This window comes from Zosterops lateralis (assembly GCF_965231275.1).
Source record: "Zosterops lateralis genome assembly, chromosome: 1".
NCBI classification, from domain to species: Eukaryota; Metazoa; Chordata; class Aves; order Passeriformes; family Zosteropidae; genus Zosterops; species Zosterops lateralis.
Genome location: NC_139762.1, coordinates 19775147 through 20272662, shown reverse-complemented (window position 1 = coordinate 20272662; position 497516 = coordinate 19775147). Strand labels below are relative to the sequence as shown.

At 38.5% G+C, this 497516-nt stretch overlaps 2 protein-coding genes across 10 annotated transcripts in view; both read right to left on the bottom strand.

Annotated features, from left to right (window-relative positions):
• Window positions 1-158075: 158075 nt before the first annotated feature.
• NEBL (nebulette) lies at window positions 158076-409805 on the bottom strand. 9 transcript variants are annotated; one of them, XM_083861077.1, is made up of 25 exons: window positions 298054-298161; window positions 297368-297436; window positions 295766-295859; window positions 295598-295680; window positions 292042-292151; window positions 286352-286434; window positions 252121-252164; window positions 251488-251573; window positions 250674-250718; window positions 250507-250578; window positions 243970-244074; window positions 241631-241741; window positions 235233-235343; window positions 227550-227651; window positions 225871-225972; window positions 219072-219179; window positions 217451-217555; window positions 212787-212894; window positions 211725-211835; window positions 208336-208446; window positions 206392-206502; window positions 205618-205728; window positions 204630-204734; window positions 193119-193189; window positions 191862-191965 (listed from the first exon to the last, which is right to left on the bottom strand). In XM_083861077.1, the coding sequence occupies exons 8-25, from the start codon at window positions 251548-251550 to the stop codon at window positions 191962-191964; spliced, it is 1656 nt and encodes a 551-aa protein (XP_083717203.1). In that variant the 5' UTR covers window positions 251551-251573; window positions 252121-252164; window positions 286352-286434; window positions 292042-292151; window positions 295598-295680; window positions 295766-295859; window positions 297368-297436; window positions 298054-298161; the 3' UTR covers window positions 191862-191961. The 9 variants fall into 9 exon arrangements, with proteins under 9 accessions (XP_083717204.1, XP_083717205.1, XP_083717203.1 ...); XM_083861071.1 differs by lacking the exons at window positions 191862-191965; window positions 193119-193189 and adding exons at window positions 197302-197903; window positions 201064-201156; XM_083861074.1 differs by lacking the exons at window positions 191862-191965; window positions 193119-193189; window positions 250674-250718 and adding exons at window positions 197302-197903; window positions 201064-201156.
• Window positions 409806-495063: 85258 nt separating this feature from the next.
• The window catches only part of SKIDA1 (SKI/DACH domain containing 1), an 8286-nt gene continuing 5833 nt past the window's right edge, over window positions 495064-497516 (bottom strand). Inside the window, exon 1 of the mRNA XM_083884774.1 lies at window positions 495064-497516. This exon is cut by the window's right edge and continues 5833 nt beyond it. Within this exon, the coding sequence (XP_083740900.1) occupies window positions 497011-497516 (506 nt within the window). The 3' untranslated portion in view covers window positions 495064-497010.

The window sequence follows — 497516 nt, the reverse complement described above, 5'->3', positions numbered from 1 at the left end:
TATGTGGGCATTTTCACAATTAACTGTTTCCAGAAGGAATCCCCTTCCTGGAGAGATGAGCCTGGCAGCCTGAGTTACAAACAGAGCATGGCTGAAAATAACTAACTCTGTAAAACAAACTATGTGTAGCTGTACCATCAGTGGATGAAATTACTTCCAGCTGGGGCCTGACCCCTCCACTGCCGCCCTCCGACATGGGCTGTGGGCAGGATGAGGCCAGGGCAGGGAAAGCTTGAAGGACTGCAGGTGCCATTCCTGCTTGGAAAGCAGAGGCAGTGGCACCTTGCTAAGACTTGCACTCTGCATAAAACAGCATGAACCTGTGCCAGCCTCTGCCTTGTCAGTGCTGATCATGAGCCAAGGATGTGCTCAGCAGCCCCACAAGGTCATCCCTGCAGAGTGAGCCCAGTCTTTGCCTCCTGCAGCCAGCACACAGCCTGCAAGCCCCCATGCTCACCGACTCCTTGCAGTTGCTGTCAGCCATGTATTTGGAGTTTCAGTTGCTTTCTCAGAGCCAGGGCACTCTGTGACCATAAAAGTTGTTTCACTCTGTATCTCTGCAGCACGCTTTGCATCCTGGGGTGAGGACCTGACAGATCTCCTCCCAGGACGCTGTCCTCCTCACCTGAAGTGCAGGTGAGCATGTCAGTGAAAGGTGACAAGTGCTCAGGGGTTATCTTGGTCTGCAGATTTCTGCCTAGAGGGAACCAGACATGACAAGAAACCTGGGGATTGCAATCTTTTAGATAATATTCAGATATCTAAAAATTTTCCTAAGGATGTAAATTTTCTGGTCTAGTGGTGTCATTGGAAATTGTAGAAGTAGCAAGCAGTTTCAGGTCATGTCTTTGTCTCAAATATACAATTAAATCAGGGATGCTATATTCCCACAACCAGTAAGATGTGGATTTTCAGACATATGCTGCTATTTTACTAGCAACAGACTAGGCATAAAACACCCTTGGCCCATTTATTTTATGTCATTTTTCATCAGCCTCATCCTCAGGAATCCACCAATATATAGATTTAGGTATACATTTCCCTGGAAACACTTCCTTGGGAATTTAGGTCCTGGAGCTGATGTGAAAAAGCTCTGCATCGCAGGATGCTGTTCCCTAACTTGATAAGTGCCTTAGGAGTGAGGAGAGGTAAAGCATTCCTGCAGGATGCTGAGGTATCTGTGATGGGCATCATGAGCAATAAAGAACATGCAGACACATATGCACAAAGGAAAGCCAAACTTTTCTCCCTGCTGCAGAACAGGAAATCATGAGAAAGACAGTAATGAAATCAGATGAACCCTTCAATGCAGAAGCAATGAAGTCCTGTGTAGAGGCTAGTCTAGCTGTCATCTATTCTAATGGTTTAGAACAGTCACCTTGTACTTTGGGAACTAAATGATGTATGGAGCTTTTATTTGCCTAGTCCATGTCTTCTCTCCAACCACTGCCTATTGCAGACTGGAAATCTGTCAGCTTTCCACTTCTACGATAATGTATAAACAACCCAAGGTTTATAGACACAGTTGTTTTAGTAAAAGTTCTGTCACCTCTCTCTACATTGAATAATGATCATTTGGCTTAGAGAAACTCTGAGCTCTGTGGTTTTGTTCCTTGATTCTCTCTGCAGTGGATATTAATAGTTGTACTGCGTGCAGAGAGCTCAGCTGAAGTATACTGCAAATGAATGTCAATTGTTACATGTGGTAATGGGGGAAAAGTGAGTAAAACCATGCTCAGAAAAGAAATACTCCTCATCTTATCTACTAATGCTCGAATATTTTCACAAAAATTGTTGTGGAATGATTCTGAGTGTTAAATAGAGGGCAGTACATTTCATCTGAATAAAGGAGAAATTGCCTTTCATTTTCCATGAACCTATAATCATAGTCAGAAGCCCAAAATATGAATAAAAGGCAAACCTTTTTCATTAGGTTTCAATATATGAATGCCTACCTCAGTTAGTGTTTCCCCTGTTGACTTCATGTAGCATGACACTCTGTTGTGCTTTATATTTTTAATATAATAATTTTAAATATTTTGAAATTTGTTTTCCATGTTTAATTAATTTAATCTTTGACATCAGCACAAAATCCACTGCTAAAGTTTCAAATATTTTAAGCATTTAGCAATGGCATGTAAATACTTAAAAAAACCTTATAGGTAAAATTCCCATATACAAGCATCTTTTTGCAGTTATTCCATAAAAAATTCAAAGGGAGGAGGGGAAAAAAAGTGAGTGATATTTAAATACACTACCAAGCACTTTTCTTCATTAATCATCCCACTGACCACAATGGCTGAATGAAGGCAAAGGTTTACTTCTCTTCTACTGATATTACATTGGGATATGCAAGCCATAAAGAGCCATCAATTACTGAAGTGCCCAAAACCAAGGTGATTCAGCTGAACAGCCCCTCCTAGGGAGGCAAAAGGATGCACACCTGGAGAGAAAGGGGAGAGATTAATGGTACACCCAGTCACCTTATTGAAACCTGTGCATACCCAGATCAGCTCAGACACTGTGTTGTTTGTTGCTTTCTTCCTTTAGAACAGAGACATCAGCTGTGGCAACCTGCAAGATGCCTTCCCTCTGCCTCTGCACAGCAGCCAGTCTTCTTGGAGTCCACCATTGCCAACAAAAACTCCAACCAAACAAAACAAAACAAAATAAAACAAAACAACAGGTCTCAGCTAATTCTGTGCAGCATCTGAAAGGAAAGAATTCTGAAAAAAAATATTTATCACAGTGGTTAGCCAAAGGGCTGGGCGAGTGTGCTGGTTTTGAAATTTGAATTGAGATTTGAAATGAGAATTATTGGATGACATTTGCATGGCTTTCTTGAAAATGAAGAGCAGATTAAGCATCTGTATCAGAGAAGCATTACAGCCTAAGTGGAGCTAATACCATGAAAAACTGCTCATAAACATAAGTGCTGCTCTAACTGTTGCTCTTTTCTTTTGAGGGGTTATGTAATGCACCACGAAACTTTATTCAGGACTGTCAGATTATACCCTTTTCTGATGCAGAGATGGGGCAACTAGAGGTGTTTTAAAAACTTTTATTCCATTTTCAGTCTCGTGAAGGGTAAGACAATACAGATGTTACAATTCACACCATCACAATCAGAAGCTGACTATTTCCTAATAACAATACATTATAAGTGTTTCTTGGCCTATCAGCTTTTGCCACACAATGCTGTTAATGCCTTAAAGCCAATCATCTAAAATCATCCCTTGTAAATCCTACTACAATGCACCTTTCATAGTTCTATTTCTCCAAAGTATCTAGTCTTATTTGCAAGACCATCCTTTGAAACTTGTTTCCTGTTCCATTTCTCTCTCAACAATGTCTGTCCAATTCCATGGCATTTCTAGGTCAGCATTTCTGATCTCAGGGTTTGCATACCTGCTCATATATGACTTAAACAGAGACACAATCCCTTTCAGGAAAACCTTGCCAGCAACCAGTGAAGTTCTCTGCACTGAAGCACTTGTTACTGCATTAAAAGGGAAAACAGAGATCCAGCATGCAAAAGGAGTTTTCTGATCTGATGACTGTCCAAGCAGAAAGAGATGAAGGAGCATGTTGCTCTGGAAATGAGCACATCCTCACAATGACTGCCAGTTGGTGAATTACTCACATGAAGCTTTAGCATGGGAGCAGCTGACAACTGGTCATCAGTGTGGGTGAAGCAAGAGGCTGGGCTTCAGAAGGAGAGGGCACATGCCACCAGGTCACCTCAAGGGTACAGCACACCCTGTGTGGGTGCCATTAGCCACCTCTGCTCTTGTCACAACAGAGAGAGAAACCCAGCAGGTATAAAATGCGCTTTTCTCACACACCACCATTTCTTGTGGTGGTGGTTTGACTGCTGGCAATGAGGCACTCCTCACTTCGTCATTGGCCTCAGAAACCCTGTGATAAATGGCTCTGCAAAATCCAGTTCCCATTCATATCAGTCAGGATTTACCTTGGCAAGATTTGGATCCCTGCTGCTTTTCAATATCAACTTTATTGGCATAGCAGTGGAAAAAGAGCACAGGAAGTAGAGCAACCATACATAAAGCAAGCTCAACAAAATGCGATAGAAAGAGGTTGAGGTGAATTTCCCACCTATTTGCAGTTTCTATTCTCTTTTTTATAGTGCTAACAAGCACAGGAATGTTCAGTTTGATAAAATTTCCAGCTGAAAGTGCTCACACCCTTAGGAGTCTTAATAGGGCTGAGTGGACAGTAACAAAAGTGAAGAAAAAATTGTAGGTTGTTCTTGTACATGAAGTATTTTAAAAGTCAGGAAAATAATTTAAAATGCACACATACAAGAAACCACAGTTTCTTGTGGTTAATTTTAATTTCTTTAAAATTAATTTTAAAATCCATATTCTCTAAGTGGGCTCCTAAAATCAAGTCAGCACAACCTCACCCTGGTAATGTCACAGATACCCTGCATCATGTACCCAGCTATATCACATCTATCTGATTTGAAGCATGGGCAAAGGAAGCTTCTATCTGCTCATGTGTTACCATGGAGCTGCTGTAACCAAGTCCTTTTTACAGCTCTAAGTTTTCTACTGCAAAGCCTGAGATTTCCAGTGCTCAAGTTTTCCTCTGTGCTTTTATGGGGACAATACTACAAACTGCAAAACACAGTCTTGTATCTGGAGTTCTAAGAAGAGCTCCCAGGATTTAGGAGAGTGACCAAGCTTAACTAAGTGAGCAAGTCAAAGTGGGAGTATGGGCAGGTAAATGAACACAAGAGAAATATGGGTGGAAACTCCAGGAAAGAGCAGTTTCTGATTCCCTAAGTTTCTGATTCAAAATCCAAGTGTAATTTGAGCAACAGCAAAACCAGGCATTCTTCGTATTCATCCTTGCAGAGGTGCGAGAAAGTAATGAGGTGTCTGTACAGGACAACCCTAAGAGGAATCCTGAAGTACTGGCTACAGACACAGCCAGACTTTCAAGACCCATGTATTCTATTGTTAGTAATTCAAGCAATGCTGTTTCCCAGCATTGTAATCAAAGGGCTAGTCTTTTATCTCAACATTAAAAAAAATTAAAAAGTGAGCTGGTCTTTCCTTAGAAGATTTCCCTAGTTTTGAGCAGCAAAAAGTTACTTATTTCTACTACGCTCAAATAAAACTTAAACTCAACATTGCCAATTTAATTTTGTCAAAATGGTAAATGAGCCCAAGATAGGCTAGTTAATACTTGAATGAAGATCCATGTTGCAGCACTGGGTATTGCAGAAGTTGTTTCCAAAGTGTGGGCAATAATCAGAGCACTAAAAATAAGTGGAAAGATGGACTTCTAATGCTCCAGGACTGCTGCACTGATGACAAATGGGAATTAAAAAAAGTAATCCTCTTTCTCATTTCAATGGAACTAGAAGTGAGATAATGCATCTGGCCTGTAGATTAATAAGAAATAGGGCAAAGAAAATGCTGGATTCATTTTGGGACTTACAGATAGCTAAATAAATTTCTAAATTAGTTAGTTTAGCATAAAATGGAGTCTCTCACTTTAGTGAAATGGAACACAGGGGAAGAAATTTATCTGTAAGGAATTCAGTGCAAGTTCTTGAACTCAGTTTCAACTGTTTTTTTTCCAGAAGCTTTTATTAACTTCTAAATCGACTAATTTAAAATATATTTTATATTTATATATATATATATCTACTTTGTTTCCCAAAAAGTGCAGAGTGTACCAGGCTAAATTCATATTGGTAACTGGCTCACACCATGGATTAATATGGTTGTGTTAAATTAGTTATGTTGCCAACTTAAACGAGATAATCCACACAGCCAAGGCTCTGAAGCAGTAGCTTGACAAATAAAAAAAAATAAATAAAAAAAGGAAAGTCTCTTAAAAATTATAACCCTGAACTAACATCGAGTCATAATACAAAATTTTTGGTAAGAGTGTTAGTACCATATATTTTGTATGGTAATTAAAAAAAAAAAATCATTTTGTTTATAGGATATCAACCTAATTGTATTTTTGATTAAGTATTACCCCAGAAAAATCATTGCTGGACCTTGAAGGTCTATGTGGTAATTTTGTTCTTAATACATCAGCTCCAGTAATGCAGGTCACACAAGGCTGAATGCTGATGTCAGAGGTCTGGGCAGGAGTGTTGTTTTCCTTTTCAGTCTTGAGTAATACCTGTGTATTCTGATTGCCCTCGATGGATTTGCTCAAATCTAGCACTCCTCCAGGAGCTGGGCTGCAGGAAACAATCTCCTGATGAGGTGTGAGCAGGGCTACATTCCAGCTTCTCACTTTTATTGCCTTGACAAATTGTGCTGCCTGGAGCAAAGCGATAATTACAAACCCATCCCACTTAACCATATATATTATTACATAGATGAGCTAAACATGGGACCAAACCCACTGAATAAGAAGGCGACTCCACACTGTTAACAAGATTTCCAGACAAGCAGAAGTAACTGGTATATCCTGAAGATCTGATTCATGAGATGGACCACTTGAGTCTATAAAGTTTAATAAATGTGTGGAACTATAAGTTCTCCTTTTTTATCTGTTCACTTTTATTATAAGTGAACATTTCAGGCTGAGCATTTCATGGTGATTCTGTATTGCAATTCTCAGGTGGCAAAAGTCTAAAAGTCTTTGGACATATTGTACGTTGTATATAAAGCTACAGCATCCAAAAAGGGCCAGTCTTGATTGTTACAGAAAGGAAATGCAGGCAAGCACTAATTTAGGATGGAGATTTTTTCCAGTTCACTAAATATCAATAATGAAACAATGTTCTGTATAACAGAGCAGTGGTTTCCCTGCTATCTTACAAGGTTTTTAATATGTCTGCTTTATTTTTCTGCTTTCCTTCATGCTTTTTTTGGAATTCTATATAAACATCAGGGAAATGTTAAACATTGTATCATTCTTAACCTTCAATTTCAGAGGAAGATGGAGATTTCATGTCATGGCCACTATAAAATGATGATTCATTGAAATTCAATCATATGTATGTTGTAATACTGATTTCTTTTATAGCTTTCTTCAGGCATCTGCTAGAAGATTTATAGCATGTGCTATACTATTTTCCAGTCCTTCAATGTTCTAATGTTAAAAACTTTCTGACCTTTAAAAAGCCAAATTTGAGGGGCTTATCGACACTTTGTCATTTCAGCTCATCATTGTTCCCATTCTCATCACTATTCTTCTTCTGGAAATACCTACATGAGTGTGAAAATGGTAGCCAAGGTTATTTTACTTCTGAGTGTCCTTCACACACATATTTATAACTCTTCCAGAACATCAGGGAATTTTCTCCTCACTTTGGTGTTGTTCCTTTCTTCTCCCTCAGGTGTTTCACACATTCATATATCTTGATGTAACCTGAGAAGTCTGGAGGTGCAGTCAGTCCCTTATTGTACAGAAAGCAAAACCAGAATGTGCAGATAACGATCTGAAATGTGCACACACTTCTCTCACGAAGCCTTGCTTACGACCTGCCCAGATTCTACACTGCTATGGCACTCCAATTAATGTGATTTCAGATAGCACAGGTACAGCTTGGAAAAAATGTCTGTTGCAGCCAAATGCTTGATGATTTAACATGAAGTTAAGAAGTGTGCGCATCTCGGAAGAAGAAAACAGCACAAATCAAATCAATGTGTGATGTTCAAGCTAGCCATTCCTCATCTTTAGTATCCCCTGAGCAACAATCTAAAGTAGACAGACAGATGTAGGCAACATCATATCATATTCTCCCCAACAAAATGTTCCATAACAAGGGCAACTCTTTACAGCTGAATCACAGGGGCAAATCTTATTGAGTTATAGATTACATATTACCTGAGATGTCTGATTAAGGTCAGCGATTTAGACATAAATAAACCACATCTTTTCAGTTTTAATTACACTTAAGGGCAGCTGCTTTCCTCCAGCTATTTCACTTGATAAGTAGAACTATCAAAATCAAACATATATATGCATGCAAATGCATGTTATTAGTTGAGTTTTGTGCTTACTTACAATCTTTGCACAGGAGATAGGCTTGCTGGGTGAGGTATTCTTGAGCCGTTTTATGATGCTTTTTACAATATGCCATTTCTGCTGCTATAATGATTTAGACATATGACCCAAGAACTCTTTTCTAGTTATTCTCTGATCTGCCTTATTATGGTTTCTTCTGAGCTGGTTTCCCAGCTAGCTTGCTCTTCAGATACCATATAAACAAATTATCCCTTTGGGTCCAGATTTCAGACCTGAAACATGATCTTGGCTGGAAGAAGGAGCAGCTCACACTTGGTGGTAATTTGGAAGGTTTATTCAGGCCAATGTCCCCGGTGTCCAAGAGCATGAGTGAGGATTTGGGCTCTTACCTGCCCCTAAGTACAGAGGCATTGCCTTTGGAAATGAGGGGGAGTGACTTAGGTACAGGGGGCATTGACACGGCCATTTTGGGGCAAAAGGGGTGTGGGGAACTTGAAATCTTGGCTGAGCCACCTGGCTTTGCCAGAGCCATCAAGTACTGGAGTGTGTCAATAGATAAGATACAATGGAAGGTACAATGGGCTGGGAGAGGGCTATTAAGGGTAAATGACAGGTATTTGGGAAAGGGGGGTGGGGGTAGGAATGAACTATTACAGAAACTCAAAACCAAAAACCATACAGAACTTTAGAAAACTCAAAATGCACCACAACACCTGATGATATATGTTTTAGTCAAGTGATTTCTTTAAAATTGCTATTCCGTAACATCACTCATGTTAACTTACACAACTCCTTAAACTTTCAGTTATAACAATTTCTTATTTACTCACTAAGATATAACAAAGCTGGCATCTTTAGTGAGGCTGCATAGTGTTTAAGCAGCTGTACTGCAGTCACTTGAAACTTGATAAACATAAGGAAATTTTGGCTTTTGTAGCTTTGAAGGTATGTTTTGGGGGCAACAGGGAAGCTCCCATACCTCCTGACAGGATAGACCTAACTCCATAAGCTGCTGTGTGAGTGATTTTGCAGCAGCCTTATGGGCACTTTATTACCACAGCAATTTTTTCACTTCACTCAACCTGCTATATGTGCTGACTGCAGCATCCTGGCAGGAACAGAGCCAGGTAGCTTAAGGCATCTAAGTCATTCAACAGTAGTAACACTTCTGTGTGTTATGGAGCAGAACAGCTCTTGTCCTCATCCTCTGAGACAGAACAAAGCTACAGTCAATTACAAAGGCCCCTCTGCTTTTGTCCACTTGTCTGTAGCATCTCCAATGGCCAGAGAGGGGATGAGGAAGAACTGCAGGTCACACATGGTGGGAAAAGCCCAGCACTGCACTGCAGCTGAAGCCCTCTATCACCTAGGAATCCTTGGACTGCAGAGTCACACAGGATATATCACAGTCTAGTACAGCCTCAGAGGCCCAGAGTTGGGGGCTCAGTGCCTTCTGCTTAAAAGGTTGTGGCAAAAGAAGCATAACGCTCACTACAGTGCACAAGATGATGATTTCTCGCTTGCTGTTCTTTTCCTTCTAATTCATTACTTCACATCACCTTACTGCATTAGTACCCAACTACCTCTCTTTATGTTATATAAGCTTGTAAGGCAAATTCTCAGATCATAAGTCATCTGCAACTGTGTTGAATTGTTTCTGTCATCCATTAGCTTTTAAATAATTCATGCTTTCTCTATTTAGCTACATCCTTTCTCCACCTCATACAGCATCATTTTCACTCTTTTTGTCTGACTTAGAGTAAAAAAATGCAGGACATTTAAAATAATTTACATTGATTTATTTTCTTCAGCAATATATTCTTTCTGCTTCAACAGGCAGCAGAAGTGTTCCTTTTGTTATTAAAGCAGAACTTGCCATTGGCACTGTTATGAGTGACTGAAGTAAAAGCGTTTTTTGTTCTTGTTCTTTTTTACTCCTTGCCCTCAACAGTTATATTAAAATACTGCAGATAGATATCAGTTGAGTCCCTACATGTTTCTGAATAAGCAGAGTGAAAGAGGACAAAAAGACATATTTATCAGCTTCTTTTTACAGAAGGCAAAGAGGGAATTGTCTTTGTTTTAAGAAGAATAAGGATTGTCTCAAAGGTTATCTTTTCCTTTTGTCACTGTTGATAGCATGATGAACATGGTGGTTTCCACCCTGGAGAGTCACATATAGCTGATAAATACAGCCAGATGACATGAAAAAGTACATTTACTGGCCATTACAGATCTGGGAATTTTCCATGCAGTTCCCTGATTACCCACCTGTTTCCTTGTCTGTCATCCTGGGAAAATCACCATGCCCTGACCGTCAGGGGAGTTCTAGGACAAAGAAATGCTGCGAATGTGGCAGCATCTTAATTCTAGGTGCTTGCTTTAGGGAAGGGGGTTAAACAGCCCCTGAGAAACATCCCAACTTGTCCCTAGCACATTCCTGCATATATGGGGGATTAAGCCTTACTCTCACGAGAATCATAATTCATGATTCTTGTGGAAGCAGGGCATAAACCTCCCACTCAGGAAGCTGAGAAGAGAAGCCTGCCTGAAAGACTCCATTTTGGCAGTACTCCTAATACTCCTAGTACTCCCAGCACATACCTTTGCTAAATACTGTTTCTTCTTGCTGGCTTTGTCCAGCAACAAATTTCCCAATGCATTCCAACTGATATCAAAGTAAAAAATTCTTTTGTCTGAAAACAAGCCATTAAAATGCAGTAATTTCTTAAGGCAAAATTCTCTTTAATGTCTGGAAGTCTTAAAGGTGACCTACAAAGCAAAAGATCCATTTTCCATTCTTTAATGCTTGTGTATAAAGACCATTCAAGATTTTACTTTTCAAAGTAATAGGACTATTTCTTTATGTGTTGTCTCCCTTTTGGATTAGAAAGACCTTTACTTTGTTCTCTGGGCTGCAGTAAACCTTGGCACCTTTGAAGTCTGAATAAAGGCTTCCAGCTCCACTGTTTACTTGCTGGCTGGCTCACCTAGGATCATGCCTGTATATCAGTGCATCAGTTCCTTAGTGATATGAGTTATGGTTCCTTTCAGGCAGAATTTGGATAAGAACCCACACCTACAACATGGGTTAAAGAGACTCAATTTGTTAAAGTTGCATAGAAAGTGTTGGACCCCCATTTAAGTCAAGTTGGTGAAAGCTTCAGCTGACTGAATGAAGCTTTATTGAAATGAGCCCAGGAGTTGCTTTGAAGAGTCACTGTCATCAACTCTGTCCAAACTCTTCAATGTTCAAAAAGATGTTATTTTTTTGGTTGTGCCTTAGGTACAGTAATCAAACCTAAATAACGATTAGATATTATTTGCTGTTAGTGGGATTCAGACACTCTGTCTTCTGCTGATTTCAAAACATGTACCTCTGGTAAATACATTCAATAATATATTAAAATAAATACTCATAAAGAGATTGAAAAATTATGAACATGTTTATGATCTCAGTGTCTTCTCAGTTAAATAAGAATATTCAAATATGAGATTTAGCATCAAATAATTCCAGCCATCCTAATCAGCAAGGGGTTTTTTTTAATCTCAGTGATTTGTCTTCTATTGGCAATGCAGAAATCACAACCATATAGATAAAGAGGGAGCACTTATGAAGATAAATCTCTCTAAATTGGGTGCTTCATAATAGCACTAAACACAACTGAAATGGTGGGCTGCAGGTTTTCTCCAACACATTTGAAATCTCTGTGTACATGACAAATTTGAAGTAGACTATTAGATAACTTAAAGGTTTGACAGCAAGGAAAATGAAATGTTCCTCCCAAGATTTTTACAGACAGTATAAAACACAGGTCTCAGCAGCAAGCTCACAAGTGAAAGAGGTCCTCAAGGTCATAGGCTTCAGTGAGATAAAGTACTGTTCCTTCTGATGCTGCAAATGTAATCACATAAAAGGTCATACTAAAAGTTTATTCCTTTTGCTTGATTTTTCAAATTACTAAAGACTGAACGTTATTATTTTACAATATTGCAAAAAACATGAAGGTGCCTTAAATTAATTTATTTTTGCTGTTAGTGAAGAAAGGTTGGGACTTGTGCACCCTAAAGTACTACATCAGATTATTTTAAAACAGAAGAAAAAGCTCATTTGTGAATGAATACCCAGCTGCCTGCTCAGGAATTAGAAGATTCCATTATCTTAAGCTAGTATTTAATGCTGGAGCTGTCAAAAATTCATCATCTCCTTTGAAGCCAGTTTCAGTGTCCACATCAATCCCACCACTCAAACTACAAACTCCTGTGCCCTCTTGAGACATAGAAATCAGAGAAGTGCCTATGTTACTTAAGAGATAGAAGACACCCTTTGGAGAGGTGCTAACACTAATCCAAGGCCCTCCTAGGAGGACTGTATTTTTATATTTCTTAATCTCAACCTGTAAATTTCCCAAGCCTTGTACCAAGTTGCAATTTGAAGGCTGAGCTGCAAAAATGATAAGATTTTCACCATAATATTTATGGAGCATGGAGAGTTTTATTGTTCTTAGGAGGGCTACTTTTCTTAACAAGAAATGATGTATTTCATGGAGAGAGAAAATTGACAAACACTGCCAGCAATATACAGATATATTATATCCTTTGGTGGATTTCCTTCAGGAACACATATGCCCAAATTAACGCCGTATTGAGAAACAATTCACCAAGGAAATGGAAACACATCTGCTCCTTTGGATGGAATAACAGTGACCTTTCTGTCTTGACTGTGTAGCATAAGAATTATGTTAATTGCAAAAACTGCCTAGTTTCATATATATTCCTAATAATTTAAGAATTTATTCCTATAGATTTTCAAAATCTTTCACATAAAATAAATCCTTAAGCTCAATGAGCATGTATTTTTCTTTCCTTCATTGTGCTTATATGACGAGTATTTTACTAACCTTAATGTATTTTTTATTCTAAGAAGAAAAACATCCGTTTAGAAAATCAACTGTCAATACAAGATTTAAACACTTTCCTCTAAATAAAATTCTTCAGGATTTCAGCTCTGTTATGGTCCTTTCTTATCAGGATATTTATACAGCTGATAATTTTTGTACTCTCAAATAAAACCAGTGATAGCAGGAAGGTCAACACTAGCAGTTTACTGGAAGTACACCTTTTTTTTATTATTTAACAATACATTAAAGCAGTGGATCTGAAAACCTACTAATCCTACATTAATCAAATAATGTAATTCCAAACATTTTTTAATTCTTTTCATTTTTAGAAAAACAAGCTCAAAGAGAGAGCAAACTACATTGCCTGTATCAGTATCTGTACATATCATCTAAAGAATATTGGTAAATATTGCAGAGTTTAAAAAAATATTTGTAATAATTTAGCAAACAGATTTAATAAATTGATATCCTACTTGTCATTATCCATCTATTCCAAATACAGAAATTGCTAAATAAAATTTTGGGGAGGAAAAAAAAAGTAGCTATCAAACCCAAGCTATAATGAAACCATAAGACTGGCAGTGTGTTTTTAGGTTTTAGGCAATTACAGCTCCCTGGATTGTATAAGGCATAAGGGCTGCAAGCCAAGCAGCTTCAACCACCTGTGAAAAGCAGTAATCTCTCTGGAAACTCAGCCTTGAACTTCTTGCTATTACAATAGAAATTATTCCTCTGTTTTCTGTTTCTCTCACCTGAGGTGCTGTCTATTGCTTGTAGAACAGAATTAGCTGAGAATCCAAGGCAAGGGTGGAGGAATGGGAGTCTCCCTCTCTCAGTACACTTACCCCACTTTATAAAGCGGGGGGAAAAATGTATCTTTCTCAGCATTTATCAACACTAAGGTTTGTTTATTTGGCTGTCATTTGGATCAGTTCAAACTATTTAGAAAGCACTTGTTGTCAGTTGGTATATTTACTTTGCCTTCAAGTAGGTGAATTGATTCTTCTCTGTTTTGTCAGCTCCATGTTTTCTTCCTGTCCTTCTCCTGTCCCTGAGCATTTCACACAAGTGTGGTGTGCCAAATTTCTACGTTCTGATTGAGCTCATAGGCTGCCCAAGAAAGTCAGTGGGATCCAAGAAAGCATCAACACTGCAATTAAGTTGTTGTTTTATGGTCTTCAGCACAGGCTGTGTTTCAGTAAAAAGAAAAAAAAATGTGCCACACAGAAGGGAACATATAAAGAACAAGAACAGTAGCAGCAGATGTTTTTGTTTTAGATCACTGTAAATAAAAGAAACCTTTTACTGACTTGCCAGATTAGTAATTTCAGTATTCACGAAATTTAATGCTGTAAAAATAACTTAAACCATTAATTCAATCAAACAATTTGTTTACAGACAACTACATTTATCATTGCTACACTGTATTTCTCAAATAAAATTATTAATACCTACTGCAAAATCCTTTTTCCCCATAACTGTTTCTCAAGAAGATGTGGTTGTTCCCAGTTTATATGGTCTGTTTAGAAGAACAGGTGAGGAGGGTGTTGTAACTGAGGATGAGAGCAATTGAGTGGTGCTTGCTGGCTTCTGTCAATGCACAGGTGTCAGGCAAAGGCACCACAACAGGCATGAGCTGACACTGGCTGTCAGCCTGGGCAGAGGCTGTGCTCTGGCAACTTGGGTTACAGCCTCTCCCTGATGAAGCAGGACAGAATTGCTCATGACCGGGTGGATGGCAGCTGATGCACTATGAGGATACACTAAAAGCAGATCTGTAGCTTTGTTGGACAAATAAACTACACAGACACTCCTGGAGAGCAGCAGTGATTGTCCAGTCCTAGCCACACCCTGGAGAGGTCAGCTTTCCAGGAACACGGGGGTGCATGAGACAGCAACCCCATGTCAGCAGAGGGTACACCCCACCAAGGTAAGCTATAAACTGCTGCTTTCCACCAGCAAAGCAGTGTTTTCTTCAAGAGAGAGAGAGTCCAGAAAGATGCCAGTCAAGGCTGCATAACCAAAGTCCTTAGTACATCCACAGTCCATGAGGCACTTCTGACTCTAATCATTCATTTGACCACATTGCTGGAGAGATGCACAAGAAAATTTTGCATCTTTTGTCCATTGCACTGTTACTATTTCCTGGTCCAGTGTTAGGGCCCATTACACTTAAGGCTGTCATCAACTTTATGGATGATAATAATTCATGAACATAAGAATCACTTAAAATTATATTATATAATATAAACCAATGTCACAAACCAATTTTTTTTAATAAAATCTGTTATAAATATAAATAAGATGCAATCAAGCTCATAGATCTGTAAAAGATCCTATCAAAAAAAAATTAATTTTGTAAGAATACCAATATGAAATATGACAGCAATAAGCTGAAAGACAAATATTAGCTTTCTGATAAAGGTAGCTTTCCCACCAGTATGCTGTCCTGGGTCAGTAAGACAGTATGAGATTTCTCTCTGAGCTGTGTTAATTCACTGTGAACAAAAGTTTAGCCTCAACTAATATGCACACTCTTCAAACAGATTGGTCAGTAGCAAGGCCAGATACTCCAGCTGGTTTTAAAAATCCAAAGTTTGTACTCTCAAGCTGCAGGGCAGATTCCCAGCAGGACACTTCTCAGACCATAACATCATAAAAAAGATAACTTCTAGCTTTTTTCTGTTAAATTAAAGGTGAAGGCAGAAAAGATTTCTAGTCATTTTTCTCTAGTTCTCTGAATGTTGATGAGTTCAATAAACTTCGAGAAAGACAAGACAGGAAATACATTACAGATCAGATTATTATTTGGAGAAGTCAGTATTACCCTTTTCAACTAAGCGATTTTGCTGGTTTATACCAGGATCATATCTGAGTGTGAGCAAAGGTAAAAACTCTTGAGATTCTCAATTAGAACAACCTGTGGGGCTCTTTCCTCACCACCTACTCCCATCTGGTTTTCTTTATTTCACTTCAAAGCTATATTTTAGATTTGAAGTCAACCATGGCTTAAAATCAGTCACTGAGGCAATGCTCTGGCCTAAGGCATTACTCTGCTCTCTCCTGGCAGACTGAGCTCTCTGCACAGTGGAAGAGGAAGGGTTTTTCAAACTTTGTCACCTTTGTTTGCCGAGAAGAGATGTGACATGTTCTTCAACCAAGGCAATAGAGGATATTAGGAGGAACATGGTTATTTGTTCAAAATAAATGGGTTTAATCCAGCCTGAAGCCCTAGGGACAGTCCTGAATCAACTGAGCACATAGTTACATGCCCAATTTGAAGATTATTTCTATCATCAAGGACAAATATATAATTCCATTATATAGCTTAACATTTGAGAAAATGATGCAAACATGTTGGAGCTTTAATTTAGACACAGAGTTTTGTGTACAAATAATTTGAAAATTATGAATTGAACAGAAAACTTGCATCCTTTTAAATTCTAAAAAACTGTGTTCTTTCAGCTTCATTGTTCTGTGTTTTGAAATAACATAAAAGCGACTACAAAATATTCTAATTTTGAGATCATATTTCAGATTCTCAATTTCTCTTATTCATGTTCAGCTAGACACTGATGTACAAGATTTCAGTTTCAGAGAAAAAAAAATTAAACAGCAATTTCATTAAACATTAAATTAAGAATTCATTAAACAGCAAGCAAAGATTTTCACTGTCCCTCTTGTGATTTGTGATAATCACAAGTTAAATATCAAAGTAACTTCTGATAACCATATTTTTTCTCATAATGAATGAGCTTCTAGTTTTTTTAAATTCCTATATGTTTCAGTTCAGATATCATCTTTATCAGAATATGAGATATAGATATAGATATAGATACACTTTGATAATAAAAAGGATTGAGTAAATACACTCTCTACAGCAGTCCAGATGCCATTTTAGGATGAAAAAGTTGTCCAGTCTGCTTGAAGGAGTTGTGGTTTTACATGGGAAATAAGCATAAATGACCATTTCCTTGAGAAAAGAAGGATATTTTCAAAAGATTTGTACAGTTACAAATAAATTATTAACTTTGGCATGGCACATATTTAGATGGCTATGACATACACGTGGATTCCTTCAGTCTGCATATCGTTTATCAGGGATATGCTGCTGAGTTTGGATCTGAGATCTTAGCAACTACTGAACAACAGATACGAACTAAAATTCATCTTCACATGTGCAGCTCTCTGGGAAATGCAATCAGGCATTGTGTAGCCAACATGTGACTTCTTAAATAATTTAGTTTTATCTGCATTACATCCTATTTATTATTCCTGTTGTGTTTCTGTTGACATAAAAGACACAACTAGCTATTTTGCATGAACGTTACACATAATTCTGTCGCTTAGACTGAGTTGTGGTATTATGAATGAGCACGTAGAAACTGCCACACTGCTTTTAAAGTTTGCTAAAGATGTGCTTCTGAGACAGTGCTGGATTTGGCGAAGAAGAAAATAACATTAAAGTGAAGGAATGGGAATGATTTGCTTTTTTGCTTCATGACCAAAGTTTTTCAAAGCATTTCTTACTTTTTTAGTGAAAACCAAATGTCAGCATAAAATAACATGTATCTTCTTCTGAAGTCATTAAGTACTGAGGGTTTCTTGAAAATATTGACAGAGGTTATATTATTTTGTCTGTTCTGTGGGCCAGAAAATAGCATTACTTGGAAGACATAAAACACTCTCTAAAACCCATGAAAGTAAATGATGATAAACTCATTGCTTCAAAATTGACCCTTACTTCATAAGCAGCCTCACTCTTTCAAATGCTTGTTTGCTAAGTGAGGTACAACTGAGCAAGAGTGATGATTTTAGAGCCCACGCTGTTCAGATTGTTCATCAGCACCAATTTGGAGAGTCACTCTCAATTTGAAAATTTAAGTGATTCATTGCCTGTCTATGAAGTGTTTGTTTTCATGGTGGTAACAGCTGAAACTTCTGAACCAAAAGAATTTATGTGAGTAGATTTTTGGAATGATTAAAACAAAACCAAAAACAAACATAGAGGGGAAGGTCTGTGTCACTTACGGACATTTCTTTCATTCTTTTTTTTTTTTTTTCTCAATTATCTTGAAAGAAATATAAGATGCTTAGAATTTCTCTCCAACTTACCGAATAAAGGAAAGGTAAGGAAAAAAATATACAAACACACATGCACTGGAAATCTTTCATTTTAATCTCTAATTTGTCAGATCTCTTCCTATATCATGATTAGATGACACTAATAAAATTTAATGTGTCTTGTGTACTTAAACTCTAAAACACTGTAAAAGCAACATACACTTTATTATCAGAGACATGTTCTTCACCATAAGAAAGGCTTGGGCAAAGGAGAGAGAAAGTGACATACCGTGAAGATATTGTCCAAGAAAAAATGGCAACTGTAAATTATATATATATGTGAACTGAATGGAATACATTCCAATCTACAATCTCGTGAGCACAGCAATACAGCAGTCTTCTGCTTTGGGAAGCAGGCAAATGGATACTTAGCACAAAACACAGCCTCTAATCAATAAACTAGTATTAATAGAGTTATATTCAGAAAATTTCAGGTTCATTTTGCAGATTCAATTTGCATGATACCTACATAGATTTTACTCACATTATTGGCCTTTCAACCACTAGTTAGCACATGGCAACATAACAAGAAACTATTGAGATGAGAGATTGGATGCCCATAAAAAGAAAAGGCAGGATAGATGTCTGGGTTATTTTTTTAAAAAATTTAAACTTCTTTTTATTATTTTAAATTAAGGTCTAACTTCAACTATCTATCATTTTGATAAACAATAATGCAAATCTTAGAGCTTAAATGTCTAAAATCAGTTCAGCTGGTCTTCCTAGACCAAACTACACTGAAAACCTAAAGAACTCCTAAACTAGTTCTCTAACTAATATTCTTAATTATAAATGTTGTCAGAGAGCCTAAGTACAGTGATCTGTTCCTGGATCTGAGGTCTGACAGCCACTGGCAGCCAGCACTGAATTCACATCTCTTTTAGAGTAGACACAATTATGGACCTGTTCTAAGCTCAAATAGCAAATCCTGGGGAAGGAGACAAGATACAGACAAAACACTAGAAAAGCAGCCACACAGTGTATTTCCTAGTTTGTGTGTTCCTGGAGTGTGTTTTGGAGGCATTATTGTGAGGAATATTATTTCAGTAGCATAGTCAGAAAGTCTGCATGGAAAACGTGTAGGGGAGGACAACAAAGTAGGAGGTTAACCCTGAAGATTACAGCTGGAAGGGAATTTGAGGCCACAGATGGAATGCTTGTACTGAAAAGAGACAAGAGATGAAGAGAGATATTGAAGCAGCTGTTTATCTAAAGTTCTGGTAGTTCAATTTTGTTCAAACTTACCTTACTGGAGTTAACTGTGTCAAGATAAATTAATTAGATTTTATTTATTGTCTTTCCTAACATCATCATCTTATGGTTTGTACTTGCTTCTCCCTTCATCCTGCTACAAGAGATGAAAACTTATCCCGGTGTTAGTTCTTGTCTGTTTTGTTGTTATTCAAAGAGACCAATTGGCAGTTTTCAATGATTCTGAAAAATGCCTGTTGCAAAAAACACATTCTTCCTTCCAGGTTACATTTTACTTTATGTGCCAGAAACTGAATGGAAGAGGGCACACATAGATCAGGGAAAAGTGTTTAGCTCACTGTTGATATTTTTAGGGCTCACATTATGTGTACCTCTTAACACCTGCCTAATGGTTGCATAACATGCTGTCAATGAAAATTCAAGCTTTGAAACAAGAACATTAATAAAAATGCAGCACAATTCTAAGACCCCAGATATATTGTCTGAATACTTGCACGAGAATAATATCTTGCTCTTTGAACTCTAATATACAAACTTCAGTATAGCTGTTTGACCTTTCCTCTCTTTCTCCTCACAGCTTTTCTGATGCAGGCTACAGTTCACATATTGCAGAAATATATTGCTTATTAATGCTAAACATAGCTTATTTAACAAATAAATACAGATTACGTTTTCCAGCTCAAATAGGCAAGAAAAATCTAGCCAAAATTGTAGATACCTGGTTTAATTCCAACCTTCTCACCTATACAATGACAATTTAAGCACATTTAGGGTCATAATAGTGACCTGTCTTAAGGATAGATCCAGACCGAGGATTACGAAAACTATTCAAAATGCAATAGAAAGAACTTGCAGCAGCCTGACTACACTGAGTTTTATTCTGTTTTTCAGAATGTCTATAGTAACTGTACTACAGAAATACATGATGCATCATCCTCTTCCTGTAAAAAAAATAAGAAACACTGCTGAGTTCATGGGAAGAACCATTATTTGGTGTGTTACCAGAAGGCATTACAAGGTTATGCTGCTAAGTCTCTATCTGAAATCACAGACCTGAAAATAATTAGGAAGAAATCAGAAAACTCACCATTCTCAGTATTCTCATTACTTGCACAGGATGCACCCCTCACTTGGTCATTTTTAGTCCCATCCTGGTATCTTTACCTTTTCTCCTAAACTTTAGGAGACATCTTCCCATCTAACTCACAGTTCTGGATTCTTCAGGAACTGAGTTGAAGAAATGCTCTCTGATGCAGCCAGGTAGAAGATTTAAGAGAAGATATAGGACTAAGGCATGGAGAGGAGCATAACTGTTTGGTTGCTGCTGACCCTTGTTATTTGTTTTAGTACAAAAAATGAAGCCTGAGGAGAAGAAGATTAATGTTCATATTTTAGCAAATAGAACAGTAATACATGTTTAAATGGCAGGTAACCAAACCAAAGAGAGAAATTATGAGAAAGGCATACCACTAACTATAAAATAGGAGAAAATTGCTTTTTTTCCACTTATTCCAATGTCCCACCTGAAATGGCCAAGATTTTATCTTGTCATCTGGAGAGAGAAAGAACATATAGTGGCATAAAAGTGCTTGTTGAAAGTTAAAATTATACTTAGAGGTCAAATTCTCAAGCAAAGAGTAAATCAACAAATAGGAAGTGGCAATGTTTCCATAGAGAGATAAAAAAGCCAATGAGATGGTTTTACCACCTTGATAGACACATTAAGTGATTAGGAAATAGCAAGAAGGTCTATTGCAGGGCTTTTTAGTTTCTTCTACAGACACCTTCTGGGGGCTTCAGGGACAGAATAGGGTCAAGATATATTGATTTCTGTTTTGCTGAAGTAGGGATTTTAAGTATTACTTTTTCCTTTGTAGTAGATGTGACCATATCACAGAAGGAAGGAAGGAAACTTTTTCTTAAAGTGAAGTCTCTGAATTGTGCTGCAATGATTATCGTTAATATCCAGAATATGAATAAAGCCTGTGCTCAAAAAATATTTGAGGACTAAAATTCTGATTAGATTAGTCAAGGATCTTATTTGACATGTTCTTCAGACAGTAGTGGTTCAGGGCATTGTTGACCAAAGAATAATATTGCTCTCCTGTTATAAACCTGCCAATATTAACATTCATAATGTGCAACAACAATAAGACAGATATCTGTTGAGATGAACCTTTGTTGTGGCTTCCCTTTCACTAGTAGATAATTTTGTAAAATTACTGACCTTTTTCTTATTTGTCAAGATTAAGTACAAGTTTCCAAAGAAAAACATTTGAAAAATAAATTTCTAGAGACGCCACCTATAAAAATTCTTGTCAGGATATAATGCCTATCTGTTCCTCAAATTCTTCTAGAAACTTTGAGAGATACAAGAATAGACACCACAAATGCTTTATTTGTTTTATTATTTTTTTATTCATAGCTGACTGTAGAGACTATTGTTTAGAGACCTCTTGTTTGTGTAAGGAGTTCACATTTTCCCCTTCCTCCCTACGTTACTTGTATTAGTGGTAACAATGAAGAAGCTGTATGTTTTTAAGATGTTAAGAGGATTTCTAATCAACGAATCCTTCTGTTCAAGGTTCTTTTTCTGGCATATTTCAGTGTCAGCTGTATTTGAAATCCAACAGAGGGCATGTTTATGGAAGATGTACCAGGAGGGTGAGGTTTTGGCTCGGAGTTTCAGGGTTCTTGCTACACAGTCACTTAGCTAGAACTGTGGAAATGTAAAGACATTCCTGGACCCCTTTCAAAAACAGTTGCCATTAGTCATCTGGGACAAGCAGCTAAGGACACATAGGGTAGGGTTTTGGTCAGCCAGTTTGAGATTGTTCAATAACTAACAAGCTCTCAGCAAATTCTAGGCCAGTTGCTACATTACTAAGAGGTTTTATGTTGTATTATGTGACCCTCATCACATGCTTTGGTGCCAAGCATCATGAACTCTCACTCATTTGCCAAAATCCCAGTTTCTTTCTGTGCCATCAGTGGCCTTGTTTTGTGACCTGACATGGAAAGGCAAAGCTCGGTGCTGTCCAAAGCTGATTTCTCCACAGAGCCTTGGCTGTGGGGGGTGGGAGCCCCATGGGGATAATGCAAAGGCCCAGCAGATGGGAAACTTTATCTTGGGCTCCTTGCCAGACTTTCTGCAGCAGGCAAAGGCAGTCAGGCGTGTGAGCAGGTCATGTAGGCTTTTTGTGTGCTAACACGGTAGGATGCCAACCAGCCCTTTTCTTTGGCAGTTGTGAGACCAGCAGAGAAACAAATTTTTTCGACACCCAGAGCCTGCAAAATTCTCAAATACCTTTACTTAGGAGAAAGAAATCCTTGAATTTTAAGCAGCACCAGTAGAAAAGGTCACCTTTGATGTGGATTTGCTGTATTCACAAAAAACATGACATAAGATATGTTCCATATAAATCTGAACATTTTAATCAATTTGAAGAGTCGGTATTATCCCAATTAAAAATCAAGATATGGTTTTCTTGACACAGAATTTCCATGTCAAAATTAAATTTAAAGCATGGAATTTATATTGGACTTTACACATGTAAAGTCAGTAATATTACTTTTATTGCTGCCAAATGTGGGACATATTGCAACTTTCCATATTGCTATTTTCTTTGTCTATAATGATGATGTTCCACTTAAATAAAATTGTTTGCAAATGAAAAGGGGAAATTGGACAGTGACTGAAACAAAGGTAAGAAGAATGCAATTACTGAAGAAACAGAATTCTTGGTTTCTTAATTGGAGGGCAACAAAGACTTCTTTGAAAAGTGGATATTAAAAACAAAGTATGAATAACATGGTGTGGCTAATCAAAATAAAGTGCAAACCACAGACAAAGATGAAGAGAAAATTACCTAACTGGAAAATAAATAAGAATGAAGATTATCTGGAATCATCTGTTAAGAGTTTTGAAAACACAAATGTGCTTAGAAAATGTATGCAAAAATAGGCAAAAAATATTCACTCATCTGAATGGCATCAAGAAAGATATGTTTAGTGAAAAATACTGTTACAAAGTAAAATGCTCTAGCTAAAATTGCAAGCGTATATTCTCTTTTCCCATGATTTGGGTATAGCTAAACTACATTAATAGCAAAAAAAAAAAAAAAAAAAAAAAAAGAATAAATTTCAAGCATGTTTAAAGTATTGGTAGGATTCCTCAAGAACAAGAAGGATGCCAAAATTTCAGGTTGTAAAGAGCCATCAGAAAGAAGACAATGAGAACATGGAGAAGAAAGCTTTGCCAAACAGCCTGAAGTTTAGTCAAGTAAGTTAAACTGCAGGACACAACTGACAGAAATCGGCAATATGTTTGAGTATTTTAAGGGATCAGTTATTAGAAATTGAAATAGGCTGCATGGAGAGAAGAATGGATTGATACAATGGAAAGGCAAGAGTTTAGGAAAGGCTTATTTTGCTCTTACTTTTCTCATTTGTTTGTTTTTTTTTTTTTTAAGCTGCAAATACTGGAATATTTTGGAAGTTATTGGAAAATTAAAAGAAAAAATTCCCATTTTATAGGGGTTGAACATATGCAGTTCTGCCTTGATATTAATTACTCACTTCATGTTTTCTGAGATTTGAGTTAGTATTTAGATTTAACAGTGCCTTGTGATACTGAAAGGAATTGCACAAATGCCACAGGAAATGGCATGGGCTGTACAAGAGTGCAGATGTAGGCGGCTTTATATAGGAGCTTAAGAGAGGAGAATTATGACAAGCAAACAAAGAAAACAAAGAATATTTTCAAGCAAAATTCAGTAATACTTAGGGATATTTAAGGCTCTGTAACATACCACCCAATTAGATCACACGCCTGGGATTTGTGTCTTGATGAAAAGTAGATTTAAGGGAATCTGACAGGAGCAGCAGGAGGAAGTTAGCACTGTATGAACTCTGACCTGAAGTGACTTTGTGTTGGCATGAAATGTACAGAAGAAAAGATGAGATCAGTGAAGGATGTCAGTGAATACAATGAGTAATGACAGGAAACTATGAGAGAAGGACTTACTGGACCAAAACCAAAACTATCTGAAGAATATACTACGTCTGTCAATAGGTCATTAGACAACAGGAAGAGATACACAAGTAGAAAGGGATTAAAAAATTCCACATGCAGTGTCTTCTATAAAATCTCATTGAATACATTGGAATACAAGTGACCTGACAAAGGAGGAAGGACAGAACAGCCTGAAGTTTTAACTATGACTGCTCTAAGTAGGTGATTTGCATAAGATATGCCAATGCAAAGAGAGAAGACAGATGACAAGGAAAATGTGAATTTAGACAATAAAATGTGTGGCCTGGCCTCATTAACTGTAAATCACATTCCAGTTGATGCATCTAACTGTCTGGCGAGAACCATAAATTACTACATTAGGAAGTTGGCAGTAATGTGCAGCAAGTAAGAGAGGAGTGTTATCTTCACAAGACACAAAAATAGAGAAAATGAAAAATTAAAAAGCATTACCGAATTTTTCAAATGTTATTATTAATGGAATTGGAATATATGTGAGAAGACCAGATGTGGTAATAGGAAAGAAAGGCAGAGATCCTTATCACATTGAAAATACAAAAAATATTGAATAGTGTCAATCAGCACTGATAAGAATTGGAGAAAACATGGGGAATGGAAAGCAGAAATGAAACACCAGTCCTTTCTAGTGCTCTGGGATGTTATCATAAGGAAAACACATCAGTGCTGTGTAAATTGGAAGTCAGCTATACTGTAGAAACACTTTTCACTGCTGAGGCCAAAAAAAGTGCCAAGGTTGTCTCCAAGTCACAGTGTGTGTTAAAGCTCACCCAACTAGCAAATGATATCTAGTATTAAAGGCAAAATCCATGTATTGTCTGCTTCATAAATGCCTATGTTGCCCTAAAGAGAGGTTTTTGTTGTTGATTAAAAGAGGTCATGTACATATAAACACACACATGCCCTATTAGGTTTTGGGTTTTAATAGAAGAAAGCAAAGGGTCTGTGTTTTTTTACAAAAGAAACCATTAAAATTTTAAAAACATTTGAAAAAACTAATAGAAATAATACGAAATAATGCAATTTTGCAGACATTAACACTCACCAACAGTGACATTCCTTCTCTCTAGGGGAGGGAAAAGGAATGGTATGCGTAAGCACTTAAATCTCTGTCTATTATTTTCTTATGAGCATAAAAAAGCTTGGAGATTCTTTTGACAAAAGCTGAGCTACTTTTCATGTATCTGATGCTCTGTGAAACAGGAGCTTATGACTGAAGGCAGACCCAATTTTTCAGAGGCACTAAGCTCAGGTAAGAGTACTGGAAATTTTGATTTAGGGAGACCTAAGGAGTTACAGGCCTTTGGGGGAATCCGGGACTAGACTATCTGGGACTGATCTATAATGAGTCTCACAGAAGTCAGCTCTGGTAAAGACACTAGTAACATACTAAAAATGTTGATCTAAGGTATATTCACACTACCAATTTTATTCATTCAAATATATCAAAATCTCAGTCTCTCTGTCCTTCCATACATCAGGGATCTGGTTCTGTGTTCTGTCTTTTAAGACTGGAACTGTTCTACTGGATGAGTCAGAATAACAGTGCATTATTGCAGGAGGTCATTGATTTCTTCACTAAGCCAAGGAAATTCAGCCTGTTACACATTTTTCTTTATCATACTGTTATACGAAATCACACATGACATCAGAGCTCATGCAGGGCACTCCAGACTCTGACTCATTATTTCTTTCAGCAATTACAGCCAGATGTAGATTAATAACCAGATCTTTCAAAGTTTTGTTTATGGTTATTTATAGACTTTTTCTAAAGTGGAAGAAAGCTGAAAAGTGGGAAAAGAAACAAAACTGAGGAAGAGTAAAGTATGCCAAGTGAAGTAAAACAAGAGAAAGAGAGAAAAAGCAGAGACTGAGTGGGCTGTGAATGGGTGCCCACAGTGAGGCTAAGTGGAACAGGGCATGAAAACCCACTGTATGAACCCAAGCTGAGAAGTTCTTGGCTGTGACAGATAACAGTGTGAAATGCTATCAAAAGCTACAGAGAGCACTGTAGAACAGGTCTGAATATCACAGGTGGTTAAGGAGCAGGCATATGTCAAACTTCACAGATAACTACAGAGGAGCACTGGGGACTTCTGGGGGTAGTCAAGTCTTGCAAGTTCAACAGTATCTGCGTAACCAGAGCAGTAAGAACACATAAGATTAAGATTACCCAAGGAATGGTAATAGAAATAACAATTACGGGTATCAGTATCCCAAAACTGGCACAAAGTAGTTAGGGATTGATTGTTTATCAAGGAAAAGATTTGGGCAGAGAAATGTAGGAGCAGGAGTGGAAAAAGGAAGGAAGGAACAAAAAATGTGGCAATAATGTCCACAAATTATACAGCCAGTGCTGTCCAAGAGTATCTGTCAAGCAGTCCTGTACTTCATCACTACAGACAGAGCAGAAAGATAATTCAAACCCACTATTTCAAACTGGCAGGATTCAAACAGGTCTCTACATTCAGGAGGACAGGCTGGGAGGGAAAATTTGTTCCCTGGGTAAAAAGGAGAGTACCAGTGTGCATGGTCCAAGCACCCTGGCATCACCCTGTGGGTGCCCATCCCAAGCCTGGCAGCATCAGCCACTGCTCCACACCAGGAAGCTCTATGAATGAGCTTCTGAGAGGCTGTATCTTATGCCTGGCTGTTTGCAGTTATGCTGCAAATGTTTAAGTGGATGATAAAAGTTTGTCATCCTGAATTGGTAGGAAAAGCAAGCCAAGTGCATGCCAGTCCTGGTGAAGGTGCTTATATTCCAGAATGAACTTGAATGATATTTGCTCCATTGCTTCCTCTGGGGCACAATTCTCGAACAAAGAGAAGAAGGGGTGCCTCAACACAGTAGAACATTTTGATTATTTCTTTTGCTTGACTCTTCTAGTGTCTTTTGTATTATACATGCATCAAAGGATAATGTGCTTTTTAGAAGTTAAGGGTTTTGATTGTTGTTGCAATTTAAAATAAAGCTGATCAAATTTAGGTCTGTTCTTTGTCAGTCTAAAAGTGCTATTGTGCATTTGCTTACATCTTTCCATTTTCCTACTATAGTCCCAAGAGATATGGATTTACTACTTTTCAGAGAGTTCATCAAAATTGCCAGTCAAGATTTTTCTCTCAAAATTGAGAATTTTTTTCTTGTTACTTTGACTGCATTTCTTCTTATTGTTATTAAAGCAAATTTCTAGCAGCCAGGTAAAAAAATACAAATAAACCTAGGAAAATAGTACGCTGACAGTGATTACTCCAACAGACCTAATATACCATCTTTTACGCAGCATTTTCCCATTCCAAAAGATTTACAATTTACTTTCGTTATCCTGAAATGTTCTGTCACTTCTGTGTTAAATCTATTAAATATCCTCAGACCTCTGTCAGTCCCAGTAGCCATTAATCACTGTCCAAGCTATTGTATGTACATGTGGCTCTTCAGCTTCTCTAGGAAGCCAGTTCCTTTGGCTCTCGTCGTGGTAATTGCTTTTCTCAGATCTCCCACCCAATAACATGTATAGAGGCATGGTGATCAGAAGTGTATGTAGTGTGGCAGAACATGGAATGTTACCATCCTGTTCTCTCATACAAAGCCTTTTCTTATGATAAATAGATCCTGAAATCCTACTATTTATCCAGTGCAGGCAGCAGTGAATGACCTTTAAGTGAGCAAACATCCAAAGAGAATACGTTTCATCACATGTGGGCAGAATATTTTTCAACTATTTCATTGCAAAGATTTTAAAATATTAAGGACTGAACCAAGTAGTTATAAATTCATTTTTAAGTGAAGTGACAAAACCATCATTATTTAAACTGGCAAATAGTGCCACAAAAGCAGACATAGCCTGGAATCATTTCAGTTAGTCACAGCCTTTTTTCTTTCTCATTATTTATTGTTTATTCAAATGTCCAAGTATGTTTAGAGCCTGTGCTGAGCACCAATGCAAGATTTTGGAAACAAAAGGACTTTTTTTTCTTGCACAGCTTGGTCAAAATATGCTAATCATTAGTCTAACAGCTCTTTGTTGTCCGGAGTGACATATAAAGAAGTCGAAATTTGGCACTTGCTTAGAAATGCAGAGGGTCTGTTCTAATCTCTGTGGAAGGCAGTGCCTATATGCCACACTTGGTTTGCAAAATTTTAACCATGCTTTTGTTGAATAAAAGAAGACTTGAAGATTCAAGTGGTGATCCAAAGGGGAGCCACAGCTCCTCCATATTCTCTGTGGCATAGAGGTGGTGGTATAAGGTGACAGACTCATTTTACACCCACAGCTGGTCACTAATGGCTACCTCAGTCTCAGAGTGCCCCAGTCAGGAATTCCTACTGATTCTGTGAAAGATGGAAATTAAGCACAATGCAGAGAAAAGCTAAGAGTCTCAAGTAGTAAAGAGAAGGCAACACCCAATCAGGGCAGGAGTTTCTTTTATGCTTTGAGCCCCTCTATGTGAGCATTTTTCACCACCCAAATATGACCAGCAGTTGCTGAACACAGCTGCTACGGACCTCTTGTGAATTTTTGAGACTGGAAATCCTGTAAGAGCTTCAGATTTTATTGGGGAAAGATAGTAAAATGGTGTGGAGAACAGACTTACCTCCTCTTCTAGATTTTGCAGGATACTTAGGGATTTCATCAGCACAAGTTTAAGTGTTATTAAAAATAAAATATTTAGCAAGATTTTTCTGGTATGCTAGTACACCCCAGAAAGTATCAAACCAGAAAGACCAAGAACAGAAGAATGAACATCACTGGGTGCATTTCTTTCCTTTAAATTCAGTGTGTAAGGTTTTTTCCTGTCCATGTTTATAAAATCTATGCATTTAGAAATTACTTATAGGGCTGTATCCTGCTATATCATCATCTCTGCTGATGCCAGGTCCATGCAAAAGTGAAAATCAGCACTTTCTGGTTAGAGCCATGATAGAGATTTCCATTTAAAATGTGAACATGAGTCAAGTATAGCTTCAAGAAGTAGGAATTATAGTTTAATCTGGTAACCCCTGCCATCCCTGAGGAGACATGTGCATCTTGGAGAAGTTCATTTCATCTGCTGACAGGTGTCCAGGGCAGGCAAGACTTAGGCTTTCACTCTCTCTTAATTCTTGGGAGATCCTAGATGCTTACAGTTTTGGAAGACAATCACTGAGTGAGATGAATTCCATGTTTATTCATGAGTGTTAATTATTTAAGAGTTTTACTGTCCTCTTTACAACATATGGGATGGTGATTAACCTTGTGTATATAAGTGTGCATGCATATATATATATGTGTATATATATATATGTGATCAGAAAGCACTAGACATTTTATTTTACACAGGAAGAACTGAGACAGAAAGAGTTTATGGCACTTCATAGAGGATTTAACAACTGATTTCATAGCCAGGACTAGTTCTAATAATTCAGCTTGATATTTTAGGTGTGGAACTATTCATGCCAGCGCTTTGAAACCAGTGGGTACATACAGGGACTATAACAGATTTAGCTAATTTCTATTACTCTATCTACACAGAAATCAGCAGTATGGTGATTAAAAATTCTGAGAACTTATTAAGGAGAATAACAAGGATACTGCCAAAGTTTTCTTCATTGCTAGCAGCTGTTTAGTATTAAATCTAGTCTAGATATCACTATTGAAACTACATTTATGCACCAAAGATCCCTAGCAAGGGATTTTAGAGCGCACACAAGAAATAAACATTTAGGCATTCCATAGTTATAATGGACAAGAATTCATAGGAGAGGCTTGTACTGACCCAACAAGATAAAAAATTACTCTGTTGGGGATGTGCTTCTTTCTTGTGCTCTGCTTCTGGGGTTGCATAAAGCAGAAGCTTTTAAACACACTACTTGCTATGGCTTTTGTATACCTCCATTTACAGAGTTAATGCAGAGAGGAAGGAAGCAGTGCAGAAGAATGGAAAATAAATGCATTAACAGGGCTTTCTTCCCATGTATTCCACTTTGTAGAAGTACCACTTTGTACTATGACTTCTAACTAATTATGTGTTTCACCCTATGCATTTTCAAAAGAGCTGGCTAAGGTCAGCAGGAAGAAGAAGGAAAGCAAAACAAATGGAAAGCAAAAAATTAAATCCTAAACCAAGAATAAAATATTTCCCACCAAGTCAGCTTCAATTTTCAAAAGTTTAGACAAAAGTGATGAGGATACATGCAAGTATACCAACAATACAGAGATAAAATAATGGTTGATGTAGTTTTGATTCAGGCTGCACTTGCCCTTTATCTGCAAAAGAACAGATGCTCTAGCTAGTTCCAAATTATGAAATGTAGCTTCAAAACACATTCTTCTCTCCACTAAGCAGATTTAAAATTTAAATTAGTATCCCTACATTGTGTGCAAGTCAGCTACTTTATTTTTACATAAATAACTAGTCTTTTATCAAGACAGGTCTCAGAAAATATATTTCACTTGCAATTAGTTGTTAGTTACCACCTTAAAGTAAAATAGGTCCTTTACCATCATGTAAATAGGGGTAATAATCAAAAAGCATAGAAACTCACAGTGTTAAAAGAACACATACAGATTTCTCTCTGGCTAATTTACCAGAATTTAATACATTTAGTAACTGGTTCCCTGACATGTGTTTACAATCCTCACCTAAGTCACATAATCAGTCACTTACTCTAACAGGTTCTAAGTGTAATGAAAATATTGATTTTTTTTTTTTCAAATAAAAAAAGAATCTGTTTTCCAGAAGAGGAGAAACCCAAGAACTACATCTTTTATTCTTCAAAATTGAAAGCTTTCTTCAGAAAGGATGATAATGTTCACTCTGAAAAACCTCAGCTTCCAGACACCAAAGCTGTGAACAGAAAGCCACAAGAATTTTTGCTCTGTTTCTTTCCTGTGTCATCCATTTGAACAGCTGGAGAGAGAAAAACAGAACCTACTGTAGAATTTTGTCTTTTAATTGCTCACTTTAGTGTGAGATATAGCATTCTATATGCATTTATGCAATAAGCATTTCACCTGATTGAGGGGGCGACAATTCCTGAGGGAAGTGCTAAAGAATGATGAAGAAATCCTATAGTACAGCATTACTTGAAAGGACGTAACCATAAGAGGAAGCAGATCTAAAAAGGCATGATACTGCACAGGTAACATATGCATATCTTCTCAGTCTATGAAGTTACATGTCTTAGGTCTGGCTCCGTTTCATATCCTCCTTGCACTTGTCCCACAATGTCCACAGGAACATTGTAATGACAGCAGCTTTACTTGGAGTGACATGAAAAAGGGGAAGTTGAGAAGTAGACCAATACTTATACAATCACAGAAAAAAATAAAAATAAAAAGAAAACCTTAATCCCATTGCAGGAGTTGAAGGAGAACTTATTAATACAGACAAGAGAACTGAAGGAATACACATACAAATTACACCATTACCTGTGAAGTGGAGATGACCAGAAGAAATCTTTCAAGCTGTCAGGCAGAATGATGAGAAGAATATGGTGACAAATGAACTAAGCATGATGACTTCTGGAAAGAAAAATGGGAATGGAGGGCATGATGTAACCCTCTGGCAAAGGAGATTTAAAAAAATTATGTGAGTGGAATGATGTCCTTAATCAAAGTGAAGTGCAGATCATGGAAGAGGAAATACAAAGACTGAGAAAATTACTTAATTGGAAAGCATCAGGAAAAGAACAGAACAACCAAGCATCAGCCAATAGCTTAACAAAATAGTACCCTCAATTCAAAATACATATATGAGAAGCTAAGATAATTATTACACAATGGCAGAAGTTCAATTAATTACAAAGATGGAAAATTTGTTACCGTAGAACAGACTCCCATGGGAGTTTGAAGTTCTTAGACAGCATACAAAATACAGGGATGTCATAACATATTGCCTATCTCATGGGAATGGACTCACATTAGCTCATGCAGAAAAAGGCTTTCTTGGCAGTTAAAAGCAGGTCAGACTATCCTAGTCATTGCAGAAACCAGATAATTTCCAACAAACAAGTTCTTGTATCAGAGAAATAAAGCCCAAGGAAAGAAGGCAGGCCTGCCTGCAGGGCAGAATAGCCTTTTCCAGAAAAAAAAAAGAAGACACACATGATTCAAGACCTCACCAGAGGTGATTTCTTCACATATTTTGAAGGAGTCTTTAGATGAAATTTATCTGAGGCCAGAAAAATAGAAATAGAGTGATGAATCAATTTGAACAGGAGAAAGTTGGGGGAAAGAACCTTTTTTTTAAAAAAAAACTTATAAGATCAGTCAAAGTTGAGCTCTTAACCCATCTATGTCACAGTCAATTGTTATTTTATTATTTCATTCCTCCTTTCCCCTTTGTGGCTCAGATTTTCCTTTTTCTGTGTATTTCAGTTCATTTCCCTTTTCTGCTACAAATGACTGTCACCATGTGATTCAGAAAGAAAGTTTTACTGGCACTGATTCAATAAACACCTATAAATTTGGATATTTGTGTCAGCTATTTTATTGATACGACAATACGGGGATTTTTTATGAAGCTCTGAAAGTACTGCCAGCAGAATTCAAATTCTGCAGGATCAAAACATTTTGATGAAATGTAGAGATACAGGTGTTTTAAATCTCATGTACTCTTTTAGCTTTGTAAAGTCTTCCAGTTTATCTTTTGGATGTGCCTGCTTGGTTTGTTCCTCATACATTATCAAAAACACCTGGGATGTTCTAGTTATTTACAGCCAGGATACAAAGTGTAGGTATGTCTGAAATGCAGATATGTCTGAAAGTTTGTGGATTTTGTTTTGAACTTGAAAATTTTGACAAAGTAATACTTTGTATCACTACACTACACTAGAATCAAGTTGAATAGACTTCTGAAACCTTCTACAAAAAGAATTATGTTAGTTGATTAATGGTAATGCTGAAAATGCAGGGGGAAAATGATATGATTGTTCATGTTGTTTTAAACAGATCATTTATCTTGTATTTGCAGCTGAACAAACTGGGCCTGCTTGGTGATTCGGGCTCTGTAGAAGACCAGTGCCAGGAGGACGTAAGTGTTAAGTATCTCTTTTTATTATTGCTACCAGTTTACATACAGAATTTGGCAACAAGTGAGAGTCTGCATTGTTGTTCAATTCCAACATAGAAAGTTCTGACTGATTGACTGTCTGAGAAATTGTTCTCTTTACATATAATCTAGTGGCAGAGGAGGAAAAAGAGGTAACAGTTCAATCAACTCTAGTAAATAGGAATCCATTCAGTCAATAAGGTGTTCTGTAGATGAATCTGTGCAATGCCTGGACAGAGAATATTCTAAGCACATGCTGCTCACTACTTGCAAATCTGCAGAACAGATGCAAATAAATTTAAGCCCTCAAAATAGTTCTTCTTTTTTCCAGCTAGTGAAGGATTAGCAAAAACAAAGCAAAGGATAATGAAAATAGCTTCCAGTGCTTTTTTGTTAATACAGATTAGCAGTAGGCATAACTCAAATGCCTCTCCACTTCTCCTCTGCTCTGGAGCCAAGTATCACTGAAGTGAAGCAGCTTTGCTCTTACACATTCATTTTGACAGCTTCATCCCTGGGCAGCAATGTGGAGGCATTGCCTCTCATATTCACACACCACAGGAAGGATGTGCATTAGCTTAGAAGATGTATTGAATCAGAATAGCTCAGTGTCCCTTCTTAACTCAGAACTGCTTAGTACTAGAGCAAACCTTGCAGATCTCTTAGTAACAAGCTAGCTCTAGGCACCTGCAGCTTTGCACTGCCAGTCCTTATGAATTAGGCAGCAGGAACACTAATCCACGTTTGAAAGGTGTTTAAGTGTCCATGTTCCACTTTCGTCCCCAAAACTCTACAAATCCTTGATACATATCTCTGCACAGACTTATTTTACATCAAGGTAACATCTGCTCAGTAGCAAACTGATTTGGCACCGAGCTACTGTTCCTTCTCTGAGCCAGTGGTGTTTCGCTCTTGCAGTTCTGTGTCTGGTGCATTCAAATGAGGGGAGACACTACAGACTGCTCCTCTGAGCTGGTGTGTTTGCATCCTTCAAGACACACATGTACACATGCTCATGAGGAAATTTCTGTCAAGCCTAAAACATAATTCTTAAAATGCCAGATTCTGTCAGCTCTACATCTGTGCCTGGAGAAAGACCAGATGTAGTACAGTACTTGTGCCCTGCTCACAGGGAAAAAAAAACTGCCATGATTCTGGCACTTTGGGACCAAAGGTTGAGGGAGGTCTTTCTTCTCTTTCCTGTTTACATAGAACAATACACCTTCTTGCCCATCTCATTTTAGTTATCCTTAGTCTCCCCTTCTCCAGCTGACAACTATCAATATTATAATCAGGTGCCTATTAAAGAGCAGCAACCAGATATTGCTATAGTAAAACAAGAAAAAAGGCTCACCTAGGACTGGATCTTCAAATAGATTCTGGAGCATCTCCTACAGCATCCTTTCAGATGAGGTCAGGATATTTTTCTTCTAAAAGGATTCAACACAGCTGGAAAATGGACTAAAGCCTTTCAGCCAGCTTAGGTCTCCAAGCAGGGACCTAGGAGATATTGGCACAATCTGATTTTAGAACATGTCCAAAACAATGCTTATTCCCTTTTCTGGCCCCTTCAGGTTTAAGATTTTCTAATCAAAACATTTGACATCATTTATTTGAACTCACAAACTTAGAAAACACGTTTCTTTTCCACAAAATCTCTGATCTCTCAAGCTTCTATCTGAAATGATATGCTGGTTTTAGTTATCTAAAAGTAGTCCTTTGATTTTCCTGTCTTCTGAGAATATGGAAAATAAAGTTTATTTTCATAATGAATATTCTGTAGATTTCAAAGCTATAATAGATTTACATCTGTGCAACTGAAAGCCAAATTTAGCTTTACATTTGTCATTACTTACTGAGTTCATTAATGGCCCAGCAAACATGATCCATGATTTATGACACAAAATACTGTTGTACCTAGCCAAATATTCAGCATGCTTTGAAGTTATTGCTGGGCTGAACAAAGGGCAGGAATATTTCATCCAAACCTAGATACAGAAATTATACTGACTCTCTGCCAAAGGGAAGAAAATTAATGCATTATTTTCATCTTTCCTAATAATGGGTGTTTTTCTATCACCTTCAAGCCTGCAAGTTAGCTGTGCCTGTGAATGAGTTCCTTTATGAAATACACTTATGCATTATTTACCACCCTCCACAATTCCCCTCCTGAAAGAGCAGTGTTTGTGGATCAAATCAAAGATTGTTCTCTCAATCTGCTCTGTTCAGCTACGTTCCTACATGGCAAGGGTAAGTCTTCAGCAAGCTTCTCCTTGCACCAGATGCCCTGGCAGTTTGTAGCAGTGGGAAGTCATAGAACAAAACACAAATGATCCCAGCAACTTTTGGTGTAACACTGTCATCCCTCTAGGTACAGCACCCTGGAGCAGACTCCATCATCTGAAGGCATGGAAATGGTCCTCTGAGAAATGCTTTTAAAAAATGTCTGTGGTCTCTCATTCTACACTTTTGATTCTCTGGAGGGGCAAATAAATTATTAATTATGAGAAAAATACATTATTATTTAGGTTCTCTACCTTAATTTGATGTTTTCATTCTGGTGTGAGTTTATCCATATTTGTTTTACTCCAGTAGGAGAAATTTAAGAAGAATACAAAAGAGGTCAACAATTCTTTCTTCTGTATTCAGTTCTGTGTTGCACCTCTCTCTTGAAAAACAAGGAAGTGTCAATACCAAGTCTTCACAAACTTGATTCCATTCTCTCTTGCCAGTTTGTGCTTTTAGGTGTCAGTGATACAATTAGGAACAAATTGATACAGATGTCTCAGCAGAAATGTATGAAAATCCCTTCATTCCCATTCTACTGGACCCTTCTCTGTGCTCTTTTGTATTAGGTAGTGGTTTTTCCTGCCAGTCTGACTGTTTGCTATGCAGAGCAGGGCTACATCTGCAGATTTGGCTTTGTAGTTGTTGCTCTGGGCAGCTAGAAACAGCAAGGTTTTCTCGAGGTCCTGATGGCTTATGTGTTATTTCAAGAAGTTTTGTGTCATCTTTGCTCCTAAAAAGGATTAGGTTTAAAAAAATGTGATTGTAGGATGAAGTCACTATTCTTTTTATTATTATTATTATTACAAAGCAGAAAACAAGCCAAGCACCATTTTAAATAAAAAAAACACTTTTTCATTCTCATAACTTTTTTTTTTTCATTTGTAAGACATAAATTCTGTCAGTTTTCAAATCTCAAGAAATAATCTTTCAAATAATCATATCATCTCTCTAGTGGCTATATTAGCTGTCAGTTTTCATACGTAGTCACTGATTGGTTCTTGAACTTCCCAAACTACCATAATATTATAAAGGAGCATAAATTAAATTTTCTTTTGCCTTAGTACTAGGTGCAAAGGTTGTAAAACAATTTATCAGAGTGAACTAAACATAGCTAATCATAAACTGAAAGATTGGATTCATATTATTAAAATCTAATAAACAAGAATTCTTTCCTACCCTCGTTCATGCTATTTTCTGGGAAGCAGAAAGAAAATCCATTTTCATACATTTTTCATTCTTCACTCTCCCAATTTCTTCTTGAAAAGCTTATCAGTGTTTCAGAGAAATTGTTGAAAAAATGAGTCCTTGGAAATCTAAGAGGAGATTTATTCCAGGAAAAGATAAGTTGCCCCCAGGTCTATGCACCTCATTTCCACAGCTTTTTAGAAAACCCACAGGTAGTCTGACCATATCAGTAAACTACCACATCCCTTAGACAGAACCATCCTTTTAAAGAAGTTTACAATGTTGTTAACATCTCAAAAGTGGGGAGGTTTTAATGTTTTGATCTAGCATGGTCTTTTTTAAATCCTCTTCCATTCCTCTGCCCTATGAACAAACTCAAGAGGGATGTCTGGTGTGAAGCTGAGGATCTACATGCAGAAGACTTGCATAGTTTTCACATATGACCTTTCATGTGCTTGTCAGTCTGGATGACTGTAGGTGCATTTTGTTCTGTGCATCTGTAGCTGACACCACCTCTCCATGTAGAATTCAAGTGAATAAACAAGAAATAGACCAAATTTTTTCAGAGACACTGTGGTCTCAAACTCTCGGGAGTCTCGAACCTCCCTTGGGGTGGAGAAGCAGGTGAACTCAGAACGCTGCAGGGTAATAATACAAACAACTGTGAGTCAAGGGTGTTTTAAAGGTGAAGGCTGGAAGCAGGCCTGAAAAGTTCCTCCTCTTTCTCAAATTTGACAAGTAGGACTGGAACTTTCTAGAAGAGGTATGAGGTTCTGGAACTAGACAGTCAGACAACAGATGGGGTGGGCAAAGGTCCTTCTGGAATAGTGGAACAGCACTAAAACAGCACCACCTGTTCTGTGCACTACAACCTCCTCTGTTAAGAGGAAAAGAAGGGTAGTTGTAAAAGCAGACTCACTTCCAAGGGGAATGTAGGGCCTGATATGCACACCAGACCCTACTCACAGGTCTGCTGTCTCTAGGGGCTTGGATAAGGGGCATTAATGGAAAACTCTCCAGTTTAATAAGGCCCTAAACTGTCCATTGTTGTTTATAACATAAACATATTATATGTTTATAACAGGTATATTTATAACATAATTGTCCTCAATTGATTGTTTAAACGGGCAGTGATTAAACTAAAAAGAAACATCAGAGATCAGTCAAAAGAGAATTCAGGGTCCTGGGACAATTGGGAGAGGGTCCAGAGAAAAGATAGTGACTTCTTCACTTCTTCTGATAAGAAGGAATAATATTGATAGAAATAGCCAGATCCATCAGGTCAGTGCATGACTCCAAGGGTGGCGTTGGCAGAAAAATTTTGCATTTTTGGCCATGGCATGATCTACTCCATACTTGGTCTACTGACACCTGATGGGATGCACCAATATCAGAGGGGAAAATGAGCTCTAGCAGAGGAGCTGGTGGGGCTCATTGGCAGAGCTTCAAACCAGCCTGGAATGGGGAAAGGGACAAAGTCAGCCAGTGATGAGTGATGGATGGTGTGTCAGAACTTGAGGAAAGGAGCACTAATGGGATCCCTCAGTCTGCCTCAGGAGGTGTTGGCTACAACGTACCACACCTGAAATGTCTCTTCATTAATGCACCCAGCACGAGGGACAAACAAGGGGAATCCAGGCTTTGGCCCAGTCCCAGAGATTTGACATCTCTGGCATAAGTGAAACCTGGTGGAATGGATCCTGTGCCAGGAGTGCCCTGTTGGATGGGTACAGGCTCTTCAGGAGAGACAGGCAGGGGGGAGAGGTGGAGGGGTAGCACTGTAGAAGGTGTAGAATGCATGGAGTTCACAGCTGGCAATGGCACAGTTGAGAGCCTCTGGACAAGAATCAAGGGACAAATAAATAATGCAGATGCCATCGTGGGAGTCCACTATAGCCTCCTGGCCAGGACAGTGACAAATTATTCTTTGAGGAACTGAGGGACTCTTCCGAGTCAACTGCCCTTGTCCTTACAGGAGACTTCAACTTGCCAGAAATTAACTGGGAACATCACACACACCCGATACAACCCAGGCCAGGAGATTCTTAAAAACCTGGATGACAACTTTATGGAACAGGTCCTAAGGGAGCCAGCTTGGAAAGATGCCCTCCTTGATCTCCTGCTTGTCAAAAGTTTGGATCTCATGAGTGGAGATTGGCAGCCATTTTGGCCATGGTGACCACAAAGAAATTGAGTTTAAAATCTTGCTAAGAGGAGGAAAAGTGCCAAAATCTGAACTCTGGATATGAGGAAAGCAGACTTCAGGCTGCTTAGGGAACTAGTTAGCAAGGTCTCCTGGAAAAAATTTTTGCAGGTGCTGTGGTCCATCAGTGCTGATAGCTTTTTAAACATCACCTCCTAAGGGCACAGAAGCAGGCAATTACTAAATGTTAGAAGTCAGGAAGAGAAGAGGACAGGGGACTCTCATTTTTGTGGTGACAAGTGACAGAATCCAAAGGAATGGTCTGAAGCTGAGTCTGGGGAGATTAAGGTTGGATATTAGGAAAAGGTTCTTCACCCAGAGGGTGGTTGGGCACTGGGACAGCTCCCCTGGGCAGTGGGGAAGCCTGACAGAATTCAAGAAGTTTTTGGACTATGTATTTGCTCTCATGGTGAGACTCCTGGGCCTGGCCCTGAGCAGGGTCAGGATTTGGACTCAGTGATCCTTGTGGATCCCTTCCAACCCAGCATATTCTGTGTGATTCTGTGTGTGAAGGTTTCTGAAGGATTCACTGTAGCTTCTCCATGGAAATCAGCACAGATTAGCTATTGGAACCACTCACTTTAACAAACGATTCATTGCCTGAGAAAATTCTCTTGCCTCCCACCAAAGTGGTTCAGAAGTGTACTTTTCACATATTTGCAATCTGTCAAACACACTTTTCAGAGCTTTAAGATGTGAAACACCCACTCCTATCCTACCCCACGTTCTCTAACAAGTAAAAGTCCTTGAAAACAATTCAAGGATCTAGCGGACCAACTTCCTTCTCATGCTGAGCTGAAATAACTTCTCCTTATCCTCTGGAGAAAGAGGAAATACACACCTCTTCAGAGGACTTCACTTTCTATTTTCACTTGCTATAGCTTTTAAAATAATTTTCTATATGGACCTGCAACAGCCACCTGGTCTTCTAGAGAGAGAAGTTTTAGACACTTTTTTGTTGAATTCATGTACCTTGAGATTTTTTTTCCCCTTCCCTGGTCCAAAAGAAGTAATTTTTCAGAGACCTCACCATTCCAGCTCTACTTAAAACCAAGCCAGAATTCAGAGAAGCCTTTAGGCCTAGTCCAATCTGGAAATAAAAAAAATATTTCACTGTGATGCAGCAGCAAGGACGTCTGACATTCCAACCTAAGTATATATTCTGCTTTCTTTTTCAAGGAATAAAGTCTTTGGTACAAAAGTTCATGAGGCCAAAAGATTTCAGAGGGAGGGGAAGGCTATATCCTATTATATATTCTATGTTATACCTATTATGTGTTACTGCTTGGCACAGTCCTGACAAAATAAATTCCACTGAAAGATTACTGCACCTAGAAGACTTTACCTAGGATTGGAACCACAACAACTGCACCAGGAATGCACTTTATATGTATTAGAATTCTCTTTGCAAAAAGATTATTTTCTTCTTTTATTATTAATTGCAGCTTCATGTCCTTTCCCAAAGTGATATTTTTGCCATATGCTGTCCCTCTTTTATATCAATTTTGCTACCTCCTGTGACAGCAGCCAATGTGTCTTGCAGCAAATGCTAAATTTGTTATGCCAGAAGGCATGACAAATATGACACAATGAGGACTTACATGCTACTGGATAACAGAATTATTTTATTTAAAACATCATTTTACACTGTAACACTTCTTTGCAAAATGAATTTTTCTCAAAATTTGCCTACCACAAGGAACTTTCCTAAATTTTAACCACTCTGTCTTCAAATTAAGCAAGAATAATCATTGGAGCAGACCATGAGTTAACCTTTCCTTTTCCTGCACACCTCTAGAACAGCACAAGCTCACTCCTTCTTGTCCTGGCCATTCCTTTCTGCCTCCCTCCTGTTCACTCCCTGAGTGTCCCTGGCATGTCCCTGGCCCTCATAAAGAAATGACAGGGGCTGCAGAGCTGTGGAGAGCATGGGCTCTGGCACTTCTCCTCTGGGTCCCAGCTCAGCTATTGCATTATTTTGCTTTAAAGGAAAATCAAAGCCTCCATCACTCTTCTAAGAGGTAAGACATATTAGATTTGAAGGAGGTATTGTGCTGAGCCCAATGCTCCTGAAACCTCAGATACCTGTGGATGTCAGAGAGGAGCTTGGCACTTCTCCTCCCAGGACAGCAAAAGAGAGTAGGACTTGAATCTAACCTAAACCTTCCAGTCATTGACATAGATATGGAATTCTGGTGAACACTTGGGCTTTGGTGGGAGTCACACAGAGAACTGCAGCTGTTTCAAACCAAAGTACCTATGGGTGCAAACACTCAGTAAAGCATACCAAGATTGTTGTGCAATCAGTAACAAGGAGAAAGGAGATAAATTAGAAGAATGGAAGACGATTTAAGTGTTAGAGACATTGAACCCAGCAGGGCCTGACAAAATGCCCCCCTGTGAGTACTCACAGCAGTAGCCAAGGTAGTCCCAGAAGTATTAGCACTGATTTCTGAATGTGTTTAGAAGACAATGAGATTCCAAAGGACTGTGAGAGGATGAAGAGAAAATCCTTCTCGAAGAGGAAAAAGTCTATCTAAGAAATTAGATACTATTCAACCTAACTTCAGTACCCCAAAGAATAGTGGAATAAATTATGAAGTAATCTGTCAGTTTGTTAACACAAGAGGGTAATGAGAATCATTTATTTTCAAAAAAAAATGTGCTCAACACAATTTTCATCTTTGATAAAATTATTGTCGAATTGGATGAGTGGGAAGCATGAAAATATCTTGTCTTTATTACGGTTTTTGACAGTGACCAACAAGACACCCCCATAATCAAATAAAGAAATATATTCTAGATAAAATTTCTGTACAGGAGGTTGAATAAAGAATAGTTCAAAGTCTGTTTTCTATCAAAAGGTGATTAACAGATTCTAATAGAGATATATCCCACGTCTTAAAGTCTTCAATATTTCCATTAAGGTGAAATATTATAAGAGAATATATAGGGGGAAAAAACCAGATAACACTAAATAGAAAGCTCTCTGGATAAGAGGCATAAAATAAAAATTATTTTAACAGCTTCAATAAATCATCTGAGAGAAAGAAGCAAATATCGGCTATGTTACTTATGATGTAAATCACATGAGAAGGGAAAACACTAAATGCATAAACACAAAATATGGAGTAAAAGTTAAAAAATACATCCAGAAAGGATTAGAAATATACTGCAAATCACACTGCAACTTCAGAAAAAAAATCTTTCTAGTCTATACAAAAGGTGTTTATAGCTTAATCATTTTAATATGTCTGGAGCTATATATCTATTACATATATTGAGCAATGCCTATCTCATTAAACACTGCACAGGAACACAGAAAATTCATAGGAAATTTAAAAATGTAAAATATTTTACACATTCTGGAAAAACTGAAGTAGTGGAAGTGATTCATCAACAATCAAAGAAATTTGCTGTGGATTCCATTTTCACATTACAAAAAAGTTGATATGAAACCCACAGGGATACATTATTTGCTATGGCACTGGAAAAGAAGAAATTACTATAGATTGAAAAACCTTAGTATTTGGGTATATTTGGAGGATTTTATAGAATCTTTGAAATTATTTTGATCCGAGATTTTGGATCAAGGAATATGGCTAGCCTCATATCAGGGATGATTTTGTAATCTAACCTCACTAAAAATTCATGTATGGTGAATTGAAAAGGTGACATTGGCTGCCACTGCGTTGTCTGGAGATCACACCACCATTGAAACTGCTCCACAAACTGATCTTCTCTACCTCTGTTGGTCCCCCACCCTTCAATTCCTGACACCCAGGTCTTTTTACTAAAATTCAGAATAATCCAATTGTAAAATATTTCCTTACCTTCCTTCTAAAGATCAAGTGGCATGCAGGTTAACACTATTATTCCCAACAGTTCATCTAGTGGAAAGCACAAGCGTTTGTTCTATGTCACTCAAAGAGAGAGAAGTTCAATTTTTCTCACTTAATTTTAAAGTAATAAGTGTATTAAAAAGAAATAATTGGAAAACACTAAAAATGTCTTTTTTAAATTTGGAAAACCGGGGACAGTAGTTAAAAAGCAGCAAAATTAAAGATATCTCTTCACAGGCACGTTGCTGCAGTTAAATAGTTTGAACAATTCTTCGGGATAATCTCCTGAGAGGGTACATATGTCAAGACAATTTAACAGCTCTCCTCTGTAATTTGAAGTATTCCTTATTTTAAAAACTAGAGTAGATTTAAGGATATGTTTCAGCTTCCCTAGCTCCAGTGGAACCAGAAGTCTTCCTCTGCTGACTTCCTAAATACATTAAATTCTCTTCTAAATTGGAGCCTCTGTACATTTCTGTAGCCCTCTATAACCCAAAGGTTTACATCAGATACACATGCCAAAATTGAAACAGCTGGAACATTTCAGTGTGTTATAAGAAACTTAATTTTAAAAAGATATTCAGGTACAATTAAATGTATAGTCCTTTAGGACTAGCACCACCAACACAGAACTCCAAGAAGACCATTCAGCTTTACACCCCTTCTTGTCATAAATAATGTTGAAAAACAAGGTGGGAGGGGAGGTAGAGGAGGGGGAGAGAAAGAAAAAATAATTAGCTTTCATTTTCTTTTTTCTGTCCCATAGAGGGAGACCCAGACTCTGTAAAGACTGTGGGACATATGTGCAGCATTCACAGTCAGCTTTCTATCAGCTCAGAAGATCTGAATGGAATCTGGTCCAGACAGAGGCAAAGTATTCCTGTCTTTGGGACATTTCTGTGTATATGGAGACCAGCGTTCTGGTTTCCTCAAACCAGCAGGAAGATCTCCTGATGAGGGAGACCCTGATGAGATGGAGCCACTGGCATTTATGGGCTAATGTTGCCAGGGAGAAATGATTCTATAGTAAAATGGTTCTATAGTAAAATATAAAAGACCTGTTTGGGTCCTGACACATGAAGACACATTGGCAAAGGTGGAACGTTACCTGTTGTAGCACTGGGCAGCTGCCCAGGGTGCCTGTGAGCCCAGCTTTGTGCTGTGTCACTCATCTTGCACAGGGGAAGGGGTCCCTGCAGCCATCCTGGGCTTCACTGGGGAAGAAGCTGGCTAGTCAACTCCAGATTAGGCCCCAGGGGTGACATGTTCGTACAGATGATCAAGAAATTGGCTTCTAGGTTCACTAACCTATCTTTCAATGTTTCATGTCATGCCAAGATCAATTAGTGATTTCTGAACAATTCTAAGTAAAAGAAAATTGGGTTATATACAAAGCAAATTGGAGCAAAACTCAAAACTCAGGACTTACCTGCAACATTTAATACACTGCTTCAATACTCATTTAAATAAATATCAATGCCAAAGGCCTTCTTCACATAAAGGTTCAATGAAAATAGTATTTGAAGGAAATGCTGATGCACTGTTTTGTTTTTCAAGTGGAATCTAGATGTGCCCAATATACAGAATTCTGGGATATCATAGTATTTCTTAAGGGCTGAATGATACTGCTCCTATGAGTCAAGACTATTTAAAAGTATTTCAATTAAATCCATTCGCAAATATTTTCTGACAATAAATAGTTTAATATATGTGTCTATATTATTCAAACTGCCAGGAAACAAAACAGGAAAAGTAATTATCAAGGAGAAATTTTGACTGTATTTTTAAGGGAAAGGTGCTAATGTACCAAGGTGTGTTACACACCAGGGTGTCTGTTCTTATTCGCTCATACCAGGCCACCTCCTGCCAAGTGGCAATGGGCTGGCTTCTCATGAAAGAAAGGGAATAGTACTGACACTGATTTTCAAAACAATTCTATTATGTCAGCATTATATACACATGGGAATTATGAACTTAGCCTATGGATGAATTCATGGTCCCAGGAAGATTAGCTCAGGAGGAGCTTCCAGTTCCCAGACACTAATGCTCCCTTAAAAAACAACACAGTGGGAATTTTGCAAATACCACTGTGCTAAAAACAGAACAAACTTCAGCTATAACCATGTTAGCTGGGTGTGTTGGTCACAGCAATATCTGTAAATGGAGACATTTCCCAAAGCTTTACTAAATTTTGTATTAGATTATTAAAACAAAACCCTTGTCCATTTAGGAAACAAGTCACTTTGAATTTTTTTTTTCAGTGCACTTCTACGAATAATACTGTCCAGTTCCCTCTTATAGACTTAGTCCTGCTCCTTGACAGCCCCTGGGGAAGGAAGTTTGCATTTATTTAAAGGATCTTCACTAGCCTTCTTTTTAAAAGGCATCTTTGATCAGAAGTCACCCTCGGGTATATATAGAAATTAAGTCCCTGGAGAGCTACAAGGTATCCTTTCTTGCAGGAAATTGAAAGAAAGAATTCAAAGATCTCTTTGTAGACATTCATCTTTATGCTGTGCATTAAAGATATGAGTGAGCAATGAAATAAATCTCTCATAGGTTTCCTGTGCTTAAGCTTGTACAGCAAGTATAAAATCAAATGACGAACACTATCTATCTGATTAGTTCCTTTCCTTGCATAACAATTACAGGTGACAGCTTTGAAACTATATCCTTGGGAAAGGACACAACTTTGACTTTCAGATGGTTGTTATGTAAGGCTGAAAAAGTTATTCAGTAGAAAGTGTCATTCCCTTGGAACTTTGCAGCAATTTAAATGCATTTTAGTTCCAGTAAGCTTACATTTACCAAGTGAAATATCTCACATAGAAAAGGAAGAGATTTGGGCCCAAATAAAGAATAATGTACAACACAAACTTTATGGTGCAAAAAAATGTACTGAGTCATGAGTTGAAGGACATATAAAAATGACACCTGCTTCACTTTTTTCCATATCCTGATGTCTTCCTCTTTGAACTTGGGACCCAGAGGCATTGAAAGAAAGCATGCTTTTAGAGAGCCAAGATCTGTGATGCAACCCAACTCCACACAGTTTGTTGACATCCTGCAATTTCACTAATACTTTAAGAAGTTTGTTCCCTCATAAGGTAAAAAGTACTTGCTTTCTCTGGTATTCAAGTTTTAGACACTCAACTAGATCTTGCCAAATCAGAGTTCCCAGAATGAAATATTAAAGGTAATTTCAAACTTTTCTTTGAAAATAGAAAGGCTCATTGTACTCTCATTTCTCTCTGTGAAGACAAAAACTATGTATCCTATTGCAATTACTAAAAAAACCCTTGCAGAATCAGGAAACAGGCTTTTCAGGTAAGTCTTATTTGGTGTCTGTAGAAATGGAAATCCCATTTCTATCACACCATAATCTATAGTCATCCCACATTTATGTTTAGAGCAATGCAGTGTACTGGAAGTGACAACACACACTTTAGGAATAGCTCTCTAAGGATGGCTAGCTGCAACAGAATCAAATGTGGCACATCACATGTTGTATCATCAGAAGGTCTGCATAGAATACTTCTGACCTCTAAGTTTCAGGTGATCTGAGAAAAAATGCAAGTTACTTGTTAAAGCAGCTTTTTTTTTTTTCCTAAATAGTTTTATCAGACAATAATAATTACTTGGTTTTAGATAATATCCATTACATAACAGATTCCCAGTGCTAGATAGATTTTAGGTCCTTTTAAAGACCTGTCCTATTACTTTTTTTTATGTATTCTTTGTCAATCCCACATTTTCCTGGTTTACTTAAATTCTAAGCCCATTGCTGCAATACTCAAGAGATGGCTCCTTTCCAGCAGCTTGCTAGGTAAATTTTGCATATGTAATTTTATCTGTGGCTTTGACACAGCAATATTTCCCTGCTTCATTTGAGTATATTTTTGTGCTCAGTTCAGCTTGCAGACTTAACGCATCATCATCTGGCATCCATATGCAAATACAGATCAGAAACACTTTAAAAAACATTAATATGAAAAAGGAAAAGCTTATTATGCAGATGTATTAAGAGGCCTACAGAGAGCCACTGACCCTGTAAGCGTCAGGATACAACCCTGTGATTTCTTCCCATCTGTGAAGCATTCCCTTGCTACCAACAAGTTTCTAGGCAGCCTGAAAACTCACAGACCTACTTATTTCCACCCTTCCTTTTCTTCAAGTGTCAAACTCCCTGACAAGATGTTCCCACAAGATGTTATTGACTGCAAAAAGACTTCTTAGTAGAAATAAGCGATTTGCAACACTTGGCTGAGAAAAGAAAAAAAATAATTTGAAAATTTGAGTGAAATAGATGTGCCTGATCAAACAAATTTGCATTAGTCTTATTCTTTCAAGTTTCACCCTACCTCATCATGACTGTTGTCACCATTATCTCTTCTTGCACTTCATATAAATCAGGCAAAGGCATTTTTTTTTTTTTAGTATTGTTATATTTTATGATAATGCCACTGCCACAATCCACAGTAGTACATGCAACTGCAAGTTCTTTTTATAGAAATCAGAGGATTTTTTGACCAACTGTAAGGAATTACTTTAATGTATGTAAGCATACAGATTTGCATGTACTCACTTGTGACTTATCCCACCTTGAGCTCCACAAATCAGACACAATGTAACAGACAACAAAATTTAGATATACAGAAATGGTCCCTCTTGGCATCACTGTGACTTTCTTGTTTGTGATTTATCAGAAATCTGAGAACAGTAACGAGTTTATCACTATGGCAACTATAAGGGTACAATGTACGTGTTTATTAGCCCTGTGCTCAGTCACTCAAATCTCACCTGCCACGGGTTTTAGAAGATTGTTCCTTCATGGGTTCATGGGTGCCTCCAAGCACGGTCAAGACTCCTTGAGCAGTCCACAGTCAATGCCTGAATGAGCACAGTGTGCCTGTAACCCCAAGACTGGATATTCTCTGTCCTAATACTATCATGAAAAAAAGTGTTTGCAGTATTTCAAAGTTCTCCCTGCCTCTCTACTGTTCATTGTCAGCATTCTCCTTCCAGTGTTGTTCAGTTAGACCATGCCTCAATATTCATTTTATATGATCATCTGAACAAAAAAATGAGGATTTTTTTTCTTTTGGATTTGTAGTCCTTAAGAAGCAATATAAAATTTTAATTGTAATTTTGAACATGGCATGCTCACTTTCAGCCCATCTGTTCTTTCCCCTCCCAGACACAGCTGTGACTCTAGAGCCACATGTTGCCTGAGCACAGAAAAACCAATGAGCTTCACTGCTTGCAGATGAAGGGCAAGTCTAAGCAGCATAAAGCTATGTCAGGGAGAGATACCAAGGCAAACTTGTAATGGATTAAAATGAGTATTGAAAACAACATTGCCTGCATATCCCCTGCTGTATTATTTATAGCCAACACTGTTGTACTGCTTTCAAGACTCAAGCCAGCATCTGAGAGCTACTATCTGCACATGCAACTGTGCTGAATTACCATGCACAGCTCAGCTGCCTCAGTGGAGTTAAAACTAATCCCACAGAGACAGCAACTTGAATGCCAGCTAATTATATGCAAAGATGAAGTTTCTCTGCATCACCCATTTTCACTGATTAATACTCTGGTCACGAAGCCCTGAGCACTTTCAACTCTCTTTACTTCCACAGTAGCTGCAGACTAGGCAGGCTGCCCAGCATCCTGGTGAGTGGCTCAGCAGATCCCAGGTCTCTGCAGAGACAGTTTGTATGAACTGTGGTTTTCCAGATTTCATCAGCACAGCCACAATTTTCTCCATTTTATCCCAATATCAGCATTATCTCATCCTTCAAGAAATTACTGTCCACCCTGTGTGCAGTGGTTTTCAGGCTGCAGTATTAAATACCAGGGGTTTTGAGGTCAGATGTAAGAACTTCAAAGGCTTTCTACATCGAAGCACTCTGAATTTTTTTCCAAAATAGAGACAGTTTTCTCTTGTAGTATTTTTCCTATAATAGTGTTTGCAACAGGAAAAGGCACTGTGCATAATGGTAGTAAACTGCTTTATTGTCATAAACACCCTACAAAATTAATTCTTTGTAAATTTACTTCCAGAGACCCCAAAACTAGATCATCAGTAATCAAATGAGATTTTTCCCTGAATCACAGAAAATATGCTAAGTTCCTTGGTAGATCTAGTCACATACTAAAAGCGACTCAGGATGTGGAATCATTCCAATCTGCTGTTGTCAATATTCTCTGTAGATATAATATCTGTAGAGTATAGTGCTGTGTGTTCACCCAGAAAACAGCACCCACTCTGCCTTTCTGCTTCATGGCATATTATAAACACAAACTTGCTTATCATCCTCTTTGCTCTGGTGTCTTCTGGGGCATTTTTTTACTAAGTAATGACTGATTTCATAAGTGCAGTACATGCTGGGAAAACCCAGTAAATCAGATGCAAACTTACCAGAACTGAGTTAGGCAATGTTTTTGACAATCTTAAGATTATTTTCTCAGTTCACAATCTTGTTTTGATTAGCAAGTTTTCATTGTGCCTGTGGAATTCTCTTTCTGAAAGAGCAAGAACAAAAGGTGAATGTGGCTTATTTCAAATGCATTAGTCAAAGCTTATAACAAGCTTTTAAGGAGAAAAAGCAAAATAAAAAGGGGAAATAGAATCTTTCTATTACAACAAAATTGGTCACAGCATTACATTTCCTGCTGTATCAACATCTTTACTGTAGATGACTAAAGGTTTATAATTCAGTTGCCACATTTCTTCCTGCCCTGAGACAGCATCGTAGGAAAATGGTTTTTTGATTTATCTGATTATTTAAACACAGACACACATTTCATACGTTTGTCACTCAGTGATGGTGAAAGCCATCGTGAAATAAAAACAATATTAAAAATGGATGTACTTAAAATCTATTCAACAGTTTGATGACACGTGCTTTAGTCATTTGTACAAAAATAGAGGAAGACCATTATTTTATGTCACTTTGAAAAGTAATGTTTGCAGAAAAATAGAATTGGTCAGAGACTTTGGTCTGGCATTGTCACTGCAATATAAGAAAGACATTAAGCTGTTAGAGAGTGTCCAAAGAAGGGCCATGAGGATGGTGAAGGGCCTTGAGGGGAAGTGGGTGACTGAGGTTACTTGGTCTGCTCAGCCTGGAGAAGAGGAAACTGAGAGACCTCATGGCAATCTACAACTTCCTCATGAGGGGAATAAGAGAGTCAGGCACTGATCTCTTCTCTCTGGTGACCAGCGATAGGACCTGAGAGAATGACTTGAAGGTGTGCCAGGGGAGGTTTAGGTTGGATATTAGGAAAAGGTTCTTCACCCAGAGCATTGGGTGAAGCATTGGAACAGCTCCCCAGGGAAGTGGTCACAGCACCAATCCTGATGAAGTCCCTAGAGTTCAGGGACATGGTGTGATTCTTGGGCTGTCCTGTGTAGGGCCAAGCTAGACTCAGTGATCCTTGTGGGTCCCTTCCAACTCAGCATATTCTGTGCTTCTCTAATTCATCAGAACCATTTTACCATAGCTGGGAAAATTATTATTTACTATGAAAGTTAACAGCCAGGTTAGCTATGGGTTAGCAATCAGCACATGGCAGCTGTGCCAGCAGGTGCTTCACCTGAGCCAGGAGTGGTGTCTCTTGCAGCAGAGCCCATCACTGCCAGGCTGTGTCACTGGTGGCTGCATTACACCCACGTGTAACATGGGTGTAATGTCTGTAATTTTCATTATAATCAACAACAAATTGTTGGTAAGTTAATGTAATACATTTCTGGCACAGTGACTTCCTCCTGAGGCAATTTCACATTTTCTGGATTGTGGTGTTCTGAAATTCATTTTTTTCATAGTTGCGCTGGTTTCCAAAAACAAGAAAATTCCAATTGTTGAATTCAAAAACTACATTTACACTCATTACCCTTTGCTATTTCAGTTAGGGAGTAAAATAGAACTAAGATTTGCACTTTGGTTCAGAGAACAGCTGATTTTTTTCACCTTTAAAAGCCAATCACTTTCAGACTGGTTGTTTCAAGACACATATCCACCACCACTGTGCTGGACAGTATTAAGCAGTCCTTCTAAGGTTATTTTGAACCTTTTCATCTTGTCATAATGTATCCAATAAATATAAAAAATAAATATTTTTAAAGTATTACGCTAAAGAGAGAAAATACTTTTAGAAGGACCTAAAAGAGTTTTTTATATATATATAAAATATTTGTATATTTTAAATCTTTCTTTCACTGTCCCTAAGACCTTCCCTATTCACAGTCTTCATTTGGATACTAAGACCCAAGGCTAGAGTCAAAACTCTTCATAAAAGTTTGATGTGGCTTTTGCACATATTGATATGCACTCCAGGCAAATATCCCTCTCGATAGCCAGCCAAACACAAAGCCAACACTCTCTGGTGAAGGAGCTGAGCAGGGTGTCACGGCAGCAGTGCTCCTCAGCTCAGTGCCAAAGCTTCACCCCAGCAGCACCCATGGCTCTGGCCTTTCCCCCAGCAGCTTTCCCTGGGGTCAGGCCCCATGGAGCTGTGCCGTGGAATGGCAGCTGTTTTTCCACCACTGACCATGTCTGGGCAAATATTCCATCTGCTACATACATGGCAAATTCAGGGTGGCAGGGAAATGCATGTATGGAAGGTATTTTTGCTGTGCTTTTAAGTTATTGTGCTTTGAATCCTGATTGAATCTGGCCGACTTCTCAGAGAAGCTCACCAGGAGAATTTGCTCAGTTCCCTCTGCCTGCCCTGCTGCAGGGACAATAGCTTCCAGGCAGCCACACAAAGCTTTCAAAATAACACAACAATTTTTGCTTTGGCCATCTGTCCATGGAATCAGATTAAAGTGCTTTTAGAGAAAATAATTCTCTGCCTTTTTTTATTATTATTCATTCCACATTGCCTCTCCTGAGCCAGAGACAACATGATAGGTCAGATTTCTCGTACATCTCATACAGTTTCAAAACCAAAAACACACTCTCTGTAAGCCATCAAAAAAAAAAAAAAAAAAAAAAAAAGCTGCTTTAATCCTTAAACTAACAGTGTAATTATAAATCCATATCCCACAAAAATGTTCCCTACTAGCTACCACTGTCAATAGTAAATAATTTACATGAAGAGGCTCTAATGGTAAACACTCCACTTAAAAACCCTTCACAGCAAACAGCAGGATAACAGTGTAATTCAAACCAAGAAGTGAGAAATGTTTGACTCTCATGTGATTTCCCCACCAACAAACTGCAAACAAAATTCCACAGGTCTTCCTGCAGACAGAAATGTGCTCAGTGGAATAGAGGTGTAAGGTTGCAGGCAAGATGTTTGAGTTCGAATATATTACAGGCTGCTAAAATGAGCTCTGTCTAGTGCTGTACTAAATGCTTCCCGGAAGAAAGCTGGGAAAGGTTTCATGAATAAGACCCCTTCTTTCACATCGGGGATTACATATAAGTTTCTGGCATGGTTTTGCTGGGGAAAAGTGCTGCAAGGAATTCATCCCCATTTTGTCACCCTCCAACTCCCCACAGAGCCAAGAGGGAGCCCTGTGTTGAGCCTGATGAGGACTCGGTAGGCACCAGCCCTGCCTGTCTGACTGAACTTTGATTCATTCTGCAGGGTACACAAGGAGCAGGAGGACTGAAAAGCAATGGAAATTGTCTGGAAAGGCCTGGTTTTAAGGGGTAACAGAATAAATAAATAATTTCAAAAGTAAAGCTGCTTCAAATGTCTTAAATGTAGTGATGGCCAGTTGTCCAGTCCTGTCACAGTGATGCCACCCTCAAGTTAAGTGGTTTCCAGTGCTTGCAATCAAGCTTTCCTCCAGGTGCACCAGGTCAGGACACACACAGCACAAATTTGTAATTACCCTGTGGCAGAGGAAAAATTACCTGTAATTCCTACACCCTGAAATAAGCAGGAACAATTTGGTATTCAGTGCTGGAAAAAGTAAGGGCCTGTCTGGCATGGATTAAAACTTTGTTTCTAAACCCTCTTTTATTGTAAGCTTTGGCATTTTCACTGCTTTCTATTTGAATGAACCTCTATTATCAGAGACACATGAGAATAAAATCAAATATAAATAGAGCATATTGAACATGCTTAAGGCAATAACAAATAAAAAATATTCTTTAAAAGGAACAAAATGTCACCTATGAAGTAATTTGTTACATTGCCTGAGTCTCACCAGGCATATGTATCACATTGTTCCTTCATTAATGTTTTTCAGATGAAGCTGTACGATCAGCAGAAATCCATTAAAGAGACAAAGTAGTCCTGTGCTGAATAGCTTGCTTGCTTTTCTTGCTTATCTGTAAACTGCAGCTTTTTACTCTTCTTTTCTCCATTCTAAACGCTGATTCAACATGATCAAATTTCATATCAGTAAAACATATCAACATCAGAAAATAAGACATTTTTAATTTTCTAATTTCTTATTCCTACGAAAAATGTCATATTTGCAATAGGGAAATTGAGCAGTATATATTATTTGCTTGATACTTGGAGTCATGGAATATAGATTATTTCCTGTTACTTAGTTCTTCCTGCCCAATCCTAATGTTATTAAATTCACTGTTATGCTGAGATGCGTGTAAGGAACAATAAAAGAAAGCTTAACTCTATTAATGTGTCTTATAAGTATATAATAAACGTAATCTGACAAGTAGAATATTTTAAATTTTACTGATTTCAAGCTGATAAAAAAAAATAAAAGAGAAGGATGAGTGGAGCAGAGTTATCTGTGTGTGTGCATTATTAATGCACTAATGGAAAATTATATATGTAAAATGAGGTGGGGAAATGGCACTGTGACTTACTCTGTGTTTTCCAGAGGAATTTAACATACACCCCAAAAATGGAGATCAAGTAGAGTGACAGACAATATGTAAAAGCATGCTTGTTTTTACTAACTCTTCAAGTTGCTTGTAATGAAGAAATCAAGAATTGAAACATATGGCTTTTCATGGAACATTTGTGTTTGCATGCTGTGATTCAGTCCTCAGATGCAGTCTTGTATTTAAAATCAAGCTTCCACCCTCTTCCTCTGAGGGAAGTCTGTCTTGTTCTGTGCACAGCATGAGGAGCACCCTAAGAATAAATGCTGTGAATATTACTATTATCCAGACATTTTCAAGCTTGTATGCTTGCTTGTTTACTTTTTTTTTCTCAGAAGCAGAACGACACAACCATTCTGAAACAAAACCAAGTCTAACCCACTGGGGGTTTTTTGGGAGGGTGGACGACAACAAAACAACAAAAAGGCACCTTCCTAACACTGGACTTTTGTTTCATTGTTGTTTTTTAATTATTATTTTCTGGCCTTTGTGGGTGGATGGATCCATATTGTAAAAGAAGACTTGCAGTAAGTTAATGACTAGCTTTCTGGCTGGTAGACCTTGATCTTTTCTCACATGTGGCCAATATTTCTACTGAAGCTTTTAAATTAAAATACTCAGATTTTGCCCATTTAAGCAGTTTCACCTGGCAACAAAAGAAAGTCATGAACAATTCCTCCAGTTTCTACCTTGAAGGACACAAATAAATGCCTCTCATTTAAACACCTTTACTATAAACAAACAGTATTTTCTGCCCATCTATGTTTGTTTGTTTTCTAAAATGATTGGGTTAGTTTTGATTGATTTTTCAACCTATAATGCAATCCTGACTCTGCAATATATGTAGACTTACAGAAGCATAACTGAAAGTGAAAACAAAATCTTGCAATGGGAAGTGACTGTGAATTTAAACTACAGGCAGAATACGTATTATAGAATTATAGAATGGGGTGAATTGGAAGGGGACCTTGAAGATCAACTAGTTCCAGCCTCCTCTGCCCAGTAACTCTGGAGCCACACAGCCTGTAGCAGGCACAATGACTAGAGCTGAGAACCAGGAATAAGAAAAAAATATATCATTTTAAAGCTATGAGTGGTTGTGACACCTTATAAACAGCACAGAGGCCAATTCTCTTACCCCATATCTTTAAGCCTTAGTTATCTCTGGTTTAAATTACTAAGCAGATAGCTCTGCCAGCCGATTACATGTAGTAAAAATCAAAGTCTCAGCTCAATTAAAGCAAGTGGCTGGAAGTCACAGCCAGCTGATTCTGTGAGCGTGGGGCAGCACAGCCTGTCCAATGGCTTGGGCTCTTCTTCCCTTTCTACATGTTCCATCTTGTCAGTCCCTGTTCTGTGGGCAGACATTCAAGTCCTGAACATGAGCAGTTAAGCTTGTAGCTGATCTGCATCAGCCTGAGTACCTGTTTCCCCAGTACCAGGAAAAATCCCCTCTTTAAGGGTACATAACAACTTTCATGAGAAAATACAAGTATTGCAAGAAAAAAATCAGCTTTGATTTGCAACTGCTGAGATGTTTCAAGTATGTTTCTAAAGCTGGTAACATAGAAGGAAAAGAGATATAGTAGCTGAATACAATCATCATGAGCAACATACTCAAATGAGCTGAGATTAAAAACTTCACTTTTCCTTCCTTTTTCCTAATGACCATTTTCAGGTGGAGAGAACTCCCATGTAGTTTTCCTCAGCTGCAGAGCAGTAGTGCCTACTTGGGCAAAGCAGAAGACAGCACTGAACCACAGTTTTTTGATCCATAACTTTGAAGTACCTTAATACTTTTCACACTATCATTCATTTCCGTGCTAGCATTCAGCTCATGCTCATGCAGAGCAATTTTGAAGCAGAACTCATACGATCCAAATAATCGTTAGACAAACATCACCCACAGGCAGAGGTGGTGAGTGATGCTGTGGTGGAAGGGAGACCATCCTGGATTTTGAACTTCATTTGTTTTTTCCTCACATTGCTTCTATGTGGAATAAAACTTCTAGTGAAATTCCACTAATGGTTCTTTCCATTGGTCTCCCTTAAATAGTATGAATTATTTCTTTAAGAAGCATGAAAGATAAAATTTATTACAGCATATATTTTCATTACATTCTTGGAAGTAAACCTATAGTTTTATATTCAGTTGTGATGCTTGTGAATGGTGAACTAAAAATATTTCCTTAAAATGAAAAATACACACTCACAAGGGAAAAAATGAAGGATGATGTTTAGGCAAACAAGTTGTTGGCAGTACAGCTGTTTCACTTTCGCCCATCTTTAGTCAGTATAAGAATGCACTGAGCATGTTGAGTAAAGTGCTCTGAGATGGAAAGAAATTGGTTCCTTCTTTTTTTTTTTGCAGGCTGAAAGGCACTGCATTTGGAAACATGCCAATGTGGAGATGGGTATTTTTCTGCTTGAGAAAGAACTTAATCAAGAAGACTCGTGATTTGGAGATGAAATAAAAAGATATGTGCTGGTTTACCAAACTAAAATGAGATAGGAAAAGGACTACTACCTACCTAGAAATGCTATCAATTCAACATTTAAGATGAACTCCATGCTAAGATATAGCAAATGATTTCAAGAAATAGGAACCTTAAAAAAACATTTACAAATATAAAAGTCCATTATCTTAATCTCTTTTGCTCATGCCTTTTCCACACCTGAAATCTCCACAATCTGAAGATATTAGAGATTTGTTTAAAACTGTAGTTCAAATATCTCCATTGTTCTTGTGCAGGCTTGAAGCCAACCTGAGCTTCATCAGCCCTAGGATTCAATGAGAAAATGGTGATTTACATCCCTGGGGGCTGATGTTTCTGTCTGGGATTTCTGAGACTGAAATAAATGCATAAGAGCTGTACAGTGGCTAGACAGTGAGTTCATCATTGTGCAATGTCTCAGACTTACCATGCACATGTGAAGCGAAGGTCATCATCACCCTCTGCAGAGTGTATGAAACAGGGCTGATGGGAGCCAGGCCCCTAAACCCATTGTCCACCCACAAAAAGGTGGATGGCTATGGGTTTGTTTCACACCTTCCTACCTTAATCCTCAAGGCAGATGAGGTTGAGTTCAGCATCACAAATTACCTGGCCTATTCCAACAGATGGGTTTTGAAAAGGGTAATCATCAGCATATGTAGTGTCAGTTCATTTTCTTGATCTGCCACAATTATTGGCCTTTCAAAATTAAATCTGGATATATTTTCCCTTGTGAAAATGTCTTTGTTACCATTTGAACTTCCGACAGACAACTATCAGCCTTAGGTATTGCCTAAACCAGGTGAAAAGGATGTTAACTGAGTTGAGACACTCCAATCCTGTACCCTCCATCACCTGCTTGAAACTGGAACAGGTCCCTTTTGCTGGATGAAAGACAATGTGGGAATACGAACAAGAAAATTCATTAAAACAGCTTCCAATACCAGTCTCTCAGCACCTCTACACCAGGATGATGTTATGCATCTCTGTGTTTAACAAAATTTCATGCCCATATTTGACTTATTTCAGTGAGGAGCACTCCATTCTGGACCCATTGACAATAGAAGAAAATAATATTATTTATTGATCAAATCTAGTTTATAAAAAGAATTTATATATCCTCAGAACTTTCTTCGTTTTTAACTTACAGAAATTCACCCAAATATAAGATTATTTTCATAACATATTTCCTTTTGTAGGAAAACTGGCTTAAAGAACTTCTAAGGGATTTTTGCTTTCCCACTTTTCTTCACTTACTTTGCTTCTCTGTTGACATTTATCACACCCTCACAGATGGACAAACAGAACAGTTTGCAGAGGGCACACAGTAAAGCTCTCTAAATGATCTTACTTAAAAATAATCCACAGGAAAAAAGTCATCTCTTTAAAGTTCTTATTTCCACTTTTCCAGACTTGAAAAGGCACATAAAAACACAACCCTTGGCAAAAGAACACTTTTCTCACCAGATACATCTTCAATATATACAATGTGATTTCTCCCATCTCCAGGCTGTGTCCCAATCCTTTTATTTTCATCTAGGGCATTTACTCAAAAAGTTGCACACAGATGCATTGCTTTCTTAGGTGCCAGTGTGGACACCCCAGTCTGGAGCACCATCTCTATCCATACTTTCCATGCTTAGGATGCTGCACAGGCAGCTGTGGGCATGTATTAATCACATGAACAGAATACCCACAGGCATGACAGGCCCTGACCTTCTCATAATTGGTATTCCTGTAATTTACACCACTCCTTATCTGCACCAAACTCAACCCATAATATCACAGAATGGGCGAGAACAGTATTCCTGTCCCCTCGTGGTAAATGCAGGCTTATACTAACAGCACCAGCTGGAATGACCACCACAATTCCTGATCCATGAGAAGATAAAAAGTGAGGAAAAATACATAAATAAATAAACAAATATTTAATATATATTTAATATATATATTTACATAAAAGCTTTTCTTAATGGGTCTAGCAGTTACTGCAGGATTATTATAACACATAAAGGGCAATCATTCTTACAGCCTTAAAGATATAATGACAATGATCTTCCACAAAGGTTTTTTAAATCCACAAAATCGACGCACCCTTTGTAATATATTTGACAGGCTGTTCTGTTACACACAGGCTCACTGAAGATATCTCTTTCCCTCACTGCAAACTCATAACTAACCATGATATGAAATATAGGGTTATTATAGCCATCATTTTTACCCTTTCACTTCTAAAACTATCATTGCCAAATGCAGCAGACTTTTATATATAGCAGGGAAGATTATGGCAGGGAAGGTTAAAGAATTTACTTTCAACCACAACGTGTTCTTGTTAACCTTTTTCTACAGATGAAGTGGCAGCTTTTTGTGAACAAGTAGATTCAGCAGTGCTGTAACTCATATGAGCCATTGGGGCCAATTAGCATTATTGAAGCTTCATCAGACTCTGATAGATTTATTTATGGACTCTAGACAGTTAGGACTTGATTTGGATCTCTGGATAGACATTCACAAATCAACATAAGCTGTCAAGAAATTCTTTTTCTTTTCCCAGAGGAGTTTTTAGTTGAGAGTCATTGCAAGTTAACATAAATGTTTTTTTTCAATTCTTCAGAAGAGAAGATGAAGGAAATGCTCAGGCTTATTTATTTTAGCTAAACAACAGTTTAGTACAGAAAATAAAAACTTACTATTAGAGGCACACCAAGACTAAGTACATCAGATTAGATCTCAAATTGTCAAAAAAGTGCATTTCTAAAAAATATTTGATTTTGAGTTGTCCCTTCTCAAGCTGATTGTATGGTGTTTCTGTGAGTTTCCATACGAGTGCAGAATAAAATCACAGCAATCTTCTTTTTGGGGCAAGTACATAGACATTTTTGCAGCATTGAGAGTTGGAAATTCTCACACTTATCATGTAAAAAAGTGCAAAAAGTAAATAAGAAAATTAAAATAGAATTACTTTCTTCTTCTTTCATATCATATTTACATACTATCTTTACCTATAAATATAGTAAATAAACATGTCAGGCAATGTAAACTGAGCTGCAACAACATAGCTCTTCCCAGGTCTGAGAAGAAAGAACCACTTTTCCAAGTAGATCAGTTGGAATCAATTTACCCATTAATTGCTTCATTTTCTCTTCCCAATCCTCAGATTGATTTTCCATTCCAGACACTAGAAGTTGGCTAAGTCTGCTCGTAGCAAATGCTGTCAATCTCGATTTCCTTATTTATCTCAGTCAGTGAGTCTCGGTAAAAGATAGCATGGCACATAATGAAGAGCTTTTTCTGCAAGAGTTTTGTCCAAATAGATCTCAAGACATGGAAAAACTCAGTACCTCAAACTCCCATCATTGCCAGTGTATTGGCAGTAGACATCTCTGTAGCCATCTCAGTAGCCATCATACATTTCCAAAATGAAAAAATCCCCACTTGAAGAGAACTGCACCTCACTGGACAGAAACCTGTTTGTTCAGGGAACTAAGTGCAACAGTCACGTTGTTTCTTAATTTCTTTGTGCTTCAGGGCTTTTTTCTGCCTACTCTTTACATACTGGAGAACTTCTTTTTCAATAAGTTAACAAATGAAGAGGTTGTTGTTCTACTGTACATAGCTCAACAGGAGACTGGCAGGTCTCTAATTGGTTCTCCAGCAAAGAACAAATATGCACAAATGTGCAGAAGATCTTAAATCCATTAAACAAGAAGTAAAAATCTAATTTCCCATCCACCAACCGCTCCACCCCATCCCCCAAGGAGAAGACACATAAAAAATTGCATATTTCCCATGGCTTGCAGTATATTGTAATTTTCTGCCCAATCATATTGAACTTTTAAGTGACTTTGTCCTTCGTTCTCCTGGAGACACAACAACTTCACACTCTTTGTTTTTTACTAAAATTCCCACTCTTCATACATATTTGCCAGTGATGCTTATGAAGAAAATTTGACTTATTAATTAAACTTTGTTAAAATACAGGCCACTTGACAGCCAGTAGAAGCTTTGCCATCGATTTTCAGAAAACTAGCACTTTATCCTGAGTATTTCTAGACTAAGGTACAGCTTTTACCATATGAGACTGCAGGGAAATTTCCTACAGTACAAACCTGTTTGAAGAACTGAGATCCAGGGAATATCAGGAAAGCTCATGGGCTTAAGGCTGCATGTCTCAATCTACCCAACAAATGCAAAGTTTTCCCATAAAATGTCTTTTTTTTTTTATTATTATTATTTTTTTTATTATTATTTTTTTTTTGGATTATTATAGGCCTGCTATTTACCAAGTGTATATTTAATCTTTAGTTTGTAAAGGAACTTTTATATCTAGCTGCTTTGAGACTCATAATTAACAACATAATCCACAGAGGAAACTTATTTTGTACAAATGTATATTCAGTTTCTTTTAAAAGTTCATTTCCATAAAACTATATTTCTTCATTTAGATGATGAAAAAATACATCTAGGTTTGGTTAAGAATTAGTTTGTAAGGAATCTGGACAACTTTTTTTTTTTTTTTTTTTAGATGTAAAAAACATTTTCTTTTCCACTAGGACTAATGCTTTGCAAGTCTTTTTTCTAACAGATTCCATGCTTTCATTTGAACATTGACAGCATTTTATTTCATCTTCGAAAATGCATTTAACAGCCTTGAAAACTAATAAAACTAATTAAAAGTTTTTCTTAATTTCTCCTCAGTTAAAGCATTTCTTCCTCCAGTGCTATTCTTAGCTAAGTTTCTTATTCAGCCATAAGTGGAGGTTTGAAACCCACCTACTCTATCTCCAGGTATACCTCTTAAGAGAGATGGAAAGTCAGAATAAAATCCAACTCAACATATCTCAGTCTAAGCCTAGGATCTTCTATTGAGTGGCAAAGAAAATTCAACACCCACAGGGGGAAATTTTCATCAGAGACATAATTATTTCTTGTAATTATCTATAGCAAGATTTTAAAATGGCTGTACCCAATGTCAAAAATATGCTAAACTTAACCAGGATGCAATTCACCCAGTCCTGGAAGAAATCCTGCCATGTTTAAAAGGTGTATTTTTCTCAGGTGCTGGGGGAATGGAGACAGAAGAGCAGGGAGGAAATCACATCCTCATCCAAGAAACACGGGGCAATGTTCAGCCTCCAGTAACATGGGTTGGGGCAGCAGTGGTGCCATTTCACACCTGTTATCTCCCACCTATGAGAGCATCAGTCCCGGCACCGTGTGGGATGTCTGGGCTGCACAGCAAGAAGGGTCCTGCCAAAGGCTCTGCAGCTGATGGGGAACATGGAATATTTCAGCTGGCTGAGAGAGAGTGTGGTGTCACTGGGCTGGCTAAACTGCAAGGTGGTTTAGAAGCATTTAACTATTGACTTATCATAATCCGTATCAATTTATCTTCTGCTTTTGATTGGAAGTTCTGTGGTATGTGAGTGGTTCCATGATTTATTTTTTTTTTCAATTTGATTTCAATTATCAAAATTGCTAAAACTTAATAATACTTTGTCCTGTAGTTTTTAAAATTGAAATTTGAAAAACATTAATTTCTTATATTTAATAATGGCTAATTTCCATAAAGTAAGGAAATATTCATCATTCTACTTATTTTAAAATGGCACAGAAGCTCACAACTAATAAGTACATCTATTTCAAGAAAATGTTATGATTTGATGACTAGAAAGTATCTGTAAATGACACTTTTCCTAAATGACACTTTTCCACTATGTTTTCTATGTAGCATTAATTCTGGCTAATTTTAAGGCTCCAGAGTTTTTTCAGACTAGGGCTAAAATTATTATCAGCTTAGGAAGTATTCCCAGGCCGAGCAGCTGCAGAAATAGGCTGTTTTTCAGAAGGCTATGAAAATTACTTTCCCCATCTCCAGCTCCTGAAGAAATCAAATGAATTCTAAAATGTCCTTCAGATATAATATGCACATAAATGCCAGAAAAGAGGTTATTGCAGTCACTCACAGGAAGAACAGGCTGGTAGCAAATGCATGAATGTTGATATTGATGATTTGATTCACACTACATTATTATGTTCAGAGACAAAAAGTTCTTTCCTTACACTAAATGGGGTCATCTGTCTTTACTTTAGAAAATTATTATCAAAGTGCTCCAAGAAGAAGGCTTTTTAATTGCCACAACAACAACAACAACAACAAAAAAAAAAAAAAAAAAAAAAAAAAAAAAAAAAAAAAAAAAAAACAAAACCAAGCATCTGTTGAAGTGTTCACTAAACACTTTACAATGGTCTTTAACCATTAGCCTCTGTTAATGAAAATATTTTGTTCATATGAACATTCTTTCACCACTATAAACAAATTATCCCAATGTTGCATTAACTATGGAAGAAAAATCAAATCACTTTCTTGAGAACTAACCCCAGAAAAATTTTGTAACATTTATGCATATATGCATAACATATATGCACTAAGAAAACATCCTTGGAAGTAAGTATCTCATTTCACTGCTTATAACAGCTTAAAAATATGCCACTAAATTGCTTAAGAATATTATCATTAAGAGAACAAAAGTAGGCACTCTAGCTTATTACCATTTGGCTAATTTGCGTATATACCTTGAACTCTGAGCTGTTTAAAATAGAAATTTCCTCAAGTAGTGCATCTTCAATGCTACCAAGGGAAAGTATCAGCAGTACTAAAAATGTATCATTTGTTGTTGAAGTTTGGTATCTTACATCGTTTTGGTCAGAAGGGAAAAGCTGGATTTCAGGACCTCCAATGTTGCTGTTAGATATATAACGTAGTTTTCCCCATTTATTTCTTCATGTGCCAGATAGTGATAAAGGGCAAGCTAGGGGTGGTTTAAAAATCATCTCTTCTCTTAGTAGGTTTGTCTAGAGCAAAAACAATTCCTAGCTTCAGCAAGGTCATATTCAGGATTGAAAAAAAATCCTGCCTAAGGGAGTTGCAGATCTATTAGAGGAGGGTCATGTGTTGCAGTCCTGCTCCTCATACACTCTAATGCCACAGAGCAGCATTCCGGGGCCTGGAAGCATCAGGTGTCCGAAGGACAAAGGCAGATTGGCTGAATCACATCACCAGAAGGGCTTTTAGTTTCACATGAGAGAATTAGGTATTCTCTTTGACTGCCCCACCATATGCAAATCCAGGCAGTTGTGTGGTCTTAACTCCTATCTGGTTTTAACTGCCTTGGCTGTTTTAGTCTCTCTAAAAAAGCAGGTCTGGAATTATCCTATTACACAGTCTATATGTCACATTAAACTCATGTCACTGTTGTATTTCTGTACTGATTCCATTGTAATAGGGAAGAACTTACTCCTTGAAAAGCACTTTCAGGTAATCATCTGTATTCCTTTATATTTGTTTCTCATTTTACATTCTTTAATTATAGGACAATGTGACTCAGATAATTATCTTTGTAGCTTAATCCATCCCACAGAGAGAATGAGAAAAAAACAATTTATAAAATAAATGAATGCAACACTTTTAAGAAATATGAAGCCATTTGTATCCGACCACTGATAAATAAGTCAAGCACAAAAATAATTTTTTTAACAAGTCTAAAATTTCAGTGAAGTAGAATTTTTGCTCACTTTCTACCTTCCTTTGTCAGTATAATTTAACAACCCCCTGCATTTCTGCTTTGAAAAGCAGCCACCTTAAATCAAATATAAGTCTCATTAAATTTTCCACACTCTCCTTTAGGAAAATGCAGTTTGGTACTTCCCATTGTCCATCTTTAGTGTTGTTTAGCAGAGCCATTGAAGTGATCCTAAAACAGCAGCACTGGGTGGCTGCAGATGTATTAATAACAAAATAATTGGAATGTCAAAGCTCATGAATTAGCCCTTCTCAAATTCAACAGCAATCAGCAGATTATGGGGTTTGTGCCTTGTACAAACTATAAACACTGCAATTCATTATATGCATATCCAATACTTTTTTCTCTAGACTTCTTTGCCTCTGAGTGCTAAATTAAGAAATTAATTCTTCAGAGGTCAATGAAAAAGGCTTTATTGCTATTCACAAAATCAAATACTTGGAACAACAAACAGTCTGGGCAGCTCCCTCAGCCCAGTATATCACCATTCCATCTGTGCTTAGCATTCCATTGCTAGAGAGTTAGAGGCAATAATTCAGCTGAGCTTAAAATTCAGACAGGTTTCAGCTATTTCTCCATTCTCCTGAAAATGTAAACTTCAATGCATCAGAAAAAAATGTTAGTTCTGTAGGAGGAGAATGGGGACATGATTAAGGCTTAAATCCTTTCTTCCTGACCCGGTCCCTCAGGACTGATCCTTTCTTCCTTTAAACACACAGCTTTCTGCTGAGCCCTCTTCATGCCCACATGAAATAACATCTTCACCCTCTTCTTGCATACACATAAAAATACCAAACAGTGTTGTGGTAGTACAATAGACAATGACAGATACACACAAGCCAATATTTCTTTAATTTGTAGATGTGAAAAAATAAACTGAGGAGGGGATGGGCAACAAAACTCTCTTTTACTGTCTCTACAAATGCCAATACACAAAATAAAAACTCATGTCCATCTAGTCATTGTACCTTTTTGACCTACCGTTCTGAGCTAGGTTTCTTTACCTCCTATCACAAAGAACAGTTCAAGAGTTCAGTTCAAGTGAAAATTCTTCTGGGTGGAAACAGAGACCACTTTTAGATTTAATACTTATAGGACTATTATTTTTCTCACATATAAAATCATTGGTCATTGATGAGCTGCCCAGATGGAAAAAAATCTTTTCAAGTGTCCCTAACTCCTTTAGACATTATCCACACTTTGCAAAACTTTTCTTCAGTGACTCTAGGGAAAGCTGAATTCTATCTGGCATGCATCCCATGCACAGCTTTTTAATAAAATTGATGGACAAATATTTTTTTAACCTGGTGATCCTCTGTGTCATCGATTCCCCTAGGCTGTAGAAATGCCTATGCCAAAAGGCCATAGCCTCTGGGAGTACATAATATGACATGCGCTTAGCTTGTTTCCTTAACTATATCAAAGATGACAGCTTTTTCTGATTTTTAAAAATGCCTCTTTTGCTACATACACATTGCATATATTTTTGCATTGGAAAAGAGTAACTGTATTACAGAGCAATTGTGCCTTACAGAAACTCAAATTTGTAGCTGCCCTCAACACTAAAAATCAAAACCTCAAAAAATATTCTGCTTTTCTGTCAGTCTGTGATTTACCTTCCCCCTTCCACCTTTAAACTTCTAACTAATCAAATTTATCATCAAAAATGATTTCTTTCTCCTCCTCATCTCCACCTGGGCTCTTCTCTTGCTTGGAGCATCTTACTCTATTGATACTAATTAGCTTTTGTCTCAGTCTCTAGTTGAGTTCTGAGCAATTATTCTTCACTAGTGCAGAGTTTTGAAGGTTGATGCCTCATATTTCAAAGGCCGAAAGGTTTTCATGCATTTAAAGTTGTCTGTTTATTCTGATTATATCAGCAGGTCTAGTAAAAGGTTTTACATCTCCCCCATGAACCTTGTTTAACCCAGATTGCAAAGAACCACATTCATCTTTTTCAGGTTTCTAATGGATATTTTACTAAGACCTTTATGTTTGCAAATATCAAATACCTTGCTGAATGTTACAAAACTGATCTCCTACAGCTGTCAGTTAATTTATTTAAATACCAAATGTAATGCATTTTATATTAAACAACTACTGAGGGAACAAAAGAGAAAGCTTTTTTTTCTCTATTTCCCTAGCAGCATCCAAGCCTTGCCTGTGGTCCTCTAAATTTAGGGACTACATAATCTCTCTGTAAATTCCATGAGTGCTGCCTGGTTATTGTCATCACATAATGTCCAGTAAGAGGAAGCAAAGCTTGGAGGGGGACAACAGAGTATTCACATTGCTTTGCATAAATATTGTATAATGGCTTCCCTCTGAGAGATTTGTAATGCTGGCATTAAAAATAACTGGAGTGCATATCAGATTAGCCTTTTCACACTTCACAATTATGCAACATGGAGGAGTGAGTGTAATTCCGATTTTATACATTCATTGCCTCATGCGAAACAGTTTCTTTCAACAAAAACATACCAAACCACGTATTAACAATTAAATTATTAATCTCTTTATGGATGCATTATCAACTATTTGCTTATAAATAAAACCATATAAATAAGCAGTTTAATTGTAAATTTGTATGAGCAATTTGTGGATCTGTGGAGCTTCCAGTCAAAAGACACGAGCTCATACTACTCTGGGAATCTTTCTTTTACGCAAACAGCTGGATCACGCCAAAGAACTTTGCCAAGTTTCATTTCTGTACTTTCCTTCTTATACAGTTTTCATACACCAATGTCTCTGACATATCACTTACCAGCAAACAATGTTTCATTCCTCAGGAGGCAGGAAAAAGGTAAGAAACATTTTCCATTTGCTTTGTTTCAGGATTCTTGCTCTCAGGAAGGTCTTGCCCAGGAAGGCCTTGTGCAAAATGGTTCAGCAATGGGACTGACCTCCTTCTGTAAAAACACAGTTCTTATCCTAGAAGTGCTCAGTGTTGCTGAAATTCCCCTGACAAACAGGATACACTTTACCTGGCTCACTTCTAACCCATTTACAGATATTAAACTACTGATCCTGCAAGACATTCAGTGCCTCCATTTCCCACTGAAATGGAATACAGTCTTACAGCAGAACCACTTACAATGCCATGATTTGCCTTTCACCTTAGGAGTAAATTCTGTGACAAATTAATGCATGTTAAGGTACAGCTGACTTGGAAAGAGCCAATATTTGTGTGGAAGTATTCCCTCTTGGAGTGACAGAACTCTTCTGCTAGAATGCAATCAGGACAAAGCCAGACAACTTCAGAAAGGGGGGAAGTTCTTGAACTGGAAATAAAAGATTGTCTGTTCTTATGTTCTCATGATCAACCTTCAGTTTTCTGGACAACACTGGCCTCTGTCTCTACCACACTTGCCTCAGCTTGGTGACCTCTGCAGAAAAAAGTTCCTCAGATGCTGTTTTTCTGAATCTTGACCCTCTAGCCAATGCTGAAGCTGGTCTTAATCATTACAAAAATATCATTATCTGAAGTTAAACAGAATATTTCTACTCACATATTTCTGTAAGCATTGCATTTTAGTTACGTAGGATTTTCTGATCTCATCAGTACAATGAGATCTTAAGCTTCTGGCAGCAACATCCCTTTTCCTGATGTCATCATAGTTGAAGAATTTAGGCATTAATAAAGTTCTACACTCCTTCTCATCCAAACCCCACCTCTACCTCTCTTTTACACAGCTGTCCTAACTGATCATTAACCTTCCTAGATTAAACAATAAATGTGGGGGTGCTGGAATGGTATCATAAGTTTCTTAGTCGTAGGTTTGATGTGATTTGGACTTTAACCCTAGCCTGGTAAAGTTCCTGTCTTGGATTGTGCTTATCAGAGGTTGATAAGAGTTGCCAAGACAACTCTAATCCTCTGCCCTGGGTTTCGATCATCCTATTGTATTTTCCCCCATCCCATTGTATTTCTCCCCCACATGTCCACCATCCCCCAGACCCCAAAACCTTCAGGAGAGGTGTCTGACAGGGATTGGTGGGTCTCACAGGACCACATCCCAAATTCACCTGATTTGTTAATGTTGTGTATTGCATTTTGACCTTACCCACCTGGCTTTGTGTGATTGGTCTTGTAACTTGTATCCACCCCTGAGATTTTGGGGGAACAAAAACCCCCTGTAACCGAGGCTGGGGGTCACTCCCCAGAGGCACAGGCCTGGAACCAGGGACTGCCCCTGAGTTACCCGAATAAAACCTTTTCTCCCTGAGCCTCCGGAGTGTCCCCTCTTTCAAACCACAGCCGAGACAGCTAAGGCAAAGGTGATGCAGAGCCAAAGACCCACGCAAAGGTACTGTTGAATGTATCAGAGCTAGCAGGGTGGCCCAGCTGACGCTGAGCTGACCTGAGAGACAGATACGCGAAGCAACAAATAAAATTTGGTTTATTGATAAAATTGCTTTTATCCTTTATTGATTAAAATTGCTATACTGTTATCTAGAATTTGTATCAGAATCACCATGATCCAATCCCAAAACTTACCAGCCTTTCTGTAATTTAAAAAAGTGTGAAAAATAGGAACTTTTAGGCTCAAAATGTTATTTTCTGAACTCAAACCAGCCATGTCTGCTATTCCATTAGAGGTGGTTCCCTACAGCTTGTAACTTGTTGTTCTGTGCAGCTAATTAGTCATTATGGCACTCGCAGAGGAACTGAATGGTCCCTTGGTTTGCCTGTAAAGATTCTCTCCTGCAAATATCCTCCCACTTGACAGCATTCATGCCCAGAAGTTTACAATGAGGGATTCATGTCAGAAAACAGCCTAAAAACCTCTACATTATTGTCTGAGAGTGGCATGCATTAGTCAACAGGTCTATAGTTATTTTCTCCTGCTGTCTTTCCCTCTCCTAAGGAATGTTGAAGTGACCTCATCTGCCAAAGGAGACTAGGAGAGATGTGAATTTGAATTTCCATGGACTGTAGCACTGATGGAGCAACTGCTCTAAGATGCACAGCCAGAAGAAATATGCAGCTATAGAAATAACTAATTTTCCCTCCTGTAAGGAGAACTTACTCCCTTGTTAGAAAGATTATAGATACCTGTCTTCAAGTGGGCATCAGGCTTTTGGATTTGAAGGGGCCAGAGGCATCCACACTGAGGAAGAAGAAGGCATTGCAGAAACGTGCCTGAGAGCAGTTGTTTCCATTTCAAATGGCTTGAAACATTTCTGAACAGATTTCAGCAGCTTCCCATCCTAACAATATGAGTTTGCATCTTCTTCTGAGGTACATGTGCTCTCTCCTAAGTCTTGTAACAGAGAGCCTTGGAACAGCATGCAGTTTTCATTTACAGAGTTGTTGCCTAAAGAGTGGATTAAGCAGCCTCAGTCTCCTCACACCCCAGTCTCTGCAGATCCAATTCATCAGGTTTACTGGCTCTGGTCCCTGTTTCTTTCAGAAATTCAGCATGGTGCTCTCATATTTAAATATCCATTTTCTTTAGCATGGAAACAGGCTGACTGCCATGTGCTTGATGAAGCCTAGTTAATTTATATAATTTTAAATAAAAATAATTAAACTCACAGAACAATTTGCTATTCATTTTCATACTGAAAACAGCCATCACTGCCTTTTCATGAGAAATGAAAGCCTCTAATTTTTTAATATTAGTCTACAAATACTTAAAAATCATTTTCACACTTAGTTTTCATCTTTGCTTCATGGTAAAACAAAAATGCAATGCATTTAGACCTTCCATGGTAGCAGATTTATGCAGTAGAATTATTGAGGCAGTGTACTCAGATTTCCTCCCTTCTTGTATGCAGAATATTCTATATGAAAGTAATTAAGACCTGAATGTAAAACCTATGAAATTCATTAAAATATACATGAAACAGGCTAGAGATCAATGTTTGCATCTCAGTGAAGATGGTTACTAAGGAGTAACAAAACAGCACTCTTCTGTAAAGTGAAAAGAAGCAATCTTGTGATACAAATAGAAAGAGAAATTTTGTCACATGGTCTATTCTACTAAGATAGAACATCATTTTGTATACAGTATCAAAATTAAATTAAACTGGCTATTCTTTTCTATTGCTTATTAGCATTTCAAATTTTCAAAGCCTTCACTTTTTCAGTTTCAGCATTGCTGCTGAAGACTAACGTGGCTGCTTATTTCAACCTTACTTTAATTTTCTCCGGATAGATTTTCAATGCAGCTGTTTTTTCTGCAAGTGAAAGCAAATTACTCCATACATTTCTCATCCTTTCTTCGTGCCACAACATCGATCATACTGAAGGCAATACATTTTTTTTAATATTAATTTTGTGAAACCATTCAGCAAAAATGGCACCAATTCATTCATTTTTGTGCATCTAAAGGGTCTAAACCAGTAGATAGCTTCCTGATCAGTGCTGTGTTTTGCATACCAGAAGAGTATCTTAAGTAATTTTCAATATTTAAGGTTAATTCTATCCCCTAAAAAATAAATTGATACTCCTCATGGTTGCATCATCTTGAATCCAGCCTTGGATTGTAATTTCATATTGTAATTTCATATTCTAGAATTCATATTCACATTCTATTTATATTTATCCAAAAAGTATTTTCCTTTAAAAATTGCTTTTTTGCTGTAAACAGAGCACCTTTTAGAGAAAAAAAGAATTGTTTGGACAGATTTTTTATAAGGTTTTTGTAAACATGTCTAACTTCCTTCAAGCTCACAAACTTAGCTCACTAAAAACCTGCTGAGCCAGAGTCCCTGAGCTGTGGAAATGGTGCTACTGACATCCTGCCCCTTCTTTCTGTTGTCATCCCCAGAGACAAAACCTCACTGCACAGCCAGCCTCACCAAGATAACTTGGTGACAAGATCAGTTACAATCACTGGACAAAAAAGTATCCACCTTTTCAATGCAGGATCCCTTCAATAACTGGTCCATTTATTATTTCCTTAAAGCTACTGCAGTAATTTTTATAGGCTCAGAATGGCTCTTCATTATTGTGGTATAATTTCCTTACATTTAAGACATTATAGATTATTGATGTGAAAAAAAGTGTTTGGGCAAGAAAAATCTTTTTCCTGTTCTAAAGAAATTCATATTTCTGCAAAGTGCAGGACCATATTAGCACATTACTGGCTGAAGTACAAAAATATAGTATTTATATTAATAAAATCAAAATCAACATACTCTGCATTAAATTGGGGCTGTGGGGGGAAAGTGGACAATCTGTAGCAGAAATTTAGTCCTCTTCTTACTTCCCTTATGAAGGTATGGAAGCAATAACAAAGAATATATTTAAATTCCGGTTCATTTTTGAATATCCAGCTAGAGCCCTTCACAGGCAATGTGGCAAAACAATGTACTTTCTGAGCCCTGCTGCTTGACACAGAGGTGTTTTGGCTCATGCAGACATCTGACATGAATATATCAACCTAATTGAGCAAGGTTTTGGCAAAATGTCTAACCACGTGTTAACTGTCTCATAAAAGGGAATTGGACAATGTTAGTTGAAGCAGAACTCCCATCTCTGCAATAAACACGGCAGAGTGCAAGCGAACTTTCATCCCCATGACCAAATCCAAGGGAGGAACATGAAAGGAATTTCTATAAATAGTAAAATTTTTTGTTCTTTATTGGCGCTTTTGATTCTAAAAATTTCCTGTCCTCAACTTTTTTCAAAAAGATTCAGGCAATTTGTACAACCTTGCTGCTGCTCCCATTTCTGTTCATGAAAAAGTTCCCATTAAATGTGCTGGGATGAAACTCTTGCAAGAGACTGAATCCTTTGTTATTCAAATCAACAAATAGATGCTAAGACTGAAGAAATAGTGATCAGAAAAATCTGATGTTTTACTTTCTGAGTCTCTTAATTGAATTATTTCACTTTCTAACTGCAATTTTAATTGCATACTCTAATTGCAATTTCTAGTTGTAGAATCATGGTGAGGAAGTGTGAAAAAAACCACTGTGTCAAGAAACCGAGTTGATTGCATTGCACTGTCACCTAAAAATAATTTTATTTGCATTTATGAATGGTAGCAGTTTGCTACAGACATCACAATACTGCCAGAGAGTCTTGTGAATGGTCAGACTGGAAGGTTTCCTTAATATATGGCTTTCAAATAAAAGCTTTCAAGTTGTATCACTCAAAATACATGGTGGAGATGAATCAGTGGGGGAAAAATCACAGAAAGATGTCAGACTACGTATTTGAACAATAAATGTCTTTTAATTCAAAAAATTTTAAAAGGTAGAAACATATGTATTATTTGTTTGAACTATATATTAATTAGGGGTAGGAAATTGCATTATTCTATGCAGAGATAACTATTATCAGTGTTAATAAAACAAGAAAAATTGCAAGCATAAAAAGGAAATTATATTTCCATGCTGTCAGATGAAGTTATAAACAAAACTTTAAAGCACTAAAATATACACTTGCTCTTGTGGCAATGCTGGAAATGAGTTTACAGAAAAAAGAAGGTCATTAGGATATTTTGTTGGGGTTTTTTTAGGTAATCAGGGCAAAGGAACCAGATATAGATGTTCAAAAACCTAATTCAAAAAATTACCTGGTGAAAGCACATAACAGATCATCTGTGTTCATCAGTCACCCGGAAGACCCCAGACATATAGGAAGAAGAAATGACCAATCACCACATTTGGATATGCTGAAACCAAGGATGCTTTTGAAGTATTACCCTCAAATGCATTTCTCTGTACCAAGGAGACATGCTATATTTTTCCACTCTCTCCTAGAAGTCCTGTAGGCCTGAACTGAAAGCTCATCAAAATCACTGATCAACAATTACAGTTATGCAGAGAAAAGCAGATGGAGGGGTTTTACTAGACTAGAGATTCACTAGACCATGTACTCAGCTTAATAAAAATTCACTAAACGTGTGTTTATTCTCTTGTTCCATTATTTAATCAGGTTTTTGTCAAAACAGATTAAACAGTTAACATAACCTTCAGACACCACAATCTCCAAAGAAAAGAAGTCTCTCTTTCTCCAAGCAATGATTAACCAAGCAAAGGCTGTCTCGTTCTCTTGTACCTAGTCCTCCATGAAATGTTCCCAACAGCTGTTGGGATATGAGCCATTTTGACTGACATCTGTTTGTCAGAATACAGCATTTGATGGTTCCTTCGTGCCTTGCCTAAAGACATAGCTTTTATCGGTAATATTATGTTATACACAACTTAACACTGCCAGTGAGTTTTATAATTGAGCCCATCACAAAACCGCTAAGCGGTGATAATTTTTTCAAAGGTGATTGCAAGGAAAACACATTTTGCATGGCCAGTTTCATAAAAAAATGCACAATCCTGCATAAACATTCAGAAAACTGATTACAGAAACATACCAGAAATGTGAACCCAAAAAGGCAAAGGTCAAGTATTCTCAGATGACATAATACTCTCAATGTTATTGATAATGAAACTTCTTTTCAGCCAACTGTTTTCATATTCTTTTGGGATAATATATATTTTGGTGATACATTTCTCTAAACAAAATGTCAGAAACAACAGACAATTTTTTTTAGTATGAAGCAAAACCAGGGAAATCCGTTTAAATGTATAGACAGAAAGAAACAAAAAACCACAACAGTTTATAAAGAGAACTTAGTAACAAATGCGTATTACATCCCCCATGAGACAATAAATTGCTAGTATAAGTGTCAAGAACTTCTTTTTACCTATCTCATGGGCAATTTTTTCATTGAAAAATGTATGCCGAGAAAATAAACTTGAAGATTAAAAGGTGAGGTGATACTTCTTTAAGTTCTTTATAGTTTTATGTTTTGGTTCTTGTGTTTGGGAAACTGGGAGTAAATCATTTTGTCTTTCTCTCTCTCTTACTAATACATGGAGCAGATATATCCTGTATACCTATTTTGAACTCTCAAAATTCCTTCAGCAGTATTTTTTCATCTCTTTTATTTCTTCCAGAGTCATTACTCTTATAGTAAGATATATGAGGACATTTTTTAAAGTTTCAGAAGAATCTTCATTAAAAATTCCTAGGACACTAAAACATTTTATTTGAATTATTGCTCAGCTCAGGGATATCTGCATAAACAAACACTGCAACTGAAATATTTGCATTTCCCTCAAAGAAAAATAAGTCTTCATAAGTCTTCTGCTATATTCATCAAGGGTCTAGAAACTGTTTTCAAGTGTTCCTACGGCTGAAAATTAATTTAAAAAAAAAATGAAAAGTCAAAACCTCCAATTTGCAGAATGGGCTCTATAGGAAAAATCTGTATTTACATTTATTTAGTGCTTTGTTTCTTTTCCTTAGACTAGGATCTATCAAAACAACTTGATATTTTTACTTAAAATCAATGTTACATTCAAGTCATCAGCTACTGGGGAATTCTAAGCAAAGAAAAAACTCACAAGGACCACGTAATTTTTTGAACCAAAGTCTGATTCATGTTGCATGTGCATTGGGGACCCAACAAATAGAAAGTGCCATCAACATCATCTAGAATCTGAGCATCGTGTCCTGAGAGGCAAGTTTCATTTAAAATATTACTAGGGAAGTTTTCTACTGGGACGGTTTCCTTCTTTCACTTGCACTGGGGGGAAAAAATAAACAAGGCCAACATAAAGTGGCGCTAGATAATGAGAAAACTCCCAAATTCCTTTCATGTTCTTGATATGAATTTTCTATCTCTCAGACTTGAACATTTTCAAGGAGACAAAGAAAATAGAACACAATTCTGTTTGGTAGTGGGATATAGATAATAATAAAATGCAGTAACATAAAAGCTCACTTTAAAGGTGGAATCTTGATTCTAATTAATAAAATTTTAACCAAATAAAATCTTTCAATTATATGATAGTTTATGCTCTCAAAATAAAAAATGTGTCTTAACAGTCACATGATGACTTGTCCTGAATCTGCCTGAAAGCTCAGTTACATGAAAAGGTACTTGGAATCCTATTCTCATAAGATCATCAGATAGTTCAAGCTGGAAGTGACTTCTGAAGGTCTCAAATCCAACCTCCTCTTCAGAACAGGATCAGCTACAAGGTCAGATCAGGATGTTCAGCAGTTCCCTGCACAAACTGTGACTTCCTCCTGTGTCTCTGTCCAGCAGATCATTGAAGTGTTAGGGTATCTTCATTTCAAGTATTTTCCAAATGTAAAGGAAAAAGGACAAGAAACTCCTGTGGCACTCCAGCTATGGGGAAATCACAGGATTTGAGCACAGCAAAATTCCTGATTCCCTGGAATTCAGGGATCCAGTAAAACAAGATTAAGGAAGAGTACAAAGTTCTCATTTGCCTATGAGGCAGCAGAGAATCTTGAATAAAGAAAGCCTTTTTCCATTCAAGGGACCTCATTCTTTCTCTCTGTCCTCTTTCATGGAGCTCCTTCCCATGCATTTTTCATGCACACTCCAATGATAGGGGTGAACAGATACTCCTTTTCTGTTTGTCATTCTCTGTAGGCCACCTGCAGGTGAAAACATGCTTCCTGTAGAGAACTTTTCCAAGGTGTCTAATTCTTCCTCTATTGTACAACAAATTCTGGTGTCTCACTTCAGTTTCTATCATGGTAATCAAAACATTACCATCAGTCTCAAGCCTTCTGGAGCTTTGCAGTCAGAATACCAAGTTAGGACACCGATCCTGACGAAAAAATTTCAGTGTCTGGTATATCCATGAAATGCGCCTTATCATCATTTGGCCCATTAAATCAGTTTATTATTTTACAGGAGTCATTTACTCCTAATAGTAATACCTCATCACTGATACTATTATCTGCTTCAGGAGCACAGTATGGCTTGTTTTTTAGACTTGATTGCTCAATGTGGCTTGAAGGAAAATCTCTCCACATTTTTAATTTGATTGAACTGCTCTTCATCTTTCAGAAGATGTCTGAAAATGAAATACGTTATGTCTGCTCACAGCTGCTTCTACTATTATCTTGTACTTACATTATCTACTTGGGTTTTTTTTTCTTTCAGATTGAAGTTTTAATTTTTATAGACTGGGATCTGAACATTAGTAGCTTAATAAATCAACAAGAAAGGAAGTCATGAAAGAATGCTAAGGACTGCTCAGAGAATGAAAGGAAACACAAGAATAACTTTCCTTACAGATGGCCTTTGAAGTGAATAAGCAATTGAGATTGCCCCTGCCCAGAAGTGCCATAACACAAAAATACACTGAGTGAAAACAAGCAGGAAGGGTCATACTGTGCCTTCAGATGCATACAGAGGACTCCCATTGACTCCAATCATAGCCAGATGCCAAAATCATGTGGCAGAACTTAACCCCAAGCAACCTTTTCAAACAGCAGACCGAGCTGTGGCTTCAGATACACACATACTATTCTCAAGAGTGAGAGGTTGCCAATGCTTTGTGTTTTTCACTTGCTTTCCAGCCATGCTTTTCTTCATCAGGGAGCTCTTGATGGCTCCCTTAAAGGCTGCATTCAGACACTGTTTATCATTGCTCAGCCCAGCATCATACACAACACCACCCCCACCGAAATAACTTTAAAATATTTTTTAATATAAAAACCAAAATACTCCCATACTTCTGAAATACCTGTCATGCCTTTCATAGCTGTGTCAAAAGAAAGCAGAGCCAACATAAAAAAACCCCATCTACCCAGGTGTTGCACAGCACATGGAAGTGATTGAAGGTAGTGAAATTCTTGCAATTAATTGTGCAAGTTTGTACTGTGAGATTTGGACTTGAACAGAGATTTCTACAAATACAGACACTCAATTTTTCTACACAGAGCTCAGATTCTTCTTCTGAAAAGTGAAAAAAGTTAAAGCATTTTCTGGTAAAAATGTTTCCCATTTTTAGCCATAGTATACAAGCCTAAAAACCAAGAATCTTTCCACTCAGGAAACTTATTTTGCAAACACATTACTCTAAAATGCTTGAACATCCTCCCTGAAACTTTCAAGGTGATTAAACCTGACAGTCTGTCCTGCGCCAAAACAACACAGAAAAAAGGTACAGATTGCTAAGTAAATAAAAGTGTTGGCTATGCAGGGTGCATCTTAAAGTATCCAGCCAGTTCATCTTGGTACATACAACTTACATTTCTAAAACCAATTTTATGTAGTTATGGATATTCCTTAAGAATACTGTGTACCATCATATCAATATGGCTGCAATATGGATGAAATTTTTAAGATCAGACCATGTGCATTTGGCAGGGAGTTGTGGATGGGCTCTTGCTGCTACATGCCAAGGCACAGTGGGATTGCAGGTGTCCCATGAAAGACAAGGAAAGGCAACCTCTGATCACACCAGGCATATGCCTGGGATAGTCTCAGTGGCTGTGGGACAGTTAAGCAAGATCTGCAGTGACAGCTGTAAGAGTCAAGCCAGACTCATGACAGGTATAGTTTTAATAGGTTTTGGATTCCTATAAGCAGAATAATTTTAAGATAACCAGAAGCAGGTGCAGGTGCAAGCCTATTAGTCTTCTCCAGGTGCATTGACCACCTTACTGATGAGTTTCTCAAAAGAGTTAATAAATGTATTCATTTTCCCCTAAATTGTTGCACTCACACCTAATTATGCATTTTTTTACAGCATTTGATGTGCAGCTTTCCCATCTGTCTCAGTTGCTACTGACAGTGCACATGTTTCTATTTGTGCCTCATCTCATACCGAAACTAAGTTTAAGAGCTGGAAATCACTAAGTATGCAGATGGTGTGCAATCCATTGCACCAGCTAACAGATGTGAGAGCTAAGAACTCAGGATCATGTCATAATTCATTTTCTGCAGATAGACTGATATTGCACAGCCTTATTGCTTATATGGCAATATTTAAAGTAGTTAATACCTCCCAATATTTTCTTTATTTAATAGCAAGCAAAAATAATTGTATTGTAAAACTTTTTATGTCCAGAATAGAAATTATCCACTTCAAAGTATCATGAAATATTTAACTTCCAAATTCACCATTTGTTCACAGCGATAAATTCTGATAAGCCCCATAATCTTGTAAGTTTAGCTAATGAATTTTTATTTTGTATTTTTTAACATAGAACAAATCTGCAATAAACCAAGAAATCCAGTAGAAAGGTTTTGCCCTGTAAAGGTATAAAAAAGCTTCCTGCTCTATCATGCTTTCTGTATTTTTTGCTGTTTAATGAGGTCTTTTAGGCAGGAAGTAACAAGTAAAAAATGAGAATTCACCTTAGTCACAGAGGATAAATTTGATCAGACAAGGAAATTTATCAGTAATTCCTGTTGAGTCGTGTACAGACTTACACACTGTTTAAGATGTTGTATCCATGGTAAAAAAAAAAAAAAAAAAAAGTTATCTTTCCCAAATCTCATAATACATGACTGTATCGTAATTTTACTCTCATCTTGCTCAGAACTGAAATGACTTACTGCGAATCTTACTTCTAGGGAGTTTCTTGAAAGAAACTAATACCATGTATTTTTTAATCGTCCAGCTGGCATTTCATAAAACTAGAACTATAAAAATTCATGTTATTTCTACAATTGTACATTCAAGTAATATTTGTTTCTTTTAATCAAGCTGTCTTCAAAGTCTTCTCTAGTGCTGATATAGCAGGGATTCTCCTCCCTCTCCACAAAAATATAATCAAATCAGCAGCTCTTTGCAAAATTTTCTTTTATCCCTTTCATCAATTCTTCTTTTAAACAAATGGATTCTGTCATTGTGATTTACACACATGGTAGCTCACAGCAATATTATATTTTCTGTGTAACCACCTAACAGTTTTGTTATGCCATGCCAATGGTATGGGCAGTTTGAGTCAAGATATCCTGCATTCCTGAATTCAAAGCCCAGGAGTTTGTAGAGCCCACTGTATGGCCTCCTTACAGTGTATTTTTTTTTTTTTTTTTTTTTACTGAAAGTCAGGAACTGATGTTTCTACAGATTACCAGAAAAAAAACTGGAACTATACAAGGGATGTTCCAAACCCTGCTCTATCCAGCAGGACATGGCTGATCTCTGACTCCTCTTGGGAGCTCAGAAACCCAACCCAGGGCTGGCTCAGGAGTCACCATTACTTCTATGAGAGCAGCACTCACACATTTCACTTCACCAAAGCAGTGAGATGACGCAGTTGTGGGACAAGCAAATGGTAAGAGTGATAAAAAGCTTTGACACAAGGGCCATGGCCCAGGCTGCAGAACAGATCTCCTGCCCTTGCCTCCTGGCATGGTGTCTGCCTTGCCAGGTCCCCGTCTCCACCCCAGCTGCCACCTCAGTGTCTAGGCAGTTCCCACAGAGGCCTAGTTGCAGTTATTATACAAAAGATTAAGGAGCTAATAATGCCAGCTGCAACATGATCAGAGCTATTTTTTGCAGAGTTTGGTAGACAGAGGATTACCTAAACAATGAAGACAACTTTTTGGTCATTCCACCTTGAGCCAAGCACTGATTTTGGCATGTGCTTTCACCCAACAGAGCACAAGGCAAACAGAAGGAAAGTCCAAAAGGCAGATTGGGAATTCCCAGCGGTAGCCCTTACATAAACACCTGTAAGGCCCCAGCACCCCGCAGCTTGCACTCCAGCACCTTAGGTGCATTTTTTCTGACTATAGGAGCCTATGAAACAGAGAGTTATTTTCAGGTATAAAGAAACAAGGCATGCAAAGAAATATCTTTTTAAATTTATTCCTGCTCCTATCTCTTCTCTCCTGATCTGTTTTTTACTTCCTTGTGGAACAACAGAGGTTTACTTATGCTGAGCACTTCTGCAATTCTAATTCTTTGAAATCAGCTTAATTCCTTCCGTTTAAATTACAGACTTAAAATTTCACTACAAAGAGCATGGGAAGGTTTTTAACTCGTACAGTTTTTTAGCACATATAATTCAAAGGAGCATTAGATGCTCTTTCAACTCTAGTTTTAAAAATAATCACATAATTAGGTGGTTTATCTTTTTGGAGGCTTTCAAACTAACACATTTTAATAAATCAATATCCACAACAGGAAGCAAGGTTTTAATGTAGCTTACAATACAAATAAAAAAGAACATCTCAATAGATCTGGAATACAAAATATATTAGACAAAATGGACTAACTGGCATGAAGTCAAGAGATACTTATTGCACTTTATTTTTAGGGATAATGATAAAAGAAAACCACTGGCATTCAAGATTGTTGTTTAATTGAAATACAATTTTTAACACTGGAATTCACAATCCATAGAAAGATTTAATACTTTTGCAGCATCAAAATATTTTGAAAATATTCTGCAAAACTATAGCTGTAGAAAACAAAAAAGTTTTCAATTTATAAAAATAATTTCTAAAGTTTCAAATGTAATTTTAATGTAAATATTTTTCTTATTTTTAGAACAACAAATAACTTTTGTTTACCTAGTGACGTAAAAGTTGTATATCCTGTCTTCCTCAATTTTAGGCTCTCACTCAGATCCAGAAGTGACTTTGTCCAGACCATTTCCAGATTCTCTCCTTTTCTAAGACTTTTCAATCCATGTCACCAAATTGATATGAATACAGGTGCTTTAATCCTGGTGCTTACTGCTGGCTGACACCAAATTTTAGCTGTTTTTCAAAAGAGGAGAGATACTTGGAGCAGGAACTAAGGCTGAATTTACACTTTGAATGTAGTAATTTTGAAAGAATGTGGTTTTTTCAGTGTTCAGTGACTTCTAAAATAGGTCTAAAGTAATAATGTAATGCATTTAGAATCTGAATGGAAAATGGCAATTTTCCCCACAGAAATATGCACCAATTTTTTTTAGTCTAAATAAATTATACTGTAATTGAAAAAAAATCCAGCATTTTTACTTTTTTGGAGTGTATTCTCACTTAATTTTCTGTCAAAATCTGACTGCCAGTAGTAAGGAGAAAGAATCCAGATTAAATTCCATATATTTATTTTTCATTTTTCAGATAGGAAAAATATCTGTAGCTTTCTCCAACTAAAGAGAAAGTTATTTTGTGAAATGTATAATTTAAAGAAAGGGAAGTTACTTTCTCCTTTCCATATTTTCTCAGGATATGAGAAGCTGAAAACAGACAATGCTTTCCCACTCTCACAAGTATTTGCATAAATACAAGAATGTATCCAGATTCTTCTGAAGTTGCTGACTTCTAAAATATTTAGAAGAGGTGAATTTTTAAAGAATGCAGGATCATTCTTTCTTCCAATGAAAGAAATTTATTAAAAACTTCTCATCAAAACAGAGATTTCTAACAAGAATGTTAAAGAGCTCTTACCCAGTTTTTATTCATAGAATGGAGTCTGAAGGGGACAATATTTTTCTGTTATACACCATATATTCTGCAATTACAGATCTGTATTACATCTACATATATTTTTAGACTCTGGAGTCATATAGGCCTTATGAGTAACTCATTCCTGTTGAAAGGTCAGGGAGAACAGACTTTAAATTTAAAAAGCACATTAATCTCTAGTCACACCTTACATATGCACAGAGCCTATTTAATTTTACATATTATCCAGGATAGATTCAATCTCTTCATAAAGAGGTTATACACAAAACAGAAAAAAAAAAAAAAAAAAAAAAAAAAAAGCCTAGAAAATATTTTTATTGTCAGTGCACATAAAATTTCTTATAAATATATTTGTATAAAACTTTTTTAATAACTATGCAAGTAGAGGTAATTTCAATCCTTAACTCTTTTAGATACAACACACAGTCTGGGCAGTCTGAGTAATTTGTCACTATGTACTGCTAACAACATCTCCAGCTGAGAAATTGTTTGGAAATGGGGCTGCATTCAACCATTTCTCAGTCCCTATGGTTTAGTGAGAGTGAAGGTATAATGAGTTTAATAAGAGACTGTGCATTGGAAAATCAATAATTCCATGGCAATCTAAAATAAAAGGCACTGATTACTTTGGAGATGCAAAAGAAAGAGAGAGTTTTCTGTGAAAGCTGGAAAAAATTGTCTCAAAAGCCCATCGACCTATGTGACTAAATATTCATTTTGACTGAGAAACTCTATTGTAGGGTTAGAAAAAGTACAGTTAAATTCATGTTTGCAGATTGTGCAATTGTATTTTCTGGCATTAACTGGAATAAGAAGCAAAATTACTGGAATACAGGAAATTAGTTGAAGTGAAAAAAAGCACTGCTACTCTTTAGAATCAGATGTTATGATCTTAGAAGTGTCTGGAAAGAAAGCAACACTGGTTTTAAAATTCTTGAGGGTTTCTTTTTTTTGTCTCCTGCATAATCCTGAGCACTCTATAGAAGTTAAGCAAGGCAACATTTCAGCCTCATTTCTTTTCTTTTCTGTTCTGTCACTTTTTGCAGTGTTGGTAAAAATCAGAAGCATTGGTGTGCAGAGAATGAAAAGAAAAAAGGAGTTTTGTTCAGATATGGTCCCAGGAGAAATCACAATACCAGAATCGGTGGGGATTTGCAGGGGGATTTGCTATGCTCTTGTAATCTGTACTTATTTAATTATGGCAAAGAATAACCCACATTTATGCCCTGTGCCTTGAGAGATTGGAGTTACCCCGGCCTGAAAAGGCAAGATTCAATTTTCTGTGTCTATGTTTCTCCACCTGCTAAATTGGCCAGTTTGCTCCAGATATTAGTTGGAGTATAAATCAATGAGCAAGCAGGGTAGACAATCAGACATGGATGAAAGTGCAAACTGGAACCCTAATTTAACATGACAGTACAGACCGAAATATAATCTCTTCTGGAGTGGAGTTTCTTAATACCAAGCTTGTCCCATGACTAACCCAGTGGATTCCTATAATGAATCCATCCATAAAGTGGCACTATGAATTGTTTTTATCAGTGAAGCTTTAAACCTGCTGACACAGTTTGTTAATCTAGAATTTCTCTACTATCCTATTAAATTTTCTGGTTTTGTTGCAAATAAAGTGCTGTCACCCTTTGCTCATATTACCTATGGAAATACCCAGATGAAACAATGTCCAGCTTCAGTTTTTTTACTTTATGGCATTGACTTGAACTCCCAGCTATAAAAAAATGGAACATAAAATAGTGTGATAAGCAAAAAATTTTAGGGAAGAAATTTTCCTATCCCAGACAGCAAGGATCAGATTAACCTTTATAAAGCCATGAAATGTAGAAATATACAGAAATTTTTTGAGTTAGTTATGTTTCTCGGGTGAGACGATATCTGGTATTGACAGTAAATTATCACTTCCATGGGAAAGATGAGTCATCACTGTGGGGCAGTAGCTGGTGAGGAAGGCCTGAGGTGAGGCTGTGAGAAGATTTTAAGCAAATTCGGGCTGTGGATCTCTTCACTTGGCTGCTATAAAATATCAGCTTCAGCCTACTGTCAGTATCCAATATCCCACAGCAGATTTCCAGACAACCTTACATACAACTCTAACAAGAACTTGCAAACTCTGAGGAGAAATCTCAGGTCATGGACTTCAGTGGAAAAATTATTTTTTGGACTACCTCACTGCTCAATATTTGTTTCCCTAATTTGCAGTGGTTCGGCTTTTTCCAATGGGTGCAGCTCCGGCCAGCCCTGCCGCCACTACATCCAGGGGCCACTTTGCCAGAGGCGTGGGCAAACTCGACAACGGTGCGGATAGTGCGCAGAATAGAAAGGCGGGACTCTCAAGGTGTGCAACCAAGGGATGCGTGGTCCCAAGGCAGCGTTCCGGAGAGAGACGCTGGCCTCAAGATGGCACGGCTTTTTATTAGGTGGGTTCAGGGGTGGGATTGCGTGGGACCAATCACAACCTTTTGCCAACGTATAATGAGGGATGCAGAACTTTTGAACCAATAACAAGTAACTTGGGGAGGAGGAATACATGATGAGGGGGTGGGGAAGTTATATAACTTAAAGATTGACACTTAACCGAAAGGTGGTAAATAACTATTATGGGATGGGGTTACCAGGACAACCAGGATTTTGGCGGGAAGGTTTGGGGGAAGGGGAGAAAGAGAGAAGGGGAGAAGGAGAGGGAAGGAGAGGCCATCTTAAACAATAGTAATAAATACAAAATTATAAAACACAAATTATAAAACCAAACTGGAGTGAAAACCCAACTGGAATTGAATTTAAGCACCACCACATCTCCCCCTTTTTTATTTTTTTGTGATGGCTTTTGGTAGTGTCTGCTTGGGGGATAGATGTTCTGTTCCGTGAGCCACCTCTCGTCATCAGTCTCCGGTGAAGAAGTCCTCTGGGTCAGGGTATTCCTCGTCTTCCCATGACGGGAGCTGCTGCATCTCGATCTTCTCGACGGGAGGAACACTGGCCCAGACGTTGTTCACGCTGAGTGACTCGTCGGATGATGCCAAATGCAATTCCAATTATAAGTAACAAAAACAAAACTAGAAGTCCAGTTTTTACAGCAGAATTCACCCAGCCTGAGAGTCCCCAGTTTCCAAACAATTGGTCAAACCAGTCCTTCTGGGGCTCTCAGTTGGTATCTGACTGGTCTCTCCTGTAACTTAAAATATAACAAAATAAATTAATTAACAAAAAGCCAGTGAGGAATGGGGAAGGAAGGAGTGGACCTCTCTTCCTCCGGACCAACGGGCTTCCTTTTTCTTCGCCAAGTGACATTTTTCACTTGATGATCTGATCCTTTGGAGGCCCTGGGAATGTAAGGTTTCACCCACTTGGCCGGCACCCATTTAAGTCCGGTGGGTGTCGATACGCAGGCGTACCCGCGACCCCAAGTGATTAAATCATGTGGACCTTCCATTCTCATGGTCTCCGGGTCCTTGACGAGAACTGGCGGTTTAGACTCTAATTTCAAATTTGGGTTCCCTCCAAAGTGCCTAATTATTGGGGGATTCATCAATTCAAATGAACAATTTAGGAAATTAATTGTGTGCAAGGCCCTGGCTAATCGAATTTGGGGTGACTCCAACTTCAGAATTTGTCCCTGTTGATTGAGGACTCTTTTGATGTTTTGGTGTGTCCTCTCCACCATTGCTTGGCCTGTCGGGGAATAGGGGATGCCAGTCTTGTGTTCTACTCCCCATTGCTGGAGGAAGTTGCGGAACTCCTTGGAAATATAGCTTGGCCCGTTATCCGATTTGATGACCTTAGGGATGCCTAGGAAAGAGAAGGCTTGGAGGAGATGTTTAATGACATCCCCTGCTTTCTCCCCTGTGTGGGCGGAGGCATAAACTGCTCCAGAAAAAGTGTCCACAGACACATGGATGTACTTCAGCCTCCCAAACTGAGGGACATGAGTAACGTCCATCTGCCATACCTCGTTGCTGCTCAGCCCTCGGGGGTTCACCCCGGCATGCAGGGTTGGGACTGCATGTCGCTGGCAGCTGGGACACGTCGCCACAATGGCCTTGGCCTGATCTCGGGTTAGTTTGAACCCTCGGACCAAACCTGGCACATTCTGATGGAACAGTTGGTGGCTGAGCTTTGCCTGCTGGAAAACGTCAGGCAGCAGGGCCTTCGCGACAGGGGCAGCAAGAGCATCAGCCCTCCTGTTTCCCTCCGCTATGAACCCCGGCAAATCCGTGTGCGACCTGGTGTGCATCACGTAAAACGGTTGCTCTCGGTGGGAGATTAGCCTTATCAGCTTCGAGAGCAACTTAAACAGAGCAATGTTAGTCACTTCTTGGAGAACTGAGTTCTCCGCTCTGGACACTACACCTGCAACGTAACTCGAATCGGTTACCAAATTAAATGGTTCAGAGAACCTTTCGAAGGCCCTGACGACTGCGGCCAACTCAGCAATCTGAGGGGATCCTTCCACCACAGCAACGTCAGACTCCCACTGCTGAGTCTGAGGATCTTTCCAAGTCACCACTGACTTGTGGGACCCTCCGGACGCGTCTGTGAAAACTGTCAAGGCATCGAGCGGTCTTTTGCTCTGAACACTCCTTAAATTTAATTTAAATTGAGCATCCGAATTAAAAATTTTGTGGGCAGGCCGATGGATTGAAATTTGACCAGTGTAACTGTCCAGGGTAAACTGAAGTGCTTCGTTCTCTTGAAGCAAGTGCTCTAACATTGCCTTTGAAATTTGGCCCGAATTCAACCGAATTGGTACGTGGATCACCTCAAAGTCGCAACCAGCCAGTTCTCTAATTCGGACTCTGGCTTTCCGAATCAATTCAGCCATCAACTCCTGTGGGCGTGTCATCCTCTTGGACCTGTGATGGCTGAGAAAGACCCATTCTATAATAAGAAGAGGATCTCTCCCGCCTCGGTCCTTCCGGGGTATGCTGGTCACCCCGTTGTCCCATTGGAATATCATTCCATGGAGGTGCGGCAGATTCCCTAGAATGACAAATCGGAAAGGCAAATCAGCATGGCATCGATTTGCCTGTCTGGTGGACATCAACTCTTGAACCTTTTCCAGTGCTTTCTGTGCCTCCGGGGTGAGTGACCTAGGGGAACTCAGCCCCTCTCCCCCTTTCAATAAACTGAAAAGAGGTGCTAGGTCCTCGGTAGTGAGACCCAGCCAAGGCCTCACCCAGTTCAAAGCCCCACACAGCTGGTGCACATCCGCTAAGGTCTCAATTTTGGTTCTGATTGCCAATTTTTGCGGAACAACGGTCCGCTTATTAATTTCGAGGCCAAGATATTTCCAAGGTGGCATCTTTTGAATTTTCGCTTCCTGCAACTCAAACCCTGCAGCAACCAGTGCAGCCACTGTCAGGTCAAGCGCATGCGTCAACAGGTCGTCGTTGGGGGCGCACACGAGCACATCATCCTTATAAGGAAAGATGATGGCCTGGTGTGCAGCTGCACGCACGGGGGTCAGCAAGGAAGACACGTACCACTGGCAAATGGCAGGAGAATTTTTGACTCCTTGGGGAAGAACCCTCCAGTGATACCTCTTCCTCGGGGCCTCTCGGTTGATGTTAGGAACTGAGAACGCAAACCGCGGAGCATCGTCGGGGTGAAGAGGAATTTGGAAGAAACAATCTTTGATGTCAATCACGGCCAAATTGTAATTTTGGGGCAACATGGCTGGGGAAGGCATCCCTGGTTGGAGAGAGCCCATGTCCTCGATGACCTCGTTAATTTGTCTGAGGTCTTGGAGAAGCCTCCATCGGGTCTTGTCCGATTTCCGTATTACAAACACCGGGGTGTTCCAAGGAGAGGTAGTCTCCTCTATGTGACCCTTCCGGAGTTGCTCTTCCACGAGCTCATTCAGCGCCTTTAACTTTTCCTTAGAAAGCGGCCACTGCTCCACCCAAACTGGAGAATCCGTTTTCCAATTCAGTTTTTGGGTGGGGCGCAGTTCAGTGACCGCAGCCTGAAAATTTTGTGGAGGGTCAGGGAATTCAATCGTTGCCCCCCACTGGGCCAGGACATCTCTCCCCCACAGGGGTGCTTTGTAATTCAAAACAAAGGGCTGTATGTTCGCCAATTGCCCATTGGACCCCTTAATTTGCACCATGTGCTTTGATTTCTTTGCCAATTGAAGGCCTCCAACACCCTCAACTTGCTCCACCACTGTCTGCAACGGCCAACGTGACGGCCATAGGTGTTCCGGGATCACCGTTACGTCCGCCCCCGAGTCAAGGAGACCTTTAATGATGGTGGTCTCCCCGCCCACCCTTAATTTGCACACCTCCTCAGGTCTGTCATGTGTAATGTACACGACCGTGCTTATCTGGGGGTGGCAGGTCTTGCAGTCGCCCTCGGGACACACCCTCTCAGGGAGTGATGGTATTGCCTGGGCGACTATCTGTCCCTTTGACAGATAAATGGGTGGAGTCGTGCAGCGAAGCCAGAGTTCAAACCACTCGGGATCCGCAGGAGTGGTTTGGGGAACAATCTCGATCTCCGGCGGGGTATGTTTACAATCCCCCACGACTACATATGTTGTGCCAATTTTGTGCCAGGTACCTCTATTTCTAGATACCGCCACGCGGTGCCATTCATCATCACGGATCCACAGGGCATCAGACAACTGAAGATGAAAGGGCACTCCTTCGCTTGTGGTCGTCAAGGACTTTCCTGTGAAAGGAACAGGCACATTTGGGTCAGAATCGTCAGGTGAAAGACTCCTCAAAGGGGAGCCTCTTGTCTCGTCCAGTAAATTCCCTCTCAGAGGGCTCCTCTGCTGCCTCTGGGAAGAAAAAGTCAAGTCCGTTAAAATGTCATGTCCGGTACAACTCAAATCATCATTCCCCATTCCTCCTCCCCCGGCTTGGGCCACCCGATTGGGGTCATCGCACTGGGTGGCTCCGCGCTCCCTTATTCGTTTTTTTGTTGGGAGCGTCCTCCCCTCCCATTTCCTCCTCCTCCCTCTTTCCGTTGTTTAAATTCCTGAAACTCCCGTCTCAGGGGACAAGCCTGCCACCAGTGTCCTTGCTTGCCACATAAGGCGCAAGCCTTGTCAGCTGAATTTCCAGATGGACGCCTCCCTTTTGGTACCACGGCCGCGTTGTCCTGATGGCAGGTTGGGGTCTCTGTGGTTGCTGCATTCACGGTTTTCCGTCGCTGTTCCGGCCTTTCAGGTTTTGCTGATGTCATCAGGGGGACTACCTCAGTTACCACCTCGACATAGTCCTGTAATGTCGGCTTGGGAATCCGTGGAAGGGTCAGCATGGCCTGTTTGCAGACTTCGTTGGCGTGCCTGAACGCCAGCAACGTGACCAGCCTCTCCCTTGCCACTTCGTCCTCTTCCTGCTGCTCTATGGCTACCGTTAGCCTTTCCACAAACAGCAGGAAGTTTTCCTGAGGTCCCTGAAAAACATCTGAATAGGATTCCATGGGGCCGGAAGGCCGCATGGTGGAAAACACTTTCACAGCAACACGAGCAATTTGCTTTAACAACGGCTTTGGGAGGCTTTCAGCTTGCTTCTGGGGCATCTCCCATTCACCCTCACCCATCACATGCGACAGCGTGATCATGTTCCCTTCATTGTCCACAGCTGTGTCAGGGTCATTTGACCATCCTGGGAGAGCGTCCTGCAAGTGCCTTTTCCAGGTTGCAAACCAGAGCTGATACTCAGTTCTGGAATGCAAGCACCTGAAAAGGTACTTGATGTCATGTGGGACAACCTCACTCCCGGTAACTTGGCCATCTAACAAACCAAGGAAGTACGGACTCATGCGGCCGTACTCCTTGAGGGCCTTCATGAGTTCCCTGACAACATTCTGGGACAACTGCTGCCACTTTGCCTCCTCATGCCCTCCCCTACCCCTCCTGTAGGTAACTGGAGCGATAGAAGGGACATGGGGACCATCACTTCCTGGATCCCACCCCTCCCCCTCCTTGCCCCAAGCGTGGGAACCGAAAGAAGGGGCGTGGGAACCGGGAGGCAGTGGGCGGGACTTGGGCGTCACCAAGGGGAGTGGCTTGCGACGGGAGGGGGGCGTGCCAGGGTCTGGGAAAGACACGCCTTCGGAGGAGTGGTTTTGGGAGGAGACTTGGGAGGAGCGGCAGGTGGGGGGGTCATAGGAAGGGGTTTCAGAACAGTGACAGCCTCGGGGAAGGGTGGAAGGGGACGGAAAAGGGTCGGTGGGAGAAAACTTGGGGGACGGGGAAGGGGAAGGGAACGGGAGCGGGGCCATGGCGGCGGCGGCGAGCGGCGCCTCCGGCAGCGGGCTAGCGGGCAGGGCGGACAAAGAGAACGACCGCGCCATGCGGCCGCCGCCATTCCGAGCCTCTGCCGCGCGAGCGCTGCGTGCCAGCGCCTCTGCCGCATGGCTGCCACGCGGTTCTCCCGCGTGGGCACCGCGTGCGCATTCCACGCGCGCGCCGCGCGCGCCTTCCGCGTGGACGCCGCATGCGTTTGTCGCATGGGCGGCGCATGCGTATTCCGCATCGGCGCCGGGGTCTCCTTCCGCATGGAAGCCGCATGCGCCTGTCGCATGGGCGGCACGTGCCCCTGCCTCATGGACACCGCGTGCGTTTGCCGCATGGACGCCGCATGCCCGTGCCACGCGGTCGCCATGCGGTTCTTCCGCATGGACGCCTGCCACGCGGTCGCCGCGCGGCTCCGCGCCTGCCGCGCGGGCGCCGAGCGGCTTTTCCCCCGCGCCCCCTGCGCGGGCGCCGAGCGGCTCCGCGCCGGCGCCTCCCGCGCCCCCCGCGCGGGCGCCGAGCGGCTCCGCGCGGGCATTCTGTGTGCATTCTTCTACATTAACACTGAACCGAACTCGGGGTTTGTTTAGGGAGGTTTGGGGAAGGGAAAATTCCTCGAGAGCGTGGCCAGTGCTCTGTCGGAGGTCCCGGGCAGACTGCCCTGTCTGTCCCGGGCGGGGGGAGGGCGTCCTGAGAGCGCCAGGGCTGGCGGGCTGGGTTATGCCCGCTGCGCCTCTGAGGATGCCACAGCGGGGAGAAGGGGAGGGGGACACAGAGCGGGAAGAACAGGGGGAAACAGAGCTTTCTCCGGGAGACTGCTCTTTCTGCACTCCTTTCATGTTTATCACGGCAGTTTGAATTTGCCGCGACCAGAACAGGTATTTCGCCGCATTTTTGTCTCCAGCGGCAGCTAATTTGGTAAGTTTTAAGATGACAGGGCTCCAATATCGGAGGTCCGTCACAACTTCCGGGTTCGTTCCGGGGAAATGCAAATAGAGCGTGCGCACAAACTGCTTCAGTTCTCCTTTAGAAAACTTAAGATTATTAAAACTCAGAACTCCAACAAAACAACGAAAAACGCCTTTCTGTTCTGCCGAGAGCCTGGCACCCATTCTCCACTTCCAAACCGTTCCGCAACACAAAATAAACTAAAAACCGAATTCCAGCACAAAAAACTCCGGTCGGCAACTCCCCGCCGCTGCCTCCCCCCCCGGAGGTGCCGCGTAAAACAAAAAACCCGCTTTAAACCCCGTCTGTGCCCGTGCGCAGACAAAAAGCGGGGGTTCCGCGCCTCCCGCGGTCCCGGTCCCGACCGGGATTCGAACCTACGTCTCCCGCGCCCGGGCCGGCAAAAAAACGAGCACGGCGCCGCTCCCGCGATCCCGCGAACCCGGTCCCCCGACCGGGATTCGAACTCGGGTCGCCGCGGCGAAAGCGCAGAGCTCTAACCACTACACCACGGGCTCAGCCGTGTCGCTCCTGCCTCGCGGCTTCCCGATACCTGCCGCGGCGCGCCCGTGTCGCTCCCCCCGATCCCGAGCGAGCTGCTTCCCGCTCAGAGCCGCGAAAACTTAAAACATAAAACAACAAAACGAAATAAAAACAGGTACCGAAAGTAAAACCCGAGAGAGGAAAACACCCCCCCCCCGGGCGCCGCGCGGCTGGTCCCCCCAGGACAGTCTCTCCTGGGCTGGACCCCCTTTTTGGGTAGGGTGAGGGCAAGGGGCTCACACGCTTACCCGTCCCTGGTTCCTGCGTGGGTACAGCGGTTTGGTCTGGGATCCGATCCGCACTGAAAAGGACTTTGCTGGGTGCTGCAAAGCTATCCTTTTCTTCCTCCCGGGAGCGCAACTGACCACCAGGAGGCGTGACGACAATGAAAAATCCTTAAAAGGTCCCGATGGACCGGATTCGATCGCGACGCCCTCAAACCGCGTGCGCCGCGTCAGTGCCGCCGCCGTCGAGTTGCCAGATGTTCGCCCACACGTGACAGCCCCACGTTGGGCGCCAGCTTGCAGTGGTTCGGCTTTTTCCAATGGGTGCAGCTCCGGCCAGCCCTGCCACCACTACATCCAGGGGCCACTTTGCCAGAGGCGTGGGCAAACTCGACAACGGTGCGGATAGTGCGCAGAATAGAAAGGCGGGACTCTCAAGGTGTGCAACCAAGGGATGCGTGGTCCCAAGGCAGCGTTCCGGAGAGAGACGCTGGCCTCAAGATGGCACGGCTTTTTATTAGGTGGGTTCAGGGGTGGGATTGCGTGGGACCAATCACAACCTTTTGCCAACGTATAATGAGGGATGCAGAACTTTTGAACCAATAACAAGTAACTTGGGGAGGAGGAATACATGATGAGGGGGTGGGGAAGTTATATAACTTAAAGATTGACACTTAACCGAAAGGTGGTAAATAACTATTATGGGATGGGGTTACCAGGACAACCAGGATTTTGGCGGGAAGGTTTGGGGGAAGGGGAGAAAGAGAGAAGGGGAGAAGGAGAGGGAAGGAGAGGCCATCTTAAACAATAGTAATAAATACAAAATTATAAAACACAAATTATAAAACCAAACTGGAGTGAAAACCCAACTGGAATTGAATTTAAGCACCACCACACTAATTCAAGGTAATATTACAAGATTTCCTTTTCAGTACTAGCTATCAGCAATTTCAATAAGTCAAACCTGATTTAATACCCTGATGGACTCAAATGGAAACATTTATCATGTCTGTTACTATGACAGTAATATGCCTATATATAGGAAAAAACCTGACTGTTTGCTTACCTTCAGTTTTATCACCACCACAGGAGATCTCTCCTGTCCCAGGTTGTGCCTCTTGTGTGAAAGGCCAAACAAGAGATTGGATACATGAAAATTTTAAAATGCTAAAACACGCTCCTCCAAGAGCTTTCAAGACACAGTGTTCTCCATTGTAATGGTTAGTGAAGTGCAGTCTTGAAAATACCAGATCTGGCATCTGTCATGAAGAAGAACGTTGCAGGCAGGAATCCAGTTCCACACCACTGATTTTTATGATACTACAAAGACAAAAGTCTTCTCAGGTTATACTTACTCTTGTTAAGAATGAGGTATTAATAGAAATAAGTCTTTATCTATGATATTTTTAACTTATTTTCTGATCCAATTTTGATGTTGTCATATAAGAGATAAAGCATTTCTTTCTACTCCCAAGTTGCAGTGGTCAGTCTGAATATTTTCTCTGCTTCTGAGACTTGTGGCCATTAAAGCCTGCCAGTAGGTATCACAGAGCTCATCTGTTAGAAAGCCCTTTCAAAGGCATCAGATCCTCCTGTTCTTGTGCTAAGGAGGATCAGTCCTATGCACTCAGAAGGCAAGTAGATACCCACAAAAGTGACAACCACCTACAAAACCTACTCCACTGAAGTAGCAAGTTAAAAATTTTTCATCACAAGGCTATTTCTTAGTTCCAGATATCTCATAAATATTCATATTTACTTCTTCAAATTTTAATTTGATCACAGTGCTCATTTCCTTCAGCTAGGTGCATCAAATGATTTAGTGCTCATATCTCTGCTACAAAGGGTCTCATACACAGCAGTCTGGAGTACAAAGCTATAGTTTTCTTTATTCCTAACTCTCATAATTTTAAAACTCTTTTCCCTTGGTTTAGCAAATCTTGCAGGTCACTCAATGCAATATATTTAACCTAATGTAAGACATGACCTTGTTTTAGAAAAAATTAATATAGAGCTTTAAAATGCTTCTTAGATTCTTGTGCTTGTTGTGTGACAGATTTCAATGCTTGCTTAGCAAAATTATTAAATGCAATTTATGTTTGTCATAGCTTAATATTCAAGCAAGCTTCACAAACAATATTTAAAAAAAAAATGTTCAGTAGTACACAGATCAATCTTGGAGATGGATAAAAGATGTTACAGAAAGTGAAAGGTGCCCCTAAAACCAATAACACTCTAGCACTCTACCTCGCTCATTGGCCTTCTGCAAGTTTGAGTTAGTCTTTAGAAGATATGACCCCTACCACTTTAAGGTAAAAAAAAAAAAAAGGGATGATATTTAACTCTTCCAGTTTAAGATATGTCTTTTTTTTTTCTTTTTTATGTCAAATATTGTATGCTCAACACTTTTTAAAATTGGAGGTGGCATACTGATGTCTCTGGTATGTGACTGGTCCTGAACAAAAAATGAAAACTCAGCTATTTCCCAAAGCAAAGTAATTTTATAGGTTCTGAAAGTTCCCACAAGTGATGACTGGTTCACTTATAAGATTGCCAATGGGATGGGCTACAGTTCATCTACAGAGGGAATGTCATATGCCATAATTCATTATAATATTCATTCTAGGTGAAGCGAAGCAGCCAGGTAAGGAAGAACAATGTCAAGTCCTTGGAGGCAGCAGGCAGTTTCTCCTCTGGTGTTCATTGTAACAGGGTTTCCTCACAGAATGGCTCCTTCTGCAACAGTGACAAAATCCGTGAAAATTAAAACCACTGAGGCTGTACATTTCATGTCTACTGCATTTACCCTTTATGTAGCTATGACCTGGGCGCATTTTGTATCATTACACTAGAAAGCATTGAAGTAGCTATGTGCAACTAAATTTTCCAAGTATTTGTATAATGGGACTTGTAAAACACTATATGGCAAAATGACCATCAGTCCAGAAGCATCTTTACTGTCCTCCCAACCAAAATGTGAATATTTGCCCTGTGGCAAATATATGTACCTCATTTTTCCCTTTCTAAAAGCCTCCTCAGTACTTGCAAATCTGTTCCCTTTCTGGAAGTTTCTTTGTTGAAGTACACAGTCTTCCCATGTCTTCGCTATCTGTCGTTGCAATCCTGCTAGAGAAAATACAGACTGCAACATCATCCCACAAAATATCCTTCCCTGAGCTGACTCTTAGTCCAGGCATGTGTACTCAGGCTTTGAAAATGCATCTACTCTACTTTTTTCTTAGATGTTTTGCTAAAACACAATCCAATAAATCAAACCTAATTCATATCTGACATTAGAGAAATAACTTTAATGAAATTTTCTGTACGGCAGATTATTGACTTTTTTTTTCCCTAGAGCCCTTTGAAAGTGTCTGCAAAAGCATTCTGATAACCTGTCTTATACTGTTAGCTCATAAGCAATAGGTGGAGTGTGCTTTACCTAATTTCTCCTTAGCAGTATTTGAAACTCTTCAGGAACAGAATGCGGACCTTTATCTGAAATAATCTGATCAGATAACTCATAAGCAGCAAAAGGCTATGTCTCAGCTCACCTCAGCAGCTGAAGTACTTAACAAGTGGATTGTGCTTGGCCACTCCAAACTCAGTTAGGCAATCTCAGGTGAGAAGAAGCAGGTTCTAATCTATTTGGTAATTCCTAAATAATACATTCAAGTATGGTGCTCAAGTATGGTCAAGATATCTCTGTAAATACAAGCAATTCACCATGGTCAATATACTGCTAAAAAATTAAAACAATATGATTGTTTGTTTTCAAAGTACAAAATATTCTAACTCAACCAGCATCTTAACATATTAAAATTCGTATAACTACAGTGAAGAATCTCTTTTGCCACTTAATATGATGGTGAGAACAAAGTATGTGTGTTTAAATCTAAGGCACAAACAATCTGTACACCTGTCATATCTGCTTCAGATGGAGAAAGGATCCCTTAAAGTGCAGTAAATAGTCTAATCTCCATGTCTGAGGTAGCGGTTTTACCTCAGCATTACTGTATTCAACAGACCATTTTGTTATCATATTCAGACTGACACTTCTTAAGGATCATAAAAACACAAAGTCCTTAAATAAACATTTAACTTTGACAATTTGTAAATTATCTCTACTATACTGACAGATAGTCTTTCTTCCCATATAATGAATGGTAAAGAAAACTTTTCAAAATGTGAAAAGTGAGCTTTAATTTCAAATCAAATAGTGCAGCTTGTTCCCTGGTTGACCAGCTGTCTGCTCTCAGGCTCTCACAATGACTAAGAAAAATATTTTCTCACTTTTTCCACAGAAATCAACTCCAGAGGGAAAGGAGCTCTTGGGATTTGTAAAAGATTGGTAGTCTGTGCCACTTTCCTCTCAGTTATCTTATTAAATAAAATCAACCTTAAATACGACTACTAAGATTTGCTGGAAGCAATTATCCTTGAATTTTAAAAGCAGATATTTCTATATTTTCACCTTAGACCACTAGTAAGATGCAAAGATTTTGTGTAATAGAAATTAACCAGGTAATGACTATTCATAATTATACTGATGATTTCAAAGGGGAGAGCTGTGGCACTTATATAAAGATGAATTTTAGTGGTTTTGTTGAAAATGATAAAGGAAAGACTGGAGTTTAAAAATGTAATGGCCTAATGAACCATAAGCTGATAATGAATAGAGAGAAATATAATTTATAACTCATATGAATTGTTTCTCTTTATTAATTAATTTTCATATATATATATATGAGACACAATTTGATAAAATCAGAGTATCTTTTTATTAACTAGAAAAACTATTTTTCTAATTATAAATCATATTTCATGAGAAAAACTATTTTAACTAAGTAAAATATGTGAGAACATGTGTACTCAAGGTTAAGTATAGATTATGTTGTAATTTAATGTATAATGTAATATTTTGCAAATGGAAGAAAGCCAATGAAATATTACATCCCAAATTTATTGTTGGGTCAGCAGTATTATAGGTATTTGGTGAAACATATTGATTACTCTATAATTAAGCTGATTTGAAATGAAAATTATTTTAAAAACAACATTTAGAACTTTTCTATGGGATGATACCACATCACCTGTCATTCATTTCATTTCCCACTCATCTCCAGCAGTGCTGAAAAAGTTGACCTTTTTTTTGCAACTGAGATATATATTAAAAACAAATATGATCTCTGTACTTGTTGTACTCCATACTGAAAATGCAACTACAAAACCAGCCATGGTTAAAAAGTTGGGGATTTAACAAAGCTTCAGAGTTAAATCTATGTAGTTAGCAAAATCGCACGGAAGATCACGCGATGTACGAGGAGAATAGGATCCTCCTCCTTTCCATGCTGCTGCCCCGTAACCTTGCTGTCTATCTCCTTCCGAGAGTCACGTGGGGGCACCGAGGTCACTTAAGCAGGTGCCCGTGGGAAATAAATCGCATTCCACCGTTCATCATATTGGTGTCACACGTGGTTTGTCCGGCCAGTTTGTACGTTTGCCATGGCCCCCGATTTACCAGGTCGCCAGCCTCACACCAGAGGCAACAAATCTACTAGATTATCTTCCTGGAGGGAGGGGAGGTAGTTGCTGATGTTTCTAAGACTTCAGGCTTTATAAAGTTCTGTAAAGAATTTTGCCACTTAAATGGGATCACCTTTTTTTTCAAATAGATATTATCAAGAAAATGGGCTGGAACAGGGTAGTTACGACATCTCTTAGGCTATACCTATGTCAGGAAATTACACACAGCCAGAATTTTATCTCTGGCACTAAGACCAGGCAAAGCAGAATTATCTTTGGAGATCTGGGACAAGTTTTCATTCTACAGATGATTGTCTTTGTCCAAACCACCTTTCAGAACCACGACACCCACACATGAGACCACACTAACAGCTTATTAGTATAGACAACAGAATCCTGGTATCCTGGTATTCAGAATACTCTGGCCCCAGAGCATTGCCTGCTGCTGTTTAATTTATCAATACATAGCATTACATCCTGGAATCAAATCTGTGAAGTTTCTTGTTATATGTCATTTTATGTGCTTTTTTTCTGTCTTCTTTTTGATATTAATAGAGCCAAACTATTCTAGACAAGCTGCTGAGCTATACCTCCTCAAATGAAAGAAAAAGTTAGAAAGCATAATGCTGATCCAAGAGTTTAAATGGGCATTAGATATCCATTATCCTTGTGCCATTGATGGTACCTCTGACCACTTTCTGTTCTAAGGATAAGAATCTGAGGAGAAGTTGTTTGGAAGAAATTAATTATTCCTTTATTCTTATTTTGCTTATATTGTCATGCCCTGGCAGACCAACAGGCAAACCTCATCCTAGAGAGCATCAAAGATAACCAGATAATCAAAGTGAGTGGTTATCCAGTGATGGTGTGGCTTCAACTTGAGCCGTGTCTGGTTCTGGGCCTCACAATACAAGAAGAATGTGAAAGTCCTTCAACATGTCCAGAGGAGGGCAACAAAGGGGAAAGGACTGGGAGGAACGTCCTGAGGAGCAGTGGGGACTTTGGGCTCGTCTAGTTTGGAGAAAAGGAGTATGAGGGGTTGCTCATATGGCCATGCTCTTTTTGTTCTCTAGAGCTTCTTGAGGAGGGAAAGTGGAGAGGCAGGTGCTCATCTCTTCTCCCTGGTGTCCAGAGATGGGACACATGGGTATGGTTTCAAAGGTGCACCAGTGAATGTTTCTACTAGACATCAGGAGGCATTTCTTTACTGGAAGGGTGATCAAACAGTGGAACAGGCTTCCTAGAGATCTGGTTGATACCTCCAGTCTGTCAGTGTTTAAGAAGAATTTGGAGAATACAGTTAACAGGGTGCTTTAACTTTCGGTCAGCCCTGAATTGCTCAGGCAGTCGGACAAAATGGTCTTTATAGGTCCCTTCCAACTGAAATAGTCTGTTCTATTCTATTCAGTTCAGATTTCTTATGCCATTCCATCTCCTTTTTACTGCTGTTTGGAGAACACTCTGCTGGTGCTATGCTTTGAGACCAGGCAGCTTAGCAGGAGTCACCCCAAACTCAATCCTGTTGTCCAAATATAGGCACTGAAGGTCATCCAAGGGCATGATAGCCCCTCACAAAAAAAAGATTTCAGATCTTTGAGGCACCTCAAGGACACACTAGAGACCACTGTGTTTATGGAGTAGAACTGAGACCTTCAGATATTCAGATAACAGCAAAACATCAGGGCTTTTCATACAGTCTGAAGTGTTAAAACATGCTGCACAGAAAATTTCACGATTTTCACTGACTCATTAAATACAGCTCTACAGGTTTAGGTTCCAGAAAGTGGGATTAGGGTGAATAAAGTCTGGATATTCTGGGACTACTTAAAAATTTTTCTCAGTCATCTCAGTGATAGAATGTAATTTCACAGGGTTTTTTCCTTATGGCATTGTTTTCATTTTCCTAAATGTGGTCTTAATAAAACTGTAGAGAAGAGGAAGTCTCATGCTGGCATGTACCTGCTACATGCCTGCTTCATCGTCCCAGGAATTACTCAAGTCTGTCTATTCACCATGTGACACCTGAGGTGAAATGCACCCATTCTTGGAACATAACTGAGGAAACAGGTGCCTTGCCTCCAGCCCTGGCCTCAAAGTGTGTCTAAAAATAAAACTTTTCAATTAAATAAAATGAATAAATAAAAATAAATAAATAAAAAATAATGCTTCTCATTAAAAAAAAAGAGCAGGTCGAAGAATGCTATATGCTACAGAGATTACATACAGTCAACTCAGGAAATACAGGAAATAATGAACAACAGATCCTAATAACAGAATACTGAACATCCTGTTTTCTATACAGTGCTCAGCTGTCATTGCTTTATGCTGTACCATATTCAACAAAAATTCTATTACTACCAGGCTACAATTACTATAAACTAAATAATTAAATTCACATTCCAAATTGTCTGTGGAATGATAATCCAACATCTTAAATAAAGATGCTAAAATGGAATAGCATAGATAAACATTATACATCTGTTCTTTTTCCTTTTTCAAGCGTTTAATTCATATTTCATAGGATAATGCTGTAGCAGATAGGACTACTTCCTATTCAATAAATTGAGAAATCTGCTTAGCTATTATTTACACTGCAATATTTCCTATATGCCTTAGCATTGCTTATTTGTGACAGATTAAGGAAGTGCAAAAAAGAAGATAATGCAACATTTTCTCACATATAAATAATCAGCATACAACCTGAATGATGATAGCTAGAACTCATCTATAAGCATCCTATCCCATTCCAAATTTCTAGAGACAATCTTACAAAGAGAGAGACATTAAAACCACTCAAAATAGTGTTCAAAAGAGATGGATGGTGAAATAAAACAGATCAAAAGCCACCAAGAGTGAAGAATGGGAAGAAGCAGAGGCTTTCTCTGAACTAAAAGAAAGTGAGACTTGGAAGGAGACAGAAATCATGTAGATGGATTAGTAGCTTATCACATGATTTCTCAGTCAGTCTTTGCTTCTAACCAAGCAATACTTTGCTTTTAAGAGGCTGTGTGTCACTGGCAGCATTTGAAGAGCAAAAGCAGAAAGAAGGATATTTACCTTTTCATCTTGTTGGTCTGTTTGCTCACTGGTTTGTCTTAAGACAGACACATACCAGCTTTCAAGGGATAAGTACTCCCTTGTTTGCTGGAACCCAGTGTGAATCCTTCTGTGACAATTCTGAGTTTACAAATGACACAATGTCCAGAGGGGGACAAAATCTCATCTTCATGCATCAAATCAGCATCCAGTGTTCATCCACCTCAGAACAAATTGAGCCAACGTGCTCCCAGCTGCACCATCTCATACACTCAGGAAGCTGAGTTTCAGAGGGACCCATAGAGGGCTCAGTGGGAGACAAATTACAGAAGTTATTATATGCTTTATCAAAACTGGGACACTGATATAGACTCACTCCCTGATTCTGGGCATTGGCATAAAGCTGAAATGATTGCCAAAGACTGCTGAGTTCAGGTATAGGACAGCTTCAGAGTCCAGATCCTGCTGGGCTGGAATATTTTCTTTTTGTTTTGCCTTATGTGGTAGGGCTTGGTAGCTGCTGTGCCTGCTGCAAAGGTCAAAAGCACACAAGGACCTAAGGCTTGCTGAGGCAAACAAAGGGGAGAGGAAATGCATCTTGGACAGCTCTGTGAGAGGAAGACGTGTACATAACAAAAATAACAAAGTGTAATGATTTTTTTTCCAATTAAAAACACAAAATATATGGACTGTGATACATTGGAAATATTAGTAGAAAATGAGCACTAATGTGCCAGTAGTTCATAATATTCACAGAATCAGATAATAAGCAGAGTTGGAAGAGAACCACAAGTACCAACAAGTCCAACTCTCAGCCCTGCACAGCACCATCCCCAAAAGTCACACCATGCTGAGAGCATTGTCAGGCTTGGTGCTGTCACCACTTCCCTGGGGAGCTGTTCCAGTGCCCAATCACCCTCTGGGTGAAGAACATTTTCCAGATATCCAACATAAACCTCCCCTGACAGAACTTCCTGCTCTCTAAAAGTTCCCTCCTGTAGAGGAAATATTTTGTATTTAGTCCACGGAAACATCTGTCTCTGGACTACTAATCTTGAAACTGAAATTTTAATGGAAAATTTTGATTAGTTACCTACAGCTCGTGAAGCACCATTAGAGGCTGCATTCTGCATTACATCAGACAATCTTTCTCCCAAGAGTCATTTTTTTTTTTTTTTTTTTTTTTTTTGCCAGCCCTTCTAAAGTCAGTTTAAAGATATGGAACTTTATGTGCCAGTGGATTAATTTTCCAGAAAAAAACAGTGCTGGAAACTACTTGCAGTCATGCAGTAATTGTACTGCACACTATGTCTTCTAGTATTTTCTGGTCGTGTACAGTATTTTGTAGAATATTATAATACATCCTCTGATGAAAATTAGTCAATTGGTTTAGTCTGCATGTCCTTAAACACAGATAAAATGGTCATCACTGGCTCTCTTAACACACAATAAAATTAACAAAGCAGCTACACTGAGGCAAATAGTGTACACACATTTCTCAAAAGTTTGCAAGAAAGCCATAGAAGTTAAGCATCATTTAAGGAGAACAGTTTTAATGAGGAAAGCATTTCACTTTGGTAAAATGTATTTTACATAAATTGTGTAGTAATGGATGTTTGATAATTTCAATGTGTTATCATTCCCCATCAGTATTATTTTTTGTTCTTTCTGTAAGCCAGAACCCCAAGTTTGAGGCTTGGAGAACGCAATACCAATGCAAGAGGGGTGCAAAATGTTGAAGCTTATTTTCTAGGTGAACCTAAATATAAGGATTCAATCATCCTTACACTATTTTGAAATATCACAGGGGACCCTAATCCAAAATAAAATATTCCTTGCTGAGGAATAAAATGAGGCTGTGAGTGTGCAAAAAGAAACGTACAATAAAGTCTCTGTGATTATCTGAACCCCGCCTCTGGGCCCTGTGAAAACAATGATTGGCAGAAAGTACCTATCTGGGTCCAGCTGTTAAATGAAACATAAATTGCAGTAATCTTGTAACCATACACTCAGCATATATCTCAGAAATCAAAAGAAAGATCCTTCCCTTCTTTGGCCAAAACAATTTTCAATTGTCATTCTAACTGTAGCTTAGAAGTACTGTAGCAAACACTTTGAGAGGCCATTAACACTTCCTAGTAACATTTAAAACCAAAATAAACATCAGTAACACTTTTCTTGAAGGGCAAAAATGAACTAGCAAGGGTAAGAATAATTAGTTGAAAGATGTTCCACTGACGTTCTTTTCTATCCCACTGCAGTAAAACATTCTCCGCTCTCCTCTATTTCTACACTATAGCAACGTTTGCCACAACTTTACAGCTAGTCAAATGTATTCAGTGCTAGAAATTACATTACATTAAGCATGCAGTAGAGCAGCTATTGCAGTCACTATTGCTACAGCCCACAGAGTCAGGCATTCTAGTTGTCTTACTCTGGCAGAGTTGCTAATAGATTATGACTTTTTTTGATGGCAACCACTGTAGGAAGGACCCATTACCCCTGTATATTTTCCAGATCTCATGCAGACTAATTGTGCTTCTGCAGTGGAAACCAGCTGCCATTGAGAATACCATGTCTGTTTGAAAATGTTGCCGTAGCAGTGCTCTTTCATAAGGATGAGTAAACTCCTCTCACTAACTTGAGCTGTGCAGGAATAGAGGGATACTTATCCACCCAGGTCACACAGAGTTACTGTGCTGTAAGAAACACCATAGTGTGAGCACACCTTGCAGGGTGCTGGGTTTGCTGGGAAACCCACATAAAGCTAAGTTTTAAAGTACCTACACAGCATATAGTGCCCCAAATAACAAATTTGGAGTTAACTCAACTCGGCACTGTGCACTGATATACTTTTTAAATCCGGTTTCACAAAACATCCATTAATGTATCAGTGGTGACACAAGAATAATTATTTCACAAGTAGTGAAAAAGCTTGCAAATCTTGTGGTTGAGCTAAATATAGATAAATATGCTCAGTCCCTTCTTTTTCTGAAAATAATTGCTTTTGTTGTTAGGCTGGCAGACACACAAGTCAGAAACCATTACCCCAGGGATTCAGATGCACACTTGAAAACAAAACAGCACTGCTCAGACAGATTCATAACTTCAGAAGTATGCAAAGAAGGTCTCATCTTCATTCTGGACTAACTAAACAGAAATAGAAATAATGATTTAAATTGGTCAGTGTTTGTGAAGCTGTTTCTTTTTGTATGGCATCTAGAAGAATAAAGTTAAGGAATCTTCCTAAATCTTTATGCAAATTTGTGCAAAGTCAGTTTAGTCCAGATTTCCATGGAAATTCAAGCAAGTTACAAATGTAAATTTGGCTTCCTCTGAACCACTTATTTCTCAGGTTCCAATTTCAGGCTACGAGAGGCTGACAGTTCTGATCTACCAGCAAGAGGACTGTCTCTCAAATTACCTTCTCATAGAAGTCCACTGAAAAAAGATAAACGTAAATGTTTAATTTTAAATAAAATATTGTTGGAACCCTGGAGGCCAAAAATTTCAGGCTTTCTGATCTGAGAGGTGCTGACCCTCAGGCAAGCACCACATTTGACTTGAGGCCTTGGAACAGGCTTCTAAGATAAAATGATAGCATGGGGGTTCTGGGTGTATAGTTTGAGTGGTGTGTCATCTCACCAGGTGAAAAACTTAGATTTAAGATTTTAGTATATAGTAATGTGTGTGGGTCAAGATACAGGATTTTGGGCATTGACTAAGTCCTTCTTCTTCACCTTCTTCCTTCTTCTTCATAGGTTTAAGTGGTTTTCTGCAATTAGGTGAAAAAAGTCCACATTGCAGGCCTTAGGTAGTCATTATTGAGTGAAAAGTATAGATAATATAGATGTCATCTCATTGTTGAAGGATTATCACTTAAATGACCTAAGAAAGAGTTAGAAGCACTCCATTTTACCTCATTTTTCTAGCTTACTAAATTAAGCTCATGGCTCATGAGTCTGTAAATAGACAAGATATGATAAACAACCAAGTCCAAACTCAAAATCTACATTTCCCGTGTTATTCATCCTGACCTTAGCAAAAAAAAAAAAAATAAAATAAAATAAAAAAATAAAAAAACACACCATCAAACTGTAACAAAATATGAGGACTTGAATCCATTTCTTGCTGAGAATCTCAGTAAGTGTCTACTGTCTTTGGGAAAAGACATTGCTCTTTTCCTCCAAGGGGCACTCGCTCTTTCTGTTTAGTTATCAGTTTCATGCTTTATAAAAAAGCATCTAAGGATGCTTTTATCTCAGGGTTGATCTGTCTGAGTTAAGGTTGGCCAGACCTGAGGACAATCACAGTGAATCTCTTTGACTGAATCTGAAATGTTTGTGACTTCACTGCTTTTTGTTATCATTCAGCCTTCGTAGATAATTCTAAGACACCCTTAGGTAGATAATTCTGAGCTTGCTTCACTGGCATCAGAGATTGTTAGGTGTAGAAGTTCAGATTACCTTTGGTTCAGCTGGTATTTGATTGACACAGGAAATACACATTTAATTTTCCAGGTCTTTTCCTCATTGGTGCTTCCATGTTCTTTGTTCTGCTTCCATATACTGTCTCTATCTTGCACTTGCTCTTTTTAGGAATGTCAACAGAGTGACAAGAGGAATGTCAATATCTACCAGGTGTGGAGCATTCACATCTGTTTACAGTTTAGTGAAGGATGCTGCTAGTTCAGGATGTGATATGGCCACTAATTAAGTCATGAGTAATAAACGTTGGAGAACATAAAACCCCATAAATTATTAAAGCAGCAAAGATGTCTGCAGAAGATGTTTTCAGAGCATTAGCTCAAGTAGTGCAGCTTATTTCAAAACTGTAGAAACCCTTCTGGCTTTCTAAGTCTAGAAAGTGGCAATGGAAGTGTTTCTTTATAATATGTGATGTTTGGGCAATGGCATTTCTCTGCCTACTTTCTCCTTAAACAGAAGTCAAGCAGGTTCAGGTGCTGCATGTGGTGCAGGTTTCCTATCTAGGTAGTACCATTAAATAACATCAGACTTTAGTAACCATGCATCATATACTGCCACAGTGATTTAGCTTTGCTCTTCCAACACTGCACTACAAGACTGAAGTACTTTGCTCTGCACCTTTACTTTCATTTATTAGTTGAAGTGGTGAATGTTTAGGCTCTCTTATTTATGCATGAAACTGCATAAGTGATCCTGGGCAAAATAATGAACAAGACCTCTCCCTCACCACAGATGCTGCATTCCTGGGAGAATTTTTCAATATTTAGAACCCTTCAAACTCTCAGGAGGATCAGAGTCTATTTATTTTAAGAGAGAGCAGTCTCAGAGGGCAAATTGTAAACTGTGAAGATTAACAAGGAGTTTTTCAAAGGCATAAAGGGAAGTCAGATGCCTAACTTGCATTAAGAGTCAATAGGAGTTGAGCATTTAATCCCATTAGTGTCTTGGAAAAGCTGCTTCTGAAAAGAAACTTTTATGGTCTCATTGAATTTTCAAGGAGTAGTCTGAAAATTAGGGAGCAGACTTGAGTTTCAAGTTCCCTATATAACTAAACAACAGTCAAAGGACGGGGGGGTTTCAAGCTTTACAGCAGCTCAGAAAAATGTTGGCTATCTATGAGGTACTTTCACTCACCAGCTATCCTTCCCTAACCTACTAAACACCCCAGTACGTGATGGTTAACCTCCCTTTCATACAGCCATTGGTCACCAGTGATATTTCCCTCCCACTTACCAGCTGTTTCCCTTCTTTGATCATTGCCTTTTAATGAGAAAAAGGGCTTTTTCAGCTTTCTGGTCTTCTTTCACGAGTTTACCTTCAGCAGAATTCCTGCAAATGACCTTTCCTTATCACTTAGGTGCACTCTTTATTATTTTTACCTGTGTTCCCCCACAGCCCTCCATAACAAGGCTATCATACACAACACAAAGAGCCATCCATTTTGTACACACACCCAGACAAGCTCTTCCCATTATTCACAAAGCTTTCACAGCATTTCTTCATATTTACTTACTAAAGTTTAATCCACATGAGCTCATAGACCTCTCGTTTTTTATATAGTTATTGTTATTTAGAGTTCTGAACATAGAAGATACTTTTTTTCTGCCTTCTGCCTCACATCCCTTAGTGTACTAAGAATATAAGTACCACTTTCTCTGACAGTCTCTGCTTGGGAGCGAAAGCTGGAAACAGATTGCATAGAGATTAATCATCTAAATTTTTCATTTCAAGGAGAGGGAAAGAGGACATACCTTCATGACCTACTTTTTTTCCTGCAACTACCATCGATTTTCTCTAGTGTAATAAAGAAAAAGGCTTAGGGATTCTGAGATATGAGCTTTGGTTGAATCCTGCACTTTGGTGGAGTGAGACACACAGCACCAAGCATAGTGCCCAGCTGAAGCGTGGTGCTGCAGTTGCTGGAAAGCCCAGGAGCAGTCTCTAGGCAGCAGAGCATGCCCTTTAAGGCCAATCACTCTATCAGGTTTCATATACTCAGCACCAGAGACATTTGTCAACAAAAAGCAGCAGGGAGAAAATTATATATCTCGGAGCTGGAAACCTCCCCATACACTCAGCGAATGGAACAGTTCAAGACTAAGGTGTGTGGCTGCAAAAGCAATGTCCCAGAACTTATCACCATATTTTCCACTCCACTTCCTGTCTGCTGCGTATTCCATTGATGGAACATCCATGGTTGTTGCACGGTTTGCAGGCTGACACATGGTGCTTGGCCAGCCCTCCCTGTGCAGGAACATTTCCTTTTGTTGGTAACTATGTCAGTGAAGGATTACAGGCATCAACAGTCACAATGACATTTCAGGGAAAGAGCCTGAGAAAGGGCCAACCCAGACACACAGATACACTTTACATAGACCTTTAAGTAGTGTTTGACACATGGTTTCAGTAGGAGCTACTGAAAATTCATCAGTGTTTTCCATACTGTCCTCAAAATATCGTCAGTAAGAACAAACATTTTAAGTCTCTGTATTTTAATATAAAAAATTGGAAACATATTTTTTAAAAAGTAGAATAAAATTACTGTTCTTATTTTCTCCTCCTTATTTTCCTCACTTCTTTGGGACAAAAAGAAGAAAGAATGGGTATGTTTTCCAAATACTCTGCCTTTGTCCCATTTTTCAATCTGTGGTGAATAAGAAAACTGATATAAACTGATGGGAGACTGTTTCCTCCACCACTCACATTTAATGCTTTTCCCTTCTATTACTTCTTCTTCTGTTAAAAAAAATAGAATATAGGGATTTTTATATTTTTTCATTTTAGAAAAACTCTTGATTACATTTTAAAGTAAGCATTCTATATTTTGCCACATTAATACTGTGTCTGACTAAGGTTTGTCTAGATGAAAATCAGCCACTTGAATACAAAAACCTATTGTAATTTAAAATTTCTGCACCAAAAAATGCAAATCAGTGATAAAAACAATAATTCACAACCAGGTAAAGTTTTTTACAGATCATGTAGAATAGTAAAGAAATTTAAGTAAAGGAAATGTAAAGGTTAAGACATAGTATTATACAGAAACATAAAGCATAAATATGATATATATTTCAAATATGTAGAAAAACATAGCATTGTATGATATAAAATCTGCATTTAGTAACTTGGAAAGTACATCAGAAAGTGGTTGCAGTAAGGAAATAACACAGATCTAGAAATCACAGAAATAAATTTTAAAACTCCCACGTGTTGCTTCGCGTATCTGTCTCTCAGGTCAGCTCAGCGTCAGCTGAGCCACCCTGCTAGCTGTGATACGCCCAACAGTACTTTTGCGTGGGTTTTTGGCTCCGCAGCCCCTTTGCCTTAGCTGTCTCGGCCGTGGTTTGAAAGAGGGGACACTCCGGAGGCTCAGGGAGAAAAGGTTTTATTCGGGTAACTCAGGGGGCAGCCCCTGGTTCCAGGCCTGTGCCTCTGGGGAGTGACCTCGGGCCTCGGTTACAGGGGGTTTTTGTTCCCCCAAAATCTCAGGGGTGGACACAAGTTACAGAGACCAATCACACAAAGCCAGGTGGGTAAGGTCAAAATGCAATACACAACATTAACAAATCAGGTGGATTTGGGATGTGGCCCTGGGAGACTCACCAATCCCTGTCAGACACCTCTCCTGAAGGTCTGGGGTCTGGGGGATGGTGGACATGTGGGGGAGAAGTACAATGGGATGGGGGAAAACACAATAGGACGATCGAAACCCAGGGCAGAGGATTAGAGTTGTCTTGGCAACTCTTATCAACCTCTGATAAGCACATTCCAAGACAGTAACTTTACCTGGCTAGGGTTAAAGTCCAATTCACATCAAACCTACAACTAAGAAACTTATGATACCATTCCAGCACCCCCACACCCACGAGTAGATTACATTAAAATAAATACATGTATGGCTGTTAAGAAGACCTTAATCTAATATATGAAATAATGTCAGTGAGAAATATGGGAAGAGTCAATGCTATATCAGAAATGTCAGTGACAGTGTCGTTTGTAAGACCTCTTTGCAAGAAAGATGTAACTACAGAAAATACTTCAGCAGTTTTAGAGTGCCTAAGTGAAGGCACTACATTGCAATACAATACCAGGAATGCACAAGATGAGACATGGGAGCAAATCTATAGCCAATGTAAATTGTGATGGCTCCATTGCCTTTTTCACTGGCAGCTGGCATGGCTGCAGGACAAGCTCAGTTGGGAGTGTTCAGACCCCCAGGTGCACTTGCGGGAAGCTCAGAAAGCAGGAACAGGAATGAATGCTCCAGGCACAGTGGGGCAGAATTAAAAGGAAATTAAAAGAACTGAGAATGTGTAGCTTGGCTAAGCATAGGATTAAAGGACAAGGGAAAGGGCTCTTGCTATGGGTTGTGAGTCATCCTTTAGTACAATACATGAAAACACACATATCAGCAACGACATGAATGTAAGAACAGGAAATTCAGACTGAATGCCAGACAAATATCCTTCCCGAAATTATGTTCCATAAGACCAAAATAGTTTCCAAGCAAAATCACAGAACTTGGTGACTCTTCAGACCAGGCTGGACAAATCACTTAGAAAATGAAGATAAATAAGCTGCTTTACCAGGACCATAGACTGGACTTTTTTAAAAGGTCTTTTGTCATTTTCTAGCACAACTTCTATAGAAATAAAATCATAATGTTGAGAATAATAAGTATTGGTCTAAAAGCATTGAAGTTAAAAATATTCCTTGTGGATGAGGTTTATCCAAATAATGTAAAAGAATTGTAAAATATTAAAAAAAAAAAAAAAGTGAAAATATACATGGAATTTAAGTCTCAAGTCAAAACCAGTTGTGAGTGCAGTCTGGCTGCACTCTCCCTTTAATGCCACCTATGCTTCTGGCGCACACAGCTTCCACACTGCCTAATGTTTGTAATGTTTATAAAGTTCAGAAGAAGAGCAGCCTTATTAATATGAGGACAAAAAGGTATGAGAGGAGACCATAAAATCTGAATTTAAAGGCTATAAAAAAGCAGTCTGAGGAGATTTAATTTTGGTATATAAAATCATAGACCATATTGTTAATGTCAAATGCACTTACCCCTTTTTTTTTTCTGGGAGACAGATAAGAGGACAAGGGGCATAATTGTAAAGTAAAGAAAAACAAATTTGAAACTGATGTCGTGTGTCCCATTTTCCTTTACACAGAGACGCAAGTGTATGCAGAACAGCTTATGAGTCAGAGGCTGAAGCTTAAACACTGGAGGATCATTCAAGAAACAATTAGGGCAAAAAGTATCCTGAGGGGATTAGAGTATTAAATGAAAATGAGCCTTAATAGACTGAATAGACTCCACTTAGTCCCTGAAATTTATTATGTTCATAAACCCCAAAACAACTGGAGTAGCAGAAAGATAAAAGCTAAAAGTAGTCTACTCACTTAATAATATATTCTACTTTCTCTGTATTAGGGTATGATTCTGGTCTTTGCATTTGCTGTTGAATATTAAACGCACAATTAGATTAGGGGTATTTCAAGACATTCAGAATCTGCTTCAGGCAAAATTAACAAGAGCATTGCCTCTGAAATTTGGTACAGCTGTTACTAATAAAAGAACTAGTACTGCAGGCTGAAACAGCTGGAGATGATAAGTGAAAATAGAATTAACGCTCGGTAATGCAGTTTTGTACTCTGGAGGGAATTCTGGACAAAATCTGCGTGTGGCCTCAGATCTGATGGCCTTGTTCTGTCCAGGACCCCGGTGACATGGCATCAGCACTCTAGCACTGGCCTCTCTGCAGATGGCCACACAAGTTCTGACAGCTGGGAAGTTCATGTGCTTGGCTGGAAGGCCATACACATGTTGAGACAGAGGTGAAGATAAAAGCCTGAATGTTAAACTTTTTGCAGAAGCCCAGTCCTCTCTTGCTGCCCACCCTTCCCCTTTCCACCCAGGAGACCATGATGTCTGTCTTCTTCCTATTAAAACAGTATCCCCCCTTCATGACATGTTCTGTCTGAACTGTTTTTGTGTGTGTGTTCACTCTTTCCTGCCCACTGCAATGCACAAGCATTGAAAAGCATAATGTCACACAGCTTTAAAGTCTCTGTTTAGGTGGCAACTTTATACTACAAACTCTTATAGCACTTCTCACTAAAGAATTCAAGACTGGTGTGCAACAGAAATAAGGAACCTCACAGTGAAAAGCAATTTTCTACATGGTACAGACATTTCCTGCATTCTCAGAGAGATTGGAAAACAGGTACTCCACCTCCAGCTGCCTCAGAGGCAGAAAGAAGGTGAACAAAGGAGCACACATTGCCCTGGGCTGTCTAATCTGATATCCTGCTCTAACAGTGCTTCACCACCTGCTTTGGAGGAAGATACAAGACAAACATAGAATGATATACCCTTGAGAGGAAATTTCTCTCTGACTCCAGGCTAGTAGCGGTTGCCTGTTTCTTCCTATTCCAAGAGAATTTGAGGATCCTCTGCTATGCAAATGTAGCTCGTGGCTAATGAATGGCGTATGCCTTGTCCCCAAGCTCAGCTTAGAGTTTTGCTCAGGAGCAAGGTACCAGGGAGCTTCCATAGAGACTTCAAAATCTGCATGAATAAAAAGGTTTGGGGAAGTGTGTGTAACAGAGCACCAGGCTGCTCTTGAACTTGAGAAAAATATAGTTGTTGTCTCTGGACCCTGTTAGTGATGGGACGTTAAGCTGAGGTGCCTGAGACAATATCAAGGACTGAAGACCTAATCCACTGGAAATAAAACCTAAACCTAAATACTGATCTCTTTTTTTTAGGTCTACAAGAGCTGGACTTCTATCTACTTTGGGCAGCTGAGGTAAATAGGGTCATTTAATAGACGGACTGCATTGTATATGCTCCCAGGCCTGGCCCTGTCACAGAGGAAAAGACAAGAAGAAATTTTAGAAAAAGGCTTTTTTGAATTTGAACGAACATTGTCAGACTGTAACAGCAAACCAACTGAACTCTTATGAGCTGTTCCTTTGAATGGGTGCTGCACCAATCTTTGAGATTTTTCTTTCCTGACAAAATAAAAATAAGAAAGCCTAAGATTCTAGCATTTTTAACAGGACTATGATTTACTCTAGCAAGCTTACCTGCTAAGAGTGAGAGAAGTAGGTAAGAAGGTGCCTCACATCAGTTACTTTCCTGTTATCATCCTCCTCTCTCCAAGAACTGTTCTGCTATCAGGCTCCAGTGTATTCTGGCAAGATCTGGGCACTTCACAGCTGCATCTGAAATTACAGTATGTCTACTCTTCCCTAGAAGTATCCTTGAGGTCTCTACTGTAGGATACCTCTTGTTTTCATAACTGCTGTCTGCCTCTGGGTTGGAAGAAGAAGGGGATTTTTGAGTACTTTCCCCAAAAAAACCCACCATACCAGGTATAGGTGTGGCAGCAGGAGATGCCAGGCACCACAGTAGCAGTGGTAGAGTGCCTGAAGTGAGAAGTCTGTTAAAAAAAATGGGAAAAAAGGCTTCAGTAGGAGGATGTTCAAGGGCAATAGGAGCACCTTGAAGAACCAGGAAGGATGAGGAAGAGATAAGGAGCTCTGAAGTAGATTAATGAGGAAAAGTCCACAGTTCTGGAGAGAAAAGAGTAGGGAAAGTTTGAGAGCAACTTATAGAAGAATTGTGGTGGTGAAACTGTAGTGGAAATTAGACTTAATTTTTGAGACAGAAATTATGACATCTTGGGGCTGTCTGCTCTAGGAAGTGCTGAAGGTTTTATAATCTAAAGGGTCGGACATAACATAGAACATCCTCCTCAGGTGCTTTTTCCCAGAAACCCGTTCAATAGTAGGGCAATAGCCCCCCTAGGAACCTTCAGTAGCCTATCTGGTTCTTCTATAGGGCTTTTTCTCCTTAGGACCCCTGCCCAGTTCTCCCTTGGCCTCCATCTGTCTCTTCCTTCTTTTGCTACTTTATATATATATATATATATATATATATTAAAAAAAAAACTTCTCAGAGCAAGTGCAGGTGTTAATAATGCCGTGGAATGTGCTATTCTCTTCATTCCATGAATATGTGTCATGTCTTTGCACAGAGAATGCCAGTTGTTGGACAAGGATTGCATATTTATTGTGAGTGGGAGACTTATTGAAAGCGCATTCAAATCATAAAGAAGTCAATTGACAAGGGGTACTTGAGCTAAAAAAACAAAGCTTCCTTCTAAATCAATCATGGAGGGTGGCAAGAATGAAGCATCTAAAAATTACCTATTCAATACCAGATTTCCACTGAGCAGTACCTGACTCTGTGCAGTCAAAAGGCTGGACTCCAGCCCACAGCTCTACAGCCAGGTCTGCTCCTAAGATCTAGCAGCAAGTGTCTTGTCCACACAGGGCAGGGGAAAGAAGGGATTTCATTATGATAACTGCTTTTTTTTTGGTTCTGTCTCTTCTTTCCACATCCTCAGTGCATGCAGCATACTCCCTGCCCCACAATTCTGAGTGTATGCTGCTTGACCAGGCACCTTCCTCTTTCAATTTGTTCCTTCAGAATTTATTCACTGATTCACACAGGACTGTGTAGACTTGCACCATTATGGATCTGGTTTCTCCTCCTTATACACATAGCAATTAATTTGCAGCATTTCTCCTTGTGTATAACAGAGTCCTGATATTTTTAGTTTTTCTACTTAACTAGTTTCTTTCTTGGGACACTACTCCTTTTCCATAGCAGCACAAAGGTTCTGAAGGAAAAAGAGTGTCTGCCTTTCTTACCCCTTTGTTTTATCCTCAGCCATGCACTCTGTTTCCAGTGCCCTAGACCCAGGTTTGACAAAAAGCATCTCTCTTTCAACTTGCATTTTGTACATTACAACCAACACCTTAAAATGATGGAACAGAGCCCAAGAGTTAGTGTTAGCCGAATCACAGCAATTCCACATTTCCAGACTGACAGGACTGTTTCTGCTTAGAGGAAAGCATTTGTCAACACTTCATTTCATAACCACACACAGGTCACATAGCTTATAATAAACTAAAGATATTGCATAGCTTTTCTACATGCAACAGAATTCTTTTGAGAATCGAGATGTCAAGAATAATTTATACTCTTCTCTTTTTGTACCCCTGACTGGACATGAATAAATATCAGACATCCTGTACAGCCTTCTTCCTATTAAATACTCTTTATTAACATCTGTTAAAATTAATAGGTTTTTTATCCTCTCACCATTAATCATTTTAAAATGTGCTGTGTTTGTTGTTAGTGCAGTATGGCAGGCAGTAGAGACCCTTCCCCTCTTCCTTTAATCTCTAGCAAATTACATTATAGTGGCATCCTTTGGGGCTGCAGAGTTTTGGATACATCAGCATTTCCTTTTACTAATATCCATTTTCATCCTTAAAATTACACTCTGCAGTGTCTTGACACTCTGCATGAAATGTTAGGTCATGCATTTGATTCTGAAAAATTTAAATGTGTCCATTCTTGACTCACAGAACAGGCATTAAAAAAGAAAAAAAAATAGAGAAAAAAAGGAAAGATAAAAAACAGCCTGTTGCAGTGTAAGATTTAAGCCCTGCAGAATTCTACATAAGTACATCTGCGCAAGCATTTCTAGGTGGAGGAATTAAGGCCAGTGTTTCAAACAATATCACTGAAATCAACAGACTATTAGAAACTTCAATCTTTAGGAATTCCAAAAGAAGCCAAGTGAACATTTGCAGTTTTTCAGAATAAACCCAGAATGATGTGTATATTCATCACAATTGAAAATCATATTCGTATTCATGACTTCTCCCCAGAACCTTTCTCAGGTCACACAACACCTGCTGTAGCTTGAAAGGTCGGTGAGGGTCTGTCCTCCAAGGCCAACACACCAAAGCTGTGCTGAGTGTGTGGGTACACTGCAAACAGCAGCCTAACAAGAGGGAGCTTTTCTTAAACTAAAAATTAATGCTGTCTACAGACAGCATTAAGACATGTAAATATTTTATAACATATTACTGTGCAATTCCACGTACTTCTCACACAAGTGGCCCATGCAGAGCAGAAGTGATCTGAGGTTACAGAGCAATATGGATACAATTCCATTTTATTTGAGGAATAGTTTACAACTGAGTAATTAAAGGCCATATTGCGATGCATATGCTCCCCTGAGTGAAGCAAATGCTGTTGACAGTGTTCATGTCTACAAACAGAAGGAGATTGAGGAGATGCAGAAGGGGGTTTTTTTCAGTCTTGGAACATGCCCAGAAGATATCATGTTTACTCTTGTGCTTGCAGAATCTTTTAGAGACATGCTATTGCCTGCAGCACAAAACATGCATCCACATTGGATGATTTCTTCCCTGCTCTTGGATGAGGGAAAAACAGGATATAAACACATGGCGTAGCTGCTGGCCTGGAGAGCCCTTCAGTTCCCTTCAGATTCTACAGAAACTGAGGATAATCTATACATGAGACTCAGGAGCTCAGGAAAAAAATTTAGATTCTTGGGCATAGAATAGGGACAAATAAAGTTCACTAATACAAAAGGAGAAAGAACACCAAAAACCCCTGAACATTCTCAGAAACACATTCTCATTACAATCCCAAACAGCTTCTTTCTACAAGCTATCCAACTACCATGAGTAAGGGGATCACAGCCACTTACAGAGGTGCCTTGGCAAGCACAGTAACAAACAAAGCTTTTACTAGTGACTTCGGTGCCACTTAAAGTTTTTTTACTGATTCTGACTTTTTTCACATTTTGTTCCCACTTTTCACTGACTTGAGTCTGTTTTGACAGCAAACTAATATTTCTTTTAAGAAAAACTATCTAACACAAGCAAGGCCAGAGACAGAATGAATATGCTCTGGATCAGTGCCTGAGGTTCATCATTCCCCACCAGATTATATAAAAGTGAAACCTGGAAAATGAAAGGTGACTATATTTTCTACATCATATAAATCTATAGTAACCCAATTTACTTTACTATAATTATTTTTTCATGGACGCTGAGCAGATGCTCCAGAGACAAGAAACAGTGTGAAAACCCATCTCTGAGAGGTTTGAGGAGACTTTTGCTGAGAAGCCAAGGGTTTGTAAGTCAAGGTCTGGAGAAAAGCAGAAGAAAAAGATTAATAAAAAGGGCACTTACAGTGCCAGTAAATAATTTTATGGACAAACACAAGGGGGGAAAAATTGTGTCAGATCTTGCTATGTCCTTGTAAAGTTTAACATTTGATACTCATCTTCCCTCAGGGCTAAAAGCACTTTGTATCACCTGCTGGAGGAGGCAGGAGGTACCATAGGGTCACTCTAATCCTTCCAGACACCTCTTCCTTCATCCCCAACTGGTGAGGGAAGAGACTCAAACTGCTTTCAGGTGAAAAAGGGAGCACAGAGTCTGTGTGTGATCACTGGTCAGTCACTCTGTTCGTCTGTCAGACCCCACCCGTTTCATCTTCCACACACAGGTTTGGAAACGTTGGGCAGTTCCAGCTGCATTTGACAGAAGGTTTTAAGTCCTAGCCTTTTGGAAAGGAGAATTACATCTCCCAAGTGATGTGACATCAGCTTTCCAAGTCAGAAAAAGGGTGGCTTCAAACACCATCTGGGTGCCTCTGGTCTCCTCCATCTGACACAAGAGCCACCAAGCGAGAACTGGCAGGTCCACTAAATCTGAGGACACGCCACCTTCCCACCAACATGTCATCTGGGATTGTGGTTAATAAGGCCCTACAGGGCAGATGCTTGTTTTCATTCTTAATGGAAAAATCCCATCAGCAATCAAAAAAAATGGGACACGCAGTCATCTAATTATAACAGGAAAATAAAGACTTTTTATGCCATTCTAAAAGAATCCGTGAATCACTGTCAACACACCTGTCACCAAAGTTCACTCTACTTCAAGAGTATGATTTCTATTCCATTAGTATGGCACATCTAGAAAGGTTCATAATTTCACTAAGTTGAATTCAGCTTAAAAAATTTAGGTCTGGATAGAGTCATTTTGCTGCAGATTTTATTATGTCACAAATTTGCCTTTGAGAGCAGACTACGTAAATTAGAGGCGCAAGCACAGAGTATCACTGCCCATGTCCAGAAATCTCTATCATCTGGCAAGCAATGATGTAAATAAATATAAAATCAAATTCAAAAAATAAATTCATATGAACTGCTAAAAATAAGATTTGAAGGATAGATTTCCAGTCTCATAGAATCAGGTCATTAGAACATAGCAACTTAGGGAAATTAATTGACATAATGACAACATATTTTAGCAGAATAATGTATTCTCCTTCTTTGCCTTTGTAGTTTACCTGCTTCGTGTGGATATGATTCCAGATTAAACTGACTTTATTAAACAATAGCTTTGTTAAAAATAAAATACTATTAATCTATCAGTCATCTCATCAAGTGGAAAGGCTTTATGAGATCACTAGCTTAAATAAAATGAAACAAACTGCTTCCTCAGCTCAAAGCACAGAGGAATTGTCCCACATAATGCCACATCTACAACTGCTGCTTGTGCAACATGCTGAGACAGGCAGAGATGGGCTTTGAGTTCCACAGTGCATAACCACTGACAACACAGAAAATGTCTAGCCAAGATTTCCTTTTAATACAAGTCAGTTTCTAAAAAATTCAGCTTTTGTAGCAGTCCTTGGAAGTCTAACATGAAAGAAAAGAATCACTGGGGATTCAAGGAACAGATAGCTGGTGTCAGTGTAGCAAGATAAGTGTAACTGAAGTCAAATTTTTGCATAGTCTAAGGGGACTCTGTGTCATTTACCTTCTGTGTCAAATATTTATCCAATATCTGTGTCTTTCAGTATTCTGGGAAGGTGGTCCATAATAAGCAGGAACTAGTTACAGAGCAATATTAGCCAAACTGTTAGCAAACCTAACAGAAATACTAGGGCTGGACCTTACTGTGAAGAGGGCCTGGACATAATCCATGTTGGTTTAGGCATTTACCTGTAGTAGTTCTGTTAGAGATCTAGCACATCTGGACCTCATGAGAACATGGAGATGATTCAGCCCATATAGGAGTTAAATTACTTTTCCAAAATAAGTTGTCACAGTTCATCTTTTTGACCATGTTTCAATTCATTCATTGAAAATAGGGTGAAAGGAGGTTCTCATGCCTACATTAAAACTTTGTCCTCCTTTATATCACCAAACTTACATGAGCAGCCCCTACACCTCTCACCCAGAAATGCAACTATGCTCATATGACAGTGGCTACACTCCTACCTCCCTAAGGAGGAAAGTGTCTCCCTAATAAATTTTACACACTTAAGGATGCAAATCAAAAATCCTACAATTCTGCATGTAACTTGCATTTCCTAAGTGTAAATTGCATCTAAGATACTTCAGGAAGTAGGTCACAGACTTCCATCTTATTTCATGCATTAAAAATGTTTATGACATAACTTTAAAAGTAATTTTTCAAAAGTCACTTCTTCCGAACATTTTTATAAGATTGCTCCCTAAAGCATTCTGAAAAATGAAGGCTGGCTGCTGCTCTATTGCAGTTCTCCCCTCCCAAGAGCAGCAGTTTCCTGCCATGTATTTTTCTGTTCCAAAGCTTACCATTAGACTGGACAGGAGTTTAATAATAACTAATTACTCATGTTATGCTTGATATATCCCTGCAGCAGAGCCCAAATATTGTATGCAGTACATCCTCCATTGGTTTTGCTGACTGCTGAAATCCCACCATGAACACAAATTTGAAATACCTATCCTTTTACAGAGACATTCTCTAGAATTTCGGAGGGAAGGATATATATGTATACTGCATGTTATAACCACATGTGCATACATACATGCATCTTTGTAGTCCATACATTTCTACATAATTTTATTATAATTTATATGTTCAAAACTCAGGTAACTGGTAGAGTAAAATGGTCAAAAAGTCTCACTAAGAAACTGCAGCACAGGTTTAAGACCTGCTCTGAATTCCTGCTAAGAGCTGTCTTCAAGGAAGCAACTGTGTGCTGGCTTGCTGAGCTAAGGAATTGAAGTGGCCAGACATGCCAGCAATTTCTTTACACGGGATGAGAAATAAGCGCACCTTAACCCCATTAACTTGATGGGTCTTGGTCTGATGTTGTCACTAAGGAATTCTCTGAAAGGCTTGAAAGATGGTAGAAGAGAGAAATATTCAGTGAATATTTTGTGTAACTCCTGAAGGTCTCTATTACTTTTCTGGAAAGTACTGTTGGCTCATTCATATTCAATGCCATACAAATTTGCCAAAGGACATATCTCCAGAGAATTATTTTCTTCACTTTTAATACGGAGGCTCACCCAGCTATTCTAGGTTTGCACTTCCCTCTTTCCCCAGTATCATTTCCTACGCTCTTAGAAACCTCAGATGCTCCAATTCCTTCCTTGAAGCAAGGCATGATTCAAAGTTAGGAAGAGGAATTTGGCTTTTGATGCCAGGCATCTTCCTTCTGCATTCAGCTGGAATTCATTACCTCTTCATCCAGTGACCGGATCTAAAATTAACTCCACTGGGGAAATCAACAGACATGTATGATAGCCTTACAGTAATTTTATTTGCTTACATGTATTTTATGAGAGGCAACCTCAAATTTTATAGAACCATTCAATTCATGTCTTTCTCATGGCAGATACAGGGAATTCGCCACTGCTGAATTCTTCACTCCAGTGTTTCCTGTTTAGTAAGTCTCTACTCATTTCCTAATACTTTTCCAGACATCAGATGGTCTGAAGTAGCTAGTGAGGTAGAAAACATAATGGGTTTCTGCATGGAGGATATCCTGCCTGCTCACTAACTCTACAGAAGAGTGACTCAAAAAATTGCTCCACTGCAGCTGCACTGCAGCTTGAGTTATATTGGATATTAGGAAAAATTTCCTCATGGAAAGGGCTGTCAAGCATTGAAACAGACTACCAGGGAAGTGAGTCATGACCCTTGAACTTGGCAGTGATGGACTTGGCAGTCCTAGTTTATCAGGTGGACTATATGTTCTAAGAGGCCTTTTCTAATTTAAACTCTATGATTCTAAGTACACCTTATTATGCAGTCTTGAGCTTTGTATTAAAAGCAAAGGACTTAATCTGAGTCATTACACAATCACTTTCCTGCCCAAGAGACAAATTGTTCTTGGTTTCTGTTTGTTTGTAAAGCAATACAGTGATAGCTGCCAAGTCATTAAAATGCTACAGGCTTCAATCATAATTTTTAAGATCATTTCTTTATTTACATTTTAATGTCCCAAAGGTGATTAGCAATTTTACTAGAAGGTTACTTTGTTATTCTACTGCAAGGTCCTGGATGAATTTCAGGTGGGATTAGAAATTCCTTTGTACCCAGAAGCAGCACCTGGAAGTGTTGCTTTTATGGAAGCGTATGGCAGCATCCAAGCTTTGGCACTAATCCTGACTGTCTCTCTGCACTCTCTTGCCATGTACCTCTATTTGCAAAGTTTCATCAGGCTTCATTCACTGACCATAAAAAAACAAAATACTGAACCATTCACTGCCGCTACTCAATAACTGATTTCTGGGGAGTAAATCCAAAAGATCTGCAGCTTTGCATAGTGCTCTGAAACCACCATTAACATATAAAATGTAACTAAATAGCATACAGAAAATTAAAAATTAATATATAATTGTTTCTTTGTGCTTTGTTGTTAAATCAGAGCTGAGAGATTAAAAACCTAGTCTAAATCCACTGGTGTGCCTAGAATCACTGATTCCTGAAGCTTTTGTACAATCACCACTTTATATTCTGTCCATACTCTGGATGAATAAACCTGTTTAGTGTCCTAAACTAAGCTAAAATTTGATTTCTATAGGCACACAAGAACATATTTTCTCATCTAAACTATTATTCATCTTAAAAATCAAGTAAGAGCCCTGTTATACTTTGAAGTGAGAAAACTTGGACTGAAAATCTCAGGAGGGAAGGTATTGTATTTTATACTTCTAGTTGTTTGGAAAAAGTCCAAAAGCAGATATATAGAAAGGCAAATATAATGAGGAGAAGTCATCCAAGTTCTTGCAAAAGTTCAAAAAGGATTGAATTTACTTTTGAGATGAAAACTTTTATTTCATGTTCAGTACTGGTATGTTTTGAGAGATTTTGACCTGAAATTCAGTATGCAAAGGTGCTTCATCAACATACACTTAAAGAACTATCACATGGACATATCTGTGATCCTCTGAACTAATACTTGTGGGTTTTTTTAAATCTGTACAAGATGAAAAAATCTGAATGTATCTCAGATGCAATGTCAGGCATAAAAGTGTGCTGACTTTTGTACTGAAAGTTACTTCTTTAATAATCCTAAAATGTTAATTAGAAATTGAGCAAGCAAGAATAAAAAATAATTCATGGGTTATAAAGTTCTAAATATCTTTAGTATCCTTTCATCTCACCATGGGTACATAAATTCTTAATACATACACACCCTTAATTTCTCCTACAAATAGCAGATACTTAGCCTGACCCATATTTTCACAGACAAATTCATGACAAACTGTCAATTCAACTTAAAAAAGCAAATTTTTTTTAAAAAGTGTTTAAATAGAAGCAAACCAATAAGGACAATATTTACTTGAGATAAAATTTTGTGATCAACATTGCACCAAGGCACATTACAATATTATTGTAAAAATAAACATTAAATCTTCTATTTTCTAATTTAACAAGACCACTTATGATCTTCAGCCTTTCATGCTCAACAGAACCTAGATTTTATTATTCTGCAGCAAAACATTTCACCTAAAGTGCCCCCCTCTATCTTTTACTTCTTTTGTAACCAACAAATCCAGGTTCAGATTTTCTCTAATGTGTATTCCCCTGGTTCCTGATGAACTAGGTTAGACTGGGGAGGGTTTCTGTTACAGGAATGACAATGTATTTACATGAAACCTTCCAGGCAGAAAAATGCCATTCCTGACAAAGAATCTAGGAGTCACCTCAATTATTATTGCACTGTAGTCATATCAGCAGAAAGCAATCTTTCCATCTTTTTCTGAGAGAAGTTTTATTTTGAAGGGGATAATAAAAACATTTACTCTGAGATAAATCCATCCAATATTTTAGATTGAGCCACTTAATGAAATTTTACTGAAGAGCAGAAAGGAACCATATCTTGAAGCAATTTCATCTAAAAAGACTTATATTAAATAAAAAAAAGCCCAGATCTAGAGATCCTCCTGTAGTTCTCAACACAAAAAATGTTTAAAATTGCAGTGGAGATAAGCCTGTTTAAACAGAGGTAAATAAAAATCCCAATCAGAATGGTTTCAGCCAAAAATGAAATAAAACAGACATGATCATCAGCTGGTGGATAACTTCATTACTTTTAGCTAATTTTTTAATTTATTTATACCAAACAACCTCCTCTCTGTTTTGTCTGTCCTTTTTCTACAGGAAAAGCATGAATAGAATTTTAATCTACGTGAATTTTGCCTCAGAAAAGACCAAAGATAATTTCAATGTCAACTCGCACAGAAAAGGTAGATGTAGATCTGGCACAGAGCTGAGAACTGCAAAGTTGAGCAACATATTGCCTAGCAGTAACTCAAATTCTAAAATTCACAATCCTATATACAATCGATGAGCAGAGGAAGAAAAACACCTCAATTAAATCTTTAAAAACAAAGTGTGAAGTAATCCAAGTTAGCTAACCTAAAACATTGGGGAAACACTTTACTAAGGCACAGGTCCTCATTCCATCCATCTATGAGGCATCAGCTCTGTAAAATGAGCTTTAGTGAGGCCACTGAACCAACTTCAGATTTACTCGGCAACTGCTCCTGTGAATGATGGTCCTAACCCTCCTCCAGTTCCTCTTCTCCTCTCCTTTCTGCCAATTCTGACAATTATATGGTTCCCCAGTGATCAGCTGAAATCAGGAAAATATTCATTTTATTGCTAGAGTTATCTGCCACATTCTGGTAAATGAATCAATACTTTGACAAACTCCAGTGCAAGGTACAGTTTGCAGGGTGCACACAGAGCAGGTGAAGGAAGGAGAAGCAGAACAATCCCTTTTATTCCACCAAGTTATTAGATCAACTCTGCTTGACTAGTCATTTTTTTGAAGTAAAATCTTCCTTTGATCAAGATCGTCAAGTCCAGAGAGCAGGGTAAAAATGGTTATTTAACTAGTTGTATTACAGATTTTTACTAGTGACTTTATGTATGTTATTCAGATAGCTCTAGAATGAGGCAGCTGATTGGTCCTGAGATCCTGAGGATTGCAGTTTTTGGACTTCAATTCTTTAATCTTAAGAACAAAACATGATCTTGTACTCTGTAAAACCTGCAACTTTATTTCAATAATGTAAATATCAGAAATTATATTTAATCTAATTGTGTTTCTGAAGCCTTTAGCCAGCCACCTCTCTAAACTATGGTGCCTCAGTGACCTGGGATGCTCAATCCCTCCAGAAAGCTCTGCTGAAATCCACTGGAAGCAGAGGACCTTGGTTCCAGCTCTGTGGGACTCATCCTTCAGACAGCACAGCACTAGTAAATCTTTCACATAACACAAGGAAGGGTAATAAAATAAACAATACCAGTGTAATGAGAAAGAGACAAGGATCTAGAGAGAGAATAATTGCAGATCTCCTGATAGATTTCTAAATGTGAAAGAGAGTCCTGAAGAGAAGACAAGATGATGCTGGAAGTATCAGTACTAAATTCTCCTAACATCAACAATTTCTATTGAGTAATTTACTGGCTGAGAATAGAGGAGAATTGACAACAACACAATCCAGGGTGATCCTGTGTTTCTTAGGGCATATTTGATTCAGTCTGTTGCTCTACAAAGAGAAAAAACACTACTCCAAAGCATCACATAGTCTGGGTATGAACACTGAGCATTTATAAACTCTCTAAATAGCTTTTATCTGATTCCAATTTCTGATTCCACTGGCCACCTGCTATATCAAGAGTCTTTCTTCACTTCTATCTTCTCTGGGAAATAAATCTAGTGCTGTTTTTTGTGTGATGGTGAGCTGGTACAGGAATCTCAGCACCCATGTACAGGATATATATTAAGCAAATGCTGCAATAACCATTGACAAAAGTGCCCTGAGGGTCCCCATTTCAGGTCCAGGGCCTGACACCAGGGCATAATGCAAGTTAGTACAAATGAGGATACTGTCTATTCCCAACATTCTTAACCTGAGACATTTTTTATTGCTGCATTCTCATAAACCTCCTCATTAAAAACTGGAACACAATTTTGAAATAAAATATGATAAAACTGCAGAGAAACACCCACCTGGATTCCAGGCCTGAGCAGCTGCATGAACCATCTGTGCATACCATATGTTTAGTGCTTGATTTAGGGTGAATTAACAGGGCTTGGAGGTAGACTGAATAGTTACAGTACAGTTACAAAACTGCTTTCCTTCACATTTTCTTTAAATCTCCTTTATATTTTTCTGTGATGTAATTTTTGATTGTCTACAGGTAGCAATCAGTGCATATGAACAAAAGATTTATCTAGTCCCAAAGAGGAGTAGATCAAATACCAGCTCTTCATCTCCTGTTTCAGATCATTGATGTTTGTTTATTTTTTAGAAAACCTGTTTAGTCCAACGTTTTAGTGCTCTCCCCTAAAGAGTAAAATTTTTTTAAAAATTAATCTCAGAAGAATTTGTTGATGAAATTAATTGCAGAACACCTTGGCCTCAAGCCATGCTTAACTTTACCTGTAGTGAAAGAGTCCCAAGCAAGTGTTCACAGTGCTGCAGCTCGGCTATCAGGCTCCAGAATGTAAGCTCATGTTCACCCAAGGATTTGGAAGCCACATGTCAAAGTTGGCTCAAATTTCACATGAATGCAGATCAAAAGCTTCAAGGACTTGAAAACATACTTTAAAAACAACTTCATCGATCTAACGGAATTTTAGTTTGCATGTGAAGATTTGTTTAAATCTCAAGTGATTCAGAAATGCCAGAGTATGAACCTATGTGGATAGAAGCCAAAGTTAGCTTTTGGATTCTCTTTCATACCAAATATCAAACCTGCTTTTTTATTTCCACCAGATAGAATTGCAGCTTGTTAGCAACATCCTAAGACCAAGAGATTTTAAAGGGCTGCAGCTGAAACTGCTGCATTTTTTATTCTGCTTGCAAAAATAACAGTATATTATGAACACCTCCAGAAAATACATAGTAAAAATTATGTTATTAGTACTAATAATCCAGCTACACAACATCTAAAATCTAGCATCTACAGTAAATGCACTATCTGTAATAGTTTTTTGAATCCATAGAACATCCATAAAATGCACAAAAATTTAAATCATTTGAATTCCTGCCTAATTACTTAATATAAACCCAAAGCAATTAGATTCAATACTATGAAGATAGACTAGACAGACTAAGCAGTGTTTAGAAGCCATGTCTTTCCAAGATGCTGTTAACAAGCTACAGTTGTGGCTTTTGGACAAAGTAATAGAAGACCTGAAAAATAAAGCTATTAGGTGCACAATAAAGAGACTAAAAGGAGGTGTATATGGGCATCTAGTGAGAAATTATTATGAAAACTTTTAGAATGTCAATGCCAAAAATCCTCCTGTTAGAAATTTTATCAGAAGTAGGTTTCAGCCACATCGGAGTGTGTTCAGAGATAAGTGTGTGTTAATTCTACTTCTGTATGCAATTTTCTGTGGATGTGAGTGAATCCAGTCTATAACATCTATGTTCAAAATTTCTTTACTAAATCTTATTAGATTTCTTGCTCTTCGTGGTATGATTTGGAAATCTCACAACAAACATTTTCAAAGATTTTCACCATCCTGAAAAGCAGAAATTGTGCAGTACCAGCTGGTTTTGCTTGACTCTAATGACATTAAAAATGAAACTTGGAAAATTACTATTGTTTCCAGTTCCTTTTTAAGGAGGCAGAAAATGTTAATATATGTTTTTATATACGAAGATTTGATGCTACACTTTAATTATTCTATAATAGATGAGAGATTTCTGCCCAAAAGTATCATTTTTGTTATCATCACCCATTACTGACAGAACTTACTTTAATTATTTTATTAGTTCAAAAAGAAAATTTAATTTCACAATAGTGTGACTTCAAAAAATTCAAAATTCAGGAAAAAAATGTTCTGTTGGTAAAAAAAAAAAAAAAAAAAAAAAAAAAAAACAACAAACCTAATTTGCATCAATTTATTTTATCATTTCATCTTAGTTGATTGGATGGTAGTTTAAATCAAAAGGTCTTAAACAGATACCATCACAGTTCACATATTCCTAAGGGGAGAGTGCTAGATCTGGATTACAAAAACTTCTCTTTCAACAGTACAACCTGGCCTTCATGCCAAAGAATGATACTTTTCAGCATTCTTTTGAAGCCACATCTCTCTTTCAAATGAAAATATTAATTTTCTTAGCCTGTTTAGCTCAGTAATACCAAATAGACTCATTAACATGTGATAATGAGTCAGATGATAATGATAACCTTTACCTTTTCCTTTCCTTACATTTCACTAAAGTTTGCCATGAGGACAAAGAACAGAATCTTCCATCCCTCACCTCTGTTTTCTGATACCTAAACTTCTTAAACATCCTCTCTCTGGATGTTGCACAAGTATTAAATGTCAAGACCAATGCATTTCTCATTATCACGTTAGATTCCACAAGTCAACAAGCAGCTGCAGGTGATGGCTGCTACTGAGCTGACCTGTTTCACAACTCAGGACTTGGCACTGCTCTTGCTACATGGGCTCTCAGCAAATGGTAATGGCTGAGTGCCATGTTTAGAAGGCTCAGTTTGCTCTTTCACATGTATTTGGGACTCCAGCCAAGACTTTGAAAGGTAAAATCCTATAAAGTTAGGCAACCATTTCCATTTGCAAGGGCCTTAAACAAATGCTTTAAAATCAAATCTATTTTGTTGGTTATTAGATACAGATGTAGATACAGCCACTTTGCCTTCTAAGAACCTAAAGTTCCAAATCCTGGCTAGCTTCACAGCTTACAGAATTGCCATACAGTCTTCCAGCCACAAGATTAGACACTGCAGGCTGTGCCATGCACAAGCCAGACTCCATGCCAGACACACATACCATCCTGAACACAGAAGGTACACATGCACCCTTTCTTTGGCAGGAGTGGGTTGGGGAAATCCTTAAGAGCAGAGAATCTGAGAGATATGGCTGCATAAGTGTCTGTGCCCAAACAGAAACTCCACATTCAACTGACAGACACCTAGCCATTCCCCTGAACTTACAACCTTCTGCAGGCCAGCAAGCCTGTAGAGCTGAGTAGCAGATAACTTCATTATATATACCTGGTTTGGTTCAGATGTTCTCCCTATTTAAGTCCATTTGATAAGTGACCTAGCTGGTATTTTGAGCATACCTCCTCCACCAAGTGGAGTATCTTCTGCTTTCCTTCAAAATGCCAGAGAAGGATCTGCCATTTGTTGCTTTCATATAAACTCCTACTTGCTCCTGTGCTCATCTTGACATTGGGGAAGCAAGGGTTCAATAAGCTTCTCTGCCTAGAGATAAGGCAATTACTAGTTACCAGGAAAACACTCAATCTGTCAATTCTAAGCATTATGAATGGGAACACAGACCCAGAACTTTACAGAATTGGAGACAGAAGCAATGGCAATGGCAAATATTTGACTTTGTAACACAGAGTTTATGGCATTTAACCTGGACCAGCACACATGTGACAGTGGTCATAGCTGCTACTGCTACAGTTTAACGGCCAACCATTTAATGAAAAATGTAGGAACCACTCAGAGAGAGAGAGTGACAATCCTAACAGTGAGGCCCACAAGTGAATCATGCTTCTACTCATGCACTCCATCTTTCTCTAAGACAGTATGTAAGCAAACTAGATGTGTTCATGGCCACTGCCCAGCCCTGAGGTCATGTGGCATAGAGCAACAGATCTACTCCATTAAACTTTTCTAACTTCCAAAATGAGATGGCCACATGCAAAGTGACAGCCAGAAAAGGTTCCTGGTATGCACTTGCTCCCAAATTAAGTAGGAGAACTGTTCGGGAAAACGGGAGGTAAAAGACACATAGTTGCCCATTTAGGGCATTTAGGAGTAAACACTGAGTTTCCAACACCTGGCAGCATTTCCTGGAGCTGTTTAATCCACTTGTAGAAAATATTTAGCTTGATTCCTTTTGCCAACAACAGTTTCCACACAAGGAGGTGACCCTATGTCTCTGTTGTCCATAGCCTGGTCAGTGTAGACCTGTCTGCAGGGAGATTTGTGGGTCAAAGCCACCCTGGATGCAAGAGGGGACAGGCCTGGGCTCTCCTGAGAGCTCTTGTCCCAAAGCTCTTGGGCAAAGCCAGCCTGCCTTCATCAAGCCTAGCTCTAACAGGATGTTGTGGCCTGTGTTATGCCAGGCACAGAACCAGATAGCTCCAAAGGTTCTTTCCAACCTTGACTACTAATCAGTGATGCAATGATACAACTGCATTTTCTCACAGTTAATAACCTGTAAGTGAATATTATGTGTGCTTAAACAGGAGTCTTTTAGCAGCTTCTTCAATTAAAGATATTGCATCTCTCTCACATACACAGCAAAAAACTTTCTTCACAGGAGCATTTGGAGAATGACCTAGAATGAATTCCTGGAATGAGGTAACCAGGCACAACCTGTTTCATGGGGCAAATGCAGATGCACAGGGATGGGATCAAAAGAGGATGTCTACTGCATGTCAACACTCCCATGAACTCAGATGATCACTGCAGAGATTTTTCAAACAAAACTGAATTCCATATAATTTCCTGTAGATCAAAATTTCTGGAACACTTTATAAGATCAGATTTGTTAAGCCTGGAGAAGAGAAGGGTGAAAGAGAAATCTAGTTGCAGTCATTTACAACACAAAAGAGTGTTACAGAGAAGCCACATAGAATTACACTGTGGTGCACAGCTAAAGGACAAGAGGCAGTGGTTAGAATTTGAAACAAGGGAAATTCTGATTACACATTGGAAAATATTCATTTACACGGGAATGGCTAAGCCTCTGGAAAAGGATGATCAGACAGGCCATGGAATTGCCATCCCTGGAGATTTTCAAACCACCACTGGATTGGCCCTGAGCATCCTGATCTGAATTTCAAGTTAGGCCTACTTTGAGACATGATTGAACTTCAAGCCCATGAGGATCCATAGATTCCTACCAAAAAAAATCATACTGTTATTCTATGGTATTTTCTATACAGCACTGAAAAAAAAGGTCAGTGAGACTTGGCTACATTTGGACAACATAATTGTATTGCAATAAACCCATTTCTTTATCATCCATATGTTGCTTTTTCTGAACTTTTTTACATTAATCCAAACTCTTTTAACAATTAAATCTTACCATTGAATTAAAATTAAAAGGCAACTTGGCTTCTCATTCAAGAACATTCATTATTTATTCCCCAATAAAAAAGTAGTATTTCTATTTCAAAACCAGAATTCATTAGTGACAGAAAGTACAGACACTTAGGTTTAAGAAAAACATATACAATCAAATTTATTCTTGTCAGTTCATTTTATAAATTGTTACCATTTTATAAATTGTTATTTAATAGCCTTCTTTTTCTGGTATTATCTGCAATATAATCAAGTCAATTACAATTCTGGGGAAATTTTTATATTCAAGTTTAATGATGGAAGCATTATCAGAGCAACATCTCAATTAATGGAAAAACTTGGGATAATTTAAGATGAAATTGGACATAAGTTTTACATTCAAGAATATGAACAAGAAATCTGTTGATTGGTTAGTATTGTAAACCTGTGGCTCAGCTACTTATGAATGTGTTTCTCATGTAATCTCAGACTTTTTTATCTTGGTCAATAAATTTTTATGTCATGTAATTTTTCACTTAATATTTTTTCCAGTTTGCTCACATTTGTTATTTGTTTTCTCATATTGATGAAATTTTTTTTCTCTCTTCATTTTCTAGATTGATTGTTTAACATTTTGATTTTTGCCTTTCTGCTTTTTATTCCATATGGACTTCATTTCTCACACTTGCCTAGCACATCTCTCTTTTTTTATGCTGAGAAAACTCTATCTACTAAAAGTAGGAAAGTATAAAAAATGAAACAGCTCTTCTAATTAGTTGGATAGAAATTTTCTCATTTTCCTGAGAAAGCAAAACTTAGAGGATTATTTCTCCAAGAATAATATATTTCTTCTTGACAAGAGACAGCTCAATTCTTTTACATACCAGACAAGTTACAACAATGTAAGAATAGTTTCCATAGGATTCAGTATTATCAAAATCTGATAACATTCAGTGAGGCATCTACATAACTTTTTTCCTGAACATTTCATTTTCAAATGTGTCAGAGAAATTAAAAGAATGTGTTGTTTCTGAGAGATGGAATGCATAAAAAATTTAACTTTCAGACCCATCTAAAATGTAGTCAGGTTTTGCCATATTTTCCCTTACCAAAGCTTTGACATGAGTCTTTAATATTCTGCTTATCACAGATATTCTCTATTGCACTGATTCAGAGATTGTATATGGTCATTAATTTTTGTGGACTTCATCACACATGCTTTGACAGTAGACCACAATTAAATACTCATTGTCTCATTAAATTGTTGCAGTCAGCAGTGTCTGCCAAGCTTAATGAAGCTAATATGAATATCTCAAATGATGCCACAGTTAAGGGAATGTTCTACATAAAAATGCTCACATCTACCACTCTTCAGAAGTCAGTCATGGTGTTCTAGTCTGCAGGCTGAGTTTGTTTTGCAGACCCTGTGAGAAATCAGTGTTATTGATTCTAAGGTTAACGGCCCATGGGTATAAACAACCAAAGCCTTACTTTTTTGCTTCCCAGATGTTTAAATGCCAATTTTACAAACATAGCTATATTTCTGAAAAAAAATCTTTGAGAAAATATCTTTTCAGTGACAGTATTAGCTCCCTGTTCAGCCTCAGGGATGAATTCTATATAGACATCAACACTTAGGCAAGAGTGATACCACTTGGAATATTGAAACATTTACTGTAATTCAGGTGTTACACATTTTTTCCCCAATGTTGCTTTAAACACTCTTCTTTCATTGGCAGAATTTTGGCTGAAAGTGACTAAATTAGTCAGTGAGAGGAATATTTCTGATACTTCTTATCCATAGATGAATTTATAGTTTTAGAAACAATGAACAAAAGTAAGAGAAAGGCTTCTGTCTTCAGTAAGGGAAGGTGAACTATAAATTAAAATCTGAAGATCCTTTTAAAATTCTAGGGGCAAAAAATGAAGATAAAGCTACCTCATTTAAAAATGTATTCCAGGAAGCAGGGAAAAAAAAAAAAACTTGCTGTGATTGTGGTAATATGTAGCCACATCTTCTCAATCTGCAATCTGACAGATGATTTTCCTTTTGGTTAAATTTTTTACAAGGTAAGACAAAGAGTCACTCCATTTTCACCTTTATGTTTCAATCACCATACCTACTCTAATCAGCTAAGAGACTCCTGTTGTACTATAAACTGTAAAAACTATATATATGCTAGAGATACATTATTCAAAATACAAAAGTGCATTACTTTAGGTATGACTAGGGCTCTGTTTGTATGAAATATTACTTCTCTCTACACTGGAAAATATATTTACCATAATTTCAGACAGAATTGTCATAAAAATACGTGCAAATATATCCATAGCTTTTTAAATATCAAGTGGCTTATGACCTTAGAGGTACCTTACAAAGAACGTACCAAAAATGCTGATTAAAGAACAAAACTTGATGCGAATCACTTCAAAGACTGCTCCAGTTCATTCACTTAGTGACACTTGTAAAGCAAATTGTGACTCTAGTATGATTTGGGTGCTAAGAATAATAGGGAAAAAAATCTTGAATGCTTTAAAAAGAAAGACAGGAACATAATTATAAGATCAGTAATATTTTAATTAATTGGGAGAGATGCACTGAATTGATTATACAAATGATGTGCATTCTACACAAATTTGTCATCTAAACAATTGTGACTCTCCACAGTGGTTCCTGACTCAATATAAAAAAGAATTAAGATCAGAGAGACTCTTTTCTGCTCTTTTGATTGCACAAATCACAAATATTTGGAAAAAAATAAACAGGTAAACAAAATGCAAAAAAAAATTTCTTTTGTGGCTTGGATAATAAATCTGTGAGACATATCCCAGATAATCTGTTTTCAACAGAAGCATTTTGCAAAAAAATGTGAATTTCAGAGGAAGGTTGCAATCTTTCTAGGGTTCCTTTTATATGTCAGCAACATGCTGTTCAATAATACAGGGTTATTTGATAAAAGTCAGATGTTACCCGCAGAAAATGCCATTGTATTCTGTTGGTTTTTTTGAGTACACAGAAAATGACACTTCAGGTATTTTAAACTTAGAGTCAGGATTGTCTGTGCATATTTATTGGAATACAGAGTACAGTAGAAAGCAGCATATGAAACAAAACTAGAGACACAGAGCATGGCGTTTTATCCTGAAAATCTGGGTGGCATCACTGGCCATCACTATCCCCTGTGAAACTCACAAGCTTTTCAACTCAAGGATGCGAAAGCCTGTTACCACACTGAGTTAATGATCCCTGCCCAGAGCTATTTACCATCCATTCTTCCTCTCTCCATTGCATCTAATCATTAAAAAAATATAAATTCCCCAAATATGCAAGGAAAATAACAAGAAAGCACAAAGAACCAGGCAGGTCATTCATTTTCAGGTAAAGTTAGAACTGAACAGGACACTCTGCCCTACTAATTTTACTATATGTCAGGTAATTGTGTCCCTACAAGAAAACCCCAGACAGAGAAAACTGTTGTGCTTTATCCATCTTCTGCACATAAATAGGACGTGGAAATCTGTTCCCTCTCATTACAATCTCTCAGGATTAGTGGTCTCTACAGAGAATCTCAACAAATAAAGTCTATGCAACATTCATGGACAAGGAAAATAAACAGAATCCTCTTCTTTTGGAAGACTGTTTGAAGAATCAGACTGGTGCCAGCTTTATTCAGCTAGGATCCTTCATCTGATTTTGCATTTTGGATTTTTAGAAAAAATAAATAGTAAGCAAAATAATTTGCATTCCAACCTGTCCCAGAAAGCACTGCAGAAGACAAAACTCTTCTGAAATGCTGATAGCCCAGACCAACTTTTCAAGATTAAACTGTATTCCAAAACCTGATATAATTAACCAAGAAGGTCAAAAATCCTGTTAGGCAGCAATCCAATCCTTTCTTCATAATCTGCCTTGTCCCACCGTTTGGGCTGGGATGGCAGGAGAAAACTTTGTTTACAGGTACAATGTGTACAGTCCGACTCACAGGGGAAACATGCATGGCTTAAATGAGCTTTGTACTCCTCTGATAACAGGCCATCTGTGTGCCAGCTGTCCTCTGGTGAAAAACGGAGCACACAGAATGTTTGCTGCGGGGCTTTTCACACATTTCTGGGCCTTGTCAGCAAACTTGTTCTAACGTGAGAGATTTGGCCACTCACTTTACTCTGTTCTCTTTCTTCCTTGCCCATGTATATACCCACACAAAGATCCTAACAGTCAGGAGAGACCATTGCAGGAAAGCTACAAAAGAGATACCAGAATTTTTCACCAATGGCACTGTGTGCTACCCATCATCACTGTGTGTAATTATCTTGCTCTCTGTATTTATGTTTAAGTTATCCAGGTGACTTTGTCTGCTATTCAACATTTTTTTCTGTTTCTGTTGTCAAAAATGCTGTTAAGGGTATCCTTGTATGTGGTTTCTTATGCTGGCTTTTTTTTATTATTATTCTTGCCATATTTTCTTTTCTCTTGTTTGAGTGGATTTGAGTGGATTTGCAATAAAAAGAACTGCCAGTGCTTAGAGGTTGAGAGCATAATTCTCATGTTATAGAGAAGACCATTACATGGCCACATAATGGGAACAGTAGGATGCTTAATTCACCTATTCTGTTCTAAAATTTGTTTAAATAGCTTTTGTTGGTGGTGTTTTTTTCAGCAGAAAAGATTTTAATTAAGGTGCTTGTAGACCTTATCCTTATTTCTTAGTCATGACAGTTAGGACAGTTAAAAAATCATACTGGTAAAGACCCTTTAAAATAACCAAGGTTTGTTGCACTGATCGCTCTGAAGAGTGAACCAGGAGCCCAGCAATCACTATGGGAACTGGAGTATGGGGTAGCCTAAACCATATTGTGTAGCAGCAGGAAGAGCATTATACAGTAATCCCAACTGGAGCTGACAAATGGCTCCCTGTGACGAATGTGCTCATTCAGTATTTGCTGTGGATAGCTCTTTGCTTGAAAAGAAGGGTTGTTCCTTGAGAAGCTGGAGGTGAGAAAAGGCAATTTTAAATACTGTCATTTCCTGGTTGTCCCAGCTTAGCAAGGAGGCCAGCAAGATGCTATGCACTTTGATGAATGGGAGCTTCAAAGGACAAGAAACAAGGTCACAGGTAGATTTCCAGTGCCTTCTCTCTCCTTTTTAGTTCAGTTTAGTTGAAGCAGTCACTGCTCTGCCGAAAGATGATTCCTTAGAGCTTAGACACTTACTTTCTTTTCAAAGTAACTTTTTGGCTGCCTCACTACTGAGCATGCAAATAGCTGAAGGTTGACAGTATTTGTGGATGTTAAATTCATTGTAATTCATCCATGTGTAAACAAACCAATGCACTTTCTGGGAGAGGACATACCTGCAAAAGATTTTCCAAGGTGACACCAGCCTCCAGCCTGGGGCACAACCTCCAACTGCCAGCACCATCCACCCAAGGGAAGCCCATTGAAGCCAATACTTAACATTTAACAGTGTTAAATTTAACAAAACAGTTTTTAAAATGCATGAGAGAGGTTCAGCTTAATGAACTTAAAGTTTTTGTCTCCAGACCTGCCTGTAAGGAGGACACACGCACTGCAAAAATTTTCAAAAACACAGACCCCATAGGTTTATATTATGAAGCAAATATTTTCAGAAAAAAAAAAATTCCATTGAAGGTATACGAGGTGACCTGTCCTTGTCACAAGTCAAATCCACGGGTTTGCCCACAAGCCACACACAGCTTTGGCATGCCTATGAGTTCAGGTCAGGAAAATGCCACAGAAGAACAAAACAGCACTTTGATAAGGACCAATGCCCACAGTGATGCTGTGTCAGCCACTTCAAACCAGTGAAGCCATGAAAAGAAGGCAGAGGCACTAGAGATGGAGGCTTTCTCCTTTTACTGAAAAACTCTCCATCTCAAAAGAATGTTGTTCCAAAGGGATTCCTAGAAAAGGGCTCTGTGAAGCAGAGAAACATTAGGAGAAAAAATTACTTGACGCTTCACTGTAAGTCGATTTAGCTCTAGCACCAGAAAAGGTTTTCTCTGTCTTTTGATACTTTTCTGGCTTTCATGCCAGCAGTTCAACTCTACCATTACCAAACATCACTCACGCAGTTCATGCTGGGGTCATTCACAAGCCTCTTGCTGCTACCAGCACAAGCAGCAGACTGCTAAGCATGTAGAGCCAGATCCAGTGGCTCTGTACCACTCCAGTGATGCAAAGCAGCTGTAGAGCAGGTTTAACAGGGCTGTTAAAAAAGCTTTGTTATTGCTTTGTGTTGCTGTTACAGTGCAAAGCTGTCAGAGCAGCCCAAGGAATCTGATTCTCTGCTTTCATTTTGCAAAAAAGCGGGTGTTAATCCTGACTTCAAATCCTGTGAAAATATTTAATAAAGTCCACTGGGAAGATCTTATGCATTGACAGCTTTAAACTGAGTTTACTAGCTCTTCTCTAGATACATCATTCCTGTCAGTCTTCCTCAAAAGACTGGACTGTTCCTTTTTAGTGGCCATTGAACTTTTTGCCATAATATATATTTATATACATCAACAACTTAAAAATTAAAATACATCCTCATTGATCATAATAATTTTTAATTTTATGACATAGAAAACACAAACCTTCTAGGCTTGTGTTTCATCATGATACATGGTCTTTTCAAGCAACACCATGGAACATAAAATTACCAATGCGTAGATCAATAATATTGCATACAAAGAATGCACATATAGTTACACACTAACCCCAAAGCAAGAAGATATTGTGACAAAGAAATTTAACTGTTTTTATTACATACCAAGAAGCAAGAGTTCAGACCTCTTATTAGACCCATAATGAAGTAAACTCCTTCTCTATGAATGTACAAATAGCACAAAGATAATAGACCTGAGACATCACAGGTAGCCAGATGTGGAAATAGCCATATGGGTTTTGTTTTGCAGTCAGAAAACTGGCCCATCTGTAGCTCAGTGGGACACCTTGGCTCAGTCAGTTGTTCCACCCTCTGAACTCTAAACAAAGGTCTGGAGAGAGTCCTCTATCCAAAGAGTCCTGTTAAGATGGATGAGGTGCAGATTTAAATATCAAAGTCTCTATATCATCATCATTTATCTACACAGTCTTACAAACCTCTGCTACATAAACTCCTGTCAGATCCCACTAGAGAGCAAAATCCCCTTTCATTGCAAAGTTGTATTTGCATAATTAAGAACATTGTCCTTCACCCTTTTCAAGTTTTAGCCATTCATTTTCGGCTTGACAGAAAAAAAACTAGATAAAGCTATAAGGCATATTTTGTGGAGGAATTAATAATTTACAATATACCTGTTTAATATGCTGTTATCAAAAAAAAAAATACTTTGTCTTTCTGAAATCAGAATTACATAATTATTCAATGTCACTCTGAACAATAATGGCAAAACTGTTCTATAAAGCCCCAATCTGGCAATCAATTAAGAATATATATCTTTATTAATTACCTATTACATCTACATACAGAACATTATATACTCCCATTTCAAGATTAAACCCAGCCACTCCTAAACCCCTAGGAACCTGACACTAAGATTTAAATTATGAGAGGCACAGCTTTTCCTATACTGCCTCTCCCATCTATGACCAGAATGACAGAATTTGCACTAGCCTCCTAAAATTCCATTTTCTTATGGAGAGACTAAAATGCCTCAAAGTACATTTCCAAATAACCCGGAAAACATCTAAGAAAACAGGTTCACGTTGCAAAAAAACACCCTTATTATTCATTTCAATTTTCTGTTCTCCTCAACTTGGTCTTTTAAGAATAGGATGATCCACATACATAAAAAGTACTTGAGAATCTAATTTCTGTCTGTGTGTCCAACTTGCACTGAAACCAATTGGAAATCGATGGGAATTAGCTAACTTATCTCATTTCTGACCATGGTCTCATGTTTGAGAAAGAATAGAACATTCAGGCACAGAACATTGAGAAAGAACAGAACAGTGAACAAGGATGGAGAAGCTGGTGAGGAACGACATTAGGTGGCACAACTAAGAGTGAATGTGGTTGATGCTGAGCACATCAAACAGCACAGCTCTCCAGTACAGTGAGGAAAAAGAACAAAGGTTTTTGCCATCTTATCTGTCATCAGCCATTCAGATTCCCATAATTATAGTTGGGGGGGGGTTTTCTTCCTTCTCCAATAAAGTTCTGTCATTTAGAGATAGTTATTCAATATCTCACTCATTGTGCTTCAAAAGGCTTCTGAATAGAACTTGAGTTAGTATGTTTTAAAAGTTTTATATAACTGAGTTTGGCCTTTGCTGTTGCCAAAAGAAGGGCTGCACTGGACATAAAAGGGAGGGGAAATACTGAAAGGAGCTATACAAAGAATTTTGTAGTTTTGCTTTATTTTGCAGTTCTGTTTAAACCCTGCAACTTTGTAAATATAAGTTTAACATTTTTTGCTTAGCTGTTTAAGTGCTACTTTGCAACTGGAAATCACTTGAGGACAAAGCCAACATGGGGCTGTGACGATAGGGGAAAACTACATAACCAGGATCCAATTACAAAACCCCATACCCCTCCAGAACACTAAATCAAGGAAGAACAGGAGGAACTGTTAGATAAGAGGGAGATCAGACTACCTAAAGAGGAATGCCAGAGCCTCACAACAATAAAAGACCCCTAAGTCAGCACAGGTGAACTCCACACACTTTAAGAGCCACAACACAGAAACAGCCCTTAAAAAAAGCTGTGGTTGCAGACAATGGACAGTACTGAGTGGGCAGAACTTGGAGGGGGAATTCACAGAGTCTCATAATGTAAAGGATATATAAACTCATGAGAAAACTGTTGAGGTGGACACACCATGGAGGCACACTCCTCTGCAGCCCCAGCACTGAAATAAAGGAATGCTTCCTTAAGAGTGTCACGCTGTCAAGTCGATTTCTTTGACCCAATACTCAGGCAAGATACTTTGGGTAGCCCCCAGAAGGACATGAAGCAAAGTAATTTAGGGGAAGCATTTTGTACTCAATCTTAGCATTGGAAAAATAGCATAAAAGAATGCATATGATCCCAGGAGGCACTGACCAAGTTTAGGTCTAATAGGGTTCAACTTAGACACTCAAGTAAAGGCATTTAGTGCCAAGTGGTACACTCTAGAATATCTGAGATACCCCTGGCAGATATGACAATGCCTGTGCTAGACCTGTGTCCTTGCAATTTGCCTGTTGACGGCATCAGTTTCCTAGAAACTCTCCCTTAATAAGGGACCCTTACTAAAAATCCTTCTTCTTATCCTAATAATAATAATAATAATAATAATAATAATAATAAAAACTATTCATTATTTATATATTTACTGATTGTAAAAGAACTCCAGGGGGAATGTTTCTGGTGTAGCTGTCCATCTTGTAGATATTTAGCATTATCCTGTATGAATTCCATCTCTGATATCTAACAAAGTGTGAGCAACAAATTATGTGTTTTAAAAAAAAAGGATAGCCACTACTTTTTCTGTTGCATATGGATTACCTGGTGTCTGAATTCTCTCTGCAGTTTTCTTTCCTTTAGAATATCACAAGGCCTTTCTTTTCAGCTTGTCTGAGTTTACTTTCTTAAAATTATTGTTTCCTTAGAGCACTTCCCCTTTCGTTTCATTGGATGGATATATGTCAACAAACTCACCCAGAAGATTTGGAAAGCTATGCAAACACATGCAGTATGTTATTACAACTTCTCCTTCTTCCCCTAGAAAGCCACACTAAAGGTATTTTAATTTAAATGTCTGAAAAAATAACAAATATTAGAAAGCCAGTAAAATAGAAGTCACCATTTTATGGCAGCCTCCAAACATACAAACAATGCCTCCTCTTTAATAAGCTTTTATTTCATTTATTTTAAAGGAAATGAAGAATTAAGCAGCGAACTGAAGCAGAGCCCATTCTTCTCTACACTCCAGAAGAGCCGACAATACCAATAATTCATGTAAAGTGTGCCCTACTACACTGACATCTGAAAGAAGTTCATCATTCTTTGATGTTGTTTTCTTTTATGAAGGATCTTTCTTTTCCTTAGACTATCTACCCCCCCCTCCCCCATTGTTAAAATAAAATCTGGCAACACAGAGTACCCTGAAGCATTCTACCCTGAAACTGAAGACAAGCTGGAAGATGCAAAGACTAGAGAACCTGAATATTTCTCCTCAGCTGGCATCTGCTTTTTGTTACTTTAGGCTCATCTTTGTGAAACATTACCAAGACAAAAGCACTAATGTCAATCTTTCACTGACCAGTACATTAATATAATTCTCTTCAGTAACTCAGAAGTAATATCTGGATCCCAGAGAGCAGGCACAGAGGAAATCTGTGCTGGGCAGAAGTTTAATTATCAAGCAGGATATTAAAATCCTGATATCAATGTTGTCAACATTTCAATAACAAGTATGGTTCCAAGAATCATTGCTGCTTGGAATGTATTTTTAATCAATTCTAATGTAATAATATCTCTTCAGCAAGTCCTGTTAATATTGGTTAAGTCAGCAGCCATATTAATCAGCAGTACAGATGGATAATTTCTGCCTGAAAACAGCAGCTGAACTGATTATAAATTTTGGCCAAGTTTATGCAGGACAACTATCTGCATTCTGAATTCTATGCTTAAGTTGCCTCTGATTCTACAACTGAAAAAGGAATTAAAATTTCTTGCTGAACTGCTGAATATGCTGCACCAGGGGAATCTTGTGGCAAGACTCCACCTTGCACACTGGCTTGCACACTGAAGGGCTTCTGCAGTCTAATTTAACTTAAGGCAGAGTAGCATCCCAAGAAACCAAAAACAAAGTGATGGATCAGCTGCCTCAAATTGCCCCAGGATGCTCTGTGCTCAGTCACACTCAGTGAGATTCTTATGATGAAGATCACAGGTCTCTAGTGCAAACACACGAAAGCCAGCCCTCCCAGCCCAGTTCAGCCAATGGAGAGCAAGTTAATGTTCATTAAACTCCAGGGTGCCATTTTTTCTCATCCTAAGGAAGACTTTCGAAATAGGTCTTAAAAACCTCATCCCACAACTCTGCTCTTTGCATTGACTATAAATAGACTCTTCTATTGTTCAACTCAGCTGAACCTGACACTTGCATGGCCAATTCTGGGGACAGAGTTTATTTATTTACAGCTACAGATAAGACAGAGGATTTAAGAGAGACTTGTGCCCCACTGCACTGGCAGCTGGAAGTAAGGTGAGAAACCCCAGTGTATGTGGGCTATGTATAAGCACCTGAATCAAGTACTAAACTGAAGTAGAATGAATCTTATTTCTTTTTTCTTTCTGTGAAAGGACCGAGACCAAAGTCTCAATGTCCAACTTACCACACAGTTTTGTAGCAATCCATGGAATGGAATCATAGAATCATAAAATCACTTATGTTGGAAAAGACCTTTAAGATCTTCAAGTACAACCATTAACCTAGTGCTGCCAAGCTCACTGCTAAACCGTGTCACATCTTAGCTCACTGCTAAGTGTCACATCTACATAGCTTTTAAATAGCTCCAGGGATGGTGATTCAACCACTTCCCTGGGCAGCCTGTTCCAATGCTGAATAACGCTTTTGGTGAATAAACTTTTACTAATATCCAATCTGCCATGAGCAGCCATTTTCTCCAGGAGATGCTGTGGGAAACAGTATCAAAGGCTCTACTAAAGTCTAGGTAGGCACAACCACAGCATTTCCCTCATCCACCAAGCAGGTCATCTTGTCAGAGGAGACCTTGTCAGGTCAGTGAAGTAGGACCTGCCTTTCACAAACCCGTGCTGTCTGGGCCTGATCCCCCAGTTGTCCTACCATGTGACAGCACTTAAGATTATTTACTCCATGAACTTCCCTAGCACCAAGACCAGACTGACAAGCCTGTAGTTCCCTAAAATATCCTTCCAGCCCTTGTAGATGGGCATCACATTTTTTTGCCTCCTGTCAACTGGAACCTTCCTGGTTAGTCAGGGCTGCTGGTAGAAAGGAGCTCAGTGAGCACTTCCATCAGCTCCCTTAGAACCCTTGGGTGGATCCCATCCAGCCCCATGGAGTTACATATGTAACAGTAACAAGAGTGTACTCACAACACCCCTAAATCTCAGGGGATGCCCCATACAAATTGTGCATGCAGGACCTAGATGTTTATCTCCCCCGTCCCTGCTCCCACAAGGAGAGATGGGATGATGGTGCAAGATGCCCTAATGACTGCTCCCAACAGTTTTATAACTGCTGCTGTTTGTATTTTTTGTAAAGTACAGGTGCCATGCCATGTGCATGCACACTGCAGTAAAGCAGTTTAACAGAGATTTTCAAAGTCATCTAACTGAAATATTTTCAGTGAGGGAAGAAAATAAGAGCAAATTTTCACTACAGATCATAACAATTTACAGCAAGACAAAGCAGGAGAACCAGCACAGTTAGTAGAGGCATCTATATCTACTAGATTAGTAAAGTGCTTTGAATTCAACAAATGCTTGAAGCCATTGTCTGGGACACAGACAAGTTGCTTTTCTACCAGGAGCCCCTTTTGCCTTCCAGATGGCATATTTAATTTTCAGTTGAAAAATCTGACCCAAAAGGTCAAGGTGACTCATGTCCAAGGGAGATTCCAGAAATAGCTGGTAATGAATTAATTCAGATCATTGAAACATTCTAGATACAACACATAAGTATGAGGGGGTAATCTGAAAAAATTATTCATTTAATAAAATTCTTAAAATACTTTATAACAAATGGATACCTTTACTCACATCACTTTTGTCTTTCCATTAATTTATAGAATGCTCACATATCTTTATTCCAGCAAGATAAGAATGTAGAGATGCACAGCACCTTACAAGTGAAGATTAGCTTGTTAATCAAAAGTTACTACCTGTGTCACTGATTGTTCATCAAGTACTCCACTTTGTTATCAGCTCCATCTCCTTTTCACTAAAAGGCAGAGGATTAACAAGTCACAATGCCTATCGATGATTTCAGAATTATGCTTTGATCTTGTTAATAAAAATACATATTAAACATCATCTCAACAATACATCATATAAGGCAGCAAACAAAAATTTGCTATATAGATTCAGCTAATTAAAGATCCTGGATGAATTTTTTACTAACAGCCTTGCTTTGGTTCATGATCTAAATAAAATTCATTATATGTCTGTTTTAATTTACAGTTATTTTACATTGAGGCAAAGTTAACAGTTTAGAGAGCAGCTTTTAAAAAGAAGTTTTTAAAAAATGTTTACAGTTCCACTGAAGATAGTCTGTTATTAAAAAAAAGTCTACATCTCTCCATCTCTCTATTAACAAGGAACTTTGCATCCCTCCTGGCTTATTTGCCATATATATGCAAAAAATATATCATCAATGAAGTAAATGTTTGTCTATTTCCCCTACCTTTAATCCCAATTCTGCAACTTTCTCATTGCATGGCCTTGGCCAGTCATTTGCCTTTAGTCTTATTTTGCCCATTGTAAAAGAAAACATTGCCATCAACCTCAGAAGAGCATGCCCATCTACCTCATAAAGATGTTGTGTTGACTGACTGATAGCTACAAAGCACAAAGAACATATTAAAATGCTAAGTGTTATTATTATACCTGACCATCACACAGTAGTCCATAAATTATCCAATTGCCTGAAAATAAATCCATGATTATTATTATTTTATCATGTTTAAGCTAGTGTGGCAGTTACAACACTTTCAAAAGCCATCTTCATTTACTATCAAACAAGGACACAATGAGGCAGGAGCTATGGAAACAGCTGACAAGAAAAGGTCTCTTCTTCTGTTCTCAGAATATTAATAGTTCAGCTATAAGCTGAAAGTGCTGGCTAGCAGAATAAATAAATCAACACAGAATTTGGAGTTTATCCTTTCTTAATTCTCTCTACATTACGTCTATTTCTGAAGTTCATGGAACTTAGGTAAATTCTGTTTCCCCAGAGTGAGTGGCAGCATGAAATCTCAAAATGTGCTATTGCTTATCCTTGTTTACCCTGCAGACTCTGTTACTTACTGCTGTCTCTAAAAATGCATTCCTATTATAATAGTTCCAAGATCTTACCAAAGCATGCTGCCCTTCTAGAGCTACTGGAAATGACTTTGACAACACAAAATTTATATTCAGGATAGTATTCCCCCCCTGCTTCCCAGAACACTTCCCAAAAGCCACATTCTGCTGCAGAAGGATTCAGAGGTTTTTGTGATTCATATGCTCTGCCTCATGTCAGCCTTCCACACTGCACACTGTTAGAGCAGTCTGTAAACTTTCTGCTGCCCCTTATAATTGTTCAAATATCCAGCTGCTGCCTGAGCTCCAAAGCTAGCAAAACATTATGTTGTATGAACTTCATTTGATATGACACAACTGCTTCCACTAATAGTGGAACAAGGAGCACTCACTTTGGCCAAATTCCCCTTCTTTACATAAAGTGAATATCAAAGTGATGAATTGAAGGAAAACTACATGTTTTGAGTTTGCAAAGGCTGCTCATTCTTTTTTCCCCATTTGAAAAATCCTGGCTGACAGAATTAAGTCTTCAAAGCTCAATCCATTTCTATTTTTTTGTTTGTTTGTTTTTATTGCCTGCTTCTCACCAAAGCTGTAAAATAAAAGAATGAATCAGCAGTGTGTGTCCAATTACATCATGTTTACAAATAATTTCTCATTATCTGCTAGAAATAATGATGATTTATGGTCATTCTGGGATGTACTGTAAGTTTGGAACTTTATATTTCAGATATAAAATCTATTATGGAATCCTGGTGCTTTTATTAAATTGTAGTCTCTCTCAGAGAGAGAACCTCACTCAGACCTCTCAAGGGACTTTGTATATGTGAATTTAATTTCAAAATCCTTTAAATATATTTAAATTTATGCATTTCCAAGCTCTTGTGGCCATAGTATATCTTAACTGGGGAAAAAAATCATACATAAATGATTCATGAGGCACTTACTTCCTGGGATGACAGAGAGGAGACAGAGAACCACCCAAAGCTTTAAAAAGTCTTACCCTCCTGCATCTAAGGACACAAGATAGACAAAGCCTGAATTACACCCTACACTGGATATGTCAGGTTTAAAATTAAGTCAGCGAGCCTTCATGGTCACCAAAGACATTTTAGGTATGTGTCCATTTGCTGAGCAGACGGGGGAGGGAAGCACCTCCCGCACTGCTGTGATGGGAAAGTTGGGACTTCTCCCACAGAGTGCCCAAGCACATACAATGGGCAAAGGACCAAGGAATTCATACAGCTAATTCACAGCTGAACAACTGCTCAGTGGGTTGCTCTGACAAACTAGGACTGTATGAAATTAGGAAATGTTGTTACTTCATGCAGTCTTGAATAGAAAGAAGCTTCCTGACATAGAACAGACATAAGCAAACATTGTAATAGGACTAATAGTGGATTTACAGGAGTGAAAAGACCAATTGAACATACATACACAAAAGCATAATTTAATGTGTAAAGTATCTTTCTCTTGATGAATAGGTTGGAAATTCAATAGTAAAAAACATGCAAATGGCCATAAGATTTTTAAAGGGATAAAGACTGAAAGCAGTCTGGTTTCCATTCTAATAGAGTTACCATGATAGTTTTCCCATAAAGTCAAAGCTCCTTTATTGTTAATTGGGTTTGCCTGCAGAAAGCTTAGGCATTCAAACACTGTTTCCTTTCCTTTTATAATGTCTTGTTTTATAAAGTAGTCATTCTCATTCATGATCTCTTCTGAAGAAAATATATTTAGATTCCTGGGGGGGGAGGGGGGGGGAGGGAAATAAAATACTGAAGGTAACAACTCTATTATTGTAATCAGTTTATGCCCACAGGTTAGGAACAAGGAAGGGAGAGAATTGTCATCAGAGAAAGAAGAAATTCCCTACATGTTTTTCAATGCCTATAGCCAGAGCTGGCTCTATAATTTGCATTATCATATCTGCATGGGAAATCACAACACATGTAACCCAAAATCTATAATTTTCTTGTGTTCTCATGGGTGCAAGAAAAAGAGGTGCAAGTGCTTTCTTCTAAATATAGACATTGACAGCAATGAACACTAACAAGAAATGATAATTAATTATTTTTAAACATATGTATCTAATGTTGCCCCATTAATAATGTAAGATTACATAAAACAAGATGCAAATACTTACTAATAGTACAGAATGCTTTTCTGCTGCAAGGCTAGTTAGCTTAAAATACCTTATGTACATTTACCCAGCAAAGCATCCCTTTTTTATCTTAAGAATCTTAGGAAACGTCCTTCAAACAGCAGGATGCTTGGCTTATAGAGTAGGAACAAGTTCAAAACATTGCCAGAAGAATTTAAATTCTAATGATTATGTTTCTACTTTTACACAAAATTTGACTTTAAAATTCTTAATGATATCATAGCATGTGAATCAGTGGCTATGCTTTGTCTCAAACCTCATCTACAGATGTAACATGACAACATGACTGCAGTGAAACACCACACCAGAGCCTCTTGTATGCCTATATTTGATGAAATTAAACTGTTGTCAGTAAGGTATGATGTTTAGCTTCTGCTACTGTTTCTATTACAGTTCTTTACCAAGACTGAAACTTCATTGCTCTTAATCATAAATACCCTTAGAGATAAGGAAAAACCCTTGACCAAATAAATAAATAAATAAAACACCACTTTTTTTTTTTTTAAGTGTGCTACATTCTGAGAGACAGCTGTGAAAACAATGCTATAGTCTCAGTGAAGAAAGATCCCCTACCCAGAAATTTGTCTTCTACTAGTAAGTTCTGAAAGGGCTTTTTCTCTTTGCTGACTAACCTCTACTACTGAGTATCAGCTTGGAGAATTGGAGGATTCAGATGGAGAATTAATGAAGGTTAAAATTAACTTATTTTGGGGGGGGGTTACCTGTGGTCATGCTGTGAATTTACTGGATTTGGTTCACTGCAGAGCTGTACAGATACTTCTGCCAGCATAAGGATGGAAATGAGCTGATTCGTTTTCAGGTAAAATAGTGGTTCCATTTCAGGTAAACAACCGACACCACTGCAGTTATCTCTGCTTTCCACTTTGTCCTACAAATCCAGAATTAAATTCTAAACAACAAAGTGCCAGTTAGCTTTTAATTTATCTATAATGATGAGTGATAGATGTACATACACACACACACGCACGCATATATTGGAATACATAAGCGGAGAGCTTCTATATAGGAACTGAGGCAGCATCTTTACCTTAAGACTTATTTAAAAGTGAAAATGTCAAGTGCCAATTTCTACTAGTTTATACAAAAATAAGCAGCTTCTCTGACTTGTATACAAATTCTCAGCAGGAGCAAGAAACTAAGGGAAGTAAAATGGTGAAAACTTCACGCCATAATGTTCCTCCAGGAGACAATCATGTAATAACCACTTGATAGTTTTAAAAGGGAGCTAGAAGGCATTAGTCACTGAGTAATTTGTTTTGCATCCATGACATGTACTGCCAAGAAAAACTACTCAGTCAACAGTAAACTATTAATAAATAATGAATTTTCTTCCCATTGTCAGTATTTGTTCAAGGAGGGACTTGACATCAATCACTTCTAAGACATATTAAGACACTCCTGATTCCAGGTAACCAAGCATATTCTGGCATTGCCTTTTACTTTTTGGCATTACTGTAGGTTTCATTTTGGGCAGCTTCTTTGTTAGATAGGACAGAAATTATGGATTCATGAACCTCAATATATAAAACAGGGTGTTTTTTAATGCCAACTGGAGACGCTGTATTTGGCACCTGATGCACAGTGCTACTGGTAAGGTCTTGGTCAGGAGGTAGAGATGTAAATGTATCGTTCATTTCAGCAAAATGAAGCACAGAATATTTGGAACCAATAACTGGAACACCTACAGGCTAGAATATGCTTTTTAGTTCTGGGCCTGAAAATTAGTCACCACCTCTGACGCCTGTTTGGCAGTGTTCTGGTTTTTGGCCAGGACAGAGTGAATTTTTTGGCAGTAGCTGTGGGGGTGAGCCGGAAGCCTTTGGGGCATGTCTGGGCTGTTTGTCCATACCACCAGGGGCAGGACAGCTTGGCGGTTTGCAGTCAGGAAAAAGCAGTTGGCATGGGGGTCCATTCACCACTGCTCAATGTGTCAGGGTCACACCTGGTCAGGTCAGTCAGTGAGCATTTTTTGCACGTAAATCACCCTCATTTTGAATACTTCTGTTATTGTCACTGTTACTGTCTGGGTTTGTATCTCATTGCTGTTTCCAGTAAATAGTTTTTATCTCAATCCATCTTTTTAAACTTTTTTTGTGCCCTCAATTCTCAACCCCATCTTGAGGCGGGAGAGGGGAAGGGGCAAGGGGCATCTGGTTTGGGAGAGTCTTAGGAAAAGGGGGTGGGGATGGGAGGAACTAAATTGCACATTGCTGTTCCTAAACCATGACAGGCAGCAATATTTTCAGTCAGGAAAGCAAGAGGTGAACTACGAGCTTTGTGGTTAAACTTCAAAACACCTGTCACATCCTCACCGGATTCTGCCACACAGAGTTACAGAATGAATTCCTTTAAATTATTTGACAGGCAATGTTTGAAGATCTGGCAAAAAAAGGAAAAAACATCACAAGCACTTCTCATCTGTGCAAGACAGATACATGTTCTGTTGTCCTGTTTTTCTCCTTCTGCTGCCTGTCACTTCTCTCAGCACTTTAAGCTGGGGCTAGCTGAGCAGACCTCTTGTTTACTCAGGAAGAGCTTTCCAAACTACAGATTAAAAAAAAATAAAATTAACCAACAACAACAACAAGACCAAAAACCACCACACCACCACCCCAGGAGAAATAGTCACTAAAATCTTCAGGAAATAAACATCCAGGTTTTCACTGGAAAATCCAATACTGTTTCACCCAGAATTATTTCTTAGTGAGTGCATATACAAACTTCTCATAGAATACCTTGTAATACCATTAGATAACTATTCAAGCAAAAGTGAGAAAATTCTCAATTAATTACTTGTAGCTTAAGAAAATATACCAACAAGCCTTCTTGAGAAGCAGCAGCAATTCCAGTGTAATAAGGACCTCAATAGCCCAACTCTGTACCAGAAAGAGGCAGTCTGTGCCACAGCCTGGACCGTACCTAGCATTTCATAATTGTACACTAACAAAATCAGTGTCCTCTACACTGAAAGTAATAAACTAATAGAAAATAGAAAATAATTTGAATTCTGAAAAAGAAAATAATGACACCAACACAAAGTCGGTCAGGACACAAGGAACAATACTCCTCCTGTTCTAAAATGTACTTAAGGAGCATGTGCAAAGTTTCAGTGACCTGGTTTTATGCATGGCAGAGTATTGCTCTGTGTAAGGGCCTTTGAACAAACCAGCCACAGAAGGTGGTCCTTTACTGAGTCACCATTTATAGTCCCTAGAGCATGGACAGGCAGTGGAGAAATATTCTTAGTTTGAGGAATGACAACATGTCTGTAAAACTGTCTGGTTTAAAAGCTTCACCCAGGCTTTCTGGGATAAAACTTGGGATTTTTTTCTTGAGAGGATAAACAGCTATTATATATAGACCATCTTGTGTTCATTAGCTAATGCCCAGCTGTGAGATGTGCTGAACTCCAGTATTAAACAGTCATTAGTGGAACATAATTTGGTGCTTTACAAACATTCAGTAAATACAGTAATGTTTATCAGAAATCTGCCACTAAAACTTGGGAAATAACATTTTTCCATGTATTCTAAGCACTGAGGTCAGAAATAACTTGTACAATATGCCAAGACAACGATGATCAATCTGGCTGAAACTAGCTGTCTTGTCAAATGTAGGTTAATAAACACCAACAACAAAAATTTGAGAAAGAAAACCAACTAGGGTTGAAAGATGAAGCAGGGAAATTGGCTCAATGACAGACATTTCCTCTTCACAGACCATAAATCAAGTCTTCATCAAAGTACTTGGCTGTGGTCTTGATCATAATGTGTAAATATGGTACAAAGTTTAAAATTATTTTTGTAATGTTAACACATTTCCTGTGGGATTGGATCCTGCAGCAATGAAAACACTTTTATTCCGGGTTTACACAGCAGGTAACTGGCACTTAAAAGATTATGACGTGCTAAATAGCTTTATTTAAGTGCCCAGTATGCTTGTTTTCAGTAATACATTTTTTAATTTTAATCAAAATGTCTCTATAACATCTTGGCAGTGACCTAGCTATAAACAAAATTAAAAATCTGGAATTAAACTTAAACTCTCATACCTTCTCCTCCATTCCTTATTATATTCACAAAACACAATAGAAGAATCCAGCAGTTCTATAGTCAGAATTCATTAGGTACCTGTTGTCTGTGGAGGGAAACAAGTATACAAGCAGCTTTGGAACATTTACTAGTAAAAGTATTCAATAATAAATAGTTATTATGGCTGGAAAAAAGAATGCAGAGAAAAAATGTTTAAAAGTTCATTCCAGCAATATTCAAGTTAAGAAGCTAGAAACTTAACTAAGGCAATTATCTTTGAAAATTCAAGGCTGTGACAATTCCTTCTAAATAACTGTAGTACCTCTATTCAAAGCTTGGAAAAGGGCATTCACACCCACTAACCACCTAGTGACCACTCTAAAATAAAGGAGAGGAGCCTGCATGATGCTACACAGCAAGTGGGGAGAAGGAGGCCTATTCCTGGGGTATGGAGCCAGTCTTTGGTTCTACTGAGAGAGGTGACACCACATGGCCACATCTAAACTTCCACATTGACCTGGGTATGAATAGACCCAAATCCTCCACATCCCAAATGCTCTGATCATCATCATGGAGCTATGAGTAGTAGGTTTCCTACAGAGGCCCAAGAGGAGCAAAAGTCAAGTCTTGGTAGTGCCTGATGGAGGAGATGCTGCCCAGGCTCTTCTCTCCATGGCAGTCATGGACCTCAGCCAGCCCTGCATAACTCGATTGTCCTTCTTTCACTGCTTCTGCTGAAGCTTTCCTAATCCTTGCACACAATTTAGATGAGAGAAACAAAGAGAAAATGGAGTAAATGCAAAGAACTAAAATAATTTGCAACTGGAATATGAAGAATTTTTTAAGAAAATAATGCATTTGGCAACTGTGGAAGAGGGATTCAAGCTATGCTCATGCAGAAAGCATCTATATAAAGGCAAAGGAACTGCTTAACCATGTCCATAATACAGGTCAGTAGGTAAAATGAAGAAATCAAATATTTAGGGAACATCAGTCAGTGATGACTCTGACAGTCAGATGTCAACTGTTTGGAAAGAAACATCCTCATTTTTGACCTGGAGCAATCCAACTGAGGCAAGAAATGTGCCTGGAAATATGAAAGGCAGCAGGGAAGCATCAGCTACTCACCCTTGCATTGTCTGCAGCTGAACTGAACCCCCACTGCTTTGAGGCAAGTATTAATCATATGCTGTCACAATGGTATTACAACAATAAAACATTCAGATTTTAAACAGTCTTGAGTTTCTTTTTCTTCCACAGAAAAATAAAGTCTCACAGATTAACACAGAATTGCAAACTCCTACTCTATACATGTATATGTGTAAATAGCTTATTTTCTTGTATTAGTTCCATTCATTTCAGCTGAGCCACAGTGAAGGTCTCCTGAAACATCTATTCTTGCAAAACTTCACCTCCATGTCTTGTGTATCGAAAAATTTTGGATGTCTCCAAGTAGAAGACAGTTATGAAACTATCGCTGCTTGAGCAACAAAGCCTATGTTATTTTAATGGAATCACATTAAATAAATTTACTGCTTTTATCTCTAGCACTTGAAGTTTTTTAATATAAAAGAAGTATAAAAACTTCACTGTGGATGAAATGTGGAACAGATCAGATTCTGAAGATGTAGAATATGTCACTGCAAGGAGAGGTTTGGGGAGGAAAATGCTGTCACTGCATGAGTAGTTGTCTCTACAGCAAATTAATTTGTCTTAAGAGCATAATGAAACTTCCACTGCTACAGCATCTCTTACTGCAGCTCTTCTTTAACTGTGCCTCCTGCACTGGCTGTCTATGTGCAGTCGTATATAGCATTTTGTACACACATTTAACTCTATGAACTTCTAAGACTTCACCATATGCACCACCACTGTAATTATTACTATCTGGGGAGCACATCCAAAATTTTGAGTATTAGAATACCTTTAAGTCCCAATATGTGTTAATTTCAAGTGTTGAATTATGATAATTGAACGGCTCATCTCATTTGATGCAGTAAAAAGTATTAGTGAAATAACATCTTTATTCCCTAGTTGTCTCTGCTATTGATCCATACTGGAAATCAAATTGTGTAAACCATTTATTTTGTTAAACCCTTTTGATTGTATGTAGAAATGTGAGGCTTCATTCTAATTAAATATACAGCACTTTTTTTTCTTACAACACAATTAAAATAGCCATTTATGCCCATAACAAGACAGTTACCATTCTGTGTCCTGCAGCTAATTGTGAGTATTCATAAACACAAACTATGAAGAATTTTCAGCGGTGCACACCTGCCCCCTTGTGCCAGTTTTTCATGACTGCCTTTTCCCTTGCTAATCAACTACAGCTCACCCAGCCCTGAAGGGCTGTATTAAAACCTCACATGGAGGTATTTTGCTCCTCATCTTCTTTTTCAGTGTAAGATAGAATAAGAAAAGAGATATTGCTGTATATCTCCATCTCAGCTACTGGACTTTTTTTTTTTTTTTTAATTGCAGAGAGATTTAGAAAAATGGCAATAGGTTCTTAGATATCAATCATACGTCTATCAGGAGGAGTCCAGCAAATTACTGTGGCCAGTGGCAGTTTCTGAATGTCTTCACTGCATCACACAAAGAGACTTTTGCTCTCACCACAGCAGAAAACTCCCCAAACAAAAAAGAAACAAGAGAAGCTTGTTCTGCCCTGCAACAAGAAAGTAAGTAAACTATGCAGGCTGGTTTTCATGATAAAAAAACTACCACACTTGGAAAATGGTTGGCCAAGGGAGGCATTGAATGCTTTTGTGCATAATTTGATTTGAAGAAAAAAACCTAAGTTCAAGAAAGTTTCTTCTGTCCCTCCAGGCTTTGCAGTTGGACTGGAGAGTGTGAAAAATATGCATCACAAGTGCTCATATGTCCACCTAGGAGAAACAGTACTTGAACATCAGCTACCCCTTCCTATGGGACATGTGCAGCAGTAAGCGGCAGGGCTCAGCTCCCAGGTAATGTAATCCATCACAGCCCTGGTACCTCTGGGGTACCTCTGGCTCAGCAGCTCCTCCTGCCTCCCCTGGGTCTGTATTCCCTCCTGGGACACCGGCTACACCACCTCCTGCACTCCCACCTCCAAGGTAACATGTCCCTGTATCCCTCCTGCCACAGCTGCTGTTCTGATGGTTGAGATAAAAATATGCATTAAAATAGAAAGAACAACTTTTAAAAACTTTAAAAAGGAGGGGTCAGAAATCTGTGGATATTAAGCCCATGCTGAATGGCAGGGCTGAGCTGCACATTCTGCAGAAAGTCTCCTCAAAGCCACCCAACCAGAGTGATTTCCCCTGAAAAGATTTGCACTCAAGACCTGCTGACAAAGTAGAGGTGAGGTGGCAAAAGGTCGTCAGCTCGCCAGTGGCAAAAGGTCAAAACAAAGCTGTGTCGAAATTAGGATTTGGCCCTCACCTTTTCCAGGTGTCCCACTTCTGCTTAAGGATTTCCTCTCTGTTCAAGGCCAACATGAGCATTCTCTTACCCATTCCACACAACATGATTTAAATATGACCCATTATGGTTTTAGCCACACAGGATGTACTGAGACAAACCTATGCACTATATATCACCCCTTCAAATTTTCTTGACAGCAGGTAGGAAATGTTGAAGCCAAAACAAGGTCTTAAACATCTCCAAGCTGAAGCCCCTCACCGAGGATGGCACAGGTACTCATCAAGCCCCACTCATGTTTAACAGCCCTGAACTCTGCTGAGAGGGTTTATCTCAGATACTACTATGAAAAATCAAGAAGAGATGGTCTTTCAGAGCATGACTGATTTAGCCATCCAGTAACTCAAATCCCCATCCAGAATTTGTTTGTTCTTCTCACCATCAAAGCAATTTTGACTAAGTATCTTGCCCAAGAATTCAGAAGTGATATCCATTTCACTGATGATGTCCCATTTCACATAGCTCAATTAAATATTCCCTAGTTGTTTGATACTTGGTTTAAGTGCAAACAAAATTTTATGATCCCTAATTCAGTAAGCATTTCACTATTTATATTCAATTCATTAAAGAATGATGACTGGTTTCATAAAGCACACTGGAGTGTTAAAATGTTCAGTGAAATTTCCAACATCACTCTGTAATCAGATTCAGATTTCAGCTGTAATTTGAAAAACCCACTTGTCTCTCATCTTCCTGGTTCTGAATCTAAATATATTATAAAATCTGCCTCTTCAACCTTGTTTTTGCCTCAGCTGAACACACAGCATGATACAGGCAAGAAATAGAGCAGATTAAGATACCTTAGTCTGGACTAAGAAACAAGGTCCCTTTATTCTGATATGATCTACGGTTTCACACCATTGCTTTCTGAAGCTATATAAAGCTGTTTCATCCTGTACAGAAACCTTAACTGCATACTTGTACAGATTTTAAAATTTAAAAAGCCTTTTAAATACACTAAAGCACAGACTAAGTAATCTTGATACACCTACTTTATTCATCTGTGAAGTTCTGATCCAGTTGTAGATTCCCTGTGATGGTGATCAGGGTTAAATCATGTTGCACTGGTATGTGCAAAATCTCCCATTATTTAACACCCCCAAAAAGTGATTCAATTAACTTTAAAATATATGGTCACTAGACCAGGAGTATTTAGAGAAGGAAAAACTTGGGGGGGGGGGGGGGGGGGGGGAACACAAGAGTGTTTATGCTTCATGGATCAACTTGTAGGAGAAACTAATTTGATTGTGACCAGTGCCCATGCCCTTGTTTTGAATAATTTCATACTAGTTCAGATTACAGTTCTGGTCTTCTTGTAAGAGGCTGAGTAAATCCTATTCACATTCTTGATCTCTGAGAAAGTGCTGGGAAAAAGAAGGCTTAAAATAAGAAAACATACATCTGTATAAAGGCAGAAAGCCCTCAAATTAGAGGACCTGATATGTCCTTCTGACTTAGCCATCATACCATAATCTGAAATAGAAAGAAAATCAACAAAAACATAAGCAACAACAAGTCAAATCAGCATTTAAAATCTACCTGTCCAAAACCAGCTGCAGCTGTGTTGACTTTACAGCATCTGGAAAATAAACCAAGTTGCAAAGTTATAATTTTAACAATCTCACAAAGCACTAGTCCTGCAGTGATGGCTACTATTTTCAAAGGAGTGGCAAGCTGAGAAAGATCTCACAGGAGTCTTTGCTAGGTACTTGCTCCAACATCAAGATTTCTGCTGTTGCCATTGTAGCACATGTCCTCCCTCTCAACATAATCACAGCTGTGCAACAAAGCATCATGGCCAGTGGCATTTGAACAGGGAGTGTGTTATTTGTGCAATGTCTCTTGAGGGTGGAATAAAGAGCCTTGGAACAAAGGATATTTTGCAGGTGTTACTTAGCATAGCAATGAAAAAAATTGTAAAAAAAAAAATAGTTACTTAAAGTACTCCAATATTGTGGTCTTTTTCCCATCTCACAAAGGTAACTGCTACAGGGAATACAACGCTGAACATGGAGCAGAGCAAAACCATTTTAGTGGGATTTAGGGGCTGAAAGAAAATGCAAGGGAGTAAAGTTATTATTTTGGTAACTTTGAGGCTTGAAAGCACAACTGCAAAATGTTGTCTTCCAGGGCCTTACAACACCCTTGAATCTATTCATCCATTGAAGATTAATTTCTCTAACAGCATGTTAGTCATGCTGTGAGGGGCAGAGCTTTCCCACTATTTTAAATAAATTTAGAAAAAGGGAAAATTGTGACTATATATGCAAGGATGCTGAACATCAGTTCAAATGCCTAGCTCCACCTTACACATGGTTTGTCAGAACTTTGATTAATTTTATTTATTTACATATTGATTTAATTGTCTAAGCTGCACAGCTAACTAGTTAATGATGAGTAATTGCCATCTAATTCTTGTATTTGTTTTGAACTGCTGGAGTAGAAAAGAAAATTACAGTCTCTTGAATAGTTGGGTCATTCATATAAACACATAAACTCATTTCTCAGTTGAACCACTTGCCAGCAAGACCTGATCTGCCACTTATCCCATTTAACTTGAGATATCCACACTGTATAATAGCTGCAGTCGTCAAGGGCTGCCTAAACAGTCCCTTAGAGCATAATTCATCTAACACATTTTAGATGCACGCTTCCTAATGTCAGTACAAGCTACAAAATTGGAGGATGTCAATGTCATCTTGAGTCAGAAGAGCTATAAGTCAGAAAAAGTGTTTATTTTATAATGACATATTTATTTATAGAAAGGCTAGGGTTTGGTTCAAATAGTCATGTCTCAAAGAGATCCCATCTGATGAATACAGAACAGGCAGTGCTAGGAACTGAAAGGTTCTGGTGTGCATGATAGTGCCTATCCAACACAGCTTCCACAGAGAGCAACAGACTGCCTTGACATGGTATAAACCCTTCACTTTAACACTGATAGAGAGAGAATGACTTCTGAGTCAAGAGTTTAACCCAAAATGAGGGATAACATAATAAGGATGCTAATCCTGTGAAGAAGAGAATGAAGAACTAATTCAGATATTGATGAGACAACAAAAATGTAATCTCCCACTTTTCTGAAATCAGCAACTTATTTCAGAAGCAGCCACAGGTACCCACAGGCAAGGAAAGCCAGGGGAAACACAGTCAAGAGGATTTCAGAGAGAATTGCTCATCGCTGAGCCAACAGCACTGTAACACGACTTGGGGTAAATGGACACATGCTAATATTCTTTGAGTTCTGCTCAAAGGTGTTGGCAGGAGAACAGGTAGGTGAGCCACACCAAAGTTCCAAATCTGAACCCATATACTATGAAGGCCAGAGAGTGGTCTGAAGGCCTGCCTGGTGGGGCCCCAAGCCCATCAGGTTCAATGACAGAGATGTCAGAGCTTGACTGAAGGGGAGGTAAAAAGCAAAGAAGGACAGTGAAGCCAGTGTACAACTGCTGGGGGAGGAAGAATTTAATAGGGAGATAACACTAGCCTTTTTCAAGCAATTTAAAGTCTTCTCAGTGCCTTGAGAAATCTTAAAAATATCTCCTTTGGGTCCTGGAAAAGCTGCTGTATAAGCAACACAGGCTGTAAGCATGTTAAGAGAAAAAAGATGGAGGAGGATGAAAAAACACAGAAAAATTATGGCTTGAATCAAAGAAAAATTACAAAAGCTGGCAGTTTTTTATGAAAACATTGAAAACGGATGTTTATGCATCAAGTAATATATTAAGATACAGATGTTAATACCTGCAGATCTCTCTTTGTAGACACAAGTGGCCAAAGCCACAAGCCAATAGTCTTCTGCATGAGAACAGGCCTCTCTATATGTAGATTTCATCAACAGCAGGCAAATGAGAAAGCAATCAAAGCTAAAACATACAAAATCAAGGACTTCTTAGGATCTTTTTATGATACAGTGCATAAAGATGAATCCCTTGTTTCTGCTGTCATTGCACAGCACAATGCCCAGCAAGTAGCACACCATGCAGTATCAAATTTGTGGAGCAGGTGAGTTCTGTGGCACATCACCTCATTCTGGCACTAAACACAGTTCAGAGTTAGGAGTTTGCTGCAGTGCCATGTTCTTTAGTCTTCTGACTGCACACAAGGGATTTCCTTACTGCTGGACACAAAAATATATAATTTAAACCTACTGACATTTTGTTCCCTCTGTACTGAGGTCTCATTTTCTTAAAGGATAAATTTTTCTTCATGAATGCCATATGCCATTGAGTGGCCTGCTCTTGGGATTCCGACTAATTGCTCAAAATCTGGAGAAGGTATCTGCACACTACCCCAAAGTACTTCTGACACTACAGCACAGACACACACACAGACAGGCCAAGCATATCCACACAGCAATGCTCAGCTTGCAGGTCAGTTGTTCAGATGATGCCCTCAGCCAGATGGTTGACTTGTATTAACCTCTGCAGCAAAATCTGAGTAAGAAATCTGTGACTTCACTTCAGCCATGCCTTCCATCCATTTCATGATACTTCTTTCCTTATGCCAATATAACTGTTTTTAAGGCGGTGCAATAAACAGAATCGTTGAAAGAATGATGATAAAAGATAAAATCATTTGGAAGAAAAATAAATTTGGCTCATTTGGTGATATCACTTTAATGTGTCCCACAGGTAGTTTCATGGCAAGATGAGAGAGGTAATCACAGCAAAAGAGTATGGGAAACATGGTTGGGCTTGGTGGTGTGAGTGGAGGAAGGGAGAGAAGGGAGAGAAGGTAGTGCTCATGCACTGGGCAGCTATTCCCCCAGCATCGAGAGCTCTGTGGTACACTAGCTTATTCTTGCTAATTAACACATCTGAGAAAATCAAGAGCCCAGTTCTGAGACAGAGCAGAAATAAGGGCATCCTAAAAGCATTGATAGCTAGAAACTCTTGAGTTGTCCAGTGCACAGCATGGAGGGTTTCCACAAGAATTTCATGTGCCAGTACATAGATACATTTGATAATTATATTCTGTGGGGCCACTAACACAAGAAAGTATTTCAGTACCTCTAGCAAATTATGGAGGGATTTTCAAATAAAACACATTCCAAGTGCTTAAGGTCCATTTTGGCAGCTCTTAAATCTTTCTCTTATGGAAAACTGCTGTTCACTACGGTATATATCAAGATTGGATATTCCTATACTGGCAGCATTTCAACATATAAAAGCACTACAGAACATGAAATCACAACTCTGTAACCAATTAAACTTCATATGAAATGCTAACACATTTCTTAAGTAGAAATTAGTGTGGTAGCAACCGCACATCACTTACCTAGGAGGAACTAATCAGCTCCATTTGTGGCTGCCATTTGTCCTCATACATTGTTAACAGCCTTCTTCAAACCAATACTTGAGAAGAATATAAAAATTCTAATGCAGTCCACTGTACTAGACACTTAACACTCAAATAAATAAAACATGTCCCTAAGCATAATAATTTTCTTCAACTACAGGCAGAGCAGTTCCAAAATACTTCTGGATTTTATTTTAACTTAAACTTTGTTACAATGTTTTAAAAATAATTTACTTGTGTAAATGAATAAAGATGACATTTGTACATAAAATTGTCTTAAAGAAGCCAGCAATGCAATCTTTTTTATTAGTGCTGCACTGAGAGCACACCTAACCAAATTCCCATTCAAAGACAAGCAAACCAGAATCAATTAAAACAGTGAACCTCCTTCACTTACTGTATTTGCTTATTTAAACAAACCAAGGGTCATGGAATGTAATTTGATGTTCTGTTGAAGGGTTACAAATGCAGACTGAAAAAGGCAAATTAACCTTTTAAGGAGAGGGCATGTATGAAATAAAACAGTGTTTTAGGAAACTAATTTCTGAGATCAAGCTTGACGAATAGTGCGAAATATTCTATTTAAGTTTGAAAACTCAAAGCTTCCATAGTTAAAGCAAGATCCATCTTTGAGAGCCTATACTAATGGGTATGGTAGCTTTACAGAGTGTTGTTTATGAATATAATACATACATAGTGCTGGGTTTAATATTTTATTTGAATGAAGTTTAATGTTATGCAAAATAAATTGTTATGTTACATCCACTGTGACATCAACTAAAATGTGAACTAGTTTGCATAGGTTAGTACTTTGGGCAGCATGATGTTGCTCTAGTCCACCAAAGCTTAAATATTCACAGTGTAGAGGAAGAAACAGGAATTAAAGCATTTCTACTAAAATATATTTTAATAGCTGGTGTTAACTTTCTGCATAACAAAAGCCAAATTAAGATGATACATCATATGATCCAAGAGTAAGTTTATCTGTCCTTTGAAAAACAATTGTTACCTTCATAACTGTATACCTCCAAATACAGTACAGTTTTGCAAAATAACTAAAACTTTACACACTTTAAAGCAAACATAAGCCAAACTGCACAGCGGTTCATTTTTGCTTTTTATATCACACTGCAAAAACCAACAGCTGAGAGATTTTCCACATCATGCTAATCAATGTCAATACAGTCATTGCTGTCTTCCAATGGTCTAGCAATTTCTAATATTAATATTCAATACACAATTGAAATGCTACAGTATAGCTTATTTTCCCCCCTAAAATAATAATAATTAAACAAATGTCAACAACAACTGGATTACAACTTAAGTACAATATGCAAATTCTATTTATCAGACACAAGAAGCATATGAAATTCCTTTGAATATACTGTTGTAGTGCAGGCAGTTTAGGAAATAGAGCTTTCAGGATTTCTTTCCAAAGGAGAGATGGGGTTCCTATGGCATAAAGCTGGAGAAAATCACTAAAGCATTGCAAAATGGTTTAATCTTCTACAGCTCACTGTACTTTGCATTTGCCAGCACATAAGTTTGGAGGACTTCTTTCAACAGCATCTTCTGTCTGTTTCAGTATATTTTTTAAACATTTACTAACTAAAGTGTATTCTATATTTTAAATGGAGTATTAATCAATTTAATAAAAATCTGATTTTATACCCTGTACCACCTTCTGCCAAAGACCTCTGTATTTGTCATTTCTTTTTCATCATACAAGATGACATGCAGTCATCATACAATAAAAAATAGAATTATTACCTTTCCCAAGTATGGGAGACCTTCCACATCCCCAAGAAACACTTGGCAGGGACACATTTGTCAAAAACATAATCCATGGGAGGTGATTCTCCATCAAATCCCAATCTGTTGAAGTAGTTTATTGTATGTCAAATGTAATCAAGAAAACCCTGTTTCATCAAGACTAAATGCTAATGTTCCATAATGAAAAATTACAACTGCAGTACCTGTACGTAGCTTTGTTTAAAAAATGAAGATTAGCCAGGCAAGAAAGAGTAATGAAAAGCAAGGCACCCATTTTTTCTTGTATGTATGCATGAATATGCTTTATGTTGTTTTCTACATTTATACTCATGTTAGCAAGAATTACAGCATTCTTTACAGAATTCTTTATTTCTAAAATGGGAACATGTGGACTTCCAACCTGAACTTTGGAACAGCTTGAGTAATTCAAGTCCTTAAAAGCCCTTTCCTTTCCCCAGAAAAATGTTGGCTACAGGAAGAAAGAACAGTGAGGGGAACATGCTGTGCTAAAAATGTATATAAACTTTAAAGGTGATAAGACAGCATGTAGCATCTTTTCACCCCTATATCACACTACATGTAACAGTCTCCAACATATGTTTTGAAAAACGTGTGCTGGCACAATTTAGTTGATGACTTACTCTCCCTGCCTATCAAATTTTAGTTCTTATTTTAAAAAACTTTATAATTGCATTCTGATAATTTTGGGCCTTCAATTGCATTGCTTAGAACAAAGCTGCAAAATTACACTCAGGTTTGTTTTATATCAAAAAGCAGTAATCATTCCATATAAACATGAATTTCCAAGCATATATGACGAAAAAAGTTGACTACAAGAATAAGTAACTTAAATCCCATCTTAATAATTCTGCTGACATACCATTCTCAAGAGAAATACAATTCACATACTGATTTGTTTTCTTGACATTTTAGTTTTACAAATTGCTTTAGCTGCTCTGCCAGGCTAATGAATATTCAAAATTCATAAAGAAAATTTTATTTCTGTTGTTCAGCATAACATAGTTCTCTAATGTCACCAAACGCTCATTTTCTGATTTACTTCAATACGTAAAGTATTCAATACTGCAAGTTGTCTCCTCATTTAGGAAGAATGATTGTGTATTTATAGGTGGAGACTCTGTTTTTTAAGTCAGTAAAAATTGCAACTTGATGCCATATAGATATTCTCTATATTTCTTTTTTATTTCTATTTGGTTAGCAAACTGACACCTTGTTTTTATTGTTGTCAGCATTATACAGCTAACAGAGCAGCACAGCAGCAAGCGACAGCCAATTGTGCCTCGGGCATCATCTGAAATATTTGCCAGCCAGCAGAAGATGGAATTCCTCTCCTCGCTGTTGATGGCCAGTGATGAAAACCAACACGGAAACAAACTGCTTGTTTCAGAGCTTCTAGCTCAGCATACCACATCAGCCTTTAGAAAACCCATTTGACTTGCTGATTTCATGTGGGTGTCACCAGCAATGCACAAGGGTCTGCTGCAAGAGCAGCTCCGTATGCAAAAATCGCAAGAATTTTAAATCCCAGCAGTCAACTATACAAACAGCATATTTACAGTCACAGAATTCTGCTTTTAAAACATATTTTCTGAAGATAGATACTCCTGGGCAGCTTTAGCCTTGAAATTAGGCTGCTGACAAGAAAGCACAGGTAATTCCACAGTCACGGACATTTTTAATTTTTTTTTTTTAATGCAGTCATTCCATTCTGCTTGGCAGCTGGTATCATCCCTGTGTTAGCAAGACCCAAAATAAAATTGCATAAGCTTTTCAATTCTTTGGAAATTGCAAAGACTATGCAAAAATAGAACTTGCCAATAATTGCACTGACAAATTTTCGTTGACATAACAAATCCACACTGCCTTCCTTATTTATTTTTAAATAGTTCTTGCAGTTTGCCTACTATGTGAGATGAGAAATACAAAATTGTCTAAAAGCTCTATATATAATTCTACCTTAAAAATTTTAGAAATTAAATAAAGCCAGTGGAGGCTCAGTATTCTGAGGGCTACTCCAAAGTTAACTTCCTCAACACATGGCTGAACTCCACAAATAATTTTATCGGAGAAACATTTTATTCTTTACACATCTCTGCATCCACATGAATAATTTCTCACATGAATCTTTAACTCTTTTGTCCTTTCTTCCCTAATTTCTCCTGTGACGAAATGCAGCACCCAGTCAAAGCAAAAATAAGTTGCCTGTGACCCAAGGCTGTTAACAAAATCCCTCTTAGAGATCCACTGTGTCACCAGCTGCTAGGTGCTCTCCCAGCCTCACCGACTGAGACCTGGATCTGTCAGTTCTGGCCGTAAGTTAAAAGACACCAAATTAGCACATGTGAAGGTTTGTCAGCAGAATATTTTTACTGGTTTTGACAGATGGCTAACTGAAACATAATGGCATAGAGTATGTTGAATTTTGCTTAGTTAGCTTTCCCTTCGACGTCAATTATGAGAAAGATTAAGTCACTAAAAGATAACATGATTCTTCTCCATCATTAATCATTTGGCAACCGTACAACCCACTGTTGGATCACCAAGAGTTTGGAAGCAAACTGAAGCAATAGGCCACTGATCTGAAATGCACTACAAGAACCAGAGCTCTCCTCCACTGCTCGATGGAGGCACAAGTGTTTGGCAGCAGGGGGAGGGACATCAGCTCATCAGCAAAGCAGCCATTCAGCGAGTGAGTTACCTGTGTGAGGAGGGGATGTGACTGCAGGCTCTGTGTGACTGCACAGCACCAGGGCCGCACCGGGGAGATTTATTTACAGCACTACAGGTGAAGGTAGAGGTGCTAACATGAAGTATTGGTTGTACGTTGCCCTAATGAAAGTTTCTATTTAAATGCTAAGTACTATTACAAGGAAACAGAAGAGTTGATAGGTTTTATATTTCAGATAGTCTTTGCAAGGAATTTTCTGCGGAAAACATACTGAAGAGCCATGAATCCAGACCTGGATCTAATTTATGGATTAGGATGGAAGCGAAGCTAATAGATCACTTGGAAATAAGAAAAAAATGGGTAATCCAAGAATAAATGTGGATATATGCAAGAGTCAGGAAATTTTTGCTGTCAAAATAGATATATTTACTGTAAGGCTGCTGGGCAGTAGGGGATTTTATTGTGGGGGTTTTTTTTACCGGTGTGTTACTTGTCTTTATTTTAAATGACTGAATTATCGACTCAACATATTAATTTTTATTAGGGAGCTAACTGCTTAAACAAACGTTTCCCTAATAATTTGAAGATGTGTTCAAACTCAGTGTGTTAACCTCCTGTGACTTCAGAGTGCCATAAGAAGTGAATCAATTTTATGGCTATAACATCTTTGAGGTATAAGGAAAAGGCATTACCCCTTTACAGTTAATTGACCAAAGTCTTTATAGGACTGGCAGCATCAGGCTTCCATATATGTTTTTCATTTTGAGAGAGCATTATTATAAGCAATGCTGTTTTCAAAGCTCTGAGCTTCTTGTGGATTATTCATTTTTTATTTAAAGGACTCTAAAATGGATTCTGAGTGAGAAAGCAAACTGTTAGAGCAGTGATAAAGTAATGATCATGAACACTTAAAAGATTCTTCTGATTTTTTTCTAAAAGGTTAGATTTTAAGTAAATCATAATAAAGCTCAAAGGACTAGAGACAAAAATTAGTTAACAAACTCAATATAATTTGCTGGAAGCATTCCTGTTTTCCCAGTTCTCTGAACAGTACCATACATCCAGCCATCATCAATTGGTTGCACATTGATGATATAATCACCATCCCTGAAGGAAACTTCATCTTCATCTTGAGCGCTGTAGTCATACATAGCTCTGTATGTTCTCTGTTGAAGGAAAGAAAACAAGACTGTAAAGCCTCAAGTCTAAACCTGACATTCCTTGATTCCTTCTCTTCGCACAAAGAAGAAAAAAAGAGAAGGAAAAAAAGAATAGAGGGAGCAAAGTAGAGAGAGAAATCACAAGTTACCTGTTGAAAAGGAACAGTATCCCCTCTACACCCTGTCAAATATACAGGAAATACAGGCCCTTGTTCTGAGTAGCAAAATTGTTATTTTGTTAACTCATATTGTCTTATGGTTTCAAGCTATTCACTGCATACTGACATATTCTAACTGTTGTTTCATTAATTCACTAGTAACAGTCCATTACATCCAGCCAGGCTAGCTCTGCTTCTGCTCCCTATTTGCATGATTCACAAATAGCTTCTCCTGTGCCTTCACTGCAAAAAGAAACATAGTCTTCATCCAGGTCATTAGCTTTTTCCATCCCACTGAATGTCCTTCCCTTCATTAGGATTTTACCCAAATTAAGAATTATGAATGCATAATTATCTAAAGGAAAAACAAGATTTTAAAAAGTCTATTAAAATTTTTTTATGAATACTTACATTTTCATATTCAGACAAGATTTAGCACATAAAGTCCCATCATTAGCTAAGACAAATTCCTCCACAACGCTGCCCACTATAAGACAAGCTTTCAGCTTTTTCCTCTATTTTTCTAAATAGAGAATTTATTTTCACTCATAACCAGTAAAATGCCATCATTTACTGGAATTTAAAGTGGATTTTCAAACTCAGGAAGAATGGTCTCCCCTTGTACCTTAAGAGTAGAATAAAACTAGCTCTTTTAAAATTCCCAGGAGTCCTTTCTTTTCCTTACCACAGCTCTTGACAGAAGTCAAAAGCAATTCAAGCATCACTGATGATATCCAGTTTCCCTTCCAGTAATTTTTGCTATGTTACCATATGCAGCTGAATTTTTCCGGTACAATAATTTAAAGAGGAAAAAAGGTAAAAACAGTCAATGTGTAAGTTCATGCCTAGTACTATTGTCTGAGCCTTTTAAAAGACAGCAAACTTCTCTGCTCAAGAAAACTGCTCTGGATTAGTTTTAGTTCATATACATAGGGGCTTGAGTGTTGTTAATGAAACTATTTTTTAAAAAGGCAGAGGTTGCTCCACATGAAGTGAGCAGGCCACTTGTCACATGTTGGAAATGTGGAATTATTCAATCCAAACTCTATAGGGCAACTCATCATTACTGTTTCCATGCTAGAAATATACTTTTGGTTCTACCTTTATAATTGGTAGTGCAAATTAAAAGGGATAGAGAAATCAGCTCCTGTTTAAACACTGGAGACCTTTCCTGACAAGACAACCCTGAACTTCATTTCAGTCTTGCCCTATATTATTGTTCTGTGCCATGCCTTATAGTTTTGCTGACCTACAGGCTGTGACCAAGAGCAGTTTTCAACCAGGAGTATGTGCTTTCCTAGCAGTTCCTTAATGTCTTCCAAGTGTGCATGGAAATCAATGAAAAAAAGGATCATTTTTTTAATGCACTACATGACAGTAAATAATTGCTTGAGTTCCATTCTCACCAAAAATTTCTTAAACATTCATAAAGTAGACAACTAATAGTCAAAATGCTCTCTGCCTTTCAGAATCTTCTTTTTTCCACCAATTTCAACTGATCTTACTGCTGAGCCTTGAAACTAACTCCAAAAAAAGCAGTGAAAAATACGCTATTACAACAAACTCAGCAGCAGTTAGACCTTAAAACAATTTATTTCAAAAGAGAGTCCATTTTTAAAAAATGGTAGCAAATTGCTTTTGCCTAGAGCCATGCTTATAGGTACCCCTTAAATGGGAAAAGACTCGTGAAGAGATTAAATGGTTTACTAAACTAATATAAAACTGGAAAAATAGAGAGGTATTGCCATTCATATGCTCACTCTTCCTTAGAGCACCCTGGCAAAGGACATACCACTGCTTTCTCCTAAAAACAGCTTGACTACATCACTGTGGTGCACAGTTGTGAAGACAAGCCCACAATTTCGAACTTTAAAAAAATTATTAGGGCCCTAAATGCTGCTGAGAAACCTAAATTTATGGCCTTAACACCTAATTAGGTGCTAAATGGCTGTCAGGAGAAATCTCCATAATAATCCTGTTAGCATTTAATGCCTAATTATCACTGCAGAGAGTAGTCTGGGCTATATAATCGAGAATTACAATGCCTAAAGGATTCAAAGCAGGGATTTTTAAAATGCATTTCAGTGAATTATTCCTCTGTCAGTAGTGATTTTAGTGAGTATTAAGTTACAAGAGGGTGTAAGTTTGGAGTTCTGTAAAAGAGTCAAAACTCACTTAGCTCCCATCTCCTCAAAGGTCTGTGTCACACCCACTGCTAAGACAGAACAGTAAGTCTTGTCCATATGAAGAACCGAAATCCAGCTTTTATATTCTCAGCTCCCCCGCCAGTTCTGGACAGGCAGGTGTGTTTTTCCACTTCACCCCCTATTCATATCTGTTCTATGGATGGCTCCTTGCAAAGAGCAGTAACTGCTGCAGCATCTTTCACATTACAGCAGCTATCAAGGAAAGGCAACTTGCAGCAGAGGTTTTGTTTTCCTACCACTCTTGGATATCAAACGGTGTGTGAACACCCCATTATTCTCCACAGTGGAAAATAGCCTTCAGGGCTTTCTGCTATAAAAACACTTTGTACCCTGAGCAACAATTTAATTTATCCCGTTATGCAGAACTGCTCACAGAAAGCGAGGAAAAGTTAAGAATCAGAAAATAATGCAATTTATCTGGGAAAAAAAAAAAAAAAAAAAAAAACCAAAACAACTATCCAAAGATTTTGTTAGGATGATGTCTAATACAAAACAGAGTTCAAAATTAGATAAACCAGATTTTGAAAATTTAGAAATTATAAAAATTCTGTATCTCAATATAGGAGACTAGTGAACATAACTATAAAAGGAACCTATGCCTTTTGGAGACAGATTTGATAACAGCACAACTCAGTTGAAAAGAGTAAATGTACTACAGCAACTAACTCTGCAATCCTCTCCACCCTGATATAAACCATGGGATCTTGATCACTTTTGCCCTAGAGATATCCTGGGCAAAACTCAGCCACTGATGCATGACTTTATCACCTTGATTGCTTTTAGTTAAGCCTCAAAAACTGTTCAGGCTTTGAGATCACTATTCTAGGATTCCTTTCCTCCGGACTCCTTCCCCTGGAACTTTCTTCTCATCTTTCCTCCCTGTGTTATTAGCCAGACAACACAGCATCTCTGGCAGTACTGCTCCAAGCCCAGAACTGAACAGGCAGCTGAAAGCAACGAACCTAAACATTCTGTTTGTCAGATCTCCCACAGTATGTCCACACCTCATTTGAAAAGCCCTCCAAGATTATCATCAACCTTCAGTCTGTGCAAACTGCTACAATTAAACACATCCCCAGCCCAGGATGTCCCCCAAGCACACTCTGAGACCACTCTGTGTTGTCCCAATAGCTGGGTGTAACATGTCCAATGCACCTGGATAAGCTGCATAGGATAGCGAAAATATTCTGGTCTTAAGATGGGAAGACAAGGAAACCTGGCAGGTTTCTAACTGCATCTGAGATGCCTCTTTTAGAGCAGAATCATCACCTCGAGGCGGTAAGATCATACTCTGTCTTCCTCATCAGACTGGCAAGTTAGCAGTCAGTATCAGGCCAGCAGTCCTTGATTTCCTCTCTCTGGAAATGGTTGGGGTTTATTTTCTAACCCCTCATCCAGTTTTTAACAACAGCAAAATCAGTTTAAATCATGATGTTTGCTGTTTTCAGTTTTTTTCTCATGACAAAATTATATCACTTATAAGGATGTCAAGTGAAAGCAGTCTCACAACAGGGAAAATGGATCTGTTTAAATACGTCAATCTTACTTTTAAAATCCTTTAACATCATTCCACTCCTTTTCCTATTACCTTCATTCTGGAAGAAGAGGCAAATGATGATTCTCAAGATGACTAAAATGCCACTGTTTCAACAGCCTGTCAGGTAAGTCACTGGGACACAGAGATATCAGGAGATAGTAGTCATCTCTCTGCCCACAAAGCTGCAAAGGCTGGTAAGAGCATTTTGAGGTTTGCAGGCATCTCCATTTTCTGTCTGATGGATTTGAGGGCTGTTTGCTTTGCTCCTCAATGACTAGCAAATCTGCTGGCAAAGCCCAGGCTTCCAGGTCTCCTACTTTTTGGATTTTGTCTCTTTTGGAAAGCAGCCAGCTCCCAAAGTGCCTTGGAATATCCTTGGAAATTAATGGTTGATTCTACTATCAGCTGCCTCACAGATGTCATGCAGGTGTCCAAAGAGTTTCTCAGGTTATTGACTCACTCAATGATGCAGGTATCTGGGACCTCAGACTTTCCAGCAAGTTAGCCCCCTCAGCCCCAGACAGCTGAGAATCTGGAAAGCCTGAAAGTACTCACACCACACAGAAAATCATGACCTTTGCAATATGAAATGACATGGAGTTTCAGTTTGACCAAAAAAAGACAAGTTTCATCTAATCTCGAAAACAGTTCAGCAAGCTCTAAGTTTGGTTCCTAATTAAATATTTATTCATCTCTAAAAAAGGTGACGGAAGTAATAAATATACATCTATTCAAAATAGTTTAAAATTTAAAATTACAATATTTTTAAGGTAAAAAGGTGCGTATCTAAACTAGGAAATCTCTAGGCAGCAATATGATTTAAAAAAATATGATAACCATTAAAACTGAAATTTTTATATAGAGAGTTAAAAAAAAGGAAGGTTAATTTCCTACCAGCTGAATACCATTCAGCTCTCCTTCCATGATCAGTTACTTTGAAAACGAAATATTCACTCCAGCTTTACATTCCCATCCACCACAGTTAAGAACTTCATGAGGTGGCCACAGTTTCATGACAAAGTTTCTTCTCAGTTGCCCACCACTGTAACTCAGTTTGGATCATACACGAGTCAGCACACAACTGTTGTGTGGAATTAGAAAGGGCACAGCAATCCAGAGTCTGAACTAGCTCTGTACAAGCAGAAGTAATATAGGTAGGCACAAAGCCTGCTAGCACAAAATCAGCAAGACAAAAAAATTTAATCTAATTTAAACTAACAAGGTGATCTTAAGAGATCACTGCTTTTCATCCAGTGCTAGGAGCACAAATTCATCACAAAGTATAACATCAAAATTCAGCCTGTGAAACACTGTCCAACCATATACTATTTGTTTTAAGTAGGTAAAGAATTCAGGTATTTCTCTGCTCTCTGAATAGCATACTTTTTTTTAATGTATTCTGATGTAAAAGTTCTTACCACTGCCCATAGTCACTTAAATCTTTTTTATACATGAGGATTACCAGTTACACTTATAATAAAGACAGTCAAATAGGTCAACCGTAGAACTCTAGGGGTTCAATTTAGTCATATTTAAGAGATTTCGTAATAGCTGATGATGGTGCTTACCAAGTAAAATTCTCCTTTAAATTCAATACTCACCAGACTTGCTGAATGAGGCTGTGAATGCATGGACCTCATGGATGACATACTGGTCTGGTGCATGTATCCATATCCTTGAGTCTGGCTTTGTTGATATGCCCCAGGAAGAACAGGGGCTGCATTAAAAAAACCCACACACATTAATTAATATTTAAAAACAGCCTTTATCTGACATTTTGTATAAACTGTAGACTATTTGCACTGTTAACAATTCCTTCACACAAAACAGTTCAGAATTATTTCTATAAAGAACATAAGGCTTTTTAAAAGTTGATTTACACATAAAATAGCCAAAGCTATAGCAATATATCCACAAACACTATAATGGTTAGTTGGAAGGAAAAGTTTAACATACCATTAGAAGTTTAATCATTAAAAGGTTTATGAAAACTTAAGACATCACTAACTCAATTTTGGTACTGACATAGATGCAGCACCAAATATATGTCCCATAAGCTGCTCTCTTTAAGGAACGAATGATGAAAAAAAGCTAATACAGTTTTGAAATTATTCACTAGAAATTCACTATAATTAATTCTTAACTCATTGCAAACTAACTCTTATTTATTGGGCTAGGAACAAAGAAAGACTGTGATTCACAGGAAGAGGCAGAAATTCTAAAAAGTGAGCCCACAGTCAAGCTTCGCCGTTTATTCTGATTCCATTAACATTCTTAGTACAACACAGAGAGATCGATGCTACTTACATATTTCTAAAAAACATATCTTATTCACATTTTAACAATTCTGTATGCTAATCAATAATATATTAACTTCTATTTTACCAAGAGCTACTGAAAACATGAATACAACCAACGGACATCACTAATTCTATTGCTTACTAGAAAAGCATTCATAAACTTCCCACATCTAACTTTGGCAACAGGCTGAAATAGAATGTGTTAAAAACATGGTTGATGAAAAAACTGTGAGAAATAAGCCCAGCATAAGGGACTATTTTCCTAGCATGGCCAAAAAGTATTTTTATTTTTTTAAAAGCAGAATTAAAAATACTGAAGTGGTTTTCAAAATAAAAAGATTAAAGTTTAGTCACCACGTATTTGTGCAACAAGACTCAGGCTCTCTGAGAATAAAGATTTCTGGCTTGTATGGAGGTTGTCCCATGGTTAGCCCATCTCCACTGTTATTTGCCAGAATTTTACTAGTTCAATGAGGAATTCATTTAGCTGCACTGAAAAACAAATGCATTTCTGCTGATACTTTTCAAGTGGTCTACTTAGCTGATAGTCTATTTATCTCCTCTTCCAAAAGCTGTCTTTTGGTTAAAGGAGTTGATGCAGCACATGATCAAAAAATCTTCAAACATGGAAAAAATATCTTCAGAAAAAATTCTCCATAAAAATCTTCATTCAGCAGTCCAGCACTTCCTGGGATTGATCTCTTGAGCTGCTTGGGAAGCAAGAACCATTTCTGCAGCAGCCAAAGCACATAGATTCAAAAAGGAGCAAATCTAATGGAAGATTTAATGGGGTTCACAATGTGTGAAAGGATCCAAGATTTGTAAAATGAAAAGATATATGGGAAAAGCAGGAAAATTATATCTTTTTAAAAATAGCATTAAAAATATATATTTATGATAAGTGTTCATATTTGCACTAGTATTACTCCACAATTCTCTGCTTCTTGAGCTGTCAGGACAAGAAATGCATGAGAAAAAAGGGATTACTAAGAAAATTTTTGCTCAACTATTTCAGAAAGAAAAGTCAACCTTGTGCTTTCAATCCTGCTTCTCCAGCTAACAAAATCATTGATTTGAACAAAGGTTCTTCTTAAAACTTCCATTTCATTTTAGTTAGCATATACAAATGTACTAAGTATGTAACTAAAATTTGGGATGCCACACTTTGCTCTACTATACTTATAAAGATATCTAACACTATATATTAACTAGGGTTTTTCTGATTTAGAAAACATGCTTCAAACTATTGTAATGAATAGATTGTTTTGTTAAATGAGGGAAATTAAAGTGATATGCAGTCAGATGCAACATTGGAACATGATGAATAATGGATGTTTTAGAAGGGCCAAGTTCATTCTAATGACATATAAGTAGGAAGATATTTTAAAGCAGTTCAATCATCAGAGAATTGCCTCTCATTAACATGCTCACAGGATTATCATGCATTAAGTGAATAGTCCTAAGTAGTTCATCAAATAATTTATGTTTCAATGTTGTAACAAGCTATTTCCACATGAGCAGATGTGGCCCTTCATGAGAAAATAGAGAAAAACATAATTTAATCAAAGGTTCTGCGATCAAGCTGGAATGAATACATTTTGTCTAATTCACCACCAGCATGAATGCAGGCCAGTTTGTCATAGCCAATGGAGTCTCATCTCCTCACACCAGCAGAAAATTACTTCTATGGGTTTAAAACTAAGCACAGGTTGAACTTTTTAATTCAGCAGGAGGAGTTCCTTCAGCCAACACTGGCCACTGCTCAGCCAGCAGCCAGCCAGCCTGCAGCAATGAAGGGCTGGCAGCCTTTCCCTCATCTCTGCCAGGGTCAGACACCCTGAGAGACCCTTTCTTCTTCCCAAGAGAAGCAGAGGCTGCTAGGAACCTTTTGTTCTTGATTCCTTCTCCCCAAAAGAGATTGTTCTCATTTCCTATCAATCATCCCTTGCCAGCATAAGGCAGCAAGCCAACTGATGGTCAGCTTCATTGTAACCTTCAAGTCAACTGCCTCATTTTGGGGAGGATAACCCACAGCTCCTGCCTCTGGGACAAGTGACAGCTGCAGGTCTGAAATGTGCTTTCCTCTTTAGCAATCTGTCTCTCACAAGCTGAGAGAATTCTGTCAAGTTGTCTCAACAAAGCTGTTTGCCACTTTACCTGCAATGATGGAAAACATAAATCCACAAAAATAAAGCATGTCTTTTAAAGCATGAGAAATTTTGGGAAGTGATAGAAATTTTAGTATTAGAAAAAGATTTTATACAAGCAAAAGGAAGGATTAGCTTTGCTAATTATCTTCTAGTCATTTATTTAGGTATCATATATGTGAGCATAAATATCAGCACATACGAGTGTTGAAGACCCTTGATTGAATAATTCCATGTAGGCTGGATTTCTTTTCCATTAAAAGAATACTGTAGTATTCTGCAAAATCTTCAAAAACTATCATTATTTTCTAACAACTTTTAACAAAAAATATTGAAGAAACTTCCAGATGATTGTCTATTTGGAAGACTATTTGGGAATCATATAAATAAGCAGAATAGTGAACAGACAATGTTCGAGCTGTGTTTCTAGTGACATACAGATAATTCGAGATGAGATTAAATGATGCAGAGAAAGAGTTTGACTTTTTTCATCATCATCACACATAGTTAACTGCAATCTTTTTGCTCAGTCTGAAGTATAAAGTTCTATAACATCATTGATTGCAGCAGCAGCAAAAGCAATGGTTTTAGCTAACCTAAGGGAACAATAAAATACAGTGGTGGAACATGAAATTCATTTAACTGAAGCCAGATTTATTGGTGATGGAGCTGAGGGCTCGCCATTGTTCCCAGAAGTACAGGTGGATGCTTTTTTCTTGCATTAAGACTTTACCAGATGCATTCTGATTTATCAAAACTAACTTTTTTTTTTCTTGTCCCACTTAGCAAGCAAGCCAGATATTCATTTTAAATTATCTACTTGAAGAAATTTATCATATATCTCTTACTATATCTTTACAGGCTTCCCCAGAGAAAAGAGCAAGACAAATGAATGAACATTATATAAGACAGAGAGGAAGCCTCCAAGAAAAAGAAGCAGTTGAAAGAATGATAGTGAGTATCAAATCACTGCCACAGACAATGGGGTCTGAAGAGTGTGAACTGATCAGGATATGCTTTGAGATGAACTGAGAAAGAAAAAGTTCAAATTGTGGAAACAGGAAAGAAATCCTTAAGAGATCATTTTATAACTATGAGCTTAAAAAGAAATACTATGCTAAAAAGAAAAATCAGTTAAAAGTTAGGTTCCAAGATACATTTTATCAATACCATACTTATAGTCTCTTCCATTCTTTTGTGCAGCTGAATCTTGATAATCCACGGTAAAACAATATATCCTCAGTGGTAACTACTGCACTTTTTGCCATTTAATGCAACACATGCCAATTACTGAACCACATGTACAATAACCACTCCATTTACTCTCACAAACATCATACACTTCTAAGGATTTAATAGGATCCTTCCTATTCTGATAATACCTCAATTCACAGTTTCACTCCTAAGACTTCAGACAACTCACAAAGAATATTGCAACATTCTGTAACCACAAACTGAGAGAACATAAAGTAAAAATAAAAAATTCATTACTATCTGCTTAATTCTAATGCCTTCAATACATTAGGTAAAAAGCTGTAGGCTTTCTGAGCAGCACACAAGAGAAGAACCAGAATACAGCATCACCATACATCTCTGTGGTATTGCTGTTACAATGAGCTCACCCAAAATAGATCAAGATGCTTATGGGAATCATGCTATCCACATATATGAAAGTCCTTCCCCTTTTTTTGCCTTGCTACTGCTGTATCTTCCAGAGGTTGCTGCATTTGGCACAGGCTTAATAGAAAGCCTTTCCCATAGTTTTCAGTTCTTTCTTTTGCTCTTCCCTTAGAAAGCCTCAGCTACATCCCAGGCAACAGAAGGCACAGTCAGAGTGATGCAATCCCACGTGGAGAGATGTAGGTCTACAGGACATTTCTGGGGACTCAGGTCACCCTGTGTGCTGTCCATGTGGACACGTCACTGTGCCTGAACTGCACAATCCCTCTGACACTTCCCAGTGCAATACCTGGCTAAGGAAATACAACCTTAGGAAATACAGCAAACAGAACTGTGACTGCTGTGTTAAAGCTGGTGGATAATCACAACTGATACCCTTTAAAGCCTTCTCAAGAAAGTGTTAAAGAGGTTACTTTGATTACAAACTCTGGCTAGGTAATTTGGTTTTTTGTTTTGTATCAATTTCCCCAGATGTTAGCTGCTGCACACCATCACTGAAACATTTAAAGTGAATGTTTTTCTCCAAGAAGCCTCTAGAAGTAATATAGTCTGTTTCCATTTAAAATCAGGGCCAAATTTTCAGTTAGGTTAGGTTTCTTCAGGCCTGGTCCTGTCAATTTTTATTCTGGGATTCAGATTTTAATATACCTCTTTGAGCAACCACAAACCCTCTAATCTCTCCTCTTTATTGCCCATGCTCTTGAGATGAGCTCAGCCCAGCACTACATTAATCATATAAGCAACTTGAGAAACAGTTTTAAGGAGAGATTTGGAGGAGGTTAACACATTCATTCTGCAGAAGTTCATATCCTGCCTAAGCATAAACAACAGCAAAAATGGAACAAAATTGTTGTTAACCAAGAATTCACTAAGATTTAAAGAAGGCCCATACCACAGGCTAATCAGAAACAAGAATCTTGACACTTTGGCAAGAAGTAAGGCAGATTAGATGTGATGAGGGCATAATGTTAAAGAGGCATGAAGAGCAGAAAAGTAACTTGACTGTTATGACAAATAAGCTTTTGGCAGACTTAAAGATGATGTGTTCAACATCATTCTCTGCTGAAATTAAGACTGTTGGAAGAATTTAGCAGGAGTCATAAGGGGATATGTCTAAAGAAGGTTATAGGCAGTCCACCCCTGGTGCTCACTGCATATCTGAGCTTTATTCTCCAAGGCTGTCTGAGACAGCCTAACACTTCTAGTACCCCTTCCTTCCTCTCAGCTAGGTTGTTCTTCTGCTGGCATGGTGAGCTCAGCCAGGGATCAGACCAAATACAGTGCAGGCTGGAGGCAGGACCAAGCACCCAAGGCCACGGACAGCAGAAAGCAACAAACAGCTACATCAGCTCAGTTGGGGTAAGGTATGTCCCCATAAGCACCTCTATTTTGTGCCTCTGAATTCAAACCACAAAAAAGTTGGGCTTCTCACAGATGCTTCCCTCCAGATGTCCCAGCACTCAGCTCCAAACAGAGCACCCAATGTAACACAGGTTCTCCTGTGTGCTCGCAGATAGCAGACACTGCTCAGCTACCTGCAAACTGCTTCCATTCTAGGTCTCCACAATACTTATAAAAAGTCATAGAGGAAGTTTAGAGAATATTAAGCCTACTGCAGCCAGCAAGAGCTGTTTACTTGACAGTAAAAACAGATATCAGAGAATTTAAAAGACTTCAATGAGTGTGCAAGGATTGCCCAGAGAGGTTGATATGAGGTGCAGAACTCTGCAGCAGCCCCATGGTACTGAGCAAGGAGATGATCTCTAAAGAATACAGTCCAAAAGCAGTGACAGAAACAGAGAAAACAAACAGGAGAGTAGAGCAATGTTAGACAGATTCAACATTAGGAAAACCTCAGTAATGATTTTACAGTGCAGAACTGATTGCCAAGAATGCTTCTGTCCCCAAATGGGAGGAAAATTTTTTAAAAATCCCAAAGGTTCACCCAAAAAGAAATGTCAAAAAATTGGGTAAAGAAACACTTTTTTTTGCCAATCCCATCAAAATATCTATAATTTTCAATCATTATTACAGTTTATTTGGCTCTTCAAAATTAAATATACTTCAACACAAAGCTGGATTCTTTGTTTTAAAAATGTCAAGCTTTAACCTTAAAAATCTCAAACTGAAAATGCGGTTCTTTTGGCATTGAGACATTAATCACACGTTACCCATTCCTCTACAAAAGTTTGCCTTTTAAACTACTATCTTCTAATGAACATGGAAAATCCCCAGCCATTTGAAAAGGTGAATTTCTCCACAATAACATTTCAAATAAGCTAGAAAATTAAAAAACACACTCTAAAGTGGTTATCACTCTTATCTATTACAGAGGTTTTTTTCTAATCAGAAAGAATAGCACAGCACAGTCAAATTTACTGGGAACAGTTCAGACTGTGTAAGCAATATAAAAAGCACTAACCTGAAGACTGAAGATGGTGAGACCTGATACAAAAGAATGCTGGTTTTAGAACAGTAGAAAACACCCTGGTAAGGCATCTTGGCATTTTTTCTTGTAAAAGCAACTTTCTCTTCATTTCTTTTATTTTTTCTGCTCTTTTCCTTGCCCTTTACTGGTTAGTTAGCCTGCTTTCATGGATGTCTGAGCTACCAGGCTGGTTGCTCTCAGTGGTTGTCAGAAGCAGCAGTTTGTTCTATTACAGGAGTCAGTAACAGTTAGTAAATTGGAATATCAAACCCAGATATAATTAGGTTGTTGAAATAACAACCTGAAAGTATGGCCTAATTCACAGAGGGTGTTAATAAATATCTGCCATGCTCACTGACCTCATTAGAATTGAAGCTCTGAACTACTTGTCTTCAGTGACAAATTCAGAATGTTACAGCTTAGGAAGTTTCCATAACCTAAATTCTAAAGATACAAGAAATAAACTGTGCAATCTTCAAATACTTAAAAAATTATGGAGAGGATGTGAACAAAATTACTGATTTTATGTTTGAAATACCATTAATTATTCATGGTGCAAAAAATCAAAATGTCTCTACTCTCATGACTACTTACTAATATACTACAATTTATAAAATAATGTATTTTAGACTAAACTTCATTAGTGTCATGATTAGACAAAGATTGTTTAAAGAATCATTATTTTAGAGCACCATTTTATCAGCTAGCAATAATTAAGACTAGCTGTATTGTACACCTTGTAAACTGAAGTAGATTATTACGGGAAATGCAGAATCATGCAATTATAACCCTTGAAAAGAATTTCAACATGAGAAATTAAAATTTTATTTATAATGAAATTGCAACAGAAGATCTCACATAGTTGTTGAGCATATGTCAGAGAAAACTAAGATATTTTGAAAGGAACAACAAAAAGAATGTCTAATGTGCTCATGTGACACTGGAATCCTGTATTTTATATGAGGTTTCCTTTTAGGCAGGGACTATCTCCTATTTCAGCCCAAAGTTCCTGATTTGTACGAACTAGCAATATCACTAATAATAGTTATGTTGGTCTTTGTTTTATAAGCCCATCATAAATCCAATAGCAGATGGAGTAGGAATTTGAGAAATACTAGCTAGGACAGTGGAAGAATAGTTGGCAAACTGTCTCTCTAGTACATCACAGTCTATGTGCCTGGTGATTCAGACCTTCTTAATTCTTCACATTTTGAGGAATGGTGGATCCATCAATTCCATTATATACTTTTTCATGGCAAGTTATTTTCCAAGGTCCATTCTGGCTTCTCTGAGCGTTCTAAATCTCTGCATTTCAAAAGTCAGTCTCTCATGGACAATTTTTTCCTCAAAAAAAAAGAGGAATATGGCTTTCATTTCTCTTCACAGTAACTGCAAAATAGTAATATATTTTTAAAAGCCCAGGCTAGCACAGTCTCCAGAAGCCTTGCCTGCAAGCAGTTATCAAATATCACAGTCTAGAGAAAAATGAAAGGAGCCTAGGATGTCTTATTTTCTACAGTCAACGTTACAAGAAAGAGGACAGTCAACAGAAAACCCATCCTGATCATTAAAAGACAATAACACAGAGAATATTTTTGCCAGAAAGTGATTGTGGATACTGCTTAGAGCATCATTTTTATTGAGGTACAGGGATTGGAGGATGCTGGGCAATAGCTCAAAAGCTTTTGTGATCATTAACACATTACTGTCAGAGTAAAGCATCACAGAGTTGTAAAGTATCAACTACACATAATTTAGTGTTTTGGCAACAGGAAAGGAGAAGAAGCCAAATCTCAAACAACCCATAGAGTCCCTGCCTGTGTCTGACTCTGAAATAGTGAGGTGGTAAGTGGCAGCCTCATAGCTTGCAGAAAGCAAAAGTCATTCCTGTTCTGGAAGAGCAGATAATTTTGATGTTCTGAAAATGACATCAGCTTCCCCAGACTGCTTTTAGAATGGCCATTTAGGACTGCAAGACCAGTAACACTCAAAAGAATTGATTTGATAAATGTAATTCCACAGTAGCTCCTTCAGACAAAAACTTTTTCTAACAAAAGTAAAGGTGTCTATTATAAAATACAGTGTTAAATGATCTCCCCGGAGATTCAGTAAAATATTTCAAAGCATTCATTAAAATATGTCAAAGCATTATCAGCCTTTAAAAATATAGGAAAAGGCTGCAGTGTTTATTCATATCTATGTTTGTGTTGGTTTTGCTAAAAAACCCTGCATAAAATGAAAGTAAGCACAATACAAAATTACCATTTAGAATTAATTATATTAATTATTATCTTCATCCAACTTCTTTGAACAGTTGTTTTGGGGATTTTAAAAATTTTATGAATTCTATATTTAGGACTTTATGGCCAGCTCCAACCATCTACTTCACTTAAAATTTATTTCACATAAAATACAAACCATTTATCCCCCTTCCAGATTTCACTGAAAAAATTTTACTGCAGCATCATAAAAGACAAAATTACTTAAACTACTTGGCTTCTAACCCTACAACCATACTCCTATTTGTTCCCAGTTTTGAATCCAAAAAATGTAATTTTAGGGTTATTATGATGAACACAGAATATTCTAAACCAGTTAAACGTACTGACAAAAAATTCTGGCTTGATATTCAACTGCAAAATATTTTCTAGATGTTTAATTCACTCATTTTCCTCACAAAAGTAAATTAAATATATTAAATATATTATATACTCTACTGCAACCTGAGGAAAAAGGATTACTAACAGGAACTATATAGATTATGTTGTCATAGAATTGTTCTAGCAGTTCAAATATAAAAGATCATTTTATTGAGACACCACTACAAATATTAGTTTGGATTTTCTTCAGTGGTTCCTGTATAGTGCAAAGAGTTCAGCCTGTGTGTCTATCAACAGCTGCTATGCTACAATACTCATACACACCCCCTACCTCCCCCACTGGTTCTGTGCCTGGAACACAACCAGATCACAGAGCATCCTGCTCAGAACATGAATTGCAGCCAGGATTTGGTGTTACAAACAAACCTTACTGCCACCTGACTTTTTTGCCCAACATTCAACCTAAGTTGAAGCAGGTCTCAGCTGAGACAACAGTTCAATCTGCCTTTCCTCTCCTCACACACCAAACCACATCATTTTATTTATGAAAGCACAAAATGTCTTCAAGCCAGCCCAAGATATCCTCAGTCCTAGTGGGGCCATGGTGTTCCACAGGAAGCTGCAACTCCCGCTTAAATTGTGAACAGCCACAGCTTTGCTCTAGGCTTCCTCACAAAAGGAAAGATTTAGTAAAATGAAGGTAAACGTGTTACATTACCCACATGCCTTCAATAATAATTCAAATTCTCTTACATTTACTGAACATCAACTGTTGCCCTTGTGCATTAGAAGAGAAGTCTGCACGTTCTTCTCACAGAAACTGTGCTTTGATTTCTGTGCATCAATTTATTTGCATAGTGGGTATTACCAATCTGAACAATGACAGAATGCTAGAAATAACCAGGATCATGTGTGTCACTGCACACAATTTTACTAATTATATTTATTGTCTACTGGACATAAAATTCTCTGAAGTGTATCAAAAGCTGTTTTAGGGGACCACACCGAACAACTAAAATGATTCCTTGCCAAGGGAGCCATTAACACTTCCAACTGCTGAGTCACTTGGAAACTTCCTTTTCACTTTCTGCTCACCAACTATTTAACAGAAAAGGGAACATCAAACTCATCTGGCAGAACAGAAGGATCCCCTGAACTGCTGCTACACTACAGAAATTAAAAATGGGATCTCTTCTGGATTCTCCTCCACTTAGATGTCTGGGGATTGTCTTTTGATGCTGCCAGATGCCAAGAGTGTGGGAGAGAAGCATGTGAATCAAAGACAGGCATAAGGAATCTAAGTAAAAATATTTTGGAAGTACAAAATGTCAAGCTCTCCCTGGAACATTAACTCATCCTGAGCGAACACACACTGAATGAAATATGTTTTCAGACAACAATCAACGATTTATATCTTAATGTATTACAACCAGCACAGAATATTTAGTTTTATTCCCAGCACCCTGAACCAGACCTTAATCAAAATTTATCTAAGAAATCACTTGAAGTACTATATGAATTTTCAAATTTTATGTTAAAAAAATCAGGTTTTACAAATAGTTAATACCTCTGTGGTGAAAAAACAAAATATAATTTTCTGCACTTATTTCTCTCATGTTCTCCATTAACAAAGCCCTCAGCAGAGGACACTAAAATTCCAATAGTCCAGACTAGGACAGAAAACTGATAATGCCCAAGATAGTGCATAAATGTAGTCCCACGTCTTCCTGGACTCCTATACTTACTTGGCTTAATAGGCTGAAATGGATTGTTCAGAGACAAAATTATCTATTAAGCAGCCAGAAATCCTCTTATCATGTAAACACAGAAATTAGCACATGTATGGAACATACTCAACCTATTTATCACTGAAGTCTAAACTCTCACAACTAACTTTGTCCTTACTTTTCTTTCTTACCTAAAATTTAGAGCTGAGAAGGTTTTCAACACCAGAAAACCTCACACTGTTTTCAAGAACTCCTCTAACTGTAATGACGTTGTTTAAAATCAGGAAAAAATGCCATTTGAATATTAGGAGTCATTGCAAAACAGGAGGCAGAAGCTGAAACAGCAAAACACACCTCCTTCAAATGAGGGATGGAATTTTCAGAAGAGATAGAGCTCTTTCTGCCTGAAAAAACATGTCCTTTTGGGGTACAATGTGGTTACAATAAACCCTTACAAAGGAAACTATATAATTTCTTTTAAAATATATTTGAGAATATATTGAAGACCTAGGTTCTGGAATGCAAGCTCTCTAACAAAGAGAACTCTTCATGCTAAATAATTTGTGGCATCAGAGAGATTACAAACATATACATCCACTTGTGTCTGTAAAACATATAAGAAAAGTATTTAGTTAAGTTTGAAAATATCACAGAAGTTTGCAAGCAAGTTATTATTAGACTCCAAGCATTTGTAGTACATTACACACTTAAGAACAGAAAACCACCTGTTGTGGTGTGCATTTTGGGTTTTCTAAATTTTTTGTAATTTTTGTTAATAAGTTTTTGTAAGGTTTCATTCCTACACCCCCTCGCCATCGCTTCCCTTGATCACTGTCATTAACTCACATAATAGGCCTGGCTTTCCCCATTGTATCTTCTTAATAGTCCAGGCCTAGGCCATTGTGAACCTATTGTATCTTATCTTGGACACTCCCGCGTTTTTGATGGCGCTGGCTAAGCCAGGTGGCTCTGCCGAGGCCCCAGGTATCATCCACACCCCTTTTACCCCTAAATGTCAATGTCAATGCCCCCCTGTACCTAAACCACTCCCCCCTCATTTCAATCTGTAACACCCATGTTGATAAGGGCAAGCAAGAACTCTCACAGGCACTCACGCTTTGACCACCTGGGCTTTCGCCCTAAATAAACACCTTCCTAAGCAACACCAAGTGTGAGCCGCTCCTTCTTCCAAGCAAGGTCATGTCCCTGTCTGAAATCTGGACCCAAAGGATTAACTCGTTTGTATGGTATCTGAAGAGCAGAGCTAGCGAGGAGACAAGCTCGGAAGGACCATAACCACCTGTTTATCAAGATAGAAAAACAGTTTTACCAAAATGCTGTTGAAAGGAAGAAGACTGGTTTTTTCCCCACATGTTAGCATTCAGGTTGGCAAACCTGCTGGGGACTGGCATGTTACAGGAGGAAAACCAAAGTACAATCTAGTCTGAAATACAAAAAAGTCAGAAACAGATGTAAGAGTCTGGTGGCTAAGAGAAGTGTCAATGTGACCCTCACCAAGAGGTTCCAAGAGTAGACAGAGGGCATCATTTTGATGTGTTCAGCTTTCTGTGGCAGGGCAGCCTGCTGACACACTTGAAAGGGGACAAGAAACCCACAAATGCCGATACTTCTTCCCATGAACTGTACAATTCCTCTCCCTCTGAATGCCATGTTTGATTACTGGACTCCAGGGAACAGTATGGAAACAGAGTTCAGCTACCTGGCAAAAAAGAACAATTCTCCCCAATGACAAAGAAGAAAACATAACTGCTGTGTCATCCTGCTTGACCTCTTCAGAATGGCAGAGCTTAGGAACTGAATGTGAATACACGGAGGAGTGAAGGATTCCTGCCTTGCATTCCTGACAGCTCACCTGGACGTGGAAGACAGATCTCTCTATTACAATATAAAGAGCAGTCAGATATTATTCCCTCTTTTTTCATTGACTTATCTTTTACTAATGGTGATTTTTCTCAATCTCAAAACCAGAGGGTTTTTTAATAAAAATTCATGGGAAAGACAGAGCAAGGAAGGGAAAAAAATCTGGTTTTCCTTCCTCTTCTTTCAGCTGTTGGCACAGGAGAAGAGTTATGACCACTATCCAAATGCAAGGAGACTCCTAAGCCTACATACCAGGAAACATCTGCAATTCCAGTGTGTGAAATAAAAAGGTATTTTCTCCATTTTATCTGACTAGTTTGTAGTCTTCTGACCAGACTAACCAGGAGCAGAAGCACCACCGAAGTTCCTTGTACTAAGATTTTCTGTGGTATATATGTGTGGGTGTCAAAGCCTCCAGTGAATCCTACAATCATTTTACATACAGAGTTACAGATACTGGTGTGTGCTAGGGGCAGAGGAGGAGACATCCTTGAGATTAATGTTTAAAATGTCAGTGTTGGGCTGAGGAACAAAAGGCCTCTCCTTGAGCTGGTACACAGAGCAAGGCTGCTGTCAGTGACACACAGCAATACATAAGGTCTGTGTCTGCTCCTTGCAGGGCTGTGCTCACACTGCAGTTCAAACAGCAGTTCTTCTAGTGCTCTGCAATGAGCTCCTGCCTCAGTGAGGAATGGAGGAACATAACCCCTGGAGTCTGAAGGACAGGAGGGGAGCAAGGTCAGCTGTTCTGTAGCCTTTCTTTTTCAGAAGGTTGGTATCACACAATGAGGACAAGCCACTGGGGAGAGAGAGATGAAAGGAGCTACTGTTTCTCATGGATTAAACTTCCACTCCAAGCTAGATAAAGACTACAAAACTTCAAGAAAGAGACTGCAGCATTGTGTTTTCTTCAGTCTTCATAGACTTTGGGGTCAAATTGACAGCAATGTCCATTTGCTGTATTTATTCCTCAGAGTTTTTTTGCACCAATTGTTTCTGGATTGCTTTTTTTGAAGTATCTAAGAAAAATAATTCAGTTTTCTCATAGCAATCTACAGGTTACTTTTAAGGCTGATAACAAAATAAGTGGAATTTCATGGCTTCTTGAAATCTGTGTATTTGGATTGCCAGTGTGAGTAAAAGAAGGTAACTAATCAGGCAAAAATAGACTTGAGTGTTGCTGGCAGACTGTTCTCATTAAAATAAAGAAAGGAAGACCTTAAAACTCATATCAAGTCTCCTTTATGCTAATTTTCACTACTTGTCTGGTGGCAGCAGGTGAACTGAGTCTGAAGGACTTGGGCTGAAGGAGACAAGTGAAAATAGCACATATGCAGCCAACCAGTAACATGCTGGCTCCAGCCAAAGATATGAAATTTCAGCACTCATGTTTAAAACACAAGGGCCCTTGAAAATTCTGTAAGGTTTCCTGCATAACGTGTGTTTTTGGGAGTAAAACAAAACTGATTTCCATCTCCTACAGACTTATTTCTATGTACCTTTTAAGATAATACAATGATGCTGAAGAAAATAACCAAGAAACCATGTTTTTTCCCCACCAGAGTAACAATATATCCATAACTGAAAATTCACTGATACTCATCTCTTATTTTTCTCCATCTACAGACTACACATGATTTAAAATAAAAAAATAAATGGTCACTTTCTTACACTGAAAATGTCTGAACCTATGGTAAGGAAAAAAATTATGCATCATGTCTATATGCTGAGACATACCTAGACAAAGATGTGCACACAAACTAGACATTAAGAGGAAATCAAAGAAAAAAGAAAAGTGAAAGGTCAAATGCAAAGTAGAAGAAAACCAGCCCTGAGAGTTTCAACCAGAAACTGTCCAAAACAGTGCCAGATTGGCAGAGCTGCTGAGCCATATGAACCAAATCATTTTCTCTGCGAGCCTGAATGCAAACTAACAGGGAAGAACTTTACCTGAAGGGAAGGAAGGGGAGCAAGAGAGTGAGTGTGGAAAGAACTGGGAGAAAATCACTTTACAAAGCTGCATGGAAAATCAGGACAGACAGAAAAAGAACCTAAATAAAGAACCTTATAAAGAATCTAAATAAAACCCAAAACACAACAGTTGAAATATTTTTCAGACAGAATCCTGTGAAGAGAGACCTGAACTTCAGAACTTTGCTTTTTCCTCATGTTCTGTGGAGAAAAAACTGCCTGGTCTGTCTCTATAAACAGAAATAAATCTGACATCCATATATCTCAACCTCTCTTTTTGAGGAAAATAATCTGAAAAACCTTCTCAAAAGTAAAGGGCTCCATGCCTGAGAAGTTGCAACATCACTGTTTAAAGCAGGACTAAAAGAGAGAAATCATTAGCTTCTGTTCTTTTTTAGCCAATTTGAAAATAATTACCCCCTTTGGGTGAGAATTTTGCAAAAATGTGGCACCCAGGCTTCAGTGAAGTCCTACAGAATGGTTTGCAGGTACAAAGATCATCTTTGTTAGGCAATAACTAATTGCAAAGTATTTAGGCAGACTGAGAAGTTCTAGTGCAATACCTTCTGTTCAGTGTGGCAAAAATCCTCAAAGATATTGTGAAGTAATAAAGTCAGCCCTGAAAAACAATCACCAAAAGAAGCTGCTAAAAAAGACACATAAAGTTGAAAAGTAATTTCAAAAAGATTATTAAAATGAAAGCCCATGACCTGCACCAGCTTTCTGGAAAGTGTAAACAATTGTTTCCTATTCAATTCTACCTGCAATTCTCTAAAAGGGAGAACAGGGAATTTTCTGGACTTACATCATGCAAAAATCTACTGATTTTGAAGAGAAAGCTCCCTGAGAAGGACACATAACTCAACATCATGATCTAAAATAACAGTAAGGGAACAAAATAGGAAAAAGTAATTCTAATGAACAATATTAGTAGCTTCCCTGTGATGTTATTACTGAAATTCCCCAAGAGAAGACAATTATTTAGATCTGAATAAACCTTTAACATCCGGTACTAAGTCAGGGACCCAGTTAAGATCTGGGAAGAGGTAGTTAAGGAACACTTCCTTCAGCTGTGGCAGGCCAAGATTTGAATTGTGTGTCAAATATCAGTAAAGGTATCTAAAATAAAGTAGCAACTGAACAATGTAGAAATATGTGAAAGATGAAGAGACAAGGCCAAAAACACTCTGAGATTGTAAATTTGGTTACAGGTTTCCAACTGACTTTCATGTTGGCACACCATCAGATAGAACAATGAGAAACCGTGCTGATCTAGAAGTACGAACTCCATGAGAAACAGCCATGGAATTTCACCAAAACAGATTTAGTTCTCATTTATGGTATAAAAGACAATTGTATAAAGGTCATGGGCAAACTCATCTTGTGGCTATGCGCAAAATGACCTTTTGGATGGGATGAAAAAGACTGGTATTTTTGGCCAAAGATGTTATCTTCTGCTGGCTTTTTCTAAGTGTGTTCACAGAAATGGCATTTTCTTGTAAAGCATTAGTTCAGTTACTTAGCTCTGGCACTTATCTCTTCCCTGGAATGGGAACTGTCTACAGGTGCTCAGATCCTGGCTAGCCAGCTGGGTTAAAACAGAAACAACCTCTTGCTAAAATATGTTGATCTTGGGAAGGATCTGTTCAAGACATCACCACAGCAATAGATTCAAATAGAGCCACGAAAAGCAAGCTTACTAGTGCCAGAACAACCAGGAAAATAAAGCAAATTTCCCATTCTCAATAAGGCAAGTAGTAAAAAATGTCTCTTAAAAATCAAATCAAGCTGACAAAGCAATGTTGAAATGCCCTGGAATACTGCCAAGGAAAATATCAGAACAGCTGTAGACAAACAATGTGCACTAGAGTGTGAAGCTCACTTAGCATTATCACAGGAAGAGAAAAAATAACATAAAGTGCATTATTGCTATCATCTATTAAAAGAGTTGGGAATATAGTTAAAATACCAAATAAAGATAATCAGACATGATAAAAAGCAGCACATTTCTGTCAAAGATACATTTCTTTCTTCGTTCAGAGTTAGCACTTCAGTCTGAATATCTTCTTCTCCCTCACCCATTCTTAATCAGAACTGCTTGTATGTATTTACACAACACCCAAGAAATGTAGACTCCATAAGCACCAACTATCACAGTAACATATTACTCCAGTGAATGGGAGAACATAAACAAGTGCAGTCTACAGTGCAGATGAATTAAAATCTTCTAAAAGCATGGGTAATTAATTGTTGTATAGGCAACTAAATGGTTTCTTACAAGAAAAAAAAAAAAGTAACCCTTTGTATAACCCTTACAATGCACCATTTTTTCACAACTGAGAAACAGAAATGACTATTAGACTATATGACTATTTAGAATGCAATGATTCAGAATGTTGTCTAGTTCATACTGTAATGCCAGTAGAATAACTAGATCCTTATTCATTATTTTCCTAAATTTTCTTCTAATCAACAGCATCAAACATGTACACAATGTGGGTTTGTACCTAAGAATGCAGGTTTGTCAAAGTGTTCTAATATTAATCCATGTTAAACCACAACAGACTATATAAACTTCCCAGCTGAATGTTAACCTTGGTTCTCGAACCACTGAAAGGATGAGAAAATTTAGTTATGTGAGAAAGAAAGAACAAAATAAAATTCCTTGGATTTTTTTTTTAAGATAAGAACAGAGAGCCACAAAACCCTGTGCAGTTGAAGATGGGGAAAAGTACTTCAATCACTAAAATATTATTATATCCTTGATTTACGCACTGAAAAGCCCAAGGCAAATATGTTTTTTTCAGGTTAAAGGTGTATGTCATTCAGTTACATTGTGTTATTCAAGAGAAAAAAATAAAACCAGATTCACATACATTTTTTAAAAACACAACACACCTTTAAAGCACTGTAAATAGGAGACAACAGGGCTTTGGAGCCAACAGCATTACCAAAATTGTGAAAGATAATTCATAATGATACAGCACACAGAAACTGTGCAGTCTTGCTTTGCTTTCCTAATCAATCAGGCAATAGCTTACAACATTTCTGCTTGTGACTACACAAGGATATGAAGTTAATACAGGCCTGTGAAGTCTCAACACACTGCAACAGTGTTGTTAGTGAAAAAGGTGGGAATAAAGGGTACCTCCTTCATCAGATGGCCTTGTTATCTCACTGCAGTAAGAAAAGGTAGGGTTCGTGTCAGAGCCATCTGATTTATAATCTCCCAGACTGGTAGAATGTAAATACTGCTTACTGTAACGGCTTGCTCTTTCTACAAAGGTAGAAAGAAATAAAAAATATCACAGTAAATAGAAGGCAGAAGTTCAAAGACAAGCAACAACATACACCCCATCACTGCTAACATTGCTATTCATATGCAGATGGCATTAAAATTAGAGAAAAGCAAATTCTTTGCAATTTTGTATAGATTTTGAGCACCATTAGTTCCAAAGCTTGCTTCAAAATCTAATACAGTTAAGTTTGTTCTTTACTTTAAAAGAATAGCAGAAATGGAAGGTAGTATTGAGATACCAGAAAGAGAATGCATGAAGATGAAGAATATAAAATTTGCCAGTGGAAAATAAAATTATTCTTTTATCCCAGCATGCATATAAGTCCATGTGGAAATACAGCTGTATGTTGCTCAAAAGAATATTTAAAGTTACAAAGTAGCAAAGGAAATATATGTGAAAAGTTAAACATTCAAAATAAACATCCCTAGGCAGGAAAAGAATCAATAAATTTGTAAAGCCAAAACCCGGCTCCCTGTTATTACATTACTTTCTCTCCTTTTCCATCTATCCGAAAATTATCAACACTTTGGAGTTGCAAATAATAGAACAAAGCATAATGTCATGTGCCATATAGGCAAAATGTGCATGGAAAAGAAATCAATTTCATAAATAGGTCACTTTCTATAACTCTGAAATTTTATAAGGTCTAACTACTTGAAGATCCTACATATAGCAAGGACAAAGTAGGTCAATGCTTTTTAAATGGCTACTTGTAAGTGGCATAAATAAGTTGTTTAAGATAAGATTTATTTCACTATTTCTTGTCTCCACATGTGATTACAGCTGAAGTTCCTATAAAACATTGCTTTTAAACTACAGCAGTTACAAATATATATGAAAGTATGCTTATAAAACATATGGCTGGCATATTGACCTGAAAATTTACAGTATCAACTTAGTTTCACAAACATGAAAAGCTGAATGGGCGAAAAGTCAGGATATAAGCAATACCAGAAAGCATATGCAGACTCCTAGACTGAATATTGTCCTCCAGAGGATCAATGTCGAAGATGGAGCCAGGATCTGTGCGCCAAACTTTAAGATCTTTTTCCAAAGCACAGAAATTATAAGACAGACAAACGACAAAGGAAGTAAAAGCATGAAAGGAATGAGTTTTAACAATCTGCAATCAATCTCCTTCATCTAGAAATTAACCAAAATATCTAGATATTCACCTGAAGAGATCAGAAAGATTGGTTTCCTGCTCAAAAGAACTTAGTGTATTCATTTTAAGCACTGATATTATTTTAAGGAGATTTTCGCTCCCAATTTTTTTTGCACTTTCTAAAGAAGACTATAATATGTTCTTAAGTCATAATAGATGGACACCAGTTAAGCATCACATATTAGAGCTCTCTTCCAGTAGCAGAACCAAAATCATCAGAGCTACAAGATTATTTCCCCCAGTTCACCAGCAGGATCCTTATGTGTGGAGATGCTGCAGTGCATATCCCTACAGCTGCCAAGTTGGTAGCATACAGCTCCACAGCTGACAGAGAAACTACACACTCTCCTCTGCATACAGCAGAGATCATGTCAGCATAAGAAGAATCAAGGCCATAGCTCATCCAAAATAAATTTCTACTAATTGCTTAGTTCATGTAAACTCAAAAGTATCCATCTTTCTTAATTAATATCAAAAAATTAACTAAGGCAACAAATTTAGCTGTAGAAATCTGCATCATACACATCTACCATAGGAAAAAATGATGCCCACTCCTGAACTTAAGTAATTCCCTGTGCCAGTATGTGCCCAGGTGCCCAAGGAGGCATCCTGGCCTGGATCAGCAACAGTGTGGCCAGCAGGACCAGGGCAGCAACCATCCCCCTTTGCTTGGCACTGCTGAGGCCACACCTCAAACCCTGTGTTCAGTTTTGGGTTCCTCAGTTCCAAAAGGACTGATTGAGAGATTGAGAAATTGAGGTGCTGGAGAGAGTCCAGATAAGGGCAATGGAGCTGGGGAAGGGTCCGAAGCACAAGCCTGATGAGGAGCAGTTGAGGCGGCTAGGGATGTTTAGCCTGGAAAAAAGGAGGCTCAGGGGACCTTACCACTCTCTACAAATACCTGAAAGGAGGTGGTTGTGATGTGAGAATAGGTCTCTTCTCCCAGGTAACAAGTGACAGGATGTGAGAAAATGGCCCCAAGTGTGCCAGGGATGTTTATATATTGGATATTAGGGGAAAGATTCTTCACTGAAAGGTTGTCAAGCACTGGAACAGGCTGCCCAGGGAAGTGGATGAGTTGCCATCCCCCTGGAGATATTTAAAAGATGTGTTGACATGATGTTTGAGGACATGGTTTTGTTGTGGGCTTGACAGTCCTGGGTTAACGGTTGCATTTGATGGTCGAAATGTTCTTTTCCAATCTAAATGATTCTATAGTATCTGATATGTCTAAAATTAATAAAACTTTTTAATCTCTTCAAACCAGTTTCAAATAAAACCTTGATGTAAAGTATAATCAGTCAAAGCATAAATCTACCAGATCACACACTTTTACTAGTGAGTTTCTTTTTGGGCAGACCTGGCCACAAGATTTACTCCATATACTGGAAGTAGGGAAAAAAACTGTCTTCCCAACTTTTTTATTCTTTTGCTAGTTTGAGAGGTACCAAGCTAAAGAATGGGTTGGTAGGTAAAGAACTGTGAGGACCCCAAATATGTCATGTTTCAAATTATTAATAGCCTATATGCAATGGAAAGAACAGGCAGAGTTAACAAAAAATAAATCTCATGGCTTTAGAATACATTCAATGTATGTACCTTACACATTATCTACCACAACTCCCCTAAGGTAAGGCATAGTGCTAACTCCTTCCTACCAACATAAATTAAAGGCAACACAAAATATTTTTATAAACTATGTGCTAGTCCTAATGGAGATAAATTGTGCACCTACATAAAGTACTGACAGGCATGAGAAGGGGTAGGGGAATTGGTGAATGCCCAACTTGTCCTGTTTGATCGTGCCTTAGTAAGTGAAAATATAAGTATGCCTTCATAGAAGCACCAGTGCAAGAGTCATTGATTTGTATTGCTTTTGTCCATCTCTGTAATCTGAAATAACCTACATAGAATCAGAATCTTGGCAATATATAATACAAATCAGTTTTAATTCCCAGGTAACTATTGCAAAGGTAAAATAACCTTATATTCATGTGAGAATTGTGGTTTCTCCAAAGCTCAATTTATCTTGATGAGTTTGGAATGGCTTAGTAGGATTAAAACTAGTGCCTATTTGCCAGAGCAGTGTCATTAATTCTAGTAACCAGACATTTGAAAGAGTAGTTCTAACTTCACCAATAATACATTAAAAATCAACCAGAGGTATTCTGACACACTTTTCCTAACTAGCTGAACAATTTTCAGCTACGAAAAATACTCACGAGAGTAATAAGTAGGTTTTTCAGTTTGCAAATTTTTTTTTGAGCTGCCAAGGACATTTCATGGGCAGGGAGCTCACTGCCTCTTTTTAAACAAGTAGCTATTAATTCCAAAAAAGCATTAGCTGAAATCCTTCAGGTTTGTCATGGCCTTTTTCCTATAAATAGTGGTACAATTCTTGCTCTTTGGCAGGCATGGGAAATTAAGAATTGCTGTGTGTTTTCATACTGGAATATTTTTAGGTGATAAATAGTACTAATATCTCAGTTCTTACAAGAATCTATCTCAGGGATGTCCTTCATTCCAATCTGCTTGTGCTAGCAAGGTTTCAGCTGCTGAACATGAGGTTGCACACATGGTTCTTACACAGGGCTACAGCACCCATGCAATGCAGCAGAGAGGAGGAGGTTGGTAGCATAAAGAGCAAATTGCAAATGAAATGTCTCACTGAAATTTTACAGGAGCCTTTCTCTTTTTCTTAGGCTGTACCACGGCTATGAAAGTGAGTAGTGATGGAAGATCATCAGCACCTGCCCCAGGCAGAGCTCTAACACACACTTTTGGGAAATCCCTTCTCATATAAGGCTACTGTATCTACAGACACATAAAGGATGGCAACAAAAAAGGAAAGAAATACACTTCCTTATGTGGGGGAGACTTATTTGGAGACTTTAAGGAATAGACTGAAAAAGAATCTGCCAGGAACAACATAGTTCACCTTACTCTGGGCAGGAGGATGGCCTACATGAGACACAAGTTAGTCCATTTCTCCTGCAATTTCTTTGGGTTTTGAGAGGCAAACAAAGTCAGCCTCATTGTATCACTACATATGAAGAATTTTAATGTGCTATCTCAGTATGAGTTTTTGCACACAGATCCTCTGGGGTCTACATGGCTGCAAAGCACAGAAAAACAGAAATGGGACATACAAAAACAAAAGGAAATGAGAAGAAAATCAAAAATATGACAGCTTCCTTTGCCATAGCACACTTGCTGACTTTTAAGCAATTTCAAATATCCACTTGGAATTTTAAATAGAGTTCATTATGATTATGTCAAATAATACCTTTATGCAATATCTTGTCTTTACATATAACCCCTTTAACACCCATTTTTATCTTGGACCATCCTTCAGAACATCAATTTTCAACACTGGTACTTGGCTTACCAGAGATCTAATGAGGTAGTGATGAACTATCGCTTGAGATATTTTTAAAGCTGTGTGAAATTGTGCAAACAAAGTAAATAGATATGTGCCATTCTGGAGAAATTACTGACTGACAGAAGGGGAAATTTCAAACTGGCCTGCAATATTTAAACATTGAAATCTTGCAGAATCAGTTTTAATCGTCTTTTTTCTGTGTAAAATTGAGATTGTCGTTATTTTGACCTTCCTTATAGAGTCAAAATTCAAATTTAAAGTAATAGTAAAAACTATCCATATATATATATATATATTTTTTTTTTTTTTTTTTAATTACAGAGCAAATACTGTATCTCCCATTCATTTCCATTATGACTCCTCTAGAAGCTGACATGGAACCTGTAGTTCAATCATAAGTTTCATGGTGAGAAAAGAGGAAAAAATGAAATCTGGAGAGCACAAATAGGGGCTTTTATCTTCCCCACCATGCTTTCAATAACAACAGTATTTAACAGCTTACCAACAATTATTCCAGGTCTTCTATCCATTTCAACAATATGTGGATGCACACCTTTATATGCAGCATCACTCACAATTTGGGTGTTTTTCCGTACACGCTCTGTTATAGGATCATCTACCACTGGGGTGAAGCCTCTGCCCTTTGTCTTCTCAAAATCTTCATGATATTTTACCTAGGAAAACAAGGAGAATTACAATTTTTCCCCCAGGTTGCAATTGGTAGCAAATGGTTATTCTGTGCAGGAATAAATATATGTTTGGTTTATGAAGGACTCATAGTCTTTGACTTTGCACCATAACAGAATTGTTATACACACGAGATAGATCGGATGGCCAACCAGGTTATTTTCTATTACCTTAACTAGTTTTTCTGATATTTTATTATCAATTTTGAATTTCTTTTCCATGACACTGAATTGGGCACTAGCCTAAGCAGCAGAGCATCATCTTACTGTCACACAGGACACAAAACAGCCCTGCCCTCAGGAGGTCATCTGGTCCATTCCCTTCTTCTCTAAGATAGGCTAGCTGTCTACTGATGCAGACAAATACATCTGTCAGTAAAAATTTCACAGCAGTAGTAGTTCTAAAGAACTAAAGCATTTTCATTCACTGATAATTCTGATTACTTGCACAGTACCATACAAAATGTATATTCTGCTCTCTTGTTTTATCATATGTCAGCTGGCTTTAAAAATAGATTTTTAGAAAGAACAACAGTTATTCTAAACTGCCTGCTTAAGAAAAATTTAGAAAAAGGGACATTAGAGTAGAAAGTGTTACAGCACCAAGTGTTGGAACAAAACCGCAGTATTAGTAAGAGTTATAAAGGTAGTACTGCTGATTATTCATATTTACATTATAAATAACTTAATCATCAATTAATTAAATTGACAAACATTCTCACACAAGCTGATGCACACAAAATAACTCATTCCAAGAATCAAAGTCACGCAGAAACCAGGAACATGCACAGGCACAAGGTGAAGTGTGTCACCTAATCCAGTGAAATTGTGACGCTCAAATGATGTGTGTATATTTTTAAAGAAAAAAAAAACAAACCAAAGAACAGACATTTAACTGTTAGAAAACTGTTTATTAGTATTTTGAAAATGTTCATTACACTCCTATGCAGTTAGCAAACACTCCCTCTACAGGTGAAAAAAGAAAATATTCCTTCCATACCTGAGGAGAGAGTTTCATTAGTTACCTATATTAATGGAAGGCAAAATCCAGTGGAAGTCAAGTGCCATTCCTTAGAACGTTCTAGTCATAGGAAGAAAGTACCCTACCATTGAGATGTTGTTTTGTGTTTCTTTGACATGCCTTAGCTCAGGTGTGTCTAGAAGCACACTACGTCTACCTTTCATCTGCCTCTGATCACTGCTGTACTTGACCTGCAAAACAGCAACAACAACACAGGTGAATTTTTTGTTTGCAGTAGGAAGGCTGGTGAGAATCACACCATGCAACAGTACCTTTCCAAACCACAATGCCCAGCAGTTGTCTTCTTTCTTTACAATCATGTAAAGAAAGGTAAATTATTTCACAGTGAGGATACAGATGAGATATTGGTAAGGCCAAAAGGCACATTTATTCCATCAATCATTTACTCAAAAAATAGTATTTATGTAAAAGCTGAGATTTGTGACCATTTGAATCACATAAATGAAATCATTCATTTATCAATGGAAAAATAAGATAAATACTAAGAAATATATGACTTAGAACACCCTTAAAACATATTTGTATGGCTGATGGTTGGGATTTCAGGTTGGGATTACCTGAGAAGCCCAGAGAATTCAATTCTTACAAAAGGCTTAATCCTTTGGAAGGCTTCTTACTCCCATTCAATAGTTTGTCTTTTCTAGCAGCACAAAGCAACATGTTTGAGAAGAATCTGAATATTTTGTTTCCTATATGAAGGTTTGGGCTCTGGGTTCTGTGCCTCAGTAAGCACTGAATCTCTTGCATCACATTTCTCCTGATCAGCTTATTTTGTGGCATGTTACAGACTAGTAAAGATGTATAGTTAATTATCTGTTAAAAATAATAAGGAAAAAAAACACTCAAAATTTTAAAATAGTGAAAGTAGCTGATCCTACTTATTGGTTTGGGAGGGAGTACTCTCACAGTTTCTTCTGTCTTGTTGAATTCTTCTACCAATGGCCTCTCTTAGCTCCTACATCATGCTGTAACCTGTGCACTGTTAATATTTTAGATTTACCTATCCTTGGAGTATTGCTTCTCAAATGAGTTGTGCAAATCTATTTCAACTTGGTTTTGTGATGAGAAAAAACATGTGTTGAAACTGTCTAAGCCTCCTTAAGATTATGTATTGGCTAAGAAAGCACACCCACGAAAATACATGTCTTGGTGTCTGTGTTTCATAGGTAAGTTTCAAGTAATGTATGAGAAAAAAAATATGGTATTGCATATTTTTCAAACCCTTCTTAATTAAATAGTAAATTCTCTTAGAAAATATATTCAGCTACATATGCTTTTCAATATAAGGCACTTTCTGGACAGAATAATTACAGCCAGCATAGATTGTTTTTTATCTTTCTCCTTAACATAGAGGAGTATTTATCCCTGTAAATCTTGAGAAACAAAGTCAATGAGTCACTTGGTGAAACGTATTTCATTTTCACAAATCAAAAAATTATTTAAAGTCTAGAATTGTTGTGAAGTTTTCCTCTTATTTTCAACTACACACCTCAAAAATAATTGACTTTGGTAAATATTCATGAGTATTTTAAGAACATGATTAAGATATAAGCAGTTACAATGTCAGGTTCTGTTCTTTGTCCTTAGCTACCTACTTTTCACTCCTACACTCAGTTCTAAAGTGCTCATTACTTGTAATTCTCTTCTGCCACAGCAATTCTGCATGAAACCTCTTCTATTTACCATCTGCAGTGACTTTGCCACTGATGTTGTTTCAGTGTTGAGGACAGACTGCAGCATAATTGGTCTTATCCTTTACTTCACCAGGCTTTTCGCACTTCGTCCTTGCTCCCTAACAGAATGTCTCCTGCTTCTTACACTACTTAGTAGCAATTTTATTTTATTACCATAAAAGCCAAGAAATATATATTATCTTACTCTTTAGTATTTAGCAATGGGTCTATGAAGAACTACTCAGCTCTAACACAGGTGGCATGTCACAGAATGGAATGAACACTTTCATGCTTTGAATTGCAAAGAAAAAAAGACATTTGCACTGAGGTTAAATTCTCATTTCCTTTTTTTTTAAAGCAATTCGCTCCGGCAATCTAGGAACTCAAATTTGGTAACAAGAGACAAAAATTCTTGAAAGGATGACTGACCACTACTGACTCTCTCCTTGAAAAATATTGACACCAACACAACCACTTACTTTTTTTGCAAGAATAATGAGACAACCCTGAATATGTTTGCTGCACATATATGCAGTCCATGTCCTCAAAGAATAAAACCAATTATCTCTTCAGTGAAGGATGCAGTTGGATTTCTTTGATACAGCAAATGTAAAGGGAAAAGCATATCCATATTTGTATTTCTACAGTGACTAAAAAATCTGAATGACAAAAGATTCAAACAACTTGCCGAGCTGATATTATCTTGATTCTTCCTGACTCTTTCTATCTCAGGAGTGACACTCACAGCAGTAGCTTTGCCAGGCTGTTCTCTGTAGTGAACCTATTATTTAACAGAATAAAATATATATTCACACTATTTCAGGTATAGCAATATCACCTTGTTTTATATAAAAATGCATTACTTCAAAGGTCATCCAGGTAACAACTGAAAAGCTAAAATACATCTGAAGCTTATTAAAGTTTATAAAACTTGATTTTTGAAAGATAACCTTGAATTTTTTTTTTTTGTACAGGCTGTATATTAATGTATTTCTGTGAATATATACCCATATATGCACACAATATCTTAGCATTTACCAGATTGGCTCTACAGAGAAATAACTTGTATTTGGAATGAGGTTAAGCCACATATAATGCAGTAAAGGCAAGCAGAGCACATAAAAAACTGAATTTCAGGAAGGTCCAGTGTAAATATATATTTGTCAAGACACAGAAACACCATAAGGTCTCCATCTATTTTCTAAATTTTATATACTACATATTTGAAGGTGATTAAACACCAAGGGTGCAGTACGTCAGACAACTGCCAATTGAATCCAGCCTAATTTCACCATGCATTTATTTACATGTACTGCAGGAATATCCCTGTTATCACTTTGTAACCAAACACAAAGCATTATACCTAATGCACACTCAAGGCTGGATCAGGATCTAGGGGACAGGATGTGACATTGACAGACCAAGAAATCTAATGTTAACTCTGGCCCCACATGTTGGGAAGTCAGATATGGTAAATACTTAGTAACAGATTCTGGCAACAAATTCATACCAATTAATATATATTTTTATGCAAAATAAATGCTTCCATACAAAAGCAAGCTCTTGGTGAACTGTGCAGATACATTATGCTCACAATTCTGCAGTGTACTGTGGCAGTAAGGCATCTATTGCTTAAGCAACCGTCTTCCAGCACAACACAATTTTGGTCTGTCCACATCAATGTATTCCAATTGAAAAATTAATGTCTTACAAAAACTATGGTAAGCTTTCAAATGGATCAAATTTGCAAATTAACTTTCATAAAGGTAAAATCACTATTCAAAAATTAATGTTTCTAGAGATGGCTGAAGTTAAAGAATCTTCACTCAAAACTATTCCAGTGACTTGAAAAGAATTTAAACTTCCCAGTGAAATTTGCACAACACAAAAACTGGTGAAAAGTAAACAACAGTGTGAGCAGAAAAACTATACAGACTGGTTTGAATCACTTGGGAAAACAGTTTTTGAACAGAATACATTTTAGGAAAACTAGATGTATCAACAATAATCCAGAAGCTGAGTTAGAGGGACAGAATTCTTGAAAATTGTGGCTCAAAATTATTTTGGTGAATGCAGCAGAAGGCACCCTAGGGAAATATTGTAGCTCTTTGTGGACCCATGAACCATGGCGGCTGCTGCTGGCAGCTCTCAGTGAGGAGAGTGCCTGGTCTCTCATGGACTCATTAACAGGGTACAACTTCTTCAGTGCAGGAAGGCAGTGGCATGCTCCAGTCTAATGGGAAGGTTACTGACGAACCAGAAGGAGGAAGGCAAGAGAGCAGAAGTTTGAGCACAACTGTAGCTAATTTTTACAAAGCAAAGAAAAATAAAACTGGAAACAAATATTCTGTTAAAAAAAAAAAATGGTCAAGATTTTCTGCAAATATCCAAGGAAGAGAATAACATCTCAAAGCATTGCAGCCATTTCTTTAATAGAATATGTGACACTTCACCTGCCATTTCTCAAACCAAGCAAAGCCTTTTCACAATTGCTTCCATTACTCAAATTCCAACACATAACAATCCATTCATTTCCCCCTGGCTAAAGGAAAGGCACACTTTCAGAAAGCAGAACTTTGTATTCATTTTCTGCACCCAAAAACTATACAAAGTATTAAAGGATAGCAACTTCCCATGCTGACATTCTCTTGATTCCTCTTGACTCTTTCCATCTCAGGGGTGACACTCACAGGTGTAGCTTTGCAGAGCTGTTCTTTGTACTGAACCTAGCAAACATGTCAGAAGATGTTATAACAGAGGTTTCTAAGTAATAGAAATACATAAGTGTGCTAGACATCATTAAAGAGCACATTGCATTTGGATGGAAAGTACCACTCCTTAATAATCAGTCCTATCTTTCCACACAATACTTAGTACTCACCCTCTGGCAGTTCTTCTATTTCAAACACAGTCAATTGTTATTTCAACAGGAATACTTCACTCTTATTGCTATGAATCAGAGTGCAAGACTAAGGAGTTTTCATTTTACCATTAATTGATTAAAATAGTCTTTGAGGACAAACAAAAAGTAGCACAAACACCACAGACATATTCACCAAGACACAAACACATTTGATACGGTAGAGAGAACTGTGCAAGAAATGAAAATGGGGCACACATTGCTAATAGTCTTCTGGTTTTCCTTAACTCTCCTTAGTTCAGGTGGATCAGAAATAGTTGTTGCACGCCGAATTTCTTCCTTGTATTTAATCTGCACAACAGATATTACAAAAATATTATCAATTTAAAGAAGAGAGAGACAGGCACTAAAATACAACTATCACTTTATACTCTCTCCCTTACACATACTGCACTACTAGACCACATTTACAAACACCATTGGCCTGAAAAGCAACAGTTATGTTTAATTTCTAACACAGTCTGCTAGGGTCTCTATGTATCTTGTTTGATGCAATGCAGCAGAGAGTGCTTATAACAATTTTAGTGTACTAAAACTCTTACACTGGGAATATACATCAAATGGGATTGTGACTATTTTCACATTAATTGGGATGCTCATATACTACTTGAAGATCCACACCACTGACAATAACTTTGTCTTACTGTTAACTGGCTATGGAGTCTACCAGTGCATTTCAGAAACTAAGACTTTAGTTCCTAAAAGGGTGGATGGCTTTAAAGTCTCACTGAAGTTCTCTAAATATGCATGCAGACACACAGGTGAGGATGTAGTTGTCTGGATTGTTAATGCCTTTACAGGTGCTGTCAGATATTTACTGGTTTTTTCCTAACATTCAATTTTCAACTCTCTCTTCAAGACATGGTACTTCTGGAGAATGCCCAGTTTCACAGCACAGACAAAACAACTTGTTTTTCTCTAAGCTCATATTTGGAAGCTGCTTTGACTGAAATTTATAAATAAATAAACCCAAACCAGCCCAAAGTACAGACCAAGAATGGAAAATTTCAGTCCAGTCAGTTTAAGACTGGCAAAAATACTAAAGCACTAGAAAAAAGGGTCTTTTAATAGAGACTATTAGGTAAGTTTAAGAATTGGCAGTGCTGCTTGTCCTTAAAATGCTTCAAAATGTCTGTTATTTGAATTTTAATAAGACCCCAGCTTTGTGGTATTGACTGGCATACCACAGTGCTTTCTTCATAGATTACACACTAACAAAAACACAAAGAGAATCTTCTCCCAAAGTGCTGCTTCTTCCCAGTGCTGTGTTCAACCCGCCCTTCAATATAAACAAGTTTTTTTAAAGTTCTTAGTTATTTGTAGCTTTTCAGTTCAGATTCAGCTACAGTCCATGGCTCTGTGGCTTGCTTTGAAAGTTCTGTGAGATCTTGGCTTTTTCCAAACCAATCATCACAACAGGTGAGATGAGCTCAACCTCCTTGGCTGTCGCCACCTTGTATTTTAGGCTTTGAAAACACCATTCTGATGTTTTTCTCCTACATATGTAATCTGGAAGAATCTGATCACTTCCAGAACATGATTCAATGGACTTTTTTGTGTGGTTGGTTGTACTGTAAGTGTTATTTTGGTGCCCTGGTGTTTCTCTCACTGCAAATTTGCTTCACATTCCAGATGCTAGTTTTTTTAGCCCAGAAAATAGTTTTAAGGTTGTCCCAAGTTCTTCTGGCTAATTCAAAAATACGTGTAAAATATTTAAATCTAATGGATTCAAAATTGGTGTAATTTACCCTTCCTTTGGGACTCCTGTAAATTACACAATACGATTTCCCTCTTACTGCACAATATAATTTCCCTCTCACTGACATGTAATTTGAAACATTCTTGTACATTGCCTTTAAATTGGGCATGCTACACCTCTAATAAATATTATACAAGACTAAAGTAATTTCAAGTACACTACATGTAATGAAATACCTTTTATAAAATATTGACTCTACACAAAGACTAGTAAGGTAAAGGCCATGCTACCTACATCATACCACTACACCACTAATGCATTCTGTACTTCTCTTGGTACATTTTGTTCAAATGTGTTTACTAGCATACTGATCAACCTTTCATTTTTACCTCTTCACCACTATTTAGGATTTCTAAAACAGTAAGAACAGTATACGCTGTTTTTCCACTTCACTTTGAAGTAAAAAACATTAGAGTAAGACTTCTCCTATCTGTGTGACTTCTCTTGAAATAAAAGTCTGTGGTAAATGGAAATTTAAAAGCAAAATAACAACAAAAAAAAACCACAAACAAACAAACAAACAAAGCCCTTCACCTTTGAGTGAAAATCAAGAAAATCAACAGCTTCCCAAACAGCAGGTTTCAACTATTCACTATCCAACTATTTCGGGATTTAGGACACATGATAGCTTGCACAGTGACTCAAAATGGCAAGATGAAAAGCAATGGATAGAGCAGAAAAACTTCCCAAGGAAAATATGAGCTTTTCAAAATTTTTTGGAAATTCTCTGCTGACCTTACTTTGGTGGGATGTAAGGTGTTCCACACCATTCGCTAGACAAGGAAATTCCATGAGAATAGGTGTCCAGAGGCCCTAATTCATGTTTTAACTAATATTTAAGTGCAACATAGTATCATGTCTATACATTATTTTCAAAATTTACTATTAAAAAAAAATCTAATAATCAGAAAAGTCATGTCACAAACATAAATACTGCTCCAGAGGATTCCTCACTAAATATAAGAGAACAATGCAGTCACAAGGGTTTTGATGCTTGGCAGTCACTTTTCAGGTTTTTTCCATGTTTTGCCTCATATTTATAAGAAGATAATGTTCTATTCAAAACAAACAGTCATTTTAATATTTTATTTTTATTTGCCTAATAAAGTGCCAGAGACATTGAATATCCTTAGATAAACAACATTGATTCAGAACTAATCTCATCAGATCCACAGATCGACTTGTCATCAGCGTGTAAAGAGGCAGCAACTTCCCACCTTTCCACACAGGTGAAGTCTGGACATGTTTTTTCTCATCTTGAAGTGCAAACTGTAGCAGGTCCTATGCAATACATACAGTCTCTAACAGAATATTACAGATTTTCTTTTTTGTAACTTTTTGTTCTAACCTGCAAATACAACTGTTGTTCAGTCTGTCATATGGGGAAATGAATCTCATATTTCTCACTCCTGAGAGGTAAACACTTCCCTCAAATATTTAGTTAAAATATTTTCTTATTGTTCTTAATGCTTCAGTTAGAATCTCTACCTTTGGACACAGAAGTACTACAGTAGAGGGGAGTTGTAGCTGTGCTAAAATAGAGCTCTATATCAAAAATCCAGCGGCCAACTATTTGAATGAGAGGTGGGTGTAATACGAAAATGAAGAATTTCTTAGTAAACAAGATTAAATAAAAAAATAATTGGTCCATCTTTTACTCACATAAGAATAATTTATGTTAATAGCACTTACCGAACTAATATTCTGTTGATTTTTCTTTACTCTTTCAATCTCTGGAGTATCTTTTACAGCTGTGCCAGCTCCTACTTCCTTCTTATAAAACACCTTCATTTCCCCAAAAGAAAAGATAATTATGAAACTGTTAGCAATGCAAATACTAGTTCTCATAAAAGGGCTAGGCAATTTTCCAAGTTCCAAATTGGTCTGACTATAAATCTTCCTAAGAAATCAAATACTTTAATTTTTCATAAATAAGATTAATTATCAATAACTACAATAACATTGTTTGTTTTCAGCTGTAACCCAGATAATATATTCTCATCCTTTAAACTGACCTCAGTATTTTTAAGTATTTGCAATGACATATTTAAATTTGGAAAAAATATTAACATTTATATAATAATCTATAAAGTTTTACAAATGTAACTTCATGCTTGAGTAATTTCATTAATTCAGTGTAATGGAAGCTGCACGTACAGGCAGGATTTGATTTGTTTTCTGTAGTCTTCAGATCTTAAAATACTGTGAGAAGTGAACAGACATTACTATTATTTCTAAGTTAACAAACTAGAAAATTGAAATATTCATGGAAAAATAACCATAACAACCAGAGCTACAATCCAAGTCATGCAATTTTTGACTCCTAGGTTCAAGCCAGAAAGCTGAGGACTGTTTCTAAAAACAAAGACGCACATGCTGTTTATACAATTCTCTCTATTTCAATTGTTTCAGTAAAGGATAAACACAAAGCACATCAGTAGAATTAATCATTTGAAGTTACTGAATGAGACAGAAAATAACTGTTCCACAAATTCCAAGCATGGTTCCAATTTAAATAACCATGGAGCACCAGTTCATGCTGCAAAACTCCTAAAGAAGTTTTACTTGATTTTCAGTATTTTGTGACACAGCTGTTGCCACCCTAGTAAGTATTTCCAGTCAGTTAGTGTAAAAAAACAAGTCTGATCCTGGAGTTAATAAAATTAATCTTTACCATTTAGTATTTCTGCCTTTCTTAAAATTTATTTAAGTTTTCCTATCAATAAACCTTGAACAATAAAAACATAATTCTTGATTAATTCCTCCTACTTCCTAAAGTCTTCCATAGCCTAGGGTGAATACTACTGCCAAATATTCTAGAGAAGAGTGAAAGTCTGCAACTAATTTTTTTAATATTCAGAAAATCTTTAGCAATCTAGAATTTTGTTTACCATGTGATAACAGAGACGGTTTATGAGTAAGAACTTAAAAATTCTTCTGCACCATGTCAGTTAGAAAGATTTATATTGTGGACTGGAGTACAATATACTTTTCTCCTCTACCAAGGAAGGATTAGTAAAATATGTTGGAGACAGGAATTTTTCTAGGAAAGAGATGACTGTGAAGTGAATATCCTTTTATAAATCATCTGCCAAATGAGCTAGTGAGCTAAAAGCATAACGATCTTATCTGCAGAGCTAGTCGGGTTTTTTTGTCCCTTAAGGGAGGAAAATACTTGAGACAAAATCCAAAAATCAGAAGACTATTAGGAGTCATTGGTTTTTTTATTCTATTTGGGCTGCTTCCAGCTGTATCTTCACTCAGTAATAACTTACCTTTATAATCTATACTGCACAGAAGGATGAAAGATTAAAATGTAGAGAAAGAAGAAAAAAGGTAGTTCTATCACTATTGTAAACTACTTTCCTACATTTGGAGGACCCAGTTCACAAACAGAAACAGGACAATCACAGAAGAAAGAAAATACAAATCACCTCAAAGATAAAATATTTTATTTCTTATTATCTAGAACACTAACAAAGAGGATAATTTTCAGCCTTGGCACTGAAAGCTCAGGCTGGCCTGCAGGGCTGCAAGGGGTTCAGATGCATCAAAGTCTTATCGAGGCTGGACTAAGTGGTTATACATATCTTAATTAAGCCTGGTACCCAACTGCTAGTGAGTCACACTGCCAGAGTCACTGACCTACTTGAGGACTTCATCAGAAGCTATCAAAGGCTGAAAGAGGGGCTAGCTTGGATCTCTTAGTTCCAGAGAGTTTCAGTCTAGCCTGATAGGACACCAGTGATGTTACCCCAGCCTTTAGAAGGGCAACACGTTGTGACGTGGGAGTGGAGCCTCATAGAGGATAGCAGGCAGCAGCTTGGTGAATCATGGAAAGCTCTTTATTATCTGACTCCAATAGGCTTATATACATTTTGTACAGAGGGCCAAGATTGGCCCAAAGAGGTTACAACCTCCTGACTCCATTGGTCAATATGACCATCAGTCAAGTTCTCTCTCAAGAGAACAAGAATGCAAAACATAGACATAAATTCTAAGAATACAATATTGTTTACATGAAGCAGCATGAGAAGGTGCTGCAAAGACTCAAACACTTGAAAGCAAGAAATTCAGGGACGACACAGTGACACGAGAAATGGTGATAACCACATCAGACCCTGCTGCAGAGCACCACTCTGAACCAGGAACCAACAGATGACAGGAATCAAAATTGGGCCAGTGGGCCTGTCAAGAGCTTCTTCTCGAAAGATGCAGCTTTCAGCAGTCCTCATTCAAAAGAAGAAAAAGGGCAGGTGATAGCTGGAGATGTTGCAGGAGTGACCACAGCCTGGAGCAGGCTCAGAGAGGTGTCTCCTCTGCTCTCGCCACAGGTTCTTATGCCCCTGCAGAAGCCTCAGCTGTACAGGGGAGCTGCAGGCCAGCACACCTCTGGGAGAAACCAACTGAGTTTACTCAGTTACTTCTGAGAGCTGGAGAAGCTGAGGATATCTCTAAGTTAAAGAACTTGTCTGTCAGATAATATTAAAAATATTTAAGTATCTTATATTCCTTTCTCTCAAATAACTTGGTTTTACTTTGGTATTACTTAGTCTGCCATAAAAACCAGCCACTGACTGGCCTTTTGTTCTGGAGGCTAGATTTACTCCTCTTCTCTGTCATATTACAAGCAAAGGCAGAATTTCAAACAGTAGTATTAATGGGCTCAAAAAGGAAGTGAAACTTAATACTTCCCAAACTGGGCAATTTTAGAAATTTAAGCTCATAATTTATATTTAGGGATAAACTGAAACTTAAATCTAGCATAAAATTTAAAAATATACCCAGTGTAATATAAAATCACTATATATCTATATGTATTTATGAAATCTGATCTGTTCTATTATACCCAGTCTTGATGCTCAGTACATATGATAGGAAACAGATGAAAAATCTTATATGTATAATAAGAAGCCTTAGATTTTTTTTTCTTTCCTTTTAAATGAAGTACTTCCTGGGGCTTGATGGAAAAAGAAAAAAAACTCCTCATTTAAAAATAACTGTGGCTTGGCAAGGTGGTATAAGTGGTTTAGAAATTCAAAATAACAGTGTCGCACCTAGAAAAGCTGGGTATTATTCTTACTGAAAGAAATTAGTGATACAGTTTTTTGCCAGGAAAATTATGGAAATGGTTCAAAGGACTTCTACTCATAAGTTCCCTATTTTTATGCTGAGGCACAAGTGAGCCTATTTAAAATTAAAAAAAAAAAAAAAAACCACCAGAAGTTACAAGCAAAGAGAAAAGCACTATTACTCACCGAACTGATGTTTTTCTGGGTACTTCTTATCCTCTCCATCTCAGGAGTGTCTGGGACAGCAGAATAGTTACAGAGCATCTTCTCTGCTTCATCTTTGTACATTTTCTGAAAAAATAATTTTAACATGTCTGTGCTTTTTGGGCTAAGGATATCCAAACTGCATAAAAGATGCTTATTGCTGATGAGCCTCCTGATCCCTCTGTAGTATTTACTTAAACCTCTCTTCTCCACTGTACAGTTACCATTGTCTGCCCTCACACTAAAATCTATATAATATACATATATATAATATATCCTCGCATGTAACATACCTTCATACCTAATATATCCTCATATATATTTCCCCCCCACAGTCAGGATGTATATAACATAACACTAGGTAATTAGGTAATGTGAAAAGAACTACAGGTAGATATAAATAATTCAATTCAATTTACATGGTGTAACAGGCCTAAATACAAATATGATTCAGGCAGTTAAGACATTTTACTACATGTAAATTAATTTAGTATGGCTCTGAAAGTCTCTACAGAGCTAGAGAAGAAGTATTTTGAGCAGGGTATGTCAAGTAGTTATTGTTAAACAGAATTAAAATATTCAGCTTTTGACTATGTCTACCTGGCTTGCTATTTCTGAAGCCCTTTTGATCCACTGTATTTCTGGAATATATGGACCAACTTGCATCTCTTTTCCTATAATTTCAGTCCCCAGATCTTTTTTATATTCTTTCTGAAGAAAAAATAAAGGATTAAAAGGAAAAAACCACCATAACTAATACTACAACTCTCTGTGCATGCTATCTTCAAAGTTATTCTCATAGTACTGGTCACACTATAAAAATAAATTCTTCAATTTCTCCAATTTAATATTTTTATTGTGCACTGCTTGCTTTTTTTAGCTTAAGAATGTTCAAGAGGATTTTATGTTTTTAACATCTCATTGTGTTTTACTTTCCAAGTAATCTTAAAGCAATTAATTCTGTACTCACCTGGCTGACCATTTCAGAAGCTTTTTTGGCTCGTTGTATATCAAGGGTATCCGAACTCACTTCCATTCCCTTTCCTTTTATTTCATTCTCCAAGTCTTTCTTGTATTCTTTCTGAAAAGAATAGCATTGGAAATACTCACATCTGACAGCCAAATTCTTAAATTTTTCCCAATTTAATCTGTGCAATTTCATTGACCAGCATTCATAAACCACCAAATAACTAATGATTCCACAGCACTAGTTTTGTAGAACCTGTCCATGCAATGCCTGTAATTGCTGGTGGGTTAAAAAATTCTTTTAACAGACTGCTCACTTCAAATCTGATGTAGCCTTTCACATCTACCTGTCTTTGCATTTTTGGAAGCCATAGTCGGACACATGAGAATTTCTGCCTCTGCTTTGCAAGACTGAGGTCACAATGCTTTAGCATCTCTCTAACTCTGTTTATCCTTTGGCCCTACCTAAATAAGTAGCTATTTAGGCCTAAAAGCAGCAGAGCCCACAGTGACCAAACACATCCCAGGCCCAGCATGGCTCATGAAGAACAAGCACAACCTGTAAAAAGAGATAGGAAGCTCTAAGTTCTGGGAAGTGTTAACTTTGCCCCCTTATACTGACTATACAACTGTCAAGTCTTTGCAGCTAAATGGATCAGCTATTTAGAGAAATCTGTGTTTTCAGTACTGCCTAGATTGGTCACCACTTGGAATTCTCAATCACAATAATTTGTTGCATTCTGTCAGATGGAAAGCATGCCCCAGGAGCAGTACTGACCATGCTTGCAATTTCAGAAGCTTTCTTGGCTCGTCTTATCTCAGGTGTATCTGGACCAACTTCCATGCCTTTTCCTTTAATTTCAGTTTCCAAGTCTTTCTTATATTGCTTCTGTGAAGATAGAATTTTTACATGATATTCACAAAATCCAGAGAGTTACAAGTAGATTTTTTTCCACAAGACACTCAAATTTAGGATCTAGAGTCAGTCAAAACTTTCAAGAGCCACAGTTCTCAAGACTCTTGGTAAGCTGCTGTCAGAAAAAAACACATAACAAACTACAGGAGGAAAACTTTTAGAAGACATTCAACAAATGTACAAACCTCCATCAATGAATTTTTAATGTGGCAGAGGGTGGGAGGCAATCAGCCCATGCAGCTTGCTACAGTTATCCTCTAAAGTAAAGGGGAAGTTTAGTTCTGCAGAACATGTTGTAATAAGTTGGACCTTGGTGCCAGTCTAATTGAAACACATTTTACTTTTAAGAATATATTTTATTTATGACAAGACTACATGTTAGAAATTTAATACCATACAGAATTGCTTCCAGGGAACTTCCAGATCAGGAAGTTGTAATTTATTCATTTAATAGGTCCTTCCTGAGCCATAGCCATTAGGCAAGTGGCAGTCCTCATCCGTGATTGCTGCTTTTTGCCCACAACATAAATTATAAATAACCAATAACCTGAAAACAAAATTAATATTTCATCTTCAGCTTATCCAAGCAACGATATGTTCCTTGTTCATCAGCAAAGTATATTCAAAAGTAATATGGAAATATTATATACAATAGTTGTAGGATCTTTTATTAAAAAAAATATTCTCAGCCAGTGCTATTTCTACTACTATAGTAATAATCATCCAGTTTTCTATTCTAGTTCGTTTCTGACTGTGGAAAACTCTTATTTTTCAAAGCAAATACTTACAATACAAATAATTTTAAAATGCCCCTTACTTTTCTTGTTTGTTAATTATTTTTAGGTTGCACATTAGTAAGAAAAAGAAGGAATATATGTTTGTACTCAATACAATGGTTTGACCACTTACAAGACCATGAGCAAAAAGATTTTCAGTCTTCGATCTCTGTCTCACTCTGATGTGGAAATAAATGTTATAAAACAACTCTCTACTTCACAAACCACTTATTTTTACAGGAATTGTAAATTAACCTGTAGGAATACATCATCCCTCAATTCCTCTCTGCTAAAGGTGGGATGGCAGATGTTTCCTCTAAGCTTCGTATGGCATAAACACCAAGGAAAAGATAATCCCAGGATTTACAGCTATGTATTCCTGCACTTCTTCACAGTGGTCAAATTGGCCGTATCCATGGCATTCCCTCTGTTTTTTATGTATATGTGTATATATAGATACAGATATATGTGTTTGTGTGTACATGTGTGAATTAACATATATATAATATATCATAAATAAATAGAAACATAATATCAAATAGATTATATATATATATACACATAAATATATATATATACATACATATATATAAATAAAATTCTGAAATTATTCTCCAAAGGCATAACATGCAGCATGAGCTTCACCTTCCCTCCTCCCTCTCTACACCCTCCAGCCCTGCTGTTTCTTCCCAGAGACGGCCTTGGAAGTCTGGCAGACCACCTGAACCCATGTGCTGGGAAAGCCTCAGCAGAGCACAGCTCTAAATGCTGGATCTACTCACCCCACTAACAATCACCAATGACCTTTTACTTGCCTGAAAATCTGAATTATTTTTCCTGCATTGTTTTCTTACCCAGAGCTTTACTATATTTTTCAAGGAAAACAGAAATAGCCTTAGTTTCAATACTTACATATTTTATTGTAGATTATGTGAAAAAAAAAAAAAAGAAAAAAAAAAAAAAGAATCTTTTGAGTTTAACATAAAATGAACCTTCTGTGATATTAATAACCTTGAGTAGGATAACATACCTCATTTAGTATCTGAGCTGCATTTTTCACTCTAATCAAATCTGGTGTATCTTCAAACACTGTCATTCCTTTTCCTTTCATCCCTTCTTCCAAATCTTTTCGATACTCTTTCTAAGGATTAAAAAAAAAGAGAGAGAGATTTCACCACTTCTTATTTTGTGCAAGATCTTGAAAAGAAATGCCACTTATTAAACATCTGAAGAGTCTCTTTGAAATTTCTATGAAATATGAATTAGCTGAAGTACAGATTTCAGACTTAAAATAGAATTGGAAATCGAGAAATCAAAAGGAACAATGCTGAAAAAGTAAAAATATTTTAATGTCATCATCAATTTTTTTTGTGCTCTTGAAAACCAGCTGTGTCCTATACAGCACTAGCACACTGTTTAGGGGCCTTGTCTGTCTCTGGACAGATATTTTAACTGCAGGAGCATTTTCTTTCTGCAGACCAGTATGTGCCGAGCTGCAGATTTTACCTCAATTCCATTAACGGCATCCCAATCAGGATGGATTCCCTAAACACCATACTAGGACCTGTTAAAACAACCTCTTGATAAATTAAAATGTAGAAGCAATATTCCTACCATATCACTCCTGTGCCTCTTAGACACTGCAGTGGTATGACCTATCAACATTCAGCAAGTGCAGCCTCCAGAGTACCCAAATGTTCTGTATAAAATTCAAAGCACACTAGAACCTGCCCACAGACATTTCGTTCTTTTTGCTCTTCCCAGCTACTAGAGTGTTGATGTAAGCCTATTGAAGTTCAAGATCTTTAAGTTTTGTAAGGATTTTTAATTACTCTTTGCATCTCCATATGAGGGTTAGGCTTTTTTAAGCAAAAAAAATTAGAACATTGCACAAAATACTTATCAGAAGGATTTCCATAGACATTAATTAATTCTTCTTATTACATATTAAATTGCATAAGCAGCAGTGAGCACCTTTATCTCCCTATAAGCTCTTTATTTAAATAAAAGGAAACCAGATATTATTAAAGATGCTTCTCTTGATCATTAGAAGCATGTTCTACAACAAACAGGAAACAATTTCCTCTAATTTAGAACTATTTAACTCAGCTATCTCTTCTGAAGGAGTTCTAAATGTGGTCCCAGAGAAGAAAGTTTGTATTGTTACAAAATGTGAAATATTTGCAGAATTCTCTAAAGTGGGAAGTCAATAGAATGAACTGGAACACAGCTGACAACTGAGTAAAAAAAAAAAGTCATTGAACAATTAATTCATTTTTTACTCCAGGTTTTTCTTCTTGTTTCATGCAGTATCTATTCAAAGTTTATTACGAACCTTTATGGAAAAACACTGAGCTGCATCCTTGACTATAAAGAAATACATAATTTTTCTAATCATGAAAGATAATAATTAACTTTACCTAAGTAATCTTTGGGTTTCGAATATGTTCCTTGAATGTGGATATAAAATCATTAGAAATTCATATAATTATGCATTAATACCATTTTCATTTTCTCATTTTCTTCTCCTTTGACTTACAGACACGGTTCACTCCTTAAATAAGAAGGTATAAAACTTGAGGAGGTCATAATTAGAGAACATCTTAATGCATATAGCACTAAGGAGGGGAGCTGCATCAAAATTTCAGAGATGAACGTGTAGAGCTGCAGTGGTTCGGCTTTCCAATGGGTGCAGCTCGGCCAGCCCTGCCGCCACTACATCCAGGGGCTCCCTTTGCCAGAGGCGTGGGCAAACTCGACAACGGTGCGGATAGTGCGCAGAATAGAAAGGCGGGACTCTCAGGAGGTGCAACAAGGGGATGCGTGTCCCCAAGGCAGCGCTCCGAGGAGAGACGCTGGCCTCGAAATGGCACGGCTTTTTATTGAGTGGGTTCAGGGGTGGGATTGCGTGGGACCAATTACAACCTTTTGCCATCGTATAATGAGGCGATGCAGAACTTTTGAACTAATAAGAAGTAACTTGGGGAGGAGGAATACATGATGAGGGGGTGGGGAAGTTATATAACTTAAAGATTGACAGTTAACAGAAAAGTGGTAAACAACTATTATGGGATAGGGTTACCAGGACAACCAAGGTTTTGGCGGGAAGGTTTGGGGGGGAAGGAGAGTCTGAGGGAAGGAGAGAAGGAGAGGGAAGGAGAGGCCATCTTAAACAATAGTAATAAATACAAAATTATAAAACACAAATTATAAAACCAAACCGGAGCAGTGAAAACCCAATTGGAATTGAATTTAAGCACCACCACATAGAGCACACAATATAACTGTGTATACAGTACCCACTTCTTTGGGCATTTGGTGAGCAGCAAGACTAACTGAGTGAAATGACAGCATGATTTGCATTTTTCCCTAGTGAGAAGGCATATATGAGATGCACCACAGAATGCCACTGTACAAAACAGACCTAGCTTGAGACTTGCCTACCTGACAGTCAGGCTTATCAGAATAAATTATTTATTAGAGGATGAATAATAAAAAAATACCTTAAAAGATTTTTTTTTCTTTAACTATATGAAATCTAGCATAGACTGGAATAAGTTGTATAAAGAACAAGGAAAGTAAAAAAGTTCAAGAGTTTTAAATTCTAATGTGCTTTATTTGTTTTGTCAAAAAAAAAATCTATTCTTAATACCATAAATACAAGCAAGGTATTATTGGCTCCCAGACTCAAAGGCACAATATCTAGCAGCTGTACCCTTCTCTTCTAGCAGTTCTAGCTCTTTTAAATTCGGTCAAATAGTAACTATCATCCACAGAGCCAAAGGATACTCAAAACCTAACATGAAACCAATTATAAATAATAATATAAAGATATTAAGGGTAGAAGGATTCTCAGTTATGGAAAAAACAATTAATTTTTAGTGACACATACAACTGAAGAACATTTCACAAATCTTAAGGAAACAGTAGGCATACAGAAAACCTGTACCTTTTAATAAAATGGACTTAAAGCACTTATGTAATATCACAGTTCTATTATGGAATTTTGGTGTTCTCTATTTTTTATCTATAACATGTATGAGAGATAATTATTTCAATTAAGCTATTTATAAGTGACTCTATGACTTCAAGGCATCTATATAACCACAACAGGCTACCATAAATGTGAAATAATTATTCAAAGGGAAAAACTACCATCTAGACACCAGTGGAAATCCTTCCTTCCACCCCTTTATCTATCTGAAAAGAGAAGTGATAGTCTGAATCAAGTGTGCTGATCTTTATAATTTCCTTACTACAGGACTATTCAGAATACAAAATGATGTGAAGCAATTTTTACTTGTGAAGTGATTTGTATGTAGCTGCCAAGAAAATTATAAGTTACTCAGCAGCTTGTAGTGATGCTGCTTATTGCTCATTTACAACTTAACAATGGAAAAATAAATAAAAATCCTTTACCTCTTTCAGAAGATTAGTGACTTGTTTTATATGCAAGAACTCTGGGGTCTTGTCTAAATCCAGTGAAGGTCTTCCCTTGATCCCTTCTTCAAAATCTCTGCGGTACATTTTCTATTGTAGCAAAACCAACAATCAGTGGTACATACATATGCAATTCCAAGCATATTTCAGAAGAGAGATTGTAAATAGACCCAGAAATGAGCCCTACCATAAATTAGATTTCACACTAATAAGCAACTTCATTATGCATTTCATTACCTAGTTTATTTGTACAAACAGATACATTCTAGACAAAAATATGTGTACAGTATGTCCAAAGAGAATGTTGAACCTGATCTATGAAAGAAACGGTTTGCTTGGTAGAGAAAGAAGACAAATGGCACACAAGGTAATGGTTTAAAACTCATTAAAGTTTCTACCAAGAGGCTGAGATCATCTGTTTTCCATGACATAGCAAAACTAATGGAATCGAATTGCAGCATGGGGACACAGGTGTATCCATCTAACTCAGGATGGATGGTAATGCACTGGACTAGATTGTCCGGGAAGTCACAAAATCTCCATCATTTGAAGGGTTTTTTTAAAAAAATTAGAAAAACATGGTCTGATATAGGACAGCCAGTGCTGTTGTGGAGCCTGGGAACAGTCTTTCCTCCTTGATGAGTTTCCCAGGCTGGAAAGGCAGGAGGACGTTCAAGTTAAATCACGGGGTTGGACTGGGTTTTGCGGCTTCACTTGCTCCCACATAAGAACCATCCCTCCCCTAAAGATGGAAGTCAAGTGAAAATTTAAGAAGTTATTAATCTCTGATCTAGATGACCTCTTGAGCTTCTTCTCAACTAAATGATGTGTGTGTACTGTTAGTACCAATGGCCTTTTGAAAAAAAAAAAAACAAATTCACAAGAACTGAGCTACAGAATAGCAGAGATTACTCAGCAAAATTCTACCATATCCACAATTTACTCTCTGCTTTGTACATTTTCTTGACCAGAGTACAAGATGTCTGTTAACCTCTCTGTTGATCTAAATTTTACTTGTTCAAAAAGTACACTTTTACTTACCTCACTTTGCATCTTTTGAGCCTCCTTTGAAACTTGATACGTAGGTGTATCCACAAACTCCAGCATTGATCTGCCTTTAGATTTTTCATAATTTTCTTTGTACTTGACCTAGGAAAATTAAAATAAAGTCTGTTAACAGCTGAGAGGATATGAGACCTGATTGCTTGCCTTGGGAAGAAACAAATCCTGTCTTAGCCATACTCCTTCAATGTTTTGACTTGGAAGACTTCTCCCAAACTTAACCTGTTGGCGATATAGGGCAGTTAAATAAGGTAATTTTTTTGGAGTCATTTATTCCTTTTCTACACAATTCAGACCTAGAAATTGTGAACTTTGAAGATAACAGAAATAAGGAGCATCAATCACAAACCTTAAACTAATTGCATGGGTTTGGCCAAATGACCTGTCTAAACAGTTGACAGCTTTTTAATAGGATCCCCTGCTATGTTTCCATAAAACAACGTATTTTCTGTAACAGCAACAGAATCTGTTTCACAGCCAGGCCCCACAGGTCTTTCTTTCAGGCTCAGAAGCACCACTCTCAAATGCATTTTTTTTTTTTTTTTTTGTACCTGTGGAAGGAAGAAGGGAAGGAAAACTACTGCTTCAGTAGGGTCCCATCCTGCACCAACATACCAGGGACCACGACCTTAGAGCTGGCAGCAAAATCACAGTGAGAGTCACAGGGTTAAGATACCAAATTATTCCTTTATGCTAACTCACAAAGAGAATACGCTTTGTTTGGAAACCTGGAGAAGCCTTCTGAACTCATTCATTCACACTCTTTTGATTAAGCCTGGCAAACACATTACTTATCTCCATCCGTCAGTGTGGGGCATGATGGAATAGTCTGCACAAGCCTTAAAGGAAAGCAAATAGCTACAAATCAAAATATTACATTTATAGTGAGTAATGTAATTTAATTTCTATTTCTCTTCAAAAATAGTGATGTCTGAATTTCTCTTTCCCTGTCAGGCTTCTGCATTAGGCCTTGGGTCCTGCAAAAACATTCTCCTCTCCTCTCCTCTCCTCTCCTCATGGGGTGCTTCTGATTGAATTTGCACTGTACACCACTGAAACCTATCATGTGGTTTTGTGCATCATTTAATCACTGTTAAAATGCTGCACTTTTTTCTTTGCAAGATGTGTTTGTTTGTGGTTGTGTATACCTAACTTTGAAGCACTGCATTTTCTTTGAGATGGATTTGTTCTGCAGTGTGCAGGCTGAAATGGTAGAAACACTTGCTTTGCTTGAATGATTTCTTATGTTCATACTTAAACAAAGAAATTCCAATAATGTTTTTACAGAAAAAATACAGAATTTTTTTGAATTTAAATGCTATTTAAAATAAATATGAAAGAAAAAGCATAGAAGAAACTATATTTTAGTCCTACGAACTGGGGAGTTCTGTCAAATATAAATTTAAAATGTTGTGATGAAATTTTAAAAAAAAGGATATGATAAAAATAGTTTTGTACATTCCTAGAGAAAATGGTTGTCCTGCTAATCTAAAAGCCAGATGTTTCTACGTTCCATAGAAAACAAACATTATTTACAATTGAAGTGCAAAGAAACGCACACGATGGTCTGGGTTTGCCTCCTAGTGGAAAGAACTGTAAATGTCACACAACAAAATCACTTCAGTAGTGGAGACACATGAAAATTATCTCCATCTACAGATACTCATACTTTTACTCTATTCCTCAACTAATGGAATATTTTTTTTAAAAACTTCTATTAAATCAAATTAGCTAAACTTGTAACTTTTTGTACATTACCCTAAACTACAAACACCAGATTCAGTCACCTAAGTTCTATTTATTCACCCTGTTCATTGAAATGAAATATATCTAAGTTCCCCCTTTTTGCCTGTATTTCATTAGTATCTCAAAGTCTCCACAATAGGAACAGATTTAAAATGTGAAAAACACTAAACTAGCTGTCCTACATATATCAAAGTGTCAAACTTTGTGTCTCCATAGTTCATACCGGAATTACATATATATGTCATGGTTTAACCACAGCCAGCAACTAAGCCCCACACAACTCTTACATGCTTTACAACAGGGGGATGGGGTAGAGAATCAGAAGGGTAAAAGTGAGAAAATCTGTGGTTTGAGATAAGTTAAATAATTTAAATAAAATAATCTATAATAATAATAATCATAATCATCATCAGTAATAACAGGAAAATAACAAAAAGAGAGAGAAAGAAAGCTCAAGAAAAAAAAAAAAAAAGAAAACACAAGAGATGCAAATGAAAAAAAGTCACTTGCCACCAATCTATCAATGCTCAGCCTGTCCCTGAGAAGAAACCCCTGGCCAACTTTCCCCTAGTTTATACAATGAGAATGACACTACATGGTGTGGAATATCCCCTTGGCCAGTTTGGGTCAGCTGTTCTGGCTGTGTCCTCTCCCAGCCACGTCAATTGCAGGGGGCTGCATGAGAAGCTGAAAAGTTCCCGACTTAGTGTAAGCACTGCTCCGCAACAACTAAACCATCAGTGTGTTATCAACTCTGTTTCCATCCTAAATCCAAAACACGGCACTGTACCAGCTACTAGGAAGAAAATTACCTCCATCCCAAGTGAAACCAGGAAATACTGTATGAAGGGAAAATTCCACCTTGTCATTTTCTTCCTCATCAAAATAAGAAAACCAGGATGAGTTTGACCTGTCAAAATCAGTTTATTTATGTCCAAATATGCCTATCAAGCTTTCCTCTTAACTGATGGAATCTATTCCCATGGAAGTCGACTTGTATAACAGCCCTTGCATTGATATTACAGTATAAGTGCTTCATAAAGCTGCACACACTTCTACACTCTAGGTCAATAAGCAAACCCATTCATTCAATCAACAATATTAGTTTATGAATTTAATTAACCATAGAGGTTTCAATCTGTCACACTGGTGCAGGTGTAGCTATGTTATGTAGAAGATAATGAGAAACATAAAGTTCAATGGAGAAAGGTATACTGCAGGGAAACAACAAAACCTGGCAATTAGCAAGCAGCTTTGTGTTTCAGAAGGAGAAAATAAAAAAACCAGACCATACGACCAGTCTTTGGAAATCAGTTAACACAGGGAAGTCAGGAAGACTGTTTCTGACAATGGTGGCAGATTACAAAACAGATTTGGTGTAAGCTGTGGAGAGACAAGGAGAACACAAGGAATGTACTGGAAAAGGAGGGAGAAAGGCAGAAGAGTAAACCATGTTTAAATAAAAGCGATGGCATAGGGAGGTCAAATCTGAGAAGTACTGTGAAAATGGGATTTCTTTAAAAGACAAATATTTGGTGGAGAGTTTAGGGATTGGCGAAGCATTTCTCTTCTTGTACCAAATAAAAATACCCACCAGGATCCGGACAATGCAAAAATTATAGGCTTAGTGTTTACAGAGTGCTCAGATGAGCACATGGACATTATGAATCAACCCCTCCAGGACAAAAGAAAGAAATATAGTTTGCAAGATATGATCTGCCTTAAGGAAAAATCCAGGTTTCTCTATCCTTAGAGCTAAGATGATAAACTGATGAAGTCCATTCTGAGGGTGTTCATTTAACCAGCAAATAGACTGCCAATCTTACCATACTCTAGAAGGAAACTAGATTTGGGCCAAAACGTGCATGAAGAATGGAGGAAGAAAAAAGACTCCGACTCATTTATTATTCATACAAAAGGGATAGTCAGTGTTAGCTTCACAGAGGGAGTGAGAGAGAAAAAAAACAAGCTTCAGTTCTCAAAAAGTATAGCTGGATTATTTTATTTTAAACATAAGCTCTTAGGTCATTGTCCCTGGTATGTGTGAGGCACTGATTCAAAAGCTGACCCAGTATACTCCTACTCATTAGAGTTCATTATCTATGAAACACCCAACTCCTGCCAGCTGCAGAGCAACCTTCCTTCCCAACACCACTCACTCGTGCCTCCCCCCAGCAGTTCTGCAGGCCTGTTGAGTTTTCTGGAGTAAAGATGACAAATGCAGCTAACCAACCTACAGACATGCAGCACAGATGCTCTGGGGGTGGGAAAGGACCTTCAACATAGCACAGGAGCCAGGGGGTTCCTAGCTCTTCCTTCCTATTTCAAACCCCACCATGATCGTCTCTCACACCACCAGCCCCATCAAGGGGCATGTCTTGCTACATGGCAAAATGGAGCATATGCCTGTTATCTGATCCCGTGTAGGAAGACTCAGACAGTTAGGAGGGCATAAAAGTTTGGCCAGAGAAGCCCAAAAGTCAGCTAACACTCCAAAGGCTGTTCATTAAAAAAGCCCAAATATTAAACTAGCATAATGGTAATTTCTGTACAGAGACTTGCAGATGAAAGCAATATCTTAGACAAAATGAGATTTGCATAGAAAAAAAAGTATTTTAGGTCTTAGAACAAAGAAAAAAATAGACAATTTTTCAGATACATGAGAAGAAACACTCAAAATCAGAAGTCTGTGTGATTCTTCCACAGTATATATTATCTGTTGTAATAAATGCAATGTCTTCATAAAAAACTGTTTTTCTTCACTACACCCCTCATCTACAGCTACAACACTACTGCCCACTACATATGAGAGCAAAAATGGGTTTCCTACCGTGACTATACATAGTACATTCCTTACTAGCTATATTTTTCAGGTCGTTCTTACAAAGGCAACTTACATCACTCTGTGTTTTGCTGATATTTAAAGCATGGTTTAAATGCAGCAGGTTTGGTAGATCAGATGCTGGATCATGTAGGCTTTCCAAATCTTTCTTGTAGTTCACCTGGAAAAAGAATTCAGTTATGCAAACTAAAAATTAATAAAATAATTCACAGTTGTGTATTACAGTGTGACCATTCAGAAAGCGAAAACATAAAGTGCTTGCCTGAACAATCTCTCCCAGCCACTAGATGGTGGTCATCTACTATTATTTCAAAGAAAAGGAAAGAACAATATAGGACTCATTCTGCTGAGTAAGTACTTAGGAACTACTCAAACTTTTCCTCCAAAAAAAGGACACTTACAACAAAATCACACTTTGTATGACTTTTCAGGGTAGAATCAATTTTCTTCTTTTTTCCTCTTCCCTCCCTTCCCACCTCCCACTTAAATCAAGAGTATCTTCCTCAATACTTTGGGTCTATACATTTTAAACACTTTTAATTCTTATTCTTTTTTCCGTGCTTGAGGAATTACACTGTCCAATTTAAAATTTTGATATATAGCAGTTAAAGGGATGGGCTCCTGGATATTTTATCCAATATAGATTGCTTACAGCAAATATAAGCAATATGGTGACCCAAGGTGAAAGACAATCACTTAATGAAGCAGCAGAAAGAAACTTCCCATCAGCCAACAGTAGGATTTTCCATTCTTCTGAGACCTGTATGCCCAGCTTTGCAGGAAGAAAACTAACTGCCTTACCTATCTTGGATAAGAGATCTTTTAAACTAATACCTTTAGTCCTCTCCACATATGTATCATGTTTTTCACTTCAATTTGCCTATTCCTTTTAACTGCTACAACTGATTTTATTACAACACATTTAGATTTTGGAAATAATTACATAATCCTTTGTACCCTTTCCAGAGCCAGTCTTTCCTATTCCCATTGCATTGCCATTCCCCTCACACTTCAGAAATGCTGGAAAAAGAATGGAGTCTTGTCTTTTGGCTATCTGGAATCACAGCCTCAAAGAAGAGACCACATTTTTAGCATTAGACACACTTTTAAATATTCCATCCCAAGAGTGTTATCACTTGACATAGATGTTTCTGCAGGCTGGCTCCAGCAGCAGACACCCATTGCTGAACCTAGTGATCGCTGTATTTTAAAATACCATTGAGAACATCAATCAGAAGAATAAAGTATAAAAGACAGACATCCAAATCTGAACTGTTCATGTAACCTCTTTCTACAACCATTGGAGAGATGACAGCACTTTGCTCCTCTAAAGACAGACACCTCTAACAGGTGAGAAGAATTGACATCTATATCTGTTTATTTCTTTACTGAATAAAAAGGGACCAAGTGCGAGGCAAATAGTCAGAGTAAGAGGTCATACCTTTTGACACACAAAACTGAGATGAATCTCATCTAAAATGGCTATGAAAAGCTCTTCAGGCCCTCTGTCAGAAGCAGAGGAAGAAATGGATAATATGCTGTACCTGCTACACCCTGTATAGCAAAGACTGTAGCTCAGAGGAATTTGTAAGATGAAAAAAGAAATTCTATTTGAGAACAAATGTTAGGTTATTCAGGTTGTAAATACATGTAAAATACAAAGCCAATTAACTTACATCACTTGCCAAGGTGGATGCAATCTGTGCTTGCTTGAAGGAAGCACTGTCAAGAGGATTGTACTGGTGAGTCTTCATTTCCTTACTGAACTTCTCTTTGTATTTCACCTTTCACCAGAACAAACATGTCTAATATTAACATGCTGCACTTTAAAAAGGCAGAGAATTCAGACTACAAAGAAGCTTATTAAATGCAATTTCTTTATTCATAAATCTTTAAGCAAAGTTAAAAGAAGTTCAGTTTACCCACACCTAGTGACAGTCTTGTGTTGCTTTCGAATTAAGTTTTATGTATCTGAATTTTATTAAAATTTTAAGATTGTCATATGTGATTCCTGCTGCTGAAGGATTTATAAAAAGAAAACAGAAACAAAAGCATATGATTCACATGAGTAATCAAATAAAATAGAACTGTTTGACTAGCAATAATAATCTATTCACTGAGAATCATTCAATTCATAATTAACATCAAAATTGTGGTTTTAATGAAAAAAATTCTAAGGTGTATAAATTGTAACATTTGTAAAACAAATCACTTGTAAATTTTTCAACCACTTGAAAGTGGGAATTCAGAATCAAACTTCCCACCACCAGGTCCATGTGTCACTCCCACTATGCTGGATTGCCACCAGAATTGCCAGGTCTATTTTTAATTCTGCCAGAAACTTCCCATGAGACATTCAGGAATCCCTCTGTAGTATAGTCCTTTCTTGGGGATAAGCACCTCATTACAGTGCTAGAAGGCATAATTAAATGACTGCCTGCCATCACTTTCACCATCTTTTCTTCTCATTCAAAAGAAAAAGGGGTAATGACAACGCATTTAAGAGGAAATAAGCAATACATAAATATGGAGACAATAGCACTAAAATTAAATAAATCACAAAAATTCTGGAAAACATGCTTAAAAACTGAATTCAGAATCTGAAAATATGAAATTGAACAAACAGTATATCTCCCTCCTTTGCTCCCTTTGTGAGTAATCATCAAACATCTGGAGACTCTGCACAAATGTCTGCTTCTTTCCAACAGCTGGGCATAATGGAGGAGAATAAAGTTCAGTCTGAATTATTCTGCTTTCATGAATGTTAGGCAGACACCTGATATCTGAGCTTATGCAACATCCATTATAATTTACCATGCTCTGCACTAAATAAATACATGGATTTTCCCCTACTCCTTTTTTCTCTATTCCCACATGAATTTCTGATAAAGTGGTTAAGCCACCTCGAAAAATCCTCAAATTTTTTTTTCTCAGCCTTAGTGGGAAGAGGATTTTTTTCCTTTAAGGTTCTTCCTTGCCTCAAAAGACCCTCAACATCATTTAGCTCATGAAACCTCATTATCTTTGGCCAAAATGCCCACTATTTCATTAATCAGGATAACAAGAAACCAAAACTAAGCCACACAAACAGGAATTAGCCATATATGTTCAAGCACTACATTATTATTCCAGCCCTTAGGTTAATTTTTATAAGTAAGGAAATTATAAAATATTGTTACTTTTAAAGAAAAACTTTATCTGAACACACATTATGAACTTAATAATATTTCACACTAACAGTAGAAGAGAGTGTCTATTGCCTTCTGGTAGATTCATCTGGTTTATACTGTTTGATATTTGCCTTAGCATTGGATCAACTGCAAAAGCATATATCTGAATACAAAGACAAGGGCAAATCCATGCTCTGTATGAGCAGTGAAGGAATAAATCAGAGGGCATTTCTCTCTTAAAAGGTGTATCCAAAACTTGCCTTCTAATGAAAATCAGGCAGTGCTGTAATGTCATTCAAAAAGCCAGAGATCAAGTCAGGAGGGTGAGCAAAACTGTCTTTTACTCCTTTACTCACATCACAACACCAAGCATAAGACTTTAAATATCCAACTACTGCAGGCTGCCTTCTCCTGGCCAACAAATGGCCACAAACAGCACACACAGAGTGAATGCACAACACAGCAGTTGAAATTCTTGTTAAGTGGGAAAGCACTGGTGCCAAAAGGACCTCTCCTCACAACTGGCTTGCCATCTTCCAGCTGTAGCCATTTGATGCCACCATTTAAAAAAAAATTAGCAAGACATTTCAATCTAGAGGTTCCAGTGATGCATCCTCTTTAGTGTCACTTCAGATCATATTGCTGCCACTCAAGGACAGCAGAGGGACCAGTGAAACCAGTCCTCACAGGGCCCCGTGTCCTGATGCCAGTGTCAGGAGGGTCCCAAAATTAAAGGAGCCCCCCAGCCACCATGACTGTAAATGTTCTGGTGCAGTAGGGCTGTCTCACAGCTCCAGACCCTGCTGCCTCCCCTGGCTGCTCAGCTCATTGCCTTTGCTCCCCTCCCCATCGGACGGGTTGCTCTGGGGCAAAGTAGAGCCCACACAGTAATATCAGACAACCCTGGCAGTGTCCCCAGAGCACTTCCAGCAGTCATTTAGCTGACCTGTCATAGGGAATTTGTTGCTTTGAAAGCTACATAGATGTACACTTTCTCTTGTATCAACATTTTTCTGGTTCTTTCTCCCTTTTGAAAGGAAGCTGGGAGTGGGAGAGCATGAAGGAAGAAGAGCGAGCCCATGGATGAGTCATGGTGAAGGAAAGCACACAGTATTTATCATCCTTTTGAACAGGGTGAATACAGTTTAAAGAGAGGAAATATGCCTGAGAGAAAGAGTTCTGAATAAAAACAAGGAAGAAAAATACCACATACAATTTCTAAACCATCAGAACGGGGGAGGTCTTAGCAAGGCTAAAATATGGTGGAAGAGCAAACAAGTGGGAGTAGAATTGACAGTTGTTAGTGGACACTTATCTACAAATTTCATCATTAACCAAGAGCTTTACTTTAATAAGGGCTTAAAAGGATGGTTACTTATTTACCATCTTCATTAAAGTCTTAAGTTTGTTTGGTTTTTTTGAGATTATATAGTGGGGGTTAATTTAAAAGAAATGCATGGAGGTTGCTCTCTAAAGACTGCTTAAGAAAGAGCAGACTCTGCAGGCTTTTAACACAACAACATCCCTGAAAAACCAAACTGGAATTAAATAAGGCCTGGATAAACAAACTTCTCATTGGCCTTGCACAAAACCTATAAAAGTCAGAATTGCAGCTGGACAGAGCAGTGTCTTTTGAAGCTTAGCAGCAACATTCCTAAATCAAATCTGTAGTTCAAAGCTGTTCACACAGGGAGTGTTCAGTTTCAGAAGTGGATGACATCACCCACTGTTCAGATTTACAAAGAAACTACAAAAAATTGAATCATTCAATCACTGGGAACCCATGATGAAGGAGACACTTGCAGCTAAAGCATTTCCTTGTGACCATATGAAAACATCTTAAAAAAAGGAAAAAACCTGTCAGAGCACATATATATTGAAGGAAATGTAGCATAAACAAAGAGCAAAATTGAAATAGTCATTGCTAAAAGCAGAAGCAGAATTTAAAGCAAAGAAAGAAGGAGAAAATCCTAGGCTCTTTGGGTTGTTACTGAAAATCTGAGAGAAGGTGCATTTTGAAAAACATTCTACCACTAACAGTTTTATCCCTAAAACAATAAGCACCAGATTCAGCAACAAATATGAATATCCAAAATTATTCATCTTAAAACCAATTACTGAACACCATAAGAGGAATACTTCATATCAGTAGCTCTTTGAAAAACCTAACAAAACACATTAAAAAACAAAAAGAGGATATGACCAAGAGCTTGTTTTAATAAAAAAAAAAAAAAATAGAAAAAAATAGCCCAAATTATACAATGCACAGTCGGCAAATTGACAAGCTTCACGTTTTCACAAGGGCTAACACAGTTTCTGTTTTAAATTTCATTTAAAATCAACAGAAAAGGGTTACCACATGCTGTGGGTAAATATACTAGTTCTGGGAGCTATTATTTTTGCTGCTGTTGTTGTCAAAAGCTTTGTTAAATAAAAAATAAAAAAGGAAAGAAAGGAGAAAGAGAGAAAACAGTGATTTCTGTAAAGCCTTGAGTGCCAGTCAAACATTAACACTATTTTCTTCGCTTTGTTTGCTTTCCTGCTTGCCTTGATTGCTTTCTCCTTCGTTACACCCACACTGCCTGACCTCTTCTTGCTCCTGTTCTCTATACTCCCTAAATTACCTACCCATATGCACCACATTAAAACATGTTATCATCTTCTCTTCCCATTACATCCATCAGAATTGTCAACTTTGCAAATTTACTGTGAGGGTCAAATAACTAATATTTCTCTGGATGTCGCAGCTTATAGATTCATGCAATTAAGGGAGATCATCAACTTTCAACACAAAAAGTTTATGATCTTCCCATTTTCTGAGAAACAAATGGAAACTCTAAAAGCCAGAAAGTCTGGAGACAATAAAGAGATCATTAACTTTACTCTTTTTTAAATCTTGTAAGTGTTACAAGCCTGTTTCACGAACCTTGCATGAAGAGGACTGACATGACTGACCCATATTTAGATCTCTCTCTCTCCTCTAGCACAGGTGCATTCCTCATCCTGCCCCACACACCCTGCTCTTTGGACACAGGGGTCATCTTCATTTTTCTGTGCTCTTGATTTATGATTAGTGTGTCTAAGTGTTATAATGATTCAAATAATATATAAGAACATTAGACAACTCATGGCCACTGCCATCCCTCCAGAGGACTTGGGGGAATTGCTGAGTGCACCTCCCTGCTGCTGAGAGCTGCCCAGTATTTGCACCCTCTGTGCTGCTGCAGGCAGAATGTCAGGCTGAGGAGCTGCCTCCTGTTCTGAAAGCACAGTCACCCTCACACACACTGCAGAATAGACTGAGAAAAGAACAATACAAGAAAGGATCCCAAAACTTGGATCCAGGGCCAGAGAATGCAGAGTTTGGACCACCAAGGTTTAGTCTATCTTTATCTTCTTTACAAATAAACCAAACACAAGATACACTTTGTCAATTTCTCCTCCCTTCCTATCACACCTTCTGCACTATTTGGACTCTCTAAAGAAGTTAAAATTGCACAATAAATGCTGCCTTCCACAGAAGAATCTCAACTAGAACTGCTGCCATCCCAGTTCCTGGCAGTGAAGAGGCCCTATTATAAAGCATTTGCAGATGCAGCTTGCATTGTCCAAGACAAAAAGCACAACTAATAAAAATGAGATTAAAAGTGCATTGATGAAGCCTTCCATGGAGCTGGCTCATCAGCCTGCAGGACCCCATCATCCAGCTGATATTTTTCACTTGTGATTGTTGGCCACAGTCTCATGGGTACCAGGCTTGGGAAGACCGAGAGGGCTATTGGAAAGGGTTATGGTTTGGTTTCATTGGCAAAAACAGGCAGCTGCAAGCTCACTAGATTCTGAAATAGGCTGCAAGGACAGGAGTGTGTAGGCAGCCATTGAGTAGATATAAAGGACATTACACACTAAATTTAGATATGAACCCTTTTAAAACCATTGAACGTGTGGCTAAATGACAGTCCCACTTCCTGTAAATGACACTCAGGTCTGAGCAGCATCACCCTGGTTCTTTCTAGAAAGTACAGGCTGACTTCCAAGCCTGTACAATGCTGAACACAAAATAGTCTTAGCAGACTTGCCCATCAGCAGAGAAATGAGAACATGGTCTATTATAAAATAGAAGACAGAAATCTATTTGAAAAACACAAACTCATTTCAATTCTGAGCACATCACCAAGAAAGCAATAAAAAACATTTATTTCCTTCTTTTCCTCTTTGCATAATGCTTCAAAGTTTACAATGGTGTGAAACAGGAAATCATGCAGCAGGTATCTAAGGATAACAGCAAAGAAACTCTACCTCCTGCAGATACTACACTGTTTTCCAGCCTGTTCTCTATGACACATTATTCTCATTTTGTGCTAGTTCTAGGGAAGACATTTAGTATCTGATCAAATCACACGTATTTTTTACATATCACTGATGTTGAGTCTGTCCTAATATATACACTATTTATATTTGAGATGTTTTTTGGCTCTGAGAAGGCTGAAACAACCTCCTCCAATCAAAGGGCACTACCCTCCTCTTACTGGAGGGCAGTTCCTGGGTTTTCAAAAGCCCCAAGTGTAGCTGAACAGGGTTACTAGCAATGATTATGCAAGGCACTTTTAAAGAACTATTTCAGACAAAGAAAGCGGGGGGGGGGAAGAAAAAAAACCAGATCAGTAGTGAAAAATCTGTTCTTACAATGTCAGGATGATCTGTAGTAGAGTCTTATGTGTACAGCTTATGAGTAGAAAATTACTAAGAGGGAGAGGGAATATTTCCATTTCAGATTTCTTTTTAGTTAACTAAAATAATTCTTTTTTTTCTTTTTTTTTTCTTTTTTTTTTTTTTTTTTTGAGGTTAATATGTAACAGTAGTAAATAAAAGGTTCAATTTCAGGGGGAAGGAAGGTGGGTGGTTTACATGTCAGGCCAAATTCAGATCCCATTACTCACATTAGCAAGCAGTTACACAAAAGACCTCAGTTACTTCAGTGGGATTAATCACAGGGTAAGGCTCCACCCAAACTGAATGAGGAGCAAAACTTCTCCATAAATTACATACAGTTAATATTTTAGAAATCCTAGAAAATCTGTATAAATATACACCATCTCCACGAGACACAAGCTGTAGTCAAAATTTTTCCTATTTTTGCTTCAAGAATCCAACATTTACCAGTCATTGTGATGCTCTATGGAAAGTTTGAGAACATATCCTTCAAGGGATTTAGAGATAATCATCTAAAAATCTAAGTATTTCTTTGCATTACTAGGAATGAGATATTTGGATTAAAGCATTGCAAAATAATGGAGAATCTTACTTGGCTTAAAAGTTTTGAAACTCCTTTAGCATGTTCAAAATCGGGTCTTCCAAGTACAGCAGACTCCTTATTCAGCTCTTCCCTTCCTTTCTTGTACTTAGCCTTAAAAAAAAAAAAAAATAAGGGGGGGGGGGGGTGGGGGGTGGGGATATGAATCACTAATAAATTGCTTGGGTTTGTTTTATCAAGAGAAATGTAAGCATTAAAGCTAGTAGAAAAAGTCATGTAATGGTCTGCGTTGACACTACTGTTCTAATCAGCTCTAAGTAAAGCCCCTCTCAGGGTTCAGCTCCTTAACAATATAACATTTATTAATTGTAAAACACAACGTGCAGCATTCAATTTTAACCAAATGCACAGCTTATGCCAGAGAAAAACTGTCCTCCCGATCAAGGCAGAATGAGTTACAGTGGCTCAGCATTTCTTATGACAGGGCCTACAGTTAACACAAGATTATTTGCAGCAGCTGAAAGTAGTCTTGAAATAAAACTAGTCTGAGGGGCAACTTTTTTGAACCGTAAGGTCAAATTCCACTCTCGGTTTTACCGCTGCGGTCTCCCTGGATGTCAGTGAGACTGCACTGGTGTCACAGAGCTGAATTAGTCCCGCAAGGTTAATGTTACGTGATCTCTCCAGCTGAACTGCCTCCCATGCAAATTGCTGCAATTTTTCCCCACAATGCATTAGGGGAAAACCACAGATAAATCAACAATAGGTGCTTTGCAATACCACAAACTAAATTACCCATTGCCTAAAATAGGCTTCTTGCATTACTCAAGCACTGTGAATCAGCAAGGACACATCATAAGAACAGACTGGGAGAAATAAAAGTCCCAAAGACACTCTAATTCTGAGAGCACTTGAACAGCAATTAGTAAATTTGCATGTTGAGCATAACACTTAGTAGAAGTTCTTGGTTTTCAAAAAATCTCGAATATTGTAAGGTGAATTTCAATCTTGTAAATCTGTCTCTCTGAATGTGTCTAGTCTCACATTTAATTAATTACTTAAAAACTTGACTCGGGGCTTTTAGTATATGTATTGCTTGACTTGTTTGACTAAACTGCATCACACACTGCTGCTTCTCAAACTGCTCCTTCACCTGTCTGTTAGCCAAGGTCGCAGTGGAAGGGCAAAGAATCTGAGAGGGTAGTTCAGGGAGGAGAATCCCCATGAAAGAAGCAACATTTGCACAGCTCTTGGAAGGACAGCAGGGAATCACATTTTCCTGTCACTGCTGGCTGAGATGGGAAAAGGAAGGCATATCCTGGCATGCCGGCTTCTCTCCTACCAAGGTAAAAAGTTTGGGATGTTTTCTGAAGTGCAGTACAGCATACGAGCATATGACTTATCTTGAGAATGGTTATTATGAATAAAGCTGAAACAAAACTAACTTAAGAAATTTTCATGTGGTCTTTACATCAATTACCAATAATTGCCAAGATCATACTGTTAACATCTAAAAACGAGAAACCCATAGCTTTCTAGCCTGCCAGGCAAGAATGGTTTGTTTCGGTCATGTTCGGATTTATTTTAATCAAATCTCCCTAGCAGATTTGGGGGTGCAGGTTTTCTGTTCAAGACATTTGAGAATTCCAGCAGCATTCTAAAAAAATCTGATCAAAATTGGAATAAAAAAATTACATGTCTAAAAAATAGAGAATAAAAGGAGAACATACATCACTTATTATCTTTGTTATCTCAGTCGCCTTCTTTATGTCTGGTCTGTTCAGCACTTCAGTGTACCTATGAGTGTCTTGCACATCCTTCTTATAGGATACCTGTCAAAGAAAGCACAGTTTTGTTTAAAATAAACAATAAACTTTGAAGTTCATAAATAAGCTTTGAATGATCTATCAAATAAGATTTCAAACTAAATAGAACTCCACCTACTTTATTCCAACAGAGTTTATTCTGCTTGACAGGGATTGTAGGGAAAGACCCACACACAAGGTAACATGATAAGGAAGAAATTGAGAAGCATAAAATACAATTGGAAAAAGAAAAATTGTTTAGCTTAGAAGCATAGTGGAAAATTAAAGCATTGCAAAGACACAAATATTAGGTTTTATCATAAAATTTCAGAGGCCTTTTAAGAGTATAGCTTTTTTTTCCTATGTTGTACTCATTTTTAATATAAACCAACTCCTGCTCTTATACTGAGTACTGCAGCCTAGCAGATTGCAGCTACACTGAAGAGAAACTATAATTCTATCATAGTGAGTTTCTCTCTCAGTACTAGACAGACATGTGGCTTGTATGTAATTCAATGATACAACTCCACCTCAGCATCCCCACAATGCCACTGATTTGCTCCTCCACACAATCATGGGAACAAGAAGGCTGAATGTTCCAGCATGTTGAGTACACGACTGACCTTTTGTTTTCATGCAAAAGCCACTACCATAATGAATGGGCTCAGAAAACTTTGGCCAGAAGGCTCAACCACAGACAGGAGAGTCCAAACATCCTTCATTTAGCAAAGCAATCATGGAAGCAGCACAGACCTCAGGGACATTATAGAGGTCCACAAATTATCATTCTTTTCCCTCTTCTAGGTTTGTGGACTTTTTCCTGCTCTAGCACATGTGCCAATCTAAGCTAATTTCCAAGGGTTTTATTACTGAATTATTCTTTATGACATTCTGTCTCTAGTATTCAAAAGTGTCTGACAAATTGAAGTTTCAGGCAAAAGTTGGAGAACACAAAATTTAGAGGAAATGGAAAGCAAAAGAATAATTCCTCCTTTACTGGGAAACTTTTTGATTTTCTTTAGTTGCTTCACAAAGTTAATCAACCTCTCAAGATAGTATTTCACCAGCAAGAAAGTTCTCAGCTTGAAGCTTCTCATTATAACCTCTGCTTCTATTTCTAGTGTAGAGTTTCACTCTGGGTACAATGCAACAAACTCATAAACTGCAGCAGTCAGTGACAAATATGCTTCATAGAAATGGTATTGCAGGAAGAAAAGGAAAAAAATTACTTTTTGGCAAATATTTTACATGCAACAGGAAAGTAATTTTGTGTCCATATGGCTTCAGCTAAGCAAACAAGCTAAACAGGCTTCACTGTTGGCTGCCTGCCCACAAATAGATCCTATAATTTTTAATCTGCCATGACACACTAGTGTAATCACTGATAAAAGAAACAAATAAATAGGTCTGATGGATTCAGCCCAAATTATCACATACGTACAAAAGTTGATTCTTACAGCTGGTGTAAACCACAGTAACTTTTGTTTTCGTTATATTTAAATTTTCTCTAATTTTTAAGAAACTAGAGGTAGAGAGGATCATTTGCAATTCAGGACTTTACATGAATTTAGTTAATTATATGCTGTTCATCCTAATGACCACATGAGGTGAGGTGAAAACCACAAAGGCGGCAGAAACAGGTTTCTGAATAGCGCCCTATGATCCATGTAAATTGCAAATTAAAGGCCAGCATATGTGCTTAAAATAGAAATTAGGAATGTAGTGAATTTAACATCAGAGAATCAAGAACAGTGGTGATAAAGTTGAGGAAATGTGGTCACTTATGGCTCCCAAATGACATGATCATATAGTACATGAAATAATGGATTGTGGTTAATTTCGGGGAAAGGAAGAGGGGGAGAAATAAGACAGTGACAGTCCTTTATATTTCACTATTTCCAATTATATTAGATGCAAGGCCAATTGCTATATCTTTCCCTGAGTGAATTATTATTCTTCCTGCACCTAAACCAGTATACCTATTACTTATGTCTGAGGCAAAGTCATCTAGCATTTTACAAATGTCTGCAATATATATTTGCTCCATTCTGCAGCTTGTCATACTCCAGTGAGAATAAAAATGTTATGCAGCAGAACAGTAGTTTGTCAGAGGTAGGCCAAAGAAAGAAAAAATATGTTTCCCATTTCCTGAATAACCTCAATCCCTGGATGCTGACCCTCTCCCATTGGGACACTGTGCTGGCCTCTATTACACAGCTGCTATTCTGTTCCATCTAGCGATTTATTTTTTTTTTTAATAGTGCTATGTTAGAACAGTAAAACCAGAGCTATTCTGAGAGAGCAGGGGAACAGACACAGACAGGGCAAAGTAACCAGCTTGGTGTGTGCACCCATGGGCATCAGAAGATGGAAAGTGAAGAAGCCCATGAGAGGGAGAAGCAACAAAAGAAAGGAAACAGCAGAAGCACCCCAGAAGAGGAGCCATCTTTTGTCCTGAGCTGGCTCATACCCTGACTGGAATTTCCAGGCATTACACAACGCCCTTACTCAATCTTCATTTCAAAGGGTTGCTCAGGCTCTACCAAAAAAGAAATCAGCAAAGGCTCAAGAATTTCCACTTCATGAGGACCACAGGTCTACAAAAATTTTTTCCAGCTGGCTTTTGTATAGGAAAAGTAATCAAGATAACAATTTTAGAGCAGCAGTGAAAGACCTAGGTGGAGAGTTACAGCAGACCAGTGGGAAATGCAAGCAAGAAGGAGCAACTAAAAGGGAAAAAAAAAAGTATCGTCTTGAGTTCTGAAGCTGAAAACAGTAAATTACAGATACCAACTAAATTTAAAGAGGGCTTCTACCCAATTTGAAATTACAATAAAAAGTGGTTACATTGTTGAATATTTTTATGAAGCAATAATTGGAACAAAACCATTTCTCATCTTTAATCCCAAATGTGATTATATACTCTGAATTGCAATTGGTTTTTGCAAAGCATGGAGAATATTCAGGGCCTGCTCATAATTAGTAGATTGATTTTAATAGGGCCAAACCTCGAGCTCTTATAAAGTGCATAAGGTCCACTGAGGATAAACATGCTGATCCAGTTACTCCAGCAGGGTCGGGAAGATGCTTCATCTTACATGAATACCAGTGGAATGCACTTCAGTGCCATAAAGTAAACAGATTTCTAACAATGCTGCAAAACATCTCAGACTGTCAATCAACAAACAGAAACTTCTACATGGTGAGCCAAGCAAACCTAGGTTTAAGAGATTCCGACCTTTCCTGAAATCTTTTCTCTTCTCATTTATTCCAATACCAAAACTATTTTAACAATACATAATAAATTACTAAAATATGCACAACCAGCTATGAAGACATTTTGCCCTCTTAATGATTCAGTAAGAAGTTGGGCACACCTGTCTACAAAAGAATTTGTCTCTTACTGCTTGTCCCTGATTAGCATTTTCTAAGAGCTGTTAAGTCCACTAAGTAATGGCCTGTCAGCTGTGTCTCTGCCCTCTTTCCTCTCTTCTACACTTCAGGTTCCATCAACACTAAGAAAATGACTAACTGGTGACAATCATCATTAGTAACAGCTTTTCTAATTCCTTCTCAAATGATGTTGAAAACTGTTTTCCGGCTTGTGTAAAAGAGACAAACACATTTCTGGCCCATTACAGATTGATGCAGTCATCCTTTCCAGTAATGGGCCTTAAAATTGATAGGTCCCAATTACATCAGGAGTAAACATCATTTTCAGCACCAGTTGGAAGTGATCCAGGGGGACCACTGTTGACAACCACTGTCAGCAGAAAGTTAGTCAGTGAAAGGTGATTTTTCTAACACAAATACTGAACAGAGAGCCAGGAGAAGCTTGACTTTACCATGATCTTCATCAAAACAAACATAACATTTGGGTATGTTACTGATGGTGTTTAAGCACATCCAGTTTAAGATCTGCTGATATGGTCTCATCAGAAAGAATATACTTTTTTTGTGTGTGTGGACTGTGACTGCAGAATATCCTGAACATGAAAAACAACTTACTCCTAAGACAATATAGACATCTTAAATATTCAAATTTAGATGGTGAGTGAAACATAAATTACCACTACTCATGTGAAGTGGAAAGTGTATACCTATACATCAGAAGTTGGCCCAATTGTCAACTAACATTTCTAAAAAAGCATGATTTTGTAGATAAGGATAAGAGAAAAGATACCAGTTCTTTAAAATCAGATGTGCAAACTGCATTTTAAATGGCCATAGATGAGTGTACCATAGATTTCTTATTTGTAAAATCAGAACACCATATCCTTATTTCATACTATGTAATGTTGTGAGGAGACTCAGTCATTTTAACAAAGCAGAACATCTAAACTGCTGTACATATATTTAAAATTGTTTTCCTATTCAAAATGCCCAGTGATGGACCAGGTCACGGAACAGACAAAATTACGATGCACAGCTATGAGTACCTTCATCAAATGCTATGTACAGCTTCCACATAGACACAATATAGCAAGTGGATTCTTTGCTTTAGAAATTTAGTTGTCATATCATTTCATTGTTCAACCACATCCTTCCATTCACATGATACTGAGATACACATGAAGCAAAATGCTGTTTTGTGACATAACACTGTTTTAAGACCACCACTTAGTTTTGATCCCAAATTTGGAAACTTCCAGATGAGTTAACTGATCAGCTAAGCACCAACAAAGAGGCTGATGGTCCCTACTTCGCTCTTCTGAAAATGACTGTGTGCCAAAGTCACATCATGAACATTCACTTCACAAAACACTAATACAATTTATAAAGAAAAGTACTCTGGTTTGGATAGATGCACTTCCCTTCAAGCATTATGTAGTATTTAAATTCTTTTTAAATATTCTTTTTTCCTGTCATTAGAAAAGTCACTTGTGTTCATTTGAGAGCAATTTTCTTCAGTCTAAGAGAAAAATTGTTTTCTTATACATGATCACATTGTTCAGGAGATTTTACAGTATTTCCCTGTGACACAGTTTCTGCCCAAACATACAGAGGACATTAATGATATTCAAAGTGGTGTGAAGGCCTACAACACATGATAACTTCAAAATGTCAGCACAAATGTATGTTAAGTTGAATACAGTTTTAATTTTTTAAGGAAATTGCAGATTTCACAGAGTTGAGTATAAATGTCAGCCTTATTTTAACGCTGAGTAAATAGTCTTAAACACATCCTAATCCTATTAGATGCAAACCCTCCATGTAAAGGTTGAACTTAAGTTGGCAGAGCATTGTAGGTAAACATGCATTCTGCTCCCACAGGTAAACTGTACTAAATGGTGGATAAAAGAGCTTTGTCCCTCTAGCTTCCCAGTAGTTTCCCTTCTTTTACTCTGCACTTTCAAATCTGTGATTACACAGATAGCCTGACAAAGTTTGGAAAGACAAACGCTCTACATTTGGGATGCTCGCTATTCCATGTTCTGACTCCAAGATGAAAACAGTTCTTAATTAAGCCTGTACTTACAAAAGAAGAAATCCACAGCTATTCACTGTGATGCCCAAATATTACCTACAAGAGCTGTATGATTCTGCTGAGCAATAAAGACTTGCTCCTTTATGTGCAATAGGTATTTACCCATTGCGCTGCAGCTATTCATGAGCAACCAGAAAGAATCTGTTCTTAAACACATTAAACTAACTGGTTAGAGTTTTGTGTCAGATTTGGACAACTTATTTGATTTTTTGAAGTTTGCTCGAGCCAAAAATAATTTCCCTAATATTTTTTCATTGTTTCTAACATGCTGTTAAAAGTTCTCATTTATCAAAACATCCTTTCCCTCCCATGTTTTCCTTTGCTTTTTTTTTTTTATTTGTTTGTTTTTTAAGGGTGAAAGATGAAACAACTGAATTTAATTTATCCTCACATCTGCTCCCCTTAATTCTATTAGCAGATGATACATATCTGTAGAAGGGGAATAGGTTTTGCCCTAGCATACTGATCCTCAAACTATGATGAATTTGCTACAGGAACTTGCCTCATATTCCACCTAGTCCCACCACCTTCTCTGAGAGGGATTCACATCTCTCTTTCCAGCATTATTTCCTTTCCTAGCAGTCCACCATCATTTCTACTGGTAGGTAAATAAAGACCTCTTCTGGGGAGAGACATTCCCTGCTTCTAGGCTCTGTCAGTGTGACACCCTGATGCTTCCAACAGTGGAAATGGACAGTGTTTGACAGGAAGAAGGAATTCTGTAATCAAGGCAGGTTGCAAATTACTGCTGGGAATTCCATTGCAGGTAATTCCCAGCAGAAGAAAAAGTTATTCTTCAAACATAATGCTTCCCTGAAGTTTTCCAGCAGCCTTTTAATCAGCAGCCAGCTGTCAAGATTCTGCACACAGACATACATCTAGCACTGACATTTAGTTTTCAGCCTATATAAGCTAAGAGTGTTTGTTGCACTGTTAGGAGAGGAAGATAGGGTAAATTTAGGATAATTTAAAATGAACACCCAAGCTACATTTTCTACATTGTTAGCGGCAAAAAAATCCCATTTATCTAAGAAAAAAGCATTGTAAAATTACATGATGACCTCAATTGATTTGATTACCTAAACAAGAATGGAACTGGATCATAACTTTAGGGCTGCACATTAGCTGTTCTTAAAAGCTTTGTGTACCCCTTAAAATGACATCACTATTTTAACCAATCTTCTCCTAAAATTTTTCTCACATGTAAGCTTTTACAATACCTAAAATTAATATACGTTTTTCTTCAAAATGCTGTATGTATCATTCAAGACTCTAATCTGGGCAGCATTTCTGCCCATAGCAACAATGCATTGAGCTAGTATATGCTAGCTTGACCATGAAATCAAATCTGACTTGATTCTAATAAAAAATGTAAATACCATTATTAGGCTTTTATATTGTGAAAATCTCCAGAACTTCAAGAAGATAACAAGCAGCTGGGAAAAAAAAAGCAATCAACTTTCAAAATATTGCTACATACTTCTAATTACTTGTAAGTTATTTAAATAAAACTACAAGAACAAATACTTCAGTCAAATGCTATAAACTAGCACAGACATCAAACTGAACACTACAATTCAAATTCTGTGAAATAAATCATATATTAGTCTTTATTTCTTTGGAAAATTCACTTGATATGTATTCATGAGATAGGAACAAACTTATTCATATGCATAAAAGTGTGCAAGAGCAGGGCAGAAATGACTCACTTGTCTCTTCTGCACAGCACCCCTGAAGAACTATCCAAGTATTGGCAGATTAAGACACTGAAACAACACTGGTATTCATTTAAGTAGAGAATTTTATACACTTTAAAAGTAAAAGAAGCTACAAGTGAATTCAGAAAACCTGTGCCTGCAATTTTATTTCAAAATGATAGCACTTAGTTACTATTGATAAACAATAACTACCACTTTCCACTGCAGCTCGGAATAAAATTCACATACTCACAGCACATTTTATACACACACCGTGTCCTAAATTACTTCAGAGCAAACAATTTATAAGAAATACCAGCCAAGGAAATATGGAAATTTTCCATGCCCAATTCATTTCAGTAAGTTGTAACAGACATATCTACCCAAAACAAGCACACTCATTTCAGATGGGGGAGTACTTACATCACTCTGGTGTTTACTGACTTCCATGGCATGTTTAACATCTGGAGGTTCCCTCATACGTGCGTAGTCTGAAAATCCTTTCTCAGCATCATGTTTTTGTTTATAGAGAACCTGAAAAGAGCAACATTACACTTTTGTGACCCAAGAAGAGCAGGTATAATAACATAAGCTAGGTTAAACCTAGTGGTGTAGTGTACCTGTATTCAGGAAGAAACTTAATAAATAATTAAGCTCCTTAATAGAGCAGCTTCCACCCAAAACAGAGACATATGAGGCATAGTCAGCAGAGAGATTTCTCTGCATCTGTTATCACAAAAGATGCATGAGTAAACAGGAGAAAGAAAAAGTAATATACAAAAACAGAAAATTAAGCTTAACGAGGTGAGACGACAACCCAGGGAAAAGCATAAGCAAAAGCCACTGGTGTTTTTTTTAACACACTTAAAGCTATCAACTATATAATTATTCTCCATTTTCAGAAACAAAACAAATATTTTATGCATTTGTCATAAACAGTTCTACATTATATACCCATTGCCCAAAGTTCTATTTCTTCCACTGTTGGGAAACTAGCAGCACAATATGCATTTTGACTTAGCCCCAGGTTCACAAAGAAAAATAATATTTACATTCAATTGTCATCATGGTAAATGAAAATGGAATTGAATTGTGAATTTATAAACACCTTTACTTTTATAATAGAAACGGAACTCAATGCTGGGCATTCATCCATCTTTCACTGTACTGTATTATTCTTACATATTACACATTCACATCCTACAACTGCCTGAAAAGCTGATCTTACACTTATCCTTGTCAGAAGCTTTTAGGCTTATATTAAGGAAAATTCACCAGGTTTTGATGGCCAAAAAGTAGCAAGCATCAAGAAAATTCGTTTTATTCGCTCATGAACAAGCATTAAAATAATCCATAAGAAAACAGCAAGTATTAAATAAGATAGAAAACTGATTAGGAGGAGGAGGATCGACACAAAAACCCAGGATAGCAATAAAAGAATACTGTGAAAGTTTTAAGACAGAAACTCTCAACTACAGAGATTCAGACTCTTTTAGGACAGGATACTAGAACTGTGAGAAAATGCTGTATCTGTTTTTGTTTAAAGTAAGATTTCATCTGAGTTAAAAAGCAGTATGCCCAAAGCAATATGTTAGTATCTGCCCTGACTATCTCAGATTACAAAATGATATAAAGGCTGAAAGATTAAGACAAGAAGGGGGGAAGGGTATTTTTCCATTGCTACTAAGTGAACAAAAGTATCAAATCAGGAACCTTAAAATGTGTCACCTCCTTATCCAGTGTAACACAATCAGCCCTCTGCAGGAACAAACACAACTGACAGTGAAACAAAGAGTCCATAACTTGCCTAAACTGGTTACATCTTGCAAATGGAAAAGCACATAATCTTTAACACGACTAAAGCACCACTAATAAATGATTCCCCACAAGAGTGTAATTACTATACAAACATATGCCACAAAAACCCTTTTGCTAATTCTCCGTGCTTACAGTCACTTTTAAGATGTTCCTCACTTACTGCCATTATGAAGAGAAGACCCATACAGTTACTTCCAAAATCTACTGATTTACAGATATTTTATTACATTGCCATTTTGCTGGTTCAACAGCTCTATTTTTCCCTGAGTGAATGGGCTATGTAACCAAGAATGAAAACACAGTAACATCAACTCCCAGCATGAGAAATTTATCAGAAATTACAAGTATCTGCTGTCTGGGGAAAAAAAATGACCATTGCTTTAGCTTAATGTAGCAATATTTCACTTGCTTTGGCATCTGTTCTTCCTATCTCTTCCCATTATTTTCATTAACTCACTGAAGTAGTCTTGATGCAATCCTAGGCTAGGAGTGGTTCAATGGCTATCTAGTTTAGTTTGGGAGAGTTTAGTACCGAACTATTCCCACATTTGTAAATCACTTCCAAGTAAGCATGAAAATATATTTTTTTATTATTTTATCAATATTCTTAGAACAATTACAGGTTGGTCAGCACACACTGATTTCTCAGCTCATGTTGATTTTCAAGTTTTAGCTAAACTAAATTTCCCTTATCAAATCTACATACGAAACTACTCTACACAGAGATCAAGCATTATAGGTCACTGACATAACCTTTACCCTGTAGTGGGGCCATTTATTACCTTGAGAAATACAAGGCAATTATTTAAGTAGGTATGACTTCAGATTGAACCAATTTGTAAGTACTCATTTTTTATTTTTCTTCTCTCTTTTACACCAGTGTGTCAATAGCAAGCTGCATTAAGGAAGCTTTTGTGCTCTTTTAACCTAACTCGGACTGACCCCCCTGTTTTGGCACACATTAAACCCTATTACATTTTTATTTTTATATTTCCCTTTATAGTCAGTAAGATGTACTCTGAACTTAAAATCCACAAAGTAGGATTTTGTAGGAGGAAATGTTCAAGAACACCAAAAACATCACTTAAATCTCCATGTAGAGAATTAGATTATCCAATGTATTTGTGTAAAACAAAATTATAGAAGTCCAGAAGACTAATACCTGCCACCATAAAACAGAGGAAATCTTGAATATGACATTTCCTACCATTTAAAAAAAAACCTGAAAATTTGCATAAAACAATTCAATAATGTGTAATATGACTGGAAACAATGCAATAAACAACAAAATTTGTATTGTAGTAAAAAAAAAAAACCTTTGAAACTTCCTCTGAAAGTCGAAAACATTATTATGATACTCTTGGCTCATTGTCTTTATAAAGAATCAGGAAATACTGTTCTACATTGACTCTTTGAGATACTGCCCTGTGCAAAATAGAAAATTAAACTGCCTTCAGTTTGCTTTAGATTATCCCTCTTAGATATGAAGAAAAACAGTGCAATCACTTCTTATGGCAGAAATAAAGTGATGAAAAAAGTGATGAATTGTTTACTTTTTTCAACATTGTTTCACCCCAAGAAATTTTAAGTACCTTTATCATTGTTTGTGACATCTTATTAAAAAAAATACTGTTTTACATAATGAAGCATTCAGCATACTGATCTTCAAACAAGAAAAGACTTGCCAAAGGGCTGGCAATAATCAGAAATTTTCCTTCAGCAACATTTTCCACAGGAATATTGCAATTTCTCCAAAAGTTTTCATTTCCTTTCAGAAAAATCAAAACTAAGGTTTCCTACCTAGACTGCTCTCATCAAATTTATTTTCTCACTGCAGAAAACAGAGAAATTGGTTAGAGCTTTGTAGGCTGGTAAGGAGACTAAAGTTATTCAGAGATAAGAGGGGCTTCTCCTTTTTCTAGCTTAGCCTGGGGACAACTGTGACAAAAGTGAGAGAGGAAGGAAAATCTGGTCGCTCACTATCAAGAAAGGCATTTAGAAGGTCACAGTTAAATCTTCTGTGAAAAGGAAAAAAATTAAATTGATAAAAGCCACCCAAGTATGTGGGGCTGTGAAACTTCTTTTTATTTTCCTGAAACATTGTTTCCCATAAACAGCATTGGGATATTTTTTTCAGTTTTAGATAAATACATATGGAGAATGATATCTCTTTCCTTCTTCATTCCAGTTCTACATAAAGCACAAAAGAGCAAACATGGGTTTCATGCAAAAGCCAGCAGGCAATCTTGTTTCAGGCTTTCCTAAGTATCTTGAAGAGAGAATTGAGTATGATTCAATACAGCCAATATGGGGAAGAGGTTCCACAGGAGGAGAACCACATGTGTCAGGGTGCTGTACTCTCCATCACAGCAAGATCTTGGTGTCAGTACTGACACTGCATGGCAGGACCCCTGAAGAAGGAGATCCTGGCTCTGCTGAAATCACTGACAATTGCCACGAGTTAAAGAACGCAAACATGGTCAAATGGGGCTGTTGGTTCTGGAGGGGACACTGCAGGGCAGCTGTAGGTGGGGTATAACTCCTTGAGACAAATAGGAAATTTCCCCTAGTTTTCTCCAAGTTCCTAAGTCATGTGTGTGATTTGAAATGGTGTATCACATTACTGAACTGGGCTAGATATAGATAGGGTGAAGACAGAGCTGCTGGGCAGCAGCAGCACAGCAGCACCATTTCAGGAGCAAACTTTGCATCACAGGAGAGCCCATTTACAGAGGGCACACCTGTGCAAGGAGATCCTCTGGCAGAGACACCCCAGTCTGTGCCAGCAGGCAGCACTGGGGCAAGTCAGGGGCTCTCTTTCTTTCACACCATGATCCTCTGTTCCCAATGCACCTGCTTGGCAGATGAGGCTGCAAATCCTGCCAAGAACATGGCACCTCAGAGCAAGAGTCCTGCTTGATCTGCCCACAGAAGCATTCCAGCCCAGCATCGCATCCAAGAAGCATGAAAAGGGAGTCAAAGGTGTAAATTTGTTCTAATGCGGGTAGGGAGGACACATATTTTCACCCTCTTAGGAAATCAGCACCTATTTTAAAATCAGGTTACTATAACTCAGAAACAGACTGCAATTCTGTGTTTGCAGCAGCCTTTTTGGAGCAGAGCTGGTGCAATGGCCATCTGGTGCTGTTCTCTCTCCTTCCTATGGCATGCCTGTAGTCTCCTCCTGAAGTGATGACCTGTAAATTCACAATCCCAGCTAGATGGATGCAGCAGAAACCCCCTCTGCCATATCCTGACCCAGGTGAAATCTGAAATCCTTGTATTAGCTACTTAGGTACTGAAGTGATAGGCACAATATGGATTAGATTTGAATACTGCAGAGAAGATTTTTCACTAGAAAATCCCCTGAGATCTCTCTCAAAGTAGCATTAAATTCAGGTCCATTGCAGCAGTAACCACAAGTTGGAAAAATGTGTCAGCGTATCTTTAAGTTTTATGGTATATTATGATTTATAATACATCTATTCCTAAGGGGATAGTATGAATTTTATGGGGAAAATTTCTGCTTAAATATAACTCACTCTATATGCACATTTGTTTTCTCTAGAACTGTTGGATGATTGAAGAAAACCTTCAAAAATTACCAAATAAAAATGTCAGTCTTTTTCTTAAAAGGGTTTTCTTTTTTGATGAACCAATGGCTTCATTTTTAATTTCAGTTATTTATCTTTTTTGCCACATCATCAATGTTAATTAATCTCATTTGTGTAAACTAATGTAATATGTAATGTATTGATTTGGAATTAATAACGTAATAATGGAATGTAATAAATTGGAATTAATTTGAGAGTAAATCTGTGGCAAAATAGTTAACTAATGTTTTATAAATCAAGCTAATGGCTTAAAAATGTTATACAAGTTTAATTCCCAATTTATTTTTACTGTAATTCCTCTAATCACTCATTTTACAATGAAATGTCACATTAATGTCATTTCAGCTACTGCAGTGCTTTAACTTGGGTATATATGTTCCTTTTCAAACTCTGAAAACTAAAATATGTGTTATTATATTTGCTTAATATAGCCTTTATTAACATAATGTTTTATATCAAAACATTTCTTCACAAGTTGTCCTGAGATTTTAGTCTTTTCTTTAATGAATATTTTCCTTTGCCTGAAAAAGTATCACTACATTACAAGAATGCATATTGAGATACAACCAATATTATGGATTTAGAAGCATGTGCCCTTCACACACTGGCTGTATTAAACTATATGTAGTTGATATCTTTAAGAGAGGAGAAAGCAAAAACAAGAAAACCATGGAAATGCTTGGTGGACAAAAAGCCATGAGCATCTATCCAATGTAATTCTCATGAGTTACAATGAAAACCTGTAACCTCATTTACATTACACATACTTAACATTTGCAATTCTACTGAGGTCAGTGGAGGTGAAGGGTCACCTGCCTACTCTTAGGGTATTATATTTTTGAGTCCTTGAAGGCAACTGAACAAGAATTTAGTATTTTACTGGTTGTTTACAAGCTTTACACTATGTTCTATATAGTTGATTTCATCTTTTAATTCTGTAAAATGTTGTAAGTAGTAATATACAGACTATCAGAAATACTTTTACTGCTACCACCAAGTGCCTTTACAAGTCATTAAAGCAGGTGTTTTGTTTTTTTTTTTCTTTCGCCTTCAGTATCAAACACTTTATACAGCTAATACAACATTCAACTGGAAAAACTGACCATGCAATATCACTGAATTCAATAATTCCTTATTGCATTCATGCATTTAATTGGATTGATGAATGCACTATCAGCTTCTAAATGTGTATTTAATAAACATACATAAAATCGTCAACATTTTAAAAATTAGTAGTTTTTGAACTTAAGTTAAGGTGATAAACTCTGGATAATAAATTCATCCAAATAAATCAAGCAATCAAGTGTCCACTCAAATATTTTGTTCAAAGTGTACTTATTCAAACACACAATTAATCTAAAAATCATTTTTGCAATTCTGAATTTGTACCTTGCTCTGAAGGTGCATTAATTCTTTCGCAAATACACTGTCAATTGTAGCTGGCATCTGCTGATAAAGAGAGTTGGAAAGGTCTTTCTTAGCAGCTCCTTTATATTTCACCTAGAGGGCAGAAAAAGGTGACACATATTGCAAAAATGAAGATACAGTAAACACAGAACTTATTTTTTCTAGTAAGTAAAATGGCATAGACCAGAACTGGAAAATTTTAATGCTGTCATTTCAAGCCAAAACATCTTTAAATAACACTTTGTGGGAATGTATCTGATTCACAAAGCAATGCAAAATATCTCCTAATTAAATTCAATAATTTTGGTGGAAATAGAAAATAAAATAAGTAAGGCAGTTTTTTCTATCCTTTTTCAGATCATTTTCAAATCCAAAAAATACTTTTCTTCTTTCTCTTTTCCAGAGTCCTGCACAATGGAAGCAAATGAGAGGACAACCATAAATATTTTACCAACTAATAAGTAGCAGCAGTTAAATGTAGCTAGAAAGGAGAGGAACGCTGAAGTTAGAATGTCTGATGTTAGCATGTCTGCCATCATTTCTGTTTCATTTTTTCATATTACAGTCTCGTTTCTAAATTACATTTTATTTATCCTGTGTTTCCTCCATTATTCAGTATTGACAGTTCCTCACAAAGGGGTTTTACAAGAGATCAGAATAATAGCTCAAAATGTGTGAGGCATTTTCTTCAGATTTAAGTTTTCCAAATTCATGAAACAATAATGGCAACACTGCTGTGAAAGTAAACATAAACACCAAAAATATTTTCAATGGTACTGTCTAATGTCACTTATTTACTGTGAAATATACAGTTCTTCATTAGAGGCTGGTTCCCCAAATGCATTATATGGATATATATCAATAATTTGCTGTAACATTTCTTGCTGTTCCCCAAAACAGAGGGCTCTTTTTCAATGCAATGGCCATGCTGTTAAGAATGTCAGTGTCCAAGATTTGCAAATACAGGTTATGAGACACTAGAGGTCAGTAATTTACTAGATAAACCATCCATCACAACATTGGCTTCAGGTAACGCTGCAATAAAGAAGTAGACTGCTCAAAAGTATGGTGATATCAAACCTACAGGGTTTAAAATTTTAGAATATTTTTATATTTCTACATCCTTGATTAATAATTAGCAGCAGATTCTCTGGAATCAGACAGATGGATTAGATAAATACTCTCTATATACTTATTGTGGTAGACTACAATAGTCTGTCTCTTATGAAGTGCAATTACATCAGATTTGCCTCCCTTGGGACATGCCAGTCCTTCTCAGAAAACAGGAAGATAAATACAAGAAAAGTATTCATTAAATGCATTTATACTGAAAGCCCCACAGCAAATTGTTGTATATCAGAAAGAGAATTTAGAATGTTTATGAGTTATGTAACCTCAGACAGCAATATCGGGACTTTTTTATTATAATCATAAAGGTGGCACAAAAGATGAGGCATCGAAATTTTAATTTTTTGAAGGGCCATGGTGGCAGAAAAATCATTCAGAACCAGCAATTCCTAAACAAAGCCACTCACTCTCAGGTGAAACTTCTGCTGCTGTTCTTATCTGTGGAAAATAATCAATCAGAGATTCAATCCTACAACACCTTCTACCTGGGAAATGAAGAGCTGGCAGTAAATGCTGCTCTGGCACTTTGGAAGTTGTTGATCTTTCTTTGCCACCACAGTTGTGTGTGTGTGCATGCACATGTCACAGGTATGCAGAGACAGATGGATAGATAGATAGACAGACAGACAGACAGATAGATAGACAGACAGACAGACAGACAGACTGATAGACACACAGATAGATAGATATGCATACAAATGCTCAGGCAACCCACAGATGGCACTGACCTGATGGCTGACCCAGGCCTCTTGCTGAAGTAAGACAGGGATGATAACATGGAAACATTTTCCTTGTCTCCTTTTTGTTTGATATCAGCCTGTGAAATCTCCACAGGGGGGAAATTTTGCACAGGTGTAATTTGCAAACCTCATCAGTGCAGAAAAACTAACATTCCTTTCCTATTCCTCAGTTTATCCACAAATAAAATGGGACAGCTAGGACTGGCTCAGAACCATTAATAAAGTATCTTCAAATCCCAAAATAAAAATGTCACGTAATTCCAAATTATTATTATTACTATTATTCACATTACAGTATATACTAATTACAGTGTTTTAAGTCGCTTCAGCTTTAAACAGAATTATTATCTGAAATAAGCCATCCTTCCCCTGCTAAAAATCACAGTATTCAACTGAAAGAGTTTTTAGGAAGGATAAGAAGCCAAGAAAATTCTTCAGTCTTTTAGATCTTACCTCAGAAATAAAAGCACCAAGGCTTTTCACATGTTTTAGCTGCGGGGTGTCAGGTACAAATATGCACTTGCCTTTAGATTTCTTAAACTCTTCTTTATAGTGTATCTACAAAGAGGAGAAAAGGAAGTTTAATTGTTCTTTAAAAAACACACAGAGAAAAGTAAATATTGGCTATTTTTATTTATATTTTTTAAATTATTTCTATTTTATGTCATTCATTGATACTGTGCTGGGCAGCTTGCAAATACCTCTGGCTGGATCAAATTAAACCATAAAGGGAAGCTACCAGTTCTCACACACATTACCAGGGCTATGTAAAAGTCACAGAACTCTTTAATAATATAGATGAAAAAGACAGGATTTTTCTCTACATCTAGAGCACATTTTCACTACTGTTGTAGATGTTTTAGTATCTCTAAAGAAAGAAGAATCGAATAATTGATCTCCTTGATCCTTGATCTCAAAGATAAAAATTGTTTAACTTCTAAAAGAGACCTAGCAAGCACAGAATCTGTATAACATCATCAAATGCCCCTTTATGAATCCAAGACCTACATGAATATATTCAGGAGGCCATGGCCAAACCACTGCCTACAAAGCACCCAACAGTCATGACATTCAAGTAATAACAGAATTTCTTTTAAGACCAAACAAATTTTAAATTGAGGCATTTTTGTTAAATGTGTATGCATAGGAAACCATGGGAAAAAACACCAGAACACTACGACAAATTTAGAAAAAAAGAAAAGTAAAAATAAATAAACGATTTTTTAAAAAAACAACCTGCCTTTTTCTTACAATGGGGCAAAAAGTATTGGGCAGGTATAATAATTACATGAGTGTTGCTGAAGTCAGAGTTTTTGTTTGTATTAGTGAGACTGCAAGAAGTATAAAATCTATAAACATGGTTAACATGTAGGAATGTTCATTATATACCAAGTGCATGAAGAAAGAAAGATGGTGAATTATGATGAGATGGACTAAATAACTTTTAAAGGAAGACACTTTACATGGATAGCCTTAGATATTTTCAGTGACAGTTCTTTCTTTGTACAGAGAATTGTTTAGATCAATGCAAATTGAATTATTTAGTACTAAGCTTTCATGGTTATTATCTGCTACCATTTCTCTAACCTCATTTTCACATTCTGCATAACAGCAGCTTGAATTTATGCACTCTAGACTTGCTGACAAGCACTGACAGAAGCAATATGATCTGCATCTGAGCATTACAGAAATATGCAGCCTTAATATCCTCTTTCTCTGAATCCTTAATGGATATCACAAGTTCTAGTCTACACTCCTCTACAGGGACTTGGAAAGCTTATGAGAAGGATGGCAGCTTACACAGAATCAGCTCCTGTGCTTTCTAAGGCAAAGTTTGTGTCTACTGAAAAACAGATTAGATAATGCCAAATTCATTGTGAACTCATGACTACTTAATCCTCACACAGGAAACAATTTTGGTTGATATTCAGCTTGTTCAGATTTGGACTACTGAAAGAATCTACACATCACTTCCCAATCACATAAACTGCCTTTGTGGGTTACAGTCAATTCTTCCAAAAACCCTTTTGGTGAACAATGGGTGTGACATTACTGCGTCATGACTTTACTCAGGGAGTCAGAACGCCAATGGTTCATGTAACCTGTGTGTGACATCATTATCCCAGGTAATCACAGAGCAACACACAAAAAAGGCATTTTTGTGATAAACATGAGCAGACACTTACTGTTCAACCTGCACACATGCATGGGAAGTTTACGGAGCTGACTGTTTACTGAGTGAGTTTGATGGCATTACCAGTAGAAACTCCTGTAAAGCTGTGAATCTGGCAGAGGAGACAGAGAGTCTTGCTCTTGCTGCTCGCAACTTAGATAAATCACCCATAGACATCTGAAAGCTGACTGTAATTATATCCATTTTAATTGCAGAGCAATAATTACATTCAAGAATCAAACACGAAAGCTTCCTAAGGTATCTCTTAACTGTGGGGATTGACAGAACATGACTGGAAGAAACAAAGCTGTTCTGCTGTAGAAGTCATGCTTTCAAAAGAATTGAAAGCAGTAAACGACTAATGCCATCTCCTTAATCCTTTATTATTCACATTTGTTATAGTAACCCATAGAAGCCACAAAATGCACGCAGGCTCAAATAGGCAATTTAGAGAGAACATATAACAAAATGTTTGGTCAAATTCTGATCTGACGAACTCTGTTCTGCTACAGTATTTTCCACATTGCTTGGAATCAGAAAGATGGAAGATTAAATGGGACAAGTATGATGAAGTCATGACATCTGCAGTTATAAAACATATTTAGTGTAAATGATGCAAGGAAGATATTAAAGAGGTTGACTATGATCGAACGTGACCAATGGCTGGAGTGAATAGGCAGAGAAGCTAATATTCCTCTTCAAAGTCTGTAATTAAAAATTTAGATATCTGAAATATTGAATAGGAAATTTTGCCTGCAAGGGGCTTACCCCTCATCACAAAATACAATGTTTAGGTTGAGCAGATCTAGTAAGCCTTGTGAAAAAAAAAAAAAAAAAAAAAAACACAAATACGAAAAACTTGCAAATGATGGCCTAGAGCCACTGCTCTTTCAATATACTTCTGAAGTTCAATAACTCACTAAAGGCCCAATTTTTCATAGTTCTCTCCAGATCTTTTTCTTCTCTCTGACTCATCATAAAACTAACTCTGACCACAGCACAAATATCCAGTAAAGTGGATTAAAATTCCTAGACAACCACCAAAACAGTAGCCTCCAAGATGCATTTTTTTCTTAATGGATATTATATGGGAAGATCAACTTTATAAAACAAGGGCATCCAACCTTTAAGGTGAAGCTTCCTGGTTCACCAAGAAAATTCATCTTGCCCATGGCCTGTTCCATCAGTCTTTTTCAGGGGGTTACATAGAAGGGAGACTGGGGCTAAAGGCAAGACTCCAATGGTAACAGCATAATCCAAGCAGCCACCATTCCTTTTATTCAGAGACACGTGTTCTTCTAACTTTAATATTAATATACTCAAAAAACTATTCTTAAAAATCTTAATATCAATGGTGTAACCATGTCAACAGTCATCATGCCAAGATTCATTGTAGAATTAAAATACTCATTTATGTTTAGAAAAACAACAAAAAAGTCTGAACCTTCTTATCTAGCTTTTATGCTAGAACAAAAGGGAACCTCCTTCCACAAAGGATTCACTTTCCAAACCCACATTTCTGAACTTATAATCTCTTATAAGACTAAGGATTGTTTCAGACCACAGATCCATCTAATACAGAATCCTTTCTCTGTGACTATAAGAACCTAGAGAAAAGCAAGAGAAAATGGCAGGCATACACTATTATCCAGCAATTTCAATCTCAAGGTCCTTTTGAGTTAGAGATTGTGACTAACAATGATGAGTCCAGGGGAACAGCTGCACCCAGAATTAGGTTGTCAAAACCCTGTTAGTTTGGCACTATTGGCTCTAGGTCTTTTCGGACTTTGCTTTATAACAGAGACGTCCTAAAGCAAAGTTGGACTCTGTGCAAGGACAGATAAATGGCAATCAGTTCTATTTTTTCTTTAGAGGAAAAGAAATGCTGGTAGCACTCATTACCAAAATTCATCAGAATCTTCAGAAGGCTGTGTCTGCCATTCTACCACAAAGGATTATGATAGTTTGGTCAATCACCTTCTATAATTGTTCCCATCTCTGCTTATAACAGTACTGACAACATCACACCGTATAATCAAAACAAAGAAGAGATGAAAATACACTACATGCAAATGGACAAGCTCAATTTCAATGTGGAAGAGAAAAGGCCTGGAGAGGAAGGCAATCCATATAAATCAAACACACATGACAGTTTTGGAAACATCTGTGGAATGAAATTTCATAATAGAGGGAGATTAAATGGAATGACTGTTGAGAGAAACAATCCAGGGGGTATCACAGCCACAGAACAAACATCTGCCAGCCTCAAATGAAATTGGGGATTTTCTCACATAAACACTTCACAACTTCCCCTATGTACAGCTCAAGGCTGGCAATTACAGATTCACCAAGGGCTGCCAGTGTAACACTTTTTCAAAACCATACTGCCAAATTAAAGTCAGCCAGCAAGGAACGCAGAGCAAGTATAATACAACTCCAGTATCTCAGGCATGTGCACTCCTGGCTCTGCATTCTGATGGAAGAGTTGTGCTGACAGCTCCACCATCAGAAAAGGACAATCACCCAGTCTCATGGTAAGCAAGGACACAGGCTGCTCCCCCAAGGTCATAAGAGGGGCCAACTGCAAGTGCCATAAAACCACTGCACAAAAAAAAGTACAAATGTACACCAATTATAAATCCACACAAATGTGCAAAGGCTCATGCAAACAAGAATAAGGAATATACTAAAAGTTATGAATGTCAGCAACTCAAAAATTGAAGGTAAGAATGCAAACTCCTTGCAATTTATTGGTCTCTACAATGACATGTTCAGAGTGAGGAATTTATACCCAGGCACAAAGGACTTCACCAGTCATAAGAAATTCCATTGTGGCAAAAAAATTCTGGGAAACAAAATTCATATTCTATGCATATTCCATTCAAGCCAATGAAGAAAAACCTACTGATTTCATCAGAGGCTGAATAAAGCCCCAAAGATGGATATTTTTAAACACAGAGCCTCTTTCTTGAAATTAGATTGGTCTGGACTATTATATATTGTTCTTGCTTTGAAAGCATTAATAACACTTTGCCATTATGGCTGACATATCTGAAGGAAAATCTAACACACTTGCAGGCTAAATGCATCACAAGTTTTCAGCAAAAGCCCACATTCCTGAACCATTATAAGCTGTAGAAGCCTGGCCTAACTTAGCTATTCACCTTAGCTCTCAAGTCCCTGCAGAAAAGCCAAGAAAATACAGCCAATCCATTTATCCATTAATTAAGAGCTACAGCCAGCATTACTCCTAATGGGTACACAGCAGAATAATAATTCCTTTTCAGTTAAATAAAGGCATCCTTCAGCATTTTTCAAGTTTTTGCCTTTAAGAACAGTGACCATGTGTACAAAGAAGCTGCATGGATGTAATAAATGTATATTGGGTCATATAAGTGCTTCAGGTCCATTTTGATTATTGCCTTTACATGAGTTGACAGGCACTTAATGCTCCATATGCCTTTTTTCCCCAAAAAAAAGCATATATATATATATATATATATATATGTATATATATATATGCCTTTTTTCCCAAAAAAAAAGCATATATATATATATATATATATATATATATATATATATCAGGAAAAACATTAATTATTAATCTCTACTACTTCCTAAAGCAGGTTGAGTTTACAAAGGAGCCATCTTGGTAGCTTCTCTTAAGGATCTATCCAATTTTCAGCACTCTTTCTGTGAAAATTGAAGTAGGCAGTGTATGGAGAAGAGGAAAGAGGAAACTTCGACCTTGTCAAGTCACACTTTCAAGACAGCACTGTAAAATTTTACACATACCAGATACTTCTGAGTTAACTATTCTTTTCTGATACACAACCGTTAAAAATTTATACCTAAAATGTAGATTCTCTATGTTCTATTCCCATTAAATCAACAACCTGCACCTAAATATCAGCTTACATGACATGAGCCAGACACCATTTTTTGGTTTCTTTAGAACATTTGTTCTCTCCTCAGAAAGGTCTCCTCTCCTGCCAGCCAGCTTTCTCACAGGAGAAATATCACTCTTTACACCCATGCACCCATGAGGGGACTAAGTTACTTTTCAGACACACTGTCCCAGAGAGAAACGAAAATAAATTTCCATCAAGGTTAATGTGATCCTGTTACATTGAAGCAATCAGATCTGTTCCAGTTTAAAATGTCTTGGACCTGATCTATGAGGTTTATATAACATTTATATAACTGATCCACAGTTTTAAAAATCTATAGCAACTAAATCAAGAATTAGCTAGCTGAATATTTCTAAAAGATATTCTAGCATTTCAATGGATTTGTCCTGTAAGCATGGTCAATAACAATATGCTGAGCAGTTTTGGACATCTATCATGTCAAAACAAACAGAAAATATGTCAGAACAAAAGATAACATTTACAATTTATCTTTTATTTTTAAATTCCCTCCTTACAGCTATGTCTACTGGAACCCAGTTTTGTTCAAACCAATTAAACTGTATAGTATTAGGCTACAACCAGACGTAATACCACATTTTCCTGATGGAAGCAGACGAGGTCTTGCCGTGGCAGACATTCTGCCTGAGATCCACATTTTGTAACACTCGTTTTAGGGCCTATGCTTTGTACCATCCAAGTGCTCTGAAAAGCTCATTTTTCTGTGGTAAATAATTTACAATACCAGAATAATCTGTGCTTTTCTACTATTTTGTGTGCTTTTATTATTTGTGCCTTGGATGGACACATGCTACATTGTACATATTTGAGAAAATAAGCATCATAAATATAAATGCATTTGAAAAAAGAAATGCAAGTATGAGGATGCAAATATTCACCATAACTTACATCACTTATTAATTCACTGCATTTTCGGGCCAGTTCCATATTTCTGTCCTCAATAACAGGCTTGAGGAAGGTCTGAAAGATAAAGGTAATCATTACAGGTTTATTGTCCTAAAGAGTAAAAATAGAAGAAAATAACTACTTTCGTAAACTATTGGGGTTTGACTCACCTTTTCCTCTTCTTCCCAATCCTCATTTTCATCTTCCCTGAGATCCTGAGTGGCAGACACTCGCATTTTACTACTTTGTGGGAAACAATGAAAACTCTAAAAAGGTTCAGAGCTGCAGGAAACAGCTCAGACCCTCCAGCACGCCTGGAATCAATGCTCCATTTGTGTCCTCCACTGCACTTAACCCTATCACAGCTCCTTCCTTATTTAGGCAGCACTTGACAGTCTTTATCTGAACAATTCAGAGTGAGTGAACTGAAAGGCATTGCAGATGGCCTTGCTGGCTATCACTCACAGCAGAGCTAATGCTTTCTTACTGATAAAATATAATTAAATGACCTATCCCAGCAACTGTTTTTAAAATTACTATGAACACAATTAAAATACTGTGATGCAGTTAATTTGTGACATAAGTAATTTATTAAAATTAGCAGGATTAAAAGGGGAATATTGACTCGAACTTTACTGGAAAACTGCCCAATTGTAAGATTCAAGGCACCAGTGACTCTAAAATCAGCTATCACAAAACTTTATTTTATTGTCCCAATAATAATTCCTCTTGTTTAAAAAAGCACACTATTCTCATTTTCCAGTAGATGTAATTGCTAGTATATTTTTACAGAATTACTTCTTTTCCACAAAGCTTACAGAATTCCTTAAATGCTTTCCATAACCATGTCAGCTGCCGGCTAAACCTGTGCATACATAGATAGAGACAAATCTGTATTACAAGTATACATGGCTATGTATTCACACAAACATGTATGTTCCTTCACTGTTACAAACTGGCAGTGTCTGTAGTCTAAAAACCAACCTTTTTCAGTACGAAGTCACTGACTCCAGTTGCAATGAAACTGAAAGATATCCTTGTGTTCATGAGTGCAGTGTCAATGTTTACTTCTGTAAAAGAAACAAGAAGGTATTACAAGAAGGTATTACAATTGGAGAAATCAGCATTTTAATATCATTTTTCTTTCTAAACTGTAGCTTGTATATTTCTCATTTTGTAGAGGTCATGATTTTGAACTTCATCTAGCAAAGCCAGTCGCCACTACACAGCTTTGCAATCAGGCAAAGATACAAGGAATGCGTGCCCTTAAAAACAGCTCCTTAAAGAATTTTAAGTACGTGTGCCCAAACACAATGTCCTTAGAGTTTATTTAAAAACACAGATTTCCTTAGAAAAAGAAATGTTTCAAAGATGAGAAAAAATGCAGCATTTGATTTAGTTAAGGTCCAAAAATTTGAAAAATTAAGTATTGAGAAGAAAGGCAGGAACTGCTTTCAGCCTAAACCAAGAGAGAGAACCCTTTATACATTAATAGTCCAGAAAGCTTCAAGACTTCCCATTCTACTCTCAAATATAAGCTGCATAAGTTCAGGTTTGAACCTTCAGCATTGCTGAAGTTCCAAACTTGGAAGTCTAGTTTGCATAGGTGAGAATTACCTGTGATCTATGCTGACTGCTTCTGGAGTTCGGGATGCTTCATCCTGGTGGAAACAAATTGTTTAGTCTTGTAACAGGTCTTTTTTGAAGATTATAGCTACAGCAAATAAATTCCTAAACAACAGACTCATGCATGATCTTAAGGACCACACAGTAAGGAGACAGACCATCTACAAAAGTATCAGACAGAAATACAGCACTAAGGCTTCACTTTGGGATTTTTGTGATTATATTGCAAATACTACATTCTTTCATTGCAGTTAATTTCCTTTTCCTTCCTACAATTTTTTTTTGAGTGGAGACTCAAAAAAGACTGAAAAATATTTAAGAGCATATAGAAAAGTTATTAGAATACGCAAAGCTTGCTGAACATACGGAAATCTTTTCCGATGTTTTGCACTGGTGAGCAAATATGGTCAAAATTACAACACCAAAGCTGTTCACGTTTTGGGGCAAAAGGGAGGTGTTTGAGTTTTTAACATTACATCTGGTGGGTTTTCAGCAGCTGGACAGACCAAAACATATATTAATTCTGGTTTTCCTGCAGTGGCTTCGGCATAATCAAAATCTGCAAGATGATTTTTGGTCAGTCATAAAGTGATCAGGCAGTTGGACTACACAATCACTGTAAGTCCCTTCCAACTGAACTATTCTACTCCATTCCATTCTATTTCATTCTACTATCTGTAACAGTTTTGATAAAATTCCTTTTTTCTCATTATTCCATGATCTGGGTCAGGCATAACTAAGCATTCAAATACCCTGTGCCTCATGTAACTTCCATAATTCAAGGATTTCAAGACAGCTGCTATAACTAATCATATTAAAGAAAAATATAATGCTATGCAGAAAGGGAGTAAGAGAAAAATCACATAATCAACTAACTATATACAAGTATTCAAAATTCCACTTTTCACATAACAGATGCAGCAAGATACTATATGACACAGAAACCTGTCTCACTTTTTTTCAATTCTTCAAAACACTGAATACCATCAGAACACATTCACTGTGCAATAAAGCTAGCCTGAAAATTTAATATATCCAGATAGAACTCAGGAAAGAATTTTTGAGGACCATGTTAAAGTTGCATGGTTTAGAAGGGCACTATAATTCTATTAGCAGCCTACAAGTCAAGAAGAATCACAGAGAGGCTTGGGTGGGAAGGGACTTTAAAGATAATCCAGCTTCAATCCCCCTGCCATGGGCAAAGGGGCCACCCACTAGATCAGACTGTCCAGGGCCCATCCAACCTGGCCTTGTTCAAGGGCCTTGAGCACTTGCAGGCAAGGGAGAGAAGTTTTAGCTGCTTCTGTAGGAGACAGTAAATAAACTAGAGTCAGCAGAAATGTTTGGCATTGCAAATGTATATGTGCAATTCCAATACTTTTAAAATTACTATTAAAATCCCAAATCTAATCTGAATAAAGACCTAGTTAAAATGATGAGCTTTTGCATCCCCAAAAACAATCATGAACTATGTTGTACTAAACTTACTTTTCACCTACAAAATCTGCAATTTTACCAAAACCTTCAAACTGACGCTTCTGAATCATTTTCCACTATATATAATGGAATAATCCATAATCTTTTGTTCTGACATGAAACACTACAGATTAAGCAAATCCAATTTTACAGAATTTTCTGAAAACGTACTGGAGTACTAAGCTGTGTATCCATAATATTTATGTGTACACAGGGCATGGAAAAATTAGAATTTCTTACTGCTTTATAGATATCTTAAAATGTCTACAAATGGGCTCTTCAGGGAAGCTCCCAACACAATATTGAAATATTGTAAGAAAATGCTGAATAGGTTTATATTTTTACTTCCACACACCTGCAAGGACATTTCACATCTTAGGTCAGGCACAAATTTAGCCTATACTGTTTACAGAAGCACTGCACCTGCAATACACAACTTTTGCTCATGCTATGAAAGGAGACATTTCGGTCTCCCAACACTAAGAAACATCATTCTGGGTGCCAGTGTACTATTTTTTGTCACAGAACATTACTCAAGTACTTGACACAAACGTATCTGCTGAGGAGGCAGAAGAGGAAGAAACATGGGGCGTAAATAAGCCCAAATCGCTCTGAGTGTGAGTTGGCCCAGAGTGTGAATAGTTCAGGTGCACAGCTGGGCAGATTTCCCACTTTGATCACACACAGCTGAGTCCACATGTGGCCAGAGCCCCATCTCCTCGTCCCTTTATTAGTCTTTCAAGGAATACATTTGGAAATTTTTAGCCCAGAAAGTTAAAAGGCTTCATCTCCTTTTGGCCCTGATACACACAACAACTCAGCAGTGATTCTCAGTTTCGTCCCTGAAGAAACAATACCTCTGGCATAATCCCTAAAAGCTTTCTGATATACGCAATATCTATATGTACTGCTGGGCTGAAAGAACTAGCCTACCTCTTCACAGAACAGCAGAACCCGTGTTTGTCCTGGTGAAGATACCAGAAACCTCACAATTTCAAACTAATTTAATGCAGAGTTCCTCATGGAGTACTTGAACATAAATTAAGGACCAAAGTATTTCAGCTGGAAATCTGCACAGCACTATAATGAGATGTATATACATTATGAACATACTCCTTTCAATTCTGGACTGAAAACAAAAACAGAGGTAAAGGTAGTGCTTTAGCCATCCCGTTTCTAATTAGTTAAAAATCAACCCACAGACATCCCTGAAATTAAAATGTTATTTTCTGTTCTTACTGAACACACAGAGACATCACTGAAATAACTACAATTAATTCAACACAACACAGATGGTGGTGTCTTTTCAAAAAGCACACAAGGCATTTTTAAGTGCTGAGACTCAATCACTTCTCATTTCTAGAAATACTCAGACTGGCAGTCCCTAGCAGCCCTGCATAAAGAAGTTCATAGTTAGGCTATCAGCACCACAATCACAAACAGAAAAATGCAAGGAATGCCAGTCTGCCTGTTTTAACCTCCTTGAACATGAAATACCAATTCACATTAACTAGAGAAATTCAAGAGATGACTCTATTTGCAGAAAAAATTTACCCATGAGTTTGTATTTGTCAGATCATTAACACTGGACTCATCGTCAGCACTTCAAAACCTGCAAATACCACATGGCTCTAAGCTAAGATTTTCATTCAACAAAAGTTCTTTTATTTAATGTTTTGGTAAAGCAGAGAGTGGCAATGATATTTTTAAGGACAAATACAAATGAGATCCTAGAATTCTGACTTCTGAATCCCAGAAAAGCTAATGAATTTTCAATGCCTAATAGATACAGAAACATAGACATTTTTTGTAAATTCACATTCTCAGACTCTGCCTAGCCTAACTGGATTTTGATGTCAGAGCATGTCAGATGTCTGCATGGTACACAACTAGTTTCACATAATAGTACCCAATCTAATCTAGATACCAGAAGCCTTGTAACCCGAGTTAATAAACTCTTTCCCACACAACTCATTATCCTGAGAAATGAACTCATCTGGAAGGGAGAATATTTGTCAGGGCACAAGATTGTGCCACAGAGGTGTAGCCTAACCTGTGATGAGGAACAATACATCTAAATAAACTAAAACAAGCCATTAAAATAACCCCAAAACCTCCACTTCATTTTTCTACTAATATTTGTAATTACCTACTATGTTTACACAATACTTTTTAAGTCTCGAAGCAGCATTTTCGGGGTGGGATACACAGTTCTATATATTTTTTTCTAGTTTTAATTTGTCAAGAAATTAAATCCTCAACAATGAAGAAATCTGATATTTCTACCCTACCAATATTTTCAGTTTAAGATTTTCAGAAGCTTGAAAATCTATCCCTCCTACAGCTCCTTTTGCAAGCTGATGGATCAGAAGCTGAGATGCCACATTTGACTGCACTGCAACTGTTTAACCCACTCCACCTCACTGCTGTGGCATTTCCCTTTCTTGTCACAAAGCCCATGTCCCCTGACTCAAGTGTTCACTAGGTGCAGCAGTCCCCCGGGGCATATGTGGGGCATAGCAGATGAGCTCTTCAGCACTCCCAACTCTTACTAGTACATTACAACAATGATTAGTCAGGATATCTTTTCCTACAAAATATGGAGCCCCAATGCTCCCATGTGCTGAATGGCCAAGCCCCACAGCTGGTGCCCCGTAGCCAGTGGGATGCAATACCCATCCAAGCTTTCCCTCTGCTCTGCAATTTGTGGCTCAGATTTCCTGAGGCTGTTCTACAGAAGATGGCTAGAAAACAAAAATTATCATCTGACTGGGTTACTGTGTGAGGTATCCATAGAAGCAAAATCACATTCAGCAGAAGAGGGAGTTACAGCTTTTCTCTTAATGTAGGAAAGTCTGGATAAAAAATCAAATTCTCTGTTCACAAAATTTTCATTTTATTCAAAACTAAATCCTTTGAAAGAAAGAGACAGGAATACATAAAGTTTGGAAATTTTATTTTTCTATACATCCCAGCTAAAATCATTGATGATTGTAGGTGAAAGGTATGAAGACAGTAATAAACAAGTTCCATTTTGCATTAATAAATCCTAAAAAGGTAAGTATATCTCCTCCTATGACTACACATTCATCTACATCTTACTGTAAACTGAAATAATAGAAAATATTCATTTATCTTAAATACAGATTCTTAGTTCTTAGCCACATAGATTGGGGATGTTTTCTTGCCAGGAATTTTTCTTGTGGCATTACATTGAATTCAACTGCCTGAACTGACAGAATCTCCTGGAGCAGGAAGAGAAAATTGCACATTTCCTATAAATTTAATTTTCAACTTACAACCCTCATTTAATGAATGCATTTTTCTAGAAACTAAAGTGATCATGGTTATTTTACTTGTATTTGAGGTTTTTTTCTTCTTCATATTTCTGTATTTGTATTTTAGTAGTTCTGATACTGTAACTCTCTGAGTAGAACAATGCCCAACATCCTAAGTAACATACATATTAAAAAAAACCTTTAAAACTTTACTATTCTAGAATACTTCATATTACTGTGATTCTCAGATAAGTTAAATTTGCATTAAATTGCTACAGATAGCTAACTCTAGCACAAAAGCTACGTTCTTCATTGACAGTTATTTAAAATAATAGCCGTAAAATTTCAGAAGAGTCTTCAGAAAACTCCCCAAAAGATGAAACCAAACAGTCCAGGATGAGAAAAGAAATGCAATGAATACTTTGAGGCAATGTAAGTCACTTGTTCAATGATGAAAAATGCATTTAAGAAACTTTAGGTTTTCAGAAAGAAAATTTCAAGTCATCAATAACTGATGCAAAAGCTGTATTTTGAACTAGCTCCAGACACTAAAAGACAAAAATAAACCTTTACTTATGCAAAACATACAACACTTTCATTGTGCTTAAAATTACTGATTCCTAAATCTCATTTGGAGGAAAAAAACTTATTTACCTTTTTTTTCTACTTTGTGAATTATGCCAATCATAAGATTTTACAAGAAAACAATTACACATACTTTGTGTCCAGGAGCACTTAAATCTGGATTGTCACAGTCAAGCTTCTCTTTCAGCCTACTGTTGTATGTATGATAGGTTAAGACAATGATACAGAAGAGCTGTACTATGAATTTAGCACTGTATTCAAAACCAAAGCACATAATATATAAAATCCACATTCAGAAAATATCCATAGTTTTCAAGATAGAGAGTTTATAAAGACTGATGGATAGCTCATTCTTCCCAAAGAAGCTGCTGTCAAAATAGTCTACTTGAATAGAATAAATACTAATTTTAAGTGCTTATAATAGGTTCAATGGATTAGGAAACAAAACTGATAATAGCCCTGTATTGAAAAGAACCTTTTAACAGAGAACGGTGTACTATGGGGTCTCTGGATAGCCTAATCCTGTGATTATGTTCATGGCTGTAATTGAGGAGAGCAACTTAAAGTTCCTAAGCATTGACTGCAATGTTGAAGAAAATACACTAAAAATACAATAGCTGGCACTAGTAAGTCTCAGGACTGTTAGATCCTTATGTACAGTCTGTTTAACAATGATATACACAAGTTTCCATGACAACAGTGACAAGTTGATAAAAACATCTTCCATCATTCCCTGAAAAATACTTTTCTGCTCATATCACTGATGAAGTGGCAAGTACCTAATTTAGAAATGTCAACTTGCATTTAGTAACATATTTTTATATTCAAATAAATGCAGATCATCATTTTAAAGAATTTAATTAAATATCTGAACCAGATTAAAATTATTCATTATCTCCTTTTTTAGTATTTTAAAAAAAGTTACATCAAACTTACGTTTTATTTCAGTCATGGTACATAGTTTAGCTGCAAAATTTCAGGTTAAAATTTTTTCACCCCCAGGGAAATCTCTTTTGCATTAATCAAATAAAAGCTGATCTAGCACTTTCCAAATAAACAGTGAAGATTTTAGCAGAAGAATGTCTTATTTTTAAATTGGCTTAATTTTGCTCCATCATTCACAAACAAAAAGAAAAATTACATAAAGCAATTATGTTTTATCAGTTACCTAATTACATTAGAGCATTATCTTACTTCTAGTCTGAATTGTTTTCTTCAAACTAGTAGTGGACATAAAATGAGAATTTCTTTCTTCACTTCAGCTACTTTTTAGTCACTATTGTGACCTGGTTACTCTTGAACCAAGCAATTCCAATGACAATCGTGGAATTTAAACTTGGGAGTTACCTTCACACAGGTACTTCTGTGTGAATGTAGTTCTCAATCTATTAAGAACATTCATAATACTTATTAATATGTCAGTTCTCATATTTTACTGTAGGAAAAATAGTTCCTATAAATAAATAATGAAAATATAACCCCAAGATGCTCTTCATATAACGCAGTATGTCTAAGTTACCATTTAAAAACACATGCTGATGTGTTTTTGCTGATGAAACACAATTCTTCAAATCAAGGAAGGCTAATACTTGCACTATGTGAAACCCCACAGTAAGCACCTCCTGAGAGGAGAAAGGAAAAGAAATTATATAGCAATGTTTTGTACACTACAAATTATCCAGAAATACCATCTTTGGATTTGATCGCTTGTTGCTGTTTACAACATTAAAGAGCAATAAATACTTTTAACTCATACAGCTTCCTGTGGATAAGATTTAAAGAATTTTATAAATAGAGGGATAAAGCTTTTGATTGAATATACAGACACAAAGTAAGCCAAGTTCTCTCCCTATCCTCAGGCATTTGAGGACTAGGCTGGAGTCAGGCTTAAGTAAGAACAGCCATGGATAAGTAAGCCTGACCAAAAAACCTGCTCCTGATCATGCTGCTGATTCTTGGCCAATTGACAATCATGGTAAGAACAGAGATTTGAGAGGGGCAGCAGATTTGATTTGGGGAACAAACTGTCTTAAGTCTCCTTTGAACATCTGGAATTTTGTGAAGAGGATAAATAGCTACTGGAGTGGGCTGCTCCTTGTTATATACCTGAAGATATATGATGATTCCATCATTCTGTTTTACAAGCTGGGGAACAGGGAGCCATGAAGCAAAGCAGCATCTCCACAGTAAGAAAGGAAGCCTGCAATCAATCAAGGTTTCTTGACTCCCAGCCCTATAATTTTAATGCTGATACCATAGAGCTTCTCAACAGGATTTTTCCTGGCTCTTTTTCAGTGGTATTTCTCTTAAGTCATTTCCAGCATAAATTAACTCTTAACTTATAATACTCTGCTCACAGTGTTGAAGACTGGGGGATACTTCTAGAACATCTTGCTATCTGTTAAATAATTTTTAGTGTTAATATAGCCTAAAAAATAAGAAAGGAAAAAGTGGGAGGAGATCAGAACATAGAGCAGTTCTTTAATTCAGGACCTTAAACTAAATTACAACTAGTAAGCAGTTGGGTTAATGTGCAGAATAGAGTTAGAATAACAGTGTAGTTACTTGTTATGCAAATTAATTTAAATGTCTGTTCAGTTTTCAGCAGTAACTAGTCAGCATGAAAAAAGCAAGATTACCTTGCTGAAATTTTGCATATAGAAAGAGAGAGAAAATACCATGTCCTTTCCTGGTCATCTGATGTCTAAATTAAAGTTATACAAAGATGGTTTTATGTTGAATTCAAAAGAATAGGTGATATTAAAAAGATATTTTCAAGTCTAGTTGGGTACGTTTCTCTTTAAATTGCATTTTTGTAAATATTTATTCTTTTTTTACATACAAAAACCATCACCAGAGAATTAAATTATGTCAGGGCCTAAGGCCTAGCTTTGAAGAGCTTTTAGTCTTTTTATCTCTTTGAGGATCTCATGGGAAGTCTAAGCCTGCTTTCAGCACAAAAACCTCCAAAGCCTGAGGCTGCCTCTGGAAGAATTATATTTGCCTTAAGGTGCATGGTAAATGTATTTTGGCAGCTTTACACTACAGCTGAAGAAATTTCTCAATCTCATCAGAAAAGTGTATGCAATAATGATAATCTGTAATACAAAACTGCAAACCCCGGGGGCGGGAAGTGCCTAATCTTACATACATGGACGCTATTCTACATCCCTAGAAGTAACTACACATTTCACTCACTTTCAGACATTTTAAACCATCTCTTCGCAAGATGAAGATGCAGCTATAATATGGTCTATGTAGACATTCAAAATATGTCAGACTCAGCTTCTGCAAGCTTATATTTAAATCCTAGGATATTAACATCCAGCAGTGCACAGTACTTGACTAATGCTACCCACAGGGATTTTTTAAGATGTCAGAAATTTCTACAGCTAAAAATCAAGCTGAGGTAAAAAAAAAAGCGTATCTGGGCACAAACCATGCCAATCTCACGTTGGTTATAAGCTAATAATGAGTTTAATCTCACTGTTTCACCATCATTAAACATACAAACAGCTTCTGGAGCAGCAGACAGAACAGAAACAGCCAGCCCACAGTGTGTAATAACCACAGGAGATCCTTCTCTGGCCTATAAATACTCAGATCTTGTCTATACCAGGGTACAACTTCCGCAAAATAGCCATCAGTCCAATATGAGAACTTTTACAATGATGGACTGGTGGGCCAGACAGAGCAGATTTTCTCAACATTATTTGGTAATATCATCATGACATCGAGGCAGAGGGAGATATGATATATCCAACTAGCAGCATTTAAAGTCTACTGATGAGATTAAAACATGAAAAGTGTATGCTAAATGTTCATGAACTCTGATAAATTTTTTTCAAAATACACGTTTTTATTTTTGAAAATAAATTTTTCTATTGTTGTTAGTCACTTTCAAAAAGGACAATAAATTGCCAGACATGAAACTGTTAAAGATCTTAAAACAGAGAATAAATAATTACCATTTTGTTCAGACCAAGTCTAGAGAAGTGACACTCCAACTTCTGGGAATCAACTTTTAAGAAGCTTAGAGTCACTTCAAGGATGGAACTCCTTAATCTTAGAAAGTTTTTAAAACTCCTTAAACATGAAAACATATATACATAAACCAGAGAAAACACCTAAGATTTTAGGTCTGTACTCATGCATAATGACCCTGAATGATACATTCTCTGTCTCATCTTGAGACAAACAAAATATAAACTTCATCAACTTCAACTGGAGTTTTCTTCCTGCTTCTATCTGCATTTTAACTGCAAAATTGTTATCTTTATTCCAGCTTAACTTAATAGACGTACAGATAGAAGTTAGGCAGGCAGATAGATTTTGTTCATATGTAGAAATCTAGGTAAACTCGCTTATTGTCCAACTTAATCACTTCTGTTACATAAAAATCTGTCAGTCTTTGCTACTTTGCTTTCATTTGAAAAGTGGTGAACTTCCATTGTTACATCTGGTGTAAAATGATTTTCAAACAATGTAGGAGTATGGACATTCCTCATGGATTTTCTGTCCATTAAATTACAATTTATTTTTCTGGAGAGTCAGAATAATGATATACTTTTATTCACTAGTCATTCCTTGTATTCTAGACACAAAATAAAAGAGTGTTTACAAACAAACATGCTCTATGCCCTATAAAAAAACAACAACAACAATTTTCTTCCAGTGTAGATGTCATTATCTTTCTATCAATAAGGACAACACAACTAATCCCTAAGGGTCTAGTTCTACCAAATCTGAATTGCCTTTAACAGCAAATACATGAGAAATTCTCTGCCATACACAATTCTCATGTACGAAAATGGCAGAATCCATAAATAGTAGAAAATATTACAGGGTCTTGGCATTCACTAAATAACTATTCCCAAACAATGTAAAACAGCATAATTGGCATCTGCATTATTATTATGTTTGAAGAAACAATAGCCTAGTTGCTTTCTCTTTTTCAAGATCTGTATTTTAGTTGAAAGCATGAATATTTACTCGTACAATGCAAAGATATTGCTAAAATTACAGTTTAGCACATATTTTTAACTCAGTTTAACATTACCTGACTTCTTACAGATTATGCTGAATTGAAGTTACTGCTTTCATTTTTAATTCATTACAAAATAATCTCATTTATGAAAAATAAAAATCTCTTCATTCTTTCATGCAAGCCCTGACACAACTCACTCAGATATATAATGGCTTGTATGTATTGATCATCAATGCAATCATAATAGGTATTCCAGAGTTAAAAATGGGTTTGTTCGGAGCTGGGAAGAGCTTGGGAAACAGGCTAAAGTCAGCAGAACTTTAAAATCAATTTGGTATAAATAGAATATCAGATCATTAAGCAAGTTTTGGTCTAGTACTGAAATCCATGTTTCCTTCTTTTACAAGATGTGCTATCCACAGTACAGTTTAGTTAATTGCACTCTGAATTGCAGATTGTACTCTGCCAAAAAAACTAATTTACTCATGGGCATGGAAAAGATCTATTCATATATTCTCCATCAGTGGGAACAAATAATTTGGAATGAAACATTTTTTTCTCTATAACCTAGTATATACTGAAATATGCATTATTTGTCTTGACTCAAATCTAAACAGAAGGTGACAAAAGGTTTTCACACCTTTGCTCATTATGAAAGAAAAAACATTGTTTGAGTCAAATTATGCCAAATATTGTCTGTCAGTATTTAAGATTCAAAAAGATGTAGAAATCTCTTCTATGACACTCATTAGAAAAATCAAAGACAATGTACGTCCTGGTTTTAATCAGACATTCCTGTGTTTTTCCACATGGTTTCTTAGTTTCCCATCACCTGGTTTCTAGACACCTAGATGTCCTGGTCTTTCATTTAATAAATAGAAAACAAAATATTTTGTATTTTTATAAAAAATAAGATTTTGTTCAAAACATATCAGCCACAGCGAATTTGATCTGCATTTTGCTGGGCAGTCCAGTGCAATATGTGTTCAGAATTATGGACTGTGTTTGGAATCAAGAAAAAAATTGAGTGAGAATTGAATTAGTAAAGTTCTTTTGTTCTGAGTGTATATTAATGACTTCTGCTTAGTCTTTCATTTAAAATTCATTCAGAATGCTATGCTATTGGAAAAAATGCTCCCCTTGGAGAGACAAATTCTTGTTATTGTTGAATCTGAAACTGGCAACAGCTACAACTACGCACATTTTTAAAGCAGAGCTTTATCTTCTGGATAAGTCTTTCATATGGTAAGCTTAAATCTCATGCCTTCCATGCCTCAGCTTGTGATTTTGAAAAAGTTTCTTTGCATCTCTACTCCTAAACTCAATTGGAAAAATACAAACTAAATATATTTTAAGATAATAATGATTGTGAATGGCAAACAAAATAATGCATTAAAAGAAAGAATGAGCAGATACAAAACCTAGAAAACAAAATATTTCATAACCAGGGGCAGTCCTCAGCTCAGCCATAAATATTTTTGTCGATAATTTCAGATACATTATTACAAGAAATTTAACTTATTTTTTGACCATATTTTTATATTCCCTTCCACTGATTTTTTTTAATTCCCAAATTCAACTATCATGACAGACTTTTCCTCTCAGGTGAAATAACTTGTTAAATGATGTGTTCACATAAGGCAATGTATTTTGTGTATAGACATTAACTCCTTTCAGTACTTTATCTGCCTTAGCTCCATATTTTTTCCAGATACAAAAACATTTCTGTGGGGAAGTGGGAAAAAGGATGTTTATTTTTCCTACAGATAGCTGTAGCCACATGATTTCTTCCATACCACTGTGGCTTCTCATTCTTTTTTCCAACATCTATTCACCAGTGGTGTTTGGCTGCACAAAGTCCCCACTATCATTTCAAATTTATGGAAGAAACAAATAGAAGAAAAAGCTGGCAGCCCAGAACATTCATTCTTCTTCCAAAATCTAAAGCTGAACACATTTGTGAAAATAAGACACTGTTGGATACTTTCAATAACATGCTCTTGTATTTGTATGGTGCAGTTAAAAATGTTTTTTATTTAAATTCTACAGCCAGATTTCATTTACTGAGGACTGCTGCCACAGTGTCTTTGTACAGGACGTGGTATGACAGCAGTTCAAGATGTCAGACTGTAATGTCTGCTCTGCCTCTGCCCTCCCATCCTGCCTCAAATCTCCGGATACACTAAACTATGCTAAGTTCCTCCCGGTCAGAACAAACGAACCCAAGGTTCACACTTCCTCTTCCCTACTTAGTCTGTCCATAGCTGATGGCTATGCTGTACCAGCCCATTCTCAGACATTACCACAGCTCCACACAACCTTCAGAGATAGTTTTGATAAGACCACCTGCACAGAAAACACAGTGTATCTATCCCACGACACCATGCAAAGCAGAGCTGGTCTGACACATCACAACAGGGACACCAGCAGCACGCTGCCTGCACCAGTGTGGGGCTTCTGTGGCAAGGAGATGAAGAGGGTGAAGGGGAAGAATGGTCAGCATTCACAAAACTACCAAGATGATGACAACCACGGTGAAAACTGCAAAATGCTGTTCCAGTGCTCCCACAGTCTATCCTTGTGGTGGCTCCCACATCATCCTCATTCCTCTCCTGCTGCTATCCTCCTTCCATAGGTGCCACATGTGCAAGTCTCCTTAAATCTGTGCTGCAGTACACTCCCTCTGGGCATGTAAGAGTTTAGACTTCAAGCTTTACAAATTCTTTATATACCAAACATTCTCCAGTGCAAAGCCAACCAGGGCAGTTTAATTCTACTGTTTTCTGGTCAATGGCCTCTGTCAGATTGACCCTACCAAACGGATGCTGGCATACAGTAAGACAACTACTCCTACAATGAATGAATAGGGCCATGACCAGAGCAGGCTATTTCACAAAAAACATATTCTGTGAAGCTCAACTACTTTTCTACATCATAACAGAGCCAACACTACTAAGAAAGATATGAAGCAGTGAATAATCATTTTCAAATTAAATCTACAAATGATTGTAAGTACATAAAAAGCAGGTGCATTTGATCTGGAAACCACAGCTTGTCACTGCTCAGGTAAGAGCTCTACTTTTAGAAGCAAAAAACCCTGCATGAAAGCAGTATAAAAAGAAAACACATTTCTCCAGAAAATTTACACACTGTGTAGAAATTGAAAAGGTCTAGGTCAAATCTTTCAAATTAGTTCATATAAAATGACACAAAATCAATAATAAGAATTAAGAAAAAGTAGTCTTCTGGTAAGGAGTCAGAGGAACAATTATGGGCCTAAGCAGGATGTTTATGGAAGACATTTTTGATGTGCCAAGATGAGCCAGGATCTGTTGGAAGCTTGAATGAACATCATGTTTCAGATTTACAGCTGAAGGTCAGTCCTGGATACACAATCACGGGATGAAAAAACAAGAGCTGGACATTGACAATACAGTAAATACAGTAGGTAGATTATTAAAAATATTAAAATATTATACGTTAAAACATCTGATTGTGATTTAGAACTGTATCACCACACATATGGTCTTAACTGAGGATGCCAAGACAAACTAAAATTTGGCATTTCCTACCTAAGCTTACAAATTTATGTCAGTGTATTCACAGTAACATTTTCTCTATTTTGTATGTGATTTTCTAGTTTATTTCCCCAAAAGCTAAGAAAGTAGGAACTCCTGTACTGATACTCACATGGCCTGCACCCAGGTTGCACCATTTAAACCCATCACAGAGATTTCTGCCACCTGAGCTGACTAAGAACAGACTTTCATGTCCTTTGCCACACATCTCAGTCTGCCAGTCTTACCAGGCTCAAAATAGCCCCATCAAAGTTAACATTTACGTCTTTCTCCAAACACTAACACTTTCCAAACTGATAGTCCCAATATCCTTGTCCAGGTTGTCCTTTCCTCCATTTTCACTGAAAAATAGCTAGTCCTAATTTCAATGCTCTTCTTTTTCAGCTTTCTTCAATCCTCTAGTTTCCCACAGTTTGTTTTCTGTCTCCTTTGCACAGGAATCACCTGCAGGCAGTAGACTGTTGAGGCATTGATGGTACAGAAGGGAGAAATTCTCTATTTCTGTCTCAGATATTTCATATTGGTCCAATATGCAGAAGTCTAACATCCAGCAGAAAATGCAGAGGAAATCCTGAGTATTTCTGAGAATTCATGTTAGGTAGCAAATTATAGTCATGCTACATTCCTAAAGCAAATTAGACACAGATCAATAGACAAATGCTCATTCATCATAAAAATCCTCCTCCTCCTCTATTTCGTTTCTTTTCTTTTTCAACAACAATAGCAAATGCAGCTGAAAAAAAATTTAAGTTATTAAAAAAAAAAAAAAGGTAATATATTAGAACATAAGCAAAGTAAGTTCCACATAGCAGTCTGACAAAAGTAAACATTTAGAATAGAAAGTATTTGGTAAACAATGCAAGAACATTTCATTGGGTCTAAAAGCAAAACCTGTGCCTCTATGTTAATCTGTGAACTCCCCAGAAAGTATTACTGAAAAGTTACTGTACTTGGTGGAGAAACTATCTATACAGAGAAAGAAGGGAGAGCTAACAGCAATGGAATCAGGTTAGTAGCAAAACTAGACTGAAGATGAGAAACTACAATCTACTAATTACTTTTGACATGGAAATGGTACACAGACACCACTGAAGAGATATACTGCTTTCATCTGTACTCACAGACTCACACAATATTCTGAGTTGGAAGGGACCCAAAAGGATCACCAAAATGCAACTCCTGGCCCTGCACAGGACCAGCCCCAAGGGTCACATCCTGTGCCTGAGAGCATTGTCCAAACACTTCTTGAATTCTCTCGGGCTTGGTGCTGTGACCACTTCCCGGGAGAGGCTGTTCCAGTGCCCAACCACTCTCTGGGGAAAGAACATTTTTCTAACATCCAACCTAAATCTCCCCTGACAAAACCTCAGACCATTCCCTCAGGTCCTGTCACTGGTCACCACAGATGAGGAAGCTGTAGATTGCCACAAGGTCTCCTCTCAGTTTTCTCTTCTCCAGGCTGAACAGACCAAGTGACCTCAGTCACTCCTCACACGACTTCCCCTCAAGGCCCTTCACCATCTTCATGGCCCCGCATTGAACACTCTCTAACAGCCTGATGTCTTTCTCATATTGTGGTGCCCAAAATTCCACACACTATTCAAGGTGTGGAATTGTTGATTTTAGAAGTGAACTTGTCCTTCATTGTTCTGAACAAACACACTAAACAAATTTTATTACTTTCCATTAATTCAAACAAAGAAATAAAGTATTTGTCTTCAGTTCTCACTGAGTTACAGACATGATGAATTGAGTCCATCAGTATCCAAACCATATATCCAACAGTAATATCCAACATGTTACTTAGGATGACTGTTGTTTCCAATGGAAATGAAATCTTGGCAAGTACTGTGACTTCAGTCAAGATCTTTCAGTAAATCTCATGAAATCTTGGAGAGGGTAAAAGTAAAATAAGCATAATAAAGAAAATAAGTATAATAAAATAAGTACTAAATTTAAAAAGTAAAATAAGTATAATAAAAATAAAAGAGAAAACTCTAATCACTGGATATATTGAAATAAATTAAGAAAGATTAACACTGAAATTTAGGGGCATTTCATTTATCACACTGTACTTATAAACAGAAAGAATCCCCAAAGTTACCTTCTCTCATTAACAACATGCTTGTTCTCAATTTAAACCAAGAAAATAATAATGTATTTCTGGATACATTTGGTGCTTCCAATGCAGAAATGCAGCATTAGGATAGAAATAGACATGGGTAAGATTAATTTAATTCTAACTCATGAGCTCTTTTATTTCTTCCCCCAGCTCTCTTTCTCCAGTTCCTCTCTGAATCTTTCATTAATTACTCTCTTTTTTCTTTCTGTCCATTAAAAAAAAAAACAACTAAATGAATCAAGAATGTCACCAGACCATCACAGTATCTGTGAATATGGTTAATCTTCCTACTTTGGCACTCCTGTTTCTCTAATTTTGTTTATATTCCTAATTTATATAATATATCTGGTTGAATTGTAAACTGTGCTTCCATATTTTACTGGAGCACTGATGAGTGGTCCTGATCCGCAATTATGTCTCCACTGTCCTGGGTTCCAAGAGCTGCCAAAACTCCCTTCCCCTAAACAGCTTATATTCTAAATACAAGCTGATGTCAATGTTTATCAAATCCTGAACTCCACCACTTTTTTATTCTCAGCTCTGTAATTGTTTTTCACAATTTGGATTCTGCTAAGAATAAACATAAAAGTGTAATAATTCACTTACATTTTTATAGTTTTCCTTGTCATAGGATGCCAACTTCCCTTAGATATGAACAGCAGCTTCTCTTTCATACAGGTTTTTTCCCTTATCTAGGAAGATTATCAGTTGTCCAAGACCACAGAAAAGTCCACGGGACAAGCAAAAGTGTCTGAGTCTTTGAACATGGAACTGCACATTCTCTTCCCCAGTTGCATCTTTTCTGACCAACACTATATTAAATTCAGTTACAGCTGTATTCAGAATATCCCAGAGCACAAAGTCCACCTGTATGTCTTCCATTACCTACCATTTTGAGATCCCTTTTTCGTCCTTACTCTGCTATGAATTGGAAAATAATTTTTCCCCACTTAGTCTCCTTTTATATTTCTAAATTTTTATGAAGTCTATGAAAAAAAAATTAAAATTTAAAAAAACCCCAATGGAGCAAACCTGACTGTGTGCTGACTGCCTTTTCAGTATGTCAGTGTTGTCCTTGAAAGAGAACACAAAGCAAAAAAAATATACTCTTGACATACTAACATCAGAATGAATCTCATGTCTCCACTGACATTTTTTTAAACATTTTTCCATACAAGCAGGGGCATATGAAACCAATTCAAATTCCTTCCTTCATAATTTTATACTACACTTTTCCCCCCATGAAGTATATATAAAAATCATTCTCCCAACTCAAACAGAGAAATGCCACAAAAGTTAAAATTTAAAATTAAGATCTGTAAGCTGCAGGTATCAAAAGTACTGCTTAATTTCAGAAACAATCATACCAGCAGTTCTGGAACACCCACAAGCAGGAGGTGTAGTTTATTAATATTCCACAGAACTTGCTGTACAGAAGTAGCACACATTGCCCAAAAAGCAGTCGAGTCCTTCCCCTTCATAATGGAACCTGCTTTAAGCTTTCTCTGAGAAAAACAATTCTGGGCCATATACGATATTCACTACTGCACACTGATATCAGAACTCTGTATTGATCACTGTAATTTCTTTAAGTTATAATGCAAGCTTAAATTCCCCTCTAGGCATGTCTCTAAAGGAACAGAGTACCATTGGTAATGACATTTTCCATAGAAATGCCAACTGATGCCAAAATGACGAGTAAGTGACTTAAGGCTGCCAAACTCAACTGAAAGGTCAATACTGCAAAAGATGATCCATTTCCTTCACAGTTCAAAGGATGAGAAAAACATAGTCAACAAAAACACTATTGAAAAGGCAAAAAAATTTGTATTTTGGGGCCCTTATGTTTGAATTGGCATAGATGCACCTCAAAATAATTGCTTTTCCTTCACTGAGCTGTTTAAGTTTTGAAAAACTCTATTGCTCTACAAGAGCATTGTAAACATGCACTAATAAAACTTATTTTATTTTTTATAAGAATATTTTAAGAAAAGTTTTTATAAGAAAACTTTATAAAAAATACTTAAGTGAGGGCTGTTCTACTAAGTACTGAATCTTCACCTGGAAATGTAAATTAAATTACTGCATTTTCTCAGTGTTCTGTCAATGTACCTAACTGGAGAGGAAAATATTATGTGTCCTTAAAACTGAAGCAACATAACGCCAGAAGCTTCAGGACCCCAGATGAAGCTGTGTGAAACAGGAGTTATGACTGAAAGTTTGTATCAGTAACTTAGGAGGTAACCGATTTTTTTCACCACTCCCAGAAAAGATAAGGTTTGGTTTCCCACTCTCTTTTGTTGTTCAGACATACAATCCCTGCCAGCTGTGACATTGATTCTCCAAAGGTCTCTACACCATCCCTACACCTCTGGATCTACCCCAGCATTTCCTATATCCCATACACAACACAAGCAATTACAGCCAGGGTGGTGCCAGATCCACAATTCTCAGGCTGATTAGGAAAGAAAAAAAAAAAAAAAAAAAAAAACCACCAAATTATCCTGAAATAAATAATGAACACAGAATATTCAGACATGCAGTTAAAATTAAAAAGAAAGTAGTCCAATAATCATGAATTTTCAGCCAAGAGATCACCGTGATATTTACTTTTGGCCTATGAAAACTCATTAATTTTATTAATTTTATATAGTAATTCCTACATCACAGTACATAGCACAAATACATAAATACATATTTCTGTAATCACATCTGAAATTAAAAAGCCTTAATCTATCTTTATTTTGTTATCATTTAATAAATTTTGACCTGGCAGTGACACAGACCACAGCATTTCTAGACAGAATACTAGGGCTAAGGAATTTATATTCCTCCTGTCTATTTCAATTACTACAGAGTTTTTCCTTGGGGGAAGAACAAGAGGAATTTACTTCTTGTGGCATGGTCCTCATATTTTCCAGCAATCTCAATCTATTTCCATTCATTTTCAAGTATTTACTTTGCAAAAAAAAAATTTCATAAAGAGGAAACTGAACTTATGGCTCTAATTCTGCCTGGAATTCTGTGTAACAAGTTTTCACATCCCTAGGGATTTCCATCACTGTCAGTAGAGCACAGTCTACATATATATTTTTATATAGAAGTGTTTGCATCAGCAGAGATCAAATTACCTTTAATTACCATTTAACTGCAATCATATCAACACATATGGAGCAAGACTACAGCCCAAGCATCTTTAGAGTAACTTAATACATAACTAATTAGCTCTGTCTTTAGAAAGTGACAAAATATAATTTTCTCATAGGAATCATAAGACTTTTGTTTTCATACTTTCCAGGGTATTTTTAATGCAGCATCTACAGCTATAGTCCTGCAATGAGCTCAACACAGGTCAAAATCTGTCTTTATTCAAAGTACTAAAAACTTCATAGCACAGGCAAAACCACACACCCTTATGAATTTCCTCACAAGAGCAACACTTAATACTGTGATCAAAATTGTACACATTAAGAGATGATAAAACAAATTACCTATCTAATTTGAATGAAAAAAATACATGTCTCTAAGTGGTATTCACTAGAAATTGTCTTTATAATTTTGAACAACCCAGAGATTGCCCCATGCATAGAAACAGGCATGATTTAAACCTCACATGAGACTTATATTCTACTTATTTAAATAACTAACAGGTTATATATGATTCACAAAATAATGACTTGCATTTTGCAACAGCTATGCACAAAACAGTCTGAGTGCCAACCACCAGGGACTTTAGAGTCATCCTCTGACTGTGCAGAAAATAAAAGCCCAGGCCTATTTCTGATCCCAGCTCGGAAGAAACAAATTACCCCAGTCACTACCATGTGAAATTTAACCAATTTTTAATTATCTTTATGAGAGAATGTTTTACATTATGGACAAAATGCAATGGATGTCTCAATGTTCACCACTGATTCTATAAAAACATTGTCTTTATTGCTTTCAAAGGGAAAATTTATATCCCTATGAGCAATTAAATTAGTAACAGAGGGTCAACACTGGCATCTATTGTCATTGCAACAGTCATAAGCACAATAAGCATCTCAGCAGACTCTTAAACCACTTCCTCTCTCTTCCTGGAGCACATTTTAATTGCACAAATTCAATACTTATGCATCAATTTATTTTGAATGTTAATCTTATGAAAATCAGAGCTAGTACTACAAAAACTGCATTTGATGAAAAAGCAATTTGCATGAAAAATGCCAAGAGGCATGTATGAAATGGTATTTCATATACCAAAACAAAATTGCAAAGCCTCTTCAAATGAATTGCATCCATTATCTATATAAAACCAGACTATAATAGGACAATTTTCCTCTGTAGCAAAAGGCACTTAAATTGCAGCATAACTTTCATTTAAGAAGTTTAATACAGTTTCAGTATTATCTCATATATTGGCTATGAACTGACCAATTAGGCACTAAAATTCTTCTTTTTTTATTACAACTGGCACCAAAACCAAGTGCCAAATGGGACTATGTTAATGGAATTTTTGGCAAAATACTTTTTTTTGTTACATTTTCACTTTTGTCAATTAAAATATGGAAAAATATTTGACCTCTATGTCTGTTGTCTTATATGTCCTTTATTTTCACCATTCTTGACTGGAGGAAAAAAAGAGGGATAGTTCTGCCTAAATTTTACCTTTTCCTTATAACTCCAGTTTTAAAAACTGAGGGAGAAAAATGGAAGTGGTTTCTGCAAGCAGAATGGAGACTTCATGTCACTTCACAGAAGTGAATAAAGGCATGTGACTGATGTGACACAAAGTAACATTTTAACATCATTCAAAACATTTCTAGCAACTTGGAGTCATTAAGCAATTCATGAATATTTTCTTCTTTTTTTCTGAACATACCAAACTTGGAATTGTTTTGAAAATGCACTTACACCTTTAAAGCCCTTTGGAATCTTTAATGACTTTGCTATAGAGGAGAATTTCTTCCTGAGTGCTCTACCTCTGGTCTCCCATATCCCAGTCTCCACTGTCCAAATATTTCCATCCTCAGAGACCTGTACAGCTCTATATGACCCGTCCTGTGAGAAGCAGTTTCACTGATATGCTGATCAACTCCCCTACAAAGCAGGGAGATCCTTTATGGCATCCAAGCCATAAAGCCTTTTGACATTGCAGAAATGTCCAAAACTGACAGTCTGTTACTTCAAAGTGCTCTTGGTGTACTGGAAAACCCCAGTTTCATGCTGGGGGCAGATTTTTACCCACATGAAAAGACAGAAGACAGGCCACTAGGAAATTCTTATGGGTTCACAGCCCTTACAAGCAGGATCCACTTTTAGTCTATATATAGACCAATGAGAAAAGGACCAGACCGTATTTCAAGAGAACTTGATTAATACCCTATGTGAGGAGGCACATTTCTTTCTTTCAGCATTAATTCTGTACACAGTCATGCATCAAACTTTTGGCACACTTTGAACCAAAATTATCAAGGCACTATCTTAAAACAATTTCTTATGACAGGGAAATAAAGGATGAACATTAAGGGTGGAGGAGCACTAAACTCTGATATGCCTCTTGGGCAGCATCTTACAGAAAGCGACTAGATCATCTTAAACCTCACCTTTCATGAAATTGTCTCCAGATATACAGAAACTGTATTAGTTTAAACTGAAGTAAAAGCCAATTTAATTAGATCAGCTAACCATTTTGCAGTGGGGTTTTAAATAACTAAAGTATTTTTGCTAGCAATCTCCATTAACTTCCTACCTCGTCATAGACATTAAACCTATGAGTTAAGATTCACTATTCTCTTAAATCAGTTCAGAACTTCACTGTCACTTAAAAGAGAATCCTGTCCTCTCCCAATCTTCCCAAACAACTCCCAAGTGTTAACTTTCTGCACAGAGGAGTAGGAACATCCCTGTCACTGTCACAGCAAAGAGCAGTAGCCTCTTCTGAAACAGCAACATAATGTTAGATCAGCCCAAGACAGATGTCACACCACAGTCTGAAATGCATCCTTATGGTCAGCCATCAATCTTGTATACATAATCAACCCTGAAGAACAGCAAGTCTTCCACTTCTATGAATTTGGTTTTTTGCCACACCTAATGCCTGGAAAGTATAGGTAAGTCTGTCTTGAATCTACCAGCTCTGTAACATATTGACCAGTTTTCTTATCATGAATCCACAAACTGCTGTAAAATATGAACTTTTGCCCAGAGAAATACAACTAGTACTTAGCTCAGTACTTAGCTCATAAGTTCATACAAATATGTTCATTTTCTGACAATCCCCATGGTTAATGATCCATGGTTAATCATGGTTAATTATCTTTGCCCTTGAAAACGTTCCCTTTAATTCAAACTTAAGTTCATCTTCCATACAATAGATCTTAGTTTTGCTTTCTTCAACATACACAATTTCTTTCTCCAAACAAACTTCCTCTCTCTTTACAAGATCTTTCAAAACCATGAAATCCTTTGAATATTTTGTTCAACAACAAAAAAGGATTAGCCTAAAGACTAAAATCTTGCCTTAGATCAACCCTTGAGCATTTCTCCAAACCTTCTCTACTTTGCTGAGCTTTTCAAATGTATCCATCAGAACTGAAACTGCTGTTTCTACAGAAGAATACTAACAGTCAAACAATGACATCTATACGTTCATACCTGTAAGGACTGTGGAACTCTTCTGGTCCCTGCATAACCTATGTATCATTTTACTATTTTCTCTACCAAAGTAGTTACATCCAAACTCCCATTCAAGCATCTTATTGTTAGGTTTCCTATTTGTTTGTTAAGGGAAATTGATAGCTCTTCTGATTTAAAGGCTGAAATACTAAAAAGTGTATTAAGAAGTAGAGCTAACAGTGAATGGGAAAAGAAAATCTTATTTCACAGTAATCTGCCTTCTTTTCTTATGTAAGAATGATAAAATAATAAAACAACTATATAAGAATATATCATAGAAATATCAAGATGATTTAAACCTATTTATTTACAATTTCTTTGCTTTGTTTATTATTTTTCTTAGAGAAGATGATCAGGAAGGGAATATTCATTTATCTATGGAGTCATGCCAGTAATAAGGGAACAATCTCAGGTAAAAAAAGATTACCCAGGACCTAAAGAAACAATAATGAATTTCAAGTATTTATATATTCTCAAAGTAGTTCTGCAATGTTTACCACTCCTTACAGCAGAATATAAATTATGAGCAGCATATTATAATCAAATGCATTCATATCATGAATGCTGCTTAATAAAAAATAAGAATTTTCTAATTTGTAATACAAAACAATCAAATTCCAGCTCAGTGGTCAGAACACTTAAAATGTCTGTGAACATGTTACAAGTCAATCACAAAGTCAAAAAGGAAACTGATCTAAGGGCAAAAATATAGATTTACTGATGACAGTAAGGCTGGACACAGTGATTATTCTGAACGGTAGTTTAACTTTTTTATCAGATTCTGCAGTTGCCCCATCTTTACTGGTTTATTTGAAAATGCCCAAAGTACATCACAGGCACTGTTCTCCTGTGCAAGCCCTCCATATGCCACTTAACTTCTACACTGACAATTGTTTATGTGGGGAAAGACCCAACAGCAATGGATGTAGGAAGACCTTATAAATAGCATATATCTCCAGTTCTCTGTGGTCTTGCAGTCAGTAGAGATTACAAACCAATGAAGCAAAGCATAGGCAAAGGCAAGAATAAGTTGGACAGTTTAAAAACAAGATGCCCTAGGGATGTTGGATGCTCTAAGAAAATAATTACAATCCTCCCTATTTACATAAAGATCATGTCCTGGTTTCAGCTGAGATAAAGTTAGTTTTCTTCTTAGTAGCTGGTACAGTGCTGTGTTTTGGATTCAGTGTGAGAATAATGTTGCTAACACACTAATGTTTTGTTTCTTGCTAAGTAGTGCCACCCTAAGTCAAGGATTTTTCAGTGCATCATACCCTGGCAGCAAGAAGGAGCACAAAAATATGGGAGGGAGTGCACTTTGGACAGCTGAATTAAATTGGCCAAAGGGGTATTCTGCACCACAGAACATCGTGTTCAGTGTATAAACTGAGTGAAATTGACTGGGAGGGAGTGATTGCTAGTCAGCTGGGTATCAGGTAGCAGGTGGTAAGCAATTATATTGGGCATTTTTCTTAGGGTTTATTTCTCTCTTTTTGTTAATTTCTTTTTTATTATTCTTGCTGATGTTGTTTTGTTGTTGTTATTGTTGCTGCTACCATTATTATTATCTTTGTTATGTTTATCGTTATTATTTACTCTGTTTTAAATACTAAACTGTTGTTATCTGAATCCATTAGTTTTACTTTTTTCCTGATTCTGATTTTCCCTCCTATCCAACTGGTGAGGGCTGCAGGGAGTGAATGGCTATCTACATGGTAGTGAGTCACCAGCTGGAGTTAAAAAGAGTGATAATAAGGAGAGAGGAGTAAGTTTGACTTTTTATATGCAAGCCACCATAAGCACACACACAAAAGACATACATAAAAGCTTTGAAAGGTGTCAAGAAAACCCAACGAAATCGCCGCAGAAATAAGACTGAATACCATGATGATGCAATTCTAGTCTTCAGCAGTTGTAAGCCTCTCTTTCTCGTACAGATGTTCACTTTGTTTGGAGCTTCCTTGCATCTCTCTGCATAGCACAAGATTTTTTTTTTTTTACTCCAAAGCCATTTATTGAATTCAACTACATAAAAAAAATTCAGTCTCAGGATGGTTAGAAGTTTGGCACAGAATAAAATACAGCCATGCTGCAAAAAAGCTAAAAAGGTATCAAGTCCTTTCAAAACCTGTGGGAGAGAACATCTCTAGGTTCCACACCCAATTAGCCTGATGCTGAAAGGAGCAGGACACAACAGGATTACATTTTAAAAGTGTTCTCTATAGCAGCTAACAGCATTGATCCAGGCCATGTCTCCTCTAAATAAAAATATTAACTGCATTCAACTACCTTTAGGAAGATACAGTTAATTTAAATCCACAGCCAGGAGACCTTGTCACATCTCTGTCAGGACTGCTGTCAAGTCCCAGCTTTATTGATGTCTTTTCCTTGTGCAAATATCTCTATGCAATACTAAAACCATTTCTTTCTCGCAGATGAATGAATAGCTGTCTCTCCAACAGCTTAACATTATTTTACAATCCCCAGGATCATTTCTGTTGTCCTCCCTTGAACTCTACTCAGCTGTTTCAATCCACCTTGCCATGGGGACACCATACTCTGGTATCAGCCCTAATTCTGTACAGCCTCTGCTGAGAGTATTGTGCTCCTTCTACTCAGTGGTGTCCTCACTGAACCTCCAAGGATATCACCTTATCTGCCCCAGTGCTACAGTGGCAAAAACAACTAGAATGACTCCTACACTTTTCTGGCTTTCAAATCTAGCTCTCATCCTGTGATAAGCATCATTTGACTTTCAGGTTCACAGACTGAACATTTTACATCTGACTGTTAAAAGTAAGTATTTTTGGACTTTGACCATTTACCCAGAATCTGAAATCACTCCATAATGGTATTTGTTGAAAGATCACCAAGTTTCCTTTTACCACTGGGATCATTTAACTTTGTATCTACAATTAATTTGGCAGCAAACATCTTGTCCACTAGAGCACCTAAAAAATTAGTTCAAGTCTTTAACCAAGGACTAGCCACTGGGAAAACTACCAAAAGTATCCCCATTTGAGACTCCCCTTTGATAACAGCTACACCTAGAAATCTACCAGTTAGCCATCTGCCATATGCCTCACTGACCACAAACCCTCTTTAAACAGAATCATGATCCAGCTTCAGATATCTTGAGGAAGTGGGATGGACACATCTTTCTGCTTCATTCCAAAAATACTGTAACGTTTTATATGTTGTAGTAACTTTAGAAAGCCCAAATCCCAAATGTGAAATAAAAGCTTACTTATTTCAAATACAATTTCAACATGTAAAAACACTTGGAAAAATTGGAAAGGAATGGATTAGAAACCACATTCCATTGACTTGAATTAAGAAGGCAAGGTAACTTGGCAGAAGTTACCTTGGTTATAGCTAAAAACTACCTTTTAAAATGATCCTTTATTTTAAAGGCTTTATTATTTTTAACTCTGTTAGCCACTTAAAATATACTCTTTCACCTTTCTGTATCCTTTGTACTTAACTAGTTACTGACATTCAGCATCAATTTCTTTCCATCTATTTTATAAATGTTCTAAATTTTATATTTTTATAAAAATATTTTATATAAATGTTTTATCACTGCTTCTATATAAAGACAGAATTTAAGAGTCTCTAGTACTGGCTTAGACCAAAGGTCCATCTGGCCTAGTGTTCTTTATCCAAGAATGGCCACAAGCACTAGCTGGAAGCAGTATGGACAGGGCAAACATATATGATATTTCCCCTAATACACATTCCTTGACTTCTACTGCTCTCAGTCTGGTGTATTTCCTGAACCTGATATGGGTTTTTTCTCATTCTCCAGCAGAATTTTTTTTTCTCAGCACTTCCTTTATCCTTGAACTAATCTAGATTTTTTTGCACTCATGTAAGACTTCTAGTACAAAAATATGTCATTTACTATTTTCCACAAGGAAACACCTCTTTCTGTTTGGTTTGTTTGCCTTCTGATGAGCTGCATTTGTTACTTCCTAGTTCTTGCACAAGAAGACAGATAGCAGTCACTTCCTGACTACGCTCCCTGTGATAATTATGTAGAGCTTTCTACAACACCTTTCTGAATTCTTAAACCCCTTTTGTCTAGGCTGAAGACTTCTATGCTAGAACTCATTTATTCCTCCAGTAGGATTTAATCCTCCTTGGTGATTTCCAGAACTTTTTTTTTTAACATATCAGAACCAAAAACATTACTCAAAGTCCACATGAAAAAGGGACTGCCACAGATGCATAATCAAGGTTTCTTCTTTTTCATTTTCCATTGTTTTCCTATTTATTCCTAACGTTCAAATTGTGGTTTTTTGACTGTTACAAAGCACTGAGATTTTTTTTAAGCACAGAGAAATAGCTTATGTAAGGTAATGGTCAGTGCAGAGGCCATTATTTTATAAATATAAGCTATACGTACACATTTATCTGAGCTTACAATCACATTTTCTATCTCATTTTTCACTTATATTTTGTTGTTGTTGTTACATTCTATTCTTACCCTACCTTGAAAAACTTACCACAAAATTGTGTCATTCTTTGTTTATCCCCTTTTTCAGGTCCTTCATGACTATCATTTCTTAACCAAGACCGATTCTGTTTAGTGTCATGTTGCATTTCATTGCAATTTGGTTACAGTTGTGCTATATTTAAGTAAATTGCTTTAAGGTTTGCAAATAGGGTCTTTTAAAAGTCCAAATAAACACAGTAGTGCCTGGACTCATGGTCTGCTCACACATACGTACTTCAATCAGATCATAGCCATAACTGCCAATTTTTAAATTGCCAGTTAACTCTTCTCCTCTAACAGAGTAAAAAATTGATATCAAGTCTCCTATATTGACTAAGAGACTGGTTTAATAAGTTGTCATCCATTAAATTTATAAATTGTCCTAAGAGAGGTTGAAGTTGGCAGCTAAAATCTGTTTCCAAACAGTTATACAGTTTTCAATGACCCAAAAAGTTTCTTAATAAATATTTATTTAATTCTTTTAATTCGACTTTTTAGTATTGGCCATTAAAAAAATAGCAGCAGAAAGCTATTCTGGCAAGCTCTTAAACAATAATGCTTTTGAAAAATATAAGATGCTTTAGACCTCTTTCATCAAGGACAAGCCTACCTTGAATGATCTCATTTCTTTTCAGAAGGAAACAGAGTGAAAGTGCCAGAAGGAAGCTGGCAGATACTTACTGTAGAATAGTGATGAAGAATACTCTGTCCATGCATTCTTTCTGTACAGCCTTACATCCAGTTTAACGACCTGAACAACTTAATAACGGTTATTTCTGTGTGCAGATGTTGATGTGAGGGTCTAAAATAGACAAAGATAGACAACAGCACTGCTTTTTCAAAACATATTACAGATTTGTTTCTCTGCTCAGAGAGACATCACGCTATCAACATTTCTATTCTTAAAACACATTTTCAAAGTAGTTTACTAGCAGAAATCTCCTCTCAGTTCTGAAAAGCGAAATTTTTCCATGCTCTTTTGTTCTTCATATACATAACCCCTGTTTGTAGACTTCAGCATTAAAAAGGCTTGAGAAATTTATATTAGGATTTAAGGGTTTTGTTTTTTTCAAGACAGCACAGCTTATCACCACATTGACTTTTAGCACTTTTATCAACAGAATTAATTTCTTTTTATTAAGGCTACTTTTTAACGCTCTATCAAGCAGATTCCCACAAAGCAGTGGAGTTTGGAATATTCATCATTATTATCACAATTTCCATAACAGAATTACAGCAAAATATACTGAATTAAGATATGCTGGATTGAGCCAGAAAGTCCAGGAAAGGATTAAAAACTAAATAGTAATGAAAAATAATAATAAAAACTTTAAAATATTTTTTTTAAAAGTGCTAAAAATGCCTTGATTTCCTTTGTGCTAATTTAGCAGTATTTCTAACCAACCTGCCAAAGTTAAAGATGTATGAGAGGAAAGTGTGGAAAGTATTTGTGTAGGAAAGCCCAAACAAAGCAAAGATGTTAGCAAAACCCTGTACATGACTCAGGATAGCAAAAAGAAATTTAGTTTGAAAGACAAAGAAGCCTTTACAGACCACCATTTCAACAACAATGACTCTTTCCAGTTCTAAATATAAAATCAAATGTAACCAAGCAAACGCAAGACAAAAAAGGAAGAGGAAATAAGTCAAAAGTATAGATTATTGCTAGTCGTGTGGCAGCAGGTTTCTTTTAAAAGAATTATCATTAAACAAAAGGGAAAAGGACACAATTTTTTTAAGCTAGCTACTCACTTAAGAAAGGAGCACACTGAACAAATTAGAATTAAAAAAATGCTGAGTGTCTATGGGGACAAGGTTTATCAAAGATAACTGTTGATAAGAAAGATCAAATAGCTTCTAGCACTTCAGTATTTTAGTAAACTGCATTGTTACTAAACAATACAAAAAGTATACTTGAAAATTCCTCTTAATACACAGCAAAGCATTACTTTATTCACCTTCAGAGTTCAGGGTCCACTGCTTGCATTCAGAAAGCAATTAGCTACAGGGGACTGCAAATTGCCAAGGTCATTTGGAGCAGTAATTCTAATATAAACGAACTTTGTTTAGCAATTAAAAATATGTCTGCTTCTAGAAAAGTGAGAGTTGTGCGACTGCATTTGAATAAGCCATGCTTTCTCTTGTCTGGTTTGATACTGCTGTAATGGCATATAAATACAACAGTCCTTATGTATCAGTGCAAAAACGCCCCTGAAAAATCCAAAAACATTAAAAATATTCTATAGTTTTTAAGGGAAAATTTCACAGTTCATACCTAGAGCATGAAACAGATGCACACAGGCTTAGACTGCTACTAGTCTGCTGAAGCAGAATCCTAACATGGCCCTAAAAAATGGTTTGTAAAATGAACACAGAAAAGGAAGCAATGTGAATCCAATGTAGCATTGAGGAAAACAAGACAAAACCAAAAAGAGTAGCAGAACATCCCCTCACTTTCAGGCTTACACACAAGTTAAAGGATTTCCCTATATTTAATAATCCACTGGCAAGGCATTTGGAGCTGGCCACACAGATCTACCAAGGGGTTTGGCCTCCTGTACCCTGATAACTAAATGTCTTTGGAACAAGTACACAGATTCATTGTTCCAGTACACCAATATGAGAGTGCACTTGTGCCTCTACATTTCCTGGCACTTTTGTAATCAAGATAACAAGTTAACATGAGATTAATCCCATCCCAAGAAACATATTCTACCCCCATGAGATGTTACCAGAGAGTCTCAGGAGAATGCCACCAACCACTCTGCTGGCAGAGGACAGTCCCAGATTAAAAAGGAAGGCAGGACAGTAAGAGGCACACCAGAACATCTCACTGCAAAATTGGCCAAAGATGACTAACTCAGATCTCTCCTGGAAGTTATACCTTTTGCCCCCAGAGAAGAAATACCTCTACAACCCATTAATGAGCTGGATAGAGTTGTGTTGGCAAAAAAGAACTTTGCTGTGAGGTCAAACTAGTTGTGACTGTCTAGATTTCTTTTCTCATGCTGGGCATCAGCAGAATGAAAGCTTCAGTTTTCTTGGTGGAGTTGGAGACGGACAAAGGGAAGGAAGGAGCAGACTTCAGTCTGTGAAATAGCCAAATACCTGATCTCAGCAGCAAAAGATATATGAGACCTTGAGCTATGGTCCTTCACACATTAAACCTGGATCCTCTTTGGTTTTCATGTACAAATGCAGCATTTAAAGTTATAGTTGATATTTCAAATCCAAGTGTCTGCCACCTATCCATTCTCTTTCTGAATGCAAACCAATTTAACTGTGTATCCAGTAGGACTGAAGGTGATCAGCACATGACTTTCCTCTAAAATTCTGAACTTTGATGCATTTTTCAAAATTCTGTATAAAATTGACATAACACATCATATGCACAGATGCATGGCCCATGTTCAAGTTTTTCAATTCAAATCTGAATTCTGTTTTGGCTCTACAAAACTTTGTATTAATTATTCTGATTTCTCTCTTTCCCTCTCTCTTCTTTCTACTTCTTTCAACTTATGAAAAAAGAGGTATGCATAGAGAGACTTTTCCAATGGCAGATGCATAGGCAGCACAGAGAGACAGCAACCTACATGTGAAACAAGTGCCCCACACAATAGTCTATCACACTCTGAGCACAGAAACAGGTTTGTCCTCACTTCTGTTATGAATAACTTTGAAGCTAATAACTTTGAAGTAACTCCACACTGCAACAAAAGCATTTGCAAAATTTAAGCATATTTCAAATAAAAAGTATCCTGGAACCTGTTATTGCAGCAGGTCAAACTCAAGAACTACGTCACATCTACAATGAATAATACAAAGACTTTTAAAGAGGTCTTTAAATGTTGCACTGTTTCACATATTCACATCAAGGAAGTAAATACAATTACCTGTACTTTAAAAAAAGCTGAATGAAATCAGCAGGCAAGGACTATCTCAAGCCTATCACTATATATACTATGTCACCATATGATCCTTTTTTCTCAAAAACATTTTTAATAACCTTTTATTAAGCAGCATACTGCAAATCCTTGTGATATAAATTTTCCATTGGTGTTTTCTATATTCACCAAAATTTCCAACATGCCTGTTATTGTGCAGATTTCTATGTGCACAAAAGTGAAAGAACCTGAGAACAAATAAGCACTCTGAAATCCCAAATATCATTATATGGACTATTATTAATCTACCAAATTGGGCATGGCAGCCACAGAGTAGTAGTACAAAAAGTAAGGTTTATGTATCAAGTCAGAAAATATGTTGACTGATCCAAAAATTGCAAATTCAGACAGGTAGATCAGCTCATTGCATAAATAATTTAACAAGTTGTGCTAACAGCAGAATGATGCTGAAAGATACAAGAGGAAATACCTTAAGGGTCTGACCATGATTCATATTATTAAGTAATTTTATTAATGAGTTATGGCTGTAAAAAAAGATTCTCTATGTAAAACTAATCAGATTTGAGGTCTGGAGCAATAAGAGGGAAATGAATATTATTTAATGAAAAATATGCTCTTCAGAGAATTTCTGCTGCAAGTTATAGGTTTGATAGTTGGAGGGAGATGTACTTACATATCCAAATTAATCACAAAGTAATTGCAGGCCACCAAAACAGCCATGAAGAAAATCAAATATAATAATGAAATTAATCAGGAAAGGTATTTTTTTAATCTCACAATAGTGTGAAAAACATTCCCAGCCTCTGTACTTAAAAAAAAGTGAGTTCCCATCAGAACAGGCAGACTCAAGACTTTATGGAATAGTGAGACTTTCGCAAAGGCATATGAAAACTACTTACTTCAGCTTCACATAACAGAAGTCTGAGAATGACACCTCTCTCAACACATAACAGAGTCAGAAGTGCCATGCAAACAAAAAGCCAATGGTCGCCTTGCCATAAAGAACCATTTTGTGAAAATTGGATGAGGCTTTTTACCTGCAGCATGTGAAATTAAGGAACTGTCTTCAAAAAGAGTAGGCTAAAGCTGTAATTAGATTGATACAGAGTTTGACATGGGTTTTGAGAATTTTGTATGATATGCCTTTCCCAAAGAGAAGACTGGAGCTGATGACTCAAGATACTCCCTCTTTAACTGTTTCCTGTGTTCCCAAGTTACCACTTACAAAACTTACACACACAAGTAACAACAACCAGCAGCCATGCCTTTCAGCTGTTCTACCATTTTCTTTATAACTTCAAAGAGTTTTCCAAAGGCCTTCAGCACAATTATTCCCATTTTATAGGAAAGGAAACAGAACTGAAGCAGCTTGACATAGGCAACAAAGAATGCCATCAGAAAGATCAGGAATAAAGAGCAGACCTCCCAAATCCAGTTGTAATAAGAAGAATTGCCCTATCTTCATACAAATCATACAAATACAGTGATGGTTGATCCATACATTCAATCACATCTAAGAGAACTTGTCTGACAAACAAGAAACATCTCAGCTAACACCTGGATAGACACTTAGGGCAAAAAATCTGAAGGCTTTCAAGATCAGGCTCAAAACACATGGCAAGATTTCTGCGAGCAAGTGCTGACAACTAAGGACCTGCCTCAATGGCCCTGACAATGCAATGTTTTTAAGTGCAGTGAGTCAAAGTGCTCATTCAATAGGAAATACTTCCTGAAACTCCTCTCCTCTGTGCAGTCAGTTCTTGAAAACCAGTAAGAAACAGCCTGAGAAAATGGGTCAGTTTCTATGCAGTATATATCTGAGAAGAGAAACCAAAGACTGAGCAGGATACACAGGCGAACGAAACCCAGATCCACAGGATACATTCTACCAGTCAGCTTTATTAGTTTAACAGAGAAGGACTGTGTGCCTCAACTCTCACATTTTATTTAGAGTTATGTTAGAAAAGGTCATGTTGCAAAATATAAACAGATTGCTCACATGGAGCAGATTTCCTAGGATTCCCCAAGTTCCTCATGCTGTTCTGAACCATAGGAATATCTTTTCCTACAGACACAAGCCCACCAGATAACTCCTAAGTCTCATTTATACTTGTGGGATATGCTCAATTCCCAGGTCTCATTTATACATCTGGCACATATTTATACACTGCCCCAAAAGCAACAGAAACCAGCTAAATTTCTGGCTACACCCCCCTCCCTCCTGTATCTCACATACACACACACCAGACTGTGTGTTTATCTTCTGCAGATTCAGACACAAAAAATCATGGCAAAATTCATTTCCAACATCAGACAGATGCATTATGGCATCCCCAAAACTTCAGAGCCCCCATACCAGATGTGATAGCTCTCACAATTTTCTACCGCCAACATTTTGAGGCTTTGTCAATTGCAGCCTGACTCACTGGTTATGCACCAAGCTTCCCTGTCAGAGGTCTCTGACCAGGCTAATTTTGCAGATGGCAATAACCACCTAATCAATCCATGTCTTTCTAAGTCCTAATGGAGCACCTGCACATCCAGGCATGAATCTTCCTCCTGACATCCTCTACAAACATAAATTACAAGTTCAGTGCATGCACCAGACAAGCCTCAGTGACCCCTTGACAGGGCAAACAGAGGTCATGCAACAATCTGATTTTCAGCACCCACTATTTCCAGCCTTCCTCTTTCTGAATTTTAAAGCTTGGAATTGCAGTTAGCATCACACTCAGGTCTCAAGGGAACACAACTTCGAAGTGATGTCTCATTTCTAAGCCTGATAACATAAACAATGTTTCTATTAGAAAGAACTGCTGTGTAACAGCAGCAGATCTCTAGGATTAAATTATTCTAAAGACATAAAATCCATATTTTACAAGAGGGAGAGGCAGCTATGGCCTCTACTGTGGTCCAGTGGACTGAATATACTTTGGTGGTTGGAGAACATCATTCAGTTTATGAATTCACTCTGTATGCTTAAGAAGGTCGTGCACTGCCAAGGCAAGTGTGTTAACATGATAAGTAGACTCACTTGAAAACCAGTAACTTGCTAGTGGGTCACACTAATACCTTGTCTGTCTACTGCTGTGCAATGCAAAAACACTTGCATGTATGTAAGGAATGCCCATCATACCTTAGATACCTTTGAATCTCAGCCATCTCTTCAAAATTCACCACTCAAGGCTCAGAAATGTTTTCTGGTTTGTAACAGAAAGCCTGTGAAGAAAATCAGATGTCAGGAATTAAGGCCACCAGTATCAGAGGGGTCTGGGGTCAAGTGCATAATTATTAATCCTTTTTAACTCTGTACATTCAAGCCAGATGTGGTTAACCAAGGACACAATGGCTTGGCCACAACTTGGTAGGACAGAGCCACAGCTGTGACTAGTAGTAGCACAAGATACTAAGTTCATTGATGGACTCATTGGTTTCACTGATGACACCATCAGGGTTCTGCCACTGCTCAGTAATGCATGCCAAGGCGAGTACCTGTGGAACGGCCTCCCCTTACTAAGATAATTTCAGTTTCCTGCTATCAGCATACCAGAGCCTTAACGACCCTGTTATTGGATTCAGATAACAACAGTTAATATTTCCTGATTAATTTTAATTTTACTTTCACAAGCTTGTCTAATCTTTCTTTTAATATATTTTAAAATTCTAGTCTTCCCTGGCTCCTATATTAAAGAGTTTCACATTTTTATTATATGCCGCATATTTTCTTTTCTTTTAAGCATAATGCCTGACTGCTGCATTTCCTGCATCTAGTTCTTGCCTTGTAAGAAACTGAACATAATCAAATTCACTTCTGCAGTTGTATCCTACCTAACTTTATAGACTTATTCCACTTAATGGGGTTTTTTTCATAACAAAAGCTCAACCCTCATTTGTGTCTTTTGAGTATTTTTTCCACTAATTTTCAGTATAGACTGATCATCTAATCTCCAATCCCACAATAGTCAGCTTTTTATAAATTTTGCCATCACCTTCATTGATAATTCTGCTTAATTTTCCATCACCACCAAGCTTTTTTGAGCCTTTCGTCCACTTCATTTCTGTTGAAAAGGACCCTGACTGCTAACTCAATTCAAGACAGCATGTCAGCTATTATCTGAGCCAGAAACACGCACTGTGCAGAAAGGAATGCTAAACAAAAGGCAACACCAAACAAGTGACCTCATTCCACGCCTGCTACCCTTGCCCTGGTCATGTCTACAGCTTGCTGGCACAGGCAAATAAAACCTTTGGCCCTTCCTCTTGTCCTCACAACACTGCAGCCAAGGGCAGCCCAGCCCATACCAGTATTTCTGCAAGTATTTCTGCTGAGCAGGCAAGAAACCATGAGATGAGATTGAGGCACCTCCACAGATCCTTTGAATCCTTCATTTCCCATCAGTGGTACCTGAAGGAACAGCACTACTGAGTGGCTCCAGATCTGTAACAAAATGGTTACTAATCTCACTTAAGACCAAAGGTGACAAAGTACCTTTGTCCCAGTTCATTATAAGAGGAGGGAGGTAGGACCCCTGCTCAGTATTGGCAAGCTGAGGCACAGCCTGGAGACACCCAGACCTTGCCTCAGTACAGACTCTGGGTCTTGCCACAGGTTCCTCATAAGACAATCCTCCAGTCTTCCCTCAAAGACCACCTCTGCTGTGCCAAAACCCACACCAGCCACACTATCCTCCTCAGCTACTTACCCACTCACTGTTGTGGAAACTGGAAACAGCTCTCCTGTTATGCCAAACCCTATAAAAATGAGTTAACCTTGGCAACAGAAGTAAAACCCTCTGGAGTATATTTCTCCTCTTAAGGCTAGAAAAGAGCTAGACTGGCCAAACTGGGTATGGGTTCACTTTAAACCACTGTTCCCCAGTAGAGAAAGAAGAAGCCAAGACAAAACAGGGGCATAAGAGAAATTAGGTTCAGAAAATGCTTGAAGTTCAAAAAACACACCTGTGAAATTATATTTTCCTCAGACTACATCATCCCGAAGTCCACTAGGGACTGACACTCAGACTCCCTCTATTTTCTGCTTGTGGCTGGCTTACTTAGTGACATATTCAGCATCTCCTCCTTTATACTCTGTCCTTTGTAGGGACTAAACCAGGTCACTATCTACCAACTAAGAAAGGAGAGAAAGAAACTCAGGAAAGATCTGGGAGTAGAGGGGAAAGAAACATCCTTCAATTTTCCATTAAAATTATGTGGTTTCTAACAGCAAGACTGTGTTGACGTGAGACAAAGAGCATTCCAAAAAAAGTACAGAAATATTTCTGTAACTAAATCATTATTTGAATAATTACAAGAGCAGAAAGAGTTTAAAAGCACTCTTGTGTCACTCTAATTTACTGCTTCACACAAATTTATTTCTTATCCTCTCAGATCTCTCTAGAGAAGCAGAAATGGCACATGTAAACTTCTTTTCTCGTGTTAGGATGGCAAAAAAGTTCAATCATTAATTATACTCATTACAGTTCTGGCTTTGTCACAACTGATATATCTACTGACAGCCTAAGGAAATCACAAAATCACAGACATATGTGTTAACAAGCCAAAACAAAACCAAAACCAAAACAAAAAACAAACAAAACAAAACAAAACAAACAAACAAACAAACAAACAAACCAAAAAAAAAAAAAAAAAAAAAAAAAAACAAAAAAAAAAACAAAAAAAAAAACACTGAGTGTCACAGAGGACGAGATACTCCTGTTGTCAAGGAAGCCTGTGAGCATTACAGGGGTGAGACATTCAAACCTCCAGGGATCAAGATTAAAGATGGTATTAGAAGAAGCAGAGTATCTTGTTCTTCAGCAGGAGGTTTAATGCCTAAGATGGTGCCCTAGCAACAGATACACAGCACAAAAGCATCAGGTAAGATGGAACTAAAGGGTAAAATGAAAAGCAGGTAATGGACAATGAAGTAAAACAAGAAATTAGAAATCGTATTTTCCTTGCAAGCATTTAACTACCCAAAGATCTCTGGAGGTGCTAACTCCTACTTCTCAACTTTTTGGCTAATTAATTTTTTCCCGTTTTAAAAGCCTCATTTTAATTAGCTCCCAAGTTGACCTGCCATGAAGAGGTTTTATTTTATTTTCATTCTCTTTTTTCTATATGTAAAAAAGACTGACTTCAAAAGTACATACTCATTAAAAATAATTAGTGATTTAGATACCACTAAAATATATTCAAGGATACCGGAAAAATAAGTTGGGGTTTTGTCATAATTTAGTTGCTTAGTATCACAACATAAAAAAAAAGAGCCATATATTTAAATATAAGAAACCTTCCAAATAGATTAAGTTTTGAAGTCACTAGTGTTTAAAGAGACACTCACATCTTTTAGTCAGACAATGGACCGGTGCTTACAACAGTTACCACAAAACACTTCATAGCTGTCTTCATTACAGCTTGGAATTTTTCATTCTGTAGAATACAGCCCAAAGAAGCATATACAATACAGTGAATACCACAGCAAAATGTGGAAATGCATACCTGTAAGTTTATTCCTTACATTTACATAGCTGTTTTAGCCTTCAATCGGGATTTTCAGAGTTATAAAAAGGTACAGATGTAAGACTTTAGGTCAATATGTATCTGTAACACATTCATCTGGCACCAAGCTGGAAATTAGTGTAGATTAAAAATTAAGTCCATGAAATGTTATGTTACATATTTTAAGATTATGTAGGAGTTTCTTAAACTACTGATGCCTTTCATATAAGCCTTGCCTTGTAACATGAATGTTATCACAAATAGAAAATTAAACCAGCAAGACACAAGTTTTTATTTTTTTTCTTTTGTATCCCCAAACTAGATGATTCTATTTTATTATTATTTTACTCAAGAAAAGCCCAAGAAGTATTTTTCTAGGCTGGATTGAACATTTTGCTCATCAAGGAATAGAGCAGTCTTACAGAACTGAAGTGTATATCACATAAAGCAACCCATCAACATAAACAGATGTTTAACCAAATACAGGTTTAACTTAAAATTTACCAATTCCAGCAACATAAATGAATGCAATGCCTTTGATTCTGGAGGGCAATGACACTGTTCTAGTTTGCACAGATACATGATTTAATTATTTCTCTATAACTGAGCTTTCTTGCTGTTTTCAAAAGAGAAGCATGATAGGACATCCCTATCAAAATATTTAGGTTATCAGTTGATTCTATTCTACTTAAAGTCTACAGTTTTGCAACCAATTTACATTTAGCATTCATTTCTCATGCATGAGTTGACCCACTTACATATGCAGTAAATCCATGCCTTTGGGGATTTTTCTGGACGGCTTGCTTTATTTCCACCACACAATTCATTTTATTTTGTCAATACAGTGAGCAAGGTTACAGTCATCCTGTCAAATTTATTTATTTAAATTAGAATCAGAAAGACTGTACTACTCCCTGTGGAACTTCATGAAAAACTTCTTGAAACTTCGAAGCTACATACTTCTGTAGTCAGCTGATTTCACATAAAAGCACTAATTTAAAAAAAGGCAATAAGGCAATAGTTACAATAATTTCTTCTGTAAACTTATAAAATAGACTTCTGAAACCCTAGAAAAATATAATAAACCACCATAAATAATAATAGGCATCATATTATACTCCTTTTAAAAAAAGAGAGAAAAAATATTTTTTCTAAGCAACCCTATAGAATAAAGCCAGATGGAATAAGATCATTTAAGAAGCAGATATGTAGGCGTCACATCTGCTTGCTTTGACTATCAGAGATCCACTTAACCTAAAATATTTCCCCTTGCATCTCTGAGGATTCACATTTGAGAAGCTTCATTTGAGGTTGCTTACCATCCTCACAGTAGGACTGCTGAAAGGGAGCTTTCCCCAGGCAGAAATTGTCCCAAGGTCACAGGCCATTCAAGTCCAAATAAACTTGTGTGCAACAGAAAGGAACTTCCATTTTACACAATTTGCTAATATGATTCTTTCACACATTAGTAGTTTACCAGAACCTCAGTACAGATTTGCAGATAGTGTTTCAGTGGACTTACCCAAAGGCCTATCTGAATCTACACATCTAATGCTATTGGGGGCAGTATGACAGATAATAAACAGCCCACTAACAGAATTATAAATCCTTATTTCTAATGCTAACAATTTTTCCAAATTCAGTTATGCTTCAGGCAGGGAATTTTTTTTTTCAGCTTCTCAAAGACATAATGCTTCTGCTGTTTCTAGAGAAGAGTTACGCACTTTTCCACCTGTGTTACAAAAGAAGCAGCTTCATAACAACATCACTGATAGACCCTAATGCTTCTCCTGCTCTGGACCAGGAAGTTGACCTTTAGAAGGTGAGGAATGTCACCTCATTAGGGATATCTTTTCTACTACCTCCACGGAATATGGTCTATAACTGAGTTCTACATTGCTGAAAACTGAACATCCACCTGCTCAGCAGAAATTTAGCCATAGTTTACGTCACCTAATTATTCAGTTCCCCCTGTACTGACAGTTTCACATAGAATTACTGTAATGACTATCTGACATTCCAAAAAGTATCCTTCAAGTTGGCATTCTGGGGTCTAAAAATACTGTTTCCTCCCACATGTTGGGAGCTATTGTTATGTAAATCACAAGTATTAAGAAAGAGACCAGAAAAGAGAATCTGAAAAAGTTATGGGAACAGAAAGAGAAGTCAATGCCACCCCAGATGAATCATGAACACACTGCTCTGGATCCTCAGAAATCTCTTCCTCCTCAACAACTGTAAAATTCCCTAGCAAAGGCTGTACCTCCCTCTACTTCTAATAGGAGGCTACAAAGAAGATAATGGTTTGCTCTAGGTGCTACTTACTGTATTAGTATGAATAATGTTTTTGCTTTAGTTCTTCATTTAAATAAGGGTCACATATCCACACCCTTCATACTGGAGGACTCCAACACCTCCTTATTTCTTGGACAACTCTGAAAACAATGTAAATGAATACAGTTAAAGAAGTGAGAAAGAAGCTTTGATGAAAACTCCACAAAGAAGTTACAGCTTGTTTTTATAACATTTTATGGTGTGTGGAATATCAAAACATACAGTGAATAAACAGTAAATTAAAGAAAATATCAGAAAGCTGAATACTTGGTGACTATTGTCCTACACAGGGATCACAGCAAAAAGAAGTGGTGAAGCAGCATGCCACTAAATGTCTTCAGAATTTTTCCTGAAACTGTAGGTAAAGAATTCATATACATAGGAATTAATTTAACACTGTCTCCAATTTTGCATTTTTTAATAGTGATCAGTAAAGAAAGATTGCTCATTTTCAGGTAGAATACACCTTGAGGTTTCAAATGAATTCTCAAAGCTTTCTGTTTTCTCATTTAGCATGACTTCTGTCTAAAATATTACTTACATTTCCTCAGATTCATCGTTTCTTAAGAATGTGTTCAGTCATTTTAAAAAATTCTGATAGCTTACAAAATATAAAACCTATGTAAAAATCTGCAAAAAATACTCATGGTCATTGAAAATTAATGCAATTCTTTTGGTAAGTAATTTCTAAGGCATTTATTAGGACTTCACATTTAAAGACAGAATGATTTCTGAAAATCTGAAGTCAAATTTCAACACAGAACTATTAGAAAGTCAAAGACCTGAAGCTTCTCAGAATTTCCATTTCTATGTATCTACACAAAACAAGCTTAGAAGATCACTCCACAGAAAGAACAAGGTTGGATGTGACTCTCTGTATGTTCACTGCACAGGAGCACAGCGGGAGCTCCACCTTCTTGCAGAGATAAACTCATGTTAGCAATAGGAATGACACATTCAACCTTCCTGTTTCCAGACAGAAAAAATGCTGTTGAACTCAACTGATAGATGCTTAACCACATGAGTTATATGCAAATATTTGAAGTGCAGCTGTGTGGAATTAAGCATACAGCATATCAAATAATGAATACCTCTTGGAGTTGGTCAGAGGTACCAAGTGCAGCAGAAGGCAGTGAGCAGCACCAGGGTGCATCTGGCTGACCACACCTGCCATGGACATGCAGCACTAGGACACTGCTCAACAAGTGCTAACATCTATGTTAGTCAACACAAGTGTCACACATAAATAAACACTTATTTTCCCAATGAAACTACAGCAAGACAAAAATCATGCTTAGGAATATAAGGGCTTAGGAATAAAGTATTAATTACTTCAGAAGCAGTAAAATCCCAGTGTTGCCTAGAACAGTATAAGTTCTTTTAGAATGTGATTTAAAACGCTTTTACCCATCTTCACTGATGTACCAGGGTTGCTTTTTGTGAAATCCAGACATTGATGCTGCTGTCAATTTTTCTTGTTCCCTATTCTTCTTCTTCACTTGGATTCAACGGAAGGCAAAAAGCCCTTAGAGACAAGTATCTGCAGGCTTTGTGCTGTGAATCATACAAGTGGAGTTCTGGGCCATGCTGTTAACATCTTCTCCTGCCAATTTTCTCTACAATCTGTTTTGGCAATTTAAGAGATCATTTTATGTTTGAGCAAGTAAACAGACTGAACAACTCTGCCAATAGCTTCCAAATAGGGAGCCATGGCTCAGTGTCTGTTAGGGACAGTTTCTAATTTCAGATGTGCAGATGTGCACAACTACAGTAGCAATGTGGTTTGTGTTCTCCTTTAGTTGATACTAAATCAAATCTGAAGTAGTGCCCAATTCCTTATCATTTGTGTCTTTGTCCAGATAGCGTGTGTTCAGTTGATTCAAGTTACAGGGGAATTCCTGTCCTCCTCTGCACCCCCTGAAGCTGTGTAAATTTAACTAGAGATAGAATGCGACCCTTGATAATTAAAAACCCCATACCATGCACCATATCTCATTAAAGACATTTAAAGAAATTAATACACAGCTTTTCCCATTAGAACCCACATATAACACTTTCAAGAATGCTACAAGATCTTCATGCACTCTCTGCATCCAAGAAAGGCCTCACTAACTCCAGTGAGGAGTTCAACTCCTGATACTTTGGAAGCCACTGCCTTACTCCATAGAGTGAATCACTGTCCTTCTCTTCATTAACTCTACTGTCCATCCTAAGTTCTTCACCAAAATAGGATACCTTGTAAATGTGTTTTTTAAAGCAGATTTAATCTATTTTCTTATTTTCCTTCTTTGCATTTTCACTTCAGATACAACCCAAACCTACTGGAAAATGAGTTACATGCAAATAAATGAACTTCATGACTTCATTTTGTTGTCTCTCCAAGAGAAGAAGGGCACAAATCTGTGGTGTTTCTTGCTCTTATGTGATTCAAGTTCATAACAGCATTAATGCAGAAGCGAGGAATGCTTTTACATGGGTTCTTAATGCAATGAGCAGAAGCACTGTGAAAGCTTCCATGCATCCTTCCAGCCATACAACCAAGCCAGCAACCTCTACTATCCAAGCACTGGCCTTTATCTTAATGAAAGCTTCTCACTCCATCAATTCGTATGGACACCTGTTTTCTTTTATACTTTGCAGACATTTACCAGAAACATATTTAAGAAAGAGCAACTAATTTCACATAGGATAAAACACGCCTCAAGTCATATATCTAGACATAAAAGTGCAGTGGCAGTAAGCTGCAGCTCATTGCTGCAGACTGCTGAAAGTGTTCCATTTCCCCAAAGAAAATATTACTAAATTGAGTTTCTACTCCCTCATTTAGCCTTGTGTCATGATAGACCAATAGTTTTTGCCATCATCTTTATTTATTCTGTTTGCTTTGCCACCTTAACCTTTTCCTTGCAAAACCAGTTTGCAGCTAGCTTAACTGAAAAATCACCTATAAAAATACATGGGGTTGGGTTTTTTTTCATTTTGAGAATATTTGCATTCATTCTGAAAAGCTTCTCAAAGCTCAAAATGGACAAAAAACACTACAAGGTCCTTTGACAAAATGTACACATTTCTCTGTGTGAACAACATTTTTGTGAGTGTGTGTTGACTACATATTCAATGCCAAAATACATTGTATATCTGCTAAAAAATTGTGACATTAAATTTCATTCTTGTCTAAGAAGCTGCATTCTGGTCCTGATACCTCCACTAGAGCCATAAAATAAAGTCCACAAGTTCGGTCTAAATTTTCAGAGGAAGCATTGCTGGTGGCAAAATAACAACCAAAATTCCACCCCCTTTATCTACCCACTCTCCTTCCACTCCTCCCCATGACTTTTCTTCCTCACAAGGTTTGTATTCACAGCACATGAAATTCTTTAAAAAGTCAGAGTATTGTGCTAATATCCATATGCTGTCAAATTCCTTATCAGGACAAAAAAGACGATCCTTTAAAAATATTCATGCTAATTAACATTTATTATTATAAAATTTATTTTGTTATTTATTTTTATCAAGGATATCTACACAATTAACTGTTCTCACTTACCCCTTCAATGAAGTAGTTACAATTTTGGTTCAATTAGGCTCTTTGAGAAGTTTCTGGTACTTCAAGGTGAAATCAAAACTAAACTGAAAATTAAATAGATATATTAGTATTCTTCCATTTTTCTGTATATGGTAATTAAAATTATTTTAGAATTATTAAAGTGCTTACCTTTCAGTGTCTTGAAACCTTAATTAGATCCTTAGTCCGTGATGTATACTGCTTATCTGACAAATACAGAAACTACTCTGTGTGGAAGGCATTTCTGTAATACAGGAACTTTCTAATTAAATTGAAGTTATGCCCTATGTAGAATTATCTTTCTAGGATATAATGCTATAAATTAATTATTTCAGTGTAAACAGAAGTGAAATGCAACTTCTTTTATCAAGCACATTTTAAAATTCCATTTTACCCTTCAAGACTAATTATTTCTAATAGGGTCCCTGACCTGGAATCTCTGTCAGCAACATACATGCAGAAAACAACTCACTATTGTCAAGACTGGAAAGATCAAATCTATATTGTTAAGAATTGGGTGGTTAGAAATGAAGAGAAAGTAGTCATGCATGCAATGACCAAGGGGAAAAAATTGGAAAAAAAACCCACTTTTCCCATTTTAAAAAGTTATTTCTGGATCTGAAAAGGCAGGTTAAGTATCTTTGGTTCAGGAATCAGATAGTATCATAAATCATGGAACAAGATCTTCCACTAGGACAGAAACTCCCTTGATCCACTCAAAAGCAGAGATGGGAAGGAAACTCTTTCCCATGTCACAAAACTACTTGTTTGTTTTTATTATCTCTTTTTCCCACAACAGAAAACCCGATGTACTTTGGACAAGAGAGAGAGAGATAAGAGCATGCAAGTGAGCAGTGTCATACTATTCTGTAGTCTGATGTCTGGGAGGCCTGAATAAATTTCTTGGCAGGCCAATATCCCAAACTGAGCACCACAGGGCTGCTCCAGGGCACTCTTCACAAACTCTCCTTAGAGAGCAGACCCGTGCAAGGAATTAAGTATTCACCAGAGCATTGCTCGTTTCATCCCCTTGATGCGTTCCAGAGCTACCCCACACAAAGGAATCACTCTTGCTTGAGGAAGCTATGTAGGTCGTGAGAGGACCTAATTTAAGTCCCTGGTCTGAATAAAAAATGCAGCTGATTAAAGCCAGGGAGTCATTGAGGTTTCCCAGATCCCAAATGGAAGTCTTAATGGCCGTGCTTTTCGCCACTCTGAAGAATACATTTTTCTCTCTTACAAGTCAGTAATTTCAGTTAGCCCCAGTATGAACATAAGAGATGAGCTTTTGTTCTCATCTTGTCTACATACAAGAGCAGTTGCACTGCTCTTAAATCAACTGTTGTCTCCATTGGCCAAGGCTCCAGGAAATGAGGCCAAATTTTTCATCTCAAAGACCAGGTCTGGACACCAAAATCTTAACTAGTGAATGGTTTGGCAAGAACAGTAAACCTTCACTGCTGTGAAAAACTAGAATTTTTCAGTGACTTTTTTCTTCAATAATATCTCAACCCAAAAAAAAAGTGATTTTCTTTCAAGTAAATAAATCCCATTATTTTCTTATGATCATACTTACACTGGGTGTCTTTGATGCCTTGCTGTTATTTTATCACTACACAGAATGATTCAAAAACATTTTCACAAAATAATCCATAGGGACAAGTTCTTGCAGCAGAAGAATGATCAGAAGGGAAGCCAAGACAAGTGAATAGTATTGATTCTGCATCTTTTCTAGTTCTCACTAGTTCTTACCTATTTTATACATATCAGAACTTGCACGACGTATCACTCAATATTCCATCATGCAGTGAGTTAAACATGCTGCAGGAGAACGCAGTATGAATAAATAAATTTCTTAGCAAAAATATAAGTCAGGAAAAGTCCCATTTTTAAAAATCCCATTCCTGTAAGCTAATGAAATATGTTAGGTTTTGCTATTTGCCATTTCTTTGTCATCTTGCAGAGCATTGTCTTGCATGTCTTTTCTTTTAAAACTCAGCATCAAAATTTTATCTGCTTCTAGAAAATTCCATCTTGCTTGTTAGGCTAATTTTGACAGCCCTGCTAAAAAAGAGACAAAACTTTTTAACTTACATAATGTATATAATTTATATAAATAAAAAAGTAAACAAAAAGTTCCAAAAGTATTCTTATTTGATGATAAATCTATTAAAAGAGCAAAAAGTGTCAAATCATTTTAATTAAGAAAATACTTTGAGCATACTAGCTGAAGGTTGGAGAGGTGAACACACATTGCCAATGTGCTGTACAGGTTCGTGGTATACAGTTACACACATTTCAAAATCTGACATACACAAATCAATCACCAAAACCAGATTGTTCATTCGCACAGACTTCATCGAAAACACCAACAAACACACCTTTTCTTAGACACACTATTTCTCCATCTACAATTACTTTAGGTTGCAGTCACATACATTACTGATTTGTTCCTGAGTCCTTTTCAGTCTTTGTAACTCGGGCGTATCGGTCACAATACTGAACCCTCTTCCTTTGCTTTCTTCAAAGTCTCTTTTGTATTTTACCTACAGAATAGAAAATACAGAAGAACAGGGTTGTTTTCATTTTCCACAATGTGCCTCTAGCAATTTAGCTTTTTTTTCTAGTGTAAATAAAGCACTTGTGAAAGGCTTTCAGCCTTTAAAGGAGAAGCCTGCTTTTACCCACTAACAGAGATAGGCAGCAACTGGGCAAAATTTCCCAGTGCCCAAGCAACTGCCTCCTCCAGGGGTGCTGTGAGCTCACCTCTATGAATGCTGCAACTGTGGAAATATCATTCTCTGTGGCCATTTAATTCTCAAACCAGTTACCACAGAACTATAGCACTTATTCTTACACAAAGAAAAATACCTATAACAAAATCTGGAGGTCTTCTAATACACAGCTTCCCATTTCATCCTCTATTCATTATTATTCTACCAGTCTCTTTCCCAGTTGAAACATAAATTACACATTAAAAAAATACTGCATGAAAAACGTATTTAAAATATGATGAAGTCAAAGCTTTGTAAGTTAGGGAATGGCTGCCTATACAAGCCTAATTTGTCCCTCTTGCACATATGCATTTGGATATTGTCTTTAATCAGGTATTCATATATTATCCTTTGACAAGGCCCCCTGCTTTACTGTGTACCCAGCAGAGATGGTTCCATATGTGGTCATGTCCTTTTTTTGGACTAGACACTCAAATCCTACCATCAAGGTAGGAATATTAGTTTTCTCAGATGCTTTTATATAGCTGTCATCACAGCCATTAATCAATCTTCATAATGCACCCTAGAGAATGAGAATGGCAATATCCACACTACTAGAACAACCTGCAAACTGACGTAAAATAAGCTTAGTTTCCAAAAACATACAGGGGTCTCAGGATGTTCACTCTCCGATTCCTAACAGTTGAATATGTTCAAACTATAGCCTTGGGTTACCTCTACAAATATCCAGTACTTCTGCTAATCAGTCTTGGGGTACTCAATTTCAACATAAAGAAATAAGATGAAATCTTCAAAATCTTAAGTCACTGTTGAGCAACAGACAAAACACTGCATCAATGACAGAGTCAGGACCCATGTCTCCATGGATGGATTCAGCTACCTTACCCATAACAACTTCCTTTTATTTCCTATACCCCCTGCTTTACTCACTACACACATCCAGATTCTGCAACACCTGGGAAAGCAGTAGCACAGAGAAAGCAGGATTCTCCTTCACACAGCTGAAGTGCATGCACCAAATTCGAGGCTGGCTTAGGCTTATTTCACAAACAAGCACTTAATGCTACAATGGTGATGCACAGGAAGAAATACCTCTATATCACAAAAGTTAAGTTTGACAAGGCTATAAAATATAGTTTGTCCTCCCCATCCTACACCTCAATCAGTATGCTAGTAATTTTTGTGTTTTCTTTAATACAGCTCACATATAAGGCCATCAAACAAATCCTTGAGACACGGCAGCAAATGACCACATCAACAAACTACCATTTTTCCTGTGTTCCAGATTTAGAGCTGGCTGTAGATTTCACACAAGTATAATATTTTCATGACCCCAGAGAAAGGAAACAGTCAGGCTTTTGAGCAAACCATGGGCTGATTGGTCCATGCCTTTCTGTTCCTTTTGCCCAGGTTCAACCCCTCTGCAACTTTTCTTCTATTTGACCACCATGTTTCAGGTATCACTTTGTCTCATTTTGAGTTTCTAAAGTAGTCTAGTCCATCTCTTCAGGGCTTCTTCTCAAGTCCCTTTACCCAAGGCACTCCAGTATTCATTGTCTATTATCTCCTTTCTACCAAATGGCTCTCCATCTTCACATTGACTCTCAGGCTTCCTTAAACATGGGTGGACATACTATTCCAGGACTGTCTGGTGCCAGGAGACATGTCTTGGGAGTATCTCTGAACTTCCTATATTTGAAGTCACACAAAACTTTATCCACATTGGATAGACTTCCATGGTCAAGGACACATGAATAGCATAAAAGACTCTTTCATCTCAGCAAGCTTCAACTCCTTAGCTAAGTGCTAAGATAACTGAGCTGTTCAACAACTCAGGTGAACTCAACTGCTCAAAACAAACAACCAACCTGTCAATGATTCCAAGTAAGGGAATAGTCTCAGCCTTGGAAACTGCTGAGTATTTTGAACAAAAATTTCAAATTTGGCCTGAAGCAGGCAGTGGACATAGAAACGTTCAGTCTTACTGCTTGAAGTTTACCAGAATTACAAGCAAGTGAACACATCTTAGAAATGGGTTCATCCCTGCCTAAAAGAGAGATTACCTATTGTTAGAGCATTTCCTGTTATTACTTCCAAATGTAATAGTCATTAACTTCAAATGACCTTTACTCATCTTACAAAGGAACAGAAGAAGAGAGGGAGGGAACTAGATAGTTTTAACCTAATATTATTTTAATCCCTCAGTCAGATAAAAAGGGCTCCTACTGTCTATTAATAAATCACTTCACAGGAATAAGGTTAACTACAGTTCCCAGAGCAGCTACTTTGAAACCATTAAAAAAGTAAATTATTTAAAATATTAGCAGAGTTAATATATGCATTATTGGATTTTGCTACCTAACTTCAAAATGTAAATTTGAGTTATAAAAATCACAAAGTAATGTAATGTTTCAGAAGAACAAAGCTCTGTGAAATCTGGCCCAGTAAAACTCCAAGTTAGTAAAAGTTCAAAAGAAAAAAAGACCTCAGTTTCCAGAAAATGTTAAATAATAAAGATGCCATCAGTCATTTAGAATGGAATATATTGTACAGAAGCTGTAAACATTACTACAACAAATTATCTATCTGTACACTAGGGCTGTCTAGGATGGAGCTAACTTTCTTCATAATAACCATTGTAGTGCTGTGCTTTGTATTTGTACCCAGAACAGGGCTGATAACACACGTGTTTTAACTATTTCTGAGCAGTGCTTGCACAGCGTCATCTCCAACATCACCTCTATAGGTTGGAGGTGTATGAGAGGTTGGGAGGTGACACAGTTGATCCAAATTGACCAAAGAGATACTTCGTATCTTAAAACATCATGCCCAACAAATGGAAAAGGGGAGAGGGGACACGAGTGATTAAGGCAGTCTTCTGACGTGTACTTCTGGTACACTGTGTGTACCAAAGCCCTACTTCCAGGAAGCGGCTGGACATTGCCTGCTGATGGCAAGTAGAGAATAAATCTTTATTTTGCTTTGTTTCTGAGTGCAGTCCTTACATTTTCCCCGAAAACCTTGACATATAAAGGGTTTAGGGTTTTTTTCTCCCGCTGTCCCCCACTGAGGAGAGGGAGTGAGAGCAGCTTGGTGGGCACCTTGGCGGCCAGCCAAGGTCAACCTATCACAAACTGAAATCCTCAAAATTTAGTTTTGAAATGGAAATGTGTAATCCCTAATGACTGAATCGTAAATGCAGTAATTTCCAACAAAGATGGTTTTTAGTAACTCTTCAGCAAAGTCCCAGCCAGTGGTTCATAGTGCTTCTCACTGGCTCCAAAATGCAGTCTCACAGATGCAGAGAACCCTCAGTGGTGTCTGCCCTGAAAAATTGATCTTCTGAGAGACAATGTGTGGCATAAACATTAGAAATTAAACTGTAATAAATCACCATAAATGAAGAGGTTTTAAGTGAAAATACTTCATGAGAAGTATTTCTGCACAGACCCACAGTGAAAGGACTAAGTGATCCAACAGATCTTTCACAAATCAAACTTCTCAGATTTGTGACATTAGCAAGAGATCTTTGAGAGACCCAGAGACAGGAATGTGCAAATCCACTCATGAGGTCAGCATGAAGTGGGACATGAAGCATGACCAGAGGGTCCATCTTACTCTGAAGGACAGAGGGTCCATTTCACTCTCTACATAAAATATTATGCTGGAGAAAATGCTGCTCATATTTTTTTGCAGCTACACTTGGCACTTGGCAGCAAAGCCACCCATTAGAATAACAAGATGAATTTTTTCCTGGGAAAAATACTCTGAAAATATAAATGGAGCATAAAAGATTGATTGTACACTTGGGGGTTTTGGCACCTACTCGTAATCCAGCCTCAGTTACAATACCAAAAGCACATATCAGTTGAACAAACACCATAGGAGTCCAAAAACATCAAAGAAAAGATATCAGAGAAAGAATTCAACATGTGGTATTATCACGCTCTTCTCATCACTGGAGAGCTGTGAATAATGCTGACCTCAGAAACACTATTAATTCCATCTGCACCTCAAAAAGATACTCAGTCACTACAGAGCAAATATTAATTCCCCAAAAGATATGGCAATATTAAAGCTAGTTTCCTGTCCAGTCCCTTCTTCACTTTCCCATTCAAACCAGGTAGTTGTGAAATTCAGTTTCCTTCCTTATCTGATACACAGCATAGCCCCACAGATTGTGGCATCATCATGTTTCATGTCCAGCAAGGAAGGAATAAGCAGGTAAAATGAGAGGATGGGACCCCTCACATCCACATTTGCCCTGAGATGAACGTTCATAGACCTACAGTCTTTACCACACCCTGAATATTTATGAATTTGTTTCGGTATGCTGTGTTTGAGGCTTGCTCAGAGCCATCTGCTCCTTTTGTGCCCAGCACACACAACTACTTCCCAAAGGTCACCATCTGCTAATACACTGGTTTTTACAGTCTGGCAAGAAATCCTCTCCCACAGTACAGGTCCTAGAGGCACATCTTGGCAAAGATGCCTTTATTTAGCTTTTCCTCTTCCTTAGACCACATAGACTGTTGATTTTGCCTCAGTTTATCTTACTTCTTACAAAATTAGTGGCAAGACAGAGACAAAATTTACTCTATAAATTATATTTTTATGAATATGACTAAAACAAATGTTTACAGGTAAATAAAATGTAAAGAACAATTCTAGAATAAATAAAGACTTAAGACTTCTTTTTAGTTGACTAATCCTTCTTAGGGAAGATCACAGACACTGTCCTATCTGACAAAGCCAGGTTTCAGTCTTCATGGTGTCCTTTGTCTTCTGACACTGCCCACAGCTCTACATCTCTTTAACCTTCTGCTCAAATTAGAGGTATGTTTTAGGCCCATCTAATACCCAAAAATGGTACCTGATGAGCTGAAGCATTGCTTTGCCTAATGGCAGTAAAACATGGTCTTCCCACTGTCACACAGTTAGGACTATTATCCACAGTAAACCTAAACAGGAATACAGGAATTGAGAATGCCATATAGGGAAGACCAAACCATCTCGAAAATTTTTAAATGAACTGGAAGCTCTAGGTTGGGCATTCTTTAGGGAAGTCAAGGAGCCATGACTCCTAAAAGGCCACTGATGAACGAGCTTTGCTTTAACAGGGGACTGCAGGATTACAGATTTCATCACTTTTCTCAGATAAAGCAAAATAAAAACTCCACAAGACTGAAGTCTGCAAATTTTTCAAATGGTCTTTAGAATGCATAAAGTCATATTTTAGATTTTTTCCCTTTTATTATAGAGAAAAAACCCATCTCACAATTCACAGCTGAAGCTATGATATCATAAAAATAGTTGAAACTTTCATCATAATAGTTGAAACCTTCTGAGAAAGGAAGTTTCTCATTCAAAGATAAAGTAAAACTGAAAGCATCAATACTCCAACACAACAAAAAGCCTTTGCAGTTATATGGAGTAAAAATTTCAAGTGTCACAGCTATCATTAAATATTCTGTCTTTCTACATACCTCATTCAAACATTGGGCAAATCTGTCTGTGCTACCCTGTGAAGCAGAGCTTCAGCAAGTCTTCGACCATCTGCAAATCTCTGCACTGTAATTTCCTAAAGATCTCAGCATTTTTAGCAGGGAACTACTGCTAAATAACAAAAATCTTGGAATCCACGTCAGAAGAGTTAAAATGTTGGATGGGGGCAAATCAAAATATATAAATGGTAGCTCTGGAGAGAATGTCTTTACAATGTGGTCTCTTTATACTGAGGATGATGCAAGTAGCTCAGAGAAAACCCATGGGCGAAAGAGTTCCATATTCCAGGATGTGCAGGGACAGGAAATTGGACACAGCAAGAGATCAAAAATTTCAGAATGAGAAAAAGATCGGAGTCCTCCATTTGGATGTATGACATCAGCATGTGAACAGTAGCTGGGATCCAAGTAAAATTATGGCAGAAAGAGTGCAATCTGATACTGTTTCAATAGGCTTACATCCAAACAAGTCGACTAGGCTCCACTCCATCAAAAATCACTCCCACTGAAACTACATAGGTGTTTCTGCCCAAGAAATAATTTTATGCTACTGAGTATGCTCTAAAGTGCTTTGCACTTTGTTTTGCTATTGAGCAAAGTGGAAGTCAGTGAGACTCTTTTCTATTAAAATGTAACACTAATGTTTTCCAAAGGCTGTACACACAGAGAAGATGACACAAAGAACGGGCCAGTCTCAAAACAAGCTGATTTCCTCCCATGTCCACCAGTGATTATCATCCATTTAACTTGTGCAACAAACTTTACATCCACATTTTAGAAGTAGTAAACAAATTCTGTGCAGAGCTGCAGCTGAGGGGATATGAGGTTGCAACCTTCATGACAGAGACATAGCGTCAGATCTTCTGTCTACTCCCTATCACTTGATATATGCTGTGTTTGAACTACTTTATCTCCAAGGAACAGAAGTCTGGGGAGGTGAAGGATTTCTTACTCTACCACAACAGAAAGAGATCTGACTTTACTATATCTCATCTCCAGGCAGAAAATGAAAGATTGATATATAAAATCCAAATGTAGTCTGATAAATTACCACAAATTTTAATAATACCCTCAGAAGTGAAACCACTGACAGTAAACTCCTCCAAACAGAATAATTACCCAACATAGCAGGGGGGTGGGAAGGAAACACTTTTAAATGTCTCATGTACAGATTTGTTAAATTCTGGAATATTGCTTTTATCTCCAGGGTCTGAACTAAACATATAGCCCCTGTCTTGTTGTTTTCATCATTGGGAAAGAGAATGGCCAGGCAACCACCAGGACGACTATAAATTCATGAGCTGTGTACTCTAAAGGAAGTATGCAGTAAATCACAATCATGTGAGCTGCTGTATGCCTCCATGCCACAGAGGACAGAAGATACATAGCTGCTGGTTGGCTGAAGCACCAAGACTGAGCTAGCAAGCCCTGCTGAGAGGCAGGATGTCTTAGCTCGGGCTCAGAGCCATGCAAACCACGGTCCTGCAGCCTATAGTTGGCTCACAGTACTAGCAGAGCTCAGAGGCATCTGGCCACCGGGTATCAGAAAGATATTAGCACACAAATGCACATCGACACAAAAGACAGGCAGCTACAGCTATTCTGGGGGGATTGAAAAAAAGAAGCAGCAAACATTCCCTTCCCTGAAAAGCCCTGCCAGATAAAATCTCACAAAACCTACCTAATAAATATTCCAAACAACATGATGGTCATATCCATCCAAGGAGTATAAAATATTCACACAAAGAATCAAGAAAAAATTGAACTAAAAAATACAGCAAGGCATGTAAAGAATATTAACCACAGAAGGGGTATAAAGAAGACTGATCTCAGAAAATTGCAATACGGACCAAGGGCACAAGTTGTAGTCATATGCTACAAAAGGTAACCAAAGCAAACACTAATGGGCAACAGAAGCTAGCACATGACACATGAAGAAAAAGAACCCGTAAAACTTTAACAAACAACTGCCGGAATAATCAGGGAACATTCACTGCTGTAGCAGAAGAAAGAAGCTGAAATGAGTCCAACTGAGAGCCATCAGAATGGAGCCCAGAATAAAGTGCAGAGGAAAAGGAACTGAAAAATCTAGATTTGAGAAATGCAGATGTGCAGGCACACAGGAGTCACAGGAAATAATGGGACATGGTGCAGCTATACCCTCTGGCAACAGCTTAGCCAGCTTGGGGTCTCTCTGTCACTCAAACACCATATAGCTGGCAGCTTACATACCACTCACATTAGTAAATATCCTCTTGTCTCATTCAGCTAGAGCTCCTCTTGGTTATTTCCCATGGTAAAGACCCACCATCTCTTATTCCACAGAGTTAACAGACCATAATAGATCATTTGACTTCAGGTGTTCCTATGGAACCTTCTTATGACTGTTTGTTGTGCCACTTACAGTTCATTTTTGAAAACTGATTTATCAACTGGAAGCCTGCAATTCAACCCTGTTGCAAAATTGCACATTGCACACAACTTGTACCCCCTTGCCATATTAGTTATGGGTGTCTCATGCAGTCAGTTCCTCCATCTCTGTACAACCAAGGCCAGGGGAGAGGGATTACCTATCACTTCCTCTGAACTGTAAGCAAGTTTTGAAGTCCTTAAAATTTTGTCTAACTTCCAAGTTATCTTTCTTCCACTCACTAATGAAGATAAAGCCAAAGCTATTGAAAGCACCATGAAGGTGGCATAGGATTTTAGAAGAAGCTTTCTTTTCAGAAGCTGGAGGGGAAAAGGAAAAAAAATATGAAAGTCCGTAAAATCCGTTTCCAATTAATACATACTGCTTGGCACCCAGAGATAAGTCTTAGTTAAACTCTAGGAAGAACTTGCCTGTAAATCCCATTTTTTTCAAGACTAAATTCTCCATTTTGTTCTTCATTTTAAAGCAAGAAGAAAAGCAAGGTGAGTGCAAAATGATACATGTAAGAAAGGTAATTTCACACCAGCAAATACAAAGTGGGCAGTTCAACCTTCCATGTTTAGATTTTCATTCATTTTCAACACTGAGTGTCACATATGTCTGAATGGCTTAATAAATTTCAGCTGCAGAAGGAACAGACGCAGAAAATACTTTGTCCCAACTAAAATTCCAAAAACTATCATAAGACAGTTTGTAAAGAGGATTGAGTCCTTGCAAATGTTAATCTCTGAAGAAGTCCATTAGCTGAATTTCTTAGAGGGAATAATTTCTTATACAATTCAGTATGTGCATAACCACCTATAAATGCAAAACTAATATTTACATCAGCAGCCTCTCAAATAACACGGTAATAACAAGTAGAGTCAAACTGTTAGACCTACAGGAAACTCATACAATTTCACAATTACAGCCACATGTACTGAGATCAGAAGATGCCAAAGGTCACCAGTAAAATCAGAGTTGCAACCTGGTTCTTTTTTTAACAAGTGCTGATGCTAAAATCACTTGAATACATGATTTCCAATACCTCCAAATCATTTGCCTCTACTCCTAGAAAATGCTTGCATTGGTAAATCTGCCTCATTTGCAAAAATGATACTGGCACATGACTCCAGAGTCCCTGGGTCGGGTTCGTTCTTCCCCATGCTCATCAGGAATTAGATCCCAGTCCTGCCACAACACACTGGAAAAGAGACACTGGTTACCCCCAGCTCCTAACACTAAAGGGCCAAAAGGATACATATGAAAAAATCTTAGCCACATACTCAAGGAGAAAGTCCTCTAGAGAGAACATGGTAATTTGGGGCTAGTTTTGAGGTGTTGATGATAACACAGAAATTAGGCCACTCTATTTGTCAGTTACCTAAGTAAAATGGGCAATAAAAATACATACAGTTCCCTCATCCTGCCCCCATCAAAAACGTTTGCTGCTCAGATTCTCACTTTAACATCTTTCAACTGAAATCAAACAATCAAATCATCCTCCAAGCCTGGCCTTCAATTTTAGGATCTTTGGGTGTCTCAACTAAAGCTTTTTACAGTTAGTAGGAAAATTCTAACTACATTCAGCTTATCCTTTAATACCATTATCCCAGGGAATTCTTCAGATGGTGATATCTGGCCAGAAACAGTGGATTTATTGGACAAAAGGAAGACATCACTACACACAATCTCATCAACCAACTCGCTTTTACAGTGAGAGGAGAAAAGTATCTTTGGCTCATCCTGAAGATACTTAAAACATTTTTTAAAACTCTGTATTTAAAATATCTTAAAAATACCTGAAGTGTAAAAATATGAATTAAAACTACCTAGAAATACCTTTATATCTTGAGTCGATATTTAAAGATATCTTTAAAAAGATACATAAAGCCAGCTGAAACGAACTCTATCCAGCACTCCAACACTCCCCATTATGTTGTCCATACATCTCCTGTGATGCTGTATTCTCATGAGTTACTTCAAAATAAACTCATGACCAGTTTCCTAAATGTTCAGAATTCTAGAACTGCACACAGATGCCAGCACTGAGTTTGGTGTGGAATCAGTTTACAGACACGGAAACTATCAGCTGCACACAGCAGTGTTTTTTAAACTTAGAGCTGAATCACCAGATTTTTTCAAACTGTGCCTGTAGAGCAATATGTAAAACCTAACTAAAAGAATGATTATTTATGATGTGCAAAGGAAAGAGAAGGGCAAGTTACCCTTTAAATACATCCATTATTCATTCCTACTGAATACACATGACTTCTGCTTCAAACAGCGAGGGATATGTTGTGAGAGATGCCCTTCTAATAAAAACAAGGCAGGAATGTTAGTACCAGAAGGTTCCCTGCAGGCTAAAAAGTGACAGTTGGCTCGGATAGGATCAGAGCAAAAAGTGGGGTGTAGCAGCAGGGCTTGCTTATATAGAAAAAAAGTGTAAAGAAAAGAAAGGATCCATAAATTCAAGGAATTACTCCAGAAATTAACTGAAAAGTGTTGGGGGGAGAGGGAAAAAAAAAAAAAAACCAACACAACTGCTTCAGAAAAGGAAGACTAGGCATCCCAAAGGAGCAGATAGGGGCTGTACTTTCCATTTCCTAGCAGAGATGTTAGCTAGTAATAATGAGCAAGCAGTAGGGGAGGGAGGAAAGAGAAAGAGAAGAACAGTTGCAAATCATCCCAGCTGTAAAAACTGCTCCCTTTGTTAAATGGCCCTTAGTGAGTGGAGAGAAGGTGAGAATTTAAAGAAGGGTCTTTGTTATTTAAATGCTATCCCGTGCTGCTTTTTCAAAACTTCCTTAGAAATGTGTAATGAAAGCAACTATTTTTCAGTTCCAAGCCACAGACTTGGGGTTGGAGTTTTTTTATTTACTGATCAGGAAAGACTAGGAAAGAGGTCATTCCCTTTCATAAAAGAGACAAATGACATTCCTATATCTGATACATCCTACCTTCTGATTGCTTTTATAGCTTTGAAAACATTACACGGATGAGCTCTATCACTACTGTAAAATCCTCTACTTGTGAAACAGAGACTGATTCTGTAAACTTTTTCATAACTTTCAATGCTGTTTATTTTTCTTTCTCACCTCTAATAAGAAGAAACTTGTCCCTCCCAGTAGAACCTAATCTTTTTATTTTAGGGAGAGGGAGAGTAGTGACAGAGACTGTTTGACAATAGTGATACAAACTATGTGACATTTGTATGCAAGGAAATAGACCAGCACATTACATCCAAAAAAAACTCCAAAAGATGCTAATTTTCTTGGATATGACATGGTTTCTATATTTTTTAGAGATTTCTTTATCTAGAAGGAAAGCATGTCAGCCTACATTCAGCCAGCATGCTATATCTGCTTTTTAATATCTCTGGAAACATCCTGTCCTATGGGTAAGATGCAACAGGAATTTCGTTCTGCCCTGTCCAACTCACCTGTGCAGAGAGGCATATTCTAGAGAAAGCAAATACAGCTTCTGAGAGTAGTAATACAGCCAGCCTGCACACATCAAACAAGCTGAATAAAAGATGCATTTAAATTTAATGTTCATTAATTGCAGAGAATTTGATCCAATGCCTACAGTACCCTGATGTGCTGGCATAGTAAGAAAGGAACACAACTTGCGGCAATTGCACAATGTGCTTTCCAACACACTTATTTGAATTACAGAGAACAGAAACACGCTTCCTAGATTTCAAACAGGATTGTCTTTTTCCTTGAAAATGTTTAGTATTTTCTGCTGTGGGGAAAGGTAGTGGTAAGTTTGATCTTTAGGCTTCCTGTCAATTACAATTCACAGACTTTGAGAAATGGTAAATATTGCAAAATTAGTTCTAGTATAATACCAAAAAGAAGCTCAAAGAAAAACACTGCCTGTTCACAACAGAAAAACCATGAGAAGCTACACCCTCATCACTCCATACAGCTACCTGTGTAAAGCACATTGAATCATTATGTCTTGTTGCTTAAACAGACCATATAGGAGTAACTCTGGGTAGGCACTTCAAGGGCATTATTTCCACCACAATATTAGTTTTACATTATTTTCCTGTCACAAAGCTTAAATGCACATTATAATTCCTGCCTGATGGAAAGATATAAAGGAGTATTTTCCATTCTCTAGTGCATAGGAAATTTTGAAGGGAGGCCACTCTGATGTATTTTCCCGAAAGGACTACTGCTGGTGTGCATGTGTTGTAACGGGACTGCGTCCAACCTACTGGAACCAGCAGGAACATGGACTTTTCAAAACCCAGTTTCAGCTGCAGTCATTGTTTGGAGCGGTGTGCTCTGCATGATGGCTTGCAGATATCCAGGGACACCAGCCACCGGTAGAGCAACAGAGAAGATCAAAACCTGCCAAAGGAAGGGTGTCTGTCTTTTCTGACACCTGTAGAACATCCTGGAAACAGGCATATAATACAAAAGGAAAGTGAGCAAAGAAATAGACACCATATAGTCAGCACAAGACAGAGGGTGCTGAAAAGAAAGTTCAGTGGCCACGACCACTGTCATAACAGCAAGAGGAATTATAAGAAATTAGGAGATGTAGGTACATTGTACAAAAAGAATTAGACAGCTTTTAATTACACTACTGAATACCAAACCTATTATTGCTTTAATTTCCTCATCTGTTTACAGCCTTCTCCTGATTCTTACAGATGGAGTATAACTTCTTTTCAGGCAGATACAGCTTTTTCTGATGAATTTGTACAGCTCCTAGCAAAGCACTCCAGGAGTATAGCCATTAAATACTGCAGTAATATGGGTATTTGCTGAGAGCAGAGCTGACATAGTGGCAGCTGTTCTCTCTGCCAGAATTTAACCAGGGTGTTTAGATGGACACACCTATACTCACTGAGCCCCAGCACCCAGGGGTTTATGTCAGTGTTATTCAAGGTGCTTGCAGTCTACAAACCAGCAGGGTCCAGAAAATCAGCTACAAAGGCAGAGGAAGGAAGAACATGCACAGAATAGGCAGCAGTTAAGTGGGGAGTTACATTCCATTCCCTGACCCAGACCTGTGTCAATATGGTGCGTTAAATGCTTGTCTCAGAGCTGTATCAATACTGACACAGGCACTGCCTATACCAGACTTTTGACAAGTGTGAGAAGCACACAGTCAAGCAGCTCGTCTGTCACCACACACGTGGTGTGGCTCACATTGGCATACGGCTCTGGCATGGGGAGCACAGTATGGATGAGATTTCGTACCAGAGCAATAATATTTCTGGTTAGCTTATTCTAACTTACTCTGAGCAAACTGTGCACTGTGTGTGTACTATTGTATCCTCAGTCAATGGTCATGTCAGTCCCAGGTCACACTGTCATGCCTCTGATAGCAGCATCAGTTCAGATTTGGTGCCCAGATCAATAAGGTATCAGATGGCTGTGCATCCAAAATGCCCTGCTCTTCAGGGTGGCTCTTCATTTGTTTGCTACACAGTAATAATAACAACCCAAGAGGTGGGGAGAAGCTCCTTTTGCACTCCTGGCAGATTCACCCTGTTGGATGCTGCTTGCAATGGGAGCTCCTTGTGCCATCCTGGCAGGGCTGGTAGCTACAGAGGTGATGGAGCAAGCAGTGTTCAAGGGCAGCCTCCACCTTCAGCCTCAGAGGCTTCTCAGTGAGCAAGGTCTGCAAACTACATGTGTGAGTGTCAGCAGTGTGGAGCTCCAGTGGGAGACCCAAGTGGTACCATGGAAAGAGAGCGTGAGATGGAATCGCCAGTGAAAGAGAAGAACAGAAGGGAAGAGAATTTTAAGGATAAATTTAAGAGGATTTGGGATATTTTTCTGGCTGCATGAAAGAATTCTTGGGACCCTGAAAAAATCCTGGATCTGTCTCAGTAATTTTTGAAAGAAAAATGGAAGAGAAAATATATTTGGCATTGCAAGAATACCAGGTGGCTTCACTGTTTGGCAACCATCTGGTCTCAGTTTTCTCTTTGTTAGTAGCACCAGCATCAAATGAGATAGAAATAGAAAATGTTAACTTTTAAAATATACACAATTAGACAAATAAAAGCTACCATCAAGCAAAGGGAATCCAGCAAATGGATAGCAGTGTGAAACACATGGCAAACCATTTAAGAGAAAAATTAAGGCACAGCCACCCTGAATTAGAACTAAATTGCAGTTAATTTAATGCTTGTAATATTGCACAAGAATTATGATATTTTTGCTAATAGTTTCTCATCATCCTCCCCTCCAGTTCCTCCACACATCTTACAGTAGAAGAGCTACAGAAGCAGCCAGAAATGTTCAGATTACAAAGAAGGCAACTCAGCATAGAATAAAAAAATATAGGAAGGAGGGAAACACCAGCAGTCCCAGAGCTGTAGGTGACTACAAAGGAGCAATCTAAATGCCCACATTTCTTGATCTGTCAATTAAAATTAAATTTAAAAGAAACCATAGTTGAATTTTACATGGAACTCTTTTGTCAAAGATAGAAGTGCATAAAGAATTTAAGATTTCTCTGAAGTGCCATTTCTTCAAGATGGTGGTTATTGACTCAAATGAAGATCAGTTATTTAAGAAATGAAGCATATGTAAGGCTAATTTTTCAGATGAAGAAAGAGGAAAAAATATCTGCAGGTTGATTTGCCTCCATATAAAACCTCTTCTTTGCACACATGCAATAGGTAATTACATGACACTGCTTTTGCACAATACTAATATACTACATTCGCAGGAAGAGTTTTGGCACAAAGTTTTTGCTTTGTTATTTTAGAACTGAAAAAAACCACCAAGTAGAAACAGAAAAATAACAACTTTAGCAAACAAATCTAATTTGAAAATTAAAGAAGAAAGGCAGTTCAGCAACCAAAGACCTCCTGGCCTCTGCCACTTGACTTCATGGTCTTATTCCAGCTGTCAGAGAAAACAATAGATGAAAACACAGTGAGAAGATTGAATATTCTAAAAAATGCAACAAGGTCCCATAAATGCCAACACGCACAATGTAATCATTTCCATCAAAGAACAGCATCTATTTATCATGGTATATGTGCAAAAACTTGTTATCACAATCATACTGTGCACTAAAACATGACTCTGCCACAAGAAAACTCTTGGCAAATATCTTGATTTTTTTAATGATTTCTTTTTATGAACTTCTCCTAATTTTTAACAGCACTGTATTAGGAAACTTGCTTTGCCCATTTCCACCTGCCAGCTAAATTTCTGAGAAATACTGTATCCTCTGAAATTATTAATTATGGGTAGATACCAACTGAAGCTTTTATCGGCTCAACCTAATAAGGGGAATCCTGCTGAACACACATTGAAGGACACACCAGACACAGAATGAGCAAGAATCCCCAATAAACACCAGGAACCCTAGAAATACAGAGATGTGGCCACTGGGCTGAATCTCCACAGCATCCATGGGGATTCCAGTTCAAACCTGGTACTGAGGACTCTGACTGGCATCTTTTACCAAAAGCACTAAAGTGCTAATTAGAGCACCACAGCCTCAATACCCTATATTCTCTATTCAAATCATGACAAAAATTACTACACTGTGGAAACATGGCTAACAAAAGATCAATGACCCTGCGTCTTCTCAGCTGCCCATCACTTCACAAAGTGAGTAAAAATTTCAAAATTACACCACAGAAAATATGTGACTAAGTGATGACACAGCACAGAAAAAGAACTGAGAATTTCCTGAGAAAACATAATCTCCTTTTTTATTACTCTCTAACAATCAATATAAAAGGTATTCCAGTTTTAAGGGAAAAAATAGATGCAGATCTGTATTACCATAGCTGCTACTAAATACTTCAGGACTTAAAATAAAAGGCCCTATCTAAATTGTATTTTGGCAAGGATTTATAGAGTGTCATTTTGTAACATGGAAATAATTGATAAAAATCAAAGGTGGATTATTTTTTTAAAACTCTCTATTATGCACACTTAATATTTCAGAATTTCTTGCTTCTATTCTCTTTGATATGATAACTATTAAAAGAATATATGTAAAACAATTCTTTACAAACCATTCTCAAACCAGGGGCATTCTCTCAAAACTGTTCAAGCTTGGCATTATTTTAAGTGCTGAGAGTAGTATGTAAAGAAATTAGGCTGAATATTTGTTATCAAGAAGCAGAGTGTTACTACTGTGTTTTGGCTTAGGAAAGCCATTCTCAACTAGCTGAGTATTGCATTTTTTAAAATGTTAATGAGTATTTATATCACAGTTCATCATACCCATCTACAACAGTCTCTGTCTCTTTAAGACTAAAATGTATGAATTTAATTTTTTTAGATTTATCTATAAACCAACATAAAGCTGGCAATTTTGACTAGGAAGTCAGGAAATCAGCTCTGCAAATATGGTAAACTGTTCATAATTTCTGTCATTAAGTGTAATATATAGTAGTGACTGTCCACATAAACCATTGCAGATGTCATAAACCAGGCTGAACAACCAGCCTGGCAGTACAACAATTTTCTGTAACATTTCCCACATTTAAACCTTACATTTAGAAACAAATAGATTCAAGAAACTGTACCAGCTGGTGGAAGGAAAACACAAACAGATCATGTTCTGTTTTTATTTGAAAAAGGAAGGTGGTGATCAAGCATTTTGTACTTTAGAGTTCTCCAAGTCCTTGCCTACTAATTAAATTCAGACACTGACCAGTGACACATTTCAGTTTGACCTCAGCCACCTAACGCTCTGAAAAGAATGTACAGGGAAAAAGGTCAAACAAATTCCAAACTTACTTTTAACTACAGCCTCAAATCCTCTGTGAGCTCCACACCACATCTTGCTTCTTTATATGTCATAAAAAGCTTCAGCGGAGCCCAGAGAAACACCATCTTTCCCATGAATCTTTTTATGATTTCTTCAGCTCACACCAAAGCAATTCCGTGACTCCAGTAATTACATACACATCTTATAACCAAGAAAGACTCAGTAAGCAAAACAGGACACTATTCTTTCCACTCAAAAAAAAGGCAAAAATTACCCAAGCACTGTATATATTATCAACTCCAAAGTGATATACAGCCCTTAAAGCTAGCACTGATTTTATTGAGAGTTCCATAACTAAATACACATAAATCTGGTTTTAGGTCAACCCGTTTCTTTTACCCCAGCACGATGGAAGTGCCAGGTGCAATTCTAGCTGAATCAGCTGGAATTTTTGCCAGGAATTCAAGGGAGTATACATGGCTACAGATGCTCAACCACATTTTGAATGGATGCAGTGTATGCTTTTCACATGCTTAAGCTGCTCTGCCAGCCAGTGCAATGGAGACGGTGCCACAATCCCAAACCCACACTTCCTGCTTCAAAGCAAATACTGCCAGATGTGCTACCTCCATCCATACTGGGAAGCACAGGAACTCTAGAGGAGGTTGAGAGAGGCTTCTCAGACCCCTGCTGAGCCATCAGTCACATTATTAGCTGACCCTCAATGTGGAGAAAGCAGAAGGCAAGAGCAGAGTTTGTTCCTGGATACCTTTTAGCAACACAGAGAGAAATGTGTCTATTTATTATTTTTAATTTGCTGAAAACAATATAGACACACAGTAAAAGCCATGCTTAAGAATGATAATAATTCATGTAATTCGCTTATCCAGTTCTATGTCTTAAATGTACAGGTTAGAAATGCACATGCAATGCTTGATCTTCCTTTATCAAGTGGCAGAAAGCACTTCTCACAGCATTAACTAATTACAACTATAAATTATATTCACCACCCAAAACCTAACACTGAAAAGAGTTCAAAACCTCCATAATAAGCCAGAAACACTATGACTATTTTTAATACACATTAAGCCACAAACCCTTGAGGAAAACTGAATGAATAACACAAAGTGGATTTAGCTCCACTGCAGCTATTTCTCCACCCCCTATCACATTAGCATACAATTATCGCACATTAATTAGCAATAATACCAAATATCTTCTAAAAAAGTTTGTTTGCCACAATCTTTCAAGGCCCGTTTTCATGGTGTCTAGAAGCTTAAAGTTTTTTCTTCTTAACCTCTTCTTTCTCTTGTGCTCTCCTGCTTTTTCTTCTTTTCATCTCCCTTCCCCCCCTAACCCATCACCAGAGATGGAGCCTTTTTCTTTACGCTCATAATCAATCCTCCCAAGCTGGATTCCACTGCATCTTGACATAACAATCAATTACTTTCCACAACCGAGGGTTTCCAGAGAAAAAAGAGGCCAACATAAAGCTTTCCTTATTTGTTTTACAAAAGCAAACATGAACCTTTGAACAAAATTTTAGGGATGAAATGGCTATGAGTTTGATAGATAACTATGTCATTTGAGTACATGCAAAATTCTTTTTAGAAGAGATCAGAGAAAAAGTTAAAAGACTGAAAAGCGTGATAAGGGGAAAACATAAAATGAAGGGCAGATCATTACTAGAAGACTGTAGAAATAAAAGGAAACTAACTGAAAGAAAAATGAACAAAGGGCAAGACAAAACAATTTAATATAAATTAAACAACAGATACACTATGTTTAGAACCTTCTCAGTGTCATTCTCGTTTATGAGTACATTTTCCCTTGTCTAATTCACAACTCGGGCTTTTATTCAGTGAGTCAAGACTGTAGAATAAAGAAAATGGGATAATAATACAGGTAATATTGTGATAGTAAATGTTTAAAAAGGAGAAAGGAAGATCCAAAACCCATGGATTCACCCATTCTTAGGAATATTCAAGCACTAATATGAAGTTTCCTGGCAAAATTACTATCCATATACAGCCTGATGCCAGCAAGCTAAATCTGAAATTCCAAATGAGAGTATTTATAAGGCTGAACAAGAAGACAGTGTTCTCTTTTCTTCCTACATGTCAGCAAAAAGCCATCAATATGTTACTTCATAACTGCAAAACATTTTCTCACACACTCATTTTGTTATATCGTGAAACACAGGAGGTCAGTACTGCACTATCGTAAGAGTTTTCTGACATCAGCTGCCATGGAATTGAAGAAAAAGTTTTCTTATTTTCAAACATATGGTCTGATATATTTCCCAGGAGGCAAGAAGGCAACAGTTTACCCTCTTCCTTGCTCTTTAATTCTATTTTGTGACTAAAACATTTTTTTTAAAAAACAGTTGCTTTATTCTGGGGGATTTTTTTTCTTTCTTTCTTTCTTTCTTTCTTTCTGAAAGACTTCATCTTCACCCTCACAATTTTTAAGTGTCCCTGTACAATTATTGTCCTGCATCTGCATAATTCAGATGTTTTAATCCACTATTCTTTTGATGAAGGACAGAACCTGATCTATTTCCCTGCTTCAGTTTGTATTTTAAAATAGGACATATGTTAACAGCAGATATTGTTTATGGAAACATGATTGTCATGTAACTGCCACAGCCTTTGCTTTTAATCCATGTAAAGCTACACTTTTACATATGGGCTACAATAAATGCTCATCATATTTTAAAGGAAAAAAATCAGCACCAGGGAATGTTTCCTCATGACACTCTCTGTGAACTCCAGCGAACTCCAGCGAACTCCTCCTCCCACTCCTGACAATATTTGTATGATGGTTTTTGTTGCATTCTCAATCTGTGCCCTTTGAACAGTGCTATCTTGAACTGCAATCCAAAAATCAATATATATCTATCAATACCAGGAATATAATTTTATTTCCTGATTTTATTGACTCTTTCAAAAATTCAGAAACAAATCTTTTTAAAGCAGCATTTGAGCAATTTCCCTTCAAAGAAATAAAAAACAGCTACAAAAATTTTACATAAGCAGTAACAGAAAAATATACACCTACGACAGAAGCCCTAGGAGAGCTTGCATCCTATTTAAGTTTTAAAATTAGACTACAAGGCAGAAAAAACCTAGAAATTTCACTGCTGTTTAAATACCAATATATTTCAACCCAAAATGTCCTTGCCCCTGAGGAATATCTACTGAATACAATAAGCACTTGGCTAAAGGAATTAACTTGAATCACAAACAGCACTTTCAATGCTAGATGCTTATTATTCTTCTAGTGTATAAAAATAAGAAAATTTTCCTCATTTTAGAGATCACAGAACTAGCAAAAGAGGAGAAACTGAACACTCCAGTTAACAGAGCAGATCTTGATTTATGTCACTGCTTACTGAATCATATTTCTTTTTCAGCTCTAGGAATTTCACTAGTTTTAAAATCCCATGAAATCTAAACAATGGTATCTTATGTATTTATAACACTTCAGCTGCGTTCAAAAAACTGTTTTTTAAACAATCATCAAACCAACAGTCCACATTTCATGAAGAAACACTGCAAAGCAGGCTGGAGATCATTTCATCCAATCTTCTGTTGAAAGCCTGGGTTTAGATCAAGTTATTGTGGCCCAAATCAAGCCAAATCTTGAATTTTTCCAGCAAGGGATATTTCACTACTTCTCTGGGCAACTTATTTCAATGGTTGGTTTGCATGGTGGAGCGGTTTCTTCTTATCTCCAGGACAGAATTTCTCCTGAAGCAGCTTATTCCCATTGCCTCTTCTCCAACCACCATGCAACTTTGCGAAGAGAGAACCTCCCATATGTCTGCACCTATCTTTGGACACAGGAAGACTGAGATTAAGTTTCCCCTTAGTCTTCTCTTCTGGAGGCTGATAAAGCCAGTTTTGTCAGTCATAGTTCAGACATCAAGTTCTCCCCCCCTTTTAACATCTTCATGGCTGTACCATGGCTGGCTGGGATGTAATTAATTTTCTTCATAGCAGCTTGTATTGTCCTGTGTTTTAGATATGTGACCAAAACAGTGTTCACAACATGTTAATGTCATAGCTGTTGTTCACAGCTTGAATATTTCTCAGTCTGCACCCTCAATGAATAGACTGAGGATGGGAAACAGTTTGGCAGGTACTCATGCCAAAATACTCCTTTAAAGACATCACCTATCCCAAGCATATAATATCTGCTTTTATGAAGAGAATTACCCTGACTTTTATCTAGTTATCTTAGTACTGATTCTTACTTCTAATTACTCAAATCCAGGCGTCAATTTGTATTATCAAAACTACAGAATAAAACCATTAAAAGGGAGTTCTCTGTGGAATTCATTTGGATTTTTTTTTATTTTTGAATTACAACCTAGGGCAGAACATGCTTTTCAAAAAGGTTTTACATTACTTAGAAAACTAAGTCTCAAAAGGCAATTTAATAATTTGAATCCCTAGGATTGATTTAAATATTAAGGTGTTACATTTGTGATGAAAATAAATGGGCTTAGGCACTTGGGGGAACTAACTCTTGGTTTGAAAGTCAGAATGTAAAGGAGAGTGAATAAAAGAAAACTTTATCTTAGGATTCATTCCTCATAACTTTAACATTTTTATTTCTCTAAAAGTTCTTTCACCACCAAAAAGGACAGCTGGTAGAATGCAACCAAAGAAACACAATCTTTATTAGTTTCCCACTTTCTGTTTTCCTAAATTTACATCACATAAAATTAAAAGCTTGAAGCATTTGGCTCCTGCAGCTACAGGCAGTTCCCTGTAACTAGACACGTAAAAGGCAGCCTAGGCTAAAAAGCAGGTCATCTTAATAGATTGTCATAATCTTGCCATCAGGTCATAAAAAGCATATTTGGCTGCCCTACATACAGTGTTTCACCTTCCTATCCATAAGCTGCAGCTCTGGAAAGCTACAGGCTTCCAAGATTTCATCCATTTGTGTTACTGTTACTGGAGAGATTCCAGTATAAGAAATTCAGGTACCACCTCAGACCAGATGGAGAGAGGCCCTGGAAAGATGCAGAGCTATAACAAAGGATGACTGCAAAGCTAAAGTTCCAAAGGAATCATGTTGGCTTTGTAGATCACTTTTACTAATTTCAGAAGTGGAAGCTTCCCAAAGACAGGTGAAAACACAGACAGGAAGAAGTGCTTCTGCTTCTGATTTGCCGTTGTTATCTTCAAAAGTAATAGAACACAATTAAAAGATGGTTCCTGAAACTAGGGAACAGAAGAATAACAAATTTTGCTGCAAGGTGTTCTCAATTGTTTCCCACCAAATCTCAGATCAGGCACATAAACATGATGAAAAATTACAGCTGAACATGAGAGTGACATTATCTGGAGTTCAGGTGAGGGAGACTGAGATGGTAGAGAAATCTCACAATGTGTCAAAACAGCTCTTTGCGCCAGAATGGTCAGATTTGTAAGTGGCACTTAACTATTAGGCAACAATCAGAAGTTATTTTGCATATGATCACTAAGGCTTTTAGGATTTTATTGGGATCTGGACAGTGATCATGCCAAAAGCAATGGGTGATTTGTATAAAGGATGTGGGCAAGAAGGTAGCCTGCTTTCTAGGCATTACCCAAACAAGTCTAAGAAAAAAACTTGGATACCCGGGGAACACGGGGTTAACTCTCGCACTATAAATGGGATTGGAAAAAGAGCCTTCTGAAATAAAGATTAGGATTGCAATGCAGCCACACAAGGGAATCATCAGCAAAACTACTTTCATGGAGGAAAAGAAAAAACCAGGAGCATTTTGAAAACACAGCAGTTAGATCTTTCACTTGCACTGGATTTTCACAAGAGCTGATTTTTCCAGCTTTTCAGCCCTTTGCAAGAGCTCAAAATGATCAAAGCAAGATGTTGTGCTGACTCTGGCAGCCATGGTGACAACTGCAGCTGCTTTGAAAGAGGGGAAACTTAAGTTGTGTTCGTAAGGAGAGCTCCAAAGGTGTCCTTGAACTCTATTAGAAAGCAGGGGAATGGTGTTCATGACACATCATGTGACTTCAGGCCTCAGTGTAGTAATCTATACACAGTTAACAAAGGGCAAACGTCAGCATACGAATGATTCTGTTCTCAATTTACATTGTATTAACTTCCCCTGCATGCACAGGTGAGTTCTTGGCAGTGTAATATTAATGTGGCACTACTGCATAGGGTTCAGCACGTGTTACTCTATAGTTTATAAGAAGTGCTTGTTTTCATTTGCACTAATTCACAAAATCCAGTAATTGGCAATAGGTTGTTCCTAACGTTAGTGCAAATTAGCAAGGTTCCACTTAATTTTCTCTAATTACTGGACTGAAAAGGATGATCATGTACATTGAGAGATAATTAGCTAAGTGGGTATTAACCGGGGGTTTTGTGCATGAAAATCTCCAATCATTCAACTAGACACTGACTAAGGCATTTCCTTTTGAGATAGATGTTCCAAATGAACCCCATTAGCTCCCCAAAGCTGCATGGTAACAGCTGGAAATCAGCACAGGCAACACTCAAAGAAAAATGGGCTCGAACAGGAGCAGCTATTCCCTTCTGAATTGGACTGCCTCAGACTAATTGAGAACAACTTCGCTGGGCTGACAGAGCCTGTAGTTCCAACATGATAAAAATGATGTTTACACTCCCCAGGGGTACTGAGTAGAAGTCTGCCTTCTTGCATAGGAAACATTAGCAATTGCATCAGTTGTGAAAAACAGCTGCCTGAGCACCCCCTCCCAGACCAAAAAGGCACAGAGGCTGTTAGTTCAGAACAGTAAGAGCATCCACACAGTCAAATAGAAAACATGCACAAATGACCAGCACTGGACTGAGCAGCGTATGAGCAGGTAATGCTATGGTAACAGAAATCAGATTTAATTGAAAGCGAGGTAAGAAAGAACTAGGGCAATAACCTCTGCCTTTCAATAGCATACATTCCTACTGTAATTGAAATATACACAAAGCAAACACCCTTAAGACATAATATGCTTCAGTAATTTATTTCCAAATCAGGCTGAGGAAAGTAGCTAATATTTGTTTCATTTCTGCTGCAAGAACATGTGCCTCAAAGAAAAAAATAAACTGGTAAGTAAAGGAAGATAGGATATAAAGCAATTTTAAGTCACGTGTTTGTTTCTGATCTGCTCTTTCAAATAAAATATCAAGCAGGAAATACATTTCCCCAGTCCTTCCTTTCCTTTCCTAGGTGAAATATCTTCCTATTCCCTTAGACAGACAACATCTCATCATTGCTGTTGTAGCTCATTACCAAGGTAGTAACAACAGGCAGCTACTCCACCATTTCCACAGCAAACATGAATCAGCCTGGTGAACACAATGAACCTTAGCCATCAATTCAGTTTGCAGATGAATAATTTACTGCTGTCATCTCAAAGATTACAAAAAGGAAACGGTCTATTTATTTGTAAGGCAACATTATTGATAAATGTCCAGTTTAACCCTGGGATTATATTTGCTAACTTTTCCCCCCTCACAGTGAGGAAATTCCAGTATAAAACTGCATTTATTTACAATATTAGTTTTTATGATTTAATGGCAAACTGTCAAAACAAAGGCCATTTACTTGACTTCTTTGGCACTGCATTTCTGAGAAACTTGTAATAGCATAAGCATACAACTGAAAAAAGCAATCACTAGTAAACCAAATATACAATAAATTGAGAAGTTCCTAGCTTATATTTTGACTTTAGCCACTTAACTGATTCCAACAGAAGGCTTTTGCAGTCAATTTATTGACAGACCTAATATCTGCATTGCTCCATCCAGCCTCCGAGAGAGATCCAAGACACTGAAGTGCTGTTAAGTCTCTTTGCAATACAAAATACCCAGCTGAATAAATTCTTAGCTAAGGACCCACAGCAGCAGCTACACTGCATTTAGCTCCCAAGCAGCTACAGATGACTACACCAGACAGAGCAAGTTCCTGGCTGTGACTTTATACTGTCAGCTTGTTTCAGCAAAATTATATTTTCCTGTGATTTCAGTAAAATTTCAAGCAATTCTCATCATCAGTGATGCACTCAGTTTTGGAGCAAAGATAAATGAATGAAAAATGAAAACCATGTTATTTTAAAACTAAATATGAGCTTCCTTCAGCATATATTAATAACAAAGCTGACTATTATTGAAATTCTAGCCAAAAATCTTCTCAGCTTTAATTGCATTAAAGGCAACATTTATAGGTAATAAAAATAACTCAGTGGACTCACATCTTTCAAGCTTACATGATTTACAGAGTCAAAAAACACTTTCTAGGAATAAGTTAAATAGTTTTATTTATTTTATATTGTATGGATTAAAAGTTAAGAAAACTAACTTTCCGTTTATAAGGGTGATTATTTGCCTGTGAAGTCTCCAAAGTACATAAACTCTTAACTATTAAAACAAAATTTTCTTTCAAGTAGACAGAAACAATGAATCAGAAACACATAAACACTCCAGGAATTTAGGCTTCTGATAAAGCACTAAGCAGGTAAAATTAAATAGAAATGGCTATTAAAACCATTTTAAAATATCCACTCCTCAACTCATTTGCAGCAAAAAAGTCCCTCAGAAAAATATTCAGGTTGCATATCTCTGCTCATCTTATGCTGCAATTTAAAATAAATACCTTCAATACCTATGGTCCCCCAGGAAGTCTGTTTCCATTATTTCTGAACAGAAGAAAGCAGCAGAGGTAAACGAAAGAGGTTTTTGCTGAGCCCTGTCACCACGCTTCTCAGAACAAGAAGGTTCTATATGGTGCTGTAAAATAAGATGATCAGCATAATTTTCCACAGCTTGCTGGTTCAGGACAGCAGATGAGTTTTTCACTAGACTTCTGATATGTCCCATCTCTTTTCAGTGTTTTTTTCTTAGATTTGACTCCAGTCTCCTGAAAAGCCAACTTTGGTCTAGTTACCATTCAGTACTCAAACACTGCCTTCTATGTAACCAGGCATCAGATTCTACCCCACTTTACAAGTCTTTGTCTGAGAAGCCATGACATTTTATACATCCCTAAACACTAGGCAGAAACAGGCATTTTCAGAGGCACTGTTCATACAACCTTTTAGATACTCTGATCCTTCCAGATCATTTTACACTCCAGGTGACAAAAGAATACTGCCTTAAGGCCTTGGTATCTACAAGAACAGAGGAGATTTTTAAAGTTTTAACCCACTAAGATCTATCATCAAAACACGTATTCATAACTATAATGTGTTTGGAGCACAGGGGTGATGGCCCCCTGGAGTCCTGCCCTCCACATCCCCATTCCACGGCTGCTCATACACTGAGCCCTGCCATCTCTGGTGCTGTGCACTGCTGACAGCCTGCCAGGGCAGCAGCTCCATTTTTCATCGGTATCACTCATTTCAAAATACTCCAGTTCCTGCATGCTCAATTCACATCATGTCACAAGAATTTGTCAGGTTAGATCACAAAGTAGAACTAACACAAGCAAAGGCCAAAAGCAAGAGCTGAGCTTTAGGCTGAAAATAGAATGAGTGATTGGAAAAGCATGGAACTAAACTGAAGCAGTTAAATTTAAAAGGATGGAAAAGTAAGAGTAGCTTCTGTTGCAGAAGGTGATGGAGACAACAGGAGTATCAAAAGTCTCCAGAATTCAGTTTAATCCACAAGGAGTGACCATGGGCTCAGGCTAGTGGCAAAGGCCATCATGTTCACAAGGCATAGTACAGACAGTGTAAGGATACACACACCAGTGATGCACCACAAAGCCACAACTCAAGTCAAATGCAACATCATTGGATTTTGATTCTCCTCCTATACAAATCAAAGCATTTTCCTTTGATCAGAACAAGCAACATAACCTATTTCTCATTTATCTCAAATGATGCAGCACTGTGTGCCCACCCTGGCTCTGGGCTGGGTGTTTGCATTCCAGTCTTATCACCCATGCACTGGAGCATCCCGTCCTCAACACACATCCCTCCTACTCCCTTCTTAACAGGGCTGAGCAACCAGGACCTTTCTTCTGAGCACGTTTGCACATTTAAGTTTACATCAACAATTCATTTACTGATAAATATATTACACTATTAAAAATGTATCCTACATTGGAAAAAGATAAGCTTCATTCACATTTACATTTCCCAAAGCTTTAAAGCAATTCAACTATACTTCCTGAAAAAAATTTAAAACAAGAAATTTATGCTTCATTTTACTCAGTAAAATTATTTTCATTTAAGTAGGATTCAACTATTTTTAATTCACAAGATATTGAAAAGTAACATATTAAATGTAGATACATAAAAGCATTTACATTTTAAACTAACCTGAACCATAACTACAAAATAATTTTTTGTCATTGCTAGCAGTAAGCTACAAATCATCTTTGTTGCCTTTTTTGCCCCTTTTTTTTTTTTAATAAAAACATCATATGTATTTTGTCCTTCAAAATTTTGAGTTGAGTAAACCATAGGAAAAAAATAAACCCTCGCTCCAAGGAGTTTCAAATCCTTGCCCCCCCCTTCCCCCCAAATGTTTCCACTGAATACCTTCAAAGCTCTAACATTTGGTGCAATTAAAGCATTTAGTATTTTCTTCCACTCACTTTATTTTGAGCTAGGTTAAACATTATACTAATCCTACTCTTTTTCCTTTCTCTTTTTTTCCTGACCCTTTCACTTGAAAGCCCATCAACATAATCTCCTGCAAGCATAGCACTACCTGACAAACTATCACCCCGAATAGACCTCAATCCATCCTGCGAGGCAGCAGTTACAAGAAATCATTGAACTCTGAATGGTCCCTGCACCATCTGAGAATAAATCAGGAGGACAATATATTTCTTGGATCTAAAACAGCCCCATCAATAAGTAACCTAAGCATCAGGAAAATGACCAACTAAAATGCTGATGAACGCTCATGGCCTTTTATTGGGGTCAAGGGGTAGGACTGCCCAGGATCCCTCCTGCCTTTCTTCTTCATCCAAATACTCTGAAAGGCCTAATACTATGCAATTTTGGATTCGTGTGTTGTTTTGGCATTGCACCATCAGGCAAGCCAAGGCAAATTTCTCCTTCTCAGAGTCACACTCAGCGTATTACAAGTGCACCAAGGCCAGATAGCTTAGGCTACAGACAGGTCAGAAATTATCAAGAACTGAAAAACAAACTCAAAGAGAGAGATAGGCTGAGACAAATATCCTCAAAGCTTCAAAGTGCAGAAAGTATCTTTTGCTGGAGCAGACAAAGCCCTTCTGCAGCTATTCAAAACCCAGAAGACAGAATATTACATTTTGTTGGGAAACACAGGGAATGACAAGGTTTTGTTTATTCAGTTTTTAATTTCTCTGCTAAGGCTAAAGCTCTTTCCATCATTTCATTTGCTTAAAGCTTCTGCTTTGTAAGACTTCCAATTAAGAGAATGTGACACTCTCACCAGGCTTGGCTTTCTCCTATTAAGCAGCTTTGCTGGTCATTTTGTTAAGACCACCTCCAGAACAAATGCTGACCGAAAACAGAATTAATAATGCCTTTAAAGGATACTACTCAGCAGCCTATGTACACAATGGGAACAGCTGCTTGACACAAAGTAAAAATCAGTATCTGGATTGACTTCTTTGTTACACTCAAATAAAAAAAAATAATAATTTTAAATGCATAAATAAATAAATAAATAAGACCAAAGAGGTAAAGAAAAAGAAATCCAGCCATTCTCAACTGTCACATAGAAATCTTTATCAATTTAAGATATTTCAGCAGGTACAAATAACTGCTAAACAAAATGCATGCTTATAAAAGCTCTGCAAATGCAGAGTTAAATCATGGCTAATCACATGAGAGAAGCATGTCGGTAAACCAGTATTTTCCTTTCTTCTCAATATTGATCTAAAGACTGGATGCATTCTAACAAAAAAAAAAATAACTGCATCAAATAAGAATAAATATTATCATGCTCATAGAAATTCTGTAATTCTACACTCCCATCATAATACAAATAAGTAAAAAGTTTATTGGAAAAATATTCAGCTATGGGACAAACTAACAACATGTTGAGGCAATTCCCAGAGGTGGGCTAGCAACGAATTTGATCTCTCAATCTATTGGTAAACTTAAATATATGTTAAAAAATTCCATTTTTTTTCTCCTTTGAAAAAGAATTATGGATATCTGCAAACAGTGCAACATTGTGAGCAATAAGCCCTCTCAAGAGTCCCTTGAACTACAAAAACTGACACAGAATCATGGAATCATTAAGGTTGGTTAAGATCACCAAGATCATCAAGTACAACCTTCGATCAAACGCCACCATGTCAACTAGACCACAGCATGAAGTGTTTCTTGAACACTTCCAGGGATGGTGGAATCACCACCACTTCCCTGGGCAGCCTGTTCTAATGGTTAACCACTCTTTCAGTAAAGAAATTCTTCATGACATGTTGAGCTTGTAGCATCAGTAGGAAAAAAAAAACCCTGATGTGTAAAGAGTAAAAGTGCCTCAATCCTGTGGAAAAAAAAAAAAACTGAAACGAGATAAGGGCCAAATCCAAAATGTTTTCAGAGAAATAATAACATTAGGACAAATACAGTTGTTTATCATACTCTTTCAGCATTTAAGGCCATGTGACTAAGGACGAGAAAAAAATGAAGGGAAAAATTAACATTGCCTCTATAAACTCTCTGTTCAGAATCTCTGAAGTTTGTTAAGATATTGCCACAGATGAACACAAAAATTGGTCTCATTACAACAAGATGAATGACTAGCTTCATTCCTTGGTAAGAAACAGGTCAGTACTTCTGAAAAGATGCAAGCTTAAAATAAGGAACTAAATTGAAATCATTGTCGCAATGTGACATTCTAAATGGATTTATCTAATGCTTTGATGTACAAAGGATTCACTCCTATAATCTCACACTGGGAAAAAAAATATTGAGCTCTTACTCTGGATGAAAGCATATTAACAAAAATACTCATATGCCACTTTCAAATTATTAAATATGCCAGCCACTGCAATTTGCTGGGGGTGTAGGAGAAAAGATAATTCATCCCAACCATTATACAAATGGAAGTCTAAGGCAAAGACTAAGAAATTTTTGGAGGAAGATGCTAGCAACATCAAGAAAATAAAACAAGTTCTCCTAATACAGTACATTTACTAAAATCATATTCTTGAAAATTTCATTTTTGATATCCCACAGTAAGTAAATGCATGTTCCTTTGCTGTCCTTCCTTTCAATGATGACATTACCAATACTCCACGCTGGATCAGACCAGTCACCTCTTGAGTCAAGTTTCCTCTTGCTGATCACAAGTACTGCCAATTTTTGTGAAAAAAGCAGTGTCAGCAGTAGGAAGCAAGACTACATGGACCCTCTTTGATTGAATGTGGCAGTCTGAAAGGTGCAGATCTGAAGTCCAGGAAGGAAAGAAAGAGTGATGTGATCTCATTTTCTGGCTTTGGCAGACCTTCTTAGTACAAATACTCTGCTAATCAGGAGAGGGCAAGGGGACAAACTCAATACTGACAGCCTCAATACTCCACACTGCTGGTTGCGCTCCCCAGCCATTCCCAAGGCAAGATCTGGGACAGCTCAGTGTGTACTTCAGAGGAGGGAGCACTCCTGAAAGGCAGCAGGGACATGCCTGCAGGAGTTTTGCTCCTCTTGACCTGACCAATCACTGTACACAACCCAGAGGACACTGACCCCACAAACTCCCAATTACCATCACATTTCACGCTTCTCAAATGCCACTCTGATGGGTTTCTTAGACACCACCTTAAATACTATGAAATGGAAAAGAAATATATATCCATTATAGGGGGAGAAGCCATACATAGTGTGGACATAAGCCAGTACACTTCATTTGTCTTTGAGATCAGGAATTTCTTCCTGACCCTCTTGCACTCTACAGCACAGGTATGTCCTCAGCACCTGATTGCAATCCCTGGATGCCTCATTTGTTAGGACAATTGTTCTGTCCTCAGTCTTCATTTTAAATTCTCTAAAACTAAATGCATTTTTCTTTCATGTGGGTTGAAATGCTTTACAGTAATCCAACAAAAACATAACTAAAAAGAATCACAGCATCCAATTACCTTCAACACAGCTGCAAGCAGCAGAGCAACCATTTAAGAATCTAGTTCAAAAAATAAAAGCCAGAAAGGATCTCAAAAGAATCTGGAGAGAAACTTGACATGAAAAATAACATATACATTCTCCATTCCATCCTCATCTAGAACAAAAAAGACACTTTAAGAATTATAATATTTTTTTAAAACATTTAAATCATAGAAATTCTGATATCTCCGTTTTTAAGTTATTATTTTTATTATTATTTTTAAGTTATTATTTATTATTATTTTATTATTTATTATTAAAGTTATTATTTTTATTAATTGCTGTTTTAAAAAGTTATAGATATTTCAATACTAGTGCTGATGCAGTTAAGAATTCCACAACTCAGTTCACAAATAACAGCTATGAATTCTGTGGCTCTTTCTTCCCTTTCTATTACTTCTGATCATTTTTGATTTTATTGATCCTAAGATTTTCTGTTAAAGGTGCCCTACTTGCCCATTGATTTGATGTCATAAGAAAGTCTATAAAAATAGGTTTGTCCATAGTACTCTATTAATAATAAATCATGACCACTATGCCCTCACCCTGCCACAAAAATTACCTCTATTTCTTGTCAACAGATGATCCCTTTTTATAGTTAAACATTATGTACATCTGAAACATACATGTGAAAGGAAATGTACTATGCTTTTTTTTTCTCATTAACATACATTAGAAGAATTAATCTAACTATATTAATATATTTTGCAGCTTACTTCTGAGTCTTGGCGCTGGAAGATGCTGGAAGGTTTTGTCCCGTGACTGTACTATATAGCCTTCCTAACCTTTTAGCCAGCAGAAAGTTTGCACTACTACTTTCCAATAGTATCTGCAGATACTACTGTGCTCCTTTTTTCTGCAGTTCTGTTCTGGCTTTCTCCTATCAAATTACATAAGGTTTCCACATCACTGTGTATAATAACAATAGAGAAAGCACTAATGCAAAAAAAAAAAAAAATTGTCACACTTTTACTTTTGTATCATCAAATCATCAGTGAAAAGCTGGTAAGTTACCATTTTCCACAATGCTCATGCGCAAGTCTGTCTAAAGTTTCTTTTGAATGTTGGGTAAGTATTCATCTTTGCTTTGTAATGTGCTCCTTTCATTGTTATCTTTGCAGATCTTTTTTTAGAGAAATGAGGAAATAGTACAAAAAGAGTTGTCTAAAGCAGTTGTTTTGCTAAGACACTGAAACCTGTAATTTTGTCCTTAGATATAAATGCAGATACACATACTAATATAAGTTCAGAGAAAAGAAAAAGAATTTACTGCTTCTTTCTATACAGCTTAACTTACTCATTATCAAGATGTGATGTGACCCAGAAAGAAAACAGGGGAAGGAACTGGTAATATTTCCTGAACTGATCAGTACATTCCCATTGAAAGTCAGTAAAAAATTCTTTACAATTATACAGGCTAATTATATTAGAATATTTTTTTTTAATTAGGATATGCTGTCAGTACCAGTAATCAGATTTAAGACTTCAGTCTTAACAACTTAAAGCTAAGGCAAGCAACTCTTCTGTTTCTAAAATTAGCCTATAACCATATCTTATGTCCCAGTAGAAGATTTGTATTTTCACATATGAAATCAAAGAGTTTCAGGGCGCTACAAGAGTGTCAATAACACAAAAATGTATTCCACAGAGACACTCCCTCTTTGCTGCACAATCTGTTTATCTATTACCACTACACCCTGCTTGGTGTCTTTGCCTCATGTTCTGGTGTCTCCCAACCACAGGGATACAACGTGTTTATCTCCACACGCTGGTTCAGCCTCTATGACAGCAAAGAGTAGCAGGCAGGAGAAGGGAGGAATGGAAGCAGTACTGTCATATTCTGAATCTTACAGCCTAAGTAAATGCAAGGGCAAAAAACCAAACAATCAATAAAAACAATGAAACTGAAATAGTGTAGATATAAGGTGTCACGGTAACAAGAGCCAGACCAGAGAAGACAGGATGGAGTCAGAACCCCTCATGCACTTAGCAAGATAAAAATCAGAAGAGGTGATAACCATTTTCCCAGAAAACTGAAATTTATTCTGCCTCCTGGACTCCTCTGGAGCTTTGCATTATTCACATCAAGAATGATTTTCATGCCTTTGATTCACACAGATAAAACAAGCCATTTAAATGGTCTTCATTTCCTTCAGAGGGAAAGAAGGAAGAAACCTGGAGCTGAAAAAAACCCACATTTAGTAGGTGAGCATGATTTACACAGCACTACTGTGGAGGGGTTCACAGGGGACCAGGGCAGAGCTTTCTGCAGGCAGTCTGGGTTTATTTTAATGCATCAACCTAATCAGCATCTCCAGGAGTTGTCACTCACAAATGACAGCAAGAAGTTGCCTGAGAAGACTGGGCTCTCCTGGCTCTCACACACATACAATAGATTGGGTTCAGATCCTTAGATAACTGAGAGAGGAATATACAAATAATCAGCTCCTGATGGCTATCTGGAAAAGTCCCATCTTTAAAGTATGTTCGAGGGTCTTCTCAAAAAATAACCCATAGAAGTACTTCAGTCTCTCTGCTTGCCATATCATACCACTTCCTTTTCTCAGATGAAAGAGCATATTTTTATCTCCGTCTTTAACTCCAAAAACTGTTTTCTCCAGGACTCTAATGAGCTCACTCAGGGAACCCCAGGAAATCCATCCAATGTCTGCTTTAGTAATCTATATAGCATTTCATTCTCCTACAGCATTCACTGTGGCAGTTCATTCCAAAGATTTCATAAAAGAGGTGCATATAAACTGAAAAGGGCTCTTTAACAAATCAAGCTAATAAAAATAATCTGCCTAGAAATTTGCTAACATGTATTTTTGAAACAGAGAAGCAAAGAGAAAAAGGCAAGAAGATGAGAGAAATGGTATAGAGGAATCTGAGGAAGGACAGGACAGAGACAAATCACTGAATATGAAGAGTTGAAGATGCAGGGGACTGCTGGAGGTAATCTAGTGTACTCAAAGCACAGTCAACTACCACAGATTCCTCAGAACTGTACCAAGTCAGTCCTCTTCTGAAAATCTCCTAGGATGGTCACTCCACAATCTCTCCAGGCACCTTCTGTCAGTTGCTGTCAGGCACTTTTCACACTGGAAAAGTTCTTCCCTATGCATAAATGCAGTCTTCCATATTTCAGTTTACACCTGTCATCTCTTGCAGTTTTACACAGAACTGCTACACAGTGTCAGTCTCTTCTTCAGCCTGAACAAAGAGAAGCATGGCCATCCTACATGCAAACTTTTTTTATTCCCTTTTCTGAGGCTGATTCTCTTCCAAATGCTCAATCATACCGTGATTATCCTGGTGACAGTTGGTAGATAAAGATTCAAATACAAGCAATTCCTGAGAAACTAAGGACTGTTAAAATACAATACAATACAATATTGTTAGGATAACAGCCTGATTCAGTTGCATATGTCTCGTAAGACAGTATGGTACTTCTTGAAAATCAACACTTTATGGACTCCATTTATCAAGATAAACTGCAAGTATGTTTCTTCCTGAAGAAACACAGATACACTTTCAAATATCCAAGTTCCTAGAAGGGAAGTACAAAAAATTTTTTCCCTTATGAAAAGAAGCACTTGGAGTTTCCAAGGACAGCAGTCTCAGGGTGTGTCACCACAGGCCAGGACAAGAAGAAAGTAGGACAAGACTCATGATTTTGTATCAAGTTCCCCATGAGTTACTAGAAAGTACATTTCCTCAGAAAGTGATAGAGTAGAACACACCTTAAATATCTAGCCCTCTCTTTGATCTGACACTCTGATATTCTTCCTTCTGCAGAACATCTCTGTTTCTTTTTGCAAGTTTGACTGGAGTGGCTGCTTTTGATGTACACAGCATTGCCACAGATGAGGCCTAAAGGCCATGGAGCAATTTACACTGTTATAGAGAGATCAGTAGCTAAGGTACACAAAGGAAATTCCCAAGTAAACAAAGCTGAGATGAGCATATCAGTAACTTCATAGCTGAGTTTAGCTAAGACAGGCAACCAAATGTGGAAAGCATTCATTGCATGCTATGGACTAAGAGAATGCACTAATTGCCCAAAAAGACAGGGATTTTTAATCAGAGAAGCATAAAGAAAAGCCTTGTTTGAGACACTGGATCTCTGTCTCTATTCTTTATTTAGAGGATGAAAGACCTTCAAACTCATTTTTCTCCTGTCAGGAGGCATACTGGACTGTGGAGTTCTCCAGAATGGAAAACAAACACAGCCTCTCCTAAAATGCATTTGTATCTCCTTCCAACTACAGAGCTGAATGAAAGCCCATGGAAGCAAAATCCTAAAGAGGGGAAAGGTCTGATATTATATAAAATAGAAGAACAGAATTCTCCAGAAAGCTTTTAAATGCTGTCTTTTAACTTCTTAATGCTGTAATTTTTCAAGTGTTCCAAAGAGCTATCCATTTTCTATTGACTCCACCAGAAAACAGTATTTTGTTTTGTTAGTTTTGTTCTTGTTGTGTTATGTCAACATGACACCCTGGCACCTGATGCCGATCTTAATGGATTCTTGACAAAGGATCAAGCAGTGCAACTTAAAACACTGTCAATTGCTGCTTAAATGAAAATCAAAATAACAGATTTACAAAAACCTGACTATTTTAGCTTACACAATATTTAATAGTGTTTCCTTTACCAATTCTTCAGGTTTTGCTGAGCAAAATAAAGAGTAGTCCTAAAGCTACAACTTTTGAAAATAAACCCTTGTAGTCCTGCAGTTTAACACAGGGTTGTGCCCCTTCAGCACTAAAAGCATTAAAGATGCTTACTCAGAAACTAGGAATTAGCTATTACTTTAGAAAAGCATTTCTCCTTATTCAGTACTCAACATAATTTTTACATTACCTAACATGGAATTTGCTCAATCCCAAATTTTCAAATGCATTGGCAAGAGGCTCAAGCAGCTCTGATGAATACTGGAACGTAGTAATAATGTGATTCTATCCAGCTAAGTTTGGTTTCATGTGAAAGGCTTTTCTTGAACCATGCTGAAGCTTTTTTCTACTGCACAAGGCTGAAATAGAATGAGACCTGAACAACGTCAAATTATATCCCATGTATTTCTTTCAGTTGGGAGTCTTTCATCTTTCCCTGAAAAGACAGGACAAGGGGCTAGATGGCCAATAGGACTGACTGAGGATGGCAATTCCTCTGTCCTTATACTCTTCAAAGTATTACAGAAGTATTCAGAATTTACAGTCCTATTTTAGGAAGACTGGATAAGGAAAAGTACATGGTATTTTTATTTCAGCATTGAAATGCTTCACAGGTTAGGCTACTTAACATGGTCTAGATGTATATCAACAACCAGGAAGCAAATGATGATCAAAAACATTATGGCCTTTCTTCCAGGCAGGCCCTTTTCTGTCCTTATAATTTAGATCTGCAAGTCTTTTGCTGACTAATAATATTGGGGAAAAGGCACATTGTAAAAATTAAGGGTTTCTGTCCATTTCCAAGGTTTGAGTAGATACTTATCTAATATTTTATGACACTGTGAAGAGTTGCAGCAATTTTATTCATAGGCAAACTCCAAGTTTCTTGCTGATACTGCTTATTCAGTATCCTATAATACTAATTTATCAGTTTAAAAATAGAGAATAATATAAACAAAAAAAATTTCCTTATGCTTCCATAGTACCATAGAAACATGTTTCAATCAGGTTAGGGTAAGCCACTTCTGCTATATCCTCTGTAAAGGATTTTATTATTCTACTGAATCTCAACATTTTCTGTCAAACCCCTAAAAAACAGGGGCTGAGAATTTATATTCTTTTTTAAAGACCTGTAAAAAGTACTGGTTTTAAGTTCCTCTTTGTGACACAATGGTAACTCTGGTATACAGAACCACTGAATTACAAGAAAATTAACCAGACTCCAATCTGAAATCCACTCAAGTCAGGAGGAAACAGAGCCCAGGAACTGTCCTCTTTCTAGATGGCAGAATTTCAGCATGAAATGATTTCTCTAAGTTTTATAATCAATAACCATAATGGCAAAAGGTAAAGAATTTTTAAGACTGAACACCATGCTAAATGTGTGCTAACCTTTCCATTTAGCACTCCTTCAATTTTACCCATCAATCTATAGGGCTTTCCCAAAAAAGAAAAGTCTTGGTGTCTACTATCTGGTTTTTGCTACAATTTTCTATGAAAATGACAGCTATGAATTTATAATGAGAGATCCCAACTAAAACAAAATCAATTAAAAAACCAAGCATTTTCATAAAATAAAATGCAATCAAATATTATCAATTGTCTTACACAGGACAACTTCCAGCGCTACATAAATTAAAACATAAAGTGATACTGGAAAGTGGGGCAGAGGAAGGCTTTTCAGATAAACATGAATTAATATCAGTCAGAACTTTATATTATGGTAGATAGCCAGCATGGTATTTGGGTCATATAAGTCTTCTTTGCCATTTTCTTCTCTTGGTTTCACTTTTTTGTTTTAATCTTAATTTAAATTTATTTATCATTAATCTACATAAATTTTGATTGATAATGTGTTTATCACAACTAGCTTAGAGACTGCCTCATATGAGTTGACAGAGGCCATAAGAGATCCATAAAATGATTATTCAGTCACTTCATTGTTGATAAATATTAAAGACTTCTAAATATCTGCTAATGACAAATTCATTGTTTGTTAATCTCACACTATTTAAAGTTTAATGCAAGTTAAGAATGGTAGTTTGTCAAGGGTAAATGAACCCTTTGAGTTAAGCTATATCACTTTGAACATCAAAAACTATTTAGATGCTTCATGTACTGTCAAAAACGAAGGATTCCAGTGATGTCAATAGACTTACAATGGTATGGTAACTAGTATAAGTGAGAACAGAAATAAAACCTTGAGTTTTGCAGTATTATACTAACTTAAAATTATTTTTTATAATTACACTGCAATGCTACTATGTATGTACACAGAAATACTTTGGAAAACTATAAAGAAGTGGACTGACCATCTAATATTAAGAAGACAAAAGAATTTCACTATTTACCTGACTTTGCAATTCACTTTGTTGCTTCAGGCGAAGATTTTCTGGTGTATCAGCCACTGTAGTGAAGGACTGCTTTGGGTAATGTCTAGAAAAAGAAGCACAAAGCCACAGAATAAATATTTGCACATTCTAGAAAGTCAAATGCATCCCAGCACTCTTTCCTACAGTGTACAGAATTCTTTTATAGTTTGCTATGAATTAGAAGTATTTAAAAATATTGTGTCAAACATGCCTTACAGAAACAACACAAAGGAGTTCCTGTAATGAGTCTAAATCCCAACCATTCATCCTGCCCACTGACTTCAAAGACCAATCAGCCAAAATTTCTTTTCAACGGAGTGATCAAAACTATGTTTTATTGTATTGTCTTGTATAGTCATGTGCTGGACAAAGACTAAACTAAAAGCCCTTAAAACTAAACTGTTTTACAGAAACCAATACTACAGAAGAAAGCACAGCCGGAATACCATGGGATCTTTATTCCTTTAGTGTAGGAACCAGAAGGATCAAGGCAGGTACTTTCTGGGTAGAGGAAAGTCAAATGCTTTAACAGTAAATACGTCAATACAGTAATGTAATATCCAGTACGAAAGGCTGTGGTGTCTCAGAACTGCAATCGATCAGGCATCTCTCTTTCCATTTGAAATTTTACACCTTTACAATACATTCCTTCTATTTGCTTTGGCATTTTATGGTAACATGCTCTAGGGGAGCCTGCTTGAGCAGGGAGGTTGGACTAGATGGCCTTTGGTGACCTCTTCCAGTCTTAATCATTTTATGATTCTGTTAACTGTAGCAGTCAAACCCTACTCATTTACAGAACCACTATTTATTAATTTTCATGGATTTATCCTGCAATTTTGCCATCAAACAAGAAGTTCCATTACAGGAAAGACCACAAAAAAAGAAGTAAATAACAAAATGAAACAGCACATCCCAAAATAGATACATTATTATGAGCCAGAAACACTAAGAGGATACTGATTCTTAATAATTACTTTCCATCATCTTCAGTCTGAAACCAAAATGTTCACCTTACTACCATGTGAGGCACTCCCATCTTCAGTTACCATTCACAGCTTCCATGTCTGCAAGCTCCCTCATTTGTGCCTCCAACATTTCAGAGTACAAGACAACAGGCAGTGTTAGCAACACAACATTTGCAGCATAAGCTGCACAGAAAGAGAAAGCAGTAAGTGTCTGAAGACAGAGGATATCCAGGATTAAACATTTCTATGTTCAAACTCCAGGCCATCTCTAACATGTTCTTTCAGCAGCTAGTTGCATGTTGTTGCTATAGTTTCATCAGAAAAATTCCATTCTGTGTAAACATGATACATATTTTCTTTCAAAATTGCATTTTGTTATAAAGTTTTCTGTATACAAGTACTATTTCCATGAAGTACATAGTTTCAGAAAAAAAAATCTGAAAAAATAAAACAAGCATAACAAATTAAGAAGAATTTCTGGTTTTATCCAAAAGCTGAATGTTTCCCCCTCAGAAATGAAAAATCAGTAACTGATGAGAAATGCTGCCTGTACTTCATACAATTGACTGTCCCAGGCCTGATTCCCCCCATAAGATGACATTTTGCCTTGCCAGACTCCTCCTGCACCAAGAGGCTGTGGAACATCCCCTCACTTATGGTGTCATTACACACAGAAAACAGGAGAAATACAGGACAATGTAGGGACTTCAAGCTCTCAAGGGCTAATAACTGCATAGAAAGAGTAAAAAACTAAACACTTTGATGAAATAAAGCTTTACCTCACAGAAATGTAAGAACTATCCCAGATTGGGTACTAGCAGATGGACAAATGATGCTACTCTAAGTCTATGGTGAGACACACTCCCACCCATTTTGTCAGCCACTTGTCTCAGAGAGCTCATGTCATTGAAAATTAGAAAACAAAATTTCTAGGCATGACACCCTTCAGACTATTCTTTTAGAGTTACAGCCAAGTCCTCCCAAAGTCCCACCCAAGATGGAGCTTTGGCCACAGAGAGCATTGAGTCCTGCATACTTCTGCTGCTTCTTCCCTCCTTTTTCCTTCCCTCCTTTTCAAACCAGGGGCTCCCCCACCACCACCCCCTCAGAGCCAGCCAATGCCAGCCAGCAGAACGGCTTAGCCACAGCTCCAGCAACACACAGGGAGGTAGAACCAGGGTTTGCATGAGGCAGATGGTGTCAGCATTGTGTAATATCTTGGGACAAGGAAGATACTTCCAGAAGGACTTCTCTTTTTTTTCTTTTCATTTTTTTCTATCTCATGTTTCATTCTTCTGTATAGAGGCAAAAAACAAATGCCAGACTGGCCACAAGGAGGGTCATAAGCCCTTTTTGGAAAGCAGCAATGAGCAGATGGGGAAGGCAACAAGCCATCTCACAGCCAGGGCTTGCTGATGCCCAAGCAAGACTGTAGCAATGGTGCACAATTCACACCTTAAAACATAGCAGCCTTTCATATAGCAGCCATGGATAGCTCCTGTAGATGACAAAATCCCTGTCCCTAAAAAATATAATCTGCCACACATGCAGTAAAATATTACATTATGCACATGTTAAATGCTGAAAGCATGAACTTTCATTGCCTTGCTTTACACCATGGCAAAATAGTATAACCACATGGTCCTGGTAGTATAATCACAGTAACCACACGTGTTTCATCCTTTTTAACATGGAGAATGCACAGTGCAGCCCGCTCAGATGGGGTTTTTGGCCTGGTCCCCTTGAGAATTGTGTGAACAACACTGAGGTGTGTCAGCCACAGCCCCCAGGGACCCTGTTAGCAGCAGCAACAGACAACTGCAAACCCAGGTTCTCAAATTAAACCTCTCTATTCTGAAGCATAAAAAAACATATACTTTGTCCCTATTATTCACCAGCTATTACTTCTGATCATTTGTAAAAGAAATGCTTTCTTCCACAATTAGTATTTTGAAGCTCAGAGATTTCAACATTCCAAGCAAAGCACTTGAGAACCAATGTATCTAAGATCATTATTTATTTTAGAAGCACTAACTCCATACTTCAAGTAAAAAGGTATGCTCAGTCTTGAAGAAGCAGTGCTTTAATACGCTTGAAAATACTATGTAAAAATGATTTTATCAATTAAAAGCATTTACACTTCACCATGGAAGAAAACAATACACATGACAAGTGAACAAAACTGCTGAAATTTAAATTGCTCTTTAAACTGATCATCTAAACCGTTTATCAAAATGTATTACAGTGGTTAAAATAAGATTCATTTAGCAAAATTAAATTAGCAGCGCATTCTGCTATGGGATGTCATTTTAACTGCCGCTGATTTATGAAACCACTCATGGTATTTCAAACCAGAAAGACATGGGTTTAGACACATCCCTTCTAATTTATGGAAATACTAAAAAGACTAGTGTTAAATTTAAATCCCATGTTCAGCTTTCCACATTTGTTTTAAGCTTACTGATACCATGTCTTCAGGATAATTACCAGTATTTAAGATATTCAATTATGTGAAAACTATCAAAGATACATTGTGCTATTGGATATTTTGTCTGAAATAGAAGGCTGAAACACAAGTGTTAAAATTCAATAATCTGCTTTTTTAACTATCAGTTTAGGGCTATACCACATTTCATCAAAATTTTCTGAATAAGGGTAAGTAACTGGATGGCAATAGCCTTTAATTCAAAAGGCTGACAGTGGTCCCTGGTAATCCATTGCTCAGTTTCCCTTTTGTCCAAGATGATGTCTGAGAAAGAGCCAGGAATTGGTTAAGGAGGTTGATGTCATGTCAGCTATTTAATAGCAATGTCCAAAGGATTTTTTTGTTTGTTTTAAGTCTTTGTTAGTTGTCTAAGTCTACTTAGCAATATGTATTACCACACTAATGCTATTAGGATTAATCCTGTATAAAGATCTATACAAGTTCAGGATACACAGTATAGTGTCTCTGCTGTGGGTTACTGTATTGTCTGCCTCAGCTGCACAGCTTGATTAAAAAATCAAACCACAAGTCAATCTCTTGCTGCTTATGAGGAAACTCCTTCATTTTTGATATTTGAAAACAGGATCAGTAAAAGCCTCCAAGAACTCAGGAAAGCACCTGAAAGTTACCTAGCATTTCCAATGATTAAACACAGAAATTTTCCTAAATACTTTTCTAGCTGTAAAGTTTTCATCAGCTTTTCCATGCTCTCAATCCAACAAAAGGAAAGAAAAAAATGTTCTGAGAGAGAATGGGATGAAGATTCAGCTTTGTCTCTTCTGTAAAAGATCAGATTCAAAGATTGGAATAAATTCAAGCACCTACTGGAATTACCTTCCTCATACTTCACTCTGACTTAGCCAACATTTACCAATTATTAAGATATCTGAGTGTGTGTTTTAGAACTGTTACTGTTATAATTACTGTAACTGTAATTAACTGTTACTGTTCAGTTACAGAATTATAACCCTTGTCAGAGTTACTAGATTTCTATGGAGTTATGTCTGCCCCTAAAATACCTAATCCATATCCCCCTGCAACATTAAATTTGTGATATTTTTTAACCAGAGGACAGGTACAAAATATACAAATAAAAATTATTTTCCCAATCAGAGGGACAGCTCTATCACATTTTTTCATAATAGCAATTGCCATCACTGGCTGTCACATTAGGCTATCACTCCTCCCCTAAGTTTTTTCTGAAATGACTGTTCTTCTAATTTAAGCAAACTCTAAAAGAGAAGGAGGTTTAAAAGGGGGGGAACCCTCTTATTTTCACTTGCAGTAATGCAGATTCAAACAAAATAAAGCTGTAAGACAACATAGTAAAATTAAACCAATCTTACAAGAATTATAGAAAAATGTCAAAATCAGTTATGCTTTTAAAAGTAGCACTTCTGTACAGTGTAGACAAAAATTGTAAAGTGAAATTAAACAGTGAATAATGATCTAGCAGTCTGGATGTAACCTGAGCTCACAAATGAGGGACAGGTAGGGAAGCTCCATCTCAGACCTGCAAGGGCCCAATTTGGTAAATTTGGTCTGAGCCCATGTGAACAAACAGCACAAAAACAGAGAGGAGAAACACAGCTCTCCAATGAAGTCTCATATAGAAGACACATAAAAAAATAATTTTTCCAGGATAAAGGTGACAAATTGTGCATTAAGTTGTGCCTGACTAGGGGGTATTTAAACTGGCAGTTTGAAGAGGCACAGGACTGCTTTTGTCTCCTCACCTTGAAACCGTGTCATTCACAGAAAGACATGTAAGATGCACAACAGCAAAGAAAGAACCAGCAGGAGGGAAATCTTGCCCACAGCTGACTACTTGATTTGAAATTCGTGCTCAGTTGCACTTGCAGCTCTGAAGCTCCAGGAGGGATTTCTCTGGGTTTTCTCTTTTGTTTCGAGCTTTCTGTGCAAGATCACTTATTTGCATGCAATTATAAAGGCTTTTGTAGTAGGAATAATGCAACTAGTAGGATAGGACAGCTTCGGTATGGCAGGACTTGGGCAATGAAGTGAACAAGAAATACGCCACAATTCTCCAGAAATTATCCAAAGATGGTGTTCTCTTTGGCTACCTGAATCTACCCCTCTGTATGAAGAGCTCTGGTTGCAATTAATTTGCTTTGGAAAACATTTTTCAATCTTTGCCTTCTGTTTTGCAAGGAACTTTCAAATATTTAATTTCTATATCTGTACTTCTTATTTGAAGTATAAGAGGAAGTTCCTCCCAAATGCTAGCTACGTGCAAGCTCCTTTTTTATGAGGAAAAAAAACCCTAGAGCAGTGAGCTTGTACTGATTTGCAGGAAATTTTGCAAGCAATAAGATCCATTTTAAAAAGTAAGGATATTCCACTTGCTTGTTGAGGTAAGCCAAAACACCCTTGCTCCTGGAGTGAATGAAAGTCCAAATATCCCATAAAACCAGGCACATGTTGCACATCGTGCACTGTGCCACCAGACTGGTACTTGATACACAACTACAGAGACCCATTTCTGGGGCTCCCTTCAAAATCTAAGGTTAGAGACCACATTAAATGTTCTGACTCTATCTGGCCCCAAGACACAGGTTAGTGCATTACTGTTCTCTGTTAGAATCTGAAAAAAATGAACTATTTACTGAAAAAAGCAAGGCAGAAAATGTTTACATTTTAAATAAAATAGTTTAAAAATTGGGTAGCAAACTCTAATTCCAAATTTCATGATGCTCACCATTTGAAATCTCACTCATAAATTCTACTGTACCAAATTAGCAGAGCAGTTAGCTCTGCAAATGTATGTCATACATTGAGGAACCCCAAAGAACAGAGAACTGGACTGCACAGTAATCTTTTAATCACTTGCAGAAGGAACAGCTATGGAAAACAGGCCTAGATAGAAGATCTGGAAGAAGACCTAGCTTATTTTAGAATTTAAAAGGCCAGTTAATTTTTGAAAACAGTAAAATCTTGTGAATTTCCAACTTTTTCACAGCATGTATCCAAGAGTATTAACATTACTCATGTGGCCAGTATTGGCTACGGGTTAAAGAAAAAGCACAGAGGTCACATCATTAAGTTACTTTGTACTTTAATATCAAGATGACCAAGAAACCTATTCCAAATACATTTTTAGATACATGGGTTGTCTGAATTTGCAATGTTCCCATATTGATATCTTGATTTCAAGTAGCTCCTCTGAAAACTGCTTTGAGCCAGCTTGGTGAAGACAGAGGGCCAAGTGCCACTAGGGCAACACCAGCAGTGTCACACAGGCAGCTGGGCCCATGCTCTAACCACCAAGGAGTGCTGTCTTCCTGCTTCCTCCAAACACCTGCCTCGGTAATAAAAAATACCCCAGCTCTCAGGTGATATTAGCTTTTTCCTCATTTCTTACATTCTTCTCTCTTTTGCAATTTGATATTTATTATACATAGAAAGATACATTATTAAGGAGACAGGAAAGTCTTGTTTCTTGGGAAATTTAGGTCTAAACATTTTAATTTTAAAGATTTGAAAAAATACAGCAGAAGGAGGACACAGTTCATATCTGATCATATAATACTAAGAATTGTTATAATACAGATCTCAGTCAAGTAGCATCCAGATTCAGCAAAAAGATCAAAAAGAGTAAAATTCAACCATCAAAGATTTCAAAAGTAGAACTGATAGAATTTTCAGTGGAGCCAGGCACTCACCCTTTCAATAATTTACCTATTCCTCAGCTATGGGATTCCAGTGCTTGGGGAAAGAAAATTAGTCAGTAGCAGACCAAGAACTACAGCGTAGCCTGGAGCTGTGCAGAAATCTATTGGCAGCACACTAGTAGGTATTGGCAGCAGATCAAAAGTGAGAACCACTGCTGGAGAAGGATACACAAAAGATGCACAGAAAGTTCAGAGAAACTTGAAAGGAGGAGGCAACTGTGGCAAAACAAAACAACAAACAAAAATCTGACTGCAACAGCAAAGTCTGCCAAAGATGCACATATATATTAACGTTTGTCACTGCTAGATTTGCTCCCAGGATATCACCCAGTAAGCCCACCCAGAGCTCACCCAGGCTTATACATCACCTAGACACAGAAAACTCCATGGAAGTTTAAGAAAACTTTGGAATCACCAGTGGCACAACAAAAGGCTGATGATTCTATATTCCCAAAGTACTTTCTTCCAGGTACTAGAATTATTATTTCTTGTAAAATATCCAGGAGGAAAAAAGAACATGAATTTGAGCAGGGCAAACACAGACTGAAGCTGAGTTTCTCACTTACTTCATTTGTCAATTTACAGCAGCTGATCTAGCAGAGAAAAGAAACATGCAGTATGAACCATAGTTTACCCCATCAACATCTTGCTGTCCTCTTTTAAGGATGTCAGAATACAGTATAATTCATGCATACAGGAATAGCAAATTTTCTTACAAAATTCCTAAATTTTCTTGTTATTCATTCTATGTTCAATATATCAGTATCTCAAGCAGCACGACACTAAATTATAGAAGTGTCATTGCTCCTAGGCAATTGGTAGCACTCAGTATGGGGATTTAAATAGGACATCTAAATGCACATCTAAATTTACGGCTTTCAGATACAAGGACCAGCTTGTATCTGAAAAGAGAAGTAAAACTTGCATCTATCTTAATAATACTTTCTTCTCTGCCAGCTTTTCAAGTACAAGAAATACAACACAAGGGAGAAGTTTAATTCTAAAATTTTTAATGCCAAAAATCTATTACAATAACATCAGAAATCAAGAACAAGTGATTATCTATTGCTCACTGCTTGTACTATGTCTTCCTCTTCCAAGGGAATATTGACTGCAAGAATGAATATTTGCTACTAAAAACTTAAGTTCTTATTCTTGCATTTATTCATTCAAAACACGTTAGGCCATAGAGCACTGGATCACAGCTGTAATAAAACCAGAGTTCAGCTGCTGTGCTCTCCTAAAACTGAAGGTATAAGCCAAAACCTGGGAAACTAAATATGGACTAGTTCCTAGCTTCCATGTTTTCTACTTCTTAACTCTCCTGTGTAAGTTTTCTAGCTTTTAATCTTTATGCATTTCTTCATTTCTGTAGCAAACCTACAGAGCCAAGCTTCACTAGACAATTCATTGGTGCTTCTGAATTCCAAAGTTATCATTCAAAACATGGCAAATTCACTTTAAAATGCCTTTTTAACTGTAGAGTGTATTAAGCAGTTGTCCTCTAAAATAGTGCCATCATCGGCAACTCAAAGTTAGAGTTTAAAAAAGTACATTAAACAGAGTTATGTTTACATGTGTGCTAGAGGACAAAAAAGACTGCTTTTTTGTTAAGTGAAAATTTTACTAGTTGCTTATTCACATACTGTAAATTCTAAGCAGCTATGTTAACTCTGCAGCTTTATGAAATGTCTCTCCTTTAATGTATCTATTTCTATAGAATTAGCCTTAATAGAAAAAAATATTTAGTTTATAAAATATATTTTATGCTAGTATAGAGTGAAATAATTTCATATTACAGCACATATGCCTATACAAAGTTATTAAATAATATATTCAGGTTTTGCTCACAAATGAAAAATACTCTCAGTAGAGCTTCTTTGGCTTGTTCTGATGAAAGGGTACAAGGGTGCAAAAGCAAACACTGTAATATCTAACGTAAATCCTCGGCAAAAGTCAGCGGATTACCAATTTAATTTAACAGTGTTCTATACAACACATCACAGGCCCCTCATGATGTGGCATAGGATGCCATATTTCACAGAAGCTCCAAATTCTACAGTCTGTGTAATTCAATCAAATCACAGATTCCTTTTTATGTATTTATCATGAAAAAGCAACAACCACGTCACATTTTCACTAATACTCTGCAAACACCTACAGAACGTCTGCATGTATTATGCTCTCAGCTCCTCATGGACTGTTAATTATTTTGACTAGAATCAGGAGCAGTTGCCATTACTAATTAAATGCTCCATCAGTATTGTTACAAAGACTGTCCTCTCTCTTCTTTGCTTTCTGTCTTTTCTCCCTGGTTCAAACAATACTACCATGTATCTTCCTGGTACAGTACAGGGGTTTCTGTCACGGCTCTCACTATTTTCAATTAAAGACTTAGACAAATGAATGAGCTTTATGTAATTCACAGAACACGGGCTTTCTCATCACTTTCTTGGACACAGACCCTAAATTCCACCCAAATATTGTTCCAGAGACGGAAGGAACTGCTCTGCATCTCATCCAAAGGGTTTTCACATTTTTCCACAGGGAAAGTTATTCAAACCATAGAACCATAAAATCAGGAAAGGCTTGGGCTAAAAGACACCATAAAGATCATCAAGTCCAACCCCACTAACACAGTCAGGGATGCCACTCATTAGATCAGGTTGCTCAAGGCCACAACCTGGCCTTGAACACTTGCAGGGACAGGGTATCCACAGCTTCTCTGCTAACAAGCAGAACTTGATAACATCTCCCAAGCTTTTCATTCTGTTAGGCTGAAGATCTGCCTCTCAACAACTTCAGGCCAAAAGGTAATGTAATGTTTTCCATCTCCCCACTCAGACAGAAGAGAGCAGCTGATGAATGGCTGCTGATATCCTAACAAATTAATCCTTTAGGATGTAAAACAGGCACAAACAAAATCATATATAAGAAGAATGCAAGCAAATCCTAAGCCAATTTACAGAACTGGCCTGCCCAAAACATGAACCAAGTACTTTAACTACAGCAAAATGCAGAGGAAAAGCTATTTCCATGAGGTATGTAAAAACTCAGCATGTCAGAGCAGACACATTATCACACTGCCAGATCAAATGCAAAAAGGTGAATTATGGGATAGATGGAGAAGAAAGGAAGTCACTGAACTAATAGTGAAAAGACAAGTGATATGTGTAAGATGAAAGGACAAGCTCATGCTTCAGATCACACAGCTTAGTCATTAAATAGCATTTACGCCACAGGAACACAGAAGACCTGGGAAGGTATTCGTACCCATGAAAAAAAAGTGAAATATCTCCTACCTTTCCTTCTTATTCCTAAATACTGCAGGCCATAGATCTGTCAGATGTCACTGTCTGAGCCCCTTTTACACCTATTACTATATTTCTGCAAACCCACCAGCCAGATCCTCCATGGCCAGAGCCCTCACAGGGCAACCAAATCCACTCAGAATAAAACTGAAAATGTGCCTTTGAGTAACTGGTAAAGAGAGATGACAGGAAATGCAAAGCAAACTATTGGTAGCTGCTATGTTGAAGTTCACAATTGCAGAAAATATGTTCACAACTGAAGCTTTCACACGAATATCTAAAACTGGTCTTATGGTTCAGAAATTATTATTTATCCCACCAGGGCATGATCAGTACCACATCTTCACTAGCATAACAGACAGTAAAACCATTAAACTATCATCTTAACAAGTCAATAAATCAAGGTTTCAAGACCACAGATACTCCTTTAAACTGGTGGAATATATTTCAGCCAGTAAATTACATTTTGAACAAAAAAAACTTTTTAACAAAAAAATTATATTTCACTACAGTGCTAGTGACTTTGTCACCAAATTTTGTTACAATTATACACAGATTATTACTAATAAAGTCTTTCACAAATGCAAAAATAAAATAATTATTTTATAAAAATGAATGAAGAAGACATCCATTAATAATTTCATTATTATTAAGTAACTTTAATTCAATTTCCACAGAATCACAAGGCTTTCCATTGGGAGTTTGATTATTTTTGTTTTCTACAGATTTACTAATAATCTATGCATGCAATGATCCAGTCAACCCTGTCTGTTCATAGAAATGAAAAGTGTATTTCCACCAATTTCTTGCAAGTCAGTGAGGAAGAAGCCTGGAGCCTCTGAGGCAGTTCAGTGACTAACATTCCCTGAGTGCCAGCCAAGCCACAAGAAATCACTGGTAAAGCATATCACTTCCTTTACAGGCCTGTTGAAATTTACCCTAAAAAGATATTTTAGCTTACAAAAACTGTATTTTCTGAATAGTTCAGAAAAAAACATAGTATTTTGAAGTTGAACAAACCACAAGCCTTTTGTCAAAACTGAACTGTGCTGCAAATGTCTCTTGGATATGTAATTATATTTCCTTGCCTGAGATTACTGAGATTACTCCTGGGAGCTTCATATGGATATTTATACTGTGGTGGAAGTATACTACCAGACAGGAGCACAGAGTTCCTACCATAAATAGCTTTCAACACAAGAACAAGTGCACAAAAAAAACCCTCTTTCTATATTCAAACTAGAGCATTTCCAAACACAGCAACTCTTAAGCCTCTGCTTAAAACTGCAAAAACTCAGTACAGATTTAAATCTTAAAACATATTGCTCAAGTCTGCAAAAGAGCTCAGTTTTGCCAGGCCCCTTCATCTGTCTGTCCTCCTGCACCAGCACATATGAGCCTCTGACTGACAGAGCTCTGTCTGCCCTTTTATCAAAACCCACATATCCAAGGTGTTGAGCATTGTCACTCCTACTCTACTCAGGAGGAGGAAGACCTCACCTGAGAAATCTAAGGCATCTCTGGAGCACTGCAGTGGTCAACAAAAGCAAAGAAAGAAAGACCTCTGCACACCATAGCCCAAATTTGCTAAGCATGTTATTCAAGTGACAGTTGCCCACACTAAAGACTCAATGAACATCCCCAGATGCACTGAAATCCAAATGGTGAAAGGCTATGGTGCAGTCCAAAATAAGTACCTGAAAAAAACAAACTATTTTAACAAGACAGAAATTCTTTGGAGTAAAAATACATCCTGGGGGGGCAGGAAGAAGGTTTGAGGGCGTACTAGTTTTGTCAAAGTTCTTAAAAATACAAAAGTTGTGCATTGCTCACTAGTGAAAAACTAAATGTGCCATTTTGATGAGAAGTTGGATATATTACAAAGAATAGGTATAGGGATTACTGTCAGCAGAGCTGTTTAATTTCTGCTTTAATAAGAAATAAAATGGAACAACAGAGCATAGCTATTTTTGCTGTTCAGAATTTAAAATATATACCTTCTCCATGCAAACACTTATGTCTTTTAAGCTCCTTTTTTTATTCCCCCCAGACTTTTAATATGCCTGTTAATGTCTTCTTGTTTCTTTTAAGGTTCTTGAATTTTTAATAAATTAGGCTGATTCTTGGAGCTCAATCTCTGGGAGTTTCTGGCTCAGACACAGTGTCTAGTCTCATGGCTCCCTATCAGTTATAAAAGATTGATAACGTCCTGCCTTGAAAATCCAGTTGATCCACAAGTCTAAAAGCACAGGAGCTAAAGCTGCGGCAAAACACATTTCTTCAGGTTGCCAGTGATGGTTCCAGGCAGTCAGACTTCTACATTGGTTCTAACAAATTAAAAACAGCTAGCAACACTCTCTGGTAGTGAGGCTGACTGTCATAGAGCAACCTACGTGCTACTGCTCAACCCTCCTACTGTCCAAAATAGGGTTACCATATCCAAACTGCCTGAGTGGAGCAGAAGTTGGCTTGTGTGTGAACAGAGCCATACCTAGGAACCGGCTGGGAGAGATGACAAGCACAGGCTAAAGTTATTGTGCCTGTCAGTATTTCAGCAACTTAACCATGAGTTTCATACTTATCTCTAATTTGCTACTACAAATCTACACGGATTTTTTTTGTTTTGCTTATCTACACAGATAAAACAAAGGAGTCTGAGTTGGAGTTCCTACACCACTGGACTCCCACCCCCGTGCCCTCCAGGAAGAAACTTCAACAACTTCTGCTCCAACATTTTAACAAGGTGCGTTTTTCTGTCTGGCTTTTCCAAACCTTCTTGCATCTTTGTTTCTAAATCACAGAACCAGAGAAGAGTTGAGGCTGGAAGTGACCTCTGAAAACTGCCAAAGCACAGGCAACTAAAACAGGTTGCTTGTGACCATGCCCAGCCCCCTTATGAGTATCTCCAAGGACAGACACACTCTGGGCAATCTGTGTCAAGTGTTCAAACACTCTCACACTGGAAAGTCAGCCTCAAGTTCATCTGTGTGGCCCTTTGCTTCACTCCAGTATGTCTCAATACTCCACTCCACATCCCCACCAGGCCTGAGCAGAGGTAAAAGATCACTTCCCTTGACTTGCCCTATTTGACCCAATTTTTCTAGTAATGGATTAAATGAGAAAGAAAAAGATGCATATATTTAATATTTAAACACTCCAATTCTGTTATGGTCATTAGTTTCTTGTCATTACTCTTATTTACCTTAATGGTAAATTGCCTGCTACTGAGAACTCTCATACACAGATCAGGTAGCTTTTTTCTCCCCAAAGCCAACAATTTCTAAGTAAGGTAAATAAGGAAAGGACAGCTGCAAACATTCATAATCAAAGTAAAACAGTAGTGGGATGAAGGCAAAGTCTTCCCAATGGCCAGCACTGCAGCTGGCCAGGGAAGCAAAACTCACTGTCTCAGCATATTTCACTTCTTGTCCCTTTTGTTACTGACCTCATCTCAAATCTCTACCCCTAAAATTCTGCCAACTGGTTCTTGGCTGAAAGTGTTGGGAAGGAAGCAACAAATGAACAAGGACTCTCACATGCCAGAAGAGGGTTCTGTTTCCAACAATAATTCTTGCACAAAGGGCCTTCAGTGTACAGTTCTCTCTATGTGGTGCCGTATACAATGACGGCCTTGCATATGTCCCATCAGAGGTGACTCCACCACCAGCCTGACAACGGCTGGAGCCTGAGAGAGACACTCCATGGTGACATACTGATTGCTGCTAGAGAAGGCTCAACCATCTGTCTCCTGCTACTTTCATGACAATGCAAGCTGCAGTTTAAAACACTCTTGTTATGTTAGATAGCCTTAAGCCTCTCTCTGCTCATGCCCTGCATGGGCAACATAGCTTCCCTTTACACAGGAGGATGCCTGGGCTGCACAAACAGGAACAGAGTGAGCAGATCAAGGGAAGCAGCTACCTCCCTCTCTCTAGCACTCATTAGATCATATCTACAATCCTGCAACAGCATTGGGCTTGCAATACCAGGAAGATCAACAAACCAGAGTGAGATCAGTGAAGGCTATCAAGATGGTCAGCTGGCTGAGACTTGCCCCATGAACAGGCTAAAGAATCACAGCTTGTTCAGCCTGTGGACAAGGCTTTGAAGCAACTCAACAGCAGCATTCCAACAATTACAAGGAGTTGGAAAAGAAAGAAAGAAAGATAAATTCTGCAAGAAGTATCAAATATAGGGAGCCAGGCTTTTCATAGTGGTGCCTTATGGGAACACAACAGGCAATGAACATAAATTAAAAAAAAGGGGCGTTCAGGCTTGATATAAGAAGAAACTCTTCCACCATAAGAACAGCAAACTAGTGGAAAAGATTACCTAAAGATGTTATACAGGCTCCACTGCTGGATGTTTTCAAGATCTGAAGGATCACAGCTAACTCTCTTGTGAGCAGACCTCCTGAGGTTCCTTCAGCCTGAATCATCATATGATCCTAAGACAGCAGCCATTCACATTTCTAAGGCTCTATAGAGACCTCTTTGAACTAGTGGGCTCTTACACTGAGGACAGTGGGGTCCATGTCCAGCAAAACTTCAGATACCTGGTAAAATCTAAGCCTCGTTTCCCTCTTGAACTATATGAAGATAGTGCACCTGCTTGCACTGTATCTCAGCACACTAGAAAAGGAAATAGGTATCAGAATAGGAAATAGACTGTGCCATAGCAGCAGCCCTTGGCTGGGTTTTCCCTGAATTTCATTAAAGTCAAAGACAGACATGCAACAACCAGGCTGAGTACGAGGAACTGGGTGCAGAAGTAAGGAGACAACAAGACCTCAGCTGTCTTAACATGAGGTAAGCAGTGATAATTTATCCAGGTAGTTATACATGAATCACATGTATAAGAATGTGCTTCAAACCTCATGGATAAAATGAAGTTAAACAAAATAGATTTGGTACAATGAAAACAAGCTTAGTAAATATGCCACAGAGTACTCCTGCATCATGTCCCAGTTAAGTAGCCCTCAGCAGAAACCTTTTCAGTTCACAGAAATGGGCCAGTAAAAACCTGGACTGAGCATAAAACAAGGCATACAGGAAAAATTTACAACATCCTTTATAAGGTAATAGCCATTTTTTCTGTTTTCCCAGGCTATAGTAACTAAATATTCTCATATGTCACTGTCACCCTTATATTGAATAACCCACCTCATCCTTGTTCATAGCACATTCCTTTCTACTGTGTTGTGTTAAACACATGCGCACATATCTACTACCAAATATTCCACTGAGACCCCCCATCAGTCCAAAAGCACTCAAGCCACAATTGCCTTTGAAAGAAGCAAAGGTTACCCAGGCTAAGCAGCAGCTGTTCTTGATGCACACAAGCAGCAGGGGCTGTCACTGGAACAGAAAGACAGCGAACAATTGGGTCAGCACATGAAAGTGGACAGTCTGCTGTATGTGACCACAACACAGCTCCAAATAGCTCTGAGAAACACTTCAATGGGAACGTAGCATAGCTTCCCATCCCTAGCTTTCTATCCTACTAAACAGGACTTGGCTTAAGGTGGGAAAGGCCTGTTAAGACTTCTTACTGCAGTCTCACTTGTAGATTATGGCCTAAGAAAAATCCTCATTATACCAAAGTCTAACGGCCCAAAACATCAGATATTTGTAAAACATTTTATTTGTTCTCTGTAACAGACTCAAGGTGCAAGCAAAAGGCAAAGTATTAGAAATATGCAATAATTCAAAGACTAAAAGGGTGACCAGTTAAAACAATTAGCCTTTCAACTGAAAGACTTCTTCAGTTATAGTCCACTTTGAACGTGAATCACAGGCCTCTTAAGATTCAGAGGAAGTTTTTGTAACTTTGTATTTCGTGACTTCTGCTAAAACAAAACTAAACTGTGCAGCAGAAATTTTTAAAAAACCCATCAAATTTCAAATGTCAAACCTGCATATGCAGCCAGAACAGCAAATGCAACATTATCTCCTATCTTTGGTCAATGTTGTAACTTTAGGTTCCACCAATTACTTTGCTATTTATTTTTCCAGCAAGTCTGAGAACATGTACCCAGTTAATAGAAGCAACTCAGAGATACACACTCTTGCCAAATGTGGCCCAATCCATATTAGCCTTAGGTACAGGCTTTGAGTTAAAGCAGATTTGTGCTTTCCATTTTCTTTCATTTGAGTTGATCAGTTCAATTTGATCTTTGTCTGTTTTTAAAAAGGTTTCACTTGGATTAGAAAACTAACCTTTCCCTGAGAGGCAGAACCATCTGAATTGAGAGCATGCAGGGAAATATTGATGGGGAAAATGCAGCACAGTACTCAGTTGTATCTCAGGGAAAAAAAGAGGGAGAGGTTGAAGAAAAGCAGAGTCTCAAAAATGTTTCATAACCGAGGAAAGTGGAAGAGAGTAGCTGGAGAACAAGGCATGAACTATTTTCTTTCCTGCCATTATTTTAATAGCTGACAGTGACAGAAAGAGGGGGGAAATGGATCAACCATGCTAGACAAACAGGAACTCCACATTACTATCTCTGTCCCAAAGAAAAGAGGACAGAATGGTCTTCTAGAAACATAGCACTCAAAGTACAGGCAGGTCTCTTATGCTTTCTATCATACAGTCTTGCCTAGAAATGTCAAGAGAACTGAAGATGATTATCTATCTCTGTCATCAGGAAAGATAATATACTTACAGGTTAGTGGGAGCCACTCCCTGATTTATGAATCTCATATCCCTCCTAATTCTTCTCAAAAACATCATGAATCCATATGGCATCCAAGTGTTACATTTTGTATTTGATTTAGCTTAAAGATATTAAAAACAAACAGAACCAGACCCAAGATGTTTCTATGCAGCTGAAGAGTTACCCACTGACTCCTTCTTAGTTGAGTCTCAGGAATGTAGAGTGTCCTTTATAATTCAAGTACATTAAATGAGATGTAAAGAGCTTCCCATTCAGGAGATAACAGAAACAATAGGCTTTTTATTAAAAGAGTCTCGAAAAAAACCGTGTGGGGGAATTGCAAATGTGCTCTACCTGCACTTTTTTAGCGATGTATACCCTAAGCAAGGTCACTGTTCCCTGCTCTGTAAAGGCTTCGCTACCGTTTTTGTCTTTTTTTTTAACCAAAGCTCAGAGTTCTGGGTAAAGAGCCTGATATCTGCAGGTAGACAACAGTAAACCTGCAAAAGGCAGCAGCAGGGAAAGGCAACTTCACCAGTAGCACACAGTGTCACCATAGAAATCTGTAACAAAAAGAAGGGGAAAAAATAAAGCAGGCAAGGGCAGCCAGGCCAAGAAATTAAAATACAGACACACACACACAGAGTCTCATAAATATGAAGTGACAGAGGCATAAAGATAGAAAAGAGAAAATTAGTGAGGGAAAAAGGCAGATGAAATTAAAAAGTGATGTTTTATTGCGGTTTAGGGAAAATGACTCAGCATTCTGTGGGCCTGTCATCCAGAACCTGCAAATTTTTTTCAATCTCTCAAGATATTGATTAGGTTAGAAAGCACAAATACAGGAACTACACAGCAGGGTAAATTACTCCCTCACAACTGCATCAGAAAGACTTGCAGGGACGGAAACATGGAGGAGGGCACAATGATCTTTAACAAACAGCAGTGCTGAAGCAGTAGCTAGAAGAAAGCATGTCATTGTCAGCACGACTGTTGGCTGAGCACAAAAAGAAAGAGAAAAATGTAATAAGAAAAATTGTCACAAGCTGATCTTCAGACAATAACACAATAGGAGTCAGAATATGGACTATGGCTATTGACTGGTAATTCACTGGACAGCAGCTACACAAAAAGACAGGAAATTAATATGTGGGGGGAGGGGGGTTGTTTGGGGGGAGAACAGGCAGTGGTTGGTTTTTTACTTTTAGACTGTTACTTTGATGATAAACCATTATCCTCTCTAAGAGGTGTGAAGCCAATTGCGAATACAGTCATGTTCTGCCCCCACACTAAATAGTAGCTTGTCAGTTTGTTGCTGAGCTGAAGCTTGGGCTCTCTGCTCTGCAGAGAATGCATCACATGATGGCTTTGCTGCCCATAATGGGTACAGTCTACTGCCCAGACATCACTATATGAAAAAATCACTAACGCTTTATAAGGTCAATGAAAAGAAACAACTCACATTGTTACAGCCAACAACCATGCGAAATTTTGCTGACAGATCCTCAATGCTGATATCTAAACCAATCACCAATAGTTGTGTTTTAACAAGGACCATCTTAAAGCATATGCACTGCTTATGCTTTCTTCAATGAAAGCTTAATGGGCTTTGCTGATGGGATCTGTGATAAATCGACCCACTCAAGGGATTCACTGCAGCCGCCAGTCAGAAAGACAGTGCCCTGGATGGCCTGGAAGTTGGCATGCTGCCCACTGCTTTGTGAACCACGGCAAAATTATACATGGGGTATAAACTAAAATGAACAAACCTGAACACATTACACAAACACCTCAGTAGAAATGTACAGCTCTATGTTAGTAAAAAATGCTGCCAGTGCATATTTTGGTTTTGGAGACAGCCTCCATCTGTAATCCAGCCTCAAGAATGTATGCTCCACCCAAAAATACTGCATGGATTTCACAAATTTCTTACTGATTTCACTATCAAATTTGGCAAAGGCATAACAACATACAAGTGTTGAGAAAATTAAGTTTAACACAGAATTTGTTTCACAAGATGTTCCTCATCTTCCAAGTACACAGGTATGTGAGAATTCTTTACGGCTTTTTATATTCTGTCTCCCTCTTTGTGATCTCTAACCAAAAATCTGACACTGGGTGAAGTTTCAGCTAAACAATTTTCTAGCAACAGTTTTACTTGGGCTATATAACCCTTGTTCCAAGAGTTTTCAAGGCCTAAGTGCATCTCCTGACCTTACATCACTAATGGTAGAATTAGGTTGTGTCAGTGTCCTAAAACAAGAATGGATAGCTGAGTTGTAAGGTGGCAAAAATCGGACTTTCCTCAAAAAAAAATAATAATAATAATAAAACACCACAATTTGTCACAATCACCATGGAATTATTTAAATTAGCAATCTCATTTCACTAACCAACAAGGCTATCTCTACACATCAATGGAGAAAGAGAGGCACCTCTAAATGGTCACCCATTGCATTCTCTGAGAGCCAAGATACTACTCTGTATAAAAGGTAGATTCAGCAGAAAAAAAAGCCAGAATCTGTTACCACTTCCTCCATGAAACCTTTTGGAACGCAGTAGCTCACATCAGTCAAGGGATACCACTCAGCTTTTTAAGAACTTCCCAACAAATAGTACTATTCATTGAGAATCCTATTTAATGCCAAAACACTGCAAAGTACTATTCAGTTTCCTCTTCCACTGTCATCAGGCCATCATTTATCCTGTCCCATCTCTCTGCACATAATTTTTCCCTCTTTGAAACCTTGAACTGAGAGCACTGACATTTAGTTAATGAAATAATCTTCATAACCATTGAGAGCAGAGCAAATAACTATACTGTGGAAAGAAACCTGAAACTATTCTCACCCTGAGTTTCACTAAATGGCTGGAGACAATGGAAAGTATAGTTAAGAAAGAATAGACCAGTATTTCAACATGCATATAGATTACTAAAGTACAGCAGATAGACAAGTTTGCCCCCAGCCTCAGCCTGCTCAAGATTCCTCTATTCCTAGGCACTAATGATATTTATATTTCACTTGTGAAAAATATACTAAATACAAAAAAATATTTATGTCTCCAGTTCACTCAGTTATTTTTGTTCAAGTATGGTAGTGAACTTTAGAGCATTGCAGTTAAATGGAAATTTTAAAAAAATACATTAAGAAGTGAGAATTTTCTTTTTATAGCTATTGACAGTCTAGAGTTATAACACACAGAGTAAATGGAAATATTACTGTTATTAGGAGCGGTGATATTTTAAAATTGACTAATCTTGATTATATAAAATGTTAATGTGTTCTACAAACTTTTCACAACAAAGATGCCTCAAATCAAGAAGGCCCAAAAAGGCAGTAAATGGAGCACACCTTCCCAGAAACAACTATTAGGCAGTTACAGAAAAGCATTGGATTTTGATTCATGGGGTTTAGTGCAACAATTACCTCAGAGTTCATGTATTATTAATACAAATACTTGCAAGGTGGTAAAAAAATGAGTTTGTTAGCTCAGATTTCTACATCAGGGAGAAAAAAACAAACAAGGTTCTTGCTGCAACAAACTATTCCTGACCTTCAGCAAAAACAGGGGAAGGAGTTCAGGTCGATAGCAATCAGTAGGAGCACACCTGGGAAGCCCAAGAGTTACTGAACCGGAATGAGGTATTAATGAATCCTGACACTCCTTTCTAAGCAATAATCAGTGGATCTCATCACCTATGCTTGCTTTTTAGAAAAGAATGCTGCTGCACAATATTATTTGGCTTCAAATTGAACACAATACAGCATATGTTGCCTGATTTGGAAAAATCTATACCACTTCCTACACTTGGGAAAATGACAGTCTTCATCACAAGAAAGCAAAGGCCTACTGTACATTTAACATATTTGTTTCCTCTCTTGCATGAAAGAATTCTGGTTTAAGAAAATAAAAAATTTAGAAGTCTCTATTTATCCAGATTTTTTTTATAAATCAAAATACTAATCAATGTTTTATCTTTTGTCACATTTCTGGCAAAAGTTTTCCAAATATTTATTTTCATACCAAATATAAGTGACTTTAAAGCTATTGTTAAAAAAATAAGAACTGCAAAGAAACTTTTCAGGGCAATGATTGCTTCCTGTACAGAAAAGTAGGGAGGTGTCATCATGCATTTCATGCAGTATCTTACAGTTTTTGAAACATTTCAGGTAATTTCCATGTGCTTTTCTCTGATAAACCCCTTTTTCTGTTGACTGTAAGTCTGATAAAATGAGAAACAGGGAAACAATTTCTCTTACATTCCTAGAGTCAGATCACAGAGAAGTGAACCATTTTTCTTAATAATACTTTATTCTTATTCTAATATGCAGAATAGCCATGAAGTCTCAGCTCCTGAGGTATTTTTTTAAAAAGTCCTACTGTAACATGCTTGAAATTTAAAAGTAACTGAAATTCATCTATTTGTAGGTTCATAGTACCTGCACAAACACTACACAGTTTATTAGCAAGCTTGAAAATTTTCTAGTTTAGCATCAGATTGTTTGATGGTCACTACAGTTTCAACTTCATTTTTATGGCTGAAATCTAGAATTATTTTTTTTGTTTCTCCAGTTGAAAATGCTTGACTATATCCACATAATTTCTCTAGTTCTTTCTATTTTTCACACTCTCTGTGAAGTTGTCCATCATGTTCTAGCTGTGGAAGAGCTCTTGTGGAAGAGGGAGTATCTTTCTAATCTGTTTATGAGACGATCTTATGAGAGTGCCATCTAGAATGGCAGGACATTTTCCCAAAGATTTTGAATCACAATCAACAACAAGCAATCAAATCATCCTTGATGCTGCCAACTTCTGGTCACCTAGAGTTTGTGACATCTGATTTTGCTTTTGGAACCATCACCTAGGCTCATGGGGTTTTTTCCTTACCCTCTAAGCACACTAGTGAAGTTCCATCTAGGATTTTCTCTCCAGGCAGCAGCGACTTCCTTGCAGCAAATTCCAACATCTCCATCTTTGGCCCTTTTTCTCTCTCAACACAATTTACGCAAGCAAATTTCCATTCTGCCCAAAACTTCCCAGTTGTGACTTTCCTGTCATGATCTAATCTGTCAGGGAGTGGTCAGAGGTCCCTAAACCAAAGATGTCTTTTGAAAGACAAGGGGGAAAAATATTGTTCTGCTACTAACAGCACAGTAAGAAGAAAAATCTAAAAAAGAAGAAAATATGAGATCTTCTGCTCAATAAATTACAGCATATGACCTAATTTTCATGCTCTTAATACCAGACTATCTCAATGCTTTGGAAGGGGAAGAAGCTGACAGCAGAAAAAGAAGAGCTGGCATAAAACTTGTACTTGCAAGTCATTATTTGGACCCAAGCTAATGAAAAGCCCATTTCAAGTGTGTGAGTGAGAAGTCAGTCAAGGTGTTTGCTCTTGTGTACACATGTGGCCTTCCAGGAAATTAGTAAAAGTATACTTTTGAAAGGAGCCTGGAGCAGGATGCTCAGCATAATTCCTCCTGTAAATGGGCTGTTTCTCTACCACAAATTTCTCTCCAATATACCTTGAATTCACCGTCTTCCTCCACACCAACCACTGTCTTAATTCTCTTACTTCCCTCTACCATATAGGGAGGGAAAGGGAAAGGGAAAGAGAAAGGGAAAGGGGTTAAATATCTCCTTTCATGTCAGGCTATCTGTAGTGCAGTAAAATATAAAATAGATGTTTGAAAATTTAAAAGCTGCAAGGGAGAGAGATCATTAAAAATACTGTCTAGACAGTCTTTCTAATTCTTAGCAAAGCAGTTTCTTTTCAAAAGGATTACAGTGTAAATCTGACTTTGATAAGCAGTACAGTCGCTGAAACAGGGGCTTTGAAGAAAGCTCAAGATACTGCCTCGTTCATCTCTTGCTTCAGAACAACCACCCAGCCTGTTTCTGACAAACAATGCTTCTTCAAATCCTCCAGTCATTGAGACTATGGCATCCCCCACCAGCACAACCCCTGACAACCTATCCCTTGTGCAGCTGTAGCAAGGGTGGGATGAGAGGGCATTCCCTAAATTGTGAGGACTACAGGATGGAATGAAAATTCTGAGGTTGTCCTTCTGCACCTGAGCACTGAGTTCCTAACTGAACCCTTCTCTCTTGTGACCTGAATAGCAGGATACAGTGTCTGAGAGATGGCAGGAGTGAGAGGTCAGAATGAATGGCACCTTGAGCTCCAGGAAAGGTCTGAAGGGATGGGGGAGTAGGCCAAGCTGTGGGATATGACAATCACATGGGTGAGAACAGGCTGCTCTCATTGCCACAGTCTCTGCAATACAAGTTCTTGGTGTGAGACTTTGTGCCTAGCTGGAGAGTAAGGGGAAAAATGCAGGAAGGGACAACTCTTCATACCAAACTGCACTGAAATTCTGCTGCATAGGAGGTTTCTGTGCTTCTGAAGATAATATTCTGAGATTAAATACTATTGTCGTGCTCAAAAATGCTCATTTCCCACAAGACTTTAGTCTACAGAACAATAACTTCTGATGCCCCAAATCATTACTACCTCTAAACTCAAAAACTGCAAGAGTAAAAGCTGACCATGAGAATTGTCAATACAAACACTCAGTGCCTCAAAGAGCAAGGATAAACTGCAGTACAATGTAATGATCTATAATGCAATAGATAATGAAAGTGGCATTAAATCCAGGCATCAGTTTAACTCTTCCAAGCATTTCATGATAATGTTTAATTTTACATTCCTGTTCTGCTATTAAAAGTGCTGGACAAGTATTACACTAGTGTTTGTGGAGAAGATCATCTACTAAATACAACTATGGAAGGAACTAAGAAGTATTTAGTGACTTCCTTTCAGAACTGCTCTAACAGTCCCTTAGAGGAGCAAAAGATAAGAGCTATACAGTTACAGAATGTTATACCTTTGGAATGGGTCACCAGCTTACTTGCTCCCTGAGTTTCTTCCCAAGTTCCATCAAAGCACAACAGTACTTTTCCTAATAGAAACTCTTTTGTTCTGTGTCCATCTTACAATGCCATGCCATGAAAATGTCATTTTTCCAGTGGGCTTCCTTTGCTATCATTAGTTTAAAAACAAAAAGCTTGCCATTACAATTTTAAATTTTCCATAGGCTCAAACTACTCTGAGAATTTAACACAGTATCCAGATATATGCAAAATTACAAAAACTTTAATTGAAAAAATTAATACCCTGCTTTGATCTATCTGTCCACTCTCAGTCACTTTAACAAATTTCATCAGTCTTCCTGGTTCAAAAAAGACAAGACCACAGTTTGCCATCAAAGGCAAGTATTATGTATAACTTCCTTAGTTTTTGTTTTTGTTTTTGTTTTTGTTGTTTTTTTGTTTTTTGTTTTTTTTTTAATAAATGTAGGCTTTTATTCAATTGAAGTATCATTATCTCATTTTCCTATAGGAAAACAGTGCTTGGGCAGCTGACAGCATCCTGGCCTTAGGAAGCCAGTTCTTAAAGCTCACTGTAGTGTACTGTATCAAAGGTAAATTCATACCAGGGGCTAGGACAGCACTAAAAACCAAATTAGGCTTCCAGGATTTTAGGACTGAAGTTTCCTAAATCCAGAACACCTGCACTTTGAGAATTTATGATTAAAAAAATCATCTCCAAGAGTACTGCTGTTCCAAAAGATTTGAGCACTCCTGGGGTTTCTCATACCAATGGTGTGACTCCATGTCACATTTCTTCTTCCGCCCCTGCAGGAAGAATTGTGGTTTCACTGAGTGTCTAAAATCTGCAACACCAATAGAGCAGTTGACAGCACAAGCAAACTCCCCTTACTCCACAAAAAATATTTCATGATTATGAAATGTACCACCCAGGTGGATGTCATTGGTCCTGTTCTTGCAAAATACACCTCAATCTCCCAGACAACACTGTAAATAGTTTCCACATAAAAATATTTTGACATTGGTCTAATAGGCAGTTTCCACCTTAAATATCTGAAAAAACTCAATGTTGCATATACAATGCACTTTTACCAACACTTTTCACAGATACTTCAAAAACTTTGTGCAGGGAGTAGGAGATCTGAAATTCATTTCCAGAAGATATTAAATCAGTTCTGGTCCTTTCTTAAATTTAATTGCCAATGATAACTCTGTACCCTTTTTGTAAAGCACTAAAAATTAACTTTCATGACTCACAGAAACCTGAGATATTTACCAAAAGAAAAATCTGTACATCTTTATCCTATTTTGCTACTGGTTTAAGTTATGCATTATCAGTATTATTCTATCAAATCTGCAGTAGCCAAGTCCCTTTAAAATACAAATTAACTTCACTTTTTCTTAAGTTTGATTCACAAAATTAGATAAATGAATGCAGCACATACAAGAATAATCAATTTTAATTGAAAATTTTGTTCTTGCTTAACTAAATAATAACAAAACCTAATAAAAGTAACTCAATATTGGAACAATAATAGAGGGTACTGCAGTTCAGAGATATCTACCAACTTCATCACCACTACCTCTCTTACAATACATAAAAAATAATAGAAAAATAATTTGGTGATCCCTCTGAACTTTAATTATGCATTATGCAATAGCTGAAACTTCACACTACCAAGAAAAGCCAACAGGTTGTATAATTTAATATTTTATCCAACAAGATGCCACCCTGTATTTAGATAAGAAATGTGATATTTCTTCCAAGTTTCCTCCCCTCATTCTGCAGTTAAAACAAGTTTCTCCTAAGCATCCACCAGATATTTTGTCACAGATTTCAATCACAATTTATATTTCTCATGCAAAAATCATTCGCATTACCTGCACACGAGAATATTACGTCAAAGGGCAAACAGACATCTTCCATTCCATCATACCCTCCCTGCAAAGTGCTACTCTGTAGGAGGATCAGCACTAATATACCCAGAAGAGTCCTGCAGCAATGGCTAAACTAAATATTTATTTGTACTATATGCCTTGTATTCACTGCAAACTTCTTCAATAATAATTTTTTCAACTATTTGTTAATCCACTGGTAACCTCAATGCAATTATCCTTGCTAGATTATCTCTTTAGCCACATAGCCATTCATCTTGCACTTACTAGCCATAACAGCTGCCCATAAAAACACTAAGTGTACAGAGGGATCCCGTTGCTGTAGAGGCAACAGAAATAAGTGGGCACTGCAATGAATATGCACTACCAGACCTAAATTTAGAGAAGTCAGGCAAAGCTTCGCCATCTCAGCTCTTTGCAATACACACATTGATACTGAAACAAAACCTGGTCAGTAATTAAGTCTCTGATTCAGCCACCTCACACTCTTGACTGTTCTTTGATGAACAGCCTTTCCTAACTCCAAAACTTAAAAGCCAAAACCAAAGCTAATGATTAACATGCTGATTAAATGAATGCTTAACACCACCAAGTTACCATATGCTGCAAAGTTTTTTCTTTTCTTTCAACAACTGTATCAAGAATATTTATTCTTCCGTTGAATAACATTCACTAAGTACTTCATCAAACAAAGCCAACAACATTACAGCCCATTAATTTTTCACTTTGGTCTAACGCCAAAGCCAGTTAAAATACCTCACTATCTTTCATCCTGCAAGTAATCACGTTAATATGCATCTCCCTTCCCCCAGCCCAAACAGTACCACTTTGCACTGCTCCTTGGTAAAATCTGTTACAAAAGACACACCACCACTTTCCCCAAAAAGAGAATAAATTAGCCAAAGAAACTCCCTTGAAATCTCAGAAATGAGGTCACAGCATCTCCTATTAGAGCCTGAATTTTACCAAGGCCTTCATCCACAACTAAGGAAAAGAACCTGCAGATATTTCAGAAGACAGTTTTGAAATGAAGCTTTCAGTGTAAAAGTCAAAATCAAAGAAAAAATTTCAATGAAAAAAGTTTAATAGAAAAGCAGCATTGAAATGTGACCAAAAACAAGCATATGACAGCTGATATTTGGGGTTCTGTAGATATAATTTTGGAAGTTAATAATGCATGCAGATATCCTGATGAGAGGCAGTGAATTCAGGACTTTGCTTTATTATATGCTTTTATCCAGGTAAGCTTTTACCTATTCTTTCCCTCTCCTCTTTATGTGCCTTTCTGGGAAACTCACACAAACAATTAGCTTGACTTAACTCTTTCGATAAATCTGGTTGAAACCAAACAAAAACTTAAAAGTTGCTGAAGAATGACCAGACACGGGGTATGTGCTCAGCATGAGGAGGAAAACAGACTGGCATCACATTTGCCTGAACAAAGGGAAAAAAAGAGCACAACTAAAAAGTCAAAAAAGCATCAGTCATCTTACGAAACACAGCACTCTCACGTCATAGCATTGTATATATTCACAGTCCAGAGTAATCTCAGTCAGCCCTTTAAATTTGTTGACCTACTTCCTAGAGGCGCCCAAATATTTTGCAAAAAAAAAGGAATCTCCTCGATGCCCAGCACTGCAGTCTTTACTGTCATGATTTAAAGCTCTGCTAAAGACTTCTGTAAATGAGGTTTAAAGATTTCTTTTCAGATTCTCTTTAATTCCTTAAATTCAGGAGCTGTTTTGCACACAAAACAAAACACTTCTTACGATTCACAATGAAACCTGGAACAATATAATGTAATGATGGAGTGCTACAGGAAGGGCTCAGATCCTCAGCACTTGTCACAGGCCAAGAAATGCAGTTTTCCTAAAATCCTGCCTGCAGAAGACTTTACAGAAAAGTTTACAGAAATTTACAGAAGCAGTTTACAGAAAAGTCCTTAGCCATACCTGTCAGTATTCTGCTTTCTGCACAAACACATCTGATGAGGATGTTCTCCTAAGTAGGTCTTGTTGCTGGTTTCAGAGGACAGCTCAAGGAGGAAATAAAAATCACTATATTTACTATGATGCCAATGCAAAATAAATAGAGATCTAACTTCCTATTTTAGAGATCTTTCAGCACCTACAAAGAAGACTAGATTTTAAAATATCTGCTATTATACATAGAAATATTTTTTACACACTTATGTATATATTTACGTCAGTTTTGACATAAATGAAATAGATCAAATAAAATACTGGAAGAACTTCCAAAAGAGTCAAGAATGTCTTTTATATTCAATTGCTGGTTTAATCTATACATCCTGGTGGTGGGATAGGCTTCATTATGTAACAAGCTTGAATGGAAATTATGGTAAACTGTTCACTTAGGTGCTCAAAATAATAGACTCAACAAACTACAGCTTTCAATGGTTCTTTTTCTTATAATCCAAACATTCTCCTATTTCATAGCTGCATATTAATTTTTTCACAGACATCTAATACACTAACTATTCTTTCCCTAGGAGTTGCTCTGGAGGGGAAAGAAATTATTTTTGTAGCTCTTTGACAAGATGGTTGATTGTTGTGGCATGTTTACTCCCAACATGAACTCCAAAATGTCATATTGTGCCTCATTCAGCCTTGCCTGTTAAAAACCGTGCCAACATAACAACTTGCATGCTTTCAGCAAACAGTTGTATTTCTTGTGGCATCACTGCATGTGCACAGACAACAATATTTTGCCTTAAAGATGCTAACATGATTCAGTTCTGCTTTGATTAAAATATGCTTGATTGCATGTCAAGAAGTTACAATACAGTGACAAGACGTAGAGATTTAGAGACACATTGTTCTGTGTTTAAAATTACGTATTTTACACTGTAAAATAAAATTTCTCAGCTCTATGTGCAAGATACACTCTTAGTAAGAAAAAAAGTTTTAAACCATTTCTGAAAAGACACAAATTTATATATCTAAATTTAAATTGATGGAGGAAGGGGAAATTGTAAATCTCACTTCTGCATTGACGTCCCCAAGTGTTTTTTGTTCTGTAAGATGCCAAAAACACCCTCGAGCATACATGGAAGGCAGTCTTGCCACCACACATGCAGAGGCAACCAAGAACAGGGAGACAAAAGCATTACCCCTGTCTACTTCCTATAGTCTCAAAACAAATGACATTTTTTCATACCAGTCTTTCTGAATATCATTGATTAAAGCACGAAAACAAAGAATTTAAAATTAGCCACTACAGAGATTAGCAAGACATGACTGATTTTCCATTAGCTACATTTGGAGTCCTGTGAATGATCACTGCAACATACCACAGGTATTTTTAGGTATTTTTGGAACCTAGAACAAATCCTCAAAAAAAAAAAAAAAAAAAAAAAACTGAATTATTTCACTGCTGTTGCAAATATAAGGAATTATGTTTCCTCTCTGAACTCTCCATGTAAAATACATAAATAATTCAATATTTAAGGGTTTTTGGGTTTGCATAGCTGAGATAAGCAGCTGTGACTTTTTCTCAAGGGAAGGGTGGTTCCTTCCCAGCAAAACAATCCAGGTCATCTGTCACTATAACGACATCAACTCCATGAAGCAGTAATTTATTTTTAAAGACTTACTAATTTAAATTCACTGTACTCTACTTGAAAACTCTAGAAAAAAAATCCAAATTTATTTTTGTGAAAGGCAGATTATACAACTCTCTCACATCTCTAGTTCTGGTTCTGACCCTTCTAGCTAGACTTACTATTTCAGTGATATGCCAGCAGTTGATAACAATATCAAAGAATTCAGCGATTTTGGGATCCTAAAATAATTCAGTAATGAATCGGACATTTTCTTTCATTCTGCTATTCCTTTTTTTCCTATAAGAGCCTTTCCCTTCTGCCTTTCTCCTGCAGCTTTCATACCCACCACAAAGAGCTGTGTCCCAGCAGCCCTGCATCAGCTCATGGCAAGCTGCCTCCTGCCCAGCCCCTCCAGGGCTCCATCCCTCCCTGCTGGAGGATCTCTGCCACTCAGAAGATAGCATGTCCTCTTCGTGCTGCAAAAGACACGAAATGCAGCTCTGAGGATCAGCTTCAAGGCAGCACTCAATTGCAAGCAGAGTGCCATTGATTTCAAACTTGGTTTTGTTGCTGCTGCTGCTTCCCATATTTCAACACCTGGACTGTGCAATTCTATTTGCATCTCTGAAAGGAGCAGCCAGAAAGACCAACAGTTGCCAATTACTGCAATCACACACCACTGGTTTTACGTGAATATGGTTTGGATACTGGGATATGCAGCCCCAAAACTTTTCCTGCAACTATTTAGCTCTTATCTGACAGCAGAGTTAAGAGATAGGGTAGGTGCTAAGTCACTGGTTATCAACCATGAGTCACTCTGCTTGCACACAGAGCAAATATGCCTTAATGTCAGCAGTTAAGAGGCTGTTCAACTCTGGTTACAGCCCATGTGAAAAAGATGAGAAGAAAGGGACAGAAGAGGCATATTAAAAGTATACTAATTATATCACTCAACTTAAATCTCATACACAGCACGGTGCAGTGCTCAGGGAAGGGCTAAAATTGCTTTACCTCCCTTCATGAGTAATAACATGCCTGGTGGGTCCAGATGAAAGATGGATGGCTTATGGTCTTTGAAGAGATATTACCTGTGACTTTATTTCATAAAATTCATAGCAATATGATTTTCTTTTTGCATTATTACTACATAACTCTATGGCATACATATATTTAATTCCACAAAAATTATTTAATAGCCTATTCTTTTCCACAAACCCTGCTCTGCAGCGTAAGTCTAGCTGTCTACCACATTTATTTTACCAAGTTCCACTGCAGGGTTAATTACCTTGGGCAGATCTTTGTGCTAACAGAGCAGTATTGCTTTTAGTACTTGAACAAGCTTCTTTAGGGCCCCTTGAGTGCCTCTCTGTACTGCGCCTCAGGGACATATTCTGAGAGCTGTATTTTTATAAGCACCTTGAAGTCGTGCACCAGCTCCCCAAGATGAGAACTGGATGCCTATATTCTTCTTCTAGGCACTTTTAAAACACTTACTGTCAGCTTTGTTTTACACGAAATAATAATTGTAATAGTTATTACTTCAGTAGGGTGCAAAATCCTTAAACAGCTGATGAGGAATTAGAGTGAGGAGGAAATCTCTAGAAAAGATCAGGCACAACCACTGAATCCCAGAAGCAAGTTTAACCTGGACCAAGTTCTCAAAAATTTCATACACACACCTAACTCCATATGAATAATACAGGTTGGTGCTGGAAAAAAAAATATAAAATAAGCCAGATGTTGGATTTAACAAGTTATTAAGCAAATTTAAAAAAATCCATTTAGAACAGCTTAACATAAAGACAGAACTTTAACTGAGGAAGTACTATATCACAGACTGCTGGAAACTAGGAATATATGACAAAAATCTCCATGTCCTTCTCATATTCAGGCATTCTTTCTTCAGTCCAGTCTTTCCTAGGACTACTGTTCCAAACAGGACATGCATTACATGGAGTCTGCTTGACCACATACAGCTGTTTCTATCATCTTTACTCAACATTTTAGTACAGGCTACCAGGGAAAGAGGAATCCCAGGTAACAACACAGCCCCCTCTTTACCCCCTGCAAGACTGTAATGCTCAACTTTTAAAGCAGAGCTTGGTGAAACACGGGAGCTGACAAACAGGGGTTTGGAGGCATTCTTCCCATTTATATTTTCCCATATATATCTTCCCCATGTGGGAAGAACACGTAATATGAATAGTCTTTATAAATTGACAGATACAGAGAAGAAAACACAGCTGGGACCTATACACAGTCTCTATTTTATTAGCAGACAGCTAAGAGAACAGGTGTGGTTTAATATCTCAGCCCTGGATACAGGTTGCTGTTTCAAAATCACCTTTAGTTTCTATAACTTTTTTTTATGTAAGTAAAACACATATTTTCACAACTATTTCTCATGGACGTCCTTAATTTTGAGTTTAGCTCACTTAACTAACTCCTTTGGCACACAGCAATTTGAACCCTGTTCAGGTTCCTTTCCGGAAAAAGCACAATAGGTAATCTTCGTTCAGACAGAAAGAAACATAAATCTTTCACTGTTATGCAAAGCCAAATAGGGAAACAATTGTTTTCCTAGTATGAGACAAAGTAATATCGTACACAATCCATACAGGGGCAGAGTCCCAGCTGGTTTGAGTTTGCTTGTTTACAATAACAGCAGTAGAACAGTGTCAATTGAGACACACACAACATGCCACCAAGAGCTTCCAGCAGAGGCTGCATGAAGAAACACCAGCAGTGCTTTTCTCTCCCCCGCCTTACAATTTTAAGTCAACAAATCAAAGCAATTATTTGCAACTCTAAAGCCAGCTACAATTTGCACCTTTTGCAAAATGATGTCTCTCCTGAATCGTGTAATTTCTTTCTAACTCCCACTACCACTAGAATTTTGCCTTCTGAAGATTGTGAATGGAGCTCTTAAAGAAATGACAACTTCAATCAGTGGTTCAGCTTCTTTTAACCATCAAAATTCAACACTTCCTTTTCATTAACTGATGAAGTGAGACCATGTGGCTGCTCAAAGCAAACAGAATACGGTCTCCAAAATCAGCATGGCTTTTTGGAATGGGACCATATCTAATTCCTAAAAGCAGAAAATAAGTCTGTGAACAAAATATTATTATTATTATTGCTAAACAAAATCTCTCAACAGCTATTTTAAGGCTCATTCCTCAAAGATGCCAAGTACAATGAAGAGCCAAAATGATGGGGTATAATTCCAGCCCTCTTATCAGCAATGTGAGAGAGAGGAAATGGATCAGTAAGACCCTGAACCAGACAGTGGCTTAGAAAAGAGGGCTGAAAAACTTAAAACAGCCACAAATGAAACTACACAACTCCAGCTCTAATAAACTCAATTCCAAAAGCCCTGTGCCATGACAAAAGAACAGCAAGAACAGAAGAGGTGATGGAGAGGCTAACTTCCACCTTTAGACAATAATATTGGTTGCCATTGTGAACGTGTACAAGGACCATAAGGATTCATTACTCAGAGAAGAACAACATACCAGGGTCCAAGCATCAATACTAATGGCATAGCTGTTCAAGAAATAATATTTCTCCTTTGGAAATTTAACCACATTTAACCACTCTGATCAAAGATATTTAGTGTAATATTTCCACAGCTTCCAACTAATAGCACTCTAAGGCACATGCCAGAGATTTACACCTGCCTACATAAGTCACTAACAATAGTCCAGTATAAGACATTGACAGCTGGAGTCAAAAATGTAGTAGTGGACATTGACCTGTAGTGAAACAGAATTTAACACAATAGACTGAAAGTCATCCCCACCTTAATTTAGACAAATGCTTTTATATTTCCACTTGACAGAGCAAAACAAATGAAAATTTCTAATAACTGACTGGTATCTATATTTAGCACAGTCAATGTACTATTACAAGTATTAATGTCTCATCTTTATAAATAAAAGTATTTATTGCTTGCTTTGGATTACAAAGCATATACTAACTAGATTATTTTTAAATTACATGTTACAAGTTCATTTAAATGACCAACATAGTTTAATGTATTTCAGCAAAAGTGTTCACTTGCTAATGCATACTGCTGTGCCAAGCTTATCATAAATAAGTAGCAACATTTATTCCATCTACTACACATTAAATGGGCTGTAGGGAGTGAATACCCACTCAGTGCCCAACCTTCTCATCTTTTTATAAGGCAACATTTGTATCTTACGCACTTTAAAATCAGTAACAACAAAATAAGTTTCCCCTTTCTCAAAACTTTGATTTTAATTGCTTTCCAGGCAAAGGAATGATCTGAAGTGTAACGACTGCAACTGCTGTTGGTCTGGTTATTTAGCAGTAAAAATTAAGCGTCCCATATTAATGTCCTACTGCAAGAAAAATAAAGCCTTGCTTACTGCGATGAAGGAGACTCATCAGTATTCCAAGTAAATTATCAAATTCTTTACGGAAGTCAGAGAAAGAGAGATACACAGTGCTCCACTATTTATTAGTGGCAGTGTTTAATGATACTAATGATACTACTGCCAAGGATACTGCCTTCAATTTGATAGATCTGAAGAGAGTCAGCGACTGATTCGTCCATCATCATGCCCGTCAAGGAAAGATTTGCTAATCCACTCAAACCTATCTGGTTTGACATTTGTCTAAGTCAGTAGCTACAGACAAATCTGCACTCCTTATACACAGGAAAGGCTCATTCCCATGAGCCTCTTTCAGAAGGTAACTGCCCTGTTCAGCCAATATCTCTGGCTGAATAGGGCAGTTACCTTCAAGGCAGAGTTCCAGCTTCACTTCCAACTTAGGAAGCTTAAAACAATGCTGTCCGTCTCCTCCTAACTGTCCTAACAGGCCTTCATGATGTTACTACTTAAAAATTCAGAGTTATAGACACTGCAACGGCCAGCCTGGTAGTTGGGAATTACTGGGAAGTTACAAATTCAAAGTTCCACCTTTCCTCCCTCGGGGCATAGCCCTGCCACCCATGCCCAGAAGAGACAACACAAACAACTCCATCCTCCACTGCTCAGGAGCTCCACAGCAGCAAATCCCAGACAGCAGTTCAGCCAGGCTGAGACCTCTTTGCTCCAGAGAAGCAATAGACAATCGAGTCAGAATTGAACCACCGAATAACTGGATAACTGAATGTGCTTCAGTTTGCTTCTGTCTTTGCCACTCCTTTGAGAAAACACATGGTACAGATGCTGAGCATCAGTATTTTGTCATTAATTTAAGAGGTGTCCTGTCAAAAAATTATTTGCACATCTGTCAAACTATTGCAATGACAGAGAAGAGTTAGAAAGTGGACTGAATTCTAAACACTCCAGTTCAAGGAAGTATTTACTTTTCTTAAGCCTAAATTCCAAATTTGCGCATGAGGATTTTTATGCCACATGCCAACAAAATGCTCAATGCTGAAAAGATAAAAGCAGTTCTGTCTTGAAAAGCCTCTTGTTTAAAAAAAGATAATGAACTAGCGTATCTCTCTCTCACAGAGAAAGACACAAAAGAGTAACCTTCGTTTGTTGTCTTTCCAGTTCTGTAAATAGTCTTCTCTCTCTTCAAAAAGTCCTCTTTCTTCTTTGGTAGGATGTTAATCCCAATGGAATTATTTAGAACATCTCATGGCAGACAGCGAAGATCTGATCTGTTACCAATATCAAGGACGGCTGAACACATATGGACAATATAGGAAATTATGAAGGACCATCCCTACAAGACCAAAGTAGTATCAGAACAAAAGATTAAAGAGCAAACAAGAGCCAAGCTGCAGATATTTCCTCCAGCATCATATGAAGCTTGCATAGAGTACCAAACATTTGCACTAATGAAAAGCAGAGATACACAAAGAGAAAAGCATCACAGTGTGATTAATGAGAAAAGACACTAATCATCATCAGACTAGCACTTAAACACTACCTTTACAAGACAAATGTAAATTCATGCATCACAAGCAAATACACTTGGATGTATAGAAAATAAATGATAAATGTCTTGAACAAAACAAATAGAAAAGACACAAGAATTTATAGTATGTAACAAATTCAGGACATTGAAAATACAGTTCATGAATACTATTCCAATAGTAGGCCTTACATTTTACAAGCAATTGTCAACACTTAAACACAAAAGCAAACAACAGAAAACACAAACCTCATTGATTTTCTTGCAAAACTATCTATAGTTACTCTAAATCATTTCCATGCCCCCAAAAACAAATACTGCAATTCATCAAAACTGTAATAGCACTGTTAGCAGGACAATAACACAGAATTTTTTAAAAATCAGAAACTTAGCCCAGCTGTGAGTATGGAAAAAAAAACCCATCTCTCATTACTGTATAAACACTTTTCTGACTATGTTACATCTTGGTAGCAGTCCTGAGAGATCCATCCAATACAGAATTGTAATCAAAGAGGAAAAGGGAATGTGTGGGCCTGCATTAATCCTTCTCCTTGTTACATGCTGATGTTATTAATTTACAATTAGTTCTTAGATTAAAAACTTAAGATTTTATTTCATAAAAACCACTGGAAATTAGAAGAAATTGCAGATGGAATTAATTGGATTTGGAGGAGGAAAAAGAAGGATTCTGTCTATCTTGACAGCCCAAAGCAGTGCCATCATCTCAGTATTTTCCACTATAACTGCTATTAAGATATGCGTATCTGATCAAGCCAAGGCACAGTAAGAGAAGGCAGGTTAGACAGAGCCCACAATCTGCCTAAACGTTAGTCCTTTATAGTCAGTGTACTTCACCATAGCTGCTCTTGAGGTCGTTTGGAAAATCCTGTCCACCTGCTCACTCTACAGAATCTCCTAACATGGAAACAATTCAGAAAGGACCAGAAGCAATATGGTAGTTCAAAAACCTGGTCAGCAGGTGGTGGGGGTCCAACACATGCATTGAAGAAAAGTTATTCCCTGCTAACATAGCATATGCTTTCTGCAAGTAGGAAATAATTGAGAGGCACCTGGAAATGAACAGTAGGAAGGCCAAAAGGATCCCACTAAGATCAGATAACTTTTATTTGCTACTGCTTTGACTAAAGCATCTTCACACGTCCTGAAGTTATCTGGACCACTATTCCACTTGGAATCAGGGCAGTAACTACAAGCCACATACTCAGCTGAAATTACAAATAATTTAAGTAGGCCAAAAGTCTGGTTTCTTAATCAGCTTAGATCAATGCATGAACCTAACACAATGTTACCATCAAAACGTGGGATTCATCACCACCTCTGCCCCACCCCCCTGCTGTGCAATCTCCATGTCCTTGTTTCAGCACTGCCAACCATGTTGCCCACAAGCAGCAGTACTAATCCCAAAAAAAGGTTAAAGTGATGGAAGCAGAAGAAGGGAGGACAGCACTGAGACTTTCAATGGCAATGCAGTCTAAGATCAACTTAAACTGATCACAAAGCAGCACTCAAATTAATGTCAGAATAACAAACAATTTGCTCAATGATTCCAGAACAAAATACACCTGAAAATTCTAACTTCCTACAGCAAAAACTCCTTAAATATGTTTAAGCATAGGAACTTTAATAAACTTAATAAGATTTATGAAAAAAAGAGAGCTAATGTCTAAATAGTCTAAAGATACAGGTACTGTTGGGGAACTACTGTGAACAGATGCTTATGGTCTGTGGTGTTTGACATTCACAAATGCTGATGTTGTCTGGATAGCCCATTATTACAGCTCAATTTCATCACAATTACATGAGGAAAAACAGATTCTACATAGTTAAACAATAAAAGGTTTTGTTATTTACCTTTTAAACAAGAGTAGGGCGAATCAGAAGGCTGCTAGAACAGAGTTTGCTAATATGAGTTTCCCTCACTCAGAGATAAATAATGGGAAAATCAGTCCCCAGAAAATGTTTGTCTTCTCCAAACAGAGAAATAAAATAGGGGCCAACAAAGAAAGCAGAATGGGAATTTCAAAATTTCTGGCATTGTTAAACAGGCAAAACATTTTTGTCTGTTAAAGAGAAAAAAATGGCTATTTGTGACAATGAAGAAAGTGTAATTTGATAACTACAAAAAGAATGTTTAAAGAATGGTATTGAAAGGCTTCACACAATTTAGCTATCTTTTATATTCTTTTTAGAAGAATTCTAACCAGTTGCTACAAACAAATCATATAAAAGTTTTACTATCTATATCTATGAAATAAGAAATCAGTAGTATTAGTCAAGATCCCCAATATTAATCTCAATCTGATGTTGTACAAAAATGTAACAATTATTCTATATTTGTGTGCTTACAAGTAAAAAAAAAAAATTGTCCCCTCTCTCTGCTTTTAAAACAAACAAACAAAAAGATCTGTTATGTTTACAGCTTGTGTGTCTTATGAGTAAAGTTATTTTCATCCCAAATCTACTAACTTTCTTCACTAAAACTGATAACTGCAAATTTTTTTTTATTTCAATAATACCCAATTTTTAAAATATAATTTCTGAGCTAGTGGAATGTAAGTATTTTTATTTTAAGAAACACTACCTCATCTTCTCAAGCTGTAATTTTCTTTGACACAAAGCATTACTAGACAGCGTCTTGCCTAAACTGCTGCATCACTAAGTACTCTGGAGAGGTCTCATTTAATCTTTCTCTCTTCAGAGACATCTGACTTTTCATGAAATATTTCAACATGCATTGAGTCAGAGATCAACACAGTCAGAATGAGTCTGTGTTTTAGACTTTTACTTGGGAGATAAGAAAAAACAAGGAAAAAAAACCACACAGTGCTTAAGTGTGGCATCCCAAATGTTCCCTTACTGGTACCTAGACTGCACAAACAATGAAATATGGTAGCTCAGCTTGCTTTGAAAAACAGATACCTGGGTTCCACAACCCTTGTCAGGATTGGAAATCAATGGGAGTATAAGGAACACCACACTAAATCTATTCAGCATCTTCCTTCCATGACTATTTTCATTCTCTGACAGATAACACTTGCACATCTAATTCCTGGGAGTAAAGTAGGAGTGGGCCTTTACTAGAAATTGCATCAAATCTTTTTCTTATTTAAAGTTGTATGGGCATGTCTGTGCAGGAAAAATTGTGAATGCTGAGCCAAATTGAATTCAAGTGTGAGTTCAAAATGCATTAGTTAAAACATATTAAACCCCCATGTGGACAGTTTTATTCATAAGTAAAGTGGCCCAGTTTAATCTAATTTAATTAATATGTTACAAATTCACCTCCTTGTTAATTAAACTTCACTTTTCTGAGTGGGCCCATACAGTCACTCTGCAAAGGGCTGTGAAACACAGGACTTGTGAGCTTCTCTCCTGGATTAGGCCCTGGGTTCTGTACAAGACAGAACCAGTCTGAGGGGACAGAACTGTGCCTGCATTAGGAGCACACAGCTGACAACAAGGGAGCTGGAAGTAGGAGGGAATCAGGAGTTTCCAACTCAATGTAAACATCTTAACAAGCCTGGACAAGACTTGCAGGAATAACTATCTGCTGTAGAATAACTGGTGTGAAATGGTGCTAGACACAGGAACAATTGTTAAGAACATGGAAAGCTATGTTACCTGAATGTTCAAACAAACTAATGTAAACAAGTATTGCTTTTATCTTACTCATTTTTTATTCAAGATTCCAGTTTGTCAGGCTCTTTTCTGCAATGCTTTTTTCTTATTTCTATTTGAATGTGTGTAGGACCAAGGAATTAAATTCAGGAATCACAATCAAACCAAGAATAACACTGCAATTAAAACTGGAATGTACATGCTAATTCTAAGCCAGTAAATAATCTTATTTTCTAGTCCTAGGTTTTTAAAAGCATTGGTACTACTCATATCAAACTCATACCAAGCTGATGAAAGGACACTGAGACAACACGTACACAGAAACTTATTTAATTTTTTATTTACTTATTACTTTATAGCAGCATCTACAGTACAGCAATATTAGTATTTTAAAAATTATTGCACAGTGTAAAGACAAGTAAGCGAAACTGGAGCTAAGTGTTAAGATGTTTGGTGGTAAGAGTAGGATCCTTCTGTCCTCACTTTGCTCAACTGCAAGCAGCTCCTATCTGCAGTGACACTAATTCACTGCTCTGACAGTTGTCCTATGGCCTGTGTGAAAGAGTTGGTATTTTCTGTTCCGACTGGGCAGGTATCCAAGCTGTAAAGCTACTGTTCACTTGTCACTAATTGATACCCTTGGTAGTCCATTAAGGAAACTATGGAATGAATAAGCACCTCTCACTGGTAAAAATATGCTCAGGATATGGTAAAAAGATTGTGGTGCACTGGCAAAAGAGCATGAGAAAAGCTTCACTGCTACTCGTGCTCCATCCATTCAGAAGATAAATAGAGGGCTTCATTCTTCAGATCTGTCACTTTGGCATCTTTCATTGCAATAAATTAGCATTTAAGAAAAAGCTACAGGAAAATGAATTCTTCTTGCTGGTGACAAAACCCAATTCTCACACATAAACATAACAAAGGACAATCACTTCATAAAATATTCTCTGGAAAATAATGTATTATTCATACACTGAATCATGCAAAATTTCTCTGACCTTTTGTGCTTGTCTTTTTCTGGATGTCATCAACTGTTTTATAACTTTCTCAGATTTTTCATTCTTTCAAACTCATCCAAATTGAGAAGTGATTTGGTCGTATATTTTAAATCATCATAAAACCATTCTATTAGAAATCTGAAAGAGAAGCAATGCTTTTCTTTCTCCAGTCTCTTCCAGTGTCTATTCATGCAAGATTTACTAATTGTTAAACAATCCTCTAGTTTCACTTTTGGCTTCTTTTGCATAATGTGTTGTTAAATTACATTAACTTAATGAATGAGCATTTCAGTAGAGATACTTCATTTCCTTTGTAACTGCTTCAAACAAGAAAGACAGCATTCTAATTTACAGCATCTAACAGTCTCAAAAATTAATGCTCAATGCTAAACAGCTGGAAGCAGTAATACTAAAACTGTGCCAAAGACAGAGAGACAAGTCAAGCATTTAAACTGCAGCCATTACAGTTTACTCCATGGTGGCACATTCCTAAAAGAAAATCATGCCATCTCACCACCATTATCACTGAATACTCACACAGACCAACATTTACTCCAAAAGGAACATGCATGGTTTCCATCAGTTTTGTGCATCTTTTTTTTGTTAATTGTGTAATGATACAATTTTGCATCTTTTTCCATGGGAAAATGCAGCAGTCAGTCTGGCCCGTGCTTCTAGTCACTATGCCAAGGCTGTAACATTATCTCATGCCTGAGAAACCTTGTACTCCTCTGACATCAGTTGAAAATGAGAGTAGCTGGAAAATGGTCAAATGCAGCTCAGTGAAATAACACCCTTGCAATTTCTCATTGATACCCACAGTCGGTATCGAGCCATGAATTGTTGCAGTCACCATAAATCACAGCCATGCAGCAAGCAATATTTAACAGAAGTTTTCCAACAATACAGCTGATTACAATTACACACAGAATAATTTCTAAAGATTGACAGAAATAAGTTCTGAGTGTAGCAGACAAAAAGTTGTGAGATTTCAAAGTCATAGGCATTCAAAGTGAATTTAAGAAAAGAAAGACGTCATCTATTTTTACAAGGGAAAAAATGAAACAAAAGGAACTTAGTTTTTGTTGCAATAAGAGTGGCTTAGAAACTTTTGCAAATGCTCTGCTCCTACTGAAATAATACACCCTATTGTCCCAGCTGCTGAGCACCCAGCAGTAAAGCAACACCCAGCAGGAGCAACAGCTTTTCAGCTTTTCTCCTAGTAGGGCAGCTATAGACATACTCACATTTTCTAAACCCTTACCATTCAAGGCAGCTCAGCAATTGCCAAGATCTTGCAAGAACTTCCACTGCACATACACTGTGTCTAACCTTACAATGCAAACATTACATTCAAAACTGGAGTTAACTGTACTCTAGTCTGCATCTCTTTGTCTTCTCCCCAGGCTGTAGTAGCTTTAATCTAGGACTAAGAAGAAATAAAGAAAACAATATTTCATGTTTAAAGTCAATTCAAAATAGTTTTCAGAATGAGAACACTAAAAACCAAACATAGAATTTTCCAACACTGCAGATAGTCATCTATAGTTGATATGGAAAAAAATAGTTTCTACCATCTTTAAAAAAAGCTGATGTTAACTTGCAGTACAATACAGAACTGCAAATCACAAGACTTAAATAGTCTTATCTTATTTGAGTCACTGCTGGAAAATCCCGACTACTTAGTGGCAATTTCCCTCTGGGTGTGCACTTTTTTCCATGCATTATAAAGATAAATAAGTAGGTCCTACATTTTACAGAGTCTTACACAGAATGAATTCTGTAGGACTTTATCTTAGCAAATCTATTTTCCACCATTCCATAGCTATATTCTGAAATACTGGCACACTATTTCAATTCTTCCATGATGGACAGTTCAGCGAGCCACAGAAACAATGCAAATCTACATGTACTTGTGCAGTGACATCTGAAGCTCCACCCCAGCCCTTGTTTGAACATGATGTGGTGAAGGAACAGATCAGGCATACCCTGCGTAGGACTGTGAATATAATACTACTACAGAGTGTGGGAGGCAAGCTATTTCACTGCAAAGAGAATCTGACAGTGGAAATTTCCATTCCCTGCATACTTTAAATGTAAACTTGAACCTTATACATGAAAAGCATTCAAAACTGAAAAACAAATTCACCTTGTGTATCCATAACAATAGAAACTAAGTTAAATCAATACCTTGATTTTGCCTTAGGAATTAGTCAACTCCTCAATAATTCTCCAATGTACACGTTTTACAGCCACAGCACACACATAGAACACTAGCTAGGTAAAAATACATGTGTTTAATGTGTGTTTGACAAAAAAGTGTATGTCAAAACAGCTTACTGCAGATCAAAATAACTATTCTCACACATGTTGCAGCCTGACTCCACATCTGCCTGGTTTTTCACCTCTTTTCCCCTTGTCACTATTTTAAATCCATCTCTAGCTTCATCTGTCTTGACCTCTGATACACACATCCTGCTTCTGCGTGTTTTAATGCCTACAGAGAATGTGTGGATGACGCTTCCCATTTTCATTAGCTCCATTAACTTCAAGCTTCATGAACTAGTTGAATTGTGTGATTCTCTTCAGGTTTTATTCTATCCTTTCTTGATGTCCTCAGCCTTCCCCCAGAATCTCTGCTCTAGTCTCCCCAAATTCTGAACAGATACTCTACTTTTCAGTAGGATTTACTGTTTGACACAAACACAAGTATTCAACCATACAACTCTGCTTATAATCTCATGTCCACATCTAGTGAGAGCCATTCAAACAGAAGTTCTTTTGAAGCTCTTCCTTTCTTGATACAGTCTGGAAGTCAAATACTATTTCATTTATCACACAAGGACAACTCAGAGTTCAGTAGGACTTTATGTGATTTAGGAAAATTCAAAGCTTGAGGAAGGGGATTGGATGAGAACATACTGTTTGCTGCTATTAGCAGCAAGCCAGACAGAAAGTCGTATTTATTTAAAAAATTCTAAACAACAAAATTAGCTTAAAATCCATGGACTCTATTTGCAAGGTGCATACTGCAGGAGTCATTCTATTAGATTAAGAAAATGCTAATGAAATACTTAAAAAAAAAGAATCTGTCAAATGCTAAAATAAAATCTCAAAATGTACTAAATTTGCTAAATCCTCGTCACCATCTTCTCTTTATAGAACACCCACAGTGTGCCAGTACTGTGCAAGAAAAACTCAATCTCTGATACATTAGTTTATAATCTGTATAGACAACACAAGAAGCAGTAATGAAGGTCAAAGCAGTTGGAAGAGAGATTAAAGCAGGAATGTTGTAGTCAAGGTTGGGAGTCAGCTTTTGCTTACTCTCTGTATTTTCTGACTCATTTTACTTCTTAAAGTAAACCTTAATGAAGATGCAACAGGAAAAAAAAGGATTTAAAAGTCCTTTTGGAAAGTGTGTTCACAAAGGAGGGATTTGAATGAAAATGGAATCAAGACTATAAAGACAAGGGTGGAATTGGAGGGAATGTAAAAAGAATTAATAGTTATATACCATCCAGTAGGTAAAGTCAAAAACAGAGACAGAATAGGGCAGCTCCTGGTCACATTTAGAGAGGTTGGAGAGAGGCAAGAGATGGGGAAGTGGATAGTCAAGCAAATAAAAGGTGCCAAACCGTCAAAGCCAAGACAAGTGTTTCAAAAGAAATAGAGACAAGGGGGACACTCCTGAAGATGTAATGAGTGAAATGCAGCAGGGAATTGTACCAAGCTGGGGGAGAAAGAAGAGGTATGGAAGTTACACACCACTGTTCTGCTTACACAGGACAGAAGAGGAAGACAGTGGATCTCAAGGACATGCGGAAGTACAAGAGTCTGGGGAAAAGAGGTGGACAGGTTTAGCCAGGTTTATATTTTGTTAGCAGAATGCCATTGGAAAAGCCTAAGATAAGGAGGGAAGATCATCCATTAAAGCCTTATATACACCCCTCACATACAGTCCCAAAACAAAGCTAGGTTACCCAGGGATGTTACCAAGTCAGAAACGAAGAGGCCCGATGGAATTCTCTTTCCCCACATCATAAATAAAACAGCATGTAAGGCATTAGAAGATGCCATAAAAGCTGGCAAAACCCATGCCCAAACCTGGGGCGGGGGGAAGAAAAAAAAAGGTGGGGAGGGAAGGAAAGCAAACTTTGTGAAGCCCAAAAAAGAAAAGAATTTTCTATAAATGTGACTAATGACTCTCATGTCATTAAAAAATATCCAGGTACACCAAACGTAAAAGGTCTCTTATGATGCATCTCTTATGATGTAAAACCTGTTGTTACCAAGTTTAAAGTGCAATTTCCAGGGAGTAAAAGAGACCCAAGAAGAGCCTGTCAGAGAATTAGCAAGAAGGTCAAGGATAAGAGAATAGACAAGATTTTCAAGTAGCACTGAAGCATAAGGGAGAAGCAAAGGGCAATTGCAGCTGCTAAGGAAACTAGAAAGAAAAAGGCAATGTTGCAACTCTCCAGTTCATCAAATCAAAAGAATTCTGATGATAAATGAAATACTTAACTTGTTTGTGTCTGTAAAGAAAAGGGGAGTTATACAGACTAATTCACTGCTGTCTTAAACAAAGAGAAATAATTCTGTGAAGTTAAGAGCGTAAAAACTTGTACAGAACTTGCGTATTTTTTCTAATTCTCTTCTAAGGGCTACTAAGTCATTTTACTGTGAACACTAACACAGCACAGTTACTGCATAATTGTATTTAACTGTTTCTGACTTCCTTCTGAAAAGAAGTGAATTAAAGAAAAACAACACAGAAATTCTATCACTTTTGTACCATCTTATTTCAATATCATTTCACTTTGGTAATATTTTATTGCCCAACATTCATCCTGAAGACGAAGACCTCCCTCTTCTAGCAGCTTCAGTTCTGAATATCTGCTGTATACTTTCGTCACATCCCCTCCTGCATCCTGTAGTTTTCCTTCTCCAATTTTACTCTCTTATCTTTCCTTAGATCCTTGCTCACTCAGAGCCTTGACACTCTTCCTTTATTTCTCATTCCTCCTCCGCAGTTTCTTTGCTTTCATTCTGCCTGCTGCCCTCTTTTCCAGCTATCTGTACACTGTAAGAAATATTTAAATAGAAGATCTCACTTTGAAAACCCGTCTCCCCTGGCAGCCTCCCCGGGCTGGGGCGGCCGCTGGCGCTGAGGCGCGTTGCTAAGCAGCTCTTTAGCACCCTGTTCCAGGGACTGGGACTCAGCTCTGCTCATGCAGTGCCCTGCTTTGCAGGCAACAAGGGGCCTGAATACCTCCTCACAGGAAGATCAAAGTCCTGCTCCTTCCTGGAGGTATGTGGGAGGACAGAGGCAAGAGCATATTGTATTTTTTTTAATAAAAATGTAAATAGGCTCTCCCAGCGATGCCCCTTCTACAGTAGTCCCATCTCCAGAAGATGAGTGATATTTTTCAGCTAAAGAACTTCAAGAAAATTTTTTTGAATGTCAGAGAGAAATATCTTTAAAATCAAAACTAGCAACCACTTGGAACCAGCTCACCAAACCAGGCAGCCTCTCTGCTGCTTTCCAGCTACATCTGACCTTCTCCCAGGTCTTTTTAAACCCAAGCACAAGGAGGCCCCATGTGTTTTGGATCTTTGGTGCAATGTTAATACTGTGTCTGCTGGGTAAAGCGACATAATCACAATCAGCCTAAGTACGCTCAAAATTGCTGGATGTGACCAAGTAAACAGCAGGGCACAGTCCTGCCACAAGATCTCCAGTGTGGTAGCATCAGGTGATGTTACGATCATTATCCCATTCAGAAACAATTTCTAGGTCCTCTCTGAGTTCTCAAACCTCAAGTGCAATTGGTTATCTGGCTATTAAGACCTATATGGTATGAGCCATATCCCAGATCCCATACCTCTTCTGAAACTGACTTTGATGGCTTGTTGTACTAATAACCATAAACACCTGGTACCAACTCCAGAATAGCAGATATCCATTTTAGAAAAGAGATAGGAGGATGAACACTGACAGGGCAGTGCCTTACCACTGAGTGTCATATACTATTCCCTCACTTCATCTCCCTGGCCCAGATCATATTCAGTGCCCCAGGTGTCATTATTTTCCTTTGGATTCAGGTGGATGAGATGGGAACGTTCAAGTCCTGAGGTGGACAAGCAGAAACTGCTGGTCTGGGAAGCCATTATGGCAGGATGCACACCTCTGGATTTCAGGCAGCTCAGCCTCTCAGATTAGACAACAACTACAGATAGAGCTCACACCTGGCAGCCCCTGCACACCAAGTCACTAGAACATACACCACAGAGAATTACTGAATAATTTATTCTCTAACATAAAGAAAGAGACAGGCAAAGTACCTAATGCCAAGGTTTCTTTCAAGTACAGACCTACAGTAAAAGATGAAAGGTGAAGCTGGAAAGGAAGGCCTGATATCCCTGTTTCTGTTTTGCCCCAAGACTGGCTAACCAGCCAGCTAATGGCTGACCACACACACGGAGAAGACTTGACAGCCTCTCTTACTTTGTCACTAAACTAAATGGAAAGAGATGCTATATTTAACAGAAGAGGAAAAAAACATTTTAAATTACACCTAAGATATTTTCAGTGGAGAAAATTCAAAGAGAATTAAGAAGATGAGTAAGCTTTTATGACAGTTGCAGAACTTTATTTGATTTAGTGAACATTTGCTAAGGGAAGTCTTGTTGAAAATAAATAATCTTTTCTTGACTTTTGCACAGTTATCAGCAAGATATGGGATTGATCTATCACATAAGGAAGAGCATCAGAGAGCATGTGCACATTTGTCCTGTGTATTAGGCAAAAAAGAGTAAAGATGAAAATATGTGTAATGCACTGGCATTATGTTATCACATTAATACTTAATACCCATATATGCATGTAAAGTGATCTAGAAAATGAATCAAGAAGTTTCTTGAATGACATCAAAATTTTTTCATACTCTTACAAATCTAAGAGCAATCTTGTAAACTTTGCTGATCAACCTATGCTCCTCATCACAAAACAGAGACAAGCTGGGCAACTTACAAGCCTGGAAGAGGCTGAACTGAACACTGAAGGTATTATAACTGGTGTTATATTTACAATCACGAAAGTTTAAAGAATTAAAAAATATTTGCTCACTTCATTTCCCAAGTTTTGATGCATACTTTGCTGATGGTGGGTATCCAGGAATACAGGCAGAGTTCTCTGCCTCAGAAACAGAGGCTCTGCTAAAAGTATCTTGACATTTCATCTTACATACAGACAGTCTGATCCCTAATTAGTCAGCATATGAAGTGAATTGTAATTCTCATCAGAAGGCTGCTGAAACATTTAATCCTGCCAGCATTTTAGGCTGTTTCTCTCAGGGAATTTGGGAGGATTTAACATTTTTCAGTACTAAACAAGAAGCTGATACAGGGTCAAATGCATCCTTTAATTTCAGGTGCTTTCACTGCATCTTTTACAAATCATGCAATTGTGCAGTAAAGCTGTCCTCACAATGTTCCGATAGTTCTTCAGTGAATGTACATTTTAAACAGAAAATAGAGCGACCTAATAACTTCAAGAGTATACCCTTTTTTTTTAATATAGAATAGTATCCTACCATACAATCTCAAAACATGTTTGTAACAAATAGAATAAAAATTAGTTCTTAGGTAGACCTTCTCATGAACATAGCAAATCAGTCTCCTCATTTAACAGAATAAAAGAGCACTCAGCTGTGGGGTTGCAGGATTTTGTTTAAAAGTTTTATTGTAAGTTTAGTATAGTTTTAGGTACCCTAGATGGGCCTCCTGTCTTGGAATTTCTTTCTTATCATAAGTAGATAAAGGTTTCTGTGCCGTCTCTGGTCTTTGCCCAGAGACTGTTCCCTATTGGTCCTTTCCCTGTGATTTCCCTGCCCATCATTTCCAATGTATCTTTTTTCTCTCTGTCCATCACTGGAGTTCTTATCTCCAAGGTCCAGAAACTTCGAGGAGATTTGGTCAGTGGTTGGCAAATGCCCCAGGGACCCCTCCCCAATTTACCTTTGATTCGTTACTAGTTACGTAACCCAGTTGGCATTTATTGCTTTGCTTTGTTTTATTGGTTTAGAGCTTGCATCCACCCCTTGAGTTTGTCCTGGACAAAACCCCCCCACAGCCCAGGTCCAGGGTCTCTCCTGAGGCATCGGGCCTGTGGTGAGGGGTTCCCCTGTGATCCCCAATAAACCTTTGTTCCCCGAACCTCCGAGAGTCCCCTCTTTCATTTATACCACAGCCGTGACAGTGAAGGTCAAAGTGCTGCAGAGCCAAGAATTCACACATCAGTTCTGTTGAGGCATATCAGAGCTACCGGGTGGTCCAGCCGAACAGCGGGCTGACCAGAGAGATACACACACCAACACTCAGCTGTAAAGAAATAAATTGTTCTGTGATTCAGCAGAACCAAGAAAACCTGCACAGAAATTAGGTCTCCTCAGATCCTAGCAGTAGTCTAGGCACTGGACAGGACCACCGCCTTGGGCAGCCATGGCTCTTCCTAATGCACCTTGACTCTACCATGACCACAGCCTGCTGTCCTACTGGCACCACCCTCTAGAGAGGATTACAACTTCTGGCACCAGCTGCATTATGAAATCAAATTAATATGACAGAAGTATTTACATAATCAGCTCCCTACAGACAGTAAACAACTTGTTCTTCTTTGGAGATGCCTGTTTGAGCCACGTGACATGTATTCCTCCTTTTAGATATCTTCTCAGAAGTTTTCAGTGTCACATTTCCCATTAGCTCCTTTTTGCTATACAAGAGTTGGGAAGAGAATCTCTGGAACTGATGAGAGAAGACAGGCTAAATGCAAGTCATCAGTATAATAGATAATGCTGTTGTTAAAAAGTAAATGTCACTATGAAAAAAGACAAACCAGGAAGAATCTGTGCAAAGCAGAAGGAATTATAAAATATTTTCTTAAAGTATTAAAAAGGACTAGAGGAATTTAGGAGCTTTTCAGTCTAACAACAAAGTCTGACATGAGCTATGGGAATAGCATTACAATATATATAAAACATTACGAAAAAACAGAGGTACCAATTGCTCTCAACACCCACTAGGAAAGAAGAAAAATATTCAAGATAAAGCTACAGAAAATAAGATGACTTTCAGAGAAAATAAGAACTTTAAGGACATAAAACAACAAGGACTCTAAGCAAACTAAGAGCAGATCAGAAAAACATATAATCAGCATAATTTAGGTAAATACAGTCTTACTGCAATGCAAGATGGGCTAAAAGAATACAAAGTTGATTTCCAGTCTTTAGCTCTTCCATGCATTACATTAAGACAATTGCATGCATTAGCTATATATATATATATATATAAAAAGACACACAGAACAATGGGAATAATTATAATGATTTGTCATTTAATTTTTATTAGTGCCTTCATTAATACTCATTTATTTCCACTTAGGGTAGAAAAAAATGACACTTCTCTACCACTAGATATTATTACCTTATTTCCTTACTGGCGTGTGCTGAGTACAGCTTCTTACCACAGACCTTCACTGGGTACATACCTGTTCACTCTGCCAGAGAGCTGAAATAGCCCCAGGCACTTTACTAGGTACATCACTTCCCTGTGTGCCAATTACTATAATAATTTGTGTCCTACCCAGTCTGCTCCTGCGAGCCAGCTAAAGGACAAGTCTTTTGTGTCTTTTCACTTATAAGAAATAACATAAAGATGCTTGTAAAAATGATGGTTGTAAGTCCCATTTCCACAGAATTTCCCTTACCCAGCTCACCCATAACTTTCCAACTCTCACACCTGGGCTTTTCCCCCCTTCCTACCACTTTGAGCCCAGCTGTGCATTAGGAAGGGGCTCAACACCACAGGAATGGGGCTTGCTCACCCTCATCATCACCTAGGGGAACACCCAAACATGAAGGGCACCTTATACTTTTAAACAGATAAGATTTTATCATCAATAGAGAAACTTGAGGTTAAAGAGGTGTTCTCTTCTAGTTTTATACACTACAATTGACAAAATGAAAATTAACACTAAATGCTAGTCAGACCAATATGACATTCACCATCTAACCAGATTCATAATTTTCCCATGTATTTTATTTACAAAGAATATTGATATGGAACTGATATATTTCCACCAGATATCCTTGTTGGTCAAAAATCTAATCAATATTCAAAGTAAACCAACATAAATGTCCACAAATTCTAATTTTTCATTATACTGGAACTGTTTTATGAAAAAAGAAAATGCTACTTTATATATAGTCTGAAGCATACATCTTACATAAGGTATTATAAAGACAGAACAAGAATCATATTCACAACTTCCCTTTCACTCCACAGATAATGTCAGAATAGTATTTATGAGATTGTGGGTACATTTAAAACTAGGCCAGAAATTTAATATTAAATGTCCATCTTATGCAAAATCTTGCTCCACAAGTAAATGAGAAGGGAAAGAATCCTTCAAAAAAGAACAACTAACAATAGATCAAATGGAATATTTTCCCATTAATTAAAATATCTGACTATGTAACAGTTTAAGTATTAAATGCTTAAGAAACAATCTTTTAAAATAAGGTATTTTACCATCTTTCAAAGAAAATACTTCTGTGGGTTCTCTCAGAAGTGACAGATTATGGATTACTGTGCTCTCCAGCCCCAAGGTTATTTCAGAAGTTTGTTAATCAACAGCTTGGTGAGTTGTTAATCAAACTTTGGTGAGTGACAACAAAAATAGTCAGACAACAGCCATACATAGGCCAACTGTGAACTCTCTTTTCTCTGTGAAATACAGTTCCATGTTATTAGTTAGTAATAAACCCATAACATCAACCACCAAACTAAACAGAACATGTTGTGATAGTGTTTCTTTCTAAGTAAAATACTTTATTCATATTGAACACAAGTTGTACTGATGTAGAAGAAAATCTAAAGGTAATGCAGAAAGACCTGCATTTCTAAAATATTAAAGGTTTTTTCCTACCTCAAAATAGTCATTGTTCACCTTTGTTAATCAAGCAGGGAAAGAAAAAGTATCACAGGATAGCAGCTATTTGAATCTTGCTTTTTCAAACATTCTAAGAGTACATCATCCAGCAGACCCAGGCAAACACCTAAAAGCAACAGCAGAAAGCAGCCTCCATGTTTCAACACAACTGGGAAGTAAACTCTTCAAAGACTGAACAAGCTGGGTACTTGCTTGATGGAAACCTCATTACCAAGTGAGGGATTATATCGCCAGAAAGGCGGCACGATACTTTGCTGTGGGCAGAAATTCAGCTGGATAAAACAGGGAGAATTCTGGCCGTTGTACAGGCAGTGTCACAATGTGGTCCCCTTTTCTATCCACAGCAGATGGAGCCACTGCAAGGCCAGGGCCACTCCCTCATGCTGTGAGAGGTGCGGTCAGCAGGATCCGCTGGTGTTGCAGCCTTGACTAACGAGCACCCCAATGCCAATTACCACCCCCCAGAGCCTGGTAAATAAAAAAGGCTCATGACTAACCAGCAGAGTATTCTGAAAGTACTGCTTTCATTGCCTACAGAATTATCACCAACATCAGCAAAATTTTTCCTTGACCTCAGAAGCTAACAGAAAAAGATACTTTTTAATAGAATTCATTTAATAGTATTTGTATATGTGAAAAATTTAAGGACAGATCTTTATTCTATAAAATTAAGAATTACTAGGTATAGAATTCCATTAACATAGATCTCCTGTCCAATAATTTATGTCTTCCTTTTTAATAAAAGACCAACAAAGTACACAGGAGACTATAAAACAAATAGAGAGCTTGGAGAGAAGAGATAAATTGCTGACTTGGATTGAGCAAATTAATTTTTTTGTTTAATGAAGGACTATAGAAAGGGTTTCCAAACACTGGATACCAATTAATCAAATCATTCTGAAAGGACAAAAATAAACTGGCGCGGAAAAAAAGGAAAAATAAACCAGCACTCTATCACATCCTAAATAAAAGAGTATAGCCCTTCTTTGTTGTCTGGCTGCAGGGGTGCCCCAGGTGACTGAGATCCTGTGTTTTGGAAGAAAAAGGTCACTGCTCATTGGACAGCTTACCATACAGTGTCATCGTGTATTTCTGGATGTCATAAAAGCTTTTACCTCACTGTCCTGTGCATGTAGTCTCAGAGACCAATCCAATTACATGTAACTTTCTTTTAAGAGATGCATTTAGAAATATATTTTCTAAATAGCAGAGATTCTTATTGCTGAGTTACTCTATATTTCTCATTAAGATTTAAAAAGGCATATGACTAAATTCAGACATTTTGCAATATTTTTAACTGACTGTGAAACCTTTTTTCCTCAGGCTATATGACATATTTTTTTCTAAATGTCAGTCTGACGTGCAGCTCAAAATCCATAAATCTGAGTTGAATTAGCCCTGCACTGTCAGTTTTAAGACACCTTATAACAAATGAAATCTCCATAAACTCATCAATACAAAATAAATTGTTTGATTTCACCTAATTTTCATCATAACTATGCCTGAGGAATTCACAACTTGATTATTAGACTCAAGACAATACTGACATAAATTTCAGATCTATCATACAATCACTGAACAACCCAGGCTGGAAGGGACCTCAAAAGACCATCCAGATCAGCCTTACATGGTGAGATTACTCAGCCTCATGTCCAATTGCATTTTGAAAACTTCCAGTGCTGAAGACTCTGCTACATCCCTGGAGAAGATTTCTTACTGTAATAATTAAATAAATAAATTCTTTATTGTGTCAGGATAAATGTTCTCCCAATGCAACCTGTACCCTTGTCCTCTTCATGTGGTTCCTTGCAAAGAGAGAGCCTCCTGCCTGTGTGTAGCTGCCCTGTAAGTACTGGAACACTGCAGTGAGGCCCTCCTTGAGTCTTCTCCAGGAAGAAAATACCTAATGCCTTCAAATCTTTCCTCAAAGGGGAGTTTTTGCTGTCCTTTGATCATCTTTATGGCCCTCTTTTGGACCTTCTCTCTCTGTCCTTATCTTTATTTAATTGTGGGGACCAACTGTGAACACATTCTTCAAGCGCAGCCTAAAGATGCAGAAAATGATCACCAAAAACAGAACAGTGAGTATTTTTCTTCTAAAACCATGAGATAAATATCTGGAGATAAAAAATGTTGTAATTTTTTTTTAGTTGTTTTCTTTTTTGTTTGTTTTTACAAACAAAATGATGCAGTTTTGAATAACACAAGAATGGGAAGGCAGTGGTGCAGGAACACAGTGTGCAGTGAGGTGACAGGCAGAGCTCAAAAATAAGCTTAAAAATGGAGTGGAACAACTGAAATCTCTCCTCTCCCACAGACTTGCTCAGATGCCTATGAAACACCAAAGGACTGAAACCTGACTTAGTATGAGCTCCAGAAAATTAAGATACTTGGTTCTGACAGCTGTCCAGGGACAGCCATTGAAACTGGTTCTCTCACAGAAAATTCACTTTATGAGAGATAAGCCTCTGTATCTGAGCCAACTCACGCAGATTAAGTTAACGTAATTAATGATGAATAAAGTCTGTTTCATCTATCATAAAATGAGTCAGATGAACTGAAATCTTAAAGCATTTATTTCTCCACCAACTACAAAAACAGGACTATTACAATGATTTTGGCTTACGTACATTGGTGTGGGATATGTCAAAGGTAGGCAAGATGACTGCCACCCACAGTTTTCCAGTCAAGGGAGATGATAATAGTGAAACAACCATAAAAGGTTACAAGCATTTGAAAGCAAGAAGAGAAACATTCAACTGAGCTGAGGCCTGTGAATGGCATTTTTTAAATAATAATTATTACCTCTGTATTCTTGCATTACATATAGGAGAACCCTGAAGAAATTAGATGTATTTTGCCTTTGTAAATTTTCTCAGCCTCATAGGAACCTGAATAACTTCATTTTACAAGGAACCCGAATAACTTCATTTCAGCAGGCAAATATAGTAAGCAGAAAGGCAAAACTATTATTATTTCATTATATAACACCAATATGTTTTGCCCTGCACAAAACCTCCTGTTATCTGGCCTCACAGTTTTTTAAATGTTTTGAGTTTTATATTCTGAAGCACCAGAGATGAAATTCAGGCCTTATCATACAAGACTTTTAGTTTGCTTTATATATAAATTTGTTAAATTAATTTGCATTTTTTCATGGGGTTTGGGTCTGTGATTAAAGTAGGCTCTAGGATTTTAATAACACTCCATCTGTCCCAGAGATCTTTGCTTAATTTTTACTTTCACAGGCATTTTAAACAATTAGCTAGTGTTAGAAACTTCTCTATTTCTAAATTCTTCTTTAATATGTTGCAGAAGAGGTAAACAGAAATCTTGAGCCCTGTTTGCAAAGAAACAGAAGACCTTAAACATTTCAGGAAACCTTCAAATACAGTAATTTTAACTACTTGAAGACATGCAACATGCAACAGCCAACACTTCTCTAAATACTTCCTTTGGCTGTCAAAAAAGATGTTTTACAAGTCCCATGATGCTTAACCTCTAACACACTTTTCTCTCCTAGGAATGTAAGCGTAACACTATGGACATGAGCCTCTCTCTCTCTCTCTCTAACACACAGAGTTATTCCTGATTTATTCCTGATATCAGTGCAAGTCTGAGAAAACAGCTGCCACGGTGGAACTGCAGTCCAGTGGAGTTATTTGCTAAATCTCAGGATTTCAGATTCACCTAAAACTGCTGTAAAACAGCATTATCCAAAGCTACCACCAAACCTGGTACAATGGTGTGAGTCAGGTGAGGGACATAAAACACCAAGCTCTACAAAGACACTCATTGTAAGATACATAGTGAAAACAGGAGCTATTAGAAATGTACACACAGCTGGAATACACACCCATATTGTGCACTTGCTTTCCTTTCAACATCTTTAATTATAAGGATATTGTAGATATATTATCACAAATCAACAAATCCGTTTTCCACAGCGTGTTACTAAGCAACTGTAACCAAGACCTTGTGTAAATAAGATTAAAATTCCAAGGTAACGGTACCCAAATACAACCTCACATTTCACAGCCAAAGAGAGTAGAATGTGTTCATATTAAAGGAAGAATGACTGCTTAGTTTTATGTTAGTTCAAACAGTTTAGATACACAGAAAATGTAAATGGATTTATATCATTTTGTAGGCATTTCCACCATCCAATGAACCCTGCAAAGATCTAATGATCATGGTGTATTTTTCAGACAAAATAAAAACTTTTTCAAATTAATTTCATTATTCATCATATGTATTTCATTCTGCTATTTAACAGTAACCAAACTATACAAAAATATACTATTTTAAATAATCTATTAATAGTCATTACTATAACTTTTAAGAGAAGATATCATACTCACATGCACAGTATGAAAAACTACTGTAATACAATTATTACTTTTTTTTTTGTTGCACTTCCAATGTGGAAAAAACTACTTTTTTCCAGTCATAAATACAGAAGTTATAAGCACCTTTCTAATAACTGGCTGTATGTAGCAGGCATGTCTCCATCACTCCAGCACTCAGACATTCTATGGGCTTATGAAGAAGCTCGAATTCCAACAGAGTAGACCAGAATGCTCTCTAAGCAGAAGAGATTGTTGTAAGCACATGAAATTTTCCTGCCTCTGTCAGTCCTGCCTTCCCAAAGAGTTTCAAAGTTCAAGTTATCTGACCTCATAACAAATGTGACTAAATACTTTAAAATACAATCCAAATTTAACTATAGAATCACAGAATGTTTTGGGTTGGAAGGAACCTTAAATAGAGATCATCTAGTTGCAACCCCCAGCCACCACAGACAGCAAGGCCACCCACAAGATCAGACTGCTGACCCAGTGAGCCCACCAAGGATGGGACACTTCCAAGGAGGGGGTATCCACATCTTGGGACAACTTGTTCAGGGCCTCATCACCACAAATAAAGAATTTCACCCTAACATCTAATCTAAATATCTCCTTTAAAACCATTCCCTGTTGTTCTAGCACTATGTATCCATTTAAAAGTCACTTTCACTTTTTTTTGTAAATCTTCTTGAAGTACTGGAAGGCCCCAATGAGGTCACCCTAGAGCCTTCTCCCAGCTGAATGACCCCAGGTCTCTCAGCCTGACATCATAGGGAGAAGTGCTCCACCCCTCTGATCATCATCATGATCTGCTCTGGACTAGTTCCAACAGGCCCACATCCTTCTCGTGCTGGGGACCCCAGGGAAGGATGCATTACTTCAAGTGGGGTGTAGAGAGGGAGAATCAACTCTCTCAACCTGTTGGTCACTCCAATTTTGATGCAGCCCAGGATGCAGCTGGCCTGGAGGCTCAGAGACTTGCGTGATATGGGAAGCCTGGCTGCCAGCAAAGACTGAGGCAAAGTCATTGACTACCTCATCCTTCTCCACACCTACTATTGTCAGTTCTCGCTTGTCATTTTTCAGGATGGGTATACTGTCCTTGCCCTTTCTTTTCTGACTTATAGAATCCCTTTTCATTATTCTCCACATCCCTTGCCAAGCTCTGGTCCTTCTGTGCCTTGGCTTTCCAGACTCCATCCCTACACAATCCAACCATACCTCTCTACTCCCCACAACTCACCTGACCTGCTTTCATTAGCTTTGAATTCCCTTCTTACTCCTCAGTGAGAGGAGCAGATAACTGCTCAGCCATGCCAGTTTCCAGCCTGCCTTACCTGATTTCTTATACACTGAGATGGAGAGCTCTTGTGCTCTAAGGAAAGTGACCTTAAAGAGTTGCCAGCTCTGGTCAGTTCCTTTGTCCCTAAGGCAATTTCCCAGGGGATCGCACTCACCAACTCCTTCCAAAAACTGGAAGTTGATTCTTCCAAAATTCAGGATCATGACTTTGCTCCTTGAGATCCCAGACTCACCAGGTATGGTCGCTACAGTCCAGGCTGCCTCCAATGTTAACCCAATCTTAAGGGACAAACACTGTTATTTTACTACTGGCTCACAAGCCATCATCTAGAAAACAGCTGCAATGGAGACAGAATCTTCCTGGAGATACTTTTTCCCTTGTTCAGCCCAGTTTTCAGGGACTCAGGAATCTCACAAGCCCTTTCTGCTCCAAGCACATGCTCCACTTAATTGACGTTGCCTCATTTTACACATATAGGCATCTTCGCAAAGAGTCCTTTCTTTAAACCTCAAAAAAAAAAAAAAAAAGTGCATTGCATATACAAACCACCTGCTGGGGAGAAGATCAGAGAACAAACACGTGACAGATATTAATCATGATGCTTAATGCACTCCTGGCAGGCTCCCTGCTACCAGAGCAAGGAGAATCATTTAACAAACTGTGTGGATGGAGCAAGAAAGGAAAACTAAAACTTGCCAGCTTTATTCACTTGTGGTTTTAAGTTCTTCTGCCTCTTTTAAACATTTAAAGAAGATATAATATGTGTAGAGCCTTTTCTATCCTGAATTCTCCTTCAATGACAACTTTGCCCATACCCCAGCCTTGCTGGAATGGCACATTTCTCTACTTCCCCATTTATCTTTCACCAAGAGTGCACTTTAATACTGCTGTGCCAGTGGTACTGTGCAGTAAGTACTTCTCTCCCCATTGCTCTCCATATTTCTTGTCCTAGAGAAATGGTTATGAGTCTTAATATTTTATGCCAGTCAAAATATAAAAATTAATTACATAATCCACTATACTAACATGTGCATCTTCTTGTAAAGTCAATAAAAGCTGCTCTGCTTACAGCGCAAATGAAATCAAACCACAAGATATTCCACTGAGCACATCTCTCCTGCTGGAAAAAGGGCGACAAATTGAACATTCAAAAATGTACAAAAGGCTGTATTTCTTAATTCCTCCCATTGAGAAAAAATAATGTAGCGTAGTTAGTCACCTACTTCAATTAATTTTATCGTCTACACTTCTGTTTTCCAGTAATGAGAGCAGTTTAGAAGATACAAGCCACAGTTGTGAAGATGACTAGTTGCAACCACATCTAAAAAATACCTTTAACTTTTAAAAGGTGTCTTTCAATACAGCATCTGAAAAAAAACTACCACCATACTATCATTCATACGGTATTTTTGAGTATTTACTTCTTTCAAACTTCCTTCAGTAGTCTACACTTATGGCAAGTCTCTTTCAGTTACTTGTCTTCACTTTGACTAGTCAGTCCTCAAAATGATGTTTCAGGACATGAAGAATTACAGCCCCTCCTCAGAGACATGTATTGGTTTACAGTGCACTGGCCCATCAGCTTTACATAACTAACATCTCCTGGGTAAAATGTATTCAACTACAACAAAAACAGGCACTCTGCAAACAAACTATATAATGGATGATAGTACTCTTTAAGTATTTCACTTTCAAAATGATCATAGAAATTACATTCTGATGCTGAAGGATCTTTTCCAATTGAGTGTTCAGTGCATTCCTATTTAAAGTGTGACTTTCTGGGGGGAACTACAAACATTTTCTGCTTTTCACGCATCTCTATTGCAAGGCCAACACAGCTGAGATGAATTGCTATGCATCAACATCAGAATTGTTTACGAAGCTCTGCTTGGTACAGCCTTCATGAAGATTGTGGCATATGGAAAAATCTCTTCACTCAGATACATATTTCTAACCTTACCCGATGGTTTCGTATTCAGTGTCTTCCACATACTATGATGTGTGATGAAGCTTCCCCTATTGAAGAATAACCCCATCACTTCTTTGGGGAAATTGACAGGTGTCTGACTATTTATAGAGCTCTAAATGTTGAAGTTTTCCCAGCTCTTGCCTATTTACTACTTAATCTACTATGACCAAAACAGGTAATTTTTTAGTATAGTTGCTTTAGAGCAGATAAGAAAGTGGTGCCATGAAGGCTTCCAGTGCTAAGAAAAGTGTCAGGTAACTTATTTGACCTTATTTTTCTTTAGAAAAACAACTTTTGAAAACTAGTATAACCATTCTTGCAAATTACATCAGGACAGAAAAAAATTTGTTACTATTGTCTCATTGACCTAAACTGCCCAAAATAAAAATTGCAAGCAATATATATACTGAAATGACCAATGTAGTTCTTTCCAGAATAAACACATTTCAACAAATATGCAGCAAAGATGGGAAAACAACATAATTTATTAATTTTTGCCTTGCATTTACAGTTGTACTTTTTCAAATCCAGAATTTTGTTTTAATTGGTTCATGTGAAAGTAGGCGTGCATACAGTTGGGAGGAAAAGTAAAAGAATAATTTTTACATCAACTTTCACAGTTCCTATGCAATCATGTTGCATTGGAATATGTAAAACCAGGAAAGACTGTGAAATAACAACAAAGTACCAAAGACAAAAATCTAAAATAACCATAACTGTAACAGTCTACACTAAAACTATATAAGAAATTAATTAGGAGCAATATCCTTCCTTCTTGTTGTTGTTGTATATAAGGAATATAGATGTTCCTGGTAACATAATAAAATTTTAAATTCATCTCTATCTTGTGTAATAAAAACAACTGTGCAAATAAGAGAGTTCCTTTTTTCTTAAAGGTTTCTCTCAAAAACACATAGCAAAAGCACCATCATTCAGGAAAAAAAGAAGCGTTTCTTAAATTTTAAACTACTTAAAGTCTCCAGCCTAGTAATATATTCACCATACATGTGAGTACAGAAGACATTGAATTCCAAATGTCACTTGGTTTAAAAGACTAAGTTTGATTTTGCAACTTCAGAACAAGACTAAAAATTTTGGCAGATACACCATCAGTTCTAGAGCTTGGGACAAAACCTTCTAGAACAATCATACAGGAAACACAAACTACAAAAGGTAAGGAATTCAAAATAAGTTAGCTCTATATTGAAAGACTTTGTAAGCATTTTAACAATCTTGGGATTGTTTAGGTGACTCATTACAGCTTTCCAGGGCAATATTCAACATATTTGTGGACAGTCTTTCTAAACACACTGCTTGATATGTTAAAGTAATGGGGGCAGGAACCAAAATATTAACTCAAGTCTATATAAAAAAGAAACAACATGTTTATTAATAAAGCCCAAATAAAATTAAAGAAGCCCATGCCTAAGAAGAAGGAAATTAAAAATGGACGCTACAACAGCTATAAAGTCTCTGTGTTAAAGTGTTGCACAAGGCCATCACTACTACAAACTTCTTTTTAACTTTCTCCCACACCTCAGGAAGCAGCAGTTTCTCACATCCAGTTGCATAAATGCACACATCATTCTTAATATCATGTGTGATTGAGAAATAACTTTTATTTTTGAGAAGAATTGTGATCAAACTTTTCTCCAAAAGGAACATTTTCTCTAAAAATGACCATTCTTCACAAGCTATAGGGAAGAACTCCAACTATAACTCCACGCTCTTAAAAATAATGTACTTTATCTGCTTCCACATTCATAGGTTCTTATTTTTACATTGTCATCATAACACAACTATACTATATACCTGTAAAATACAACTATACTAAAACTAATATATGAAAATATTGAAATATTGCCATATTGGCAAAATACATGTAAGCAAAATAAGCTTAAGTGGCAAAACTAAATACTTTGTCCCTGAAAGCATCCTACTACTACAAAACAAACAAAGATAAAATAGATTCTTACAGGTGGAAAAAGTTGTTCAAACTCTTAAATTCATGCAAAACATCTCCTAGTAAGAAATTGTTCTATTGGAAAAAAAATTTACCAGGCATAAAATTGATTAGTAATAATTATTACTATGAAACATTAATCTACTAGACTAGTCAGCTTTAAAATCTGTTCCAAGTCTGTTCCTGAACATCCAGTTCCAATTTCTTTGGTATAAGTTGTTATAGTTACTATTAACTGTATGTACTAGTTATCTGTTATCCCAGTTGTGAAGTACTGCCTTGGCAGCAGTCTGAGGATACACATCAAAGAGATACTTAAACATTTACTCAGCACATCCAACATGTGTGCAAACAGTGCATCAAGGGAGACACACCTGTCCCACACCAGGGACAGTGGTCACAGCACATCAGATGATGAATTACTGACACACCTCAGGCCCACAGTGGAGATGAGAAACTTGCTGGAGAAATCTGATACCAAGCAGCCAGGTAGCTTTGCCAATGCACAAAGAAAAATGGCAGAAGAAAACGTGTGTCCTGTTTGCTCACCAAACTAATTCTGTCAAAGCCTGTGTCCCCTCAGAACAAAAGTGACAGGATGGAGGCTATGAAAAAAAGGGAGCTGCCATTTTCCTCAGGGTGAAAGAAGTAATTAGAAAAAAAATAATCATTTTTACCCTGTTTCCTTCAACTTCTAAAAGCAGTGTCCTTCTCATCCACACCCAGCCTAAGAAGCTTAAATTTTCCTTTTAGTATATTGCATACGCAGTATTATTCTGTGTAAGGGACATAATCTGTCATTGCCTTTTGGGCAGTAAGAGACTCCTGCTGCTGACACAAATGAGGCTTGAAACAGCAGCAGTGGCATGGTCATGAAAGTTAAACATTTAATCAGTATAAGAAATTGAATGCTGCTCGAGTCTCAGCTCCACAAAGACAAGAGTCATCCTCAAAGCTCTTTAACACAAGAATAAATACACAGCTTGACCAGCTTGTATTCAGATGTTAGAATGTCTTTCCAAACTTCCTGAAGTAACTAGTGAAGAAAACAATTATTTATAAATAGGGCTACATTTTTTAAGTTTTACAAAAAATATCCATATGCACTGAAGCAGCTTGGTAGCCTATAGAACCAAATTTCTTTGTAGATCCCTTACATTTGAAGACAAATTCCAAAAATAAATCTTTAGTTATGCTAAATTGCTCATAATTAATAAATGCAAAACATCAACAGCATCAATCTAAATTATCACTGCTCAGAATAACCATCTTCATCTCAATGAAAAAAAAATAATGTCTACAATCGACTCTTGCTTGAATTAGACTACCCAAAAAACTAAGCAAATGCTTCTTTTTCATTTTCACATGACTCTCATTGCACTTCATAGTTTTCCCTCAAGATTTTCATCTTTCTAGGCGCATTATTTGGTAGCCTAGCTCACTGTACAGAAATATTTTTCAGGGGGCATAAAACTGAGAAACTATGCACTTTCCAATTGTCATGATATTTCTCATCAATTCCTAACTTCATAACAATCACTTCACTGCATGTTCCTCAAAGCAGGATGAACTCATCAGTGCCTGTAGTGGCAATAAACTGAGTCACATTTCATACAACGGTGTCTCCTATTTTGAATATTCATTTACCATTAAGATGATAGAATTAAAGGAACTCAGACTGAGCAAATACTCTGCAAGAACTGAGACATGATTGTGTGGTGAAATATGGCATGGAGTAGACTGACCATTAACTCAATCCAAGCTCATCTACTTGGTTTTCCTTTTTATCCTTCCAGCTTCTTCAATTCTCATTAATATGGATTTCCAACATTTCCAACACAACTATAATAGAAGCAACAAAGGAGTAACAATAGCGAGGTATCTGGAAATGTCTGTTTAATCTCCATTTTGATCTTCAGATAAAAATAATCCAAAAGCTCATGACAGGATCCATGATGATAGTGGCCCATTCCTAATCACACGCTCGAGTGCAACAATCTCAGAAAGTTTGCTATTGCTAAACTGAGAAGTTCAACCAACATTTTTATAAATTATTTCTCTTTGCCATCTATCATTGTTTTCTTTGCATGCGTCCTCTTCGTTTTCCCCTCGTGTAAGCAGACAATCATCACCATCAAATGCGATAAATTCTGGCAAAATTACTAGAGGTGTCATATTTCAGACAATATTATTCTTCTAAATATAGATTTTGATACTTTTTTTTCTTCCAGATTGGTTTTACCCTTCTCCATTACTCCTAACACTTTCACTAATGACACAGTGTTTGAACAAGTTATGCTAATAACTGTTCTAACAACCTTCATCTCTGTTTTCTAATAGCCTGACAAATTCCTACCAACTACTCCAAAATATAACTCTCAGACCTTCCTATGTTGCAGCATAATTGTAACTCCAAGCCCTCTCAGAAGCTTTGCTTTTCAACATACATATTTCCAGGCAGGTCCTTTAAAACATGTATTGGCACCTCCCTTACAGCGGCAACACACCAAGCATGCTGCCAGTTCTAACAGGGTTAATCATCTCCTGATCAACTACTAATTGAGTCCTTCTGCTGCTAGAAATCCTCATACTGGTCCCTTTTCTTTTTGTATGACTGAGCAAATCCAGTCAGAAATGTCTTCTCTTCAACCAATACTATGCAACATAACACCCTACTGTGTTGAATGTATGCCACTCTACACTGTTCAGCAGAAACAGTCCATGCTTTTTTATTTAGTCAATTTATTTCCTCTTTCCACTTTTCCCCTCCACAAACTTAGCCATTTGCATTTTAATTAAATCTGAAACCAGCATCTTTTTTCTTTAAATTTTTTCCCTAGGTATTTCTATATACAGTTTTCTCATGTCAAAAAGAATTGCTTTACAAGTATTGAATTCTTCCAGAATAAAACTGGAACGGAACAAAACAAAAACAGCTATTACCACTTAGTTTGCCAGGTTTTAAAAAAATACCTGAGGTATAACTAAATTAAAATGAAGCACAACTTTATTTTTAAATCTGTGAAATTGGCATTACACCAATACACCTGCATGAAAAAAGCTGCCATTTAAAGAGGAAGAACATGATGGACTATCTCCACACATTTGCTCTTCTAAGAGAGGAAAAAAACATAGTGTGAATTTTTGAAACTGTGAAGCATGGAAGGAAATATATCCAGTATCCATATAGTTCTACATTTTTAGACATCCTCTTTAAAGAGTAACTATGCACTTCCCAGAAAAGCCTTTGGAATATATGCTTAAATGACAACTGGCCAAATTACAATTAGTTTTTCATTTTTAAGCTGCTGTGGTCTCCTCTCAAGTGTGACACTGATGGCACATTTTTGTGCCCTCCTCATACTAAGAAGTGATGAGATCAGTTATCACCACACAATTGCAGCACTACCAAGAAGAGAAGCTTTTGGAGAAGGAAAACAGGAAACATGGGGAGAAAGAAATACGAGAGAATAAAAATTCTGCACTACTTCTCAGCCAGACTTTTCCCCCTAGTATGAATGAAAATTACAGAGGCAACATGAAGAGAAAGCAAGGGAAAATACCTTGGCCAACTTTGATGTAACATCTACTCCAACATCAGAAGACAGAGAGAGGCAGAGTGAGAAGAAATTGATTGATCTGCAAATTAGGTAGAATTACTGCAGGGTTTTTGTTTTTAAAAAAAGCTGCAATATGAGATGACATAACTGAAGGCAGCATGAACTGGCTGGTGTCATTTATAATGAGAGGGACCAATTATTCAACAAATACTTCACCCACCTCTTCTTAGGGCAAAGTTTTCCCTTGTGAGTCCTGCCTACTCTTTCCTTTTCAAGGAACTTCAACATCACACAGCCGAACACTGCCCTCAGTGTAACTTCTACAATCCCTAAATTTAACAAGGTGCTATAAGCACACTAAAATATTCAAAATTATTAAAATAATGGTAATTGACCACTCAACCAAGATTGTTTATTGCCTGGGTAATTACAGTAAGCTTTCACTGACATTGGATGCAAACAGCAACACATGCTTCTTGACCCTGAGCTGACTGACATGATGCTGTCCTTCTCAATTGGCAATCACCAGCTCTAAAAATTCAAAATTGTATGAAAGATTGTAACATACACTTATTTTTTCTTCAAGCTTTATAAAGTAGAGAGAGCATTTCAGGACAGCAGGTTCATTTGCTATCAACAGGAACATTAGCAGAGCTGCACAGAACCTCAAATTCAGCCAGTTAAAAATACTTTTCTTAAGTTCTTCAGCAAATATGATGGGAATCTCTATTGTTTAGAGCATTTAAAACCTCAAACAGTTAAACCACAAAGCTGTTATCAAACTGTACCATCAAGACTTCACAGGCTTGCTACAACTGGTTCCAAAGTTCAAGCTATGCAATGAAAACAAGCATATTATATAGAATCACAAAATCTCATCTATGGTTCTTTTTCCATTGCCTTAATATTTTAATAAATATAATAAAATTAACTTCATCACTCTTTAGGACTGAATGCAGAAAGCAACAGTAAGAAAACTGAAGATTATCTTAAGCACCAACAGTGGCTAAAAGACTAGCAAAGCAAAGCCCTCTTATACTTACTGAAACTGTGTCTCAATAATCACAGTCCTCTGAGAATATGTTTAGTGTATTTTATGACTGAAAGTTCTGAGGATATGCCTGTGTTCTTCCTTGGAAAAGCTATCTGCTATCTACAATGACCAATAATTATATATATTAAAAACAAACATTTACTTGAGCCAAGACATCAACTGGCAACAGGTCAGGATTCCACACAGCAAAGCTGTTTATGCTTAGCGCAGTCTTCGATAATTAAATGTATTATATTCACTCACATATTTTCTATTTATTTGTCCCAGCAACACCCTAAGTAATACTAAATTGTAGTTATCCTTTGGAGCAAGAAGATGGGCAACAATATTTTACCTGCAGGTAACATTAGAACAGGAATTCCAAACACAAACCCTATACTCACAATAGGAACTAGACATGACAGAACTGGTTCAATGAAATCTCAGAATTTACCTGCTCTGAGAGAAAAAGGTAACGACTGATCTCCCTTGGGGTCCTTTTTCTGCTCCACTTGGACCAGCAGGGAAGCAGGCTGGCTGCACTAAACTGTAGCTCACCATAGTGCTCTCTACAGCTTGCCAGGATGAAAACCAAGGGACCTGCTGGAGCTCACAGAATCCTCTCCCTGCAAGCCCACCAAGTAATTAATATATACAGACCTTGACCAAATATGAAATCAGGACATGGCCAATTAAACATAGTGAAACAGAACCCAAGAAAAGGGTTTGCATCCCATTAATCAGATGCAGTCATAGAAATAAAAAACAGCCTAACTCTTCCCAAGACCTGAGTCTCAGTGACAATTATTCTTTAGTAATTTCTTTGCAACTAACCACCATCTGCCTTATGCATGTTATGCAGCAACTCTGACAAAGTGTTCTTATGTGCCTTCTTGGAACAGTTTAAAGATATGCATCAAACACCTTTAAGGGACTCAAATATATTTTGCCTAAGGAGCTCCTTCAACTATTCTATATTCTAGCAAATAGCTCAGCTTTACTTTACATTATTGGATACCATCAATAGTAATTTGAATACTGAATTAACCAAGAAAGATAACACAGAACTGAGCAACAAGAATGTATGTTTCTTCTAAATATAGTTGTCCCTTATATTTAAGCAGAGTCTGCATAAATATCCATGATTATGCTATTTCCCAATTTTACTTTTTCTCACAGAACTCAATGCTTGATCTAGCACTCCATGAGTAGGCAGAGAGGACAAAGTAGCTCTCTTTTGCCTCACTTCTCACTACAGAAAGGAAGGCTGCCATCAGACCTGATGGTACATACTGCTCCCAATACCCTTCCAGGCCTTCAGGTAGCAACCTGGGTGATGAAATAAAGATTATACTTATTAAATTTGCAATGTGCTTACAGGCTTTCTGGTGAGAGGGTTGACAGGTTGATAGGAGGGGGCTGTAAGCACACTAGAGAACAAAATTAGAATATAAAATGAACTTGACAAATTGGAGAAGCAGCCCGGGGGAAAAAAAAAAAAAAAGGAGATTTAGTTCAATGAGAACCAAGTGGAAGATTCTGTGTTTAACCAAGAACAATTAACTGCTCAGATGATAGATAATAACCACTGCTGAGGTTGCAATTCTGCATAAAAACATAGCCCACAAGAATCCAAATATAATTTAACAATAGTTCAGGTTTTACAGCAGAAAAAATTAAAAGGCAAAGACTGTACTGGGATTTAGAAGAAAAATTATGTATAAGTACTCTTGTTGTGGTACCAGCTCTGAAAATGTTCCACTGGGCACTGCAATGAGAAATATACACTTTGGAAATAATTGAAGGTAAAGAAACAAGAATTAACATAAAATACAAGAATTAACATAAAATACAATCCATCAGGATGAGGATAGAGTTAAAGCTGTTTTGTTTCAAGAAAAGATTGCTGAGGAGGGACAAATGTGTACAAATATTGGTGTTCATACTCATGTAATGTTGAGCAAGAAGAAATGGACTTCAAAGATATGTGTAATTGGCTCTGAGTTGAACCCCTTACAAGCTGTCTTTCTAGCAATTCAGTTATTTCCATTAGCCATTTAATATTACATTTTAACAGGAAAGTCTTCAATACACAATGATAATAAAGTGATTAAGTACAAATCCTTACTTTCTAGGAAGGTTTGCAAGGGAGTTTATGGGTTGTTCCTTTTCCAGCTGAAGAATTTAAAAGCCTATTTATTCTGTGCACTCTCTTACAGCAACTCTTAGAACTCGTCCCATCAGATTTCAGGCTCATTCTCACTGCTTCTTACATAATTTTCTTTCTTCCTACATTTTTAAATTGAGAAATAACCACCTGCTGAAATCAATACTGAAAACTAAGATAATGCTAACTATTTTTAGTAAGAATAATATTATCACACTCCTAGCCACCATCTCGAAATTTTCTGACTAGTAGAGAAAAAAGAAAATAAAAAACACTCATGTTTCACAGCTAAAATCAAAGTTCTAAACATAAGTTCACCTTTCAAGACAATGGATTGCACTTAATGACCACATTCATCCACTGATTAAAAAAGCAACTGCTTCCATTTTCCAGACCATGTGACTCTCCAAAAAGCTGCACTATGTTCTTATCACTTCCAACCTGATATAAAATCACTTTCACATTTTTTTACCCCTCCCTAGAGTATACTAAAATGTAGGGTTTGACTGCTCTTGCATACTGAAGATGCAGTACTTCTATTAACATCACAATATTTCAAATGTATTTGCATAGCTATTTCCTACTGGCATCAGTTACAAAGAAATTAAATCTAGAAAAGAAAAATAGAACTGATTATGAGTTTTTCTTCATGTCAATGATCCACACTAAGACTGATGACAGTAGATTTAAATTTTAAGTTATGTAATTATTCCATGATTATGGTGGCTGTCATATATAAAAACTTGAATTAAACTACCCTGTGTGGAGGCAATTAGCAAAATTTTAGATACTAAGTATTTCCGAAGAATTTATTGCAATAGTGAGGTTGTTTTGGCAAGAGGGATATCAGCTACTTGAAGCTTCACTTGAAGCTACTAAATTTGCAGGAACTAAAAAGTATGTCTCTGTCAGATGTGTTCACACATGCAGGCAAGTCTGTCTGCATCAGCAGGTAAAGCTAATGAAGAGTGCATATTCCAAAAATATGCATTTTAGCTTCTACATTTTGCATAAAAAGTAGTCTTGTGTTTTGGTCTAGTGAATCTGTTAAAAAAAGAATTTATATGAACATCCATAAGAATAAGTTACCATATAATCATCCTACATGATTCAATCATCTCAAGCTTGAGAACACAAATGGGTAGTAGCCAAAATGCCATTCCTTTCCTTGCATCATAGTTATTTGCAGCTGGAAAGGGTCAGCTCTGAATTCGCAAAAGACAATAATATCAACTTTTATTCTTGACATTTCCATATATATTAAATAAGTATTTAATAACATCTATCTGCAGATATTAAGATGGAATAGGGATTCAGATCTGCATTAAGCCCCTGTGATTTGATGAATCAGATTACTGAAGAATTTTTGTCTTAACCTCACTTTTACTACTTTTATGTGCATTCAGAGAAACAAAGAATGACTCATTCACCTGCTTCAGGCAATGCATAGCACCTGGCTGAACTGCAAAATTGTCTGAGCCCTTCGTTTCATCAACACGATTTCACAGATCAGGCAGTAATCCAGAAACATGGCATATTTAAATCAGACTGCAAATAAAAGGCAAGACTAAATTCAAACCCAGGCAAACCCAGCAGTGTCCATGTGCTGTGCATCTACAAGCCTTGAGATGTTGTGTATGAGGCCTTTCAGATGAAATGAGAATGCAAGTAAATGTAACTTACAATACTCTAAGCTATTACAGCACTGTACTGCTCAGATCCCAGCTCAGATAAAAGCACAATACTATAAGCACTATACAAACAAGCAGAATTAACTATTCTGATTCAAACAATTCACAAATTATGTAAATAACAAAAAAAAGAGAAGGAGGCGAGAATCAAGTTGTTCAAGATTTTCACTACAAGTAAGGGAATGGAAAGGTTTAAAGGAGACAGATTGTGAAAACTTCCGGATCCAAAGACGACTCTTTTCAAAGCCACAGTATACACATACACATAGAGACAAAGTTTTCCCTTTAACCTTGTTGTAAAATCTTACATAGATCTACAACTTACAGAAGCTATGTCAATAGCCCTGACATTACTTTTGCTATCAGTGTCTGTTTATCACAAGGAAGGTATGCAATCATTTAGACGGAAACATGGCAAGATGTCCAGCAAAAAACTTGCCTTTAAGAAAAGCAGGATGGATCCTGCATTTACAAATAGTTCTGCCCTTTTCTAATGGTCACTGAATTAAAGTACTTCGCAATATATTCCTTAATTCACAATATATTCCCAAACCCTTCTTGGTCTGCTAGCTCCTGTTAATACATCTGACCTGACTCTTTTCCACCAAAAATATAGTTTGAACAATGAGCATCTCTTTGTTATATTAACAGAAAAACAATTATGTTTTAAAATTAAATAATTTCTGATCTTTACCAGTAAAGTAACAAAATTCATTCATTTTAGCCCCTGAAAAGACAAAAGAATGGACGATTTTAAGACCAAAGTTCAAAATATATTCCATAAACTTATCTGAATTATCAAAGCACATAGGCATATTATTAAAGATACATGCTTTCCAACTTGTTCTTACAAAAAACTAAATATGGCTTCCAAAACCTGTTGAACAATTTCATGATATTCCTCTACCATTCAAATTAGTGCATGCTTCTTCACTTTTATCTACAAATTGCACTCTTATCAATGGATGGCCTCAATAAACAGTTTAGTAGTAATTACTCTTTGTCAAGTGTTTGTAGGTGTTTGTATGAGTAAATTGACATTCTTTCCTTCGCAGATTTTATGACTGAGCAGCATTTAACATAAAAATGGATTTCCATCTCACTAATGAAAACAGAATAAGAGACATGATAATTTGAAATACTGTAATGGTGTCTGCCTTGCAAATTAGTAACCTTTGAGATGCAAGGATTATGTCAAAATTTAAGCCAACTGTATTTTCAAAACAGTCTTGCAAAACAACTTAGCTGTCCTTTGAAGAATATTAAAGTTTGTTAAAACCAGAAAATACACCTTATTCTACCCTTCACAGTTCCACAGAACAGTTGAAATTTTTTACAGAACAGTTGAAATTATTTACATTATACAATTAAGGTTTCTCATTTAAAAAGGAGGGGCATAAACCCACCAAACTTTAGTTTGCAAAAAAGCTAAGAACCAAATGCACTTTGTTGATATTAAACATTACATCTTGTCTCTTTTTTAATGGAAAAAAATCCCCAATTATTTTCATAGTTTTACATTCCTACTTCCCATTTCATACATCAGGTTTGAGAGACATTTCAAAGGTAGAGATTATTTTTTCAAGGCTCACTCTCACAAAGCTCATTAAAGCAACTGCCAGGAAGAACAACACCTGAATGGTACATAACAGATCCATCCGTCATCCTTACTCCCCCTCATCCATCAACAGAAGGACACACCACAAGCCATAACTGCATATAAGAAAAACTCTCCCGCAACAGAAGTTAAATATGCACAGATTGGAAACCCTCATGTATCAGCATGGAGATTTTATTAGCGAGCAATCTTACTGAGTACAAGTAAGTATCTGATTAGATGAGAAAGATAAAGCAACCAAAGTGCCATCACTGACATTTAACCACAAAAATATAGGTAAAAGGCACCTATCAGAGTTATAATTACTGTAAAGGATGTAAGCCTGTAGTTCAACTCAAATAGTACCACATGCAGGCTCCCATCCAGGGCCAGTACTCGAGGTTAGTCTCAGCTTGCAGCATACCACCTGTTGGAGCATGGCTCCCTTCCCACATGGCTCTCTCCAGCCCATGACACCAGCAGCAGATCACACTTTGTTAGGAGAGGTCTAATGTCACCCTCATACACTGTGTGGAGCACTCCAAGGAAAGCTAGGAAGTTACAGATGTAACTCCATATGCTCCTAAAGCAATCCAAGTACAACTGTGCACACTGAAACAGGTGTTTCGAGTTTTGGCAGCACAGCAGATTTATAACATAACTTGTATTTTAGACACTGACTGGATTCAATTTTAACCTGAAACAAATGACCATATGCTGTTGAACTTTTCTGTTATCGCCAGCCATAGACAGTCTATCTCAAACAAATATTTGTCTAACATCAAACAAATATTTTAGGATAAGTAGAGGAGAATATTTCTAAAGAAAAATAAAACATGTCCATAGCTTCAAAACTCTGTCTCTTAAAACATGTTTTAAGTACATAAAGGGGAAAATAACAACAATATACAAATAACATATAAGATCACATTTGATTCCAAAATCTTAAGCACTGTCCTTCTAAAAAAGTGTATTATAATGACTTCTAAAGATTAAAACACACTGAAAGGCAATTAGAAAAGTTTAGAAGCATGCTACAAAGAACAATAAGCAACTTTTTTCTCTGTGTACCAAATGCTCTTCTGCAGTATTTACAAGCCAAATATCAAACCACTCTTCAAAATCGATGCAAGAACAAAATCTAGAAGTTGAATGCATCATGAGTATACTAGAGTATAATCAAACCAATATTAATTCATTTTCTTAATCAAAATCTAGGAGAATAGCAAAATAGCATGAAGCAGTTGAAGCAAGGATTTTATAAATATCTAGCTTAGAAATCTGAGATACGTGGAAAAGCTAACACGTTTAAAAACAGGCTGTCATGATTTCTAACAGGGTACTGTCTCTGGTAAACTACACAACCGAGAAGCACTTTGTTTTCTTATTACAAAATGCTGATCAGGGCCATAACCCTGAATAGAGAGCTGCATAATGGACAACTGTAATCCAGCATTGCCTATAACAAATGTAGCAGGAGTCAGTACTGGATCCAACACATTCTGGGAGGAAAAGATCTATATCCTCAGACTGATATGAAAACACTGCCTAAACACATCATAATCAAATATTTTCATCTTCCATCACACTAATGCAAGTAGAATTCCCCATCTGAAAAGATACTGAACTGCTCTAGACTGCCCTGCTCTCTCTAGATTAAGTTTTTACAGCACGACAATACCTATTTGACAATATCCACAGCCAGGTTTTCTTTTCATGTGCATTTCTGCAAGACTTGACATTTACAATACTTACGCATTGCAATAAGGTTTCTTTTCGTATCCTTTGTAGTTATTCATGTTCAGAGCCATTTTGCAAACTTCACAGTGGAAACATCCTTTATGCCAGTACTGTAAATAAATGTAAAGTAGAATCACTTATGGTACTGATGTTTTGGAAGCAGTGTTAGGGTATGGTAAACATAAAAACACAATTACCAGTCAATATTTTGGCCATGCTTTATAGGTCTCTTAACTAAACCAAAATAATTACTTTCACATGAAACCAAAGATGCTTCTGAAACACTCTCAGGAATGGAAATTGTCTGCTAAGGTGAATGTCAAGACCCCTGGATGCTGACCTTGCCAGGATAATTTTAAAGATAACTGAAAGAGTTTGACGTTTTCCTCGTTAAAGAAAAAAAAAAAAAAAAAAAAAAAAAAAAAAAAAAAGCCTGCTAAGAATGCAATACTACGCGAATGCAATCACTAACTAATGTGACGGCTGGCTTTTTTGGCTTTTTGGTACGCCGCACAGACACTAAATTTAGCACAAAATACGGCATTTTCCTCCGGTGGCTTCTACCGCCTCGCCTTGCCTTTCCGGGAACGGTAATTTGGCGCATCTCTCAGAGCCTCACTGTTGTTATTTACGGAGCGACCGCGCTGGGCTCCAGCCGGTTCCACCGGGGACACCCCCGCGGGACGGGGCTGCCGCCGCCCCGCTGCCCGGCCCCCGTCCCCGCAGAGCCGGCCGCGGTGCCAGGGGAAGCCGAAGCCGCCCCGGCCCGGGGAGGCACCGACCGACAACTACAGCCGGGAAAGGGCCGCCTATAACTTCGTCCCTCGGGGAGCCGGGGTGGCCGCGGGGACCCGCCGCCGGCGCCGGGCACCGTCATTCCCGGGTGGCACCGTCATTCCCGGGTGGCACCGCAGGGCGCCCGGCCGCTGCGGGCCCCGCTCGCCCCGCGCCAGCGCGGTGACACGGCCCCTGCCCCCGCGGGCGGCGACAGCGCGGATGCGGGCGCAGCGGCGGCCCTTAAAACGCTGCGTTTGCCACCTGCCGTCTCGCCCCGATGCCCCTGCCGGCTCGGCCCTGCCCTGCCCTGCCCTGCCCGCCCCGCCGGAGCCGCGGGGAGCGGGACGGGCACGCCCGGGAGGCGCCGTCCCCGCCCGCCCGCCCGCGCCCCAGCACCTTGTCCAGGCAGTTGACTTTCTCGGTGGGATAGACCACTTTGCCACAGCGGGCGCACTGGGGGTTCATCTTGCGGCTCCTCTGGGGCGGCGGCTCCGGCGGGCGGCGGCGGCCGAGGTTGCGGTGCGGGGGCTGCGCTGGACGGGGCTGCGGGAGGCCGATCGATCATCCCCTGCCCTGGCGGGGACGCCGGGGGTCCTCAGCGGCTGCGGGCGGGCGAGGAGGTCATCGGCGGCGGCTGTGGAGGAAGCGGCGCTCCAGCTGACTGCGGCTCGGCAGCATGTGCGAGTGGGCGGGCGGGGAGCCGGTGCTGCCGCCCCCGCCGCTCGCCGCCCGCCCCCGCCGCCTCCCCCGTGTGCCTGCGCGCTCGGCTCGCCGCGCCGCGGGCCGGGTGACTCACGCCGAGCCCCGCGCTGCAGCCGCACGCCGAGCCCAGCCAAGCCAAGCCAAGCCAAGCCCACCGGCGCGGCCCGCAGCGAGGGGAGGGCAGAAGGGGAGGGCGAGCCCCGCGCCGCAGCCGCCCCGAGGGAGGCGAGATGGCTGCGGGGGGTGCCCGCTGCGCCTCCGGGCGCACCTGCCCGGGACCGGCGGGGCGGGGCTGGCCCGGCCCTGGCGAGAGGGAGGGAGATGGAGACGGAGATAGAGATGGAGATGGAGAGCGAGGGGTACCGACGGGCGCTGCCGGGGCCGCGGGGAGCTCGGGAGCTCCCCGAAGCGAGGCCCGAGGCCTGGCCGTGCGCCCGTGGGCACCTGCCGGGCACGGCCGCGGCCTCCCGGCCCTGGCACACGCAGCCCCCGCAGCCACCAGCGGGTGTGAAATGTCTGTGCGTCCCCCCAGCCCTGTGTCCCGAGGAGTTTTCGGGCGCGGCGTTGCAGCTTTTCCGGGGCTGAGTCTCGCCGGGTCTCACCAGCGGTCCCGCGGGGCAACCGAATTGCAGCCGGAATGGCAAATGACGCTCCTCGGAGCAGGCTTTGGGCAGTCAGTTCTGACTTGCTCTGCAGCGCTGTGGAGCGGTACAGCAAGAACTCATGCGATTTCTCAAACGTTGAGGACTTCTTTAACTACCTGGAATATAAGCCACGCTAAGGAAAGCACTTAAGCCAAAGCAGCGCAGCCTTTTCTGAGGGTTTATTCAGTAGCACAACACTCTATGTGGCTCACACCAAGGACAAATTCTGCACATACTTGGGTGTTATTAAGTAATCAGAATGCAGTCAGCTAAACTGGAATAGTTGGCTATAATTCTGCCTTAGCAACCCAACTTTTATTCACTGGCTGTTTAAAGGCACAGGGAGAAACAGTAATTTCGTTGAAATTAATAATATATGTGATTAAATGAGAAACACCTAATCAGGCTTTAAATATTACATGATGGAAGTTCTAAGCTGCCTCTGCCTCATCTAGACTGAAACATCTGGCACCCAATGAAACTTAATGTTGAGATCCTGGCTGTGCTGCAAGCGACAGGAAAGCAGATTTGCAGATAGTCTTGTAAATGTTTGTTGTCTCCTGTGGCTGCCTCGTGCAGTAGCAAATAGACATAGTGCTGACCAGCCCCATTTCTGCTCCTGTGATCTACATACTGGTCCTGTTTGAAGGCAGTGCTAGCAATGTGCAGGTCTCAAAAATCCTGAGATTTTTTTTTATTATTATTGTTGTTGTTAACCAAATTACCTTTGATATGAAATTTAAGATTTGTCCTCTCAATGTTCCTCATTGACAATAGCATGACAATTTTTCCGAAATACCTCAAGGCCAAATTGGCCTCAGTCTAAGATTTCCCAGACAGAAATAGGTGCACAGGCACCCTGCAGTGCCAATGCAGTGATTCTCATCCTCTGCTACCTCTGTGCTGTACAGATTACCTTACACTGTCTCTTGGGCAGTCTGACTGGCTGTGAACAATGGCTTTTATTCAAGGAACTCTGAATGCTAGGCGTCTGAGTATGCTGATAAAGGAAACTTGAATACATGGTAACTCAGTGTTTTCTGTGGGAACCGTTGTTTGGGGATCTGTCTAAAATCCCATCTGAGTTGAATTAGGCCCAACACATAGGTAAGCAATCTCCATTCTGCAAAGGCTACACAGTATGGAGGAACAGCGAGTCTGCACTGGGGACTGTGATGGAGACTGATTTAAATTAATCTCAAATAGAAGGCAGTGAATGTTGCTTATACAGAAAAAGCATCTTTCTTAGATGACTTAATTCTTTCCTAGCTTAGATTCTACTGATGGCTTGTATGTGAAAAGACTCTGTAGCCCATTGGAAATAACTAGAGGCATGCAGCTTACCCCATCAACAAGTATGAAGTTTTTGAGATAGAGGCTTCATTCCTGGAATTTCCAGATTATTAAAATCCCAACTAGAGCCTTCTCATGCAGACAAAAATCATTTGGATATTACTCTCAATATTACAATGAAATTCTTCATCTTACTCTTGAAGGAAAAAACTTCTATTAACCAAAATATCAACACTAAAAATGGAATAGTAACATCAATAGGGATACTTACAGTTGGTTCTGAATTTAGTATTTCATCAGTATGAAACCATTCTAATATTTTTCTCATTGTTTCAGGATCCTTTTATTAACTTTTATTAATTTTCTTCAGAAAGGGGAGAAAATAGTGTCTGAATCACAGTCTTCATTTCCACAGTACAGATCTCTTTCCTCATCATCACAACTTTTTTCTGCTGTTACTGTAGTGAAAAATTGGTTCTTTTGCTCTATACAAACCAGTAGGAGAGAAAAGTCTGCTTCACACGTAATAGTGAGAAAGAAGTGAAATGTTACTCATCAGTAGACTTTCCTTTTTCTAGGTAGGTAATGGTGCAGTGATAAAGTCCAGCAAAGCAAAATACAAAAACCTAGCTATGTCACTGACTAAGGGTGTGAACCAAAAACTGTGAAGCACAGAGGGGCAAAGACCTTGCACTCTGCTGCTACCAGCACGGAGCCTGTGGTAGGTGGTGGACCTCTAGACAGGTTCCAGCACTGGCAACAAGCTGAAAGCTGTTGCCAAGTTGTATGTGGCATCTCAAGATTTCAGGCTATTATACCTCTCTCATCTGGTGCATTTCAGGGCTGTTATCTAGCCTAGATAATTGAAAAGCGTGTTTAGCTGAGCAGTACAAATTGCCGACACTTGCAAGTGGATGCTTTTTCAGCATACCCACAGTGGCCAGGTGCGAAAGACCTTCTGGGGCAGCTGTGTTACAGCATTAGAAATATTATTATGACTACATAAAATGGTGATCACAAAAGTTCCTATTTCTATGGCAATACCCTCATCAATTGCATTTTGTATTTCTTTGTTTGAGAGGAAGGTTTTCAGTGATCCATTTAGTTTGTTTGGTTGATAAACATACCAATGTGTGCTGCAGAAAAACACCTAAATCATTATAGTGAGAGGTATTTCCACATGTTGATACTGAATTCTACCTGAGACAGAATAGTTTCAAGAACCTGTTAAACTAGAAATTATCCTGTGTTACTGGAGGTGACTTGACAACATCTCGAAAGAGACAACCCATAGAGGTTTGTAGATATCTCAGGTTTATATCTAGTTCTTCTAAAAGGTTTCTTGGAACTTCTTCAGCCTTCTTTCCCACAAAATAGATTCCTTATAATCCATCTCCCACAGCTGGAGTTTAGATTTGTTGAAGCCATCAAGTGAACTTAAAGCATGAAAATAAAACTTTATGTCTTGCAAGTCACCATTTATGTATGACATTTCATAAGCCATATATAAAAGCTCAGAGAAAATGTTTACTACCTTTGGTAACTACATGAAGACCTGGTCTTTTCACCCAAATTTCTACAAATTGAATCTGCTCATGGAGTTATGGTTGTATAAAACCCTATTGGACAAAATAGGAGTTCATGTAAACATAGTGATGAATTGATATCTTCTTTCCATAGCAAAGAGTGTGGCTTTTTTTTTTCACTCAGAAACATATTTTTGAATTTACATTTTGTGGGAAAAAATGCTGTAGGTAGTATGCCCCATTTAACATCTGTTGCACCTCTTACAGGGTTGTTATTCAGTCATTTTTCTGGAATAAATATGCCAATATGTACTTAGACCCTGATGGACTGTTTTAAAAATAGTTTGGTGTATTTCACTGATTTTTCACACTTGGTCTGTTGTTTAAACAGGTATAAAAAGGTGGGATAACTGGCAAATAAAGATAGTGTTTTAAAAATAGTATCTGGTTGTTGTAACAAGTTCATAACATTTGGGTACTAGTTCTAGCAGATAATAGGCATTGTTCATGTTTGAGTGGAAGGATGATCTCATGGTTAAGGCACTGCATGGAGAATTGCAAATGAAATCTAAGCAGTATTACAGTACAGATAAATAATACTGAGAGAAGTTTTGTGAAATCCTGTGGCTGTCCTAAATTATGTAGGAAGGGAAAACATTAAACCAAAATGTTGGTTGGTACAGGAATTGGCAGTCAAATTTTTGTCCCTTAGTGTTGGAGCTTAGGTTTAGCCACTTAGAAGAAGAAACTGCATGGTTACATTTCAAATAGAAACAATGTAACTTTAATGTGACCTTGTTTAGAGCTACCCAGGGCGCTCTTACAGAAACTGCTGTTACATTTTCTGCTGTGAAACAGTAATTTATACTTTAGTATGCAAGGGTTGGTGGAAGCATGCTTTCAACTTCAGCTATAGAAAAGCTTCCTACCAAAACCAAAACAAACCCAACAATGGTTAGACTTTATTATTTTCTGCAATATGATCCAAAATCCACTCTGCAGTGGAATCTCAATATGCATTTTCAGAATTACTCAATCCTTAGCTGCTCGGATTAATCTAATAGGGCAATGAAATACTAGAACAAAAATGGCTATTCAATCAGCAGTTGTTTTATGTTCTCAGGATCTCCTTTCTTCACTTAAAAATCACGCAAACTGAATACTGCATCCCACAGTAGCTGTATGCTTAACAAAAATATAAAAATGTGATAATTATAGGATCATAGAATATGTTGAGTTGGAAGAGACCCATCAGGATCATCAAATTCAATTCCAAGGATCCCACCATGTGCCTGAGAGCATTGGCTGAACATTTCAACTCAGATAGGTTTCGTGTTGTGGCCATTTCCCTGGGAAGCCTGTTTCAGTGCTCAACCACCCTCTGGAAGGACTGTAGAATTGCCCAGAAGAAGTGGGTCTTATTCTCTTAGTATTTATGTTACAGTGGAAATTTCTATTATTTATCCATGAGGGTAATATTTTGCCTGATTAGTTGGATCTTTCAGGATCCCTGAATTATAATTTCACTTCATGTCATGAAAAAAAAGCTTAGTAAAAATGGGCCAGTTACTTGAATTATGCTGAGCAGAACATTGTTACCTAGCTCGTTTGGTTTTGTTTGACCTTAAAATAGCTAATTTATGGGTGAAAAGTAAATTGAAGACTTCATTGAGGTGCAAGTCTTGTTACCTTTGGTCATATGTATGTGTTTTAAAAAAGCATCTGGCATTAGTGAAGCATACAGTCTCTATAACTCAGGTGCACAAAGCAGGTGGAGTTCTGTGGATAGCAATACACAAGGTGTTTTGAGAATTTGGCAGTGCATGCTTGAGTGTCAGCTGCTTTGGCAGGCATGCCCAGAGAGACACATGAACATGCAGAGAAAGCTGTAACCATACATCCAATACTTTGTAGATTGTGTCTTTAGTGACTTAGGAATGTAGAAACAGTCAGCCTGACTTAGGGCTCAGTAATGTATTTTAACATCAGCGGCTGGGGTGCTGCACACCTTTCACATTAACCTTGCATGTCCGAGAGTGCTCCTCACTGCCAGGACTGTGCTGGTCAGTGCCTCAGCTCAGCCATTCAGTCCATCATTCCACTTACACAGCAAAGGGAAGAATTAGCAGGACCCAAAACAGTGCTTGCATAGAAAGGTGAAATCTGGAAGCCTTCAAACCAAATTTCCACATTCAGTGACAGAGCTTAGAATAAATATACATTATTAGTACTTTTTGGGGGGGTTTATAATTCCTTCCTTTTTGTTACAGTCATTGTATTCTTCAACCCAATTACAGCTCAGAGGATATTCTAGACATATAAATGAATATTTTTTATTTATGTATATTGCATTGAATGTGTTAGGAATTTTTTTATCAGCTCTGTCATTACATCCCTTCCTAATCAGAAAAAACATAGCGCTACCATGTTTTGCAGAAATAAAAACAAATTAATAAAAAATAAGAATTAGGTGGGGTTTGAAGTCTACATATTTTGCTTGATAAATTAACTATTTGTCATCAGGTAATTTATACAGGAATGAAAAGCTATCATCAGAGCTATTGGAGAAGCTGAAGAAGATTGTCTTTTGTCAGCCCTATGTGCCGTGTCAAGAATAAAACTAGTTGTTTTATCTCAATTCAAAGACATTTTCAAAAACTTTACCACTACAGACAACAAATCCAAAAGAGGCAAAAGTCTCTGTGCTGAATTGTAGGCTAAGGAAGGACAGAATGTTAATTATTCATTCCATTTTAATAGCTATTACTAAAGCTACTTGTTTTGCTTATGAAGATTAAACAGAAAGAAAAGGTTATTAATTGTGGATATTGTTCATTGCTCTATGTTTAGCCTGAGAACAAATAGGAATTTATAGATAGAGTTAGAGCCCTGAACAGAATTTTAAAACCTAACAAGAGGGTTCTGGAAGCTTTGAGTAAAAGAAAACAATGCAGTTATTCATACTCTTGTCTATGCAACCACTTTCCCATTATTTCCAAAAATAGTAGTTGAGTAGCTTCCTGCCTAAATAAGCAGCTCACGTAGATAGAACTTGGGCTATAAAGCTTTTTAAAATAAGGTTTCCTTTTTTTGAAGCTGAACAACATAGTAAAATACAGGAAGGGTTGGGCTGTGATTGGGCTGGACTCTTTAAGTTAATGTTTTAAAAGGTTACGTGACCAGTTCAGAGTAACTAAACACACTGACTCTGTAGATGGTCTGGAAGTATTGAAGGGAATATGCCCCTCCATGGCCAGAAGAAACAGCCTCTTGTAATAAAGATATATAATCATTAACAAGCTTAACTCTGGGCTTCAGAAGAATCTGAGTTTCCAACCCTTCTAGAAAGATTTTTAAATTCTGCCTTCACAATGACGACCTGACAAATCTCACACATCAAGGGGGAGTCTCACACTTTTAGCTCCCAAACTCCCTCCCCTGCAGCTCGACCTGTTTCACACTCATTTGCAGCACTGTGCCACAGCTGCTCTCCCGTTCTGTAACCACAGCTGGATGGCCCAGGCTGCAGTCTGCCCAACAGTTCCAGCTACTGGGGGATATCAGGAAAAAATCAGCAAAGAGGAGCAGGATGCACAATGCAGCATGGCTATATTGCTGAAAAGAACAATGGATTCCAGGGGAATTCCTGGAAATACTATCAAAATCCCTTTCCAGAAAGTAAGAACAAAAATCTCCTCATAGCTCAATGTAAGCATTTTTCCAATTTATGTTACATTTTAAGTTTTCTGTTTTGAAAACAGAGACTATGGGTTCTAAGGCTATTAAATAATATATTACAAACTTTTAAAATTATAATTTATAAATAAACAAATGAAAAAAAAAAATACAGATCAGACACACTACAGGTTTAGGTCAGCAAGACAATGAGTGGTGATATTCCTCTCCCAGAAATAACTTGGTTTCTGCAGCACCATTCCTGGAGCTGGGCTTGCAGAATATGCTAATGGAGTAAGAGAAAGGATTGAGGAAAATTCACCTTCCTGAACATACCTGGGAGATAAACTGCTAAAAGCACAACAATAGTATGTTTAGCAAAGCCCATCTCATTTTGAGCTCATCTCAGACACTTTAAAGGTGTGACTGAGTTATTCCTTACACCTGAATTTAAAAAAAAAAATCTTCAAATGATGGAAAGATTGGGAACAAACAGCCAGTACAGAGACCCAGCCTTCACCCTCACCACTGTATGGCTCTCTGTGACCCAAAGGGCACCGTTTGTGGCTTGGTGCACTGCTGCTTTCATTGAAAAACCATGAATAATAACTTGGAAGCAAAGTGTCCTCTCTCCAACATCTTTTGGATTGTATTTTCATAGGCTTCTTTACTGGGCATAGAACATCTTCTTATTTTAATCATCTTCCTAAACACAGAACTATCATATGGAGTCATATAAGCCTTAAATAGAGAAATACACTATTTATTTCTGTGGTTTATTTTAAATTAAGTAAAACTGCAATCAAAAATTAATAATCCATGGAAGTTTTTCAAATATTTTGACTTTTTTAAACTGATATGGTTGTGCTATGAATAGAAATTGTTATTAAATTGTTATTAAATCTGTTTCCTTTTTTTTAGTCTGAACCTATTCTTTTTATTTCTTTCCTCTTTGCATGAGACAACATAGGAAACAGCAGACCTAATGTCACTGTCATGGAAAAGATGCATGTGCCTTTCTTTGAATCATATGTCTGCACTTGCTCATGAATAACAAGTTAGAAGACAAGAAACAAAACTAATTGTTCAGCCAAAAATTCATCTGAGTAGTCTAGACCTTAAGGAAGACTCTCAATAATGTTGCATTTTGGAGAAGAGTGTTTTTTTAGATATGATACAAAGGCACACACAAAACAGAGGAACTTTGAAAATGGACTACCTAATTTCTTTTCCTTCTTTAGAACCTTTCCTTCCAACCTTTAGAAGTGCAGCTAGCACATTAACTTTAGACTCAAAAAGTAAATGGAGAGCAACATTTGGTATAAATTAAATATTCTAACATGTAATTGAGTATTTTTAGTGTGAAGTTCTCATTTTTCCCTGGCAGCTTTCTATGAATTATCTTAAATGTTATCTTAGGAAATGCAATTATTATATGGAGCATTAAGCAGAGCACAAATATTGGTACACTGCAGAGACACCAGTTAATTTTCTTTTGACTACTGAACCGTAAATAAAGGAAAACAGCATAGTTAAATGGTTCTAAAGTTACATAGTGGCAAGCAGCAAGTGAGTTGCCATGTGAAGGATACAGTTTTGGAACATGATCCAGGGGGAATTATTGTGAAGTAACACGGCAGAGAATATTTCATTCATTTAATTCACCTTATAAAAGTCCTATGGTGGATTCTGCTGCATCCACCCCTTCCCTGCTATAGACTGCAGACCAAATAGTCAATCCAAACCAGATTGGCTTGGTTGCAGAGTACATTTCACATTGTCCTAAGAGTGACATACTTGGTCCATCTAGGGAAGGAGGAAAAAACTCAAGATCTTGTTTTTCAGAGCCTCTGCTGATGTGGCTGTCAGGCAGCCAGAGCACCCTGTTCCAGCAGCAGCAATTGTATGAGGCAGCATGTTACATCTCCTGCCTCAGAGCAGAGAACTCTCTTATGAGGTATTAGCACCACAGCCGTGAAGTTACCAGCTCAGTCTTTCTAAGAGAGCTTCCAAAATTAATCAGTGTGCCTACAGCAACTGACGTCCCTGGACTGCCCACTTTTGATTGTTCCAGAGAGACCTTAACAGGCTTAAGACATGACCCTGTGCAAGACTCATGAAATTCAACAAGGCTAGGTGTAAGATCCTGCAACTGAGGGTATTCCCGAGCAGACATACAGGCTGGGTAGAGACTGGATTGAGAGCAGCCCTGAGGAGAACTTGAGAGTGTTGGTGGACAAGAAGCTATCAAGATTCTTGATCCAGCAGTGTGTGCTTGCAGCCCAGAAACACAACAGTATTCAGGGCTGCATCCAAAGAAGTATGAGCAGCAGGTTGAGGGAGGTGACTCTCTGCTCTGGGCTTGTGAGACCCCACCTGGAGAGCTGCATCCAGCTGTGAGGCCCCCAACATAAGAAGGACACAGATCCATCAGAGCAAGTCCAGAGGCGGCCATGGAGATGATCAGAGAGCTGGAGCACCTCTCCTATAATGACAGTCTGACAGAGATGGGGCTTTTCAGCCTGGGGAAGAAAAGGCTGCAGGGAATTGGTGACCATTTTCTAGTACCTAACAGGGAGCCTGCAAAGCAGCTGGAGAGGGACTTTTTACAGTGTCATGTAATGATAGGACAAGGGGAATGGCTTTAGACTGAAACAGGGCAAGTTTAAATGAGATGTTAGGAATTAATTCTTTACTGTGGGGATGGTGAGACACTGGAACAAGTTGCCAAGAGAAGCTGTGAATGCCCCATCCCTAAAAAGTGTTCAAGGCCAGGTTGGATGGGGCTCAGAGCAGCCTGGTGTAGTGGAAGGTGTCCCTGCCTATGGCAGGGGGGTTGGAACTTGATGATCTTTATGGGCCATTACAATCCAAAGCATTCTAGGATTCTATGATTCGGTTATTTCTGGGGGCCATTTCAAATACTATTGTACTGAATTACTTTAGCAAAACTTTAGAACTGTTTATCCATAAGATCCTGATAAATAGATGTTAACCACTCCAAATCAGCTTTCAAAGGGGTTCTTAGCAAAAAAAAAAAAAAAAAAAAAAAAAAAAAAAAAAAAAAATATATATATATATATATATATATATATATATATATATATTTTCATGATTGCAGAAAACCTAATAGTGCAACACCCTGGAAATTGTACTATGGGAACACTTTCAAACAAAACATACATAATAGTAAGCTTCCCCAATTTGATGTTACCAAATTACTTGAAGAGAAAAATGACAACACAACAGCTACACTTCCCCACCAATTCAGAAAAGTTGTCTCCATACTTAGGACCACAACATCTGCTGCGTCTGGCTCTCCATAAGTTAAGCAAAAGCCTCATTTTGTAGACTTTTCTGGATTGGCACTTGGCAGATTTCCTTTGCTCAGCATGTATTCCAACTGAGATAAATATTGAGGCCACTATATAAATATCATGATGGATAACTGCTGCTGCTACAGTACATCTACTATAAATGCGGTTAAATCAGGCAGGATTGCACTGCAGATCAGAAGTTATATCCCATCAGAAAAAAATTGCACCTGTGTGTCTACACTGGTCAGGCTGCAGGACCAACCCTAACATCACAATCATCTTGACACCAAATCAGTCACTTAGTCCATAAGGTGTTTTAACCTCATGTCTTTGTGCTCCCTCTTGTAACTTCTGAGTGCCTCTGCAGTGGGAGGGTGACTGGTATGATGGATCCAGCATATTACTTATTATTCTGCAGTCCTACTCAGTAAGAAATCACAACCCTATTTTTAGAAGAAAATATAAAAACACAATTCAACTGCAAGCATAATGAAAAAAAAAATCAGGGAATCCATATTTGGAAATTTGTTATAATTAATTGGTTTTCAGTTCAGATATGTTTCTCTGACTAGGCATAATTTTTCTAACACAGCACTCTGCAAAGTTCTTTATGGTCCTGGAAAGGAAAATAATACGTAAAATCATTAAAGGAAGAACGCAGGTGCGTGTGAGTTGCAGTTGTAACTATTAATCCACTCAACTAATGATAGATCAGAAAACCCACAAGCTGTCAGATTTTAAAATTACACCAAAATTTGTCAAGTATATCCTTATAATTATGTGTAATAACTGTCATGTGAAATTTGTTCTATTCTTTTTGCTATTCCTACAAACTAACCTGCAAACTATTCCAAATGTAAGTCAAAACTTTCTGCTAGCCTACCAAACAGCCTGAAATGCAAACTATGTATTTACTTTGGGCAACTTAATCCCAAAAATGGTAATAACAATCAAAGGTAACTTACAGAGCTAAAATATACATCTATAATGTTAATAGAGAAAAACAGAAAGTTACAGCATATAAATATGTATGAAACTAAAACATATTTGTTACAAAATAATGAAAACTAATTATAATGAAATCTCCACTGATATGCAGCCCTCATGAGTACAGCAGATTAAGAAATGTCTAAGCCTGGCAAGCTTTGGGCTGCATTGTGTGGAACTGGCTGTTCTTATAGCACTGAAAACAGATTTTTTTTCCTCTCCTGACAACCGTGATCTCCTGGATCAAGACAGAAAAGGTCATAAACTTTTTATGATTTCATTTATTAATTAAATCCAGGTTAGTTGCTAAGAAGAATGTGTATGAGTGGGGACAGTAAAACCTTGGCATAAACTGTCATGATGGAGTCACTGTCTTTGCCAGGCAATACAAATTTTTAGCCAGTCTTGAAGTCAGCACATGTCAGGTGACAGTCTAAGCAGGGTCCCTTCCAACCTATGTTGCTTTAAAACTGTGTCAAGAAAAATATAGATAGTACTGGTCCTGCCTTGAGACAAGATCTTAGGGCTGGTCAATCTTTTGAATTATGTTTCAGCCCAATGCTTTGACTACATGGCTCCTCATGTTGACTATCTAAGCTTTCCATGGGAGGGATTTTCTTTGGCATTTCATGTGCTGGAAGTGAGCCAGGGTGGGCCTGGCCATCCCAGAGGAGAGCAAAGAGCCCCGCCAGCAGGACAAGAGTCTGAGGAGGGCACAGGAAAGGAAAACTGAGCTGAAGCAGGATCCTGCTTTGCAAAACTTACCTTTAATGATGAGCAATTCTGATATTGGGAAAGGGGATTTCTCAAGAAAAAAATGGTCTGCATTGGAATGAAGAATGTGAATATCCCTTATTTAATGATATTGCTACAATATTGTCTTCTCTTTAAAAGACTTCACCTAATTACATAATATTACAGCAGTATTTGTCTCTACTATATAATATATATATATATATGACTGTACATATGACTATATATATACACGACTATATAGAAAGGGCAAGTGAAATTCACTTGTAAATACTAGAAGAGCCTAAAACTCAACTGGTCTGTAAACAAGACATGTAGAGGTTCAGCTAGATAGTTTCACAATTTTCCAAGTCACTGAAGCAGTGAAGATATCAGTTGTTTGAAGAGAGGAGTAGCAGGCTGCTGGCTTTTTGTTTTTATTCCTATATTATGTTGGGGTTTTTTAGCTGTAAAGAGGCAGTGGCAAAGTCACTTAGGTGATGTTAAAGGTATATTTACATTTGTGGAAGCTTTAGTCAGTGCAAAGAAACTTTTGAAATGCTTGTCTTCCTGGAAAAGATGAAAACATTTTATTCAGAGGTGAAAAATATATTAAATGTTGTTTTTTCTGTTATAACTACAATGATTTATGTTTACAGTACTCCAGCAGCTTCCAAGGTTCACTGAAGGTAATGAATGACTACTTGTAATTTAGGATTTCATATGACTTTGTTCCATGCACCATCCAGCTTTGAAAATTGCAGGTTTACTACTGCCCAGCATTGCCATTTTAGCAACAGATTGGAACTCTACTATTTAACATCTCAAGGATGGTTAATATTTTTGATTGCTTTTTAAAAGAAAGCATTTACCCAAAGGAAATGCTGCTAGAAGAGAACAATAATTGAGTATCCTCTCTATATAAGAAGAAATGGTAGTAATAGTATTACTCTGCATTGAAGGTCCATAATGGAGCTTGAATGAATTTATTTACTTCCTCCCAAAACAGTGAGTGCTTTCTGCACTCCGATGTCCTGAATAAACTGGGAAAGACACATAAATTTAAGTACACTAAATACGTGCTTATCAGAAAATGTGTGGCCATTAATTTCACTTACAGTTTGATTTTACTGTGATATATAAAGCTCTTCTCTTTAATAAATTAAAACATTGGTGAAAATCAAGTGAAAGCGAGGGAGGAAATTCTGCTTCTTTTCTTTTGTCTCCTGGATAAAGGAACTCACTTCATCAGTCCGCAGAGATTGGAGCTATTTATATAATATGGAAATGCTTTCATCTAAAATGCAGTAAACACTACAGACCAATGTAGACAAATTATGGAAAGAATAAAAAAAATTGCAGATGCTATCCTTAGAATAAACCAGGTTTGTTCTAAGAAAGTAGTTATATAAAATCTGGGAAAGGGTTTTTTCACAAAAAAAAATTATATTGGATGCAGAACCAAATTTTTACTGCAAGAATTTGAATTGGTCAGCCTATTATTTGCAACCTAGCTAATATATTTTTTGAAGGATGCAAAATGGCAATGGAACATGCTCCAAATAGAATGCTGGATTGACTGCTCAAAGACTGATTCAGAGTGTGATATATCAGCTTCCACTGTCATGGTCTCTCATACTTATTGTAAGACTTTGAAAAAAATAATGAACTTTAAATGTCTGCCTCATAGAACTTTTCTTTAAATAATTGTTAAAAACCATTATCTCCTGAATAAATCTGTAAGAAAATGGCTACCCTTTTCTTAGTATTTTTGACAGCAGGAAATCTATCTATCTATCTATAATCCAAAAAATATTGGTTTTTACAGAAGCTCAGTTATACTGGATGCTTCCACATAGACTGAATCAGCCATTTGCTTAGAGGAACTGTCACATACTGCACAGAAGCCTTGTTGTAGAATTATCAACTCTTGCAACTGTGAAGAGGACTGTCTTTCTTCACAGTCAGTTGAAGTTGACTACAAGGGGTTCTTAAGCTGCAAGAATCACATTTTTGAGTCTGCATGTCAAGGTGGTAGTAAATTTCAAAAATTCATGAAATTTCAGTGATCCTTAGGGGAAGCTTTAAGGATGATGAAAAAGGAGTAGGAAGCTGTAACAGGAAAAGGTCTGTTCTGGGTAGCTCTGCCTCAGCAAACAGGACAGAAGAACAGCCAAAGGATAGCCAAAGAATGGAAATGAAGATGAAATAAAGAGTGTAAGAAGGCTGACAAAATCCTGGTAGTGCTTAGATGGCTGAAGACACTTGGATGTTTTTGTTCATGTGTATCTGCAATCCTTCTGTGTTTTCTCTGTAAATTAGGTTAGAGGGAACAGCACATGCTTACATAACAGTGCCCATGCTGAATCTCCATGTAAAGTAATTTGTGCTGTTGTACATTTTCCAAAGAGTGAAATATAAGCACAGCTTCTAGAGGGAGGCTGGAAAGACCTTAGCCCCTGTCACTGACTCCTTTTCACCTACCCCACTGCAACACTGGTGGCTCCCATAGTGCTGAACAGTTCAGCTTCTCCCTAACACTTACATGGCCAAAGGGAAGCTACACTGCTGTGCTGCAGCCAGATGAATGTGCATGTTTGTGTTTTCTTTACTCTCTTGACTGTTATGATCTCTTTCATGTGAGCCAATACAGATGCAGTGCCTCAACACAGGGGCTGATATCACCCATTTCAGGTGCCTTTTTCCCCTGAACACAAGAGCACATCCTTTCACTAGAGTTGCATGTATGCTCAGCAAGGAGTGGGGTTGAGAGGCTTAGTGCTAGTTTCAGAGTACTGGACTGAAAGTAATGCAAATGCTACATTTTTGGTACCAGCTGCAGGCTTTCAGAATGTCACTGCTAATGCTTCTTCAAAAACCATATAATTACAGACACCCAGACAGTAGTACAATGCCTAAATCCTGCCCAGTCCTAACAAATCAGCAACATGTGCTCTCAAAAATTGGGTAAAGCTTTCTCATTAGTCAACATGTGGAGAGACAGGGATATTCATCAAGGCTTGATAAGATACCATACTGGACATAAAAACTACCACAGCAAGTTATAAACCATATTTTAAAGAAGGCTTAAAAAAAAACTTATCCCCGTACTGAAAGCTAAAAGTATACTTTACCATGGATCCTATAAATTGTGCAGAGCAATCAGAAGTACAAACAGCACAAGAAATTTTTTTTCTTGAGCTCAGTAGCTGACAAGGTTTGCCCTTTGCTGATCACAGACATTCAGGGTTCATGGCTGTACCCAGCTGCTTGGGGAGGCTGAGTCACCTGCTTCAAATGGAGATTCTGGAGAGATCCCAGTTCTGCCCCAGAGATGCTGCGCAGGGCCACAGAGAGTGCTCTGCATGGGCCTCTCAGTTTGGCTGAGGAATCCCAGAATCCAGATGACTTGAAGACAAACATGAACACCAATATGAAAACCATGGAAACACAGAAGCAGAGCCTCAGCAGGCACAGGGGAGCCACAGAGGAGTGACTGAGGTCACTTGGTCTGTTCAGCCTGGAGGAGAGACTGAGGGGAGACATCACTGCAGTTACAACTTCCTTGTGAGAGGAATAAGAGGGTCAGGTGCTGGTCTCTTCTCTCTGGTGACCAGTGACAGCACCTGAGGGAATGGCCTGAGGTTGTGTCAGGGGAGGTTTAGGTTGAATATTAGGAAAAGGCTCTTCACCCAGAGGGTGGTTGAGCACTGGAACAGCTCCCCAGGGAAGTGATCACAGCACCAAACATGATAGAATTCCAGAAGCATTTGGACAATGCTCTCAGGCGTAGGCTGTGACTCTTGGGGCTCTCCTGTGCAGGGCCAGGAGCTGGACTTCAATGATCCCTGTGGATTCCTTCCAACTCAGGATCTTCTACGATTCTAGGTATTTGGTCTGGAAGTTAGGGAATCTATCTCTCAGCAAGGGTAGAGTCGTGTATATTAACTCCAGAAGGATTGTGTTTGCTCTTTAGTTCCTCTTTTAAATAAGAATTTGGTCTAAGACAATTTATCTACCTTTGAGCAAAGATCTAAATGTCTGCTTCAGACAACCTGCACATTTTTTAAAGGGACAAAGAATCTTGAGAATAATTATTAAAATAAGGATTAGGAGAGTTATCGAAGAACAGTGGTTTAATTCTGAGCTGGTCTTCAGTCCAACATTCAGGAAATGCACACTCACAAAATGCAGCAAATCGCAAGGGGATAATGTTTACATTTGTGATTGTGACTGCAATATATATTCATGAAATTTAATGTTCTAGATTCAGTATTATGAATTTCCAATCAAGTAAAAAAATCAAAATACATTTGATTTCAAAGGTGTTTGGCAATCTAAAGCAACAGACAAGAGCCAGATAAAGGTATGAGAGAAATTTAAAAAACAATGAAAGGATGTTAGTAACTGTAATGCTTTACACACGCACAGAGTCAGACTGAAGTTCTTAGACATTAATGGAAAGATATGTTTTGAAAATAAAAGCTGACCTTAAGAATATCTATGTGAGCTTCATTCCAGCAAGGAAGAAAGAACAAAGGAACTTTGTTTGAAAAGCAAGTGGCCCACAAGGGCAGTAGATTGCTCAGAGGCTCATGTGCAGTCTGGTAGAAACAGCATAGGAGCAGGCTGTGAAGAACCTGGACAGCAAAGAAAAGTAACTTATGTAGCTCACTAACCAACCACAAAGTTTTGTCACTGATGCCTGTTTTCAGATATTTCAGGGTGGAGGAAGCACTGCTCTGTACTCCAGAAGTGAAAAGCTGACCCAGATCCCGCAAACTTGTAACTGGAGCACATTCTTTTAAGCATGAGTTTCTCCTTGCTGTAATGATTCACTGGCACATGTCTGAGAGACTTCATCTAGAAGTCTTTAATAAAATCTGGAAAATTTTACAGTAAAATCATTGAAGTTCTTTTGAAAATGTTTCTTTGTTGCTTCAGGTCTGAGCTGTTTAAAGATCCATTGGTCTATCACAGCCCATTACTTAATTCTAACAACTGGTTCCAAGTGAGTTTATTTTTTAAACTGGAGTTTCCAAGAATCTAAAATTTCAATTTGTTGTTGTTGTTGTTGTTGTTGTTGTTGTTGTTGTTGTTGTTTTTTGTTTTAAGGCAAATGCAGAAGATTTTGTAAGCCTTTTAGGCTTCAGATGAAATATCCAGTCGTCTGCAGGTCTGTCCCAGCAGGAGGCAGGGGGCATGGGCGATTCAGGGAATTCTAAATTCTGAATAGGGAATTCTCCCCAAGCCATAGAAAACCTTTGGAAGTATGGTAATCTGCAGAAATTGTTCAGTAGTCTTTCCACAGAATTGTTTCACAGTTTTGTGGAGAGAGTTTCCCTCTGCTCCCACAGTATGAGCTTCTTTCATCTGTTGAGGTCACACACCATTTAGCATACCAGTGAAATTTGTCAGTGGGTTTTAATATTTACAAATGAGTGTACTTAAAAATCACATTCAAACAAGCATATGCATATTTTTCATCCTGTTTGCATTACCAAGCTTTGGTAGCAGGGGGGGCTACAGGGGTGGCTTCTGTGAGAAGCTGCTGGGAGCTTTCTCCACGTCTGACAAAGCCAATCTCTGCCATCTCCAAAGACAACATCAAGGCTCGGACAATTAAAAATGGTGATAATTCCTCTGTGATATCATATTTAAGAAGAAGAAGAAGAAAAAAGTTATTGCACAGATGTAATTGCTGCCAGACAAAAGTAGGGTGAGAATAGGTGAGAAGAACAACTCTGCAAACACCCAGGTCAGTGATGAAGGAGGTGCTCCAGGCACCAGAGTTGGGATTTCTCCACAGCCCGTGGTGATGCCATTGTGAAGCTGCTGTGCCCCTGCAGGGCACAGAAGTGGGAATGCAGAAATCCACCTGCAGCCCATGTAGGAGCCTGTGCCAGAGGAGGTGGGTGCCTGGGAGGAGACTGTGATCCCATGGGAGGTCTATGGAGAGAGGTGCCCACAGTAGACCAGCTTGTCCTTGAAGAACTGCACCCATGAAAGAGTGACTCACATGGCAGCAGTTTGGGGAGGACTCTTGCCCATGGAATGGACTCATGTTGGAGAAGTTTGCAGAGAACTGTTGCCTGTGGGATGGACTTATGTTGGACAAGTTCATGGAGAACTGTCTGCCGTGGGAAGGACCCAAGGGTGGAGCAGAGGAAGGCTCCTCTCTCTGAGCAGTGAGAGAAAGTGATGTGTAATGAGCTGACCATAACCTCTGTTCTCTGTCTCCCTAGAGTGCTGTGAGGGAGGGAGGAGTGAGAAGAAGATGTTTTTAAGATTTTATTTTATTTCTCATTTCTCTAATTTTAGCCTGTTTTCCCTGTGATGGTACTGGGGAGTGATTTCATCCATTCCTTAACTCATGAACCCTTCACTGACTGCATTTTTCTGTCAACAGTCCAGCTGTGGAGGGGAGCAATAGAGAGGCTTCGGTGAGTGCCTGGAATCCAACCAACATCAACCCACTACAGTCTTCTTGGTGGAGAATATGGGAAAACCATGAGGATTTTGAAATAAAGGTAGAAATTGGGAGAGGTAATGGGTAAAACGAGCCCTGAACAAAGTTAGAGAGTAGAACGATCATGGGTAATCTTTGCTGTAATTGTGGTGATGGGTCAAGAGGTGGATTTTTTATAAATTGTCCATATTTTGGTTTGTGTTGTGATGATGTTATTTTGGTTTTTTGTGGAGGCCATTCATTTTTTACAGTGTTTGCCTTCTGCAGCAACCACTATGAGTGCTGAAACCCTGTTTCCCAGCAAGTGGCTGAGCTACCTATGGGAAGTAGAGATTAACTTTTTTATACTTTGCTTATGTGTACACAAAGTTTTGCTTTTTTCTTCCACAAGTACACTACCTTATGTCAATCCAGTAGTTGTTTTCCATCTGATTTTCCTCTCCCGTGTCCCACTGCGAAGGGCAGTGATAGAGGAGCTTGGTGGGCACCTGGTGTCCAGGTCAGCCACTACACAAACATGCTGAGATACAGAATCCATTTTTCATTGCACACGTTGGTAACATTACCATCACCAGCCAAAGGAGAAAACCATAATGATATAAAAGTCCAGAAAGGAACAGGAAGACATTTCTTTGACATTTACTTATAAAAGGAACCAGTTTTAAACTGAATCAATAGAAAATGAGATTAGGAATTTTAAAGATTTATTCCAAAATTGAATAGTCTCTGCCATAATAAATAATGCATCTAATGAGGAAAAAAGGATGCACCCCCATTCCCCCAGAGATTTTTTTTTCATCAGTGTTACTCTAAATTGCTCTGACTGTGCAAAATAGCTGTGAGTGAAGTCTCGCTGAAGCAAGCAAATCACTGTGTGGCACACTTTAAAAATGCTAAGGACTAAATGTCCCTTTAGAATTTAAAGCAGGTGTTCGTACAGAGAAGCACAATATAGCAGAAAGTGGTGATCCAATTCCAAATCAGCAGCCCTGCTTCCATATTCCTCCCACACATCCTACCCAAAACTAGGACATGAGGGGAAGCCAGCGTTGGCCACCACTGCATCCAGAGGACTTTATTCTTCACAGGACTCCTAAAATGCCTCCTGTCCCTGCCCTCATCTCAGTAGAGTCGCCTTCCTGTCTGATGTAGGAAGCCAGCAGGAGGCTGTCACAAAGGAACTGCCAATACTGCATATGCCACCTCCTTTCACTGGGCGTTTGACTGGGTCACAACAGTTTCTTTTTCACTCACAGAATAACAGAGATCAAATTTGTAAGAATGGACATCATCTCTGCAACATGAGATAACTGCTTATAGATAGTCCACAGCTGGGAAATACCGGTAATGTGGTTGAAATTAAAGGTAATGCTTTTTTTTCTTAGCAAGAAAACCTCTATTAAAGTAACATGTTAATGTCTTCCTTATTAAAACTCCAGACACTGCAATCCAGAGATGGTAAGACTGCAATAATTTCAATTTGATTTCATTTAAAAATTTTAATTAATTTCTAATCTTATACACTGAATATTTGTGTTATGCAGATATCAAAAATAGAAAGTAAAAATCAACAAGATTTTCCTGTGTACCTATCTCATGCTCTGATTCATTACTTTGGAATACTAAGAACTCTACAAGAATTCTTAGGGAAAATAACTATATGAATTGCATAAATATAATAGAAAAAGTTAAAATCAAGTATAAAGTAGCCTTTCTTATTCTGAACTTATTTCAAACTTTCATTCTAGGTTTTCATATTTCTACAGAATCTGCATCTTTTCCACAATTTATGTTTTTGGATTCTAAACCAGGCTATCCTTGCAGACAGGCAGACAGTAACTGCAGGGGACACACTGCACAGCACAGGGATCTAGAAGTCCACGCCTTGGGTTATACACTGCATGGTATATTCTTTTCTTTGAAGGATTTGTAATTAATCATCAAAATGAAGGTGACAAAACTAAGTATTATGCTGCCATTACCAAGAGTTTATGACAAAGTATGAGTTCAAACTCACACATTATCCCAGTTTAGCTTCAAAATAAAATTTTCAGCTTCAGGACCTCATAGATAACAAGATTAGCACATATTAATCCCTTAATCCTTTCTCTAATTGTTATGAAATCTAGAGTCATCAACAACTTCAGTCAATCCAGACCAGCTTTTTAGTCAGATATCTAGTTTTATCATCTATGCCTGCATTTGTAGGCATCAACACTGCAAAGCGTGATAAAGCCCAGGTGAATATTACCATGAATATTACATGAGCACAGTGCATGCATCTGTATAAATCTTTTTTTCTGAAACAGTTTGCTATGAGAAGAAATCACTTCATTTGAGAAGAATCAGGGAAAAAATATTCCAAATGTACTATGCTTTATAATAAGGTTTTACGCTTACATGCATTTTTTAATGGGTTTACTTATGGTGTTGTTTCAATAGGCTTCTAAGCCTCAGAGCTTGATTTTGTAACTCTGGCTGGTTTACTACAGATTGGTTAATTGCTAGATAAGCCAAAAGTAGTTAACAGCTTTTACCCTTGAATAAAATCTTTGCACAACTGAAATGGCAGAGGACAAAACTTTATCTACATTTGGAGATTCTACAACTGGAAGTGTAATTTAAGTTTCTGGAGAAGGAAAATAAATACTTTAAATATTGATGCTTCTTTTTCTTTGGAGGGTAAAAACAGCCTGGAAAATTACCATGAGTTCCATACTGAAGAAAATTATTAAGCTAAACTAAAATTCTTAAATGTTACACAATGTTACACTGAAACTTTAATGCACATTAAAAAAAAAAAGTCCAGCACTGTCAATCATGGCATGAAAACTAAAGATGTCAAAGGTATACACAGAAACCATTTTTAGAATGGGTACTTGATTTTTAGATTGCAGGGAAGAAACTTCAGAGGCTCTGTACTAAGCAGGGGTGCAGGATTGACTAGGGCAGTGCAGGAGTAACCTGTGCACCCAGCACAACACAGAGCAGCTTTACCTGGGCCAGCTCATTCAGAGAGGAAAGTCAAAGCTGGGAAGAACTCTGAAGGGATGATTTAGTACAGTTCATTTTGCTAGCCCAGCAGGCTTGGTTCAGAGGCAGCTCTTACATCTCGGCCTGGTATTGGCAGGTACACTGCACTTAAATCTTTAGGCACAGTATCAGCTGATGAGTTCAGGCTCAGAAAAGAAGAAGTGTGGTCTGTTTGCTGCTCTAGAGAGTCCTAAAGAAGCTGGGGGTAATGGAGGTAGGAGGCTTGGAGGTTTGAACCTATGTGATGGGTACTTTTTGGGACCTATGTCAGGTCTGTAGCGTGCCTTCAATATCCCTCCTTAGCAGCGTGGATAAGTGGCATGGTGCCAAACTAAGTTTGGTTTTAATACACTCTTCAGCTTACCCTTCTTTCAAAATGTCATTTTGAGTGCCAAAATGCATTAGAATCCTTTTGTTTAATCCAGCTCATAGTGATGGAGTAAATTCCTACTTAATTATTAAGGAAGATGATGACCTTCATTATAGGATATTATAAATGATTATAACACAAGATGCAGGTAAGAAACAATCAGGACTTACCAGAAATTAGTCATCTGGTATTGTGTAGATGGGAAGAGACAAGACAGAGCTCAAAGACAAAACTTTCTATAACCTCCTGGATATTTCTGGACCTGTTATGAAATGTGAAATTAAATTTCGTGAGAATCAACTCTAGTTTTTTTGGATATTGACTCATCTTGTGATAAGCAAATGTGTCTGTGGCCTTAACATATGAAAGATAAGTAATTGCACATTTTTGCAGTGTATAATGGCTTGCAAGGAAAACAAAGTGATAATTCAAACACAAGTAACTTATCTGAAACAATTATGTTACCAAAAAGAATGTTAAGCCAGTAACTACCTTGCAAATATGGAGTATTTACAGAATACCCAATAAGTAGTGGTTCCTGAGATGTGTTTCTAGAGCATGTCTTAGAATAAGTGACCTGTGAAGATAGGAGTTCTGTCTTGTTTGCAAGTGCCAGTGCAGAATTCAATTTACATTTTTTAAAAATCAGGTATAAGACTGGTTTTAAGGGACATTTGTAAGATCAGTGGGACACAATATGTGAATGCTATCAAAATTATTGTATGAGTTTCTGTTTGTCCATTATCACTTTTCTTAACAAATAGGAAAGGGAGAAAACACTTCTGTCACCAGCAGTCCTAACCAAGTCTTTACCTGTACCACCATTAGCTGAAGCATGTCTGCCACTCCTGGAGATTTACTACTGCCAAGATTACTAAAGCAGTGATATCTTCTGCAACCATGGGAGTTCTACACCAGCATGACAACTTAACTTTTTAGTTACTGTCAGATATCTTATTATATTTAGTATCTTTTACTCTAAAGCGACATATCTGTCTTTGAAGTCATTAGGAACCCTTAATGTGTCGTCAATCTGTATGAGATCAGACTCAGAAAGGAATATTTTCAAACATCCATATACGAAATCAGATTTTCAATTTGTAAATGTTTCATAAAACAACAAGCTTTTGACCATTATAGGCTTGAGCAGTTCAAATCATTTCTCTACTGCAGTAGAGTAAATGCAGGCTTAGCCCATTGAATCTGTCAACAATCATGAATCAGTCAATAGCCATGAGTCAATAAATAGATACAAATGCCAAAATACCTTGAAAAATAATAACGTTGTCTTTTCAGTTTTGGATGATAATAAAATCTCCTAAATCTGTATTCTTTATGTAGATGCACCTCCTGATTGGAAATCAGTGAACAGTCCAAGACCTAGTGATGTTTGGTCTCCCAGAGAGGTGTGTCCTGCCTCAGCAGACCCCACCAAAATAGCTATGACCTCTCTGCAGTGCTTCCAGTTCTCCTTTAAAATCGGTAAAGCCCCATGTCCATTATTTTCATATTTTTCCTCATGTCTGTAAAATAAATCCCTGCTCACCAAGAGGCAGCACAGACAGTGTCTGAGACACATCCATGCTGACTGGCCAGACAGTGCCTATGTGGATGAGCTACACTGAAACAGCTCTCGAGTTCCCACTCAGTCCCTGCCAAAGCCAGGACAGTCAGAAAGACTCTGGGGTTTGCCCACAGGCTGATTTTCATAACTTCATGATTTCCTATCAGAACTGATGGAATTTAACCAAGTTCAGAAGTTACTGGAGGAAAACTATAGAAATATTGATGGACGAACAGACTGACAGTGCACTTCCACAAGTCTCACTTCCTTGGGAAACCAAGGTAAATAGGAACAGATTCAAAACTTACAATTATAGGCACTGTCAGCCTACACGTGTGTATCATTACTGTTCCCTGCCTCCACTCATCTCTCTGACTGATGCTCATATAATGAGGAAGGCATTTGATATTTTTATCCTTTATCTTTTAATTAGTAGAGCATATTTCTTTCCAGTGATCCAACCAGTGCCAGCAATTAAAACAGTTACTTGTTTCCTCAAGGCCTTTCTTACACTACTCACATTTCTTTGTGCCTCACAAATGTATAATCTCCATCACAGGAGAAGAACATTACTGGTTTGATGGCACAAACGGGTAAAATGAGCTGAATGTCTGCAGATAAAACCTGATTTAGAGATGAGATTTCAAGTGAATACCTCTTGAATTGCAAACCAGTGTTTTGCTCTACAGCACGCTGACTGTCTGCCAAAGCTACCACACAGCAACCACTACTCCAGCACAGCCACTGCCACTCGGTCTGGATGCACACACCTTATCTGGAGGGTGGATGAGTCCAAGGAGCTTGGCCATGCTCTCCCTCCCTGCTTCCAGAGAGACCATCTGTTCTTCTCAGTGCCTTTTGCTTCATGCTTGCACAGATTCAGTCCTAGACAAGATTTTTCATCTTAACCTATTGTTTTTGACACACTGCCATTATTTTGTTCACAATGCAACTAAAAAAAAAATCACAATTTCCTTCCTGTCAGGCTTAATCTCTCAATCAAATCTAAATGGAAATTCATAGGACAAAGACAATGTACTTCTCTAGTCACAGGACTTTCTCCCTCTCAAACTTCTAAGGGCTTCTACAAACCAAAACAGATAATAAATATTTTTAAATGGAGAATTAGGCAACCCAAATAGAGAGAGAGCTGTTCTTAATCCAGTAATCATATTCAAATGAGATTTAATTTGATTTCTTGGAAAGATTTCACCTGCAGCCACCATCTGGCTAAATCAGACAGAGTTGAAGATTTCCCCAGTAAATCCTATTAATCCTATTGAGTAGCATGGGATGATTTTGAGGACCTTTTCTCCTCCTCTTTGCAGTGTTTCTGAACGCTGACTGCATCACACAAAATTCATAATCTGATGCCTCCTTTCTGATGTTGGAACTGCTACAGGGCATGGTTGCCTCGCTGTTAAAAATTATCACATACTGATGTGATATCAGGTAGGCTTACTTTTATAAACCTGGTTTCTTCTTTTCCTCCACTGAATACTCTTGTAAAAAAGTAGAGGGGGAGAAAACTCAGTCTTTTAAAATGTTAGCTCTCATTCTACAGTTCTACAGTTACAACTTTTTACCTTAAATTCTCCTGAGGAAAACTGTTTTTGTCTCTTATTTTCATTTTTCATTAAATAATGAACCAGTTTTAACAATAAGTTTGTAGTATTATTTCATTATTTACCTTAATAAAATAAATCCTCTTTTAACGTTACTGAGAGTTAAAGGCTACTGTGGGATGTGCTATGGAGGTTGGGACTTCCCTTTCTGTAGAGCAGGAGAGTCCTTTCACCACATGCTTGGTTTCCTCCGGCTCCACCTCAGCATTATATTCAAGATTGCTGTGAACTCCAGGGCCAGAATCCAGAAGGACTCACATCACATTTACCCCAGGTTAATTTCTGTAGCTTCAGAGAGTTCTTTCTTTTTTTCATTGTACAAGAGCAGAATCATTCCTCTGGTCTCCCAGGAGTATTTTTCCATGTCTTTCCTCTAGTCATATGCTATCATGAACTCCTGCAATTGTTTGTTGCCTTGTTTTATGCATAAATATCCATGGCTCAAACAATCTTCCAGTGTCTTGCAGAAAGAAATGTGTCAAACTGACTTGAGAGGCCTCACGGTCTCTCCAAGAAACCTACGAGAACTCAGGGTGAACAAAATGCTTGTCAAATCTAGTCTTCCCTCTACTTTTTATTCTTCCCCATAATTACAGAAAAATATATGTGCACTGATCTAATATCTGAATTCTGGAATTTGTCCTTTGAGGATGCCTGTCTGGTGAGGATACCTATCCTCAGCTCATAAACAGTAACTTCTTTTCTTCCTAGCTCTCTTCTGTTGTGATTGCTACAGAGAACCAGTTTTTATGTAACCATGCTTCTGAAATTGCTTGTCAATTCTCAATGTGTAAATCTCCTTTTATTCACTTATTGCAGATGTTTGCTTATCCCTTCCACAGACAGGCACACTGGTAAGATGTGTCCACATGTGTGTGTGTACATGAATTTGTATCTGATTTTAGTCCTCTTCTATTTTTTAGAACAGTAGCAACTCCCCTACAAGAAAAGCAAAGTCTTACTTCAGCCTGGGATAAAAAGCAACCTACAAGGCACTGCTCAAGTGAATTGCTTTTTCACATAATTCTGCATTTTAAATACAGGAGCAGTCCAGAGGCTGTGCTGTAATGGAAGGTTTCCCCAGCTTATATAATAGCTCACACAGACAGACAGTCCTTCAGAGGCTGCTACCGCAATTCAAACAGAACAAGTCCAGTCAAAACCACCATCCAGAATAATAAACTAACAGGCCTTGGATCCTGTGTCCAAATCAGCCCCCCAAACACCTTTCTTTTTTTTTTTTTTTCTTTTTTTTTTTTCTTTTTTTTTTCTTTTTTTTTTTTTTTTCTTTTTCCGAAGATGCTCCTAACTGTAAAGCAAAATCAGAGCACAAAGGGAAAGAAATAGGACTGAGTTTGTCTTATTAACATGGCATGCATGTGGCTGGCATTTGCAGAAACCTGCTATGAGCAACTCTAAACTCTACAAATAAGTGTCACTATGGAAACTAATCAAATGAGCAGAAGTATGAGAGAGACCGCCCCAGGAAAATGTCTGTGAGGGATAAATATTACTATAAACAAATTCTTTCATTTAAAGGGCCCCACTGAAAAGGCTGAAGGAACTGGCCAGGTGTTCTCAGGATTCTGGATCAAGTTCATGACTTTTTCTCACCGCGTCAGTGGCATCTAGGAGCATTGTGAGTCTGCAAAGGGAAAACAGCCTGCTTCATTCCTGTGCACCCTGGAGCTCTTGGCTCAGAGGAAAACCTTGCTTATATCCTCCAGGAGGATGGCTTCTTGGCAGAGTGATTCATCCCTGACAGCTCATGAGGATCAGGATAAATAGCTGGGGAAAGTGGCAACTCAAATTCAAATCAGAATTAAATGTTTTGAACATACAAAGCTTTTTACACTGAAGCAAAAAAATATGTTTTATTTCAAATAAGTACAAAAGTTACAATACTTTACTTTTGCAGAATATTGCAAATATTTCTGTTTCTCTAAAGTAAATACCACATAATATCTTTTCTGCAGTTAACATAAGGAACTGTGTGTGCATATCTTACATGTAGTATTTCTAAAATAATGCATTTTAAAAAATTGTAGTTCAAAGGATATAGAAACATTCATAGCTCCTATTAGCCCAGGGCACGTCTTTATATTCAAATACATTCCATGCTATATTGTTCTTTGTCACAACATTACCTTGCATTATAAACAGTGAGCCTTTTGAAGGAAAGAAACCAAGCCCAGAGTTTGTGTGGAAGCCATGAATGTGCTCATCCAGGTTCGGGGGTAAAGCAGAAAAGTGAACATGTTGTAGTCTCCTGACTTTGATCAAGCAGCACCTTCAGGCAGCTATGACCTGCTACTCCTCAGATCACAGCAGTGGTCTTTAAAGCAGAACATCCAGCAAGTTTTGGAAGAGAACAAAAGGACAGTCAGTGTCTGAGTCTGATCAAAGTCAACATCAGTTGATGAAGATTAAAAAATTAGACAAAATCTAATTTTGTTGAACACTAGCAATACCTACTTCTCTATTTTGCCCTTTCAATAACAAATGGTATTACAAATCTGTTCCAAACTATCCACATTTACTACTTATTTAAGATGGATTTGCCTGTAAGTAAACCATAGGAGATGTGTAACTGAATATTTGGCTCTTGGAATCACTGGGACAGATCACAACATGCAGAAATAATCACTGGTGATATTTTCCTGTCAATGCTGGGCCAGATCAGGGAAATTCACAGACTGCAGCTTTGAGAGGTTTATAAGCTATTTGGTTTCCAGCAGAATGACGTGAATGGAATTATATGTGAATTTTTAAAAGATATTTAATCAGAGAGGTGATTGAAATGATACAGAGACTAATTTGAAGGCATTTTTTGTGAATGAAAGAAGGCTGCTCATTGGGCATTGGTCAGTGATATTGCAGATCATTCTTTTGTAGCTTTGGCTGTCCCAAACTTTTGGTAAATATGGTGCATGGCACTGAAAGCCTGTGCAAGCTTTTTTATTCCACTGTCTTTATTGTCAAAAGCAAATCTCTTGGTGACTGCTTGAAGCAAGTATGACTAATTCAGGACTCCAGCTATTGGGAGAGAGAAACTGCAAGAGCATTGAAGTTAAAAGATCTGGTGTTCTTTCACACATATATTTAGCTATGATATTTATGCCCTTTTAAGTGAAATAAATATTTCTTTTTCACTTTGTTCCGCCCAATACCAAGTAGAAGCCAGGAAGAAAGCTTTCCTTTAAAATGCTCTAATTCTGCTGTTAGTAACAGAATCATGGAATTAGAATGGCCTGGGTTGGAAAGGACCTTAAAGACAATCTAGTTCCAACTGCCTTGCCTTGGGCATGGACACCTTCCACTAGACCAGGCTGCTCAGAACTCCATTCAACCTGTCCTTGAACATTTCCAGGGATGGGATATCCACAGCTTCCCTGAGCAGCTTCATCCAGTGCCTCACCACCATACAGTAAAGAATTTCTTCCTAATTTCTAATCTAAATCTACTTTCTTTTCAGCCCAGCTTCAACTACCTCTTCTGTGTTGAAGATATAGTTCCTCCAGACATAAAACAAACAAACAAACAAAAAAAAAAAGCCGAAATCTCCATTCCCCCTTAGTCTTCCTATGGTCTTTCTCCATATTTTTGTAAGCTTTTTTAAGGTGCAAAAAGGCAGCAATTAGATCACCCCAAAGCCTTCTCTTTTCCAGGCTGAACAATCCCAATTCCCTCAACCTTTCCTCATAGTCGATGTAATCTATCATTTTTGTCTGAAGCTGTTGCAGGGATTGCTGGAGGTAGAAGAGCAGTGAGGGGGTTATCCAAGTCCCAGGCATTGCTGTGCACTGAAGGATGGAGAGCAATGGGGCTGCTCCAGGCACGGTTTTTCCTGTATCCCAGACACTTCTCCCATGCCTTGAATGAGCATTGTGAGGAGGAAGTAGACATAAGCTGACTCACACAGAATGCAAGGGACACAGGGCCTCCCTACAAGATCATCCTCACAATTAAACGTCTTCTTTTGGCTCACAACAGTGAATTGTGCTGTGCTGTAAAAAGTAGCCACATTGTACAGGAAAACTGATCTAATTTCTCATGCCAAGACAGAAAAAAATTTAAAATAGTTTCAAAAACTAGAAAAGTCATCCATGTACAAATTTTCAGGATTTTACCAGTTCCTCTCTTTTTTTTAGTAACACAGATAATGGAAGTATCAGTACACTATGAAGGGCCACCCTCCCCAAGCTCTGACTTCTTGGTGTTGAATATAACTGAAGAGTTTTCTGCTCTTTATAAAAGCATGGAATGCATTTGCATATCCAGTAGTGTGCATATTATTTTTAAAGTGGAAAATTATATCGATGGTAAATGTAGGTGGAAAGTAGAATAAAGTATCAACTGCTTGATGGAGACAGCACTTAAGAAGGCAGCTTGTGTAACAGAGCTTCTCTGCAATCTTTTAAGGCTCTTGCTCCCTTCAGTTTCCATACAGCAGAACAATTATTTTAGGTAACTCTAGGAAAGGTGGGGAAATGTGTAAAACCAAACAGGCTGTTTTAGATTGTCATAAAAATAATGTATGTTAGAGATTGCAAGGTGTATATGAGAACCTGAACTATGCTGTTGGGGAAAGAGAGAAACCTTCCTTTCCTCGGTGGGCAGAGCTGGAAAAAAGAGAAACTTTTCTTTCCTCAGACAGAGGCCGGGAATGAGGAGCGTTCCTTCCCTCAGAGAGGCCGGGAATGAGGAGGTCCTTTCCCTCAGAGAGGCCGGGATTAAGGAACGTTCCTCCCCTCAGCCACAGGCCGGGAGTGAGGAGCGTTCCTCCCCTCAGCCACAGGCCGGGAGTGAGGAGCGTTCCTCCCCTCAGCCACAGGCCGGGAGTGAGGAGCGTTCCTCTCCTCAGCCACAGGCCGGGAGTGAGGAGCGTTCCTCCCCTCAGCCACAGGCCGGGAGTGAGGAGCGTTCCTCTCTTCAGCCACAGGCCGGGAGTGAGGAGCGTTCCTCTCTTCAGCCACAGGCCGGGAGTGAGGAGCGTTCCTCTCCTCAGCCACAGGCCGGGAGTGAGGAGCGTTCCTCTCTTCAGCCACAGGCCGGGAGTGAGGAGCGTTCCTCTCTTCAGCCACAGGCCGGGAGTGAGGAGCGCTCCGGTGCCGGGCGCGCAGAGCGGCGGGTTGCGCTGCACGGCGGCGCCATCTGCTGGTGTCCGCGGGTGTTGCGGCCCGTGTCCGCGGCCGGAGCCGCCGCAGGCGCTGCTGCTGCTCTGCCCAACCTGCCCCCGGGATGGTACAGGAACAGGGACAAATGTTGTTAGAGCACTCCTCTGACACTGTGCTGCTTTGTTCTCGAGCTCATACAGAGGCACGGAACATCACGGAACAATAGAGTCGTGGAATAGTTTGGATTGGAAGAGACCTTAAAGATGATGCGGCTCCAGCCCCTGCCGTGAGCAGGGACAGCTTTCACTACACCAGATCGCTCAAAGTTCCATCCAACCTGGCCGTGGACACTTTCAGGGATGGAGCATTCACAGCTTCTCTTGGCAACCTGTCCCAGTGTCTCACTACCCCCACAGTAAAAAATTCATTCCTAATATCCCATCTAAACCTGGCCCTGTTTCAGCCCTAAAGCCATTCCCCTTGTCCTATCACTACATGACAATGTAAAAGTCCCTCTCCAGCTGCCTTGCAGGCTCCCTGTTAGGTACTAGAAAATGGTCACCAATTCCCTGCAGCCTTTTCTTCAGGCTGAACAATCCCAATTGCTTTAGTCTGTCCTCATAGGAGAGATACTCCAGCCCTCTAAGAAACCTTGTGTCCCTTCTCTGTACGTTCTGTATCAGTTTGCAAGTCAGAGTTAAATAGGTCTGAGTTTGTCAAAAATGCAGTTTTACGCTGTTAACCTATTCAGTTAGAGGGCAATGTTTCCATGTGTGTTTCTCGTTGACCCTCTGTAGAGATGCAGAATTTCAGGATACTAAGTTGAAGGTAGGTTATTAGAGATGTTATAATACACATTACTAAAACAAGCTAACAAGGGGGGGAAGTCTGAAGCAGAATTCTACTATTTGAAGTTCTTTTTTGTTAACATTCAAGTTTTATTACTCGTTTTTCTATTTCTTGTAGTCACAAGCTTTTCTTCTCAATCATTTCAGAAATCTTCAGAGACAGAAAACTGAGATTGTCACAAGGCGTTTGATTCTAAGAGTTTCGCATTTCTGAAAAATATCATCAATCTTGAAATCTCCTGATAACGCTTCTAGTAAAATAGAAAACTGTTAAAGTTAAGAGAAAAAGCCTAGAGAGTTGTGGAGAATATCTGGCTCTGTGGATGCAGTCCAAAGGAGTGAAACAACAAATTTTCACCAGTAAAAGAGCAATATTACTGGACCCCTTTTTTTTCTTTCCTTTTTTTTTCTTTCCTTTTTTTTTTTTTTTTTTTCATTCTTTTCCCCTTGTCTACACAATCTGTGCTAGAGGCAACAAAGATTTCAAGACAACTCATCTGTACCTAAGCTTGTACCTTCTCTTTAGGCTTTGAGCCAACTGTTTGAAGATTTTACATGAACAACCCTATGACCTAACATATCAGTGCTGCTGCCAATTCACTCATGCAATCACATGCCTTTCACTTGGCTCTTTTCTCATACTGATGTAGAAATCAATCCCAAGCGTAAATGAAAAATGTATGCTTCCTTGATGGTTTTATGCTTGTTTTCATTAAACTAATTAAAAAGATATCCAGGGTACCTTACACTGTACTGGCTGGAGGTAATTTTAGGAGAGTTTTAGGACTCAGACTTAGGAAAGTTTCTACAGTCTTTTAGCCTGTGTGCTAAGCCTATCCTATGTACATATTTCTTCTACCTCAGAACATTTTTCAGTAATCCTTGAAATACAATTGTTCCTTAAATGCATTTGCCATATTGTTCTCAATCAATTCTCAATCAACCCACAAAAGTTAATGTAAGGACAGCACTTACTACAGTGAGGCACAATTCAGTACTGAAACTGAACTCCAGATCAGTCTGACCAAAGAACCTGAGGAGGAAATAAAGGAGTGAAGGTTTCCAAACATCACTGTAGAATAAACAAATGAAACAGGCACTTCACTGACCTGCAGAAATGAAGAGAGGTAGGAGTCACTACCTGTCTTCCCAAAGTTTCAAAGTCGTATACTGAGACAGCTGCACATGTTTTCCAAACCTTCCAGATCTTGCACATTCTTATGTAAAATCAAATGTGTAACTTGTCTGCTCCTTTGCAGTCTTGCTTGTCCCTTGGGCCACTCTGTCCCACAATGGCCACCTGTGTGTGCAGGGACTGTCAGCTCTCCAGGCCTCAAGGTGCCCCACTCATTTCTTACCCATCTATTCCAAACACTAAGCTCAACCACCTGCTGGACAGCCACAAGACTTAGCTGAGCACTCAACTCTCAGGCTCCTTTCTGGAGCTGAGAAGACAGCATTGACAGGTGCCTCAGCTGGTCCCATCCATCCAAAGGTTTGAATCACTCCAAATGATCACTCCAATGACTGGCCTCAGTAGTGACCCTGGTTTCCCCTTACAAGTATTTGATTATGGTATTCTGTATCACATGTTAGTTATTATCTTTTATTGCATGCCCATCATACATTTCTCAATTGCTTAATTACTTTATCCAGACACTAAGTGCATAATCACATTCCAGTCATTAGCACTGCACATGCAGTTGTTGCCTAAGCCATGTTACTGTGGGGCTATATCTGGATGTCTCCCAGGCCACATACACTTGTTCTGTATCCTGGCCACAGCTGACCATCTCCACACAGAGCTATCTACTTCTGCCAGGCCTTCACTGTTTTGTGAAACTGTGATTTGCAAAGTACCATAGCTTCCATACCATAATTGCTATTTCACTACTGCATGCAGTAGGAATCATTCACAAACTAGAAGAAAAAAGTTTCTTTAAAAGAATGGAGCTATAAACCGTTGCTCTTCAGGGAATTAGACTGATGAGGTTCTACAGGGAACTGCAAGGGAGCTGTGCAGCCTCTAGTTTTTTTCTCTGAAGCTGGCCTTGATGTATGACATTAAATTGGGCCAGATGAGGCCTTAATGTTGCTGCCAAAGGCAGGAACTAAATATTAGGAACATATTTACCTTGGGAAAAGGAAATGGAAGATGAGAAGAGGAAAGAAAGTGAAAGCAGACAGAATACAAGAACAGCAATAAATGAAAGAACAAAAAGGAAAACTAATAAAATAATAAAACTGACAACAAATTAACTTCAGTGTTACACTGGTTAATGTGCCATTGGACTACTAAAATGAGAAACATGAGGGTACATGTGGCAGGCTCAAACTTTTATACTGTGATTTGCTTCTTCACAGAAATAAAACATTAATGATCAGTTTTGGAAACTACTAGGACTTATTAAAGCACACTAAAAACCATTTGTAGATTATGTATATGTACACATAAACACTTCCACATTTTGCCATGGCCCAGCTAGTCCTTTATAGCAATTCACTACAATGTAAGAAAATATTGTAGCTTTTCTGTATAGGAAATCTTGCCATTAAGCAAGAAAATGAAAGAAAAAGCTTCCCCAATCAGGTTTTTAAGTGGGTAAATGGAGATTTTAAAAAGGGAATCTGGATTCTGATCACTCACAGGGAAGAAAAGCATCTCACCATAAATACAAATGAAAGAACCAGGTGTCAAGATATCATAAACAAATGGGAGGACAGAGTGAGCCATCTGCTTCATCAAAGAAAAATTTCATACCCTACAAGTCTACAAAACATAAACACTGGGTGATAAGAGAAAAATTTTGTTTTTTCAAGGTCTCAAAGGTAGGAACTGCACTGGGTAGTGGTAGAGTTTGTGCCAACCAGATAAGGAGCAGATGAATCCAGCCAGAGCTGCTGGCTCTTCCCAACTTGTGACCTTCAAATAGAGTATGTTACACTGGGAACAAGAGTCAGCCCATAACTAAGGAATCCATGGGGTCCTCAATCCCAGCAGTCCTTCTCCAGGCATACAGGGAGTGAGAACCCCAGCCAGAGTGCATGGGAATGCTCCCTGGAGTGAGGTCTGTTCATGCAATTTGGGCTGGGAAGGCCAGCAGGAATGGGAAAAGCAGGCCTGGAAACATCTAACACAGAGTTGTAAAGAAGGAGAGGAGTCATGCTGAGAGAGGAGGCTGCTGCTGGTAGGTGGGCTGTGTCCAGCCACATCAGGGCGAGGTGGATGGACACTGAGGCAGGACATCAGCACAGACCAGGGCTGAGCTGGTGGCTGGTGAAGGAGACCAGAATAAGAAGAGAAGGCAGACACCATGTGTATGTGAGGCTGTCCAGTTGAAGATGGTCATAATTTAAAGAGACAGTTTGCTTCAGAAAGGAATTTGAAAAGGTTGAGAAATCTGTATAACAGCTTAATAATCATTAGGCCTCTTTGTCTTGTTAATTCATCTCCTTGCACTCGGTCAGGTCATGCCTACAGTTAGGATGTCTGCTCTCCAGCTAATTGAGCATGGTCAGCTGTATGTCAGACTCCCCAATGTATGTTGGGTATTTCTGTGCTATAAATAGTATGAAAACTCAGAGGTAAATATGGAAAATACCACTAACTGCATTAAAGGAAGAGGATGTCAGGTGTATTAGATTAATTCCCTATAACTATACAAAGGATTAGAAAGAAGTTGGTCAGTGCAGTTCCTAGACAAGTGATTGAATGCAGGGCCAGACAAAGCTAACAGTGCTTATATTTAACTTACTAATGCTTACTTACTAATGCGACATCATATGCACTGCAGGTGACCCCAAGCAATTTAATCAGAATTTAAGGTCTCTTTTAAGGATAAAAGGGAAAATCCAGCCCTAACAGTTGTGAAAATGGCTCCCTGAATGTGAACCACTGTAGTTATATCAAAGATCTGCTCCATTCTACTATCACTTAGCAATAAAAAATACAAAGAAACAACAACAACAACAAAATATCCTCTTGCTCGTTTCTATAATTTTTTAGATAAATTTCCACATGCATTTTCATTAAACTGTTGCCAGCTGGGCAGACACATGACATTATACTAAGAGGATGTTCTATTTGACAGGGATGTCAAATGAAACAGACAGTTCAAACATGCCATAAGGACAAGATCATGAACTCTCTTAATAGTGCTCTAGCAAACAGAGCATACAAACACTGGGTGAGGAGTTACTACACAGTGATTAACTGAAAGCTGGTTTTCACTGCTCCCCATTAAGAACAAGAAATAGCACTGTAAGTATTTTCTTCAACTGTGCACCAGAGAGGAAAACAATTTCTCTAGGCATGAGTGAGATTTTTAGAAGCTAAACAGGGAACAGGGCACACACACACACACACACACACACAAAAAAAAAAAAAAAAAAAAAAAAAAAAAAAAAAAAAAAAAAAAAAAGAGACAGAGACAGAGACAGAGACAGAGACAGAGACAGAGACAGAGAGAACTTTAAAAAGTAAAATAATCTACCAAAACACAGTGCCCTTTCAATTGTTTTGCATTTCCAGGACTACCATGTGAAGCTGCAATATATATCAAAGGTCTTGTATGAGATGCATGTGCTTCTGGGATGCAACAGTACACTAGGGAAGAATTCCTACTGCATCCAAAATTAAACCAATACCTGTATTTAAGCAATTGAATTTGTCCTCAGCATAGATTACATATGTGATTAGAGGTGGGTAATTCAGTCCTGCTCAGCTCTGAGTGTTCTAATTCAGGAATACTCTTTTGGAGCAGAAGGTATTTGTTCTCCCAAGGCAGAGCTCACCTGTGTTTCTGTAAAGGTATTACAATATTAATCTCTCTTCTGTGCATATGCATTCTAACACCATAAGGCTGTTACAGTCAAGGATCTTTCAATGGAATAGAAACATTCTGTATTTTTCCATCCGGGGTATAGTTCTTTGTATTTACCAACACTGAAGTTATTTTATCATCTTGTTGTTGTTTCTCTAGTTGGTTTAAATCTTAGTCAACTTCCCTTACAGTTTTTTTTCATAGCAGTTAATCTACATAAGTAACTTTGTCTTCAAAGTCCTCTCTCTCCCTTTGTTTCTCTTCTTTTCAGATTACAAACAAATACATGAAACAGCAGATGACTTTGCATGGCATCTAAAAGCATTCTGCTGTTAATTTTACCATGATGGGAGTTGATTTTTCATTGCTCCCATTGGTCAACTGGCCAATTTAACTGTTGGATGGATTATGAAATACAGGAAATCCTGATGTAAAAAAGTTCACCCGAATAACCTAATAATGCCATAGTATGGATTCTGAACATTTGTATTTCGATTTTGGGCACTGCTGGACTTAATGAGCAGTTCTTGGTACCACCCAATCCCACAGAAAAGATTCAGAAAAGTAGGCAGGGGGCAGAGCCAGCTTTGTCTGCATCCAGCTCTCTCCTTGCTCTCCCAGGGCCAGTGAAGCAGGATCTGCACATTCCCCAGGCACCCCAGCACTGCTGCCAGTGCTCCATGCCTTGTCCCTCAGTGCAGCTGCTCAGACCATGGGGGACTCCAGCACTGGTCCCAGCCCAAGATTCTTCCTCACCTACTTTCCTTCTTGAAAAGGGATGGTACAACCTTACCAAATTTATTTCTGCCCTGACTCCTATACTCTTCAGCCAAAATGCAGCCCTGTACCTGACTTCCCCCAAACCCTGGGATTATGGACAGGAGTTAAAAGTTTTTCTTAGTAGTTTTTTTCAGTAGTTGTTCCTTTGTTCCCCAGTTCATTGTGTCCCAACATGGCTCACCAGGAGGTGCCTGCAGGGACAGCAGGGAGCTTACTGCTGAAGTTGAAACAACTCCATTGAGGTCTTCAATTCCATTTCCATTCAATCACCACAACTGACTAACCCAACACCAAAACTTCATATGCATATTTCTTAATGCCAAAAGCATCAGACTATTTCTCTGTCTGGCAACAAGTTGCTTGATTTAGGTTTAATTCACTAGCAATTGGAAATTTGGCAGTGATTTCACCGTGACTGGTTCCAAGGGGCTATTTAAATATGAAAAGTACTAAGGAATTTTAGAGCCTAGATTTTATTTTTTAAAAATAACCATTTAAGTCAGACTCACAAAAATTTTTCTGTAGTCAATGTAATTTTTTTAAAGTATGAATCATCAAGTTAAAATAATGCTAACTGAAACATTAAATTATTATATTTGTCTCTCATTTCAATATGTACTTCAAGTTAATTAATTCTGCAAGAGGCAATACTTTCATTCATTATCTTAGTATGACTATCAACTTGTAATGAGTTTTTAAATGGTGTCAACTGAATTTGAAAATATGACTACATTCCACTGTGACACATGAATTTTTGTGTACTACTGCACTGATCTCCAGGCATGATGCGAGCTGAAGGGGAAAAGGTTCGTTTTGTTTCAATTTCATTTAAATTGCTACATAACGTAGCAGAGGGATTTAGAATTGTTCCTTTTTTTTTCCAAGCTTAAAGCCAAACATTTAATGTATAATCTTATGCTGCATTATGAAGCAGATCACATGTAGAATCCTGCTCATGTGTTTGGTTGTTTAGTGTTTCACAGGGACTGGGGGACAGAATTAACACTTCTGCACTTTCAGACTACTGAGAAAAATATGCACAGTTTCACTGAATACTCAGATAGTTTCAATGTCTGATTCAAAACAATGAGCAGAAGGCAAACAGGTTAAGAGTAAAATAACACTAGAAAACATGAAGATAAAAACATGGTTAGTCCACAAAGAGATATTACTCACTGGGTGATGTGGTGTTGGAAATCTCTTATGATGGCAAAAAGCTTAGCTTTCTATGGTATCAGCAATTTTAAACAGCAGATAGTATAATTCGGTGAAGAAAAAAGTTTGAGCTTGTTGTACATGTATGTGCTTCTGTCTTAAAATTCAACTGCACAAAGCATTGCAAGCAATGAGTAGCAACACTAGAAAAAAGCCTTTCATCTGTAAATTTAAGGAATTCCTAGATTAAAAACTTGATGGTGTTATGGAAATTTACTGTCTGAAATAATACAGTCACACTCTCACTGCAGACAATTGTTTTAATCCTACTAATTCTAGACCCTGCTATTGAACAGAGGTTTCAAATCAAAGTGCAAATTTCACCCAGGATCTTTTAAACACCCACTCTGACAGAGTGGCAAGTGGGAGTTTGTGCTTGTTATTTTGTCTGTCCTTCTGTGCTTTGCAGGTTCAGAAGCCATGTTGATATTACAAAAGGACTGTAAATTCTTCTTAAAATCTGATTGACATTGCTGGAATGAGGAATTTCTTCTGACTGGTGAGACATAATTGGGTATATTCCAGTAGTTTGCATTCAGATGCAAGGAAAAGAGGAGATTAGGTAGATTAACCTCCGTCATCTGGGATATGACATTTCTTGCTGTGTTTGAAGTATTTTGTGAAGGAAAGATGGCACTGATTTTGAAGTTTATATTAATCAAATCTCTTTGATTTTGTTTGATGCAGCAGCTGCAGTGACACACCCTCACTCTTTGAAAGCCTTGAGCTGTAAGGGCCAGGATTTAGAAGAGACCAGCTACAGCTCAGAAGTGTCACCTACAGCCTCCAGGGGGAAGGAAAGCACTTGTCTAATTTCTCCTCTTATCTTCTTAAATTTGCTTTAGAATTGAAAGCAAAGGTGGCTGTATATATCCTGATACAAAGTTCTGACTGAGAGCAGGTTTCTGCACCAAAACAAACTTTAAAATTAACAAATGGCTACATGGCAAAAGTGATATTTTTCTTTATTTCTTTCTTAATTTCTTTCTTTTTTTTTCCTTCCTTCATTCTGTGATTTCCTGTTTTCCTTCCTTGTTTTCTTTCTTTCTTTCTTTCTTTCTTTCTTTCTTTCTTTCTTTCTTTCTTTCTTTCTTTCTTTTCTTTTCTTTTCTTTTCTTTTCTTTCTTAAGAGAAATTGTAGATGCAATCTCCTGTTAGCAAGGTCTTCCTGACCTGGATTTGCAACTGTGAAATTTTACAAGTAAAGTGACTACAGTTACAAAAATTTATTTTATGATTTCAGTTTATCATTTTGAAGTGGTATTGAGCTAAAACCCTGCAAACATTTCCAGGTGTTTCATCTGCTTCAGTCATTCAGATACTTTGCTTGTGTTTGCTTTTGTGTTTGCAAGTAGCCCTGAGGTGAAGTGAGAGCTCTGAGGGTCTGAATTAGAGAGCATCAACCTCTGTGTGAACATCACCAAAGGTTAACCATGACCATCAATCAAAACTGATGCATCTTGACACTCCATAAAGGGCAAAGATTTCTTCTCTTCAACCACATACATAAACTATTTTCATTGCATGAAAAACCTTTTCCAATAGTTGGATTCACTGGAAACCCTTTCCGTGAACCCTGTTAAGAGGTACAAGCTGATCTGACCACTAAAACATTACCTAGAGAGGAAGAACACTGAAGACACTTCTCTTCATCCCCACAGCCCCAGTCCTGCCTGCTGGGAAAAGCAGACAGCACTGTAGGTTTTCCCCACCATGCCCAAAGCAGTTGTTTGTGCATATCAACCACCATCCATCCCCAAATGCAGAACCAAAGGCCACTTCCAGTTGGGGCCCTCCAAGCATGGTCCCACACGTCTCATCCCAGCTGAACTGCTGGCTTTGTTTGGGGGAAATCTTCAGAATGGACAAGGCAGGTAGCACACTTTCCAGCCACACTAAAGATAGGAGCGGCGATTCTCCGTGTTTGTTACAACCCTTATGTTTAGAACTGTTACAGGGGCGTGATCTGAGTGAAGCCTGGAATTCAGCCAGCCCTGGAGAGATAACTCTGAGTGAATCTCGTGTCTTCATTTTAGTTTCTTTAAAAAAATCAAAGCCCAGAAAAGGATAAGTTTTGACCTGTTGTTATTTGCTTTGGCAGTGACTAAAAGGGATAAGGGATACCTGCTGACATGCTCTGACTACACTTAATTGCTGAAAATCAGACCGTGAGTGACTTGAAGTAATAGGCAAGTACTTAATGAAACTATTCAGACCAGTAACTTTTACAATAAGAGCAAACCAAGGATGCCAACCAAACATTTATTGAAGCTGAACCACTAACGAAGCAACCTATCAAAGTGTCTTTATACACAATTTTAACTGTTCTATTCTCAAATAATTACTTAGCATCTTAAAAGGTGTTGAGTTTTTTCTGTGTCTCTTCTGAGAAGCCATCACCCCAAAGAAATCTTCTACTTCCATTTATTTCACTCTTCATCCACAAGTCAATCACAATATGCCATACAAGACATCAAATATTAACTGAAAGGTGTAATATTACTATAAGTGGCTAGAAGGCACTACTAATACAAATATCAAGTTTTATTTAACTACTATATAACAGGTAAATGTTGGGAGAAATTCTGCAAGTTTGGGACTCAAATTCAGCACTCATAAGGCTGCTCTCTGACTGAAACAATTTCTCAGAAGAGATTCTGGTTGCAGATATAGGTACTGGATCTACTTTTCAAGCAAATGTAAATATTACTCATTTATTCATTTCACAAAGACATTGAGGCTTAGGTACCATATCTTAGCAGTGATTACTAACTATCACGTGATAATATATCTCAGTCTATTTTGTATGGTCTCACCAGAAGGGATTTTTGACTTAGGTATTATTTAACACCATTTTCAAGAAGAATGAGATTGCCTAAAGCAGAAAATCTGTATCAGACAGAGACAAACATGATCCAAAGTCCTATGAAATTTACTTGGAAATTAACAATTACAGTTGGATCCCAGCTCAATCCTGAGTTTTAATGGACTTCAGCAGTTTTCCAGACAGCTATAAAGAGAAATTGCTTTTCCTGAAGCCTTGCATCTTTTAACAGAGCACTGGCTCCTTTACCTCCTCTAACTGAAATACTGCCAAAACCTGAACTCTCTCCACTCCTTTCGTTTACACTATTCCTTTCCCTGGCAAATAAGGAAGTAGGAAAGGATTAGTAAAACATCTTCAGCAACACAAAAGAGCAGGCAGCATTTCCCCTCATAAAAACCCAGTCCAGAGAATGACACAGCATCTTTTTGACACGTGACAAAGTTTTATAGTTGTACTTACCCAGGGTGTTACTAATGCAGGCTCTAACACTTCAGCATATCTGGGACAAAATAGATACCTTTGCGCTGTCCCCTGTATCATGTGCAGCCTCTGAGCAGCCCCTGGGAGACCAGCTCTACTCCACAGCTCTGCCAGATGTGGCACAGTATAAGCAGCATCCAGAGCTCACTTAGAGGGTGAAGGACAAGCAAGAAATATTGATGAACATGGCAGTAGGGACACAGGTCTACTGAAATTTGACAACTTTACTATCTTTCTGTCACTTAAGCTTTTGGCCTAAGCTCAAAAGAGAAGGCAAAAGAAGTGCTAGCAATAAGAAAAATAGTCACAGGAATTACCAGGACCAGATCAGGTTTGTCTGAGTAAACGCAGGCCATTAAAAACAGTCTAAGGATTAAATCTAGGCTCTCCGAAACCAAAGTGGCACACTGAGTACATATACCACTTTCCATTGAATCATAGAATCATTCAGGTGGGAAAGACTTCTGAGATCAAGTCCAGCCATTAACCTAACACTGCCATATTCATCCCTAAACCAAGTTCTAAGTGCCACATCTACACTTCTTAACACGTATTTTAAATCCCTCCAGGGATGGTGACTTAACCACTCCCTGGGCAGCCCATTCCAGGAATGGATAGCCCTTTCAGTGAACGAATTTTTCCAAATATCCAATATAAACATCCCCTGGAAAAGCTTGAGGCCACCTCCTCTTGTGCCATCATTTGTTACTCGGAAAAAGAGGCTGACACCTACCTGGCTACAATCTCCTTTGTTATAGTTGTAGAGAGCAACAAGGTCCCCCCAGAGCTTCCTGTTCTCCAGGCTAAACATCCCCATCTCCCTCAGCTGCTCCTCATCAGACTTGTGCTCCAGACCTTTCCCCAGCTCCATTGCCCTGCTCTGGACTCTCTCCAGCACTTGAATGTCCTTTTGGAATTGAGGGGCCCAAAACTGAACCCAGGATTTGAGGTGTGGTCTCAGCAGTGCTGAGTTCAGTGGGATGGTCACTGCCCTGATCCTGCTGACCTCACTATTCTTGATGCAATATGCATCTCTTTACAATAATGCAGCTTTACATTGGCAATTAGATTTAAAAGGCAGGCTCTGCTCTGCAGCTGACTACTCCAGCTCTGAGCTCTGCTGCAGCACTGCCCTCTTTCCATAGACAAACTGAGACCCACCCAGCTGGACCCCCACGCCTGGGCCAGGTTTAGCCCTCATTGACTGTTTGCATGTTACCTGTTGCTGAGTCTGACCACTTTACTTCCGCAAGTGTTCTCATACATTTTTAAACACGTCTGTATTAAAGATAATTCTCTTTCACTGTAAGATTATACTAATTATGTATGTCTTCCATGTGATATTAATTTAAAATTAATTTGCCTTATTTGCTGTAGTCTATTGTTAATTCTCCTGGTAAAGTTCTCTCAAAATCTGTCCTTTGGAATACTTTGGGGTTTTTCTCCTGGAACTGATTCCACAAACTTTTTTGATTAGCAGTTCATAATGGGGACCAACAGTAGGAAGGTATGGAAAGAATAAAGGAGAATTACAGGATAAGCTGATCGTTCTGCCTGAGTGAAGGTGGTCTTGGCACTTTCTATTACAAGATTCTGTTTTCACTTGAACTTCCAGGCTAAAATTTTCATTCAGAGTGTTTGCCTCCACTTGACTTACTTGAAAACTTCAGGGAAAAGAGCTCAGCCATATTCAAAGACAAAAGTGAAAGAGAAAACTGATCCAAAAATCTGGATCTGTTTTGGAAGAGCCTTTGTAGTTCTGGGTAGAGAACAAGAAACTTGTGCCGGCAGTTATCTAAGTGTTCTGGCTTTGTCTCTTGCTATTCTGGAAAGGGGCAGAAGCGAGGAAAACAGTGGAATTGTGTACCTCAAAATAAAAACTTAAAGTTCATAATTTGATAGAAATAATAGCTAAATTCTGTATTTGCAGAAAATATTGGTTTTGAGAATTTGCACAGGACAGAACTCTGCTTTGGGAGAGTGATAAGAGACATTGGAGCCTGGCAATGACAGACACGGGGACCTGGCAGGGACTCACATGGAGAGCAGGATGACAGGGATGGAGAGAGGACCTGGGCAGGAGCAGCAGTCCCAGGCTGGGCCATGGCCCACAGGCAGTGGCAGCTCTGACCAGCTCAGTAAGATGCCTGGATAAAGAGCCCTGGAGAGCACTTTGGGGGAGGGAGCCTGGTATTGAAGTGGAGTAATTGTCAAATGCGTGTGAGGCAATAGGCTGAAGAAAGCAAAGTCAAAGAAAAGGGCTCCATGGAACTTTGCAGGGCAACATGGGTTGCCACTCTTCCTCCTGCAGCTCTGGAAGCCCCTGCCACAAGACAACAGCCCCAGAGCAAGGAAGATCAGAGCTGCTGCAGCACCCAGTTATTCCGTTACATCCAGCAGCAGCAATCTGAGCAGTAAATCTACAGGTTTTGACCCCACTGGTGAGTTGCAAGAAGAGAGAATTGGGGCTGTGGTTAAGACAGTTGAGCGTTGCCTTTCAATTCCAGCCCCACTTCTGCCACAGGCTCCTTTGAGCACAGGGTTCACACACTGTCACCAACCGTAAGTTCCTCTTTTCCAGCAAACCAAACCCACGCCCTGGGCTGGGGAACTTGCAGGGGTCCTGAACTCTCCCACTTTCAGCCAAAGACAATCAGAATTGGCCTCTGAGCATAAAAATGTATCTGTTCTCTGGATTCTCTGAAAGATCAGGTCCTGAAATCTCGTAAAGGTCCCTTAGTTTCTATAATAATGTTCCTGAGCTGCACCTCCCCAACACTGAGGCATTAATAATAATAATAAAATTAGACATTTGTATGGTGTAAAGACAAATCATTTTTATTAGAAAACACTGACCCTGTGATAGAGCATCTTAGCAAAGACCTGGATACCATTTTTTTATTCAGATGTCTTTGAATGCACTAACTTATACATGGCAAAGAGTGAGTGATGAGAAATTAAAGTATATCTTAAGTCTTCATTCTCTGAGTAAAAGCTCTTCCTTCTGCTGGGAAACAGATTAGGGTTTTAGATTTAAAAAATGATGACACAGAAAAGGGGCACTGAATCAATGTCCTCTGTAATTCTGCTACATCTTCTTCTCACTTTAAATCTTTGCTGAAACAGGAGGCAGTTCTGCTTTTCCAGGAAGAATTAAATTCCAGAGCAATTGCATGTAAAACTGGCAAACAGGTGTTATTAGTATACAGTTAATTTTAGAGAGATTACTATTGGTTACATTGAATAAATACACGCATGTCAAATACTAGAAACCAAAAACAGACATATACTGGATACTCCAGATAGTGTGAAAATAAAATTGTAAATTTGTAAAATTTTGTACTGGTGGACCCTTTTCCTTTCTCTTCCCTTTCCCTTCCCATTAGGTATGTACACTAAATTGCAAGAGTTAAATTAATCATTTCCGTTTCCACACTTCAGTGCTAGGAGAAGCACCTACAAAACACAACAGCACTCACCTAAATATACAAGAATCACAGTCTTTATTCTCAAATGGATATGCATTACATGCTGGAGCACATAGCTAAGATGAAAAAAATCCTCTAAAATTAAAAAAAAAATCAGAACCCTGCCAGCAAACAAATTTTGACTTCTTCACTGTTAGCAGGGCTAGTCTTTGGATTAGCACTGACTCGTCTTCAGTTGCTGGAAAAAACAGATGTGGTTCAAAGAAGTCTTTCAAAGTGGTGGAGGCGTTGGCGCCTGGCCAGGCCGGCCTCCAGCCCGCATCAATCAGCCCAGGGGTCTCCAGCCCCGTCCTCCCTGCTCCCCCTGCTGCAGGCAGCGCAGAGCGGGCCCAGCCCAGCAGGAGGAGCCGGGCGTGTGGGGCTTCCCGGGCGTGCGGGGCTCCCCGGGCCTGTGGGGCTCCCCGGGCGTGCGGGGCTCCCCGGGCGTGCGGGGCTCCTCGGGCGTGCGGGGCTCGCCGGGCCTGTGGGGCTCCCCGGGCCTGTGGGGCTCGCCAAGCGTGTGGGGCTCCCCGGGCCTGTGGGGCTCCCCGGGCGTGCGGGGCTCCCCGGGCGTGCAGGACTCGCCGGGCCTGTGGAGCTCCCCGGGCGTGCGGGGCTCCCCCGGCCTGTGGGGCTCCTCGGGCCTGTGGGGCTCCTGGGCCTCCGTGCCCTGCCCCGAGCCGGCTGCGTGCCCAGAGAGCGGCTGCAGGCGCCAAACGCGGGGGCGTGGGGAACGCGGCTTTACGGAGCTGCAACTGTTAAATCTTAACAGTATTCCTTACACCTGGTGGGTTTTAAATTAGAAAGGGAAAAGGAAAAAAAAAAAAAAAAAAAAAAAAAAAAAGGAGGGGGGGCGACGGGGGGGGGAGAAAGGAAATGGGGGAAAAAAGAGATTTATTGTATTAATATGTTCTAGTATTAGGCTGTCCTTGAAAGTCAGAGAAAGGGTTGCCTGTGGATAATGCACTGGGTTCAGCCGCTGAGATCCAGCTTTTAATATTCACTTTGCAACAGAGGGCCATGGTCAGTCAGTCCTGGGAGCATTGACCAGCAGTAAAATGACTTATTTACAGCAGGAAGTCATCCATTGGGGTCAAGTGAGATTGTCAGATAGTAATATACAGCTTTATGTTATGTATGCATAAATATATATATTAATCAGGCATATCTGGCCAGTCTTTGCATGCATTTCCCATCATTCTATCCTGTTTTAAGTAACCTAATTCCTTCAGAGTGACTTTACCTCCCCACCCACAGGAGCCGTGAATCTTAATTAAACCACGTAGGAAAGTAGAGGAGAAGCTTTCTCCGTACAATACCCCTACAAAGTATTCAATGTTTACTGTTCCCATTAAAATATATGTATATATAAGGATCTTGATTAAAATTCTGTTTAACTAAAATCACGGCATGTTTTCCCCTTTGATTTCAGTAAAACCAGATTTTCATATGTTATAATTTCCCAGTTAAAAATTCAAATAACAACAACATAAAATGCCCCATTGGACTAGGTTATATGATCACTGCATTTCCTCTTTCTGTAAATACTAATAAACTTATTCCACAGCCTGTTGGTGGCAATTGCTACAGTTTTCTCCTGCCAAGACTTACACAGAGTGAAAGTACTCCCAGGATTTGGCAAAAGAAGCATTTGGTACAAGTCCAGGTTATCACCACGTAGAGAAATCCTGAAGACTTTATTCAGTTCTTATGTGGTCCTTTGGTAAAATGACATCACTAAACATTCAATGGAAGCAATAGGAGTGGGAGGTTTATTCTTTTCTTATAAAGTTAATATGCTTCTTTCTTACTGTTCATCCTCTTTCAACAGCCCTCAAACCAAAGATAGCATATGAAATTATTCAATAGGAATGAACACTTTGTTTTGAGGGTTTCTTACTCCTCTTGCAACACGCTGGTTGTTAATAGTTTGGATCATTGCAGGCCAAATTTAACAAATTAGCAGTGTCTGAAAAATGAAGTATTATATTTCCAGTATTAGTCATTTTCTCTGATTGATCTACTACTGCAACAGAGCAGCCTTATGTAGGAAGCAGAGCAGACGTTTGTCAGTAGCCCAATCACAGTGAGTAAAAAACCTTACATAAAAAAGAAAAAAATGTTCATGTTTGCATTTTCTGCAGAATTACGTGCCATTTTCAATTAAGTTTCCAGTAAAGTCTGTTTGGAGACAGTCTTCATGTGAATTCACCCTAGCAGAAAACAACCTTGTTTTTAGAAAAAAACATGTGAACTATTTTGCCAGTCATATTGTGTTCATAAAAGTGTTAATTGGGCTTTGAAGTTGGTTCTATTATAAAGCACAATAGTATGAGAAGCAAACACTCAGCTGAGACAAGGCACTTGTTTTTTTATCCCTTTTCTTCTTCCCACAAATATCTTTTTCAGGGTGGACTCTGTACATTCATTCTCCCAAAACAAGATTTCCTGTCACACAGCTGTGTTCACTAGAGCCATCAAAGGAGTTAATAGATTATTAATAGCAGTTAAAGGTTATTACTTGCAATACCCTATCCCAGAAAGAAATCCCAGAAGGAATATGAATCCCCATTGGATGCATTTCATATAAATATCTTGAAGAACTGCAGTTATGCCTCATTCTGCGAGACCCACCAGACCACTCCTTTCCTAGAGAGACTCCTAAAACAATAGCAAGCTTGCTTTTCTGTGCTTAGTGATAAATCTGGGAAGTAAGAATGTACTGCGCATATTGAACAGATCCTTAAGGCATACAAAAGACTTATATTCAATCCAGCTCTTAAATATTCAAGAGTCGTTCTAGATTTTCAGGAAATATGAGTAAAGAATACAGACAGCAGGAAAATTCAAGTTTAACCCTTTCCCAAAAGGTGTTTTTCCATAAACGTTCTCACTGCTTTACAAATTCTGCACATCTGCTGTGCCACAGACTTGCAGTCCACAGAGTTCTGTGCTTGAGAAGAGCCACATTCCTGCAAGAGCCCTTGCAAAGTCCATGCCAATAGTCATTCATCATTTGCATTCATCACCTTAATTAAATACCATTCGGGTGCATGTTCACTGATTCACATAGTGCTACATTTTGCTGTGAAGCTGGGTCTTGGAATAATCCTTCAGCAGTGTTTTTAACTTGAGTCTGAATTTGTTTCAGGATAGGGCTCAACATGGAAGTTCAGAAATACAGATACAGTTACTCTGAAGCCCTAATAACTCATCCCACTTTCTCACAGTGCACACATGTCTCTGGAGTGCTGTCTTACTCACTGATACCAACCCACTGCTTCAGGTAAAACAAAAATCTCATTTCCAAAAAAAATCAGAGGACTAAGCAGCCAAAATTACTTAAAAATATACTCCCGGGTAAAGCAGTTCATATGTTTCTAAGAATCATTGGCTGTAATTCTTTTTAATGTACAGAAATTCGTTCCCCTACAGAGATTCTATTCCTAGGGCTGTTTTATTGTAAGAATTCAACTTATAACAAAAGTAAATGCACATCCTTTCTCACATATTCATTTAATTTTCCCCAGATGAGGCTTTTAAACATACTATAGTCAACAAAAGTTCAAGTTCTTAGGTATTTACTTGTTTCCACCTTACATGGGACATGATTGAAATGTAAAAGTCCAGAAAACCTTCTGCTTTGTCTCTGAATCTCTTAACCTTTACTTGATGCTGGTTTGTGGCACAAGGCATGAAATGAACCTGGGAAATAGTGCATCCTTATACTACTGTTAACCAGAAAGAATAATTACTAAGTTAATATCAAAGGTGATCCTATCTTAAACCTGTGCAATGACTATGTATATTGGTGAGGATCAGAGATGTTTACGTATTGCTTACTGCAAAGTAATAAATGATGAGTCAATGAACTAATTATTCTGATGCCTCTGGAACAAAACACTGGAGCATAGCTGTGTGCTAAAGGTGGACAAATTCTTTGCTTCAAAAGGCTTTACTTAGTTCCTGAACTAGTTCTATATTCAAGCTTTTATCATTAACTTTCAGTATTCCAGGGAATTCTGCCAATGACCAATTCAGGTTTGTTAAATTACAATACTCACTTGTACACAAGAAAAACAAAGGTCATAGAAGCTTTTGGTTTGTTTTTTGCAGCATCCTGCAGAAACCCAATGTGAATGGTGATAAGCAATGCAAGTGATATTAATTCAGAGTTTCCCCTTTAAAAAAGGAATCGGGTCAAAGGATATACCCTCTAGGGTATGTGCTGGGATTACACACCTGTGATTAATCTAGCAAACTGCTGGAGATGTGATTGTTTCTTCATAGAACTGCAGCTGAAACAACAGTTCTTTGGCAGTAAAATAAATGTAACCCCTTGTGGTGCCCCTAGACATACAAGATAATTACAACAAAGTACCTTCATAGGAAGTTAGGACACTCCTGCTGCATCATTAAAATAAACGGACCTGCGATAACTGATGCAGCCTTGGAAGTGCCACAGAGGAGCATGGTACTCAAGAGATGAAAGAGATCTGCTCTCCTCCCGGAACGTGCATGTGACTTCCATTAACTGTAGTGGAAGCTGAGATTTCTAGTCCAAATCTAGCAAGAATAAGAGACAGGTTTGATCCCTGTGAAGTCAACTGCAGTTTTGCCATGGAGTTCAGTGGGGCAAGACTTCTAAAGTAGAACTTAATTACCCCAAGGCTTTTCAAGGCCACTCCGTGCCTTGCAGTGGAGCCTGGTGCAGAGATTTAAGCTCTCCTCCAGCTAGGTGCAGGAGCTGCAGAGCTGCATCTCCCAAGCAGTTATCTGGGACAGGAATTGCCTGGAAAGAGGCAGCCTTGTCACACCAACACCCTCCTGCTGCAGCCAGGACTCCTGCCCAAACCCACACGGACTGTGCTGGACCACAGCACCGGACTGGCAGCGGCCTGAGGACCACCCAGCCACTAGATGCATTCCCAAGGGATTTCCCAACACTAGATACAGTCAAAACACCATAAAGGAGAAGCAGTACTATAATTATGCTATTATATCAATTAAAGAATGTTAAGGTATATGAATACCAAATAAACACAAGGTCAATGTTTTCGGAGCTTGGGTGATGACTTGCAGGCCAAAGTCAGGGAAAGGAAGAAAGGGTTCCCAATGACTTAATGTGTCCAGTGCCAATCCCATTTCAATACACATGCAACATATCCATTCTCATTACAAACATCACAGTGTTTCAACAACTTTCCTCAGGTAGTAACTTCCCAATGCCCACACAATCAAACACCTCAACAATTCAGCATGCAGATGTTACAGATATTCAATTTTTTATTTCAGCAAATTTTCATAGCTATACCTCGTAGTAATGCTCAAATGTCTTCACTTCCTCAGCACACATACCCAGCTACTCATAGACAAACCCCTCCAATGAAGAGCTTTCTAAAGCCTTGTCTTAAAGACTTGCTTCTCACTTACCAGGATATTTAAGTCAACATGTACACAGCTCTATATCCAAAACATTGCAAAGTTGCAAGGACTAGTAACAGGCTGCATTGCAATCATGTTGGAGTACCAGATACTCACATATGAGAGTCATTAAGAGAGCTAATTTATATTCTGTTTATGATCATTTAGTGGGAAATAAAATATGTTGAGGCTACTCGCCTTCATTATTTTTTTTCTGGACTGGTAAGCCCAGCAGTGTCCATTTATTTGATTCCTACCTTCTCACCCTTTTCAGCTGAGTAGATAATGTTGTAAATCTAAAGGAAAGATCTAGCCTTCAGAGTAGACAATTTTCTTCTCTGGAAACAGGAAAAGGCAATGTAGCATTATATATGTGAAAGTTGTCTTCACCACTTCAAGAATGAAAAATGTGATTTTTATTTTTTTTAAAAAGGTAAAACTGTACAGGCATAAATTCTGCATAGGTAAATGTTTATATAGGAAAGTTTACCATGTTACAGAATCCTGTACTAAAACAACTAGGGCAGTATGACTCTTTAATGTAACTTCTGGCACAGTAAATTTGTCAGTATAAATGGGGCCCTGAGCTGAGCAAACACACCAAGTTGTCTGTCTTGTGCCAATGGAAAAAGGGTCTAATAGCCAGGTTACAAGGAAACAAGTGCCAGGTTCCAACTTATTTAGAAACACAATGAGAGCATGTGGGGCTTAGTTTTTGGGGCAAGAGTAAAGGGACATTCCAGGAATATCTCCCCCTTCCAGTCCCACTAACTGATTGTACCTCCTGGCTAAGAGCAGATTCGATTCACCGTGACGTGAATCAAATGTGGATAAGAAGCAAAAAGCAGATAAAAGAGGAGCTTTGTTCTTAGATGTTCTTCTACTCTACCACTAAAAAAACACATGTCATCTAAATACTGCCCTACTGCAAAATTGGCAAAAAACCCCAGAATTTGAGACTGGTTAGAAGGTTAATAGCTGAAGAAAATCTTATCATGAGATCAAATTTTTTTCAATGCATATCACATACATAAACAAAATAAACACTAAAAATCTGGAAGTCTCCTAAAATAATAAAGTAACTGAAAATAATAAAAGATAAATCCCAATGTCATGAAGAACTGCTGCTTTCTATAAGATTTTAAATAACATAAATGAAAACAACACTTTTTCTTTATGAAGTCCAATGTTGTACTGAAAATTCTGAATTTACAGATGAGCTTGAGGAAAGATAATTCTATATTTTCATGCCAGTAATTCATTTCTCATACATCTCTATTTTTCTTCCAGTTTGATAGTCATTCCTGTCACGATCCTTATATTGATATTCAATACAATCATTCCTAGCAAAACCAGTTAACTGACTACATGATTATCACATTATCTCAGTGAATTCTTCTTTTGAAATAAATGCCAATTAACCTAAGGTAGCATGATGCATAAATGAAATAACTGCATCTTAATAGTCTTCATAAAAAAATAATTCCCATGTAACACCACTTTTTAAATTCAGCAAATTCCCTGTTTACAGTTATTATCTTTAAATATGAAACTATTTTTATTTACTAATGTGCAAGAATGCATCCATATGAAAGCTGATACCTTTTATTTTAATCATATCAACCAAAGCTGTCTTGACCATTTCTGTCAGACTTGCTGCCCAGTTGCCAGACTGCGTGAAATATTCTTCCTTACCAGGCTGTACAGATTAACAGGACCCTACAAGCTGTATTTTATAGCTGTGGTTTCAGTAAATACCTTACAGATGTTTTCAGCTAGAGACTATTTTCTGTCTTTCTGAGTCTTTATCCTTCCACAGATTTATTTCTAAGTGTCTTCATAATTCTAAGTTCACATCAGAAAAATGGTTATGAGCTTCGCCGCAGCTCTCTGGTCTTCAGCCCAGATGAAGAACAGTCTAAGCTGCCCTCCAGGAGTCCCTCCTTTCATGAGTGCCTATTTCTTGTTTTGTAAAAAAACTAAGAGTTTTTGGGTCAGATCTTCACTTCTGGTACCTCATATCAGGTCTCAGGATTGGACTTTGCTTTTAGCAAACATCACACATCTGGGGCTGGGGCACAGGTATCCAGACCAGGCTCTCATCATCCCTGACTGGGGAACCTCAGGTAACTTGTATTTATTTCCCTACCCAAACATTAAGAAAAGTCTCTCCTTTGTATATCTATTCCTCAGCAAGGAATAGGGTTTTGACCAACGTAACATCCATTCACTGGGATATTTTAGCCTTTTGTTTGGGAGTCTCTCTGATTATTGTTGTGAAGCAAAGACTATTTGGGTTAACTTAATTGAACTCTGACTGAAATTGTTAATTTCAGTCAATCTGTTACTCTCTTCAATCATTTCATTGTGCATTAAAAAGCTCAACATAAAATTTTTTTCAAGTCATAAACAAAACTTGAGGTATGGGGTAGAAAATATTTGGTAAAAATTTGAGATTGCTTCATGAAGATATTTCCCTCAAAAGCTGTCACCATCTAATTCAAGTCTCTAGCCAGAATAGATACACCAAAAACCAAACCAAGGCAGAGAATAACAGGTTCAGCCTGAAGTGCCTCCCCGGCCCAAGCAAATTGAGTTTTGCAGTGAGATTTTGTTACCAAAAATAGTTTTACTGTTTGATTTTTTTCACTGGTCTGGGAAGACATCCAGGAGCCTGGATCCACTGAAGGGTGGAAAACTACTGTGTCTTGCCATGTTAAGGCACTGTGGCAGCCTATGGGGTCATAATGCTGCTACCAGATGTGAAAAGAAGAACCCTCTGGAATACTGGCATTGCCTGCCATCTCTTCCTCAAAAAAGGGTTGTTCAGACAGGTCCATGCTTTTCTCATCAAACTCCATCCTGCTTGGGAATGGCAACACCATGCAAGGCTGCCCATAGGCCTACACCCTCCAAAGCTGGGATGCACTGTCACCCTCCTCTGCTGTCAGAAACATGATTTCTAATCACACATGAGCTTCCAGGGATTTGAGATGCTCTCCATGCATGAGAATTCTAGTTGGAAGTATAGGGATGAGTCTGCAGTATTTCTACAGGGCATCTGTAAATTTTGGCTTTATTTTAGAAACTCCATTTGACCAGGTTTTCAGTTTCAGAATAAGACAAAAATCCTACTCTAAGACCCTCTGTCCCCATCTTCTTATCAAGAGGCCTCTTTCAAAGCAAGAAGCCAGATTACTATTCAAAAAGTAGTTTTACCATGGCTAAAATGGTAAAACTTACTGGATTTCTTCTTACTGGATGGACAATTCTGGCTGAAGTTTTCCAAACTAATACAGCACAACCCAGGTTCACACTAAGGGAAATTTCAGTCTAAGCAGATAACAGATGGTATAGTTATAAACAACTGAGAACCAAGTATTTTAGTAGAAACTAACAGAAGACCTTAATAAGAGGTCGTGCTAACATGTCTGCTCATAAAACTTAACTTTTACGTGGCATATTCTTATTTCAAAGTGGACATATGAATAGTTATCATAAAATTGTGTACTTTCATAACTTTATGGTTTTCATCACCTATTTTAATAGCTCTGAGATAGTCCATGCTATACTTTCATATGGTATGAGCTTATGAAAATAGTGATAGAATCTCATACTATAAATCATTTGCAAAGGAAAGGAATATTATTGTGGGGAGTTTTCTAAGAAAAAGAGTCTATAGAAATGCATATTCATTTCTGTTATTTAAGTATATATAAATATTTACATTGGCCTTTCATATTAAAATGTTTTAGCATTATTGAAAATATAAAAATACAGTGATAGGGGGAATTCAGAGACCACTTTTCAGGGACACACTGCCAAGGGTGTGCTGTGGCTGCAGAGCAAAGGAGAAGTGAGGGCTGCAGTCCCGAGCAGAGAAATCACACATGCACAAGGCAACCCCATAATTACCTGTGAGTATGAGCTGGAGCTGTGGTTCCAGCCACAGCCACTCACTTGCCTTGCAAATACTAGAAAGGTCACCTTCTCTGTGCTTTTGATATGAGACATCATTTCTGATCACACAGTATCTAGCCTGATAGGTCTCAGATATTCATGGTATGTTCATGCTCGGGTCCATGCTGGACAAAAACCTGAGGTGCTGCAGCCACCCCAATCTCAGCAGTAAGGTCAACCCCTCTGCTAGTGACAAGGAGATTATTTATGACAAGTGCTCGAGATCCTGCCATGCAAACGGCAAAGGACTGAGAAGGGAGAAGCTTCCAAAGCCCTGGAATGTATTTTTCTAAAAAAGATAGGATTTTGTTTAACTTCTCTAAATTGTGGCTTATTGCCCACCAAACAAAATGTTAACAAAATAAACTTGTAATTTAAATTACTAGTACTTCCAGGATACTTAGAAATATATATTCTTTTCATCTATCCTGATGATTAAAAATGCCTTTGGGATCATGCCTAGAATAATGTTTCACAGTATGGAGGCCAATAAAGAGTCTTTTTGCTAAAAACTTGGATCAGATACACTGTTACTGTTCCCACCTCTTAATCAATTAAAAATATATATCATAACAGCATATGCCTTGTAAGAAGGAAAACACAGAAGTTATTCTCCTCTCTGAGAACACAAATAACTGCTACTCAGTTTAATGGGACATATATATGTACACCAAATGAAAAATATCTTCCAGAATATGAAGGACTCATATGTATCTGTAAATTATTACATGGTTAGGTGCAGGTTGGCTTTTCGCCATGCTAGACTCAATGCACCCAATTTTGCCTTGCCTTGGAAGCTGAACAGTCCCAGGCCTGGCTAGCATTTCATACAGAGACCATCTGGGCATTCAGTGTGCCATGAGCACAGGCCAAGGAGTCACAAGGTGGTGAATATTAGGCCATAGAAGCTGGATGAGTGGAAAGATTTCATTCAGCTCCCTCAATACTGCTGAACAAATGAATGAGAATTTCACCACTGCTCTCCTGCCTGTCCTTTCCTTCCCCCAGTAAGGCAATATTGATTTTGATGGGAAGGATGCTAGAAGCACCCAAAGGAAAGGATACAATGTTTAAAAAAATCTATAAATGTAGAAAGATTAAATTAGATAAATTAGATAAATAAATTAGAAGGAAAATTAAGAAAATGGTAATAATATAAGTGAGGTTTGACCACTCAAAGTCAAGTGAAATCTGTCAGATAAAATCTGTTTGCAGAAATCTGATTTTTTTATTATTTTAATTCACTCACTCAAGTCTAATGAGAGGTATTTTCTTTAACAAAGTAAACAAAAAGCTCTATGGCTGAACACACTAAATCTGTGTGCTCGTATGCACTGTGACTGGTACCAAACTAAACAGAAAGCTACTTTCAATTTGCAAGCAGATGTATGTGTAAGTTGGATCTCACAGCCATATTGTAAATTACAGGGATGCTTTTGACAATCAAAACATTTAACATTATGCTTCTAATTGCAAGATCTAGCTAGTGCCTGAAGCTATTGCACAAAGCATGGAAGAAATCCGAAAACAAGTTTGAGTTTTAGCAGGAAGGCAGGAGGAGGAAACTTCAGCAAGTCCATTTCTTTGAGGTTTGACCATGAGAAACAAGACATCCTCAAAGCATCAAGAGCACTGGCAATAGCCACATCATGGTCTCGGGGAGTCAGATCTTTTGATGATTTTATTTTTGCTTTCTATCTCTTCTTCCTACTAAGAACTGAAGAGTATTTAAAATGTTAATTAAATAAAATTAGAGAATGATTTTAGTACTTACACAGACAACATTTGATAACTTCATGATGCCTGGAGCTTGTTTTACACATACTTGAGAAACTTTCATGTCATTATATTTTTAAGGAAAAAAAATTGAAAATTTAATGTCATGAATATAACATGATAAAAGACAAAAAGAAGACAACTTGGTGAGAACAGATGTTTTGTAAATAAAACAAGCCATTGATGGCAAAATGCTAATCATCATCATGCTAATTTTTCTTCCCTGAGCTGCCAGCATCTATAAAAATGTTCTAGTATATATCTACCCAGAAATGGAAGGAGAAAAACTGCCTGAACTCCTGATACACCACAGGAATCAAAGGTCCCAATTCTCCTCCCACCATTATACCATAACTCCTTGGTTACAGCTATGCAAAGTGAACATGAGGACAACCAAACCAGAATAGCAGCATTTGACAACAATTTACAGGGGTGTAAAATTTCTGTGCTGTGTTCTAGGCAACAAAGAACCACAGGAACTGTAATCCGTTATCTGAAACTTCACTATCTGCAAACGCAGACAGATACAAGCAAATCCTTCATTGCAAGCAGCAACGGGCTTGCTGTCATTAATCACTACAAGGAGGCTATTGAAGACAGACTCTGGGATGGATTTCAGTGGCAGCCTGCAACTTTATTAGCTTAACATTTCCAAGCAGTTAAGTGGATTCAGTGTAGGAGTTAAGGGACTCCCACCATACAAATTATAATTCATGGTTGACTGTCCTCAGCCTACCTATGGAAACCAGTCTCAGACATCTGACATCTTCTCACCTTAAAGAGAAAGATAGGAGTGTGGAGGGGGGAATCAACTTGCAAGGGCTCTGGGTCTCCTTTTTCAGCAGTCTAACAGCAAAACCCCAGCTCTTCACTTCTGGAAGTTCATACTATAAACTCTTATCCATACTAGATAGAAGCTTCAACTTTCCAAGTAGTTATTACACTAAATATAAAAAAGGTATAAAATGTACTTAATATTTATACCTTATTCCTATGTCATATTTATTGACATAATGACATATGAATGAGAATACGAGAATAAAAATTCCTCTCTTTCCTCAGTTTTAACCTAATGGAAATTATGTTATTCTAACATCAAAAGAGGCAGACTATTAAATCTGCAAACTCCTGAAAACACAGTTCCTAGGTTACAACTAAATGTCAAGAATGAAGATAGAGTTTAAATTAATCAGAGTTCCCAACTGCAGCACAAATCATGTCACATAAGCTCAGGAAGCACCATCTAGACTCCAAAACCACGTTCTTCTAATGGTGGGAAATCTTTTGATTTCTACATAAGTTTTATTCATTGGCAGTCTATACCCCACTTGACCCAACACCGTCTGTTACCTTAAATAGCTCTTCTTTCTCTGTCATTTGTCTCCAAACCCCTCACAGATGTTAACTGTATCAGTGACAAAGGGAAAGCCAGATCCTACCATCTCCTGGCCCAGCCAGTGGGAGAAAAAGCCAATGTAAAAAACCCTTCTTCTGCCCTGTCCTGCCAACAACAAGCTGCTTACCAAGACTCTGACTACAGTTCTCATTTCTTCACTGGGCAAAAACACTGTGGAACATGTTCATTAGGCATGAAACAAAGAAGTAATCCCTCTACAGGAATTAACAGAATTTGACAGTAAATAGATCTTGTTGGATGCACCTAAAGTGATAGCTAAGGCAAAAAGTTTTGGAAAGCTGAATTTAAATGGATAAAGGGAAGAACAGTATTTTGAAAGTCATGAGTTGTGAGGAATACATTGGAAAGGTTTTGTGACTTGGACACACCTTTCACTTCTCTGCTATTGATCAGCAGATTGAATACACATATTTCAACATGATGACATGACCTGGAGTAATGCAGGCTCTCAAAAGAGCCATGGTCCCAGTATATTCAGGAGGTCAGCAGAACATGCAGTGGACAACAAACACATCCACTAATGCACAGGTTGCATTTCTTCTCACACAAAAAAAGACAATAAATGTATCCTCTGAATCACAAGAAGAGGAGTCACCCAAACTAAAAAAGAAATTCAGTCCTAAAGTTCTGTCATATGGATTTGGACCATTGGCTGAAGACTCTATCCGAGGGCGCAAATGCCTGTGCCACCAGCAGCCCCCTCTGTGGAGCGGGAAAAGCTGGAGCTGAAGGGCTGGAAACACAAAACAGGGCTATGAACTAACTGAAGGTTTGTCTTGGAATTTGTTTTTTTACAGATTTACAGACGTAACTTATGTTCTGTTTAAAATATCCACCCAAGTGCTTTTTATCCCCTTCAGATGATGTAGCTCACAGCGGTGCCTTCCCCCCAGGCAGCCGGCGGCAGGCAGGGCTGGCTCTCCGGGGACAAAGGACGGCGAGAGGCAGCCCCCCGGGCTCTGCTGGGGACAGAGGGGCTGGGAGGAAGGGGCTTGGCCCTGTTCTCCTCAGGTGGCAGAAGATCCTCACAGAGGAGAGCCCAGCACGATGAGGGGCCTGCACCACCCCCGGCACGGGGCCAGGGCGGTGTCTGGAGCAGGTCACAGCCAGCTCGGTGCTTGGCAACTTCTGCACTCTGGGAACAAGCAACCCAGCTCAGCCCAACAAGGATCCTGCTGCAACAAGAGGCTGCTGGAAAAGGGCAGAGCAACCTGGAACAGCCAGGAGAACAGCCCAGATCCTGGATTGCTGACACCCGGCAGGGAGAAGCAGCCACCCTGCCCAAGCTGAGCCCCTGTGCTTTCCCATAGGAAGACAAACCAGCCTGGTGTCCCAAGTTTTGGCATAATCAAATGTCCTGGTCGCAGAGAGGGGCCGGGGCTTAGGGCCGTGTGGGCGTGGTGCAGATGTTCTGTTCCTTCCACACCATCCCTGGGAACGTGGTTTCAGGAGGTAACACTGAGCACCCCACGGGAGGTGCACCACTTTGTCCCTCTCTCTGCAGCAGGAGGGTCTCGGGATCAGCCCCTGCACACCTGGTCACTGCTTCTGTCTCTCCCTTACCAGAAAGGGTGGTAGGAGAGTGGCTTATTTGGAGTTTAATTTCCTGCTAGTGCTAAATCGCCACAGCAGAGCAGGCTGCAAATCTTTGACCATTTTGCAAGTCTTCAGTAGTTTAGTGCCCTGGCAATTGTCGACTTACTACAGCCACAGATCCTGGTCCAGGTTACCGCTGAAGAATTAGAACTGTAAAAACAGAAATGCAGTTATTTTAGAGAGATTTGTTGTTAATTCTCTGCCAGAGGAGGGCTCCTTTGTCAAACTTTTATCCACTTAGAGAAATAGTGGCTAGTGGAGCAATTATCCCATTACAGAGGGCAATGGGCCAGAAGCTCTGACCTACAGTGGATAAAAGAAACTTTTTCCCACTGGGTCCCAGGCCAGGTTGTGCCCACAGGCCATGCTTGGCAGGCAATAAGCACAGGCTGCCCAGAAGCAAAGCTGCTGGTAGACGAGAGCCACTGTCAGGAACTTTGGGTATGATCCATGCAAAGAGCTGTGCACGCTCCTCTGGATGTGAGGACATCAGCATACCACAGGGATGGCTCAGACATCTGAAATTACTCCAATTCTTGGATACACTGGTGTGCTGGAAGGAAAGAAAGAGTGAATTATACAAATGAAAATAATGGCTATTGCTGAGCACCCGGTGCTGCCAACAGTGGAAATGAAGCTTTTTCTGAACATGATGATATCTGGGTTCTTGTACAAGAACAAGATTGCTGTTCAGCACTAGAATGTCACAGGCTGAAGCAAGGAATGAGCTGTGCACAGGAGATATCACTAAGGCTGAGCAGGAGGTGCAGCCAGCCAATAATCAGACATTGGAGACAGCCTCTCAAAACCTCTGACAGCAACAGAGAAAAAAGGTATTGAGGCAGCCTGACCAGTACAGCTAGAGATGGACTTAAGAGAAGCCTTGGTGCAAGGTAGGGAAAGGAAGCAGTTAGCAGAGCACCAGTGCATCCTCTAGGAATTATGGGGGAGTTTGCCAAGGTATGATCAAGTGCAACATTGGATTGCTGTTAAACTAAGGAGTGTTCCTGGCAGGCAGCTTCCAGTTTTAATTCCCTGAATACCAGGTAGCAGTGAAGCAAACTAATATTCTCACGGTTAGTCTAACTGGACAACATGCCTAGTGCTGGACATTCCTACCTACACACCCTCAAAAGCCCAAAAGAGACATAAAAACATACATTGGCTGCATGAGATGTAACGCACAGGCAAGTCAAACATGGGTAAAATATAAGGAGCAAGACATTTCAACAGTTTTAATTTGTACCATCTCAGGTAAGGAGGGAATCAAAGGACCAAGAAAATAAACTTCATCTTTGGATCACTTCAGTCCTTCTGAACCCAGAACAAATCAGGCACAATTTAGAAATGCTGAAGGATCTACAGAGTTTTTTTAAATTAAAGAACTAAGGAAGTTCAGTTCAAGGTATTGTTTCAGAGTACTAAAAAAGGCCTTCACAGATTTCATAAAACACATTAAAAATGGCAAAGATCTTTAAACCTCTAAAGAAACATTAAGAAACAAAGAGTAAATAGCCTGTAAGAAGCTGTATCCTGAGCATAACATCAGTGAGGAGCAGCTAAGGGTTTCAGAGCACCACCAGAAAGAGTACAAGACAAAGAAAGAAACCAGCAAAACCACAGGCTTCTGCACAAAAGACACCACATCTACAAAATCTTTGAGCACGTTATCAAAACCAACACCACCATCTTGTTATTTAAGAAAACAATTTTTTACCCAAAGGAAAAGAAAAGCTGATGAGTAAAACAAATGAACCATTTCTGAGACAGGTTTTGTTCAGGTTTTTAAAAACACCCCTCAATTTTCAGGAGTATGAAATGCCCCAAAATCTCCTGGTGACATGCAGAACTGGTGAGGCTGGTAGGTGTTCTTTGATGACTTTCACACACATTAAATGAGGGTTGCTACAGAACTGAAGAGTTCAATTGTTGTGGAAGTCCTCAAATCCTCTCATTTACATTTACTCAATAAGGAATTCAGTGTACACAGGCTCACAACAGCCTGTAGCAACCCTTTATCGAGTACAGCCTAGCAAGACATCCATGGAGTTGGATTCACAAACCAGCCGGATAAACATTCTCAGCTAAAGAGAAAACAAAAGGAAATCGTGACTGCTGTTTGCAGGGCACAAGTGTGCACAGGCTCCCTCTGGTTTCCCTCCACTGGACAAGACTGACCTGAGGATCCTATTTACTTCTTATGTACAACAATGTCTATCAAAAGAGACCCCAGTTCAAATAAAGTACAAGAGAGTAACCATCTGGAGTTCATACAGATTAATTTCAAGGACTTAAAAATCTGGAAATCACTCATTTCTTGCGTATGACTTGTCTGAAAATAGGTGACAGCAAAGCTGCTGAAGCATGAAAAGGAGCTTGAGACTGTTACAGACACGTTGATGAAATCCATGTTGCTGTGGTTCAGCCCATGATGCTGCATCTGTGGTGATGCAGTATGAAAGTAGGAACTTCACCACTGTCATTATATCTTCTTCACTCAGACTTCTTTATTTTTAGAAAAAAGTATAACATGTTTCTGACACAATTTAAATCTATTGTGCTTTGATATGTTTAATTTATATATTTCCAGGCAACAATGGAGCAGTAATACACAGAATTCCTATTTTTTGATTTTAGGAAAAAAACCTGACAAGGATGTGTAATTGTCTCTGTAACCTAATTTGTGCAAGTTTCAGCCAAGGACGTTTATCATTTGCTTTCTACCTCCTCCAGGAAACAGGCAGGGGAAAGCAGAGCAATAAGTAACGCCTTGCAGAGCGCACCATCGGTTAGGCAGGAAGAGGCATCCTTCCTTCCTCTTTAGGGCAACATAAACTGCTCCATTTTAGCTAGCTTTTTCTTTGTTTTGTTTTGTTTTACTGAATACTGATCTCCTTGCTATAACTTTAAGATAAGGACCAAGACCGATCAAAAATGACAAGACAGCAACAAACAAAGGACAAGGAAGAGAGACAACAGCTCTGAGAGATCCAGTTCATTTATTTATGTCTATTTTCATTAGGGTCACAGGACACTCAGTTTCAACAGCCTTAAAACTTGATTTTAAAAAGCCACATTTTGCTCAAGAAAAGAAATCCATTTTTATTCTGTAATATGCACAGCCATCAGGCTATCGCTGCTAAACAATTTCCTCATTTATTATTAATTTTCAGAAGAAAATAATTTAGGCAGAACTTAAACAAGAAACCTGTAAAAGCAGTTTGAGTGCCCAAAAGTTGCATCATAACGGCTACACAGAAAGGGGACAAAGAGGGAAGACAGCACAGGAAACATCACTCTGGTATTTCCTAATTCCTGAGCACTTGGCTTTGCAACCCCCACTTATTTTTGTATATAATTTCCTATGGAAATTTCCTTCATGGAAAGGATAGGCAGCATCCCACAAGCCCTCTCGTCCCAACCCACCTGGTCCAAAACCACAGGATGCTCTGGGGTGCTGTCCCAGCCTGTCCAAAGACCTCAGCTCCTCGGCATCCTCTAAGGCTGGGAAGAACGAGGACAACAATCAGATCAAACCCTCAGGAGACTGGAGCACAAAAGCCCAAACACACATAAGCTGTAACTGCCCTGAGGATCATGGCTCAACTAAACTCCCACACATTTTCCCAGCAGCTAGAAGTGTCTTTCCAGACCCTGTTGTTCTCCCAAATACTGGATTGTGACACTGCTACAGAAAAAGCATCAGCTTTTCTTTAAGGTTTGGAAATTTTTTCCTTTATTTGCTTCTTAACATGAGTCAAACAAACAAATTTCTATCTCTTCTTTTTAGAGAAATCTGAAGTCTTTTAGCTGGATTTTTCCATCACAAATTCTGCCTCAGGCTTAGTATTTCTTTGGAAAGTTTCAGTCCCAGTAGTTAAAATTTGGCTGAGGTATAAGCATGGCCACATAATGGAAAGATTCAGAAAGCTTATGTTATAGGCAATAAGATCAGCTCAGCCATTAAAACACATATAAACACTCATATATCTGGCAAACTTTCTCAATTATGGAAGATGTATAGCTAATGACTGAATTTCCAAATGAATACATGATGTCCAAAACTCACTCATGGGAGTAGCTTCTTTAGCATTACTCATGTCTATGCAGTGTCAGCATATCTAAGTCAAAAGAAATGTCATTTTTTTAAAAGCAAGGCTAACTCTTGGGGAGAAAAATAATTGTTTTACCTGTTTGTCTGTTTAATATATTTAGGTTATTTGATAAATTAGGGTGCACAAAAGTGACAAAACATCATAGCATCCTGCCATTTCATGGATTTTTTGGCTCTTCCCTTGTTTAAAAGCAACCTCTATTGACACTTCCACAATATTCCTTCACATACCTTAATGCTCCTTCCTTATCTGGGATAAACCCAAGGCAATATGGAATACAAAGTCAGGACAAGTGGAAAGGCAAATTATCACAAGGAATTGCATCTAGGGAGCTCTGGGATAAAATCACATGGCTTTGCACGTGGCTCCACAGTGACTTAAATAAGCCTTATCTGCTACACTGGTGGTGGAACAGTCCTACTGTGAAACAACAGTATTGCAGCTTTATGTGCTTATCATCCTTGTTGTTCTCAAATTGACCTAGACAGGTAAGTATTACAGCTCAACTTGTAGATGGATTTTCATGCAGATCCCACTGTGATCAAGTACAGTCAGTTTGATTTTCAACAACTCTGCCAAATGAAAACTTACAGCCTGCCTTGAAACAAAGATGAATGGGTCTATCTTTGATGTTGCAAGCCCAGTAGGAGGGAAAGTAGATAAAAGGTGTTTATATGCCATCCTCTGCCATTAAAATAATGCACAATGCAAAGCCAAAGTAGGCATTTCAGTTTTAGTAAAATCAGCAGTAGCCTGCAGAAATCTGTCAGGAAAAAGTAGACCTCTTACAAAGAGCACAAAGAATCAGTCTTCCCTATTTGCTTCTCTAAAAAGAAGAATCGGTCTAGTGGTGGATTTTCACGTGTCGACACGCACAACAATAATAAAATTAGTCCTTTATCATGCCAGAAATGGTAACAATTTCAAAATGAGAATGGAGCCCACAAGCAGCCACACCTTGTCAATCGTGCCTTGGAATTTATACAATTAAGTTAAAATACTGGTAAACTAATTAAGGGTCACCTTAGTATTTGTGCTGCCAAACACTTTGCTTCAGGGAATTTATAAGACCTTTAACTTGCTTGCAGAAGACTTTAGAATTCTAGCAAAAGGAAAGACTCAGAACCAGAAAAAAGAAAACTTTTCTGAGTCTCATGGCTTTATGTTATGGTTTGGCCAAGATACAGAGCTACAAACATTGGCGTCAGTCATATTCTCAACAAAAATGGTGGCGACGCACCAAAAATAACCGCACATTTCAACCAAAGGCCAGGCCAGGGGACTCCCGTGGGAGCGGCTGTAGCAGCCCCTGCGCGGGGGAAAGGCAGAGCCGGGGGATGTCAGGGGGAGCAGGGGGTGCTCAGCCCAGCCGGACACCGGGAAACCTTTTCTCCACGGTCCTGGATGGGACTTGCGCGGGCAGTCCCGTAACCCAAACTGCGGTGCCCGGCAGAGGTTCAGGTTTCAGACCCTGCTAACGAGGAATGCTGCTGCTGCTGCCGTCGCTGGGATTCCTCTTGAAGGGGGTGGAGAGAGAGAGAGATTGTTTTCACCTTCAGAAAACCCTGCCTACAATGAAAAGTACCGATGAGTTAGGATGCTGGAATACCGCTGCTCGTCGTGGATTTCATTTACTTGTTTATGTGCTCACCCTGTAAGACAGTCTTTAATTGCACAATCACGAATAGGATTTGTTGGGTAGGGTTTTTGGGTTTTTTTCTTTTTCCACAAGGCTTGATTGGGTAGTAAATAAACAGCTAAAGCATTAATCAGGTTTGTGTAATGAATTTTTTAATTTTGTGTAATGAATAATTTTAGGGAAATATTTATCTCATTGAGACTCCGGGTTTAGATTTAGCTGTGCACAGCTAAATCATCTTTAGTTTCCTAAAAGGAGTTTTTTGAACCCCTGGTGAACACCAGACCCCTGTACTGCCGGCTCATTCTCTGCATTCTGGACGCTGAATGTGTGGAAGGAAGGAGGGAAGGGCGGGTTTGGGGAGGGCCCGCAGAAAAGCGAGAGAGGGTGAGGCGGGCGAGGGGCAGCTCCCCTGCACCGGCTCCGGCCGGAGAGCCCAACCCCTGCCCGCCAGCAGCTTCTCCGGGGGCCGGGCTGCCCGGGCTGCCCGGGGGCGGGAGGAAAGTTCCCCCAGTGTGTTTTTTGGGCGCGTGAGTTTAAGCTCGTGGGTGAAACCGACGGCGCGTCCCCGCAGGAGACGCCCCCGAGCCGCCGCAGCCTCTCCGAGCTTTGAACCCCCCGGTGGTCGCGGTTCCAGCCCGGGTCTCCGCAGGGAAGGAGCCAAGCGCTGCCCGGAGCTCCCACACCGTACCCGGCACGGTAAAGACACGAGGCTCCTCTAAGAGTCCGGCCAAAGCCGGGGCTGAGATACCCCGGGCAGGGGCAGCCGGCGGCGCGCCCCACCGCCAGGGGCTGAGCGGGGCCCGGAGAGCCGGGGATGGAGCCGGCACAGCGGGCGGGCTCCTGAGGAGCCTGCTCTGGAGAAGGAACACGAACGAGGGAGTCCTGATGGGACGATAACTTGTGTTCCTGAAGGACGGCCACAGAACCGTGTCCTGCCTGCTCTGTGCCCGCGTACCGCGGGGGTCTCAGCATCCCCCCGGAGCATCCCTGCGGAGCGCCGGCTCCCTCGCAGCCCGGGGAGACTCCTGCCTGCCCGAGAAACGCCCAAATCTCTTGTAGGCCCTTCCCTTAAGGCATGGTTCATTAATACACAAAGTAACACCAAACAAAGCTTTTTCCTCTGACCAAACAGTCGGCTCAGCCAGCGGGCTTTCCCTTCGCACCCCTCTCGGCTTAGAAAAAGGCCACGCTCCTTCCCCTGCACCCACCCCCTCGGAAGAGGCCGGGAGGCTTAACCCTTCCCTGCCTTCTCCACCCCCGGAATCGTCAGTAAAATACCAGGGCCTCTAATCGCCCGGCTTAGTTAGACCGCTGAATGAATGAGGAAAGTAAATTATCCACTCATTGGGGAAGGGTTTTATACTAAGACACAGATGAAAAATCCTTGCTCTGAGTTTGTTGTGTTGATCTGTATTTATTGGTAACTTGACTGCCTGAATAAGAGTATATACATGCACACCGTTAATACCTGAGAGGTCTCATAATATAACAGGACTCACACGTTGCGTGCTTCTGGCTACTATTATTTACAGCATCCTACAAAAAGACATTTGGAAAATCAACCACATTTTCCCAGTACTACTTATTTTTGTCCTGGGAACTAAAGGAAAAATTCAGTGAGAGCTACACCAGCTAAAACCAAAGAATAACTGGATAAGTGTAGAGTTGTCCCCCTTTGCAGCTAATAGAGTTAGACGTTCATGTAAACAGCTGTCAGTCTCACTGTGGGGATGTTTCCAAGGATGGGGAAAAAAATTGTTACAAGAAAGCAGGGGGAAAAAAACTGTCCCATGTAAATCAGAGGAGATGCACTTCCCCCCCATCCCCCCGGTAATGCTCATTTGAAAATCAGTATGTTTCATTTCTGTAAAAAAAATGAGAAGATGTCATTTGCTGTGAGCCCAAGATGTGATCTGTGAGCTCCAGGGTGGCATTTTAAAACAGAAGATGTAATCAAAATCTGTGTATTTGCCAGGTACTGGCACTCAAATTTCACAAGGTGGTTTTCTTTTCAGTACAAAGGGCATCCATATATTTCCCTCTCTGTAAAATACCTGGGATACCTACAGCACTTGGGTTTTTTAAACTCTAATTGATATTTAGATTGACCAAGAGCTGTCTGGAGATATTTTCATTAACATTTTTGTTTGACTAGGCTGAAAAAGGGTTAAAAGTAACTATAGTCTCACAGTCAACAGAAAGCTATTGAAATGTTTGATTATCCCTGCAGCAAAGGAAAAAGGATAGTAATACAACAGCAACCTCTCTTGGGGTAAAGTCAAGATTTAATAACCTAGGACCAAAGCAATTGTTCAAATCAAGCAAAAGGAAGCTCAAAATATTTTTGAGTACAATCTATTTCATTGTGTTTATTTTGATCAAGATGCCCTCAGATAAATAGTCCTCTTCCACAGAAGGCAATAGAAATGTCACCACTGACTCCAGGGAGATCAGGATTGATGCCTGGACATCATGTGGGAACATTAATTTAATATTCCACAAAACAGTGCAGTTAAAGAGTCAATATTTGCTGCCCATTCTCCTCCTGTTTTGCCAGATTTTTTATTATTATTACTGTTTAATCAAATCACTGTCCTAGAATTCAGTGATGGAAAAGATCCAGCAGATCAAGCAATCATAGTTCCTTTGAATGTATTGTTTTTGAATGTACTGTTTCTCTCTGTGTTTTTTTTTTTGCTGATGTCTCATGAGCGTAATTTTAAAATGTCCCAGGTGATAAGTGCTCCTTAAAGAGCCTTGCTGCATCTTGTAATGCACCTCTGACTATGATCAAATCCTGCTGTTTCTTGCTATGCAGGAAGTCTTTCCAAATTAGTCTAACACTAAGGCTGAGCACTGTGACTAATAGGCATAACTGCACTGTTCATGCTATCTGTAAGGCAGGTTCAGCAGGGAAAACATCAGCACTGAGAACGTGCTTGTTATTCCATGAATAAGGGGCAAACTCTTCAAGGGAACAAAAAAAAAAAAAAAAAAAAAAAAAAAAAAAAAAAAAAAAAAAAAAAAAGCATGAATTTGAGACTTTAAACCTGAATGTAAATAATAATGCAAAGATGCTTTACTCCAGAGGTACTTTGTCAGTAACTCTAGGTACACTGAAGGAAAATAAAGAACTCAACAGCAGCCTCAGGGTACCCTGCCTCTTGCTTCATGTGCTTCTTGACCTGTCACTGAGTTGGGACTAAACAGAAGAAACTGGGACCCTCAGTGTTAAATTCTGTAAATCTACAAAAATACATTTTGTTCAAGATTGGTCATTAGATTTCACCCAAGATCTTGTGTCTGACAAAAGTATAATTTCCAGGAAGGCTTAAAACCTGCAATAACAATGAATTAGCCATTTCTCTGGGCAACATCCTACAAATGTGTGCTTCCCTCACATGTGAATTTGTCTTGCTCCAGTTTCTAGCTATTTGTTTAGACTATTCCTTTCCCCAGTAGGTTAAAGAGAGTTTCTATACTTCATATTTCCACTTCTTGAGGGTATTTCCTGTTGTAACCCAGTCCCTTAAGAAATTACACGTTCCAAGAGCATCTTATACAACATTTTTGGTTTTCAAACCATAAGGCTGGGAGTGGATGGTTTCTTTTCCATGTTCTTCAAAATTTCAATACCCCTTGAAAAATAAAAGGACATCATTATTCTGCCTGCTATAAAGTTGAGGGAAAGGCTTGTATGGGAAAAATAGGAGTAAAAGTATAAACTGAGCAGCTGTGAGAGAAAGATCCCAGAAGTCTGTTGGCTGAAGATGAAGTTTTATTTTGTTGGATGCTCACACAGAATTTGTTATTACGTCTTTGAATAAATATTGCTGTTAATAAATAAAGCTTTTTAATTTTCTTCCTAATACTGGCTTTCAAGATGTAAAGAAAATAAAACATTTTTAAAGAGCAAAGAAAATTTCTGAAGTCCCTTTGCAAGAAAGTCAGGAGTGCACTGTCCTTTAGTGAGACACGAAAGAAACTTACTGAAGACCCCTCTCTGTGATGCCTCGTGGATGGTGGGTGGGAGAGCTGCAGCCTGTAGACCAGCCTGCCCTGGGCAGCTGTGGTCAAAGCTGTGCCCTGAGAATTTCCAAAGGACAGGGAGGTCCCTGGGACTGGAGGGGCCTCCAGGAGTTCCTTGGGATCCTGGTGACAGAAGCTGTGGGTTAACCTGTTCCACAGCACCCAAGTGATCGTAGCCCCATAGGTGGATCTTTGGAAGGGGAATTGCATCTGAAAAATTAATGTAAACCTCTTTCCCAGTTTAAACCAGACACTGGTTGCCAGCGTGTGGTTCTTATTCAGATTTCACTGCTGGGAAACTATTAATCTCTACAGTCATGTCCATTTACTGTGACACTTGTTTTGGCCCCGGACAAAGAATGTGTTTGATAAAATGAGGGCAATATCTTTTTCGTTTATAGAGGCAATTAGCTACACACTCTCTGTTGTCAGAGCGACACAGCATCAATCACGGGCAGAGATCGGTTTCTTTAAAAGTTAAATTTCCTGCTGTTGGCCCTGCCAGTGTGTTAGTCACATGCATTATGTTTACTTTGGGGAGGAAAATGTGTTTCATTCTGTCAAGGGGAACAAAATGCTTTGGATGAGGGCTTCTTTGTCAAGGGAAGACAGAATATGCTGATGCTTTAGATAAAAAGGGGAGATAAGGTACCTGATTTGCTGCTGCCGCTTTAATCGCGGTTATTATGGCTTATTGTGACACGGTCCGCTGAAGTCCACGGGACTGTTGCTTTCTCATGGTACATCTTACCCCTTCAGGATTTTACAGCCACCCGCTGCAAGATTAGATTGATCAATAACTGGCCGTGTACTATTTTTGATTCAGCTGTGTGTCAACCACGGGGTGAAATACCATTTTCCCCCTCCAGCATTTGGGGGTCTTGGGTAATTTAGAGGGTTGCAGATTCTTGCCTGTATTTCTAAGCTTCCAGCTCTACCTTTCATGAAAGCCTACCAGCAAGCTAAATACATGAGGGCTAAATTTTGGGGATCTTCTCTGGCCGAGAGAGCCCCAGGGCTAATTTCTTGGCTAACCCGCGCAAACTTCAAGCGCAAAAACAAAACATCAGGCGGCGGAGCGTGAAGGGCATGACAGTCCCTTCCTCGCCTTGTTTCGGGGCTCGGCTGGGCAGCGGCGCTCCGGGCACACCGCGGGGACACCGCGGGGACATCTCGGACACACTGCGGACACACCGCGGCCGCGCAGCGCCGGCAGCCGCCCCTCAGCTCCTCTGCGCGGGGAGCCGGGAGGGAAGGGGGCGCAGGAAACTCTTTTGATTCTGCAAACATCTCTCTGTTTCTCCGGCGGGCTCGGTGCGGGCTCGGTGTCCCCGGGCACCGCGAGGGCGCGGACGCTGCGCGGTGGAGCCCGCGAATCACCGCTTAAAAACACGGGAGGGAAACCTCGTCGTGCTTAACGGCCCGTGCGGAGCAGCTCTACCCAGATTTGTCTTCATTAGTTTCCATCACCACCAGCCCCCCAAAAACCCATCCCCCGCCTGGAAACGTCAATGATTCAGCCCTGAATTTTCAGCACAACGATCGCGCCCTCACGCAACCGACAGGCGCCCCCGGCACCGCTCCTGCCTCTTAGGCTCCATTTCGGACGGTAAAAGAGGTTCGGATGAGGGTGTCCCGGGCGGGATGCGGCCCCTCGGGGCTCAGCGCCGGCGCTTCTCTGGGAGGACCTTCCGCGCTGTCACTGCGCCTTCCCGGTAACCCCAGAGCCGGAGCAAATCACTGCTCGTGAGGCCCGTGGATGGCGAGGGCTCCACAGAGCAGCGCGCCCGCCGGCGCCTCCAGCCCGCTGCCCCGGGGGTGAGACGGAGCCGCGGGGCCTTTCTGGAGAGCTGCAAAACACCACGAAAAGGACCAAAGGACGAATAAGGGAGATTTGCCTTCCTCCCCCATCCCCCGGCCTTCTTTCTTTCTTTTCTTTATTTTTTCTTTTTATTTATTTTCTTTCTTTTCTTTTCTTTTTTTTTTTTTTTTTTTTTTTCCTTTCTTTTCTTTCTTTTCTTTTCATTCTTTTTTTTTTTTTTTTCCTTTCCTAAATTCAGTTTATTTGGTTTACTCTCAGGACGCGTGTCTCAGGGTGTGGAGCGGATGCTTCAGGCAGCAGCTGCTCGGAATGTCCCGTTGGGCATCCCGCATCCCGCCCAGCTCCACTCCGCCCCCCAGGAGATGAAGCTGCGGCCCTGCCCGTGTGCCCGGGGGGAGCCCTGGGAGAACATCTGCCCTGGCATCGGGCAATCCTTCGCTAAAACCACTCGGAGCTGGCAGGAGCTCTGAACCTCTCACCCATAGGGCAGGACCAGACCATTTGAATGGGCGCTGCTTCTCTTTTCCCTCTTTCACCTTTTTTTTTTTTTTTTTTTTTTTTTTTTTCTTTTTTTCCCTCCAACCCTCCCTGGGGCCCAGCACTCCGGGGCGGAGGAGGAGCTCAGAGCAGCCGCCGGTCCCGCGGGATGACGCGTGGGCAAGGACGGCTGTCAGTGCCGCGGGAGGAGCGGGGAAGCAAAGCACGGAGCGCCGGGGGCCGTGGGGACAGAGGGTCGGCCCGTTAGCAGCGCCGCGGCCGTCGGGCGGCCGGTTTGGCCCGGGCAGATCCCCCCGTGCCTCCCTGGAGGGTGCCCCGACCCGGCAAACCCGCCCAGGGCGATACGAGCCGCGGCAAATCACCCGCGGGAGCGCTGCGCGCTTCACTGACACGCACCACCAACACAGCGGTGCCTTCACGGGAGCGGGCGGCACGGCCCGAGACGGCGGCAGCCCCGGGGCTGTTTCGGGCCGCGGCCGGGGCTGTTCCCGTGGGGCGGAGGGGCCGCCGCGGCCGTTCCACCTTAAGAGCTCCTGCGCCTTTAAGGGGCGGGGCCGCCGCCGAGCCGCCGCCGCGCCGCCGGGGCCCTGCAGGGGGCGCTGCCGGCCCGCGTTTGGCGGGGCCGCGGCCCGGGCTCGTCGGGGCGGCCCCTCCTATCCCCTCCCGTCCCCTCACGGCCCTTCCCGACCCTTCCCGGCCCTTCCCGGCCGCTCCCGGCCCCTCACGGCCCCTCCCGGCCCCTCACGGCCCTTCCCGGCCCCTCTCGGCCGCTCCCGGCCCCTCACGGCCCTTCCCGGCTCTTCTCGGCCCCTCCCGGCCCCTCACGGCCCGTCCCGGCCTCTCCCGGCCCCTCACGGCACCCCCGGCCGCCCCCGCCGCCGCCTTTGTTCCCGGGCCGGCCGGGGACGCTGCGCTGCCCCGGGAGCTCCGCGGGGCCCCCGCGCAGGTGCGGGACCGGGACCGGGACCGGGACCGATCTGTGCCGGCCTCGGCCCCACTGCCCCACGGCCGCGCTCTGTCCCCGCCGTGCCCGGGGCTGCGCGGGTGGAAGGGTTTCCCTTCTCCCGGCCCATCCGCCGCAACGCGCGGGGCTCGGCCGGGCCCCCCCGGGTCTGCGGCTCCCGGGGCCTCCCGGGGACCGTGTCCCGCTCCTCCCTCGGGGGGCACCGCAGGAGGACTCGGGAGAAGCGGGAGGGTCCCCCAGCCCCGGCTGGACGTTACCGGCCCCCCGCCTTTGTTCGGACCTCCCGACCAGTTCAATCGCCTCTCCCTCGTAAATCGAAATACGATTAGAATGATCTTTGCTTAAGAGCCTAAATAAATTAAAATAAGCTTAATTTTAATGTGACGTGACACCTATATTTTCCCCAGAACAGTGAGAATAAAGCAGTCATTAATTAAAGCCAAGATGTCTCCGTATAAAGCAGATATCTGGATGTGCGGCGGCCGCAAGTCTCTGGCCGTATCACCAAATGTATAATTGAACGTTTAGATAATCACCGGGTTTGCCTGTGTGTCTGTGTTTTAACCTGGAAGCGCTGCATTCATTTGGTGGGATTGCCACGGTCCTAAATATTTGTTTTTCTGGTCAGCGAATAAATAAATAAATCCGTCCTATTGTGCAAAGCAATACCTTCTCGGCAATCCACAACTTTGATAACTGATCGAAAATTTGATAACAGGGCAGTCTCCCCTTGCAGCCACATTGAGAAGGGCACTGGTGAACCGTCCCATCCTGTATCGCAACCCGTGAGCATCTGTTTTCCCCGAGAGAGGAAGGAGCCAACACAGCTGTAAGGCGCGCTGGCCTGTGCTGGACCCGGGGACTGTGTTTTCGGGCTCAGAACACGGGATTGGGCTCGAAGATGGTCAAATGGTGGTGGCCACCGACCCTGGCTAAGGCTGCTCCGCCGGGAAAGGTCGGCCAGCGGCTCTCAGAGACTCTGTCCTAGTCTGCCACAAATCCTGCCTACTTTTCCTTTTTCTCCCAGTTTTGTGAGAAATGGACTTTGTTCAGAAGCAGTCGGGCTTCCGAACAGACTCTCAAATCATCCCTCTCCTGACTCTCCAGGCTGATTCGAACACATTTTTCTTTACCTTTTTACTTGTCCCCCTTTTTTTTTTTTTTTTCTCTCTCTCAGTCTTACGGTACTTTCCTGAGAATTTGAGATATAAAACGCATAGAAAAAGAGAATGGAATAATATCTAATTAGTTATTAATATCAGTCTGTCAAATATCCCTCTTATTGAGTTATTCCTGCACCGTGCACCCATTCCCACCCCGGCTCGGCGCGAGATCTGCAGGTCCCAAAAACACCTATTTTCTCATACTCAGTGTTCTATCAGCGGCCAGATTTTTAGTCTGTAAAGTTAATTTTCTCTTCTTAAATGCTACCTAAAATCTTTACGCTATTTCTTACTCTATTTGGGGGCTTTGAGCAATTAAAGGAGCATAAAGGAGTAATTTATTCCCTCTCTCTTGCTTTTTTTCCTTAGAATTGGTATTTTCCCACTATAATTTAGAATGAAATGGGATTTTTAAAAGATCCAGAGTTCTAATCTCGGTTGATGTTTTGGTGTATTCACGGTAATGAGTCCTATTCCCTCGGGTCATGAAGCCCCCAAATGTCAATCAACCAAACTGATTCAGAAATGCCATTGTTCGACTCCTACGTCACTCGCCTTCCTCTCATTTTACTTAACAATACCGGAGTTCTCTGATCACTCATTCGGAATATGGGCATTATCTGTGGAAAATGCACAAAGTGTCTTGATCTTTGGCTGGCAGATACTGCTGGAGGGTTTCCGCCGAGCAGACGGTGCGTGTTTATACTTCTGCACCCCGGACTTTATTACAGCTCGGAGGAGCCAATGAATATCCTGAAAGCAAACCGTGCCATAAATCCGTCAAAAATTAATTTGTCTGAGGAGATGTTACATTTCTATTTCCGCGCCCAGAGCCGGCCCCGGCACGGGCTGCGGCCCCGCTCCGCGCCCCGCGCAGTCCCCAGGGAGGGCCGGACACGCGTGGGCGCCGCCCCAGCCCGCCGCACCGTGAGCGGGACACGGCCACGGGCATCGCCACGGGCCCTCTGAGCTCGCGTGTCCCCGTGGGAAACGCCATCCTCTCTCAAAGGAGGGGGAAACAACCTTACCCAGGGCAGGAGGTGGAAATGCCTCATTTCGGCCCCTTCCGCGGCGCGTGGGGACACCCCCGGCCCCCTCCCGCCAGGCCCCGGCTGTCCCCGCCGGCCAGAGCTGGGCCCTCCTGAGAGACGAGCCGGCGGCGCTGCTGTCGCGATCTCCCCGCTGCCGATCCCGACGGTGTGTCCGGGCAGGCAGGGGAGGAGGCGGAGGGCGGGCGGCCCTGCCCGGAGCTCGCAGCGAGCCCACGGAGGGGAATTAGTGCTATCCCTCACCCGGGCCGAGCACGGCCCGCCGCTGGCCGCAAGGCGTCAACGTCCTCTTCATTTAAAATTAGTGCCATAAGCTCCCCAGCCCCCAGCCTCAGCATTTAAAGTGCCTTTTGTCTCTTCATTTCACTTAAGCAAGGTTTTTGTTGCCGGTTGCCAAGTTCTATTAATGCAGAATTTAATCGGGAAGCGCTTTTCCCCGGTCCCGGCAAGACGGGAACAGCAGATTCTGAGGCCTGAAATGGCACAAAACAGATCCCTCGGTGATAACTGCTAATACCCTACAATTTAATGTCGTCTTTAGTAAAAACCACTTATGTGGCAGCAACTTTTTTGAGCTCAAAAGAAAAACTGGTCCTTTATGTTTTTTCTCTCGAGCACGCAGCAATCACGCCCGACACTGGAATACGAAACCGAAAAGGTTTTCTCTAAAGAGAAGGGACTTAATTACTAGATTCCGTGTACAACTAATCCAAAGGCACAATTAAAAGGAAATTTAACCGCGGCAGTTTCTATTTCACTGTGACTCGCATGTGTCCTCTGGCTGGATGCTCCCAACCCGCCTCTCCCAGCGCGGAGCCCGAGGACTTCCCTCTCCATTTTGTTCGGGATCTGTTGGTTTTTCCTCAATATCCCCTTCTCCCTGTAGTGGGAATAAATGGAAAGCCTTCCTCGGGATTAAACCCTTAGATTTTCCCCTTTGCTAACCAGTAAAGAGAGAGAGGGAAGAGAGGAAATGAAATTGTTATGGAGATTACAGTGTGTGTCACCGGCTCTTTGGCCAGTCCTCGGGTTTTGTCGCCGAACGGTTAAGTGCAAACTTGTATTTCCCTTCACAAGAATGGACAATTTTTCTCGCTTGTTTGCAGTTTTCCAAAGTTCTACACACAAATCAGTGAACCTTAAGAGACCCTTTCACTCTTTTATTGTGAATATTTGTCAGTGCTCCGGGGCAGTGATTGCAGTGACAGGTGAATCCAGGGGCCCAGCGATGGCGTCCCAACTTCATAGGTTTGGGAATGTAAAAGACTACCGGCCCTTTCACTCGGGACGTGGCAGTCAACAGGTTCGCATTTTCTGGGATGTAATTCCTGTTCCCTGCGGCCGAACGGCAGCGGGGCAAACCCGAGCCCGCGGCCACTGTCCTGCCAAGCCTCAGAGCCCGCCACCGCCAGCAGCTTGTGCCGGGCCCACCCCGGCCGCGTCCCGCTGGAACAGGGGCGGGAGACCCGGAGGGTGCGGGAGGACCCCCGGCTGGCAGCCCCACAGAACCCCGGCTGGCAGCCCCACAGAACCCCCGGCTGGCAGCCCCACAGGACCCCGGCTGGCAGCCCCACAGAACCCCGGCTGGCAGCCCCACAGGACCCCCGGCTGGCAGCCCCACAGAACCCCCGGCTGGCAGCCCCACAGAACCCCGGCTGGCAGCCCCACAGGACCCCCGGCTGGCAGCCCCACAGGACCCCCGGCTGGCAGCCCCACAGGAGCCCGGCTGGCAGCCCCACAGGACCCCGGCTGGCAGCCCCACAGAACCCCCGGCTGGCAGCCCCACAGGACCCCGGCTGGCAGCCCCACAGAACCCCGGCTGGCAGCCCCACAGAACCCCGGCTGGCAGCCCCACAGGAGCCCGGCTGGCAGCCCCACAGGACCCCCGGCCACCTTCTCTCCCAAGTCCAGCGTTCGGGGGGCTCCCGCGGGCTCCCGCTCTCCTCTGCCCTCTCTTTAATTTTCATTCCTCCTTTTAATTATTAATTAAAGCCGAGAAGGGCTGTGGCCGGGGAGGGGAGGGGAAAGATACGCAGGCAAGAAAGTGAAGAGCGGGCTGGGGGCGGCGGTGGGAGCGGAGGGTGGCTGGAGCGCAGCTTTGTGTGCCGCCTTAATTGGCCTGGCCGCAGAGGGGCCGCCCGGAGCCGCTCCCTCCCGCCGCCTGCCCCATCCCGGCCCGGCCCGGGCTCGGGGCTGGACCGGCAGGACCCCTCCCCGTCCCTCCGGGCGCCCCGGGGCGCTGCGGCCGCGGGTGGCAGCGGCAGTCGGGGGCCGCTCCTGTCCCGCGCACCGGAGCCGGGCTGGATATTTAATCCGTCTCTCTTCGCACAAAGATCCATCTTTTTACCATGGAGAAAAGCCACTGAGATGCGGCTAACCTCCAGGGCTGTATCCCAAACCGCGACCCAAGAGCCTGAAAGATGCTTGCCCGGCCATCTTCCCCTCTTCTAACCTGAACAAAAAGGATCTGGAAAAAAAGAAAAAAAAAAAAGAAAAAAAAAAAAAGAAAAAAAAAAAAAAAAAAAAAAAAACAAAAACAAAAAAAAAAACAACACCTTTTTTTTTTTTTTTTTTTTTTTTTTTTTTTTTTTTTTTCAGGCACAACAAAGAATTCCTAATCATTTCATCTTGGGGGTGAATTTTTATTCCCGTGTCCACTCAGGGTATTGAAATCGATCGCTGCAATATTTAATATATTACTGTCTTAGAGTCCTCTCTCTCTGTAAGACTGGGCTTATTTCTTGTCTGACTACGTCCCCTCCTATAACAGCACATTCTGTACATCTGTCTGCGGTGTAAAATAATCGTAGTCTTCATTAAATACACAGTCATTAAAGGCTGCGGTCAGTTTTCTAATTATGTGGAAAAGCAAACGCCGGGTAAATAAAGGTATATTAACAGAATAATCTCCCAATAAATTCACAGGCATTTGAACAACAAACTCAACAAATATCTGAAGGTATAACTACAACATTGGAACTAACTATTTTTTAATTATGTGAGGTTTATATAATGTACCCTTCATTTTTTGTTTAACTTTCCTGTAGTGACCTGTCCCATAACCTTGTAATCCACTGTGGGATATTTCTTTGTGGCCTCTTTCCTTTTGTTATGCCCCTACAGGTTTCCAGCTTAGATGCCTTTTTTTTTTTTTTTTTTTTTTTTTTTTTTTTTTTTTTTTTTTTCCTTGGTAAATGCGTCTTTTAAAAAAATATTTGATCTGATTGACTTAGAGACGTGCATAGACATCTGTGGATCGGGTTAGGCTTAAAGTTTCTTCGTGAAATCATGATCTTTGTAAAGCAACACCTGAAAAATAAAAATAATAGTCCTTCGACGTTGGGGAAAATTGTTCCATTCGCTGCGTTTGTAAATGTCAATGACTCTCGAGTATGAGTTTTCTTTTTTTCAGTTCACATAAATACATAGTTTAATGATCTCTTTGAGACCACATCCTCATTTATAGCATATGTCTCGGCACAACCAAGCTTCTGCCATCCCAGTTTGCTATGACTGGATGTCGTTGGACTGTCCTTGGGAAAACCAGGGAGTTTGCCAAAGGTTCTGCAGCACCTTGACAGAAAGTGTGGGATAGGGAGCGGGCTCGGGAACTTTGCTTTTCCCACTTCCCTGAGAGCGAGAGAGGCTCCCAGGAAACGCTGCCATCGCAGCCGGAGTTCGGGGGAACCGGCCTCCGGCCCTTTATCGTGGACCAGCTCTCCTCGCCGGGAAGCAGCCAGTTGTTTTTTCAGGCTGAGCTTTGCAGGTACTGGCGAGGGAAGTCATTGCAAAACAGAGATAAACACAGAGATAAACACAGAGCAAGGGCGCTGCTGCTTCTCCGTGTCTGTGAGTAGAGACAGAGCGAGTCCAGATGATCTCGGTGATGCCTGCGAAGAAATCCCGAGCACCTTAGCGGGCAGAGCCAGCCAGTCTCATCGGAAAACTCCTTTTCTTTCAGCGCGCAAACATTCCTCTTCAGAAACCTGGGGTTCGTGGAAGCAAAAATGTTAATCGCTATCATACCTATGCACAGCTATCGACGCCATTGATTCTTAACTTTCTCAGCGAAGATAAATTTACCATATGTAGATGTGTAAACACTTTGGAATAAAATTAAAACCAGTTCTGTGCAATTGTCACTGTGCGTGATTCTAATACAAACTATCAGATGTTTATGCAGTTAGTCTTTCTTAATGATCAGACGCCCTCGGCGTTGATAAACCAAACACGGGCAGTAAATTCTGCGTGGAGGGCGGCCCCGGCTCGCAGGTTTTGTCAAGTCGGAGCAGCTCTCACGAAGCCGCAGCAATATCATCCTGTACTTTTGTGCCGGCGTTGGAGCTACGAGCCGCTGAACTCTCAGTTACCCTCTGGAGCTTTTCCCTAAAGCCGGTGTCATCCGTCTCCTGCGGAAAACGGGAGGAACAAATGCAGCAGCACGGCAGGAGCTGGCAGAGGATCCGGGATCCGGGCTGAAGCATTCCCGGGAAGCCTCGCCGCATCTGTGCGCGGGTGTTTACAGAGGGGAGGGAGAGAGGGAGGCAGAAAGGCCTCGGGAAAGGCAGGAGACTCTTTTAAGTCCGCTGATGAGGAATTGCTGCCGGGTATTCCCCTCTTTGCCCACGAGCAATGCAAACATGTATATAGAGATCCCCAACTTTCCTGTGTGTTTTAAAAAGTTCACCTACTTTCAAGCCTGTTTCAGAAGGCCAGGTTTCCGGGACGGAACAAACACCGCCAAGTACTCTGCGTGGAGGGCAAGAGATATCAGTGATTATCTGGAGAGCCTTTCTATTTATCGGCCTCTACGCAGCCAGATAGGGAAATACGAACGTTCACGGAGTTGATGAATGGCAGGGCTTGTGTAGAATGGCTACATTTTACAGGCCCCTTTACGGGAGAAGGATACAGAAATCATAATTGAATTAATGAGATTTTATTAGCAAAAATTTGTAAACCCCAGGTAACCATTTATAAACTTACTCTAATATGTGAGAGAGGCTTCGAGATCACAGCCGGGGAGATCTGACATTATTTTATATGGCGTATTAAACGCCGTTCACTCTTTTCTTCTACTACATCATTTAGCACGAACATCTTTTTCCCTCAGGCGAACTTCGCCAGATTTTGACGGGGACGATTATGTCATAGCAGGAAACAACCTAAAAATCCTTCTTCTGGTTATAATGTGCTACTTCAAACATCCCCAATAGACACAGTAAAGTTTTTCAAACGGTTTGGAAAACTGTACAAGGAATAGCATGCTATTGCTATTTACCCTTACCAAAGTGTCATGTCCACGAAAATGGAAATGAGCTTTTCCAAAAGGGAAAAAACTTTATTACTATTATTATTATTATTTTATTTTTTATTTTATTTTTTATTTTATTTTTTATTTTATTTTTTCTTTATTTTTCCTTTATATATATATATCTTTTTCCCCATGCACTTTACTAGATAATAATTCTACGTTTGTGATTGTCCCTGGCAGTTTACCTTTGAATCCTGGAATACAAAAGCATCGCGGGTAAATATAAAACATATGTTCGCACAGGTTATGTGGCAGCTTTAACACCCGCAGCCCCATTCACACGCATCTCCACAAACGCACAAAGACGCCAGAAATCCCACCAAAAGCGCTGCTCCCCAGGCAGCCAGGCGAGAGGTGGTCCAGGAGAGCAGGGGTTTGCTCCGAGAGCAGCACCAGCCTGCACCAAAGCACGGGGAGCTCGGGGCGGGTGTTCCCGGCCCCGGGAGAGGCCGGTGCTGGCCCTGCTGCTCCCGCTCCACCACCACCAGCTGCTTTTCCAAGGCTGGCTGTTTGTTTGTTAGTTTATTTTTTCCCCTCACGAAGGTAGAGAAAGGGGAATAACAAGATGAAATATAATACAGGGATGTGAAGTGACCCGAGTGGGAGCTGAAGACGAGGCCTTAGCCAGGACGTGTTTCCCAGCTAAACTCTCCGCTGCTCTTCGGGGAAAACCAAACGCAGGTTGATGGAAACATCCTGTTTCGAGGGAAATGGAGTGTACGGCCCTATCTAGGCAGCTCCGACACTACTAATCAGCCTGGAAAAGCGCTGCGAGCACAAGGCTCGGGGAAGAGGGAGCCGTGCCTCTGACACGATTGCAATTCAAAGCCGATCCTGAAAGGCAGTTCGGAAAATCGCCGAGCTCTGGGAGGCAGAGCCGGGCTGCGGAGGCCCCTCCGCGGCTGGGCCCGCCGGAGACCCGCTCCTTCCTCCGCCTGCAGCAGGGGCAGAGCCCCGAGCCGCGGAGGGGAAGGCAACAGATGTGGGCTGTACAGAAATCCGTGGAACAAGTGCTCTAAACCCAGGGGGATTTCTCCTAATAGCGAAATCAGAAGGGGAGAGATTTCAGGAAAGAGAATAGCCCAATATAAGTTTCTAGAGTAGAATTTACATTTCATCGTGATTTGTATGTTACAATATGCAGACGCGTGCAGGCGGGAGGGGTTTGCGTGCCCGCGGCCGAGATCTGTCCCCTCTGCCCGCCGGGACGGGACGGGGGCACGGTGTGCGGTGTGGGGAAGTTCATTGCGATACCCCTATTGCCATCCCCTCCCCCGTCCCTCCGCAACGAGGGAGAAGGGACTGGAGGTGCTGGCTCTGTTTATTTGTCTAAGGGAAACGGCGGCGTGGGAGGCCGAGGGCCGCCTCGGAGCCCCCCTCGCCATGCGGACGTGCCGTGCGGGGCAGGGACACCCGGCCTGCGGACCGGGGCGGCGCGGGGCAGGGACACCCGGGGCCGCGCGGGGCAGGGATACCCGGGGCGGTGCGGGGCAGGGACACCCGGGGCCGTGCGGGGCAGGGACACCCGGGGCCATGAGGGACAGGGACACCCGGGGCCATGAGGGACAGGGGCACCCGGGGCCGTGCGGGGCAGGGACACCCGGGGCGGCGCGGCCGCGAACAAAGGCCGGGAGCGGCTCCTCGCACGTGTCTGTGCCGGCCCTGCACAGAGAGGCCCGGCCGCGCCGCTGCTCCCCGGGCTCTCGGGCGGGAGAAGGGCTCAGGCGGGCAGGGGTCCCGGCGCGGCCCCGCCGATGGACGGGGCTGCAGGAGCAGGTCTGCCTGCGGGACGTCCGTGTCCGGCCCCACCGCCCAAAGGTCACCGCGGCTGGTCCAGCTCCTCGCTACGGGCCACATTAGCGGAGCGGCCATTTACTGCCCCGGGATTGCAGCGCGGCCCGGGTTAGCCCATAAAGCCATTCACACTCAACAATGGGGATTTTCTCAACAATTAACAAGAAACAACATAATAAATCCATTTACAAAGCCCTCGCTATTTACTATAAATTAGCCACTCTTTAAGAGACCGGTGCGTAATTTCACACGCTTTACAGCCCCGGCTACATTTTAGACGCAAGAGCAAACAGCCCTGTTGGACCTTCCGCGCTGACCCCGCTCCCCGTCCTCTCCCGGGCCGACTCCGCGGGGGCGGACGGCGAACGGCCGGGCCCGGAGCCCCGGACCTCCCCCGGCCGCTTCCTGGCCCGGAGCCCGGCATCTGCCCCGCGGAACCACCAGGGCTTGCCCCCTGGCTCGCTCCCAGCGCGGAGCGGCCGAGGCGGGAGGCGGCGGGGCCGCGCCACGGGAGAGCCCGAGAAGATGGACGCCCCTGCGGATGAGCCGGAGGGGGAGCGGGGTGGGAGCCACAGCCCCATTTTAAAGAGCGGGAGCCCCCGGGGACAGCCGCGCCGCCCCCGCCGCCCGCGGGAGCCGCTCCGGGAGCGGGGAGGCCGGGCCAGGGCCCTGGCCGGGAGCGGGGAGCCGGCCCGGGAGCCGGCCCAGGAGCCGGGGAGGCTCCGCCGCGCCGGGCAAGATGGCGGCCTGAGGCGCGCTGTGCCCCGGGCCCGCCGCGCTTGGGCAGCCCCGCCGCTCGGGGGCCCCGGCTACGCTCCCGCATTTTTTAAACCTCCTTTTTATATTTTTAAAAATATTTTCTCTCTCTCTCTCTCTTTTTTTTTTTTTTTTTTTTTTTTTTTTTTTTTTTTTTTTTTTTGTGATTTCCAGGCGGCGGGAGCGCGGTGCGGGAGGGGGGCCGGCGGCGCTCCCGCCGTACTCCCCCCTGTTTACAAACACAGCTGTTGCCGAGTATTTGCAATGCTGGGGTAAAGCCACCAGCAGCGAGGAGCAAACGAGAGATGGTGCGGGAGAGGGGTCCTCGGCATCTGGAAAGGACAGGGCGCCTTGTTTTTGAAACTGTCAATTCCCTCAACCCCTATTGTGAGCGCCTCATGCAAAACATCTCGGGTCTTTTAAAGCGGGGGCTTGTGAGGCCGCCTCGGAGAGAAAGGGAGAGGGGGAAAGAGAGGGGCCTAGGGCACGGGAAATAATTATATCAGCGCAGTGAAAAAATGCAACGTGTAAGGCCTAAACCCGGTTCGCTGTCCCTTCCCGAAAGGTTTTTGGTCAGGCCGAAGCTGTTAGACCGCGGCTCGCAGGGCCAAGCACCGAGGGAATGGGTAATGTCTGCGAGCCTGACTTGGGGAAGGAAGAGCCCAAAGCCTCCCTCCTGATTTTGCTGGCCAGGGCTTTTCATTTTCAGGCGCTCGCCCTCCTTTTGTGCTTCCAAGCTGACCAAATAGATCCCAGGATGAACCATTACATATTCCTCCCAGCAATCCTCTTAACCATAAAAACCACAATTAACAAGGTTATCCGTGTTTCATGTTCTCTAACATAGTGCATATGTAGAATATTTTCCTGCAGATTACTGCCGTGTGTCAAAAATGCCACTTTTTTTTACCCTTTTCTGTCTCAACCACTCGCACGTGTGAACAGTGACAAACACAAACATGATAACATTGCTCTCATTTCTGCAGAAATTTTAATTTATTGGCAACTAAATCTGTTAGAGTAAAAGGGATCAGAGACCATGTAAAAAAATCACCATATGAATTGATTAAACAGCAAACTTCATACAACAGCTACCACTATTTTGCATTATTGCTAGTAGTGGCTTTTTAAATAAACAACCAGTAAAGAGATTATCCCACTGTAGTCAAGTAAGTGTAGCTTGTAGAACAATCACTCCTTAAATTGCTGTAAACGGCAAGTTACATCTTTTAAGGCAATATACCTCATTGCTGAAGGCATTACACGTGTTCCCTTTTTAATGTCCTCGAGAATTAAACAGAGTCCAAAACTTTCTTTTGTCTTCCATCTGGCAGCAGAAATATTCCTAAAAATTTACCAGTGAACTGTATCTGTGGTAAATACCTACAGAGTATAGTCCTTACAGTACACACGCTTCTTCAATTGCTTTTTCCTCTAGAAAATTCTGTGGATTTTTGTGTACACCAGGAATTGGAAAATGGTGGCAATTCATAACACATTATAAGTTTTATCTCATGTAAACATCGCAACAAAATGGTAGCCTGTCTCCCTTGGAAAACCGTGGGTTTTTCCTCATTCTTAGAACTTACCTTTATGTGAGAAATTTGGTTATTTTTATGTAATTCAATGATAAGACTTCACATGTTTAAGGCTAAAATGACAATGAACTCTGATCGCAATAAGAATTACAATGTCGTCAGAAACAGTTACCAAACTACCAGAATTGAACAGAATACCATCCCCCCCACACACCCCCTTTTTTTTTTTTTTTTTTTTTTTTCCCTGGTGAGTTATTGTACCTGGCTAATTTCTCCAACGGTAGTAAAACCGCGAATGTCCCTGCTAGTGACTTGTACTAAACTGAGGTGTGCACGTGTGAAAATTATTTGGCTGTTTAAGTCCTTGCCGTTTGCTGCTGCCTGGATGGAGGGAAGCCAGCGGAGCAGCCTGCCGGGGATGCCCGGGGCTGCCTGGAGCTCCCGGGCCGCTGGCAAGGCTGGCCGCCATATTTCACGTCCTCAACTCTGCAGAGCCTATTTGGTATAAATTTATGCTTATACCTCCCCCTCCAACCCCCAGCCCCCACCCCGGATTATTTCGGAACCTGAAATGCACCTCTGTAATTTACAATTCCTGGGCAAATCAGCATATCTCTAATTGGAAGTAAACAGGGTCAGGGGACAGAGTTACTTTGAAAGTGATATGTTGTTTAACTGACAAGGCGAAATTTTAGGTTTCAAGTTTGCATATTGCACTTTTACAGCTTTTGGTTCTTTTTTTTTTTTTTTTTTTTTTTTTTTTTTTTTTTTTCTCCTTTTTTTCCTTTTCTCTCTCTCTTTTTTTTTTTTTTTTTTTTTTTCTTTTTTTTTTTTTTTTTTCCTTTTCTTTTTTTTTTTTTGGTCAAGGGAAGACCTTTGTCAGGCAGACACGGTTTCTAACAGAGTGAGGGGCTTTCCTGAGCAGTACATTTTGTAGGTACTTACAGTTCTCTGGAAATAAGGCTGTAATCTGTGCAGCTCTAAACACACGAATGTAAACATTCATCTCAGAACAACTTCAGTAAGCAGATTTTTCATGACCATCGTAATTTCAGCAGAGCGGTTAAGTATGCAATGCACCTTTTGCAATTGGCAGCTTAAAGTGATGTGTGTGCATGTGTGTGTGCGTGTGCATGCAGGGGGGAAGGGTAACTCCACTGAAAGGCAATTGTTTACTCTTTCTAAATATATTTGGCTGCAGGTATTCTTAGACTAGGCCTCTTACAATGAGAGGAGAACTCCGGTGTGGATATAGTAAACAGAGCTGAAATCAGTTAGTGACTGCTTGGAATATTTGGAGACACGAGGGGTTGGGACAGGGCATCACAAAAGGCAGGAATTAAAAAACTGAAACCCAGGCAGTGGATTGCCAGCAGAAATGTTGACTTTGAGTCACACAGTAAACATCACATTGTTGCTTTGTTTTCCTTTTTTGATTTGTGATAAATTATTCTCCCGGGATTGATCGATGAGTGGAATCCTTAAAATTTAATTTGTGAATGATCTAGTATAAATAAAATGCTAATCCAAAGAAAGAAACCAGCAATTATTCATCCTAAACTCTACTGATTCAGCAACTCAATTATTATTGCCTTTCTCAAGCTACAAACTTTTCAGGCTGTTTTCAGAGTTGCTGTATCCGTCCTCCCCCCACAAGAAATACCTTCCCCCGTCCTCAGCTCTGCCTCCACCTCGGCCTCCAGCCTTTTTTTTTTTTTTTTTTTTTTTTTTTCCTCCTTCCTTTTCTTTTGCGGAGGTTGAGGGGGAGGGAGGGAGTGAAACAGTTAACCTCTTGAAGCGTATTTCCTCCAAATAAAAACAGTGATCTTACAAACGGAGAGGAAACCACGGATAACTCTGCAATAATTCAAAGTGTTTAGGAATCAGGATTTTTTTAAACAGTGTTTTTAATTGAAAATAAAGCTAAAGCATGCTTTTCAACAGTGCAAATTTCCATAATTTTGATTTACTGCTTCCATCATCACAATATATTATACCAGCATGTCTTACCAAGGGCTAGACTCTAGAAGTCTGCCTGTTCGACTATTTCGATATTAAGTGCAAATATAGATAATTGCCTCTGATTGTCACGTGCAGTAGAAATGTTTCTGCTACATAGAGAGGATGGCATGGCAGAAAAAAAACCCCACGACAGCAAATTTCAAGAGATGAGGATAGAACCGGGAAGTGTAACATGGTTGAATCGCCTGAGTTTTGTTGCCAAAAAGCTATGAATAACATGGTCTTCTCATTTTGTGTAATCATTCCACTTATGGCCTCTCATTTCACTTTCTGTGTTGTATTTACTGCTTTGCTATTTCCTCCAGCCAGCATGAGGGGCTGGACCATAAATTGTGCTGCTGGCCGGGCAAATATTTTAGTTGCTTTGCAAGTTTGTAAGGGGCATGTTCAGACCACAACTTAAGTATGACATTAGTGGATAACAGTAACCTTATTTAAGACCTCTGGGTGAAACAAAAAGGCTTCCCAATTGCAAAGAGTGGCTGTACAAGTAAAAAGACACCCTTTTACCAAAAATAGAATTCCACATTTATTTACTGGTTTCAAACGAGGCAGCTTTCCCAGCGCTGGGGTCACAGGCGGACCCCAGCCTTTTCCAAACCGGAAAAAAAGGAGTAAATGCAACTGCTCCTCAAAAAAGACACCCCTGCACCCGAAAACAAAGCTCCCAAAAAGTAGACTGCTGCCACATTGAATTATAGTGAACCCTTACTGTGCAACCATGTAACTTAACAAAGTTTAACTGAATTAACAGTTAGACTTCCATTTTCAAAATCTAGTGCATAAATTTAATGGCTCATTCTAATATTTATTATTCAACCTTTTGACATTTATTTGCAGCAGTTGAATTGAGGTACTGATGCATTTTTAGCATTTAAACAGTAAAGTGTTCCAGCTCTACCATAATAACTGAGTTTAACTTGAGTCTTTAGCCTGAAGTACTCTGTGGAATGTAACATAATAAAAAAAAAACAAAAACAAAAACAAAAACAAGAACAATGCAACAGAACAAACAAACAAAAAAAGCCCAAACCAACAAAAACAAAAACAAAAACCAAAAAACAAAACAACAACAAATAAAAAACCACCAAAACCCACCAAAACCCCAAAATAATGAAAAAATCCCCCACTGTTGTAATGGTAAATAAAATAGTAATCCGGTTTCTGTCTTCACAATGTGATCAAATAGGATTCCAAAAGTGTATAGCTTTAATGGGTTTGTACAAACCATGCTGCAGAGTTAAAAAAAAAAAAAAAAAAGAAAAAAGAAAAAAAAAAGAAAAAAAAAAGAAAGAAAAAAAGGTAAGAAAGTTAAAGGTTGTTCAAGAAAATATTTTCCAAACTACTTTATTAATTAAATTTCCTGAATTTGTGGCTAGGTGGAAGAGGTATTGCAGAACCGCCCAGCTGCCATTTCCATACAGGATGGGCCTTGTGAGGTGGTTGGGAATCCTTAGTGGTGTTTAAGGAATAAGCTGGCAACAAATCCCCATCATTGCCAATAATTAGTGATGGTGGACAGGGAAAATTTGCCATGAAATTAAATGGCCTTTTCACTGCTGATGCTACATTGCTGGCTACCCTTTTGCGTCTATTGTTAACTGTAAAATCATCCAGTGTTCCTTCATGTGTCTCGATTTTACCTGTAGGACGTGGGCTTCGAGCTGATTTCAAATTTGGTTTGACTGGAGGAGTCTGCAGTACAGGTCGCTTTCCCAAAACCAGTGTCCTGTAATTTTTTCTCACCCTTGCTCCAAATTTATACTCCCCATCCTCAGGTTTTGGAGTACCTAAAGTGCATGAGAGGACCTGACTCTGAGTCAGTGGGTTTAAGGAAGTGGTTTCTTTCTCAGTGC

Coding starts and splice junctions, on each gene's coding strand:
- NEBL (XM_083861071.1), bottom strand. CDS start 251,550: ATGAACACAAGGATATCTTTCAGTTTCATTGCAACTGGAGTCAGTGAC. Junction 241,742..243,969: donor TTGGTGCTTTTATTTCTGAG/GTAAGATCTAAA, acceptor TCTGCCCTCTAG/GTGAAATATAAAGGAGCTGC. Junction 204,735..205,617: donor CTTCTGAAATGGTCAGCCAG/GTGAGTACAGAA, acceptor TTATTTTTTCAG/AAAATGTACAAAGATGAAGC.